At 37.2% G+C, this 576,716-nt stretch overlaps 3 protein-coding genes and 4 long non-coding RNA genes across 13 annotated transcripts; 6 read left to right on the top strand and 1 right to left on the bottom strand.

Annotated features, from left to right (window-relative positions):
- Window positions 1-30,305: 30,305 nt before the first annotated feature.
- On the top strand, window positions 30,306-48,616 carry LOC105474986 (hyaluronidase-4). 2 transcript variants are annotated; one of them, XR_011621629.1, is made up of 4 exons: window positions 30,306-31,304; window positions 45,884-45,973; window positions 47,158-47,214; window positions 47,890-48,005. XR_011621629.1 is itself a non-coding variant. In XM_011729941.2 (3 exons), exons 1-3 carry the CDS (start codon window positions 30,351-30,353, stop codon window positions 48,289-48,291), a joined length of 1,446 nt encoding a protein of 481 aa, XP_011728243.2. In that variant the 5' UTR covers window positions 30,306-30,350; the 3' UTR covers window positions 48,292-48,616. The 2 variants fall into 2 exon arrangements, 1 of the variants encoding a protein (XP_011728243.2); XM_011729941.2 differs by lacking the exon at window positions 47,158-47,214 and having other exon boundaries at window positions 47,890-48,616.
- A 17,597-nt stretch (window positions 48,617-66,213) lies between these two features.
- LOC105474979 (uncharacterized) lies at window positions 66,214-73,939 on the top strand. Its single transcript, XR_983055.2, has 3 exons — window positions 66,214-66,344; window positions 71,331-71,468; window positions 73,913-73,939. It is a non-coding gene; the product is annotated as an uncharacterized lncRNA (long non-coding RNA).
- Window positions 73,940-85,122: 11,183 nt separating this feature from the next.
- LOC105474963 (sperm adhesion molecule 1) lies at window positions 85,123-120,267 on the top strand. Of its 6 annotated transcripts, none has more exons than XM_011729925.2 (7): window positions 85,145-85,270; window positions 85,867-85,982; window positions 107,197-107,281; window positions 109,694-109,804; window positions 113,155-114,314; window positions 114,786-114,875; window positions 119,702-120,267. In XM_011729925.2, the coding sequence occupies exons 5-7, from the start codon at window positions 113,361-113,363 to the stop codon at window positions 120,188-120,190; spliced, it is 1,533 nt and encodes a 510-aa protein (XP_011728227.1). In that variant the 5' UTR covers window positions 85,145-85,270; window positions 85,867-85,982; window positions 107,197-107,281; window positions 109,694-109,804; window positions 113,155-113,360; the 3' UTR covers window positions 120,191-120,267. The 6 variants fall into 6 exon arrangements, with proteins under 6 accessions (XP_011728213.1, XP_011728227.1, XP_070950657.1 ...); XM_011729921.2 differs by having other exon boundaries at window positions 85,153-85,270; window positions 85,841-85,982; XM_011729911.2 differs by lacking the exon at window positions 85,867-85,982 and having other exon boundaries at window positions 85,123-85,270.
- A 75,419-nt stretch (window positions 120,268-195,686) lies between these two features.
- LOC105474955 (transmembrane protein 229A) lies at window positions 195,687-201,907 on the bottom strand. The gene has a single exon (XM_011729900.3). It carries the CDS (start codon window positions 201,246-201,248, stop codon window positions 200,103-200,105), a length of 1,146 nt encoding a protein of 381 aa, XP_011728202.2. The 5' UTR covers window positions 201,249-201,907; the 3' UTR covers window positions 195,687-200,102.
- Window positions 201,908-208,305: 6,398 nt separating this feature from the next.
- On the top strand, window positions 208,306-491,679 carry LOC139362745 (uncharacterized). The gene is made up of 3 exons (XR_011622001.1): window positions 208,306-208,453; window positions 346,634-346,783; window positions 491,490-491,679. It is a non-coding gene; the product is annotated as an uncharacterized lncRNA (long non-coding RNA).
- Window positions 491,680-515,502: 23,823 nt separating this feature from the next.
- On the top strand, window positions 515,503-530,924 carry LOC139362519 (uncharacterized). Its single transcript, XR_011621628.1, has 3 exons — window positions 515,503-515,534; window positions 516,672-516,740; window positions 530,756-530,924. It is a non-coding gene; the product is annotated as an uncharacterized lncRNA (long non-coding RNA).
- Window positions 530,925-537,270: 6,346 nt separating this feature from the next.
- LOC139362518 (uncharacterized) lies at window positions 537,271-575,752 on the top strand. Its single transcript, XR_011621627.1, has 3 exons — window positions 537,271-537,344; window positions 555,062-555,120; window positions 575,674-575,752. It is a non-coding gene; the product is annotated as an uncharacterized lncRNA (long non-coding RNA).
- The last annotated feature ends 964 nt before the right edge of the window (window positions 575,753-576,716 follow it).

Below are 576,716 nucleotides of genomic sequence, written 5' to 3'. Positions count from 1 at the left end.
GGGCTGCAGAACAGCAGATATTGCTGCCTGATCCTTTCTCTGGAAGCTTCGTCCTAGAGGGGCAGCCACCTATATGAGGTGTCTGTCCACCTCTACTGGGAGGTGTTTCCCAGATAGGCTACATGGGGGTCAGGGACCCACTTGAGGAGGGAATCTGTCTGTGTTCAGAGCTCAAACACGGTGCTGGGAGAACCACTGCTCTCTTCAGAGATGTCAGATAGGGACATTTAAGTCTGCAGAAGTTGTCTGCTGCCTTTTTTTGAGCTATGTTCTGCCCACAGAGGTGGAGTCTAGAGGCAATAGGCCTTGTTGCGCTGCAGTGGGCTCTGGCCAGTTGATGTTTCCTGGCTGCTTTGTTTACCTACTCAAGCCTCAGCAATGGCAGATGCCCCTCCCCAAGCCAGGCTGCCTTCTCACAGGTCAATCTCAGACTGCTGCACTAGCAGTGAGCAAGGCTCTGTGGACACTGGACCCACTGAGCCAGGCATGGGAGAGAATCACCTTGTCTGCAGGTTGCTAATGTCTCATGCGTCCATGTGAAGAGACCACCAAACAGGCTTTGTGTGAGCAAAAAGGCTGTTTGTTTCACCAGGGTGCAGGCAGGCTGAGTCCGAAAAGAGAGTCCACAAAGGTTGGTGGGATTATCATTATTCTTACAGGTTTTGGGATAGGCGGTGGAGTTAGGAGCAATGTTTTGTGGGCAGTGGGTGGATCTCACAAAGTACATTCTCAAGGGTGGGGAGAATTACAAAAACCTTCTTAAGGGTGGGGGAGATTACAAAGTACTTTTATCAGTTAGTGTGGGGCAGAAACAAATTACAATGGTGGAATGTCATCAGTTAAGGCTATTTTCACTTCCTTTGTGGATCTTCAATTGCTTCAGGCAATCCGGATGTATACATGCAGGTCACAGGGGATATGGGGGATATGATGGCTTAGCTTGGGCTCAGAGGTCTGACAGCTAAGACCTTGGGAAAAGCACAGTTTTTGGGCAGGAGTGTCCTGTTTTTTCATATAGTCTGTCACAGCTTCCCTTGGCTAGGAAAGGGAAATCCCCCAATCCTTTGTGCTTTTCTGGTGAGGCAACGCCCTGCCCTGCTTCAACTCGCCCTCCGTGGACTGCACCCACTGTCCAACCAGTCCCAATGAGATGAACCAGGTACCTCAGTTGGAAATGCAGAAATCACCCGTCTTCTGTGTCAGTCACACTGGGAGTGGTAGACCGGAGCTGTTCCTATTTGGCCATCTTCCAGTTTCAATAGTTTTTTATTTTATTTATGCTGTTTCTTCCCCCTCCCTTTTTGTTTTGTTTTGTTTTGTTTTGTTTTGTTTTGTTTTTTTGAGATGAAGTCTTGCTCTGTTGCCCAGGCTAGAGTATAGTGGTGTGATCTCAGCTCACTGCAACCTCTACTTCCCGGGTTCAAGTGACTCTCTTGCCTCAACTTCCTGTGTAGCTGGGAGTATAGGAGCATGCCATCACGCCCAGCTAATTTTTATATTTTTAGTAGAGATAGGGTTTCGCCATATTGGCCAGACTGGTTTTGCATTCCTGACCTCAAGTGATCCGCCTGCCTTAGTCTCCCAAAGTGTTGGGATTACAGGGGTGAGCCACCGTGCCTGGCTATTTATGCCATCTATTTCACTGAAGATTTCTCCCCTCATTTCTTGTATCATTTTTTAAAAATCCCTTACATTGGACTTCACCTTTCTCTGATGCCTCCTTGATTAGCTGACCCTCTGAATTCTTTTTCAGGAAAATCAGGAATTTCTTCTTGGTTTGGAGCCATTGCTGGTGAGCTAGTGTAATTTTTTTTGGGGGGGGGGGCTGTTAAAGAAAGTTGTTTTGTTATATTAGCAGAATTGTTTTTCTGGTTCCTTCTCACTTGGGTTGGCTATGTCAGAGGGATGGTATAAGGCTCAAGGCTGCTGTTCAGATTTTTTTGATGCACGGGATGTTCTCTTGCTGTAGTGTTCTCCCCCTTTTCCTACGGATGTGGTTTCCAGAGAGCTGAGTGGTAGTGATTGTTATCTCTCTTCTGGATATAGCCACCTAGCTGGTCTACAAGGCTTCAGGCTAGCACTGAGGGTTGTCTGCACAGAGTCCTGTGATGTAAACCATCTGCAGGTCTCTGAGCCGTGGATACCAGCACCTGCTCTGGTGGAGGTGGCAGAGGGGTGAAATGGACTCTGTGAGGGTTCTTAGTTTTGGTTGCTTAATGCGCTATTTTTGTATTGGCCTCCTGCCAGGAGGTGGCACTTTGAAGAGAGCATCAGCTGTAGTAGCATAGGGGCAACAGGCAGTGGGCAGGGCCCTAGAACTCCCAAGAGTACATGCTCTTTGTCTTCAGCTGCCAGGGTGGGTAGGGAAGGACCATCAGGTCGGGGCAGGGCTAGGCGTGTGTGAGCTCAGACTCTCCTTGGGTGGGTCTTATGGCAGCTGCTGTGGGGGATGGGGGTGTGGTTCCCAGGCCAATGGTGTTATAGTCCCAGGAGGATTAGGGTTTCCTCTGCTCTGTCATGCAGGGAGTGGGGGAAAACTGGCAGTCATAGGCCTCACCCAGCTCTCACATAACGCAAAAGGCCAGTCTCACTCCCACTTTGCCCTCTCAAACAGCACCGAGTCTACTTCCAAGCAGTGGGCAAGCAGGGCTGAGAACTTGCCCCAGACTACCAGCCTCGTAGCTGTGAAAGCAAACCCGGCTTTCGTGCCTCCCTGTCTGTGGAGTCTGCACACCAGATTCACACTCTCCCCCTAGGTCTGGACAGAAGACTTCACATTCCATTGGAATTGTTACAAAGTTCAGCTGGAAGTTTCCTTTTCCCTGTAGTCTTTTCCAAATACCTCTGGCAGCTCTCCCTGAGGACCCCTATGAGACAAGGCAGAAATAGCTTTCCAGGGGACTCAGAGAGCCCACAGGACTTTTCCTGCTGCTTCCTCTACCTCTGTATTTCACTCAGCTCTCTAAATTGACCCAGCTCCAGGTAAGGTCAGAATCTTCTCCCGTGATTTAGACCTCAAGGTTCCCCACTGAGGGTGTGTGTTTGGGGGCAGACAATCTCCATTTCCCACTTCCCCAGCTTGGGCTGTATTTGGGGTGTCTCCTGGGTCCTCCAGGAGCAATCTGCTTCCTTCAGAGGGTCTGTGGGTTCTCTCAGCTTTCCTGGTTAATTTCTGCAGTTGTACTGGAGCAAAAGTTCATGATGCAAGTCTCCACACACTGCTCTATCTGTCCACGTGAGAGCTGCAGTCTAGTCCTGCCTCTTGTCTGCCATGATCTCCTAGAATAACTTTCTACTATGGGTTTTGTTTGTTTTTGTCTTTCCACTTTTAAAAAAATTTCTGAGGTATACTTCTAGTTGTTTTCAGTCTTTGAGTCATGTTACCCCTTTTCATTTCCAGCTTTATAGTGTACTTTTTTCTAATCATAGGTGCTGAAAATAACACAGTAAATAAATAGACATGTTCAGTTCACCATCTTGAGCCATTAGGTCTAGTAAATTCATGTTGTATTTACTCAGGATGATACCTAATTCTCTAAAAAGAGTCAATGATTCCGTTATCATCACGCCTGTAATCCCTTTGGGAGGCCAAGGCAGGCGGATCACAAGATCAGGAGATCAAGACCATCCTGGATAACATGGAGAAACCCTGTCTCTACTAAAAATACAAAAAAATTAGCCGGGTATGGTGGCGGGCGCCTGTGGTCCCAGCTACTCGGGAGGCTGAGGCAGGAGAATGGCTTGAACCTGGCAGATGGAGGTTGCAGTGAGCTGAGATTGCACAACTCCTCTCCACCTAGGTGACAGAGTGAGACTCTGTCTAAAAAAAAATAATAATAATACATGCTTTAGTACACAAAGCACTTGACCCCCTTTTTTCTCTTTATTCTGGAAGTCTTATGTATACAGTTTTCTTTTCTTCCTTATTTTCCAACTAAAGAGTCAAAGTTTTTTTCTTCCATCTTAAGTTAGTGAATTTAAACTGGGTATTTTCAGAAAGCAATGGGCACGTATACCAAGATGCTTTTAAGAGACCTGACTTTGGTTATAAAGAGATTTAATGCAAGCCTCCAGTTTAACTTGGAGGACTGAGTCACCCCTGTAATAACATGTTTGAACCGTGGACGGGGCATCCTTTGCCATTCAACCTCTGATTTGCACAAGGTGACTAAAGGACCAGCAGCAAACAAAAGCAAAGGTAAAATAGACTTTTTTTCTCGTTTGTAAAAAATTTTTTAATTGTTTTAGAAATTTGAAGAGTTAGAAAAAAGCCAATATTAATTTGTTGGAATGTTCAATTTCTTTTGCAGCCTAACTTTACTTAATTTTCAAATGCAGTACCTTTTGAAATGTGAGTTTGTTTTTATGAACCAAGCAGCCTAAAATACACATTTGTCACTGATAGTTATGAGCTAAATTTCAGTTAACTTTTTATTTATTATAAATCTACCTTTGAAAATAATTCCCACTTTAGTGACTACTCAAGGCTTTCTTCATTTTTTTTTGTGCACATAGTTTCTGTGATTGCATCACTAACCTGAACTTGTGATCACATCAAAATGTATTCCATGAGGCAGGTTAGTCAATTAACTACAAATAAGCCATAAGAACACATGACTTTATGAGAGAGTCACAACTTTAATATTTTTTTGAATCAATAGATGTGAAGCATTCGTCAAGCTAACTTTATAAACATAAATGTTTTCCATTAAAGTATAAGTGCTTATTTTGACAAAGATTTTACTTTTGCAACATCTTTAATGAAGCATGTTTTTCATACCTAATTTTATAGTTATACGTACTATGATGGTCAATGCAAGAGGACTGTTTGTTGGAATAAGTATTGCAGATTTTAGGAAGCATGCAGCATTTAAAAGGGCTCAGAAAGTGGATGATTTTTGATTGTAAAACTGGGTTGTACATTTTCTTTCCAAATATTGTTAAAGTGACCGAATATTTAGAGATAACAATCATCTGGCATTTCAAAAAAGACAAATCTTAGTAATTGGAGAGAAGATAAATAAACGTATACATATATGTACATATGGATAGATTTAGATTTTCCAGAAAAGAAAGAACAAGTACCAAAACAGTACAAGAAAGGTAAATCTTAAATCATTCAACCTATTAAAGAGAAATCTTAAAGTTGAGAAATGTAATAATGATGCGGAAAATGCTGTTTAGTGGCTATGTATATGACTGTATGTAGGTATATAAAGTGAAAATTTGAAAAATTATGAGCTAATAAAACTTGTTATCTCTAGATCCTGAGTACCTGAATAACTAATGCACAATCTCTCTCTCTCTCTCTTTCTCTCTTTGAGACAGGGTCTCTCTGTCACCCAAGCTGGAGTGCAGTGGTGTGAACTTGGCTCACTGCACCTTCTGCCTCCCGAGTTCAAGTGATTCTCCTGTCTCAGCTCCTAAGTAGCTGGAATTACAGGCACCCACCACCACGCTTGGCTAATTTTTGTATTTTTTGGTACAAACAGGGTTTCACCATGTTGGCCAGGCTGGTCTTGAACTCCTGGCCTCAAGTGATTGGCCTCCCAAAGTGCTGGGATTACAGGTGTGAGCCATGGCAACTGGTCCAGGCTTTCTTTTTTAAAACAATGTGTATAAACAAAACAAAAGGGAAACCTTTTAAGACAAAATTTTGTTCCTTCATAGACATGCTGACTTGATTCATCTTCATAATACTTGGTTTGCCGCAGGGTATGGTGGAACGTTCCTGTAGTCCCAGCTACTCAGGAGGCTGAGGCAGGAGAATTGCTTGAACACAGGAGGTGGAGACTGCAGTGGACTGAGATCTTGCTACTGCATTCCAATCTGGGCGATGGAGCCAGACTCTATCACAAATAAACAAACAAACAGACAAAAAACTTGATTCTCTATTTCACCTGTTTATACAAAACTTTCCTTTCTATATTTCTCATATGTTTTATCTTACATAGTAGCATGCAACCCTCTTACATACCAGTCAGGTAGAATTAGAGTGACACTGGATTTACCTGTTTGTTTCAAAGCTTTGAGAATTCTTCCAACAAATGTGACACATGTTAGAATCCTTGTTACTTGAGATACTTATTGTACTGATAAACGCAATACAATTGTAGCAATATCTAAGAGAGCTTAGTCACATGATTTATTTCAGCCTTGCTTATAAATTAGAATTAGTTTGATGATGGAAAGAAGAGCTCTTGTTGAAATATGAATACTTAGATTTTTGTTGTTGTTCTTGAGACAGGGTCTCACTCTGTCACTCAGGATGGAGTGCAGTGGCACAATCACTGCTCAATGCAGCCTTGAACTCCTGGGCTCAGATGATCCTCCCACTTCAGCCTCCCAAGTATCTGGAACCACAGGAACGCACCACCCGCTGGCTAATTTTTTTGTAAAGACAGGTTTTCACCATGTTGCTCAAGCTGGTCTCTAACTCTTGGGCTCAAGCAGTCCTCGGCCTCAGCCTTCCAAAGTACTGGGATTACAGGCGTGAGCCACTGCGCCACTCTACTTATAATAGAATTACAGATACTGTGAATTTCTAACAAGAACAACCTCTAGTTGTCTTGTTTATAGACTGAAGTCTCTTTACCTAAGTACTAAACATGGGTCTAATGTTCATAATAGGCCCAAATGCATGAATCCTGTGCTCTGTCTTATCATGAATATGTGAAAAATCTAAATCTCATTCTTCAAGGAGCAATATTTCTTTGATACAATATACTGGGTGGTTCAAGAACTGGCTACAATCCTAGGCTGGAGTTCCTCTGCCTTTGTCAAGAGAATTCCAGAACGACCTTATTGCATCCTTAGTCTAACCCAAAATCTATGATTGGAATATTTCCAAATTTCCTTATTGTATTAGGAAATTCTCTCAAGATTACATCTGGAAATTAAAACCTATTGTGAAACATTTTGAAGTTATAAGGTTTGTGTAATTAGACTGCATGCAATTAGCAGTCTTGGACAAATAAACTTATTTTTAAGGAATTAAAAAGTATTTGTGTGAAAACGTATTCCTTCACATTTGTGGTTAATATATGTTGCTATGAATTAATGCAGGAACTCAACTTACTTTACTAAGATCCAAGTGCAACACAGTTCTCACACCATGTGAATAGGAAAACAAAGCAGACAACAAATTATCTAATGATCTTTTAAAAAAACATGCAAATTAATGATTAGTTAAATACTACATTTGATGTTTCAACAAAATTTTTTAAAATTATATTTTAAAAAATATCTGCAGAATGTGCGGATTTTTTACATAGGTGTACATGTGTCATGGTGGTTTGCTGCACCAATCAACCCGTCATCTACATTAGGTATTTCTCCCAATGCTGTCCCTCCCCCAGCCCTCTGCCCCCTTACAGGCTCCTGTGTGTGATGTTCCCCTCCCTGTGTCCATGTGTTCTCATTGTTCGACTCCCACTTAGGAGTGAGAACATGCGGTGTTTGGTTTTCTCTTCCTGTGTTAGTTTGCTGAGAATGATGGTTTCTAGCTTCATTCATGTCCATGCAAAGGACATGAACTCATTCTTTTTTATGACTGCATAGTATTCCATGGTGTATATGTGCCACAATTTCTTTATCCAGTCTATCATTGATGGACATTTGGGTTGGTTCCAAGTCTCTGCGGTTGTGAATAGTGCTGCAATAATTACGTGTTGATGTGTCTTTATAGTAGAATGATTTATAATCCTTTGGGTATATACCCAGTAATGGGATTGCTGAGTCAATTGGTATTTCTGGTTCTAGATCTTTGAGGAATCTCCACACTGTCTTCCACAATGGTTAAACTAATTTACGCTCCCACCAAAAGTGTAAAAGTGTTCCTATTTCTCCACATTCTCTGCAGCATCTGTTGTTTCCTGACTTTTTAATGATTGCCATTCTAACTGGTGTAAGATGATAATTCATTGTGGTTTTGATTTGCATTTCTCTAATGACCAGTGAAGATGAGCTTTTTTTCATATGTTTGTTGGCCACATAAATGTCACCTTTTGAGAAGTTTCTGTTTATATCCTTTGCCCACTTTTTGATGGGGTTGTTTGTTTTTATCTTGTACATTTGTTTGAGTTCTCTGTAGATTCTGGATATTAGCCCTTTGTCAGATGGATAGATTGCAAAAATTTTCTCCCATTCTGTAGGTTGCCTGTTCACTCTGATGGTGGTTTCTTTTGCTGTGCAGAAGCTCTTTAGTTTAGTTAGATCCCATTTGTCAATTTTGGTTTTTGTTGCCATTGCTTTTGGTGTTTTAGCCATAAAGTCTTTGCTCATGCCTATGTCCTGAATGGTATCGCCTAGGTTTTCTTCTAGGGTTATTATGGTTTTAGGTCTTAGGTTTAAGTTTTTAATCCATCTTGAGTTATTTTTTTGTATAAGGTTTAAGGAAGGGGTCTAGTTTCAGTTTTCTGTGTATGGCTAGCCAGTTTTCCCAGCACCATTCATTAAATCGGGAATTTTTGCCTCATTGATTGTTTTTGTCAGGGTTGTCAAAGATCAGATGGTTGCACATGTGGTGTTATTTCTGAGGCCTCTGTTCTGTTCCATTGGTCTATATATTTGTTTTGGTACCAGTACCATGCTGTTTTGATTACTGTAGCCTTGTAGTATAGTTTGAAGTCAGGTAGTGTGATGCCTCCAGCTTTGTTCTTTTTGCTTAGGATTGTCTTGGCTATACAGGCTCTTTTTTGGTTCCATATGAAATTTAAAGTAGTTTTTTTCTAATTCTGTGAAGAAAGTCAATGGTAGCTTGATGGGGATGGCCTTGGATCTATCAATTACCTTGGGCAGTATGGCCATTTTCATGATATTGATTCTTCTTATCCACGAGCATGGAATATTTTTCCATTCATTTGTGCCCTCCATTATTTTGTTGAGCAGTGGTTTGTAGCTCTCCTTGAAGAGGTCCTTCACATCTCTTGTAAGTTGGATTCCTAGGTATTTTATTCTCTTTGTAGCAATTGTGAATAGGAACTTATTCATGATTTGGCTCTCCGTTGGTCTATTTTTGGTGTATAGGAATGCTTGTGATTTTTGCACATTGATTTTGTATCCTGAGACTTTGCTGAAGTTACTTATCAACTTAAGGAGATTTGGGGATAAGACAATGGGGTTTTCTAAATATACAATCATGTCATCTACAAACAGGGACAATTTGACTTCCTCTTTTCCTAAATGAATATCCTTTATTTCTTTCTCTTGCCTGATTTCCCTGTCCAGAGCTTCCAATACTATGTTGAATAGAAGTGGTGAGAGAGGTCATCATTGTCTTGTGGCAGTTTTCGAAGTGAATGCTTCCAGTTTTTGCCCATTTAGTAAGATACTGACTGTGGGTTTGTCATAAATAGCTCTTATTATTTTGAGATACATTCCATCAATACCTAGTTTATTGGGAATTTTAACATGAAAGGCTGTTGAAGTTTGTCGAAGGCCTTTTCTGCATCTATTGAGATAATCATGTGGTTTTTGTTATTGGTTCCGTTTATGTGATGGGTTATGTTTATTGATTTGCATATGTTGAACCACTCTTGCATCTCAGGGATGAAGCCAACTTGATTGTGGTAGATAGTCTTTTTTGATGTGCTGCTGGATTCAGTTTGCCAATATTTTACTGAGAGTTTTTGCATTAATGTTCATCAGGGATATTGGCCTGAAATTTGTTGTTGTTGCTCTGTCTCTGCCAAGTTTTCGCATTAGGATGATGCTGGCCTCATAAAATGAGTTAGAGAGGATTCCCTCTTTTTCTATTGTTTGGAATAATTTCTGAAGGAATGGTACCAGCTCCTCTTTGTACCTCTGGTAGAATTTGGCTGTGAATCCTTCTGGTCCTGGGTTTTTTTTGGTTGGTAGGCTAGTAATTTCTGCCTCAATTTCAGACCTTGTTATTGGTCTATTCAGGGATTTGACTTCTTCCAGGTTTAGTCTTGGGAGGATGTATGTGTCCAGGGATGTAGGTGTTTCTTCTAGATTTTCTATTTTATTTGTGTAGAGGTGTTTATAGTATTTTCGGATGGTAGTTTGTATTTCTATGAGATCAGTGGTGATATCCCCTTTATCATTTTTTATTGTGTCTATTTGATTCTCCTCTCTTTTCTTGTTTATTAGTATGGCTAGTGGTCTATTTTGCTAACCTTTTCAAAACACCCGCTCCTGGATTCATTGAGTTTTTGAAAGGTTTTTCATGTCTCTATTTCCATCAGTTCTGCTCTGATCTTAATTATTACTTGTTTTCTTCTAGCTTTTGAATTTGTTTGTTCTTGTTTCTCTAGTTCTTTTAATTGTGATGTTAGGGTGTTGATTTTAGATCCTTACTGCTTTCTGATGTGGACATTTAGTGCTATAAATTTCCCTCTAAACACTGCTTTCTCTGTGTCCCTGAGATCTGGTACATTGTGTCTTTGTTCTCATTGGTTTCAAAGAACTTATTTATTTCTGCCTTCATTTCATTATTTACCCAATATTCATTCAGGATGAGGTTGTTCAGTTCCCACGTAGTTGTGTGGTTTTGAATGAGTTTCTTAATCCTGAGTTCTAATTTCACTGAACTGTGGTCTGAGAGACTGTTTCTTATGATTTATGTTCTTTTGCATTTGCTGAGGAGTGTTTTACTTCCAATTATGTGGTCAATTTAAGAATAAGTGCTATGTGGTACTGAGAAGAATGTATATTCTGTTGATTTTGGGTGGAGAGTTTTGTAGACGTCTATTAGGTCTACTTGGTCCAGAGCTGTGTTTAAGTCCTGAATATCCTTGTTAATTTTCTGTCTCACTGATCTGTCTAATATTGACAGTGGGGTGTTAAAGTAACCCACTATTATTGTGTGGGAGTCTATGTCTCTTTGTAAGTCTCTAAGAACTTGCTTTATGAATCTGGGTGCTCCTGTATTGGGTGCATATATATTTAGGACAGTTAGCTCTTCTTGTTGAATTGATCCCTTTCCCATTATGTAATGGCCTTCTTTGTCTCTTTTGATCTTTGTTGGTTTTATCAGAGTCTGTTTTATCAGAGACTAGGAATGCAACCCCTGCCTTTTTGGCTTATTCCTCCATCCCTTTATTTTGAACTTATGTGTGTCTTTGCATGTGTGATGTGTCTCCTGAATACAGCACACCGATGGGTCTTGACTCTTTATCCAATTTGCCAGACTGTGTTTTTTAATTGGGGCATTTAGCCCAATTACATTTAAGGTTAATATTGTTATGTGTGAATTCGATCCCATTATTATGATGCTAGCTGGTTATTTTGCCCGTTGATCAATGTGGTTTCTTCATAGTGTTGATGGTCTTTACATTTTGGTATGTTTTTGCAATGGCTAGTACCGTTTTTCCTTTCCATATGTTTTGCTTCCTTCAGGAGCTCTTGTAAAGCAGACCTGATGGTAACAAAATCCCTCAGCATTTGCCTGTCTTTAAAGGATTTTATTTCTCCTTCTCTATGAAGCTTAGTTTCGCTGGATATAAAATTCTGGGTTGAAAATTCTTTTCTTAAGAATGTCGATATTGGCCCCACTGTCTTCTGGCTTGCAGAGTTTCTGCAGAGAGATCTGCTGTTAGTCTGATGGGCTTCCCCATGTGGGTAACCTGACCTTTCTCTCTGGCTGCCCTTAACATTTTTTCCTTCATTTTAACCTTGGGTAACCTGACAATTATGTGTCTTGGGGTTGCTCTTCTCGAGAAGTATCTTGTGGTGTTCTCCGTATTTCCTGAATTTGAATGTTGGCCTGCCTTGCTAGGTTGGGGAAGTTCTCCTGGATAATATCCTGAAGTTTGTTTTCCAGCTTGGTTCCTTTCTCCCCATCACTTTCAGGTATACCAATCAAACATAGGTTTGGTCTTTTCACATAGTCCCATATTTGTTGGAGGCTTTGTTTGTTTCTTTTCATTCTTTTTTCTCTAATCTGTCTTCACACTTTATTTCATTAAGTTGATCTTCAATCTCTGATATCCTTTCTTTTGCTTGATTGATTTGGCTATTGATACTTGTGTATGCTTCACAAAGTTCTCGTGCTGTGATTTTCAGCTCCATCAAGTCATTTATGTTCTTCTGTAAACTCATTATTCTATTTAGCAGTTCCTTAACCTTTTATCAAGGTTCTTAGGTTCCTTGCATTACATTAGAACATGCTCCTTTAGCTCAGAGGAGTTAGTTATTACCCACCTTCTGAAGCCTACTTCTGTCAATTCATCAGACTCCCTCTCCATCCAATTTTGTTCCTTGCTGGTGTGGCGTTGTTATACTTTGGGGTAGAAGAGGCATTTTGGTTTTCGTAATTTTCAGCATTTTTGCACTGTTTTTTCCTCATCTTCATGGATTTATCTACCTTTGATCTTTGATGTTGGTGACCTTTGGATGGGGTTTTTGCATGGGTGTCCTTTTTGTTGATGTTGATGTTATTGTTTTCTGTTTTTTAGTTTTCCTTCTAACAGTCAGGACCCTCTTCTGCAGGTCTGCTGGAGCTTCCTGGAGGTCCACTCCAGACCCTGTTTGCCTGGTATCACCAGGAGGCTGCGTAACAGCAAAGACTGCTACCTGCTCCTTCCTCTGGAAGTTTCATCCCAGAGGGCACCTGCCAGATGCCAGCCAGAGCTCTCCTGTATGAGATGTCTTCTGAACCTTGCTGGGAGGTGTCCCTGTTAGGAGGCACAGGGGTCAGGGACCCATTTGATGAGGCAGTCAGTCCCTTAGCAGAGCTTGAGCACTGTGCTGGGAGATCCATTGCTCTCTTCAGAGCCAGCAGGCAGGAACATTTAAGTCTGCTGAAGCTGCACCCACAGCCACCCCTTCCCTCAGTTGCTCTGTCCTAGGGCAATGGGAGTTTTATCTATAAGCCCCTGACTGGGACTGCTGCCTTTCTTTCAGTGATGCCCTGCCCACAGAGGAGAAATCTAGAGAGGCAGTCTGGCTACAGTGGCTTTGCCAAGCTATGGTGGGTTCCACCCAGTTCGAACTTCCCAGTGGCTTTGTTTACACTTTGAGGGGAAAACCACCTACTCAAGCCTGGGTAATGGTAGACGCCCTTTCCCCCACCAAGGTCCGGCATCCCAGGTTGACTTCAGATGGCTGTGCTGGCAGCAAGAATTTCAAGCCAGTGGATCTTAGCTTGCTGGGCTCCATGGAGGTGGGAGCCATTGAGTTAGACCACTTGGCTCCCTGGCTTCAGCCCCCTTACCAGGGGAGTGAATGGTTGTGTCTCGGTGGTGTTCCAGGTGCCACGGGGTACAAAAAAGAATATCCTGGAGCTAGCTTGTTGTCTGCTGAAATGGCTGCCCAGTTTTGTGCTTGAAACCCAGGGCCCTGGTGGTGTAGGCACCTGAGGGAATCTCCTGGTCTGCAGGTTGGGAAGACCATGGGAAAAGCATAGTATCTGGGTCGGATAGCACTATCTCTCACCGCATAGCACTGTCTCTCACCGCATACTCCCTCATGGCCTCCCCTGGCTAGGGGAGAGGATTCCCCAACCCCTTGTGCTTCCTGAGTGAGGTGATGCTCCACCCTGCTTCTGCTCGCCCTCCATGGGCTGAACCCCTGTCTAACCAGTCCCAATGAGATGAGCCAGGTACCTCAGTTGGAAATGCAGAAATCACCCTCCTTCTGCATTGATCTCACTGGGAGCCGCAGACCGGAGCTCTTCCTATTGGGCCATCTTGCCAGCTGCCTTTCTTTCTTTCTTTTTTTTTTAAATAGAAACAAAACATAATTCAGTTGGTCACATGATAACATATACTATTTGTTATTAAAACTTGGTAATGATCAGGCTGATTGACACATTCAGTTGCAACATCAAGAACATCATCATTTATCCAGAGGGTGTACCTGAAGTGGAAGACTAGGCTCTTAAATGGAGATATGGAATGTCTATATAGATCAAATGTGGTGGCTCACTCCTGTAATCCCAGCACTTTGGGAGGCTGAGGCAGGTGAATCACTTGAGCTCAGGAGTTCGAGACCAGCCTGGGCAACATGGTGAAATCCTGTCTCTGCCAAAATATAAAAATTAGCTTTGGCTTGGTGGCATACACCTGTAGTCCCAGCTACTCAGGAGGCTGAGGTGGGAGAATTACTTGAGCCCAGGAGGTCGAGGCTGTAGTGAGCTGATATTGTGCACTACACTTCAGCATATTTCTGTCTCAAAAAAAGAAAAGAAATGTATATGTAGCTAATCATGTAAGATGTAAACCAAAAAGTGAAGAAAATTATATACAGACATAATCCAACCAGCGCTTTATAAGCCAAAATCTTCTCAGATTGCTTAATTTGATGGGCTTGAAATCTCATAGTCAAGTTTAATGAAGATTGACAGAGATATTATAGGTAGAAAACATTAGGTGCAATACCAAAAGGCACTGCAAACTCAGGCATGACTTAATCAACTATGTGGCAGTCAGCGCCACATATTGACGTCTTATGTCCATTGAGCCGTATAGTGGGATTGCTGTCTAGGTTAGAAGATCTGTCTTATGTGAAAATGTCAACCAGAGAAAGGCAAGGGTGCAGAGATGCATGGGGAAAGGGTAGTGTGCAAGATCCTGTCCCATATTTATAAATTAGAATTTAAGTTCTAGTTCATAAATATAATTTTCAAAAGTTGAGACTTTAGTTTGTAAGAAGAGAATAGACATCAATACTATATTTAGATAGATAAAAGGCCATTACTATTATCATTGCACTTCTCTGCCCAAAAAGACAGTATTGTGATATGCTGGGAAGGCAAGTTAAAACAATAGAAATAAAAATTGAGTAGGAAAAACAATGAAACCTTTTCTAGTGTGCTGTTTATGGTAACTGGCTCCAGAGTATAAGATTTTAACCTGCACTTTTTACTGGCTTCTGTTAAATTGCACTGAGATATTTTGTGTTCTAAACACACCAGGGTAGCTCGACAGAATTCAAATAAAGCAATCAGATTTGAGAAGGATTTAGAAAAGAAAAGTGTGTAGAAGAATAAAAAGAAATAAGAATAATGCCATAGACATTGAAGAATAAAAAATAAGATCAGAAGTTAGTCTTCATCAAAAAGGTATGAGTGATGAAATAAAATTGAATTGAAGTCTTTAAGAAACTCCAAGGAAAAAAGTTATCTGATGCTGAAGAAGTAACAAACAATCTAGCTTCCTGAGTTATTTAACATTATGCTGAATAAATCACCAAAACTCATATATAGTCAAAGAAATAAGAAAGAAAGAACAATCATTTTTTCATACCCAGTTTCTCCGCATACATTTATCTTTTGTAACTAGAGTTTTGCCTTGTTTACAGTCAGAGAAGGCCTATTACTCTAAAGTATATTTTCCACTAGTATTAAATAATTCACTGCTATTATGCATTACATTTTGTGGATAATAATAATACTAATCAGTTTCTTCAAGCTTATCATCAGTGTTCCTACCAAACACCTCCTAAACCATTAACCACTGTTAGTTTTCTTTTGCCATAGATAGTAACCAATCAACAATCAGCTTTTGATAATCAAATGTCAGAATAGAGCCTTAACTTAAAGCTTTGGCTGATAGTGTTCATTTCAGTTAAAAAAATCATTATTATTTCCTGAAAAGGGATGTTTTTGTCAGATTGCAGATAAGCATACAATTTCTCAAATAAAATTATAAAAATCATCTTCATAACAATATCCAAGTGAGATGTAACTTTCTTTAGGAAAACTGGATTCCTTATACTATAGTCAGAATCGATTTGCATCTTCTCTTATATATCCAAAGAACTTTGAGTTTTTATTTATTTATTTATTTTTTTAAAATTTATTTATTATTATTATACTTTAAGTTGTAGGGTACATGTGCATAACGTGCAGGTTTGTTACATATGTATACTTGTGCCATGTTGGTGTGCTGCACCCATCAACTTGTCATTTACATCAGGTATAACTCCCAATGCAATCCCTCCCCCCTCCCCCCTCCCCATGACAGGCCCCTGTGTGTGATGTTCCCCCTCCTGAGTCCAAGTGATCTCATTGTTCAGTTCCCACCTATGAGTGAGAACATGCGGTGTTTGGTTTTCTGTTCTTGTGATAGATTGCTAAGAATGATGGTTTCCAGCTGCATCCATGTCCCTACAAAGGACACAAACTCATCCTTTTTGATGGCTGCATAGTATTCCATGGTGTATATGTGCCACATTTTCTTAATCCAATCTGTCACTGATGGACATTTGGGTTGATTCCAAGTCTTTGCTATTGTGAATAGTGCTGCAATAAACATACGAGTGCATGTGTCTTTATAGCAGCATAATTTATAATCCTTTGGGTATATACCCAGTAATGGGATGGCTGGGTCATATGGTACATCTAGTTCTAGATCCTTGAGGAATCGCCATACTGTTTTCCATAATGGTTGAACTAGTTTACAATCCCACCAACAGTGTAAAAGTGTTCCTATTTCTCCACATCCTCTCCAGCACCTGTTGTTTCCTGACTTTTTAATGATCACCATTCTAACTGGTGTGAGATGGTATCTCATTGTGGTTTTGATTTGCATTTCTCTGATGGCCAGTGATGATGAGCATTTTTTCATGTGTCTGTTGGCTGTATGAATGTCTTCTTTTGAGAAATGTCTGTTCATATCCTTTGCCCACTTTTTGATGGGGTTGTTTGTTTTTTTCTTGTAAATTTGTTTGAGTTCTTTGTAGGTTCTGGATATTAGCCCTTTGTCAGATGAGTAGATTGCAAAAATTTTCTCCCATTCTGTAGGTTGCCTGTTCACTCTGATGGTAGTTTCTTTTGCTGTGCAGAAGCTCTTTAGTTTAATGAGATCCCATTTGTCAATTTTGGCTTTTGCTGCCGTTGCTTTTGGTGTTTTAGACATGAAGTCTTTGCCCATGCCTATGTCCTGAATGGTACTACCTAGGTTTTCCTCTAGGATTTTTATAGTATTAGGTCTAACATTTAAGTGTCTAATCCATCTTGAATTAATTTTCGTATAAGGAGTAAGGAAAGGATCCAGTTTCAGCTTTCTACTTATGGCTAGCCAATTTTCCCATCACCATTTATTAAATAGGGAATCCTTTCCCCATTTCTTGTTTCTCTCAGGTTTGTCAAAGATCAGATGGCTGTAGATGTGTGGTATTATTTCTGAGGACTCTGTTCTGTTCCATTGGTCTATATCTCTGTTTTGGTACCAGTACCATGCTGTTTTGGTTACTGTAGCCTTGTAGTATAGTTTGAAGTCAGGTAGCGTGATGCCTCCAGCTTTGTTCTTTTGACTTAGGATTGTCTTGGAGATGCAGGCTCTTTTTTGGTTCCATATGAACTTTAAAGCAGTTTTTTCCAATTCTGTGAAGAAATTCATTGGTAGCTTGATGGGGATGGCATTGAATCTATAAATTACCTTGGGCAGTATGGCCATTTTCACGATATTGATTCTTCCTATCCATGAGCATGGTATGTTCTTCCATTTGTTTGTGTCCTCTTTTATTTCACTGAGCAGTGGTTTGTAGTTCTCCTTGAAGAGGTCCTTTACATCCCTTGTAAGTTGGATTCCTAGGTATTTTATTCTCTTTGAAGCAATTGTGAATGGAAGTTCATTCCTGATTTGGCTCTCTGTTTGTCTGTTACTGGTGTATAAGAATGCTTGTGATTTTTGCACATTAATTTTGTATCCTGAGACTTTGCTGAAGTTGCTTATCAGCTTAAGGAGATTTTGGGCTGAGACAATGGGGTTTTCTAAATATACAATCATGTCATCTGCAAACAGGGACAGTTTGACTTCTTCTTTTCCTAACTGAATACCCTTGATTTCTTTCTCTTGCCTAATTGCCCTAGCCAGAACTTCCAACACTATGTTGAATAGGAGTGGTGAGAGAGGGCATCCCTGTCTTGTGCCAGTTTTCAAAGGGAATTTTTCCAGTTTTTGCCCATTCAGTATGATATTGGCTGTGGGTTTGTCATAAATAGCTGTTATTATTTTGAGGTACGTTCCATCAATACCGAATTTATTGAGCGTTTTTAGCATGAAGGGCTGTTGAATTTTGTCAAAAGCCTTTTCTGCATCTATTGAGATAATCATGTGGTTCTTGTCTTTGGTTCTGTTTATATGCTGGATTATGTTTATTGATTTGCGAATGTTGAACCAGCCTTGCATCCCAGGGATGAAGCCCACTTGATCATGGTGGATAAGCTTTTTGATGTGTTGCTGAATCCGGTTTGCCAGTATTTTATTGAGGATTTTTGCATCGATGTTCATCAGGGATATTGGTCTAAAATTCTCTTTTTTTGTTGTGTCTCTGCCAGGCTTTGGTATCAGGATGATGTTGGCCTCATAAAATGAGTTAGGGAGGATTCCCTCTTTTTCTATTGATTGGAATAGTTTCAGAAGGAATGGTACCAACTCCTCCTTGTACCTCTGGTAGAATTCAGCTGTGAATCCATCTGGTCCTGGACTTTTTTTGGTTGGTAGGCTATTAATTATTGCCTCAATTTCAGAGCCTGCTATTGGTCTATTCAGGGATTCAACTTCTTCCTGGTTTAGTCTTGGAAGAGTGTAAGTGTCCAGGAAATTATCCATTTCTTCTAGATTTTCCAGTTTATTTGCGTAGAGGTGTTTATAGTATTCTCTGATGGTAATTTGTATTTCTGTGGGGTCGGTGGTGATATCCCCTTTATCATTTTTAATTGCGTCGATTTGATTCTTCTCTCTTTTCTTCTTTATTAGTCTTGCTAGTGGTCTGTCAATTTTGTTGATCTTTTCAAAAAACCAACTCCTGGATTCATTGATTTTTTGGAGAGTTTTTTGTGTCTCTATCTCCTTCAGTTCTGCTCTGATCTTAGTTATTTCTAGCCTTCTGCTAGCTTTCGAATGTGTTTGCTCTTGCTTCTCTAGTTCTTTTAATTGCGATGTTAGAGTGTCAATTTTAGATCTTTCCTGCTTTCTCTTGTGGGCATTTAGTGCTATAAATTTCCCTCTACACACTGCTTTAAATGTGTCCCAGAGATTCTGGTATGTTGTATCTTTGTGGGCGGAGCAAGATGGCCGAATAGGAACAGCTCCAGTCTCCAACTCCCAGCGCGAGCGACACAGAAGACCGGTGATTTCTGCATTTTCAACTGAGGTACTGGGTTCATCTCACTGGGGAGTGCCGGACGATCGGTGCTGGTCAGCTGCTGCAGCCCGACCAGCGAGAGCTGAAGCAGGGCGAGGCATTGCCTCACCTGGGAAGCGCAAGAGGGAAGAGAATCCCTTTTCCTAACCAGGGGAACTGAGACACACAACACCTGGAAAATCGGGTAACTCCCACCCCAATACTGCGCTTTAAGCAAAGAGGCACACCAGGAGATCATATCCCACACCTGGCCGGGAGGGTCCCACACCCACGGAGCCTCCCTCATTGCTAGCACAGCAGTCTGTGATCTACCGGCAAGGCAGCAGCGAGGCTGGGGGAGGGGCGCCCGCCATTGCTGAGGCTTAAGTAGGTAAACAAAGCTGCTGGGAAGCTTGAACTGGGTGGAGCTCACAGCAGCTCAAGGAAACCTGCCTGTCTCTGTAGACTCCACCTCTGGGGACAGGGCAATAACAAACACAGCCAAAACCTCTGCAGACGCAAACGACTCTGTCTGACAGCTTTGAAGAGAGCAGTGGATCTCCCAACACGGAGGTTGAGATCTGAGAAGGGACAGACTCCCTGCTCAAGTGGGTCCCTGACCCCTGAGTAGCCTAACGGGGAGACATCCCCCATTAGGGGCAGTCTGACACCCCACACCTCACAGGGTGGAGTACACCCCTGAGAGGAAGCTTCCAAAGCAAGAATCAGACAGGTACACTCGCTGTTCAGAAATATTCTATCTTCTGCAGCCTCTGCTGCTGATACCCAGCCAAACAGGGTCTGGAGTGGACCTCAAGCAATCTCCAACAGACTTACAGCTGAGGGTCCTGACTGTTAGAAGGAAAACTATCAAACAGGAAGGACACCTACACCAAAACCCCATCAGTACATCACCATCATCAAAGACCAGAGGCAGATAAAACCACAAAGATGGGGAAAAAGCAGGGCAGAAAAGCTGGAAATTCAAAAAATAAGAGCGCATCTCCCCCGGCAAAAGAGCGCAGCTCATCGCCAGCAACGGATCAAAGCTGGACGGAGAATGACTTTGACGAGATGAGAGAAGAAGGCTTCAGTCCATCAAATTTCTCAGAGCTAAAGGAGGAATTACGTACCCAGCGCAAAGAAACTAAAAATCTTGAAAAAAAAGTGGAAGAATTGATGGCTAGAGTAATTAATGCAGAGAAGGTCCTAAACGAAATGAAAGAGATGAAAACCATGACACGAGAAATACGTGACAAATGCACAAGCTTCAGTAACCGACTTGATCAACTGGAAGAAAGAGTATCTGCGATTGAGGATCAAATGAATGAAATGAAGCGAGAAGAGAAACCAAAAGAAAAAAGAAGAAAAAGAAATGAACAAAGCCTGCAAGAAGTATGGGATTATGTAAAAAGACCAAATCTACGTCTGATCGGGGTGCCTGAAAGTGAGGGGGAAAATGGAACCAAGTTGGAAAACACTCTTCAGGATATCATCCAGGAGAACTTCCCCAACCTAGTAGGACAGGCCAACATTCAAATCCAGGAAATACAGAGAACGCCACAAAGATACTCCTCGAGAAGAGCAACCCCAAGGCACATAATTGCCAGATTCACCAAAGTTGAAATGAAGGAAAAAATCTTAAGGGCAGCCAGAGAGAAAGGTCGGGTTACCCACAAAGGGAAGCCCATCAGACTAACAGCAGATCTCTCGGCAGAAACTCTCCAAGCCAGAAGAGAGTGGGGGCCAATATTCAACATTCTTAAAGAAAAGAATTTTAAACCCAGAATTTCATATCCAGCCAAACTAAGTTTCATAAGTGAAGGAGAAATAAAATCCTTTACAGATAAGCAAATGCTTAGAGATTTTGTCACCACTAGGCCTGCCTTACAAGAGACCCTGAAGGAAGCACTAAACATGGAAAGGAACAACCGGTACCAGCCCTTGCAAAAACATGCCAAAATGTAAAGACCATCGAGGCTAGGAAGAAACTGCATCAACTAACGAGCAAAATAACCAGTTAATATCATAATGGCAGGATCAAGTTCACACATAACAATCTTAACCTTAAATGTAAATGGACTAAATGCTCCAATTAAAAGACACAGACTGGCAAACTGGATCAAGAGTCAAGACCCATCAGTCTGCTGTATTCAGGAGACCCATCTCACACGCAGAGACATACATAGGCTCCAAATAAAGGGATGGAGGAAGATTTACCAAGCAAATGGAGAACAAAAAAAAGCGGGGGTTGCAATACTAGTCTCTGATAAAACAGACTTTAAACCATCAAAGATCAAAAGAGACAAAGAAGGCCATTACATAATGGTAAAGGGATCAATTCAACAGGAAGAGCTAACTATCCTAAATATATATGCACCCAATACGGGAGCACCCAGATTCATAAAGCAAGTCCTTAGAGACTTACAAAGAGACTTAGACTCCCATACAATAATAATGGGAGACTTCAACACTCCGCTGTCAACATTAGACAGATCAACGAGACAGAAAGTTAACAAGGATATCCAGGAATTGAACTCATCTCTGCAGCAAGCAGACCTAATAGACATCTATAGAACTCTCCACCCCAAATCAACAGAATATACATTCTTCTCAGCACCACATCGTACTTATTCCAAAATTGACCACGTAATTGGAAGTAAAGCACTCCTCAGCAAATGTACAAGAACAGAAATTATAACAAACTGTCTCTCAGACCACAGTGCAATCAAACTAGAACTCAGGACTAAGAAACTCAATCAAAACCGCTCAACTACATGGAAACTGAACAACCTGCTCCTGAATGACTACTGGGTACATAACGAAATGAAGGCAGAAATAAAGATGTTCTTTGAAACCAATGAGTTTTTAAAATCAGATTGATGGTTTTGAATTAGTTGTTACAAAAACGTAGTACAAAATCCCAACAGAACTTCCTTTTCAAATAAATCTTGCCCCTGCTCACTTCTCTCACTTAGCCACCCTGTTTTCCCCCCTGGAAGCAAGCAATGTAACCTTTCATGAGTATCCCTCCTGATATGGTTTGGCTCTGTATCCCCACCCAAATCTCATCTCAAATTATCATTCCATGTGTTGCGGGAGGGACCCGTAATCCCCATGTGTGGAGGGAGGGAAGTGATCAGATTATGCAGGCGGTTTCCCCCATGCTGCTTTCCTGATAGTGTGTGAGTTCTCACGAGATCTGATGGTTTTTTAAGTGTTTGGAAGTTCCTCCTTCATAGTCCTTCCCTTTCCTGCCACCTTGTGAAGAAGGCACTTACTTCCCCTTTGCCTTCTGCCATGATTGTAAGTTTCCTGAGGCTTCCCTTGCCATAGGGAACTGTGAGTAAATTAAACCTCTTTCCTTTATAAATTACCCAGTCTCAGGTATTTCTTCATAGCAGTGTGAGAACGGACAAATACAGCTCCAGAGATATTCCTCAGTATACAAATTATTATACCGTGTACATATGTAATTTGTGGTGCAGGTGTATGTGTGTATATATTATATATGTATACATTCCTTTCTTTGAAAAATGGCAACAATCTATACACACTTTATTAGAATGTGTAGCTTGTGTACAGACACAGGTGTAAAACAAATATATATTTTAAAGAATATTTTAGTATCTGGTGAATGTCCTTATGAATATGTAGAAGAAACCTCATTCTTTGTTATAGGTGCATAGCATTCCACTGTATACAAGGCCATGCCTTATGTGGCCTTTCCCTTATGGTAGACATTTATTTTGTTGTCCTAATTATAAGAATTAGGAAGACATTAATTTTGTCTTCCTAATTATAAGAAGTGCTACTATGAATTACATAGAAGCAGAATTTCTTGGTGAAAGATTTTATTCATTGATAATTTAGATAGAAATTTCCAGTCTTCTGTTTCCACTAGGAATGTACTCTTTCTTCATTCAGGTTGGGGTCAATCCCTGCACATTTCACCTTGCTCAAATTTCTTATCCTGCTAAAATATATATGCTTGTACAGAGAGACAGATGATGGGTTGCCATTTGTAAAGCCAGGGGAAACCTAGTTTTCAAGCCACTCCAGTCAGGACTGAGGCAAAATTTGAAATTAAGCCATGTTTACCAGAGACAAGACAATGTGATATGGCTATAGTTTTTCTCCTCTCAAATGTTTGCCTTTCCTCTCCAGTCTTGTACTCTAACACTGAGAGCTAGGATCTGCGGAACTGGGATCCAACACTCTCCTGTTTAAATATTGTTCTGGTCCTCAGGCCTGAGGTTGGGGCCTGAGCTCCCCATCCCTAGTTTCTGTCTGATAACCCTGACTAGTATCCCAGCACTCCTAATCAATGACTTGGGTCATTTTTATGGAGAAGGAAGTATTTTAAGTTGTAATCTTCACTATGGACCTTGGAAAGACTTAAATAACATTTCACAGACCACTGGATGACTTTTTAGTTCAACAACTTTAATTAAAAACCTGAAGACATAAATCAACTTAATGTTATCTTAAGGAACTTGGTTAAAAACAGGTTGACAGAAGGAACATTTTATTCAAAATGTGATCCTAAGACTCAGTGTGCTTTTCCGAGAAATCTGTTGATCTTGGCTGTAAGAAATTTCAAGTCCTAAAAGAGAAGTAATACTTTTAGACAAAGACTAAGTGTGCACTTTTATACAAAGACAATTTTAATCTCTTTTGGGTTGTATTTCTTAAAACTGCAAAATTTGCTTGCTTCATAAAAAACAAGGCCTTTGAGATTGAATAATATAGTGAATTTTCCATTAGCAAAAGTGACACTGAAATAGTCATTTTCACATATTTACAAAACTTAAGCCTATATTTAAGAAGACTGGAAAGGAAACAATTTTATACAATCAAGATAGTATAGGAGTTCTAAAATTTGTTCAGATGGAGGGACACTGTGTTCTTTGATAATAACATAAAATAGAGTTATCATAAAATTCAGTATCTAATGATGAATTATGAGCCTTAAGAAATACTGTTATCAAGTTGATTGTATTGTAAACCCATAGGCAACAAGTTTTTAAGAAAAATGTATGAAAAATACTTAATTGAGAAACCTCTAACATTAAAATATTTTGCTTTTTCTGCTGGAATACTAAAGAGTCAGCTTGCAGAGCACTGATGTTTCAAAAGAGAAAAAGTTCATCAGAGAAAAAAATAGAAGCCTATTATTGGCTGTTGCTCTAATAAGCTTTTATTAGAAAATAGGTTAGCAATTAGTTCTGCAAAATTGAGCACATAGCTTTGAACTTGATAGTTCTGCTCTGTCTCTCAGGCCGATAAATGTATATGAGTATATATATTTTTCATCATTGGCAACAAAATATCACTTTGGTCAGTACTTTCCTTAAGGGCTTGGAAATAAAACAGTGCATTTATTAAATTCCTTAGGGACCATGACCTTCAGGATATCTCTTCAAACTCTCATGGTTTTAGGAGCAGACACTTGGCATCTTAAAGGTTTTTAAAACAGAACCCCAATATCATGAAAAAAGAAACAGAAGACTTGTAGATTTGGAAAATCAATTTGTTTCACTAATACATGAATATTAAGAAAAGAGTATATGCTTTGAAAAACTTTTCCAGAGCATTCACTCTGATCGTAAAGATCAGTATGGATCATCACGCTGTGTGAAGTTAAAAAACATTGCACTGGGTGTTTGAGAACAAGCACTTAGAGTTGCAATCAAAATGAAAACAAATTAGTGCAATTAATTTATTGATTTATAGCATCCTTTTCCTTTGTGGTGATTGTTTAAAATATTATGATCTTATAAATAACTGGTTTGAACTGCTCTCATTTCTGTCTTAGATTATTGCAAGAGCTTCTTACACTCTTCCTGCTTCTCTCTTGTGTCTTTTCCCTTTCAGGCTTGCCTCAACACAGCAGCCAGAGGAATCCAGTTAAGCCCAAGGCAGATAATGTCATTCTTCTTTCACAGCCTACCACGTCTTTCCCATCTCATTTAGAGTAAAAGCCTGAGTACCTATAAGCCCCCACAAGACCTTCACTCTTTCCTCTCTGGCTCCTTTTACCTAGTCACTGACCTCTTCAAAGGTCCTTGGAGACAGCAGGCATGCTCTGCCACAGGGCCTTTGCACCTGCTTTCCCTCATACTTCCCCCGACATCCTCCAGGCTGACTCCTCTTATCCCTGGGATCAGTGAGGCTTGTTACCATCTAGAAACAAATCCCTACCTTATTTATTTTTCTTTGTTATCATCACTATGCAACACACTGAATATTTTATTTCCTCTTCTTATTTATTATATCCCTCCCCCACAAGAATTTAAACTCAGTGAGGGCAGGGGCTTTTGTTTGTTTTGCTCACTATTGTATTGTTGGTACTTAGACGGAAGCCTGGTACATAGAAAATGCTCAATAAAAATGTTCTGAATTCTTATAAGAATAAACCCTAAGTGCCTCTGCCTTCATACAGTGTCAGTGCTCCGAAGACCACCAGGAGCACACCTGCAGTTAAGTCAGTTGACTTTCTTACTTATTGTGGGAAGGGAGGGTGCACACCATGGGAAACCATGGGGTGTCTCAGTAAGAGGGTATTAGGAGGAAACTATCATACTATTTAGGTTTTGGTTGGGTGATTTGGGGGAGAGTCTAAGAAGGCAGGGATTTTCTCTAGATTAGACGTTGTCAGAAAGCAGAGGCGTTCCTGTGACTGGGTAAAGAATAGCAGTCATTCATTCAGCAAGAGAGAGGGATGTTTGGTATTTTGTGGGTTGCACAGTGACCTTCTTTTCTGATCTTAGACAAAATTTAAAAGTGGCCTGGCTTTGTCTCATTTGATTGTGGTCTGAAAGTAAACGTGTCCAGACTGGTATTCTGTGACATTGTTTAAGAGAAGCATTATGCTGCCTAGCTGTGAGTGTAGTACTCACAGTTTCCGAATGCCAGGGGTTGCTCTTTTTTTTCTTTTAATTTATCACAAGCAAGTAAGCTTCTTTGGGGAAGGAGTGAGAAGGGAGATAGGAAGAAGCAGAGGACAGGGGATAGAGCCTTTTTTGCAGACTCTTGTAGCTGTACATGGTGGTCCTGTCTCCCCACAAGAACACCCCTCCTGCCACCTTCTTCACTGTCTCCTTCACTGTCAGGAGGAAGGCGCAGTGATGAGGTGAGGTCCTTGAGCCGACTTGAAATAGGCCCTGTCTGTTTGCTGCTTTTGCCACATTTGTCTCTGGTCAGGGCAAGAAGATTAGAACTATGAAGCCAAGGTCAACCTAGTAGCAGCTTAACCTTCCTCAGTTTCTTTCACCAGAGGAGGAGTCAGGAGAAGGCTACTTCCCTTTACCTATGGCTTTAATGAGCATGTCATTTCACTGAAAATCATTTGTCCAGCAGCCTTTAAAATGTCTTCACAGAAGTTTCCTTGTTGAAGGAAGGGAACTAGTCCTTCATATATGTTCCCAGGACAGACCTTACTTCTAAGAAGAGAAAACTGGGCGATACAATTTAAGGGCCAAGTCCAGGTTAAATTCCTCATTCACCTCTACCTCCAATATCTTGCTAACTCTTTCTAAACATTCTGTCATTTAGAGGTTTGTTTACAGGAGCACATTTTCCTAGGCAGATTATGGAAGGGGGAAGGGAGAAAGAAAAGGAAGGTTGCTATCGCTGGTGACACACACACACGGTTAACTGTGGATAATTACACGGTTGCTATGCTACACGAACCAGTCAAGATAAGGCAGAGCTCAGCGGTGGGGATTTTAATGGCATAGGTGGGGTGAGGGAATAAGGTCTAGAGAAGCTCTGAAGCAAAGGGCGCTTTTGGAAGGGCAGGTTTGGGGAGTTTCCTTGGTGAAGGAAGGACAGGAGAAACACAGAGATTGCATGGTGGGACAGGGAAGGGAAAACAGTGTCTGAGAGGGGTCACGTGAGGGGATCTCCTCCCAACAAGCCATGTTTAACGAGGAGGGCACACCGGTGCCCTGACCTGGCTGCAAAGGAAGCAGAAACCTGACATACAGCAAGCAGAAGACACGGGCACAGGATTTTACTTATTTATTTTCCTTCTTTGGTCGTGCACCCACACATTTTATCAGGAGCTATGTCTGCCATCTGCCATGTAAGGTGCACCTCCAGTTCACCAGAACAAAGAGAATAATAACATTCCAGGATAGGAGAAGAGAATCACTTGGTAACTTTGTAATAAATGAACCAGGATGTTCTATGGTGGTGATGAGGGAGCTGACCAAAGGGGAAACAATAGTCAGTGGAAAACTATGTTCTGAATGAGACCAAAGCAGGAAGTGTCTGGCAGAGTAGATTTTTTCTTTTTTTGGTACACAAATATAGTCCTTTCTAATAGAACTGAATTTTAATTTTAAAGGAAAGCTTCTTCCCCCTTCTATTAAGGAATGCATATGCAAATCTATTTTTCTTACCTGGAGGCAAAATATAATAAAAAAATCAAAGAAAAGGAGAAGTTTTGAGTACCACAATTTTTCTTACTCATAAAATTAGATTCCCTTGAAAATATTATTCTCTTCAAATCATAATTTAGAGGTGCAGTAGGATATATTTCATGCTACTAAGTGGGGTAATTTTATTCAGCTTTGTGCATGGAGGAGTATATTTATTCAATAAATGAAAATATCTACCTCTATAGCTCTTAAAAACTGGTGTTTTGTGTTTATCCATTTACTTAGGACTTCTTAAATGTCTTTGGAGGAAGTTTTGTGAATTACTTAAAAATTTTTTTACAGCAGTGTCTGAGGCCTGAGAAATACTATAAGGTTTGGCTGGTGACACCTGGTGGTTAAACATGATAATTACACACAACATGTAGCACAGGCTTTACTACCAAGCACAGAAGCGCCTTGTATTGGTCCATTCTCACACTGCTAATGAAAACATACCCAGAAGAAAAAGAGAGTCAGTGGACTCACAGTTCCACATGGCTGGGGATCCCTCACAATCATGGCAGTAGGCGAAGGAGGAGCAAAGTCACGTCTTACATGGAGGCAGGCAAGAGAGCATGCTCAGGGGAACGACCCTTTATAAAACCATCAGATCTCATGAGACTTATTCATTATCACAAGAACAGCAAGGGAAATCTGCCCCCATGATTCAATTACCTCCCACCACCTCCCTCCTATGACAGGGAGATTATGGGAGCTACAATTCAAGATGAGATTTTGGTGGAGACACAGCCAAACCATATCACTTCTCCATCAATCAGAGTTCCTGGTTGTAAGCAACCAAAACAAACCTTGCTTACTTGAGCAGAAAGGCGGTGTCTCATGAGGACAATGTCTCCACTTAACAGTAACATTATGGGCATCAGGTTCAGGTTCTGGATGCCCCAGCTTGGTGCTCATTGACACTGGAATTTATGTCACCACTGGCAATGTAACCTCAGCCTCCTTGAATCTCAATATCCCAATTCAAAGCCTAGATTAGGATGCATCTAATTGGGCTGACCACGGTCATAGACGAATATCAAACCTGCGAGGAATGCTGGGACATTTCGGCTTATTTAATGAAATATGGACTTTGCCTTCCAAGGTATTTATGGTACAGAATTAACTACTGAGGAAAGGGGTCTGTATCCTGAGCACACAACCAAAGGACAAATGTCTACTGGACACCTTAATCTCACTAGGCATCAGGCATAACCAAAATGCACTTTCCTTTTAATGACACACAAGACTGCAAATGTTTTATGCCGTCAAACCCTTTGATGAGCTTTTACAAAAATAATTTTGTAGTAGTTTTACAAAGAGATGACTGAAAAATAACTTGACAAAATAACCACTATCGTCTTCCCTCTCGTACTATCCAAACACCTACCTATCTTTCTCTTTCTCTCTCTCTCTCTTTTTTTTTTTTAGATTGAATCTGGCTCTGTTGCCAGGCTGGAGGGCAGTGGTGTGATCTCGGTTCACTGCAACCTCCACCTCCCAGGTTGAAGCGATTCTCCTGCCTCAGCCTCCTGAGTAGCTGGGACTACAGGCGTGTGCCACCATGCCAAGCTAATTTTTGTATTTTTAGTAGAGATGAAGTTTCACCATGTTAGCCAGGATGGTCTTGATCTCTTGAACTTGTGATCTACCCACTTCAGCCTCCCAAAGCGCTGGGATTATAGGTGTGAGCCACCCTGCCTGGCCCTATCTTCTCTTTCAACTCCAGTGTCTTCCCTGAGACATTCTGTTACACCAGGGGTTTGGTCTAGGTCCTGTTGCTTGCTGCACAGAAAGCCAATCACTTCTTGCTGGGGAACAAGGCCTTATTTGGGTGCTGCGGCCAAGGAGAATAAAGGATCAGTCTCAAATTCATCTCCCCAAGCAACTAAAATTTGGGGTCTATAAAGTAGGGAAGAAAAGTAACTATGTGTGGGAAAATAGGAATTAAGGAGGGGTAAGAAAGAGGAGTTGGTCAACAGGCAAGTGGTCAGTTAGGCAGTCATGATGAGTGAGGTGTCTGGTGTCTCATTGTTTAGATGTGATAATCTGGTAAGTTTCAGTTCCTTGAAACTTTCTGGGAGGCTTGATGGTTGGTTTACAGAAAGGAACCCTGATAAGACAAATGTAACTTTCTTAAGTTACAATTACCCTGGGAGAGTCAATTTCTAAGTTTATTCAAAAGAAACCCAAAACAGCTATTCTTTGGGACAGTTGGGCTGGTTTTAATTTCTTGCCACTCAATCACTTTCCTCTCCATTCCTACCTACTGCTTACTGCCAGAAGTAAATGCTCCAATAAATTATCATGTAGTACTTATTATGCATTTTTATTATTTAAATTTTACATTACCTTGCCTTCCATATAATGTGACATCAGACAAGCCTTTTCATCTCTCTAAGCCTCAGTTTCCCCATTTGTAAAATGGAAATGTAATTATAAGCCTTACATAGTTATTACAAGTTTTTTAAAAATAAATATTTACAAAGCACTTAAGGACAATACCTGGGATTTGATGAGTTTTCCAAAATGATAGTGAATATTATTTCACATCTTTATCTGATCATGAACTCCTTAAAGGCAAGGACCACATCTTATTCATTTTATTTTCTGGACATAGGATCTCGTGCTCCATGAATGTCTGTTGAATTGCATTTCCTGCCCCTGAATAGAAGCTAGGTCTCTACATCTGTTTCTATATCACCATTTATTTATAGGCCTCTTTGAGACCTCTAAGTGATACACTTTAAAAACAGACATATATAATAATAATATCTATTTATTATTTGAGTCTTGTTTCTCAAAACTATGACTAACAGAAAATTAAATCTCTCCACAGGTCTTCTAGAGTGCACTAAAGTAGAAGATAACATAGATTTTTATCTTACCATGAAAGTGTTACCTGAAGGACAGTTAAGGCTTTGTTTTGTTCAACCAGTACATCTCACTTTATGGCTCCTTATATTTTTTATTCTAAAGTCTATCTCTTGTCTAAAACCTGCTCGACTTCCAATTTATGAAAGGAAACCTTTTATAGCTGCTTGGAATGCTCCAACAGATCAGTGTTTGATAAAATATAATTTAAGACTAAATTTGAAAATGTTTCCTGTGATTGGAAGCCCACTGGCCAAGGCCAGGGGGCAAAATGTCACTATATTTTATGTCAACAGATTGGGATACTATCCATGGTATACATCACAAGGGGTCCCCATTAATGGAGGTCTCCCACAGAACATAAGTTTACAAGCACATCTGGAAAAAGCTGACCAAGATATTAATTATTACATCCCTGCTGAAGATTTCAGTGGACTTGCTGTTATAGATTGGGAATATTGGCGACCACAGTGGGCCCGGAACTGGAATGCAAAAGACGTCTACAGAAAGAAGTCAAGAAAGCTTATTACCGATATGGGAAAGAATGTATCAGCTACGGATATTGAATATTTAGCTAAAGTGACCTTTGAAGAAAGCGCAAAAGCTTTCATGAAGGAAACCATCAAATTGGGAATTAAGAGTCGACCCAAAGGTCTTTGGGGTTATTATTTATATCCTGATTGTCACAATTATAATGTTTATGCCCCAAACTATACTGGGTCATGCCCAGAAGAGGAAGTCTTGAGGAACAATGAGCTCTCTTGGCTCTGGAACAGCAGTGCTGCTTTATATCCTTCTATCGGTGTCTGGAAATCCCTTGGAGACAGTGAAAACATTTTGCGCTTCTCCCAATTTCGGGTACATGAATCCATGAGGATCTCCACCATGACATCTCATGATTATGCTCTGCCTGTATTTGTCTACACAAGGCTAGGGTACAGAGATGAACCTTTATTTTTTCTTTCTAAGGTAAGAAGCTTCTTGTCCAATAGTGGGGGGTTTCCTCCTTATCTCTAAAAGGACATTTCTTTGTTAATTATGTTCTTTGAAGAATTGATTTCAATTAATGGTCTGTTATATAGGAGCATTATTCTTCCTTGACTAGTCATGCGTTTAGACTCTTCATTTATGAAAACTGAATTTTGATTATCTTACTCATTATTATTCTCTTAAGGAACAAAGTAAGGCGAGAAAGGGTTAAAGTAGATACCAGCAACTACTACATTTCCTTCACACCAACTTTAACTATATTCACAATTGGGCATTTTGGAAGGTTATCGAAATGATCAGCAGTGAGCAGGTTAGATAATCAAAAAGGATGTTTTGAAATGGAGTGTTTGCTCGTACATGTGGAAGCAGAATTGTCTAGCCACTTAAACGAAAAATTCTAGGGAAAGTAGTGCGTATCCTAATTTTTTTTTTTTTTCTTCAAGACGGAGTTTTTTGCTCTTGTCACCCAGGCTGGAGTGCAATGATGCAGTCTCAGTTCACTGCAACCTCCACCTCTGGGGTTCAAGTGATTCTTCTGCCTCAGTCTCCCAAGTAGCTGGGTTTACAGGCACCCACCACCATGCCCAGCTAATTTTTGTACTTTTAGTAAAGATGGGGTTTCACCATGTTGGACAGGTTGGTCTTGAACTCCTGACCTCAGGTGATCCACCAGCCTTGGCCTCCCAAAGTGCTGGGATTACAGGCGTGAGCCACCGTGCCCAGCCTAATCTTTGGATTTGGACAATTTTGTGTAACCTTTCTACATTGAGAAGCCTTGGGACTTGTGGAGGGCTTCACGTGTGATGCAGTGATGTTTTCAGGTATTGCTGGACACCAGTGGTTTAATATATTTTAATGGAGGCATTTTTCCTTTCTGCACCATTACAAATTTCAACTCACCAATATCTGTTAAAGATGTTCTGAGTTTCACATGCATCTGTGTGAAGAGACCACCAAACATGCTTTGTGTGAGCAATAAAGCTTTTTAATCACCTGGGTGCAGGCGGGCTGAGTCCAAAAAGAGAGTCAGCAAAGGGAGATGGGGTGGGGCCATTTTAGAGCATTTGGGTGGGTAGTGGAAAATTACAGTCAAAGGGGGCTGTTCTCTGGTGGGTAGGGGTGGGGGTCATAAGGTGATCAGTGGGGGAGCTTTTGAGCCAGGATGAGTCAGGAGAAGGAATTTCACAAGATAATGTCATCAGTTAAGGCAGGGACCAGCCATTTTCACTTCTTTTGTGGTGGAATGTCATCAGTTAAGGCAGGAACTAGCCATTTTCACTTCTTTTGTGATTCTTTACTTGTTTCAGGCCATCTGGATGTATATATTCATGCAGGTCACAGGGGATATGATGGCTTAGCTTGGGCTCAGAGGCCTGACATTCCTGCCTTCTTATATTAATAAGAAAAATACCATAGAATAGTATTGAAGTGTTGGGGCAGTGAAAAGTTTTGGGGGATGGCATGGAGAGATAATGGGCAATGTTTCTCAGGGCTGCTTTGAGCAGGATTAGGGATCATGTGGGAACCTAGAGTGGGAGAGGTCAAGTTGAAGGAGGATTTTGTGGTAAGGGGTGATACTGTGGGCTTGTTAGAAGGAGCATTTTTCATGTAGAATGATTGGTGATGGCCTGGATACGGTTTCGGATGAATTGAGAAAATAAATGGAGGATACAAGGTCTGAATAAAAGAAGGAGAAAAACAGGTATTAAAGGACTAAGAATTGGGAGGACCCAGGACATCCAATTAGAGAGTGCCCAAGGGGGTTCAGCGTAATTACTTGCTTGGTTGGCGGATTTTTGGGCTCTATCCTTAAGTTTTTTTATGTTGTCATACACCAGGCCAGATTGATTTAGGTAAAAACAACACTCTTCATTTAAAAATATACAGAGTCCTCCTTTTTCAGCAGTAAGTCAAGGCCTCGGCGGTTTTGGAGGACAACTGCAGCTAAAGAGTCAACTTGGGCCTGGAGGACTGATAAAGTTTATAATATGTCTGTGATGCTAGCAGAGATGTCATTAGAAAGGCTATGAAAGGTCATGACAGAGGTTGAAATGCCTACTATTCCAGTACCAAGAGCAATAGTGGAGGCAGAAAGTCCTAAACTGACAAGCAAGGGAATTAGTGGAATAACTCTTTTTTGTCATGTTGGTGTCATGAGGGGAACAGGGAGCTCTTTGGTCCATTTGCAAATTGAATTTTGGGAGTAAGGAAAACTAGTGTGCACGCGCCTGTCCAGTTAGCGGGTAGACACATGTAGGTAGAAAGCCACAGAGGAAGACGAGGCTTGTGCGAGGCAAAGCTGGAAATGCAGAGTAAGATGAAAAGGAGTACTGAAATTGGTGTCTTCTACCCAGACTCTTAGGGATCCAGCTAGGGCGACAGCTGTCAGAGCTTGTAAAGGGGACTGATGGGGTAACTGCGTAGAGTGGGAGATTTGATTTTCATGGTGTATAAGAAAATATTGAGTGTCTATGAGCAAACTTTCACTGTTATTTACGGGGCTCGGTATGAGTAAACAAGAAGAGGGCCTGGGAGGAGAATCTGATGAGAAAGGGGAAGGTAGCCAAGGATGGAGTGAAATACAGGGCAAGTGTCTTCCTAAGCAATACTTACTGCTAATGTTTTTAAGTTTGCCAGTATTGATAGAGGGCTTGTCTGTAATATGGAGCTGGAAGGCTCCAATTGTTTCAGTGATGTGTGTAGTTGGGCTTTGGAGATGAAGAGTGAAGGAACATCAAAAAGGTGAAAGGTTACCCAGGGAATTCCAGTGGGTCTTTGCCAAGAGATACATAAAGGAGCAGCCACAGGAATAGTAGTTTGTGTTGTGAGGGCTCCAAACATGAGGGGAGTAGAGTTGATATAAAGAGAAAGATTTTTTAAGTAAGTGCAGAGGAGGGTGGCAGCTTGCTGATGTGAAATGTCTGGGGAGATCTTGCTGGACCTGTCTAGAAAGTAAAGAAGTTCTTCAGGAGGGTAAAAGTGAGGGCTGTTAAAGGAAGTTTGGAGGTGTAGGGAGACAGGTGCCCAGTCTGTATGTAAGGTGAGGACAGCTGTGTAGGTGCTGGAAGAAAGGGAAATGCAAAGCCAAAAATTGTTTGCTGAGGAGGGATTAGAAATAGCTAAGAGAGAGTGAGTAAGGTTGATAGTGTGGTGGAGATAGCTGGGGAAAGGTAGAGGGTGGCATAAGGATGGGAATGAGAATAAGAGTGAGTGTAAAAGTAAACAATAGAATTTCATCAGGGTGAAAGTATTGGGGGGTGCCCTGCCAGCAAAGATCATCTATCCACTCTAAGAAGGAGTTAAGAGTGGCGGTTTAGGGATAGCACCAGGAGATATCAGCTGTGATGTCTTAGAGAAACAGTGTAAACCAGCAGTGTAAACAAGAGTAGGGCATTTATGAGTAGTTGAGAATGATAAATAGGAGTATGACTAGACAGAAGATAGCAGGGATGACTAGTTTTTGGGGCTCAATCCAAGTAGTGGGGGTGACTGTGTAAAGCCCTGTTACAAAAAGTAGGGTAAGAATGAACAGACCTAATAGAATAAAGGGATGTATTAGGCTCATAAGGGCTATTACTGTTCTTCAGAAATGCGAGTGAGTTTAAGGGAAGTAGGGGAGAGTACTTGCAACTTCCAGGAGAAAGAGGAGGTATTAGGCTGGTTGTCTGATGAACACAGCTTTATTCTGGAATGGTGAGCCCAGTGGGCAGGATCCTGCAGACAAATGGCAGTTGGGGTACTATAGATGACTAAGTAAGGTCTGGTCCATCAAGGTTGTAGAGTTTGAGGGGTCAGATTCTTAACAAGAACTGATCGTCCAGCTAGGGTGTCTTCATATGGCTGGGAATCTGGAGTAGGCAAGAGATTAGCAGCCTGGTGAATTTCCTGTCTAGCCTGCTGGAGGACTGGAAGATAGTTGCCAAGAGGGCTGGTGTCTGGGACAAGGTTGGGGCTGAGCAAGAAAGTGCATCGATATAAAATTTCAAATGGACTGTACCCTGTAGCATCTCGAGGACAGGCTCTAATTCTGAGAAGGGCAAGAGGTAAAAGTACTGTCCAGTCCTTTTTAAGTTGGAGGCTGAGCTTGGTGAGGTGTGTCTTTAAAAGACAATTAGTCTGTTCTTCCTTTCCTGAAGATTGAGGATGGTAAGGGGTATGAAGTTTCCACTGAATACCAAGAGCCTGAGAAACTGCTTGGGTGATTTGACTAGTAAAGGCCGGTCCGTTATCGGACTGTATAGAGGTGGGAAGGCCAAACTAAGGAATTATCTCTAACAGAAGGGAAGAAATGACTGTGGTGGCCTTCTCAGACTCTGTGGGAAAGGCCTCTACCCATCCAGTGAAAGTGTCTACCCAGACCAAGAGGTATTTTAGTTTCCTGACTCGGGGCATGTGAGTAAAGTCAATTTGCCAGTCCTGGGCAGGGGCAAATTCTTGAGCTTGATGTGCAGGGAAGGGAGGAGGCCTGAACAATCCCTGAGGGGGAGTAGAATAGCAAATAGAACACTTAGAAGTGATTTCCTTGAGGATAGATTTCCACGATGGAAAGGAAATGAGAGGTTCTAAGAGACTGGCTAGTGGCTTATAACCTACATGGAAGAGGTTATGAAATGATGACAGAACAGAGTGGGCCTGTGAGGCTGGAAGGAGATCTTTTCCTTGGTCTAAGAACCATTTGCCTTGTGTGGGAAGAGATTGATAGGTGGAAGTTTCAGTGGGGGAATACATGGGAGTGACTGATGAGAAGGAGAGAAACTGACCATGAGGGACAGAAGTTGGAATGCTAACTGCTTCTTTAGCTACCTAATCAGCATAAGCATTGCTTAGAGCAATGGGATCTGACACCTTTTGATGGCCTTTGCAGTGAATGACTCCAGCTTCCTTTGGAAGTAAAGTGGCCCTGACAAGAGTTTTTATTAAAGAGGCATTAATGATAGAGGACCCTTGTGTAGTGAGGAAACCTCTTTCTGCCCATATAACAGCATGGTGGTACAGGGTATGAAAGGCATATTTAGAGTCAGTATAAATGTTGACACGTAGTCCCTTTGCAAGAGTGAGGGCCCAAGTTAAGGCAATGTGTTCAGCTTGCTGGGAGGTGGTGGAGAGGGGCAGAGTGGTAGCCTCAATGATAGATGTGGAAGATACTATAGCATAGCCTGCCTTTGCTGGTGAGTGGCGATTAGGCCTGGTGGAACAGAATAAACTGATGGTTTATTGCCATCAATAAACCAAATGTGATCAGGGTGAGGAACAGGAAAGAAGGAAATATGGGAAAATGGGGTGAATGTCAGGTGGATCAGAGAGATACAGTCATGGGTGTCAGGTGATGTATCTGGAATAATGTCAGAGGCTGCATTGAAGTCAGGGCCGGGAACAATGGTAATGGTAGGAGACTCAATGAAGAGTGAGTATAGCTGAAGGAGCCAGGGAGCAGAAAGTATATGCATCAGGTGTGAGGAAGAAAATAGATTTTGTAAGTTATGAGTGAGAGCAGAGTTTGTGATTTTGAGGGCCTCTAAAAGTATTAGGGGGGCAGCAGCCGCTGCATGGAGGCATGATGGCCAGCCTAAAACAGTAAGGTTAAGTTGTTTGGACAAAAAGGCTACAGGGCATGGTCCCAGTCCTTGTGTAAGAATTCCGACTGCATAGCCCTGCACTTCAGCTGTGTGTAATGAAAAGGATTAGGATGAGTCAGGGAGAGCTAGTGTGGGAGCAGTCTCTAAAGCTGTCTTCAAGGAATGGAAAGAGGAGTGGGGAAAGGATTTAGGATCTATGGGGTCAGCTAGGTTTCCTTTTGTGAATTTATATAATGGTTTTGTTAGGATGGCAAAACCAGGTATCTGAAGGAAAAAGTATCCAACCATGTCTAGGAAGGGAAGGAGTTTTGTTTTGTAGAAGGTGTTGGGGTTTGAGAGATCAGTTGGAGATGATCGGCAGGGAGAGCATGTGTGTTTTTATGAAGAATTACGCCGAGGTAGGAAACGGATGGAGAAGAAATTTGAGCTTTGGAGGGGGATACCTGATATCCTTTGGGGAATAAATGTTGAAGGAGCAGGGGGGTGTCTTGTTGAGAAGATTCAAAGGAGGAGCTACAAAGTAGAAGATCATCAATATATTGAATAAGGTGAGAAGCAGAGGGGTGGAAAGAAAGTAAATCATGAGAAAGAGCTTGGCTGAAGTAATGAGGGCTGTCCCTGAAACCTTGTGGCAGCACAGCACAGGTAGTCACTGCTGGGACTGATGGGTGTCAGGGTCAGTTCAGGTAAAAGCAAAGAGAGGCTGGGATGAGGGGTGCAGGAGAATAGTGAAGAAAGCATCTTTAAGATCAAGAATGGAATAGTGAGTTGTGGAGGAAGATATTGAGGACAAAAGCGTGTACAGGTTGGACACTACAGGGTGGATAGGCAAAACAATTTGGTTGATAAGGTGCGGATCCTGAACTAACCTGTAAGACTTGTCCAATTTTCAGACAGGTAAAATGGGGGAATTGTAAGGAGAATTTATAGGTTTTAGAAGCTCATGCTGTAGCGGGTGAGTGATAACAGGTTTTAATCCTCTTAAAGCATGCTGTGGGATGGGACATTGGTGTTGAGCAGGGTAAGGGTGATTAGGTTTTAATGGGATAGTAATGGGCATGTGATTGGTTGCCAGGGAGGGAGTAGAGGTGCCCCATACTTGTGGGTTAAGATGGGGGGATATGAGAGGAAGATGCAAAGGAGGCTTTGGAATGGGAAGAAGGGTGGTGATGAGATGTGGTTGTAGTCCAGGAATAGTCAGGGAAGCAGATAATTTGGTTAAAATGTCTCAGCCTAATAAGGGAACTGGGCAGGTGGGGATAGCTAAAAAAGAGTGCATAAAAGAATGTTGTCCAAGTTGGCACCCGAGTGGGGGAGTTTTAAGAGGTTTTGAAGCTTGGCTGTCAATACCCCCAACAGTTATGGGGGCAAGGGAAACAGGCCCTTGAAAAGAAGGTAATGTGGACTGGGTAGCCCCTGTATCGATTACACAGGGGATGGACGTACCCTCCACTGTGAGAGTTACCCGAGGCTTGGTGTCCGTGATGGTCCAGGGGGCTTCCAAGGCGATCAGGCAGTGTCAGTCTTCAGCTGCCAAGCTGAGCAGATCTGGGAAGGAGTCAGTCAGAGAGCCTTGTACTAGAGCTTTAGGAGCTCTAGGAGTGGCTGCCGGGCGAGCTGGGCAGTCTGATTTCCAGTGGGTCCCTCCACAGATGGGACATGGCTTGGGAGGAATCCTGGGCTGTGGGCATTCCTTGGTCCAGTGGCCAGATTTCTGGCACTTGAAGCAAGATCCTGATGGAGGAAGTCCTGTAGGAATGCTTGACTGCTGTGGCTTAGGGATGTGCAGCTTAGGCAATTGAAGTTCCTGTGTGCCGGAGGTGCAGATGGGTTTTGTCTCACAGCAGGCGCAAGTAATTGTAACTCAGAAATGCGTGGCCATCTGGCTGCCTTCTCTCTATTATTGTACACCTTGAAGGCTGGGTTAATTAATTCCTGTTGTGGGGTTTGAGGCCTGGATTCGAATTTTTGAAGCTTTTTTCTAATGTCAGGAGCTGACTGGGTGATAAAATGCATGTTTAGAATGAGACGGCCTTCTGACCCTTCAGAGTCTAGGGCTGTAAAGCTCAGGTTTGCTGCCGAACGAGCCATGAACTGGGCTGGGCTTTCATCTTTACCTTGGGTAGTTTCTTTAAGCTTGTCATAATTAACAGCTTTGTAAGCTGCCCTTTTAAGCCCTTCAACTAGGCAGGAAGTCATGTTATCTCACCTAGGTATACCTGGGGAATCTGCCTGATAGTTCCACTGGGGATCCTCTTGGGGAACTGCTCTAATGCCTTCCTGGAGGTCTGGCTCTTGGAGCCGACAGTTGTCAGTGTGAGATTGGGCCAGAGAAAAAACGCTTTCCTATTCATCTGGGGAGAGGGTAGAAGTTAGGATGACATTTAAGTCACTCCAGGTTAAATTGTAGGACAGAGTTAGATATTGGAATTCCTGTATATGTTTAGTGGGGTCTGATGAGAAAGAACCTAAATGCTGACATATCTGAAAGAGATCTGATGAGAAAAAGGCACATGTACCCTGACTATGCCTTCAGCTCCAGCCACCTCTCTAAGAGGAAATTGTTGGGCAAGTGGGGGAGGGCTAGTGTGGGGGAGGGCTAGTCATGGAACTAAACTGTAAGCAGGACCAGGTGTGAGGAAGGGAGGTGATAGAAGGATTATAGGGTGGAGGAGCAGAGGCCGAGGAAGAATTGGGACCTAGCTCAGCCTGGCGACGAGCAGACCGGGGAGGAGGGGAGAGGTCAGATGGGTCTGTAGAAAAGGAAGATTGGAAAGACTCAACGACGCTTGGGGTTGGGACTGAGGGGACAGGTGGGAGGGAAATAAAGAGGATTTGGGAGGAATCACATTGGGAACAGAGACTAGAGAGGGAACAAAGTGTGAAAAATGCCTGGATGTGGGGCACCTCAGACCATTTGCCCATTTTTTGACAAAAATTATCTCGATCTCATAGGATGGAGAAATCGAAAGTGCCATTTTCTGGCCATTTAGAGCCATTATCAAATTTTACTGGGGTCAAGCAGCATTGCAGAAGAAAATAAGGCATTTGCATTTTAGGTCAGGTGTGAGTTGAAGAGGTTTTAAATTTTTGAGAACACAGGCTAAGGGAGAAGAGGGAGGAATAGAGTGGAAGGTTACTCGTAGTTAAGGAGGCAAGCCCAGAGAAAAGAGAGGGTAGAGACACAGAGAGAAGGGGTGGGGGGTGCTTGCCCCCCAGGAAAGTGGAGAGAAAAGAAAGGATAGAGACATAGAGAGAAGGGGAAGAGGGTGCTTGCCCACCATAAAAGTGGTGCTTGCCACTAAAGGTGAAGGACCAAGGCAGGCGTCCCCATGGTGATCGGACACCTCTGAAACATGGGTGAATAATCAAGCAGGGGTCCCCGCAGTGATTAAACACCGAGGGAAGACTGTCTTCCTGAGTCCATGACTGGTGCTGGAGTTTTGGGTTCACGGATAAAACACGTCTCTTCTGTCTCTACAAGAAAAGGAAAGGAACTGAAATTAAGAGAAAGGAGAGATTGAAAGATGGCGCCAGGATTGAAAGGAGAAACAGTTTGAGGGATAGTGAGAGAGGTTGGATAAGAGAGTAAAAAGAGGCCGCTTACCCAATTTAAAATTGGTGAGATGTTCCTTGGGCTGGTCGGTCTGAGGACCCGAGGTTGTAGGTGGTATTTCTCATGGAGCAAAGAGCAGGAGGACAGGGGATTGATCTCCCAAGGGAGGTCCCCTGATCCGAGTCATGACACCAAATTTCACGCATGTCCGTGTGAGGAGACCACCAAACAGGCTTTATGTGAGCAATAAAGCTTTTTAATCACCTGGGTGCAGGTGGGCTGAGTCCGAAAAGATAGTCAGCAAAGGGAAATAAGGGTGGGCCATTTTATAAGATTTGAGTAGGTAGTGGAAAATTACAGTCAAAGGGGGTTGTTCTCTGGCGGGCAGGGGCGGGGATCACAAGGTGCTCAGTGGGGGAGCTTTGGAGCCAGGATGAGCCAGGAGAAGGAATTCCACAAGGTAATGTCATCGGTTAAGGCAGAGACCAGCCATTTTCACTTCTTTTGTGGTGTAATGTCATCAGTTAAGACAAGAACCACCCATTTTCACTTCTTTTGTGATTCTTCACTTGCTTTGGGCCATCTGGACCTATATGTGCAGGTCACAGGGGATACATGGCTTAGCTTGGAGCTCGGAGGCCTGACACTGACTTCTAGGCATCCTAAGGAGGAGGCATAGAAAATACCCAGGTGAGGTATTTTACAGTGACCAGGTATCTTTGGAACATAAATGGAGTGTATTCATCAGAGGGAGAAATGATGCATATGTATGAAATATGGTAAGTGCCATACCTCTGAGGTCATTCATGAGGTGAAGGAGGAAGGAAATAAAGTCTCTATTGTGAACTTCTCTTCATACCACCTAGAAAAATCAGTGATAAATAATTTATGAAGAAGAATAGGAAGTCAGTACAGTCTGAAAGATTTTAAAAAGTTACCTAGGCTGGGTGCAGTGGCTCATGCCTGTAATCCCAGCACTTTGGGAGGCTGAGGCAGGTGGATCATGAGGTCAGGAGTTCAAGACCAACCTGGCCAAGATATTGAAACCCCATCTCTACCAAAAATAGAAAAATTAGCCAGGTGTGGTGGCGGGTGCCTGTAATCCCAGCTACTGGGGAGTCTGAGACACAGAATTGCTTGAATCCGGGAGGCAGAGGTTGTCGTGAGCCAAGATTGCGCCACTGCACTCCAGCCTGGGCAACAGAGGGAAACTCAATTTCAAAAAAAAAAAAAAAGAAAGAAAGAAAGTAATCTAAATCTTCACAAAATAATGTTGACTCTGGAATTGAATCAAAATTAAAATACCAGCTTCTTTTATAAAACATCTATTCTATATTTGACTCAACCAAGTTCCTTTCTTTAGTGATAATAAATTGACTTTTAGAAGAAACAATAAACTCTACGGGACAAAATGTTCATTTCAAAAGATGAATTTAGACTACCGGGACATTCTGCACATTCTGTGAACCTGGGATAAGCTTCTTTTTCTAGTAGCTGTAGCCTCAGAAATGCTCTTTTCCCTCTCAGGAAAAAAGGAGCAACAGTTTGGGTTTCATCTCATTCTGCACTCTTTTTCTTCCAAGTGGCAAGCTATTTCCAAGTGTTTTAAACTATAAGTGTGCCCACCATTGTACCTTATTGACTTTAATAATCTGCCCATAATTTTTATTTTTATTTATTTATTTATTTTTAGTTGAGTTTCCCTCTGTCGTCCAGGTTGGAGTGCAGTGGCATCATCTTGGCTCACTGTAACCTCTGCCTCCTGGGTTCAAGTGATTCTCCTGCCTCAGCCTACGAGTAGCTGGGATCACATGTATGCGCCGCTATGCCCAGCTAATTTTTGGGTTTTTAGTAGAGACGGGGTTTTGCTGTGTTGGCCAGGCTGGTTTCGAACGCCTGACCTCAAGAGATCCACCCACCTTGGCCTCCCAAAGTGCTAGGATTACAGGCGTGAGCCACTGTGCCTGGCCCTGCCTATAATTTTTTTTTTTTAAGCTCAACATCTAACTTTTATTTATTTTGATTTTTTTAACTTTTTTTGAACTTTTACATATTTAATTCAATTAAACAAAGTAGCAAAAATGAATGAATTACAACAACATATCTCAATACGTGTGAATCTTAGAGACAGTTGAATGAAAAGGGCGAGTCCTAGAAGAATCCTGCCCATAATTTTTAAAAAGCCTGATATTCATTTGTACCAAACTCTTAATGACCATTAATGGCTTCCATTTCTGATTTTCCCAACAATGTCTGAATTTTAGAATGCACACACATACAGTTAAGATTACAAAGAAGATTCACTAGTAAGTAGTAAATCTCTTAACCTCCCTGGATTTGGTGTCTTCATGTACAAAATGAGACAATATTACCTGCCCTACTGACCTAGCAAAAATATGATGAAAATCAAATGAGAACTTGCATATGAAAACCTTGAAGTTCTACAGAAACCTATTGGTATGGCTATTACTTTTTTAACAGCCATCAAAGCCTTAAACTTAAGCATGGGATATTTAAGAGTGGAATCTCAGGCAGTAGCTATAGTTTGGGGAATACAGAGGCAGTCAAGCCTCATTTCACACAGAAGATTGCCTATATTGTTTACATATGAATGCAACCTAGATATAACCTGATGCTGTGCTCTTAAAACATTGATTATTTATTTTTAGTTTTCCATTTGTAAACATTTAGGGGGTACAAGTGCAGTTTTGTTACATGGATATATTGAGTGGTAGTGAAGTCTGGGCTTCTAGTGTACCCATCACCTGAAAAGTGTACATTTTACCCGACAAGTCATTTCTTATCCCTCACTCTCCTCCACCCTTTTATCTTTTGGAGTCTCCAATGTCTATTATTGTACTCTGTATGTCCATATTTACTCATCGTTTAGCTCCTACTTACCAGTAAAAACATGTGATATTTTACTTTCTGTTTCTGAGTTATTTCACTTAAGATAATGGCCTCCTGTTCCATCTGTGAGATATGCTTTTAAAAATTAACAAGAGGAGTTTCCTTGCCTATAGATTTAAAGATGTTTATCCTTGTCATTAATTCATTCTGTCTCCGGTAAGGCACGAAGGCAGCTCATTAGTAATGCTCCAGCTCCCCACAGTGGGCACCTTGCTTACATGCACTCCGGTAAGCGTCAGGGACTGACACGGAAGTGTTGAGTGAGTCCCCTGAGTAGCCCTACCCTCTGCTTCTGAAACCATGATTCAGGTCGGAGGATCCTGTGGAGGCGCAAAGCACCCTGTGCCACACTGGGTCCTGGGAGGCTCCTTTTCAGTACATCTTCTTTGTTCCTTTCTTTCTCCTTAATGTGACAACACCCCCATGGCTCAAGCTTTCAGGTGTCCCAATCTGCACCCAGAGGCTTTTATCTGTGACTTTCCTTGCTGGATAGTGCCCTGGCTTTTCTGATCCCCAAAACATAGCTGCTTTGTGATTCATTCAGCACCCTGCTCTCTGTGAGGTGACAGTGAACTAATTTGGTGAGAAACTGATTTGAAAACTAATTTGGAAGAACCTGACAGCAACCTCAGAAGGTGTGTGTGGCTTTCACCAGAAACATCTGTCACTTACATACTTATTATAGTTCAATAGCCTATAAATATAAAATGTAAATGTTATGTCTTTATTCTCCTTTGATGACAATGCCTTAATCAAAAGGAGAACTGATGGGGATTTCTGCCCTGATCACACCATGTGACTGTATGACACTATTTTCAGGGAAGTTTCAAAGTGAGGGGAGTGAGGAGTTCTGCTCCCTTATGTCTTTGCCCAAAGAGGGAGTGGACACGGACTCAGCAGAGTCTTCAGTCTTGGTACTGCAGGGATGGCCCCTTCTCTGTCCCTGTTCATCGTGCCATTGACAATTTTCAAAATTCTTTCATTTATATTATCTCATTTGAGCCTCTCCTTCCTGTCATGTCAGCTATGGCCTGTTCAGCAGATATTGTAATCGTACGAAATGAAAATGGATGTTAACCTGAAAGGGAAATTAGTTTAACCCAAAATCTCTTTCCTTGTTGAAAGTCACAAGACAATTGCCCAGAAACAAACAAACAAACAAACAAACAAAAACTTTAAAAAATGATCTTGTAAAACCTTTAATTTGAGTGTTAGACAATAAAAGTGTCAGATAAAGAGATTTATCTCTCAAGTATTAATATTAAGTGTCCAATGGCAAAATAGCATTTACAGTTCTTCTTTTGTTTTCCACCAAATCACCTAATAACATTTTCTAGCATTTAATTGGTAGAAATTCACCCTTGGAGTAAAAGGTGAATGATTAGTATCTTAAAGATTGGAGGAATGTGTTATAATTGAACAAACTAGGAAACCAACTACATGTATTCAAATCTTAATTTCCTCCAGAAAATGGCCTAGATCCATGTTAATCTTTAAACACTAAAACAATAACCCTTTAAGATTATAAAATCAAAATTCTCTCTGCTAAAACCTTACTTTTGTCTATCTTAACCATATTGCAGAAAATTCCAGCGACTTTACCATGACTGGATGAGTCATAAATAAAGCCCATTAGGCCAGATACTTAGAAATTAAACACACATAATTTCAGGGACAAATATAAAAGCTGGACCAAATCAGAGCCCTTAATGTTGCTTCTTTGCCTGGCCTTGGAATTGAAATGATATAAACCCATCCAAATAACTGTGGGGATGAAGTGTTACTGGGGCATGCTGCAAAATGGAAAAGGAACCTGGTTAAGAGGATCCCATTTGGAGAAGGAAAACTTCTGGATTCAGTTTCCGGAACACATACATATGACCTGGTATGTGGGTATGTGCCCCTGATTTATTTCAATTCAATAATTTCTGATAACCATTTACAGACTCATTGTCTTCAAAATAACATCCTGCATGGCAAAATATGTTTTTCTTTAAAAATATTTTTATGTTTTTGCACATGGTTACAGAGTGTGATTTTTGAGCATTGGTTTATTCAGCGTTTGTGTCACTCTAAGAAAATAGAAAATAGTATCTAAGGAATATATGAGCTCAGTACCAGACCTATTATACTGAACTCAGACTCTAATCCTAATCCCTGGTGGGTTTTTTGTTTTTTGTTTTTGAGGCAGAGTCTCGCCCTGTCATCCAGGCTGGAGTGCAATGGTGTGATCTCGGCTCACTGCAACCTCCATCTCCTGGATTCAAACGATTCTCCTGCCTCAGCCTCTGAGTGGCTGGGATTACAGGCACCCACCACCACGCCTGGCTAATTTTTTTTTTGATTTTTAGTAGAGATGGGGTTTCACCATGTTGACCATGCTGGTCTCAAACTCTTGACCTTGTGATCCACCCGCCTCGGCCTCCCAAAGTGCTGGGATTACAGGCGTGAGCCACCATGCCTGGTGAGTTGTTTTACATTCAAATTAATAATGAACTCTACTCTCTTCAATCTAGCAAGATCTAGTCAGCACCATAGGAGAAAGTGCTGCCTTGGGAGCTGCAGGCATTGTTATTTGGGGAGACATGAATTTAACTTCATCCAAGGTAAGTCAGTATCTTGAAGGTATATTTGATGTTTTTTTTTAAAGTATTTCTCTGCTTTCTTGGAGAGCTTACTCTAATAAAGCTCTCATGACTTCCATAGCAAACCAGCTTTAGAATAAATATTCCAAATCAGTGCCTGATACATAGAAAAGGATAAAAAATATTGTTAACTTTTATAAAGATAGTAATCATAACACTGACATTTGATGAATATTTATGATACACTAAGGTTGTGCTAAGAGATTTTTTGAGTCGAATTTGCTCACTTCCTGGTCATATGAGGTAGTGACCATCGTCCTCATTTACAGATGGTGAAACTAGAGAGGAAACCAACTAGGTTAACAGCTATTTAGGATAGTTAGTGGTAGAGTTGGCATTAGTCACAGTTTGATGATGGACACCTTGCATTTTAACGACTATAGAAAATGTGTTATATACTATTTTGAGAGGTAGAAACAGGTGGTAACTTTTTAATTCTCCACAATAAAGTTATTTTTTCTCTACAGAGAAATCAGCTAAAAATTAACAGCATTTAAAATAAGATTTATGGCTGGGCATGGTGTCTCAGACCTGTAATTCCTGCACTTTGGGAGGTGGGATCACTTCAGGCCAGGAGTTCGAGACCAGCCTGACTGACATGGAGAAAGCCAATCTCTACTAGAAATATAAATGTTAGGCGAGTGTGATGACATATGCCTGTAATCCCAGCTGCTTGGGAGGCTGAGGCAAGAGAATGGCTTGAAGCCGGGAGGCAGAGGTTGCAGTGAGCCAAGATGATGCCATCGCACTTGAGCCTGGATGAAAGAGTGAGACTCCATTTCAAAAAAAAAAAGAAAAATAAAAAGATTTCTATGGTTCTTCAAATTTCTCAGCTGAGATATTTTTTTTACTTCAGGAAAGACTCTTAGTTTTCCCCAATCCCCATTAATTACAATCTCTTCCATATTTCCAGATGTAGTTTGTTTATATTTCTATAGTGTAACGCATTTTACCTTGAATACTGGTACCCTTGACACTTTTTGCTAAATTGAAGTTTTTGCAAGTCCATGATGATCTGATATTATTCTTAGAATTTCACAGTCTCAATTTGTTGCTACTGAGATAATGTTCATGAAACTGTTTATGCCTATGCCCACATATGAGAATTAGGAAGAAACTCAGAGGATTAATTCCTGACTTTCCAGGTGTGATATTTCCACCCCAGCCCCTTGGTGGCTCATCAGAAGAGCTTCATCAGGAAGGTGGGTGCACACAGGTGGCCTCTGTTTAGAACAGGTAATAGGAACCATATACACAAATGTTACCTAGTCAGCCATATAGACTTTTCTGTGTTTGAATTGTGTTAGAAGTACAGAACCCAGGACAGTTGATGGAAATTAACAGGAAAGTCCAGAAGGCTATAATACTCGGTAGAATGGTGGAATAAGATGATTTGACAATAAATGATGGACTGTGATTCAGGCTGTAACACAACCACGGAAGGCCCCACATACCTGAATGGTAGCCTGAGGGCAGCAGTTCTGGTACATTCCTAATTTGGGTTTGTTCCTTTTCCTTTTATACTCATTAACTTGGGAGCTAGAAGGAAGAAAAGAAGAATGTAAATTGGAGAAAGGCAAGGTCCCATGTGCTGATTCTGGGGGCCATTTGCAAGTTCAGTTGCTTAACCTGACTGTAACATAGTATCCATCTCCCGCCCCTCAGACCTCTCCCCTTTCTGATTTGGGATCCTTGTTATAGTGCCAGGAGCCTACAAGTTCAACAACTGGAACCAAGCCATTATGTTTTAATCAAGACCAAAGAACTGTTCTAGAAGCTCTAATTCTATCAGTACCAGCGCGAAACACTAAAATCGATTTCTTTCTACATTTCTATCAGGGAGAAACACTAAAATCAATTTCTTTCCACATTTCTAGGCCAACTGTACAAAGGTGAAGCAGTTTGTGAGTTCTGATTTAGGGAGCTACCTAGCCAACGTGACCAGAGCTGCTGAGGTATGCAGCTTTCACCTCTGCAGGAACAATGGGAGGTGCATAAGGAAGATGTGGAACTCACCCACTTACCTTCACTTGAACCCCGCAAGTTACCACATAGAGGCCTCTGAGGATGGGGAATTTACTGTGAAAGGAAGAGCATCTGATACAGACCTGGCAGTGATGGCAGATACATTTTCCTGTCATTGTTATCGGGGATATGAAGGAGCTGATTGCAGAGAAGTAAAGACGGCTGATGGCTGTTCTGGGGTTTCCCCTTTTCCTGGTTCACTAATAACACTTTGTCTACTGCTTTTAGCAAGTTATCGAAGCATTCATTTGTGAGATAATTGAGTTTAAAGGGAATTGTGTGGTCTCTAGCGTAGTCATTTAAAGAAGGATGTAACTTATGACAATTTTTTTCTCTTATGAATTCTACTGAGAGGTATTATAAGTAGACATATGTATGTCACTTAACATAAACAGAAAGATATTATTTTATTTGCCTCCAATCTGGCTAGGAAATCAGATCTAGAGTAAAGTCAATGTACACTTCCTCTTTATTGGAATATTTAAGTTGCATTTAAACTAAAACTAGTATAATTTAGTCTTTACATGAATGTACATACATAAAATTATACATAAAATATTAAATTATTCATTTCAAAGACTTTTTTTTCAAGTTGGCAATTTATACATAAAATATTAAATTATTCATTCCAAAGACTTTTTTTTCAAGTTGGCAATTTATTTAAGGACACATTACTTTTTTTTTTTTTTTTTTTTTTTTTTTTGAGACGGAGTCTCGCTCTGTCGCCCAGGCTGGAGTGCAGTGGCACAATCTCGGCTCACTGCAAGCTCCGCTCCGCCTCCCGGGTTCACGCCATTCTCCTGCCTCAGCTTCCCAAGTAGCTGGGACTACAGGCGCACGCCACCACGCCCGGCTAATTTTTTTGTAATTTTAGTAGAGACGGGGTTTCACCATGTTAGCCAGGATGGTCTCGAACTCCTGACCTTGTGATCCACCCGCCTCGGCCTCCCAAAGTGCTGGGATTACAGGCTTGAGCCACCGCGCCCGGCCAATATTTAAGGACACATTACTAAGTAATCATCTGATTTAACAGAAGGGGTCACCTGGTCAACTGGTCCATTGAAGAGGACTAACTGCAGTTTCTATTCTAGCCTCGGGTTCACACTAGGTTTCTATTTCCCACCTGGACTCATTGAGTGCAGAACCATTCCTGGCATGGCTTCTCATGAGGGGCCAGAGACTGAGGTAAGGGGGAGTCATTCCCGACCTACCAAGCACCAATTCTAAGATGGCACTTTGCGTCCTTCCTTCACAGACCCTGGCAGTCTGAATACTGTGAAGGCTTTGGGATAATATTCATGTTGACCTACGCTGACACTGCTGTAGATCTGGAAGCTGGAGCCATATTAGTAAAAATGCAGTTGGTGACTTTTGCAAGCAAAAATCATTATGTAGAAAAAGTGACATTTAGGCCGGGCGCGGTGGCTCAAGCCTGTAATCCCAGCACTTTGGGAGGCCGAGGCGGGCGGATCACAAGGTCAGGAGATCGAGACCACAGTGAAACCCCGTCTCTACTAAAAATACAAAAAATTAGCCGGGCGCGGTGGCGGGCGCCTGTAGTCCCAGCTACTCAGGAGGCTGAGGCAGGAGAATGGCGGGAACCCGGGAGGCGGAGCTTGCAGTGAGCCGAGATCGCGCCACTGCACTCCAGCCTGGGCAACAGCGTGAGACTCCGTCTCAAAAAAAAAAAAAAAAAAAAGTGACATTTAAGGGGCCCAGAAGTGCTATTGAAAAAGAGGTCTATGAGAAATGTTAGATATTTTTGCTTTCCCCTTCCCATATATGACTTTTGAATAGGGAATTTAGAGTCATTTTGCATCTAATTTGAATCATGGTTTCACTACGTATCTGATTGTGTGACATTGGGAAAGTTACCTACAGTCACTGTTTTGTTATCTGAAAATCAGTGCTATAACTCCTACCTCAATTAATTATTCTGAGGAGTAAATGGAATAACATACCCCTTGGCTACTTGGACTCTGCTGTTGATCCTCAACTGACTTTATTTTATTTTATTTTTTTGTAGTGATGTGGTCTTGTTTTGTTATTCAGGCCGGTCTCGGACTTCTAGGCTCAAGAGATCCTCTTGCTCAGCCTCCCAAAGTTCTGGGATTGTAGGTGTGAGCCACTGCACCCAGCCTCAACCAACTCTTGACTACCAAAGTAACAGAAAAGTGCAGGATAAAACGGAGTCTTGGGCAATTTTCACTTCTTGATGCTATGTTCTGTTTAAAATCACTTATACACATTATGTTGTTCTCTTGAGAGTCATGTTTAATTGATAGGACTTCCTTCTTCTGGAGACAATCTACTTGAAAGGTAAACTCAAAATAAACATGACGCTGCTGTAGAAGGAATTATAGTTGATTCAACCTCCTTCTTCACCTCTGTTTTTCTGTGAAACATTTGAAATCCAGGTGCGTTCTTTTCAACTCTGAGTCTCTGCTCAGACCTCAGTAGGTCTTCAACAAGTATCGTTAAATGAAGGAATTAATGAGTGATTCAGAAACCTGAATTGGTAGAACCTATAAATACGTTGTAATTTTTTTTTAACTCTGCACATCAATAGTGAGTTATTATAAAGTTCTCCTCAAGCATTACTGTTCTATTTTTATCCTAACAGATTAGCTTGTACAATCATATATCCACATTCCCCTGTGAAGAATTGAGACCTGAAGAGAATAAATCTCTTGACAAATTCAAATGGCGAGTTTGTAAAAGAGCCCAGTTTGTAATCCCAGTTGCTGAGTTTTCTTTCTATCATAACTTTGTCTTCCTCTTCTTGTAATTGAATCCAAATATACTTGTTCTAATTTTAAGCATAAATTTAATGCATTTAAGCATTTTTCTTAATTTGGTCTGCTACTACTGGTTACGTTCAATCATTTCTCACATTTTGCAGCTATAGATTACCTGTGTATTTAATTTGGCTCACTGCTCCTGGATAGGAAATCTACCTCCTACTCTGCTTGATGACCTCGGCTTCTTGGGATCATTGTAAATTTCCTTTATAGAAACAGCAAGATACCAGTCACTCTAATCTTTGGTGCTCTCCCTTATAAGAGGGAGATAATTAATAATAATAATTAAAAAAAATTTTTGTCCTTTTATACAGATTTAATGATATAAACTAGGTAACATAGCACAAAGGCTGGCACATAAAACATCCTAGGAAATGTTAGCTGTTATTATGAAGTACTTTCAATAATGGTTCTCATTAAAGCTGTGATAGGTAATATTTCTATTTTGAAGTACAAGAAATTATGTATGACTCAGAATAGTGAAATGACTTACTTAATATCACACAGAAGTTCCCAGGATTTAAACCTTTACTTTTGAAACCTCAACTAGTATTCTTTCCATCAGATCTCAGCAGAAACTATAGAAGACTTATTTGTACTTTTTAAAAACCAATTTACAGAGAAATATAATTCACAAGTATAGTGATTCTGGTATCAGGCAGTCAGTGCTTTTTTTGACCCTGAGGAAGAAAAACTGTTAAATTAACTTGTCTAGTAGCAATGCACCCATCTGACATACTCTAAGTGTCTAAATTTTATTTATTCATAAAGAAACCAGAGCCTCTTAGGAAAATGTCTGATTCCAGGCCTATCTAAGACAGAAATTGCTCAAGATGAGTCTGGAATCTCTTGTTATAACATAAACCAAAGAAGCTATCAAGGATTACTAGGATTGTATCAAAAGCACCCTTGAGTCAACTTAAACAGCCTCCCACTGTCAAACATGTGAAATTTGAAAATCACTGAAGAAATACTAACTGCAACGGGTTGAAATACATCAGATATATTTAAATCCATGAAGTCAAAATGATACTAAAAAAAACCCCAAATTTTTCATTGTCCTCTTTTGAACAACTCATTACTCTGAAAACTGATAATCAATCATTTATTCTGCATTTCCTACATAATCTATACCTGAGCATAACCAAATAGTGAAAGAGAGTAAATTTCTTTTTATTCAAGCCAATAAATGGGGAAAGTATGATGTAATTAGAATAGAACAATTTTGTAACTTCTAATTAATGGATAGAGGCATTGATCCTCAATAGTTGCTAAAATCACAAAAAAGAGTCAACCAGACAATTATATACCACCTAGTTGAAGTATGAAACATTAACTAAGAATAATCCTTTCAGAAATCAAGCTGAAATTTGATCAGACCTTTAAAATATAGCTACTTCCAACGTTTTCAGTATGGTTTGGGAAAAAAAAATCTATCTACTAACTCAAGAAACATAAAGAATAAGGGAAAATGCTAAACAAGAAGTTAGAGATGACATCATCAAAATTTAGATCCTAGGGAATTCCACAGGACAAACAACTTGAATTTATCAACAAATAGGAAAAAAAATGGAGAAGGAATCCATATGTATATCAACATGGAGCTTGCTAAATTATAGTACATCTGCATATTGGGGTAGTATTCAATTTTACAAAGAAATGAGGAATAACATCTATATGCTGATCTCAAAAGATGTCTAAAAATTATCTTGTTTAGACTTTATTTTGACTGCCTTCTAATCATATTGAGAAAAACTCATGATCTCAGATATTAGGAATGTATTTTTGGTCACAATTTAGAAAGACTTCCTGGAGATAGCTAAACTAAAGTTTCTTAAGCATGTACTGGGCCTGAAATTCTAAGGATCTTATGAATGTACTGAGTTTGAAATTCTATAACAGATAAAAAGCCATAAATGATTCAAGGAAATGATAATTTCATCAAGTAAAGGAAACTAGGAAAAGCCATTTGAAGCCACACACAACAAATATAAAATAATATATGGTGCTGTCATTGTTTTTGAGATTTTGCTTATTCTAAACCTTGAACAACAGGTCTGTTACAGTATTATAATTATAAACTTATATAATAAATAATTAATAATTGGAAAAATTAATTTTGTACCAAAGTGAATGTTAGTATTATGGTTTTTGTTCCTACCAGAGAACTAAATACATACAGACACTGTCACTTTTGTATTTAATGCCGATCTTAAGAACTTGGAAAAATTTGAATGTTATTGAAAATTCATATATGAACTGGACACTTTGTTCCCTTCTGAGGGCCCAGGAGCTATCAATCTTTTATTTCTAGTATCACTTTAATTGTATAAACTTAAAATGGGGGATTTTGTTCTCTGTTTCTGGAAAATAAAAGTTCTTGGGTTATCATTGGGGCTACTTAGTGCGTTCTGCATTCCGTTCCACTAAGACACCTAGTATAGTGGTTAATTGTATGTGTCAACTTGACTGAGCCATAGACTGTGTTTATTCTGTGTGTGTCTATGAGGGCATTTTGGAATGAGGTTAACATTTGAACCAGAAGACTGAGTAAAGCAGATTGTCCTCCCCAGTGTGGTGGGCCTCATCCAATCTGTTGAAGGCCCAAATAAAGGCAGTGTAAGGGAGACTTACGCTCTGTGTTTGAGCTGGGACGTTGGTCTTTCCTGTTTTCAGACTCAGACACAAACTGAAATTATGCCATCAGTCCACCTCATCCTCAGTCCTGTAGAGTCAGACTGGAACTATATAATCGAGTCTCCTGAACCTCCAGCTTTCCAACTACAGACCTTGGAACTTCTCAGCCTCCATAACTGTGAACCAATTTATTAGAGTAAATTTCTCTCTCTCTCTTTCTTTCTCTCTGATAAACACACACACACATGCACACATCATATTGGTTTTGTTTCTCTGGAGAATGCAGACTAATACACTAAGAAAAGTAATTTTCTGCTGTCAAATTTATTGCTATCCAGAAAAGACAACAAGTGTTGCCAAGAATGTGGAGAAATTGGGGCCCTTGTTTATTGTTGGTGAGAATGAAAAATGGGGCAGCCACTAGAGTAAACAGTATGGAAGTTCCTAAAAAAATTAAAAATAGAACTACCATATGATCTAGTAATACCACTTCTGAGTATTTACCTAAAAGAATTGAAATCAGAATCTCAAAGACATAAAAGTCTTCCTGTGTTCATTGAAGTACTATTTACAATAGACAATATGTGGAGATAACCTTTAACTATCAACTTCTCATTACTCAGAATATGTACTTTCCAAAATGATTTATAAATGTGACATTCATTATTGAAATATGTGCAGGAGTTAGAAAAACTGGATAATTGGGTTGAGCATATTATCAAGTATTTACTTTGTTTCTTGATGTAAGAGATAGTTCTGATCAACCATGTGTGTGTGTGTGTGTGTGTGTGTTTTTAAGATATAAACTTCATTTAATGGTAGCACATCAGCAGAGATTTTCTGCTTCTATTTTTTCCTAATGTTATGATTGTTAACTAGCATTTTCAGTTGACTTTACCATTTAATAAGATATTAATGTATCACAGATTTGCACAGAAAAACCAGACTCATTTATTACTAAAACGATCATAATCAGTATACCAAAATAATTGACTTTATTGCTTTCTATATTCAAGATCAAAGCGTTGTCTTATTTTTTAGTTTTCTTTGTGGAACATAATGCCAATTTATTCCTTATAATGACTTCAGTTTCAAAGGAGATTGCATGTTTGAATGAAAATAGATGTTTACTTCCTCTTAAGGAACTAAATAATGAAAAAGTTGAATAAGACCACTGCAGACAGGATAATACTATAAATTTTGCTATACCCTCATAGGCCAAAGTCCTCAAAAATAGTCAATCTATCAGAAAGATATAACAATTATAAGCATATGTACACCTAACATCAGATAACCAGAATATATGAAGCAATACTCACAGAAATGAAGGGAGAAATATACAATTCAACAATCATAGTTGGAGACTTAAATAATGAATAGAATGGCTAGGCAGAAGATAACTAGAAAACAAAATACTTCAACATTATAAACAAATTTGATGTAACAGCCATCTATAGAAAATTCCACCCAAATAAAAAAAGAATATGCATTCTTCTCAAGTACACATAGAACATTCTCAAAAACAAACCGAATACTAGACTGTAAAACAAATCTCAATAAATTTAAAAGTATAGAAGTAATCTAAAGTATATTCTCCAGTCACAATGGAATGATGTTAGAAATAAATAGCATAAATTAATTTGGGAAACTCACAAATATGTGAAAATCGAACAACGCACTCCTAAATAATCAGTGGGTCAAAGATATATCCCAAGAGAAATTGGAAAATACTTCAAGACAAATAAAAATCAAGACACAACATATGAAAACTTGTGCAATGCTGCTTAAGCAGTGCTGAGAGGAAAATTTATAGCTATAAATATTCATATTTTATAAACAAGATCTCAAATGAATAATGTAACTTTCCACTATAAGACAATGGAAAAAGGAAAGTAAGCTAAACTTAAAGCAAGTATTAATAAAAGGAAAAAAATAATAAAGATCAGAGTAGAACTTAATGAAATAGAGAATTTTAAAAAAATAGAGAAAATCAAGGAAAACAAAAGCTAGTTCTTTGAAAAGTTAAAACAGAGAAACCTTTAATCAGATTGACATGGGAAAAAGAAGACTCAAATTACAAGAATTAGAAATGAAAGAAGGGCCAGCACAGTGACTTATGCCTGTAATTTCAGAATTTTGGAAGGCTGAGGTGTGAGGATCACTTGAGCTCAGGAGTTCAAGATGAAGCTGGGTAACATAGGGAGATCCCGTCTCTACAAAAAATAAAAAAATTAACCAGGCATGGTATGCACATCTGTGGTCTGAGCTACTTAGGAGGTTGAGGTGGGAGGATTGGTTGATTGAGCCTGGGAGGTCGAGGCTGCAGTGAACCATGATCACACCACTGCACTCCCATCTCTGTGAAAGAGTGAGACCCTGTTTCAGAAAAAAAAAAAAAAAAAAGAAAGAAAGAAAAGGAAAGAAAAAGAAAATAAATGAAAGAGAAGATATTACCACTTCTCTTACAGAAAAATAAAGAATTATGAAGGAATATTATGAATATTTGTATGCCAATAAGTTAGATAACTTAGATGAAATGGACAAATACCTAGAAAGACACAAGCTATTATTATAAAACACACTTAATAAGGCAATCTCCATAGACATGGAATAAGTAAGAGATTGAATATGTAAAAGCAAAATAAAGCAAAACAAACAAACAAAACCATACAGAAAGAAAAGCTCATGCCCAGATGTTTTCACTGGTGAATTCTACCAAACATTTAAAGAAAAATTAATACCATTTAAAAAGAAAATCTTTTAAAATATATTAGGGGGGACCGCTTTTCAACTTATTCTGTAAAACCAATATCACACTAATACAAAAACCAGACACAAGCATTACAAAATAATTGTAGACCAATATATTTTATGAATATATATGGAATACTCCTCAACAAAATACTAGCCAACTACACCTAGCAACATTTAAAAAGAATTACATAACATGATCAAGTGGAGTTTATCACAGGAATGCAAGTGGTTTGTCATTTAAAAATCAATTGTTAATATACTACACCATATCAATAGAACAAAGAACAAAAACGATATGATAATTTCAATAGATGCAGAAAAGGCATTTAACAAAATCCAACTCCCTTTCCTGATAAGAACACTCAAAGACAAGAAAAAGGATAGAACTTCCTCAATCTGATAAAAGGCACCAACAAAAACCCATAGCTAGTGTCATATTTAGTGGTGAAAGACTGGTTGCCATCCCACTAAGAGCAGGAAAAAAACCCACCAAATGTCTGCTTTTGCCCTTGTATTTGACATGATACTGGGAGTTCTAGCCAGGTCAATTGGGCAAAGAAAACAAGTAAAAGACATTCAGATTGAAAAGGAAGAAGTAAAACGATCTCTATTTGCAGATGACATGATTTTATATACAGAAAATCCTAAGGAATTTAGAAGCTATTAGAATTAATAAACAATTATAGCAGGGCTTCAGGATAAAGGTCAATATGTAAAGATAAATTGTGAGCCATCTGAAATAATATTAAAAAGCCAATTTTATTTATAATAGCATCAAAATAAATAAAATATTTAGAAATAAATTTAACAAAATGAATGCTAAAATTATATTGTGAAAACTACAAAACATTGTTGAAAAAATTAATGAAGATAAATAAATGGAAAAACATCTGTTCATGGATCTAAAGGTTTAGTATTGATAAGATCACAATACTTTTCAAATTGACCTAGAGATTCAACAGAATCCCTATTCAGAATCATCCCTGGATTTTCTGCAGAAATTGACAAACTGACTCTAAGATTCAGATGAAATTTCAAGGAATACAGAATAGCTGAAACAATCTTGACAAAAAAGAATAAAGTTTGAGGTCTCAAACTTCTGAATTTCAAAACTTACTACCAAGAAACTTCAATCAAGTAAGTGAAGCCTAAGGATAAATATATAAATCAATGGAATAGAATTATGAAGTTTCTATTGAGAGTTCAGAAGTAAACCCATGTGTCTATGGTTAACTGATTTTTGTTGAGTATCAAGACCATTAGGTGAAGAAAAGCATAGTCCTTTCTATAAATGATCTTGGAAGAACTGGATAGGCACATGCAGAAGAAGGAATTTGAACTCCTACCTCACACCTTATATAAAAATTTACTCAAAACAGATCAAAGACCTAAATGTAAGAGCAAAATTATAAAACTCTTAGAATAAAACATTGGGATAAATCTCCATGACCTTGTATTTGGCAATGGATTCATAAACATGACACCAAAACCATGAAGAACAACAACTACAAATAGATAGATTGAACTTTGTCGATTTAAAACGTTTGTGCTTCAAAGGACACCATGAAGAAGGTGAAGACAACCGACAGAATGGGAGAAAATTTTTGCAAATCTTATATCTAACAAGAGAGTTGTGTCTAGAATATAAAGCATACTTAAATCTCAATGAAACAAATCCAATTAAAAAATGGGCCAAGGAGTTGAACATTTTTCCAAAGAAAATAAACAAATTACTAATAAATACATTAAAAAATACTAAATATCATTAGTTCTTAGGGAATTAAAAAGAAAAACTTCAGTTAACAATAACCTATTGTGTATTTCAAAGTAGCTAGAAGAGAAGAATTTGAATGTTTCCAGCATAAAGAAAAGATAAATGTTCAAGATGATGGATACCCCAATTACCTTGATTTGATTTTTACACATTATATGCAGCAAAATATCACATGTACTCTAAAAATATGTATCTCTATTATGTGTCAATTTAAAAAACCTTCTATTTTACAGTGACACACCATTTCATATCCACTAGATTGGCTATAATTCGAAAGTCAGATAAAAAGTGTTGACAAAGATATGGAGAAATGAGAATCTTTATACACTGCTGGTTGAATGTAAAATGGCACAGCTGCTTGGTTGAACTTCCTGGTAGCTCCTTTAATAGGTAAACATAGAGTTGCCATATAACTTAGTGATAGATGCAAGAGGCAGTTAAAGGAACCTACACAGGGTCTTACCTGGGCATGCCCGCAACAGACTAGGGGCCCGCATGCACCCTGGAAAAATGAGGTGATGGCCTGGTATTCACTCTGTGAGTTGGGAGCCTGTTGGCAGGACCCCTTCTTTTTTTGCTGTGGGCTTTCTTTTTGCTTAATACATCTGCCCTCCTCAACCTTCAACGTGTCTTTATGTCTAATTTTTCCTGGTCGTGAGTCAAGAGCCTGGATTTTAGCTGAGCTGAGGAGCAAAAAAATCCTGCAGCACTAGCATTTCCACCCTTAGGTATACACCCAAGGTAAATGAAAATACATGTCCATACAGAAACTTGTACATAAATGCTTATAGTAGGCCGGGCGCGGTGGCTCAAGCCTGTAATCCCAGCACTTTGGGAGGCCGAGACGGGCGGATCACGAGGTCAGGAGTTCGAGACCATCCTGGCTAACAAGGTGAAACCCCGTCTCTACTAAAAAATACAAAAAACTAGCCGGGCGAGGTGGCGGGCGCCTGTAGTCCCGGCTATTCGGGAGGCTGAGGCAGGAGAATGGCGTAAAAACCCGGGAGGCAGAGCTTGCAGTGAGCTGAGATCCGGCCACTGCACTCCAGCCTGGGCGACACAGCGAAACTCCGTCTCAAAAAAATAAAAAAAATGCTTATAGTAGCATTATTCATAATAATGAAAAGGTGAGAACAACCCAAATGCTCACCAACTGATGAATGGATAAAGAAAATGTAGTATCTTCATACAATGGAATATTGTTTGCCCAAAAAGGAATGACACATAGAAACATGCTACCATTGGGGTGCAGAAAACAATTCCTCAAAATGTGGTGCTTGGGCATATTGAATGCTTTTGCAAATTAAAAGGCCTCAGAAATAAGCCTCAGAATTAAGATCCTTCTAACATTGTCTTGTTCCTCCCCCAACCCCAAGTACAGGGAAGAATTCTTGACTGGAATTTCCTTATCTGACCAAGAAAGCTTATTACCAAAAGAAACACAATTACCTTCTATCCTCTCCCTGAAATCTCATTACCTATTGCAGAAAAGAAGACTGAAGAATGCAACCACAACTGAATGGACTTTTTCACAAGATAATTTCTGCCTCTTGGACTCATTCAGATTCCAAAGAGAATCATTAGAAATTAATTTGTCTCCCTAGTTCATTCATTCTCCCTGATTATCATGTACTACCCCTCAAAAGAATTGTCTACATTTCCCACTTCCTTTCTCCCTTATGAAAAAGGTAAATAAACTTCTGTACCCCATTTGGGGGTTAGGGTAATCACTCTGACCACCCCTCCCACCCCTGCATGTTAATAAAATGTGTATGCCTTTTCTCCTCCTGTCTTTTGTCAGGTAATTTTCAGTAAACTTTCAGAGGGCAAAGGGGAAGTTTGCCTTTCATCCTTACAGTTTAGTACTGTACACGGAGTAACAAATCACTCTGTTCATTCTGAAGGCTATGAATGGGATCTTGGAACAATTGACAAAAAGCCAGAAAAGAAAGGTAAGAATTTTTTTTTTTTTAAACCAAGTAAGTTATCTCACATAGCTACCTGTGGTGGCAGATCAAACAACGGTAGTAAGAGTATTTGTCTCTCTCCCTCCCAAAATTGGGTTAACAGGTGGGGTTTGGGGAAGGGAGTATGAGAACTAGCTCACTTATGAAATAAGTAAATTGTCTATATTTAAGAGAAAACTTTTTAGAGAACTCTTGTCTTAAACAGTTATCCTATTGGTACCTATGAAAAGATAGAAAAGGAATATGGCCTAAAAAATTCCCTTGGCAGGGTTGATAAAAAAGAGAAACAAAGCAGAAATCAGATTTAAAACAAAGTTAAAATATTTTGTACTCTCAGACTGACTTCCTTGAATTCCCTGAAAAGTTTGCAGTAAAGGACATTCAATCTTGTATTCTTGCTGTTAAAATGCTGTTTTTACCACAATGTCCTGGGTTTGATTGCCCGTAAGGAATCTGTCACTTGGAAATGTAAGTGCTTTAACTTGGGATAAGAAATATTTATTTAAAAATTGGTTTGATGTTTGTGTTACTCTTGACTTTTGGGGTACCCATTTATTATTAATCCTTTTCCCTTTCGTTAATAGTTTTTGATTTCCTGTCTTCTGTCTCTATGAGGCACATAAGACTTTCAGGCCTTTGTGTGTAGATCAGATGAAAAGCTAGGACCCTAAAGAATATGGCTGGACAAAAATGTGGTTTGTACCCACTTTGTGACTAGCAAAAAGTTTCTTTATTTGAGCTGTCTTTGGAGGTGGTTCTGGGTCTTTTGAGAATGGCATTGCACCTCCTTGGACACACCTCACACATCCTTGGTTGTTTAGCTGTCTTTGGGGTGGTTCTGCCTCTTGTGAGGATCGTTTTGCACCTCTTTGGAGATGCCTTGTGGTTACTTGGTTAATTCAAAACCTTGATTAAGACTTATTGGTTTTGGTGAGTCACTTGGAAAGTTATCTATGGTTTAAAAGGGTTCAAAAGCTAGTAATATTGGCTGTTTTTTCTGGCTAAAATCTGATAAGATATTTGAAAATATTTTTTTAAGAGCTCTGTGGTCAGTCAGCTTAATTGAAAGCTGACATTCAGCTGGGCGTGGTGGCTCACATCTGTAATCCCAGCATTTGGGAGGCCCTGGTGGGCAGATCCCCTGAGGTCAGGAGTTCGAGATGAGCCTGGCCAACATGGCGAAACCCCGTCTCTACCAAAAATACAAAAAAATTAGCTGGGCATGATAGCATAGGACTGTACTCCCAGCTACTCAGAAGGCTGAGGTAGGGGAACTGCTTGAACCCGGGAAGTGGAAGTTGCAGTGAGCCGGGACCACACCATTGCACTCCAGCCTGGGCAACAAGAATGAAACTCTGTCTCAGAAAAACAAACAAACAAACAAACAAACAAACAAACAAACAAACAATCAAAAGCTGATATTCAGGAGATAGCCAGCTAGCTAGATATGCCTTTCTACTCTTTCTCTTTTGGATTATGTTTCTCCCCTGGGAACTTTTTTTTTCAGTCAACTAAACCCCTTTTCAATTATGTTTGATCCTTGTTTATTTCTTTTCTTGTTGATGTAATTTTTACTGAGAAAAAAATGTAAAGCTTCATTGGCCTTCTGGAAAGCTTAACATCTTCTCAAATTGGCTCCTCTAAGACTTGTTCTCTCATTTATTTCTACTCCTCCTTTTTTTTGCCACCATTTGTATTACATAAATCTATGTTACATTTAGTGACCCTGAGATCCTTGAAGAACACAGTAAAAGCCACCACACATCCCCTTTTCAGGGTCTTTTATATTCTTCATACAGTTCCAAGCATTATGGGCAGGTCTCTCTCAGGTCTGAAAGTTGTGCTGTCTCTCACACTGAGCATCTCTTTCGCTTTCGAGCATAGCAGGGGCTAATATGTATTGTGAGAGCACTTGAATTTTGGGTATGTGGTGGCTGGCAAGTCCCTGGCAAAGCTGCAGTTTTGGAGTGGACTGATAGTGGCTGCAGTGCGTGGTTATTACTGTAGCTGGCTACTCATTTCTTTGTGCATTTAGATGAGAAAAGTGAGGTTTGTACACTTGAAGACTGTAGAAACACTTGCCATCAAGCTATAAGACTCCCATGAGGGATGAGCTGATTAGAGTGTGCTGATTGGCATGAAGTTGTCCTTCCAGTTGAGGTGCACTGTGGAAGCATTACACAGTCCAGTCCCATGGTGTTTTCTTTTTGTGGGGACCCAGGATTCAGTGTAAATATGAGATTCTTGATTTCTGAAGATCTGGATGTTCTGCCTTCCAGCTGTACCTGCTTTTCACATATATAAGTGTTAGGCCCTAAAAACTGCAACTGCTTTGTTGGCCTTATTTGTTAATGGACTTCATGAGCTCAGAGATTCAGTTAATAAATGGAAGCTAATCTTAAAATCCACCTATATAACTAGATTGGTCTCCAAAATACGACTTTCCTGCTACTCAACTGGTTATTTTGAAAAGGTTTCTAAACTTTCTCTAGGTTAATCTATATTTATTTGTAAAATACTGTAGTAAATTCCTATGATTTTGTTACCTTGATATCCATTTTTAATTGTCTCTAACACACCCAAATTCCCTCTTAAAAACAATTTAAATTCTCTCTGTGTGCTTTGAGATATAAATTGACCACTCTTTTTTCTCCAGTACTTGGTAAGGACTTCATTCCTGTAGGACAGTTCAACTTTAACCGGTTCCATTTATAAAGGTACAGTTTAAATCCACTGGCCTTTTAACCTACTCTGTTTCACTTGTTTCATGGATAAAAATTTAAAATTAAAGCTGTAACATTTTTACATTTGTCTGTCTTTATTTCTATGTATACATATTTACGTGTCTGTCTTTATATATTTGTCTTTCTATATATGGTACCACATTGACATAGATAAATCAGTACTCATAAATTAAGTAAATAAACCCAAATGTTTTGTAAGTTCATATAACTTTAGTAATCTTTCATATATAAAGCTAGTTTTTAAATTATTTAGATTAAAATGTTTTTAAAAATTTACACACTTTTGCGTGAGCCTACTGGTCAGACAAATTTATTCTGTCTCTGCTAGATTTTTAACATCATAAAACTATTGTTTATGAGATATTTTTGATACTTGCTTAATTTGTCTATAAGCTTATGTCTTTGGTTTTAAGTCTTTAGATTCTGGGGTATAGACAGGAGACCATAGTTAGACCTGGAAATATATGTGTGTCTACAGTGCCTGGGTCATTAGCTGTAGGGCATGGCCAACTCTAATATGGCCCTGTATTTCCTGATCCAGCTGTGCCTTCTGACCACTTTCAGAGGGATTGGATCCTCTAGGCATTGTCTTTAGAGCTCTGTCCTCTGTCCTAAGCTCTGCACTTGATACTTAAACATCAAAATTACTGGCCAGGCCAGTTGTTCACACTTGTAATTCCAGCACTTTGGGAGGCCAAGGCAGGTGAATCACCTGAGGTTGGAAGTTCGAGACCAACCTGACCAACATGCAGGAACCCTGACTCTACTAGAAATACAAAATAGCTGGGTGTGGTGGAATATGGCTGTAATCCCAGCTACTCGGGAGGCTGAGGCGGAAAATTGTTTGAACCCAGGAGGCAGAGGTTGCAGCGAGCTGAGATTGCACCATTGCACTCCAGCCTGGGCAACAAGAGCAATACTCTGTCTCAAAAAAAATAAAATAAAATAAAAATAAAAAATAAATAAAAAATTAAAATTACTTCTTTGGTTTTTCAATAAAAATTAGCCTTACTAAGAGTTAACATTGAAGTTAATATATGTAATTAAAATTACTAGATATAGAGAAAACAATTCTGTATACAAAATATACAAAGATGTAAGATGTTTTCGATAAGAAAAGTTATAAAAAGATACAAAAATGTGATTTTTCTTTAAAAAGTAATTTTCTTTCATTTAGAGGTTATTTAAAGGTTGTTTTAAATCAAATAAATAAAAAGTGATAAATAAAACTGAATATGTGTATAAATTGATAAAAGAAAAAGAATTAAAATTTGTAAAAGATTATAAAATATGTATAAAATCATGCAGATTCAAAGATGATTCAGATAGGATACATCTGTTTATAAGGTTTTGTTAAAATTAGCTTTAGTATTAACAATGTACTAGTGAAAAGGTAAAATTTGGCTTTCTCTTTTAAATAAGATTGTCATGTAATAGTAATAAAAATAGTAAAATACTTTTGGAAGCCTTTTGATTATAAAGACAAAAACGGCAATAAGTGGGGTAAGTTTGCCTCATGTTGTCTTTATTCTTTTGATTGGTTGTTTGGAAAACTGAGTCTCCTCCTGCTATGGTTTGTCTGTGTCCCCACCCAAATCTCGTCTTGACTTGTAGTTCCCATAATCTCCACATATCATGGGAGGGAACCGGTGGTAAGTAATCAAATCATGAGGTGGGTTACCCCCATGCTATTCTAGTGATAGTAGATGAGTTCTCATGAGAGCTGATGGTTTTATAAGGGTTTCTTCTCCCCTTTGCTCGGCACTTCTCCTTCCTGAAGCCGTGTGAAAAAGGACATGTTTGCTTCCCTTTCCACCATGATTGTAAGTTTCCAGAAGCCTCCACAGCCATGCTGAACTGTGAGTCAGTTAAACCTTTTTCCTTTATAAATTAGCCAGTATTGAGTATGTCTTTATTAGCAGCATGAGAATGGACTAATATACCTCCCTATCAATGGGTAAAGTTTTTTTTTTTTGTTTTATTTTGTCTATTTTTTTTGAAAATTTTTAATTATCACTTTAGCTCAATAAATGACTTATTTTACAGTGACCTGCGATCCTATTTTTCATCAAGTTTATTAAACTTTTTATATTTGACAAGTTTCTCAAACTCAAATTTCAAATTCTATATTGTCTTTTTGACCTTGAGCCAACTTTTGAACATTTCAAAAAGTGACCCCATGATATGGTTTGGTTCTGTGTCTCCACCTAAATCTCACTTTGAATTTTAATCCCCATAATCCACATGTTTCAAAGTCCGGACAGGGTGGAGGTAATTGGATCCTGGGGGCAGCTTCCCGCATGCTGCTGTTGTGGGAATGAGTGAGTCTCATGAGATCTGATGGTTTTATAAGGATCTGGCATTTCCCCTGCTTGCACTCACTCCATCCCACCACACTGTGAAGAAGATGCCTGCTTCTCCTTTCCCTTCTGCCATGATTATAAATTTCCTGAGGTCTGACCCAGCAATGTAGAACTGTAAGTCAATTAAACCCTTTTCCTTTACAAATTACCCAGTCTCTAGTATTTCTTTATAGCACTGCGAGAATGGAGTAATATACCCTGGAAGTCCAAGAGAGACATATTAGGTTTACTTGTTGCAGATGAGAGACATTGTCAAATAAGAAAAGATGTTTAACCTGTTTTTGAGTGGATGTTATTAATATGTGCTCTAAAATTGTATAAGATATCTAAAAGTCTGATATGTCTTGCTATATATTATCAGTCGTAATTATGATTACTATGTTAAATTACTGTAGATCACAGAAAAAGTAATCAAATTTATTTGCCAATTGTCTCTTTAACCATGGATATACTAGGTCTTTTGTAATCCACAGGAAATTATTATCTTACTTTGATTCTTCTAAGAAAAGTGGTTTATAAATAGATACAGTTTAATACTTGCTTTTTCTTCAAGGGAATTTATGGAAAGAACCCTGACAAGTATTTTTGTTTACAGGTTTCTGATAACACTGGAAATCATACCATTGGACTACTTAAAAACTTGAATTTAAAAAATACTGATTGAAGGGTTCATGAAGATTGCTAACTCAACATCAAGCAGAACAATAATTAAGTACATGAAAATGAACTGATGATAGACTAAAATAATTTTGATGACTTCCTTTTATTTAAAACATGCTGATTCTTTTTGTTTTGTTTTCCAGGGTCAAGAAAACTTTTATTCTCTTAAGCTATTTATACCTTACAGCAACTGGGTAAATAAAGTATACTTTTATGAGAAAGGTTAAAATATTTAACTTTCTATCTCATTTTTCTAGAATTCAGAGACTATTCATGAGTACTCTTACTTGTGGAAATATAGTTATTGGCAAAAATTCAGTAAGAATTTGTTTTATTTTGTAACAGGACACATTGAATACACTAGTTATTTTACTGAGGCTTTGACTGGAAAGTCATATTTTTAGATATGATCAGAATGCTTTTAGGGATTGAGGTTGACTTTATAAAGCCAACATACTTAGAAAACTACTGGGCGGGTAGCTTGTGTACACAGTTTCTTTATAGAGTTCTTGTCCTGTGCTGAGTAAAGAATGTTTTCTAACAGGCCCAGAAAACCCAAGCTATTTTGGAGACCCGAAGAAGAGAGGAATTCATTCAATTGATACAGGTATTATATGCATAGTCTGATGGTAAATTCTTGGCTTAGCTTCACAACCTTGAGAGGCTTTTTTTTTTGAGACGGAGTCTCGCTCTGTGGCCCAGGCTGGAGTGCAGTGGCGCGATCTCGGCTCACTGCAAGCTCCGCCTCCCGGGTTCACGCCATTCTCCTGCCTCAGCCTCCCGAGTAGCTGGGACTACAGGCGCCCACAACCGCGCCTGGCTAGTTTTTTGTATTTTTAGTAGAGACGGGGTTTCACCGTGGTCTGGATCTCCTGACCTTGTGATCCGCCCGCCTCGGCCTCCCAAAGTGCTGGGATTACAGGCGTGAGCCACCGCGCCCTGCCGAGAGGCTTTTAAAAGTCTAATCTGAGATTCTTTATGAAAGTTTCAGTAAAGCCAATGTACAAAGAGTCAATTTGGCCAAATATTATCCTTACTACAGTTTATGCAAATAATCAAGGCAAGTATAAGAAGACTAAAATTTATTTTACAAATAAATTGGTTCTACTATGGTTTATCTTTTGTAGAAATGGGAAACTAGAGTGAGAAAAATTATGTTTCAAAATAAAACTACAAGACCAAGGTGAGTGGATCACCTGAGGTCAGGAGTTTGAGACCAGCCTGGAAAACATGGTGAAACTGTGTCTCTACTAAAAATACAAAAATTAGCTGGGTGTGGTGGTGGATGCCTATAATCCCAGCTACTGGAGAGGCTGAGGCAAGAGAATCACTTGAATCATGGAGGTGGAGGTTGTAGTGAGCCAAGATCATGCCATTGTACTCCAGCCTGGGTGACAAGAGGGAAACTCCATCTCAAAATAAATAAATAAATAAATAAATAAATAAAACTATCATACATCTGTTATTAGCTTCTAGCCCTGTCTGTCATTTCTAAGTTTTTATTATTTACCTATAGTCTGGTCTAAATTCTAGATTTTTAGCTCTTTTTTTTTTTTTTTTTTTTTTTTTTTGAGACGGAGTCTCGCTCTGTAGCCCAGGCTGGAGTGCAGTGGCCGGATCTCAGCTCACTGCAAGCTCCGCCTCCCGGGTTTACGCCATTCTCCGGCCTCAGCCTCCCGAGTAGCTGGGACTACAGGCACCCGCCACCTCGCCCGGCTAGTTTTTTTTGTGTGTGTTTCTTAGTAGAGACGGGGTTTCACACTGTTAGCCAGGATGGTCTCGATCTCCTGACCTCGTGATCCGCCCGTCTCGGCCTCCCAAAGTGCTGGGATTACAGGCTTGAGCCACCGCGCCCGGCGATTTTTAGCTTTCTTATATTTAGTTGTGACTTTCCAGACCTACATTTCCAATTTTTCTTCCACCTTTCTGACCTAAAATCACTAGAAATTTAAAAATGTGTTTTGGTTAAAGCCCTACAAACTAAAGCTGGACAACTTGATATGAACTTTGGGAGAAATCACTCTAGTAACCTATATAGACAGATGGCCTTCATGCCTATAAAATATGGACTACTAAAGAATTTCACTGACACACCTGATTTAAACTACAATTTAAATAACGCTGCCAGATTGCAACTTTAACTAAAAATGCTTCAGATTAAAAAAAAAAAAAAAAAAAAAAAAAAAAAAACTAGCTTATAAACCACTCAGACACCTATCTTTATCTTTTGCATTCATAAAAATGTCTCTGAACTTAATACTTGTTTGCCTACACAATATAGAGGCCTTACTTTAGTAGAAACCTACCTATAACATCATCATCTAAAACGAGACACAACTGTTTAAGAAAATTATTCTCAGAACTAAGAGACTGATTCAAGATCTCAGATCATATACTTCAATTTGTTCTTTCAACTGGTTCTATATTGTCTCCCGTGTGCTAGGGTGTTTTTGCATTGGTTTAAAGGAATATCTGAGATTGGGTAATTTATAAAGAAAATAGGTTTATTTGGCTAACAGTGTTGTGCGTTGTACAAGGCACTAGCATCTCCTTGGCTTCTGGGGAGGCCTTAGGGAGTTTTTACTTATGGCAGAAGGTGAAGCAGGAGCAGGCACATCACAGGGCAAGACAAGGAACAAGAGAGTAAGGGGAAAGATGCCACACTTTTTTAAACATCGAGATCTCATGAGAACTCACTCAGTATTGCAAGCACAGAACCAAGTGGATGGCGCTGAGCTAATAATGAGAAATCTGCCCCAGTGATCCAATCACTTTCCAAAAGGCTCCACCTCCAACACTGGTGATTATAATCCAATATGAGATTAGAAAGGATAACATCCAAACTATATCATTCTGCCCGGGGCCTCAAACCTCATGTCTTTATGACATTTTAAAATACAATCATTCCTTCTCAACAGTCCCCCATAGTCTTAACTTATCCCAGCATTAACTCAAAAGTCTGAAGTCCAAAGTCTCATCTGAGACTCAAGGCATGTTCCTTCCACCTGTGAATCTGTAAAACAAAAAAAATCGACTGCTTTACTTTCGAGATACAGTGGCAATATGGGCCTTGAGTAAACATTGCCATTCTAAAAGGAAGAAATTGGCCAAAAGAAAGGAGATACAGGCTCCACACAAGTCTGAAACCCAGCAGAGCAATCATTAAATCTTAAAGCTCCAAAATTACCTTCTATGACTCCATGTCTCACATCCAGTGCACAGTGGTGCAAGAGGTGATCTCCCAATGCCTTGGGCAGCTCTAACCCTTGGCTTTTCTAGGCTCAGGATGCAAGCTGCTGGTGGACGTATTATTCTAGGGTCTGGAAGATGACAGCCCACCTCCCATAGCTCCACTAGCCAGTGCCTTTGGGGACTCTGTGTGGGGGCTGCAACCCCATCTTTCACCTTGGCACCACCCTTGTAGAGTACTTTTATGGAGGCTATACCCCTGCAACAGGCTTCTTCCTGGAAACCCAGGGTTTTTTTTTATTTATTTTTTTTTATTTTTTTTTACACCCTCTGAAATCTAAGTGGAGGCTGCCAATGCTCCTTCATTCTTGTATTCTGAGTTTCTATTAGCACCATGTGAAAACTGCCAAGGCTGACAGCTTGTACCTTCCAGAGCTGTGGTCCATGCTATGCCTGGGACCCTATGAACCAAGGCTTCTGGAGGGGCCTGGATGCAAGAAGCAGCCTGCTGGGGAGGTGCAGGGTGGTAGTACCCCAGGCCCAGCCCACAAAACCATTCAGTCCTCCTAAGCCTCTGAGACTGTGATGGGAGGGGCGCCTAGAAGAGCTCTGAAATACCTTCAAAGCCTTTTTCCCACTGTCTTGTCTGTTAACACTTGGCTTCTTTTAGTCATTCAAATCTCTAGCAACTGGTTGCTCCAAAGCTTGCTTGATTTCCTCTCCTGATAGTGCTTTTTGTTTTACTCTGCCACATGGCCAGCCAGCAAATTTTCCAAACTTTTACAGTCTGCTTCCCCTTTAAATGTCAATTCAAGCTTTTAGGCATTTCTTTGCTCCTGCATCTGAGCATATGTTGTTAGAAGTAGCCAGGCCATATCTTGAATGCTTTTCTGTTTGGAAATTTCTTCCACCGGATACCCTAAGTCATCATTCTTAAGTTCAAACTTCTACAGTTCCATAGGCATGAGTAGAATGCAGCAAAACTTTTTGCTAAGACGTAACATAGCTGACCTTTGCTACAGTTCCCAGTAAGTCCCTCATTTTCATCTGAGACCTTGTCATCCTGGACTTCACTGTCCATATCAACATCAGCATTTTGATCAAAACCATTTAACCAGTCTCTAAGAAGTTCCAAACTTCCCATCATGTTCCTGTCTTCTCCGAGCTCTCCAAACTCTGCTAACCATCATTTATTACCCAGTCTCAAAGATGCTTCCATATTTTTAGGTATGTTTGTAACAATTCTCCACTCCTCAGTACCAATTTTCTGTGTTAGGCTTTATTAGTTCATTCTTGCATTGCTCTAAAGAAATACCTGAGACTGGGTAATTTATAAAGAAAAATAGGTTTAACTGACCCACAGCTCCACAGGCTGTACAGGAAACATGATGCTGACATCTGCTTGGCTTCTGAGGAGGCTTCAGCAAACTTACAATAATGGTGAAAGGTGAAAAGGAGGCCACACTTCACATGGCCAGAGCAGGAGGAAGGAAAGATAGGGAGGTGCCACACACTTTTAAACAACCAGATTTCATGAGAACTCCATCATGAGAATAGCACCAAAGGGATGGTGCTAAACCATTCATGAAGGATGCACCACCATGATCTAATCAGCTCCCACCAGGTTCCACCTCCAACATTGGGGATTACAATTTCACATGAGATTTGGGTGGAGACACAGATCCAAACCATATCCTTCCACCTTGGCTGCTCCCAAATCTCATGTCCTTTTCATTTTATAAAATCCAATCATGCCGTCCCAACATCCCCCAAAGTCATAACTCATTTCAGCATTAACTCAAAAGTCCAAAGTCTCATCTGAGACAAGGATAGTCCCTTCTGCTGATGAGCCAGTAAAATAAAAAACAAGTTAGTTGCTCCCAAGATACAATGGGGGTATAGGCATAGGGTAAGTAATCTCATTCCAAAAGGGAGAAATTGATCAAACAAAGGGGCCTACAGGCCTCATGCAAGTCCACAACTCAGCAGGGCAGTCATTAAATTTTAAAGGTTCAGAGTAATTTCCTTGGACTCCACATCCCACATTCAGGGCACACAGATGCAAGGGGTGGGCTTCCAAGGTCTTGGGCAGCTCTGCCCCTGTGGCTTTGCAGGGTTCAGCCCCCATGGCTGCTCTCAAAGGCTAGTGTTGAGCACCTGTGGCTTTTCTGGGCACAGGGTGCAAGCTGCCAGTGGATCTAACATTCTGGGGTCTCGAGGCTGTGGTGGCCCTCTTCTCACAGCTCCAACCACTCATTTTCCCTGCACACACCCTAGTAGACGTTCTTCCTAAGGGCTCCACCCCTGCAGCAGGCTTCTGTCTGAACACCCAGGCTTTTTTATACATCCTCTGAAATGTAGGCAGAAGCTCTCAAGCCTTAACTCTTGCACTGTGTACCCACAGGCTTAACACCATGTAGAAGCTGCCAAGGTTCATGGCTTGCACCCTCTGAAGCAGTGGCCCAACTGTACCTGAGCCCCTTTGAGCCATGGCTGGAACTGGAGCAGCCGGATGCAGAGTGGTGTCCTGAACCTGCATAGGGTAGGTAGTGGGGCCTTAGGCTTGGCCCATAAAACCATTCTTCCCTCCTAGGCCTCTGGGTCTGTGATGGCAGTGGCTACCTCAAAATTCTCTGAGATGCCTTCTGGGTCTTCTCCCCATTGTCTTGGCAATTAGCACTTGCCTTCCTTTTAGTTATGCAAATTTCTACAGCCTGCTTGACGTCCTCCCCTGAAAATGGGCTTTTCTTTTCTACCACATGGCCAGGCTGCACATTTTCCAAACTTTTACACTCTGCTTCTCTTTTAAATATAACTTTCAGTTTCAGTTTCAGGTTACTTCTTTGCTCACACATATGAGCATGTGTTGTTAGAAACAGCATCTTGAATGCTTTGCTGCTTAGAAATTTCTTCTACCAGATTCCCTAAATCATCACTGTCAAGTTCAAAGTTTCACAGATCCCTATGGCAGGGGCACAATGCCACCATGTTCTCTGCTAACATGTAACAAAAGTAATCTTTGCTCCAGTTCCCAATAAGTTCCTCATTTCCATGTGAGAATTCCTCAGCCTGGGCTTTACTGTTCATATCACTATCAGTATTTTGGTCAAAACCATTCAACAAATCTCTAGGAGATTCTAAACGTCCCCTCATCTCCCTATCTTCTTCTGAGCCCTCCACACTGTTCGAACCTCTGCCTGTTACCGAGTTCTAAAGTCACTTCCACATTTTCAGGTATCTTTACAGCAATGTCCCACTCCTTGATAGAATCTCCTCTGTCACCCAGGCTAGAGCAGAGTGGCACAATTACAGTTCACTATAGCTTCAACCTCCTGAATTCAAGCCATCCTCCCATTTCAGCCTCCCAAGTAGCTGGGACCACAGGCACCTGCCACAATCCATCCCCAACTAATTTTATTTACTTTTAGTAGACATGAGGTCTTGCCATGTGACCCAGGCTGGCCTCAAATTTCTGGGCTAAAGAAATCCTCCTGCCTCAGCCTCAAAAAGTGCTGGGATTTACAGGCATGAACCACCATGCCCAGCCCAGGGTATTTTATTTTTCAGAAAAACAAGTCTGTTCGGGAGTGAAGTTCAAAAGCAATGCAAGAATACAAGGGAAATCATTTTTTCCTAAAGTAATCTAACACTGGAGTTGGCTGTGAGATGTCTCTCTCTTCCAGCTTAATTCTACGTCAAGAATTCTTAACTATTCTTCTGCCAGACATATCTAACATACGACACACTCTTCCTAGAAAAACGCACATCTATGCATGTAATGTAAGGGTATTAATAGATCCTGCTGAAGCCCATCCAAGTGGAAATGTAATGCCAGACTAAAGACACCTTTTTGTAGGGGGTGGGCAGAGGACTAGAGGAGTTGTTAGACTGAGATCCCAATTCACCAAAAATAGGCTTTATTAATGCAGTCCAGAATCATGATAACGCTCAGATTGAGTTTAGCTATTTAGTTTGATAAATTACCTCACAGCCTGCTCCTAGCTGCAATATTACCCATGGTTAACCACATCACAAATATTATAATATGAAAAAATAAACAATGCAAAACATTTTGACATTGACAGAATAAAACTAACACAACAGTAAGATTTAGTAACTCCTTGGAGTCATTATAGATGACAACTTTTACTGTTTTATAGATAGATCTTTTACTATTTGGCTGTCTCTTTTATGTCATTTAGGATTTCTTGTCATTAGCATTTCATTCATGAAATGGGGATCCACCTTCTGAGAAGTACAATGTGGCTTCTTTTTATAAAAAGCTGAGGCAGGCTTTCTATTTTTCCTTTCTGTTTCAGATCCCATTATTTCTTTGCTGTTTTCAATTTTTAGTCACTGTCTTTATCAGCATTTGATTTTTATAATTCAAAACTCTCCTTATGATTTCAGTCAGTAACAGTGAATGTCTCTTAATGTATGAAATAAAAATGAGTTTCTACTCTATTATTTGCGGTTGTTGTTTTTAAAAATCCTGTCACTTCCTCTTTGAGGGATAAGAACCCCAGGTTGTTGGAGTGGGTTGGCTCTTGATCGTACCGGAGATACTACATACTGATATCAAATTAGTTTCCCTAAAGGTTAATTCCATTCAGCGTGATTTTTTGGTTTATAATGCCACTTGCATGCTAGATAAAGGAAAAACTCTTTATCTTATTGTCCAAAGCCTCCACAATTTGATTCCAGCTATCTTTCCAGCCTTATGTTTCACTATTCAAATACTACACTATTTTCCTGGACTCCAATAAAAAGTTTCCCAGGACTACCCCTTCCTAATCCCCAACACCACTTCCATCTCTGTTGAAATCAAAATTGCTATTTTTTTTCCTTCAAACGTTTATTCACTGTTTGATTTGTATGCCATATCTTTAATCGGGGGTTTATTTAGCATATTGCTTAATTTTATTTTATAGTTTTATTTAAAAATCCAATTTTGTCTTGTTCTCTATTTTTTATATGTGTTCTAAGAACCCAGCAGTACTCAAGTATGCGGAGAATGTCATTCATCTTGTTTGCCTCCCACTGCCCAAAGAGTTACACTTAACCAACGCTCTAATAAATATTTGTTTAATGTAATAGAAGACTAATCAGTTTAATTCAACAAATATTGTGAAGAATTGACTATGTGGAATATATTTAGTACTGTGAAGGTTACAAAGATTAATAAGATTTCATCTCTTCTCTAAAGGATTCTATCATCATGTAAAAAGACAGGTAATTCAAAATAGATTATTACGACAAGTTCTATAAAAGAAGTATGAGTGAAATATTATGTAAGCAGAGGTGAAAGGGTGATTTAATTGTTTTTTAATGTAAGTTTAGGAACTGATTTATAGGAAATGGAAGGGAATGGGCTAGACACCGTGGCTCACGCCTGTAATCCCAGCATTTTGGGAGGCTGAGGCGGGTGGATCACAAGGTCAGGAGTTTGAGACCAGCCTGACCAATATGGTGAAACCCCATCTCTGCTAAAAATACAATTATTAGCCGGTGTGGTGGTGTGCACCTGTAATCCCAGCTACTCAGGAGGCTGAGGCAAGAGAATTGCTTGAACCCGGGAGGTGGAGGTTGTAGTGAGCCGAGATCGTGCTGCTGCACTCCAGCCTGGGTGACAGAGCAAGATTCTGCCTCAAAAGAAAAAAAAAAAAGGAATCGGAAGGGAAAATCCATGGTAGGTCATGTTGTTTTTATGTAAAGTTTTACATGATTGTATTTTTATTATTAAAGTTAAATAATCAGATATGATGTGATAGTTCATTTTGTTTTTTTAATATATTTGACATCCCTGAAAGAAAATATAGAACAGTCCCATGACAATTACACATAGAAATATATAGTCTTAGAATACTACCTTCGGACAATTCAAATGTTAGAACATCAGTCTACCAATGTCTGTTTTATAATAACATTTTTGCATATAATTATGTAATCAATTATGCCATTCTTCTGCCAGTATGTTCCTATCCAGTGTCATCTAGATATTTGTTGAATTCAAATGAAGTGATAAGCACTGGTGAACTAGAACTAGTGACCACAAAATATTTTTTAGCTTTCTGGTGCCAGTCACAAGTATATTATTTACTAAGTTGTGATTTATCAGAAAGTAATAGAGACTTGGCATGGACTTTTTTTTTTTCCTTTTTTCTTTTTGAGATGGAGTTTCGCTCTTTTTGCCCAGGCTGTAGTACAACGGCGCGATCTTGGCTCACTGCAACCTCTGCCTCCCAGGTTCAAGCAATTCTCCTGCCTCAGCCTCCCAAGTAGCTGGGATTTGGGATTACAGCCATGCGCCACCACCCCGGCTAATTTTGTATTTTTAGTAGAGACGGGATTTCCCCATGTTGGTCAGGCTGGTCTTGTACTCCTGACCTCAGGTGATGCACCTGCTTCGGCCTCCCAAAGTGCTGGGATTACAGGCGTGAGCCACTGCGCCCGGCCAGCATGGACTTTTAAAAGTGTCTGACATATACGATGTCAGGGAACATTTCGTGGTAATCTCCAACTGATGTGAACACATAGTTCAGCCATATGCCTTATGTTTGATTTACGTTTTTCAAACCTAAGGGACAACAATTTCAAGGTAACTACACTACCTTAGAAAGATAATGGCATTTACCAAGTCGTTTCTTAAAACTTCCCATGAGAAGGCCTGATGAAAGTCACATGAACATACATAAGCTTCAGTTAAGAAAAGCAACAATCCAAAAGTCACTGAGCTAAGCTACCTTTCATACTAAAGGACCCTTCATCATTGGACATTGGTAACCTGACGTGTTTATGCTGCTGATAGAAGCCACAGTGCCATAGCAATTACTACTTCTAGTTGCCCTAGTACCAGACCAGATAAGCTCCATGTACCCTTCATGGAAGACTTTAGAAACCCACAGCCTGTGCAAACTGTTTCTTCAAGTGTTAGCAAACATGTATTGAATTGATTTTTTTCAGCATGATATTTACCTTACAAGATAAAAATTTTACTTCACAAGAAGATTAAGAAAGAAGTAAAATTAAAAATATATTTAGTGGAACCTGTGTATTCTCCAAGAAGATAATACTCTGAGATGCTAAAAAGTCAGTATCAGGGATTATTTTCTAGTTACACCAGAAATAGGGCAAGGATAGCCTTTATTATTAATAGTGCAAGACTACATTCTGTGTTCCTTAACCAAAAACGGATCTTTTTAATCCGTTACCTCTTTTCACAGGTCCCCAAGATCTACATCTACAGTTACTGACTTGGCCTTCAACTTACTGAAAACTGACTTTCTCAATGACTTTGGTACCCTCAGGCCTGACTATGAGTATCCAGAAAGAGTTGAGGGAGAGAAGGAAATAATTATACATGACTAATCATGAGTGACTAGGTTAGGGTAGACTAAATTTTCCTGACTGGGTGGATTCCTTCTTCTACTTAGTTTAATAATAAAGCCCAAACAAATAGGAAGAGATTTCCACATTAAAATCAAATGCTAAGTTTAAACTTCCCTATTCTTTCCTTACATTGACGCTTGTCCCACCCCTCATTAAGGGACACTTTAGTGCCCAGGCAGATCCCCGAAGTCCCCTTTTATTGCTTGTTGTAAATTCCTTTCCCCAGGTTCGGGGTGCTTCCCTTTCTCCCTCCCTCCCATTCAGTGTGGTTTTGCCTCCTGCAGCCCTTAATTGGATCCCCTGAATGATGAAGTTAAAGCTGCCTTCTGAAGGCCTTTACATACAATTATACATTTTCTTGTCTTCATCTCCTTCTCTGTCCTATTTTTCTCATTCTCTTGAGTTTTTTCCTGAGAAAACTTTCTTAATAAATCATTTGCACATGAAATCTTATAAAAGGATCTGCTCTTGGGGAAACTGACCTAAGTCCAATTCACTCTCCAAATATTTAGAAACAAATTGTATATAAAAAATAAAGGAGGTTGACTTTTGCATGAAAATGATATCATGGGCAAATCAAAATATAAACTAGAAAAACACGTTTGGAACCTGTAACAAAGTACTAATTTCTTCTATTACGTAAAGAGCTCTTAAGCAACCAATTCAAAATGACCGAAAATCAGCAAAGACAATATGAATGATTCAAATTTTCTGAAAATAAATTATGATTAAATTGACAATGAGATACCATTTTTACATTACTCAGGTTGACAGAGACTTTACAAAGTATTGTAATACAGTGTTTGCTTGAGTGTAGGAAAGTAAGTACTCAATTTTTGAAGGAAGTGCTAACTGGATGCAATCTCTTTAAGAGTCAGCATCATCTATTACGCTATAAAATGGACATTATATACCTTTTCAACCCTAATTGCTTTCTTTGTCATTAAAACGAATTCTGCAATATCAGCTGTCACCCTGAAATTGTTTATTACTTGTTTTCTGTGTCCTCCCACTAGAACACAGGCTCTATGAGAACAGGACTAGCTCCGTGTGGCTTATTACAGTATCCTTCAAGCCCAGGGCTTGGCATGGAATTAATGCTCCATTAACATTTGTTAAATTGCCACATCAATAAATTAAGTAGGTGGCACCTATGGCATAATTTGAGATGCTCCATGACCCTAAAAATGTCTGACATTCTCACTTAGGCAATCAATGAAAACAGAGACAGTCTATTAAAATGCACTAACATGATCATGGTAATATATAACATAAATATATTTATATGCTTATATAAGTATAAATATGTAATATAAGCTATTACAGCATGACAATCCTCATAGAAGTAAATTAGCTAAGGAACTGGAGCAAAAGAGAAGTACATTTTAACTGCGGTTTTGGGCCAGGAAAGATCAAATAATTTGGTAGAATTTAATTAATTGCTAACAAGTAATTTAATTAATCAACTTAATTTAATGGATGGATGCTAGACCTTGGCTATAGAGTGAAGAGCCTTACGTAGGTTATAGAGATTATAGTCAAGAGGATTCCTAAAATTAAGATTCTTAAGCACAGAGGCGAAACCAGAATCAAAATCAAAGCAGGCAGAGTACTTGCAAGTGTAGTATAGAGAAGCGAAAAAACAGAGAAGTGAAAACACAGAGCAGAACTGAAGGCATCAGTGCAGTCCGAGCACTGAGAAGCAGCAGGTTGCAGCTGCAACCAGGATACCAGCAAACCCCGCGGCGCAGGCGCACGAGGGACGATGGGAAGCCCACGGCATTATGGCTGGATGAGGAAGGGAGGCGATGAAGGTAGCAGCAGATTTAAATGGACATATGACAAAAATAATGGATATACCCAATGTTGCCATTAGGAATATAGAAGGGGGTAGAGTTGAGGTGGGTAACAACCTCCGTTCCTTCTGGTAACACCGTTTTCCATTTCTGAGGGGCGGCCGGGGCTGCCCTTGACTATGGACCGCAACACCACAGGAGACTGAGGGTCCTGGGCACAGATTGGTTTTAGCCAAACCTATGGTATGGGTCCTTGGTTCCAGCCACAACCCTTGTGGAGCTTTCTAGAATTTTCTCTCCCTTAGATTCTGAAACGTTGTATCTTTGAAGATGGCCAGAAACATCTCTCAAGCCAGCATTTTGATGGAACACGTGTCTTGAACTGAAGAACTCACGTGGCCTCATCTCCACTGGTTTATTTTCCTCACTGGAACTGCTGAACTAAGGCTCTCTAGGGCTTTGCCAATGGAGTAGATATGGCTCTGAAATCTGAATCCAAGGGATGAGACCGAAACTTGCTTTGTCTGGGGGTAAAAAGTTGAGTGGTATCTGTTAAATGGGGATAATAAGTGTGCCTACCTGATGGAGTAGTATTAGAATTAAATGTGTTGATATATGTAGAGTGAGAGAGAGAAAAATAAGAGAGGGAAGGAAAGAAAGAAAAGTAAAAATGGTGGTGACTATTCAACTCTCTCTTTAGATTTAGGACTTGAGCTAGATCAAAGCTGGTGCCCTTTGTCCTGGTTCCTCATTTGTGCTTTTTTTTTTTTTTTTTTTTTTTTGAGACGGAGTCTTGCTTTTCGAGACGGAGTCTTGCTCTGTCGCCCAGGCTGGAGCGCGATGGTGCGATCTCCCCAACCTCTGCCTCCAGGGTACAAGCAATTCTCCTGCGTCAACTTCCTGAGTAGCTGGGATTACAGGCATGCACCACCATGCCTGGCTAATTTTTTGTTTTTTCAGTAGAGACAGGGTTTCACCATGTTGGCCAGGCTGGTCTCAAACTCCTGACCTTGTGATCTGCCCGCCTTGGCCTCCCAAAGTGCTGGAATTACAGGTGTGAGCCACCACGCCCGGCACCCTCATTTGTGCTTTATATCACAACAATTTTTAAGCCAGTATGAGTGGAGGAAGACGTCACCCACTCTTCATTGTGTTTTTCTGAGGAAGTTGTATAATAAGTCTGACCTTCAGTTAATCACTTGGCCAGGTTAGAAGGTACTATAACCAGATGATGAAAGATCTCATAAATAATTCAAACTCATCTTTAACTTAGGTAAAATGTTTGTTTCTTAGTTTAAAGGACTTCTAAGTTCTTCCATCCCATGATGTGAGAAGTTAGTAAATATGAGTACAGCACTTCCATTTTCCTGATCAAAATTGAGTTAAGTCAAAACATGAAACATAATTGCCAGACTGACACTTCTAATTATTTGGAGTAAATGAACAAAAAACAATGGTTAAGTGAAAAAAATTAAGAAATGAGGCGATCGTTTTGTTAAAGTTATCTCAATCACTGGTTTCGAGAAAAGAGTACTATACTGGGATACAACTAAATGTTTAACTTTGAAGATATTTAGACTGTGAGTTCTAATTCCTTTTTTAAAAAAGTGAGGTTGATTCTATCAGCAAAATATGAAGGCTAATTATACAAGCAGAAAGATTTCCATTATCTACATATTGTATCAGACAATTAAAATATTTTCTCCCTTTTCTAGAAAATGTCTGTGTTTGCTTAATATTTTTATCTTTATAAGATGGTAATTTGTCCACTAGAGGACAAGGTAAAGAGCAACCTTAGAATTAGCTAGAACTGGTTTTTGTAGCTTTGGACTGGTGGACAAGTTATCAAATTTTTTCTAATGCTTATTTTCTCATTTCACAAATGAGGATGATAATTCTTACCCCAGAGTGTTGCTGCAATGTTTAAATGTAATAATTAATTACTTAACTATGGAAAATTGGTAGATGACTTCAAAATCAGTTGTTGATTGGCTGATTTTAGAGATTTGGTAGAAATTGCTTTAATGTTAACCTGTCTCAATGAAATTTTAATGCAAGAGTTGCTGTTTTTATTTTAACATTTAAAATTATAACAAATATCACCTTTCATTAAAACAGTTTAGTCCATCAATAAATGTTACTTGCAGCTTAGATTTTTGAAATCGTAGCTATTGCATGTTAAGAGCAAATAAGCCACACACAAGTGAATAACAACAATATTTTTTGTCAACCATAAACATTCATTAAGTAGCTAAAGTACTAATTACATGCAACCTTGGGAGACTCACTACTCTGTAATTATCTTTACAACTGAGCATGTGCCTTTTGAAGTTTCTGTTTAGCCCTCTAAAGTTATTTTGCTATTTGCTCTGGTTCTTTTGTGTTGTTTTTAAGCAAAAGAGTAGATTTTATAAAGAACTTGTCTCCATCTCCCAACCTCATGTTTGGTCCAAACTCTTCAAAAATTCTGAAGTGGAACAGCCCCCAATTCTAATAAATATTCTTGAGTTGTTTTTGTTTGTTCATTTGTTTTTTAAGACACAGTCTTGCACTTTTGCCCGGGCTGGAGCGCAGTGGTGTGATCTCGGCTCACTGCAGCCTCCACCTGCTGGGTTCCAGAGATTCTCCTGTCTCAGCTTCCTGAGTAGCTGAGATTACAGGCATGTGCCACCATGCCTGTCTAATTTTTGTATTTGTAGTGGAGACGGGGTTTCATCTTGTTGGCCAGACTGTTCTTGAACTATTGACCTCAAGTGATCCTCCTGCCTCAGCCTCCCAAAGTACTGGGATTACAGGCGTGAGCCACCACCAGGCCTGGCCTTATTGGGTATTGTTTATAGCTGACTTCCCTCAAAGTTCCTTCTTTTTCTGTGCCTTGTCCTAGTTGATGAGTATCAGGGACACTGCTACCTTGTCATCAACTACTCAGATGCTCAGTCGCCTGTTGCTTTAGCATTGAGTTCCTGTTTCTCTTGTCTCAGGTGAGAATCATAGAGCACTCCTATTTTCCTCTGTTCTTGGTGAGGAGGCAAACACAATTGTCTGGTCTTCTCATTCATAAGTGTTAATATGCTTAGGTTATCATGGGATGGTGTAGGGGGACAGAGAGAACTACAAATATTAATACATCTTTGTAATGTCATTAAAAAGCTGAAGTTGCAGTTAATTTTCTTTTTGGAGGGCATGCGCCATACATTTGTGACATATGTTATATGTTAGATCTATTATTTAATAATAGCAATAAAAGCAATACTTGTTATTAATGTTGCTCGTAACTTATAGATGTAACAAACATGCTAATAGCTAAAGTAAGTTGGTATGAGTTTGGTACTGAGAAATAATCTTGTTAACTATTGCTCGTTTGATTTTTGGTAACTGTTCTTCCTCCCATTTTGTGCAATGAAAGTACAACCAGCCTGTTTGGTCAGACTAATGTATAACTACCAAAAACTGCAAAAATATCTGGATTCTATATTAATAATGTGCTTTGCCACTACTTGTTTTAAATGTCACTTACTTAAATGTTATGTACTTATTCCATTAATTCAGTTTAAAAGACTGAAAACTTTCCAGATAAATCACACTTTATAAGTCAGAAAAATATTTCAACTGGGTTGAGGGAAGGAAGCTTGAAGTCTGAGTTTAAATAGAGAGTATTTTTAGTTGACTCCCTTACAAAGTTGCAAAGAGGTAGTCAAAATAATGCAATGTACACTAAGGCTTGGGTTAATCTGACATGCTGATAGAATCATGATCCATGAAGACTTCCTTGAGTAGGTTCCTTCTCAGAAGCACATATGTAGTGATACTCACCATCATGGAGGCACAGCACCATCATCAGATCTGGCTCCAGTGCAGTATAAATTTGTTGAGTACTTCATTTCCACCAGAAAAATTCCTTCATAGTTCACATATTTTGGTTACTTTTTGTCTCTTAACTTCTTAGAAAAGTTTTAATGTTAGCAGTTCTGTGAATTATTAAATGGTCCTGGCCGTGGCCCTTCTTTTTTGATACTTTTTACTGCCTTTCATACAGGAGTGGATGGTCACAAGGGACAATATTATTAATAATAATAACAACAGGAACAACTTACATTTATGGAATACCTTCTTTTGGCCAGGTATAAAGACAAAAAATTACTCTCTAAGTTCTGGGGCTGGGGTCCATGAAATGAGTTGACAAAAGACAGATTAAGAAAATAAAAGCATATACGTTATATTTAATATTTTTACTGCACACATAAGCCTTTATAAGAAAAATGAAGAGCCAAAGAAGCAACTCAGGCCAAGAGCTTATATACTTTTTAAACAAAGAATGCTAAATTGTGGGGAAATGATAAAACAAAGGAAAAGAGTTTAAGCTTCTAGAGGCAGTAATTTGTGGGAAAGCGGCAGAAAATACACAGGAAAATCTAATGGAAGATAAGGAATATTTTAGTGGTTTTGTTTGTTCTGATCCATTTCAGTATTGACCCCCAGTCTCCAGTGATAAGAATGTTCTCTTCCTGAAACAGGGAGAGCCTCTTTCACATGGAAAATTTTCTGTCATACCTGAGGCAGAAAGAGGTAAGTCAGAGAGCCCTTCTTGCCTCTGCTGTTGCTCAATCACCTTCAACCCAAAAAAATCAACATGCCGGGCTGGGCACAGTGGCTCACGTGTGTAATCACAGCACTTTGGGAGGCCGAGGAAGGTGGATCACCTGAGGTCAGGAGTTCAAGACAAGCCTGGCCAACATGGCGAAACCCCGTCTCTACTAAAAATACAAAAATTAGCTGGGTGCAGTGGCGCGTGCCTGCAATCCCAGCTACCTGGGAAGTTGAGGCAGGAGAATCACTTGAATCCAGGATGCGGAGATTGTGGTGAGCCAAGATTGCACAACTGCACTCCAGCCTGGGCAACAAAGTGATACTTTGTCTCAAAAAATAAAATAAAATAAAATAATAAACATAATCCCCATACCAAAGTAGCATATTTTGGGGTAGCATGTTCTGAATTCCTTCATTTCCCCCATCTGAAACTTTACCATAAGTTTCTCATAATAAAATCTGAATTAATGGCTATGGAGAGAAGAATCAGTTTAGTTGCTGAGTGATAGATCTTCAAAAGAAGAATATACAGCTTAGAATGAGAATAAATAACCAGAAAAGTGCAAACTTAAGCACATTTCTTCATATTCCATTAAACCAATCTCCCAACTGTGGGAATAGGTCAGTCTAATAAAATGGTTGAGCCTCATTGTCTTATGGAGAATATTAATCTTTTTTGTTCAAAGGTATAAATCAGACAATATTTGTACCAACTGATTCACAAAGAGGCAGCATTTTCATCAACCACACAAGATAAAATGATCAGTGTTGTTCATGAACAAAAAGTGGATCCTGTAATTCTCCAGATCTAGTGTGTTCCACAACTGTTGTTATTGGTCATATTGATGTCTCCACACCTTCATTTTCATGTGCCTCTGTCAGTTTGTAAAAGCAGAAAATGTCGTGAAATATTTGACATAGGAGACCTGCAATCTGGCTTTGACAGCTAAAAGGCTTGATTTTGTCACCTGACCAAGTTAATCCAGATTTTTGATCTATTTATATACAATTTCTGGTGTTAAGGAGCCTAATCAGGAGAGCAGCTGAGCTACCCCACCCAGGTTGTGCAAGAGTGGCCTATGAACCAGCCAACACATTTGGTGATTTGGCAAAACTTTGTGCTATAAAAGGTAGTTCTAGAATCACTTATTGTTACCGGATGGAAAGTCTTGACTGTGAGTTTTCCAGGTTCTTGGAGTGTTGAACAAAGAATTGAACAAAACGTGCAAACAAAGCAACAAAAGAACGAAGCAACGAAAGCACAGATTTATTGAAGTGAAAGTAGCCTCCACAGAGCAGGAGCAAGCTTGAGCAAGTGGCTCAAGAGCCTCATTGCAATGTTCTTCAGGGTTTCAAATTAAACTAAAAGAATTTGGTAACACCCCTAAGTACCCTTTAGAGGCCTCCAATTGTTTATACCCTATGCAAATGAAGGATTGGCCTGTGACCAATCAGAGACTGAAGTGGAGGCTTGGTTTGAGACCAATCAGAGGCTGAAGTGGAGGTTGGCCCACAACCAATCAGAGGCAATTCTCATTTGTGACGTAGGGGAGGAGGGTTTTGTAGAGGGCAGGAACTCTGGCCCCTTTTCACTTGGGCGTGGAGAGGTGGGGTTTTCCTTTTGGTCTAATTCCAAGAAGTCAGCCACAGTTTGTCCTCAGGCTTCTTGTCTCCCGACCCTATTCTCCTGCCTCATTATGACCTCCATGAAGGGTTTGAGGATGTGGTGTATGGAGTCAAACTACAGGGTTTGATTGCAATATTGTCTTGGCTTGTTACTTGGGAAGAGATCAGTACCATATTTGTTTTTAATTGGAAAGTTTTTTTTTTTTCCCCAACATCTTTACTTGAGCAAGGGACAATTGTTGAGCATGCACAGAGGTTTTTCCTTGCCCGATGAACTCATCAGAAGTAAAAGTAGAGTGACATTGTTTTTCTGGCCATGGATACCATACTCTTTGATTAATTTATCTTCCATAGTTGGTCTACCTGGTACCCCATGGACAGGAATAAAAACTAATTCAGGTTTGTTCATGCTATACAGATGTTGACATAAGCAATAATTATATTGTTTAGTTGACATGACCAAGGTTTGAGAAACTCGTGCAAGGGTGGTGTCAGATTTGTGTGAAACCTATAAAGAAAAGAATGAGGTTAATATGAAAGAGGCAGCATTTGAAAGAAAGCCCATAGTGGAGGATCAGAGAGAGAATAGGATAGATTGAGACAAGTAATCTCCAGTGAGCTTCTCAATAAATGGGAGGTTTTGTTTAAAAAGATCCTCCCTTTACTCCCCCCACACACCAGGAAGGAGAGAAACTTAAAGGGGGAAAATAGATGAAAGCAAAGTTTTTTGATCTGTGATCTTGAGGAAAGCTGTTTGCTTTGTGGTGTCATCTTGCTTCTAGAGCCTTGACTCTGAAATCCTTACTATGAGGTCACCTGTAGGGATGGTCTTTCAGTTGTCCTGAGAGTGATGACTGGCTCTACCTTGATGTGGCTCACATGAATTCAGACAGTGTGATAGCAGTGTAGGTGGTTAGCAGTACTTCATAAAGTCCTTCCTAATAAGGTAATAGTACACACTTTTTCTAAAAATCTTGATGTATACCTGATCTCCTGGTTGAAAGAGATGGTTTAATGGATTTTTTCCTATAAGTTCTTTTTATGTCTAGATTTTTATGTTCCACTTGCCCTGATGATTGAGGATGGTATGAAGTAAGAAATTTTAATGAGTAATCCAGAGATTTGGGGAGTGAGTTGTTTATTTCTACTAAAAAATGAGTTTCTTGGTCTGATTCAATCTATAAAGAAATGCCAAGATGAGGAATAACCTCAGTTGTTAATTTCTTTACCACTATCATGGTGTCACTTGAACCTGGGAGACAGAGGTTGCAGTGAGCCGAGATTGCGCCCCTGCACTCCCGCCTTGGTTACAGAATGAGACTCTGTCTCAAAAAAAAAAAAAAGGTGTTACAATAGAGGAATTGGTTAATAGGGCCTGTGTACAGGTGGTCTGCTACTGTGTTGAGAGGTGCGGAGTCTTATTAAGTCATAAAAGAATGGACACAGAATGGGGGAATGGGGAATGTGGAGGTAAAGAAGGGAACCTAATATAAGAATACTGAATTTGCCAACTAAGGTACCAGTTGTGACTACTTCGTGCAGGAATGGGAACATGCCTGATGCCATAGAGTCTAATTGACTTGAGAATGCGGGAGGAAAATAAAAACTCAGGACCCCAATTCACCATGCCAAAAGGAAAAAAAAAATTAAACTGAAATGTGAGTTGCGCAAGAAACTGCCTTTTCTTTTGTTCCTAAGCAGATAGTTAGAGATAAAATGTTAAATAACTCCATAGGTAGTTACTCTGTGTTCACCTTATCTTATGTAAAGTGCAGATTTACTGAGCGCTGGATGAATACGTAATTGACTATTCCCTACCTATTTCTTTTCCCTTGCAACATGTGGATTATCATACCCTCCTTTTTTCCACAATGGCCTGCCTTTCCCCTTTAAATACTGAGGCCCTCAAATTCATTTTTGGAAAAAGGCATGGACCACAGACTGTTTCTGTGATTCCATGTTTAATTTCTTCTGGGCATATGCTTAACTTTGGCAAAATAACCTTCTAAATTGATTGAGACCTGTCTCTGATACTTTCTTGTTTACAAGAAATATAGTATAGGATATCTGTTGATGAAAAGAGTCAAACTGTCAAATATTTGAAGAGATTTATTCTGAGCCAAATATGAGTGATCATGGCCAGTGACACAGTCCTCAGGAGGTCCTGAGAACATGTGTCCAAGGTAGTTGGGGTGTAGCAGGACAAACCACAGACAAAACCCCTCAGACACTGAGTTAAAGAAGGAAGGGCTTTATTCAGCCAGGAGCTTTGGCAAGACTCATGTCTCCAAAAACTGAGCTCCCCGAGTGAGTAATTCCTATCTCTTTTAAGGGCTTACAACTCTAAGGGGGTCCACGTGAGGGAGTCGTGATTGATTGAGCAAGCAGTAGGTATGTGACTGGGTGCTGAAACAGAACAGGACAGGGATTTTCACAGTGCTTTTTCACATAATGTCTGGAATCTATAGATAACATAACCAGTTAGGTCAGGGGTCAATCTTTAACCACCCAGGGCGTGACGCCGGGCTGTCTGCCTGTGGATTTCATTTCTGCCTTTTAGTTTTTACTTTTTCTTTCTTTGGAGGCAGAAATTGGGCATAAGACAATATGAGGGGTGGTCTCCTCCCTTATTTATACAGCTTGGTTTTACGTATTTTAGGAAGGCATGAGACATTAATCAAATACGTTTAAGAAAATACATTGGTTTGGTTTAGAAAGGCAGGACAACTCAAAGTGGGGGCTTCCAGCCTGTAGGTAAATTTAAATATTTTCTGGCTGACAATTGGTTGAGGTTGTCTGAAGACCTGGGATCGACAGAGAGGAATGTTCAGGTTAAAGATAAAGGATTATGGACACCAAGTTTTATTGTGCAGAGGAAGCTCTTAGATAGCAGATTTTAGAGAGACCAGGTTGTAAATAGTTTTTTTAATAGGACTTAAAAGTGTGCCTGGCTCTTAGTTGATTATCTCCTGGATCTGGGAAGGAAGAAAGGAAAACAAAAGGGAAAGGGATTCTCTATAGAATGTGGATTCTTCCCACAAGACACTTTGCAGGGCAATTTTAAGGTATGGCAAGGAAATATATCTTGGGGTTAAACATTTTTTTTCCTTGTCTCATAATGTTATGCCAGAGTCAGATTGAAAAGTAAGCCACAATATATACGGTCCAATAAAACCCAACTGATGAGAATTTACAGTTTGTAGGGCATGACTCCCTAGACCCCTTAGGTAGAAATTTGGGTAAGAAAAAAATCAGAGCTTAGTCCTCATATCCAAGAGGCAAGAGGTTGTTCTGAATACCCCAAACAATCCTATTCTTTTCATGGTAGTATAGGTGAAACGGTTTGCCAAAGTTGGGTAAGCCAAGAGCTGGCTATGTGAGAAGTGCTCATTTTCAGGCTTTGCAGTTCAATGGCTCCAAGAGCCAGGAAATGAACTCTGAAGTAGCATCGGGAGGAGGGCATCTATAGAGGTTTAGCATGGGCAGCAAAAGCAGGAATTCATCGGTGACATTTAGCTGCCCCTAGGAATTTATGCAGTTGCTTTTTGTTTTTGGGAGAGAGATGGGTAAGGCTGATTCAAGGCATTTTGTGCTATTTTTAGTGCCCTGAGATATCTCATGTCCTAAGCAGGTAACAGTTGTTTGCATCCACTGATGTTTAGATATGAAGGATTTAAGGCCTCATTCAGCTACTTATTTTAGGAGAATGAGGGAGTCTATAAGATCACTCTGTTTAGTTTGGCTATAAAGAAAGAGGTTATTAATGTATTGAAAAAGAGTGAAGCCTTGAGTAAAAGCTACAGGGTTGAGATTGGTTTTACGGACTTAGAAAAATATTGAGGGGAACTCATAATATCTATGAGGTATGCATCTATGCTGATTGTCTTCCTCTAAACATAAGTGCAAAGACAAATTTTGAGTCCCAGAGTAATGGAATTAAAAAGAAAGCTGACCAGAGGTTAATTACTATAAACCAGACTGCATCAGCAGGAATTGAGGTCAGAATAGTGGCTGGATTAGGAATTATGGGGTGATGGGGCATTATAAGAGTTTATGATTCTCAGATCTTGTACAAATCTAAGATGGGATTTGATTCCCATCTAAATCAAATTTTACTTTTATTATTGGCAAGATTAGGGTATTGCAGGGTAAGAAGGTATAAGAAAACCCTGCTATAAAATAGTCGATTATAGGTTCAATTCCTTATTTTTCATCTTGAAAGAGAGAGTATTGGGCTACTTATAGGAAAAGTTTATTACTCTTCCAGGTAACACCCATTGACTGTGCACTCAGTAGCTATCCAATCTCATTTATATGTGAGGCCCAAATACTAAGTGGGATATCTTTTAGGACTGCATCCTCTTCAGAAGATTTTAAATTGATATGGGTTTCCATTAGGGAAGGTAGGAAGCTTGAGGTTTGGTCTGAAGGTAGGAAAATAAAAAACATCTTTATAATTATACTCTATGGTGGCATTAAATTTACATAACAAACCTCTGCCTAAAAGGTTTGCCAGTAAGAAGTCAGAAACTAGAAAGGCGTGATGGATGTTAAGAGGGCCTACAAATATTGGGTGGCCTAAGATGTAGGCAATGAAACAGGCTTCCCTGGAGTTCCAACAGCTGAATAGAATTAGAGGTGATAGATAGAGATGAATACTTTGAGCCAGTAGTAGAGAAAGTCACGTCAGTGTCAATTTAAAAATTCAGTTCTTGATCTTCTATTTTAAGGATGGAGGATATGCTTCCTCTCTCAGAAAGAGGAAAATGGATCCTCTGAGGAAGTTGGGGTCAGGAGAGATTGTTTAAGCTTTCCTTTCTTTTAAGTGCAGGACAATTGTTTTTTTCAATGTCTGGCTTTGTATATAGTACCTGCAAACATCTTGAAATGAATAGGGGAGGCTCTGGGGCTGGTAAGAAAAATGGGTGGGACTTGAGTTGCCCCTAGAGTCATAGATGTGTTTTTATAAAGACTAAATTTGCAAGGCAAGGACAGTTGATGTTAATTTTTCCCCCCTCCTCTTTTCCTGCAAGCCTTTTTTCAATGAATGGGGTAGAAGCTTCAATCATAATGTTGAAGAGACTGTCCTGCCCAGACAAAAAAGCTACTGTGGATTTGCTTCCTTATTCCAGACAGAGGATTTCCAATAAAGGTGGAAATAATAAGATTTTTCTGTTCTGGGGCTTTGAGGTTAAATGCAGCACGCCTTTGGAAAGTCTGTATACAACATTCCACAAAAATCTTGGCATCCTTTTCTTTCTGAGTGTACTTTTCAACCTAAGACCAATTCACTTTGGTGGGAAAGGTCTCTACTATCACTTTTAGGAGGCCCTAAATATCAGCTGCCAGCTGAGTCATTTCCTCGTCATTTGCAGGAAGGCCTGGGAGAAGTTCTGGCTACCTGTTTTCTTTATGTGTGTTTGCTGCTGGGGAGAGGTAGTTGTCCCTAGGGGGTTGTCTGGCTTGTCTGGTAACCACAGTATCACCCTGGGTAGGAAGAGCCAATCAAAATCCCTAGGAGGGGAGTTGTATATTGTCACTAACTTTTCTAACTTCTCTCTAAGTTTGATAGGATCTTCTGAAAGGTGTATATTTTGGGGGTGGGGTGGGGTGTGGTATAAAACGACTTTTTATTTTAAAAGATCTGCTGCTGTCCAGAGGACATGAATTCTTTGCTGTGGGCACTAAGGATACATCCACAAAAGGAATTTCATGGGAAGACTTGCAGCTGATGGGATCTGATTATATAGACCCAGAAAGTAGATGGAATTATAAGGGACAATGAAATGAGCCCTGCTGTGTATCCCTGGGGCCTCTGACAAAGTTATTTTCTGACTATCAGCATTTACATAAGTAACTTGTATTCCCTGGCCTGGAGATTAGGCCAGAGTGCTTTCTGCTATTCTTGCAGGGAAAAAGAATTTAAAGAAGGAAGCTGGGTGTTTAGGGACTTTTTTTTTTTTTTTCTTAGAAGTCAGAGGAGCTTCAGGGATTATAGGAATTTGCTTAGGAGTCTGGGCTGGATTTGAGGGAGAGAAACATAAGTCAGGGTCTGGAGATTCAAAATACCTTCCGGAAGGTTAGGGATATGGAATTGAGAGTAAAGAAGAGCACAGTTGCAGGGGAAAGGAACATGTACAGTAGATGTGGATTTTTAACTTTTGTTCTAAGTCTAATTTCTGTTCTTAATCTTGAGGGAATCTCTAAGCCTAGCCATAATGCTCTTTTTTGTCCTACTTCCGATTTCAACTTCCCGTAGGTACCAAAAAATCATTTGTTTAGGATGAGAGTTCTCTAAAAATCTTTCTAAAAGTTTTTCTAAATCCATGAATTCATCATGTAGCCATTGCAAATAGGATCTCCAAGCATATATCCACTCTAACAGCAACTCAATCCAATAAATCTTTTCATGAAAAAACCTGGAGGTAACTTTCTAGGTTTAGAATACATTTTTATCATGAATTCAAGAGGTATCCCCAAAGAGGTGCAGAAGATGCAGCTCCAATGATCCAAAAAACACTCCCAAAAATAGCCTAAGAAAGCAAAAACCCTCATTGTCACAGGCAGTAAGAATAATGTTTGTGAAAATTAGTGTCTCTGGTGTCCTACACAAGTGAGATGCCTCCAATTACAGACTCTCTAATCTGTGAGATTGGACAGGTGATGCTGGATGGGACTTCCCGCACTGGCAAAGCAATAAGGGTAGAGACAACAAAGACTCCGTATAGAATGGGACCTTGAGAGCAAATGAGACATAGGATTTACTGGGGGAACTTACATACAAGGATGGTCTGGTCATGGAGAGCTGGACAGGAGAACTGCTCCCATTTGTAAAAAGCATGCAGATTATATAACATTTTTATTTAGCACCTGCCACCTAGCAAGCTCCATCTAACCCAAAGCAAAGGGCCTTGATTCCCTGTATGGCCTATATTCTAAGGGATGGGTCAGGGGTTCAGATATCCTTCCTAGCTAAGGAGTGAAACTCTGGGTTGGCTACTCCTGGATTCTTAGACTACAAGGTCATTGTCAGGGTGTTCTTAAGTCATTACTCTCAAGTGCCTCTGCCATACTGACCCCTCATTAAAACAAACTCTCCTGAAAGCTGGCATGGTTGGACAATGAAAATGCTGCTTGCACACTTCATGTTGTTGGGACTCAGAAAGTAATACCCCATAATGAAGGCCTCAGAAGCAAAAGTTTTTATCTGACCACCTTCTGCCCTCCTGTCTCTCAGTCCCATTTGCCTCCAAGGCTAGCCATAAAAACTAGAATTTCTCTTCCCCTGAACAGGTCATAGATATCAGAACCCCTTTTTCCCAAGTCAGCCATAAAACCTAAAAATGTTACTCTAACTTTCCCTCTGTCTTTCTATATAAAAACTGGCCATAAAGGAATCATGTGACCTACCTTGTTTGACTGTAGGTCATAAGACCCCCATTCCAGAGAGATTCCTGTCCCTTACCTAGAAGGAAGGAATGCATGCACAGAGAGGCCAAGAAAAATCTAGACAGGTAGGCCTGGCTGGACTTCTCTCCCTCAGTCTATTAGCATTACTTTTCGTCCAGTCATATTACTATATGGCTGTTCATACTTTGCTGAACTGAAGCATAAAAATAGACAATTTCCCCTCTATCCTTGGGACTCCATTCTGAAGGCTCCTGTATGTACACGTTAAATAGATTTGCATGCCTTTTTTTCCAATTAATCTGCTTTTCTCCAATTGATTTTTCAGCATACCCTCCAATGTCTAGGGTTCCTAGCCTTATGGTAGCCACTTGATGCATCCCTGATAACCTGTACCCATCAGCTGGCAGAAACCAAAGAGCATATCCTCACTGGTTACAAGCCGAGATCTCAGAACATAAAAAGTGATGAAAGGAGAACCTCAGCTTAAAAATTGATGACCCACAGCAAAGTTTGTCCAAACACCTGCCCAATGAGGACAGTAAACCCATCAGTCTATAAAGCCAGTTTTAAAAACATGCCTATAGGACATATGCCTGTGATTCCCTTCCATATGAAAAATTACACAAAAGACAGAGACATAGGAAAACAATGACCATCTCTGGGAGGGAAAGGATGAATTAAAACCAAGAGTACTTCAAATAAAAATCACAAGGAGTCCAGGTTGAAAATGTCCAGGTTGATGTGGTAAAAATGTTTACCTTTTGCTAACTTTTCTGGGTGCTCCCAAGATCTCAGTGGTAACCTCTGGAGTGTGCACGGTGTCCCAGCCAATGATATCTCACTCTCATTGCCAGAACCCACTTGCATTCTGGGCTCCTCGGCTATGGGATCAGTCCAATCCCAAATTGGGGCAGCCACATCAAGTGGTATCTATGGCTAGGAGGGCTCAGCTAGTATGTGGAAGACCCTCACCTACTTCGTTGTGCTCCCTTGGATGGGAGTGAAGATGATAATTGTCTTCTTGAAGTTGCATCATGGAGAGCACAGGAGACCTGAGTTGATTCCTTGCCCCCATCTCTGCATTAGATCCAAGCCTTTTTCTTGAGGAGATGGTAACCATACTCTATTTCATAACCTTCATGTGAATCTGTTTCTAACTGCCTATGAAGATGAATAAAGAGAACCTGAACCATTACAAATCTACTGGGAACCACAGAACTGGTTTGAACCATTACTCTGCACACGGACCAGAAAAAGTGTACAAGACCCTAATCTCACCTTCTTTATTTGTATATAAATGATGACCAGTAAACTGATTTGCCATCTCTTTGCTTGTGGCAAAATGTAGCTTAAAGAAATTAAATTTTGATTGGTCATACGCAAAAAAATCATAAGTATCTATACCCAAAGAACTAGTTCACACAAATGGTTTCTCCTGCTAATCTGAATTTGAAAAGGGAAAGACAAGGATAGTCTCTTGCCATTTTCTTTTGACCAGACTCTACAGGCAGAGATTAGGAGGTTGATGTGGTAAAAATGTTTACCTTTTGCTAACATTGCTGGGTGCTCCCAAGATCTCAATGGTAGCCTCTGGAGTGTGCAGGGTGTCCCAGCCAATGATATCCCATTCTCATTGCCAGAACTGTAGGGAAAGAAAAGTAACTTTCCTCTACTCCTGAAGTTCTGTGGGTGAGGCTCATGAATTGAACTGACAAAAACACAGATTAACAGGAGAATAGCAAACAATTTTTAAAATATTATTTATTATATGTAATAAAGGTATTTCTTATTCTATCCTACCTATTTTATTCTATCCTATTCTACACTATTATAGTCTATTTTATGGGCTTTTTAAAAGTCTTATTACAAGAAATTAAATTTACTTCATGACTCACTAATAGGTTGTGACCTTCAATCTGGAAAAAATGCTAGGTATAGGCTTACTTAATATCACTTTCTTGTATTACTGTGTTCTCAATTACTCTCTATTGTGCTTCAAATGAATTGCACTACTTAAGTGAAATTTAGTTGTGGCTTTGTTGTAAGACCAACGGGTTCATATGCTTGCTACACAGTAAAGTGCAATACACTGAGACAGCAGTGTTTGCAGCAGAGAAAGAGTTTATTGATTGCAGGGCAGCCAGGTGAGGAGATGGGAGGAGACTCTCAAATCCATCTCTTCAAGGATTTCTGGGATGAGGTTTTTAAGGGGATTGTAGAGGACAATGGGCTGGAAGATTGGGGTTATTGATTGGTCGGGGTAAGAGGGATGAACTCATTAGGATGAGAAAACTGTATTATTTGGAAAAAGGAGACGAGTTAGCTCCTCATGTGGTCCCTAGACCAGCTGACATCAGTAGTTTCACTGGTATGCAGGACTTAAAATACATCTCAAAGGGAAAACTTACATTTAATAATGTTCAAGTTGTCATGTAGAGCAGTTAGGGGGAACTACAATCTTTTAACAGTCTACGTGATTCTGGAGCAACAGGGAAACACTGTTGGGAAGTGGGTCAGAGAGCAAGCTAACCTAACGTTTAACGCTGAGTGTGCTGCAGGCTTGGTTTATCTTAGTTCTCCCCCTCCCTTCTTCCCTGATACATTTTATAAACTTTATGAGAATGCTTTCACTCTGTAATGCTCTTTCTAAATAGACTTTAGCCACAGATGGTCTCAGAGTGGAGGGGCTGAGTGAATTCTGCTGTGGAAGTGTTGTTTTACCTTTCCAATTTCCCTTTTAATGAGAAGCATGTGATCTCTGTGGAGGCAAAACACCAGCAGTGTCTCAGTTTATTGGTGGAGATAAAGCGACAATTGTAAATACATCTTGCTCTGAGTTTCTACAATTCGAAATGAATTTTGCTATGTATAACCCTTCCTCTTCCCACCTCACCTTTCTTATTAACCACATTCTTTACAGAAGACTTAGATTATTGTTATTACCCCCAAGCATCTCTGTATTGTCTAAATCAGTATCCATGGAAAATATTTCTTTAATGTTCTTAGGGTAAGGGTTTACAATCTGTAAATTTTTATACAGATACCCCTATTTGAATTATATATATTGGTTTTTATGGCTCCCAAAATGTCAAAAAGAATCCTCTCCATACCTATTACAGTTATCTTTCTTGTAGTTTGGAATAAATGCAAATGAGCCATAATAAGCAAGATTTAATAATATTGGTAGTCCAGGGGAAATAACACTACACTTTAGATTTACATAGTTTCTTAAAAAAACACATCAGGTCGGGTGTGGTGGCTTACGCCTGTAATCCCAGCACTTTGGAAGGCCCAGGCGGGTGGATCATGAGATCAGGAGATTGAGAGCATCCTGGCTAACACCATGAAACCCTGTCTCTACTAAAAATACAAAAAATTATCTGGGCATGGTGTTGAGTGTCTCTAGTCCCAGCTACTCGGGAGGCTGAGGCAGGAGAATGGCGAGAATCCGGGAGGCAGAGCTTGCAGTAAGCCGAGATCATGCCACTGCACTCCAGCCTGGGCGACAGAGTGAGACTCTGTCTCAAAAAAAAAAAAACCATACACTTCATACGTATCATTTTACTCATTATCCCAACATTCCTGGAATTTAGACAGATTTAGGAATTACTGATGTAGTTTTAAAGAGTTAAGTGATGCTTAAAGATTGAATAATTTGGATCTTTCAGCTGTTTCGTAATAGAACTACAAATGGAAATAAAGCCTCAATTCTTTTCTGGATCTGAGTTCCTTAGTCTTTTTAGACACGTGTTTCATCAGCTTCCACCTCCCATAGGCAAATGGAGGACAGTAAAGACAGAAAGTAAAAGGTAAAAAGTGGATGTGAGAAGACAGGAAAAAAAGTCATTGTCAAGAAAGACATTAATAAATGTTTCTAGTGTTGTTTTGTGGCACAAGTATATTCTAATCTTGTACTATATCACATTAGTTAGAAAGAATGGTGGCAATTGGTGCTGGGAAGATATTTGATTATGTAAGACTTTAGTCATAGTTTTGCTATCACAAAATGTGCTTTTTTTTTTTTTTTTTTTTTTCTTAAAGAGATGGAGTTTCACTGTGTTGCCCAGGCTAGAGTGCAGTGGCTGTTCACAGGCATGATATTGGCACAGTACAGCCTCAAACTCCTGGCCTCAAGTGATTCTCTGGCCTCAGCTTTCCAAGCAGCTGGAACTACAGACACATACCACCATGCCTGGCTGTACAAAATGTGCATTCTTAAGGTAGACTTCAGGACATAGCTTTTTAGGAAGATAAATAAAAAGCCACTTAACACTCTGACAAGATTTTTAAACAAGTCATCTATCCCAAGGAAAAATTCAGTCTGCATCCTAAGTGCTCCATGTAGAGGCCTGATATCTCTGTAGGCATCAGATACCTTAAATAGATAACAGGAAAAATAACTTGTTGCATTATCTTTTGAAGATGAGCTAATATAAATTTATTGGCATTTACCTTCAGCATTGGTTAATATGCTTAGTTACAATTGATGAGATTGGGTCCCTATTACCTTTGGACAAAGGTGTTTTCTGTTTGTGTCTGACTATAGTGGCTATTTGGATCTTTAATACAATCCCATATGTAGAAGATTTAGTAACTATGACTTTGGCAAATCATAGAAATAAATCCCAAAAGTCATCTGACTGGTCGAGAGAAGAGAAACACTGGTTATTGCTAATAGACAGTTAATTGCAAACCCATAGCCCTCATTATGGTTATTATACTTTTGTGAACATCATTGTGCAACGCACCAGTAGTAATAAAGGTGTTTGTCATTCTTCTTAAACTTTAGCCTAACTTGGTACCGAGCCCTTTGCCTTAGTGCTAGGCAGCTGAACCACTGTAATCATAGAACCGGGATTGGTCCTAGGTTTTTTTTTTTATAGTGGGATGTTGGGTTGACTGAAAGTCAAGTATCACTGATCTCAGCCTGGGGTTTGACAAGAGACATTTGACAGACAGCATCCTCAGCAAAGCTATTATGTTTTTAATTAGCATCTTGCATTTAGATGCTCTTCAAGTCTTTTTTGAGACGGAGTCTCGCTCTGTCGCCCAGGCTGGAGTGCAGTGGCGAGATCTCGGCTCACTGCAAACTCCGCCTCCCGGGTTCTTGCCATTCTCCTGCCTCAGCCTCCCAAGTATCTGGGACTACAGGTGCCCGCCACCATGCCCAGCTAATTTTTTGTATTTTTAGTAGAGATGGGATTTCACCCTGTTAGCCAGGATGGTCTCCATCTCCTGATGTCGTGATCCGCCCGCCTCAGCCTCCCAAAATGCTGGGATTACAGGCGTGAGCCACCATGCCCAGCCTTAAGTCTTTATTCAATTACTTCATTTCAGTCATATTTGGGTGCGTCAGCCTTATGCTTGCCTGCGAAAGACATGCTAGTCTTCTGAATAATGCTTGTGTTCTGTGGCTTCTGGATGACATACTTGGTTTTTCTTTGAATATTTTGACTTTAAGTTTCACCATCAGCCATAATTTTGAGTTTACTTAAACTCAAAGGACATCAAATTCATTTAGTTAATTAACTAATTATGCACAAGAGGAGAGACAATGATATTCTGCTAATCAAACTCTAATCAGGCTCATTTGTGCATTGTTTTTGTCTAAGTTTCAAACTCTGGGCTTGGGTGTCCTTCCTTTCGGAGTCCAGTTCTAGCAAGAACCTGCAAGTCAGTTTAGCAAGAATTCCCCATCCTCGATTTCAGATTACTCTTGGGGGTTCCTCATCCTCCATCATCCCCCAGGAGATATCTGATCACCCCGAGCAGCCTTCAGTAAGAATACTGTTAGGTTGTTTTCACCAGAACCTGCCTTACCTGAGATCTTTCCTCTTAGTAATTTTCTATCCTGCTGATCCCCACCCTGCCTTTTGGCTACAAATTATCGCTTTTCCTTGTTTTTGGAATTGAGCCCAGTATTATACTGAGGTTTTGTTTCCCCTATTGCCATTGTTTTTTTCTGAATTAAATCTGTTTTTACTGCTGTAATTACTGCTTAGTTCTCTTTTTTTTTGTTGTTTTTTTTTGTTTTTTTTTCTTTGGCTTCTGATTGGTGGATTTAGTTTGTGTTTGAACATCTTCATTTTAAAGTGTCACCATTGGTAATAATTTTGAGTCTAGTGAAATTTAAAGTATATCAAGTTCACTTATATAATTTACTAACTCATTTAGCATGCATCGATTGAGTACCAATTGATGAGTGGCTCTGAAAGTTTAACAATAAACTAATCCTAATATTAAAGGTGTATTATATATATTCTTTAATAAGCTCTGAAACCTACAAAGATATTTTGGACATAAAATGTTATTCACCTTTTTTCCCCAAAGGAATTATCTTCCAAGAATAAGATGAATTATTTTCTTATTTTTAATACAGCGTAATTAGTATTGACTTATCATACTTTTTTGTTTTTTTAATTTAAGAGATGGGACCTCACTCTGTCATCCAGGCTGGGGTGTGGTGGTGCAATCCCAACTCACTGCAGCTTTAAATTCCTGGCTTAGAATGATTCGCCAACCATAACCTCCCCAGTAGCTGGTACTACAGGTTCACACCACCATGCCCAGCTAACTTTTTTATTTTCTATTTTTTGTAAAGATGGGGGTCTTCCTAAGTTGCCCAGACTGGCCTCAAACTCCTGGCCTCAAGTGATCCTTCCGCCTTGGCATCTCAAATCTCTGGAATTACAGCCATGAGCCATGGTGGTGCTTAGACCTGTAATGCATTTTTAAAATGTGAAAGTACTAATATTTCTTATAATACATCAATAATACTGAGTCATTGCTGAAGGATTCAATATTTCCAATTCATGTTTAATCAGACTGTGATTTTTCTAGTCTCTTAGATATATTAATTCCTAATTACACCATTACAATAGGACAAGTTTGCTGTACAAATTGGGCATGTGTGAATTATATCTCTATGTTTCCAAATAGTAGTTAAATAAAATTTTATTTTGGGAACTGCTCTTGAAGGATTTCATCATTTTATTCTTCTTTTTCTCCCTCCCCTCTTTCTTCCCATCTTAAGGAAAAGAAGCAGGATTCTGTAAACCAACAGTTATCTGAGACAGGTCTCAAAACATTTAGCAAGTTTATTTTGCTAAGGCTGTGGACACACCTGTGACGCAGCCTCAGGAGGTCCTGACGTGTTCCCAAGTTGGTCCGGGTACAGCTTGCTTTTACACATTTTAAGGAGAAGTGAGACATTACTCAGTATGTGTAAGATGTACATTGGTTTGGTCTGGCAGGGCGGGACAACTCGAGGTGGGAGCCACCAGGTCATAGGTAGATAAGAGACAAAAGGTGGCATTCTTTTGAGTCCTTGATCAGCTTTCCATTGAATATACAATTTAGTCTGACTCAGTGAATCTGCATTTTTACGTAAACAACAGGGCAGAGGAAGCAATCAGATATGCATGTCTCAGGTGAGCCTCAGTGGGATGACTTTGAATTCTGTCTGTCCTTTGTTCATGAGGAGTTCCCTTGTGGGCAAATTGTGAGGGAGGTATGTAGCTTTTTATCTTTGTAGCTAGCTCATTTAGGAATAAAATGGGAAGCAGTTTGCCTGACATAGTTCCCAGCTTGACTTTTTCCTTGACTTAGTGATTTGGGCCTCCCAAGTTTTATTTTTCTTTCACATTTTCCCCTTTTCTTTTAAAAGTCTTTCAGAAAAAGCATTTTAGAAGAAAATGGGCCCTCGTGTCAGGTTATGTCTCATCCCTTGTGGTTAGGACAGTTTATTCCTAGACAGGTAGGTCCCACATTATTAGGAAAGCTCATTTTTAGCAAGTTGTGAAATCTCACGTTTTACAGAAAGAATATAGGGAGAGGAAGGGAGAAAAACAAAGAAGTGAGCAATACTGGAAAATTGATATAGGCATTATTACTCTGAACTTTGTGAATCAGTAGGCTGGTATGAAAGTGGTTTATGTTTGTAAATAGGTTCCTGTCATTTTCTTCTAAAGTTTAATTTGTCTAGCTTCAGTCTGCAGGACTTTAAGAAAGCACAGCTTAATTTTTAGTGATTTCAAATCAGGAAAAATGGGGAAAAAAAGGAATAGAAGAAAAAAGAGAATAGATTATTTTGTAGACCAGTAGTCAGGAAAAATTTTAGAATTCAGTCCAAACTGTAAGTTCAGTCCAAATAATAAAAATTAAAAAATATTTGGCAAGACTAGAATCTAACAACAGGTGTACTATAGTTATTTATTTACTGCCTGAGAGACCTTTTTTCTAAAGTGTAGCTTAAAACAAAGGTCTCTGAGATAGTTTGAAACATATTTTTTCTTTCTCCAGTCCTATTTTCACTAAAGACAAGTCATAAGAAAAATTCAGCTGCAAAATAAGTTTTAGTCTTATTATACTTGGCCATAAAGGCCTGACAGTATATGCATAAAATTGGCAAGAATAATTGTTTCTTTTTTAAAAAAATTGGCTTTGCTGAAACTTTATTCCATAGGGAATCTCAGATTTGACTTTAATGCCTTAAGCCCAGCCTGTGCCTGCAAATACCTGTATTAATGGAGTGAATTCCTCACCTCTAGGTCCCAAAGAATCTTGGGGCTCCTGGGACTTTACTTGTCATAGGTCAGGAACCTGTACAGGGACTGCGTAGACAAGATAGAAGACCAGCTTTCTGAAGGGACTTTTATTGCTCTTTAATTCAACTTTGATTCCTTAAAGGAGTCTGTATCTGAAAGAATTCAATTCCAGTAAAAAAAACCTTGGTAAAATAATTAGTGTCTACAATTATGTCCTGTTACAAAAGAAAACAGATTCTTATTATACTTATGCAAATAACTATATTGCTATAAGTTAAGCATACTTGCAACTGGTTTCCAAATTGTGGAGAAATCACGTAGAGAGAAATATGCTCCAAATTTTGTTTATAGGCATATACTTTACTCAATTACTAAAAGCTGTAAGTATTTCAAAAGAAAAATTTTTCTTACCTCTGATAAATGAAGGATCAGTAACATTTTAAGCAAAAAGTAATAAAAGGATTTATTTCAGTCTTCCATGGGGTTTAGTCTATGCAGTTAACTCTTGTTCTGCTTGATACTCATGAACACTTCAACTCTCCTTAGGAATCTTGGAAGTTTTTCCTCTATTCTAGTGTCACAATCTCCAAAGTTATCAGAAACCTGCCTTCAAGAGCACCTGTCAGAATCCTGTGCTGGTTATAATGCCACCTTTTGAAAAAGATAAAAATAAAACTGGATGACAAAAGTCTTAGAACAGTCAAAGTTAAATACACAATTTACAAGAAAATTGGTTACTTCTGTGAAATACAACAATTTCACGTAATAATCATAATTATTACTGATAACATATGCTTAGATGTATTAGAAGCACAGGAATTTTGTACAACTCCAGAACACACACTAATAACACATTTATATAAATATAATTCAAAGAAGGTTAAACATTGTTTCATATTTGACAATGCTTCCTGTATGATTTTATTATATCAAATAAACCAAATATCTCTTATAAACTTTAGGGAACTCATATCAATAAATTTATGAGGACCAAAATTAGAATTTGATTTTGGAAGGTTTTTCAAATATAAAATGTTTAGAACACTTGATATCACAAAATAGGATCACAGTCATTATAAAGTAAGTCATTTATTTAGCCAAAATGATAACTCAAAGATTAAAAAAATAAAAGCAGAAACCTTTGTCTTCGAGAGAGGAGACTTAATTTCCCAAACAGTAAGCCTTAATGAAGACAGAAGGAAGTCAATTAAATATGTCTCTCAAATCTTATAAACTGCCTATAAAAATTTAATTATCTTGACCATAAGATATGATTTCCATAAGCCTTTTTGTAACCTTTATAATCTTTTATTAAGAAGTGGGTTAATGCTCCAAGAAAACCTTGTTGGCCAGGTGCTGTGGCTCACACCTGTAATCCCAGCACTTTGGGAAGCCAAGGCGGGTGGATCACGAGGTCAGGAGATCAAGACCATCCTGGCTAACATGGTGAAACCCCATCTCTACTAAAAATACAAAAAATCAGCTGGGCGTGGTGGCAGATGCCTGTAGTCCCAGCTACTCGGGAGGCTGAGGCAGGAGAATGGTGTGAACCCAGGAGGCGGAGCTTGCAGTGAGCCAAGATCACACCACTGCACTCCAGTCTGGGCGACAGAGTGAGACTCCATCTCAAAAAAAAAAAAAAAAAAAAAGAAAATCTTGTTATTCTAACACAGGGGTCCGTATTCTGGTCTTGCCTCAGCATGCCTTCAACATTAATGGTTAATTTATAGAGAAACTGAACTTATTTTCTCTCAAAATCAGCCCTTATGATCTCACATGCCTAGCTCTTCTGCTGTAGTCCCTGGGACTTGAATTGAATAGTTTTAGTTTCTGACCCTGTGTCTCATGAACACAGTTTATTTTGATTGGCATCTTCTACTGGGTCTGAAGATGAGGCTTTAACTGCTGTCAGTGTTTAAGATTTAGCAAGATTTGGGGTCCTTTTTTGAGTCAGAAGTCAAAGCCCTGTACTCAATGACACAAGGACTGTAAAAGCACATGCAGAAAGTTACAGGGATGTAATAACCTTAATTAAATAAAAATTTAATCTCAGTTTTTTCCTAAGCAAACCCAAACTTAATAATAATGACAGAGAAATTTTTTTGATAAAATGTAAAATCTGTTTGTTAGGCCCAGTTACCAAAAGGCAAAAAAAAAGACCTTCTGCAATGTGACTACTGTTCATTTAGACAATTTTCATGTCAGATCTAATGAGAATGGTACTTGAATTAATTAGACATAGGAGGTGCTTCCTGAGCAGTTTAAAGCCAAGAGCACAGAATATTACGTTGGAAGAAAACATTTCCTTTAGACCTTCAAGATAAAACGTTATTAGCATCAGGACAAAACAATTATGACCCAAAGAAAAAACTTACAGTAGTTGAAAATGAATTGAAGGACAGAATTATTATTTCAGTCCATTTAAAAGGGGAGAGATACCTGAAAACACTGAGACGCAGTAAAAGTTGAACTTTGCATACAAAAAATTATAAAGTCTTGTGATTTTATTGAGTAAAGCAGTACCTTAAGAAAATCTCATTATTCTAATAAATTATTTAGCATGTAAGTGGGGTTTTAAAAATATTAAATATAGACAACTTGATCATATAAAAGTTTTTTCTTTTCATAAACCCTCTTATTATGACTTACACAGACCATTCATGACATGCTTGAACATGGTTGTCCTGAACATCCCTCTTTCTTTAACAACCAGTCATTTTATTCTAGGACAAAAATTTAGCATACAAGATTGTTTTGCATATAAAATTATTTTTCTTTAAACTTTCTTACCAAAAATACTACTTTATTTCTTTAACTTTCTTTACATCTCTCTTATTTCCAGGTTAGTTTTACCTTGTTTTATACATAATCTTTAAAATAGCTTTGAATTAGACAAAAAGCATTCATCTTTGAACAAGAACGCATCTTTTTTTTTTTTTTAGAAAGAATGTTTTCCTACTCTACATACTTTTTAATTGGAAAATACCCATTTAATAAAATATCTATTATTTAATTTAATATAACTTTAGGTTCTAAATTATGATATTTATCTACAAGTATTTATCCCATTACATCTACCCAATTATTTTATTTTAATAGTTTACCTGGGTTATTTATGAAAACTGTGATAGTAATCATTTAAGGTTATTTCCCTGTCATCATTTTACAGCATGTGAATTTCAGGAGTTTACCTAAGTAAGAACCTTAAGATTAAATATGTGGTTATTTTACTAAGTAATTCAAGATTTAGCTGTTTTCATTAAACCAATATTAACATCTTATTTATAAAAAATTATAAAAGCAAAGATCATTCCATTTTGGGCTGAGTTTATCATTTAATTACCCTTATGCCAATGTTGACACCTTATGAAAGGGATAAGGGATAAGTATGAAATCTCTTGACCAATAAATGCAAACAAAAATACACACTGACAATTTTTAAGACATTTCTAATATTACTTACTAATAATTTTAAAACTAGCTTATGAAAGGTTTTACTTAAGTCATGTGAACTTGAAAAGCATTTGGACTTATTTTTTCATTTATAAGTACTCCTTAACTTTAAACCCAATTTGGTAACTTGTGGCCAAAAACGTAACAAAGTATGTGTACATACACACAAACACACATACACACTCACACACACAAAGATCCTACAGCTTTTACTTCAGAAATCTAGCCATGAGATATTAATACAAAACCCATTGGTTTGCAAAACAATAACAAAAATGTTTGTATGAGAACAGTGGATTTTATCTCAGTAGGAAAGTAACAGCAGACAAAGCAGGCAGGAAAAAAAAACAGAGATAGAGAATTTAGGAACTTTATAGCTGCAGGTTGACCTTAGGGCTCTGAATTTTCCTTGACATAATTTGCCTGTAAGTATAAAATGTGCACAAGAACAGTCCTGATGTGTAACCAGCTTGAGTATTAGAAAACCTAGCATGCCCTTCCATTTATACTACCTCTTGCAAGTAGAGACATCATAAAACCAAACAGGGTGCCTGAGAGGAGGTCATCCTCCTTGTCTTTCCTTTCTTAGATGATTTGTTTCCCACATTTTTTCTTAAAAGGAGGAACTTAGCTGTGACCTAAGGTTTGGCATGGGGGAGTCCAAGTGTGCTGGTTGTGGGCGGGACTCCACATTGTACCACTGCTGAGTCGTTTCTGCCCTCTTATTGTTGCAGTTTCTGTCTCCAGAGGTCTAGCACCTCTGGGAGAGCTCGAAGTGTAAAGTGGTCAGCTTCCATATGCACTTACTGGATGAGCCTTTTTAAACTAATTTTGTTGGTGGTTCCCTATAAGGCCACTACATGTCACAGGGGGTTAACCCCTATTCACTCCAACTTGGCCGCTGGTACCCAAGGGTGCTTTTTGGCTAGGAACTTGAGAGAGCAAAATGCCCTTTCTCTTCAGAGCTGAGAAAACTCAGTCTCTCATTTATCAATGACTGACAGTTCAGGTTCTCACGGAAAAGCACAGTCAAGCCAATTTAGATTAATCTTGGGAGTAAAGGTAATGAAAAAGATTCTTCAGAATGCACCTCTGAATTAGAATTAGGATCCTAAACACCAACTTCCTAGGAGAAAAAAAAAAAAAAATCAGTGAAGACCACTTCCTGTAACTGTCCTCAGCCAGCTTTAACTTTGTTAGCTTTTGTCCACCATTACACATGCCAAGGTCAAATCCTTTCATAGTACAAGGTAATCTTTTGTACCCTCCAAAGCCAAAGAGGTCAGGTAATGCAAATACAGGAAAGTAGACCTTTGGACCTAGGAAGAATCTGCCCATGACTTTTGAAACTCTACGAAGAAAGCAGAACACCCCAAAAAAGGGCAAGTGGTGCCCATGTCCTGAGTTCTTTTAGGGGTTTGAATCAGTAGAAGCCTCTTTAGATTTTTCCTGGTATTGAAGATAGTGAAAGGAGAGGAAGGAATAGGGTGAAGAAAAGTAAACGAAAGAACAGTTGTTTTTTTTAAGAAAGGAAACAAACACAGAAACCAAGCACTTTTTTCCCCCCTCTCTTTTGCAGTTATGAGGAATTTTAGCCAATTCAGACAGGTCTTGTTCCCCATAATTTGGAATTCTCATTCAGATTTGACCAAGTCAGGTAGAGTTGGTCAACTCTGAGACCAGAGAGAAAGACCAGAACAAACAACAAAAAACCCCACAGTATCATTACTGAGCACTCTAATGGTAAGGAGAATTAAGACCAGCTGACTGTTAATCATAACCTTATCCAAGACAAAATCCCAATTCAGCTACTTACCTAGGAGTGGGTCTCAGGCTGAAGACAGCTCTCTACCATCCTAGAAGCAGGAAAAAATTCAAACTGGCCTTCCCTGTTGGAAAGCGAGCTCAAACTCCAGAGATGAGTTACCTGCCTTCCATTGTCATGAAAGCAGAAAAACTTGCCTTCCTTGCTGGAAGAAAGTAAAACTCAGAAAAAGAGTTGTACAGCAAAATAAAGTTTAGATCTCAACCAAATTTTGGGTGATTGGGGATTCTCTGGAGGGAGGGAAGATTCCAGGCCTCAGCAAATTGTCCTGTTGGTTGGAGCCATAAAAGTTCAAGCTGGTACCAAGCCAGTTGGAGATTTGTCAAACGTCAGGGGCCACCTCCATGTAGAGTCCCTTCCACTGATCACCAAATTGTAAACCAAAAGGTGTCTGAGATATGTCATACTACATTTAGAAAGTCTATTTTGCAAAGGTTAAGGACGTGCCTATGACATAGCTTCAGGAGGTCCTAACAAATATCACCAAGTTGGTTAGGGTACAGCTTGCTTTTATGCATTTTAAAGTGACATGAGACATCAGTCAATATGTGTAAGATGTACATGGGTTTGGTCCAGCAGGACAGGACAACTTGAAGTGGGGGGTTTCCAGATTGTAAGTAGATAAGAGACAAAAGGTTGCATTCTTTTGAGTCCTTGATCAGCCTTCCACTGAATACAAAATTTAGTCTGGTTCAGTGAATCTGCATTTTTATATAAACAATAAGATAGAGGAAGCAATCAGATATGCATGTCTCAGGTGAGCCTCAGTGGGATGACTCTGAATTCTGTCTGTCCTTTGTCCAGGAGGCATTTTCTTGTGGGCAAATTGTGAGGTGGGTGTGTAGCTTTTTAAACTTTGTAGCTAGCTTATTTAGGAATAAAATGGGAAGCAGTTTTGCCTGACATGGTGCCTATGTTGACACTTCCCTTGGCTTAGTGATTTTGCGGTTCCGAGATTTATTTTCCTTTCAAAACTCTTAAAAGTAGTATTTTTCTATCATAAAAAAATGTCAAACTTGCTTTATCATTTTGAAAATGTTAATTTTAATTTATTTTATTAATTTTTAAAGGAGAAATTACTTTTTCTTTTATAATCAATGCCGTATTTTCTTGAAAACAGTTCCATGAAGTGTATGCTTCATTTGTATTACACTATAGAAATATATTATTAATTTAACCAAAGCTGAACAATAAATCCAGGTGCATGGCTCAAGCCTGTAATCCCAGCACTTTGGGAGGCCGACGTGGTGAGATCACTTGAGCCCAGGAGTTCCAGACCAGCCTGGACGTCATGACAAAACTCCATCTCTATAAAAAATTTTAAAAATTAGCCAGGTTTGGTGGTGTGCACCTATAGTCCCAACTGCTTGGGAGGCTGAAGTGGGAGGATCACTTGAGCTTGGGAGTTGGAGGTTGTAGTGAGCTAAGATTGTGCCACTGCACTCCAGCCTTGGCAACAGACTGAGATTGTGTCTCAAAGATTGAATTTGCTGAGATTAAAACACCACACACACACACGCACACACACAAACACACACACACAGACAGGTTTCCCTACCACATTACACAGTAACATTTCAAAAGATTAAATCTTCCTTTAATTGACTGGGCAAAGGGCTGTTTTTTCTCACCCAACAGGTTAAATACTGCAGAGCTAATAGATTGGAGTGACTTCTGACCTAATCACATCTTAAAGGAAAACTTTTCAGTTTTTACTTTAAAAGTAAGTTGCCTTTTGTTCTTTCTACTGCACAGCTTTGTAGCAAAAAGCAGGTATGGTTTTGTAAAAAAAAGATACAAAGTTCTGTAATGTGCCACATTTTAAGCAGTTTCTTTAACCTCAAGAATCTCTGGCTTGTTCAAAACATATCTAGGTGACACTGAGAAAGTTAAGACGAGGCTGAAAGAACCAAAGGAGAGGAATAATTATGACAACAATAATAAAGAGGAAAGAAAAAAGAGTTGATGAAATGCCACCTACAATGGGATTAACTTCTCTTGTTGAATCAAGTTTATGATAATCTATTTCTGGTCAATTTATTTATAAAATACAATAGTTTAAGAAGTTTCCTAGAAAATAATCTTACACAAAAGCTCCTTTCATTCGTGAAAATACTTGTAAATATTTTTACTTTAGGAGAAAAAATACGCTTTTGGGGATATTATGCTGGTCTCTTAAAAGTTTCTTTAAAACTCTTAGCTTGGAGTCACTGTTACTTGTAACTGGATGTATTAGTCAGCCTTTGGGTTGGACTTATGAACTATGTACCTTGGAAATGCCACGCATCCTACCAAATGCGATGAGGATACAAGGGCAATCAGCTTGGGACCTACCACTCATGTGGAAATTTGCTTTTCATTTTTCATGTTAAAGAATGATTCCCACAGTATGTACAGAAGTAATTTAGAACACTAAAGTTATCTCAGTATCCTCAGGCTTCCCGAGGCTGGAGGCCATTTTCAGTATTGTAACAAAGTTTGGTAGTTTTGAGTGAGGTCTGTAGAGAAATGGAAATTGATGAGGTGCCTTGTGCATGACTTAGATTTGGGACTCTCTTTGCTCCTCCCCCTTTGGTAATGTTACGGTTTGCTTTCACCAAAGTTATAGTCTTGCCTTTTTCAATATTTGTCCATATTTCTAAATTTTTAAAAATATTTATGATCATAATTTATATTCAAAATCTATAACAATTTTAATGGTAAGAGGATTGTGTCTAAATTCAGTTCTTAATTCCATTGAGATATTGTATACATAAACTCACAGGAAATGGGAATTCCAAAAGGTAGATTCTGAAGGCAGTGTCTTGACTGACTTCTATATCCGTTATGATTCTCTAGAGAGAAAGCATTTGTCATGGAAATAAAGCGTTTGTTGTGGAAAAGAAAAGCAGAGGACTAAGCCAAGAAATTTGGCTCTATTTTTTTTTTTCCTGTCTGATACTCCCCTCTCCTTACCTCAAAAATCCTAATCTTCCCATAACATCATGTTGTATACCTTAAATATACACAGTAAAATTTATTCGAAAAAAAATTTCGCAATCATCAACTCCTCTTCCTCTTACAAGAACAAGAATCCCCTGTACAAGCATCCTGGTAGATAATGTGTGGAGAGGTTTATGGTTATTTGTCTTTCCTCACTGAAGGGAAGCTGAGATTCAAATTTGTTCTGGCAAACTATTTTCTAACATTAAAATTTTTTTTTTTTTTTTTTTTTTTTTTTTTTTTTGAGACGGAGTCTTGCTCTGTCACCCAGGCTGGAGTGCAGTGGCCGGATCTCAGCTCACTGCAAGCTCCGCCTCCCGGGTTTACGCCATTCTCCTGCCTCAGCCTCCCGAGTAGCTGGGACTACAGGCGCCCGCCACCTCGCCCGGCTATTTTTTTTTTTTTTTGTATTTTTTAGTAGAGACAGGGTTTCACCGTGTTAGCCGGGATCGTCTCTCGATCTCCTGACCTCGTGATCCGCCCATCTCGGCCTCCCAAAGTGCTGGGATTACAGGCTTGAGCCACCGCGCCCGGCCTTAACATTAAAATTTTATTCACTTGCACTTTTTATTTGAGAAACAGTATGATAGTTGGATGAAAGAAAATTAGAAGATCAGAAATATATAATGGACACTCAGAAAATACAAATATTCTTTCACATTTTTGAATAGTTTTAATTCCTTAAGCATGCGCATACATGTTTTTGCATACTTCAACAGTGTGTAGTTTTGTACTTTATTTCACTTCGTATTTTAGGCAAACATATTTACATGTTGCATCATTATCTTTGTAACTAGTTCTGATATCTGCATACATTCTTTCAGGTTGAAATACCATATTAAATCATTTCTTATCATTGGGTATTGAACTTGCTTTTTATTTTTTCTCATTTCATAGATGCTACAATACATAGTGGTGAATACTACATGTGTGAATAACTACACGTAGCTACATAATTTTTATTACAAAATCATTTTGAACTTATCCTTAGACAAGTGATTCCTAGTTCAAAGGATTTAGCTAGCATGTGTTCCAGTGATAAAATGCCTTTACAACAGGAATAAGAGTTTAAGTAGAATTTTAGATATATTCAGAATTTAAAGTTTCTAAATCTATTTTGAGAGAAAATAATCTTTTTTATTTTTTTTCAAAGGGATGCTAATGACTAGCCAGTGCTCTAGGAAGACATTGAGACCAGCCAACTTCTTGCCTTGATACTACTGAAGAGACATTGGGTGGCTGGACTTTGAAAGCAGACTTCTGGGTAAGTGCTATTGTTTGGGTTTGGGGGATAGCAAAGACTTAGCAGAAGTGCTTTAAGAAGCAATTATCTACACAATGAGCAAGGAAGACACTTAAAAATGCAACTTTAATAGGTATAAGTTGAATATAGAGCTTAGGAATACTAGTGGAAAGATAAGGTCAGGCATTATTACCTGGGGTTAAATTAGTTAAGATTTTCCAGGAAGATGAGGTTCTCTATTAGGGTATCTATGTATTTATTTTTATTTTTTTAATGGTATCTTTTTCATTAAAAGATATTTAAATTTAATTTTATTTTAGATTAAGGGTTACATGTTCAAGTGTGTAACATGAATATATTGCATAATGGTAGGATTGGGCTTCTAGTGTACCCATCACACAGATTGTGACCAATGTAACCAACAGGTAATTTTTCAATCCTCATCCCCCTCCCAACCTGCTCCCTTTCAGAGTCCCCAATGTCTATTGTTTCCATCTTTATGTCCATGAGTACTCATTGTTTAGCTCTCACTTAAAAGTGAGAACATGCAGTTCTGTGTCTGAGTTATTTCACTTAGGATAATGACTTCCAGCTCTATCCATGTTGCTTCAAAGAACATGATTTTATTTTTTTTGTGGCTGAATAGTATTCCATAGTGTATATACACCTAATTTTCTTTTTCCAATCCACCAATGAGGAACACTTAGGTTGATTCCATGACTTTGCTCTTGTGAATAGTGCTACAATGAAGATTTGAATGAAGTTGTCTTTTTTATATAACGATTTCTTTTCCTTTGAGTAGATAGCCAGTAATAGCATTGTTAGGATGATTGGTAGTTCTATTTTTAGTCCTTTGAGAAATCTCCACGCTGTTTTCCATAGAGGTTGTACTAATTTACATTTGCACCAAAAGTGTATAAGTGTGTCCTTTTTTCTGCATCCATGACAACATTTTTTTTGACTTTTTAATAATAGCCATTCTGACTGGTGTAAGATGGTATCTCATTGCAGTTTTGACTTGCATTTGTCTGGTGGTTAGTGATGTTGAGCATTTTTCATACATTTATTGGCCTCTTGCATGTCTTCTTTTGAAAAATGTCTGTTAATGTCCTTTGTCCACTTTTTAATTGGGTTGTTTGTTTTCTTCTTCAATTTTGTTTGAGTTCCTCGTAGATTCTGTGTATTAATCCTTTGTCAGTGACATAATTTGCAAACATTTTGTCCCATTCTGTAGGTTGTCTGTTTAGTCTGTTGATTATCCTCTTTGCTGTGAAGATGCTTTTTAGTTTAATAAAGTCCAGTTTGTTCCATTTTTGTTTTTGTTGCATTTGCTTTTGGGGTCTTAGTCATAAATTCTTTGTCTAGGCCAATGTCAGGTTTTCTCTGTAAACAGGTAAAGTTCTCTATTAGATACTTTAAACAAAAAGATGTTATTCTTGATGCTAACTTCTAGGTTTATCCTCAATTTTGTGCCAATTCTCTGTTCCAAGGCTTTGCCTTAGATTTATGCTGAGGAAAAGATATTTCACTGATTAAAATTTTAAGCATAGAAGTGTCCATTCTTTTTTGAAGACTTCTATGGGTAGAGACATTCTCAACAGGCTCATTCTGCCCCATGTTTTTCATTTATTTTTTTCTTTTTTTTTTCTTTTTTTTTTGAGACAGAGTCTCATTCTGTCACCAAGGCTGAAGTGCAGTGGTGCTATCTTGGCTCACTGCAACCTCCGCCTCCTGGGTTGAAGTGGTTCTCCTGCCTCAGCCTCCTGACTAGCTGGGATTACAGGAGCCTACCACCACGCTTGCCTAATTTTTGTATTTTTAGTGGAGATGAGGTTTCACCATGTTGGTCAGGCTGGTCTCAAACTCTTGACCTCAGGTGATCCACCCACCTTGGCCTCCCAAAGTGCTGGGATTACAGGCATGAGCCATTGAGCCCGGTCCCCCATCTTTTTCTTACATAAAATGAACACGTGTAAATAGATTTAAATGTTAATTTCAGTAGGATTAGCTTACTCCTTCCCTGAGATACAGGGAAAGTTAATCCTTTATTCCATTTTCTTTTCCCTGTCCCTGCCATTCAGGCATTAGTATTGACAGTTGGTATTTAAAAGCAATTCGTTTTTCCCCCTAATATTATTTTAGGTGAAGATGATCTAGGTCCTGAATAAAGAAATTTATGAGTATTTAAGCTACAAAAATCTTTAGGTACTTTGTATGTTCTAAACATGAAGGGAAAAATTCACTATCTTCAAAACATGAGACTATAATAGTCTTTATAATTTTATTTTATTCTGATATGGTGATCTCTTTAGAGTCATATATTTTTCAGCAATGGAAATCACCGGATAATTTGCTATGGTAAGGACACATGTTCCTGGGAAGAATAGTATAATTCTTGTTTTACTTTCATAAAGCAGTATACTACTAATCTAATTTAAAAGAAAGTTTCCAATTCCCTCCTAGAATCACAGAACATTTAAATATATCTTCTTGCAGGTAATTTTTGCAAATCCTAAATGCTGAGTATATACATAGTTTAATTTCTTGAGCCCAGACCATTTTATTGTACCACTTTTGTGGTTTAATACAGCCAGAGTATGTGCTATAACACCTTGCTTTGTCACAATCAGAATGACAAGACAATCTTACTTATCAAACACTATAAAAAGACCAAAATCTATATATTGCTTTTCTTAAGTTAGGCTAGAGCCAATCCTTTTAGTAGAAAATGGAAAGTAGTAAAATGTTTTATTAACTTTAGACATGAGAGTACATTATTTTAAGATGTGATTGAGGAGTGTACCAAGGAGCCTTTCAACTTGTTTGGTAGAAGTTTTTGGTTGATTCAATACATTCAGCCAAACTGTTGATTTACTACTTCTGGCAGAAGTGAGTTTGCTCCCCTTTGATTAAAAAAAAAGAGAAAAAAGAAGAAAGAAAGAGAAAGATGAAATTTCAGAATTCTATGAAAGGTTGTTTTCAGTATATGGAAGACAGCTAGCAAGTGGTCTTTCAGGAAGCAATAAACAGAATGAGAGGATCAACTTGCAATTTATTTTCCTCCAATGGGCTTTTGCTAAGGCATTGCTTGGTACAGCATTCTGTACAGCCAGAAAGGCAAAAGGAAAATAGCTACAGTCTCCTTTCTGTAGGCCCAGTAGTGATTTGGAAAGATGAGAAAAATGTTAACTAGTATAGAGTTTGTATCATACATGAAAGGAAATAATTTCATAGATTCAAACACAGGAGTGGGTCCTCCATCTTCTAAGATGAAATTAAACCCCCTGCACTTAAAGTTGAGAACTTGGTGAAGCTTACATTCTTTATTATGAAATGCATCATAACAATGTATTCTGTATTTCTTTTTTCAGTTATAGGTGACGCAACTTGCAAAACAATCCTGAAACATGAAACAAGAATAATAATATTTAAATGTAACTTAATCATTATACCTCTTTATCCACCAAAGTGAATTCATTCCATTCCCTTTCATCTGTGCTCACACTTTGCATCAAATATTGGGTAAACCAACGTGTGTAGGAAGAAATAAATGTTTTCATAGTCATTACTCTTTACAATGGGAGTGCTAAAATTCAAGCACATCTTTTTCAGAAGCTTTGTTAAATCAAGTGGAGTATCACAGATAGTTTTCACCTTCCTTCTGATTCCGTGTTGCTTAACTCTGAATTTCAGAGCACCCCCTATTATTCCAAATGTGCCTTTCCTCTGGGCCTGGAATGCCCCAAGTGAATTTTGTCTTGGAAAATTTGATGAGCCACTAGATATGAGCCTCTTCACTTTAATGGGAAGCCCCCGAATAAACGTCACCGGGCAAGGTGTTACAATATTTTATGTTGATAGACTTGGCTACTATCCATATATAGACCTAACCACAGGAGTAACTGTGCATGGAGGAATCCCCCAGAAGGTTTCCTTGCAAGACCATCTGGACAAATCTAAGCAAGACATTCTTTTTTATATGCCAGTAGACAATTTGGGAATGGCTGTTATTGACTGGGAAGAATGGAGACCCACTTGGGCAAGAAACTGGAAACCTAAAGATGTTTACAAGAATAGGTCTATTGAACTGGTTCAGCAACAAAATGTACAGCTTAGTCTCCCACAGGCCACTGACAAAGCTAAACAAGAATTTGAAAAGGCAGGGAAGGATTTCATGCTAGAGACTATAAAATTGGGAAGATCACTTCGGCCAAATCACTTGTGGGGTTATTATCTTTTTCCGGATTGTTACAACCATCACTATAGGAAACCCGGTTACAATGGAAGTTGCTTTGATGTAGAAATAAAAAGAAATGATGATCTCAGCTGGTTATGGAATGAAAGCACTGCCCTTTACCCATCCATTTATCTGAACACTCAGCAGTCTGTTGTAGTTGCTACACTCTATGTGCGCAATCGAGTTCGGGAAGCCATCAGGGTTTCCAAAATACCTGATGCAAAAAATCCACTTCCGGTTTTTGTCTATGCCCGCCTAGTTTTTACTGATCAAGTTTTGAAATTCCTTTCTCGAGTAAGTAAATCAAGGTATGAGGGCTATGAAATGAAATTCACAAAATACGTTTATTGAAATTTAATATTATTTTCGAAGGGAGTGAAATCTAGTTTTTAATATTAGGAATGTGTACACAAGTAGTTCTACATTATTTTATGAATGCAAAATAAGAATATGCTTAATCTTAAATGTAATGTCTTTATCTCTTAGTAGGCAGGGAGAATTAGGTAGTATAGACAGTGTATGAACTCAGTTTCTTTTTTTTTTTTTATTTCTTAGGCCTGCTGTCTTTTCAATAGAAGTGATTGAAACAATAATAGTATCTTATTTGTTTTATAGTAAGGCAATGGCTGTGTAAGAGATAGAAATAATGGGGAAATATAAAAATTATTATTATTGGGTCAGCATGCTTAGCTTCGGTGTTACTGTCCTATGTATAGCACTTTCATTTCGTTTTTATCTGCTGACTCTTTCTGTCACACTTTCCAGGAAGAACTTGTGTCTACGCTTGGTGAAACTGTTGCTCTGGGGGCTTCTGGAATTGTAATATGGGGAAGCCTCAGTATAACGCGAAGTATGGTAAGTTGAATTGGTAGAAAATAGGTGAAAATATTTCTATGTTTAATGTTTTTGGGGATTGTTTTGGTTTTTTTTTTTTTTTTTTTTTTTTTTTTTTTTTTTTTTTTTTTTGAGACGGAGTCTCGCTGTGTCTCCCAGGCTGGAGTGCAGTGGCGTGATCTCGGCTCACTGCAAGCTCCGCCTCCCGGGTTCACGCCATTCTCCCGCCTCAGCCTCCCAAGTAGCTGAGACTACAGGCGCCCGCCACCACGCCCGGCTAGTTTTTTTTTTTTTTTTTTTTTTGTATTTTTAGTAGAGATGGGGTTTCACCATGTTAGCCAGGATAGTCTCGATCTCCTGACCTCGTGATCCACCCGCCTCGGCCTCCCAAAGTGCTGGGATTACAGGCTTGAGCCACCGCGCCCGGCCTGTTTTGGTATTAAATAAGAAAATAAGTAGTACTATGCTTAGCAGGCAGTAATAGGTGCTGAAGTATTACTGGCTGAATCAAAATACATTTGTGTGGTGGTTGTAAGGCAGAAAATAGTATACCCGTTTTCCAGTGGGGAAATAGAAATTCAGTGAATAATTGATTTTCTCTAGGCTACATGACTATTAAGTAACAAAAACAAGACTACAATCTTAATTTTCTGGCATGGTGTTTTGTATCAGAAGATAGGTCCTTGTTCCTTTATTTTCATTCTTGTTTAATTCTGTATATCAGATCTTTATCCCCCACCTCATCAACCTTCTTGACCTAAGAGGAAAGCTGTCCTATGGACATTGCTGAGTTGAAGCTGAATTTTTTCTTCTCTGGTGGATGTGGAAATACCAATGATGAACATGCCATGAGGAATGCCAGATGAAGCTCATGGCCCAAGGGTCCTATCTTAGGATTTTAGCAAATAGTCTACACTCTAGTAGTCTAAGAAAGCCTTTGAGAAGCATTGTATTCATCTCTTATTGTTTGGATAGAATAGACATAGTCTTTATTTAAAAATACTTAACTGCAGTTACATTTATGAGAATTTTTTAAGGTAATCGGAGCCCATCTGCCTATTTTGTATAACTCTTTTGCCTATTTTGTATAACTCTTACTCTAATTGGATCTCTAATATAAAGGAATAACAGGAAATATAAGTTCAGAAAAAGGTATGTGACCCTTGGTAAAGTATTTTATGTGTCAGAAAATCATTGTAAAATGATAATTTTCTTAAGTAAATTCTTAATTTTTATTAGTTGTTTCCCCAAATCCATAAACTCCCTTCTCAAATGTCCTATTATTTAAAAACTTATACATATTTATAAATTCTCCATACTATTTTCTTTTCTTTTTTTAAAAAACTGAAAACTCCACTCTTACTCTGAGGAGGAGTGAATCAGGCATTCCTCAATGAATAGGATGACATGACATACTATTTAAGTATCACACTTGTTTTTTAGTGGCCCTTTAAGCTTAGATTCAAATTCTACTACTATGTCTCTCAAATCATCTTCAGTATTATCCATACCAGAGACAATCCTTCAACTTTTATATGATTATTTTCTTCTTAGTGGCATTGTCCCAAAATTGTCCCCTATAGATTCTGTTGTATATATTTCTGCTACCTTTCTCAACTTCTGATTATTTTAAATAATAGATCTATCATTACTTCCCCTTTTTTCTATGTCATTTGCAATCAATAGTCATGGATTACTTGTCATGTTTTCTCTGATTCATTGACAACTTAAGAAACTGATAATTGCAGGTTTACTTGCAGTTACTGGAATTGACAGAAAACAAATGCAAATGAGCCATTTCTTTTCATTCCATTTTATTAGATCTGGTGGTGTGACAGAGTCAGCCCTACTGGTCCCAACTGAGACCTAATTGGTAAATATTCAGGGATTTTGTGAGCCAGTTGTTAATCACTGCCATTATTAAAAATTAAATGATAAAAACTTACAATAAAAACTATGTTAAAAACAGGTGACACATTTCAATATATCAATTATTTTACCTCATTTTACCATGGTCCATGCTCTTGAGATTATTTACATCTTTCATACCTTTATAAATGGAAATACTATGTAATAATGTGCTACTTCATGGCATGCTACCATAATGTGTAATGGTGGTATACTTGATTCCCAGATCTGCATTCAGTAATGTTTGGGAGGTAGCTTGAAATTGGCCATGGCAGGAGGATTTACACCATGGATATATATATATATATATATATATATATATATATATATATACACACACACACACACACACACACACACACACACACACACAAATGATAAGAACCAAGTCTTACCTGTTAGAGAGCCACTTTTAATGTATTTCCATAGACTACAAAGTATGCAGGTTAATGATTCTCAAGTCATTCTCACCCTTTTACTCCTCTTTGTATAACCCTTGTCTCTGTGGAGTTGAGAAAGCAGCTGCAATGTTATTTGAACTTGGTATAAATTCTCATTTCCCTTGTATTGGGAACATAGTGTTGAAGAATATTGAGAAAGTCTATGTACTCTTGGAACTTATGAGTACTTAAAAAGTACACAAGTAAGAAACATTTTTGATATGGTAAGTGCTACACAGAGAATTAAAACAGAGATGTGGAGAACTTATCAAGGAAGGTATCAGAGAAGGGCGTTGTCTAATTTGAAGCTGCCATCTGAATGACAGGATGAAGTCAATTGTGGTAAAAATTAGAGGAAAGACCATTCCAAGCAGTGGGAACGGTAAGTGCAGTTTGAAATGAACCTGCCGTGCTAGTGAAATAGCTACTATGTCTAAGGTAGAATGGATGTGGGAAGGTTGTACAAGAGGAGGAAAGGGTTATACCGTGTCACATTGTGCACAAGTCAAGAGAAGAAGTTGAATTTCATTCTAAACACCATTCAAAACTATTGGATTGTTAAGAAGATGGATGGTGTATTAGTTTTCTATTGCTTTCATAAAAATTACAACAAACTTAGTGGTTTAAAAAAATAGAAGAAATTTGTTATCTTATAGTTCTTAGATCAGAAGTCCAATATGAGTTTCAATGGACTAAAATCAAGATGACAGCAGGGCTGAATTCCTTTCTAGGAGAAGATACTTGCTCATTTGGGTTGTTGGCAGATTCACTTCCTTGTGCTTGTAGCAATGAGATCCCCATTATCTGGCTGGCTATTGGCAAATGGCTATTTCCAGCTTTTAGAGGCCAGTACATTCCTTAGCTCAGGGCCCTCTTCTATCTTGAAAGTCAGCCAAGGCGCATTGAATCTCTCTTACACTTTGAATTTCTCCTTCCTTCACTTCATCTTTCTAACTCAGCTTGAAAACTTTCTACACTTTCAAAGAGTCATGTAGTTACATTGAGTCCATCTTGATAATTCAGGATAATCTCCCCTTCTCAAGATCCATTCCTTAATCACATCTGCAAAGTCTCTTTTGCCATGTAAGCTCACGTTGTCACAGGTTCCAGGGAATTAGGATGCAGACAATTTTGGCAATCAGTTATTCTGCCAACAATAGATGACATCATCTCAAGGAAGATGAAAAGAAATATATTCAGATGGAAGCTGCTGAGATTCCTTCACATGCCTGCATATCTACCACCACCACTTCCTTTGACCTGAAAAAGGACTAGCACAACTACCTCATTCAATGGAACTGTTGAATATGAAAAAAAGTGATCAACTTCAATATTTCTTAGAGGATAGTGTCCAGGGTTTAGAACATGCCAGTCTCAAGATGAATCATTTTAGTTAGTCATCACTCATAGTCTGCCAAATCTGTAAAAGAGTTGTCATTATTCACCCATAACTAGACTATACATAACATTTAGTAGAAAGTATACTCAATTGAACCTGTTTAACGTATTTGAGCCAGCAATTTATAAGCCAAATTATAAGCCTTTTCCATGCTATTTAAACTTGTCTGGCAGGCGAGGCATGGTGGATCATGCCTGTAATCCCAACACTGTGGAAGGATGGGGTGGGAAGATTGCTTGAGCCCAAGAGTTCGAGACCAGCCTGGGCAACATAGTAAGACCTCACTTCTACCACAGAATAATACCAAAATTAGACAGATTTGGTGGCATATGCCTATAGTTCCAGCTACTCAGGGGGCTAGGACAGGAGGATTGCTTGCATCCAGGAGATCAAAGGTGTAGTGAGCCAAGACTGCACCACTGTACTCCAGCCTGGGCGACAGAATGAGAATTTGTCTCAGGAAAAAAATTGTCTGACAAATGTAGTGTTTCTTACATTTATTTGTAATTTATTGAGGGTCAACTGAAAATATGGTATGCCCCTGTGTTCAGCACATTTATATGTATTGTTCTTTTAAAATCTATTTTCATAACAACTTTATGAGGTAAGCATCATAATTATCCTTATTTTCCAGATGATAAAGCTGAAGCATAATCAAGTTAATCAACTTGCCCAAAGTCACCCAGATAGGAAACTAAGACTTAGAAAGCTTAAGAAATTCCCAAGTTCCTACAGCTAGTCACTAATGGAACTGGGACTCCAATCAGGGCAAATGGATCCTAGAGACCATACTCTAACCTACTGTAACAGCTGTAGCATTCTATCCCCGGATAATGTTATGAATTATGGAGGAAGAGCAAGGGTAAGGAATATTAAGCCTCAATTAGTCAGTAATTCAGTGGAATGAAGTGGCATGTGAAACTTGTAAGTCTTACAAAAAGCAATTGGAATAATCTTGTTGGTTAAGGTAAAAAAGAAATTATCTTCTACTTCTTGCTACCTCTGGTTTTGCATTCTTCTGTAAAAAATTGCTTAGTACACTAAATTAATTCACATATCAACTAACTTTTCCTTTGATATTCTGTCTTATAATTTTACAGAAATCTTGCTTGCTCCTAGACACTTACATGGAGACTATACTGAATCCTTACATAATCAACGTCACACTAGCAGCCAAAATGTGTAGCCAAGTGCTTTGCCAGGAGCAAGGAGTGTGTATAAGGAAGGACTGGAATTCAAGTGACTATCTTCACCTCAACCCAGACAATTTTGATATTCGACTGGAGAAAGGTGGAAAGTTCACAGTACATGGAAAACCAACAGTTGAAGACCTGGAGGAATTTTCTGAAAAATTTTATTGCAGCTGTTATACCAACTTGAGTTGTAAGGAGAAAGCTGATGTAAAAGACACTGATGCTGTTGATGTATGTATTGCTGATGGTGTCTGTATAGATGCCTCTCTAAAGCCTCCCGTGGAGACAGAAGGATCTCCTCCAATTTTCTACAATCCCTCATCCTCCACAGTCTCTACCACAATGTTCATTGTTAATATTTTGTTTCTTATCATTTCTTCTGTAGTGAGTTTGTGATTGCACAGGTTAGCTGAAATGAACAATATGTCCATCTTAAAGGGTGCTTTTTCAACTAATTAAATCTCGGAAAAGAACAGGTCTTGTTGAAAGATCATTTTTGGAAAGTTCTGTCTGAATAACTATACTTAGAAAATGATAATTTCCTTTGAACTTGACAAACACTGCTATATTTTATGAATTCTCAACCATGAGTTCAGGGATTTGTATTCCAGGAATCAATAGCTTATGTAAATACTCCAGTTTAGAGTGCAGAAACTCATATTATGCGTTTCACTTGCAAAGCTGCCAGAATTGTTTCAACACTATCATTCTGCACAAGACACTGACATTTTGATAAATAAAACTTGATATAGAGTGTTTAAGAACTTGAAAGTGAAAACCCTTTCAATACAACCCATCAATAAGACTTAGAGTGCTTGGATATTTATGTTTCTCCTCTGCTCATAATCGAGAGAGAGGGAGAAGGAAAAAGGATGGGTGGAAAAGAAATCAAAAGGAGGGAAGAAATAAGAGAAAAGAATTAGTATTTTTTTGCTTTCTCTGGTGCCATTGAAGACTCTAATTTGCACAGGAATGAAAGGAATATCTTCAGTGTATACAATTAACCTTCGACTCTGTTAAAGCGCAGAGCAGTTGTATTTGAATTTCTTGCCTAGTCTGATCTGTACAAATATTACTATCTCCTCCTTCCTTTCCACATGCCTCCCTAGAAACAAAAAGAGATGAAACCACATATTCCAAATCCAGTTGTCTAGATACTCTCAAATGATGGCACAAGTTTTCAGGATCTTAGTTTTTTTGAGGCATTACATTTTTCATGAGAAAAAAGGAGAATGTTTTACTTGTTACAGATCTCATTTCTTTATGTTTAAGCTTTAATATCTGAATTGAGACTGAGCTCTAAAAAGCAATAAAAATAATTCAAATGATTATGCATTTTTTAAAAATTAAAAAAAATTATGCATTTTTAAGCTTGAAGTTTTAAAAACTGAACCACTTGTACAGTTTTTTACATTAGATTAGCTTAAAATCTTTTTTATTCTTTTTTCTCTTTTAATTTTAGTTGACATGTCCTAATTGTACATATTCATGGCATAGAGAGTGATATTTTGATACATGCATACAATGTGTAATGATCATGGTAATAAGGGTAACCAGCACCTCAAACATTTCTTTGTGTTGGGAACATGTAAGATTCTCTCTTCTAGCTTTTTGAACACACACAATGTTGTTGTTGATTATAGTCACCCTCCAGTGCTATAGAACACTAGGATTTATTCCTCCCCTCTAGCTGTTTTGTACCCATTATCTGGCCTCTCCCTATCCTTCTCTCCTCCCATCTTTCCTATCCTCTAATACTCATAACAATAATTCTGCTGTCTATGATTTCAATTTTTTTAGCTCCCACATATGAGTGACAACATGAGATACTTGTCTTTCCATGCCTGCCTTATTTCACATAAGATAATGGCCTCTAGTTCCATCTGTGTTGCTGCAACAAATGACAGGACTCCATTTTTCTTATGGCTGAGTAATATTCCATTGTGTATATATACCACATTTTTTTTTAATCCATTCATCTGTTGATGGACATTTAGATTGACTCCATACCTTGGCCATTGTGAATAGTGCTGCAATAAACACGGGATGCAGATATCTCTCTGATATACTTATTTTTTTTCCTTTGGATAAATAGTGGGATTGCTGTATCCTATGTGTATTAGTCCATTTTCACATTGCTGATAAAGACATACCCAAGACTAGATAATTTATAAAGGAAAAGAAGTTTAAAAGACTCTTAGTTCCATGTGGCTGGGGAGGCCTCACAATCGTGGTGAAAGGCGAAAGCCATTTCTTACATGGTAGCAGCAAGAGACAGTGAGAGACAAGGGAAAGGGGAAACCTCTTATAAAATCATCAGATCTTGAGAGACTTATTCACTACCACACGAACAGTACGGGGGATATCTGTCACCGTGATTTGGTTATCTCCCACGGCATCCCTCCCACAACATGTGGGAATTATGGGAGCTACAAATCAAGATGAGATTTGGGTGGGCTCACAGCCAAACCCTATCACTATACTAGTTCTATTTTTAGTTTTCTGAGAAATTCCCTATCTTCATAATGTTTTTCATAATGGCTGGTCTAATTTACTTTCTCACCAAGAGTTCCCTTTTCCCACATCCTTGCCAGTGCTTGCTATGTTTTGTCGTTTGATAATAGCAGTTCTAACTGGGGTGAAGGATATCTTATTGTGGTTTTGATTTGCATTCCCTGGTGATTAGTAAAGATGAGTATTTTTTTTCACAGACCTCTTGTTCACTTGTATGTTTTGAGAGATGTCTACCCAGATCCTTCAGCAATTTTTTGATTAGGTTGTTTTTTGCTGTTGAATTATTTGGGTTCCTTGTATATTTTATATATTAGTCAATTGTCAGATGCATAGTTTACAAATATTTTCTCCCATTCTACAGATTTTTGCTTTATTCTGTTCATTGTTTTTCCTTTGCCATGTAGAAGCTTTTCAGTTTGTTATAGTCCCATTTAACTATTTTTGTTTTTGTCACCTGTACTTTTATAGTTTTACCCATAAAATCTTTGCCTTAACCAATGTCCTAAAGTGTTTTCTCAGTATTTTCTTCTAGTAGTTTTATAGTTTTGGGTCTTAATATTTAAGTCTTTAATCCATTTTGAGTTGTAATTTTTTTTTTTTATTCTTATAAAATCATTGCTGCTCTTTATGAAACAATACAAAGTGGAAAACTAAATGTTTCCTTCTCTCTTCCTTCTGCGAGTGGCAACTCCTGGTTTCAGTTTTTTTGTATATAATTCCGGAAATTTGCTAATAATATGGAAGCAAATGTGTGTGTATATATACACAAATAACAAATTGGGCTCTGGTGCCATAATTTTTGGTAACTTGCTTTTTCCATGTAGCAATATATTTTGGGTGTCTGTCCATATCAGTACATTTTTGTACTGACCACATCATGCTGTGATACCACTATATGACAATTTTAAAGGAAATTTCTTGTTGGTGAATATTTATTTCATGGAATTTTTTTCTCTGCCAAAAATTTTATAGTTAATATCATGTACATATATACCATGGCATACTTTTGCCAGGATTAAATGGAATTGCTGATGTGAAGGGTACATACATTTTAATTTAGATAGATATTGCAAAATTATCTTTCAAAAACTTTTGTTCCAATTAATGATCTCACTAATAGAGATGAACAACACTGGCCTTTATAGAATTCTGCAGTCATTGTTCACCTGATGGGTGAAAATGACATCTTGTTTTAACTTGGTTTATAATCAGTAATGTTGACATTTTTTTTCATAGTTTATTATGGGTATCTTTTATTTTTCTTTTCAGAGTAAACTTTGTTTTCTCATTTATACTTAAATTCTATTTTAGTAGACTGCTACCATTTCTAAAATGTAAGATACGACTTTTTAGATACCTGTAGATTATAGTATGAAAACAGAAGCCAAAGTTTAGCATTAAAAAGAACATTTTATTTTTTATCCCTTTTTATTTTATATGTGGCATTTGTCTATGAGAATCATCATTATATTTTTAAAGTACGTCAGTTACAAGGAATTACAAATTCATCTATCTACTGACTCTTATTGCTTTTATAAGGGCATAGGGCTATACAAAGTTTTGGCAAATTACTTTTTTATAAGAAATATCATTTAAACAAAATTCAAAAGTTAATGAGCTGTTAGTTTTTCATGGGAAGGCTAATTCTTGGCAGCAGGATATAGGGGGAAGAGCAAGCTAATCCCAGTTTAGCAATTTGCAAGCTGCTGACTTTGGGAAACTTAACTTCTCTGAGTTTCTTTCCTCAACTAGGTCAATTGTTTAGAAGACTAGAAAAAGTAAACAAAAGTTAGCTAGTACAGTGCTTGTTATAAGAATGGTAGGTGCCCAAAACATAGTAATGGTTATTTATTTGAAGAATGTATCTATCTTCCAAAATTTTTCCTCTATTAGATGATTTAAGGTTTACATTTGAAATATAAAATTGACAATATTTTTATTTCGTAAGGTAGTATATTAAGTAAAATTTATTTATAACATCTTTAATTTGACTGAAAACTACAAATTATCTCATTTAAGCACTATGTGCCATTTTTAAAGTACTATATTACATGTACATGCCAATTATCAGAAAAATATTGGGACCTCCGTGAAGGTGTTTATCTTATGACTGATGTGTTACATCTGTAATTAGACTCTATAAACGTTTAAAACATTATGCTAATACAACTTTGTTCACTTACTTGCTTTCTAATCATTTCAATACAGGATATATTTAACAATAAACCTCAAAGTAGTAGGTAGAATATATAATTTTTATTGAAGCATATCACTTCTTTTATTCTAATTTGCTAATCCTAGATAACAGATATAAGGACAAGGATGGGTTTGGATAAATATACAATTATGTAATTTTTAGACTATATCATTATAAATGATTTTATTTTTCTCTGCTAGGTTTTAAATTTTTGACTTTTTAAAAATGTTTAGTTTAAGAGACAGGATATTTTGCCATTTGACTGTGTTGCTCAGGCTGGGATGCACCAGCATGGTGATAGCTCACTGTAACTTTGAACTCCTGAGCTCAAGTGATCCTCCCGCCTCAGCCTCCTTAGTAGCTGAGAGTGCAGGTGTGACCACAGCTGTGACCCATCACATGTGGCACTGCTAGGTTTTAATTAAAGACTGGAGGTAAAGACATTTCTGGGTTCAATATGCTGTGCTTATAACTTTGTAAAAGTAGGAAAAACCATTAAAACTGCAATATGTATTATACAAATGTTTTTGAGGGCTGAGCAGCCAAAATTAAATATATAATTTTTGTATCCTGTAGAAACCTTAATTCCCGAATAGTTAGGGTTGCCTTTAGTGACGAATACTTTTAGTGATGTTCTGTTTCCACGTGATGCTGCCAATTAGTCTGACTGAAATTGTTAATCACCCCTTTACAATTCTTCATAAATAAGAAGAGCTTCTGTTTATTATACAACAATCATATGCTTTACATACAACTTCTCATTTAATAATTTTTCTTCCAGTTGAAATAACTACACCTTAGATAAGTGACTTGCCCTGGGTCAGACAGCTAATAAGTCCTAGAGGCTGAAAGAAGATGGGAGTGGGTGACTTTGACTCCCAAGCCTGTGCATTCCACCATTATACAATACTGCTCCTGCAAGGATGTGAAGTCAAGTAACATTATAACACAAAGGAACTAGTTCTTATTTCTTTTCACTCCAGGCTTCAGAGTAGCTTCTGACCATGAGTAAAACAAAAGAAATGAATTTTTCTTTTGTTGCATTTGCTTTTGGCTTTTGGGTCATGAAATCTTTGCCCTTGCCTATGCCCTGAATGGTATTGTCTGGATTTTCTTCTAGGGTTTTTATAATTTTGGGTTTTGCATGTAAGTCTTTAATTCATGTTGAGTTAATTTTTGTATAAGGTGTAAGGAAGGGGGTCCAGTTTCAATTTTCTGCATATGGCTACCCAGTTCTCCCAGCACCATTTAAGAAATAGGGAATCCTTTCCCCATTGCTTATTTTTGTAAGGTTTGTTGAAGATCAGATGGTTGAAGATGTGTGGTCTTATTTCTGAGTTCTCTATTCTGTTCCATTGATCTATGTGCTTGTTTTGTACCAGTACAATGCTATTTTGGTTACTGTAGCCTTGTGGTATAGTTTGAAATCAGATAGCATGTTGCCTCCAGCTTCACTCTTTTTGCTTAGGATGTCTTGCCTCTTTGGGGTCTTTTTCCATTCTTTGTGAATTTTAAAATAGTTTTTTCTAATTCTGTGACAAATGTCAATGGTAGTTTAACTAGAATAGCATTGCATCTATAAGTTACTTTGGGTGATACAGCCATTTTAACAATATTGACAAATGGGATCTAATTAAACTAAAGAGCTTCTGAACACAAAAGACACTATCATCAAGTGAACAACCTACTAGAATGGGAGAAAATTTTTGTAATCTGACAAAGATTTAATGTCCAGTGTCTACAAGGAACTTACACAAATACACAAGAAAAAAACAAACAACCCCATTAAGAAGTGGGCAAACGATGTGAACAGATATTTCTCAAAAGAAGACATTCATGTGGCCAAGAAACAAATGAAAAAAAGCTCAACGTCACTGATCATTAGAGAAATGCAAATAAAAACCACAATGAGATACCATCTCACATCAATCAGAATGGCAATTATTAAAAAGTCAAGAAACAACAGAGGTTGGGCTGGGTGCGGTGGCTCACGCCTGTAATCCGAGCACTTTGGGAGGCAGAGGCAGGCGTATCACGAGGTCAGGAGATTGAGACCACCCTGGCTAACACGGTAAAATCCCGTCTCTACTAAAAATACAAAAAATTAGCCCCGTCTCTACGAAAAACACAAAAAATTAGCGGGGCGAGGTGGCGGGTGCCTGTAGTCCCAGCTACTTGGGAGGCTGAGGCAGGAGAATGGCGTGAACCCAGGAGGCGGAGCTTGCAGTGAGCGGAGATCGCACCACTGCACTCCAGCCTGGGCGACAGAGTGAGATTCCATTTCAAAAAAAAAAAAAAAAAAAAAAAAAGAAACAACAGATGCTGGTGAGGTTGCAGAGAAAAAGGAACATGTTTACACTGTTGGGGAGAGTGCAAATTAGTTCAACCACTGTGAAAGACAATGTGGCTATTCCTCAAAGATCTAGAAGCAGAAATAATATTTGACCCGACAATCCCATTACTGGGTATATATCCAGAGGAATATAAATCATTCTATTATAAAGACACATGCACATGTATGTTCATTGCAGCCTTATTCACAATAGCAAAGACGTAATCAACCTCAATGCCTATCAGTGGTAGACTAGATAAAGAAAATGTGGTACATGTACATCATGGAATACTATGCAGCCATAAAAAGGAATGAGATTATGTCCTTTGCAGGGACATGGACGGAGCTGGAAGTTGTTATCCTCAGCAAACTAACACAGTAACCGAAAACCAAGCACCACATATTCTCACTTATAAATGGGAACTGAACAATGAGAATACATGGACACATTGGGAAAAACACACACTGGAGCCTGTGTAGGGGGAGAGCATTAGGAAGAATAGCTAATGGATGCTGGGCTTAATACCTAAGTGACGGATTGATCTGTGCGGCAAACGACCATGGCGCACATTTACCTACGTAACAAACCTGCACATCCTGCACATACACCCTGAAACTTAAAGGTTGAAGAAAAAATAAATATATTTTTTTTCTGGGTGCTGTATCATAGGGAATAGGTTATCAAGGGTCATCTGTTAATTTTTTACATGCTTTCAATATGGCTTTTATGGATTAAAGGAGACACTGGCAATTGAGAAAAGAGGAAGCTTAGGTTATTAGAAGGTTGCATCACTTTACAATTTCCTGGGCCTCATTTATAACACACAATAATAGCAGCAGGGGGCAGTAAGATAACGGCATCAAGTCCCCTGTGCTTCTTCAGCAGTAACATTTCTGTGTCCTTGAAGCCTTTTGGTTTCAATAAACAGAAATAATAGCTAGTCACAGTGCTAGTCACAGTATGTATCCTGAAGGAAATCAGTCAGCTTATATTTCAGATAAATCTGGTATTACAATGTAAAAACAGTATATAAATAATGTTACTGTTTGGTGATTGTCTGCAAGTTCTTCAGTGTCCTTGAAAGATAATTTTTTAAAATTACTTATAAACTGATTTAAACTTTTTTCTACAAATAAATTAATTTTGTGGTTATTTTGTCAGTGAGGGAATTGGTAGGGTAGGAAGTAAGTGATTATATATTCCCTGTGATTGTTTTATATATTCTTAGGAGTTATGCTGATAATTTTAAAACACAGACTCCAATATAGTATTTGTGAAACAGCACGGTGTCTGTGCATGTGTGTGTGCATGTGTGCACATGTGTGGGTGTATGTGTGTGTGTGTGAGAGATGGAGAGAGTGTAAGAGCCTCTGGAGATTGCTGAAATGCAAGAAGGAAGGGGGACATGGTGCAACATGGGAGTTGGGGCTGGAAAGGTAGGTGTCAGATATGAAGTGTCTTCTGGATGATGTTAGTGAAACAGCAATTAATCCTTTAGCCCAGATTGAAATGGTCAGATTTGTATTTTAAATCTGCAGAGAAAGTACGTTGTGGAGAAATTGGGTCTTTGAGTCTAGAGGCAGGAAAACTAGTTAGAAGGCTATTGCCATTATCTAGGCCAGAGAGGATAAAGTCTTGAATTAGGGAAGTATTAGGGAGGGATAGAGAGAAAAGGATAGAATTAGAAATCAATACTTGGATGATTGGATATGGGAGGGTCTAGGGAAAGCAAGGAACCTAATTTTTTGCAGGGCAGGTAAGCCCCCAAATTGGGTCTTAGCCTTGGAAGGTTCTTGGCTTTGCTCAGGAAAGGGTTCAAGAGTGACCCAGTGGCAGAAGAAAACAGCTTTATTGAGGTGGCAGTGTTAGAGCTTCATGACCGCTACTGCCGAGCAGGGCTTGAGAGTAGCTGCCAAGGGGCAGTTCTGCAGTCATATGTACACCCACTTATAATTATATGCAAACTGAGAGCAGGTTATTCAGAATTTTCGAGAAAAGGTGTGGTAACTTCTGAGCTATTGCCATGGAAAGAGAAGGCAACTTCCAGGTGTTGCCATGGCAACAATAAACTGTCATGATACTGGCAGGTGTGTCTTATGGAGAGTTGCTTTTGGTGCCTCTTTCATGTTTCAGCCAATCTTCAATCTGGTCTGGAGTAAAGTCTTGCCTCCTAACCTCAATCTGACACCAAGTTCCTTGCCAGGACAATGTCATCGAGTCCTGAGAAAGGAGCACAGGTGGAGAAGCAGGTTTGGGGGATTAGGTTTTGAGCATGTTGTATTTGAGGTGCCTGTAGGGTATCTTGATAATTTTTTTTTTTTCAAAGCCATGTGATTTCAAAGCTCAAGAAAGAGATAAAGGCTGTGTCTTTAACATGGATAATAATAGAGATAGTATGTCTAATAGTTTGAAAATATGGTTTCTAGAGCCAGACTACCTGAGTTTGAGTTCTAGGCCCATTGTTCATTGGCTGTGTAAGCTTGAGCAGGTTACACAACTTGTCTGTGCCTTTGTTTCCTCATCTGTGTGGGAATGAAATTAATTGATATGTGTAAGTTCTTTGATCAGTACTTGGTACATAGTAAGCACCATATGCTTGTTTGTTGTATTGCTGTTATTTTTATTTTAGCTCTTATTTTTTGATTACTCGCTCTGGGCCAGGCCTGGATTATAGGCATTTTCTCATTAATCTCCATAATACCCTGTGATGGTGACACTGTTATTATCTGAAGAAATTGAGATTTTACTCTGACCAAATTTCCCAAAGTAACCCACTGGGAAACAAGGGCTAGGGTCAAGATGCAAACCAAGGTTGGAGTGCCCATTTTTAAAATGGGATTATTTGTTTTTTCACTGTTAAGTTGTTTGAGTTCCCTATATATTCAGGATATTAGTCCCTAGTCAGATGAACAGTTTACACATATTTTCTCCCACTCAGCAGGTTATCTCTTCACTCTGTTGATTGTTTACTTTGTTGTACAGAAGCCTTTCATTTAACATAGCTCCATTTGTCTATTTTTGGTTTTGTTGCTTGTGTTTTTGAGGTCTTAGCCATAAATTCTGTACCCAAGCCAATGTAGTGAAGCATTTCCCCTATGTTTTATGCCAGTAGTTTTATAGTTTGGGGTCTTATGTTTGAATCTTTAGTATATCATGAGTTGATTTTTGTATGTGTTGAGAGATAGGGGTACGTTCTCATTCTTCTTCATATGGATATCCAGTTCTCCCAGCACCATTTACTGAAAAGGGTGTCTTTTCCCCAATATATGTTCTTGGCGCCTTTGTTAAAAATCAATTGTCCATAGAAACATGGATTTACTTCTGGGTTCCCTATCCCGTTTTTTTGGTCTATGTGTCTGTTTTTGTACCAATACTATGCTCTCGCTTTTGGTTACTATAACCTTGTAGTATATTTTGAAGTCAGGTAGTGTGATGCCTCCAGCTTTGTTACTTTTGCTCAGGATTGTTTTGGCTATTTGGACTTTTTTTTTGAATTCACCCACATTTTATGATTGTTTCCTCTATTTATGTGAAAAATGACACTGGTACTTTGATAGGGATTTCATTGAATCTATAGATTGCTTCGGATAGTATATCTAATAGCTTTCATGTATGGTGAAGAAACTGAAAACTTGGAACCTCAGAGCTAGCTCTGTATTTTAAGAGAGGTTTCTTCTTTCCCTAGGGTGGTGGTCAGAGGAATTAATACATCATATCTTCTTCTGTGCCCCAGCTTAGTGCTTCCTCAAGTCCTTTAGTCTGGGTTCACTTTCTTTACCTGGAGTCTCCTGGGATTTATTCTGTATATCTCTATTAGTTTGCTAGTGATGCTATAACAAAGTGCCACAGACTAGATGGCTTAAACAACAGAAATTAATTTTCTTACAGTGGAGGCTGGAAGTGTGGGATCAAGGTATTAGCAGAATTGGTTTCTTCTGAGAGTCATGAGGGATAAACGTGTTTCAGGCCTCTTCCCTTGGCTTGTAGGTGACTATCTTCTCCTTGTGTCTTCCATATGTTTCTGTTTGTGACCATGTTTCTTCCCCTTTTAAGGACACCAGTTATGTTGGATGAGACAACACTCTAAAGACCTCATTTTCACTTAATTACCTCTGTAAAGATCCTGTCTTCAAATAAGGTCACATTTTAAGCTACTAGAGTTTAAGGCTGGGTGCAGTGGCTAATGCTTGTTATCCCAGAGTTTGGGAGGACAAGATGGGAGGATTGCTTGAGGCCAGGAGTTCAAAGCCTGCCTGAACAACACAGAGAGACCTCATCTCTACAAATACTACTACTACTACTACTACTACTACTACTACTACTACTACTACTACTAATGATAATGATAGTAAGCTACTAGGGTTTAAGAACTTCATCATATGAATTTTGAAAGGACACAGTTCAGTCCATAACAAAATCAGTACCTTTAGGATGTTTATTTTAATTGATAAAGACTTTGACTTTGATGAACCCAGTATACAAATGCTTGCACTACAAGTAAAGAAACATATTCTATTCCATAATTTTGTGGTAGCAAACAAAGGAAATACATTTTTGTTCTACATCTTCCCAGTCTGGTCTTCCTTTTCCAATTCATAAGATACTAAATAAAGAGGTTTTCTTCCTTGACTTTATAAGGAAGACAGTTTTGAACTCAGTTTTAAAATTAAAATCCATATATGTTTCTGTTTACTCAGCTAACTCTGTCTCATGATCAATATCCTTTAGGAAATGAAAAAACCATGATTATCATCACTAACATCCTTGAGTATTAAGTGCGGTCACTCTCCTAGATTCTGTGGGGAGAAGGCAAGTTACAAAGATAGACTTTTCCTCAAGATAGTCAGATTTTCATGGTATTATCCTTAACCTTTTTAACATCATGGAGGCTTTGGAAATCTGATGAAGCCTATCAATTTTCTTCCAGAAGATATTTATATAAGATTATAAGAAAAATTACGTACACAGCTTATTTTATTGCATTGGATCAAAATGCTGTTTATAAAGAATTACACCTTTTCTGTCAATTTTAGCATGGAAAAGTAATTTCAGGCAACATGCTTAAACATTGGGGAAAGAAAAAAAAGTCTATAACGTGCAAATAAAGTTAAAAATAAACTTTGGTTTTGCTAAAAAATAAATTTCAATGAGAAAGCATCTCTTCCTTATCATTTTTTTTTTTTTTTTTTTTTTTTTGAGATGGAGTTTCACTCTTGTTGCCCAGGCTGGAGTGCAATGGCGTGATCTCGGCTCACTGCAAACTCTGTCTCCCCGGCTCAAGGGATTCTCCTGCCTTAGCATCCCAAGTAGCTGGGATTAGAGGGATGCACCACAACGCCCAGCTAATTTTTGTATTTTTAGTAGATATGGGGCTTCACCATGTTGACCAGGCTGGTCCTGAACTCCTGACCTCAAGTGATTCATCCGCCTCGGCCCCCTGAAGTGCTGGGATTACAGCTATGAGCCACCACACCAGGCCTCTTCCTTATTTTGAATGAGAATCTGAAATTGGAGAATGGTTTTTGACATGGCAGTATGTGCACTTTCCTGCAGACTTTCTGTTTTGATGGTAACACATTCTAAAAAGCTGGGCTCAAAACAGCATGTTGTAGCAAATAGAATCAGTTCAAGCTCACAGATGACACAATGGGCCTGTGACAAGGGGACGACAAAATATTTCAAGACTATCTGAATTAGATTTGCATCCTTTAATTTCCATTGGCTTCACATCACTGAGTTTCATTTTCAGCAAGGGGAGGTTGATGTCAACAAAGGAAGAATTAAGAGCCCGGGTTTCAATTTTAGGGTTATCTGAGCAGAAGTACTTTAAAAAGAGTTATGCTGAGTTTTGGGTTGTCTGCATATTTCTATATCATAGATTAAAAAAAAAAGTTCATGTTCTGTTTTCATTTTCTGACAAAACATATTCAAAAGGCAATGATTCAAGGCCCTAGCATTAGTGGACACTTCGCTATAGACAAGCAGGACCATAGAAGGCAGTGAGTCAGATCTACTGCATGAAGATACTTCCTCCTCTAAAACTGTGAAACTCCAAGATGTGCTACCCTGCACCACAGGGGTTCTGCTTGTTCACAAAGCGTCCAGTGAGGTTTATGTGTAACAGAAACTTATCAACATTCCGAAGATGTTGATGGATTTTAAATTTCAAAAAGGGCTTGTTAAATAGGAAATCATCTTTGAAGGCGTTAGCCGGCTGCATAAAGAATCTTCTAATTCCTTCATCACATGTCTCACAATATTAATTTTAAAACGTCAGTCGTCACATAATTATTTTATTTTATTTATTTTTTGAGATGGGGTCTCAATCTGTACCCAGGCTGGAGTGCAGTGGCGTGATCTTGGCTCACTGCAACCTCTGCCTCCTGAGCTTAAAGGATCCTCCCATCTCAGCCTATGCAGAGGAGCTGAGACCACAGGCACGTGCCACCATACCCAGGTAACTCTTTGTATGTTTGGTAGAGATGGGATATCACCATGTTGCCTAGGCTGGTCTTGAACTCCTAACCTCAAGTAACCCTTGCACCTCGGCCTCCCAAAGTGTTGGGATTACAGGAGTGACCCACCGTGCTTGGCCGATAATTTCATTTTAAATAAGCACTACTTTTACCTGCTTCTTCTGCTTCAAACCACACAGTAAATTATTTCTGGGGTACATGGCTTTTACCAATTACCTTGTTTCTATTTTGACACTATGCTGCTGCCTAGTGTCAAATCAGATCAAATTTTGGCGAAGTTTTTCCTTTTCAACTCCAGCCTTCCCTTCTTAAAACAGATCTATGCTAACATATTTTTGGAAGAAAAAGTATGAAATGACACTTCAGCATTTTTGGCTTGATGCTCCTTCCATTAGCAAGAATGTTGTCATAAACAAAGCACTTGGGCTTTGGTGTGCTATCATATATAGTAGAAAGCAAAGGCAAAGGATATTTGATATTTTTTGTTAGGGTTTTTTTTTTTTTTTTTTTTTAACATTTTTCTAACTTAAGCCAGTCCTAAAGTAAAGATAGGTGCTCATGATAATCATCACAGGACACAGATTCACTAATTCCTACCAATGGGAAGCTGTTGTGACATATCATGACAACACTGATGAGTATACAGTGCTTGTCTACAGGAGCAGCCCTTAATAGACATGAAAATAATGTGTACAGCAAGATTTTGCAAAATAGAATAAAAATCTCTGCTGCGTATCTGTGTGCATTTCTGTTTGTGACTGTATGTGTGCATGCAGGTACATATCCACATGCCTGATTCACAGACCTCCCTTCGATGCCCTTCCGCAGACATCAGGCTAAGATCCCTGCTGTAAGGGAGTGGACAGCCCCTTCAACTGACCCCAAATTAAATGTGATGACAAAGAGCCGTGCGAGCCCAATGAAAGGAGAAACCCCCTTTCCTGGTGGCCTTAGAAAAGGCTTCACAAGGACCCGGTAGATAACATTTGAGCTGCAACTTCAAGGTTGGGTAGAAGTTTATTAGGTCGAGAAGAGGAGAAAGGATGTTCCAGGCAGAAACTAAAAAGGGAGATGTCGTAATCTGGGAAATGTCGGGGAGTGTGGATGACGCTAAGAAACTAAAAGGTTATGTGGGAATGTTTAGATATCGAGACACAGCTGACTGCTCAGGCTTGAATTTTAACTCTGCTATTCATTTTTTTGACCCTGGACAAATTATTTAATCTCTTTTTTGCCTCTGTTTTCTCATTCTTAATATGGGAGAGCAGTTGGGGTCAACATGTGCTAGGCATCTTGTGTTTGCCCAGGTAGGATTTCTTTAATCCCTCCTTGCCACACTAAATGCATGAACGCCCTATGAATATGGACACAGCGACTCTCCTCTTTGTTAAGGGTGAGCAACAATAACAATAATAGTAGTAATTCTAGTAGATGAAATATAAGGAACCTCTACCTTATGCCAAGTATTCTAATTAGTGCTTTGCATGTATCTTCACATTTGTTCCTCATAATACTTGAGATAGAAGCTGTCATTATGTCCATGATGAGGAAATTAAGACTTAGATATGCTAAATGACATAGCCACAATTACACAGATAGCAGTGAGAGAGCTGGGGCTGAAATCAGATTTTTTCCTCTCTGCTGTGTTTTAAATTTCCTCTGGTGGCTGATTTTCAATTGTATTCTGTGAACTTCATGCTCTGCCCCACAGGTTGATGCCTCCCTTGGATGGTCTGCTCACATCTGATTCGCTTCTTTCCATGCTTCTCAGATCATCCTCTCCTGCTGGCGGCCCACACCTCAGTCTGAGTGCAGGTAACACATGCCCCCACTTGACCTGGAATTGAGGGAAACAGCTTCAGCTACAGCCCAGGGGTATAAGACCCTGCTTGTCTGGGAGAAGAAATTTGAGGGAATAGTGAGCTATTGTCAGGCCTGAGTAAAATACTTTTGGCCATTGAAAGTAATGGCCAAAACCATAGTAACTTTTGCACAAACCCAATAGTATCCCTGATAGATCTGTGTGGCATGACAGTGTATTGTAACTGCCTTGGATTTCATATGTATGATCAGGAAACAAAACACAGAGAGGAGAGAAAAAGAACATCAAATAATAAAACAAATTCTTTTAAAAGAGGCTCATAGCATCGGGGCATGGTTCTTTTCTGGGGTCCATACAAACACGTGCTGTTCCTTTTCATTCCTTCTGAGGAATTCTGTCAGGCTACAATCAATGGAGGAGCCTGTTCTGCCTGGGGGAAATTATTCCAGCTGGATCGAGCTTCGTTTATCTGTTGTTTATATTTTTGAATTTCCTCCTTCATATCTTTTCCTGTAAAATTATCCATCTGGCTTAAGGTTATAGAAAGGGAGTGTTGATTTCTGCCATTTTTATTTATTTAGGTCGATTCTGTGAAGTAGCATGGTAAAGAGTAAACTGGGACAGAGCAGAAAATGGGGCTTGCCCCCTACTCTATTACTCTCAGGAAGATTAGGGCTAAGGGTGCAGTTGTCCACAGCCCTGTAAATCCCCTGGACTGCTTTCTGATTCTGATTCTCATTCTAAAACAATGTCTGAGGCTTCCTGCCACAGTGGATAGAATCCGTCCTCCTGCTTAAGATAGTTACGTTGAAAGTCACACAGATGGACTTTCCGGGTGGCATCATCTGCTTCTCTTAGTATCCCTCACCCACATTTTGATTATACAATATATTTTGAGCTAGATTGTTGTCACTTCAAAGGCATATTTGTAGATATAAATTAGCAAGGGATTTCATTCAGTCAAGTAACGTAAGAGAAACTTTGGCCTGAAACCTCTCTCCAAGATTACCTTCTTTACCACAAAAAAGTATTACTACATATTCTTGCATGTATTAACCATTGGGTCTCCCACATGAAAGCCTCTAAATGAAGAAATCAGAATAAAGAAAATATATCTGAATCACTTTGAACACAAAAAGGGGTGCTATACAAATGGATACTTGCATTAGGGTTGCATTTGAAGTGATGGCTGGTCACACTGCAGTTTCGTTTTAGTCCATTCCTACCTTGAGGAAGTTGCTCCTAAAAGCCAGGCATGTTTACAAGGATCCCGGCAGCCAGGCTGTCAAGAACTTAGGTTTCCTAAGAATGGAGCAAGTTCTCAAAAGACCTCAGGAGGTTTTAATTAGTCCTCACAACTCTCCCATGAAGTAGGACATTTTTTACCCGCCTCCAAGCAAGCGGTAAAACATCTATTTGATTTAAGGTCACAGAGAGAGGGGGAGTGCCAGAGAAGACCAAAACAAGAACTGAGCCTGATGCGAAGCCTAGCTCTGTTAGCTCAACAAAGTCAAGGAGATGAACACAGGGGGCACTTGGCAGTGCAGTTGGTGTTTTTCACAGTGATGATGTTACAATTAAGCAGACAAGGATGCTAAATGTATGCCTTGTGCGTTTCTTTAGACTGAAGAGACTCAGAGAATGGGGTGGGATGAGGATGGGCCAGTGTAGGTGAAGAGGAAAAAGCAGAGATCAAAAGTCCTTGTGTCAGGATAAGCAGCAGGTAGAGAGAGAAACTGAGGCTGAATGTAGACGTGATGAGGATGGGGAGAGTGGGATAGAAAAATCCATCAGAAATAGATCTAGAAAGATGGTAGAAGAGATTTGATTGGCCTAGGAGTCAAGGTAGAAAGGTCGAAGTGGGTAGGTATGTGGCTTAAGATCATCCAGACTATGATGCTTAGAGACTACCATGCCAAGGGTAAGAGTGGGAAGTTATTCACCAAAGACTTGGACTCACATTCTTTCCCTAATGTAGATGTGCTCTATCTATCATGAGGGTTTTGCTATTTTGTCTGTAGAAATATTTGCTGGCTTTCTTGGGGGTATAACGGAGTTTATAATTCTCAGTGTGGAGAAACTATAGAAAGATTCTATCTTCAGCCTACAAAAACTACCACTTTACCCCTTCTCAAATCTGATTTAATTCTCTAGGACCAATTTGATCTTCTCTTTAGTAGGGTCTAGATCTTGCTTGTGAAATCCTCTCCATCCTACCTGTCTTCTCCTCATTCTAACCGTCATTCCCAGAGCTGTCCATGAAGCCTCTTTAGCCTGCCCCAGGCTTTACCTCAGGTATCTGCCTGTACTGACTGACTTGGTTCTACTCCCTAAGTCTTCCTTCCCCTCTTGTCCTTGGAGCATCTATCTTGAAGTGCTTGTCTCCTCCTTCTCTGTCTTTTATCTTAAACTCCAATCCCAATATTGTATTGCCTTTGTGTGTGAATTGTTAAATGAGTTTCCCCATCTTTCATATGGAAACCAGGTAAACCACCATCTTGCTTCTTGCCAATGGATTTGGTATCTGGGGTATGTGGGGATGGAAGAAGTGGACACGCTCCCAAACCATTCTTTATTACACTCTCCCCACTAGTGCCATAAAACAGTTGCAACAAGTCTCACATCTCCAGAAAGATTATTTACAGTGTGACCACATAGCAAAAGTTTTCAATTCCTTTTTGAGTTAAGATAATAATAACAGTAAGAACAATAACAAAAAAATGAACTAATCTTTATTAAACATTTACCAAGCCCCAGACATTGTTCTAAGTGTTGCACATACAGTCATGAGTCACTCAACAATGGGAATACATTTTGAGAAATGCATCACTAGGAGATTTCATCATTATGTGAACATCATAGGATGTACTTACACAAACCTAGATGGTATGTATATTTGCATTTACTTATTTAAAGACAAGACCTTGCTATGTCACCCAGGCTGGTGTGCAGTGGCACAATCATAGCTCACTGAAGCCTCAAACTCCTGGGCTCAAGCAATTCTCCTGCCTTAGCCTCCCAAGTAGCTAGGACTACAGGTGTGTGCCACCACCCCTGGCTAGAGACAGGGACTTGCTATTTTGCCCAGACTGGTCTTAAACTCCTGGCCTCAAGTGATCTCTTTGCCTCTGCCTTCCAAAGCTCTAAGGTTACAGGTACGAGCCTTTGCACCTGGCTCATATTTATATTTACATGTTTTTTTCATATAAAAAACCAAATGTTCCAATGCCACTTCTGAATGTCAGTCATTTCCACACCTTGGTCTGCAATGCCAATATCAAGTGCTGTATATCAGGTTTCTATATATGCTCCATTACAATTTTGTGGAACCTCCTCATATACGCAGTCTTTCATTGACTGAAATGCAGTCATGTGACATATGACTATGCTTAACTTATTCAATCCTCACAACCATCCTATGAGGTTGGTATTATTATCAGCTGCAATTTAAAGCTGAGGAAACCAGGCCTACAGGGCATTAAGTAACTTGTCCATGATGGCCAAAATACCAAATGATGGTGAAAGTATAGAACAACCAGAACTCTCACACACTGTTGGTGGGAATTAAAAATGCTACCACCACTTTAGAAAACTGGCAGTTTCTTATGAAGTTGAACATATATCTACCATACAATTCAGCCTTTCCAATCCTAGGGATTTACTGAGGAAAAAGTGAAAAAACATGTTCCCACAAAGACTTGTTGTGAATGTTCATATTAATTTGTGTTATGTTATGCTTTATGCATAACAGCAAACAACTCTAAACAACCCAGATGTCCATTAACCGATGAATGTATAAGCAAGTTGTGGTACATCTGCACAACGGAATACTCTTCAGCATAAGAAAGAACAAACTTCTGATACATGTAATAACGTGGGTAAATATCCAAAGCACTATGGCAATCAAAGGAAGGCAGACACAAGAAATTATAGAATATGGGATTGTATTTATATGAAATTCTAGAAAAGGCATAACTCTAGTGACAGAAAGTAGGTGAGTGGTTTCCAGGTGTTGGGAGTCAGGAGGGGAAATTGACTATAGAGGGTAAGAAGGAAATTTTTTTTCTTAATTTTAGTGATGGTCACACAGCCGTACGCATTTAACAAAACTCATTGAATTATACATTTAGAATGGACGAATTTTCTTACCTGTAAAATAAAACTTAATAAATCTGCTTTTAAGGAGAAAAATAATACACAGTTCACTTAAGAAATAAATCTAACTATTCCAGTCCCAGAGATAGAACCAACATCCTCTCAGACTCTAGGCAAATCACCTCAATATTTATGGCAACAATTTTCTTCTCTAACATGAGATTGCTCATAAAAGTCTTATCTAACACATGTAATTATTGTAAGGACAAATTAAGATAGTGAATACTAGATGAGAAAATAACTTAAGAATGAAAGAATGTCACTTTCTGGAATAGGACCTCAAGGTCTCCCAGAAAGTCCCCTCCTCTACCCTATTCTGTCATGAGGAGGCTCTGCTCAAGATAAAGCAGCCCTTTGGTAGCTATCACATGATACTAGAAAAGTGACCACGCCAACTCAGATTAACACTTTCTATTTTAAGATGTGTTTATGGAAAATGAAGCAATATGAGAAGAAGAGATAGACATACCTAATTCTAAATTGTTAAACTTATTCTTGCAGTGTAACTAACTAGCATTGTTTGTGGAACCAGATAGATGTAGATTTAAGATCTGGATGCACGCTTCTGAGCTGTGAACCCATCTCTAAGGTTTTTTCATTTGTACAATCAGGAAATTGTAATGAAGTTTACATGAGATAAAGCACAAAAGAACTTAGTGTGATGCCTTGCATAGAAGAAATATTTCATAATAATAATGATAAATTACTAATTACTGAATTTATTATTATTACTGGGAATATTGCAACCGATATTTCCAATTTAGTTTACGTATAACTTCTGCTTTATCATTGCTCAAAATTTTTTCGAATCAAATTTCCGGTGTCTAGCTTGCTATTCCCATTTGACAAACAATAAGTGTTTTAAGATTAAAGATGTGTTTATTCTAGGAATAGGAGGATACCTGGAAATTACTATTGACTATTATTAGATAAGATACTCATTCTCCTTAGGCCTCAGTCTCCAGAGGGTAGAAGAAGTTGCAACCCACCTTCTAAATTTTGATGAGGATGTCATCCATATTTAGGAAGCTGCTAACCACATTCTAACCCCTGAGAAAATTGAGAAAATTACTCCACAGGAGGAACAGTCTTGATGACAGATGTGTTTCTTTCTCAGTGATCATTTCTAATTTGATAGTTTATTCATCGATACTTTCTTTTGTCTGAGATCAATAGAACACTCCATAAAGCTGGGTTCCTTGTAGGCTTCCTAGAGCCCTGATGTCCCTATCCTCCTTCTATTTGCATACTTGTTCTCTCCACATAGTTGATGGCAACTCCTCTGATTGCTCAGGCCTGAGTCCTTGAAGTCACTCCTGACATCTCTCTGACACCACACGTTCAATTTATCAGAAGTCCTGTTGGCTCTGCCTTCAAAATATGTCCACAATCTGACCACTTCTCACCACCTCTGCTGCTGCTAACCTAGTGTGAGTCACTATGCTCTCCAGCCTGGTTGACTGCCACAGCCTCCTACCTGGTCTCCATGCCTCTAGTACTTCTATTTTGAAGATTTTTGTTTTCTTTCTTTGCCTGTAAAAATCAAGTAGATATAGTAGTGTGTTTTGGTCTATTCAGGCTGCTCTGACAACATACCATAAATTGGGGTAGATTTTAAACAACAGAAATTTATGTCTCAGTTTTGGAGGCTGGGAAGTCCAAGATCAAGGTGTCTTGAGACTTGGGTGGGGACACAGTCAAACCATATCACTGTGCTATCCTGGAGAGGGTCCCCTTTTGGTTCATAGGCAGCACCTTCTAATTGTGTCCTCACATGGAAGAAGGGGGCAAGGCAGCTCTCTGGGAGCTCTTTCATAAAGACATTAATTCTGTTCATGAGAGAAGTGCCCCAAAAGCCTACTTTCACCTTGGGGATTAGGACTTCAACATATGAATTTTGCGAGGACAGAAACACACAGACCATAGCAAGTACGTATTCTCTAGAAAAATGAGATTAAAAGGTTCCATAGTCTGTTAAACATATGAACTGCTGAATTTTTTACCTTTATGATCAGAGAAAACTACAGAATATAATTTCTATTGAAAGCCTAATATTAGAGAATTAACCAGGAAAAAAGCAACTCTGAAGAAAATTTGCAATTCATCAAATTGCTCCAGATTAATCTATGTTATAGAAGCAAACTAAATAAAAATAAGAATGATAGGCCAGGTGCAGTGACTCATATCTGTAATCACAGCACTTTGGGAGGTCAAGGTGGGAGGATCACTTAAGCCCAGAAGTTTGAAACTAGCCCGGGCAACATGGCAAGACTTATTTTTTAGAAAAAATTAAAAAAATTGGCCAGGTATGGTGGCACACACTTGTGGTCCCAGCTATTCAGGAGGCTGAGGTGGGAGGATCACTTGAGCCTGGGAGGTCAAGTTTGCAGTGAGCCGTGATTGCACTACTGCACTCCAGCCTGGGTAATAGAACGAGACCCTATCTCAAAAAAGAAAATAATAATAATAAAGTTTAAAAATTAAAAATACCACCTGATAAACTTATTCATCACTTCAAAATAAAACAAATTTTATCTAGAATAAGATTAATATACTAATAAATATCCTCTGTAACCAGAAATGTGTACAGTCACCTTCAGTAATTGTTTTAGCTAAAATTTATTGATTGTTTTGGATCATTTACAGTTCACAACTCTATTAATTCACAATCAGTTCTACAATTCATGATGATTACTATAATGTTTTTTATTTTATTCTTTTTATAACAATAGTCTTAATGAAGTATAGCATACATAAAGTATACAGATTACACATCTGCAGGGTCAAGCATTTTTACATTGAAATCTTTTTGTGTTCTTTCCCAGTTACCACCCTCCCTGTCAAAGGCAATTACTGTCTGACTTCTATTACCCTAGATTTTTTGTTTTATAAATTGATATAGATAAAATCATAATAGCATACACCCTTTTGTGCCTGCCTTTCCCCCTTCGACTTATTTTTATGAGGTTTGTTCATGCTGTTTTGATGGTAGTTTGTTCATCTTCATTGCTGTTTAATATTTGATTGCATACAAATACACACACACACACATATATATATACGATTTATATAATAAACCACTCCTAGGCTATACCTAAGAGAAATGTATAGAATGTGCACAAAAGAAGAGGTTTAAGAGTGTCCATAGCAACACTAGTCCAAGTTAAATATCTACTCAACATTTTCTCCCATTCTGGCAGCTTGCCTTTTTATCTCTTAATAGTCTATGTTAAAGAACAAAAGTTCTGCCATATGCAGTGGTACGTGCCTGTATTCCAGCTACTTGGGGTCTGAGGCAGGAGGATCACTTAAGGCCAGGAGTTTAAGATCAGCCTAGGCAACACAGGAAGATCCCCCTCTTTTTTCCTAAAAAGAAAGGAAGAGAAGTTCTTAATGTCAGTGTTGCCTGATGTAACAGCGTTTTTCTGTAAGGATAGTATATTTATGTCCTGCTTAAGAAATCTTTGTTTAAACCAAAGCCATTAATACTATCTAGAGGATAACTATGTGTATTAGTCCATTTTCATGTTTCTGATAAAGACATTCTTGAGACTGGGCAACTTACAAAAGAAAGAGATTTAATGGAGTTACAGTTCCACATGGCTGAGAAGGCCTCACAATCACGGTAGAAGGCAAGGAGGAGCAAGTTATGTCTTACATGGATGGCAGCAGGCAAAGAGAGAGAGAGCGCCCATGCAGGGAAACTCCTCCTTATAAAACCATCAGATCTCATTGTGACTTATTCACTACCACAAGAACAGCACAGGAAAGACCTGCCCCCATGACTCAATTACCTCCCACCAGGTCCTTTCCACAAAACATGGGAATTCAAGATGAGATTTGGGTGGGGACACAGCCAAACTATATCACTATGCTAGTCTCAAGAAACTTTACTATTTTACCTCTCATGTTTACACCTGGAATATACCTAGAATTTTTTTTTTTTTTATCATGGAAGATACAGTGGAAATTAATTTATTTTCCTATATGGATATCCAATTTAATCAGTGCCACTTACTGATAAGACCATTGTTCTTAATCAACTTATCATCTTAATCAACTGGTTTTAAATAACACTAACCACAGGAAGTAAAAGCTGAGAAAAATGTTCTTTTTCATCACTTATACTGTATCTTTTTGCTTATGTATCTGAAATCTATGGTAAAAGATTTCTCTAAAGTTTTTATTTTCTTCTAATGCAGACTAATCAGTCTTAAATTTTAATGATTCTTAAACCAAGGTGACAGCAAGGTCTGACTATGGTCTTGAGAAAGTGACTTTTATTGATTTTTGTTTTACTTTTGTTTCTTTTTGAGTAATTGTCAAGAAATAAAATGGATAAATGCTTAAGGTCAAATATTTTTCCTAAGATAGAGCATATTTTGGTTGAAAAAATCTGGACTTCTATATAAAGAAAAACGAAGCAGCCTAGTCACCAAAATGTAGTTAGCACCATATATCTGGAAGATACTTAAGTTCATAGATTATTGAAATAATATAAACATAATTTTTAAAGTGTTGACTTCTAAGGTTCATGGAAATTGTACACTCTGCTTAGACGTCAAGAGATGTAACATAATGTGAAGAACACTGGACTCAGAGCCATGCTCCTGGGTTCTTCTTCCTGTTCTGTCACTAAACAGCTTTGTAACTCTTCTTCATTTTCTTCTTTTTAAAAATTAATTGGGCCAGATCGATAGTCCTGAATTCTTTTCCTGCTATGACTGTCACACATGGTTCATCATGCAGCCTACCCCTATGTGCCGGCATGGATCACAGTCTGACCCCTATTTCTTAGTTTCATTTCCAGCTTTACCTCTACCACAAGGAAGCTTTCCTGAAAGCAAGACAATAAAAGGTTCCTATGTAGCAATGCAGTGCCATTCTCTCTAATTGATTAATAATATTTTTGAGATGTCGTCTCTCTCTGTTGCCCAGGCTGGAGTGCTGTGGTGCGATCTTGGCTCACTGCAACCTCTGCCTACTGGTTTCAAGTGATTCTCCTGCCTCAGCCTCCCAAGAAGCTGAGATTAAAGGTGCCCATCACCATGCCCGGCTAATTTTTGTATTTTTAGTAGAGACGGGATTTCACCATGAAGGCCAGGCTGGTCTTGACTGACCTTGTGATCTGCCTGCCTCAGTCTCCTAAAGTGCTGAGATTACAGGCAAGTTATTACTCCTAAAAGCTTTCTCTTGGCCACATTAAGCTGAGAGCTTAGAATTGTCTATAACTCCTCATGAGTCTTCTTTTTTCACCCTCAATTTTTGTTAGCAAAAACACCTAGATATTATTGGCTTTTCTTGCACCACAGAGATGATTGCTGACTTTTCCAGAGGTCCTAAGGAAATGTGTAGTTTTCCCTAGGCATTCTCAACTAATTCCACCTTGTGACCAAAGGCATGTATTTATCTGCCACGTGATTAAAGGTTAAAGATAAGGTGTGACTATAAAACATAGTGAAATTAATTGACAACTTGTACCAACCATATGTCATTGAATCAAATATGCCATCAACTGTAAGATGAACCACATTTTAAGCACAGCAAAAGAAGATGCTCTCAATTAAACTGTACCACTACCAGTTGTAAACTATATCCCCATTTAGAAAGTATTAAAATGCATAAAAAGTGTCTTGGAATCTATGAAATACAGTAATAATTATTTCTCTATCAAAATAATTTGTTCCATCATATCCAAGAAAAAATTATAGATATGAGCATGGTAGTCCCCAAACCTGGCTCTTAAACAGAACCACCTGGGGATTTCCGGTTCCTCTTACCTGTTGTGTCAGAATACTGGGGTATGGGTCCAAGGAATGTATATGAAAATAAGCCAGTCGACAATTAAAAAAACACTCCCCACTTAGTTCTGATGGTCACTCATACTTGAAAACTATTGGAACAGAGGAAGTCCATCTCTGATAATTTGGCTTTACATCTCTATTGCTCTGCCTCTGTTGCCTAATACCTAGAACCAGCAAAAGGGGAAGTTAGCAGAAGAGATACCTGGTATGCTGCTTTTTAAATCTTGCATAAGGAGAAAATGGATTGATGGAATAATGCTTTTCATATTTTTTAAAAATTGGAAATGTGAATTCTATTAATGCTGAAATTGATTCTTGGCAAAAAGTATAAAACAAGTATTAAGCAGATAGGTTGGTATTTTAAAAAAGAATAAGTTAATTACAAGAACCATAAGATAGATTGGATAAATTAACCAATTATTTGTTTTTATTTTGCAGGTAAAATCACTAAGTTATTCAGGGGTGATATAAATATAGCGTATATTAAGTGCTGCAAGGCATTTGACAAGCCTCCTGTGATATCCTTGAGTACTCGATGATGAAATATGTACTAGTTAATAGTAAGCAATTTCAACTTTCAAGGCTGGGCAAATAAATAAAGCAAGGTTACATCCTTGGCATTATTTATTAATAACACGTGTTTGTCCAACTTGAATATGGCCAAGGCTGGGAGGGCTCACTAGTACTAAAATGATCCAAACGGAGTTTGACTATATGATCTTGACATGCTGGGATATTAGGGCAAAAACAAACCCTATGTAATTGAAAACTGTGAAGTCTCATATTTACGTTAAAAGTCTAACTCGAGGCCGGGGGCAGTGGCTCACGCCTCTAATCTGGGCACTTTGGGAGGCGGAGGCGGGCAGACCATGAGGTCAGGAAATCGAGACCATCCTGGCTAACAGTTAAATCCCGTCTCTACTAAAAGTACAAAAAATTAGACAGGCGTGGTGACGAGTGCTTGTCCCAGCTACTCGGGAGGCGGAGGCAGGAGAATGGCGTGAACCTGGGAGGCGGAGCTTGCAGTGAGCCGAGATCGCGCTACTACACTCCAGCCTGGGCGACAGAGCGAGACTCCGTCTCAAAATAATAATAATAACAATAATAATAATAATAATAATAATTCGAAGAGTATGGTACATGTACAGTTAAGATATCTGAAAAAGTCTTGAGCATTTTAGTTGATTTAAAGTTTACTGTAATTATAAGGTGTAATGTGATTGTTGAAAAGCTAAACATATTAGCATGCTACAAGGAAACTAGCCAGCTCCCTTAATAGAATAATTTTCCAATTCTCCAGGCTTGGTCATGGACAGAGAGTCTCCAGATAGGGAGGGGCAGCTGGACCTCACAGCTCTTCTCTTATCTTTTAAGAAACTTCATGGGCACCAACAAATTGCACCCTGTATATTCTTACTCTGGCACAACCATAATTTAAGCAGATAGGATGGTCTTATGACTACAATTTAACTAAAACCTTCAGGAAACTGGAGAGAATTTCTACATAAGGAACATCACATACAATTGGCCTCTGGGAATGGCTTTTCTTAAGAACAGAACCCTAGCCGTCCTCTGAGTCCACTGTGGGTGTGACCCCTGCCCAGTGAGAGGGTTGTATTTCCTTGTTAACTACCTGGTCTGCCTCCTTGGGCAGTGTCTATTTTCCCCATCACCCAAGAGCCCTCCAAACACTTCTGAAGACTCAGAGTAGAGTGAAGAACATGATTCATTTTTTTTTTCCTCACTGTAGACTCTCTTCCAAATTATAATTCGATTCCCAGGATTTATCTTTTCCATGGATAACTGGCACTGGGAGTGACTACTTCATCACAGTGAGACCCAATTTCTACTCATGCGATTGGCATTACAATACACTGTGGCCTCCTTAGGACAACTGTATCATAATGCAATAGTCTAACATTAGCATGAGATACACAAATGTGGGCAGAGCAGGGATGTCTTCTCCTTCAAACCATATTATCAACACATTATAATTTAATTATATATTACGTATAATATAATATCTCTCATTCTGTGGTATACAAATTTTATACTAAAATGTTATATTCAATTCTGCATATCAAAACCCAGGAGAAACTTTGACAAACTGCTGTGGTTCCCAAAGTACATCTTAACTGTGGTTCCCAATCTGGTTCCCAAAGAGCCAGATTGAAAAAATTAGAAAAGAGAGCTGCCAGGCACAGTGGCTCACACCTGTAATCCCAGCACTTTGGGAGGCCAAGGTGGGAGGATCACAAGGTCAGGAGTTTGAGACCAGCCTGGCCAGCATGGTGAAACCCTGTCTGTACTGAAAGTATAAAAAGTTAGCCAGGCATGGTGGCACACACCTGTAATCCCAGCTACTTGGGAGGCTGAGGCAGGAGAATTGCTTGAACCCGGCAGGCAGAGTTTGCAGTGAGCCAAGATCACGCCGCTGCACTCTAGGCTGGGTGACAAAAGAGTGAGACTCTGTCTCAAAAAAAAAAAGAAAAAAAAAGAAAAAAGAAGCTTGGGAAATAGTACAGGAATAGTACAAGAGATATGATAGCTCTCCTCAAATTCCATTTAGATGAGGGAGCACTTGATATTTGTACAATGTAACTGTTAAAGTTTTTTTTCAACTCATTGTCTACTGATTCTCTGACTTGTTATATTTTTTCTAGATGGAAGTACTAAGACCAGTTAGTATAAATTTCAGGGAAGCAGACTTTGACTCAATATGATTAAAACCAAAAACCATCAAATACCTAGAACCACCTCTATCAAATAGACCCTGTTAAGATTTCTGTCCATTGTTTAAACTCTCTAAAAAGTACCCTGGAATGAATGCTGGTAGGTGAGTGGTTAATAGCACTGTATCTGCTTGGTTCAAATCTTAGCTCCACCACTGTGAAGTTGTGACCTTTGTTATGTTTTTCAAACTGTGTTTCTCAGTTTCTTTAACTGTAAAACTGAGATAACAATAAGATTTTTAAGGACAAAATAACTTGTAATTTAAAAATTCTTAGAACAAAGGATGGTAAATACTAAACACTTGATAATTGCTCAGTGTTGTTAGTTCTTTTCAAACACTAATGTTTTGCGATTCTAATCTTAGCTGTTTTTCAATGCGTCTGGCATTCTTTGTAGATAAGAAAGAGTCTATTAATACAAAACTCAGATAAGGAAAAGATTGAATTGTTGGGCTTCTCTGGTTGTATGCTATGGCTTAAAATTTTATTTAGTAGAAATATGGAGTAGATATTAAAACACATAAGTTTATGCTGTTATAAAAACAATTTACCATTTGATGCTTGTATATGACTAACTTAAATTTGATTTAACATTAATTTAAAAATTAAGTATGAAAATAGTAGATACTGAAAAAAATGTAAGCAGGGTAGAAGTATATAAGTAAATCAAAAAATTCTTTTGGACTACATTTTAAGCATATAAATAAACATATATAATTTTATTTAGCTCACCAAAAATAGAGTAATATTTACAAATTGCTTTGCAATTTCCTTTGGTACACTGTTACATTTTAAAGGAAAAATTCCCTTGGAGACACAGATTTTTAAAAATTCTGTAAAGATTCTTGATTTGCTTATATCTTGTAAAGTTGTGGGGACTGTTTTCTTCAGTGGAGTCTTGCTCTTTGGCGTCCATGGCTTCAGTCCAGTCAGGTCTACGTATCACAGATCAATTCAACTTAAAAAAAAAATGAGTTACCTGCAGTCTTTCTAGAACAATTGTTTATAACACTTCTCCAGGAATGTATTTATGGGGATTTATTTCATTAGGAATAATTTATTTATTAACAATCCTTTATTAACTGTTTAAGTTGTTCCTTTCTCTTTTTTTTTGAGACAGGATCTCACTCTGTCACCCAGGCTGGAGTGCAGTGGCATGGTCTCAGCTCACTGCAGCCTCTGCCCTTTGGCTCAAGCAATTCTCATGCCTCAGCCTCCTGAGTAGCTGGGATTACAGTCATGTGCCACCACGTCCTCTAAGTTTTGTATTTTTGGAGAGATAGGTTCTTGCTATGTTGCCCAGGCTTTTCTCAAACTCATGGCCTCAAGGGACCTGCTCACCTTGACCTCCCAAAGTGCTGGAATTGCAAGTGTGAGCCACCACAACTGGCCTTGTTTCATTTTTTATAGTTAAAAACAACACTTCATACAGTGTTCAAAAAGTCAGAAACATAAGACCAATTTATTTTCAAACAATGTATTAGTAACATTTTGATATAATATGCTCAATATATTTTCCTTCAACTTCCACATACCATTTCAGGTAACTGTCTCTAAAGCAATAAATCCAACAGTTAATCTAAAGTGTGATATTAAAAATACATTGTATTCCCTGTGTTTCCAGACTTTTTGGACAAGATTTGGGGTATTTTTACAACTACTTATTGTTTCCTTGAATAGGTAGATATTTAAGCTCTTAAGAATTGGGAAAAAATTCAGTGGGAAAAAAAAAGCATGGCTTCCAGACCTTACGCCCTACATAGAAGGTAACACTTGGAAAGTGATACATTAGCTCAGAGCCATGATCGACCTTTTCCTGTGTAGTTTCTAGCTTTGGTGTTATGTTTAATTATCTATTTTTTAGAATTAACCATTATATGTATGTGTGTGTGTGTGTACATTTATATATATATATTTTTATATATATATAATTATAATTATATATATATATAATTTTTCCGTAAGTTATTGGGGTACAGGTAGCATTTGGTTTCGTGAGTAAGTTCTTTAATGGTTATTTGTGAGATTTTGGTGTATCCATCACCTGAGCAGTATATAATGCCCCGTATTTGTAGTCTTATCCCTCACTCCCCAGCCGCCATTCTTCCCTCCAAGTCCACAAAGTCCATTATCATTCTTATGCCTTTACCTCCTCATAGCTTAGCTCCCACATATCAGTGAGGACATATGATGTTTGGTTTTCCATTCCTGAGTTACTTCACTTAGAATCATAGTCTCTAATCTCATCTAGGTCATTGCAAATGCTGTTAATTCATTCCTTTTTATGGCTGAGTAGTATTCCATCATGTATATACACCACAGTTTCTTTATTCACTCATTTACTGATGGGCATTTGTGTTGGTTCCATGATTTTGCAATTGTGAATTGTGCTGTTATAAACATGGGTGTGGAGGTATCTTTTTCAAATAGTGACTTCTTTTCCTCTGGATAGATACCCAGTAGTGGGATTGCTGGATCAAATGGTAGTTCTACCTTAAGTTCTTTTAGGGATCTCCACACTGTTCTCCATAGTGGCTATACTAGTTTACATTCCTGCCAGCAGTGTAGAAGTGTTTCCTGATCACTGCATCCATGCCAACATCTACTATTTTTTGATTTTTTGATTTTTTGATTATGGCCATTCTTGCAGGGGTAAGGTGGTATCACATTGTGGTTTTGATTTGCATTTCCCTCATCATTAGTGATGTTGAGCATTTATTCATATGTTTGTCGGCCACTTGTATATCTTCTTTTGAGAATTATCTATTCATGTCCTTAGCCCACTTTTCGATGGGATTGTTTGCTTTTTTCTTCCTGATTTGTGAGAGTTAAACCATCCTTGCATCTCTGGTATGAAACCCACTTGATGATGGTGGATTATCTTTTTGATATGTTGTTGGATTCAGTCAGCTAGTATTTTGTTAAGGGTTTTAGCATCTATGTTCATCAAGGATATCAGTCTGTAGTTTTCTTTTTTGGTTGTGTCCGTCCCTGGTTTTGGTATTAGGGTGATACTGGCTTCATAGAATGAGTTAGGGAGGGTTCCTTCTTTCTCTATCTTGTGGAATATTGTCAAAAGGATTGGTACCAATTCTTCTTTGAATGTCTGGTAGAATTATGCTGTGAATCCACCTAGTCCTGGACTTTTTTTTTGTTGGTAATTTTTAAATTACCATTTCAATCTTGCTGCTTGTTTTTGGTCTGTTCACGGTATCTAATTCTTCCTAATTTAAGCTAGGAGGGTTGTATTTTTCCAGGAATTTTTCCATCTCATCTAGGTTTTCTAGTTTATGTGAATAAAGGTGATCATAGTAGCCTTAAATGAACTTAATTTCCTTAAATCACCATTTCAGTGGTGTCGGTAACATCTCCTGTTTCATTTCTTAGTGAGGTTATTTGGATTTTCTCTCTTTTCTTGGTTAATATTGCTAATGGTCTCTGCATGCTGCTCTGTCTGGAGCTGCAATCTAGTCCTGCCTCCCATCTGCCATGATCCCGAAATTGAAGTAGCATAAACACTTTTTATTTTAAGAATTGTGCATACATTTTACATTATTAAATTTATATTATCACTAGGTCTTATGAAATGTGGGATATTGGCCAAGAAAAAAAGGAATTCTGATATCTGGAAGGTGATATCTGGAAATGTTTGGAAGATTTGGAGAAAGCTAAACCTTAAAACTCAGAATCACTCACTTTTACTCCATGTCTTGAGGAAGTAATCCCTGCCCCTGACTTTCCTGAAAACAGTTGAGCATTTCCCTTTAAGAAAGTGTTACTTTTAATCAGTTATCAGAACGCAAATTTACAAGATCTGAGGGATAACATGCAGATTTATATTATGAAAACAAAATGTTACAACCAGGATTGGCTAATTGATATATATATTTAAAAATTTTAGTATTGCATTTACTTATTCAGTGTAATAAATACTTATTAGTGGCTATGATGGCAAGGGACTGTGTTAGTTTCTGATCCTTAGACTTCAAAGAGAAAATGATATAGCAAGACAGTCAGAAAATAATTCAATAATTTTCCAGCCAATATAAAACGGCATTTGTGACAAGTGCTTCCAAGGACTGGCCTGCTGATCTATGAGTAGTTATAATAGGAGGTTTGACTTATTGGGGGAAGGCTTCCCTGATGGGTTAGAGTTAAAGTCATCTCTTGATATTCATAAGTAATCAGTTCCAAGACTCCCAAGGACACCAAAATCTGCGGATGCTCAAGTCCCTTATATAAAATGGCATAATATTTGCATGTAAGCAACGCACGCCCCCTTGTATACTTTAGAACATCTCTAGATTACTTAAAATACCTAATACAATGCCTACACATCACTTCATTCCTGTGTATTTGATGTAGTACTCAGTGTGCAGTACATTCAAGTTTTGTTTATGGAACTTTATGGAATTTTGTTTTCCAAATATTTTTGATCTGTGGTTAGTTGAATCTGTGGATCCAGAATTCACAGATAAAGGGTCAAGTGTAATCAGGTAAAAAGGCAAAGACAGCATTCCAGATAGGCATAATAGCATGTACACACGTGCTGTGGTGGTGTTACTGGAAAGGGGTCCTGATCCAGACCCCAAGAGATGGTTCTTGGACCTCACACAAGAAAGAATTTGGGGCAAGTTCATAGAGTAAAGTAAAAGCAAGTTTATTAGAGAAATAAATAAAAGAATGGTTACTCCATAGGCAAATCAGCAGTATGGGCTGCTTGACTGACTATACTGTGAAAGGAAACTAAATCTTGGGGTCTCCAAATTACTAAGCTAAAGGGAAAAGTCAAGCCGGGAACTGCTTAGGGTAAACCTGCTTCCCATTCTGTTCAAAGTCATCCCTCACTGAGATAAATGCATATCTGATTGCCTTTTTTGGCGAAGCTAATTGGAAACTCGAAAAGAATGCAACCATTTGTCTCTTAACTACCTGTGACTTGGAAGCCCCCTTCTAGCTTTGAGTTGTCCCGCCTTTCTGGACTGAACCAGTGTTCATCTTACATATGTTGATTGATGTCTCATGTCTCCCTAAAATATATAAAACCAAGTTGTGCTTTGGCCACCTTGGGCATCTGTCATCAGGAACTCTAGAGGCTGTCACTGTCCTGCCTCCTCAACCTTAGCAAAACAAACTTTCTAAATTAACTGAGACCTGTCTCAGGTATTCAGGGTTCACCACATTTATAGTTATCCCTTGGTTATATGCTAAAAACGGTGGATTATTCATGAGTTTTCCAAGAAAGGGAAGAAGATTTCCTGGAACTGAGGGTTCCTTCTCCTTTTAGACTATATAGGGTAATTTCTGGACATAGCTATGGCCTTTATAAACTGTCATAGTGCTGGTGGGAGTGTTTCTGAGAAAGCTAATGCATTATAATTAGCATATAATGAGTAGTGAGGATGACCAGCAGTCACTTTCATAGGTATCTTGGTTTTGATGAGTTTTGGCTGGCTTCTTTACACCATCCTGTTTTATCAGCAGGATCTTTGTGATCTGTGTCTTGTGGCAACCTCCTATCTCATCCTGTGACTAAGAATGCTTAACCTCCTGGGAGGGCAGCTCAGGAGGTGTCAGCTTCATTTTACCCAGCCCTATTCAAGATGGAGTCACTCTGGTTCCAATGCCTCTGACAGTGGTAGAGATAACATAGGTAGGAGGGATTTAAAGAACGTCACCGTAGCTAAGGTACAGAGAACGGCATGGGGATTGAGCAAGGTCCAATATGGGACTAGATTTGTTAAGCAGCTTTACTTTCAGTGGTGCATCTTATTTCTTCTTCAAAAATTTTTTGAGGAATGTTTTTTAATACCTAACAGAAAAAGCAATAATTAAAAAATTATGGTAGATATCTTCGAGTCAACTCTGTATTCAAAAATGTTCCTTCTTAGAAAGGAAACACCCTTTTCAACACTCTTGGCTTTTTAAAATTTCATTTTTATACTTATCAGAGTTTTAAAAGTCAGATAGTTTTAGAAGACTGAAAATATGGTAACTTGCTAGACTTCTCGACTGCTGCCTCCTAATTCCCACTTTCCGAGTCAATCATTTTAAATTATTTCAGAAGTTTCTTCAGGTGTTTGCCTCTGTTTTTCTATTATAATATGCTTATAATGCTATTTCTCATTTTTTCATTTTAGACATTATTCATTCATTTTCTACTATTTTGTGTATCATGAAAGATAAGGATTTAGCTCTCTCATCTCCTGCCTATCATCTCTATACTTTCCTACTTCCATCCTCCCATTATGGTTCTATCATATTATATTATAATATAAGCACTTAATATTCTTCTATAATATTTTCTATGATAATTATATTATATTATGTAATATATTAATTATATTATGCTATATTATAAAATTATTTTTAATAATTATATTATAAGCACTTAGTCTTCAAATTTCAATTAGCACTTTAATTGTGGGGTTTCTTTTTATGTAGTTTTTAAAGTTATCTTTTTATTAAAAGTAAACTATCTTTTATCTTTTATTAATAATAATTATATTTTTATTTTAAAATAAATGCATTTAAAAATAGAGTGAACTTTAATTTTATAATAAATAAGATTACATATGTTTGTAGATTTCGCCAAAACCATGAAGGTGTTATGGATATAATACAAGTCTAAGAAACAGTATATCAGGTCAGTGTTTGGCAAATTATGGACCTTGGACCAAAACCAACTGGCTCCTGCTTTTGAAGTAACATATTATTGTAACACAGTCACATTCATTCAAAGTATTTTCTATGACTACTTTCTCCTACAGTGGCAGAGTGAAGTAGCTCCTACAGAGCTAAGTAGCTCCTACAGAGACAGAGTCTGTATGGCCCCCAGAGCCTAAAATATTTACCATTTGGCCCTTTACAGAAAGTTTGCTGACCTCTCTACCAGGTTATACTATGAAGCATTTTAAAAAAACCTTAATCATCAGTATAATCATGACTCTACAAGGCAAAGATATATTTAACAAATTTGTCCTACATTGTCCCTTTTCTACATTCAAGACGGTTTAGTGCCTTTCTACAGATCTGGAGCATTCCAGGACACCTAAGGCTGGAGGCCATGTGACAACACTGGGCTATTATGAGAGTTTCTTTGTTTACTGTTTGACAGGATAGATTCTGCCTTCTCAAATTCTGTTTGATCAGAAATGCTGTAGCATAATAAAGGGAGCAGATGAATGACTGAGGCCCTAGAGCTCCACTAAAGATTAGAGTAAAATCTGCACTTCAAAAGATCCTGGTAAAGCAGGGAACGTCCTCAGCTTTCCATTTTAAGTGCGTATGAGACAAGGGGATGGGGATGAAAGAACTAGCAGCCATCATTCCCAGATGCCTGTTTGCAGAGCAGTGTGGGGATCACCTCATCTGTCCTTCAAGATTCTGCCATGCTCTGCCTTCATTTTCCTTCTCAAGTTAACATATATTCTGACTCTGTCTTTCATGCTTAGTATTCTTGCAAGAGAACAGAGCTCCTGATCACTTGTGTGCGTCCTTTGAGTGGATGGCAGCCGCATCTCTGCATTACAGCTAGTTAGAATGATGAGTCCTTGCTATGCCCCAAGTGCTGTTTCGGGTGTTTAATGTCTATTATCTCACTTCATCCTCACCATGACCCATCCGAGGTAAGTTCTATTATTGCTATTTTACAAAAGAGGACACTAACACACACAGAGATTTAGTAACTTGCCCCAAATCACATAGTTGTTACTTGGCAGAGTAAAGATTTGAATCCAGGATTTTACTCCACAGCCTGTTTTAAAATTATATGAATTTACCTCTTTTCCTATCTGGATGCCCTGATGAAAGGAGAGTGTAAAGCCACACTCCGGTGCTTAGGGGATGGAATCTCCCTTGAAAGGGATAAACATGCTTAATGTTAATCCCTAACGAGACCAGGGTTTGGGCAGGAAAGATTGGCGTTGGTTAGGCTGGAGAAGGAATTTCTGGCCCCACACTTGGCCTTTTCCTCTCTAGGCTAGACTTTTACTTTAGTTATTGAATGTGGGCTACCATAGTCAGCTCCTTTACATGGAAATAAGGCCTTGAGCACAAAGAGCATGAGGTATCCTGTATTGCAAATTAAATAGTTTCAAGTTACTTAGTGTATTAATTTCCCTTTTGTTAATCCCTGACAAAGTCTTATTTAAATATCCTGGCCTCATTTCACTTGGGTTAAGGGGTATCAAAGGGAAGAGAAAGGTGCATACTGAACCAGAATATCTAAAGGGAGATGTCTCAGAGTCAGGGCATATGATGCTTTAAAAAGAAAAAAAACCCCCAAAAAACAAAAACAAAAAATACCTGGAAGATCTTCTAGGACATATTCGAAAGAAAGTTGCAGAGTCCAGTACAAGCTGTTGCAAATCTGCAAAAAGGAGGAACAGGAGAGCACAGTGCTAGGTGCTGCTGCTAGCCCTGCTGCAGGGAGGTCCAGGAAGATGAGACTGGTTGACCACTGATTTGGCAACTGGAGGTCATTTGTGGCAGTGAAAAGAGAAATTTCCTTGAGTGGTGGAGACAAAACTTTTCTTCAAGAGAAAAAGAACAGTGAGGAAGACTGTATGTGTGGAAATTTTCTTCACAGAGTTTTGCTATGAAGGCTAGCAGAGAAAAGCTGTAGGAGATTTGTGAAGATAGGGGAGCTTTATTTTGGTGTATGTGTGTGTGTGTGTGTGTGTTTTAAGAAGGGAGGGAGCTATTAAAGTACAGTTGTTGGCTGATAAGAATGATCCAATGGAGAAGGAAATTTGATGATGCAGGCAGTATTGAGATTAATGTAGGTACAAAATCCTTTAGTATGTAAGAAGTGATTGGATGCAATGTGCAAGGAGAGGTTGGACTTATATTGGAACTCTGATGTTTACTCTTCAAGTAAGAGAAAAGCCAGGATACATGAATTTGTAGATGCAGTGAGGTTGAAAGTTTGGTGGTAGGTAGATGAGGCATCTTCTAGACTGTCATTCTTCTATTTACTATATGCATCTAATTGCTTCTATTTTCTCAGTGCATAAGAAGTAGGTCTTCCTTTGTTGTGAGAAGGGGTTAGCAGTATCAGAGATCTGAGGGAAAAAGAGAAACTGAAATAGTAAGAGAACTACTTGACTAGGGAAAACTATTTGTATTGCCTGCCAGCATTGTGGCCCAGGCTGGTTTTAAACTTAATATAAGGTCTCTTAGCTCCATTCTATCTCTCATTAGCTGCTTAAATGAAAGCATGAAATAAGCAGACTGTGGACTTTTGCACGTTTGAAATTTTGGAAATGATTTATAACAAGAGGGAGAGACAAATGAGAGTGGTGAGGGAATGTATACATACACTAATTATGATGATGGATTGTGTCATCCAAGCTGAGTAGAATGCAGTGATGACAAGAATTAGAATGGAGGAGTGAGGTGCAAAAATAAGAGGTGATACCTCTCATGCTCACATATATCAGGGCCAGTCACCTAATTTCTGGGGCTTAGTGTAAAACAAAAATTTAAGGCCACTTATTCAAATATTATTAAGAATTTCAAGAGCTGGGCATGTTGGAGCATGCCTTTAGTCTCAGTTACTTAGGAGGCTGAGGCAGAAGGATTACTTGAGGCCAGGAGTTCGAGTCTGTAGTGTGCTATGGTTATGCTTGTGACTAGCCATTGCATTCTAGCCTGAACAACATAGTGAGACCCCATCTCTAAAATGAAAAAGAAATGAAATAAAATAATTTCAAGACAGTAACAACTCAGCATTAAATGAAGCATAGAGACTGTAAGCATGGGACAGTGACTGCTGCACAGGCGATAGACCCATGTAGCTGGCTCCACATATGCACATCCATATATAAAAGTCTCTTTTTGAAAACCCGTTTTTATTTTTTAGGCCCCAATAATAAATGATTAATTATTAGTAGTTAAAGAAAAAAAAAAAGAAAAGAAAAGAGGAGGTAACTAGAGAGAGGGGATGATTAAAATTAGTTTGGGAGAGGCCAGCTGGTCTAAGATGTAATCATGTTAGCGATGGACAGGATTACTGACATTAAAAGGTCAATGGACAGAGAGGCTAGGATCTTGGTTGTATTAGTTATGGGGCTGTTATAAGTGCTAGGATTTGTGACTTGAGTAGCATTGAGGGTGGTGATGGGGGACCTGGCAAGACAGCAGATGTCTACAGCAAGAGGAGGGAATGGGAAGCTGTCCTGATGGCATAATCATCAAGGTTGCTGATAAAATGGGGAAGAATAAGAAACAAAGGTTTGGAAATACAAACAAGGGGCTGGGAGGTTATTATCACACTTTCAGCCAAGAGGCACACGAAATGCTGCAGAAAAACTGCCACATCCTGAGACGGCTGCAGGGGAGGCTGTGTTTTTAGAGGGAAGTCAAGTTCAGTGGAGCAAGAAGGGGCATAGACTATTCAAAGAAGAGTTTGAGAATATGTGAAGTTTTACTTATGACAAATTATGTTTTCCAAAGGGTACAATGAAAGGGCTTGGGAGGTTAGGGATGGGTAGAAGGTGAAGTCAGACTAGCTCTATTAGGATGAGAATCCAGCAGATAAAGGAAGACCTAGAAACTTGGATTTCCTGTGAGTCACCAAGGAACATAGGAACATAGAGTACAGTAAGATTTATCCTGATGTTTTCTTAGGTGTAGGTGACAATCGGGTATAAATTTTTAACTAAGTATACAAAAGCAATTGCAACAAAACCAAAAATGAACAAGTGGGACCTAATTACACTAAAGAGCTTCTGCACAGAAAAACAAACTATAACAGAGTAAAGAGACAACCTATAGAATGGGAGAAAACATTTGTAAACCATGCACCCTAAAAATGTCTAATATCCTGAATCTATAAGGAACTTAAATCAACAAGCAAAAAACAAATGCATTAAAAAATGGGCAAGGGGTAGGGGGGCGCCAAGATGGCTGAATAGGAACATTTCCAGCCTCCAGCTCCCAGCGTGAGCAACACAGATGATGGGTGATTTCTGCATTGCCAACTGAGGTACCAGGTTCATCTCACTGGGGTGTGTTGGATAGTCAGTGCAGGACAGTGGGTGCAACCTGAGTGAGAGCCGAAGCAGGGTGAGGCATCGCCTCACCTGGGAAGCATAAGGGGGCAGGGAATTCCTTTTCCTAGCCAAGGGAAACCATGACACATAACACCTGGAAAATCGGGTCACTCCCACCCTACTACTGCGCTTTGCCAAGGGTCTTAGCAAATGGCACACCAGGAGATTATAATCTGCACCTAGCTCAGAGGGCCCCACGCCCACGGAGCCTCCTTCATTGCGAGCACAGCAGTCTGAGATCTAACTGCAAAGTAGCAGCAAGGCTGACGGAGGGATGCCCACCATTGCTGAGGCTTAAGTAGGTAAACAAAGTGGCTGGGCGAGATGCTCAAACTAGGTGGAGCCCACCACAGCTCAAGGAGGCCTGCCTGCCTCTATAGACTCCACCTCTGGGGACAGGGCATAGATAAACAAAAAGAAGCAGAAACTTCTCCAGATGTAAATATCCCTGTTTGACAGCTTTGAAGAGAGTAGTGATTCTCTGAGCATGGAGGTTGAGATCTGAGAATGGAAAGACTGCCTACTCAAGTGGGTCCCTGACCCCTGAGTAGCCTAATTGGGAAAACCTAACTGGGAGTAGCCTAACTGGAGTGGACCTCAAGCAAACTCCAACAGACCTGCAGCTAAGGGTTTTGACTGTTAGAAGGAAAACTAACAAAGAGAAAGGACATCCACACCAAAACCCCATCTGTATGTCACCATCATCAAAGACCAAAGGCAGATAAAACCACAAAAATAGGGAAAAAGCAGTGCAGAAAAGCTCAATATTCAAAAAATCAGAGCACCTCTGCCCCTCCAAAGGAACACAGCTCCTCGCCAGCAATGGAAAAATGCTGGACGGAGAATGACTTTGATGAGTTGAGAGAAGAAGGCTTCAGTCGATCAAACTTCTCAGAGCTAAAATAGGAATTACAAACCCAGTGCAAAGAAACTAAAAACCTTGAAAAAAGATTTGACAAATGGATAACTAGAATAACCAATGCAGAGAAGTCCATAAATGACCTGATAGAGATGAAAACCATGACACGAGAACTACGTGACAAATGCACAAGCTTCCGTAACTGACTTGATCAACTGGAGGAAAGAGTATCAGTTACTGAAGATCAAGTGAATGAAATGAAGTGAGAAGAGAAGTTTAGAGAAAAAAGAGTAAAAAGAAATGAGCAAAGCCTCCAAGAAATATGGGATTACGTGAAAAGACCAAATCTATGTCTGATTGGTATACCTGAAAGTGACGGGGAGAATGGAATCAAGTTGGAAAAGGTTCTTCAGGATATTATCCAGGAGAACTTCACCAACCTAGCAAGGCAGGCCAACATTCAAATTCAGGAAATACAGAGAACAACACAAAGATACACCTCAAGAAGAGCAACTCCAAGACACAAAATTGTCAGATTCACCAAAGTTGAAATGAAGGAAAAAATGTTAAGGGCAGCCAGAGAGAAAGGTCGGGTTACCCACAAAGGGAAGCCCATCAGACTAACAGCAGATCTCTTGGCAGAAACTCTACAAGCCAGAAGAGAGTGGGGGCCAATATTCAACATTCTTAAAGAATTTTCAACCCAGAATTCCATATCCAGCCAAACTAGTTTCATAAGTGAAGGAGAAATAAAATCCTTTACAGACAAGCAAATGCTGAGAGATTTTGTCACCACCAGGCCTGCCCTACAAGAGCTCCTGAAGGAAGCACTAAACATGGAAAGGAAAAACAAGTACCAGCCATTGAAAAAACATGCCAAAATGCAAAGACCATTGACACTAGTAAGAAACTGCATCAACTAATGAGCAAAATAACCAGCTGACATCATAATGACAGGATCAAGTTCACACATAACAATATTAACCTTAAATGTTAATGGGCTAAATGGTCCAATTAAAAGACACAGACTGGCAAATTGGATAAAGAGTCAAGACCCATCAGTTTGCTGTATTCAGGAGACCCATCTCAGGTGCAGAGACACACATAGGCTCAAAATAAAGGGATGGAGGAAGATCTACCGAGCAAATGGAAAACAAAAAAAGGCAGAGGTTGCAATCCTAGTCTCTGATAAAACAGACTTTAAACCAACAAAGATCAAAAGAGACAAAGAAAGTCATTACATAATGGTAAAGGGATCAATTCAACAAGAAGAGCTAACCTAAATATATATGCACCCAATATAGGAGCACCCAGATTCATAAAGCAAGTGCTTAGAGACTTACAGAGAGATTTACACTCCCACACAATAATAATGGGAGACTTTAACACCCCACTATCAACAATAGACAGATCAACGAGACAGAAAGTTAATAAGGATATTCAGGAATTGAACTCAACTCTGCACTAAGCAGGCCTAACAGACATCTACAGAACTCTCCACCCCAAATCAACAGAATACACATTCTTCTCAGCACCACATCGCACTTATTCCAAAATTGACCACATCGTTGGAAGTAAAGCACTCCTCAGAAAATGTAAAAGAACAGAAATTATAGCAAACTGTCCCTCAGACTACAGTGCAATCAAACTAGAACTCAGGACTAAGAAACTCAATCAAAACCGTTCAACTACATGGAAACTGAACAACTTGCTCCTGAATGACTACTGGGTACATAATGAAATGAAGGCAGGAATAAAGTTGTTATTTGAAACCAATGAGAACAAAGATACAACATACAAGAATCTCTGGGACACATTTAAAGCAGTGTGTAGAGGGAAATTTATAGCACTGAATGCCCACAAGAGAAAGCAGGAAAGATGTAAAACTGACACCCTAACATCACAACTAAAAGAACTAGAGAAGCAAGAGTGAACACGTGCAAAACCTAGCAGAAGGCAAGAAATAACTAAGATCAGAGCAGAACTGAAGGAGATAGAGACACAAAAAACCCTCCAAAAAATCAACGAATTCAGGAGCTGGTTTTTGGAAAACATCAACAAAATTGATAGACCACTAGCAAGACTAATAAAGAAGAAAAGAGAGAAGAATAAAATAGATGCAATAAAAAAGATAAAGGGGATATCACCACCGACCCCACAGAAATACAAACTACCATCAGAGAATACTATAAACACCTCTACACGAATAAACTAGAAAACCTAGAAGAAATGGATAAATTCCTGGACAGGGGTGTGGGTTGAAAAACTACCTGTTTAGTACAATATTAGTCAGTTCTTTCACTGCTATAAAGAAATATCTAAGAATGGGTAATATATAAAGAAAAGAGGTTTAATTGGCTCATGGTTCCCCAGGCTGTACTGGAAACATGACTGGGGAGGCCTCAGATAATTTACAATCATGACAGAAGGTGATGGGGAAGCAGGCACATTTTACATGGCCAGAGCAGAAGAAGAGAGGGAGGGAGGAGGCACTACACACCTTTAACAACCAAATGTAATCACTTACTGTCATGAGAATAGCACCAAAGAGGAAATCCATCCCCATGATTCAGTCATCTTCCACCAGGACCCACATCCAACACTGGGGATTACAATTCAACATGAGATTTAGATGGGGATAGAAATCAAACCATGTCATTCCACCTCTGGCCCCTCTCAAATCTCATGTCCTTCTCACATTGCAAAATGCAATCATTCCTTCTCAACAGTCCCTGAAAGGCTGAACTAATTTTAGCATTAACACCAAAGTCTGCAATTGAAAGTCTCATCTGAGAAAAAGAAAGTCCCTTCCACCTATGAGCAGGTAAAATAAAAAATAAAAAACAAGGTAGTTACTTGCAAGATACAATGGGGGTATAGGCACTGGGTAAATACTCTCATTCCAAAAGGGAGAAATCAGTCAAAACAAAGGGGTTGTAGTCCCCATGCAGATCTGAAACCCAGCAGTGCAGTCATTAAATTTTAAATCTCCAAAATAATCTCTTTTGACTCTGTGTCTCACATCCAGGGCACACTGGTGCAAGAGATGGGCTCCCAAGGTCTTGGGCAGCTCTGTCTCTGAAGTTTCTCAGAGTACAGCTTCCACAGCTGCTCTCAAGAGCTAGCATTGAGTGCCTGTAGCTTTTCCAGGTACATGGTACAGGCTGTCAGTGTATCTACCATTCTGGGGTCCGGAGGACTGTGGTCTTCTTCTCACAGCTCCACTAGGCAGTGCTTCAGTGGGGACTCTGTGTGGGGGCTCCAAACCCACATTTCCCCTTCATGCTCCCCTTGTAGAGGTTCTCCATGAGGGCTCTGCCTCTGTAGCAGGCTTCTATCTGGACGTCCAGGCTTTCACATACATCTTCTAGGGTTTTTATAGTTTGGGGTTTTACTTTTAGGTCTTTAATCTATCTGGAGTTGATTTTTGTATATAGTGTAAGGAAGGGGTCTAGCTTCAGTCTTCTGCATATGGCTAGCCAGTTATCCCACTACTATTTATTGAACAGGGAATCCTTTCCACATTGCTTGTTTTTGTCAGCTTTATCGAAGATCAAATGGTTGTAGATGTGTGGCCTTATTTCTGGGCTCTCTATTCTGTTTCATTGGTTTATGTGCCTGTTTTTGTACCAGTACCATGCTGTTTTGGTCACTGTAGCCTTATAGTATAGTTTGCAGTCAGGTAACACGATTCTTCCAGCTTTGCTCCTTTTGTTTACGATTGTTTTGGGTACTGGGGCTCTTTCTTGGTTCCATAAAAATTTTAAAATAACTTTTTCTAGTTGTGTGAAGAATGTCATTGGTAGTTTGATAGAAATAGCATTGAATCTGTACATTGCTTTGGACAGTACAGTCATTTTAATGATATTGATTCTTCCAATTCATGAGCATAGGATGTTTTTTCATTTGTTTTTGTCTTCTCTGATTTTTTTGAGCAGTGTTCTGTAATTCTCATTGCAGAGATCAAAGAGAAAAAAATGTTCCCTGTCTTTTTTGATCTTTGTTGGTTTGAAATCAGTTTTGTCTAAAATTAGGATTGCAATACCTGCTTTTTTGTTTTCTGTTTTTATCCATCCCTTTATTTTGAGCCTGTGAGTATCACCATGTATGAGATGGGTTTCTTGAAGACCACTGGGTCTTGCTTTTTCATCCAGCTTGCTACTCTGTCCCTTTTAAGTGGGTCATTTAGTCCATTTACATTCAAGTTTAGTATTGATATATATGGATTTGATCCTGTCATTGTGCTGTTGGCTATATGTTGGCTTGTTTGTGTGGCTGCTTTACAATGATACTGGTCTGTGTGTTTAAGTGTGTTTTTGTATTAGCTGGTAGCAGCCTTTCTTTTCTATATTTAGTGCTCCTTTCAAGATCTCTTGTAAGGCAGGTCTGGTGATAGTGAAATCCCTCAACATTTGCTTATCCGAAAAGGATCTTATGTCTCCTTCACTTAGGAAGCTTAGTTTGGCTGGATATGAAATTCTTGGTTGAAGATTTTTTTTAAGACTGTTGAATATGTTTGCAATTCTCATTGTAGAGATCTTTCACCTCCCTGGTTAGGTGTATTCCTAGGCATCTTACTTTTCTTGTGGCAATTGAGAATGGGATTGCCTTTCTGATTTGGCTCTCAGTTTGGTTGTTGTTGGTGTATAGGAATGCTAGTGATTTTTGTACATTGATTATTTATTCTGCAACTTTGCCAAAGTTCTTCATCAGTTAAAGGAGCTTTGGGGCCAATAACATGGGTCCCCAATCCCTTCTAGCTTGTAGCATTTCAGCTGAGAGTTTCACTGTTAGCCTGATGGGGATCCCTTTGCAGGTGATCTGCCCTTTCTTTCTCTAGCTGCCTTTGACATTCTTTCTTTCATTTTGACCTTGCAAAATCTGAGGATTACATGTCTTGGGAATAATCTTCTTGTGTAGAATCTTGCAGGATTTCTCTGTATTTCCTGAATTTGACTGCTGGCCTATCTAGCAAGATTGGGGAAGTTTTCATGGGCTATATTCTGAAATATACTTTCCAAGTTGTTTCCTTTCTCCCCTTCCCTTTCAGGGATGCAAGTGATTAGTACATATGGCCTCTTTACGTAATCCTATACTTCTTGGAGGCTTTTATTTATTCCTTTTTTCTTTATTTTTTGTCTGACTGTCTTATTTCAGAGAAACAGTCTTCAAGTTCTGAGATTCTGTCCTCAACTTGGTTTATTCTGCCGTTAATACTTGTTATTGCATTATGAAATTCTTGTATTGTGTTATTCAGCTCTGTCAGATACATTAGATTATTTTTTATACTGGCTATTTTGTCTTTCAGCTCCTGCATTGCTTTATCATGATTTTTATTTTCCTTGGATTGGTTTTTGCCATCCTCCTGAATCTTGATGATTTTTTTCCTGTCCATATTCTGAATTCTATTTCTGCCATTCCAGCCAGTTTGGCCTGGTTAAGAACTCTTGTTGGAGAAGTGGTGTGGTCATTTGGAGGACATATGACACTCTGGCCATTTGAGTTATCTGAGTTCTGGCATTGATTCTTTCTCATCTCTGTGTGTGTTTGTTTAACTGCAGTGTAGATTGAGTACAGTCAATAGATTTCTGGATCTTTTCACAGGGTTGAGGCTTTATGCAGGGTCTTTATTTGAAGCTGACTTCTTGTCTCTGGTTTCAGAGGTGGGTATGTTAGTGAGGTAATTTTGATGTGGAAGTTTTAGGGAAGGTGACACTTAGGCCTATTGGTCACCAGAAGGTGACACTTAGGCCTATTGGTCAGTTGGTAGATTCTTGCTCGGTTGTGTGGCTTCCCTATATTTCCTCATGGTAGCAACTGAAAGTGTGGATTCCTCTCCCCATTGAGTGCCGGCTGTAGTTCATGACTTGGCACTCCTGGGCTGCCCACAGCAGGTCTGGGGCAATCCTAGTTTTTAATGTTCCTTTCCCAGCTTAGAGTCAGCAGAGGAAGGGACCTTAGTAGTCATTGTGGCCAAGGGTCATTTCCTTGACTCCTGGGGCTCCACCTCAGAGAGATGCAGGTCAGGAATGACGCAGTGCCGTCAGTCCAGGATGGAGGGTTTGTGCTATGGACCCAAGCCAGGGGTTCTCTGTCTTGTGATGAGCCATGGGTGGTGGGGGGAGTGGCACCCACGGGAGATGAACTGGCCTCCTCTCTTTGGGTTGACTGGAGATTGTTGGAGGTGTGGATAAGGCACTTAGGGTCTTTGCGCCTTTGTTAGTCCAAAGGTGCCAAGGGCAGTTTCTCTGCAGAGGCAGGGGCCAAGAGGCTTTCAGTTGCCCCTGGAAGCTCTGTCCAGGGAGTTGCTGAGTTGGTGTTGGCTCAATAGCTCTGGCAGGGGGTGGCTGGTGGCTCAGGCCTAGAGGACCTGTCTGGTGAGGAGATATGGGAACAGGTACCCATGTAACTGTCTGATCACCTTTCTGTATGGCTGCTGTGGTATGCTTGGGGCCCACTCCAGTCTCTGGTCACATTGGATTTTCCAGAACCTAGAGGTGTCACCAGTGAAGGTTACAAAACAACAAAGGCAGCCTGTTCCTCCCTTTGGGATTTTTGTCCCGGGAAGGTATGAACCTGTTGCCAGCCTAAAGGCACCTGTAGGAAGTGGTTGGAGACCCTTGTTGGGAGGTCCCACCCAGTAAGGAGGACTGGGATTAGGCACCTGCTTAAAGCAGCAGTCTGGCTACGTTTTGGTAGAGCAGCTGTGCTATGCTGGGGATCCCTTCCACCCCAGGTTGACTCAGACACTCCAAAGCCCAAAGACTGGAATGGCTAAGTCACCCAAACAGCAAAGATGATGGCGCACCCCTCTGTCTAGGAGTGCTGTCCCAGGGGGAATTCAGATCTCTGTCAGCTGGAGAGCTCAGGTGGGGGTGACTATGTTATGCCCAGACCGTTTATTCCCCGAAGAAGACCACCAGAGTCCAGAGTCAAAGCTAAGCAGCAAGGATCTTTATTACAGGTTCGAACCTGGAACTCTCCCTCGCTTGTGAAACGAGACGGGCAGGAGAGCTCCCGCACTCAGCTCCGAACAATGTTATATAGTCTAAGAAAAGTGGGCATAGAGTTATTATACAAATCAGATATATGATTGGCTAGTGTTTGAACAAGTCGATTTGGCTAACTATGATTGGTTCCTGCCATTTCTGATATTTTGGTTCAAACTTTGAGGCGGGAGAGCAGGTTTATGGCAGCAAGAGTTTATCTTACTTAAACACGTCTTGTGACCTTGCCTCAGAACTTACAAAATCTCTGGTATGTGCAAAACAAAATCTCTGGTACGTGCAGAAAACCAGGTACTCACAGAACTTACGAAATCTCTGGTATGTGCAAAGATTAGAGAGCAGAACAAGGGTGTAGCGGGTGGGGGGCGGGTACACATCTATCTTTGTGTCCTTTCATTCCCCCTTCTCATAAGTAACTGGATGTCCAATCTTGGATTTCCAGAGTCTTATAATATAGCCTCACTTTCTGGGTGCAGGAGAGGCTGGTGATGGCTACGGAGGACCATTAGTTGGATGGTATCAAACCTTTCTCTGACAAATTGTAAAATTTTATTTACCACACAGGGGCCTATAGTGAATAGAAGTAGTAAAGACATTAGGGGGCCTAAAAGGGGTGCCAGAAGGGAAAACATTGAAGAGCTCCACCAATAATTTTTACAATTATATTCAGTTTGATCATATTCAAAACAGATCATGGGTATTGCTGGTTGGGCAATCTGGAACCTAGTGAAATTGAGGTAAACTATAGTATTACACCCTGAGGGGGGGCAGTCTGCGCTAGCTAGCAGTTTACCCGCTTGGGGGGTTTCCCCGGGGTGAGTTTTGTTCTCATAGAGCCAGAACCTCCAGACATAGGGATTAGACGGCGCAGCAGTGAGGAGAGTCAGATGCATAAGGCATAAAAGCATAGGTAAGCTAGACATGGTTACGGCTATGGGGATGACGGCGCAGGGTTAGCTTTAAGGGATTGTTCTTAGCTTTGTCTATAGTCCATGTAACCGGTGCTCCAGATGGCTTGAGAAGGTCGGATGTTGGGTCCACTGGTTTGACGTGTGTGTAGTGGATCCACGAAGCGATGCCTTCTACTTTGAGAGCGGTGGGAGTAGTCAGGAGTACTTGCAGTGGTCCTTTCCACCTGGGTTGAAGAGTTTCTTGCCGGTGGCGCTTGACTAGGACCCAGTCTCCCGGCTGGAATGGATGAGGCGTCGGTGGAGGTCCTGCCTCGTACAGTTCTCGTAGTCTGGGCCAAATTTCCTGGTGAATTTTCTGTAAGGCTTGTAAGGAGAACAGGAGCTCAGAGACATTTTCAGTTTCAGGTTTGAGTAAGTCATCTTTTAGACTGGGGACCAGGGGTGGGGGTCTGCCATACATGATTTCATATGGTGTGAGGCCTAGTCTGTAAGGGGTATTTCGGGCCCGGAACAGAGCGTAGGGGAGAAGTACTACCCAATTAGCGCCAGTCTCCATGGTCAATTTAGTTAAGGTCTCCTTCAGAGTCCGATTCATCCTTTCTACCTGTCCTGAGCTTTGGGGCCTATAAGCACAATGTAATTTCCAATTTGCCCCCAGAATGGAAGCCAAATCCTGACTTATCTTAGCAACGAAGGCTGGTCCATTGTCTGACCCTATTTGGACGGGAAAGCCATACCTGGGGAGGATTTCTTCCAAAATTTTCTTTGCTACAACCTGAGCAGTTTCTCTCTTAGTTGGGAACGCTTCTGTCCATCCTGAAAAAGTATCTACAAAGACAAGTAAGTACTGATACCCATATTTTCCAGGCTTTATCTCAGTAAAGTCTATTTCCCAATAGATACCAGGCCTAGTTCCTCTACACCTAATTCCTGCGGTGGTCTGGGTTTGGGGGCAAGCGTTGTTTAGTTGGCAGGCTTTGCAATTTGTTGTGACATCGCTGGCCAGTTCAGCTATGCGCCTGATTCTAAACTTGGCGTGCCTGATTAAGTCCATCATTCGCCGGGCACCCAGGTGGGTTGTCCGGTGGATGTGTTCCAACACCTGCCATCCTAATTTTTCTGGTAGGATGGTTTGGTCATTTATATCAGTCCACCACCCATTTTTAACCTGTTTTAGGGGAAGCGTGTTCATCCATTCGCGATCCTGTTCGGTATAGCCGGGAAAACTTGGCAAATTTCACGGGCAAGGATCGGGGAGCTGGAGCGCGAGGAGCTAACTGGGAGCTTTTGCTATGCTCCTTGCGGTTTGGTCGGCTAAGAAGTTGCCTCGAGCAATTGGCGTAGTTGGTTTCTGATGCCCAGGGCAATGTACGATAGCCAATTTCTTTGGTTTCCACAAAGCAGTTAATAGAGCTAGGATCTCTTGCTTGTTTTTTATTTCTTTGCCTTCAGCTGTTAATAGTCCCCTTTCTCTGTAGATGGCCCCATGTATGTGCGCAGTAGCGAAAGCATAGCGGCTATCCATGTATACTGTTAGTTTTTTCTCTGCCCCTAAGGTGAGGGCCTGTGTAAGGGCTATCAGTTCGGCTCTTTGGGCCGATGTCCCTGGAGGCAAGGGTTCCGCCCAGATTACCTCAGTCTCTGACGTTACAGCCGCTCCTGCATACCGCTGGCCTTGGTGGACGTAGCTGCTGCCATCAGTGAACCAGGTGAGTTCTGTGTCGGGGAGCGGACGATCTTGCAGGTCCTCCCGCACCCCATGCACCTGAGCCAGTATCTCAGTGCACTCATGGGACGGGGCGTCCAAGTCTGGATTTGGCAGCAGTGAAGCAGGGTTTAAAGAGGTTGGGGGCAGAAAAGTTATTCTGAGGGGGTTTAACAGCAGTCCTTGATAGTGGGTGAGCCGGGCGTTACTCATCCATCGGTCCGGCGGCTGCCGGAGGACGCCTTCAATGGCATGCGGGGTTATAACGCGCAACTCTTGCCCCATGATAAGTTTATCAGCGTCTCGGACCATTAGGGCGGTCGCCGCGATTATCCGGAGGCAGGGTGGCCAGCCAGCAGCCACTGAATCTAATTTTTTTGACAAATAGGCAACTGGCCTCTGCCAGGGGCCTAGGTACTGTGTTAACACGGCTTTTGCAACACCCTTACTTTCATCCACGTATAAGTGGAAGGGCTTGGAGACATCAGGGAGCCCCAGCGCGGGGGCTGATAACAAGGCAGTTTTGATTTGCTGAAAGGCCAGCTCAGCCTCTTCCGTCCAATTGAAGGGCTGCCGTTCCTTTGTTGCCTGGTATAGGGGCTTGGCTAACTCAGCAAATCCGGGTATCCATAACCTACAGAACCCTGCCGACCCCAGGAATTCTCTCACTTGCCGTGTTGACTGGGGTCTAGGGATGCGTAGGACTGTTTCCTTTCGGGCTTTGGTTAGCCAGCGTTGCCCCCCTTTTAATAGGTACCCCAGATAAGTTACCTCCGACTTGCAGATCTGAGCCTTTGTTGCTGAGGCTCGGTAGTCTAGCTCCCCCAGAGTCTTCAGGAGGTCCTCAGTCCCTTGAACACAAGTTTCCGGGGACCTGGCCGCTATTAAGAGATCATCAACATATTGCAAAAGACTTATTTCAGGGTGTTGCCGCCGGTACTCACCCAGATCTTCATGAAGGGCTTCATCGAACAGGGTTGGCGAGTTCTTGAACCCTTGTGGCAGTCTGGTCCATGTTAGCTGACCGTTGATGCCCCTCTCAGGATCCGTCCATTGAAATGCAAAGAGTTCTTGACTTTTGGGAGCCAGAGGAAGGCTGAAGAAAGCGTCTTTTAGATCAAGAACGGTATACCACTGTTTTTTTGGGATGTAAGGCACTCAGAAGGGTGTATGGATTGGGCACAGTGGGATGTATGTCCATGACCCTTTTATTAACTTCTCTTAAATCCTGTACTGTCCTGTAGTCCGTACTGTTGGGTTTACGAACAGGTAACAGTGGAGTATTTCAGGATGAGTGGCAAGCCCGTAGGACTCCCTGGTCTAGGAGTCCGCGGATATGGGGCGTAATTCCTTCTCTTGCCTCCAGGGGCATAGGATATTGCCGAACCCGAACCGGGTCCGTCCCTGGCTTAACTTCCACAAATATGGCAGGTTGATGTTTAGCTAGCCCCAAGCCCCCAGTTTCTGCCCACGCTTCAGGGAAACGCTGGAGCCAAGAGTCAATTCCCTGATCGGGGGGCTTTTGCTCTTGATGGAGTCGGTACTCATCTTCTAAGGTGACAGTCAGGATAGATATTGGCCTGTTTTGGGAATCAGTTATCTTGGGCCCTTCCGGCTCAAAGTGGATTTGGGCCTCCATTTTTGTCAGCAAGTCCCTCCCTAGTAGATGGCAGGGGCTCTCTGGGATGACTAGGAAGGAATGGGAGACTTTTCCCGTTCCTAAGTCTACAGTCCTCTGGGTTGTCCAGGGGTATTTTTTGATGCCTGTGGCCCCCTGCACCCAGGATGTTTTCTTAGATATTTTTCCAATTGGTTTGGTTAGGACTGAGCGTTCCGCCCCAGTATCGACCAAGAAGCGAACTGGGGACCCCTCCACTTGCAAAGTTACCCTGGGTTCGGGGAGGGGGTCCGAACCCCGTCCTCCCTAGTCAGAGTCCTGGGTAACGAGTACGGAGGTAGGGTTAGCTGGTCTCCGTTTCTTTGGGCAGTCTTTAATCCAGTGGCCACGTTCCTTGCAATAAGCACACTGATATTTTTCTAATCCTTGCCTAGGGCCTTGCTTTTTCTGCTTTCTGTTTTGGCCATTTCCTGCCTGGGGGAAAGCTGCTACTAAGACTTTGGTCATTTCTTTGGTTGCCTTGAACTGTTTTTCTTCTGGAGTATCCCTATTATTATAAACTCGCTGGGCCATCTGAAGGAGGTCCTGAATCTGCTTTCCCTCTAAACCTTCTAATTTCTGGAGTTTTCTTTTAATATCTGGTGTTGCCTGGTTTACAAAGGACATTACTACTGCTGCCTGATTTTCCGGTGCTTCCGGGTCCATAGGGGTAAACTGTCTGAAGGCTTCCATTAATCTCTCTAAATACACAGCGGGGCTTTCTGTCTTACCTTGTAACACAGAATATACTTTAGCCAAATTGGTGGGCTTGCGAGCTGCAGCCCGGAGACCCGCCATTAGAGTCTGGCGATAAATGAGCAGTCGTCCCCTACCTTCTGCCGTGTTGTAGTCCCATCTGGGCCGGGTCAAAGGGAAAGCCGCATTAATGAGGTCAGGATTTGCAGTTGGCTGGCCGTCATCTCCTGGAACCAGTTTTCTGGCCTCAACTTGGATTCTTTCCCGCTCCTCCGTTGTGAACAGGATTCGGAGGAGCTGTTGACAGTCATCCCAGGTCGGCTGGTGAGTAAACATGACACTGTCTAACAACGAGGTTAGATCTTTGGGATTATCTGAGAACCGAGCATTTTGGGACTTCCAATTGTATAAATCACTGGTGGAAAAAGGCCAATACATGAGACGGGAGAGCCCGGTATCATCGAGCGATCCTATTTCTCTGAGAGGCAGGGCTACAGTGGAGTCAGGGAGTCGGGAAGCTTGGTCCCGCTGTACGCGGCCTCGTGTTCGGCCGGCCGGCCCCCCCCCCAGGTTACTTTTGCTCTGGGCTGCTTCCGCTTCTCGGTTTCCCTCTACGGAAGCACCACCCTGGGGGACTGGGTCCTGCAGGATAAGGTGCGGATATGGTGGGGGAAATGTGGGTTCTAACGTTAGGGGGTCCTGGCTGTCCGGCAGCACAGGGGCCGAGGGAGCAGAGGGAGTCTTTTGTCTTGTAGGTCGCGTTACTAGGACTTTGCAGGGCTCAGGGATGACTGGAGTTATCCAGGGTGGTGGGTTTTCCACAAGATCCTGCCACACTAGAATATAAGGAATTTGATCAGGATGTCCTGACTGCCCTGACAGGAAAATCTTAGTTTTTACCTTAGTAATAATAGAGAGACAGAAAGTTCCTTCGGAGGGCCACCCTACGCCGAAAGAGGGCCACTCCGAACGGCAGAAAGTAACTAGCTTTCCCTTCTTTAGTTCTACGCTTAAGTTACGCCCCCGAGCCTTCACATCCTTAAAATTGGTAACAAGGAGTGAGAGCGGCTTGCTCTGGTTGTTGCCCATCTTTGGACTGCTCCTACAAAGAGAAGGGGGGACGAAAATGAGTGTGAAGCAGAGGGGAGTATCCGACAGGTCCGGTCCTGGAAGGGGAAGAAAAGGTTTTATGTTTCGTTTTGGGCTTACACTTAACACTTAACAATAACGGACAGACAGTAATAACGATGAGCATTCGCGAGCACGTGTCGGACTTCCGACCTGAGTCAGATGGGGCAACCAAGGATGGAGGCCCCCAGATGGGCACTGGGGAACGTCTCCCACCAGTCCCGAGTGGCTGTCTTCTAGCGCGTCCGCCAAGACCGTGCCACTTACAGAACAGACCAATACAGATTACAGATTATGGATTTCGCGAAATTTCAGGGAGACAGACAGAGACAAAGACAGAGACAGTGACAAAGCCGGCTTACCTACAGATTAAGATCCGTTGACTTGGGGGTCTGGTGGGCTTGGGGGAAATCCCGGACGAGCCCCCATTTGTTATGCCCAGACCGTTTATTCCCCGAAGAAGACCACCAGAGTCCAGAGTCAAAGCTAAGCAGCAAGGATCTTTATTACAGGTTCGAACCTGGAACTCTCCCTCGCTCGTGAAACGAGACGGGCAGGAGAGCTCCCCCACTCAGCTCCGAACAATGTTATATAGTCTAAGAAAAGTGGGCATAGAGTTATTATACAAATCAGATATATGATTGGCTAGTGTTTGAACAAGGCGATTTGGCTAACTATGATTGGTTCCTGCCATTTCTGATATTTTGGTTCAAACTTTGAGGCGGGAGAGCAGGTTTATGGCAGCAAGAGTTTATCTTACTTAAACACATCTTGTGACCTTGCCTCAGAACTTACAAAATCTCTGGTATGTGCAAAACAAAATCTCTGGTACGTGCAGAAAACCAGGTACTCACAGAACTTACGAAATCTCTGGTATGTGCAAAGATTAGAGAGCAGAACAAGGGTGTAGCGGGTGGGGGGCGGGTACACATCTATCTTTGTGTCCTTTCAACTAGAGGCCCCAGTTGGGAGATCCTGCCCAGTGAGGAGGACCAGGATCAGGCACTCGCTTAAAGCAGCAGACTGGTCACGTTTTGGTAGAGCAGCTGTGCTGTGCTGGGGAATCCCTTCCCCCTTGAATTGGCTCAGATTCTCCAAAGCCTGAAGGCTGGAATGGCTAAGGCGCCTGGACTGCAAAGATGGTGGCCTGCCCCTCCCCCCTGGGACCTCCTTCTGCTACTGCCTGCTGGCTGGAATTCTAAGCCAGTGAGTCTTACTTTGTGAGATGCAGTGGAGGTGGGAGTGGAGCCTGCGGACTGTTGCTGCTTAGCCCCTGGATTCAGCCTCTTTCCTAAAGGTATATAAAGGAGTCTAACCTCCTAATTTCCACATTCTTAAGCTTACCAATTAGTCCAAAGTTATTTTTCTCTTAGAGAAACCACCTTCCTGGAGCATTCTCTCTCTCTCTCTCAATCTCTCTCTCTTTCTCCTTTTTTTAAAGTCAGGAAAACCTGTCACGCAGGCTGGACTGCAGTGGCACAATCACAGCTCACTGCAGCCTCAAACTCCTAAGCTCAAGTCATCTTCCCACTTCAGCCTCCCGGGTAGCTGGGACTACAGGAGGGTGTCATCACATCCAGCTAACATTCTGTTTTTATGCTCCAAGTAGAACAGGCTGTGAAAATGGGATCAAATAGATTCAATGTGCAAAGGTCATACAGCTAGTGTATGACAGAACTGGAACTGAAACCCAGGCAGGCTGTTCATTGCATTTCCTATTGGTAGTTGTATTGGTTATCTATTGCCAAAATAATGCTGTGTAACAGACTACCTCCAAATTCAGTGCCTCCAGAAACATTTACTTGTTATTTCTCATGAGTCCGGGCTTGTCTGGACTTGGCTGACGTAGCTAATCAGAGGCAGATCTGCTCCTTTTACCTCCAGTCTAACCCAGTCCTGTTCTCATGGGGATAGCAGGATGAAGGAAAACAAACAATTGTGCCAGTGTTTTTCCTTTCCAAACTTTGATCCTTACATCCTCTTAATGTCTCATTGATCAAAGCAAGTCACATGGCCACAGTCAAAGTCAAAAGGCAGGAAAATTCAGTCCATCCACGCAGTGGGGGGAGAGGAGGGAATCAATATTTATTGATAATAACTGAATCTACTACAATGCCTAACTAGAAAGATATATAAATGACATGCAACTCCACTAAAATGTCTAATGATTAAGAAGTTAACTAACCTTAAGATTTCTCAATTAGTTACTTTTTGCTAAAGCATAAGCAATTTCCTCAGTTCTAACCACAAATTCTTACATAAAATATGTAAGCATTAAAATCATATATTAATACAGTATTACATGTACTTCAATAATATGTCAAAATATTTCAATTTGATTTTATTTGCTTTCTTCTCATTCTTCTTTATAGCTTCTGAATTTTGTGCCATATGTATGCCAAATGCATTTGAGAAATGAAATGTTATAAAAAAAAGTTTACCAATTTATTTGAACCTTAAAACAGAGCACTAAAGTATCTTGCTCTGAGACCATATCTATATTTAAATGGTAAAAACACACAGATCAGTTTTATTCCAAATTAATATTCCTAGAGTTAAACTATATCCATACTTTTTACATTTATAACAGGGCATATTTTAAAAATATATATACAACTATAACATGCTAATGTAATCATTCCTTATGGGCCACTGAATAATAAGTATATCTGAGAAGAAAGCAAGGATATTTTAAAAGGTGAAAGACTTGCAAATTTCTGTTTGAAAATATTAAACTAATTAATATATGCTTGTCTGTGAAAAAAAGTGTAAAAGTTCAGCTGTATAAATCACTTAATATCCCATGCAAAGTAATAAAAAAAAAACCTGGACTAAAACATGAAAGTTACTATTATACATCTATATATATTGTGTTTGTATACAACTGTAAATCCAGTAGGAAACAGTCTACTACTAAATCTTTTCTTCTTATTTACACTTCTACAGCCTATGGCTAAATGGGTTTTTCACTTTTTGTTTGGACAATGTGGAAGTACCAGGTATCAGGACTCTCACTTGTCGTAACTCCCATGTAGGTGAATGAATTGAGCACGGTCAGTCTCTAACAGGCTCTAGTACACATGCTCGGTGGGGTTAAAAAAGTAGAGACCCGATGGAGGATTCTCAGCCATTAAACTTGGGATTTTACCCAGGATGTCTGTGCCCTACTCTAAAAGTATCCGTAACTTAGCTCTGATCACAGTGCTTTCCTGCAAGCTGCAATTAGGTGGGATGTCTTAGCTGTCTTGCTAAAAATATACACTTTGAAATCCAGTCTTCAGCAGCCTGCAGGAGGATAAGAGAGGGTGAGGCACAAACAGTCTGTGTACCTTGCTCAGGAGTGCTGCTTGTGCTTATTTTCTGACCCCAGGTCCTGGAACTTGCCAGCACCAATCTTTCAATTCTGTTATGTCCTCCCAGGGAGAGACTAAAATTGCCCAGACCTGCTTTTTGTTTAGATTACTTCTGAAGCCACTTAATTTTCAGTTGCCAATAGTTGCTTTGTCTTTCTCAATTAGGCTCTAAATTGGTGTGAAAACAGTAGGATTATTGTGCTAATTAAAATATCTTTTGCACAGCTGTACTTTCCCAGGAGTGGGTCAAGGAAAGCCCGTGGGCAGCCCCAAAGCCCCTCCAGGGAGCAGGTTTGTGATCTCAGGTGGCCCAATGTGACACCTTGGGGGGCTTCTCCAATGCACCTCACCCTCAACCACTACCTTGTCAGGTTGTCTGGGACCCTTGGTCTTTAAATATCACACGATATATACAAAACACCTTAGAAGATGTGACAAACCAGCATCTGGCCAAATGAATGTTTATTAAAATAAAATACAAGAAAAATAACTTATGCAAGCTATCTAATATTATAGAATCGGAAAGGTCATGAGATATTTTTACATAAGGTAATTCTATCAGCTTTGACAGTACTATGTTTTAGGACAAGAAACTAGCTAAAAATGTGAAAAAAGAAAGGAAGAGACAGAACAAGAAAGAAGGAACAGGATGCGGATGATGCACTGTTTCATCTGTCACATACTTAAAGCTAAAAATCTTGAAGTCACAACCCTTCCTGTCAGGTCTCTGAGCCCAAGCTCAGCCATCATATCCCCTATGACCTGCATGTACACATCCAGATGGCCTGAAGTAACTGAAGAATCACAAAAGAAGTGAAAATGGCCTGTTCCTGCCTTAACTGATGACATTCCACCACAAAAGAAGTGAAAATGGCCGGTCCCTACCTTAACTGATGACATTACCTTGTGAAATTCCTTCTCCTGGCTCATCCCGGCTCAAAAGTCCCCCACTGAGCACCTTGTGACCCCCGCCCCTGTCTGCCAGAGAACAACCCCCTTTGACTGTAATTTTCCACTACTCACTCAAATCTTGTAAAATGGCCCCACCCTTATCTGCCTTCACTGACTCTCTTTCTGGACTCAGCCTGCCTGCACCCAGATGATTAAAAAGCTTTATTGCTCACAGAAAATCTATTTGGGTTTCTCTTTACACAGATGTGAGTGAAACTTCATATGCCTTTTTGCCATATCCAGGATGTTTCCAGAGCCTACTTTCCAATTAATTTCCTCTTCTGCTGTAACCTTAACTCAGGCTCTCAACATTTCTTACTTCCATATTACAGTGACTTCCTGGGTTCTCTTTCATTTTACTATATCCCCCTGCTAATAGGTGTAATTTTTCTAAAACCATATCTGGTTACAGATGGTTCACTTTCCTGTTTCAATTAATACCCAATATACTCAGGATAAATTTGACCTCAGCATGGTAAATATATCTCTTCATAACCTGACCCCTACGCCGGTCTCACCACTGCTACCTTGATTTCCTATCTCCCTGCCTCTGATTGGAACCAGAGGCATTACACTCCATTACACTCCATCTCTATGTTAGTTAAGTGTTTATCCATATGCTTGGTTAAAAAGAGAATCTGTGAAGGATTCTATTACTTATTTCCTTGTAGGTACAGAGGGGATACTCAATACATAGCTACTTCCATCAATCAACTTGGAATTATGGTATAATTCTAATCAAACTTTAAAAGAAGTCTTACAAGTGTAGAATTTTGAGATAAATGAGTGTGTTTATGGAAGCTAAAACGATTCCTGACTCCATTATAGTTTGGATGTCTCTTCCAACTCTTATGCTGAAATGTGATTCCCAGTGTTGGAAGTGGGGCTTGGTAGGAGATGTTTGACTCTTGGGGGCAGATCGCTCATGAATGGCTTGGGCCATCTCCTTGGTGATGTGAGCTCTCACGCTGAGTTCACATGAGACCTAGATCTGGTTTTTTGAAAGTCTGTGGCACCTCCCCTCCCCACTCTCTCACTTCCTCCTGCTTTTGCCATGTGAAACACCTGTTCCTACTTTGCCTTCTGCCACGAGTAAAAGCTCCCTAAGGCCTCCCCAGAAGCTGAACAGATGCCAGCACCATGCCTGTACAGCCCGCAGAAGCATGAACCAATTAAACTTATTTTCTTTATAAATTACCCCGTCTCAGGTATTTCTTTATGGCAATGCAGAAATGGCCTACTGCAACCCAGTAGATAAAAATATACTTAAAATTTTCTATTAAAAAGTGCCTGGTATTTAAATTAAATTAGATCTGGCCCATGGGAAGGAAGAGGGAAAGTGCAGTTTTATATACAACAGAGAAAACATGTTGTTAAAAAAAGGTAATGGTGGCCGGGAGCAGTGGGTCATGCCTGTAATCCCAGCACTTTAGGAGTCCAAGGCGGGTGGATCATGAGGTCAAGAGATCGAGACCATCCTGGCCAACATGGTGAAACCCTGTCTCTACTAAAAATACAAAAAATTAGCTGGGCGTGGTGACAGGCTCCTGTAATCCCAGCTACTTGGGAGACTGAGGCAGGAGAATCACCTGAATCTGGGAGGCAAATGTTGCAGTGAGCCAAGATTGTGCCATTGCACCACTCCAGCCTGGGCAAAAAGAGTGAAACTCTGTCTCAAAAATAAAAATAAATAAATAAATAAAAAAGTAATGGCATTTTTTAGTGTGATTTATAAAATAAGTTTTCATCCCTGATAAATCATAGCTATGGATTTCATTAATTTAAGAGCAAATTTTTAATGGGAAGTGAATTTAAGAGTCAGCTTAAACACTTAAATACTTAATTTTAAATTAACCTACTTAATCTCTGTGTGAAAATTTGACATCACTATTTAATTGGCCAATAAAGAAAGAACTCAAAGATGGATTAATAGAAAGAGATAGATTAAATCTAATTTATCTGGATACCAACATGGACTGATCTTGGGGGAGAGGATTGTTCACCTTAGTGTCCAACTGGTTGGCACCACATCTGGGTGAGTGCATTCCACAGAGAAGACACAGGAGGGAGCAGGGAGCGTTAAAAGGCCTTCAACAGAGGAAAGCCTCTAACAAGAAAGAGAAGAAAGCGATTATGGACCTCTAAAAGGCACCATCAGATAGGGGAATACACATCCTATTGTTTCTGAACAATGGTAGGCTTTCTTTTCAGGGTCTCTCTCGTTTCTATTCCACGTATTCATTGATATTAAAACATGCACTTACACTCATTTCCTTCAAATTAATAATTTTGTTTTCATTTCAAAGTTTGGTCTCCTAAGGACTTTACTGTGTGAATACAGAAGACTCTAACAATGTATGAGGGTTTGAATTTCAGACTTACCCAGTCAGTTTACATTTCTTCGTTCTTTTCATCTCCACTTTTCCAATTCCCTGCTAGTCTCATAAGGAGAATAAGAAATGCAGTGGTGTATTAAGTGGTGTATTAAGAAGAGTATTCTATAATGCCTAGTAAACGCCAGGCATGCAGATGTAGCCGAGTTTGAAAACATTTTAATGGGTTGTTTAAAAGTTTTATTCTGATAAAGTCACAGCTTGGGGTATGAAGCTCTTCCACTAATCAGATTATGTCAAAAACTGAAAGTTGCAAAACTGTTTCTGAAATTTATATCACATACTTCCATTAAAGAGAAAAAAATTATTCTGGGAATAATATCTATCATTAATTTGCTTAAAAAAAACAGGGGCAAAACCTTGTGTTTATAGCTCTTACACAAATATAAAACTTACATGAATCTATACATTAAGATAAAGCAAGCCATAAAGCAATAATGTTAATTTAACATGATGGATGATATTGCTTGCTGAAAGTCAATTATAGATATTGGGTGTAGAGTAGGAAGATATAGCTTCGGATATTGTCCTCTATTTGATCTGTTTCTATGCATTGGTTCACATAAATGTTGTATTTCCACAATTCACTAGTATTGGTGCCTTTGAGATGCTTATAATGTTGTTACTTCAGGATAACCAAATCCACTGAGTAATCGAAAAGGCCACTTTGAATGAGATGGTACTAGGCAACTCTGAAAAGCTGTTCTTTTGTTTACTTGAAGATAAATTTGCATGTAGTGTTAATTAAACTTACTTTGATCAGTGATCTAATTAAATTATTACCACAATTGAGAACAGAAAAATATTTTTGGTGCCAATAAAGTGAAGTGATTTGGCAATTCATCCTGTAGAATGAGTATGGTAATCGTTCGTCGGGTTCAATTTCCCTGTAATATCATGTATATTGTGATAAATCAATTTTCCTGTCGTGAATCTTAGTTCATCTAGTGTACCTTAAAGTCATTAGTTTTTCACTTGGCATAGCCTCAAGAGTGACTCCCATAATAACTAAAATTATAAACATGGGCAATAATATTATAATGCAAAATTATAAGATATAGGACTTAGTTACATCAATAAGATAAAAATGCAAAGATTAACAAAAAAAAAAAAACCTTAGAAATGAGAAATAACAACCTTCAGATCACATTTTACAGTAAGCAAACTTCCAAAGTAATCCATCTTGGAGAGGCCTTGTGACTCTATGGTGACATTCTGTCTTCCAGTAAATAATAAATTTCTCAAATGGTTGTACTGATCAATGTATAACCTGCAGAAACTAAATAGGATGCTGATTTATTTTAAGATTTGCTGAAGCATGAAGTTCTGCTGATGATCCTGCATGTAGACACTTTTAGTCCATCTGATGTTATCTGTAGCTGATGATTATAACTTTTGTATTGTACTCTCTAATGAAGAGGGGACAATTACATTAAGAGGAGTTTCACTTTTTGCTTTAAAACTTTCTTTTTTTTTTTTAATCTGGAGATAGAATCTCTGTTACCCAGGTTATAGTGCGGTGGCCTGATCTCGGCTCACTGCAACCTCTGCCTCCTGAGTTCAAGTCATTCTCTTGCCTCAGCCTCCCCAGTAGACGGAATTACAGGTGTCCACCACCATACCTGGATAATTTTTGTATTTTTAGTAGAGATGGGGTTTCACCATGTTGTCCAGGCTGGTCTCGAACTCTTGACGTCTGGTGATCCATCCGCCTTGGCCTCCCAAAGTGCTGAGATTACAGGTGTGAGCCACTGCATCTGGCCTAAAACTTTCTTATAAATATCTTTCACCTTGTGACAGACTGTGGAACACCCCCAGCTCTGCTGGTGTGTCTTCCTGGGTCAGTCCTCACATTTGGCTTCCTTTATGTGGCCAGGCGTGGTGGCTCACGCCTGTAATCCCAGCACTTTGGGAGGCCGAGGTGGGTGGATAACCTGAGGTCAGGAGTTTGAGAACAGCCTGGCCAACATGGTGAAACCCTGTCTCTACTAAAAGTACGCAAAAATTAGCTGGGCGGGCCAGGCGCGGTGGCTCACGCCTGTAATCCCAGCACTTTGGGAGGCCGAGGCGGGAGGATCACAAGGTCAGGAGATCCAGACCACGGTGAAACCCCGTCTCTACTAAAAATACAAAAAACTAGCCGGGCGCGGTTGTGGGCGCCTGTAGTCCCAGCTACTCGGGAGGCTGAGGCAGGAGAATGGCGTGAACCCGGGAGGCGGAGCTTGCAGTGAGCCGAGATAGCGCCACTGCACTCCAGCCTGGGCGACAGAGCGAGACTCCGTCTCAAAAAAAAAAAAAAAAAAAAAATTAACTGGGCATGGTGATATGTGCCAGTAATCCCAGTTACCTAGGAGGCTGAGGCAGGAGAATCACTTGAACTGGGAGGCGGAGGTTGCAGTGAGCCGAAATTGCACCACTGCACTCCACCTGGGCGATAGAGTGGGACTCCATCTCAAGAAAATAAAAATAAATAAATAAATTTTTATGAAATTAATTCTACTTCAACAGCCTTAATTTCAGTTGACAGTAACTATTGGATCCCCAAGAATGTATCTGCATATTGGGGGAGAAAATACTATTAGAGGGGAATAGAAATGCTACTAAGGTAAGTTTTTGTGATATATACACATGCATTATACAAAAAGATATCAATATATACAGATATTATAATTATTATAAAAATATATGATTACATAAAATATATATGATTTTTCTAGTGAGAAGTAAGCTTGTTGTAACTTGCCCTGAAAAAGACATTTTCTTTCATGGAAAAACAGCCACATTATTTGACTGTGGCAAACTGACCTTTCTTTATCTGGAAAGAGAAAAACAACTCTGAAGACATGGCAACTAAAATCCTTTGGAGACTTATTCAATTAAAGAGTTGTAACAGAGGACAGTTAGAGAAATGAATCCAAGCATAGCTGATTGTCATGTAATGCCAGCTTCAGAGGAGCCCTGGAGTTTAAGTGATAAAAAAAAGACATGATAAGAAATGGTAGGCTCATCATTTTAAGTGGTAACCACTGATAGTCCTCACAAAGAAAAGTCAAAATCAGACAGAAAAATCTATTTGGATCTCTAAGAGCTTTCCTAGGAAGTATTTGATTCCAAGCCAAATGATTAAGTTGCCTTTGTTCTACTCTAATTTGAGAATAAATCAAGAATTGAAAAAGCAATAATTCACAATTATTTAATGACTAGTTAGTTAATAGTGGCTAATCTAATTATTTTTCCACTAGACAAAATTTGATAAAATGCTGCTTTAATTTCTTCTACAATGTGATGACTGTGGTAATTTAAAGTTTTGTTTAGATAGATTGAATTACATAGAAATGGCACAAGTAACACAAACTATATGATATATGATTTGGCTCTGTGTCCCCACCCAAATCTCATCTCAAATTGTAATCCCTATGTGTCAAGGGAGGGACCTGGTGCGAGAGGACTGGATCATGGAGGCAAATTTCCCCCTTGCTGTTCTCGTGATAGTGAGTTATCACAAGATCTGGTTGTGTGGTAAGTGTCTGGTGTTTCCACTGCTTCTTGTCTCTCTCTCCTGCCACTTTGTGAAAAAGATGCTTGCTTCTCCTTTGCCTTCTGCCATGATTGTAAGTTTCCTGAGGCCTCCTGAGCCATGCAGAACTGTGAGTCAATTACATCTCTCTTATTTATAAATTACCCAGTCTCAGGCAGTATCTTTATAAGCAGCGTGCAAACGGACTAATACACTATAAAACTGTTGCATTAGATTCTATTCCTTCTGAAGACTGAAGGAATGAAAAGAAATGAATATAAACTATAATTTCAAAGACGTGATAAGAATTGATTACTGGTTGCATATATGGTAGGCTAGAAGGAAGACTTTTTTTACTCTTCAGTTTTGATACTTTTTGAATAAGTTTATGTCATGGGCAAAAGGGCTGTTTTAGAGTTACCAAGAGTAAGAAGATTAGAGTGAAATACAGGATAGGTAGAAGATTAGTTGATACATTTAGGGAATGTTTCCCAGAGCATATTGTGTGAGAGACCGAAACATAAGACAAAATGAAAAAAACTCAAGAATTTTTTTCTGTGCTCAAAAAGTTTGGGAAATAGTGTATGCTATATTAAGCTCTTGGAAGCTCACAATGAGCATTAGCTAAGATGATTTCTGGTAAGTTCTACAGTAAGGAAACTTCTTGAATTTTTTAAAATCAGAGTTTCTCAAATTTATTTGGATGTCAAACTTTTTTATTCCCAAGTGCTGATTTAGGGAAAAGCAACAACAGGTTCACAAAACTCCAAGAGGAAAGGAATTAAATCAGTTTTCAACTTAAAAGTTTGTAAGTTAAAAACAATCTTATATACTTGCTTTTTTGGTTTTTAGATGGCAAACACTATCTAACAATCTGGGTAATCTGAAGTTATTTAAAATACCGTTTGTTCTGAAATTCTTTTCTGAATTAATTTTGTTTCAACTGAACTGAATTGAAATATTTTGAATACAAATTGAAGTCAAAATTAAGGAGATCATAGACCTAAGTAAAAATGGTACACTTTCAGTAGCTTTAATGATAATGATTAACTTAAGAAAACATCCTTTTTTTTCAGTTTTTTATTTTTCAAAAGTATGGGTTTATGGTTGGAATTAAGTTTCCCTAAAAGGTATGTGGAAATCCTAACCCCCAGTACCTCAGTATATGACCTTATTTGGGAATGGGATTGTTGCAGATGTAATTAGTTAAGATGAGGTCACACAGGAGTAGAATGAACCCTTAATCTAATATGACTGGTGTGCTTAGATGACAAGGAAAATTTGAACACAGAGTGCCTTAGTCCATTTGAGCTGCAATAATAAAATACCATAAGCTGGGTAACTTATAAACAACAAAAGTTTGTTTCTGACACATCTGGAAGCTGGGAGGAACCATATCAAGGCAGATTTGATGTTTGGTGAGGGCTTACTTTCTGGCTGATAGACTATGTCTTTTTGCTGTGTCCTCACGTGGTGGAAGGGATGAACCGGTTCTCTGAGATCTCTTTTATTTGGGCACTAGTTCCAATCATGAGGGCTTTGCTCTCATGACCTAATCACTTCCTAGAGGCCCTACCTCCTAATACTATCACACGGGGGATTAAGATTCCAATATATGAATTTTGTGAGTACACAAACATTCAGCACAGCAACACACAGAGAGAAGATGACCATATGATGAAGAAGGCAGAGATTGGAGTGATACATACACAAACTAAGATACGCCAATGATTGCTGGCAAATACCGGAGGCTAGAGGAGGCAGAAAGGATTCTCCCCTGCAGGCTTTAGAGAGAGCATGGGACTGCTGACACCTAAATTTCAGACTACTAGCCTCTAATAGTGTCAGACAGTAATTTTTGGTGTTTTAAGCCACCCAGTTTGAGTCACTTTTTCTAATAGTCCTGACAAACTAATATATATAGTCTAGAGCTGCAGAATTCAATACAGTAACCACTAGCTAGATGGGATAACTTCATTTTAAATTGGTTAAAATTAAATATAATTTAAGATTTAGCTCCTCAGGTACACTACCTCTATTCCAGCTGTTCAGCTACCACATATGGTTAGTGGACATTGAATAGTGCAAATGACATTTGTCATTACAGAATATTTTGGACAGAAGTGGCATAAAGTTGATTTTCAAATTATCTATCAACATTTAACTGGTTTAGTGAGTGGGTCTATTCAAGAAAGTTTGGTAATGGAAAACAAAGTGGCTTTGTATAAAGCCTTACTCCTTAACTTCAGGCACTCACCTTTTCTCTTTTGAGTTTTGATCTCATTAAACTACGTGGGTGCAGGTTGACCCCTAACAGAATTCCTTATCATTAACATACCCATATTATCTCAAATATGCAATTTGTGTAGTAAAGTTAAAAATCTGGAATTTATTTATCTTCATAAGGTACCCATATTAAGGTACCTATACTTCCTCAAATATATAATTTATATAATTTGTGTGGTAAAGTTTAAAAATCTGAAATTTATTTATCTTCATAAAATTCACCTCATTGCTTCCACAGAAAGCTGTCTTCATTTGCTAAGAAAGCCAAATACCTTTTCATCTGTGTTATCTATTTTATGCCCTGAAAAGCAAAACATTGATAAGCACATTTGGACTTACGTATAGATCATCTAGAAATACAATTAGGAATTCATGCTTCCAAAATGAAAATAAATACCCTATAAACTTAATGGAAATGTAGTTACCCATTTATGATACACCATTTATAATGCATTGAAAATTGATTTTGTACTCCTGAATATCACTGGTCAAATATTTTAAACTCTCATCTCAAAACATGTTCCATGAAATTAAGGAAATTGGCTCTGAATATAGTTGCCCTCTAAGGCCTCTGTCTCAACTCTCAGAAAGGCCTGGAGACACAGTGTCTGTGATTAGATGTTTGCAGAGAGTTAATTTTATGAGTAACAAAGTAGATAGACTCAGAAGAAAAAAATAAAAATGGATGGGGGAGGGGGCTGATTTAGCAGTTTCTGTACAAATTCTAAGAGAGGTTAAAATTAGGCATAGACAGACTAGAGCTCCTCCCCAGAGACAATAAAAAAAGCAATGACAATGGGATTATATAACATGGTCCAAGGATAAAACTAAGAGGATGCTCCCTCTTTCCCTTTTTGAATGCTCTTTTCCTCTGCCTAGTGACACAGCCCTGAACTTTCTGAGGGACATATAATGTTGCCAAAAAAGAATGCTGAAATGGAGTGTTATTCCTGTCTCTTACAAACTGTGTGGCAGGGGAAGTCTCAGTGGCTTTATTCATGAGTTGTAGATAATAATAATTATAATAATAATTATATACTATATAAAATATGTAATATAAATATAATTATTATTATAATAATAATTATTATTATCACACAGGGTCTTGGTTGGAATTAAAAGAAGGAATTAAAAGTGCTATAAAAGGAATTGTGTTCCCTCCAAATTCATATGTTGAAACCCTAACCTTCAATGTGACTGAATGTGGAGATAGGGCCTTTGTAGAGGTAATGAAGATTAAATGAGGCCGTAAGGGCAGGGTTCTGATCTGATAGGATTGTTCCTTATAAGCAGAGACACTAAGGAGCTCAATCTTTTTCCACCATATGAGGACTCAGAGAGAAGGTGACTGTCTGCACACCAGAAAGAGAGCCTTCACCAGAAACCAACTCTGCTGGACCTTGATCTGGGGCCTCTAGCTTCCAGAACGGTGAGAAAATAAATTGCTGTTATTTAAGCCACTCAATCTGTGGTATTTTGTTATGGCAGCCTAGGCTGACTAATAAAATAAGGAAGGCAATCAAGGTGTCATGTCAGCTTTGCTCATTTTTTATTCCTAGAGCATTCCTAGTGTCTGTTTCTGTTATATAGTAGGTGCTCAAGAAATCATTACTGAATAAATGATTGAATGAAAAATACAAAAGTTAGTCATTACTTATGGATTTAAATTCTCTTTGAGTAGAGCTGACTTCAAAAGCTTTCTCTGGATTCTGCACTGGATTGTATAAGATGGGCAGTGTGCAAATTCGGTGCAGTGCTAGCTCCCTACGTCTTTTTCCCCTTTCAATCCTATGTCGCTTTTCCGTCAACGTGGATGTTCAGAGAATGCAGCCTGGTATCCAGACTGCATGAGTCCAAATCCTCACTCTACCCCTATGGCCTTGGGAAATATGGTCAGTTCTGTGTTCCATTTATAGCATATAGAAAAATGGAGATAATAACAGTGCCTACCTCATCAGATTGCTATGAGGATTAATTATGCTTAGAAGACAACTTGTAAACTCTCAATAATGTTAGTAGTTATCAATTATTCTTAAGCATGCTTTAACTGTGAGACTTTATGTCCTTTTTATCTTTTGTATCTTCAACTTCTATACTGGGTTACATTCTTTCCCACCAGCATTTATATTCACACAAATCTCCTGATTTAGGATATAGAAATTCTTCCTTGACTCCACACACATCTTGAGCTATAGGCCCCATCCTTTTTTTCCCACTATATAATCAAACTTTCAAACAAATCATTTATGCCATTGTCACCATTTTCTCAGTCACACTCCTCAATACATTTCAGTCTAATATTCTCCCATCCCTGCCTACACTTTGCCTTTCTGAATACCCTGAAATATAATGATCATTGACCTTGGTCTTATTTTAATTTTATGCTGAATTTGATGATACTGAACACAAGCTCCTCCTCCTCCTTTCTTCTTGCTGTGGTCTGCATGTTTGTGTCCTTCAAACTTCATATGTTGAAATCCTAGCCCCCAGTGTGATGGTACTAGGAGGTGGCCTATGGAAGGTGATTAGATCACAAGGGAGAACCCCTCATGAATGAGGTTAGTGCCCTTATAAAAGAAGCCTGAGAGAGCTTGCTTGTCTCTTTCACCGTGTGAGGACACAGTGAGAAAGTGCCATCTATAAATCAGGAAATAGGCCTTCACCAGACACCAAATCGGCCAGCGCCTTGATCTTGAAATTTACAGTCTTCAGAGCTAGAAGAATACATTTTTGTTATTTTGTTAAGCTATTCAGTTTGTGGAATTTTGTTACAGCAGCCCATATGGACTAAGATGCTTCCATTGTCAGTGACACTACATTCTCTTGGTCTTGCCCATCCGACTGTATTTATTACTATATTTCTTGCAGTCTTCTTGTTTTCTCTTACTTTGGGAAATCCTCAAGTTTCTGAGTCAACATTCACTGACATCGAGTCCAGGAGACTCAAAATGTCACTGTGGCCCTCCAAAGTAGAGGCTTATGGAGGTCAGGTGGCCAATAAAATTTTAGGTCAGGTCTGTCTTACAGTGGGTCCATGGAGTTGCTGAAGACATTCTGTGATTATTTCCCCAGTTCCAGAATGCATAATTGGAATAGACACACTTATTAGGTGGCAGAATCCCCTCACTAGTTCTCTGACCTGTTGATTAAGTCATTAGAATTGTGTTTATCCAGAAAAATAGTGACTCGAAAACAATTCCATATCCCCGGAGGAATTGCAGAGATTAGTGCCATTATTGAGGACTTGAAAGACGCGGGGTGGTGATTCCCACCACATCCCCATTCAGCTCTTCAGTTTGATCTGTGTTTTTAGAGAATGCCAGTGGATTATCATAAACTTAGCCAAGTGGTGACTTCAATTGCAGCTGCTATACTAGATGTGGTTTTATTGCTTTAGCAAATGAGCACAGCTCCTGATACTTGGTATGTAGCTGTTGATCTGGCAAATGCCGTTTTATCCATACTTGCTGATAAGACACACCAGAAGCAATTTGCTTTAACCTGGCAAGGCCAGCAATATACTTTCACTGCTTTATCTCACGGGTATGTTAACTCTCCAGCATTATGTCATAATTTAGTTGTCAGGGATATTGAGTGACTTTCCTTTCTTTGATGGATTTAGATATCACACTAGTCCATTACATTGGTGACCTTTTGCTGATTGGACCTAGGATCAAGAAGTAGTAACTGCTCTAGACTTGTTGGTAAGGCCATTTGTGTGCCTTAGGGTAGAAATTAAAACTAGCAAAATTTAGGAACCTTCTCCCTCATGAAATTTCTAGGGTTCTGGTGGTGTGGGGCATATTGAGATTACTCTCCTAAGTAAAGAATAAGTTGTTGTATCTGGTCTACAACTCCTACACCAAAAAGAGGCACAACAGCTAGTGACTCCATTTGTATTCCACATGTTCTAGTACGTTATTCTGGCCCATTTACTGAATGACCTAAAAAGCTGCCAGTTTTGAGTGGGGCCCAAGACAGAAGAAGGATTTGCAACAAATACGAGTTGCTGTGTAAACTGCTTAACTACTTGGGCCACAATGACATTTTGGGCCTCCTGGACTCAATATCAATGAATGTAGTCTCAGAGACTTGAGGACTTCCCAAAGTACAAGAAAACAGGAAGCCTGCAAGAGATACAGGAATAAATACAATCAGATTGGCGGGAGACTCAGAGATTGTGGTGTCATTGACAACTGCAGACCCAATGGTGTTTGAAATGTCAATGGCAGATAGGGATGCTGTTTGGAGCCTTAAGCAGGCTCCCATAGGTGAATTGTATTGTAGGGCCTTAGGATTTTAGAGAAAATCCCAGCAATTCTCTATGGATAGCTACTTTTTTTTTTTTTTTAAGAAATAACTCTTGACCTGCTACTGTGTTATAGTAGATACTGAATGTTTAACCATGGTTCACCAAGTTACCATGTGACCTGAGCTGCCCATCATGAACTGGGTGTTATCTGACCACCAAGTCACAAAGTTGGACATGCAAAGCAACACTCCATTATCAAATGGAAATGATATATATGTGATTAGGCCTGAGCAAGCCCTGAAGGCATAAGTAAGTTATATAAAGTGGCTCAAATGCCCATGTTGCCCACTTCTGCTACACTGCCTCCTCTCTCCCAGCCTGTACCTATGCTTCATGGAGTTTCTCTATAATGAGCTGACAGAGGAAGAGAAAACTTGGACCTGGTTTATAAATGGTTCTGAATGATATGTAGGTACCTCCCAAAAGTGGATGGCTGTACCAATACAGCCCTTATCTGTAAGGACTGTATGAAAGAAAGGACAGTGATGAAAAAGAAATCCTTCCACATAACTTTAAGTAGTGTACTTGGTTGTTCACTGGTTTGGAAGAAGGAATGGTCAGATGTGTAATTATATAACAATTCATGGCTGTGGTCAATGATTTGGCTGGATGGTCAGGGACTTGGAAGGAATATATTCGGAAAATCTGTAACAAGAAAATTTGGGGAATAGGTATGTGAATAAAACTCACTGAAAGGCAAAAAAATTAAAGATATTTGAGTAGCATGTGAATACACACCAAAGAATGACCTCAGCAGAGGAGAATTTTAATAATTAATGGAATAAGATAACCCACTCTGCGGATGCCAGTAAGCCTCTTTCTCTCACCACCCCTAGCATCACCCAGTGGGCTCATGAACAAAGTGTCTGTGATGGTAGGAATGAAAGTTATGCATGAAGTAAGCAATGTAGACTTCCATTCACCAAGGCAGGCCTGGTTACTCCTGCTGCTGAGTACCCAATTTGGCAGCAGCATAGATCAACATTGAGACCCTGGTATAACACCATGCCCCAAAGCAGTCAGCCAGCCAGCTATGGCAGGTTGATTACATTGGGCTGCTTCCATCATGGAAGGGGCAGCATTTTGCCCTTATTGAAATAGATACTCACTCAGGACATAAATTTGTGTTTCCTGCATGTAATACATCTGTCAAAACTAACATTCTTGTAATTACAGAATGTCTTATCCATTGTCACGGTATTCCTTACAGCATTACTTGTGATCAAGGAACTCACTTCACAGCAAATAAAGTATGACAAAGGATCCATATTCATGGAATTTTCTGGTTTAACCATATTTTCCTCCATCTTGAAACAGCTGGCTTGATAGAATGGTGGAATGGCCTTTTGAAGACTCAATTACAGCACCGGCTAGATGACAATGCCTTACAGAGCTGGGACAAGGTTTAGCATCATATGAATTATGTGAATATTTCATAATATTTCATAGGCAGGATTCTTGGGTCTAAGAATCAAGGGGTGGACCTGGATTACACATGGTGACCCACCAGCAAAGTTTTTGCTTCCTGTTCCCATGACCTTATGCTCCACTGGCCTAGAGGTCTTAGATTCAAAGGGAGAAATGCTTCCTTCAGGAGACACAACAATGATTCTGTTGAACTGGAAGTTAAGACTGCTACTCAGTTACCTTGGATTCCTCATGCCTCTGAATTAATAGGCAAAATAGGGAGTTACTGTGCTAGCTGGGGTGATTTATTCTGACTAACAAGGGGAATTTGGACTGCTGCTTCACAATGGAGGTAAGAAAGAATAGGTCTGGAATACAGGATATCCCTTAGGGAGTCTCTTAGCATTACTATGCCTTGTGATTAAGGTTAGTGGAAAACCACAGCAACTGTCCAGTCCAATCCAGGTCTGTAATGACCCAGACATTTCAGAATGAAGGTTTGGTTTACACCACCAGGTAAAGAACCATGACCAGCTGAAGTATTTGCTGAAAGCAAAGTGAATACAAAATGAATAATGAAAGAAAGTAGTTATGAATACCTGCTGTGCCCACGTAATCAATCACAGAAATGAGAAATATAATTGTCATGAGCATTTTCTTCTTGTTTCATTCAGGAACACACAATGTTGTGTCCTGAATGGAATCCTGGAAAAGGACATTAGGTACAAACTAAGGATTTCTGAATAACGTGCGGGTTCTTGTTAGTAATATAGGCACCTAAATAATAAGAAAAGATTCATACTAATGCAAGATGTTAATGGGCATATAAGAGCTCTGTACCATCATCGCAGTTTTCTTGCAAATCTGAAACTGTTCTAAACAATAAAATCTCTTTTTAAAAATAAAAAGATAAAAATAGCTTTAAACTGAACAAATCAGTCTTTAGAGAAGAGTCACATCATAAAACATACTCTTGCCAACTAGTTCATGTGAACATCAGTTTTTCTTTCTAAATTCATGGTTCAGAAATAATGTTTTTAAGGGTAGCTGGGTTCTCTGACTAGCCTACAAATTTAAAAGTCCACCATGTAGTTAAACTCTCCTAGAGGGTTCACTGAGCTTTTTGCCTGGGGAAAGAAGCTGCTGAGCAGAGGAGGGAAAAATATGAAAAATTAAAAACTTCCTACCTCTTTTTGTAGGCACAAGGTGATTCTTGTATATGCTCTATAAACAAATGTCCTATTGAAATCACATATGCCACCTGGTAGTATTTCTAAGTTCTGCTTCCATTATGTCTGACATAAATATTCAGATAAATTCACCAACAAAAAATTTCTGAGCATCTACTCTTAGCTATGTTCTTTGCTAAGTGTTGAGAAAACAGGGAAAATGACATTACATCTAATCACAGGAGAAGAGAGCAGGAAAATAGAAGAAACAAAATAAATGAAGATTAAATTCAATGGTAACTTTTCCCTTCTTCATTCCACTTGCTGTCACTTCTGTCTAACTCACTTTCAGGTCCTAGTCATGCAGTATTGGAATAACAGAGATCCATGTCCACTATCTTTATATGAATGTACAAATGCGTAAAGAGGACCAGCTGGCTTAATGATAGTTCACTGGAATGAGACTCAGGGTATTTCGAGAAATGAAAATGCAGTTGAAACAGTGGTAGGGTTGAGCTGCAAAAATAGCTAATCATGTGTAATGTTGTTTCCTATTTGCAGAGATGAAATGTCTAGACCAAGTTGGAAATAGCTTTATCATTATACTTTATTACATATTGCTGCAATATTTTGGGATATTTAATTCAGAGTAAGACAATTATGACACACTTGGAAACTTTCTTCAAATCTTTGGTTTTTTGGTTTGTCCATTAACTAAAAACTCTGAAAAATGACTGAGTTACAGATGTGGTCTTATTGTTTGGACCTTTCTAACAATCTAAGCTATAGAACAAAGAAACGCATTTTCTTGGGAGATCTGAATAAGTACAATGATCTCTGTCATTGGAAGTGATCATGAAGATGATGGATGGACACATGTCCAAGATGATCTAGAAGGAATTACCGTATGGGCTGGGAGTTGAACTAGGTGACCATTGGTTACCTTCTTAAGCCCTAAAGTTCTGTGATTTTAGATTTTTAGTAAGTTGTGGTCTCTTTACTCATGCATTGAGTAGACACTTCAATAACACTATTATTAAAACTTTTATAGCATGCCCAATAACATCATTACACAAAAAATAAACTCAGAAATTCCGCTGAATAAATATTAACTCAATAAAGTATACATTTGGTATTCTGTCAAACCTAGGGTGTGCAGTGTTTTCTGAACCCCAAATTTACTTCAGAATGCAAATCTTGCATGCTAGAAAGATACAGAATAACATTCACATATTCCAGTTATTTTACCCATAGAAAATTAACACATGTGCTCTCTATGGCTATTGAATAGTACCCTTCTCAATTGATCTTCAATTTCTGCCTTAATTATTCTTTTGTTTCTGTTTTGTTTTGTTTGCTGTAAATATCAGCATTATGAGTAAGTGCTATCATGAATTTTATTAAACTCTTACTTTTAAGTATTTGGAATCTGACTGCTGTCTCTCTTGTACACCAGGGAACTCTTTTATTTATTTTTTCTTCCTGTTCATTCATTGCTACTAATAAAAGGATTAGACTAAAATAGCTCTCCTTCAGAAATGTACAAGAGCCTATTTAATTTTGTTTTTGTCCTAAGTTAGTAGGTAATCAGAACAAAATGATATAAATTTTCTGCATGTTCTCAATACTATTTTCCCACAGTAATGACTTTTCAATATGTGAAGTTTGGAATCTGAGATCCTATAACGCTACTTTTGTTTTCATTATGGATATTAATAATATCCATATATTAATATAATATAGTATAAACATCTGTTGAAATCCCATGAAAAGTGGAGCTAATTTTCTCCTTAATATGGTAAGAACAATTTCTTGGATGGACTGTTGATCCATGGAATCTTTCCCCCTTCTTTGGCTAGCTCCTTGTCTCTGTGATACCTATGGCCTCTCCATTTCTTTCTAGGTACAGGTGTTTAGGTCTGCCAGGGTAAGTTACCAGGAAACTTCACCAGGTGATGTTCTGTAGGTTGACCAGAGCAGTTCGCCAAAGGCTTTTCTTGGCTTGAACCAGGTTGAGACTCCAACGACTCAAGCAGAGTGTCTAGAATTTAGTCTTCTAAACCTGCAATCAATGTATTTTTTATTTTCTGAAGTAATGTAATTACCCTAAAAGCTCTCAAAGACTTGCTGCTTAGACTCCATGAATGAAGCATCATTTGAAAAAGTACAATAAAAAAAATAAAGAGATCATAAGTATCATGACAAAAGAATGAAACACTGATTTTTTTTTCTTTTGATACAGGGTCTCGCTCTGTCACCCAGGCTGGAGTCCATCATAGCTCACTGCAGCCTTAACCTTCTGTGCTCAAGGAATCCTCCCACTTAAGCCTCCTAAGTAGCTGGAACTACAGGCATATGCCACCGAGCCTCGCTAATTTTTGATTTTTTTGTGCAGATTGTGTCTCTTTATGTTGCTCAGGCTGGACTCAAACTTCTGGTCTCAAGAGATCCTTCCATCTTAGCTTCCCAAATTGTTGGAATTACAGGCATGAGCCGGTGTGCTTGGCCTAATTTTGTTTTTTTAATGAAGAGAAAAACGTTCCTTAAGAAAAGTTTCATTGTAATAAGTAATCAGGATGAATAGCATATATTAGCTCCGAAAAACTTTGGAAGCCTTCTTACTTCACTGAAAGTGGGGTTTATCAACCAGCTGCCAACAGCTTTCCTCCCATTTAGTCTTTGTGTGAAAAACACAATTAATGCTTTCTTGAGTAGCACAAGCTGAGCTGAGAAACCATCTTTCAGAGGTGTAAATTCTTGCCTTGGGTGGAAGGCTGGATGTTATTAACTTTCACAATTTCTTTCAACATTTGATTTTCCTTAATCATGGTAAAGACATATTATTTATTTTTCTTTTTAGTTGGGAAAGTTGGTTCACGAGACTTTTGCATTTTATAGAATTTTTAAGAGGTAAGATGAAAATTAAACATTTCTGCGTGTTAAGGATCCATGTTTCTCTGTCAGATGTCTGGTAATTTGCTTGACGATTTTTGCAAAGATAATTAAGAAATTAAGGAAACCATTCTCTATGTTTTCTTTACATTAAAAAGAAAAAAGGTCTCCGATAAAAAATTTCTCTATCCACATCACAGGTTAATTTACAATTTGAGCTGCTGGTGGCTGGCTTGAGGCCTCCATGTTAAAAATTAGAATGAGGCTAGTTCTAGTGAATAGAGGTCCACACAGACAATTGCTATCTTTGTTAGGTCCTCCAGTACCAAGCCTAAGAATAGGAAAATAACTAAAAATACCCTGGAAATGTAACAGAATCATCTTTTGCTGCCATCTTTCACTTCATTATAAGCTGAGCATGTGTTTGATGCATAGGGGTGTGGGAACTATATCCTCTCTTCTTATTTTCCTTCAGTAAAGGAGCTTAGCTCCATTCAGTATTGTTCAAGACAGTATATTTAAAATTAACATAAAAGGTAAAAGATTTTAATGCCTTTTAATATAAGGAAAATTGACTTTATTAAAATGCTTTAAGATACTACAATACAATTACTTATTTATCACTCTAACTGTATTGTGAGTGTAACTTCCTTTCCAAGTATATTGATTTTTTTATGTGTTTTGGAAGTGGGAAACAAACCAAAGTAGTCTATCCAAATTCTCATTCATCATCTTCTTAAACAGAACCAAGTCCATCATGCCAATGGAGACTATTTCAAGAGCAGACATTTTTTTTTATTCAAAGGGGTAGGATTATCCAACGTTTCTTAAACAATGAAAGACAGGTTATATTTTTCTAACCTGTGTTGTGCTGAGCTGAAGCATGAAATATTAAATATTTATAATAAAGTATTTATAGTTAAGTACACTGAATCATTAAAATGTTGGAAATGTTGCAATGGATGATCGATCTTATTGGAGTCCTTGTGTGATACAGGAACTTCTGTATTTACTGTTAACAAGAAAAACTCAAAAGGTTACATTCCTTTTTAGATTCAGAGCTCAAATAGAACTGATTTAAAATTTAAAGTGCTTCTAATAAGACATTTCAGCATTGCATAAGATAAACATGGAGAAAAAAATAAATTACATTTGTTTTATGTATTTCTATTAATAAATTCCTAGACTCTGAGGTATTTACTAGAACTCAGAATAAATATCTCTAAAGATTTAGTTTTAATTTTTGGCTGCTTAGCTCTTAACAATGACATTTATTCTGAGTACTATATTAAATGTGTAGTAGTAATTATATATATTTTTCCTAGCTTGTGATATGAGGTATCTTGTATTTTGGCATATTATTTTGATTTTAGAGAAAGGGTCTTGCTCTGTTGCCCAGGCTAGAATGCAGTGGTGTGATCATAGCTCACTGCAGTCCTGTACTCTTAGGTTTAAGGGATTCTCCTGCCTCAGCCTCTGAAGTATCTAGGATTACAGGCATGCGGCACCACATCTGGCTAATTCATTTGCTAATTTTTTGTAGAGACCAGGGCTTGCTCTGTTGTCAGTTTGGTCTCTAACTCTTGATCTCAAGTGATTCTCCTGCCTTGGGTTCCCAAAGTGTTGGGATTGCAGATGTCAGCCACCGTGCCTGGCCTTATTCTTATAAACTCAAGATTATCTGAATTCAAGCAAGGTACTGTATTTCAGAGCATCACTGAAATATAAAGATATATCATCTCGGGATAAGAACTAGGCTGATGTCAGCTATGAATCCTGTTATTAGCTCCCTTGTTACTTAATACCATGGAATAAAAAGGCAGCATGAAAGTGTTTTTGCCACTTTTTGCCACTATTTGCTACTATTGCCTGGCTTTTATGCAGCTACTCTTGCATCTATAATAGTGGAGGGGAAGAGCAATATGGATTGTAAAATGAACTCCATAGAAAATCCATTGTGGTCAGTAGATCAAGGCATGACAGTATTGATGTTAAGAATGGACCCTGGAGTCCAGTATATGCGGATTCAAATCTAAATGATCAGTAGCTGTATGACTTGGGCAGTTACTTAAGTTATTTGGGTTTGAGTTTTCTTGTCTTCATTTGTAAAAGGAGGGCTGTTAGAGGTTTAAGTGAATATATGTACACATATGTCTATATATTGAGATATGCATTATATATAAACAAATAAAATATATATCTATTCCCTTGATATATATATGAATATATGTATTCCTCTAAGATATATATGAATATATATATTCCCCTAAGATTATACATACATATATTTACATATTTCTTTACACACACACAGACACACACACACACACACACCCCTTAGAAGAGTTCCTTGTAGGTGGTAAGTGCTAATTAGATATTAACTATCATCATAATGCTGTCTCATTTCTGTATTTGAATTTTTAATTAGTAACATAAGTGAATAATCTGATGGTTCCTTCTTTTCCCTGGTTTTTCCTTAAAGGATCAAAGGTTGCAGCAAAATGTCACATTTAAGAAGCTGAGTAAACACAGAATGAGAAGCCCTAAAACAAGGTGCTGAGTTAATAGACAGGCTAATCACTTCCTGAATATACAAGAACTAGCTCGCTCTTTGTAGAACTAGCAGAGAGACTGCTAACAGGTTTTTGTTTTAGATAGAGGGATTGATTTTCCAAGAACAGGCCTGATGACAGCCTTCATAAAAATTGCCTCTCACAGCCTATTGCAAATAAGTATAATCTTATATAAATCAAAGCACTAGTACGTAAGCATCCCAAGGACAGAGATTTTGTCTGTGTTGGTTCACAGCTATATCCACAGAACAAGCCTGATGACAATCTTCATAAAAATTGCCTCTCGTAGCCTATTGCAAATAAGTATAATCTTATATAAATCAAAGCACTAGTACGTAAGCATCCCAAGGACAGAGATTTTGTCTGTGTTGGTTCACAGCTATATCCACAGAGTTAAGGCAAGTGCCTAGCAAATAGTGGAGGCTCCGTAACTATCTCTTGAGTGAACTGAATGAATGAAAACCTTGACTTTTCCTTTAAATAGGATTAACATTAAAAAGCAACACAAAACAGCACGCTTTCCAACTTCCTTGATGGATTTCTGACCCTAAGAATGCTGTTAGGTGAGTAAGAAGGGCTGGAGAGCAGCATGTGAAGGGCACAGTGCAAATGTGTACATTTAGCAAGTATTTCAGAAATCTCGGATTTGGTGAAGTATTCGCTGGTGTGATGTCACACTTAATTCAGATTCATGTGTCACATTTGAATTACAAATATTCTGTTCAGCATCTCCCTAACTTGAGTGACTATGCTTATACTTTTTTCTATACAGGGTTTTCATAAATCTTTGATCTGTGACCAAGTGTCACAGAGAACTTTTCTTAAGTGAAACTCTCTGCAAACAGTTAGCTTATATTTCAGTTTCTATTTAGCTTTGAGTAAAGTATTTTGGCTAAAATAATGTTTTGCACGGTCCATTTCACAGGTGAGGTTGATTATATAGCATTACTCCTAATTTAGCTTACAACCTCAGATAGTGGTTTAAAATATATAACACTCATAACTATTCTAACTTAATAAAATTTAAATACATATTATTTTCTACTCTTGTAGCAAACATTTTTTAAAAACAGAAAAAAGTCCCTTTTTACAGCATAGGCTAGCTGATAATTTGAATAGAAAGCCACTTATTTCTATACATGAAATTTTCCTGATTGTCTTTGTAATAAAAACTGAGAGGATATTCATCATCCCTGGCTGAGCTGCATTGAATTCTACTCTTTTATAAATGTAATAAAACAGCAAACAACATCAAAATACATTATTAATTAGGCATGATTTCTTAAAATGGTTTACATCATCTCATTTAACTTCAGAGCTTGCAGACGTTAATAGTAAGTCACCACAAAGCTACGACTGATTTATAATGCACATTACCACATCAAGCCTGGCCCAAGGACTCTGGGCCCAGAAGGAAAAAGAGCCACGGCAGAAATATGCTGAAAACATATCTGTATTCACAGGAAACAATTAGGCTTAATGTAATTAAAGTGAACATTCAGGTTCATTTTATTCAAAGGTAATGTTCTGCCCTTGAAGTTCCATGTAGAAAAGGGTCCTTGGAGTTAGAACACTGTGGAAGGTGATATAATTTCACTTGGCCCTTGGCTATGTAAGGTAAACATTTTACATTATTGCACAGTAACAAAAATGTACAGCCATAGATAACACAGGATCTGATCAACGTTAACACACCTGGTGTTTAAGGCTTACCCACATTGGAAAGCAATCATTTCCAGGATGGAGATCAAATATCTTAACACAGTGTCACCTGTCTGAGTTACTAGAAAAGATCTCATTTAAAAATCTGTTCATAGAACGTGCTTTCGCATTTTTCAGCCTCTTTTCACCTTGTGTGCTAGACGGAGGCACTTTAAGAGCTATTAACTGTAGTTTCAAGAGTACAAGACATTGAGTTTCTTCAGTCATTGGTAAATATGGCAAGGATTTAAAATGAAATTAGATTAAAAAGAAAGTAAACAAATCATTGAATCAGAAAATTTAGCCAAATCTTGTAAAAATCACTGGTCTCTGATTTAAAGATCCTCCCCCCCGCAAAAAAAAATTAGTAGTTATCACTCATCTATGGCCAGATGGGTAAACACTACTACACCATTCTGATATTAAGGTATAACGGTTTTGCTGTTTGGGCTTGTAAACGTTTTAAAACATTGGCGAATTAAGTACTTTGAATTATGTTTCGAGTAATGTTTCAAAGTATATTATACACGGGTTTCAAATAGAAAAACTAAAAGGTGGAATAAAACATTTTGGAAGATTTAATAAAGTGTATAAAAATTAAAGGACTAAAAAACCCACTTCATTTTAAATGTGTAAAAATAAATCGCATCCATTCGTGGGAATCCAATGACTTTTTCCTTTTCTTTCTTTCTTTTTTGGTTTTAGTTACTTGGTACGTACTGCACCCTCCACAACACGTTGGAAATTAGGTCCTGGTACACACTAAGGAATATCCAGCCAGGTAAATACATCAGGGTGATGAGGCCCATGAAATTGAGCGGGTAGTGAGAATAGTCCCAGGAACAAGCCCCGCATGTGCGGAGTCCCAGACCCCAGGAAAGCTCCCACACGTAGATGAAGATCACGTAGATGGGCACCCGCTTCCAAGTGCCCCAACCGCGGCTGTAGTGGAGATGGAAGTAGAGTTTTTCCACCACGAAACTGCAGCTGCCATACATAAAGAAGGACCAGAGCGACGTGTGGCCGCTGGTTGTTCCGTCCCCCTGCCCCAGTACGTTGAAGAAGAAGGTGAAGAAGATCTCATCCAGAAAGCCGTGCATTCCGAAGAAAAGAAAGCGGGGTAGGTCGGGCAGCCCCTGGCTAGGGGCTCCCCCGGCGCCCCTGGGGCCACGGGGTCGTCGCCGCCGGACTCCGGTCGCAGTAGGGACCCGGGCGTCCGGAGCGACGGGGAGCGCGCCCCTCCGCTGCTGCTGCTGCTGCTGCTGTTGCTGTTGCTGCTGCCGCCGCCGCCTCTGTCGCCCGTACCGCAAGCGCAGGAAGCGCTTCAGGAACACTTGGCAGTGGTAAAGCGCCAGTACGTACTGCAGCGCCAGGTCCAGCGCCCCTGGCGCCACCGCGCCCCCGGCCCCGCCGCCCAGGCTGAGTAGTAGCGCCTGGCCCGCTAGGGTCTGCAGACCCACGTGGGCCGAGGGGTAGAGGAGGAAATTGAAGACGAAGGCGCTGGGACAGCGCCGCTGCTGCAGGTAGACCTTCTCCAGGGCGAAATGGGTGAGCGAGTGCAGCAGGCAGCTGTAGGGCGAGGAGAAGCCTAGCATCCGCAGGTCCGGGCTGCGGGCGAAGCGCCGGGCCGAGGACACCAGCACGTCCAGGGTGATCCCGTGCATCCCGTAGAAGTAGAGGCGCATCCAGGCGGGCAGCGTGGCGCTCTCAGCCGGCGCTTCAGCAGTGGACAGCAGCTCGGGGCAGCCGGCTGCCGCTTCACTTCCTGGCCCGCCCGGGGCCCCCGGACGCCGCGCCGCGCCGCCCCTCAGTGCGGGGCCCTCGCTGTCCACGTCGCTCCCCGCCATGGGCTCGGAGGCTGCCCGAACGCCCGAGGCTGCACCGCCGCCGCTGCCGGGTGCGCGGAGCTGCAGGGCCGAGCGGCCGCTGCCGGTCCCCGGGGGGCGCGCAGGGAGCTCCGTCCCGGCCGCCGTCCCGCTGCAGCGGGGGCTGGTGCACTCAGGTGACGCGCGGGCCGCCCGACTAGCGGAATCCCCCCGCCGTGGCCCCGCTGCACCCTCCCTTCTAGTCCCGGGCGAGGTGCCACCCGCCCGAGCCCGCTCTAGCTCTCACCCTGAGCGGCCTAACGGGCACCGCGGCCCAGTCAGGGGAGGCGGCGCCGGGGCTGTGAGGGAAAATGCAGAAGCTTGTGCAAGCCCCATCCCCTCCGCTGCTCAGCCCCGCGCCTCCGCCGCAGGCTCTGGGAACGTAACGCGAGCAGCGGCGGCCCTGCCCCCGCCCTGCCAATGCCTGCCTCGACCTCTCTCGCCTTCGCAGGCCGCCCCCATGCGCCTGCCTGCCCGCCCGCCCGCCGCACCGAGTCCCACAGGGTCTGCTTGGTAAGGCCTGGCCCTTCTTCCTCCTCGTGCGCCCGCTCAACACAGGGGCTCCGGCCGTGCGTGGGGCGCTTGCTGGGCGGAGGCACTGAGTGGAGAAATACCTAACAGGTGTGACTGCAAGTTGATGGGCATTCCCTGCATCGCGGCAATCAGGGCCAGGGCCTGGCTGGCAGAGAAGAATGGCCGGGTGCCACGGGCCAGAGGCTGGGCTCAAGACCAAAATATGGTGCTGTATACTTAATGTTCTTATTCAAAGCCAGCTGTGTCCCAGTCATGGAGAATAAACTCAAGACTCCACGCCTGCCCTCCCCTGCGTTACCCTCCATCTAAATTGCTGCCGCGGGGCCTGATCCACTTTTCCAATCTATTTCTTGGCCCATCTTCTTTCCTGGGTTTACTCAAGGCCAAGGACAGAGATTCGACGTCCCCCAGAATTTATAAAATGATTTCAGGCCAGCTGGGTTGGGTTGCGGTGTGAAGAGGAAATGCTTTGTTCTAGCTACTGTGGGGTCTCAGGTGGAGAATAGTACCTCGTCCTGGCACACTCTGCTGCTAGGTTCTTCTTTTGGCAGAACTAGGTCATCTCAGAAATGGAGAGTGACATAAAGGGCTAGGGTTTATCTTTTTCTATCTTTTCCCTCCCTCCCTTCCCCTCTCCCCTCTTCTCCCCTCCCTCATTCCCTCCCTCCCTCCCTCCCTCCCTCCCTTCCTTCCTTCCTTCCTTCCTTCCTTCCTTCCTTCCTTCCTTCCTTCCTTCCTTCCTTCCTTCCTTCCTTCCTTCCTTCCTTCGTGGAGAGGGTGGAAGGGGTTCAGAATGTTGGTGTATCGGTTCCACTATTCTCTCCAATTTTGAATCAGTCTTGGAATTGGAAAGAGCCTCGGGATGAATTATACCGATTACCTCCCTGTTTCTCCTCCTTCCCCCAAAATTCATGTGCGGATAGATAACAGTTCTCTGTTAGAGTTTAGATCCCCCCTTGATGAAAGACTTTCTGGGGATTTTTTTTTTTCCTTCTGGCGAATAGACATAATGAGGCTGATCCTCTATTTCTAAGGCAACCTCCTCCTCACGCTGTCTCCTTGCCTATTTCAGCCCCTCACGTTCCAATCTGTGGTAGCTAAGTTGACTGTGAATTAAGAGAGACATTTTCATATCAGGGACAAGAATGTTAGGAAGTTTTCATGTCAGGGACAGAAATGTCAGGTAGCAGGTTCATCAAACTTGTTGCGAAACAGGTTTGAGCTAGTCGCCCAAGTGCCTGAGCAAATACAATGAAGGGGAATAATGTAAACATTTTTTGTGAGCACCTTGCTATGCTTACACTGGGAAAATAAAGGGTTATAAGATGCTGTCTTTAAGAGGTGTGTAATCTAGTTAAAATGATAATTATTATGCCTGCATAAAGCCTACTTATGATTATTGATAACTAATCGTGATCATCTAATAGTACATACTAGATGTTTGTACTACTAGATTAATGCTTATTTTGAGTTTTTATTTCATTAAATAAACTCAATCCTGGGCCCAATTTATCAGATACTACAAACAAATGCACTCTTTCTCCATAACTGCTGTTTAGACAAGGGAAAGCACTTCGTCATAATACCATAAATGTAGCCATTCAAACATGTATATGCTAACTTGCTATATTAAACCTGAATTATTTTTAAATAGCAAATTAAACTTCAAGGGTCCAAGTCTTCTATTTATTCTAAGTTTTCTTAAGGATGCAAGGAAAATCTTGAAAATCTGTAGTCCAGCCTAGAATTCATCCCAGGGAGTGTAGGAAAATCTTTTGGATTAAAAAAAAAAAAAATTAGAGCTTTCATTTCTGTATTTTTAATTTCAGCATTTAAAAATTTCTATTTTGTATACCTTATATATTTTATAAATTACACAGTATAACAGAACATGTATAAAGTTTATGTGTGTGTATGTATATATGTGTGTGTGTGTGTATATATATATGTGTGTGTGTGAAACATTAAATTTTTTAATGAGGAGTATCCAATAAAAGGTTTGTTCTCACTACTATCCTCACAGTAGTTCTCTATCAAGTAGGTTAGACTACTAAAAATCTTCTCATTCTTTTTGGTCTTTTTCTAAAATGGTTTTCCATTTTTCTTAGGAGAAATCATGCAAAATATAAATGAACAGTTAGAAAAGCATAGTAGAAAGTGCAGCTATGATCTGTTATTCTCTCCATGTTTCTTTTATATTTTCATTGTGGCCTCTTCTTAGACCATTTCAGAATGTGAGTGAAACTAACTTAAAAAAAGTAAACAAACAAACAAAAAAACTAGGCAGAAGACAAAGTATAAGAAAAAATGCTCATGGTATATATCACCTTTAATTCTTTTTTTGGTCTCATTTAAATAATCAGTATTCTGTGCCATTCTTACCCCAGCAGTGATGCCAACCTTTATTTTTGTTTTATCATCACATTGTTCCTTTTGTTTTACATGCTTCATTGCTATATTTCTAAAACTATTCTTCATTTTAAAATTGCAGGATAGCTTTGGTGATCAATGATCATTTTATAATTAAAAATCCTCACATTAGAGTCTCTATGAACATAAAAAGATTAAAAGCCAGTCTTGCTGGTCTTTGCTGCTGTATGCTATCAGGACAAAGGGAAAACCTTCCTCTTTGCTCTGTGAATGTTCACTGAAAATCATGGACAAGAGACAGATTAATTGGAGAAAAGGCGTACAAATTAATGTGTACATGGGGGCCCTCAGAGTGAAGACCTGAAGATACAGAGGGAACTATCTATTCTTTTGCTTAGGTTCAACAAAGTATGGACAGTTGTGTCCGTACATTTTGTCCAAATGTGATTGGACAAAAGAGTATGATCTAAGGCTAATAGACTGAGTGAGGAAAACTCAGCAAGTCCTTTCTGTGGAGAATCTTCTTGGCCTCCCTGAGCATGCATTCCCTTCTTCTGGGTATGAGGCAGGACACTCTCTGGAATGGGATCTTATGACCATAGCCAAAGAAAGGTAGGTTGGATAACTTCTTGATGACCAGTTTTTACACAGAAAGGCAGAGGGAAAGTTAGAATAATAGTTTTAGGTTTTTGGCTGGCTTTGAGGAAAAGGGGTTTTGGTGTCTATGACCTGCTTCAGGGAAGAGGGATGCTAGTTGCTGTGGCTAGCCTGGTGGGGAATGGGACTGAGAGATAGAGGGCAGGAGAAGGTCAGAGAAAAACTTTTGTTTCTCAGGTTGCTTCTGAGGCTTTCATTGTGGGGTCTTGTTTTGTGAGTCCCAACGTTGCATTAGATTGCAAAGGTACATCTGTAAACCCAGCAACTTTGGGAGTTGGTGGATATGAGGATAAAGGGAGTTTAAATGTAAGAAACAGGAAACAACAATGAAACCGCATCACTGAGATTCCTTAGGTCTGGGGGCAGTCATTCAAATAATACTTTGGGACGTTTTTCATCTGTGGGAAACACAGGCGTCTTTGACCTCAGGGACTAAGAAGCTGTTTGGAAAACCATCTCTATAATGGTATAATAGTTCCTGTGGCATAAATACTGACTGGCCAAGTTGGCTATAAACTGGTACAACCCCTGGAACAGGGGTCATCAGTGTGACCAAGGAGAAATTTGAGAATTAGTACAAGGGCCCTTTGGAGGCTCACAATCATCTTTAATGAATTGTTGCCTGGTGGCCATAGGTTCAAGGTTGTCTTTTAGATATATGGCAAGCCTGAGATCTTTCATTGCATACCAGAAGAACAGAAGGCAGGTGCATGGATAACACAACATTAAGAAGACAGCTAAAGGGAAGTTCAATTGGGTGAGACATGAATATAGTGATAGAGAAAACAGCAGTCCTGTTAGCAGTAGATACACAAACCTACAAATCTTTCTTTTTCTTTTTCTTTTTTTTTTTTTTTGACAGAGTCTTTCTGTCTCCCTCTGCCTCCCAGGCTGGAGTGCAGTAATGCCATCTTGGCTTACTACAGCCTTGACCTCCCGAACTCAAATGATCCTCCTACCTTGTCCTGCCAAGTAGCTGGGACTACAAGCATATGCCACCACACCTGGCTATTTTTTTATTTTTTATTTTTTATGGAGACAGGGTCTCCCTATGTTGCCCATGCTAGTCTAGAAGTCCTGAACTCAAGTGATCCTCCCACCTTGCCATCTCAAAGTACTGGTATTACAGGTGTGAGCCACTGTGCCCAGCCTCAGCCTTTCTTATTAAGAATAAAATTATACACACATGCTTATCTCTCATACACTGTAATCATCAAACTAAGAAGGAAGACATCTATCCAAGAAGGCTTTCAAAACACCACCTAAGTAACTAATTGATAAGGCAAAGCTAAGTTTGTGGCTTAACATGGTAAGGGAGCTCTCTACCTTGACAAAGTTTTAATAGCATCTTGGAAATGGAGGGTGAAGTTGGGCTATTTATGAGGTTTTTGATGCCTGGTTTAAGATGGGTTTTTCAATATGAGGGCTTGATGAGAATTGGGTAATGATTATGATATATTGGTTTATAATTGGTGGATACAGCAAGGACAGGGTTTTTTTTTTTTTTTTTCTTTTTAGATGAAGTTTCGCTCTTTTCTCCCAGGCTGGAGTGCAATGGCGCAATCTCGGCTCATTGCAACCTCTGCCTAATGGGTTCAAGCGATTCTTCTGCCTCAGCCTCCTGAGTAGTTGGGATTACAGGCACCCGCCACTGTGTGCAGATAATTTTTGTATTTTTAGTAGAGATAGAGTTTCACCACATTGGCCAGGCTGGTCTCGAACTCCTGACCTCAGGTGATCCACTCGCCTCGACCTCCCAAAGTGCTGGGATTACAGGTGTGAGCCACTGTGCCCAGCCAAGGACAGGGTTTTGAGGTGAGAATTTCAAAACTTTTATCTCCCTGTGCCAGGGCTTCTTGTAATAATAGTACAGTTGTAGTATTACAAGAATAATATTTCATGGATGATTACATGAAGCCCTGCCCCAAGGAAATAAAGACACTGTAATAGTAAAGTCATGTTGAAGAAGATGGTCAGATTGTAAAGTAACATTCATGTAGACAATAAGCTGTGTGGGTGTAGGTGGTTTCAGATTTGCACAATCTAAGTCGACACCAGTTTGGAATTCAAGAGGAGAGTAATTTGAGTAAGAACAGGAAAAGATAGTTAAGAAGTAGGACTGACACTTTGAGTTTACCTAAAATAATATTCATTCTGGTGTGTGTGGTAGAGGGAACGACAAAGAGAGGTTTACTGACTGCAATAAAACCATACCTGCATACTAAAGATATAAAATGTTTGTATGCTTATATTTATAGTTTCATTTATTTTACTTACATCGTCTTTTTAAATTTCTTCTGTTATATACTAAAGTTGCAAATTAAAGAATTAATTTAAAGAATTTAAAGTTTCAAATTAAAGTTATGTTGCTTAAACATCAGGGAGGGCAAATGGACTGTCAGGAGGAGACTATTAGTGCTCGTGGTTAAATGCAGAAATATTATACAGGAGCATGTAAACTTTTTTGGATATGACACTGTTAGGGGATCATCTTGGAAATCTGCCCCATTGTTCCTATTGTATATCTTTACAAAGCTCTTCTTTTTACCATACTCCTTTTATTTCTTCTTCTGATAATTAATGGGGAGGCATGTTGATATCAGGGGTTTCCTTCCTTTTCCTTTTGTACCTTTTCCTCATGACTTCTTGTGCCCTTATAAAATTATTAATTTTTAACTTCATGCCTTCTCTTATGTTTCTCTTCTGTCCCTGGAATTTCTTGGAGCTCCTATTTTTCACCAGGAAACATTGCTTGCGTTGAGGGTTATTTCTGAGATTTCATGGAGAGGGGCTTCTAGGGAACAGATATTGAATAAATTATTTTCATTCATAGAGATTAAGAAAATGAAAGGTAATGAGTTGCTTTGGAAGAGTTTGCTTAAAAAAAAATTCACCTTGAGCAAAATTCAGATCGGAGCATTCTCTTTGTATAATTTCTGCCTGCCTGCCAGTGCCTCACCCTGAATCTGCCAGGGAGATTATTTTCCCCATCCCAGTCAATTCCATTAAGTTTTCAAAGGAAGTAGCTTATTTGGAATAATGATGCTTTCTTACATTAGGGGTTTACTGGTAGCATAGAAGCTTTGTGAAGAGAGACTTTCACAGTTAATAGATACCACTTATTTGAATATCTACATATAGCTGTGCACTTCACATTAGTAATTCATATAACTGTTCTCTCTCTCCCTTTAAAGATGTTGAAACTGAGGCTCAGAAAAATTACTTGCCCGAAGTCTTATAGCTAATAAATCTAAAGCCGAAGCTTATGAAGCCATTTCCACTTGACACCAAAGCTTTCTGTGCTGTATTATGCTACCTCTTCACATCATATTGAAGTCATCTTGAATGAGTTGTAGAGGCATATTTGATAAGAAAAGAAATCAATTCTGTTTATAGTTATTCTAGGGTACACTAACTTACTAACTTACCCCCAGCTCCTCCCCAGTCCCTCCCTTTCTTTTGTTATCATGAATTTATTTTATTTTATTTTATTTTATTTTAGAGATGGAGTCTCACTCTGTCACTCAGGCTGGACTGCAGTGGCATGATCTCGGCTCACTACAACCTCCGTCTCCTGGGTTCAGATGATTCTCCTCCCTCAGCCTCCCGAGTAGCTGGGACTACAGGTGCGTGCCACCATGCCTGGCTAATTATTTTTTGTATTTTTGGTAGAGATAGGGTTTCACCATGTTAGTCAGGATGGTCTCAATCTCCTGACCTTGTGATCCACCCATCTTGGCCTCCCAAAGTGCTGGGATTACAGGCGTGAGTCACCACACCCAGCTCATGCATTTTATTTTAATCAACAAATACGTAGTCATTTCATATTTTTTTCTGCACATTTACTTATTTTATTCCCTCCTTCCTTCTGGGTTTCTTCATAAAATAGTACATGGCTATGTGGAAGGGGTTGCTGTCTGCTACCAATGTGAGAATAAAAGATGTTGGAAATTAGATAATATGAAAATGAGTATGTAATGCAACACGTATTCCTGTCAACTATTGGTACCTGTTACTAGATAAGGAAGTTAAGCAAAACCATACCCTGCTGTTCCAGTTGTTAACACTCCTATTCATGGTTATCATCATTTGAGAAAGCTTGGCTGGGTTCAGTGCAGTGTCTTAAATACATTTGCATATGCTCTTCTATTTAACAGTCCATTTGTACCTGCTGAATCCCCAAAACATGTTAATATTTTCTGTATAGAAAAAGTATACAAGTAACTAAACATGATTGCTAATCTGGAGACGCTGGAAAAGATCCACCCAATTTTTCAAAGCCTCATCTGGCAGTGAGGTGTGATGGCAGGCAGATAAAGGTAATTGAACAAACACTTCAGTCAAAAATACAGTTTATGATATGGAAATGAAGCCTCATGAATTTTTGGACCCTGTCTTGTTTCTCACATTTATTAAGCCTCTACTGCATTCTAGTTATTCTGATGTGAACTGAAGATACAAAGCTGAGTACGTGGATCTTGCCTTCACTGAAATCACAGTTTAGGCTGATGTGTTGATTTATTAATCATTATGAGCAAGATAAGTCTGGATAGAGAGAGATGTATGCAGCACAGTAGGTGTGCAGCTCTGGGGGGATCTGATTTGATGCCAGCATGCAAGGACTGCCAAGTCCCATTCTCATAAACGAGCCCAACAACCGACGTCATTAATACACAGAGCAGAACAGAGCACTCGAGGTTGGTTGTCAATCTTACCCCGGTCTCTTGTCTCATAGTCTGCTGTGGAGGTAGGTAGATAGGTAGGGCCAGTGGCATTTGTTTGCTGCTTCAAGTGGAACTACATTAACACCATCATGAAATATCTTTCTTCTGACACTACTGTGGTATGAAATCCAATCTTCTCTGGAGGCTGATTTATTTTATTTTATTTTGTTTTTATTTGTTTGAGACAAAGTCTCACTCTCTCGCCTAGGCTGGAGTGCAATGGCACGATCTCGGCTCACTGCAACTTCTGCCTCCTGGGTTCACGCAATTCTCCTGCCTTAGCCTCCTGAGTAGCTGGGATTACAGGTGCCTGCCGCCACGCCCAGCTAATTTTTGTATTTTTAATAGAGACAGGGTTTCATCATGTTGGTCAGGCTGACCTCCAACTCCTGACCTCAAGTGATCCACCTGCCTTGGCTTCCCAAAGTACTGGGATTATAGTGGAGGCTGATTTTATGGTAAAACTTAATGAATCACCAGGAATAAAAATAATATATTTTATAGTTTAACACCTAGTTATTGCATTTCTTAATTTTTTTAGTCATTTTCTCATTTTATCCTCAATCTTGTGATGACAGGGCTATTTTTATAATTCATACTTATCCGGTAAAGCCAGAAAATGTGGCTTACTAAAGTACACATGCACTGTTAGTGGCAGAGTTGTCTCTTATTTAAAATCCAAAAGCTCCTTCCGACCACAGTGCCTCTGTGAAAAAAAGTCTTCTGCCCAGTGAAGTGTTGTAAGTGCCCACGTTGGCTGCATGAAAGGAGCCCACTGATCAGGGCCGTCTTAATCTGTTGAGGCTGCTGTAACAAAGTACCATAAACTGGGTGGCTTATCAACAACAGAAATGTTATTTCTCGCAATTTTGGAGTCTGGGAGTTCCAAGGGCAAAGCAGCATCGGATTTGGTATCCAGTGAGATCCCATTTCCTGGTTCGTAGATGGCACCTTCTAGCTGTGTCCTCAGATGCTGAAATGGGCTAGGGATCTCTCTGCGGTCGGATTTATAAGGGAACTAGTCTTAAACCTCATCTAATCGCTTCCTATAGACCCCACCTTCTAATACCATCACCTTGGGGGTTAGGATTTCAGCATATAAATTTTAATGGGACACAAATATACAGACCATAGCAAGGGCTCACAGAAGAGGAGGGTTTTTTTTAACTTAAATTTCAGAAGACAGGTGAAGGAAGGTTGAGTCAGTCTTACTGGCCCACAGCCTGGATTTCTTAGACCCTCAGGTGAGGGTGTAGCTCTTGCAGCTCAGTGTACTCATTGCCCTCCTTAGCTGAGTTACTGGCTCTATTTCCAGCCACCTAGTAATTTTCTTCCTTTAGCTGCAAGTTACTAGGCCCAACCTGTGTGAACATGTTTCTTCAGAGACTGGTCATGTTGGTGACATATTGCTACTTTCCGTAATGGTGATTGCCATAACTCTTACCTTAAATAATGTATTTATTGTATTTATATTATATATTAATTGTATTTGACTTATAGCTAAATAGTAACCTATATTTAATATATTTTCTTTATTCAACCATTACTGAACACTTCTGTGTAATGCTTGTACTATGTCTGGACATACAAAAGTAAATATAACAAAGTCTGTGTTCACTTGGCATTTAAAATATGGGTTGTTGCAAAAGATATAGTTGCTTATTGAAGAAACTGGAAAGAAAATAAAAAGTAAAACAAATACATACTACCCACGTAGACAACCCGGAGGTATCCACTCTTAATGTTTTACTATATAATCTTTTGACAATATTATAGTATCACCAAAAGGAGATTATATTGTGTTCCTTTTGTAGTTTATAATTTGTTCTTGTCACTGATTAGAGAGCATCTTTTTATTTGATAGTTTGCTACATCATCATTTGTAATGATTATAAAGAATTCCTTTGTATAGATAGTCTGTAATTAAGTTAGCCAATCCCCAGAACCTTTTGTTATTATGAAATTCTATGTGGTAAGCATTCCCTTAGTCATCTTTTTCAAGCAACCACATTTATTCACCTAGAATGCACTCTTTAACCTTCAGTTGGGGGATTAAACACATGCACATTTTAAGGCTTTAGTTATTGTTACTAAATAGCTCTCCAGAAGCCTTGCTGGGATGTTTGAACACATTAGTAAAGTAAATACAGGTTGAGTATTCCTTATCTGAAATGCTCTGAACCACGAGTGTTTGGGATTCTGGATTTTATTAGATTTTGGAATATTTGTGTTATATTTACCAGTTGAGCATCCCTAATCTGAAAATCCAAAAGCCAAAAGGCCCCAATGAGAATTTTCTTTGAGCATCATGTTGATACTCAAAAAGTTTCTGATCTTGGAGCACTTCCACTTTCCGATTTTTGGATTATGGCTACTCAACATGAATTTTCCTCAGATGGGACCAGGGAGTCATGACTGGAAAGAGATGGTCTTCTAGTAGAACCTTGGTATTGAGAATATATGTTTGGGTTATGCAGTACTATGGGTTGCACTGAGTGGACAGTAATAAAGGTAACCTTTGAAAAAATTAATCAAGTTAAATAAAATATATATGTATTAGTTTGAATAATATACTGTTACTTCTATCTCTCCATGTATAAAATTCCATTTCTCATCTATCCCTCTAAAACAAATACTTCCTTTCCCTCCCTTTCTCTCTTCCTTCATTTCATTTTGCATGCATATGAACATTTTTGTACCAGCTATGCCACAAACAGAACATAGTCTTTAGGCTTTAGCAGTTTGCAGTCAAGTCAGGGACGTGGGTAAGTAAACAGTGACCACAACACTGAATAATAAATATTATGGCAGACAAAAAGCACTGAGTGTATTTGTGCATGCAGGAGGGGTCCTGACTGCAATTGAGACAGCTTTGTTAGGCTTTTCTTATTTTCCTAATATACTAACCTTGACTCCTTAATATCTCTTAACTCCCATATTCAACAGTTGTTATGTCCTGTCTAACTTTATTCTCCAATATTTCTCTAAGTGCATTTTCATAATCTGTGTCTCCTTTCCATTTTCAGTGCTATCACCCTCATTCAGACCTTTATCACCTCAGCCAGGACAATTCCAACACCAACCTAATTGATGTACCCAGAACAAATTTCTTGATCCTCCTCTGATCTGTGTAGCCCTCCCTAAACCAGTACTTTGAAGATTTCATTATCTTGGTTAAAAATCTTCAAAGGATTTTTATGACCTATTGTGGAAAACCAAGCTCCTTAGCTCAACAATCAAGGTTAAATCGTGATCTATTTTTCCAAACTTATTTTTGTTTTAACTTATCTTCAGTAACCCCTTTGTACCCCTCCTACTTGGGCAAATCCTATCCATTCTCCAAGGCCTGTTCATATTGATACACTCTGTAAAGCTGGGTCTGACTATATGTATCTGGCTGAAGCATTCCAGTTGTTGGTGCATCATATTTAACAGTTCACTACGCTTTTATTGCTATTCTGAATTTTTCAAAGTATCTCATGTTTGTTTTGTCATATTGAAAGCTTACATGAGTCACAAATACTGTTGAGATCTCCTTTATCTCCTGGCACAGAAACTTGCACAAAGAGATCATTCACGTAATGTGGAATCTGATATTGATTTAAATGAGCTGCTGTTTGAACAGGTCTTGAACTTCCTTGATTAGATTATATGTAAATATGGTCTAGTTATATTGACATGAATTAGCTTGTGTTTTGTCTTTCCTATCCTCTCAAATTTTAGTTCAACAACCAGTGCTGAAAGCATCTAGCTGGTCTCCCAATGAGTTCTTCTTTCATTGCCTCATCCTTTCCTCTCACTAGGGAATTCCAAGGAAAGCAACACCCTTTCTTTCCCCATACCAGGCTGCCTAAACCTTCTATCATGTAAGCTCAGAAACATTTTTGTAGAACAGAAAAAATATGGCAAGGAAGGGCAGAAAGGAAGAAGGAAGGGGAAACGCGTGGAAACACATAAAGCAGGTACGACTGTTCCTGGCCCGTCTCACCATCCCTCACTCTCACGTACGTGGTACATGTAGTTATTGCAACATTCTTTCCCACAAAATCCAAACTTCACCTCAGAATCCTATTTAACAGTGATTCAAGCAGATATCATGAGTCAACAGTCATTGGCCAAAGAAATCCTACTAACATTCCCATTCTAGAATATATATGGGGTCTTTATCTCTCCTTGGACAAATTAGATGTATGCAAATTTGCATTTATTGTATATATTATCATGATTTGGATAACTGCTTATTTTATAAAAGTTCTCTCACTTGTAAGAAAATACAGTAGAGTTCTTTGAGACTGCAAGCTTTCTTAGTGCATTAAATGGATTGTTTGAGTTACACATAAGTATTTTTGAATATTGAGTAACAGTGAATTCCTATTTGTGACAAAAGTTAAACATCATTCTTAGGAACTAGAATAAACAATTAGAAAATAAATGGGTTAGAATTTGTGCAACATTCTTAAATTTTCAGCCTTCAGCATTGATTTCAACAAAAGTATTAGCATACAAGGTATATATTTCTTAGCAGAAATCCAGGCTCAGTCAATACTGTTTGTATAGACACAATTTCCTTTTGCATTCGTGTAGTACCTTATACAGGTGTCCTGCTATTCATTGTCTCATTGGTTCCCTGTAATAATGTGTGGCAGGCAAGAAGTATAATTTACTGATAGAGAAATTATAAAATAGGGAAATTTCAAGAATTAAAATTACTCTATAAAATAGGGAGTATTACAAGAATTAAAATAACTCTAGGGGAGGCTGGGCACAAGTGTAGATTTGTTTTAAACTTTAGTTTTTATTTAATTTGGAAAATATGCAGTACTTTTATATCTTTAACATTAAAAGGCACAAAGGCTATGCAGAGAAAAACCTCCCTGTAATATCTGTCCTCCATCCACCCCCATATTCCTTCTGGGATAATATTGTTAGTATAATATTAATTCCTTGGCTGTTCATGTAGAGACATTCTATGCAATATATGCTTGTATTTATTCCATATACAAGTGAATAGAAGCTCCCTATATCATTTTGATGCCAGTACTCATATGCTGTATACTTTATTCTGCACCTTATTTTTTTCACTTATTAATTTGTGTAGAAATTATTTCAGATCTATACGTAAATAACTCATCATCAATTTTTTGAAAAACAGCTTAATGGTATTACATTGAGGGAATCATTACTTATCTAAACAAGGTCCCTACTGATAGGCATTGAAATGGTTTTAAATCCTTTATCATGGTAAAAAATGCTACACTATAAAAGCCTTAAACATAAGTCATTACTCATGTGGGAGTATACATGTTAAGGATACATTTTAAGAAGTGAGGCTGTTATGCTGTTGGGTAAAAGGATGTGTACATTTGTAGTTTTGATAGATATTGCCAAATTGTCCTTTTTGTAGTTTTAATTTTCAATGATCTGATTGTATTATGAGTGCAGTGGGGCATTATAGAGAATTTCTTATAGTGAAGAACTATTTTTGTTTTGTGGACTATCTGTTCAAATCCCTTTCCATTAGGTTAATAGTCTTTTTAAAATGTTTTTGCAGCAGCTGCGATTTATTAGAGAAATTTTTTCTTCTTTTTTTTAAAAATTATACTTTAAGTTCTAGGGTACATGTGCACAATGCACAGGTTTGTTACATATGTATACATGTGTCATGTTGGTGTGCTGCACCCATTAGCTATATACCTAATGTAAATGACTAGTTAATGAGAAAACTTTTCATTGTGTGAAGGACATGACTTCTGAGTCTAAAGGTTTTTTTTTTTTTTTTTGAGATGGAGTCTTGCTCTGTTGTCCATGTTGGAGTGCAGTGGTACAATGACAGCTCACTGCAACTTCTGCCTCTTGGGCTCAAGCAATCCTCCCACCTCAGCCTACCAAGAAGCTGGGACCACAGACATGCACCAACAAACGCAGCTAGGTTTTTGTATTTTGTAGAGACAAAGCTGAGTCTAAATTTCATCTTCCCACCACTATATTAAACAAATAAACAAAACATAATTTCTAATGATAGTGTCTCAGAACTTGCAAATCTTCTGCATTATTTATCTGTTTGCATGTAATGATACACCCTATTGTTTATTTACCTGTAAGGTTATTTATTCCCTGAAATTAGTTTACCGTGTTGATGAATTTCAACTTCCCTTTAATTTTCCTTATTTCTGGAACCTTCCAAAACTCCATTGAAAATAATTTTACCTCTAAGAGGAGTCTATACCGAAAGACGTTCTCCTTTTCTGAAACAAAGAAAGTAATGTGAAAAACTCATTGTCAAGTCATATATACTGCTAACTTTGCAACCACAGACAGTACTTAGGTAAAAGATTGGGAGAAGAATCTTAAAGATTCCCACTGCAAAGTGGGAATAATTTAATTGGTGTTACAGGTAGATAGGCATGAGCGGGACAGGAGAGGGCCCTCCACCAACCCACCGGGAATGTCTGGTGATGGTTCGGCAGCAGAGAGACCATTTCCTGATGGTCCACACCTGTTAACCTCAACACGTTAATTGAATACAGACCCAAAGGAGAAGCAACTTCTTGGGGATGCTCTTTAAGAGACAAAAATGGCAAAGTATGACATCCAGGTACATGCCACTGGAAAAGGGAAGAAAGTCTCAGGTGGGCTTTCATTTAACTTCCTAAACATACTGCTTGGCATGCCAGATCCAAAGGGTAAGGAAAGCACTGCGCATGCGGGAAGTCCACCCTAGGGGAAGAATCATGAGAAAGAGGAGAGCGTATAAAAGTCTTAGGATCAAGGCTAAAGACCCCTCTTTTAGCTCTTTTTCTCTGTTGGACCTTCAGGCATCTGATTGGTTTTCTTCCAAGTGAATTTTCCTTTCTTTCCTGTTCTAAAGCCTTTTTAATAAACTTCCACTCCTGCTCTGAAATTTGCCTTGATCTCTTTTTCTGCTTTATTCCTCTCAGTTGAATTCTTTCTTCTGAGGAGGCAAGGACTGAAGTTGCTATGGACCCATACGGATTCACCGCTGGTAACTCAGGGTAACTTGGATCTCTGCCACCAGTAACATTGGGATATTAAGACTATAAAGAAAGGCATAAGGATTCAGGGTTATATTTGGCCTTCAAAAGACAATATCCAGAAATAAATTAAATTCTCTTAAACCACCTTTAGGATTTCACAATATCATGGATCTCTCTTTTGAAGCATTTTTGAAACCCATTTTTCTTGGCTGTCTGTAATAGCAAGCTATTTTGCCTCAGCTCATTCCTCTTCAGACCTAACCCATTGTAATCGTCTTGCTCTGAATTTACCTCTCGAGGATGGTGCATCCCTTCCTGTCTGCTGATCCACTGGGGCTGTCCCAGAAAGAGAATTATAACACTACTCTTTCCCATGCCCTCCTTGTCCACGGGTAAATTTTATTGGATTATGGCTAGCCAATAACAAATTCTGAAAACATAAAGAATAGATTGTAATTGACAAAACCTTTGTTTTCAAGTTATTCATGTCAGCTTTCAGCAATAAGACAAAGCTCTTTTGTCCTTGTAAACAGAAAGAACCTCTTAACTTATCAAGTATTTAGATCTTCCCAAATATGATGGGGGGTCTGATGCATGAATCCTGGCCTGGTACATGGAAAGTGCTGTGAAAAAACTCATTCTCAAGCCCCATATGCTGCTAAATTTGCAACCACAAATAGTACTTAGGTAAAAGATTGAGAGGCATTAAAGAATCTGCCAAGATTTACAGTGGGAATAATTCAGGGATTTGGGATGTTAAGACTGAAAGAAAGGCATAAGGACTCAGGGTTATATTTAGCCTGCAAAAGAGAAGTTGCCAGAGAACTTTAATAATGTTTCTAGGTCATAAAATAAACATGAAAAAGATTGTGCCTTATTGGCCTTTATCTGTGGATAAGGGAAAATGAGTACGTAAAACATGAGGAAGAATTTAGGTTGGAAACAAAATAACACTTTGATTGACTATGTTCCTAATTTAAAAATAAAAGTACACATTTTTCTACATATATTATACTCTAATAAAAAGTTAAAGACAAATTTTCACATGTGTGGGATTGCTTTGGAATGGTCAGAGAGCTAGATAGTTTCCTAAAGTTTGGTGATCACGAGTGTGGCCTCTTCTCTCAGATTGTTTTGACTAAATGCTAGCCACACTGCTTTCTGTTTGTATGACCTTGGGCAAACCTCTATCCTAGCTGCTTCTTGCCTCATTTCTAAAGTGAGATAATGCGAGTATTCATCAAATAGTATTGTTATGAGGATTAGATAACATATGTGTCATAGTTATAATTTGGTTTTCTTTTAAAAGGCAGAACATTCAGATATTAGTTGTCTAAAGAGACCAATTATTTTTCTCTAATGAATAAATTCTAGTACATGTCTTGAACTGGCATGGCCCCACTCAGTTTCTGGTATCCAGATTCTATCTCATCTGGTTGCTTTATTGTATGTGACTTACATTCCGGAGTACGTATATGCCTGTTCTAGCTGTCCAGTCATTGTCTGCATTCTAGCCACCTGGAAGGATAAGAAGGTTCTTTCTTGAGAATAGTACCTGGAAATTTCACTTTCATCCCCAGCCCATTGGTCAGAACTTAGTGGCATGGTGGCACTTAGTCACTGGGGAGGCTGGAAAGCATAGTGTTAATTCCAAGTAAAACTATATCCAGCCACTAATCATGGGTTTTATTAGTATAGATGAAGGAGATTAGTATAGATAAATGTAGTTGTTGAGGGAGAACAGATATTTAGGAGTTAGAAACTTCTGCTATAGTGCGCAAAATGCTTAGCACAGTATTTGGCAGTAAACGAAAACCCATGATTGTTATCATTGCAAACTTAGATTCACGATCTAGTATCCCATCAGCTGTTTTCATCTCGTTGTTCCACAGGCACAGTCAACTCAACGTTTCTAAAAATGAAGTCATTATTTCACTCTGTATTCCGTCTCTTCCCCTGTTTACCTACTCAGAGGACATCCAAAAGCGTTAGCTTTCTGGGATAAAGGCTTCACCACCCACCCCTCTTGGAGTGTTTTCTCTACTTCCCCTTTAGTTTCACTCACTACATCTAATCAGTTTCAAAGATCAGTGGTTCTGTTTGGGAAATGTCCCTCAGACACATCCTCTTTTCTCCACTCTCACTGTCCATTACCTTCACGACTCTTTACAATGGTTCACAAGGCCCTTTATAGTCTGACTCCAATTTATTACTCATCTCAACACATCTCATACCCCAGCTACCCTGGGTGAAAAAGATGAGAAGCAAATATTTTATTTTATATTATTTAATTTAATTATTTATTTGATAGGTCTCACTCCAGTTGCCCAGGCTGTAGTACAGTACTGTGATCTCAGCCCACTTCAGCTCGACCTCCCCAGCTCAGGTGATCCTTCTACCTCAGCCTCCCGAGTAGCTGGGACTCAGGCACGTGCCACTACACCCAGCTAATATTTTTGTATTTTTTAGTAGAGACTGGGTTTCGTCATGTTGCCTAGGCTGGTCACAGACTCCTGAATTCAAACACTCTGCTCACCTCAGCCTCTCAAAATGCTGAGATTACAGCCTTGAGCCACTGTGCCCCTCCTAGAAGCAAATATTTATATTTTAACTATTTTAGGCAAATTTTGAGCAAGATATTTACTTAATAAAAGATTTAATTTTTAACAAAGATTGAGATGAAAAATTCAAGTAAGGAACCAATTTTATATTGCTATAGGCAATGCAACATCCAAAAACCTTTTATGAATAGGGGACTTCTACATGTCTCCCAAAATAGTGAAAAATCTGCTAAGGAAATAAAGATAATCTACATTCAATTCACGTGGGTCATTTATAATCCTCCCCTTAAAGCTAACAGACTCACATGAATGTGAGAATATTTGAGTTACCAGCTTCTTTTCCATGTTTTCTCCCATACTCTGTAAAAGATTTGCAAATGACCCATACATGAATTAATCTCTTGTGATAAAAATAAACTTGCTTTGTAAGCAGTTAAGCCCTAGCTATTTGGTTGTTACTTTTTTTTCTTCATTTTTTTCCTATATGATATTTATCTTAGACTGTTGTAAGTTTTTTTAAATCACTTTTCTTTCTTGTCTTTTAAATGTTGAGAATTTTTTTTCTTTGCCAGTGAAGAAAAATCAATCTGTAAATGAAAACAGATTTTTAAGTCAAATTATTAATGAAATTTGGCTAATTTTTGTAGACCCACTTTAGTTAAACCTTTTACCTATTTCAGCTTTAAGGTGTGGTTAAATTAAAGTGATTCTGTTATGTAATCATGGAATTTGACCTGATATATTTCAGTTCAGTTACTCTATTTGCACTTCCAATCTCTTGATTTTATGTGTCACATAAAGCATATATAATTAAAAATATATCTTTGCTGACTAAAAAAAAAGTTTCCTAATCTATAGTCTTATAAGCCACTAACAGGTATACATTACTTATGCATAAAATAAATGAAGGAACTTATCATTTATATGCATATTTATTAAAATTTAGTGTGAAATTTAAGATATTAAGATAAATCTATTGTAAATAAAATACAATGCCTAGACCACCTTCTTTCTGTAGTCCCTACTGTATTTTAGATTATTCTTTTGCAAAATATTTTGGGAGGATGAACTCTTCCTATTTTAATCACATGGTAGTAGAACTAACATTTTATTAATTTCCTCTAGAACACATTCTTACTTGATTCTTAGAATTATGCATAAGAATTAGATTTTTTTCCTTACACAAGTTTGCTTACCTTTCTTGTATAGTATGTAGAGGGGAGAATTTGATTATAAATTTATCTAATTATCTTTTAAAATACAAGTAAGACTATTTCAGAATTACAACATTTAATGGAAATACATCAGTAAGCTTTAAGGGCTATTTGCAGTTTGAGATAATTTTTAGAAGACTCTTTCTCAACAGGAAACAAGTGGATCTTTTTGCAATAACTTTATCATTTAAATTATCAAAATGATTTCAAACCATATCTCTGTCAAAGATTTGTTAACTCATTTAATGTCTGCATTGGCAGATCATGAAACAATATAAATACATAGATACATGCATATATATGCACATGTATATACATGTATATTTAATATGTATATTAAAACCAAATACACGTGCTGTTCAACAAATTGATTAAGACTAGCTGGGATTACAGGAGTGCACCACCACACCCGGCTATTTTTAGTAGAGACGGGTTTCACCTTGTTGGCCAGGCTGATCTGGAACTCCTAACCTCAGGAGATCCGCCCACCTTGGCCTCCCAAAATGCTGGGATCACAGGCATGAGCCACTGTGCCTGGCCCCCAGGTCACTTTTAAACAGAAGATCACCAAGTATGCTCAACTTGTTATTTCTGTAACTATCTCCTAAGCAGTTTTTTTCTATTTTCTTTCAATCTAAGAAATGGAAATTCTGTTCTCCACCTCTCCCTTTTTAAAACCTAGAGTGATCTAAATCATGAAAGCTAATTGTTGAGGAAAAAATGTCTGCTTTCACTCCAGCAGAAGAATCTCATGGGAAAATAAGTCATATGCAGATAAATTACAGTTGCCCAGATGAGTCCGGTGTTCACAACTTTACCTCTTTGTTAAGCCCTTTCCATGGAAATTCTCTCCTTTTCTAGTGGGGTCCAGGTTTCAGTCCTCTAAATTTATATTAGAATGCGTTTTCCAGGAATTATCTGGCCACCTTACTAAAGATATGGTTTTTGCCTTCTTTTTTTCTTACCGTAACACCTGGCACTCTCAACTTTCTGTAGGCAGGAAGTTTTAAGTTGTCTGCACTCTAAATATTAAATGTAGAAACAGAAGAAAAGAGGAGGAAAAACATATTCACTTATAGGTGACATGGTTGTCTACTTGGGAAACTCAGTAGAATGAATTTCAAAATACTATCAGAACATAAGATAATTCATGTGGTGAACTGCTATAAAGAAATAAACTGATATGTTTACATGTCAGCAACAACCATTTAAAATGTAATTAAGAAAAATCTCATAGAATACTGTAAGATATATATATTGTGAAATAATCACAATTGACAAGAAATGTGAAGGCAAGGCCCATAGTATTATAGTAAAACTACAAAAGTTAATTAAAAGACAAGGAGGAACATTTGAATAATCTGTGAATAAATGCTGAGTCATAACTGTTTATATATGTTGATATTGTAATGCCAATGTGGTGATGTAATTACGTTATTATCTCTAAATTAATCTTTATTTTTCTCCAAAATGTGACCAATTTATATTAAAATGTGAGATTTAGTGAAAAAAAAACAATAAAAAATAACCAAATTGAATAATAAAATGTATTATAAAACTAAAGTATCTAAAACTCCTATGAATAGATTGATCAGTGGAAAATTAACAAAGTTTAATAGTAGGCTCAAAAATATTATAATAATGTTTGCCTGAAAGGACCTAGAAGCAATTACACTCCTCTAGCACACCTACCATTCTCTATCAAAAGAACTAAGGATTCAGCCAGGTGCGGTGGCTCATGCCTGTAGTCCCAACACTTTGGGAGGCTGAGGCGGGCAGACGGCCTGAGGTCAGGGATTTGAGACTGGTCTGGCCGACATGGTAAAACCCCGTCTCTACTAAAAATACAAAAATTAGCTGGGCAGGGTGGCAGGCGCCTGTAATCCCAGCTACTTAGGAGGCTGAGGCAGAAGAATTGCTTGAACCTGGGAGGCGGAGGTTGCTGTGAGCCAAGATCGTGCCATTGCACTCCAGCCTGGGTGACAAGAGTGAGACTTCGTCTCAAACAAACAAACAAACAAAGAAACAAAAAAATCAAAGAACTAAGGATTCTTGGAGAAACATCTGATCCTATGAGAGCCTGGGACATCCTGCCCCACAATGCAAAAACAGTGTTCAAAAGGAGCTGGCTTGATGTGGCTCCCACTGGCCACACTGGGAAAATGTATACATCAAAAAGAGTAATGGTAATGTATTATAACACACTGAGTAATAATAATAATGATTATAATCCGTAGTGTTACTTAAAAGAAGAGAAAGGATTGGGGGAACTCTTCTTCGGAGAGCAGTGCAAGCTAATATGTGTTAACACATAGATGTAATTAGAACATGATCCTGCTGCAATCCTCTGAATAATAATTGATGCAAACATGGATCATTAGTGGCTACTAAAACCCTTGTGAGTGGTGTAATGAACAGAACATTCACACGGTCTTAAAAGTATCATGGCACAGATTACTTGTGAAGGAAAAAATGTACCTTTAAGTGGAGCAATCTGGAGGTCACCCCCATGCCACACACTCAAAGTTAACATCACCAATAGTGAACCTGCTGATGGGATGCAGTAAGAAACAGAGAGTATTGTCCATGAGCTGTTTTTATCAAAATATTTGTGTTGAATCAAACCTAGAAGACAGTGGCCTGAAATTAAAACAAAACAAAACCTCAAGGTAATAAAAACAAGGCGGGGGGAATGTTTAAATGCACATGTCAAATAAATGCAATATATGAATATTTACTATAAAAGCATCTTTTTTTTTTTTTTTTTTTTTGAGACAGAGTCTCGCTTAGTCGCCCAGGCTGGAGTGCAGTGGCGCGATCTCGGCTCACTGCAAGCTCCGCCTCCCGGGTTCACGCCATTCTCCTGCCTCAGCCTCCCGAGTAGCTGGGACTACAGGCGCCCGCCGCCTCGCCCGGCTAATTTTTTGCATTTTTAGTAGAGACGGGGTTTCACAGTGTTAGCCAGGATGGTCTCGATCTCCTGACCTTGTGATCCGCCCGCCTCGGCCTCCCAAAGTGCTGGGATTACAGGCGTGAGCCACCGCGCCCGGCTATAAAAGCATCTTTTAAAGGCATTTTGGAGACCATTGAAAAAATTTGAATATGGATGCATATTAGATGATACTATTTATTTATTGTTATGTTTTCTTAGGTATGATAACAACAATGTGGTTACATTAGAGAATGTTTTTAATTTTGAAAATTCATACTTAAGTATTTAGGAGTGGGGAGAGAAGAGAGATGAAGAGAGCAAGGAGAAAAGAGGGTGCCGAGATGGCAAAATGTTAACTGGTTAATCTAGCAAAGGTTATTTGAGTGCTTATTCTACTATTCCGTTAGGTTTTCTGTGGATTTTAAAATACTCAAAATGTTGGAAACATTTTAATGTTTGACAATTATTGTATTTCAAATAAAAAGGATACATTAGTCAATTAATTGTATTTTGGCAGCTGGAAAAGAAAGTTATGTTCCTAATTGCTGTCTTACCCCAGATGATGGAATGTTGAATGACAGTCTAAGGAATGACTGAAGTTGACAGCACTGCCTTTGGAAACTATTACTGCCAGAAAGGAGAAGTGATATTACAGGAGTTGGTGGGAAGGCAAAGGAAGGGAAGACAAAAAGAAGGAGAAGAAAGATTTTATAATAAATGATAATAGTACACGGTCATGCATTGCTTAGTGAGAGGGATACATTCTGAGAAATTTGTCATAAGGTGATTTCATCATTGTGTGAACATAATAGCATATACTTATACAAACCTAGATGGTATAGCCTACTATACACCTAGGCTGTATGGTATAGCCTATTGCTCCTAGGATACAGACCTGTGCAGAGAATTAATGTATTGAATACTGCAGGCAATTGTAACACAATGGTATTTGCTTACCCAAACGTATCTAAACACAGGAAAAGTACAGTAAAAATAAAGGATAAAAGATAATAAACAGTACACTTAGTATGAACGGAACTTGCAGAACTTGAAGTTGCTCTGAGTAAGCCAATGAGTGAGTGGCGAATGAATATGAAGGCCTAGGACATTACTGTATACTATTCTAGACTTTATAACCAATGTATACTTAGGCTTACTAGACTTACATAAAAAATTTATTTCTTCAGAAATAAATTAGTCTTAACTTACTGTAATGTTTTTATTTTGTAAACTTAATTTAAAAAAACTTTTAACTCTTTTGTAATAATAGTTAAAAATACAAACATGTTGTACAGTCATATAAAAGTATTTTCTTCTTTTATATATTTATTCTACAACCTTTTTTCCTATTTTTATTTTTTTATTTTAATTTTTTTTTTTTTAAATGAAGACATGAACACATTTATTAGCCCAGGCCTACACAGGGTCGGGATCATCACTATCACTGCCTTCCACCTCCACATCTTATCCCACTGGTTACTCATAAAACATCATCAACTGGAATGTTTATTATTATTGCCTAATTTGCAAATGAGGAAAGAGGGTCAGAATAGTTAGACGTTTTCCTAAGGTCTTGGAGCAATAAATGTAGAGCTGGGATTTGAATCCAGATCTGTGTGTCTCCCAATACTGAACCCTTTCTACAAGATTAGACACTTGGAAATTAAGGCTTGAATTTAGTTTGATGTTCCAGTGGCTGTATGTTTATGAGACTAAAAAATAAAATGCCAGTGAGTGTGGAAATTGGCATCTGCTGAATTGAATGCTTTAAGTTATTTAGGTTTTCCTCACCTTCCCTGTCCCTGAAACAGGTGCAACCAAAAGCTTCTTATTCTAATCAAACTAATACTAAATTACGAAATTATTTTTCTTCTGAATGATGATTATACCTTTCCCTGACAATAAAGTCTTTAATTTTCTGTAATTTCTCATTCTTTCTTTTTATACAGTACAACATTGTTATTATTGAGAATTCAGGTCTATTAATAAAAACATTAAATTTATTCTGTACACGTTATATGTCAAGGTATGCCAGATTATTGATGTATATAATTTCATTTAACCCACATTAGCATCTAAATATTTAAACCTTTAAACCACTATTTGATAAGATTAATCAACAATCCTGTCAAAGAGTGGTTCTCAGCAATTTCCCCACCAGGGAACATTTGACAATGTCTGGAGAGAATTTTTTACGACCAGAGGATATACTGGCATCTAGTGAGTAGAGATCAGAGATGCTAATAAATATCCTGCAATACACAGAACAGCTCCTTATGGCAAATAATTATCTGATACAAAATGTTAACATCACCAAACCTTACTATAAAGTGTTACGGTCTCTGTATTATAGATGAAGAGGGTTCAGGGAGGCTTAGTAACTTACCCAAGATTATGTAGCCTGGGAATGACAGAACCAGGCTTGGAACCTAAGTATATCTTGATCAAAGTCCATGCTTTCCTTCATAGAGAGGCAAAGAGAATTTCAGTTTAGAGAAGGTGAAGATTAGTACACATATTCCAAAGCCATATAATTATGTGAGAGGATAATTAAATGAAAACATATCATTGTCAAATGGATTGCTTAGCGAAAGCTTCTGAGATGCCTGTAGCTTTAATTTGAGATTTTGATTTTGATTTAGAGAAATAAAACTGTAATGATGATAGAAAAAGTGGATTCATTTTTTTTCTTTCATTTAATCACTTCATTTTTTCTTTCTGAAAATGTTGTTACTGGATGTTAAAGCTTGGAAAAAAGACCTAGGCAATCAGATGAAATTATTCAGTCTTCTGGGAAAGAGGATCAACAAAAAATGTTTCATCGTGACTTCACTAAAAATAGATACATTATAATGGAACCAATTTGATACCAAGAAAGACTTAATATTATAGCGATAAACTGCCTGAAATGCTAAACAATCTTTTAAATGAGTTAATTGCAGTTTAGAACATATAAATAGAGCATTTGGCTTATTAAAAAACAAGGCAGCCAGCTTAATGGGCTTATCTTAAAGGAACCTCTTTGCATTTCATCCTCTATTCAGCTAAATATAATATACTAGGGGATATATTTACAATCTTATATATATCTCATGTAAGCAGTTTACAGAGACTGAACCTAAATATTTTAGACTTTTATCAGTGAAGAGGAAATAATCTTCTGAACCATTTCCATTATATTTTCATAGTAGAAAGTGAACAATATGGCAATTAATATATATGGAAAATGAAGGACACGTCAGATCTTATTGGTATATTTTGGAACTTGGGAGACAGGTGGAATAGTGATATTTCTAACTGCAGGGTGGGGTGTAGCTTTGAGATGAGGTATTTCAACCAAGAGGACTTACTCCAAGTGTAATTTCCTGATCTACCTATACCCGTTTATGGGAACCTACCAAACATTGATACGGTACTTGAAAGCTCACTGCAGAACATTTACAAACATTATTAATTTTGTTGTCTGTTTCCTCTAAATTCTGAACTTTGTGAAGGCAATATTTCTGTCTAATTTTTGCAATATTAGGTATTTCTTTAATGAATTCCTGGATGTACTGGAACATTCTTTTCAGATCCAAGGAATTAATCTAGTTAAGAGAGATCTGTAGATAATGCAAATGAATACCTAGATGGGAGAGGAGGTAGATGTGTAAGCAGTTTGTATACACAGAGAAACTGAAACTGAGAGAACAGAAGAGAACAGACATAGGCTGAAATCAGAAGTGAAATAAGAAGCTAAAGATCATTACTAAGAAGCATTAGTGAACAGGCCTAAGATAAACAAAGGCCCTATTTGAAGGTAGTTTTGAATCAACCGAAGTCTGCAGAATAAAAGATGAATAGGGATCTGAACATGTTCCTTTTCCTCTGCCTGGGTTATGCTGATCTCACCTCCTCTTGCTGAGATGTATTTAAGAACAAGTGAGCGCTTTGTGGCTATGGTGATTCTTATGTATACTGTGCCTTTCCATTTTGAAGTGAATGTACTTGGAATGTAAGTAGTTGTTTTGGGACAGGTTTTGATAGCTTTCACTGTTTGTAATATAATTTTTTAAACCTTTTTATTCATCAAGAAAATTTTGCTTAAATAGGCGATGGGCACATTTCTGCTTATTGATATATTTTAAACTTATTTCTTAAATTTTTGGTCATTTATTTATAGTGTATTATTAGAATAACCCAGTGCTTTGAAAAAAAAAGTATGAAGAGCTCAAAGAACTAAAATATTATAGTCTGTATTGCATTTATAGTCTGTCTTGCAAAAGAGGTCAGTGAGAAACTATGTACTTGGAACTTCTGAAAAATGTGAGCAGAGATAAGTCATTGGTAGGTAAACTGTAATGAATAAATAGTTGGAATATCTTCATCTTAGCCTGCTCAGCAAATTAGAGTTGCCTAAGAAGTTGTTTTCCTTGACTGATTGTTTTTTGGATTTGGAGAGAACAAAATGTGTCCAGGTAAATATGGAAGCAGCAAAGGCCTCCAGTAAAAGATAGAATCAGAGGATTAAACACATTGCTGTCGCTGAATTATGAATGGCACACGGACCTGGTGACTGGTTAATTCCTTTGGTTGGATTTTTGGTGTGACAGAGAGCCTTCTCTGCTCCATGGTCACAGACCTGCCATTGGCTATTGTAGATATCAGAATTTGAAAACTATTATTAATCTTGTCAAACCTTATATCGCTTAAGAAAAATTTTTGCTCTGGAATCATAAAGTGACTTGTCTAAGGCCATACAATTGATTGGTTGCCTAGAGCTACCTAAATTTTGTATTTAGACGTCTTGACCCCAGTTTAGTTCTCTTGCTACTGCACTGTCCTGCCTCTTTTATGTGCCAAAGACTAACTGACAGAAAGAGAGATGAATGGATGAATTCATTCCCACTCTCAGGGTTACAAACCAAAGTATTCACGATTTGGTGGGCTACAACATATCTATTTTGAAAACCTCAAAAATGAAAAACAAACCTTTCTGGGATTTTGAATACAGAAGAACAGTAAGATTTGAAGTCCAATGAACCTTCTTGGTGACACTATAGAACTATCCTGAAGTTACAGACGACACGTACTAATAGTGTAACAGAGTGTAGGTGATATAATTTAAAGGAGTGTATTTTAAAAATAGTGATTATAGATAAGGAATTTCATTATAAAGTTTACTTTTTTTTTTTGTATGTGTGTGTGTTTCATAAATGTGAACAGAAAATCAAGACCTTAACATATAACTCCACAAAGAATAGCTTCTGGAAATATTTTGAAATATTGAAGCATGAAGCCTTCTACTACTTGGAGTAGCTCATCTTTACCCTTAAATATACCCAGATGTAACTTACTTGAGACTCGGAAAAGGGAATATCAGAAACATTAGGAGTAAAAGGAAAGACAAGGCAGTGTATTCATTCTGTTTATCCCCCAAAATAGCAAAGGTCTGTCTTGCTATCGTTTGTTAAAGTTTTGATTAGATTATACAAAGGTGAAAGGAAAATAATTTCTTTTAGTCTAGGATGGGACAACACCAAAAGGAATTAATTCTTAAGTCTATGCAATAGTTTTCCTTTGCCGTTGTAGCAAATCACTGAAAACTCAGTGACTTAACACAAGAATGTATCATCTTACAATTCTGTGGGATAGAAGTCTGATATGGGTCTCACTGAGCTAAAATCAAGGTGTAAATGGGACTGAATTTCTTTCTGGAGTCTCTAGAGGGGTGTCCACTTTGTTTCATCTTCTAGCTTCTAGAAGCTTCCCACATTTGTTGGGCATCTCCTTCCATCTCCAAAGTCAGCAACACTGGATCCCTCTGACTCTCTGCCTCTGCCTCCCTCTTCCACTTTTAAGGAAATTGTGATTACATTAAGTCCACCTGGATAAGCCAGACTACTCTCCCCATTTCAGAGTCTTTTACCTTAATTATATCTGCAAAGTTTCCTTTACTATGTAAGAGAACATATTCATAGGATGTGGACAACATTAGGGTGCCACTATTCTGTCTACCATAGTCTTTGTAGTTAATATCACAAAAAATCGAACAGAAAATTTTAACTATCTCTGGTAATACATTCAAATTACTTTGAATTAATATGTGCACATGGCAAAGAAAAATTAAATGGCACTGAAATGTTTACCCTACACCTGATATCAATCTCCAGAAGTTGCCACTTTTACAAGTTCAGCTTTTAGTTTTTCTGATGGTTAGTCCCGTATCTTCAAATAAATCACATACAATGTTATTTCTTGACTTATCAATCCCAGATACTTTCTGGTGATGTCTTGGTATGAGTGATAAGGATTTACTTCACACAGCTCTTACAAGTCATCATTCCTCAAGTAACTTCCTAAGGAAGGGTGTGTGGGAGGTCAATTTGTCAGAGCTTACAGATTGAAAAGTTCTGTACCATGCTGTGTTCCTTGATTAATGGTTTGGCTTATGCCATGGTTTGAGTGTGTCCCCCAAAGTTCATGTGTTGACAACTTAATCCCCAACCTAACAATGTTGTGAGGTGGGAGCTTTAAGAGGTGATTAGGTCACTAAGGCTCTGCCCTCATGAGTGGATTAACACCGTTACTGTGAGAGTGGTTTAGTTATCTTGGGAGCGAGTTCTTGATAAAAAGGATAAGTCTGGCTTCCTTCCTTTCTTGCTCTCTTATGCCTGCTCTCTTGCCCTTCTGACTTCTCCCATGAGATGATGCAGCAAGAAGGCCCTCATCAGATGTAGCTCCTCCATCTTGGCCTTTCCAGCCTCCAGAACTGTTAGCCCAATAAATTCCTTCTCCTTCTCCTTCTCCTCCTCCTCCTCCTCCTCCTCCTCCTTCTTCTTCTTCTCTTTTTTTTGAGACAGAGTCTCTCTCTGTTGCCCAGGCTGGAGTGCAGTGGCATGACCTTGGCTCATGCAACCTGTGCCTCCTGGGTTCAAGCAATTCTCCTGCCTCAGCCTCCCGAATAGCTGGGATTACAGGTGGTCACCACCATACCCGGCTAAGTTTTTGTATTTTTAATAGAAATGAGCTTTCACCATGTTGGCCAGGCTGGTTTTGAACTCCTGACCTCAGGTGATTCACCTGCCTCTGCCTCCCAATGTGCTGGGATTACAGGTGTAAGCCACTGCACCTGGCCTAAACTTCTTTTATTTATAAATGATACAGTCTCAGGCATTTTGTTATAGCAGCAGAAAATGGACTAAGATAGCTGGGTAGACAATTCTAATGTGAATAAACAGAACCTTGAAGGCACTGTTCTACTCTTTGATGTTGCTAATAAAACAAACAAACAGACAAAAAAGAATGGGATGTTTCTGACTCTAATTCCGGGATATGTAATCTGCTTTTTCCAGCCATCTCTGTAAACTTTTAGTCTTTTAGCCCTTGGAGTTCTGAAGTATCATAGTAATGTGTCCTGGTGTGGTTCTTTTAAAACTCATCCTACTTGGTAGCAGGTAGTCCCTACCAGAAATAAGATACACATCTCTTTTCAAATCTGGAGAATTTTCTTATTTTAGCTCTTTGATAATTTCTTCTCTTCCCTTTAGAATTTCTAATAATTGGACTTCCTAAATTGATTCTCAATTTTGATTGTCTTTTTTTTTCGTATTTTTTTCTCATTGCTTTTGTTTGTTTTCTTTTGTTTTCACCCTTGAAAAATGCCTGCATTTTATCTTTTAAACTTCCAATTAATTTTTTGATTTTGGAAATTATTCAGCTTCCAAAAGTATGGTATTGTGTTCTGTTTTTTTTTTTAATTCATAACTTCATGTTGATCTTTGAATATAATATTTTCTACTCAACGACACTAATTAAAGTTGTTTTTAAGACTCTCTTTTGCTTCCTGAATGTTATCTCTTTATGTAGGAGTCCATTTTTCTATTTATCTTGGTCTTTTGATATTATGCTGCAGCATTTACTCAGTTACCTGGTGATCATTCATTGTCCATTTGTATCTAAGACTAAGAGAATTGTAAAGTTGATGGTGTGCTCTGCATGTGAAAGAGATTGGTGGACTTGAGGTGTTAGAGTATAGTGCAAATTCTGGACACAAGCCAGCTGTCTTTTCTTTTGGCAAATACCAGGAGGAGGAGGTCTTTCCTTTCTGCACCAGAATGAAATGCCTGATTATAGGTTATCTTGCATGAGAAGACAGGAGTCTGACTATTTCATATGCAAGCCCTCAAGGAATCCCCGTTTTTAGCTCCACTATGTCCTTCCCTTTGTTCCACCTACAGACTCTGATCTGAAGCATCTCCAGATTTATGTTGGGAAACCTGTTTTCCATATCTGCTGTAGACCTTTTTGCTTCTTATTCTGTGCTACAGCTTCAGCAGATGGCATTCTTTCTCAATTTCTAGGTTCTAGAAATGTTTTGAAGTAGCTATATTGGGATTGTCCTACTCATGTTCCTTTAATTATTGCATTTTTATAATTTTGGATGATACTTTATTATCATCTTATTCAGATCCACAGAGGAAGAGAAGCTAAATGAATAAACTGTGTCTGCCATCTTGAACTGAAATCTTATACAATGTTTGGTTGGAGGTGGTGAGGTTAGTCAAAAAAAATTTATGATTTGATTTATTCCCCAGTCCATTTTAATTATCCTAGATCACTGTCTCTTGGATTTTATCTGGAAAGGGATAAAAGGATACATATAAATGCCACCCTTAGTTGGTTTAGAGTCATTAAAATTTGTGGATGTCACCTTGCTTATTAGTCCTGCTGTTTCACCAACTTCAAATCAATTCAAAGCTTTTTGAACACATCTGATAATATACAAATCTGCTCTGAATCTGATTCTTTTGCTTTGTAAAAACACCTTTTATTTTTCTATGAAAGCTTATCAGAATTTCATACATACTCTCAAATCTGGTGTCTCAGTTACAGTTTGATTGGGGAAGGAGAATCACTATGAATGATGAAATAGAAGATGTATTATAGGAATAAGACTTTACTCAACTGTGGGAGAATTTGAGACACAAAGGTCCAAAAATGAGGGCTGGAGATCATAGAAAATTCACTAATCATTGTGAAGGAGAACTGGTAAAGTAATTTACAAAAGGCCCCCCTGCCTATGGTGGTGGACCTGAAGACACTATACGTCAGCAGGACAAGTAGTCAGGAAAGAAATCTGAACCTGGTGGACCTGAAGACACTATAGGTCAGCAGGACAAGTAGTCAGGAAAGAAATCTGAACCTGAAATAGGATAAGTTAAGGCATATAAGTCCAGAGGGACAAAGTGTTAACTGAGGGGACAAACTAGAACTCATTTGGGCAAAGTGAAACCCCGTTTGACTCATGGCATCCGACTCTGACAACGTGGGTGACCTGAAGATGAAGCTGGTGCCTTCACATATTGTTGAACACCTGGTCTAAGACTCAGACAATCTGAAGGAGGAGATCAGGTGGGAGCTAGAGGTACTGTGGCACCGCTGCTGCCTCTTGCCAGGGGAATCAGTGAGCAGGTGAAGGACAAGGTGCACTGGCTGCAGCAATGCCTGCATCAACTTAATGAACAAAATGCCTGCTTCTTCACCTTCACCTTCCAAATCTCACACAAATTTCCAACCTTCAGCTGGAGCCACTCTAGGAAGGGAACTCTTGGAAACACAGGTTCAGCTTGCTAAATTGACAAAATACAAATACCACTACTCAGCTCTTTCAAAATATGCAGAGACATGAATAATAATTCTTCCATGAATATGCATTTATTGAACACTTCTATGTGCTAGAAACTGCTAGACAGAGAGAAATCATAGATAAAGAATAGTTTACTCTCACTGAGCTTACAGTAAACCTCAGTCATGTACGGAGGGTTTTCTTGGTACATGATTCTGACTGAGTGCCTGGCATTCATTCAGATGATGTTTGAGTAGTCACTATTAAGTATGCCTGTTGAGTGGGCATTTCATACTCTCATGGAGCTTATATTCTAGCAATCGATACATATCTATTGGATAAATGAATGATGGGTGAGTAAATGTATGAGTTGATATGGATGCAAAATGAAGGTATACTTAATGCAGACTGAATGGTCTAGGGAAAAGTTTCCTGGTGAAGCTGAATTTTGAAGGGCTAGTAGCCACCAGTGTTCAAGAGGTTGGATTGGGTGAAGATGGAGCAGCTTGGAAAAATATACAGAAGCCCCCACTTGCCCCCCACACAGAAGTACAATAAATTTGAGGAATTACAGATCGGTTGGGGAAGAGAAGGGTTAGAGGAAGCTGGTGACGTAATCATGAATGAGATCATGAAGAGTTCAATATGCCATTGTTTATCTGGAAAACAATGACAGTCACAGAAAGACTTGAAAAATGTCAACAATACATTTGGATATGTACTTAAATTTTTAATATTTTATTATTAGAGTAAAACATACAATCAGTTTGTAATGCAATTTTTTCTAAAGTAAATACTTTTAACTCCTTTAGCTCTTTCTTAGGTAGTTATTACTGCATCTTCAAATGAAATGTTTATAATTTTGAATTTAATTTTGGAATTTATCCATTTACTTCCTGTAGTAAAAGCTGATGATTTGTAGTTTTAGAGCAGTCTTGTCATCCTTTACTTACCCTTTCAACACAGTTATATAATTTTTTCAGTTAAATTACCGAACAGCCCTTCAATGACTATAGAGAATTAACTAACTTCCCATGGTTGGACACTTCCCATGGTGAGGAGCAGAGCCAGGACTGCCAGTGTTTCAGCATGGTGTGTGTTTTGCATACACATCCTTCCAACTTATCCCCATGATTTTCAGTCCATGTTTCACCCTTACCTTTCACCATACCTGACAATTCATTTTCTGAGCTCTTAGGGATCCTGGAAAGGCAAATTGATTTCTTTCTTATCCAGAAACCATTGGCTTATGTCTTCTCTCCTGTAATCCATGTCAGCATTAGTTCATTCTTTAAAAAAATGTCACTGCTATCAATTTTCTGCAATATTGCGAGAGAGGATATGACCTTGTATTTCTCAATTTACATCCTTAAGCACTACTCCAGGCATATTTCAGGAAATTCATTCTTAAAACACCATGGAAAGTGAGTTGAAAGGAGATAAGAGTGAAGACTGTTATAGTAATCTAATTGATAACTAATTAGAGGCTGAACTAAGATTATGCCATGAGGGATGGGGTGAAGAGAAAGGGAGGGATCAAAGAGCTGCTAATGAGGTAGAAGCTATGGTCTATGTCCTGGTCCGGTTTTGTGGTGTGAGAGTGGTCAAACATAATTCTGAAGTTCCTTTCCTCCACATTACAAATGATGATGTTACTCAACAAGGCAGAAATACAGTACAAGAAGTAAAGCAATTTTTAAAATCTTACTTTGGGAGAGATCAGTTAACTTTTGGACACATTGAGTTTGATATTTCTATTGGTTGTCCATATGGACATATTGGTGGGAAGTTAGAGGTTGTAGCCAGAGAATATAGTATTACAATTCTATAACTTTGGAGTGAAAGAGTTCTGTGGTCAATAAAATTCAGAAAATAGAAAATTAAAATCTCCAGATTTTAGGAGATTAAGAAACTATGAGTCTAGGACTTTCAGCTGTTGGATGAGTCATACAAGTGGACATGAAAGTTGTACAACATGATGTTGGAATATTGTGCTAGAACCATCCAAGTTAAGGCTTGACCAATGACAGTATATGGCAGAGAATAGGAGCTGGATAACATGCCTCAAAGAGGAGAGGTTTGTTTGCTTTTATTAGAGGAGCATATAAAGGAAATTATTCAAAACTGACATGCTAGGAGAATGCTACCTCTTTTCTAGTAGATATTCTATTTTGTCTTTCTTTGGAGATCTGAACTTTATGTGGTGTTGGAGGAAGAATCCATTTTGGTGTGTAGTTCCTCATGTCAGTAGAGTGTTTATCATATACTAGGCTGGGCCAGTAGTACAATATTCCCCATAGGTTGTGATTGGACTGAAGAATACTTTTGTGACCGAAGCTATTTCAACTAGCATCCTTTTGCATTGTAAATGCACTCTTCAAGAGGAGGATAAAGATGATGTGATTCTGAGGTTAGCAGCAGCCATATTGTCCATTGCCTAGAAGACTGCAAAAGAATCTTGAGAAAATTAATTCAAGCAGAAACAAGTGTAGATGATAGCTGAAAGTTAGAGGCATATTTATGATATTTGTTTGCGCCTTTGAGAATATTCCTCTTTCTTCTCTCCAGTTGTGTAAGTCCATAAATAACTTTTAAATATTTTTTTTCTTAAGCTAGGTTTCAATTTGCATCTCTATTATCAACCAAAGACTGTTAACTAATATACCTCTTCCAGGACCCCACCACCATGACCTTGGGTCATGTGAATTATGAGAAAAAAAAATAGCCTCCATTAGAAGACTGTAGAGAGAGGGGGATCCTCCAAAGAAAGTCAAATTTTAGTTAAGACGAGGAGCTATAAAGAGTTTATTTACAATAAAACAGGGTTTTAGAGGCCAGGATTAAAAGTGATGGAAGAGTGGGAAGTGTGAGAAGCAGGGTGACAGCAAAAGAAACACTGAACAGAGAAGAGCTTAAGATATAGGAAGTCATTTTGAAATGATTAAAGGGTTGTCACTACACATTTTATACCTTATAAGTAAGGTATAAAATCATTGTCATTTTTACAATGATATACATAATAAAAACTTAGTTCAGATTTTATTAAAAATACCTACTTATGTGGGATATCTAAAGTAGTCAAATTCATAGAAACAGAAAGTAGAATGATTGTTGCCAGGGGCTTGGAGGAGGGAAAAATGGGGAGTAGTTTAATGGGCATAAGATTTCAGTTTTGCAAGATGAGAAAGTTTTGGAGATCTGTCATTCAACAATGTGAATATTCTTAATGCAACTGAAATGTATACCTTAAAATGGTTAAGATGGTAAATTTTATGTTATGTGTTATTTTGACCTAAATTTAAAAAATAATTAGTTCAACTAACATAATTTTCATAACACCATGAAGAGTTAAAATGTGGGAATGTGTATAGAATACCAATGAAATGAAGGTACATTTTCAGAACAGGCACAATGTTACTGAATATCCCGGGGTAGATGAGGTTTCTGCCTCAGGAAGGTAAAGATCTAAATTGGAGATGGTGACTGATCAAAGGTCAGGGAGGAGTCTGAAGAGAAAATATCACACGTAATAACTACCTTATGCTTTAGTAGAATGGTATACAACAGAGAATTTGGGCTCACTTTGGAATTTCAATGAAGGGGAAAGAAAGGAATGATTGAATGGAGTAAAAATAAACCAAGCAGCTCCTGTGTGGAGAACGATTACATCTTTAGTGTAATTTTCTCTATAATGGAGGGGTCTTTAGCAAAACCCAGGAGGAAATTTTGGAAGTGATATGCTGGATGTGAAGGAGTCTGACTGCTAATCTTGCTGAGGGTCTCAGAACATGTATATTTTTTGCTGGTATATATCTTTTGAAATAAGCTTCAAGAAATTTCTAGATTGAGTTGGATCCACTCCCAGAAATCAATCTTCCTATTTTACAAATAAAGTTTTACAGATTGTTTCTAATGAACTTTGAATTTGTTCAAGTTCATTCAACTACTGGATGGCATAGTTAAATCACAAGTCTCTGGATGTTCTTTCTAGTATTTTTCTCAAACGTGAATTTGGCGATCCGTCATATTGAGTAACTAGAAGGCACTGTCTGTTCACTTTTCTATCATTATCATCATGTTTACCACTGCAGTGGCAGCAGCAGCAGAAGTAGTATTGTGGTCTTTGTTATTAAAAATTGTCAGCAAAAGGTACAGGGGTTATTTTCAAAGTTTTAAGTAGCCTTAGCTGAAACTAGGTAATAATCTATCTTTCAATGTTCCCATTTTCTTCAGTTAGAATAAGACATATTATAAGGAAAATGGTGCTGACAAAAATGAATGTGGAGTATAACTTCAAGAATTTATTCTCCAAATTCTCACAAATATTTGTCCCAATTTTGATTCTCGAAGAATAAGTCACAGTTTACCGACTACCAGATTAGAAGTGGATAAGAGTCAAGCTGAGTGGTAAAGTAGTCTTTCTAACCTAATATGCACTTGCTTTTGCTTTTTGTGAGCAGAGGCCAAATATTCTGTACCCACCTTTCTGCCCCCTTTCCACTCTTTTCCGACCTCTCCTTATAAGCATCAAAGTAGCTTGAGTTTAGGTTGAAAAAGCAAAACCATTCCAATTTATTGTGCTGTCTCTGAATTAACCTAATACAGTGATCATATAATTTATCATTTAAATCTGGACATTTTGAGAGAAGTGGAAGCACTATTAAAATTACACTATTACAACTGGTATAAACAGTGATTGTCGTGGACAAATGGGAATATATGGCCACTCTATACAGTAAGACAAGGTTTAGTCTATCTCCAAGAGCATCTTTGCAGATCTAACCTAATCATCTATAAAAATGTGAAACAAAATAATATGATATTGTTCAGAATTCTGAGAGGTAGACTATTCAATTATTTGGCACTGTACTGTGAGTATTTCAGAGCTAACATTGCTTCATGAGAACTAGATGATATTATAATGAAGATGATTAGTTAAGGTTTTTAAATATTTGTTTCAGATGAACATTTAGATGTTTATTAAATATTATTATTGTATTGTGCTGGAAATAGGGTAAATAAATTAGGAACATGTTTTAGTATAAATAAACAAGTAATACTTCTGATTCTGGTATGGATGAATATTAGAAAACCTGGAAATGACGTTTATGCTTACTATATTTACCTAAAAATCAGCTTATTCAAATATATTCAAAATCAGATTATTCAAATATATTCAAAATCAGATTCTTCAAATACTATTTAAAAGTCAACTTAAATCAGAAATGTCCTTGGAGATGATAATCTAGAAATTATCTTTTGCCTTTGAACCTACAGATAGAATAAAATAGGTTTTGTTAATAATTCCTAGATTTAAATCTTGTTGAATGGGAGACCAAATATTTTCAATCTGTTATAATGTAACATATTTTTTATCCACTCTGGAGGCAGAAGAATTATAGTTTAACCTTCAGTACCTAATGTGATATTTTAATTTAAGGCATCCTTGATTGTGATGTAGGGAAGGAAGTCTTCCCAAAATCAGAAAGGAGCACCATTTACTTTTGGTTTTATTTCATTTTGTAGGTGTGCCAAAACATTTGAAGAACAGAGGCTTTTATATTTAGCATAAAATTATACTAACACCTTGCCAGTAACCTAAACCCTTTGGAACATAGCCCAGATTTGGGATTCTATGGGAAAAGCTCCTAAGTACCCTAAAAAATTGTTATAAAATCTCTGCACCAAATCCATGCCCTTAACAATTACTGATTCCACAATGATAAGCTTATTGACTTTTGATTTAATGTATGTGTATGTGTCTTTGGATACACAAGTATACAAAACTTTTCGTTTATGAATAATAAATTCGGAACAAAAAACTAGAGGGTAGGCAAAAACAGCAGATAAGTGATGCACAGATCTAATCTATATATGTTCTTAATGACATTTATCCTTAATGAAGACTCTGAATCAGCAAGACAATTTAGATAATATCCACTAACTACTGCTTAATAAGTGGGAGATGTAATTTCTTTTAGAAAGAAGTCCATTAAAAATTGCATATATGTTTTTAAAAAGTTGTTAGTAATTAAAGTGGTAGGTTTTATTTTTTTGGCAAAATTCACTGACATGGAACACCTCATTCTTCCATAAGGCTAAATAAAATGTTTTTATAATACACGTTATGAAAAAGATAATATTAAATTATGCATATTATATGATAAAGTCTATATAAATAGCTATCTTGATATAATTTGCTCTCAGAACAGGCCTTTCTGGACTTGAACACTTGTGAATACTTGAGGCTGTAAGTCTGGTGAGGGTGTGAGAAAACAGGATAATTCTGGCTCCCTTGGCCCCATTTTTATAGGACTGTTTTCAGCTGCTGCTTATTTGATGTGCTGTGTCATGTCATTCTGTATTATGACATTCCAGAAGTGCTGTTTCAACATCAAGTCCAAGCACATTTCCTTGGGAAGTTGATGAGGTTGAACTGGAGAACAGCTGTAGGTATGTGGAGGACCTGCTGGGCTAGCTGTTAAAAGGCATTAAGGAGTCTGATGATTAATCTAAGTTTCAGTTAAGAAGCAATACATTCTCCAGAGACAAAACAAGGAAACTCTTTTGTAAGAAATAACATAATACTCTACTATCCTCCCCACTCCACCACTAATCAGTATATATAATTAAAATTGAGTTTATAAAAACATTCATCTTTGGGACCATGAAGGAATGCAAGAAAATACTGAAATAACTTCAGTCCGGGGATAATTCTGCCAGGATTCTGTACTTTATGGTGAGCACATTGTGGTTTGCAAACTCCTTTTTCCACCCAAATTATGAATGAATCATTGAGTTGTTGGTATAACCTCTGAGTCATTTTGCTAGCGTGGAAATAGGCTTTAAGGAATTGTTTACATTCTCTCCCTCCATTTCTTTTGGAGATGTAAGCAAGCTGCCATCAGGTTGGAAGCAGTCAATGACAAAAGATTCGTCTCCCTCTGTTGAAGTTAAAACTAGGACCATTCCTTCTTTTCACTGCTATTGAGATTTTTAACAACAGACCTATGTGGCCAGGTAATTGTGGCTAATGAATAACACTCATAACTGAGACTGAACATCTTTCCTTCTTTCTAGTGTCAGTCCCTGGGGACCTGTGTAACACAAGCACCAGACTTCAGTCTCTGATGGTGGAGGTTTGGGTAATTCATTGACCTAACAAAGCTCTCAGCACCTTTTATGTTTTAGGTCACAAAGTAGGTGTTGTGAACTCCCTGTCTTGCCTGAGTGAGGTTCTTGCCATCATTTGTCTTGCATCTGCAGGACACATAAGTGTATGGAAATGGGGGAGCATGGGTATGGGAAAGAGGTTATAGTAATATAAAATAAAACATTCTTCTCTTATCTGAATCTTAATATCATAAGGGTAGAGAAATTGTAGAGTTTCGTTGATGGAAGTGTTTTCAAATACTAAAGCAACAATTCATGTCTTTCAGACTGTGAATATTATTTCATAGATAATATACTTTTGGGGGGGGTAGGGCAGAGGATATTATTGCTAATAATAACCTCCTTCTTATTCACTTGCATTTCAATACAATTTCTTCAGTGGGAAGAAAAGAGTATAGTTACAGCTAGTATTGTGGGATTTCATATATCTTGTCCTACCATGGCATAAGTCAGCTGACTTACAGTTACAAAACTCTGCCTAAGATGTCCTTTACTCCTCTCCTGCCTCGAAAAAGAAATCTGCTTATCCTTTAACACAGAGCAAGTGTCAGGTTTTTTTTATAAGGCGTGGCCTCTCTACCCTAAGCTATCCTGCTCCAACCGAGAAGAACTTTGCTCTTCCTCTCAGCTCTTTATAGCACGTGGTGCTGCCAGTGATACTTATCATATTATGTTACTGTTAGTTACAGACCAGTTTCTCTGTCATTTTAGAAGATAAGCAGCTTTATTCATTTGTGTATCACTAGGGCCTGGCAGGATAGCTAGTGCTTAGTAATGCTCAACAGATGTTAGTGTCAGAACCAGAACTGGTGCCCAGTTTAATGCTCAAAACGACCAAGTTACTATATTTCTGAAATAGAAAGTAACCGAACGCTAGGTCTTATTTCTTCTATTACACTGTGTATTTGTACCCACTAATCAATCTCTCCTCATTTGGTAGATAAGTAGGGTGACTATAGTTTACAACAATCTATTGTCTATTTCCTAATAGCTAGAAGAAACTAATTCCAATGTTTCTAACATAAAGACAAATACTTAAGGTGATGAATATCCCAATTACACTAATCTGGTATTTACGTATTGTAAGAATATATTAAATTAGCACACATGCCTCCAAAATATGTGTATTTATTAAGTATTAATAATTTTTAAAAAGTCAATGTTAGACAAGTTAAAAAACCAAAAACAAACAAACAAAGAAAAAACCAGAAACCAACCAACGAATCAGCTGACAAATTAAATCAAACAAATAATTGTTGTTTTACTACTTGGTTAATCTGAACCCGTAAATTAAGCATAGTTTTATGGGTGAATGTGTAGAGGGTGGACAGAGTCAGACAGGATGGCACATGTTTTTGAGTTTATTTTCTGACCAACTGTTTTTCAGACTTCATGATAAGTCCTTAAGTCATGGATGTCTATGTCATGGATACCTTGTGAGACTTTGAAAGAAAAACAACATAACACTTTCAGGTGAAAGGTGTGAGCCGTTGAGGCATTAATAAGAAAAGTGAAATGAATATTGAAGGTACTATTGTCAAAATCCTGCCTAGAAACGTCAGAATGAATTTCTCTGTCTTTGTACAAAGACATCTGTGCTATATTATTTCCTCCTCTCTTTTCTCTTCCACCCCTTCTTGTTTTCTTCCCCTTCTCCCTCTCCCTTTGCTTCCTCCTACTCCTATCCTTTCTCTTACTCTTTCTATACCTTCTTTTCTTTTTCCTTTTCTTTCTTCTTGTCTCTATGTCTATTTTATATTCTCTCTTCCCGCCATCTTTTATTCCTAGGGTTTTATTTTTAAGAAGTTGGCAATGGTGATGGCAAGTCAGTGAATCAAATGAGGGAATGGTTATGGGGAAATTAGTGCAATTTAGACTATAAGAGGAAGATATTGCTCACAAAAATTTCATTTTTCTGTGTTTCAAAAATGCATTTATTTATAATTTGTTTAGGCAATATAGTCACATGGCTCAAAATTCAAAACTAGAAAAGAGAATATAGAGAAAAGTCTTCCTCCCACATCTATCCCACTCAGTTTTCTCCAGGCAGAAATGCAAGATACAGTTTCCTCTGTGTGTTGCCAGAGATACTTTCTGCATGTATAAATAAGCACTCACACATAGTTATCCTTTTTCTTCTCTTTTTTGTAAATGGAAACAGATATTTTACATCTTAATTACACCTTAATTTTTCTGCACATTGCTTATTTTTCTTTAATGGCTGTAAGATGCACTGTAATATATTTAACGAGTTCCTTTTTTGATAGATATTTAGGTTGTTTCTCATATTGTGTTGTTAACTTATGCTAAATAAAGTTTTTGCACATATTCCATTTCACACATGTGCAAGTATCTCTATATTCCAAGATGAGGAATTTCTAGGTCAAGGAGAAAATATATTAGTAATTTTCACAGGTATTGCCAAATTGCCCTCTGTTCTCCAAAACCTCATGAAATGTGGGTTTTAAAACTTTTTCATAATGCCCACGGTATCTTCAAAGTATAATCTATTTTTTACTGAATATTCCCTTAGCCAGCTATGCAGACAAAAAGCATTTGCTTTTTTGTGCTTTTATAATATTTATGAAATTTTAATAAAGCAATCAAATGAAAGAACTGATTTGTGTTGGAGACTGTGTCCAAAGAACTGGTTGAAAAGTAAAAAGAATTCAACTAGTTGTTTTGTTTACATGATATTGAACCATTAATTAGAGGATTTTGTTTTACTGAATTGGCAAACTTATTCAGGCTTAGACAGAAGTTCTTCATAGTATTGGAGAAAAAATATTGTTTTATATCTGTTTATTTTCATAATCACTTTCTATTCGATTCAGGAAGCATTAATTGCCTAAAATGTGCTAGACACTACAAGGTTTGGAGATACAATGACAGATATGACAGTCTCACAAACCAATGACTGACAATTTTAAAAGTGGCATTTAAACAGGCTTTTAGAACTGATTTAACAGGGAGTATTATAAGCATCGCTTGTAATTTTAAAGATGGTTATTAAGGAAATTAGTGTAATAAGAAGTGATGAAAATATCAATCAGCAAACCACCTTTTTGTTTCAGTCAACCAATTGCTAATTATTCACAATTCTCTCCCTGGATTAAATGCAAATTAGATCACCTCTTTCAGTAGAGCAACATAAAATTTGAGCTATAAAGCTCTTCAATCCCTTTGACCTGCTAATTGTTATATCTAGGCAATTTTCCTATCATTCAGAAATAGTCAGTTGACTTAGCTTTATCAATAAAATTACTTACATTAAAAAAAAACTAGTATAAAGATCAGTGGTCTTAATTTTCATATTGTATCCTTGCATTGACCCTGTACCATCCTACTCAAGAATTAATATTTATTGTATGATAAGTTTGTAAGCAGAATCCATAGACAATTCAAACATATTACATAATGTAACTTGCATGATATTGGTCTACACTTAATGAACTTCTTGTGAAATATAACCTCTTGATTACGCAACATTAGATCTTAACTTCTTATTCAATGATCTGTTTCAATGAAATATCACATTTCACTTGGTATCACTTTTGTTCCCATAATTACGCTGCAAATATAAATTACAGTTTTACAATTTTGATTGTCTGCCATTGTTAATAACTTGCAACTTTGGCTTAGTATTGTGACCTACTAGAGTCATACAGTCTTTGTTTTTTAGACAGGGTCTTGCTCTGTTGTCCAGGTTTGATGGAGTGCGGTGGTGCAATCCTGGCTCACTATAGCCTCTACGTCCCAGGCTCAAGGGATCTTCTCACCTTAGTCTCCCAAGTAGCTGGGACTACAGGTGTGTGCCAACAAACCTGTCTAATTTTCTTTTTTAAATTTTTTGTATAGACAAGGTCTTTCATTATGTTTCCCAGGCTGGTCTCGAACTCCTGGTCTCAAACAATTTGCCTCCTTTGACCTCCCAAAGTGCTAGCCTTCTTCTTTCATAATTAATTCATACATTGAACAAATAATAATTAGGACATATTATATGCCAAAATCATATGTGGATATTGAGATAATATGTGGATATTGGGATGCAGAGTTTTCATTAGAGCGGAGAAGACAGACTAACTGGGTAAATAAGGTAATTACAGGTTTGAATACCTATTTTAAAGGAAATAACTAAGGGATGAGAGAATAAGTACCCACGGTAGCCACTAAGATGCCAGGAAAGGCCTCTGATACGGCTTGACTCTGTGTCCCCACCCAAATCTCATCTTGACTTGTAATCCCCACATGTCGAGGGAGGGACCTGGTGGGAGGTTATTGAATCATGGGGGCAGTTGCCCCCATGCTGTTCTTGTGATAGTGAGTGAGTTCTCACAAAATCTGTTGTTTCAAAAGTGATACTTCCCACTTCACTTGCTTTCTCTCTCTTGCCACCATGTAAGACATGCCTGGCTTCCTCTTCACCTTCTGCCATGATTGTAAGTTTCCTGAAGCTTCCCCAGCCAAGTGGTGCTGTGAGTCAATTAAAACTCTTTTCTTTATAAATTTCCCAGCCTTAGGTAGTTCTTTATAGCAGTGAAAATGAACTAATACAGCCTCTGAGGAGTTTATGGTTGACCATAGACCAGGAGTTTGAGAATGAATGGGCTCTACAATGAGATAATAATTATTGGGAAGAGTAGTCTAGCCAGAGATAATAAATATTAAGGCAAGAAAAATAGCTTGTCTTTTTCTGGGAAAAAGATGAGAATAAATGACATATCTAGAGACACACAATTCTTGGTAGAAGTCATAGGCCTCACTGTTTGTGTTATGTTGTCTAACACATCTGATAGAATATAGAAGAAACTCCTTATTCATTCACTCCTTTATTTAATATACTCCACTGGAAATATAAAAATCAGAACAGCAAATCACCATCTTGACATCTGGGATTTTCAGTAGTTAAATTAATTGTTAAAAAGTTTACAGTCTTATTATTTGCTTGATATTAAAACATTTTCTTCTCAAAGAGTAAGACACAAAATGAAATATTTAGCTTTTGAATAGTACTTTTCCTGGGTACTAAGAAGATTCCAATGACCAACAGATGATCGTTTCCAACTTTAAAAAAGATTAATGTATAAATTTGACATTATACTAGATATTTTACTTTTCTTGGTTCTAGCTGAACCAGAGGTGAACATCTGAGCAACCTGGGCCAATCATATATATATATATATATATATATATATATATATATATATATATATATATATATATATATATATATTTTTTTTTTTTTTTTTTTTTTTTCTGGGAATTTGGAGTAAGAAGCCTGGGAGATCAAGCCTTTTACAATGAGGATGGAAGCTTAAACTGAATGATTTAGTAGAGTAGGGTCAGATCCATTTTATGGCAAAGCAGCAAGCTAACTGAGATTTTTTGGGGGCATCATAGAAACCAGAAATAGGAAAGCCAATTTATAGAAAGAAGCAAGAAAATAGAGCAAATATACAGAGAAGCAACACTAAGATGGTGTGACTTACTGGGAAATAGAGTAGTATTCTTCCAGACATCCCAATTCTTATGTGCATTATCACTTTTAGACCTAGGCAAGTTAGGCAAGTTCTCCCCTAAGCCCTTTAAAGGGTGTACATGTGCACATGCGCACACACAGACACATGTATATGTATACGTATGTATATATATATGTGTATATCACAAATCACACAAGAAAATCACAAACACACTTATATCACAAACTCACATGTGAAAATCAATTTACTAAAGATAAAGAACACAAGGGCACCTTTGTCATTTGGAAGCCAGTACTCCATGCTGGCACAGCGAGACCCTGAACTCTGAACATCCACTCTTGTGACTAACATGATTCAGTCCTAAGGGAAATGCTTCTTCATGTCCCCTGCCCTATCTTCAGGAAATAAAGGCAGCAGGGTCCAGTTGAAGTTGTGCCTTTTTGATGACAGAGGTGGGCATTGCTTGAGTGCAGTGTGCATTTGGTTAAGTACAAGCTTTTGGTTTAGGTAAAAGACTAACTTACTAGTGAAATGTTTTCTTTTGATTTAGTGCAATCAATCTTGCACGATAAAATGTGATTTTTCAATAGCGCAGAATGTATACTTTCTTGTTTCTCTTTAATACTCCAATTTGTGATTTCAGAGGTATTCACAAATGGACATAGTATTTGCAACCATTGTGCATGGTAGAAAAGGATCATTTTGCAATATTAAACAATTATATTATTTATAAATATGTAAAATGTGAGTTTTAACACGCATGCTACAGATTCTTTATGTAATTGAGAGGTCCTAGATACTGTTTTCAGAGAAGATGAATATAGAAATATAAATTTTAAGGCTCAATACTTACAAAATCAATATACTTTACAATATTTTCTGTAGGATGATAGTTTCTGTATGCAATTCCATTAAATTTTAAATTATGGCATATACAATTCTTGCTGCTTCTTTTTTTTTTATGTGGAGTCTTGCTCTGTTGCCCAGGCTGGAGTACAGTGGTGTGATCTTGGCTCACTCCAACCTCCACCTCCTGGGTTCAAGCAATTCTTGTGCCTCAACCTCCCGAGTAGCTGGGATTACAGGCACGTGCCACCACACCAGGCTAATTTTTGTATTTTTAGTAGAGACAGTATTTCACCATGTTGGTCAGGCTGGTCTCAAACTCCTGACCTCATGATCTGCCCACCTCGGCCTCCCAAAGTGCTGGGATTACAAGCATAAGCCAACCGGCCTGGCCTGCTTCATTTTGTTTCTTGCAGCTCCAGCTCAAAGGATCTTGCTTCATTTTTGAGTTATTGACACGTGTATGGCCACTGCCTCGTAAGAATAAAGTTTCTCCAAACTGAAATATACAAATATATTATTTAATAACTACAGCAACTTAAGAGATGTTGGTTAACTTAGCATTCCTATTGATAAAACACAAACTAAATGAACATTTTTACTATAATTACATATCAGTAATTTTGCTAAAATGAAAACAGGAATAAATTTTGTGAAATAAATATTTATGCTTACATATGTCTATTTCATTAGTCATCCAAACATGACTAGCCTATCAGCCATATACCCAAATATGTACAATAATAATTAAATTAATCTGTGGTATTTTGCCAACTTTCAAACATAATAAACCATAGATTTACATTTTTAAAATGTTGTTTTCTGGGTTTTTTTGGTACTAAAAAATATTATGTAAGAAAATCATAGAGGTATATATTATTTCCCATGTAGATGAAAAATAAATGAATTCCCATTTGAATTAAAATAATATAAAGCATAATTTACCAAATTCTGATTGTCTATATCTTGAGCCATTTTAGAAATCAGTACTTTTGAATGTGACTAATTTAGATACTGCTAAATTCATCAGTACTTTTGGTTCTCTGAAGATTTGGACTGGTTTTGAGTGAACTTTTAGGAATGGAACAAGCACAACAACAACAACAAAATATTGTACTTTCACTGACAAGGATGGTATTTCTGGCCTTTAATGTCATGAATTAAGCTCTGCCATTTAGTAGAAGAAAACACAGTAGGCTTGATGAATTAAGTATATAAAGGACCAAAGTGATGCTAATGGTATTTGACTAGCATTTCAGACAGAAAATTAAACATTAATAGAAAAAACTTTATGTGAAGTATCAATGCTTTTCAAAAAAGAAATCTCAACTTTAAAAAATATGTAAGTACTAATTTTAAGGTGAAAATTGAAGAAAAATATTTCATTTATTTTTTTTCCTGGTTTAAACCAGATTGTTCACTCTTTGGAAAATGTTTTTAAATTTAGAGTCAGAGAATTCTTAGATCTGAAAGGCCTTTATACAATTCTCTAAGTTCACCCCCTTATCTTATAGATGAGAAAATTGAGGCCTAGGTTGTTATACTGATTTGTAAAGCCTTGCAGACCACAAATGGCAGCTTAAAGTACCCTCGTATTTAAATTATTTATCCAGTGTTCTTTCCCTTGAAGAATACTCTGTAGTTTCTTTAAATGAAATCAAATCTAAAAAGGAGGAGATTATAACATGGGAGAAAGAGAGTTAATAACCAATTTTAGGATCCATCTCTGACCTTGTTATTCATGAGGGCATTACTAAGAGAAAGTTTAAACAAAGGTATCTGGCATTAAATACAAATCAAAACATATTTTAATTCCACCTAACTGTATGCATTCATTCAGATATGACATAGATATTCAGATCCTGTTGCTTGGTGCAGGGATGAGGTTTTTGTTTTGTTTTGTTTTAAATGGAGTTTGCTCTGTCACCCAGGCTGGAGTGCAGTGATGTGATCTCGGCTCATTGCAACCTCCTCATTTTCTCCTTCCCCTCCCGGGTTCAAGCGATTGTCCTGCCTCAGTCTCCTGAGTAGTTGGGATTACAGGCATGCACCATCATGCCCAGCTAATTTTTGTATTTTTAGTAGAGACGAGGTTTCACCATGTTGGCCAGGCAGGTCTTGAACTCCTGACCTCCGGTGATCCTCCTACCTCGGCCTCCCAAAGTGCTAGGATTACAAGCATGAGCCACCACGCCTGGCCAAGGATGAGATTTTCGAAGTTCTATTAAGTTTTATTTTTTTGTGGAGTTACTATTTCAACCATTCTTTCCTCTTCCTACTCAGGGGAGTTAACCAGGTTTTTTTCTGAACTGTTTGATCATTTCCTTCTCTCCAAAGTGAATCCTTGCACTTATGCCTTGAAACTCATCCACTTCGGTCTCTTCAAAGACCTTACTTTTTAATACTTTCTACTTGTTTCTCTCTAGAACAAGGGTCCCCAGCCCCCAGGCCACAAACCAGTAGCGGTCAGTGGCCCGTTAGGAACCAGGCTGCACAGCAGGAGTGAGTGGCAGGTGAGTGAGCATTACTGAGCATTACCACCTGAGCTCTGCCTCCTGTCAGTTCAGCAGGCATTAGATTATCAGAGGAGTGCGAACCCTACTGTGAACTGTGCATGCAAGGGATCTGGGGTACGTGCTCCTTGGGAGAATTTAACGAATGGCTGATGATCTGAGGCAGAACAGTTTCTTACTCAAAGCACCCTCCCCAACACGCCCATCCCCTGTCCATGGAAAAATTGTCTTCCACAAAACCAGTCCCTGGTACCAAAAAGGTTGGGGACCACTGCTCTAGACGTTTCCATCAACATGTAAATGTGCCTAAGTTTCTCCTGTCATCAAGTGCAAGGAAACAACCCATCTCCTCTATCCCACAAAATGGATATTTCCTTTCACCCATCCTCATTTTCTCCTTCCTCTCAAGACCAAACTATTTTAAACGTAAGAGTCCAATTCTCCACTTGCTCACTCCCCACGCATCCTTTAAGGCATTTCATCTCAACTTGGTCCTCCCTTACTCACCTAACTCTAACCCCTTTTCCCAAATTCCTTCATAGAAATCGTTTTCTGCAAAGGTACCATTGGCTGCTTAATTGCTAAATCCAAAGGATATTTTTTAGTTCTTACCTTTCATGATCTATAGAATATCTGGAAATATTACATCTGGGAAAAAAAAACCTACATCATTGATTCTAGCCTCCTCAAATGACAGATGTGAAAACCAGATACCAGAGAATCAAAGCATTTTTTTTTTTTTCTCAGTCATGCTCAGCAATGTTTCCATAGTCAATGGAAAGAAATCAAATGTCATTCTGGCAAAAAATTATTCACTGTTCACCAGGCCGTTTCTCTACCAAGATAAATAAATCAAAATTCATGATACTGAAAGTGCAATGTTTTCAATAAGAGGTTAGAATACAAATGACTTGTGTTTTGCACGTCTCAAGAGCCTCATTCATGAACTTCATGGTAGCCAGTTCTTAAAAAAAAGTGAGTCAGTAATTCTAGAATTTTAAAATTGTTCATTTAACTAAGGAGAATAGACACTAAAGAGCCAAGAAAGTCTTTGCAGAAGTAAAATCCCTCTCAGTATTGGTGAACTTTTTAAGTGGGTGATGCTGATACACATCTGCATTGGATGTGTGGATTTTAATTATTTTCCTGGTAAAGAAGTAAAAGATGCTTCTTGTTACAGATGTGATCTATCAGCCATCCAGATAGATTTCCACTAGAAGAGGAAGAAGCTGTCTTCTCTGCTTCCTTCCTCCCAGCTCACAAAGTAGAGATGCTATCGTTAACCTTTTATGCTGGCTAGCCTGGAGCTCTTCCTGTTAAAACTCAAGTATTTTTAAGTTCCACACTCATCTGGTATTTCTCAGCCTCAGTAATTAGGTCAGCGTTTAAATATAGAGCCACACATTATTTAAAATGTTGAGAAGCTTTGGAGCAATGTAAAGCTACATCTCCATAAACTGTTCTTACTAGGCTTTATTAACACTATTTGGATATTATCATTTTAAATTTTCTCAGTGCTTGTATATTCCATTTGTACAATATATATGTCTGCTCATATGTTGTCTTGGAGGCTTTGAGCTATTTTTTTCTTTTTTTTCAGGTATGTTTCTTTTAGCTGATCATTTTTCTGAAGAATTTGGAGTTCTTCCAACTAGATTAATAATGTGGGTACTGTACTTAGCTTTTCTAAATCTTTTTTTTTTTTCTTTTTGAGACGGAATCTCACTCTGTCACTTAGGCTGGACTGCAGAGGTGCAGTCTCAGCTCAATGCAACCTCTGCCTGCTGGGTTCAAGCAATTCTCGTGCCTCAGCCCCCTGAGTAGCTGGAATTGGAGGTATGCACCACCACACCCAACTAATTTTTTTTTTTTTTGTATTTTTAGTAGAGATGGGGTTTTGTCATGTTGACCAGGCTGGTCTCAAACTCCTGACCTCAAGTGATCCATCCGCCTTGTCCTCTCAAAGTGCTGTGATTACAGACATGAGCCACTGTGCTCAGCCCTAAATTCTTAATCTCCTCATCTCCACAATGGGAATACTCCTATTACCTGCCTCACAGAATGGTCCTGAGGATTGTATTTTCTCAGCATGTTGCTTGGCACATGGCAGGAATCAAGCACATATTGACCTTCCAAACTCTGTCATTTCTTTTCTTCCTTGTCTTTCTCTCTCACAGCACCTATAGCTGAATTGCCTTTTGTAGATGCATCTTTCTACCTAATTCTCATTGAGTGAATGGATGTTACAATGGGCAGATTAAAGTGGAGACTTGTTTTGCATGGTAACATTGAAAACTGTGTATGTGACTTGGGAGGAATTGTTCATGGGTCAGCTGACTAGTTATATTATGCAGCCTTTCAGATAACACAATGAATTATTAATCCAAATTAGAGAGTTGAAGGCTGGAGCCCTGGATTCCTGCCCAGAGAAAGACTCTGCCACATTATAGGCATATGGTTGCCTGGCTGGAACAATAACTTTTTGTACATGTGCCAAAGGAAACTTTACGATGCCTGTTAACATTCTGTCCTTTCTTTGTTTCTCCATTATTGGATGACTTTGCTGCTCTATTCTCTCTTTTTTTTTTCTTTTCTGTTTGGATACATTTTGTCCTAATTTGTGCACAATAAAACATTACTGGGAACATGAACAAGATAAAGGATCTAGTGTGTCTTGTTAGTTTCATTAAGTGTTGAAGCTAAAGCCTTCAAAGGACTGTGTATGATTAGGGCTTCACAACTATTTATTTAAAGCCTTATTTTGTCTCTGTTCATGTTTATAGAATATGAAATACTCAGTAAGGCAGACTCAGTGCTGTTACGAAGTCTGTATAATCTCAGGGCTTCAGGAAGACTCTACCTGTTCTCCCATACAACAAATTCTGCCACTCAGCTGCTGCAGGACTGCCTTCCACATATACATGATTTGAATTTCCTAATTCTGAAAATCTCAGTTGGTTGTATCAATGATAAGTATTGATATCTTTAGTGCTGCCTGAGTTCAAGACATGATGATATGGTTTGGCTGTGTCCCCACTCAAATCTCACCTTGAATTGTATCTCCCAGAATTCCCACGTGTTGTGGGAGGGAGAAGGTGGGGGATGGGGCAGTAATTGAATCATGGGGTCTGGTCTTTCCCATGCTGTTCTCATGATAGTGAATAAGTCTCACGAGATCTGATGGATTTATCAGGGGTCTCTGCTTTTGCTTCTTCCTCATGCTTTTAATCTTGGCGCCATCATGTAAGAAGTGCCTTTTACCTCCCACCACGATTCTGAGGCCTCCCCAGAGATGTGGAACTGTTAAGTCCAATTAAACCCCTCTTTCTTCTCAGTCTCGAGTATGTCTTTACCAGCAGCATGAAAATGGACTAATACACATGATTAATGATCTAATTTTAGGATCAAAGATTAGAAAACTTCATTAATCTTCTCCAATATGCCTATATATTAATATGTTGGTTAAAATCAATGCTATTTTTTTTTTCAGAAAACATATTCTATTAAGTAGGCAACAGGATTTAAGTTATAAGAGTATACCTATTGACCATTAAAGTTAATTCAGGTATTTTCAGACTAAATGAAAAAATAAAAGGACCTTGTAAACATTTTTTTTCCCCCAAAATTATCCCACATGCTGTTTGCTAGCCATAGAGTTAAAATGATAACAGGTTGGGGATTACTCTAGGAAAGCCACAGTAAAACCACATACAGATGGGAAAATTTATTCAGGTTCCTTCCTGAGCACATTAGCTTGATAAATGTATCAGATTTGTGAGCTGCCACTTTAGACGAATAGAGGATCAGGTAAAGAGGAGCTTCAGTTGGGAAGGAGTGATCCTAGGAAGGAGGATCATGGCAGGGAAGGGTTTAGGTGGTAAGGACCTGGGAGGGGTAACTGAAAGGTAGCAGAAACGCACGAGACTGATTTTACTTAGTCACAGTTATTCGAAGGGCATGGACCCCTGCAACAGAGAAGCCCCAGCTGCTAGAAATTGGCAGTTGGTGGTACACTAGCATAGCAGGAAGGAAACTTACCTGGGAGGCAGGAATTATGGTTTGATTTGGGCTCTGCATTAATCAATTTGTGGTTTTGAATAATCTGTGATTTCAGATAAGGCCTCATTTCCTCAGTTATGAAATAATGGAGTCATACCATTTAAACCATCTGTTGTACCAGTAACATTATGATTCTAAGATTAGCTAATTCTTGCACTATATTCTGTGTGTAATGGGAACATTTCTGAAGCCCCTAGGTAGAGCTGAGAAAAATATTCATTGTTGTCTTTTGAAAACTGATCAAATTTACTTTCAACTTCTGACTTTGTGTTTTCAAGTTAACTAGTACTTCTATGCTCATTTGCCTCTCTACTTTTTCATTGATGAGAAATGATTTGACAGCATTACGGATCATTTATAATTATTTTCAGAAACACACTAAAAATCTTTAAAACTGACGTTCAATAATTTAAAAATGTCTAGCCAATTTTTTTTAAAGCCTGTTAACTCATTTTTACTGTGTATTACTTTATACTTAAAAAAATATAACTTCTGTTTTCACCAAAAGTGTTGACAGAAAACAAGTGGCACAATATTATACAGGATATCTCAACATAATATCTTTAATATCTTCTTTCTATCTTATGGTTATTAAATTGATTGCATTTTCTGTTAGTTTATTAAGAACTCATATGCAGTCATGTGTTACTTGCTGGCAGGGATATATTCTGAGAAATATGTCCTTCAGTGATTTAGTCATAGTGTGAACATCATAGAGTGTACTTAGACCTAGATGGTGTAGCCTACTACATACCTAAGCTATATCGTGTAGCCTATTATGCCTAGACTACAAACCTGTGCAGCATGTTACTGTACTGAGTACTGTAGGCAACTGTAACACAGTGATAAGTACTTGTGTCTCTAAACATATCTAAATATAGAAAAGGAACAGTAAAAATATGGCATAAATGGTAAAATAATGGTACACCTCTATAGGGGACTTACTATAAACTGAGATTGCAGTACTGGAAGTTGCTCTGGGTGAGTCAGTGAGTGAGTGGTGAATGAATGTGAAGGCATAGGATATTACTGTACACTAGAGTTTATAAACTGTATACCTAGGATACACTAAATTTATAAAAAATATTTTTTTCAATAATAAGCTTAGCTTACTATAAATTTTTACTTTATAAGATTTTTAATTTTTTAAACTTTTTTGCTTTTTTGTAATATTTAGCTTGAAACAAAAATATATTTTTCTTTACATTTCATTTATTAGTTATTCTATAAGCTTTCTCTATTTTTAAATTTTTTTTTTTTATTTTTTACTTTGTAACCTGTTTTTTTGTTTGTTTGTTTGTTTTGAGATGGAGTTTTACTCTTGCTGACCAGGCTGAGGTGCAATGGCATGATCTTGGCTCATCGCAACCTCTGCCTCCCGGGTTCAAGCAACTCTCCTGCCTCAGTCTTCTGATTAGCTGGGACTACAGGCATGCACCACCACGCCCGGCTAATTTGTATTTTTAGTAGAGATGGAGTTTCCCCATGTTGATCAAGCTGGTCTCGAACTCCCAACCTCGGGTGATCCGCCCACCTCGGCCTCCCAAAGTGCTGGGATTACAGATGTGAGCCACTGTGCCTGGCCACTGGTTTTGTCACATCAGAATCAACAATATCACTGTCTTCTACCTCCACATCTTGTCCCACTGGAAAATCTTCAGGGGCAGTAACATCCATGGAGCTGTCATCCCCTATGATGACAATGCCTTCTGTAATACCTCCTGAAGGACCTGCCTGAAATTACTTTACAGTTAACTTTTTTTTTTAAGTAAGTAGAAGGACTACATTCTAAAATAACAATAAAAAAGTATAGTATAGAAAATACAGAAACCTATAACTCAGTCATTTATTATCAGTATCAAGTATTATGTACTGTACATAATTATATGTGCTACACTTTTATATGACTGGCAGCAGAGTATTTGTTTATACTAGCATTACCATAAACATGTGAGTAATGGGTTGCGATGGCTATGATGTTACAAGGTGATAGGAATTTTTCAACTTCATTATCATCTTATGAAACCACCATTGTATCTGCAATCCATCATTGACAGAAACATCATTGTGCAGTGCATGACTGTACAATCCCTTGGCTGCTCATGTAATATGATTCCACATTAAAAATCACCCCTAAATGGAATAAAAAGTTTCAGAGCACACATCACCTTAGTGATGAGATGTATTATTTAAGTAGGGAATTGATTCAAAAGAGATTTGAAATATATACAGAAATCTACACAAAATGAGCATATGGAAGATGCTAGAGAAAAATGCTATAGTTTCCTAGACAGGAAGAAATACCAGCAGCTGGCTATGCTCTTGGCACACATGGAAAGAGATGACATATATTCTTTTTTTTTTTTTTTAAATTTATTTATTATTATTATACTTTAAGTTGTAGGGTACATGTGCATAATGTGCAGGTTTGTTACATATGTATACTTGTGCCTTGTTGGTGTGCTGCACCCATCAACTCGTCATTTACATCAGGTATAACTCCCAATGCAATCCCTCCCCCCTCCCCACTCCCCCCTCCCCATGATAGGCCCCGGTGTGTGATGTTCCCCTTCCTGAGTCCAAGTGATCTCATTGTTCAGTTCCCACCTATGAGTGAGAACATGCGGTGTTTGGTTTTCTGTTCTTGTGATAGTTTGCTAAGAATGATGGTTTCCAGCTGCATCCATGTCCCTACAAAGGACACAAACTCATCCTTTTTTTATGGCTGCATAGTATTCCATGGTGTATATGTGCCACATTTTCTTAATCCAATCTGTCACTGATGGACATTTGGGTTGATTCCAAGTCTTTGCTATTGTGAATAGTGCCGCAATAAACATACGTGTGCATGTGTCTTTATAGCAGCATAATTTATAATCCTTTGGGTATATACCCAGTAATGGGATGGCTGGGTCATATGGTACATCTAGTTCTAGATCCTTGAGGAATCGCCATACTGTTTTCCATAATGGTTGAACTAGTTTACAATCCCACCAACAGTGTAAAAGTGTTCCTATTTCTCCACATCCTCTCCAGCACCTGTTGTTTCCCGACTTTTTAATGATCGCCATTCTAACTGGTGTGAGATGGTATCTCATTGTGGTTTTGATTTGCATTTCTCTGATGGCCAGTGATGATGAGCATTTTTTTCATGTGTCTGTTGGCTGTATGAATGTCTTCTTTTGAGAAATGTCTGTTCATATCCTTTGCCCACTTTTTGATGGGGTTGTTTGTTTTTTTCTTGTAAATTTGTTGGAGTTCTTTGTAGGTTCTGGATATTAGCCCTTTGTCAGATGAGTAGATTGCAAAAATTTTCTCCCATTCTGTAGGTTGCCTGTTCACTCTGATGGTAGTTTCTTTTGCTGTGCAGAAGCTCTTTAGTTTAATTAGATCCCATTTGTCAATTTTGGCTTTTGCTGCTGTTGCTTTTGGTGTTTTAGACATGAAGTCTTTGCCCATGCCTATGTCCTGAATGGTACTACCTAGGTTTTCCTCTAGGATTTTTATGGTATTAGGTCTAACATTTAAGTCTCTAATCCATCTTGAATTAATTTTCGTATAAGGAGTAAGGAAAGGATCCAGTTTCAGCTTTCTACTTATGGCTAGCCAATTTTCCCAGCACCATTTATTAAATAGGGAATCCTTTCCCCATTTCTTGTTTCTCTCAGGTTTGTCAAAGATCAGATGGCTGTAGATGTGTGGTATTATTTCTGAGGACTCTGTTCTGTTCCATTGGTCTATATCTCTGTTTTGGTACCAGTACCATGCTGTTTTGGTTACTGTAGCCTTGTAGTATAGTTTGAAGTCAGGTAGCGTGATGCCTCCAGCTTTGTTCTTTTGACTTAGGATTGTCTTGGAGATGCGGGCTCTTTTTTGGTTCCATATGAACTTTAAAGCAGTTTTTTCCAATTCTGTGAAGAAACTCATTGGTAGCTTGATGGGGATGGCATTGAATCTATAAATTACCTTGGGCAGTATGGCCATTTTCACGATATTGATTCTTCCTATCCATGAGCATGGTATGTTCTTCCATTTGTTTGTGTCCTCTTTTATTTCACTGAGCAGTGGTTTGTAGTTCTCCTTGAAGAGGTCCTTTACATCCCTTGTAAGTTGGATTCCTAGGTATTTGATTCTCTTTGAAGCAATTGTGAATGGAAGTTCATTCATGATTTGGCTCTCTGTTTGTCTGTTACTGGTGTATAAGAATGCTTGTGATTTTTGCACATTAATTTTGTATCCTGAGACTTTGCTGAAGTTGCTTATCAGGTTAAGGAGATTTTGGGCTGAGATGATGGGGTTTTCTAAATATACAGTCAGAGATGACATATATTCTAATAGACAAAAACATTTAAGGCATCAAACATTCCAATAAATTAGGGAAACTTAATAGCTTATCATCTAAATCTGGTTAGAAATTTTATAGAGCATTAAGAGAGAAAATGCAAAAGACATTGGTCATAAAGAGTTCCACAGCCATTTAGCCAAATGTTTAGACCCCGTAGAAGATATTTCCTCTGGCCACACTCCTGAATGTAGATAATATTTGAGCTTTTCCACTGAAATTGAGCTCTACCAAGGGAATGTGAGTGGGAGTAGGTCAGAGTTCTTAGGAGTTCAGCCTTTTTCCTCTCTGTAGAATTAAGAAAAAAGAAATTGCAAGTGACCTGAAATTCAATGAGACAACGTAACAGTTTCAGTGACAAAGTTCATCTGATTCACAATGGGAAAAAAACTGAAATGAGGTTTTTGCTGAAATAAGTAACATTTGTAACCAAAAAAGATTTTTCAAAAAAAGCAAGAAAGGAAAACAGTCTAAATAATTGTAAGAAAACAAGATGTGGCCAGAAAATCATGGTAATTCTCTGCATGTTCCTCCTCAAGATTAGAAAATTGTATTACAGCTAAAAAAAAAGGTGACCAAGAAGGACTGTTGGAAAGCATTGAGGCATCTGAATTGCTTAAGTTTCTGCTTCTTTCATGACCCAGGATTTTGCAGCCTGGAAGGCAAGTGGAGAGGAATAGGGAGCCAGTTAGCTTAGCTGGCATTCATCTTTAGAAACAAAATGATAATGAGAAGGCATAATTATTTTGAACTGCTTTTAATCTAGACTCCTCCTGGGTCGGATAATAGAACTTTATGTGTCTGGATAAGGCACTTCCAATGTGTTTAGGAATCATGGATTAGAGCTTGAGAGATTTAAAAACAAAACATAACAAAAATTCCAACAGTCTATTTAACATAATGAGGTTACATGCAAAAGAAGTTTTAAAATAATCTTTTAGAGTAACTTAAATGCTACCCTAGTAAGTAAAGGAGTTGAGATTTAAACCAGGTGGTTTGACTTTAAAGGAAACACTTATTACATTGCTACCTTTTACAGACTGCATTGGCCTGAATGTCCCCCAGATTCATGTGTTGAAACTATATCCACATTGTGGTGGTATTAACAGGTGAGGCTGTTTGGAAAGTGAGTAAGTCAGGAGGACTTCATGATTGGATTAGTGCTTTATTAAAGGGCTGGAGGGAACTAGTTCATGCTCTTTTTTCTTATGTTAATTTTTTTTGCCCTTCTGCCTTACACCATGTGAGGACACAACATTTGTCCCCTCCAGAAGATACAGCAACAAGGTGCCATCTTGGAAGCAGAGACAGGGCCTTCACCAGACACCAAACCCAAAGACCCCTTCATCTTGGGCTTTCAGCCTCTAGAACTGTGAGAAATAAATTCCTATTCTTTTAAAATTACCCAGTCTCAGGTATTTTGTTGTATCAATGCAAATGGACAGGTCCAGGCTGCACAATGTCTGAAGATCTTCATTTCTCCCTACTAGTAATAACCATCCTGTTATGTTTGTACTTCTTTGCATTTCACCCCACTTGAGTTCTGTCCTTCCATGAAAACTTATCTTGCTTTTTGGTTCATCTGTATTCATAGACTTCCATCTGCTTTCTTTTTATCTCTTACCCATAAGACAGATGAAAATTGTCCTAAAGTTCCTTTCTGCTGTGTGTGTCGGGGCCCCTCTGCCTTCAGCTAGGGTGGAGGGAGTTTTGTCTTTACATGGGAAAAAATACTTTAATTGCTGGTTAAAACACATTTTCTGCCAGATTCCCTTTATGGAACCTAAAAAGCCTAAAGCGTATGACCACTTACACCTCCAAGCTGTTATTTTAAGGCAAAAACTAAAACATTAAGGACAGATAAAAGATTGGCAACGACTAAAGTGAGAAAAAAGATAAATAAATGCTCCATGGATTAAGCCCATTTATACAACATGGCCCCAAACAATACTGTTTTACAATCAGACCTTTTTATAAAAAGAAAGAAAGATGATCAGAAATTTCCCAAGGGCCTGGGAAAACCTGACATTATTCCTCCCCCAAACCAAACAGCTCTGTACTAAGACAAGTCTCTTAAAGACCAATATCAAACAGTTTATGCCCATGTTATTCAAAAGAGTTTGGGAAAACTTAATGTAATTAATGACTCTATATTTTAAAAAATGTGCCTCCCACCAATAACATTCCTTCCTTAAAATCTAGTCCAGGGTTACTCCTCAAACCTCTCGAACTTCTACTCCTTCTATGAGTCCTTCCTCACTTAACACACAGTCTTCCGTACTCCTTTCATATCAGCTTGTTCATCAAACACTCCCTAAAGAGCCTAGTCCTGCTGAAACAACTTGTAGCTCGATATCCTATCACCCACCTAAAATAAAAAGCAAACTTCTCTCTCAGACGGGTAACAAATAGACAGACCAAATCCTTTTAGAGACCTACTTCATTAGTTAGTTTGCCCCAGATATTAGGAAAAAGCCACAAAAACTAGCTATGGGTCCCCAACCTCCAATAAATTAACTACTAAATATAACTTTTGGGGTCTTCAGTAACCAAGACAGAGTGAAAAAGGCATATAGAAATCAAGGGGGAAAGAAGAGAGACAAAAGACAGGACCAATTGTGGGCTCCTGCTATAAAAATCCTCCTACCTTCAGGTCATCCTGGGAAAAACCCAAGGGACTATTGCCATATTTATTACATAAAAAGCCTGGACACTGGAGCCAAATAAGTAACAAGGGCCTTCAGGCTTGCAAACCCTCTGGAGTTTATCAACAATGGGACGAAAAAGAACACCGAAAGAAAGAGTGTCCCCAACTCCAAAGCAAGGATGGAACTCTTCATTCCTTATTGTGCCTGGCCAAAGACTGAAGAAGCCCAAGGCAAACAATGGCTCTCATGCAGCAATCTGTCTCAATCACAGCAATGGAGGCTGGGGTGACCCTAGATGGGGCAGGTAAAGATATCAATTTCTTTTTAAACACAGGGCCGGCCTATCAGTCCTCACTTTCTGCCCTGGGCCTCTGTCTGCCAAACATGACACTGTCATCTGTTAATAGCAAACCCTGAGCTAGGATTTTCACTCCACCTCACAGCTGACCAACTTCTACTGTGGTAAAACTTGGGAATATGGGGCTTTGGGTACACTTATCAAAAATTAATAATTTTCCCTTTTAAGTCACCACAGAAACACACAACACAGACTCCAAATGATTCCCTGAAGCACTGATGAATCTAAAGCTCCTGTCCAAAAAACAGCCAAAACCCAAAATATCAATTAATATTGCCTCAGCATAAGCTTCTATTCGAAGAAACAACTCACAGTGAGATCGCTTTAACACAAGTGATGTTTCATTTTTCTCTTATTTACTCATTATACATTAGGCACTCTTAGTAAAATGGCTTTATCTGCTAAAGATATAATAAACCACACTACCAGCTTATTAAAATTAACCCAACTTTGCTGACTTTACATGACCACTGAAAGTTAAAAATATGCCAGATCTGTCCCTCAAGAAGACTGAGCCAACATTTCTATATTCCTCCTGGAACAAACCCATTGCCCACAAAATAAAAAGTCTGGCCAAACAAAAAATACGAAGAGATTTCCTTGGACCTGGCTATGGCCAGTTCAGACTTCCACTTTTAACTTTTAATAATAACTCCATTCTGCCAAAGAAAAAGAAATGCTTTCTTACCTTCCCTTTTACCCAGAACAATTCACCTTCTGCCTTTACAGCAATCATGCCAGTTCCACTACCTTCATAGAAAAACTCCAAGAGAGTCAATATCACTAAAGCTTTGACACTGAGTCATCTATACACCTTATGCTAAAACCCGAAAAGGGAAACCGTATTTAAAAATATATTAAAACCACCCAACTCTACCATCCTCTAATATACCCAGTGACTGCCAAACTTCTATGACTGTTACCACTTTAATAAGAAATACTTTTAGAGCACAAATTTCACCATCACAAAAAATTTGGGGTTTATAAATCTTTGACATATCTACAATTTCCTCCACAGTGAGAGACAGTGCTCCATCACTTAAATTTTACCTTATTTAATTTTCACAGAGGCTAATGCATCTCTCCCTTTCCCCATATAACAACATCACAAGATCCAATTCTGAACAAAACCCCTTATTCCCTTAGATTTAGTGCTATCCTTATTCCCTTAGATTTAGTGCTATTTATAAAGCACTAAATAGTTTTAGTGCTATTTAGTGCTTTATTAAAATTAACAAAGTCAGCCACAAGAGGTGGAGCCTTAAAATCCAACATAAACTGTCTCAAAAAACCACAGTGGTTGTCTGACAAATTACAAAGGGCTTCATTAGATTTCAACAAGACTCTGTGGCTACTGTAGTCCTAAAGAGCTTTACATCTCACAGCCAGACAAGAAAAAACATGTTTGTGTCTAAAAAAGAAAATATCGTTTTTACATTGATCAGTCCAGTTTGGTCCAAAGACATATTAAAAATATCATTACTCAAGCAGACAAAATTAAATCTTTAAATACTTCCATAAACTTAAAAGCAATAGCTGTTATCTGCCCTGCTCCTTTTACCAGTGTTAATTATTACCTTGCTTTTAGCTTTAATTTTTGGTCCAACTTTGTTTGAAATGCCAACTACTTTATTACTCTCTCACTCTTACTCACAAAAATTCCAAGTCCACATGATAGTTTTGCAAGGCTTCCAAGCTTTGACTACTAATAAAACATCTCACATATTGCCCACCAGTTCCACAAACAACACGGCTTACACCCCATTAGACAAGACAGAAAAAAACTCTAGGGTCCAGGCTTGGCAGGGACAATGCCCCACTCAGTAGGAAACAACTAAAAAAAAATTAATAACAACCTAGCTCCTCAACCTCCTGTATGATTATGGGCCCTACATTTCTTAGTGGAGAAGTGAGGCAGCAAAGGTAGTCAGGAAAGTAAGAACCATGTACTCGGAACACTGCAACCATGGTGATGGCACTGGGAACACAATAAGCCCCAGTATTTGTATTGTAGTCAAGCTCTTTCAAGTTAAGCTGTATCTAATAGATAATTTTTTCTGTAGAGAGCATGCACATTTTGATTTTACGGAGCCTCAGACTGACTCTGCTCATTGTAACAGTAAAAGCACACCCAAGTGGAGGTTTAAGAAGCTAATGAGACATACAATGTATGAACAAGCATGTACCGCTACTACACCTGTGCGCCCAGAACTTGCTTACCAGTTACACCTCTTCTCACCTCCTTATGAATAATCATGTAAGACTCCCATAAAGGGAGCTTCCGTCAACACTGTCTCACCCTCACGAGCAGCCCGCTCTGAATCATCTCGAAGTGTTTACTGTCTATTCTGCACCTCACTTTCAGGGTCTTCGTTCTCCTTTGCAATGAAGTTCTCTATGCTGCACCTCCTTTGCTGTGTGTCTCTTGTTTAAATTATTTTAAACTAAGAAGACAAGCAGCAAGGTTTCACAATAGCTGCCAACAAAGACACTGAACATTCCTTAAATATTAACATCCCTCAGGGTTCTGTGCTGGGCTTCAGGTCCTTCTCCTCCTTCTGGGAAATGCCATGGGGCCCAGCACCTCAGTGACCACAGGCTGATCAGCTTCAAATCTGTATCTCTCCATCAGATCTTTCCTGAGTTTTATGGCTGTATATTCAGTGACATACTTGACAGTTCCTCACATATGTCTTATAGACAACTCAAACTTAACATATAAGAAAATAAACTAATTATTCAACCCTCCCAAAACCCTTCAATAAATGTATAGTCCCTGCTTTGCTGCTCTGTGGAAACTCTGATTATCAGTATTTAATTTCTGCTGCTCGTCCATACCTTCCTTTCCAGTGTATATTCCTCTGATTCTCATGGTTTTAAATTTAGTGTTTTCTATTATTTGCTTATTTTGGAAGCTACCTGAATTATATTATGGGCAAATTATAAATAAATGAACAAATACATAAAAAGGACAAAAGCTAAATACTATGTGTGGTAGTGAGGGAGGACACATCCCAAATTGTCATGATCTCTCCAGGAGATGGCGCTCACAGTGTACTTTTGGTTTTGCTTTTGCTTTTTTTTTTTTTTTTTTTTTAAGAAAAATTTCATACAGGTAAGTTTCCATATATAGGTAATTAATTTAAAGCAATGTATTTCAGGTTTTATCATTTGTCAGGTGATCCTTTGGGTTGATAAGACTTTACTTAATGACTTTGTGTTCTTATTTTTCAGATGGAGGTAAAGTTTGGGGGTGAAGTTGCTAGTAGTGTCAAAATTTGTGATATGTAAGAATTTGTGCTAAGGGGTAAGAGGGGGAACATTACCTCAACACTTTTAATACTATAATCCAACAAACAAAAATTAATAATCTTATTATCATAGAGTGGGAAACATACAAGCTGGAAAGCAGAAGGTAAAATGCCAGTTTGACAAGAGAGAGCTAACTATTGAACATGTATCAAGGATTATCTTGAAACATGAAAACCATATTTTAAAGGCAATTACATAGTGTAGTCTTTCTTGGCACTTCACTTACAAGATGTGCCATTTTTGATAAGATTTTTTCTCTCTCTATGAGCTTTAGATTGGTTTTCTTCAGAATGGCAAAACTGAGCTAAATAATCTCTAAAATTCCATGATTACCAAACAGAACTACAAAGTAAAGGGAAAAAGTAACTGTAAATTCAGCTGGTGAAAGATACAGGCTGAGAGTGCTCTCCTGGCCGAGGATAAGTGATCTTACAGGTTCTTGCCCAGAACTAGTTTGTCGATGGGTGGAAACTCCGAGTCAGTTATTAATCCCAGCTGCATCTAAGGCTCACTAGGGAGAATTTTAAGTTATAACAATGGCTGGACCCCGAATCAGAACAACTAAGCAGAATCTCTGGAGGTCGGGCCCAGGCATCACTATTTGTTAAAAAGTGCTCCGGCAATTTTAGTGCACAAAAGATGAAGAACCACCGATCTAGATAATCAGAAGGACTATTCAAGCTAGAACCTTCAACGGGGATAAACAATGTTCTCTCTCTCTCTCTTTTTTTTTTTTTTGAGATGGAGTCTCGCTCTGTCGCCTAGGCTAGAGTGCAGTGGCGCATCCCGACTCACTGCAAGCTCCGCCTCCCTGGTTCTCGTCATTCTCCTGCCTCAGCCTCCCAAGTAGCTGGGACTACAGGCGCCCGCCACCACGCCCGGCTAATTGTTTTTTGTATTTTTAGTAGAGACGGGGTTTCAGCATGTTGGCCAGGATGGTCTTGATCTCCTGACCTTGTGATCTGCCTGCCTCGGCCCCCCAAAGTGCTGGGATTACAGGTGTGAGCCACCACGCCTGGCCACAATGTTCTTAATTCTAGTGGAAAGCATAAGCATAAGCCTGGAGAGGACAAAGATGCAAAAGAACAAATGAGAAAGTGAATGAAGAAGGACAGTAGAAGATATAGAGTATAAGTCTGTGAAGAAAAACACAGAACAACAGAGAGTCACATGGTAGGAATACGACTAAACACAAGTTATCATGCCTTTGGAAAATGTAATCAAACGAAGACAATTGCTCTATTAAAAAAATGAAATATTTTTACGCACCTTTCATTTCATACCTTTAACTTCATCACCACCATAAAGAAATAAAAGTCCTGAATATGGGAAACGTTATGACTATGAAATAATGTAATTATGTTTTTATAATTCAGTCACCTTATCTAGAATCTCTTCTCTTTCCAGATGGAGAAGGCTACATTAAGGCATCTCTATGCACACAGGGTATTCTGACAAGAGCTGATCTCTTCTTTATTGATTTCTGTGTTGAATTGGATTGTAGGTGACATTTATGGTTCTTGATTTGATTTTAGAGTTTTAGTTTTTTGTCCCAAACAGTTGGTAGGTTTTTTTTTGAGTAAAAGGATCATTTTTATATCCCCTTCTATCATTTTACTTGGCTCAATTCTGGGTGGAGAAGAATTATTTGCTGCTTGATTCATCAGACTTGGAGGCACACAGACACACACAAAGAATCAAATATGTATTGTTTCTTTCTTTGTTATCATATGATTGCTATTGTTGGGTAATCACACATTCCACAAAGTGTGTATCTGGATAAGAATGTGGAAAAAACACTATAATGGTCTCTCAGAGAAAAGAGTACAAAATAAAAATTCAGTTTAAGCTACACACACACATAAAACTTTATATATAATTTATGCTATCCATTATGGTCTTGAAGCCCATTCATGGATTTCTGTTGCACCCTGGGTCTTAGAATATATCTGGAAGAGGTATGGATTGGACATATGTATAAGTTTAGTTTGTGTCTCTGATTGGTTAATCTATACATAAATGGTTTTGTATGTATGACTGAATTTTTCTTAAAAGACACAGAAGTAGATTGGAACACATAAAAGAAAATTCCCCATTCTTGGATAGGATGACTCAATATCATAAAGTTGTCAGTTCCCTAAGTTAATGCATAATTGTAATGCAATTCAATAAAAATACCAGCAAACTATTTTTAGTTGAGCTAGAAAAATTGTAAATTTCATATAAAAAATTTCAAGATGGCCGGATGTGGTGGCTCATGCCTGTAATCCCAGCACTTTAGGAGGCCGAGGCGGGCAGATCATGAGGTCAGGAGATTGAGACCATCCTGGCTAACACGGTGAAACTCCGTCTCTACTAAAAATACAAAAAAATTAGCCGAGGTGGTGGCAGGTGCCTGTAGTCCCAGCTACTTGGGAGGCTGAGGCAGGAGAATCAGGTGAACCTGGGAGGTGGAGCTTGCAGTGAGCCGAGATCGTGTCACTGCACTCCAGCCTGGGCGACAGAGCGAGATTCCATCTCAAACAAACAAACAAACAAACAAACAAACAAACAAACAAAAAATGTCAAGATTAGCCAGGAAAGCATCAAAAAAGTAAGACTATGAGGGAGGAGCAGCCCTACCAGACATTTAAAACAAGCTATGAAGCAACTATAATTAAATCAGTGTGGTACTGGCTCATGAAGAGACAAACAGATAAGAGGAACAGGACAGAAAAAAGTATATAAAAATAGACATGACATATAGAAATTTAATAAAAGTGACATCTCAAGTCACGGGAGGAAGGATAGATTATGATAAATTCTACTGAGACAACTGAGTAACCATTTGGAAAAATATAAAATTAGATATATAGCTTATACTATACACAAGAATAAACTCCAAATGGATCAAGGATGTAAAGGTTAAAAAAATTGAAACAATACAAGTAATAGAAGAAAACATGTACATTTCACTTTTTAAGTTGTAGGAAAGGCTTTTAAACTATTTTTAAAATCCAGATGCAATAAATGATACCTTTGACTACATTAAATTAAAATTATTTGTATGCAAAGAATATCATGAACAAATTAAAAAGACAGTTGATGATCTTGGAGAAAATATTTACATGTAAATCATATGTAAAAGATGAATATCTCTAATATGTTAAAAACTCTTAAAAATTTAGGATAAAGGATTATATGTCCAATAGAAAAACTGGAAAAATTACATGAATAGACACGGTACAAAAAAGAACAATGGTCCTTAAACATAATAAAATATGTTTAATATCTCTTATTGTTTGAAGAATGCAATTTAAAATTACATTGAGGAATGATTTCTCACTGTTAGTTTGGTTAAAAAAAAATCTTAAAAATATGACAGCACAATTAATTGGTCAGGCTTTTGGGAACCAGGACACATACATTGCTGTTGGGATTTCAGACTGACACAGCCTCCAGGAGGGAAATTTGGCAACATCTAACAAAATTGCATGCATACTTAACTTTTTGACTGAAGAAGTCCATTTTTGGGAATTATTCTAAACATATATTTCTAACATTAATAAAATACATATGCATAAGTTTATTAATTACAGTATTGCCTGCAATTACCCAAAATAGGAGGATGGTTGAATGAGGGTGCACCTTGCAGCTGGAAGAAGATCTCTGTGGAGTGATATTGGATAAATTCCAGGATACATTTAAGTGTAAAAATCAAAGTGCAAAGGAATAATCTATAGTATATGTTAAAAGAAAAACTTTTGACAAGTTAAATTTAACACAGATTATTTGAGCAAAGGGTGTGATACGGTGAGGCTTTGTGTGCTCAGCTGAATCTCATCTTGAATTGTAATCCCCAGGTGTTTAGAGAGAGACCTGGTGGGAAGTAATTAGATTATGGGGGCAGTTTCCCCATGCTGTTCTCACGATAGTGGGTGAGTTCTTACGAGATATGATGCTTTTAGAAGGCAGTTTTTCCTGCTCTTACACTCTCTTTCGCCTGCTGCCATGTAAGATGGGCCTGCTCCCGCTTCTGTCATGATTGTAAGTTTCCTGCGGTCTCCCCAGTCATGCGGAACAATGAGTCAATTAAATCTCTTTCCTTTATAAATTACCCAGTCTCAGGTAATTTTTTTATAGCAGTGTGAAACAGAATAATACAGAGTGATTTGTGAATTAGGCAGCTCTTAGAACCAGAAACAGAAGAGTTTCAGAGATCTCCACTCAGCAACGTGGGCAGACAGTATTTATAGACAGAAAATGGAAGTGAGGTATAGAAATAGCTTGATTGATGACAGCTCTACATTTGCCTTATTTGAACATGGTCTGACCAGTTGGCAGCATGTGATTGGCAGAATGTTAGCTGCTGTGATGGACTGACACCTAGCTGTTTGTTATAAAATATTCTTGTAAGTTATGGTCAGTTTGTTTACATACTAAGCTAGGTTGCAATTTGTTACCTAGGGACTCAAGGTACAGAGGCAGCTTGAGCCCAGATTTAGTTTAATTTAACATATGGTACCCTTTATGTTAGAAATAAGAAGAAATGAGAAAACATGCATATATCTTCTCATTTTTGCAAAAGCAAAAAACATAGGTAGGGCAAACCAGAAATTGAGATTGGTTACCTATGGTGGGGGTGAATATGGGTGGAAAGAATGGACAGTAGGGATGGACGGAAGTGATATTTCTCTGAATATACATTTATGTATATTTATACATACAGTAGTCCCTTGGTATCCTTTGAGGATTAGTTCAAGGATCCACCTTCAGATACTAAAATCTGAGGCTGCTCAAGTCCCTTATATAAAATTACATAGCATTTGTTTGTAACGTACACACATTCTCCTGCATACTTTAAATGATCTCAACATTACTTATAATATCTCATACAATGTAAACCCTGTGTAAATAGTTGTTACACTGTTTAGGAAATAAGACAAGAACAAAATTCTGTATATGTTCAGTGCAGACACACCATCCTTTTTGTTTTCTCTAATGTTTTCTATCTTTGGTTATTTGAATTGTCCCCTGTGGAGTCCATGGATACTAGGCTGACTATATTCTTATTTAACCATGTTTACATATGTTTCTTCATATTTTTACACATGCTTACATATAGTTTCATATATAAACTGACTGTTAGAATCATGTTCATGTTTCACAGACTCAAGAAAAAAATTAAAATGAACAGATATCGGGGTTGGGGGCAAAAGCAAATACAAACAGAAACAAATGAACCTGCCTTACAAATGAATAAGCACAATGAAGGAATAAAAAGAAAATAACTAATTTAAGTAACTTGGAAAATAGTTTTCCAAAGATATACTCTAAGCCTAAAGACAAAAAGAATTATATATATCATACCTTATTTATAGTGTTTGTTTTTCACTATAAATTTTTACCATTGAATAAATAAATGTATTGTGGATAATGAGAGCTAGGTATCTCACTGTTAAAGGAAGTAGTTTAAATAAGTATGATGGTTAATTTTAGGTGTCAAGTCGAATGGATAAAGGGATACCTAAATAGCTGGTAAAGCGTTATTTCTGGGTGTTTCTGTGAGAGTGTTTCTGGAGGAGGTTGGCCTGTGAGTGGGTGAACTGAGTGGGGAAAATCCACTCTCGGTGTGGGAAAGCACCATCCAGTTGATTGGGGAGGTGGAGGAAAGGTGAATTTGCTTCCTCTCTTTTGGAGCTGGGACACCCTTCTTCTGTTTTTAGATATCAGACTTCAGGTTCTCTGGCCTTTGAACTCCAGGACTTGAAACAGCAGCTTCTCCAGGTTCTAAAACCTGCAGCATAGGAATGGGAGTTATGCCATTGACTTCCCTGGTTCTGAGACTTTTGGACTTGAACTGACCCAAGCCGCCGTTTTCCCTGGATCTCCTGCATTCAGAGAGTCTACTGTAGGACTTCTCGGCCTCTGTAATCACGTGAGCTAATCCCCTTAATAAGTACTGTCTCACTCTATCTATCTATCTATCTATCTATCTATCTATCTATCTATCTATCTATCATCTATCTTCTATTGGTTCTTTCTCTCCGGAGAACTCTAACTAATACAATATGTGAAGTGTTTAGCGCAGAATAAACTTTGTGGTGTTGGATTGGAATTGGAGGTATCAGTATGCAATAAAGGCCATATGTTTATTTCCCAGCTTTGTCACTGAGAGATCCCAGAAGCAATGACACCTCAGTACTAGTGAGCGTACTTAGTGCCCGGGTATTGGTTTTGGAATACCATTTTCCAATAGAAGTAACCAGGGCTCTTTGGAAAAGTAGTTGATTCTGGGTGTGAGGCATTGTGCCTGGGGTCTAAAGATCACCCCCAGCTTTGATGATTGGCTTGAAAGACCCACAGAATCATCATACAGTTATACTCACACTATTGCAGCCAAAATATACAGAACAAAATCAGCTAAGGGAAAAGGACGTGGGGTGAAGTTCAGAGGAACAAATGTGTAAATTTCCAAGATACTTTTTCCTGTAGAATTACTCAGGATGAATTTACTTTCTTCAGCATCAAATTGTGATAGCACATGGGAAACATTGTCTACCAAGGAAGCTCATTAGAGACTCGGTACCCTGGCTTGTTTTGAGGTCTGGTCATGTTGGAATCCTATGCGTCTATTGTACCAAAGTTCCAGACACCAGAAGGAAAGCAAGTGCTTGACATAAAATACATATTTTTGCACAAAAAGTTTAGGTTCAGTGATCCTTTTTTTTTCGGGAAACACTGAGAATGCTCCAGAAATCCAAGTTTCCAGATGCTAGACAAGGTCCAACCATTTAAATAGGCCTTTTTGTAGATAGAAGCCTCTGGTCTGGAATATTAACTCTATTTTGCTCAAAGTAAGGTGTTCAAAAGTAACAGAAACTCATTGATACACCAGATGGCTAAATCTGGTATAATCTGAGCTACAAAAGTTATTATAGTAATGGATTACAAGTCACTGAATAATAAGATTACATGAGTCCCTGCCAACATAAATACATAAGTATAGAAAATTCTTTTAATTGTTGTGTTGTGTTAGAATCCATTTTGAATAAAGTTTAACTTTCTTGTACCAGAAGCAGAGCTCAGTCACTCTTGACGTGGTTTCCAATTTTACACCACAACCAAATGGCTCAAACTGGTGGCTAGAGATAATAACTTAGTGGCATTTCTCCTGCTTAGCAGACTGGGCTCCTGCATTCCCACTGCTTCTTTAAACAGACTCTTCAGTCATTTACCCCCAAACCTAAAACAACCTACAGATTAGTCATTTCTATATACTGCTAGTTGCTATGTCCTCTTCTCTCTCCTCCTGGCTCTTCATGCCTGCTTCGTGTGACTTGGGGATGGAAAAGTACCCACTCAACTCACTGTACCCTCCGTGCTTAGAATCTGTAAGTAAAAATCTTTGAACTTATTTCCTATTGTGATAGTGTATTGAATTTGTGCCTTTTATCTCAAGAATCAGGAGCTACTGCAGACTGGGTTTTCTACAGAAGCTGGAAAAACACAAATCAGGTTCCCAGTGCCAGAGCGATAATTGGGGGACATAAACCAAACACTGGTCAGATAAGAGCCACAGAGCATCTGCCAGTATAAACAAGTTTCCTATATGAGGGACCCCCTGGTTGTGGGACAGACAAGTAGATGTTAGGCCATTCGCCAGGTAAAAGTAAGTAAGTATCTGGTGAAAGGTACGCAGTAAATACTCCTGTCCAGTTTCCTTTCATTTCCTGTTGGGGCAGAGTTGCTGGCCAATCTGATACTGGAAACTCAGTTTAGCTGGGGGCTCTCAAAACAGTAAGGAAGACAGAAAACTGTATCTTTTGGTAAAATCCCAACTAATAAATAAATATAATGAAAATGGAAAAATTGCTATTAGTAACACCACAGTAATAATTGATCCAAGCAAGAATCATAAATGGAAGTCAAAATTAGCAGGCAAAAGTATGTGAGGGACAGGGTATTTATATGGCTGAAATAGTCCACAATAGACTTCTCAATTACAATGGAAAATATAACTTTACAGTGAAGAAACCTAGCAGACACCATTTTAATCAAGTAATCAGAACTATTGTCATCAGCAATGGGAGAAGCCAACACCATGTACCTTTTAAGTGATGCACTGAGAAAGAAACATCATTTCTGGAATATTCCTGCCAAAAATGTATAACGCAAATTCATTACTCAGAAAACATCAGGTGCTGGGTATGGTGGTGTGTGCTGTGGTTCCAGCTATTAGGAAGGCTGAGGAGGGAGGATCTCTCGAGCCCAGGAGTTCGGGATTACAGTGAGCTACAACTGTGCACTCTAGCAGGAGAGTGAGACCCTGTCTCCAAAAAAAGCAAAGCAAATCAAAGAAAACATCAGAAAAATTCAAATTGAGTGACGTAAAAAATAAATACAAGATCAGTACTTTTCAAAATGTCAAGGTCATGAAAGACAAAGACTAAGGAACTAACTTGTTCTAGTTAAGAAAGCTAAAAACACATGACTTCAAAATGCATCATGTTTTACAGTAGAAGATCAGGAAAATTTAAATGACTTCTACAATAAAAAAATTTAAATAGTATCTGTAGATTGTATAATAGTATTGTATTTATCATAGTTACTTGATTTTTATAATTGTCTGATGTTACATAAGATGCTAACACCTGGGAAATTGGGCAAAATGTATATATAATATGTTGTAGTATTTTACAACATAGTTGTAAATATAAAATTATTAAAAATTGAAAAATGAGAAGATAAAAATAATAAACATCAATTAAATGTATCTGTATGACATTAAGAAATCTTTAATACTAAATATATCGATTTTTGAAATTATTACATTTTGCTAAAATTTATGAGTTTCCTTTTATAATATTCTCTTACCTGTAAGTAATGTAATGTAGAAGTTAAATATTATAGTTTCAAGCACTGCAAAAGTAAAAGAAAATTTTTGAAATATGTTTTCAGTTAGTTAACATATTGAGGATAAAGAATACAATCATAAAGAACCTGAGGAATTTGGTAAGTTTTGGAAAAAAAAAGTTTTTGTCTTTCAAAAATGCCCAGGAAAAATCAATACATTCTGTGTCTATAAATAAATGTTTCAAAGTACGGGTTTTCTTTTGGACACACAAAAATATTTTATAAAACATTTTAATGGCAGTTCAAACAACTCTATTTAGGCTGTTTCAAAAGCTGTTTTCAATTGAACATAGTTGTTCAAATTGTCTCAATCCAAAAAGAAATTGCAGTTAAAATGAGCCAATTTAGCTCAGACAGACGTTGTTTTCAACCTTAGACATGTGGTTAAAGTTGCTGGTTTTAACAGTAGATTGCCAAATTCATGCAATAACTCGGTTACTGCAAACTACTTAAACAACAAAGTAGATACATTTGCTGAGATAACACCTTTGAAAAAATCTATCAAACAAAAATTTTTATTTTCATCTTGTATGATATTTGGATGCCATAATATGCAGTTATCTGGGATTTCTTTTTTTTTTTTGATTATCAGGTATAATGTTGTTTGAATAGCTCTGCCTCTAACTGGAATTAATAAGCTCGGTCTTGACTTCTTTTCTGTAGCATGGATTTATTTGCAGTGCACTGTAACTAACACCTAATAGCTTCTGTTTCTTCTGCCTTTTTCTTTAATTTTAGAAACGTTACAGGTGAACATCAGAAATTTAACAAATAGTGGCTTTATTTATTTCAATTAAATCAGTCTTCTACATACACTGCAGTCGTCTTAAAGGGGAATATCTGCTGATACTTTCTCTCCTCCTTTGTACCCCAATCATTAACTGCTTTAAGCTTTTCCATGTTTGAGTTTTAGAGTTGAAATTGTGTTTTTAATTGATGACCTCACTCTCTCCTGCCCTTTGAATGAGACACTTCCACGTAATTTGTCTTTGCTCTTTTGTTCCCCATAAAGGACTCTTGCTGGGATTCATTTCATTAGCTATTTCAGAATTTCTTTAGATTGTATACCTGCAGTATCAAACTAGCTCCCTGGAATCCAAATTGGTCTACCTGAGCCACAGTCAGGGGAAGAATATTCTGACAAGTGCATTATAGGACCACCTAAATGGGATTTTCTAGAGCATGAACATTAAACTGGAAAAAATAGATCTTTATTAGTATTGTGGGCCTCTTTAACTAGGACAGCCTTAGATTGTCCAACAGATTTAAAGGGATGGACTCAGTACTGCGTTACCAGCTCTTATAAAGCTGGAGATGCTCTAAAAACTAAGAAGTTGCAAGGCAGGAGGTATAAAGCTTAAAATTCCAAGTTTAAAATTCTCCCAGCTGAATTTTTTGAGGTAAAAAGTGTCATAGATGTCATAATACAATGTCAGCTCAAACCTATCTTCAGTGAGGATCTTAACCCTGCCTCTGTGCTTTAGGAGGGTTGTACCATGACCTTAATTTCAACAAATGCACTGCTCTAGGGAATCTTTATCTCATTTAATGTTGTCTCTAGATCAGCAAATCCATATCCCTGAGGCACCTAAGGGCTGATGAAGAAGCCATAAGATATGAACCAGATTAAAAACTCATTCATCCTAGCACAAGAAACTACAGTTGAGATATTCATAGTGTAAAAGGAAAACAGCACCAATGCTTTTCAAAAATGGCAAGACGATTTTATTTAAGACTATTGAAAAAAGGGGTCAAAACTATTGCAATAGAGAACAGTTCTGCTGGAAAAAAAAAAAGACAGGAGAGTTTTAAGCACTAGAGTGCAGTGAAAAATTACTGGAGGACATAGGGGGAAGTTGGTCTGTGTGATTAGGTCATTTATGTTTGTCAATTGATGTTTATCGAAGTTAAGCTCCTACCACCTCCCACAGATACTGGGGGATAGGAGTGCTAAATTTTTTTTCTTTAATTATTATGTTTCTGGGAGAAGATTTACATCTTAAAGATACAGAGAAAAAATTTACAATGGTATGTTTCCTAAAGTAGATTTTCTAAGGAAAAGGAGGTCAGAAACAAACCTGTCTAAAATTAAGTCAAGCTGAGGGGATTGTTAAAGCTGTTTTTCATCAACAACATAGGAGAGTCTCTAGTGAACCATGAAAGCATCCAGGAGAGAGTAAATATTAAATCCTTGCCAGGCACAGAGAATGAGAAGACAGTACCAAGTACTAGTCAATTAAGAACTTCCTATCCCCTTTCTTCTCCCTCTCTTTACCTAAACACTCAGGTTTCAAAAATTTAAGAAGAGAGAGGAAGGACTCTAGGACTTCTACCACTATGCTGAATAAAAGTGGTGCAATTGGAATTATCCTTGCTTGTAGATAATATAATATTATCTTTAGAAAAACCTAAAGACTCCAAAAAAAAGATACTATTAGAAATGATAAATTCAGTGAAGTTGCAGGACAAAAATCACATAAAAAATCAGTAGCATTTCTATATGCCAAAAGCAAACAATCTCAAAGAGAAACCAAGAAAGAAATCCCATTTACTATCAATAAAATAAAATACCTAGGAATAAATTTAACAAAATAAATGAAAACTCTCTATAAAGAAAACTATAAAACATTAATAAAAGGAATTGAAGTGGACACCAAGAAATGTAAAGAAATTCCATGTTCACAGATTAAAATAATTAATATTGTTAAAATGTCTGTACTGCCCAGGCAATCTACAGATTCAATGCAATCTCTGTGAAAATGGCATTTTTTTTAAGAAATAAGAAAAGTAATTGTAAAATTTTTATGTAACCACAAAAGACCCAGAATAGCCAAAGTAATCCTGAGCAAAAAGAACCCAGATTGAGAAATCAAATTACCTGACTTTAAATTATGTTACAAAGCTATAGTAACCAAACCAGCATGGTACTGGCATTAAAAACAGACACACAGACCAAGAGAACAAAACAGACAACCCAGAAATAAATCCACATATTTACAGTGAACTCATTTTTGACAAATGTGCCAAGAGCATATACTGGGGAAAGAACAGTCTCTTCAATAAATGATGTTGGAGAAACTGGATATTCATATGCAGAAGAACGAAACTGGACCCCTATCTCTCACAATTAACAAAAATCAAATAAAAATGAATTAAAGACTTAAATGTAAAAGTCTACTAGAAATAAAAATCATTGGGGAAATGCTCACATTGATCTGGGCAAAAATTTCTTGAATAAGACCACAAAAGAATAGACAACCAAGCAAAAATGGACAAATGGGATCACATCAGGTTAAAAAGCTTCAGCACAGAAAAAGAATCAGTGAAAAAAGTGAAGAGACAATCAACATAATGGGAGAAAATATTTACAAACTATCCATCTGACAAGGGATTAATATCAAGAATATAGGAAGAGCTCAAACAACTCAACAACAACAAAAAAATACGATTAAAAACTGGGCAAAAATCTGAATAGATATTTCTCAAAAGAAGACATGCAATTGATTGATAAGTATATGAAAAAATTCTCAATATCACTAGGCATCAGAGAAACGTAAATCAAAACTGAAACAAGATATTATCTCACCCCCATTATAATGGCTTTTATCAAAAAGAGATGCAATAATAGATGCTGATGAGAATGCAGTAAACTCGATTTTTGCCTCTTCAGAGGAAGGAATTTGGCCAAGGGGCAGAAGGCAGATTGAGAGACTGAGGCAAGTTTTGGGGTAGAAGTGAAAGTTTATGAAAATGTTTCAGAGCATGAACAAACAGAAATACACTTGGAAGAGGGCCAAGTGGGCAACTTAAGAGAGCCCAAGGACTCTTGACTTGCAGTTTTATACATTGGCATGATTCCAGGGTTTGTGTTTCTTTTCCCCTGATTCTTCCCTTGGCATGGGCTGTCTGCATGCATGGTGGCCTGCCAGAACTTGGGAGGGGCTACATGTGCAGTGTGCTTACTGAAGTTGTGAATCTGCTCACTGAAGGCGTTTTCCCTTTACCAGACAAGTGTTCCTAGATGAAGGTTATATACCAGTTAAATGCCACCATTTTGCCTTTTAGTGTGCATGCTTGAATCCACATGCCCAACTCCTGAGATCTTATTGGGAAAATTGCTAATCACCAGCTTCAGATATTTTCTATCTATTGAAAGACTACTTTACCTTGCTGCTAGCTGCCACCAATTATTATGTTATGTTATGTTATGTTATGTTATGTTATGTTATGTTATGTTATGTTATGTTATTTATTTGGAGATGGAGTAGTGCTCTGTCACCCAGGCTGGAATGCAGTGGCACAGTCTTGGCTTACTGCAACCTCTGCCTCCTGGGTTCAAGCAATTCTCATGCCTCAACCTCCCAAGTAGCTGACAAAAGGTGCTCGTCACCATGCCCAGCTATTTTTTTTTTTTTTGTATTTTTAGTAAAGACGGGGTTTTACCATGTTGGCCAGGTTGGTCTTGAACTCCTGACCTCAAGTGCTCTACCTGCCTCAGCCTCCTAAAGTGCTGAGATTACAGACGTGAACCACAGTGCCTGCCCCAATAATTATTTTAGAGTGACAGTTTAACAACCACCTGACCATCACCTGATGGTCACCTTACATTTCTGGGGGAGGCACCTCTCCTGCCCTGCTCATGTCTGCATAGTTACTTACTCTACCAGCACTATTTTTAATATTTTAAAAAGTAACAAATATCTGCCAAGAGAAGAATGAATACATGGATTTTGTAAGGATACACTGAGAATAAATGAAACAGAATGACATATATTAATGTTGATAAATCACACATAAACAGTGTTGAACAACAACAAAACAATAGAAGAGACTACATAAACTATAACACCATTTATGTAAGATTCGAAAATATGTGGACAATACCATGCTTCCTAATGATTCATATGTGCAAAATAAAGGTATAAAGACATGTACAGACTATGCATTTGTGGAAAATTGACCTCTGACAAAAGTGTCAAGAACATACAATTGTTAAAGGATGATGGTCTCTCAGTAAATGGTGTTGGGAAAACTGGATGTCCACATGCAGAAGAATGAAACTGGATCCTTATCTCACTCCATATATAAAAGTTAGCTCAAAATCTATGAAAGACTTCATAAGACTGGAACTTGTAAAATTATTAGGAAAAAAATAGGGAAAATGCTTTTTAAAATTGACCTGGGCAATGATTTTTTGGATATGACCCCTAAATTATAGGCAACAAAAGCAAAAATAGAAAAAGGGGGTTGCACCAAACGAAGAAGTTTCTGCATATCTAAAGAAACAATCAGCAGAGGAGAGAGACAGCTTACAGGATGGGAGAAAATATTTTCAAATCATATATCCAATAAGGGGTTAATATCCAGAATATACATGGAATGCAAACAATAACAAGAAAACAAATAATTTCATTAAAAAATGGGCATTGCATTTGAATAGATATTTCTCAAAAGAAGACACAACTGGCCAACATGCATATAAAAATATGTTTAATATCAATCATAAGGGAAATGCAAATCAAACTCTAATGAGATAGGACTTCATACTGCTACAATGGCTGTTATCCAAATGACAAAAAATAGAAGTGTTGGCAAGAATGTGGGAAAAAATGAACCCTTATACATTGTTGGTGGGAATTTAAATTAGTATAGCCAGTATAGAAAATATTACGGAGGTTTCTCAAAAAAATTTAAAGAGAAATACCATATAATCCAGCAACCCCACTCCTGGGTAAACATCGAATGGAATTGAAAGCAGCATGTTGAAGAGATATCTCACCCCCATGCTCATTGCAACATTATTCATGATAGCCAAGATATGGAATCAACCTAAGTGTCCCTCAAAGGGTTATGGCAAAATAATATTTGGTACAATCATGTGCCACATAACAATGTTGCAATCAATAATGGACTGTGTATAGGGCAGTGGTCCTGATATAAGTAGGCTTTGTGCCCCTACCCAAATCTCAGCTTGAGTTGTAATCCTCATAATCCCCATAATCGCTATATGTCAAGGGAGAGACTAGGTGGAGGTAACTGAATCCTGGGGATGGTTTCCCCATGCTGTTCTCATGATGGTGAGTGAGTTCTCATGAGATCTGATGGTTTTATAAAGGGCTCTTTCCCTCTTCAGTCAGCCCTTCTCCTTCCTGCCACCTTAAGAAGAAGGTGCCTTGCTTTCCCTTCACCTTCTACAATGATTGTAAGTTTCCTGAGGTCTCCCCAGCCATGCTGAACTGTGAGTCAACTAAACCTCTTTCTTTTATAAATTATCCAGTCTCGGGTAGTTCTTTATAGCAGTATGAAAATGAACTAATACAGTAAATTGGTACTGCAGAGAGTGGAGTGCTGCTATGAAGATACCTGAAGATGTTGAAGTGACTTTGGAACTGGGTAAAAGGCAAATGTTGGAACAGCTTGGTGGGCTCAGAAGACAGGAAGAGGTGGGAAAGTTTGGAAATTCCTAGACACTTGTTGAATGGCTTTGACCAAAATGCTGGTAGTGATATGGACAAAAAAGTCCAGGCTGAGGTGGTCTCAGATGAAGATGAGGAACTCACTGGGAAGTGGAATAAAGGTGATTCTTGCTATGCTTTAACAAAGTGACTGGTGGCATTTTGCCCCTGCCATAGAGATCTGTGGAACCTGGAACATGAGAGAGATACTTTAGGGTATCTGGTAGAATAAATGTCTAAGTAGCAAAGCATTCAAGAGATGATGTGGGTGCTTTTAAAAGCATTCAGTTTTATAGATTCACAAAGGGATAGTTTGGAATTGGAACTTATGTTTAGAAGGAAAGCAGAGAATAAAAGTTCAGAAAATTTGCAGCCTGATGATGCAATAGAAAAGAAAAACCCATTTTCTAAGGAGAAATTCAAGCCAGCTGCCAAAATTTGCATAAGTAGCAAGGAGCCAAATGTTAAGCCATTTGTCTTTCCCCAAGACAATGGGGAAAATATCTCCAGGGCATTTCAGAGGTCTTCAGGGATGACCCATCTATCACAGGCCAGAGGCCTAAAAGGAAAAAGTGGTTTCATGGGCTGGGCCCTGAGCCTTGCTGCTTTGTGCAGTCTCAGAACTTGGTGTTCTTGTGTTACAGCCATGGCAAAAAGGGCCCAATGTATAGCTTAGGCCTTTGCTTCAGAGGGTGTAAGCCCCAAGCCTTGACAGCTTCCATGTGGTGTTCAGTCTGTGAGCTCACAGAAGTAAAGAACGGAGGTTTGGGAACCTCCACCTAGATTTCCTAGATGTATGGAAATGTCTGGATGTCCAGGCAGAAGTTTTTTCAGGGGTGGAGCCTCCATGGAGAATGTCTGCTAGGGCAATACAGAAGAGAAATGGGGAGTTGGAGCCCCCACACAGTGGTTCCAATGGGGCACTGCCTAGTGGAGCTGTAAAAAGAGGGCCACTCTCCTCCAGACCCCAGTACATCAAAGAGATGGCTTGCACCATGTGCCTGGAAAAATCATAGACACTCGATGCTAGCCCATGAAAACATCTGGGATGGGGGCTGTACCTAGAAAAGCCACATGGGTGGAGCAGAGCAAGGCCATGGGAGCCAATCTCTTGCATCAGTATTACCTTGATGTGAAACATGGAGTTAAAGGAGATCATTTAAGAACTATAAGATTTGACTGCTCCACTGGATTTCAGACTTGCCTGGAGCCCTACATTTTGGCCAGTTTCCCCCATTTGGAACGGGTGTATTTACCCACTGCCTGTACCCCCATTGTAACTAAAAAGTAACAAACTTGCTTTTGATTTTACAGGCTGATAGGTGGAAGGAATTTGCCTTGTCTCAAATGAGACTTTATACTTGGACTTTTGGGTTAATGCTGGAATGAATTAAAACTTTAGGAAATTGTTGGGAAGGCATGATTGGTTTTGAAATGCGAAAGGGACATAAGATCTATGAGGGGTCAGGGGCAGGATGATATTGTAGGCTTTGTGGCAGTTTTCCCCATGCTGTTCCCATGACAGTGAGTGAGTTCTCATGACATCTGATGGGTTTATAAAGGACTCTTTCTCCCTTCACTTAGCATTTCTCCCTCCTGCCGCCAGGTGAAGAAGGTGCTTTGCTTCCCCTTCTCCTTCTCCCATGATTGTTAGTTTCCTGAGGCCATCCTAGCCATATGGAACTTTGAGTCAATTAAACTTCTTTCCTTATAAATTATGCAGTCTCAGACAGTTCTTTATAGCAGTATAAAAATGAACTAATACAGGTCCCATAAGATTACAGTGGAGCTGAAAAATTCCTATTGCCTAGAGACATTATGGTCATTGTAATTTCATAGCACAATGCATTACTCATATTTATGGTAATGCTGTTGTAAATAAACCCACTGCATTGCCAGTCACATAAAAGTACAGCATGAACAATCATGTACAATACATAATACTTGATAATGATAATGAACTACTATGTTATGGATTTCCATAATGACTGTACTATAGTTTTTATTATTATTTTAGACTGTACTTTTACTCATTAAAAAAAGTTAACTCTTAAACAGCCTCAGCAAGTTTTTCAGCAGGTATTCCAGAAGAAGGTGTTGTAATCATAGGAGGTGACAACTCTATGGGTGTTATTGTCCCTGAAGACATTCCAGTGAAACAAGATGTGGAGGTGGAAGACAGTGATACTGCTGATCCTGACCCTGTGTAGGCCTAGGTTATGGTATATATTTTCCTTAGTTTTTAATAAAAAAGTTTAGAAAGTAAAAACAAATTTCAATTTAAAAACACAAGAAAACCTTATAGAATAAGGATGTAAAGAAAGAAACTATTTTAATACAGTTGTTTTATTAATCTGCTTAACATTTAAGCTGTATAATAATGTGTTTGTGTTTTAAGCTAGTTGTTATTCCAAAAAAAATCTAAAAGCTAAAAAAAGAAAGTTTATAATGTAAAAAAGCTACCAAAAACTAAGTTTTATTTTAGATGCACAAATACTTACTATTGTGTTACAATTGCCTACAGTATTTAGCACAATAACCTGCTGTACATGTTGGTAGCCTAGGAACACTAGCTATAACTTATAGCCTAGGTATGGAGTAGTTATCCCATCTAGGTTTGTGTAAGTACAGTCTATGATACTCACAAGAACAAAATTTCATGATGATATATTTCTCAGACTGTATCTCTATTGTTAAGTGATGCTGGACTTTCTAGCTTCCATGCATGACTGTATTGCATTATCTTACTTATATGTGGAATTTTTTGAAAAGACAAATTCTTTGAAGCAGAGAGTAGAATAGTGGAAAGCAGGGACTAGGAGGTAAGGAAAATGGAAGTATGTTGGTCAAAGGGTATACAGTTCTGTTATGCAAGATGAATGAGTTCTGGAAATCTAATATACAGCAATATAACTATAGTTAATCATACCGCATTTGTATACTTGAAATTTGCTAAGACAGTAGATCTTAAAGTTTTTGTTACATAAAAAATAATGTTAACTATGTGAAGTGGTGGATGCTAGGGAATTGTGATTATCATTTTATAATGTATATGTATACCAAAACAACACATTGCACACTGTAAATGTGTAACATTTATATTACCAATTACACCTCAATAAAGATGAGAAAAAAAGTCAGTTACAAAAAAGAAATATGAAGAAATAATATATTAAATATCAAATTCAGGATACTGGTTCTCTCTGTTGGTCATGGTTGAGGAGAATTTGTATTATATTAGGGAGGAGTGCTCAGGACACACCAAATATATAGAAAATGTTTTATTTATAAATGTGAGTTTCTTGATTTTTAAAAAGTCTCCTTATTTTAAATATCTAAGAAAAAATTATAAACATTCAATAAAAACATAACAGATTTAAAAATCCATATTCTTTTTCTTAGCCTTTTTGGGCTACTATAACAAAATACCATAAATATTTCTCACAGCTCTGGAAGTTAGAAAGTCCAGCGTCAACATGCCAGCCAATTTGGAATCTGGAGAGGCCCTCCTTTTTGATTCATAAGCAGCCATATTCTCCCTGTGTCTTCCCATGGCCACAGTAGTGAGAAAACTCTCTGAAGTCTCTTATCCAGTGTAATGATGTACTGTACAGGTTTGTAGCCTCAGAGCAATAGGCTTATACCCTGTAGCCTAGGTACACAGATTATCTCATCTGGGTTTGTGTAAGTACATTTTATGATGTTCACAAGAACTAAGGGCACTTATCCTATTCACAAGCACTCTGCCCGCATGACCTAATCCCCTTCTAAAGCTGCCACCACCTAAGACCATCACACTGATGATTAGGTTTTAACATCTGAATTTGGGGGGCACACAAACATTCAGACCACAGCACCCACAATTAAATAATTTTTACCTAAGGAGACAAAAAGAAGTAATAATCAAGAGTGCCGTCTGGGCACGGTGGTTCACGTTTGTAATCCTAGCACTTTGGGAGGCTGAGGCGGGTGGATTACCCGACATCAGGAGTTCGAGACCAGCCTGGTCAACATGGTGAGGCCCCATCTCTACTAAAAATACAAAAATTGGACAGGGGTGGTGGTGGGCACCTGTAATCCCAGCTACTTGGGAGGCTGAGGCAGGAGAATCACTTGAACACGGGAGGTGGAGGTTGCTGTGAGCCGAGATTGTGCCATTGCACTCCAGCCTGGGCAACAAGAGTGAAACTCCATCTCAAAAAAAAAAAAAAAAAAAAAAGAGTGCCATACACTGTTAAGAAATTACATGAAATAAGATGTAAAATGTAATGATTATTCATTAGTATGTAGGTCATTTGTGAATGTTACTGCTGCTTTGGTGCCATGATACACACATATACATATATGATTAGTACATAAAGATGAATATATGTGTATAAATACACATGCAAGTATATTTTTACAATCTTTTTCTTCAGAGATTATATTAAACATATTACTTTATATACATTTTTAAATTATTTAGTAAACATTTTTACTGTTTACTCTGTTACTCTAATCCTGACTCTGTATAACCTTGGATAAATTACTTAATATTTCCACAATTCTTTTCACTTCTCAAATCAAGTTATTGAGAGTACTTTTTTCATAAGTTAAACAAGGATTTATAAGGCTTATATTACTCTTGATCTCATTAGCCTATTTTCTTCTTTGTAACTCTTATCACGATTGGATATTATTGTATTTATTTATGTATATTTCATAAAAATAGTTTTAAGATTTTTAAATGCTTAGAATTAAAATCACTGGTGCCAGAATGGGAGTAGTAGTAAAAACCATTGATTCCTGGGATCAGTGTCCTCCTGTGTGACCTTGAGCTGTTACTTGAACTCTCCATGACTAATTTCCTCATCTATAAAGTGCAAATAATAATTATTGTAATAATGTACATCACCTAAAATATTTTTGTTCATTTTTCACTTAGAATGCTTTTGAACTCATTTTTATCACTGGATAAACCATCTTAAGAGTTTTTTGGTATATACTCTGTACTCCCATTATCAGTTTATGAGGGTGGTCATTTTTCTGCATTCTCAGGCCAATATATAACATTGTCATTTACATAAAAACATTTTAAATTTTGGAAATCTTGTAGGTATCTTTTTCTTTTAGCTTCTTTCTTCCTGAGTAAATTTTATGTTAACACACATTTACTGGGTCTTTAATGTTTTCTTTTGCAAATCTATTTACTATATATGCTCCACATACTTTCTATTGGAATACAGAATTCTTTCTTTCGATTGTGAGAACTCTTCGTGAAATAATAATATTGACCTTTTGTATGTAATTTATGTAGCCAATGTTTCCATCTTTTGCCATTTATCATTTTATTAAACATATTATGATGTTTATGCATATTTTTGACTCATGTTAAAATTTGTATAGTAAAATTTTTAAATTATCTTCTCTTTTGTAATGATAGGCCTTCTTCAAATTAAGGTTATATAAAGATCTATGTATATTTTTATCCTAACACATTTTAAACTTTCTATGTTGGAATAATTTTGACTTACAAAATGTTACAAAATAATATGAAGAATTCCCAGCCTCCTTGAATGTTAACATTTTACTACACTTGCTTTATTTTTTCTATTTCAATTAGGCATGATTTCTAATGCTTTTATTGTCTGGCTTTTTTCATTAAAAATTTAATCTATATAGTTTATATTCTTATATGGTATAAATTAGATGCCTTTTTCTTTTGCAATCATTAACAGCTTGTTCCAAAACTATCTTTAAATAATTCATCTCCAAATTTTCATGGCCACATTAACCAAATATAAAAATTGTATATTGTTTCATATTTGTTCCAGGAGTTTGTGTTCTGATTTATCTATCTGACTATTTTGACAACAAAATTGCCCACTTTTAATTATTTTCATTCAGTAGGGTGCACCCCCTTATTGCTTATCTTCAGAATTATCTACACTATTCTTATATATTTAATCTGTGAAACAAATTTAGAATTATTTTTTCAGTTCCATTTATCCAAAAGAATATGCTATTAATGTTTTTATTAAAATTATATTAAATGAATACATAAATTTTGGGGAAATTTACATAGTGACATTATTGTATGTTCCTCTTCAGGAATGTGAATTAGGAATTTCCATTCAAATTATGAGGACTTCAGTCCCATATTTGGAAACAATTTGAAGTTCTGTTTTTACCCAATTCTGCAGAGGTTGGTCCAGAAGACTGCTCAGTGAAAGAAAGTACTGAGTATTTCCTCCTTCTGCCTAGTCCTCAATCTCTCCTTCACATTTATATCTTTCCAGTTTGAATCCCACCCCTTTGTACTTCTAGCCAACTTGCTTGTTCTGGAAGATATCCAGTGTCTCTTCCCTCCCTTGTCTACTCTGTTGAAGAGAAGTATAACTTGAAGTTATTTGTTAAGGGTATGATTAATTTGTAAGTGTCCTATTATGACATGACATAAAGAAAAACTCACTAAATATGACACATTATGTCATATATAGTTAGGAAATAACCAGGCTTTGACTTGACCGAGAAACACATAGCTTGATTAAGGTACTATTGTTTCCATGCTCAGTAAATTTAACAATTGTAAATTATTGCCAGTGAAACAATTAATTAATTTGGTCCAAACAATGAAATGTACCGACAACTAGTCTTCTTTTTTCATTCATTAGTAAGATTTGGAAATGTATGCTTTCTATATATTAAATTTATTGCACACATTAGAATTGGCTTTTAAAGGTTATTTATGAGTGTGTATGTGTGTTCTTTATCCCTAGAAGAACTATAAAATCTATCACAAGAGCTGTTCCCACTTGTTTACTTGTATTCTTCAATATTTGATACACACAAGACTCTCAGGAGATGCTGTGAATTACTACAACGTGCACTTGCTGTTCGTTCAGCTTCACAATTAAATCTGATTCCAAGGCTTGATGCAGATTGAAGTGTCAACTTCAGCGTACCCAGGATTTTGGTTTTATTCAGATACAATGAGACCAACAGGAGAATTTGCCACTGAAAAGATATTAAGGGCAGGGCATGGTGGTTCATGCCTATAATCCCAGCATTTTGGGAGGCCGAGGTGGGCAGATCACTTGTCAGGAGTTCGAGACCAGCCTAGCTAACATGGCAAAACGCCGTCGCTACTAAAAGTACAAATATTAGCCAGGCATGGTGACACGTACCTGAAATCCCAGCTACTCAGGAGGCTGAGGTAGGAGAATCGCTTGAACCTGGGAGACAGAGGTGGCAGTGAGCCGAGATCGTGCCACTTCACTCCAGCCTGGGTGACAGAGCAAGACTCCATCTCAAAAAAAAACCAGAAAAGATATTAGGTTGGTGCAAAGGTAATTGCAGTATTGACGATGGTGAAAACTGCAGTTACCTTTGCACCAACCTAATAGTTTATTACTCACAGTTCCCAAGAGAAGAGAGGTAGACTGCACCATGCAGACCCATAGGAGAGAACACCAAGGCTGGTCATAGGCAGAGTGAGGGAAACTGCAAAAAAGGCTTTAGTAAGGTTCACAGGAAAGAATAGGAGAGATAGGCTAAGGAATCCAAGTTACCATTACCTCGTTTAAATAATTTTAGTGGGCTTTGGAGTATAGCATGGTTGTCTGATGCCTGAACCTTGGGCAATTAGGGTGAGGGTTGGTATCTCATGAGGGGGGTTTGGGCTTGAGATTAGTTCACATATCAACGACATGCTCCAGGGATGCTTTTTTGCTGTCTCTGGGAATTCACAAGCCTTGGTCTCAAGGCCCCAGATGTCAACACATCAGATACAGAAACTATTCAATAGAAAACATGGTTAATGCAGTTGGCAAACTGGAATTATCTTTTTTTATGCATTTGCAGGCAATGCAATTTATATACAGATGAAGTTGTCAAGAACTCTAGACTCTGAAAATCTCCCTTACTGAAGGTTTCCCAACAGCAACTGTTCATTTACATTAAGCATTCATCTCCAAGCTTCCCTTTAGTTGAAATATTTAGAAGTTGGAAATATTCTGGTAAAATTTAACTTATCAAGACTAATACCTTTGTGTGAGTTATTTGGTTACAGCTAGTTTTCTTTGTGAATTCCACAAGAATGGAGCTGAACTGAGAGCCACTTAAGAAGGTTGATAATAAAGAAAGACCCAGAGTAGGGATACTGAAGTTATATTTGGTTCTTTCACTATTCTTTAGAAAGTGTGCCTTCTTTTTAGAAGTGGTTTTATGCTGTGACATTAACTCTGGAATTTGCCTCCTACTGACAATGAAAATTAGAGAATTGCTTTTTACTTCTTGGTAGCAGTCATACTTTATTCAGGCTTGCATTTTCAGTGCTTTTGCACAATGACTGGTGTATATTGGGTGCACAGTATATCTTTTTGACTGAAGGACTAAATAAATACAAATAATACGGGCATCAGACTCAGGTATCTGTTCTCTAACACTTCACTAAGCAGTCTCTTTACAAATTATCAGTCTCTACTAGCATTTCTTATGTGAAATCTCCTAGTTTCCATATTCTTATAGTTTGTTATGCTAAGTCAGAGAGTAGGGAACAGTGTGACTATTATAGTATCTTTGAGAATTTGAGCATTACAGAGAGTAGTGATGTAGCACTATTTGACTCAGTTTGTAATTGTTTTTCTTTTATAATAGAGCTGTGACCAAGGGAACAATAAAAAATATTAACTCTGTAATGCACCAAATAACAGCATGAAGTGTGAAAGAGCAGTTATACAAGCAAAGAAATGAAGAATGAAAAGAATGCTCTCAGGTTCACTTATTAAGCATTATGCTAACTATGCTTTTATTTAAATTTACAAAAAAAATAGTCACAGAATTTGATGTGATATTGTGATTTTTTTACTCAGGTTTTTAGTTTCCTATGACTCACAGAAAAATAGACTTAAACCTTTTAGAGATTCAAATGTGAATGAGTAAGAGGAGAAAATTGTGATGGTTGGGGAATGAGCAAGTGAGGTAGAACTTTTTCTCCTATATTTCCACCTACTTTCAATTTTGGTCTGTCTCTGGGTTGTGAGCAGAGATCTCAGAAATAAAGAGATGGCACAAAAATGATGGAAATCTTGTAACTTGGACTCAGTATTAACAAATTTTGTGACTTGTACCTTTTGTCTTTGTTTTCTCCATTTAAAAAATTATGGAACTGCATGAAATGCTCTCTGGTGTCCTTCATGGCCGGACTAGCCTATGTTTATACTATTCATCAGGTAAGTTAGTACCCTGAAAATGAATAGACTCATAAAACAATAAGGGAAAAGATTGAAGTTCCCATATAACACTGTGAAATACCTGGCTAGACTATGAAGCCAAACTGAAAAACAGTTCAAAAATTGTACCTTAAGATTTTAAGAAAAGGAAGGGAAAGGGAGTGTGTACTTCATGCAAAGCTTCAGTTGCAAAATATTTTAAATCTTCAAGCTTGGTATGCATTACCTACTAAATTATAATTGTCTACAAAAATACATTTGAGATGAGTAAATGAAATATTAGTATTTATAATACTGAATAATAATACGGGTGCAAAAACATTTTAGTATTCTAGAAGTCAGGATCCAATCATTGAAGATGAGAAATTCTTGGGTCTTGTTTTAGGCAAGCAAATTATTTTAGCCTAACTTCTCCTGTTTCATGAGCAAGTGCCTGAAAATGTAGGGAAAAATACATTATTTCAACCTTTTTTACTTAGAACCATCCCCCTACCTCCCAACAAATATGAGGTCAGAATTGCCATAAATTTCTAAACTGGTGAAATTCCAATTAATGCTGTTTTATTTTTCAGTAGGCAGGTTCTAAATGATAAATGTTTCTGAGCTTAGGCCTAATATTTGAAAAAATCTGTTTTATAAGCAGTCCAATGTCTGCCAGAAACTTACAAGGAAAAATAATTAAGTCAATGAAGTGAAAAAGAAAAATGAATTAGTAGAAAATAGGGGATACATAATGCATCAAAACATTCCCATATAGAAATGGATCATATATTACCTTGTCATATTTAAGCAGTTGTAAATATTTTAAAGGAGATCTCCTCTAGAATTTGTATAGGAACATATGCTCTCTATAACAAAAGAAAACAACTGAGCACAAGAGATATAATTTTATGTTTATCTCTGTCTTTGTCCTCACTTAAAACAAATCACAGTTGAAAGAGAGGCAGCAAAGAAAAAACCTCCTAAAATGCAGAAGGCCTAAAGTTGGAAGCTAGGAAAAATAGCAGGAAAGGATACTACAAAAATATAATTAAAAAATAAATGTAAGACTTTGTGCTGTTAAGAATTCAAAGGAATTTCTGGAAAGCAAGAGTGAGAGCTTGTTACGACTGGAATGGGGTTTGATATTTTGGTGACTTTCAATTCAATGTCACATGGTAGAACAATGGCACCAACAGCTGATGTGTTTGGTTGTTTGGGTGTTGGTAATCCATACTTCTTTTCTCAGGAAAAAAGCACTTGATATTGAGAAAGGTTAATAATGTCCAATATCTTCTGAAGACAGTTTGGCTTGTTAAGCAGTTATGTGGACATTGAAAGAGAAGGTTAATGCTTACTGTTCCAGTTTCATTCTGAGGAAACAAGAGCCAACTCTGGGTTAGACAGGGGAACTTTGCAAGGATTCTCTCATTTATTCCTGTCAACAATGGTATGATGTAGACTTTATAATTATTCGCATTTTATGGATAAGAAAATTAAAACTTGATGAGGTTAAATAACTTATCTGATACAAATGCTATAGTTGGATCTGAACCCAGTGAAATTATTCCAGATCCCCAACATACTATCCTGTGTCAGATGCTGTGGGGGAAAAAGAAAAAGAAAAACAAAACAAAACAAAACCTGCACTGGACATTTGTTAAAAATGGCAGAGAAGACTTTGTTTAAGGCTATTGCATTAAAGCTTAAGACTATTGCAATAGGGGAGAAAGATTGAACTCAGCTCTGAATACAATAGGGACATGTAAGGATTTATACCCAATGGGAAGAATAAGAGAGTGAATGGAAAATTACTAATAGGAGCTTGGTTAAGTATAAAGGGTGGGTGAGGAGAGGAACTTAATTAGGCATCAAGGTGGAGGAAAGAGTTTGCCTGGAATATCAATGGTAGGTAGGATAATTGACAAACTATTTTATCAGGATTCTTTGCTGAAGTTGAGCTCAGCAGGTGAAGGAAAGGGAACAAGGATGAGGCCTGGTGAAAAAAAAAAAAAAATTAAAGGAGCTTGGTTTGGTCAAGGAGAGAGTTTTTGTCAGAATTAGAGTTCAGAATGGGAAAACCACAAATATATAATTGTGGGGTTATTTTGAAGGAAAATTTGTTAAATTTGTACTTTCTGGTGTATGATAACAGGCTTTGGAAAACTCTGGGTCCTCATTTCCCCAGTGGTCCTTCTTGTCCTGATAAATTACTCATACTCGCAGGAAACCCTGACTTGTCAGTACTCATTTTGATATGCAAGAGGGACGTAAGGAGAAATAATGTGAAAATGTTCTATTTTTTTCATTGCATAGTTTAATATTTATTTAATTTCAGTACAACCTAATTCTCTGGAGTTTGTATCTCTTTCACACTTTCCGCTCTCCTCCCTATGTAACTCAATTTGTTTTGTTTTTAGGCTGTTTTCATTTTCAAAATATAGAAAAAAGAAAATTTACTCTTGTTTTTTCTAAACGTAGAGTCGTATTTTCAACTTTTTGAAATTATAATTAGGTTCTTAAAATGTTTAGTTATCCTGCTTTCTTAAAATGCAAGTGCTATAGCAAAAGATAAACATATTCAACTATTTTAGGATATATACAACCTTAAGTTATCTGTGAAAGCCAGATGAGTTCTGGACACATTGGTATGCAAGAGCATGCCCCTGAGACTATTTGTTTTCTAAAGCTCCTTCACAGCATCCAGTCCTCAAACAACAAACATTCTTTTGCTATTGAAACTGGTTCAGAACAGAACAGAAAGAACAAGGCCTGCTGGTTGAAGCATTGGAGGTAAGCCGACCATTTGCTTCACAAAGCAAAGCTTCACCCTACCTCTTCAAGGCGCTTTCATCTGAAAACTGGGTTTGGAACCAAGTAGAAACAAGCTCTCTCCAGTGGGATTCATCACTTCCTGATTTCAGATGGGCACAAACAATAGACTCTTGTATTTTCCAGCTATTCACATTTTTAGTCAGGTCTGAAACTGAAGGTGTTCTTAAATAATGATGGCTTGTACACATTTCTTTTTCTCTAACTTGGGATTCAGATTCATACTTTCTCAGAGAAAGGTGATACTGTTTTTCAGGTCAGTTCACTCAAAGATGGTGCAAAATAATATGAGGAAAAAGTCCTTCATCATGAGACAGATAATTGGAAGCATACAGTCTCTACTCCTCCTTTCGATGCCCTATAATTTTTTTTTCTTGATTTCTAAAAGATGTGGATTTCTTTTCTGAGGGTAGAGAGCTCTTTGGTTGTCCAAATGCTATTAAAATCAGATAATTTCATCTATGTGACTTTCAGCAAGTCATTTGTTTCCCATATTCTCATTTGTGTGTAATTAACAAAGACTGCAATGGTTTACACCTACACACACTGGAAGTTTGAAAGTAGTGCTAATCATCAGTGTGACACTTTCATCTCTATTGCCCTTTAAGAATAGTCAGTCTCTTTTGAAATGGAAATAAAAAATACAAAGTAAAACCAAAGCTACAGACAAGTGCTGTTTTTGCCTCCAAATCTTCATAAATGTAAAACTCCATTATTGATCTGACTTATCATTTCAACAAATCCTGGGATGCTACAACCACAAATGTACGTTGCTCTTGCTCACAAGAGAGTCTGTTCAACTTTCCCTTCCTTAGCCACCTACTCATATGTGAAAGATATCTGTGGACAAAACACTAAAAGCATCATACTGATAATGTTTTGGGCCAGCTCATGCCAGAACACTCTTAAAGACCAATTTTTATTTTCTTTGTAATATAAGATCATGTAGGAACAATATTCTCCTATCTTTAAAAAAAAAGTTTTCTTAAAAGACAATAGTTAAAGAAGCACTAATATGACAGGTGGGTATTCACTTTTTTTTTTTTTTTTAAATCACATCCTATTAGAAATAAGAATTTAAAGACTGGGTCTAAAGCAGAAAGCAACCAGAGACAAAAAGAATGAAAATTATGAAGGACTGATATACCAATTGTATAGGCAAGTAGAAATCTAAATATTTAGTAAGCATTTTATTAAATACTGTATCAGGTAGTACCTAAGTAAAAGACATATTTAATATCTTTGCAGACCTCTTATATTCCAGTCATTTATACAAGACAGAGGAAGTAAAAGCATAGTTTCATTTGTTATTAGTCCTGAGAAGCAGTTGAACCGTAGAAATGTTCATTCTCTCTTTCTCCTTCTGTCTTAGCATCTATGCTCCAACACTTTCTATCCCTATCTTTACACTGTGTAGAAAGCTTATAAAGACCTACATTGACCCAGCAACAACTGGAAGACATAAAAAGGCTTTTTCTTTTTATAAGCAAAATCTTGATACAAAAACTTTATAGAAGAAAGAGAACAAATACACATTCTATTCCAAAAGGCCTTCTTTATGACAAGACTGAACATCATGTTGATGTTTGAATGCTGTAAATCATTAATAATGACCAATTCAAAACTATTTATGGTGAGTAGGTGTAAGGAAATAGTGTCACCATCTTCATAATTTTCCATCAGATGCCTCAAGCTTGAGAGATCTGTTATATTTGGAAGAAGCCTGGCCTGGCAATTTAAAAATCTAAATCCAAAATTTAACAAAACAAAACAAAAACTTCACCATTAAGCAGGCATTGCCTAAGTTTTAGTGGTTAAATAAATCACAACCCAAGAAGTGTCTTAGTTCTTGTATGAGGACATTTTTTAAAATGAGCATCATTGTTAATGATAAGTATCTTATGCTATATTTGTTGAATAAATAAATCCTGAAATTGAGTTTTATTTGTTATCTTTTAATTGCACAAATAATATATTTTGTTTGTGGCTGCTATAGAGAAAAAATTGAGTTTAACTCTAGTAATTTTTAATTTTTGTGGATATATAGTATGTGTATATATTTATTGGTTACACAAGATGTTTTCATACAGGCATGAAATGTCAAATAAGCACTTCATAAAGACTGGGGTGTCCATACCATCAAGCATTTATCCATTGAGTTGCAAACAATCCAATTACACTCTAAGTTATTTCAGAATGTACAGTTAAGTTATTGACTAGAGTCACCCTGTTGTGCTATCAAATGCGAATTAATGTCTTATTAATTATTTCTATTTTGTTGTACCCATTAACCATCCCTACCTTTCCACTAGCATCTACTACCCTTCCTAGCCTCTGGTAACTGTCCTTTTGCTCTCTATTACATGAGTTCAACCATTTTGATTTTTAGATCCCACCAATAAGTGAGAACATGAGATGTGTGTCTTTCTGTACCTGGCTTATTTTACTTAACGTAATGATTTCCATGTCTATGTCATTGCAAATTGTTCGGTCTTACTCTTTTTTGGGGTGTGGCTGAATAGTATTCCACTGTGTATATGTACCACATGTTCTTTATCCATTCCTCTGTTGAGGGACATTTAGGTTACTTTCGAATCTTGGCTATTGTAAACAGCGCTGCAACAAACATAGGAGTACAGATATCCCTTTGATATTCTGATTTCCTTTCTTTTCAGTATATACCCAGCAGTGAGATTGCTGGATCATATGGTAGCTCAATTTTTACTTTTTGAAGAGCCTACAAATTGTTCTCCATAGTGGTTGTACTAATTTACACTCCTACCAACAGTGTACAAGGAAGGGTTCCCTTTTCTCCACATCCTCGCTAGCACTTGTTATTGCCTGAGTTTTGAATAAAAGTTATTTTAAATGGGGTGAGATAATATCTCATTGTAATTTTGATTTGCATTTCTCTGATGATCAATGATGTTGAGCATCTTTTCATATACCTGTTTGCCATTTGTATGTCTTCTTTTGAGAAATGTTTATTCAAATCTTTTGCCCATCTTTTGATTGGATTTAAAAATTTTTTCCTACAGAGTTGCTTGAGTTTCATAGCTAGAGATCTTAGATTTACGTCTTTAATCCATTTTTATTTGATTCTTGTAAATGGTGAGAGATAGGGGTCTAGTTTCATTCTTCTGCACATGGATATACAGTTTTCCCAGCACCATTTACTGAAGAGGCTGTGTTTTCCACATTATATGTTCTTGGCACCTTGTCAAAAATAAGTTCACCGTAGGTGTGTGGATTTGTTTCTAGGATCTCTATTCTGTTCTATTGGTCAATGTGTCTGTTTTCATGGTAGTACCATGCTGTTTTTGTTGCCATAGCTCTGCAGTATAATTTAATGTCAGATAATGTGATTCTTCCAGTTTTTGTTTTTTGTTTTTTGTTTTTTTGCTTAGGTTTGCTGTGGCTATTCAGGGTCATTTGTGGTTCCATATAAATTTTAGGATTGTTTTTTATATTTCTGTGAAGAATGTCATCAGTATTTTGATAGAGATTGCATTGAATCTGTAGATTATTTTTGGTAGTATGGACATTTTAACAACATTGATTATTCCAATCCATGAACATGGAGTATTTTTCCATTTTTTTTGGTGTCCTCTTCAATTTCTTTCATAAGTGTTTTAAAGTTTTCATTATAAGAAATGATTCCCTTCTTTGCTTAATTTAATTCTTAGGTATTTAATTTTATGTGTGGCTATTACAAATTGGGTTACTTTTTAATTTTTTTCTCACATTGTTTACTATTATCATATAGAAATGCCACTGATTTTTGTATGTTGATTTTGTATCCTGAAACTTTAATTAATTTGTTTATCTGTTCTAATAGTTTTCTTGTGGAGTCTTTAGGTTTTTTTCCAAATCATATCATCTGCAAACAAGAATAATTTATTTGACTTCTTCCTTTTTAATTTGGATGTCCTTTATATCTTTCTCTTTTCTGATTACTCTAGTGAGGACATCTAGTATTATGTTGAATAACAGTGGTGACAGTGGGTATCCTTGTCATATTCTAGATCTTAAAGGAAAGTCTTTCAGTTTTTTGCTGTTTGGTGTGATACTAGCTGTGGGTCTGTGGTATATAGCTTTTATTATGTTGAGGTATATTCCTTCTATACCCAAGTTTTTTAGGGATTTTATCATAGAGGTATGTTAAACTTTATCATATGCATTTTCATTATCAATTGAAATGCTCATATGGTTTTTATCCTTCATTCTGTTGACATGATGTATCACACTGATTGATTTGCATATGTTGAACCATCTTTACATACCAGGGATACATCCCACTTGGTCATGATGAATGATCTTTCTAATGCATTCTTGAATTTGGTTTGCTAGTATTTTGTTTATGATTTTTGCATTCATATTCATCAGAGATTTTGGCCTGCAGTTTTCTCTTTTTGATGTTTGTTTGTCTGGTTTTGGTATCAGGGTAATACTGGTATCTTAGAATGAATTTGGAAGTATTTCCTCCACCTATATTTTTTCAGAATAGTTTGAGTAGAATTAGTATTAGTTGTTTAAATGTTTGGTAGAATAGGCGTTTGATCTTGTTACTTGTTATTGGTCTGTTCAGATTTTGAATTTTTCATGGTTCAGTCTTGGTGGGTTGTATGTATCTAAGAATTTGTTTATTTATTTTAGATTTTCCAATTTATTGACATATAGTTGCTCATAATATCCAGTAATAATCCTTTGAATTTCTGCAGTATCAGTTGTAATGTCTTCTATTTCATTTCTGATTTTATTTATTTGGATCTTCTCTTTTTCTAAGCGTGACTAAAGGTTTGTCAATTTTGTTTAACTTTTCAAAAAAAAACAGCTTCTCATTTCATGTATTTTAAAATTTTATTTATTTCTGCTCTGATCTTTATTATTTGTTTTCTTCTACTAATTTTGGGTTTAGTTTGCTCTTGCTTTTCTAGTTCTTTAAAATGCATTGTTAGACTGCTTATCTGGAGTTTTTTCTCTTTTTAATGTAGACACTTGGAGCTATAAACTTCTCTCTTAGCCCTGCTTTTCTTGTGTCCCATAGGTTTTGATATGTTGTGTTTCCATTATTAGTTGTTTCAATAAATTTTTCAATTTCATTCTTAATTTCATCATTGGCCCACTGGTCATTCAGGAGCATATTGTTTGTTTCCATATATTTGTATAGTTTTCAAAATTCCTCTTGTTATTAACTTCTTGTTTTATTCCATTGCAGTCAGAGAAGATGCATGATATTACTTTGTTTTAAAAAATATATTACGACGTGTTTTGTGACCTAAGATATATTCTATCCTTGAGAATGATCCCGTGCCGAGGAAAAGAATGTGTATTCTGAAGCTCTTGGGTGAAATGTTCTGTAAATATCTATTAGATCCATTTGGTCTATAGTGCAGAATAGATCTGATGTTTCTTTGTTGATTTTCTGTGTAGAAGATCCACCTATGCTGAAAGCGGGGTCTTGATGTCTCCAGCTATTATTGTATTGGGACCTATCTCTCTCTTTAGCTCTAATAATATTTGCTTTATACATCCAGGTGCTCCAGTGTTGGTGGCATATATATTTAAAATTGTTATATCCTCTTGCTGAATTAGCCCCTTTATCATTATATAGTGACCTACTTTGTCTCTTCTTATAGTTTTTGTCTTAAAATCTATTTTGCCTGATATAAGTACTGTGATTGTTGCTTTTTTTTGTTTACATTTGTATGGAATATCTTTTTCAATCTCCTTATTTTCAGTCTATGTGTGTCTTTATAGGTGAAGTGTGTTTCTTGTAGGCAACAGATCAAGGGTTCTCATTTTTTTCATCCATTCAGCCATTATACATCTTTTGATTGGGGCGTTTAGTCCATTTACATTCAATGTTGTTATTCATAGGTAAAAACTTACTCCTGCATTTTATTAGTTGTTTTCTGGTTGTTTTATAATCTTTCCTTCCTTCTTCATTTCTTTCATCTCTTCCTCTAGTTAAGGTGATTTTTTTCTGGTGATATGACTTAGTTTTTTTTTTTTTTTAAATTTTTTGTGTATTCAGTGTATGTTTTTTTGTTTTGAGATTACCATGAGGTTTGTAAATACTATCTTACAGCTTAACCTGATAACAACACTATTTTCATAAACAAACAATAAAAATAACTAACAAAAACACCCTTTCTCCTTCTGCTTTTTAATTTTTTGTTTTCTATTTATATCTTATTGTACTATGTCTTGAAAAATTGTAGTTATTATTTTTAATTGGTTCATCATGTAGTCTTTCTACTTAGGATAAGAGTAGTTTACACACTACAGTTGCAGTATTATAATATTCTGTGTTTTTCTATGTACTTACTATTACCAGTACATTTTGTACCTTCAGGTGATTATTTTTTGCTCATTAATGTCATTTTATTTCTGATTGAATTACTGTCTTCAGTATTTCTTGTAGGATGGGTTTGCTATTGTTGAAATCCCTCAGCTTTTGTCTGGGACAATCTTTATTTCCCTTTCATGTTTGAAGGATATTTTTGCCAGATATACTTTTCTAGGGTAAAAGCTTTTTTTCCTTCAGTATTTTGAATATGTCATGCCACTCTCTCCTGGCCGTTAAGGTTTCCACTGAAAAGTCTGCTTCCAGATATATTGGAGCTCCATTGTATGTTATTTGTTTATTTTGTCTTGCTGCTTTTAGGATACTTTGCTTATCCTTGACCTCTGGGAGTTTTATTATTAAATGTCTCAAGACAGTCTTCTTTGGGTTAAATCTGTTTGGTGGTCTATAACCTTCATGTGCTTGGATATTGATATCTTTCTTTAGTTTTGGGAAGTTCTCTTTTATTACCCTTTAAATAAACTTTCCATCCCTATCTCTTTCTCCATCTCCTTCTGAAGGCCAATAACTCTTAGAGTTGCCCCTTTGAGGCTATTTTCTAGATCCTATAGGCATTCTTCTTTTTTTTATTTTTTTTAATTTTGTTTCCTCTGATCATGTTTTCAAATAGCCTGTCTTCATGCTCACTAATTCTTCTTCTGCTTGATTCAGTAACTTCTATTAAATGACTGTGATGCATTCTTCAGTATACCAGTTGCATTATTCAGCTCCAGAACTTCTGTTTGATTCTTTTTAATGATTTCGGTCTCTTTGTTAAATTTATCTGATGAAATTCTGAATCCCTTCTCTGTGTTATCTTGAATTTCTTTGAGTTTCTTCAACATAGCTATTTTGAATTATCTGTCTGAAATGTCATATGTCTCTACTTCTCCAGGATTAGTCCTTGGTGTCTTTCTTAGTTCATTTGGCGAGGTCATGTTTTCCTGAGAGTGTGGATGCTAGTAGATGCTCTTCAGTGTCTGGGTATTGAAGAGTTAGATGTTTATTTTAGTCTTCAGTGTCTGGGCTTATCTGCAGCCATCCTTCTTGGAAAGGCTTTTCAGATATATGAAAGGATTTGTGTGTTGTGGTCTAAGCTGTTTCTTCTTTAGGGGAAACCCCACGACCAATAATGTGATTATTGCAGACTCATAGAGGTACTGCCTTGATGGTCTTGGACAAGATCTGGGAAAACTTTCTGGATTACCAAGCAGAGACTCTTGTTCTCTTCCTTTACTTTCTCCAAAACATACAGTCTCTCTGTTTTGAGTCACCTAAAGCTTGGGGCTGAGTGACACAAGCACCCCTGTGCCCACCACCACTATAACTGTGCTGGGTGAGACCTGAAGCCACCCCAGCATTGGATCTTGCCCAAGGCCTGCTGTAACCACTCCCTGGCTATTGCCTATGTTCACTGAAGGCCCTGGGGCTCCACAATTAGCAGGTGGCAAAGCCCGCCAAACCTGTGTCTTCCCCTTCAGGGTGGTAAGATTCCCCAGTCCCCGGGTGGTCCAGAAGTGCTGTTTGGGAGTCAGGGACTAGAGTCAAAAACCTTAGAAGTCTACCTGATGTTCTATTGTATTGCAACTGAGCTAGCACTCAAACCACAAGGTACAGTCCTTCTCTTCCCTTTTCCAAAGGTAGAGGAGCCTCACCCTGTAGCCACCATCACCCCTGGCCATGAGGAGTACTGCCAGACTACCATCAATGCTTTCTTAAGGCCCAAGGTCTCTTAAGTCAGCTTGTGGTGAATGCTGCCTGGTCTGGGACTCACCTTTTAGGGCAATGGCCTCCTGTGTGGCCCAGAAAAGATCCAGAAATGCTGTTCAAGTATCAGGTATTGTAATCATGGACTCGAAGAGACTGCTTGATGCTCTATCTGCCTGTGGTGGCATTGGTACCTAAGGTGCAAGGCAAAGTCCTTTTTACTTTTCCCTCTGCTTTTCTCAGGCAGAAGTAGTTTTGCCCTATAGCCACCATCGCTGGTAATGTGCTGAATCTCACCTGAAGTCAGGAAGTCTCAGTGATTTACCAAGGCCCTTGATATAGCACCTGGGTGTCGCTGCTGGTTATTCAGGGCCCAAGGGCTTTCTAGTTAGCAGGTGATGAATGTTGGCAAAATTGGGTCCTTTCCTTCAAGGCAGTAGGTTTCCTTCTGGTCCAGAGTGTGTCTAGAAATGTCATCTGGGAGCTAGGGTCTAGGACAGGGCCTCATGACTCGGATCATTTTCCTATCCTGCTGTGGCATCCAAGATGCATGACAAAGCCATCCCACTGTTCCCTCTCCTCTGCTCAAGAGGAAGTCTTGTTTTCCTAACCCAACTCAGCTGAGTTCAAAGCCTTACAGTTGCTGTGTTCTCCTTCCTCAGCACCAGGATATGTTGTCCACACATTGTGGCGTCCCTGATTCAAGATTGTTTTTTCTATCTCTTCAGTGGCTTTTTAGTGATATAAAGTTAAAACCAGGTACTATGAGTGCTCATCTGATTTTTCGTTCTTATGAAGGTTTTATTTTTCTGTATAGATTGTTGTTAACTTGGTGTCTTTGTGGGGTGCTGATCCATGGAACTTTCTATTATGCCATCTTGCTCTGCCTCTGACAGTCTAATTCTAATAATTTACCTAAATTATCTTTTTTTGATTTTTCTTTTTTTTGAGACAGGGTCTTGCTCTGCAATCATAGCTCACCGTAATGTTGAACTCCTGAGTTGGTCCTTCCACCTTAGCATCCCAAGTAGCTGAAACTACAAACATATGCCACCATGCTCAGCTCACATCTTTCTCTTCTTTCTTTCTTTCTTTCTTTCTTTCTTTCTTTCTTTCTTTCTTTCTTTCTTTCTTTCTTTCTTTCTTTCTTTCTTTCTTTCTTTCTCTTTCTTTCTTTCTCTCTCTCTTTCTTTCTTTCTCCTTTCTTTCTTTCTTTCTTTCTTTCTTTCTTTCTTTCTTTCTTTCTTTCTTTCTTTCTTTCTTTCTTTCTTTCTTTCTTTCTTTCTTTCTTTCTTTCTTTCTTTCTTTCTTTCTTTCTTTCCCTTCCTTCCTTCCTTCCTTCCTTCCTTCCTTCCTTCCTTCCTTCCTTCCTTCCTTCCTTCCTTCCTTCCTTCCTTCCTTCCTTCCTTCCTTCCTTCCTTCCTTCCTTCCTTCCTATTTGTTTCTTTTCTTTCTCTTTCATTATTTCTTCTTTTCTCTGTTCATGACAGTGTCTTGGTATGTTATCCAGGTTGGTCTTGAATTCCTGGCCTCAATTGGTCCTTTCACCTCAGCATCCCAAAGTGCTGGGATTACAGGCATGAGTCACTGCATCCAGCCCTTCTTTCATTCTTCCATATTTTTTACATACATAATTTGTGTGTGTGTGTGTGTGTGTGTGTGTGTGTGTGTGAATGATGGCAGTTTTTTTCTCCCCTATCTTTTCTCTTTCTTTTATTTTTATTGGCTATATTACTAGGGCCTCCTGTACAATTTGAATAAGGAGTGTGGTAGAAAGATATCCTTATCTCTCTTTTCTTTTTTCTTTTCTTTTCTTTTTTCTTCTCTTCTTTTCTCCTCTCCCCTCCCCTCCCCTCCCCTCCTCTCCTTTCCTCTCCTCTCCTCTCCTCTCTTTAGATGGAGTCTTACGCTTGTCATCCAGGCTGGAGGGCAGTGTTTCTATCTTGGCTCATTACAACCTCTGCTTCCCAGGTTCAAGCAATTCTCCTGCTTCACCCTCCTGAGTAACTGGGATTACAGGCACCTGCAAACATGCCCAGATTATTTTTGTATTTTTAGTGGGGACAGGGTTTTGCCATGTTGATCATGCTGGTCATGAACTCCTGACCTCAGGTGATCCACCTTCCTTAGCCTCCCAAACTGCTGAGATTATAGTCATGAGCCACCATGCCCGGCCATCTCATTTCTTATGTTAGAAAGAAAGCCTTCAATATTTCACAATTAAGTATGATAATTGCTGTAGGTTTTTCCTCCTTTATCAGAATAAGCAAAAACCCTTATACTGTTAATTGCTTAGAGCTTTTATCATGAATAAATATTGAATTAAATAAAATACCATTTCTTCACTGAAATGATCATAAGATTTTTCTTGTTTAGTCTGTGTACTGGAACGTTATTGTTGCTATAGTACTGCATAACAAATCACCCCCAAACTCAGTGAGTTATAACAACAATCATCTCTGTTCAGTGTATTGATATCTCATGGGACAAAGCAAGTAAGATGGGTTAGTTCAAGGTCAAAAGGAGAGAGGAATACTCTCTACCATCTGTGGGAAGAACTTCAAAGTTAGTTCCATGACAAAGGGCATGGATAGAGGGAGGGGCCAGTAAAAAGTCCTCTCCGTGGCCACAATTATTCACCATCTTTCCTATGCAAAACACACTTATGCCCCTCCTCAGATCCCCAGAATCTCACAGTGCACACCACAGAGCTTGAATCCCAGATCAGAACAAGAGGCTGCTCCTTTGGACCTAGAGACTTATAAACCCCCAAAACCAAGTTATCACCCCCATTTATAGGCAACATTAACCCATGGATGGTGTAACTACAATAAACGCTCTCATTAGAAAAGGGGAGAAGGGAGGCATGTAGAAGTCACTAGTCCATGACAATTCTGAAATTCTGCTGGAAAAATGTTAACATCTCCCTCTATATGAAGACAGATAATATTCTTTGATTAAACTACTTTGCTATTTGAAAATGGTTTCCCATCAATTGTTTTCCATGACTCTTGCCTCTACCTTCTGCAATATCATTCCTTTTCCATTTTGCTGTTTGGCCTCTGTTGAAGAAGACATTAGGAAATATGCTTTCTAAGGGAGCAGATAAGCGGTTTTATGGGTATGTTTCCTGCCTGTAGAAAGTTGGAGATTATCAGGATTTTTAAAATATCATGGTACCCACCCCTTTTGTTAGCTTAGGGTAGTCACACTTTTGCTAATGGTGACCTCTTAAAAATTTAGTTAATTTTCTATATATTTTATTCCACTTATCTCTTTATGTCAAAAGCTGCCCCTACAGTTTTTTAAAAAGACACTTCTTGCTTTTTCTAGACTTAATTATGGATGTTTTGGATCCATCAAGTTTCTTAGTGACAAGGTCTTTAGGCTTTCTAGGAATCTTTTTATCCAGTTGGAAGGATATAGTAGGTGCCACATTAATTTTTCCACATCTCTTAAAGAAAGGTGTAAGTACTAGATGCTTGATTTTTTTTTTCCCTGCTGTCTTAGTTTATTTTGTGTTGCTACAACAGAATACTTAAGACTAGCTGATTTATAAAGAAAACAGGCTTATTTATCTCAGTTCTGCAGGCTGGGAAGTTCAAAGACATGGCTCTGGCTTCTGGCAAGGACTTTTATGCTGTAGAATCATAACATGGCAGGGAAAGTCAAAGGGGAAGGGTAGACACATGTGAAAGGAGAAAGTCCAAGGGGTATCCTAGCTTTAACCCACTCTCAAAGAAACTAATTTATTCCCATGAGAACTAATTTAATCTTGCCAGAGGGAGCACTCACTACCAGGACAACAGCACCACGATGTTCATGAAGGATCTGCTCCCATGACCCCAACACTTCCCACTAGATCCAATCTCATGACGCTGCCACGATTGTAATCAGATTTCAGCATGAACTTTTTCTGGGGGAAAGTAAACCATATCCTGCCCATCAAAATAAATCATATCCAATCCATAGCAACCACCAAATTTAATCAAATAGCCACAATTTTAAAAAAATATTTCTCCAAGGCTATATAATAATTTGACAATATTTAACTCTTGGGAGATGGATAAATTAGAAGTAGTTTTATTTTTCAACCTAGCAGGTTGTGGGCCATTTGCATGCCTTCTAAAATCTGCTTGTAAACTGGCCAGTTCTCTTCTGAATTTATCTTTACTTTGCAGTATCTCATTATACAAAGCAAAAATTATCAGCTGAAGCTTTGAACCTTCTGCCTGGAAAATATCTTTTCAAGAGGATAAATTCATTAGCTACCTAATGAATTTTCCATCTTCCACATTATAGTTGGTGACAGTCTTGTGACTATATAACATAGGACATTGATTTTAGTGTCTTGTATTAGTTGCCTTGCTGTTTTTAAAGACCAAAACATTTTCTCAGCTTCTATCGTCTGGCCCCATATTAGTTCTTTGTTAAAAAATTATCTAGCTCCATTTTGCTTAGTTATCACAATAGTGCTGGAAGCAAGCCATCCTGAAATTCAATGCCTGAAAACATTCTTAGAGATCTGTAGATCAGCTGGAATGATTCTGCTCATATATTTGTCACACTCGTCTTGAAACCAGTGGAGTAGTGAGAGCAGGTTTTTCTAATGGTGATGGCAGAGAGGTAGGTATCAAGCCCACCTGTGAGAGCAATTGCAAGTCTCTGCTTGCCTCCTGTCTACGAATATCCTATTGGCTAGAGAAAATCACATGGCTGAGCTCAAAGTCAAAAGAAAGGGCAATATATTTCAAATATAGCAGGATAAAATACAAATTCAAATGTCAAAGGCATGGATATAAGAGGTGAAGAGTCGAGGCAATAATACACTCTACTACATTCTGTTCATGTGGTAAATTACGATTAATTCATGTTAAATCACTCTTGCATTACTATAATATACCTGATTTTATCCTGATGGGTTATACTTTTTGTATTTTGCTGGTTTCAATTTGTTAATATTTTAAAACTTACAGTTTATGTTACTGAGAGATTTACTGATTTTTTTTCTTTCATGTCAGTTTCTGGTATTAATATGTTTCTGGCCTAATAAAAATGAGTTGGAAAGCTTTTCCTAGCTTTCTATTTTCTGAGTCCATGTAAGATTGGTATTGTTTCTTTCTTAAATGATTGGTAGAATTTATTGATAAAGGCATGCATACCTGGAGATTTTTTGGTTGCTGGAAGGCTTTTAAATTATGAATTCAATTTCTTTAATACTTATAGGTCATATACTAAACTCTTCCAGTTTGCCTTTTATTGTGCACGCTTAAGCCCACTCGCCCAGTTCTTGAGATCTTATTGGAAAGCTGCTGATTACGTTTCAGGTGTTTTCTATCTATTAGGAGATGGCCGTTCCCTGGTACCAGCTGTGATCACTTTAGAGAGGTAATTAACAACCGACTATCACCTGATGGTTGCCCAATACTCCTGGTGTGTGTGGGGCGGGGGGAGGAGCAGGAGAAGGCTTCTCCTGCCCTGCTCATACCCAGCTAGTTACCCACACTAAGATTTCCCCTCTCAAGAGTCTAAGACCTGAATTCTTTGGGAAAAATGGATGAAGGTGAGTCTTCCATAACTGCTTTCTTTTGACATAGGGATGGTGGTGGTAGTTTGGTGGGGCTTGCTCTCAGGGCAGGAGGGTGGCTCCATGGACTGGTGAAAGCAGTATCCAGCCAGGTCCAAGGAAGAGAGGGGCATGATTTCCCCTCTGTCATATCCTACTTATGGGCAGTCTAGGGGTCCCCTGTAGAAGGGTAATTCTTGACTATTGAGAGTATGGTATCCCTCACTGAGAATCATCTGGAGTTTTATGGCCTGAAGTCAAGAGGAGATAAATTGGGTTATTAGATTTAGAAGAATGTCAAAATGAAATAAGGGGGTGAAAACACCTCTAAAAATTCCCAAAGCTGCTGACACACCTAGGTAGCTGGTAGCTATAGTCATGCCTGCTAAGACTGGGGTTGCTAGCCAATTCCAGTATGCACCCAGGATTAGAATACTGATCCAGATTTTAATATTACCCATCTCTCTTGTTTCTTCTGAGATGCAGCAAGAGATCACTAGTTGGTTCATAGGAATAAGCAGGGTTAGTCTAAATTGAAGCCTGTGAAAGGGGAGCAGATAAGGAGGTTATCTACATATTGTAGAAGTTATACCCCCTAAACAGATTGCTCAGTTAGATTTAGTAATTATTTCAGCCAGATCTTTACATTCTAGTTGATATATTTTATCACATTGTCTATGGCAATATTTTTGTGGTATTTTTTAATTATTTGCTTTGTCTTCTTTTCTTCATTTTTGCAGTGCTTTTAAAAAAGATTTTCTATTGGTTTTATTTTGATCACTCATCTTTGAATGCGTTGAGATTTCCTATACCAATGATTTGAAGGGTAGGGCCCAGAGCAATATTTCAAGTTTGTAGGCATTTTCCTTGTGTTGCTGAATTTTGATGAATAAATATTATTAACCTTTACTTTTACCCAAGTGATAGACATTACAAGCTAGTCTGCCTACCATTCAGTTTCCTTTCTTTTTTTTTTTTTAGAAAAAAATCAGCTACTTCTTGCAAGTATGGCTTATCTGTATGATTTCATATATAATTTTTTCTTCTGCTTATGAGACCAAACTGGGATAACGGAAGCTCTCATCTCTAGCCTACTTGCAGTTTTATTAACTTCAGTTTTGTACCTGAGGGAGTACATATGAGTACATATCAAGGTGCACTCTGGAGTTGTGTACCTTCATCCTTTTCCTACAAAAATTCAATTTGTGTGTTAACTCTTCATCATAACCCTGCCATATCCACAACTGCTTTTGACAACTTCCATCTTTTTAATCTTTTTAAATTTTGGGGGAGATTCATTATTCTAATTTTTCAATGATGTATTTTGTTTGTGTTTCCTTTATTTTCTTTGTTGCATTTACCTTTTTTTTTTTTTGGCAAAAGAGGAAGGGGAAAAATGCCATGCTTATAATATTAATCATTATTGTGGACTGTAATAATATATTTTTGATTTTGCTTAAAGTAACCTCTTGTTGGTGTGTTCTTGAGGTCAAATCTTGTCCTCTATTCTTATTAATGTGCATTTGGCCTCAGGTGAATTGGGATCAATTACTTGGTTGTATCTGAAGAAATCCAAATCTAATTTTGAAAAACACAATTCAAAATGAGTATTTCAATGACAAATAAAATTCTTCTTGCATATGAATTATCCTTTTAATATCTAAATAGCTATAAAATAGAATACAAATCTTTTGTAACCATACATTAATAAGGAAAATGAGTGTTTATAAATAAATGATTAAATATACAGTAGTTAAGTTTCCACAGTATCCCAAAAGTTATACATTATAATGCTGATAAGGAGAAAATGTGTATAGATGGTACCCAACTGATATAATGATATGATGCAATAGATCTCGGCATTCAGGCTAGTTTAACTGGGTTCTTGTCTCATCTTTTCCCTATGTAAGCTGTGTGGCTTGAGCAAGTCACTTAACGTTTCTGTGCTCTCATTTTTAAGAATGGAGAAATAAATAATAGTACTTCTCTGATATAGTTGTTAAAATTATTAAATGAATTAATGTATGTGAAGAGCTTACAAGAGTATCTGACAAATACTGAGCTTTCAATAGTGGCTTATTATTTTGTGAAAGTTGACCTTATATAAAGCTTTCTACAAGTCAAAATAAAATTGTCTGTGTTGTGTATACATTTTTGTATCCATTTTCCTCAGCTAGATAGTATTTTTGTATGCATGGAACAGAGCATAACTTGGCAGCCATATTTTCATAGTTTTTTCCTTTTATTAAACTTTTGTTTTATGTTATTACTCTACAGATATTTGCTCAATTTATCACAGCTTAAAGTAATTCTGACTCATATTAAAGTGCACTGTTCTCAAAAGCAGAGATCTTATGCCGGTCAATCCCTGTATATGAGGAGTTGATTCTCTAGAAGATGAAAGGACCTTTTTCTTATTCTGGGTGTATCTCTCTTGCACATATCTGCTAACAACTGCTACCACACCTGAGGACTCAGCTCTGTTTCATCTTCTTCAAGAAAATTTCCCTAATTCCTGAGGGATTGTGAGAGTTTTAGAATGCTCATCACACTAGCATACTGCCCTCTGCTAGCTTTCAGCTACAAATAAAAGAATCTCCTGATAAAGTGGCATAAACAATGAAGTTATAATATATTGCATGAGTCTAAAAACCATGTTGAAAATTGCTAAATGCAAGCTCAAGATCTTTCCTCCTGTATACTTTTATTTTTTACTAACAATTTTATTTCCAGAGTCTGTATGTTCAATTTTTTAAATGCCTGTTAAAGAATCCCATTGGATACTACTGACATCTAAATGAATTTTGTAAAATAGCACTGCTACATTTTTAATGTTCAAGGATATTCCTTGAAATATTGTGGGAGCTTTGGTTTCATTATAAAAGTTACTCATGCATAGAATTAAAAACTATTGGGATGAAAGGGTTTAAAGTAAAAGTTAAAGATTATCTTGCCTCATCCACACCCACACTTCCAATTTTCACTCATCAGAAAGGCAACTCCTGTTAGTAGTTTCTTGTATATCCTTTTAAACGGCATCAGTTAAAATCTTTTATTTATTGCATCATTTCCCTTCCAGCTTTTTATTTTTCCATATCTACCACCCCAGTTCCATTGCTCATTTATATATTCTGAAGTAAGCATACTAGAAATCACTTTTGCTACCTCACAGAGAAATGGGCTTTCTTTATTAGAATATGCTCACTGAGGAAAAGAGTGTGAATTAGCAAGACTCCCTTCTGAAGTGCTAAGCCATGTTACATTAGAGTTTTAATAATGATGGTTAACAATAATGTGTGTTTGTGCATTTTTGTGACTACATCCCTGTCATTTCACCCCAGTACTCTTCAATATTAATAACTGTGACAGTGACAAGATGTGCTAAAGATTCACGGATTTTATATAAGGTCAGCTGTCTTCAGTGGCAAGTGGTATTTTATTTTCTTTTAGCACAAAGGATATGAATGATATTTATTCACTAAGACATGTAGAGCAAGATGCAAATTTTTTAAAATGCTAGTCATATGATAGATATATATGCTGGAAGATTATGGGAGAGAAAAAATTACCAAGGCTAATGTATTTGAAGCTACTATAATATAATCCTTCAGAAAAGTATAATACTTTTTAAGGTAGGACTATTTTGGTTTTCTTCCAAAGCCATTTATTTCTAAAGAACCATAAGAACCTTATTAAGGGGGACCTATCTTGGGCAACATAATAATGTCCTTTTAATTCTCTCTAGCCTACTTTTTCCACATAATTTTCCCCAGAATATTTTATCCAGTCTTCAGGAGCTCTCATACTATGTTTCCTTCCTACTACACTCAAGGTTTTAGTAATTATTTACATCTTGAGTTACTATGTTAGGATTCCATCTTTAACTCCAAAGAAACAAGGTGTCTTTCACCGTAATTAAAGGTGAGTTGAATGAGTTGGGAGTTTTGAGCCCCTTAAATCTCACTTCATAGGCTGAGAAGGAGGATGATCCTAGTTTAATATTATATCACTTCAAAGATAATCTCACAGGTAGCATTTTAGTGATGTCTTTGATTGATTTATAGTTCTAAGAGATTTTTGTTGTAAACAAGGAGTTTGGCAAAGAATAACAAGTAAAAACATCTTCATTTTTGTAATGATAGGGTGGACTTTCCTTTTGTAGAATCCCACACACCCAGGTTCTGTGTTTGACTGCTTAACTTTCTACTTTGGAAGGATGAAGTCTCCTCTGCCATTATTGGACCCTTAGGTTTGTAAACATGCTATATTAGTGGCATGGTAGTAAAGTCACATCACAAGATGGCAAAGCCAAGTGCTCTGATGACTCCCAATCCTGACACCCTGGTTTGGTCTGTTTGCATTTATTTTAGAGCATTCAATAATTTAAAATATAATTCACAATTGAGGGGCAGTGGAAAATGCTGCTGTGAAATCAGAAACACAATTAGAGCTGTCTCAGCTCCTACAAAGAGGGCTGTCACTGCGTTCATATAGCTATTCTGGGTTTGAGATACAGTAGGTATTTCTTTAGAATCTGTAATTCTGTTAGGGACACTTAGGTTCCTTTGAGAGCTTCTTAATCTAACTTGTGGGAAACTATTTTCCTTTTATTCATGCAGAGTCCATCTGATGAATCTTTCAAAATGTACCTTCGTAACTATATTTCTTGAGAATTTACATTTCTATTTTATAACTCATCTTCTTATATATAATCAGTCAACTAGTATCAGAAATTTACTTAAAAGCTCATGATATTAAAAAGGGAGAAAGATAGCTGAGTGACTCCACTCCCTTTTAACTTTGATTAAGGATAATATCCCATACTCAGTGTTAGTAGTTCTCTCTATGAGCACTTACTGTATCCTGTCACAGCAAGTTTACTTATTAATTCTGTCTCCTTATCTTGAACACTGTATATAGAGATTCTAGACACAAGTAGTCTGGAATTCACTATTCTTTTAGGTCACAAAAATGTTGTTAGGAAAATGTATTTATATGTTGACTCACTTTTATATTTCTTTATTCAGAAGTTTACTTTAAAAAAAAAATATTAAGAGCAGCTTTAAGTTCACAAATTAAGAGGAAGGTACAGAGGTTTTTCCAGAACGTCTCTAATCCCACACATGCAAAGCCTCTCCCATGATCAAACTCCCCCACCAGAGTGGTAAAGTTGTTACTTGAAGAACTACATTGACACATATTAATGTCCTACAATGACACATCATCCAAAGTCCATGTTTACAATAGAGTTCATTCTCGGTGTTATACATTCTATGGCCTGGAAACAATGTGTAATGACATGTACAGATCATTATAGTATCATACAGAGTAATTTCATTGTCCTAAAGAATCCTCTATGTTCTATATATTCATTTCTCCCTCATTCAAACCCCCGGCAACCACTGATCTTTTTACTGTTTACATAGTTTTGCATTTTCTAGAATGTCATATAGTTGGAATTATACAGTTTGTAGCCTTTTCAGATTGGCTTATTTCACTTAGTAATATACATTGAAGTATCCTACATGTTAATTCATGACTTGATAACTTGTTTCTTTGTAACACTCAATAGTATTTCATTGTTTGTATATACTACAGTTTATTAATCCATTCACCTACTGGAGGATATCTTGGTTGCTTCCAAGTTTTTTTTTTTTTTTTTTTTTTTTTTTTTTGAGACGGAGTCTTGCTCTGTCGCCCAGGCTGGAGTGCAGTGGCGCAATCTCGGCTCACTGCAAGCTCCGCCTCCTGGGTTCACGCCATTCTCCTGCCTCAGCCTCCCGAGTAGCTGGGACTACAGGCGCCCGCCACTGCGCCCGGCTAATTTTTTCTATTTTTAGTAGAGACGGGGTTTCACCATGGTCTCGATCTCCTGACCTTGTGATCCTCCCGCCTCGGCCTCCCAAAGTGCTGGGATTATAGGCGTGAGCCACCGCGCCCGGCCCCAAGTTTTTGAAAATAAAGCTGCTACAGGCTTCCATGTGCAGTTTCTGTATGGACATAAATCTTCAGTTTCTTTGGGTGAATACCAAGGAGCACACTTGCTCTGGTTTTGTGAGAAACTGACAAACTTTTTTCCAAAGTGGCTGTAGCACTTTGCATTCTCACCAGCAATGAGTGAGTTCCTGCTGCTCCACATCCTCATCAGCATTTGCTACTGTCACTGTTCTAGATTTTGGCCATTCTCAGAGGTGTATAGCAGTGTCTACACATGCTCATTGGTGTATAGCATCTCATTTTAGTTTATGTTTCCTTGGTTACATATGTGGAATATCTTTTTATATGCTTATTTGGCATCTGTATACCTTCATTGGTGAGGTGTCTATTAAAGCAGGGGTGTCCAATCTTTTGGCTTACCTGGGCCACATAGGAAGAAGCAGAAGTGTCTTGGGCCACACATAAAATACACTAACACAATTGCTGATGAGCTAAAACACACACACACACACAAAATCTCATAACGTTTTAAGAAAGTTTACGAATTTGTGTCGTGCTGCATTCAAACCTATCCTGGGCCATGGGCTGAACAAGCTTGTATTAAGTTGGTGCAAAAGTTATTGTGTTTTTTTTTCCATTAAAAGTAAGTAATGGCAAAAACTGCAATTACTTTTTCACCAACCTAATATTAAGATATTTGGCCATTTTCCAATTGAGTTTTTTTTTAATTGTTGAGTTTTCCTTTAGTAAGACATGCCTTTTGCAAATGTTTTCTCCCAGTCTGTGACTTGTTTTCTCATTATCTTGATGTTTTCTTTTGTAGAGCAGTTTTAAAAATTGTACCCTAGTCCAGCTTATCAATTATTGCTTTCATGGATCATGCATTTGGTGTTGTTCCTAAAAGTTATCACCACACCAAGGTCATCTAGGTTTTCCCCTCTGTCATCTTCTAGGAGTTTCATAGTTTCGCATTTTATATTTAAATTGATGATACATTTTCAGTTAATTTTTGTAAGGAGTGTAAAATCTGTGTCTAGATTCATTTTGTTTCCTGTGGATGCCCAGTTGTTTCAGCACCATGTGCTGAAAAGTCTTTCTTTGCTCCAGTGTATTGCTTTTGGTCTTTGTTAAAGATCAGTTTACTGTGTTTAATGTGGATCTATTCCTGGACTCTTAATTCGGTCCCATTTATCTGCCCGTTCTTTCAACAATGCCATACTGTCTTGATTATTGTTTCATAGTAAGTGTTGAAGTCAGGTTGTGCTTCCTTACTTTTAGAACAAGAATCACTCATTTGTGAAACCAAGCTGCCAAGTTGCTGTCATGGAGATAAAGAACTTCTAATATCATTAGTGGCTAGAGTATCACTTTTTTATTATTCCCCCCTTAATGTGTCTTACTTTCTATTTGGTAGGAGGCCTATAGCTAAGTAGTTGTTACAATAAACAGAAGTTTGCTTGAATAACATTAACAAGGAGGATTTGAGTATGACAATTATGAACACAGGGACTTTTATGAGATCAAACTACAAGAAGTACTGTGCCTCACACGAATGGGAAAGGGAAAAGTCATCAAGCTTCTCTGTGTTTTTCTGTTTCTGTGACACACACACACACACACACATACATACACACATACATACATCCTTCATCCCAGATGTACATCTGCTTTATTCTTTTCTTTTTTATAGATTGGCTACACATGCTTAATCCTCAAGTCCAAGTCCATCTGGTCCTTTGGTTGAAGTTTTCGTGCTTGCTAATGCAATCTCTGTGACACTACTTTTAGATTCCAAGAAGAAAGAATCATCTGGTACTGGATCTGAGATATATGCTGAATCCAGAGACCATGAGTCTATAGTGAAAAGCAGTCTGAATTCTGACACAGGTGACCAGTGTAAGGTCTTGAATATGTCACTTCATGTCCCTGTATATATTGCAGTTTCAAGATCAAGTCAGAGAGGGAGACAGCAAAATTATTGGTAGAGTCCTGAACCCGGCAGGCCAGAGTGTAGGAGCAGGCAGGGATCAACAGGAAGGTGATTCTCTATCTCTATCCCTACTCAGAACTTTTTGGAGCTTCATTTTTGGCATCATCTTCAGAGACTGTACTAGACGCACAAGAGAAATAATTAGATTTTTTTATGTGTACTTTTTTCCCACTCCCTATCCTTTTAAATTTCACTCAGTTTGTTTTCTTTTCCTATCTCCTTCATCTGCCCTTTAAACAACAGTCTGAGGAGTTACAAAGATAGAGCCTGGTGCATGCATCAGAGACCATAAGGAAAGGCTGGAGGGCAGGAAGAAGAGTCATAAGGCCGTTCCAAGCCTGGAAGTCTGACTCACAGTACATGGGAGTCAGCCTCGTTGTTCATTTCTATATTAGCTATTATTAGGCTTTCGGAAATTGGCAAATGACAGTTTTGACAAACTGTTTTGTTATTGCTGTGATAATATAACTCTACCTCATTTCTAAACCATGAAAATGGAGTTTTCTAAAATAACTGATATGAGTTACTAATCAAAATGAATAATATAAGAAATACTTCCTACTAATTTTAAAGATATGGGAACCCAAGCTGATAATATGGTACTTTGGACTGAGTACTGTTAATGACAATGATTAGAATTCAAGTTGCTAAGAAGTAAAGGCTGGCCGTAGTCTCAGGGACCAACCCATCTGTATATATTCTTTGATATGCTTGTTAAAAAATCCATCTCATTCATTTATGATCATGCTCTATACTTATTGCTCTGAGATAGAATCAACCTCAAAGATCCAAGCTTTGTGGGAAGAAGTGATTTCAAAAGCGGAACTTACCAAAGGATCAGGGAATAACAGAAGCATTTGCATTTGTGTCTTGGCTCTTGAATGCCTAAGTCCACAAATTTAAGGCCCTTTCAAAATCTGGCTTATGCGAATCTTTTTAGAACATATGGCCACTTGAGTTCAACTCCATTGAACTGTACTTTCTGTACTGTTCTTTCTGTTCTGTTCTATTGATGTTCTCATGTTCATATTTCTAATGAAGAGCCTCTGGGAGGGAAGGGAAATTAAATGGTAGGGATTTTTAAAGAGGCATATGCAGTCCTTGTCCATATCCCTTTGTAACATGTAGACAAAGCCAAAGGAGCCCAGTAAAAATCCCTTTGATTAAATAAAGAACACAAGAGCCCTAGGCTTGACTTCTCTTCAAACTCCCTGGATCTGTCCTGTGCCTGGGTCTGTTTTTCTTTCCAGTTCATTTCAGTTGGACCCTGCTTGGCTCCACTTGTGCTGTATGTAGCTCCCCCATTTTTCTTATTATGTTGTGGTTATTTCTAAGTTCCATACCTGTTGCTTGATTCCATACCTCCAGCTTAAGCTCCTTCTTCCAGAGTGTTCTCCTGGGTCCCTTGCCTGGGTATGATGAGTTTGGGGCTTAAACTGACAGAACCTTGCTGTATTTAATAAATGCACATTTTCTTTCTTTCATTTTATTTTTTTAATTTTTTTATTTGTGATTTTGCCTTTATTTGCCATGTAGCTAGATGTTCTAATTTAATCCAATTTAGGTCTACATTTTTAAATGTTTACTTTAAAGGCACATATACTACAGAACAGAAATGTGTGCTTAATGTCTATGAAACTTCTGAAAATGTTTCTTCTAAAAAAAATCCTGACTGGGCATGGTGGCTCATGTTTGCAATCACAGAATGTTGGGAGGCCAAAGTGGGAGGATCACTTGAGCCCAGGAGTTTGAAACCAGCCTGGGCAACATAGTGAGACCATGTCTCAAAAAACAAAAAATGTCCTGTGGAATTTAATGTTATCACATAAACATGTGTTTTGTTTTTGTTTCTGAGACTAAATATCAATACTACCTCTCCCAAACTCATAGCTTGACAATTTATTACCCAATTAATGATGTAAAGAAGCTCATGTCCATGTTCTCATTATAGTACACTAATGTAGACTCAATTACACTGCATTCTATGTTAAATTATATGATAATGAGACTTCTATACTTTATCCTATCAAGCATTTATAAGATATTTATATTTAGATATTAGCATTTATATACCATAGGAGTTTATGTACAGTGCTAACATTCAAAATCTAGGTGGCAATATAATTATTGTTTTCATATTTTGATTTTAAAGTAGGTTATGGTAATTAATAGATGATGTTATCTGATGCTTTGTGAGTAAAAAGCAGAGAGAACTGGATCATGCATCCTTTTTGCTATTGCATTTATCCATGTAGAATATGAAATCAGCTTTACTATTTCATATTTATTCATTTATTTCAAATTTTTTTTTTAAAAAACTAGCAATTTAGCCAAAGAAATTGAAGCAAGTTTCTTCCTGACAAGGACTGGATTACACTAAATAGAGTTTATTATGCTGTTCAGTCTGCCCATGGCAATATCATTCATAGCATTGACTTTCCAAGAGTTAAAATGATTTGAACTTTTCTATAGTGAGAATACAAATTGCCTCTTTGAAACACTAGAGGGTGGTATTTGTAAAGTCATTTAGGGCTGTAGTGGTGCTGACTTGAATTTATTCTATGAGATTATTTGTTCAAATTGTCTTTTAATGAGGGCAGTGCAAATACATGTTTTTTAAAATTCCTATGAGATGAGGGACTGTAAACTGTCATTTAAGTGCAATTAGTTTGACTTTCAAAAAAGTGAATCTATCTGTATTAATCTAGTACTTTTTTCAGCACAGAAAAAAAGGATTGCTTTCTGTTTTTCCTTTGCTTGGCACTTTGATGTGATAGGCTTTGGCTTATAGCAAGGCAAACTTGTTTTTCACTAGAGAACTTTGTAGAAACATTTGCTTCCATTAGTGTTTCAATACAGCAGCATGAGTATCATCAGATTATTAAATAAATAAAGGCCCTTTCGTAAGGGGGCTGCCATCTGTTTTGTTTACCTGTCCTGGAGAGCTGAATATGTAAAACCATATATGCATAAAACCAAAGAAATGAGTCATGAAATTGCTGTTCATAGGATACAGGCCATTGACTTTATATTCAAAGCACTTAAATATATTTAAAGCTTTTTGCTTCTAAACCTTTACAAATAATTCAAAAAGTATTAACTATAATAAAGTTTTTGTGTTTTATTTTTAACTACACAAGATATAAATTTCAGATTTTGTTAGCACAGAAAAAATAATGTAAAACCATTTTTGACTATAGTTTTTCTTCCCTGGCTTATGAGCCTTCTTTAAGTCTAGGGGATACAGTTTTCTCTCAATATTGTAAGTAGCTTTCCAGGGTCATCCCCGAAAAGAAGTGTAAAATGACTACAAAGCACTTTGTGAATATGGATGCTCTCCAAAGGCTAAACAAAAATCTATAGCAGAAAAACATAATAAAGATCATGCTGCAAATGGTAGGCATATTATTTTAATAATTTAATAAAACCATAACAAATAAATAAACATATTACTTCTCTAACTTATTGATGGTCAGATAATAGCTACAATATGAGTGGATGATTTAGGAATTCATGAATTATTCTTCTGTCAAGCCTTTAATTCCTGAAACTAAATATTTAAGTCATGCTTTAGGCTTTCACTCTTGATGTTATCTGAAAAGACTCTTCCTTCTGGCCTAAACACTTAAATAGAATATATTTGTACAATCCAAACACACTTTTCATGATTAATGGCCTCAGTTTGCCGGTAATAATGTAAAAATTGCTATTTAAATACACAATTAAATGTGCTTAGTTTGTTCTTTGGGTTGGAGAGTTGTATGTTACTATGAGAGAACTACCAGTGGATTGTAATTCTTCCAAACTGCGTCTTTCTTGGAAGTATGCTTTTGTGTATTTGTCTTATATGATGGTTTTGTAGTATATCTCCAGTATACAGTGATTATACAGTGATTTAAATTATTCTCTCACATGGCACATGTAAGTCACAGACCCTGTACTGTCCCTTTAGTAGAGGAAAACACATTGCAAACTGCTTCTTTGTTACTATGAAATAAATGAGTGGTTATAGTAGTCTCTATTATGGACTACATTTTGTCCCCCACCTACAATTCGTATGTTGAAGCTCTAACCCCTCAGTGTGGCTGTATTTGGAGAGAGGGCCTTTAAGGAGATAATTAAGGTTAAATGGGATCATAAGTGTGAGCTGTTAATCAGATAGGACTGGAGATCCTATAAGAAAAGAAGAGACACCAGAGGGCTCTCTCTTTCTTTCTCTGCATGTTGACAGAGAAAAGCCCCTGTGATGACACAGTGAGAAGGTAGAGAGGCTTCACTAGAAACGGAATTTTTCGGCACTTTGATCTTGGACTTCTGGACTCCAGAACTGTAAGGAAATAATTTTCTGTTGTTTAAGCCACCCAATCTGTGGTAATTTCTTATGGCAGCCCTTGTACACCCATATGTTCTCCCTTTCCATGATCATCTAGGATTTCACACAGTCCCTGATAGAAGAGGGGCTTAAGATTTTTCTTGAACGAATGAAAGAACAAATGACAAAAGTTTAAATACTCTATAAAATGGATGATAATTTTTCTAATGGCAAGTACATTTTTTCTCCCAATTGAGTCTGGCTACTCGACTGGTATTCTTAGCGGGCGCTCTCCCTGTTGAGAAGACACTTTTTGCTTTCATCGGGGATTCTTGTCTCTCTTTTTCCCCACTGATACCAAATTAATGGTTGGTAAGTTCTTCGTTGATCAGAAACTTCATGAGCTAAATTGATGTGTATCATATGTCACTTAATGACGGAGATACATTCTAGGAAATGCATCATTAGGGTATTCTAAGACATTCATCATTAGGTAATTTTATCACTGTGTGAACATCATGGCAGGTACTTACACAAACCTAGCCTACGCAATACCTAATATATGGTATAGCCTATTGCTCCTAGGCTACAAACCTATATGATGTATTACTGTGCTCAATACTGTAGGCAGTTGTAACAACATGTTAAGTATTTGTGTCTCTAAACATTTCTAAGCATAGAAAAGATACAGTAAAAATATGGTATAAAACATACAAAAGGTCTGCCTGCATAGGGCAATTACCATGAAAGGAACTTGCAGGACTGGCAGTTGCCCTGGGTGACTCAGTGAGTGAGTGGTGAGTGAATGTGAAGGCCTGGGATATTACTCTAAACTACTGTAGACTTTTAAAACACTATACACTTAGGCTACATTAAATTTGTAAACAATATTTTTTAATAATAGATGTTGGTAAGGTTGTGGAGAAAAGGGAAGACTTACATACTGCTAGCAGGAATGTAAATTAGTTTAGTCACTCTGAAAAGCAATTTAGTGATTTCTCAAAGAACTTAAAACAGAGCTACCATTTGATCCAGCACTCCCATTACTGGGCATATACACAAAAGAACATAAATAATTCTCCAAAAAGACACATGTGCCTGTATGTTAATCGAAGCACTATTCACAATAGCAAATAAGTGAAATCAGCCTAGATGCCCATCAATGGTGGACTGGCAAAGAAAATGTGGTACATATGCACCATGGATACTATATGCCTATTGAAAATGAAATTATGTCCTTTGCAGCAACATGGATGCAGCTGGAGGCCATTATCTTAAGTGAATTAACATGGCATCAGAAAACCAAATATGGCATGTTCTCAATTATAAGTGGGAGCTAAACACTGCAGACACCTAGACACAAAGAGGTGAACAATAGACACTGGGGCCTACTTGAGTGGGAGGGTGTGAGGAGGGCAAGAGTTGAAAAACTGGCTGTAGAGTCCTATGCTCACTACCTAGGTGACAAAATCATTTGTATACCAAACCCTAGCAACACAAAGTTTACCCATGTAAGAAACCTGCACATATATCTCTGAACCTAAAATAAAAGTTGAGAAAGAAAAATACTCTTCTTTCTCCACTAGGAAACTAACTTCAGCTTATCATAGCTTTTATACTTTATAAATTTAATTTTTTTAAACTTTTGACTTTTTTTGTAGTAACACTTAGCTTAAAACACACATTGTACAGCTGTATAAAAATATTTTCTTCATATCCTTATTCTACAAGAATTATTCTATTTAATATTCTTAATTTTTATTTTTTACTTTTAAAATTATTTTGTTAAAAACCAAGACACAAACGCACACAGTCTAGGCCTACACAGAGTCAGGGTAATCAAAGTTGCTGCTTTCCGTCTCCACATCCTGTCCCACCGGAAGGTCTTCAAGGACAGTAACACCCATGGAGCTTTCATCTTCTATGATAGCAGTGCCTTCTTCTTCAGGAATACTGCCTGCAAGACCTGAAGGCTGTTTTTACAGTTAACCTTTTTTATACATAGGAGGAGCACACTCTAAAATAACAATAAAAGTGTAGTATAGTAAATAAACCAGTAACATAGTCATTTATTATCAAGTGTGATATACTGCACATAATTGTATGTGCTATACTTTTATGACTTTTATATGACCACTGCAGTAGGTTTGTTTAAATTCATTGCACTATGATGTTATGATGGTTATGATGTCATCAGGTGATAGCAATTTCTCAGCTCCATTATAATTTTATGACCATTAATAATTGTCATATTAATTATTGTCTTCAACAACCACATCATGGCGTATGACGCCATGATCATTTTATATGTGATCTATTCTTGACCAAAGCATAGTTATCTGATGTATACTGTATATGCTAAACTTCAGATAGAATTAGCATCACTATGACAGGTGATTTTTAGCTACTTCCATCACAAGGTGATTTCTTCTCTATTAAAAGTTGACTTTAGTGGTCTTGTCCACCGAAATACAACTATTATAATGAGCCTAAATGTGATGCATCACTGCAATAGTATAATAGTTTGCTAGGGCTGCCATAACAAATACTCCAAATTGGAGGGCTTAAAGAATAGAAATTTATTTTCTCACAATTCTGGAGGCTAGAAGTCTGAGATCAGAGTGTTGGAAGAGTTGATTTTGTTCCAAAGCCTCTCTTGTTGGCTTATCGATGCCATTCTTCTCCATTTGTCTACGTGTGTTCTCTCTTCATGTGTATTGTCTGTGTCCCAATTGTTTTGTCTAAGGATACAAGTCATACTGAATTAGAGCTCATCCATATAACCTTACTTTAATTACATCTTCAAAGGCCCTCCAAGTACTGTAACATTCGAAGGTACTGAAATTAAGACTTCAACATATAGATTTTTGAGGAACACTATTCAAACCATAACAAATGATAATAACTATAACAATTCTACAACAGAGACCGATAACGCCTTTTTATAACATCCTCCAAGGTTAATATTGTCAAGAAATTTTGGAAAATGGTAGTGGTATTTTCAATGCTAAATTTTCACTACAGTTTAGCTTCTCTGGGAGGAATATATGGTCCAAATTGATCAACCTTGTTTTATAAACAGAGTTTGGTTGTTCTGTCTTGCAGAACTCTCCCTTGATTTCTACAATTTTAGAATTTTCTGGGCAGTATTTGTTAGAAATGCCCTTAACATTCTCATCTTCTTAATGACTAGTTTTAGAGTTTTTTGTAATAAATGTTATTCACAATTGGTGATTGTAAACACCATATGTCTTGTTTTATTTAGTTCTTCAATCCACACTTTTACTTTAAAGAGAGCAGTTAGCACTATGAAATTTATGTTTGTTTAATAAATATGATGCTTTTGAGAGTCCAGGCTCTTTAGCCAAATGTTCTAGGTTTGAAATCAGAAAGGTTTATTTTCTGATCACACATTCTAAAAAATGTAACCATTCCTTCCAACCTCAGCACCTGTTATCCCTTATCTTTTTTTTTCCCTTTTTACTATTTTTATTACCACCAGATATATATCCATTTATCCATTTGTGTGTATCTATTAGCTCAATGTTGTATCCCCAGTGCTTAGAGTAGTACTGGGGAAATAGTCATTCAATAGGTATTAGTTGAATGAATAAATGAATAAAATATTTTATAATATTTAGTTGAATGAATAAATAAATAAAATATTTTATAAAGATGTACAATTAAGCCATATTTAGGCATATATTTAAGGTATCATCACTGCAAATAATTAAAAGTGTATTACACCATGACATGGTTGTTGAAGACAATAAACTGAAACCATGGGGATCTGAGTGTAAATCCTGATGAAACAATTTACTAGCTCAGCCTTATTAATCTTTTTTTAAAATGAGACTAAAACCCTAGAGGAAGTTGGGTTCTCATGGAAAGGGTAGGTGGGGTGTTTCTCTGCTCTCCTCTCTCCCCTCTGGCAATATGCTGACTGTCAAACTGTTGGGGAACCCTTCTGCCTCTGAAACCCAGGGAAATGCTATTGGTAGTGATTTTGCTACTTCCTGGGGACAGAGAACTGAGAGGCCGCTTTCCCTCCAGACCCTAACTGAGATGATGATTGTGCACCCATAGTGGGCCACTGCCTTACCTGGAGACTCTCTGCCCTTAAGTCATCTCATCAAACATACCCACCTTCATTGCAAATATACCTACTACTGATCTGACACTGGTAAGCACAGGGAAGCAGCAGATCCCTGGGGAGCTGTGAGACACCTGGAGATCTAACCCTCAGCATGGGCCACCCATAAGGGAGGTGGAATGTAGTCCATTAAAGCCCCCTGTGGACAAAGGAAATATGGGTGCAGTGCCAATAACTGAAAGGGGTAGGACCAGTGCCCAGGAACAGACATGGAGAGGGAGTCACCTCCCCCATGTGACACTGTTGCAGATGCAGCAGTTGTTCTTCCAATTGGAGGCCAGAGTATGCACTCTGAGAAAGGGATTTTCCACATTTTGCTGAAACTCCATCCCTGCTGTAAGTGAACCTGTGTCACTGGACTTGCATAAAGGGGGCCCAACCTACTCTCCCTACACAATATAGCAACATCCTGGCAAGGGAGAACAGACACATCATGGAGTCGCCTGCCCTGGATTGGGGGAAGAGACTCTGCCTGAGCCCATTTTGGTGGTAGCCCTCAGAGGAGTATATCCCACAACCACACTGCAGCTGGAAACCAAAGGACAAGGTCTTTATGAACTTAAAGTCTTGAGCCACCATGCCCTACAACAGCAGCATGACAGGAAAGCAGATCATATTCCTATGGCTTGGGATGAGAAGTTAGGGCAGAAGTCCCCCCCCCCATCTTCTGCCCCTTCCCCTGAGACCTCTGCATACCTCAACAAGATCTCTTCCTACCCCCATAAATGCAGGTGCCTTCACTTGAGATCAGCCTGAGAGTTAGCCAACTCTTACTTCTAAGTGCTGTCTACTGGACTTCAGCCTGAACTGCACCACAAAATAGAAAACCTGCTACCAGAAGGGCTTAATGTTAGTCCGTGAGTTATTGTGTTAGCTTATATGTCTAATACACTGTTACAACAAGCAACCTCTGAGAAAGCCAGTGCACAGAAGCTATTTCCAACAGAGGAACCCATACAGAGCTTTGGGCCCCTGAAAGCACCCAGCAACAACGCCAAATGATGATACACAACATACGCCATAGTCATATCCTTAAGGGAAAAAAGAATAAAAGAATAAAAAGTCCCACCCAAACAATAGTAAATTCAAAATCAAGAAGCAACAGCTCCCTCAGATGGCACAAGAACTCTGGCAGTACAAAAAGCCAGAGTGTGTTGACACTTCCAAAATAACACACCAGCTCTCTAGCAATGGATCCCAAACAAATGGAAAAGTCTGAAATGATGAATAAAGAATCCAAAATTTAACAAATTGCAAGAAAACTAAACAAGTCCACACTTCCCTCAGACCCTAAATGAAATGATAGTTATGCACCCATGGTGGGCTACTGCCTTGCCCAGAGACTCTTTGCTCTTGAGTCATCTCATCAAACATTCCCACATACCCACAAGTGCTCTGGCTTTGGCAAGCACAGGAAACCAGTAGGTCCCTGGGGGGCTGTGGAACCCTTTGGAGATCTAACCAAATGAATGGATTGCAAGAAAACAAGGTCCAAGGGAAAGTTAAAATCCAATACAAAGAAACCAGATAAATGAATCAGATATGAAAAATGAGATCACTATATTAAGAAAAAACAAATAAAACTTATGGAATTCAAAAACCCACTAAAGAATTTTTAAAAAACAGTTATAAGCTTTAACAATAGATTAGACCAGGCAGAAGAAAGGGATTTCAGAGCTTGAAGACCAGGCTTTTGAAATTTTTTTTTAAAAAGGAATTTTAAAAAATCTTCAAGTAATATGGGATTATGTAAACTGTTGAACCTACAACTTATTGGCATTCTTGTGAGAGAGAAGAAAAAGCAAGCAACTTGGAAAACATTTTATAGAATAATTCAGGACAATTTCCTTAATCTTGCTAGAGAAGTAGACAACCAGATATAAGAAATTCAGAGAACATATATGAGATACCACACAGGATGACCATCCCCAAGGAATACAGTCATCAGACTATCCAAGAAAAGGTGAAATAAAAAATATCAAAGGCTTATAGAGAAAAGAGCCAAATTACCTATAAAGAAACTCCTATCAGACTAAAAGTAAAGTTTTCAGCAGAAACCTTATAAGACAAAGAGATTGGAGCCTATTTTTAGCCTAGGTGAGAAATCATTTGCCAGCCAAGAATGTCATATTCTGCTAAAGTAAGCTTCATAAATGAAGGAGAAATAAAGGCTTTCCCAGACAAGCAAACACTAAGGCAATTCATTACCACCAGACTGGCCCTATAAGAAATGCACAAAGAAGTTCTAAACATTGAAACAAGAGAATAATAGTTGCTACATAAAAGCACACATAGGTACAAAGCTCACAGATCCTATAAAGCAATTACACAATTGAAACTACAAAGGAACTAGCTAACAACATGACAGGAATAAAACCTTACATTTCAATATTAATCATGAATATAAACAGCCTAAATGCTCCACTGAAAAGACATAGAATGGCAAGTTGCATTGAAAAAATAAGACCCAAACTTATGCTGCCTTCAACAACACCCACAGGCTTAAAGTAAAGGGATGGAGAAAGATCTATCATGTAAATGGAAAACAAAAAAGGGCAAGCATTGCTCTTCTTGTATCATATTAAATAGACTTTAAGCCAAAATTAATTAGGCTTTACCAGAGCAGTGAAAAAAAGTCAAAGGAGGGCATTATATAGTGATAAAGAGTTCAATTTGACAAGATTTAACTATGCTAAATGTATATTCACCCAATATCAGAGCACTTAGATTTATAAAACAATTACTACTAGACTTACTAAGAGGGATAGATGGTCATACAACAGACAGTCTGTCAATAGAGATAGTCATACAATTATAGTAAGGAACTTTAATACCCCACTTACAGCACGAGACAAATCACTGAGGCAGAAAACTAACAAAGAAACTTTGAATGTAAATTGGACTCTTGACAAAATGGACCTAATAAACATCTACAGAAGACTTCACCCAGCAACTACAGAATATACTTTTTTTCTCATCTGTGCATAAAACATTCTCTACAATTGATCACGTGCTCTGTTATAAAGCAAGTATCAATAAATTAAAAAAATAAACCTGAAATCATGTCAAGCATGTCCTTGGACCACAGTAGAATAAAATTAGAAATCAGTACCAAGAGGAAACCACATAGCACATGGGAACTAAACAACTTGCTCCTGAATGACTTTTGGGTAAGCAACAAAATTAACCAGAAACCAAAAATATTTTGAAACAAATGAAAACAGAGATAAAACATACCCAGACCTCTGGGATCCAGAAAAAAGCAGCATTAACAGGAAAGTTTATCATGCTAAATGCCTACATAAAAAGACAGAAATATCTCAAATTAATAGCACTAACATCACACCTAAAGGAATTAGAAAAACAAGAACAAACCAAATCCAAGGCCAGTGGAAGAAAATACATAATGAAGATTAGAGAAGAACCAAATGAAATTGAGACCAAAAAAGCCATACAAAAGATTAATGAAACAAAAAGTCACCTCTTCAAAAAGATAAACAAAATTGACTGATAGCCAGATTAACTAAGAAAAAAAGAGAAAGATTCAAATAAGTACAATCAGAAGTGACAATACAACTGATACCAGAGAAATATAAAAGATCTTCAGAAACTACTGACGTATATACACAAAACCTAGAAAATCTAGAGGAAATGGATAAATTACTGAAAATACTCAACTCCCTACTTTGAACATCTGTACACACAAACTAGAAAATTTAGAGGAAGTGGATAAATTCCTGGAAACACTCAACTCCCAAGCTTGAACCAAAGAAATAAAAATCCTGAACAGACTAATGAGTTATGAAAATGAATCAATAATAAATCTACCAACCAAAAAAAGCAGTGAACCAAATAGATTCATAGCTGAATTCTATTAGTTGTTCAAAGAAGAACTGGTACCAATCTTACTGAAACGATTCAAAAAAACCAAGGAGGAAGAATTCCTACCTAACTTATTCTACAAAACCAGTATGATCTTGATACCAAAATCTGGCCAGGACACAACAAAAAAAGAACACTGCAGGCCAATATCTGACTAACACAGATGCAAAATCCTCAACAAATATTACCAAACCAAATCCAACAGTATGTCAAAAAGATAATTCATTATGATCAAGTGGGCTTTATTCCTGGAATGCAAGGATGGTTCAACACATGCAAAACAATAAATGTGGTTAGCCACATAAGCAGAATAAAAACCAAAAACCATATGATCATTTCAATAGATTCAGAAAAAACATTTGATAAAATTCAATATCTTTTCATCCCAAACAAACTAGGCATTGAATGAACATATCTCAAAATAACAAAAGCCATTTATGACAAACCCACAACCAACATCATACAGAATGGACAAAAGTTAAAAGAATTCCTCCTAAGAACTAGAAAAAGACAAGGGTGTCCACTCTTACTACTCCTATTTCACATAGTACTGGTAGTCCTAGCCAGAGCAATCAGATAAGATAAAGAATTACAAGGTATCCACATAGGAAAAGAGGAAGTAAAATTAGCTCTGTTTGCTGACAACATGATTCTATACCTAGGAATTCCTAGAGATTCCTTCAAATGACTTCTAGACCGGATAAACAAATTCAGTAAAGTTTTGGGATACGAAATAAGTGAACAAAAATTAGTAGGATTTCTATACACCAATAATTTTCAAATTAAGAACAAAATCAAGAACCCAATTTCATTTACAATAGCCACACAAACAAAATACAATACTTAGGAATACATTTAACCAAGGAGGTGAAAGACCTCTACACAGAAAACCACAGAACATTGATGAAAGAAATTACAGATGACACAAACAAATGGAAAAACATTCCATGCTCATGGATAAAAAGGATCAATATTGTTAAATGAACATAATGCCCAAAGCTGTCTACAGATTCAATGCAATTATTATCAAATTACTGGTGTGTTTTTTCACAGAATTAGAAAAACAGTCCCAAAGTTCTTATGGAACCAAAAAGAGTCTGAATAGCTAACGCAATTCTAAGCAAGCAGAGAAACAAACAAAGAACCCCCACCCTCCAAGAAAAGCAAAAGCAAAGCCGAAAACAAACCAAAAACACAAACAAAAACAAAGCTGAATCCATCTCTTTACCGGACCTCAGACTATAGTACAAAGCTATAGTAACCAGAACATCATTGCACTGCTACAAAAATAGACACACTGATCAATGGAACAGAATAGAAAACCCTGAAATAAAGTCACACACTTACAACTAACTGATCTTCAAAAATGATGACAAAAATAAGCAATGAGGAAAGGACTCCCTGTTCAATAAATGGTGCTAGGAAACTGGCTGGCGATATGCAGAAGAATGAAATTGGACCCCTAGTTATTACTGTATACAAAAGTTAACTCAAGAGGGATTTAAGACTTAAATGTAAGACTTAACTGTAAAAATCCTAGAAGTAAACCTAGGAAAAACTCTTCTGGAAATTGGCCTATGCAAATAATTTATTGCTAAGACCTCAAAAGAAAATGGAACAAAAACAAAAATAGACAAATGGGACTTAATTAAACTAAAAACATTCTGCACAGTGAAAGAAACAACAGATAGACAGCCTATAGAATGAGAGAATATAGCAAACTATTCATCCAACAGACTAATATCCAGAATCTATAATGAACTTAAATAAACAAGAAAGGAAAAAAGTAACCTCATTGAAAAGTGACAATGAACATGAACATTTATCAAAAGAAGACAGACAAGCAGCCAACAAACATGTAAAAAGAAGCTCAACATCTCGAATTAGCAGAGAAATACAAATCAAAACTACAATGAAATGTTTATCTTACTCTAGTCAAAATGGCATTATCAAAAAATCAAAAAATAACAGATGTTGGTGAGGATGCAGAGAAAAGGGGTCATTTATACACTTGTGGGAATGTAAAGGAGTTCAACCTTTATGGGAAACAGAATGGAGATTTTGCAAAGAACTGAAAATAGAACTACCATTTGACCCAACAATCCCACAACTGGGTATCTTCCCAAGGATAATAAATCATGTTATCAAAAAGACACTTGCACTTGTATGTTTATTGCAGTACTATTCATAATGGCAAAGTCATGGAAAGAATCTAAGTGACCAACAACAGTGGATCAGATTTAAAAGATGTGGCACATATATACCATGGAATACTACTCAGCCATATAAAGAATGAAATTTTGCAGCAACATGGACATAGTTGGAGGCCACTGTGCTAAGTGAATTAACATATAAACAGAAAATCAAATACTACACTATCTCACCTATAAGTGAGAGTCAAGCAACAAGCACACAGGGTTATACAGATGAAAATGGTAGACACTGGGAACTCTAAAATTGGGGAGAGAAGCCTGGGGGAAAGGGCTGAAAAACTGCCTATTGGGTACTATGTTAAATATTTGGGTGATAGGTTCACTAGAAGCCAAAAACGCAGCATTATACAATACACCCATGCAATAAACCTGCACGTGTATCCCCTGAAAGTAAAAACAAAAAGAAAACCTAAGTAAGCAAAGCATAAAAATGGGACCAATAATATCTTCTTTTTATTAGTTTTAATTGTTCTAGAGGTGAGAAGTGATGCACATAGAGTGCCTATCAAATATTGCTCGGTTCATAGTAAGAATAGTAATAGTGGTGGTCACAAAAAGAGTCATAACTTCAACAACAATGATGATGACAACTAGAACAATTAAGATATTGTAGCTATGAGAAGGTTTTAGAAGTTTACGAAGTCATTTTTCAAATAGTGTAAGCTTTCTGTTTGGCAAAAGGTTTTGCTTCCTGTATGTTATAATAATGGATCTTTTGCTGGGCATGGTAGCTCATGATTGTATATCCAGCTACTTGGGAGACTGAAGTGGGAGGATTGCTTGAGTCTGGGAGTTCAAGACCAGACTAGGCAACATAGTGAGACCCATATGTAAAAAAAGATTTTTCAATTCAAAAGTTAATGTTACTAAACATATCAAAAATTCTTTAGGCTTATACTCTGTGTGGACATGGAAAATAAGATGAATAGTGAATTTGTTTTCTTTTTTTAAAAGTTGTATAGACATCAAGACACTCCCACCCTTTTTTGAGTAGCTGTATCACTTTTGAGATTCTGAACGTATATTGAGAAGCTCAAAATAAAATTCTGAATTTTTAGTGGTGAGGACCAAGTGAGAGCTGGCTAGAAGTTTCCCTGCCAAGGGAACTGCAGATGAGCGATTGCCTAGATTAGCACTGAAGTGGGAATAGGGGAGTGTTTCCAACTGCCTGAGATACAAAAGCTCAAGCTTAAACATTTTTAATGTTCAGAAAGCTGACACAAGATTACCAGTGCTATACAAATTAAATAATTTTCTTCTTTTCTTACTCCTGTGCTTGCCCCCGACTTCTACTCCAAAGGACCAGCAGAAATCTTTCAATATGGGACAGAAGGAGTGGAAGCTAAAATGGAAAAAGAGTAATCTGATTACTCCCACCCTTCCTGACTCCTACATATCCCATCTAGGATTTTAAAGCAAGATTAAAGTTTTTCAATTATATGGTCCTGGGCATTTTCATCATTAAACAAGTCTTTATTTTGTGGTGTGGAATGACTGGATACAGTTTGTTTTGCCTACCAGGGAAGAGAAAAGTCAAGGCATCTGCCTGAGTTTTCATTTAGAAAGGTGAGAGAAGAATTGGTTCTACACCTAAACATATCTTTATTCTCTTTCCAAATAATACGAGGACTTTAGAAAATTGAATTCCCCAGTGGACAAGTCTTTGTTATGAATATTTTAATTTTATTATATTGCCTGCTCTTTTGTAGTCGGATGGAGTTACGTGACTAATTCTGATCAATGGGCTATGAGTGGAAGTGGTGACATATATACTTCTATGTATATTCCCATGTGTTTTCTTTCCCAACCATGGCATCTTAAGGGAGTATGTGTTTCAGATGTCTAGCTGCATGAAGATGGAACTTTAATAGCCTTGGTACCATAGTGACTTTTTGGAGCAGATTCTCTTAGTGACTGTTGTTGGTTATGTAGTTTGAGTGAAAAAAAGACCTTGTTATGTTAAGCCACTGAGCTTTCAGGGTTGATGTGCTGCCATAATATAACCTAGCCTGTTCTAAATAAAAAATACACAAATATATCATTTTTTTACACTCTTTGTTTTTTCTTGCATCTCAGACTTTCCATCTAGGGTTACTTTTCTTTCCTCTGAAGTACATCTGTTACCTCCTTTGATATATGTTTACAGGTAGTAGAGTAGTTCCCCTTTATTCACAGGGCATGTTCCAAAACCTCCAATGGATGCCTGAAACCACAAATAGTACTAAGCCATAGATATGCTATGTTTTTCCCTATACTTGCATATTTAGAATAAAGCTTAATTTATAAATTAGATACAGTAAAATGTTAAAAACAATAAATAGAACAATTATAGCAATTTATTGTCATAAAAGTTTTGTGAATGTGGCCTCTGTCTCTCAAAATGTGTTATTGTACTGTCTGTACTCACCCCTCTTATTGTAATGATGTGAGATGAAATGACTATGTGATTGAGATGAACCGATGAAGCAGGATGGCAAGAGGTTTCATCACACCACCGAGAATAGCATGCGATTAAAAAGTTATGAATAGTTTTTTTCTGGAATTTTCCATTTAATATTTTCTGACCATGGTTCACTGTGAGTGATGGAAGCCGTGTAAAGTGAAACACTGGATAAGAGAGGACTACTCTACATATTTTGTTGATCTTTGTATATATAAAACCTAGTTGACAAAACTGAGAGTGCTTAAATTCCTAGTGTTTGTGTTTGCTTTTGCTGAAGCCAAGTGACGTTCTCCGTCTGATGCTACTCCAGCCCCTTCTACCATCACTGATTCAAACCTAAAATTTGAGGTTCTGATTTTCAACTAATTAACACTTTTATATCAGCATTTGTTTCAGGGTAACTCCACCCGTTATGTGTTCTCAAAGTTTACCAAGAGTTTACGAAATCTCTTAGCGCTGTGCCTTTGTCACATTAGTGGGGTAAAGTATGAGGTCCCAGCCCTTCTCCCTAACCACTTTATCTTTTTGCCCTGCATATTTGAGGAACATTACACATGACTTCTCTCTGGGCCTCACTGGAGAACACACTGTCTCAAAAATTTATAAAGCTTATGACGTTCTAAAACCTTAGAATGGAAAGATTAGAAATTTTTACTACCTTGTGTAATTTTATTTTCATATGTTAAGTTTCTTGATTACTTCCTCCTTGAAAAATGTATAACCTCCTATGTGGAGGATAACTTAGAGATCATTTTGTAAAATAATTTCAGTTTAAAGATGAGAAATGTGAGCTTGTTGTGTTAATGTGGCTTGCCAAGATCACACAGAGAGAAACGCAGGCTTGCTATGTTTTACCTGAGAGAAAGTTGGAGAGACTGATTACATTTAGGCTTTAGACTATTTACCACTGAGTAGCAGCCTCTTTACCTCAATACTTAGTTGATTGAAACCTAAAAGTTGGGCCAGGTGCAGTGGCTCACACCTGTAATCCCAGCACTTTGGGAGGCTGAGGCAGGAGGATCATAAGGTCAGGAGATCGAGGCCATCCTGGCTAACACGGTGAAACGCCGTCTCTGCTAAAAATACAAAGACAAAATTAGCCAGGCACAGTGGCAGGCACCTGTAGTCCCAGCTGCTCAGGAGGCTGAGGTGGAGAATGGCGTGAACCCAGGAGGCAAGGCTTGCAGAGAGCCGAGATCGCGCCACTGTACTCCAGCCTTGGGACAGAGCAAGACTGTGTCTCAAAAAAAAAAAAAAAAAAAAAAAAAAAAAAAAAACCCTAAGTTTCCAGCAGACTTTAAATATCCAGGAATGGACTACTGAGTTAAACATATGCTGGAAACAAGTTTCAGAGAGTTTCCATTTTATATAATTAGTTGTTTCAAAAACTAAGGGAATCAACATTTAGACTCCCATACTAGTAGTGACTATGACAGTGTCAGCAGGGGGCACCCAGCTCCTAAAATTTGGAAACATGCTTCCGTCTTGTCTTTTCTATTTGTCTTTAAGTTTCCAAATCAGGTTTCATAAAATGAAATTTCATAAAATACTTTATGAAATAGTGATACTGTTTGGTTAAATATAATAAGAATATTCTACTTTAACTTCAGCTGTTCCAAGGCCATCTGGTACACTGAAAGTCAATTCTGACACCACCCAGAGTTAGTCAAACTAGACAAGTTTAAGGGCAGGGTCCCCAACAACACCACCCCCACTTTAGATGCCAGATACAAGTTAAGGGGGTTCTCAGGCTACCTACACTTCTGATTAACTGGGTATAAAGCTGGAGGTTCCAATGACTCCCTTCAGATGTAATAATTCACTAGAATGACTCAGAGAACTCAGGAAAGCACTGTACTTCTTTTTTTAAAATTATACTTCAAGTTGTAGGGTACATGGGCACAACATGCCGGTTTGTTACATAGGTATACATGTGCCATGTTGGTTTGCTCCACCCATCAACTGGTCATTTATATTAGGTATTTCTTCTAATGCTATCCCTCCCCCAGTCCCCCACCTGCTGACAGGCCCCAGTGTGTTATGTTCCCCTCCTTGTGTCCATGTGTTCTCGTTGTTCAACTCCCACTTATGAGTAAGAACATTTGGTGTTTGGTTTTCTCTTCTTGCATCACTTTACTAAGAATGATGTTTTCCAGCTTCATCCATGTCCCTGCAAAGGACATGAACTCATCCTTTTACATGGCTGCATAGTATTCCATGGTATATACATGCCCCACATTTTTATCCAGTCTATCATTGATGGGCATTTGGGTTGGTTCCAAGACTTGGCTATTGTGAACAGTGCTGCATTAAACATACATGTGCATGTGTCTTTATAGTAGAATGATTCATAATCCTCTGGGTATATACCCAGTAATGGGATTGCTGAGTCAAATGGTATTTCTAGTTCTAGATCCTTGAGGAATGGCCACACTGTCTGCCACAATGGTTGAACTAATTTACACTCCCACCAACAATGTAAAAGTGTTCCTATTTCTCCCCACATCTTCTCCAGCATCTGTTGTTTCCTGACTTTTTAATGATTGACATTATAACTAGCATGAGATGGTATCTCATTGTGGTTTTGATTTGCATTTCTCTGATGACCAGTGATGATGAGCATTTTTTCATGTGTCTGTTGGCTGCATAACTGTCCCCTTTTGAGAAATGTCTGTTCATATACTTTGTCTAGTTTTTGATGGGGTTGTTTGTTTTTTTCTTGTAAATTTGTTTAAGTTCTTTGTAGATTCTGGATATTAGCCCTTTGTCAGATGGATAGACTGCAAAAATTTTCTCCCAGTCTGTAGGTTGCCTGTTGACTCTGCTGATAATTTCTTTTGCTGTGCAGAAACTCTCTAGTTTAATTAGATCTCATTTGTCTATTTTGGCTTTTGTTGCCATTGCTTTTGGTGTTTTAGTCATGAAGTCTTTGCCAATGCCTATGTCCTGAATGGTATTACCTAGATTTTCTTCTAGGGTTTTTATGGTTTTAGGTCTTACATTGATTTAATTTTTGTATAAGGTGTAAGGAAGGGATCCAGTTTCAGCTTTCTGCATGTGCCTAGCCAGTTTTCCCAGCACCATTTATTAAATAAGGAATCATTTACCCACTGCTTGCTTTTGTCAGGTTTGTCAAAGATCAAATGGTTGTAGATGTGTGGTGTTATTTCTGAGGCCTCTATTCTGTTCCATTGGTCTGTATATCTGTTTTGGTACCAGTACCATGCTGTTTTGGTTACTGTAGCCTTGTTTGAAGTCAGGTAGCGTGATGCCTCCAGCTTTGTTCTTTTTGCTTAGGACTGTCTTGGCTATGTGGGCTCTTTTTTGGTTCCATATGAAATTTAAAGTAGTTTTTTTATAATTCTGTGAAGAAAGTCAGTAGTAACTTGATGGGGATGGCAGTGAATCTATAAATTACTTTGGGCAGTATGGCCATTTTCATGATATTGATTCTTTCTATCCATGAGCATGGAATGTTCTTCCATTTGTTTGTATCCTCTTTTATTTCGTTGAGCGTTGAAGAGGTCCTTCACATCCCTTGTATGTTGGATTCCTAGGTATTTTATTCCCTTTGAAGCAATTGTGAATGGGAGTTCACTCATGATTTGGCTATCTGTGTAGAGGAAGGCTTATGATTTTTGCACAATGATTTTGTATCCTGAGACTTTGCTGAAGTTACTTATCAGCTTAAGGAGATTTGGGGCTGAGATGATGGGGTTTTCTAAATATACAATCATGTCATCTGCAAACACAGACAATTTTACTTCGTCTTTTCCTAATTGAATACCCTATATTTCTTTCTCTTGCCTGACTACTCTGGCCAGAAATTCCAATTCTATGTTGAATAGGAGCGGTGAGAGAGGGCATCCTTGTCTTGTGCCGGTTTTCAAAGGGATTGCTTCCAGTTTTTGCCCATTCAGTATGATATTGGCTGTGGGTTTGTCATAAATAGCTCTTATTATTTTGAGATATGTTCCATCAATACATACTTTATTCAGAGTTTTTAGCACGAAGGGCTGCTGAATTTTGTTGAAGGTCTTTTCTGCATCTATTGAGATAATCATGTGGTTTTTGTCATTGGTTCCGTTTATGTGATGGATTACATTTATTGATTTGTATATGTTGAACCAGCCTTGCATCCCAGGGATGAAGCCGACTTGATCATGGTGGAAAAGCTTTCTGATGTGTTGCTGGATTTGGTTTGCCAGTATTTTATTGAGGATATTCACATCGATGTTCATCAGGGATATTGGCCTAAAATTTTCTTTTTTTTGTTGTGTCTCTGCCAGGTTTTGGTATCAGGATGATGCTGGCCTCATAAAATTAGTTAGGGAGGATTCCCTCTTTTTCTATTGATTGAAATAGCTTCAGAAGGAACGGTACCAGCTCCTCTTTGCACCTCTGGTAGAATTTGGCTGTGAATCCTTCTGGATCCTGGACTTTTTTTGGTTGGTAGGCTAATAATTATTGCCTCAATTTCAGAACCTGTTATTGGTCTATTCAGAGATTTAACTTCTTCCAGGTTTAGCCTTGGGAGGGTGTATTGTCCAGGAATTTATTTATTTCTTCTAGATTTTCTAGTTTATTTGTGTAGAGGTGTTTATAGTATTCTCTGATGGTAGCTTGTATTTCTGTGGGATCAGTGGTGATATCCCCTTTATCCTTTTTTATTGTGTCTATTTGATTCTTCTCTCTTTTCTTCTCTATTAGTCTGGCTAGTGGTCTATTTTGTTGATCTTTTCCTAAAACCAGCTCCTGGATTCATCGATTTTTTAAAGGGATTTTTGTGTCTCTATCTCCTTCATTTCTGCTCTGATCTTAGTTATTTCTTGTCTTCTGCTAGCTTTTGAATTTGTTTGGAAAGTGCTATATTTATGATTACAGTTTTATTACAAAGGATACAAATCAGGAAAACCCACCCAATGAAGAGATGTATAGCATAAGGTCTGGGAGAAAATGCAGATCTCTTTTCTCTCCTCATGGAATCAGGGCATGTCACCATCCTGGCACATCAATATTCCCTGGCACAGAAAGTTCCACTGAGCTTTGATGTCCAGAAATTTTATTGGGGTTCATTGCATAGGTATGATTGAACTATCGGTCACATGTTTGAACTCAATCTCCAGCCATCCTACCCTGTCCAGAAGTTGGGCTGATATCACATAGCTCATAGCTCCAACCCTCTAATTACACGATTAGGTTTTCCAACATGACCTGTCCCTATTAAGAAGTTAGCTAGAGGCCGACCATGTGGTGCCTCCTTGGCACAACAAAGATACTAATAAAACTCTGAAAATGTCAAGGATTTAGAGATTTACTCCTAGGAATCACTAACACAGGTCAGTAAAATTCCTTATTTTACAAAAGAATCATACAAACATACATATACTCACCTTTGCCAAAGAACATTACTGCTTAATAATAATATTCTAGTTATCATTATTATTATTATCATCTGTTGCTATCTGTCATTAAAGGACTAAAAATCCTATGTCTGTGATACACTAGACATTTTTTATATTGAAAATATATATAGAGAGAGGCTGGGCGCGGTGGCTCACGTCTGTAATCCTAGCACTTTGGGAGGCCCTGGCAGGCGAATCATGAGGTCAGGAGATTGAGACCATTTTGGCTAACATGGCGAAACCCCATCTCTACTAAAAAATACAAAAAAATTAGGGCGTGGTGGTGGGCGCCTATAGTCCCAGCTGTTCGGGAGGCTGAGGCAGGAGAATGGCGTGAACCCAGGAGGCGGAGCTTGCAGTGAGCTGAGATTGTGCCACTGCACTCCGACCTGGGCAACAGAGCAAGACTCTGTCTAAAAATACATATACACATATACACATATATACACACACATATATATACACACACACACATGTGTGTATATATACACACACATATATATACACACACACACGTGTGTATATATACACACACATATATGTATATATACATGCATATATGTGTATATACACACATATACGTATATACATATATGTATATATACATATGTGTGTATATATACTTGTATATATACATATATGTGTGTATATATACATGTATATATACATATATGTGTGTATATATACATACACATACACACAGAAATTCTCAAGGAAAATGTTTTGCTATTTGGACAATATACAAAGACCCTGTTCTTGATCAAATATATATACATATATATGTATATGTGTGTGTATATATACATACACATACACACAGACATTCTCAAGGAAAATGTTTTGCTATTTGGACAGTATACAAAGACTCTGTTCTTGATCAAATATTTTTAAAGTTTGTAAATTATGAGAGTATGTTCTAAAGCCTGGGATTATATTCAGCTCATGTTGATAGTGGGCATTGGGGAAAAATGAGCATCTTATAGATAAACCAACAGAGACTATAAAACTGCTGAGTGATCAGTAATGCAGTGTGTTTAATTAGGCATAAGGAAACTATATTCATGTTTTTTTGACTCTGTCCCTAGCTGGCTATGCTATCTTGGAGACCTGGCTGCTCTCAATTTCTCTCTTCCATTTCCTACATGTATAAATCATATACAATTATTGCTATAATAATTAAAAAATACATATTTTTATTTTAAAAGTGTAAAAATAGTATCAAATGGGGCTAAGGCCGTAACCTCGTGGGGTACTGGCACCTTAAGATGGCAATGGAGTTCCAGATTTCAGTGCCTCAAAGAAACGTAGTCTGAATATATTCCATAAGAGGCAAGGGACTGGAGACCATATCTGATATGGTTTGGCTCTGTGTTTTTGTTCAAGTCTCATGTCGAATTGTAATGCATGATGTTGGGGAAGGGTTTGGTAGGAGGTGATTGAATTGTAGAGGCAGACTTCCTCCTTGCTGTTCTCATGGTAGTGAGTGAGTTCTCGTGAAATCTGATTGTTTAAGTGTTTGACACCCCCCGACTCCCACCCTCCGGCTGCCATGTAAGACATACCTTGCTTCCTCTTCGCCTTCTGCCATGATTGGAAGCTTCCTAAGGCCTCCAGAGCCACGTGGAATGGTTAGTGAATTACGTCTCTTTTCTTCACAAATTACCCAGTCTCAAGGAGTTCTTTATAGCAGTGTGGAAATGGACTAGTACACTGTGAGTCAATTAAACCTCTTTTCTTCACAAATTATCCACTCTTAGGTAGCTCTCTGTAGCAGTGTGAGACTGGAATAATACAATATTCCCCTATGTATAAATGAAACCTGTAAAACCTCAATTTTTGTGTCTAATTTTGCATTTAGAAACATCATTCTTATGACTGTGAAGGGAGAAAGCAAAAAACTCTAACTGATTAATAATTAGTCAAATACTGGGTATTGACTTCAGTTCTAAAAAGTGAAATCCCTGAAGAGATATAAAACATGCTTCTGAGCTGTGAACCCTTAAAAACTGAGCTGAAACTACTTAAACATTGCCCAAGAAGAAAGAAGACGTGGAAGAGAGAAAGAAAAATAAATTAATGGAAAATAAACATATCAACAAAAATTACAAAGCATATGAACAAATCTAACTCCGTGATACAGATTCTCTGCCATTGCAAATTAACACACAAACATCAACACAACAACAACAAAAAGCAACAAAAATAAAATATTACTCACAAAGATAGAAAACTAAATAATCTAGAAAATGCTTCAAGTAAACATTCTTGTTTTTTAAATTCAAGTTTAAAATTCTTGAAGAAATAAAGGAGAAAATAATATGCATAAAACAAAAGTAGGGGTTACGGAAACATCCTTGTGAATCATGAATCAATTAGATTCTTTGTAATGAAAAAGTTAATGGAAACAACAATAAACATATACTTGAGACAGTTAAGGAGAAAACTTGTAATAGAGAACTTTGAAAATTACTGTGACTACAGCCTGAAAGGAGATAGATATATATATGTGTGTGTGTGTATGTGTATATATATAAAATGTGTGTGTCTGTGTGTGTGTTTGAAATTCAGAGAAATAAAGCATAGATTTAGATTCTCTAGTAAAATCTGTTTCCAGAGAGAAAGAGAAGCTAGCAGTTTCCAAAATTGAAGAGCAATGTAAGTCTTTATGCAGAAAGAATACTCTAAATGCTACATATAATAAGCAAACAAAATATCAGATAGATTGGACCTTATGTCATTAAGATTGCAAACTGTTAAATGAAACAATGGTTAAAAAAAATATTTTTGGACATCTAAAGACAAAAATTTATTATTTTCCCTTGAGAATGTAATTGAAATTTCTGTAAAGGGTATATTTTAGCAACAAGAAAAAATAAATCCTGAAGAAAAAATCGTGATTCAAGAAAAAATGTTTAGCAAAGGCACTGATAAAAATATATTGGAAAAAGAAAAAGTAATGACTACAAATAAAGTTTCTGAATATTTAAAATAAAGAAGAACTAACACTGTAGTCAATAGTTAGATGAAATGTAGAATAAATAGCTCAGACTTGCTATATCTTATCTGAGAGAAGGTTAGAAGTACAGATTAATTCTGAGGTTTTATTAATATATATAAAATTAAGTAGGCATGTTAACAAATTTTAAGGGGAAATGCCAATAAAGAATAAAAATAGAAACTGTTACAATCTCATAGTAGACAGGAAAGAAAAAACAGGCAAAGATATAATATGATAATAGAAAATATAAAATAAGATGATTGAAACTTGTTCAACTATAAGTAATCACAGTAAATATAAACTTTATTACAAGAAAGAAACTCTAGAAACAAACAACTATAACTTATTTATAGTTGGCACAACCAAAATAAAGTGGCGCAAAGCTGTGAACAGAATGTTTATCACTCTGTTCTCCCCCCAGTCCCTCCCAGTGCCAATTCATATGTTGAAGTCTAAATCTCCAATATGATAGTATTTGGAGATGGAGCCTTTAGGAGATGTCTTAGTCTGTTTGGCTTGTTGTAACAAAATTCCATAGACTGAGTGAATTATAAACAACTGAAATTTATCTCTCATAGTTCTGGAGGCTGGGAAGTCTAAGATCAAAGCATCAGCAGATTTGGTGTCTGGTGATGGTCTGGTGTCTGGTAAGGGTCTGGTGTCTGGTTCATAGGTGACACCTCCCTGCTCTGTCCTCACATGGTAGAAGAAGCAGGACAGCTCTCTGGGGCCTCATTTATAAGGGCACTAATCCCATTCATGAAGGTTCTGCCTTCATCTAACGACCCCTCAAAGATCTTACCTCCTAATTTCATCATACTGGTGATTAGGTTTCAACATATGAATTTTGGAGGGACAAAAGCATTCAGCCTATAGCAGGAGGTAATTAGGTCATAAAGTTGTAACCCTCATGAATAAGATTATTGCTCTTATAAAAGACATGAGAGAGATGATTGTGCTCTGCTCTCCACCATGTGAGGATCCAAGAAGATGACCATCTGCAAACCAGGAATCAGGCCATCAACAGACATTGGATCTGCTGGCAGATTGACCTCGGACTTTCCAACTTGCAAAACAGTGAGAGATAAATGTTTCTTGTTTAGGCTACCCAGTACATACCAGTCTGTTACAGCAGCCTGAATGCATTAAAACACATGGAAAGATTAAAAAGAAGGGAATGGAAAATAATCACTGCTGCCACCTCCATGCTACTCTTGCTACTTTCACAATTATAAGTAATATTTATGGAGGGCTCCCTTTGTTGTAAACATTATTCTAGGATCTTTACCCATTTTATCTTATTAATTCTTGCTGAAAGCTTAAAGTAAAAAATAATGTAATAGTGCTAATATCAGGTGAACAGAGTTTATGAAAATAACATTTCCTCCTTAAGTTATTTTAACCCCATACTAGCTATGCTACTGATAAATATCAAAAGGATTTTTCTGAGATGCAAATCTGATCATGTCAGTGATTTTCTTCAAGTCTTTCATTTTCTACATCATAAATAATACAGGTAATTAAACTTCCACAGCACTAACTACATCTCAGGAACTCTGACTACTTTATACGTGTATGCAGCTCATTTAACCATCACACAACATTATGAGGTTGTTAATTAATCCCATTCTTCAGCTGATTAAATGAGGCACTGAGGCATAATTTTCCCAAGCTTACACAGCCATTAAGTGGCAGAGCTGTGAGCTGAATTCAGGAGCACATGACTCTAGAGATCACGCTTCTAACCACATTACGACACCTATCTCAACAAACAGTTTGACTTCTAAAACTTTATTTTTGAACTCTTCCATATTTTGTCACCATGTTTCTCATCAACTTTCAACACACACTGTAATTTATCCATAACAAACTATTAAACTTAACATTTCTGCAATTTCAAGCCTTAGTACCTTTACTGGTGCTACTTTCTTGGGCTGAAATAGCCTTTCTATCTGGTGTGCTTACAAACACCTTTCAAAATTCAGTTCAAGAATATTATCTTCTCTGAAGCATTCTCTGGTACTATGGGTGAGAATCAAAATATTTAATAACAAGTAGGAAGAGGTACCAACCAAATAGAATAAATGCTTTGATCAATTAGAAACAATGCTGGGCACAATCATTGCAGCAGTTTCGTCCCTGAGTTCTTGGCTCTCACATAAGTAGAGTAACACCAGGCCAAACAGAAATTGTTCTCAGGCCAAGTTTGATAGGCTTGTGGCTCAAGCAAAGCAAGTGGGCAGTGTGTGAGAGAGGGATCCTGGTGCTAGCTCCTGCAGGGGCTTAGCTCTTGTCATTTCAAGGAAGCTGAGGTGTAAAAAGGAGCAATATGCAGGCTTGAAGAGGCTGGGAACTTTTAGCACCTGTGCAGTTTGACAACATGCCTCTTCATGCATTTCATGTCTCATGTTAAATTTCCACCTCTGGATGCAATGAAGCTATAGTGAGGAAAAACTCAGTGAAAGGTCAGCGCTAGAGGCCATCTTGTCTTTAGCTGGTTGGATCTGATTAGGTTTTTATCAGGAATGCTAGCGTCCCGCTTTAACGACCTTAGGAGAAGTAACTCCAGGAGATAAATGGATAGGTTCTTTCGTGGTTGGGAATTCAGCTTGGTCAGCTAAGTTAGGAGGAGGCATCTTTTTGCTCCATGACTTGGGTCAGCTTGCTAAGGGAGGCAAGAAGGTAAGAGAGGGAATATGCCTGCACATGAGAGGCCCATGTGGTCTTGAAATGGGAAAGGTTCCCTTGTCCCCCTAGCCGGGTGTGCAGTGGGGGCTGGGGCTTGCTTCAGGGCCCCAACACTCAAACCTTATGAGAGCATACAGATGGGCAGGCTGTGGGGCTGTGACCCGACGGCAATGTCTAGAGGTCAATGATTACAGCTTCTGAAGCCCCAGTGTGCATGTGTTACAGGGTGCTCTTTTAGTTTGCAGTCTATAGGCGGCTTGGGTTAACCAGCTCAATCAGACCTTCTACCTTGTCACAAGGACAGAGGGCTTTCTGTATCCCAGGTTCTTGCCTTGGTGTACAAGAAGAATCTTATCACAGGTGGGCTTGGAGAATGAGCGCAAAGTTTTATTTAGTGTAAGTAGCTCTTCGATGATCAGGGAGCCAGAAGAGAGATGGTTTTTCCCTGGAGTTGGGCTGCTCCGCGGCCCCAGTTCTCCTCTGATTGCCGCGGCAAAGCTCGGCCTCATCCCACTGATCACATCGGCTGTCCGGTCTGTCAGTGTGCTCCTGCTCCTTCCATGTCCTTTTCGCCCTCTAGCCACTTATGTCTTATTCCGCTGATGTACTCTTCTCAAAGTCGGCCCACCTGTGTCTGCCTGCTAGGGTATCAGGGTTTTTTTTTTTTAAATAAGCACAGGATGGGGGGGTGGCAAGCCAGGGTGGTCTTGGGAAATGCAACATTTGCGCAGGAAATGATTGTCCTCATCTAGGTCCATGGGGGTGGAGCCTAGCCAGGGACCATAGCCTGCTCTACCTAGCACTTCTCTTCCCCTTTTCTGTATCATTTAAAGGGAACATGTTCTTCCCGTCCCAGCACTTCCCTTCTGTGCCAGTCTTGGTTACCATGTCTCTTGTCTGCCAGGACTGAGTCTCTTTCCTACATTGTCTCACAACTACTATGCTCTGTGACGGAGTGGGCAGAATATCGGACCAGCCGGAACTCTTCATCTCCCTTTGAGCAGAAGTGGCCCATCAGTTGGCTGTGCGCTTTATCACTTCATACATGGGTGTTATAATAGTACTAGAGGTCCATCTTCCCCTGGAGGTGATCAGTTTCTTCAGGACAAGAACACTGTCTTTTTCATACTTATATTGCCAGCAAGAAACACAGCACTTGGCATGTACTTAGTGCCAAATATTTGTTGACAGCGTGGAAGAAGAAACGAAATCACTTATCCTTTCTAGGGTCTTGATTTCCTTATTTGATACATTAAGAGACTTGGAGTAATTGAACTATAAGGTCCTTCCAAAAAAACCTATAAAGGAAATGAATTTTATGAATTATGTCAACTGATAAATAGTGATTAGATGGTTTCCCCAGAATAGTTCACAAAGAAAATGCTCTTTAGTTACACATTCTGAAGTATTTGATATTTTCAGCAGAATCATTTGAATCTTATCAAATCTACATTAGATACTTTGGAAAAGGCACACACTAAGCCTCCTATCAGCTTATATATTATTTCTTGAAAGAAAAAGGTGGTAGAAAACATACCTAAAAAAAATTTGGTTGACATTTCATACAATGAATTTATTCTACTTCAGTAGACTTTGAAAAATTGTTGGTTAATTAAGATATCAAGAAGAGTGGAATAGAAAGCGCTTATAATTGAGCTATTCAGATCCATAGCAGCTTGAATAAATTGAAGGGGTCATGAAAACTGTTTTGTCCTTTTCTTTTTTTGAGATTCATTCATTTGTCATTTTAATGAGAATATCATCTAAAAATTTAATTTTCAGGAATGTCAAGAGTCAGAATTTAACCAGGGAAGACAAGATGCTAGTAGAGAAAGTAATGGTAAACAGAAGAAAGCGAGATAGAGAAGGGGGTGGGTAAAGAAGAGGAAGAATGTGTCTATGATTGGATCCAAATATAAGGAAGGATTCTTAAAGTTAAGTCCTACTGGAATAATGCAGAAGAGATATTTTTACCATAATGTGAGTTGACATGCAAGAGCAGCAGGTGAAAAGAAGGGCACAGAGTTTACTGCAGGAATATTCTATCTCATGTATGTGTATAAACAATAGTCTAACTTTTTCACATAAGCACATTGGTAAATATGTCAGAGGAATTAAGTATTGCATATTTTAAAACAAAGAGTTGCAGCCAGAAAATATTTAACTATATACCTTGATTTGCTTGAAAATTTAATAACACAAAATCTCTCTAAAGACACTATGTCTTACCACTACCCACATTATATTCTTTTTGTCATCATACACAAAGGAAAGTAATTTCAAAATCCTGAAAATCAACTAAAACAGAATAGAGAATCATTATCATTGAACTTTTACACAGCAGTCTGATTTTGCAAAGTGAAATTTTTAGGCCCATGACATTTTTGTTTTCAGGTACTTTATAATTATTGCATTTCGAATTCTCTTTTAGATACCAAATTATTAATAACTCTTAATTGCCTGAACCAAAATTTAATGGCCAAATTGGCTTTGGCAATTAAGTGTTAGATTAATAATTTGATTCTTAGATTATTATGTTGAATCTCAATTTGATCATTAGAGTACTATGTTGAAACTGTTAGGCTCTATGTCTTTCAAAAATTATTAACTGGTAGTTATTTAATACATTCTGTGGAATGATATTCTACCTTGAAAAAGATTTAATTTACATTGTCAAACTGTCTTCTCTTCTAATTCATAGCTTTTCACATTTAGAATACAATAGAACGAAGTTGAAAGTTGAGTACCAGTTCTCAGAATTTGGTACCTTTAACCGCTACACAGTGAAAAAGAGAAATTGAATTTATACAAATCATTTTTCTTTTCTCTTTCCCATAATTTGTTCCTTGTCACATTAATTTTTTTGACCTAGTTATATAGAACATATATTGAGAACAACAGAGACCATCGAGCCATATATGTTCACTTGTAACTTGAATGTCCCCAAATCTGAGATGTGGATTTAACAGGTCACAGAGCATATTTACATTTGACAAAGTCATTATGTTTTTTTTTGTTTAAGTGTTTAAAGGGCATAACTAGTCTGTCCAATTAGAATATTATTTTGACAGAATCTAGTGAACGCTGTATATCTTTTAAAACAATCTTAGCCTATAAATGCTTCTTCAATGAAAAATCAAAATCGAGACAAACTAATGATGAATTTCAGTGCTAATCAACCAAATGAACCACTTTTCCATTCTAGTATTCATACCCTTCTAGTATTCATACCCTATTCCACAGAGGAATGTCATAACACTATTTAATTTATATTGGGCTGTAGAATGCAATTCCAAGAATGGGTACTGGTTGTAGCTTTCTTTGCGATACTTCTAGGTGTGAAGTGATGGTATCTTTGTAGCTGTCAGTGGTGGAAGAGTGGAAGCTATTTGCTTCCTATATGTTCCTGTTTTTATTTTATTTTAAATAGCAATCTGTTTCTAATTAAGATGCCATCCACCAGGGCAATTTGAGGAGAATGAATTGTGTTCTTGTGAGCTGTCTTGTGCAATGGCTGCAGTGTAAATAAAAGTGAAACAGCTTTCTTTTTTTATTATTTGTTTCGAGTGTAACAACTCAGTGTAGTAAAATACAGACAGTTTTGCTTTTGCCAAGACAGAACAGGCTTTGCTCTCATAATACATATGACACTGAGATATTTTTCTTGTGTTCAGATTTCAGGAAATAATATATTGAATAAATCATATGTAAAATCAGTTGTAAGCACAAAACAATTAAAACTCACCAGAAAATGCCCGAATTGTAGAATTCCTTAATATTATAGCATGAATGAATGAAAGTAAAACTGCTATATTATAGGATAAGGTGATTAAATAAAATTTTAGGGATATTAATTTAGAATGGGGTGAATAGGACAAATTGGAAATGGACAGACTGGAGTCAGAGAGATAAATTAGGAAACTAAGAAGTTTCAATGTTTAGGCTGAGAAAATAACTTTAGTAATAATCCAGTGGGGCTTTTATTTTGCAGGTGAGAAGTGAGGCCCTAGAGAAGTTGACTTGACCAAAATTAATCAGTCACAGTGTGATTTATCAATCTAAATTTCCTAACACCACTTCTGTCCAGTAGGTGTTTTTATTATAACATGCTACTTCTAAGATGGATTTCTGAAAATAAACAATTCTAAATCTCTGATAGTTCACTAACTTAGGTCTGGTAGGAGAGAAAAAGACTCTTGTATTGAAGAAATTGCCTACTTTTTTCTGTTTTTTTTTTTTTTTTTAAACAAGAAATAAGAAAGATATTGTGGATTAGGAGTTATGCTTGAATTGAGTCTCAGTTTTTACCAAAATCGCGCTGATATTTGATGAAAGCTTCACTATTATTTATCATGAAGTTAAAAAAAAAAAAACCTTAATCTTCAGGAATTTCAGGTCCACAGGCCATTTCATGAGAATCATTGGCAGAGTTTCTAAAATTTATAAAAGTAAATATTTGAACACAGTCAGTTAATACCACAATCTCTATTTTCTGATCTCCATTTGGCCTCATGGCCCCTTATGTGGGTGGCATTGGAGTGACCACAGGCATTTTTGACATCATTCTAAGGAAAAGTTAAGTTGATAGTTAATTTAAGTTTGCATTTAATGGAATTGCATTTCTTTGGTTTGTTGTCACATTGTGAACAGGTGTTTTCTAGCTATCGAAGTGAAGGAATGGTTTCCAAAAATTCTTCTACACCCTTTTGAAAAAACAGACTCAATGACATTAACACCAAAGTGATTATGAGCACTGTCAATTCAAAGAATATTACAGAGTAGTTACAACACAACAGAACTTGAATTGCCCTAACATATTACAGGTCATACAAATTTTTAAGTCTTATTGCTCATCTACAAAAGAAACTCGATAGATAATTCCCCAAATTTAACAACAATTTAAAGAATTTATGTGACAATAATTTGGGAAGCTAAATTGTCAATAACAGATAACAAATAACTTGTCATCAACCATGCTAGAGAAAATACTAAATTCCTTTCCTACTATCTTTATAGAAAATATTAATATATATGAAGAGGTAATCAGAGTATATTCCAAAATATAACCAATAAGTATGTAAGACAGTTAACTAATTAAAATACTATATTACTTTTCTGGATTTTGTGATGTTTGTCATCTTTTAGGAAACAAGATAAAGAGAGCTAAGGAAAAGAGAGACAAGAAATCCTGGACATTTTTCCCTCATTCCTTTGTGGGTTGTTCTCAGATAAGGGTGTATGTGTACATACATATAAGATTATTCGTTGAGATATAGGCAAAAATACTTTGACATCTCTCTATATATTTTCTTAAAAACCTTTAATTTCTTTATATACTTATATTCACACATAATTTTGCATAAATTTAATGTTATACGTTTTCTATAATCATTGCTTTTACCTGTTTTTTCTTAATGGGAGTTGTATCACAGTTTGATCTGGGAAGCAGAATGACTTTAAATGATACAGAAAAGGAATTATTGGCCAGGCGCGGTGGCTCATGCCTGTAATCCCAGCATTTTGGGAGGCCAAGGGTGGATCATTTGAGGTCAGGAGTTCAAGACCCAGCCTGGCCAACATGGTGAAACCCTGTCTCTACTAAAAATAAAGTTTTCTGGGCATGATGGCACATGCCTGTAATCCCAGGTACTTCAGCGGCTGAAGCAGGAGAATCGCTTGAGCCTGGGAGGAAGAGGTTGTAGTGCGACGAGATTGCTCCACTGCACTCCAGCCTGGGTGATAGAGTGAGACCCTGCCTAAAAAAAAAAAAAAAAAGAAAAGAAAAAGGGATTTATTATAGAGATTAGACCCAATGCATCTGTGGAAGCTGGAGAAGAAGTCAATGGAGGGCCGTTACCACTGCATATGATGTGAGACTGACAATTTCGTAGGCTAGAAGGGCCGGTAGTTAGGAAGAAATGTTGGAAATGAAGCAGGGAACAATAAGAAAAAATTGCAAATGATGAAGCCTAACTAGAACCTGTGAAGTCAAACTGGAATCCATATCTGTGTTTTACTGCCTCTAGCTTGCCTATGTATTTGACCTAGAAGAAAAAGCTGATGATCTTCACCATGGCGTTGCACAAGTGAGTGTCCCAGAAGTCAAAGAAGCTGAAGAGAAGATTCCTTGGGAGTTGAAGTAGATGTGGGTCTGGCAGCTGCCCCCGACCAACCAGGTGAACTCCTAGATTAGCTACACTGTATGCAAGCTGTGATAACATCCCCAGACCAGCCAGGTGAACCACTAGATTAGCTACACTGTACGCAAGCTGTAATAACATAGTGAATTGCAGTGGGTCCAGGCACCTATGGTCACTTTCATAATGTGATGGCTACTGCCTCACTTTTGCCTTTCAAGTCTTGGGCAAATTTGTCTGGTGACTAACCCTAAAATGCAACTATACCAGAAGGGAATTCTGGGAAATGTCTTTCCAGCTTGTGTAAATTGACACATTTCTCTATTTACTAAAGATTGTTGGATATGTTTTCACGATTGCTGAATATTCAGATGTACTGCATAAAAATTAATATTTTTCTTTTCCTTCTTTTTTGCTACTAAGAATAATGCAGCAATAAACACCAGTAACATATGTCCTTATGTACTGCTAGTTTTCTTTCTGTGGGATAGAGCCCATAAGTGGCTAAACCAAATAGTAGACATTTATTTTAATTTTAATAAATGTTGAAATTTTTTTAAAAGGCTGTATAAGTCAACATTTTTACCTGAAGGCTTTTTTCTTTTTTTCTTTTTTTTAACTATACTGATTTTCCTGTAGCTCTGCCAGTGAGAGATATGATGGTCTTTTTTAATGTACACCAATTCAATGGGCAAATGCGTTATCTCATTTTTAATTTTTATTTATCCATGTATGAGATTTTGATTATGTTTTTATATTTGAGATTTTGGTTGTATTTTTATAATTGCTGGCCATTTAGATACGTTATTTTGTTAATTGTTAATTTGTATTTTTATTTCTATTTCTATTTTCTGTCTTTCTGTTAATTTATACATGTTATTTTTTATTGTGTAGGTACTTGTCATTGCAAAATTGTTGGTAGAAATAATCCAAGATCTTTTATGACGTTTTGTGTCTCCAGAGAAGATATGTGTTTTCGTCTTCCAGGCTGGTACTTCATGGTGTCTCTGGCAATGCAGAATTATTCAATTCTATTTCAAGAATTGAAATGGTTCAAATCTCAGCTTCAGTCTACACTAAGGCATAACTACTGCTTTATATTTACAAGATTTAGTATTTTTCCCTTTCTTGAATTCTTACAGCTTTCTACTCTAATTTTGAAATCCCTATCCTGAGAAGGCCTTCAAAAGGCACTATTCAATTTCTTATCCTCTCTGACATTTCTTTTGGAATCTGCAAGAAAAAAAGCAACACCAAATTTCTGGGCTCATCTTCCTAAGCCTCTAGGTAAATATTTACTGTTTTGTTAACTCTCTTAGCTTTTCATGGAGATTTAAAAAAATACGGCAATGAGCTTTTCTACTCAGAGTTTAGGCCAGACTACTCAGTCCCAGAACTTGATAACCTAGATCTGAAATCCTAATGGCACTCATGCTTAGAATGATAGCATTATTTCAGAGTTAGGGTTTTGGGGTTGGTCCTCAATAAATATCATCCCTCTTCTTTATTTGAGATAGTGACATCTTGGGAAATAAGATGAAGAGTAAAAATATTATCTAAGATATTTTCTTTGTTACTAATGGCATGAACGTTGAAGAGACAGCTTAGCATGAGAGTAGACTCTGCCTGTTAACTGAAACCCAGAATAAGGCAGATGTACTCAGCTAGTTACAGGCCATGCTGTACACAAGAGCCTCCTGTAGTTGTAGCCTGTTCTGACTGCACAGCTGAGCAGATGACAACTACAGCCTTGTATATGTTGGCCTGCTTTTTAGTTAGAAACCTGTCACCTGCTAAACTGAACAGAGATGACAGAGGCTCGATGGTGTTTAGGGAAAATCCTTCCTCATGGACCCTAGAGAAAAGGAATTCCTCCTAAAGACGGGATTACAGCAACTTAGTATCATTAATTGAGAAAGGATCCTCAGGAAGGCTAGTATTTGATATTCATACTTAGCTTAGTACAAAGAGCTATGTACTTTCGAACTGTTGGATATTCTTAAATACTGAATACACCAATACTCTGCTTCAACTTTAGCAATTGTGTGACTTTGGACAAAACATTTAACTCCCTTGAATCAATGTTTCTTTATGGGTATACAAGAGATCAAAACCTCTTTTTATCTTTTTTTTTTAAAGCTCAAATGAGGTGATGTGTTTAGAATATTATACACATATTAGAAAATGCTCTTAATATAACTTGTGTGTGTATGCATGCATGTGTGCACATGTGTGTGTGTTTATTTTTCAAGCTTTGCTAGTGTGGCCTCCTGGGGTGCTTCTCCTCATTAGGATGCTTGTTTGTCTGCCCTCTGCCCTCCTGCCAATGCTGGAGGGGCCTCCTTCAGCTATTTTTAGTGGAGCCACATCACCATCTGCATGTAACACAGGTTCTCCCATCTTTATTATCTAGCTTTTATTTTTTCCCCAAGCACAGATGAATGGCAGGTGTTACAGATCTTTTCTAACTCAATATTATGTTTCTGGTGAAAAACAGTTTTCCATCTGAACACTTCTCCCAGACCTTGAAGGTTACTTCCTTCTATCAAATACATCCTTTAGTTCTCTGACATGCTAGCTTATTAAATCGCTGCTCCACTCCAAGTGCTTCAATGGGGAGCTATCTGCAGCTTTCATTTTCTCTGTTGATATGGTATGTCTTAGATTTTAACCAAAATAAAAGCAGAGGAGTGTCTGCTTTTATAAAATTTATTTTAAAAATTAATAAAAAATTTTATATATTGTATATAGTTGCACTATCCTCTACCCCAACCACATCAGATATTTCCTCATCGTGCTTCTGTGAATGTCACGGGGAATTTTGAAATGTGATTGAGATTACTACTAGGTTAAGCCTAGCAGAGTTGTGGTTGTTTTTTGTTTTGTTTTGTTTTTGTTCTTTTTTTGTTTTTTGTTTGTTTGTTTTTTTCCCCGTGAGAAATTGTCATTACAATGTAAGATTTTAACAGAAAGCTTTTGTATGTTAGGTCTCCTTGCTTATAAAGTATGGAGAGAAAACATTGAAAATGCAAGCACATGTTTAAAAATTATATTGCTTCAAGTTAAAAGGGTTTCTCTTAAAATCCTAAGTTTAAATTCAGTTTTATTGTCTTGTGAGATATTTTATAAAGCTAGCCTATGAAATAGATATGTGAAATGTTTGGTTTTTCCTTTAATCCTATTAAGTATCCTCTAAAGATCATCTCAATTTTGGCAAGTACTTGTTCTTCCTGCCCTTCCATGGCCATTGCCAGTTTTACACCCTCTTTTATCAGTGGCTGCCCAAGACCCCTGGCCTTTTGTACCCAACAGGTATCTCTTGTTTCATGCTAGGATCGATGCCATCATGTCATTTTGTTCTATGCTACCATCTGTATCTACTCAGGAGCTAAGAATGTTTTCCCTACCTTAACTGGAGGTACAGTGTAGGTTAGCGTCTCTCTGAACAAAGAATTCACTCAGAGAGAAGAACTCTTTAAAATGCTGTAGTAATGAAAGGAACTCTGGTCTTGGGTTTAAGAAACGTCCTCCATTTATAATTATTCTCCTGAAGGGAAACATTCTGCTGTAAGTTTTTTAGATTGGGGTTGTTTGCCAGTTCATTTTGCATTGCTATAAAGGAATATATGAGACTGGGTAAATTATAAAGATAAGAGGCAAATTTTGGCTTACAATTTTGCAGACTCTGTAGGAAGCATAGAGCTGGCATCTGCTTCTGGTGGGGCATAAGGCAGCTTAAAATCATGGTGGAAGGCAATGAGGGAACAAGCATGTCACATGGGGAGAGACAGAGCAAGGGAGAAGTGGGGAGGTTCCACACTCTTTTAAAAAAGCAGATCTCTAGTGAACTCATTACCCTGGGGAAGGCTCCAACCCATTCATGAGGGATCCACCCCTACAACCCAACACTTCCCAGTAGGCCCCACCTTTAACATTGGTGGGGAGGTATCACTTTTATTTGTTTGTTTTTTTTTTGAGATGGAGTCTCACTCTGTTGCCCAGGCTGGAGTGCAGTGGTATGATCTCAGCTCACTGCAACCTCTACCTCCCAGGCTCAAGTGATCCTCCCATCTCAGCCTCCCAAGTAGCTGGGACCATAGGTGCACACACCACCACGCCCAGCTAATTTTTGTATTTTTTGTAGAGATGGGGTTTCATCATGTTGCCCAGACTGGTCTCGAACTCCAGAGCTCAAGCAACCCACTGGCCTAGGCCTCCCAAAGTTCTGGATTACACGCGTGAGCCACTGTGCCTGACTCGGGGGTGGGATGGGGGGTGTGTCACTTTTTAACATGAGATTGGAGGAGACCAATATCCAAACCGTATTAGGGTTGCTTGGGAGTTTTTCTACTGGCAAATATGACTTTTCTCTGCTGAATATATGAAATATCCTCTTAATTTTAGTTCTCCAAACCATTTGTTTCTCTTTGACTGAGGCTGCATGGTGCCAAAATATCATGGTTTTCTGCAGAGTAAATATTAATATCATTTGGACAAATGATATTAATTTTTGTGTCCATTTAAAATAATTTAACATTAACAAGAAAGGTAGAGTCATTTTTACTTCCAGGTTATACAGGCGCTGATGTGGTTTCTGAAAGTCAACAAAATTTCTTTCAACCCACTGTCCCCTAAGAACACTGTGATTGCAACCATCATCTCCCTGCCCGCTCTGTCCCAACACTTCTCATTCTGCATAGCAGAGCTGGAATAATGCACTGACACAGCAGGCCGCAGCCGAGGGCACCAGCGATGACACTGAGATCAGCAGCAATGACAGCAAAAACATATTTAGCCTGTCTTTTAAAAATAACATCACAGATACACCAGAGACTTAATGTCATTGATTTTCATTGTTGTTTTCTCCCCAGCCAACTTGTCTGAAGTAGAATGTGGCAGTGAGATCTCAACTAACAATGAGCTTCTCTATTTATAATGTGGTCACTGTTCAAGATTGTTTCTCTATTAAGTGTAAAACCATTAAGCCAAGTTTTCTGTTGGCAATCATAGATGTCCATCAGCATGAAAACCCAGGACTGCATGTTTGCAAAGTGGGTTAGCTTCAGATTATTCATTTGCCTCTTAGTTTCAGATTATTTATTTGCCTTAAAAAAAAAAAAGGAAAAGAAAAAGAAGTGCTAAAATGGGGGTTATAGTGCTGTACAGGGTTGTGTGGATAAATGAGATCACAAAAAGCAAAAGGGAGACCTCAGTGGGGCAGGCAGCTCTTACTATCTGTATCTATGACATTCATTAAACTAAGTTCCCCAAATCTTAGATGCTTGAGTGTCTACAAATGTCTGATTCAATTATTTTAAAACTTTAATAAAAGTTGACATTTTAAAAAGTAAGTTCTGAACCATTTTTCACACCTTGGAAATCATCACATTAACTTGAGCTATTAGGATAACTACTTTGGGGGCTGATCTAAATAAGAAAAAAGGCTTTTTCTGCCGTCATTGAATGATGAAGACTGTAGCTGTATTAGAGCTCTTATAAAGTATAGCCTCCACATCACTACTGAGCTAAATTTGTATTAGCATATACCCAGTAAAGCACATGCACATTGAACTTCTTAAAATGCCAGACAAAGCTCAAAGGTATTTTCCATCCCATGCACTCCTTCTGCTCATGCTGCTACACTAGAGACTCCAAGCAATGTGTGGAAACTTGCACAGTCACTTGGAAATGAGAAAATACAATGACAATTATTTGCACTAGAGGTTCAAGTTTTGTTGCAAAACAGAGAAAAAAACATTACCCATTTCATCCCTGCAAAGATAAAATAGCATTTTGCAACAGCACAGTAAGCATGTAAGTAAGACTCTCCATTTCTTGGGAAGACAAAAATCTATGGAAATAAATTAAAACCTGATAATGAAAGTGTACTTTTTGCATAAAGTTACCAGTTGGTAGGTGAGGGAGGGGATAACATCGAGAAAAATCTCATTACAGTATATACATGTGACATTATGGCAAGGATGTTATATGAGCTTTCATTTTTAATAAATTATTTTTATAGATTTAGAGGGTACAAGTGCAGTTTTGTTATATGGATATATTGTGTAATGGTGAAGTCAGGGCTACTAGCGTAACCATTACCCAAAGATTGTACATTGTACTGGTTGGGTAATTTTAATCCTTCGTACCCCCACTCTCCCACCTTTCTTGAGTCTCTAGTGTCTAGTATTCCATTCTCTATATCCATGTGTACACATTCTTTAGCTTCTACTTATAAGTGAGAACATGTGGTATTTGACTTTCTGTGTATGAGTAATTTCACTTAGGACAGTGGCCCTCCAGTTCCACTCATATTGCTGCGAAGAGATGGTTTCATTCATTTTTATGGCTGAGTAGTATTCCATGCTATTGTATGTCTGTTTATCGTTCCTTTAATCATCTGTTCATGGATGTTTATGTTGATTCCATATGTTTGCTTTGGTAAATAGTGCTGAGACAAACATATGAGTGCAGATATCATTGGTATAATGATTTGCTTTCCTTTGAGTAGATACCCAGTAGTGGGATTGCTAGATCAAATGGTAGTTCTATTTTTAGTTCTTTAAGAAATCTCATTACTGTTTTCCATAGAGGTTGTACTAATTTACATTTCCACCAAAAGGGTATAAGTGTTTTCTGTCTTATCCCCATCCTTGTCATTTTTTCACATTTTGATAATAGCCATTCTGACTGTTGTGAGATGGTATCTCATTGTGGTTTTTAATTTGCATTTTTCTGATGATTAGTGATGTTGTGCATTTTTTATATGCTTGCTGACCATTTGTATGTCTTCTTTTGAAAGATATCTGTTCAAATCTGTATTAGTCAGGGTTCTCTAAAGGGACAGAACTAATAGGCTATATATATACACACACACACATATATATACACACCCATACATACATATACATATATGTATATGTGTGTGTGTATATATATTATATATATTATATACATATATGGGAGTTTATTAAGTAGTGACTCACATAATCACAAGACGAAGTCCCACAATAGGCTGTCTACAAACTGAGGAGTAGGGAAACCAGTCTAAGTCCCAAAACCTCAGAAGTAGGGAAATTGACAGTGCAGCCTTCAATCTGTGGCCCAAAGCTTGAGAGCCCCTGGCAAACCACTGGTGTATGTTCAAGAGTCCAGAAGCTAAAGAACTTGCAGTCTGATGTTCGAGGGCAGGAAACATTCAGCACAGGAGAAATATGAAGGCTGGAGACTCAGAAAGTCAAGTCTTTCCACGTTCTTCTGCCTGCTTATTCTAGCCAAGCTGGCAGCTGCTGATTAGATGGTGCCCACCCAGATTGAGGATGACTCTGCCTCTCCCAGTCCTCGGACTCAAATGTTAATCTCCTTTAGAAACACCCTCATAGACACACTCAGTAACAATACTTTGCATCCTTCAATCCAATCAAGCTGACACTCGATATTAACCATCACAATATCCTTTGCACACTTTTAATGGTGTTATTTGTTTATTTTCTTCTTGAGTTGTTTGGGTTCCTTGTAGATTCTGGAAATCAGTGTTATGTTGATGCATAGTTTGCAAATATTTTTCTCCCATTTTGTAGGTGGTCGGTTCACTCTGTTGATCATTTCTTTTGCTGTGCAGAAGCTTTTCAGTTTACTTAAGTCCTATTTGTCTATTTTTGTTTTAGATGCATTTGCTTTTGAGATCTTATTCATGAATTAATTGCCTAAGCCAACATCCAGAAAAGTTTTCCCAGGTTCTCCTCTAGCATTCTATAGTTTCATTCAACAATGATTGCTACTGCCTGATATAGCATAGAGAAGCATCTAAGCATGCACATGGTGGCAGTGGTGGCAAGTTGTCTTTTATAATATCCTTTTCCTCTTTCCTAAGAAAGGAAACCACGGTTTTTCACTGGGCACAGACCACCAAGAACAAAGACTGCATTTTCTAGCCTTCCTTATACTGGATGTGGTCATGTAAGCAGAAATTGTATATGGCAGATTCTGAGAGTGCCTCTGATCTTTATTGTTGCTTTTCTCCATCCCACTACCTGAAACCTAATGTGATTGCTGGAGCTCTAGCAGCGATCTTGCTCAACTGAGGCATGGTAGATCAGAGTCTCTGTTGGACTTGAGATACTAGCCCAGGACTGCCTATTATGAATTCTTTTATACAAAAAAATACAAGCTTCTGGCCAGGCACGGTGGCTCATGCCTGTAATCCTAGCACTCTGGGAGGCCGAGGTGGGTGGATTATCTGAGATCAGGAGTTCGAGACCGGCCTCACCAACATGGTGAAACCTCATCTCTACTAAAAATACAAAAATTAGCCAGGCATGGTGGCATATACCTATAATTCCAGATACTAGGGGGGCTGAGGCAGGAGAATTGCTTGAGTCCAGGAGGCGGAGGTTGCAGTGAGCTGAGATTATGCCACTGCATTCCAGCCTGGCCGACAGAGCAAGACTCTGTCTCAAAAACAAACAAACAAACAACAGAATATAAGCTTCTGTCTTGTCTATGGAAGTATTATTTTGGTTTTCTGTCCTATTCAATTGTACAAAATCCTGATTGATGTATACATCTGCTCACTTGAAGACAGAAATTACAGTCTACTGGTGACAAATCAAAAGCTGTCAATTACTATGCTTGTCTTTTTTTTGTAATGTGTTTTGTTAGATGAATATGAGGCGGCTTGCTACTTTTAAAATAAGTGACGTGTACTTAATAGAAGAAGAAAATATTAAATGTTTAAGATTAACATTTTATACACTCTCAAATAAATTGTCATATAGTGATATCTGTGCTGATAGAATGATTACAAAAGTAGAAAACTCTGCAGATGAGGTATCTCCTTATATTGTAATGTTCAAGAAGTCCTTGTAAAGTAGAGCTGAATCTTGCACAAGGATTTTATTATCAAATTAACACCTCTGGGAAAATCACATATAGTTAGTATTATCCTTTAAGTCCTCTCACAATTCTTGTAAAATTAGAATGTATATAGCTTTGGGATACAGCCCTATTCAGATTTATGGGCACTTGAAACATTCTTCGTTTGTATTTGTGGTAAAATTCCTAATTGGCAGTGAACTCCTGAGAAGAAAATTTTAAACTCTCCTTTTCTACAGGCTTTACTTCTGATTTATATAATAAGCCTCTGAATCCCAATACACATTACTAGATTGTTTGTTCTGATGAAGATGAAACAAGATACAGGAGTTGCGACTTAACCTACAGCTAGGTCTTAAAGTCAGCTTACAATGTGTTATGTCTTTAGGAAACGTCAGCTTCACTTGCTACTTATACGTTCCCTAGGTTTTAGTCAGACAATATCTTTCAAACACCATTGGTTAGTTTTCATACAAAATGCAAGTTTTATCAGGGTATATTTTTATTGTAAACTTTTCAAAATTAGTTTTAATTATGTGGACATTTTTATTTCTAACTTTATTTGCAGGGTTTTAATATGAATAATTAACCAAATATGTTACAGATAAAGCATATTGCTAACTATTTTTTAAATAAAATATGCTTGCACTGGTTTTGTATCTTGCCAGTGTTTCTAAGCGACTGAACAAACTCAATTTGGCAAGACAGAAATGTTGCTGTACGCTGTGGATACAATCTCAGGCGTGGACTTAAAACTTTGTTTAGGCTGACATGGAAAATAAATATGATTCTTTCATTCTTTTAAAGATTTGACAGAGGGGAGCACTGAAGAAACTTTTAATTTTAAAATAATTTTTAGTGGTATCAATATATTGTGGAAAAAATTTTTAAAAATCACATAGTGCTGAGACAAAGCATTAGTCTCTTTTTCCCTTTGAATCCCTAAGTGACTCTTCACAGGCAAAGATGTTCAATTCTTTGGTTGTTCCTTCTAATGTTTAGTTATATGTATGTAAATACCATTGACTATAGCTATTTGTTGATTCATCACTTTTAGATATTATCACTTGATTTCCTATTTTGACATATTAGAATTTGGAATCATTTAGACTTCTTATTTCCTTATCATCATTCTTTAAATGAAAATTTGGTACAACCCACACACATGTTTCCTATTACAATATAAATATGGTTTTCTCTGAGCAAAAATTCTCTAATTAGATTTTGTTCCCTGTACCACTTTTTGTATTTTGCTGGGGATGATAATCTGCTTATTTTTATGCTTATTTAATTATCTTTAAATAGTTAAATTTTATGCAGCCTCTGGGAAATCTGAAATTGTTTTCTATGCAGTCTAACCTTGAGATCTTTGATCAGTTGCATTTGTGTTCTGTAGAACCAGCTCCTGGAACACTTTGCCCTCTGCTACATCAGAGGGCTTTGCTTGCCAAGCTTGGTGAAGCGGTGGTATGACTTTGCTGCTATTCAGAGACTTCTATTTGACTCTTCTCTGTGTTGCATTCCTGGTTTCTTGATTCTCATGTCTTCCTCTTTACTGGTTTATTCCTGCATTTTGTTGAAGTACATGTTCTAATAGCTTCCTGAGAAATCGTGCATGGGAGATAATTTTTTTTTTGAAATTTTACACATTTTAAAATAGCTTTATTCCACCCTCATATTTGATCAATTGTCCTGTGGCTCTATAATTCCTTCACAGCACTTTAAAGGGAAAGCATTGTTTAATTGTCTTCTAGCACTGCCAATGTTTGTGATAAGAAATCAAATGCTATTTTTACTTCTAATCTTTATTAGTTGCTTTGCTTTTTCTTTTCTGGAAACTTTTTTTAAATTATTATTATTTTGAAGGTACTTTATTGGAACTGTGTGCATTTAGAATTGTTTTTTTTTTAATTTCTTCTTTTTATTTTGGGGGAGTAATATGTCAGTATCTTCTGTTCTATGCAATTTAAAGGAATTGAGATTATATAGGCCAGCTTTTATTTGTTTCTATCAAAATTGCCTGTCCAAAGAGTTAGGTAAAGGAAAGAGAATGGGAGGGCTAAGGCTGTTATGTGGAATTAACTCACTTTCCAAACTTCACATCTTTTCTAAGTAGTTACTGATAATTCATCCTTCTCAGTTGCATTCAAAGAAGTTCCCCATCTGTCTTGTGCCATGCAAAAATCCCTGAAAAGATGAGCTGTGACCTTGATTGCTTACTAAGGTGTTCAGGGACCAAGCAGCTACTTTTATTTTGCAATAAAGGGTTGCATGCATCTACAACAGCTAAATTTTAGTGACATTTTCAAGGCGGACTGTATTCATCCTGGTTGAGATTCAGTACAGATGACAAATTTCTGACAATGGGGAAATTTCTAGGCTCTATTTTACTATATTTTATTTTTAATTATAGTTTTAAATTGTTAAAAGAATAGATATTAAATGCAGAAAATTAACAAAGAGAAAATTTATTCATAATTCCAGAGATGATAAATATTCATAACTCGACATATGTTATAGAGAATTTTGTTTTGTTTTTCATTTAAACAGTCTATAAGAAACATTTCCTCATATAAATAAATATTATTGCATGTATTGTACAACATTATTTTTAAATGCCTAGCATGTTTTCTTATTAAATTTACAAATAAAAATCATTTATATTTATAGTGTACAATATGATGTTTTGATAAATGTATACATTGTGGAATAGCTGAACCAAAATAATTAATATATGCATTACCTTCCATAATTATATTTTTATGGAGTGAAAACAATCATCTGTCTCAGCAATTTTCCAATACGCAATACATTGTTATTAACTATAGTTACTATGTTTGTACAACATGATTTTTGATGGTTGCATAGTGTTTCATTGTATGAATTTGTCCTAATGTATACAACCATTTTCTTAGGCCTAGGGACTTGAGGGATCTTTTTGTTTGTTTTTGCCATCCTAAATATTATGCAATACAAAATGGCCGAAGTTTTATCAGCCTATAAATGAAAATGGAGTCACACTAAAATTACTTTTCAAATTATGATGTTTCATAGCCCCTTCTTGCATGATTCTAATATTTATTAGTTTTTTTTGTTTGTTTGTTTTTTGTTTTTCTGGAAGGCCTTGGGGATGTCTTATTGGTTTACAGGAATAAGTCCATGTATATTTTTCCCCCTTGAGCATCTCCTAGGAAGCCCGCCACCGTCATTTGAGGAGGAGTCTTGACTCTGCTGCTAATGTTGGCACCTCCTAAGTGAATGCTGCCTCTCAGCTCTGCTTTGCAGTGTTCTCAGATCTGCTACCGCGTGTTCTTGCAGATAAGTGAGCAGAATGTGACTGATGTGGTCTGGCTCTGTGTCCCCACCCAAGTCTCACCTTGAATTGTAATCTGAATTATAATCCCCATGTTTTGGAGGATGGACTTTGTGGGAGGTGACTGAATCATGAGAGCACTTCTCCCATGCTGTTCTTACGATAGTGAGTGAGTTCTCATGAGATCTGATGGTTTTATAAGGGGCCCTTCCCCCTTCACTCTGCACTTCTCTCTCCTGCTGCCTTGTGAAGAAGGATTTGTTTGCCTCCCCTTCTGTCATGATTGTAAGTTTCCTACAGTTCCCCCCGGCCATGCAGAACCTCTTGCCTTTATAATTTGCCCAGTCTTGATATTTCTTTATAGTAGAGTGGAAATGGACGAATACAGCACCTTTCCTCATTTTGAGCTAGATTTTGTTTTTTATGCTCAAAGACAGCAATGCTTATGCCTAATCTCAATAAACATTTCCTGAAAGTAGTCCTTCAGTTTCTGGCTCTAACTCCTACTTCTTAAAGGTAGAGGTTCTCTGTCTTCATCTCTTCAAAACTTATATATAGAACTTTTAGAAGATTTAGATGCCCAGGTCATACTTCAGACCTATTGACATAATCTTTCAGGTAGAACTCCAGTATGTGCATTTCAAAAGTTCATCAGGTGGTTTTGTTATATGTAACATGGTCTTTGTTGACCATGCAGACCCCTTCCACTGTGGTATCCCCTTCTCTCAGCTCCTCTAAATGCTGTGGTTAATCGTTTACACTTGTAGTGTTTTCAAGAGGATTGCCACTTTACCTAGAAATGCCAGGGAAGTTACCAACACCATACAGGTTTTATTGTAGAGCATACTCACATTAAAACTTATGCACCTGTCATGTTGGTGGGAATGTAAATTAGTGCAGTTATTGTGAAAAACAGTATGGAGGTTTCTCGAAAAATTAAAAATAGAATTACGATCACATATGATCTAGATCTAGAAACTCTAGACCACATATGATCTAGAAATTCTACCTCTGGGTACATATCTAAAGGATATAAAATCAGGATGTCAAAGAATATTTGCACTCCCGTGTTCATTGTAGTGTTATTCATAATGCCAAGATATGGAAATAAGTGCCTATCAATAGATTAATGGATAAAGGAATTGTGACATAGATGGATGTGTGTGTGTGTGTGTGTGTGTGTGTGTGTGTGTGTGTGTGTGAATCTTGTTCAGCCATAAAAAAGAAGAAAATTCTGTCATTTGGGATAACATGGATGAGCCTGGAAGACATTATGTTAAGTGAAATAAAATGGGAATGGAAAGACAAATAGCATATGATCTCACTCATATGTAGAATCTAAAAAAGTTGATCTTGTAGAAAGAGAGAGGAAAATGATGGTTACCAGAGGCTGGGGTAGTTGGGGAAAGATGTTGGTCAAATAATATAAAATTACGGTTACATAGTAGAAATAAGTTCAAGAGGTCTATTGTACAGTATGGTGAATAAGTTAATACGTTGTATTCTTGAAAAATGCTGAGAGTGAATGTGTATTCTTACCAGAAAAATGATAAATATGTTATCGAATGCTTATGTTAACTAGCTAGATTGAACTATTCCGTGATGTATATGTACTTCAAAACATCATGTTGTACATGATAAATATTGTACATAGAATTTTATTTATCAGTAAAAAATTTATATTCACGTGAATCCCTGTTATGAGCTCTGGGTCAATGAAATTGGATCTAAAACAATGTGGAATCAGGTTACCATTCATGAACCTCATGTACAGTCCATGGAACTGGATAAGGGACAGGCATCATGTTATTAATATTTTAACTATTAATCTGATTTCTCTTCTCCCCTTTGGAGACCCCTGTTCATGAACATACATGCACATGCACATGTGTGCACACACAAACTCTCTACACATAGAGAGAGGGCTGTTCCTTTCTTGGCAACAGGAAAACCTTTGGTCACACGCAGGCTAACTCATTTACTACTTCCTGCTGCTACATTTCTTGATCTGTTTTGGGGTACATCTGTTTTTCTTCCCTAAGTGTCAATGACTACGGTTGGAATGTCTGGGCTGATCGTAAGGCTTTTGCTTCATCTTGTCAATAGTTTCTTTGAGAAATAAAAGGTTTTTTATTCCTCAACACCCTTACAAGGCTGCCCAGTGTTCTGCCATAGTTCCTCTGAGAAGGAGACATAAATGGTGATGATGTTTTATGGTTAGCAAAAGTGACAATGAGTACAGATAAGTATCAACCTAGAAGTATGGGGTGAAGAGGATTTGGAATGAGGGCACTTTGAAGCAAGGGTAATACCATATAAAATAACAGATTCTTAGCTTGAGAAGGAAAGACTTGGATATTATCTAAGACAAGATGAAGAATGTGTGCTCTTTGAGAGATGTTGCCTAGATTTCTTTCAATTGCCATATTCTAACTATACAAGGTGCAAAAGGCTTGATGCAGTTGAGTTCTGTCCAAGGACATAAACTCAATCAAGCTCTTATGAAAATGCAGTGATAAAAAGAGAAGATTAAATAGCCCTTGGATGGAGTAAAAACTCTTTTATTCTCCTTCCTTGGAATATTTTTTTCTGTATTTTTCTTTGGTACTGTGCTATAAGGATAGCTGTAAGTATGTGTTTGTGATCTGGTAAAATTTGGGTGTGGATATAGAGAATTTATATATCTGTATTATTTTTCTCCAGAGGGATTCAGTTTTGCCCATAATAGTGTTCTGCTTCTTTCATCAATAAATTGATAAAATATCTCTGAACACTTATATCTGCTAATTACAGGAATCTTCAAGGAAGGTCAGGAGGTAAAGTGGTTTTTCTGATATTAGAGGCTTTGTATTCTGTAACATTCTGATTATCCCAGGATTTACAGACAGGTTTTTAAGAAGAGGGGAAGCATAACTGGAAAAACCAAACTTTTTGTTGTCTTTTCAACAACAATTATTGTTGTTGGAAACAACATTAAACAGTTTTCTTGGGGGAAAATTATACTAATCCTAACGATCATTGTTTCAATTCTCGTAAGGGAGTAAATCTGGGAGGACCTACATGTGAGTTACTATCCTTTTAGGTTTTTGCTTTGAAGGTATTTATTGCTTTGAATCAATTTATTAAAGTTTATCCTGGAAGTAGATTAGCATAAAACAACTTTGGTTATTTGTGTATTGTTCCTCTATGATGTCTTCTTTCAAAACATCCTTTTAAAAGATTTAACATGACCTGGCTAAGAATCAGAGGGGACCTAGAAGCATTTACCCAGGTAACACACCCTGGTCAGATGTAGCCACAATTAGGGCGTTGTGCATAGAGGAGACCATGGATTCTGGTGCACAAATATGCTCACAGAAGCACTGAATTGTCCTGGAAATGCAGACAAGAACTTTGTGCCAGCGACTCCCCTAAGCTCTTCTTTGAAAGTGACCTTATTAAGTTTCTGCTGGGGTAATTTGCTCTGGGGATCTCCTGAGTTACTTGAATGAATAAAATAAGATGCCAGTCTTTGACTTGATTTTAGTTAGTAGAACAGGGTTCATGAGGGGTTAGCAGGGCTTCTGTTTCAGGCTACAACGAAGCTTGAATAGGGTTTACTCAATGCTATAGGCTCCAGTTCCTTCTGCCTGAGCTGTAGATTACTTATCTGTTCCTGTTATCTCCTGTTTTCATTTGAAAACACAAAAGTATGTTAATATAAATAAGAAAAAAATGACTAACGTATTTTTCTTTCTTTCCCCAGGGACCACATGTTGTGCTGGGGCAGGACTGGGTACAACTTCTTGCCAAACCTTAGGGCTTGTGGCTGGGTTGCTGGGTTTTCTCTTTGGATTTGACCCCAGCATCACACTTTTCAGGTTACACTATTCAGACTGGTGTCTGGACTTACACAGGATATTTCTGAACCTCAGTCACTGATATAAGTTTAATTTATATTCCCAGAATAATCTTTTCACTCTATTCATGTCAATAGCTGTTGACAGATACTCGTAGAGGCAGGTGCTCTTTGGATTCATACACAAAATCTGCAATTAGATTTAGCCAAAAGAAAATTAACTGATTAAAAAGAAAGAATAATTAATGATAAAAATGTGCCTAGGAGGATGCTGACCAGGAGTAAAATGATGAAACCATGTGTGAGTACATAACCCCTGCGATGACATCCTCCTCAAGGTCAGATGAGAGACGATGTGGCAGCCATGAGTGTCCATGCCCTCTGAAGACTGAGCTTCCCTACGGTGCTACCAGTGGGGACACCTGGAAGGAAGACCAGGTAGAGAGTCCGAGGTCAGGCAGGCTGCCCACTCTCAGCTCTTAGGTATCTGTTACATAGGAACATATGCAACTTAGCAAGAACTTGCAAGAGCTGACCCAAAGTCAGTGCAGATCCTGTAAACCTCTGCCTGAGCACATAACTACAGTGTTGAGGCAAGACAAGCATCTCTCCTCTCCTGATCTGCTCACTGACAGGAGTCTAGAAACATCAAAATCAACCATGAGGCACAGAAGTTTGGGGAACGGGCCAGGCTGGCAATTATGTAGTTATTGAAAGGGTACTCAAACGAGGGGCAAAGAAAATAGCATGGCTACTGTTCTAATAATCTGGTAAGTTTCAGGGAGTATGAAGAAAAGAAGAAAGGCAAAGCAGTAACGAGCAATGAAAACTAAAATAGCACAAGTGAGGGGCGTGGGAGATGGCTATACAGAGGCTCCTTCCTGTCAGAAGATGCAGAGTAGAGAGAAAACTGTGTAGCTCTGTCATCTACACTTTTTGGATTTTTGGGAAACATTGGCACAAAATTTAATTCAATTAATAGGAGGGTGCACTATATGCTAGATACCATGTTTCATGTCCTCAGGGATAAGAAAATAACAGTTCTGCCCTCTAGAGATATTGCAGTTTGTGACACATACACATACACATATAAATAATAATTCACACCCCACTGAAGTAAGATCTAAGTTAAGATGCAAGCAGTTAGCAGCGTGGGAACGGGAGAGAAGAGAGTCACGCTACCTTTCTTAGGAAAAGCCTCGTGGAGCTGGCGTGAGTATAAAGAACAACCAGGATTTCAACAGACACAGATAAGGGGAATGGACTTTCAGACGGAGAAGCAAGCTTGAACAGAATGAGGCAGGGAGCCTGGTCAGGTTGCTGGTGTTTGGGAAAAAGTGACAGTCTCATGACCCTGGAGCTAAAGGGGAACAGTGAGTGGCAAGTCTGTATGGAAATGCGAGGCCAAGTTGTACAGAACCTATGTGAGGCAAGGAAGCTTGATTTTACCTTTCATAGAATGGAGATACATTGACAGAAATTTAAAAAGTAATTGAAAAGGTTACAATTGTGCTTAAGGTAGATGGATCTAGAAGTATTATGCGGGATGGATTAGAGAAAGCAGAGACTGGAGATAGAGAATGTTCTACAGTAATTCCTTATTGTCTCTTGCATTTATGCATGTATTGCAAGCAGACATTGACTACCTTTGTTTTGAAATATCTTTTATATGGATTTTTTTTTTATGGTGAAAAACCTTGGAGCACAGAGAGCGTCTTTCTCTATAGCAAAAACAGGTGAGCCTACTGACTATTATAAAAGATTCTGTTTCCCCAAATCTCAGAGGTTCCTCTTCTGTAAGGCAGCTCCCTGTATATGCAGGCATTCATCTGGGCCCATCTTCAGTGCCCCTGTGGACTTTGGGGGTAAGAGAAACTGATACAAATATATTGCTTGCTATGCTGTAATAAAGTATTGTATCTCTAACACAACAATCATGTGTGTCCTGCTGTAACTCATGAAACCATGGCAGGCTAACTTGATACCTGAAAGTACTGTAAAATCTCAAACTCTTCATAGTTTTTGATGGGTAGATACCCTTAAGAAACTATTTCAATAATCTTAACAGTAAAGGTTTATTTTAGGGAAGAGATAGAATATTGCTTTGTTTATTTTTGTATCCAGAAACCTGACCTTCATATATGATCTATTTTATAATGTCCAGAAAACACTGTTAATACAAAGGTAATGTGGGCAACAGAAATCCTGACTCAACCCTATCCATGATCATAATTCACCTCTTACCCCCTAGAGTGAGTTTCACCCTCTAGAGTCTCAGAGAAGAAGTCTGACTCCAAGAGAAGTTGGGTTTCAGGGATTCCTATCTTATATAGAGTACTTTTACACTTCGAGTTTGCTCTTTCAGTGTGCCTAAATAAAACCCTAAGTTCTGTCTCAAAATGTCTTCTCTATTGTAATTATCTGGGTGTTTATCCAGGAACCAAGCACATAGTAGATAATCAATGAATATTTACAGTCAAGAAGAACAGATGAAATAAAATAATTGAGATTTAGAAATAGAAATAGCTAAGAAATTCTGGTCTTAATTATCTACCTCAATCCCAAAGATAGAGTCACATTTAAATTATTTATTATCTTTTTACGATATGACTAATGCTAGATATTTTTGGAAGTGCCTCTTGCACTTAGTATTTCTGCGACCCTGAATCTCAGTAGTCTTCTGTGAGGTGAGCGGTTGGGCTGGTTAATCTTTTAGATTCCTTCCAGCATCGGATTCCAAGAAGCCTAGTTCATTGAGCTGAGTGATAATGTTATCTCCAAATTCTTTTTCACTTGAAAGGCATAACCAGAAAAGTTATTTTAGTTGATGAGAAGGAAAGATGAGTATCTGAGTATGTGAATATGTTAAACAAAAATATCAGTTTTTTCTTGCCACTAATAGCCTTTTGCTCCTTTCATCACTTTGAAGCAAAGCTTAAATGAAAGGGTAGCAATGATTTAATTTTTGAGTAGGTTCATAGTATCTTTAATTTTTTCCAAAGATGACAAAAAATGAATTTGGATAAGGCATAAGGGTGGTGAATTTTTGTCAACATTTAGAAACACCATCTCTGCACGGTAACCTTAGTCATTCTTATTATTTGCAACTAGCTTTCTGTTTGCTAGAAGTGTGAAAAATCAGATAGGAAAATTCTTTACCATTGGAAGAAATGGTTTATTAATTGTGATTGCACAGAAACAAAGACATTGTATGGTGCTGTTTCTCCTGTCAAGTGTAAAGATGGGCATATGGCTGGGTGAGTGCAATTGGTCACCATTATGTTAAAGAGGCCAAGGTCAAAGTTTGAAATCCAATATGAGCCAGTCAGCTCTGCTCTCATCTGCTCTGCCAACCACCTGACAAACAGGAACCTAAATGGAAGTCAGACCCTGTTCATGAGATGTCAATTGTGACTTCACATATGATGAATGGCAAAAAGAAGGTCACCAAGTCCACTCTGTTTTGTCTGCTTTGAGTTCGTGACTTCTTTATATGCAAGTGCAATTTAATTCAACCAATATAAATTGCTTTAGTGTGCTAACAACCATGTGTTAAGTAAAGGGTTTATCTTGACGGTATAATATATACCTATTCTGGAGGAGCTTAAAGCCTTGAATGGAAAGAGAAACTCAGGAATAGTGAATAAATCAAATAAAAATAAACTGCAAATAGTATAGAACAGTAAATATCTACAGTATTTTACTATCGGTTAAATACTTACAGTAGTATTTTACACTCACATTTTCTTGAAATAATTTTATTCAAACTATTCATATACACGTTCATCATCAGCGATTTCATTTCCAGAGCAACTTTTTGAGTCGATCTGTGTTTGTCTATAGCAGATTGTCTTCACTTCCAACTAAGCTGTTTGTTATATCAGCCTAAAAGTAGAATCTATGTATGATTCTGTCCCTGGAAATGTTTCCCTGTGCAGGAATACCCATTTTTGTAACTTTAGTACCTTAGGTCAGTTCTCTTCCTTCTCCCTTTCATTCTGTCTGGGTACATTTTTTATCTTTACAATGCAGTCACTTACCATATTGCTTTATAAAATGAACTTTAGAAAATTGATTTCCAATAATATTCAGTACTTGGAAGAGTGAAATTATATTCTTAGGAATAATGATCAAAACTTTCTCTGTGTTTTGAAAACATTCGTATTTTAATCCATATTTATCTGACCCTACTCCTTCAACTTTTCTGCTTGTTCCTTTACTTCTCTGTATCCATCTAAATTCTCTATTTGCCTAACTTACTCCAGAGTATGGTCTAAGACTTAACTAAGGCATGTACACTTATTTTTTCCTTAACAACTTGCTTATTTTGTCCTGAAAACAATGCTACTAAGTGAAAAGTTGTGAAATTTTCTTAAAAAATCTTTTTTTGTGTGAATTGGAAAGATTATGATCCATTGTATCCCAATACCAGATACTCTAGTAGTTTTTACAGGCTAAAACATTTTGCAATATAACAATAAAGTCAAGTTCATGTAAACAAAACATAAATTTGCTAGTAAAAGAATGTAGGTGGTTTGTAAAATGAAATGCACTGAACATTTACTGTATACACTAAATGATGAAGACAAAAGGTGGTGAGTGTTGGGGATGAAAGGGTTTGAGGGAGGAAGTCTTTTTTTTTTTTTTTTTTTTTTTGAGACGGAGTCTCGCTCTGCCGCCCAGGCTGGAGTGCAGTGGCCGGATCTCAGCTCACTGCAAGCTCCGCCTCCCGGGTTTACGCCATTCTCCTGCCTCAGCCTCCCGAGTAGCTGGGACTACAGGCGCCCGCCACCTCGCCCGGCTATTTTTTTGTATTTTTTAGTAGAGACGGGGTTTCACCATGTTAGCCAGGATGGTCTCGATCTCCCGACCTCGTGATCCGCCCGTCTCGGCCTCCCAAAGTGCTGGGATTACAGGCTTGAGCCACCGCGCCCGGCCTGAGGGAAGAAGTCTTGAATGTAGATTCTTTATACTGTTTCCTTATTAATTCTTCAAACTTAAGCGTGATGTGTATCTTGAGTTTAACTATACTTAAAAATAGTGTAGCACAGGACAATCGCCATTTAGGGAAAATAAATGCTAAACACAAGAGTGCTTTGAAGCCTATGGAAAAAGCGAATGTGCACATTTTCTATGAAGAGCCATAGAGAATTCAAACGTTCCATCCCACTCACTTTACACACCCAAAGAAAAATGTTTTGAGTTCCTCTAAATATGGCACACAATTCGTATTTGTTCCATATGATAATCTCTGGCTACAGACTTTTATCTTGAGTAAACATGTGTATCTTTGCCTGAAATTATAATTTCAAACTATTATTTCTTGAAGCATATTTATTTAGAGTGTTTTTGGATGAAAAAAATTATGAGAAAAAGGAATCTAAAAAGCGGTACAGCTTCTTAGGAGGTATTATTATGAAAATTTACTAACGGTTTAGTAGTCCTGTGAGGTAAATCTTTATTTCCAGTCCTAGACATCATCTTTGGACAGTTGGCCTGGGTGAGGTACTCCTTTCCTTTATTCTCCTCTGTGTAGAGCTTTTCCGTCTCTTTCAGCATTGATTTTAATGATCTTTTTGGTGTATTTCCCCTACTATATTGTAAGATTTTTGAGTTGAAAGAACATGATATTTTTGCCTCTGACAGTTAACCCTGTACCTGGTCCAGAGTTCTTGATAAACAAAAGCATTAAGTCTCCTTGTTCACTTTAACTACCTGCCTCCAGTTGAAGGCAGTTTTCTGTGTTACTTGCTCAATAGACTGCTGGAAGTGGCTGCCTGTCTTAAGTTACCTCAATAGCAATCGATAGATCATTTCATGTCTGAGAGAACATTTCTCTCTATCAAAATTATGTCTGATAACTTGGGTAGAAAAGTACTCCACTGGCCGGGTGCGGTGAGTCAAGCCTGTAATCCCAGCACTTTGGGAGGCTGAGGTGGGCGGATCACTTGAGGTCAGGAGTTCAAAAGTAGCCTGACCAACATGGTGAAACCCTGTCTCTACTAAAAATACAAAATTAGCTGGGTGTGGTGGCGCATGCCTGTAATCCCAGCTACTTGGGAGGCTGAAGAGGCGAATTGCTTAAACCCGGGAAGCAGAGGTTGCAGTGAGCGGAGATCGTGCCATTGTACTCCAGCCTCGGCAACAAGAGAGAAATTCTGTCTCAAAAATATAAAAAAAGAAAAGTACTCCACTCATCAACTTTTTACCCTTTTTAAAATTTGAATTTGCCTAAGTTTCAGCTGGAGTAGAATATAGGTGTCTCTTCGTAGTGATCTGAGACTATTTGTTCTGGGTACCGGATGGTTTTCTCTTCCACTTGAAAATGAAAACATCTGACAGACTTTGTTAGGCCATGTGTCAGCAATGTTATTCATGCGGAAAGTCTTCCGAATGACATGCCTGTCTCTGAGGGCATTTGTCTAGAGTATGTGTTATGTCTTTAGATGCCTCAAGTTCACACATTAAAGGCATTGGTTCAATCATATATTGTTGCAGGTCCATAGGCTCAATGCTAGGAATAAGTCACTCTCTGGGAAACGAACATTTTCACTCTTCTTCTGTGTTTTACGATGCACTTACAACCAATACAAGAGAAAAAACATCCCATTTTCTTTAAAAAAAAAAAAAAAGATTCACCTTGCTCTGATTTCTTTATGAACTGACAGTCAATAAGTTCTCTTAGAGACTTTAATATCAGCTAAGAAATTGTGCCTGGAAAAACATCCCAACTATCTTCTGACAGGCCTTGATGCACACTCAGTAACCCCTCAAAACATCAGTTTTGATATGACAATATGTTGAGGTCTAGTGTAGAGACATCACTATTAACATGTGCCATACAGTATTTTTAATAATGAAAATGGGTTAAAGACACTGCTCTCGTTCCACCTTCTATGACAGCTGACAGTTATTAGAAAGACGAGTGTCTGGAGGTGGCAATCATGATCCTGGAACAGCTTGCCTCTTTACAATTCTGCTAATATAACCTTAGCTTCACTAGCACTGTGCCCAGCCCTCAGAGAAATGAACATTTGATGGGTCATCATTTCAGTTTTAGCAAGAACACAAGGACATTTTTGGTGGAGGTAAGTGCAAATGGATACATACGCAAGGTGTTGTACTTCTGATTTGGACTTATTCCTGCATATCATACGACAAAATAATGGTGGTCAACGTGTATTGATCATTTACATATCAGGAGTTGTTCTAAGCAATGTAAGGACGTGGATCTAATTCTAAAGCAATTCTATAGGGAACATACTTTATTATTATAATTGGCATTGTTCATATGAGGAAATTGATGCATAGAAAAATGAAATAGGCCGGGCGCGGTGGCTCACGCCTGTAATCCCAGCACTTTGGGAGGCCGAGCAGGTGGATCACGAGGTCAGGAGATCGAGACCATCCTGACTAACACGGTGAAACCCCGTCTCTACTAAAAAATAGAAAAACTAGCCGGGCGCGGTGGCGGACGCCTGTAGTCCCAGCTACTCGGGAGGCTGAGGCAGGAGAATGCATGAACCCGGGAGGCGGAGCTTGCAGTGAGCTGAGATCGCGCCGCTACACTCCAGCCTGGGCTGCACAGCGAGACTGTCTCAAAATAAATAAATAAATAAATAAATTTGCTAAGATCCACACTTATTGAGTAGTAAATAGGTACTTCCAGATTGCAGAGTCCACATTCTCAAAGTACTATACCACACTGTCTAGTGCAATGATACCTCACTTGAAGAGTGAAATGGCTTAGCTTTGTATTCTTTAGCGTACAAGGCTGCTATTTTCATAGGGAAAGCATGAACATGTACCTATCCCTTAAATATTTTTCTTTTCAGATGAATAAGTTGTACACATGTGAAGTCTAACAATATCTTTTTTTCAGCCAGTTAGTCTAGCTAACTGAGTTAGCCAGTTAGTCTGGAGATTTAGATTAAAGAAAAAAAAATAACTCGACAGCATGTTAACAATGGGCATAAAATCTCTCTTAATGTTTCTTCTTATAAAACTCAATCAATGTCAAAACAAAACAAAACAAAACAAAAACCAAAAAAAAAAAAAACCAAAAACAAAAACAAAAAAACACCATGCTAACTGGGGAGGAGATGAAAGCATTCTTTTAAAAAGTCAGGTAGAAGATGATGTACAGAATTACCACTTGCATTGAGTTTGTAGGCAGCCCAATAAAAAACAAGCAGGGAAGGATTGGAAAAGAAGAAATCAAACAAAATGAGATTTTTAGAAAAATAGAAGAGGATAACTATATGGCTGGATATAAAATCAATGAACAGCAATTAAAAAATAATTTTAAAAACTATTTTAAATAACAAATAGTAAAGCATATTATGTGCTGTTAATTGGCTGAACTATGTTTTTCCCCAAATTCTACACCCATGAAGTTCTGTACCCCTGTACCTTAGAAAGTGCCTGCATTTGGAGATAGAGTGTTTACAGAGGTAATTAAGGTTAAATGAGGTCATATGGATAAGCCTTAATTCAATATGACTGTGTTTTTATAAGAGAAGAAGATTAAGACACAGAGATGCAAAGAGGAAAGACTTTGTGAAGACAAAGGGAGAAGATGACTGTCACAAGCTAAAGAATGAGGTCTCAGAATGAAACAGGCCGGGCTGACACCTTGATCTTAGAGGAAATAAATTTTTGTTGTTTAAGCCACCTGTTCTTTGGCACTTTGCTATGGCAGACCTAGAAAACTAATACAAGTGCCTAGCAGTAAATCTAACAATGCATACATGCAATTTTTAAAATATATACATCAAGTTCTAGGCTATATGTGCACAATGTGCAGGTTTGTTACATAGTTATACATGTGCCATGTTGGTTTGCTGCACCCATGAACTCGTCATTTACATTAGGTATTTCTCCTAATGCTATCCCTCCCCCAGCACCCCCATCCCCCGACAGGCCCCGATGTGTGACGTTCCCTTCCCTGTCTCCATGTGTTCTCATTGTTCAACTCCTACTTATGAGTAAGAACATGTGGTGTTTGGTTTTCTGTTCTTGTGATAGTTTGCTTACAATGATGGTTTCCAGCTTCACCCATGTCCCTGCAAAGGATATGAACTCATCCTTTTTTATGGCTGCACAGTATTTCATGGTGTATATTTGCCACATGTCTTAAGCCAGTCTATCATTGATGGACATTTGGGTTGGTTTCAAGTCTTTGCTGTTGTGAATAGTGCCACAATAGACATACGTGTGCAGCATACATACAAGTTTTTGAAAAACATTAAACTACTTCTAAGTAAGTTATGATTCCTTGTTGAATAGATAGGCTTAATATCAATTATCAATATCCCCTAAATATCATTCTCTCTAAATAATTTAGAGATTTAGTGTAACTCCAGTAAAATCCTAATACAATTGATCAGGGAAATGCAGATCAAAACCACAGTGTAATACTACCTTACTCCTGCAAGAATGGCCATAATCAAACAAACAATCAAAAAACTGTAGATGTTGGTGTGGATGCAGTGACAGGGGAACACTTGTACACTGTTGGTGAATGTAAACTAGTACATCCACTGTGTAAAACAGTGTGGAGATTCCTTAAAGAACTAAAAATAGAACTACCATTTGATCCAGCAATCCTACTACTCGGTATCTACCCAGAGGAAAAGAAGTCATTATACGAAAAAGGTGCTTGCACGCACGTGTTTATAGCAGCACAATTTGAAATTGCAAGATCATGGAATCAACCCAAATGCCCATCAATCAATGAGTGGATAAAGACACTGTGAGATATATATATATGTGTGTGTGTATGTATACACACACACAATGAACTACTACTCAGCCATAAAAATGAATGAATTAATGGCATTTGCAGCAACCTAGATGAGATTGGAGACTATTATTCTAAGTGAAGTAACTCAGGAATGGAAAACCAAATATTGTATGTTCTCACTGATATGGGGGAGCTAAGCTATGAGGACACAAAGGCATAAGAATCATACCATGGACTTTGGAGTCTTGGGAGGAAGGATGGGAGGGGGACGCAGGATAAAAGACTACAAAGAGGGTGCAGTGTATAGTGCTCAGGTGATGGGTGCACCAATATCTCACGAATCGTCTCTAAAGAACTTACTCATGTAGCCAAATACCACCTGTACCCCCAATAACTTATGGAAAAATAAAAAAGAAATAGAAAAGATCAGCCCCAGTCTTAACAAAATATCCCTTTTGAATGAGAAATCATTACTATCTTATGCCCTTAGGTGGACCTAAATATTCTTTCTATTGCTCAACACTCCACAAGCCATGAATACTTAATAGACAGTAACTGTCAGTCTCTTTACTCATCAGTGAAGTAAAAGTAAAAATCATAGTGAGATAGCATTTAACAACTCTTTCAATTACCAAAAATTAAGAAATTTTAAAATTATCAGGTGTTGGAGAAATTAAAGATCAATGAAGGCCTTTTTATTTTTTTGCATTACTGGTAGGTATAAATTAGTATAGGCTGGGTGCAGTGAATCACGCCTGTAATCCCAGCACTTTGGGAGGCCAAGGCGGGCAGATCACTTGAGGTCAGGAGTTCAAGACAAGTCTGGTCAGCGTGGTGAAACCCCATCTCTACTAAAAATACAAAAAGTAGCCAGGCATGGTGGCGAGTGCCTATAGTCCCAGATACTTGGGAGGCTGAGGCAGGAGAATAGCTTGAACCCAGAAGGCAAAGGTTACAGTGGGCCGAGATTGCACCACTGCACTCCAGAGGGAAACTCTGTCTCAAAAAAAAGTATAATAAATTTGGAAAACAATGCAATTTAATTTTTAAAGTTGAATCTTTGCATTCACTACAATTTTAATATTCCAGAAGTTTCAATTCTAGATACATTTCATGAGAAACCAAGGAGACAAAATGTTCTTAGCATCTATGTTCATGATAACAAACACTAGAAACAACCCAAATACTCATAAACAGGATAATCATAATTATATTTTAGTGCATTCACACAATGAAATATTAGCAGAATGATTGAACACAGTAGAAAATTACACAGTAGAAAATGATTGATCTATTTTTCTACATCTGGGAAATCTCAAATGAATTTCAGTAGCTCGGTGAGAGAAAAAAAATAGTGTCTCCAAAGACTCATACAGTATGCTATGCTTTCAAAACAAAGAAAAACAAAGGTTTTAAAACTGTACTTTTAGCTAGTAATATAGTGTTCCTTAACTTTGCTTCATGCTCTGTGGATTTTTTTTTTCATTTGGGAACTTACACAATGAGGTAGGTAAAAGGCAAAATTGGGATTTGGTAACCATGTCTTGCCAAAGTAACGCTCGGTTTAGAAATATTTGTTGGCATCATGTTCCAATCTGATTTACAGAATTATTACCCAATTTCTAAAACATGTAGTTAGCTGATTCTGCCTTCAGTCCATTCTTAATAATACTTTAGTCTCTCATTCATTACCTTACAGTTCAGTCATTTCTGCCTGTTTGTCCTTTCTTCTAACTCATTCTCCATCTCTGGATGCTGATGGAAGTGGGAAATATTATTAGTAGTATTTTGCATCTTCAAACAATACCTAACAATTTTTTTGTATCTTAAAGCAATATCTAATAAAATTATTTCCATGTAGCACTGCAAAATAAATAATTGTTACAAGAATCTATTCATCAATTATCTGAGATCCAAATTTTTCAACTTTAAATAGAGCTATTTTGTGATAATAGCTACCATTAACTGAAAAATTATTATGTGTAGCTACTTTACACTTATTATTTATAATTCTTATATGAATGATGCAGAGTAGGTATTATTTTACCATCTTACAGAGGAAGAAATTGAGGTAAGACTTCCTTGCCAAAGGTCACATAGTAAGTAACTAAAACAGCTTTCCTTGACTCTATACACTGTTATGCTTTCTGCCTTGAAAAGCCTTTCAAAAACTCTATTTTATTTTAATTTCCTTGTCCACCATATTTTTAATGGTAGTTATAGCAGAGCCAATAACCAGAGCTGTTTACAAACTGCCGGATGGTAGTGTTATGGAATTGAGAAAGGTTTGAAATTGTAGTGTTCAATTAGATTTAAATTTTTGTAGCCAACAATCCAAACATAAAAACTTTGTTCAGTTTTTATGGGAATATAAACGGAGTCTTTGAAGCAGAGTTCAACACTGTAAGGACAAATCCCCTCACTTATCTCTATGACATAGCCTCATGTCATTCAGGAGTAAACTTCCTCTTGTCTGAATTACTAAAGTTCTGGTTTATTTCACCATTTTTATACATCTTATATATTTCTGATATTATAGTTATGTCTGAAAACAATCATGAAAGACATGGGTATATCTTACATTCCTTCATATTCCTTGTATATTGTATAAAAGAGCACTATGTATAGTGAATACTCAACATCAGCTGCATTAATGTATCCTCCACCATGGTGGGCTAAGACAGAGACATCAATTCCCAGTACATACATTTAAATGAGCTTATGCCGCCTGGTATTGGGAAAGAGCATGATTGATGATGTTGGCCGATAAGGTTTAAGTCTCTTTGTCATTTACTAATTTGTTTAACTCAGCACCAACCTCTTGGAGCCTTTAGTAACTTAGTATTGTTCAGAAGAATCATATTTCTTCATCTGTAAAATAATAATATCAGTCCTACTTATTTCATAGGATAGCGCTATGGCTCCAATTATATATAATGCATGTGGAAGTGCTGCTATGCCATTTTAAGTGATTATGCTGGGGCAGGGATGTGGGAATGGCTAGTCAGTAAATTCATCTACACTGAACTTAATTAATTTCTCCTATCATCCTGATTACTGAGAGAATGACAAACCATCCTTGTGCTAATGGAGATGAAAGGTCTTGGGCAATGCCATACAGGATGCTTCTAACAAAACTAAGGAACACATGCATGATTTCTGGCTTTGAATCATCCACTAACTTCCATCAAAATAAAATAGAGTAAAAGGGCATCAAAATAGTGTTCACTTTATAATAATTTTGGGTGTCTATAAAGAAAGACTTTTGCATATGAAATTATCTTTTAATGTTGCTAACCTCCACATAGACACTCTTAATCACTGCTAATAAATTCACGCATTTCAAAGAAGAAAAGCTTTCTTATTACTCACTTTACATACTTAAAAGTCACAACAATGTTGGAGGACAATTTCTGCAAACCTAAACTTAAAAGCTAAGATTTCAATCTTCTAGAAGAAAGCAAATAAATAAATATCTTTATGACCTTGGAATAGAAATAGATTTCTTAGCAGGACAGAAAGAAGTGACAAATTATACTTCATAAAGTTAAACATTTTGATCATCAAATGAAAAAACAAGCCAAAGGATATGGAAATATTAACAATATGTGTCTCTGAGAAAACAATGTACATTTAGAATATATGAAGAATACTTACAACTCAATAGTAAAAAGATAAAATGATTAAGAGGTGTGGACAGGCACTTTATAAAAGAAGATATATAAGTGACTAATAGGCACATGAAAATTTATTATTATCACTGAAATGCAAACTAAAAACAAAAATGAGATACCTTTTAGAATAGGTAAATTAAAAAGACCCAGAATACCAACCGTTGGTGGAGATACGATGTAACTGGACTCTCTCATAAATTGCTTTGGGAAACAGCTTGACAGTTTCTTGTAGTTACCCGATGCCCCAGCAATCCAAATCGATTACACTAGAGAAATAAATACATAAATCTACACAAAGACCTTCACAAGAATAATTGTAACATCTTCAATTTTATTAGCCAAAATCTGGAACCAACACAAATATCCATGAACAGGTGAGTGGATAAACACATTGTGACACAGTCATATGATGGAATACTTCTCAGCAATAAAAAGAATTAATGATTTATGTAAAAACTTGGATAGACATTTATGATTTATGTAAAATTATGATTTATGTAGACATAATGATTTATGTAAAAACTGCACAGACATTATGCTGAACACAAATCTACCACTATTGTGATAAAAATATCAGACAAGTGATTCTGCTGGAGAATCAGAAAAATGGGAAGAGGAAAGAGTGAAATTTCTGAAATGGTGGAAATATTATGCATGTTCTATACCCATATTATTACTAATTCCCTAAGGGCTGGATTTTAGAGTCAGTCCCAAATTTGCAATAATTGCAGTGTATACAACAAAAACAACCTATGGATAGTACTGATAAAATGCATCTACACTTTGATTAGGAAAACCTTTGTGGTCCTTGCTAAATTACAATGCTCGATAGAAGATCTTCATACCATTTGAAAACACAATTTTTCCAAGGTCAATTTTATGTAGCTGATACTATTTCAAAGCTATAGCTAAAGTCTTGTTTATTTGATGAAGTTACAAGACTCTTTACAATTTGAACCATATAATCAAAATGTCTCTTGGTATTTAAGAAGTATTCTTCTTCACCCTTGATCAGTTGTCACCTTAGTTTAAAGGTTATACTAGTATATTAATGTGGATAAATCTGATCTTAGAAAAATATACAATGTCATGGATTAGAAAATAACTCTATTCAATGATATGGTAAATATATATATAATTAAATGTCAAAATATTTTTCTAAATTGATTATTGCTTCAAGAGGAACTCGTGTTACATTTTCTTGTAATGGAGTTGAAGTTCTTGACTGTTTTTTTGCCTTAAATATAATTAAATATTTCGACTGGTCACAGTGGCTCATGCTGTAATCCCAGCATTTTGAGAGGCCAAGGCAGATGGATTACTTGAGGCCAGGAGTTTGAGACCAGCCTGGCCAACATACTGAAACCCCATCTCTACTAAAAATAAAAAAATTGCCATGCATGGTGGTGCATGCCTGTAATCCCAGTTACTTGGGAGGCTGAGGCACGAAGATTGCTTGAACCCGGGGAGGCAGAGATTTCAGTGGGCTGAGATTGCACCACTGCACTCCAGCCTGGGTGGCAGAGTGAGACTCTCTCTCTCTTTCTGTGTATGTATGTGTGTCTGTGTATATGTATAAAATTAAATTTTCTGTTTTATCAAGGAAGTCCATTGATATAGAAACCCTGTGATTTTGGAATCAAGGGAAGAATATATGGTTGCTTGTGAATACCACAGCTTATATACATGCATATTTACATCATCATCACTGCATATATATGTGTGTACACACAAATAAAAACATATGTACACCATAGAAGTATACATACGACAGAGATTTTATGTTTAATTATTGTTACTTAGATCAAGAAGATGGTTCCATTGAATGCACTGTTCAGTTATTTTTATAAAAATAGACTTATAGTCTAACATGTCAAAAATTGAGTTGTAAGCTACATTCCACCTCAGTATAACTCAACAACATTTTTATGATGTAGAAGAAGCCTTAGAGAGAGATGTCCAGTTGCTGGTAAATTTCCCAATAGCTAGGGCAGAGTTGGCAAAGAAAAAGAGCAGTTGTTGTAATTAATGGGACAGAGTTGATGCTGTAGTTGGCTTGAAATGTAATACGGAGACAGTTAGGCTTAGCTTTGAAAAATTGTACAGAAGTGATGCTTTGATGTTGGTGATAGTTCACTCAGATAATTCAACAAGATTTAATCAATTTAGTTCCCAAGTGACAAGAAATTGATGAGGTAGAGTGACATGTAAATCACATAGCAGAGGGGAAGAAATTGAGGTCCAGATTTTATGTTTCTAGAATTATGTTACTTGAATGGCTATTTCTCATGGATAACCCCAAAATCAGCAGCTTGGAAACATTTTGAGCCCCAAAGTCACAACCCACTGTGGAAGAAATAGCTTGAATATGACTCTCTTCAATCACTAGTCTAAGCATTCTTGATGATTAAGAGCTTTATCTCCCCTTCAAGCGAGAGAAAAAGAACATGATAAGTCAGAGGAATGTAGCAAGATGTCAGTTGCCATTCTGAATGCTCTGGTTTGGGTTATGACTGGTCATTAATTTTGTTGTTGCCTGAAGATATATCTGCTAGTTAAAGTGTTCTTTTCAGAAAATCACTGTTCTCATCTCCAATTCTTTAACTATTCCCCAGGGTAATTTAAGTATTTTTAAAGAATATATTTATACCAAGAAGAGAGAAAAATGCAACCATTGAATAGGGTCGTTGTTTCAGTTTGGGGAATCAGAGATTCCTTAAGTGGATGGAGGTATTTAAAGGACTCTGCACATTTCCATTATCACACTGCTGATAAAGACATACCTGAGATTGGGCAATTTACAAAAGAAAGAGGTTTAATTGTGCTCACAGTTCCATGTGGATAGGGAGGCCTCACAATCATGGTGGAGGGCAAAGAGGAGCAAGTCACATCTTACGTGGATGATGGCAGGCAGTGAAACAGGCATGGGGCTGATGGCTGGCTGCTTTCTTAGTGACGCTACAGCTTTCCACCCCTCCTCCCCAGATCCTAAAATGTCGATGACAGCTGTTTGCTTTTTCAAGAGTAACTGAACTGGGCAATAGTTCAGACCTAAAAAGAATTTCTTAAGAAAGCTAACTGTCCTGCTCCTTGTGTTTTCCTCAGAAAGCTCTGTTGTCACCAAAGGCTCCTGGAGGCCACAGCTTCTATTAAATTTCCTGCTATACCCCATTGGGGCAGAAATTGCTAATAAAAACATGCTAGAATATTATTTTCAGCCCATTTAAGGCCAGCATTTACCCTGGTCTAATAAACTGCATTTAAAAAAAACCCACGGCTATTTCAGACAAAAATGAAGTAAGAAAGGAAAGATAGTAATCGAACTCCATTTCTGAGTCTCTAGTCAAAATAATTTTATAATTTAGGATATTCATTCATATTTTAAGTTGTTTTGAGAGGAGAACATATTGTATTGTACCTAAACTTGTGTATTATTGGAAGGCCACTTGTTACCACTATAGAATAAGCTCTTAATAACTTTAAAAAGTGAAACTTATGCTAAAGAAATTCTGAAATTAGAAGCTTTGACCTCTGGCTTGACAAGGCTTATTTCATGTCTGAATTGCTTATCTCACTTAGAATTCTGACTCCAGGCAGAGAGGAGTCTATCTCGGATTCTGCACCTTCTCCATCAGTGAGCCCTCTGTCAGCACTGTATAAATAATTAATTATTATTAATAACCACCATCACCATCTTCTCTGTTTCTCTCCCCTGAATACACCCAGCACTTTTCTGATAAACTTCAGGAAGCAGGTTTATTATTTGGTTTCTGTGATAAATAGGAAGTGGCAAGCATGCCCAGGGTCACAGAAAATTTCCAATAATAGTGACTAGGTGGAGTGGCTTCTGAGCCACATAAAATCAAGTCTATTTGAAGCTTAAACATTTTTCATTGACTTGAAAAATATAATTAGGCTATTTTGAGTTACAGGATTTATGAAGTGGCAAAACTTTAAGTTCTGATTTTTAATCAGTGAGCAAATATTTGTTGAGTTCTTTCTGCTTGTTAGGTACCTCAGGAAACCCACTTAAAAGGAATGTCCTCTTTTCCTTGCTATGCCTGCAAATAAGTTCATGCCAAGGAATGCTCTCTCTTCTCCCTTTTATGAACTCCCCCAAAGTGTAGCTATGGTCATCATTCCATCTTTTTGTTTGATAAAAACAAAGATTCTTAGCATTGCTAAATACAAAAAAATGCTAATTATATTGATGTATCTATTTTTCCTTATTTTTTTCCCAATTATATTGAGAATTTATAATTATTTGGAGAAAAGATAATTAAATACCAAGAGTTAATAAAACATCTATTCTCCATTTGCCACCTGATATAGTCTGGCAGTGTCGCCACCCAAATCTCATCTTGAATTATGATTCCCATAATCCCCATGTGTCATGAGAGGTACCCAGTAGAAGGTAGCTGAATCATGGGAGCAGTTTCCCTTATGCTGTTGTCATGATAGTGACTGAACTCTCACGAGATCTGATAGTTTTATAAGGATCTGGCATTTCCTCTGCTGGCACTCATTCTCTCCCCTGCCAGCCTGTGAAGAGGTGCCTTCCACCATGATTGTGAGTTTCCTGAGGTTTCCCCCAGCCATGTGGAACTGTGAGTCAATTAAACCTATTTTCTTTATAAATTACCCAGTCTCAGGTATTTCTTCATAGAAGTGTGAGATGTACTAAAATAGTAACTTGGTACCACAGAGAGTGGGGTGCTACTATAAAGATACTTGAAAATGTGGGAGTGACTTCAGAACTGGGTAACAGGCAGAGATTAGAACAGTTTGGAGGGCTCAGAACAAGACAGGAAAATGTGGGAAAGTTTGGAACTTCCTGGAGACTTACTGAATGGCTTTGACCAAAATGCTGATAATGATATGAATAATGAAGGCCAGGCTGAGGTAGTGTCAGATGAAAATGAGAAACTTCTTGGGAACTGGAGTAAAGGTCACTCTTGCTATGCTTTAGCAAAGAGACTGGCAGCTTTTTGCCCCTGCCCTAGAGAGCTATGGAAGTTTGAACTTGAGAGATCTGATTTAGGGTATCTGGTTGAATAAATTTCCAAGCAACAAAGCATTGAAGAGGTTACAGAGTATAAAAGTTGGGAAAATTTGCAACCTGATGATGCAGTAGAAAAGAAAAACCTGTTTTCTGGGCAGAAATTCAACCCCTCTACAGAAATTCTCATAAATAACGAGGAGACAAATATTAATAACCAAGACAACAGGGAAAATGTCTTCAGGGGATGTCAGAGATCTTCCTGGCAGCACTTCCCATAACAGATGCAGAGACCTAGAAGGGAAAAATGGTTTTGTGGGCAGGGCCCAGGACCCTCCTGCTTTGTGCAGTCTAGGAATTTGGTGCTCTGTGTCCCAGCCATTCCAGCCATGTCTAAAAGGGGCCAAAGTACAGCTCGGGCCGTGGCTTCAGAGGGTGCCATCCCCATGCTTTGGAAGGTGTTGAGACTGGGGGTGCCCAGAAGTCAAGAAATGAGGTTTGGGAACCTCTGCCTAGATTTCAGAAGATGTATACAAATGGCTGGAGGTCTAGGCAGAAGTTTGCTGCAGGGGTGGAGCCCTCATGGAGAACTTCTGCTAAAGAAGTACAGAAGGGACATATGGGGTCAGATCTCCCACACAGAGTCCCCACTGGGGCACTGCCTAGTGGATCTATGAGAAGAGGGCCACCATCCTCCAGACTCCAGAATGGTAGACCAAGTAATAGCTTGCACCATGTGCCTGAAGAAGTCACAGACACTCAATGCCAGCCCATGAAAGTCCCTGGGATGGGGGTACTATATTTTGCAAAGTCACAGGGACAGAGCTTCCCAAGGACATGGGAGCCCACCTCTTGCATCATGTGACACATGGAGTCCAAGGAGATCATTTTGGAACTTTAAGGTTTAATGACTGCCTTATTGGATTTTGGACTTGCATGGGGCCTGTAGCCCCTTGGTTTTGGTCAATTTCTCCCTTTTGGAATGGGTGTATTGACCCAATTTCTGTACCCATATTGTATCTAGGAGGTAAGTAGCTTGCTTTTGATTTTACAGGCCCATAGGCAGAAGGAACTGGCCTTGTCTCAGATGAGACTTTGGACTTGGACTATTGGGTTAACGCTAAAGTGAGTTAAGACTTTGGGGGACTATTGGGAAGGCATGATTGTGTTTTGAAATGTGAGGACATGATATTTGGCAGGGACCAGGTGTAGAATGATATGGCTTTACTGTGGCCCCACCCAAATCACATCTTGAATTGTAATTTCCATAATCCCCACGTGTAGTAGGAGGTACGCTGTGGAAGGTAATTCAATCATGGGAGCAGTATCCCTCATGCTGTTCTCATGATAGTGAGTTCTCACGAGATCTGATTGTTTTATAAGCGTCTGGCATTTCCCCGGCTGAAACTTATTCTCTCTCCTGCTGCCCTGTGAACAGGTGCCTTCCACCACAGTTGTAAGTTTCCTGAAACCTCCCCAGCCATGTGGAACGCTGAGTCAATTGAACCTCTTTTCTCTATAAATTACCCAGTCTCAGGTATTTTTCACAGCAGTGTGAGAATGGATTAAAATACTGATATGATTTGGCTCTGTGTTCACACCCAAATCTCATCTTGAATTATAACTCCCTCAATTCCCACAGGTCATTGCAGGAACCTGGTGGGAGGTGATTGAATTATGGGGGTGGGTCGTTCCTATGCTATTCTCATGATAGTAAATGAATCTCACGAGATCTGATAGTTTTAAAAAACCAGGAGTTCTTTGCCTACCGCCATCCATGTAAGATGTGACTTGCTCCTCTTTGCCTTCTGCCATGATTGTGAGGCCTCCCCAGCCACGTGGAACTGTGAGTCCAATTAAACTGCTTTCTTTTGTAAACTGCGCAATCTCGGGTATGTCTTTATCAGCAGCATGAAAACAGACTGATACAAATACCAACTCATCTAAAGAAACTGTAGAAATACTTCAATTGTGTGTATATGCATGTGTGTGTGTCTGTATAGTCATTATCTAATGAAGTGAAAAACACCTGAAAATAATAAAAATGAATAGAAAATTTACCGACTATTAAACTATGACAAAGCAGAAGAATGTTCTTATCCACACACCTTAAATATCAAGAGGTGGTAACAGGGACAGAGTCTGAGGATTCAGAAGAATCTCTTAGCCCCTCTTCTACTACCACCTTCTAGAAGCAGTACTGGTGAGTTGACAACATCCTGTAAATCCTTATTAATAGCTGACATTTTCAAAAAAATTGTCTGAGTTGATTTTCTGTTTCCCCATTTCAGATGAGGGAGAGCAGAAACAGTTGGTGGGGAGATGTAGATGAAGCATTTGGGCTAAAGAACTGAGGCCTAAGACTACATAAAGAATTGGAAAGATTTGAACTCCAAGGGTGCCTTAGACATTTCAGCCATCTTAGAGAGGACAGGGCCAAGTTCCATCAGCAAAAGGTACATGTGCCTTCAAAAGAGCCTTTCCCCACCATCACTTCCCAGAACTATAGAACACAAGACTCCAGTTACAGCCAATGAGGCTATGAAAGAGAATTTAAATATCCTATATCAGAAGAAATGAAAACTTTAATAAAGAATCTCATATTAAGTATGATCAGGATGAAAACAAATAGTATAATAATGTGGAAACAAAACAAACATAAAATCAACATACAGGAGAAGAGTGTAGAAACCTTCTGAATAAAAGGCAACCTAAGAACATGTTTCTAAAAAGTCCCATGAGACTATAAAATATTTTAATGAAAACATGAATCTAATAAAATACAAGATCAAATAAGAATATGAATATAATCTTAAGATCAGAGACTAGATGATAAAACAACCACATGGATAAAAAGGAAAATAGCAGAGTCAAAGAAACAAATTGAGACCCCCCAAATAACACTAACACAGAACAATAAATTAGCAATAGCAAGGGACAGAGGAGACATGAAAGAATAAAATTGCATGCTGTGCTGGATATTTTCCATTTGGCTGTAATTGCATTGTATCCCCAGTGGCCTACCAGAATAAGATAATACAGCAAAGGTTTCTCATTCTGGGGCTTCTGATTGTGTTTAGCTAAAGGGATGTACTTGCAAAAGACTGGAGCAGGGTAAGAGAATGAGGTCTGGGTAGTTTTCCCTTTGGCCAGCTCCTCACAGGATCAGAGGATGAGAGTGGGCCTGCTGCCTGCCGTCTCCAAACAATAGGTCCCCTCTACTCTGCATATTCTCTGTCTTTGTCCTCCTCTCCCTCTACCTGCATCGCCTTCTCTCTCTCTGTATTTCTCTTTGAGTTTCTGTAACCGCTTCCTTACTTCACCGCTTCAGATCTGGGGAAGTAAGAATTCTTCTTCCCACACTCCCTGTCACTGCACATCCTTTGGGGTTTTCCTATAATCTTCCCACACTTTTATAAACGGTTTATTTCTTGAACTCTCCCCCAAATTACCAAATTTGGTTGTGCTGTTTCCCGACCAATAACACTGACAGAGAAGAAAGATGAGAAAAATAAAGTAAATAAAAAACAATGATATTGTAACAATAGATATGATAACAGTTAAAAAGATTATTAAGCAATTACTTTGTGCCAGGTACTTTTTAAGGGCTTTACATATATCTTCATCTGACACAATCAACACAACAATAGGAATTATCATTTTTATTTCTCTAATAAAAAAAGATTTTTAAAATTAGCTTTAAGAAGTTAAATTGCTCAGCGGTCACACAAATAGGAAACGGAGAAGCTGGGGCTTAAAGCTGGCCAGCTTGGCTCTAGTGCCAGTACTCTTCATCGCTATATTCCACCACGTTCCTTTTTAGGTGTGGAGGGTGAAGACAGTCCTGTAAAGGCTAAGTGATATTTCAGGATAACTCAGTGAATGAAACAGAAAAAGCATCAGTCAAAAATGTAACAAAGGAGTGATCCCTAAAATTAACAGTTGACTCTCAGCTTAAAAAGGCACGTTTTGTTCCAGGAAATAGGATTCAGGTCAATGAATGCCAAGAACATCAGACCTTAAACATAAGAATAATTTTTTTTTTTTTGCCAGAGGGCCTTTTAGGAAATCATATCTCCTGCAGTGAAGAAACTTTTATGTACATTTCAGATTCTTTCAGTTTGACTTCCAGTTTTCTCCCCTTCTGTTTAATTCAGAAGGTAAAATGGTTGCCTTTTATTACAAAGTAGCATTTACAATATGATCAAAGATTCTAAAATTACTTCTATCTATCTTTCTATGTATCTTCTACATATATATGAATAAGAGAATTTCTGAATTTATAATTGTCCAACGTTAATGCCAGTGGTGAATTTGTACACCTTACTTTTTTCTTTACAATGAACATGAATAATTTTTACAAGAATAGCACTATTATTCCTAACATAAAAGAATATATAATACATACATTTAAGAAAAGTGTTTAGCTGCAAATAGCAAAATTTTCTCTCTGTTACATACACATTTAAGTCTTTGTCTCTGGCAGGATTAAATGGATGTTCAAGGAAAGGGGTGATTTTATGTACATAGACTTGCTAACTCAGAGCTATTAAAGCAAGTATCTTTATACTTCTAGAAAATCAGACTGCCTTTCAATCTTTGAAACTAATCTATTAAACTTAATTTTTCTTTTAAGTCTAAGAACCTTGTAGGAGTTAAGAGTTGTCATTATAGGTTCAAATTCTCAACTATGATATATTCCATATAGAATTATGAAGTATTGATCTACTTTTGTCCTGATTCCAAGTCGTTCTTTAGTTTTAATAAAAGACAAAAGTCTTTGCTTTCTTTTTCTATATATCAATGTTTTCTTTTTAATTTTTAGCTGAATGCTGAAGAAGGAAAAACCCAAGACATGAACACGGTAGATTTTATTTCATTAGTTCCCAATAGTCCATTTCTTTATTGGCCTTGTTAGGAATTATGCAATATGCAACTGATTTGTTACCTGTTACACAGAGAAGGATAATGGAAAAATATATTACTTCAGTTGCTTAGTATCAAAGCTGATCCCTGTGCTCACTGAAAAAAATGCAGAAGGGTAGTTATCATTTTGTCCACTGACTCGATGTCCTTAATTTTATGCTTATTCATTCACAAACTGTATATACATATATATGATAAAGTGATTTATTAAAAGTTAATATTTATAAAGTTGAATGAGTCAAGTCAATTCAGTATTCTTGTATCTTATTCAAAACTGTTGTGATTGCAGTTCGGCCAGACTATTCATTCAAGTAATATATGTTGATCCTCAGTAATATATGTTGATCAAGTAATATATGTTGATCCCTTCATCCTCAGCAGGCATGCTGGGGGGATAGCGTTGAACAAGAGAACACCCTTGCTGCATGGCACTTACTTTCAGCAGGATAGAAAGCCAAACTAATTACTTGTGCTGCTTGAGAAAACTAGAAACACAAATGAAATTAAAATTATTGATCTTGTATAAATGTAACCAAATATTACATGAAAGGGGAGATACGGGCAAAGCAGATTTAAAACCAAACATAAATTATATTATGACACAGAACAAATACAGAATATAAAGTAAAAGAAACAACAGCAGCAGTAAAACTTTGATTTTGGATGACGTCCTGTGTTAGAATTTATTTTGTGAGCTATTTCTTTGAAAGGCTCAGTTACAGTTATCTTAAACGTCGTCATTGTAGGGACTTTTACAATAATTAGTTCCTAAATCATTTTCGATCTTAGAAATTTGGGGTCTATGTTGCAACAACTGAAGACTTTTAACTTGTTGAACATTTAGATTCAAGCTTATGAGTATCTAAAACTAAAAATGTATTACAGAAGGGAGGATCTCTGCTAGCCTAATTTTTCTGTCTTTCATTCTATAGATAATGTCAAAGAAAATTTGTTAAACATGGAAATGGGCAAAACAGATTCCTAGGTCCTTTCAGTGGACTGTAAGACATTATCAAGTAGATATTTGGGGAAATTATCTGATTATCTAGGGGTATGCCCCTCTTTCTATTGCCTGGAGTGATTTATAGCTCTATAGGAGTAATATATTAAATTGTAGGAAGCTGAGAGTAATGCAAATTATTCTTGTTTGGGATTATTTATACTCTGTAGAAAAGATAATCTAAGCTTTACATTTTATTATTCTACAAGATATTAAACTCTTTTACATTTATTAGCAAATGTATTTCAGCATTTCCAATTATCTATATACCTATATGTCTATTCTTCCAATTACCTTTAAACCCATTCCAACATCTGACTGATTTCCACACTAATTAATAAATTATATAGCATCTTTTTCACGTACACATTTTATATTTGCATAAGTCTCATGGCTTACAATTTGAAATATTGTGCTTAAGTGGTATAAATATTAAGTACTATCTGCAGTTTTGAAGATGAAGTTTATTTCTTAAATTTCATTTTCTTTTGTTTGGTATTTTGTTTTTAAAAACAAACAGAAAACTAAACAATATTTCAGAAAAGTTTGCTTGCATGCACTAAATGTAAAATTAGCCTCCTGGTTTGAAAGATTGATTTTTTGAGTATACACGTTTAAATTTCTTTGAATCACTTTGTAACTCCTAAGAATTGGTCGTACAATTGTACAAGTACTTCCAGTCTATTATTTTATTTGTAGTCTCAACACCATCAGAGGCAAAAAGGGAGAATGTATTACATTCTATGTTTTAAAAAAGCACCAAGTTGTTAACTGGCTTGGATTCTCATAATTAAACAGGGAGAAGTTTGTAATACTCTGAAGAGATCTTTGGCCTTGTGTTATATGATCAGATTGTGCAGGTCTTTTTTTCAACTATAATGAATGTTGAAATTATGGATGAAATATCATTCCCTGTCTTTTCTGGTTTTGCTGAATGAGTGAAAGTTACTTTACTCAAGTTGGTGAGCAGATTCTTTTTCACTAAATAATGCAAGAGTTACTAATGTCACAGAAATGAACAAGGAGCTTTTGTTTTACCTGCATAGCTTATGCAGAATTTGGCTATTTTGTAATTTAAAACAATTTCAAAACAGCAGCTTAGTTTTAATATATTTCTCATTTTGTGAACTTGCAATCATTCTAGATGAAATTTAGCTTTTAATCTTTTTAAATGAAAGAGTGAAGTAAAGACCAGGGTATTTCCAACAGTTTTGTGAAAAGGAGATTTCATTCCACAAAGCCTTGAAACCTTGGGGGAAAGGGGAAAGGCAAAGGTTAATAAATAGCTAAATCTAATAGTTTCTTCCTTCTGACAAGATGAGCAAACCTCAGAAAAAAGTATTATCATTTTGTTAATGCAATAAATATATATTTTTTGAATGCCTTCTGTGTGTCAGCCACTGTGCTAGAGAGGTTGATTAGTGGAGGCAGGGGGTTAGTACAATGTGGAATAAGATTTATCTCACCAATGTATGGAAATTCTCATAAGGGAAACAGAGCAGATAGCAAAAAAGAAAGAGGAGATAGTAGCTGAGAAGTGCCACCACTAGAATAGGTACCAGATGCTACGGAAGCAGAAGAGCAGAGAACCAACCCAAGTTCTAAAGGGCAAGAAAGATGGTGGCAAAGAAACCAAGGATTTGTAAAGTAAATAACTTACTCACATTATTTAACCTTAGTTTCCTCATCTTTAATGTATCCATTTATGTACCTCCTCATGGATTTGGTGTGCAAAGAAAAAAATTTTGTGTATAGTGTTAAGCACATAAAAGAAATGATCCATATGATAAGCCCCATGACAGAAGCTCACCTATGTAACAAACCTGAACTTGTACCCCAAACTTAAAAGTTTTAAAAAGGAACAAAAATAGTCTATGGGTATTAGACATAACTGAAAAAAGTGTTAAATGGTAACTATCATCATTACTCTCATTACAACTAATAATAAAATGGAATTTGAAGGATGAGTAACATCCTTTAGAAGAGGAAAGAGGGAAAGAAGAAATTTCATATCCAAAGGCTTAGAATGAGAGCAAGCTTAATTAAATTCCAGCACATGACTGGATCTGGAGTGACTGAAAGAGGCGACAGAGGTAAGTTGGAAGATCAGGAGGAATAAAAATCATATAGGGCCTTACAAAACACCTTAGGAATTTGGAATTTATCCTAAAATCCATGAGAGGTATTAAAAGATTTTTTTTTCAAGTGGGATGTGATATTTTTCAGGTTTTCATCTTGCAAAAATCCATTTGAGTATAGTTTGGAGAATGTGTTGAAATGGAGCAAATTTGAAGGATACGGGGAGATAATTATAGAAACATATATGGAAAATGACCCTATCTTAAACTGATCTAGAGACACTGGAAATGGAAAGAAGTGGATAGATTTGCAAGTTATTTAGCAGATGGAATCAACTTTTTGAGATTAGAAGCAAAAGACAAGAGATAGGAAGGATTGAAAGAAGAACCCAGTGTCTACCTTAGGTAAATGAAATGTGTGGCTAGTGGTAAATCTTCACTGACCTGGGGTTGCAGGAGGAGGAAGACAAAAAAGGAATGGAGGAGGAGGGAGAGGTTTTATGGGATTTAATACATTCAGATTTGGCCATGTTGGGTTCTGAGACAATTGATGAAGTGAAAGGTCTTCACAGGTTGCTGGATCCATGATCATGATCTTATATGTGTGTATATATATACATACATACCCTTGGAAAGACATCTTATTTGCAGAAGCAAACTCAAACAAAAATTCCAATTTGTATTTGTATCTATCTCAAAAACAATAGTCCCAAAGCAAGTCCTCAGCAGCTCCTATTAAGACCTTTTGACTTTCACTGCTGTCTACAAAATCTTGAGTCACCTATTCTCTTATTTTTCAAAGGCTGCCCCTTCATGACATTACCCACACTGTCTCATTCCCTCTGTCCTTACTGCATGCTATGCTTTGAACTTGTCATATCCCCCCAACTTCATGGAAAGCAGTTCTTCCTTTGTGACTGCTTTTTCATAAACATCATGGACATGTACCAGGAACAGTTACGAAATCTACTCACATAAACCAATCTACTGGCAAATGGCCTACTTACTACAATGAATGTATTTAAGCAGTAAACTTTTTATTCTGTTTCTTGATGTGTAAAGGCAGGCTAAAAATGAAACACCAGGCCGGGCGTGGTGGCTCACGCCTGTAATGCCAGCACTTTGGGAGGCCGAGGCGGGTGGATCACGAGGTGAGGAGATCGAGACCATCCTGGCTAACATGGTGAAACCCTGTCTCTACTAAAAATAAAAAAAATTAGCCACGCGTGGTGGTGGGCGCCTGTAGTCCCAGCTACTCAGGAGGCTGAGGCAGGAGAATGGTGTGAACCTGGGAGGTGGAGCTTGCAGTGAGCTGAGATCGTACCACTGCACTCCAGTCTGGGAGACACAGTGAGACTCTGTCTCAAAAAAAAAAAAAAAAAGGAAATGAAACACCAAAAACCAAATACAGTTAATGCTTACATGTGATTATTTGGGTTTGTTTTTTTATTTTTTAATTTTTGTTTTTATTATTTTTTTCTTTTTTGATGGAGTCTCATTCTGTCACCCAGGTTGGAGTGCAGTGGCATGATCTCGGCTCTCTGCAACCTTTGCCTCCCAGGTTCAGGTGATTCTCCTGCCTCAACGTCCTGAGTAGCTGGGACTACAGACACATGCCACCACGCCCGGGTAATTCTTGTATTTTTAGTAGAGACAGGGTTTCGCCATAACTACAGGCACATGCCACAATGCCTGGCTAATTTTTGTATTTTTAGTAGAGATGGAGTTTTGCCATATTGGCCAGACTGGTCTCGAACTCCTGACCTTGTGATCCACCCGCCTCGACCTCCCAAAGTGCTGGGATTACAGACATGAACCACTGTACCTGGCCTTGGGGGGTGTTTTATGGAGAGGAATAACATATTTTCTTTTGAGCCTCAGAAGGAGGTTCAAATGACAGTAACAGTAATACCATCTTCTTGAATTCCAAGTATTAGGGAGTTGTACTAAACAGAAAGCTGTTTCAGGTTCTGGGACACAGAACACTATTTCATGCTTGTGAGTAACAAGCATGTCTCTATAGCCATAATCCAAGTTCTCGATCTGGGTTTATTATGTAATTATGCAAAAATAAACCAAAAATTGAAGTACATAAATACATCTATCGCCATCTATTGTTAATTTGTGGAGAAAACATTCTGATTTTTTCCACCTGTTTTTTTCCCCGAAACATTATAAGAAAGGCAAGTGGCAGCTGCAGGTATTGAGGACCTGCCTCAGCCTCCTGAGTAACTGGAACTACAAGCATGTGCCATCATGCCTGGATAATTTTTGTATTTTTACTACAGACAGGAGTTTTACCATGTAGGCCAGGCTGGTCTCAAACTCCTGACCCCAGGTGATCTGCCCACCTCAGCCTCCCAAAGTGCTGGGATTGCAGGCATGAGCCACTGTGCCCAGACTAAATACTGAAATTTATTTGTAGCTTATACCATCCATCGGATCGTTTAAATCCTCTTTCAACACCAACGAGGTCAGGACCTTTTGTATGTGTGTGTATTTTGGATTTTAGATTAAAGAAGCTTCAGATGCACCCTTCCACCTACTATTTAGGAATTAATTTTTATGCCAGTCAGTTTGCCACTTGGATTGAGGGATTTGAGAGTCTTCACTTGTGGTTGCTTTTATCTGTGTCACGTGGGGAGAAGCAACAATGAAAAATGTTGCTTTATTTGTCCAACCTATTTTATGTAAATTTCCCTTAATGACATGTTATAGATATGGTCTGCAATACTGGAATTTCTACTGCAAAGTTAACGTATGGAGATAAATTCTGGCATGACCACAATCTGATCTTTACATACCTGGAGTCCACTCATTGTTACAGAGCATAACAGCCCCAACATCAACGATGCTGAAGGATAAGCATGGATGAAGTTCAAAACTCTGGGTACAAAGTTCTGGATGTATTTATAATTTTTGTTTCTTTATGTTGTGGTCATTCAGTAGCATTTAAGTATCTGAGTGTATTTGAGTCAATGTTTGGAGTTTCATTCATTCATTCTCATTACTATATTCACTTTTGTTGAATACAGTTGCTCTTGTATAAAGTGTTTAGTTGCTGTAAGTAAAACACGTGTTCCACTGCCCTTTCAAAGGGAAATCTATAATGTCTTTTATTCTCTCTTATTCTTAACCAACAAAATTCATTTGTTTTAAGCTGTGATAATTTTTGACCTTGAACAATTCATAAACCACTCCAAAATAAGTGGTTTGTAAGCAAAAGAAGGGATTAACCTTTTCATGAATAATCCCACTATCAGATAAGAAACTTCAGCTTTATTATTTTTTTTAATTTTTAGAAATTTTACCAACTCGAATAGTGTCTCAAAATCTCTCATACTGATGTTTATTAGTGATATAAGTTGATTGTGGATATAGACACAATTACCAGGAAATAGACACCCAAATATCCAACTTTACTGATTCATACCCTTTACTTCCATTCGCTAAATGGTGCACACCAGTCAATTCATTTGGCCAATTTGAATAGGTATGAAAAATCTCCAAAGAAGAAAACTAATCACCAAGAAGAGAACACTGTGTTGGGGGTCTTCATTTCTCCTAGACACTTTGTTGAGAGAAAGAAGGAGAAGCCATTGTGCAAAAGAGGGAAGAATAATTAAATCATTCCCTACTTCTTTCCTTAGCTCATTATGGTACTAAATGAAGTAGTGGATATCACTAGTGTTCCTCTCTTGTGGTTGAGACCAGCTTACATACTGAGAATCCTGAAACACATAGAATAAGTTCCTGCAAATGTCAAGCTCTTCTTGAGTTGGGTCACACATTAGATTCTCAGTTTTCTAACACCCATAAAGCAGAAGAAAAGACAAAAATCCCATAATGCACAATGACTTTGACATAAATAACCCAGTTATTCAAGAACAGCGCAAGCTGTTAAGAAGAAAGGTCCAGTTCTTCTTATGGGACAAAGAGTATAACTTCATACTAAATGACAACTTTAGTAGTATCTTAGAGTAAACAAAATAAGGACCACATCGAGTATTTCTTGTCAGGTCCTATGATATGACATCATTCAAAACACAGTTTTGTAAAAGCATTTTGCTGTCTGGGAGGAGGGGGCAGAAGATGGGAGGGGTGGCGTCTCTGACACTCAGATTTCTCAAGGATGTTTATTGCTTTATGGGTCACTCAGGTCCATGAATCTTACTTCTCTTAACTGAGTTTCTGAAAAGAACTAGGCTGGAGTAGCTTTGATATCATATCCTTTAGTTAACAAAGGTATTGAGTATAGCTCCTTGCTGTTGCCAGCCAAGGAAAAACCATAAACTTACATAATCAGAATGGTCCTCCTATGGCATAAACCTTACCAGAAAGCTGCATCACTTCTGCCTAGGCATAAACTGCGAGTTATTTTTTCCACAGCACTACAGTATTCCTCAAGAGATCATTGTGGATGTTTTCTAATAACACATTTTTAAAGGCGTGGTCACAGTCTTGAGTTTTTAATGCTAGAGATTGGCCATATTTTATTATATATGTAATTCAATGGACTATCTAAACTATGACTTTCTGTTTTGGTAAAACCTTCATAGAATATCTAGTGCTGAGCCATGTAATTTACCCTCTAGTCTCCAAGATAAACAGGTTATATGTGTATAGATTTTAGCTTCAGTTACTAAATGTGATTTATTTTAATACTTGGTAGTCATTGAGCAAATAGTTACAGATAAAAGTCTCTACAATGCCTGAAAAAAATTTTCTGAAAATGTATCTATAACTCTTCTTTAACATTTTATTATGATTTTATTACAGAAATCATTTATGTTCCTGGTAGATAATATGAGTAAAATTTAAAGACACATATTCTTATCAACCAGAGAAAACCAACTAATATTTCTCTCTGTCTTTTCTAGGCATTTTATAAATATATACAATTTATACTTTACAGCCCATTTTTGTTCACAGAGTCAAAAGCTGAGGAAAAGAGAACAAAATGTGCCAACTAGTTATTTTGTTTGTTACAGATAGACCATTTTAATAGAAGAAATGCTGTATTTTTATCTTGTCAGATCCCAATGTAGAACACTAATTGGAGAAGCCTAATTTTTCAATTTTTCAAGGAGGAAACAGCACACATTTTATATTAAATGTCTAGTAATCTAATGAGCTTATAGCTATGAGACAGGAAAGGATTCCATTTTAAAAAGTTAAATAGACTATAGACGTCAATGTTGGGAACATCCATACAGAGTGGTCCTTCAATAATTTTGAGGTAGAAAATATCTTTCATGCATAGACAAACTGCTATATTTTGTCTAATTGTGTCTGAATAATGATTGAATGTTATTCAGGGGATTTAAATTCTGGCTAAAATAAGGCATTCAGTATTTAAATAAGTTGTTAAAATGTACATAAAAAGTAAAGTAAAGATGGTCTTGCTATTTCACCCATGTTGTTTCAAGGTTGAATCTAAGCTGAGTATATTGCTTGCCAATAGGATAGAATGTGAGAGAAAATGTAAGATAAGTAGCATTCTGAGACATGTAAGACTATAAAAAGCCTTGCAGCTTTTACTTTGGTCTTTTGGAACACTTAACTTTAGGGGAGGCAAACTCCATGTAAGTAGTGCAAGCCTAAGACTCCACGGTGTGAGGAAGCCCAAGGTAGCTACAGGAAGAGAAGCAGATGCCTGAAGCTTCTGGCTGTTCATCTATTCAAGCCCAGGTACCAGATTTGAATGAAGAAGCTGTTAGAGGACTTCATCCTCAGCTGCTCTGTGGCTGAAACTCTATGAAGGACTCCAAGCTGAACATACACTCTGCAGAACCATGGGTGACAAAAAAGCAAGCTATTGAGTTTTGTAGTAGTTTATGATACAATAGTAAGTAGGTAACTGGATCACCCAGGTTGTAACTAAAAAGAGCCAGCCCATAGTCAACTTACCAGTTTTACAGCAGGAACATTAAAGAGCCTTGAAATATATACTTTTGGTGAAATAGAACATTTCTTGAGAGGGATGAGGAGACCCAGGATTTAGACCTAGTTCTGCAACTGCAAAGTAGGTACAGTTGGGCAATCAGTTAACCTCTTTCAATTTCGGTTTCATCATCTATAAAATGAATGTTCAGGACAAAATGAATTTTAAAGTATTGTGGAGTTCTAAAATGCTTGAGTTAATAACTTGGAATCAATAACAGGTAGTCCCTGGTTGCCTGTATTTTTTAATTCCCTTAGGCTCTTAAGTGCCATCATAACCAAGCAGGGAGGAAATAAGAAAATTATGAGCCCTGTTGATGGTAACTTGACTGTTTCGTATATATTCCCTCTGAGAAATTTTTGGCTATGCCAGGAATATAGCAGTCACGTAGTGGGAAGGTTTTGCTGAATCATAATACCTTAGAATTAGAAAAGTGGATTCATGCAGGATGAGCAATCCTGTGTTTAGAATTTATTTCCAGAAGGAAGCTGTGATTAGAGTCTTTGCTATAAAGGAATCAGATACCAAATGCCTTTTTGTCTTAGAATTCATGCTACTTGGATGACTCACTCTCTCTCTCTCTCTCTCTCTCTCTCTCTCTCTCTCTCTCTTCTCTCTTGATGGAGTCTCACTCTGTTGCCCTGGCTGGAGTGAGGTGGTGTGATCTTGGCTCACTGCAACCTCTGCCTCCCGGGTTCAAGCAATTCTCCTGCCTCAGTCTCCTGAGTAGCTGGGACTACAGGCACGTGCCACCACACCTGGCTAATTTTTTATTTTCAGTAGAGATGGAATTTCACCATGTTGGCCAGGCTGGTCTTGAACTCCTGACCTCAGGTGATCTGCCTATCTTGGCCTCCCAAAGTGCTGGGATTACAGGTATGAGCCACCGTGCCTGGCCACTACTTAGATGACTTTCTAAAGGAGAAAACACAAAACTCATGATTAACTCAAGTTTTAATTTGCTGTAGGGAAATTAAAATCCCCTTTTGCTTTTAATCTTGCACCAAAATCCCTCTAAATTTCAACCTCTAGGACTTTGGATTTGTTATATGAAAAGATATTTAATGAAGAATAACTAAAGGTATTATAATCACTGAATGTGGCAGGGTAAAAGTTTAGGACCCATGTTTTCCCTTCAAATGATTCATAACACCTCCAGGAGAGAACATATGTTTAAAAAATAGAAATATTAATAATGAAATAAAGTTGTATAGGAGATATTGATAATGGTTATATAAATAACCACATTCAGGGTTTTTAGACTGAGACTCTGGTGTATGCTACTTGGGGCCACATTTAACTCCTCTTGACAGCAGCATATTTGATGGTCATTAGGAAACCTGGGTTTAGGGACAGGAGACAAGGTGGGAGAAAGGAAAAAAAAACAAAGACGATAGATGAGATGCATTCATAAGAGGGTTGTACCTTCTTAGATGTGGTGGGAGCATGATCACACACACATACACACGCGTGCGCACACACACACAGTCTGAACTTTCTTCCTCTTTTATTTAAAACGTTGAAGTGGTTATAGCTACTTGCAGTGTTCTGTTCCTAGCATTACTATTTCTCTGGCAAAGATGGAGTAAGGGTTGGGGAGTTTTTTCACCTTGACCCAAGTGATTTGAAATGCATTCAGTCTTTACATCATCATAGAACAACAAACAAGACCAGACTAAGGGTTCATATAATGGGGCAGAGTTTTCAGCTTTCTCAGCTTGAATATAATTTAGAATGAGTTCTCTCTGAACATGTCTGGAGAGCTAAGGAAGCTGACCTACAGGAAGACTAATTTGCATTAAGATCAAGGTCCTCTGTGATAATTACATTAAGGTATTTCTGGATTTCCTTTTTATTTGGGGATGAGTCACTCTTTAAGCAAAACACATGTGCTGCATACCTTTGTGGTGCTGCTGACTGCTATGTGTAGCTTGAGTATCTCATATTTAAGCACTGCCTAATGTGTGTCTGAGCTCTAGCCACACATTCATTTACTTAAACACTTTGCCTATCCATAATTATTTACTTTGACTCTTTACCTATACTTTTACCTACAGCATTCCAACTTTCCCACCTCATTCACTTCCCTTTAATGTCTCCACTGATCCACTTCAAGAAATAGGTCAAGCACCATCTCCTTAAGCAAATGGCAATAGCCTTGACAAGGTACTTCATAGCACAGTGCAAACCTTTCACGTCCTTTGCTATACTGTTTTACACTAGTTTTTATACCGCTACTTAACTATAAACTCTTTGAGGGCAAGGACCATGTTTTGTTTCTTAATTTGTAGGTTTGTTATATGGGTCTGTCACAAGAGTTTGCCACAAGAGTTTGCTATACAGATTATTTTACCACCCAGATAATAAGCATAGTATGTGATGGGTAGATTTTGATTCTCACCCTCCTCCTTCCCTCTATGCTCAAGTAGGCCCCAGTGTCTGTGGTTCCCTTCTTTGTGTCCATATGTACTCAATGTTTAGCTCCCACAAATACGTGAGAACATGCAATATTTGGTTTTCTGTTCCTGTGTTAGTTCACTTAGGATAATGGCCTCCAGCTCCATTCATGTTGCTGCAAAGGACATGATCTTGTTCTTTTTATGGCTGTGTAGTATTAAACAGTGTATATGTGCCACATTTTCTTTATCCAGTCTACCGTTGATGGACATTTAGGTTGATTCCATGTCTTTGCTATTGTGAGTAATGTTGCCATGAACACACACAGGCATATGTCTTTATGGCAGAACAATTTATAGTCCTTTGGGCAGATACCCAATAATGGGATCACTAGGTCAAATGACAATTCTGCTTTGAGTTCTTTGTGAAATTGCCCAACTGCTTTTCACAACAGCTGAACTAATTTACATTGCCACCAGCAGTGTGTAAGCATTTTCCTTTCTCCAAAACTTTGCCAGCATGTTATTTTTTGGTCTTTGAGTAATAGGCATTCTGACTGGTGTGAGATGGTATCTCACTGTGGTTTTGATTTGCATTTCTCTAATGATTACTGATGCCGAGTATTTTTTCATATGCTTTTTGGCTGTGTGTGTGTCTTCTTTTGAAAAGTGTCTGTTCATGTCCTTTACCCATTTTAAATGAGATTGTTTTCTGCTTGTTGATTTATTTAATCTCCTTATAGATTCTGGATATTAGACCTTTAAAGGCCCCTGTTTTTATATCTGTGTTCTCAATGTCTAGTTCAGTTTTTTGAATCAATTAATAAATGAGTGCTAGAACAAGAGAAAAGTGGAGGGTATTTTCAAGTTGGGCAATGTTTGAGGTAATTCAATGTGTCTGTGTTAGTTTTCTATTGCTACTATAACAAATTACCACAAACTTAGTGGCTTAAATCAACACAATATATTACTATTCAGTTTTGGAGATTAGAAATTCTAAAAGCAAGTGTCCGTAAGGCTGCATTTTAAAAAATAGAATCTCAAGGAAACAATCCATTTTCTTGCCGTTTCTAGCTTCTAAAGGCTTCCTGCATGCTTTGGCTCATGGACCTTCCTCCATCCTCAACGCCAGCAGTGTAGCATCTTCAAATCTCTCTGATTATAACTTTCTTCTTCCATTGATAAGAACCCTTGTGATTACATTGAGGCCACCTGGATAAACCAAAGTAAATTTCCCCTCTTGAGATCCTTAATAATATCAGCAAACTCCCTTTTGCTATGTAGAAAACATATCCACAAGTCTTGGGTAATTGTACCTGGACATCTTTGTGGGGCCATTATTCTGTCTACTACAATATCTTTTTAGAATGTCTATTAGCAAATGTGGTTAAGTGAATGTTATTCTGGCTAAGACTGGAAGGAGGAAACTCACAATCTGACAAGATAAAGCTGTATCTTACACATTTATCTTTAAAAGTTTGTCTTCTTGGATTTAACTAGGAAATAAACACAGTGCTTCATAGATAATAATGGAAAATTTCATGATATAGTGTCCTCTGTTCTCATATTGAAGACGCTTTCTTCCAATAACTAAATATGACTCTCTAGACAAATGACAATAACAATAACAGTAACAACATCAACATGTTTTATTTCCTTCCTTGAAAGTAGGAATCGTTGTTACATCAAATAACAACAGTTGCACATTTATATCACCAGGGAAGCTTTCTAAAGGTATTAATACCTGGGACTCCCATCAAAGATTCTTATTTAATTGGTCTGGGGTGGGTTCCCAATATTACTATTTTAAAAGCTACCCAGGTGGTTTTAATATTTCAGAGGTTTCCTTTGGCATATATATACAAATATATATACACATATGGCATATGTATATGTATGCATGTATATATGTATATATGGCATATATATGTATATATGCCATATATATACACACACATATATATGCCCCATATATACACACATATATATATGCACCAAAGGAAACCTCTGAAATATTATCAGAAATGACTCATTATAAGTTTTTAAGCTAGTAGTTGCTCTGGTGTCAAGTTGAAAAGACTAAGAGCGGTGTAAACTGTGCAAGTTCAGCATGATAAAACCATATTAAATTCTTCTAGAAAATTTTCTCATATTTCAAAAAGAAACTGTAGTTAGAAATTTGAGATGATATGCGTTTACCTGCAAGTTAACTTCATGACTCTCACTTTACTTTTGATATAGACACCAGAGATGTATTTCAGGAGAAATGATTTAATGTTTTCAAGGTGTGATGGAGCTTGAGAGCATATAAAGCAAGAAGAAATTGAGCACTAAGAAACCGATCTTAGTTTTCTCTGAAAGTACACAAAAAGAAAAAAAAAAACTTCATTAATTGTTTCATAATAGTTCGATTCAAAAAGCAATGTAATGCAATCCACAAGGACTGGTGGATTTGGGAATACATCTGAGCAAACCAAGGTGATTATAAATAAGGAAAAGGGCTCAGACTATTTCCCCATAGAGGAAATGACAAGGCTTCCCAGTGCACCACTGCTTTGGTAATGTGGACACAATTATATTGTTCTGTAAAATTGCACTGCAAGATGCATTACCTGTCAGAATGGCAGCCACTTTATATTTCTTAAATCACAATGGCCAGCGATTGTATTATGCAGGAAAATACTGTCTCCTGAGTAGTAAGTTATAAGATGCACTTTATCTGCACCTTACTCATCCAAATCACTCTATTATAAATATAATGACTACAGCTTTCATTATGTATCAAAATGACTTTTTTTTATTTTGGTGATGATGTTCTAAATATTAATCCCCGGTTGAAGATAATAGAGGAAATTCAAGAAATGTTCTAGCTCTTTGTACTGACATTTCTGCTGAATGTGACTGCTTTATGAGCTTGGATTTCTTTTTTGTCAAAGTATTGTCCGTTCAAGGAGTAACTCTTGGCATACTTTAAAAAAACAGTGGAGAGCTCCCCTGAAACTCTAGTACTGTGATATTGTCAGCTTTTGCAGGTCATAAGTTTTGAATACACTCAATATATCCCCCTGAACTCTTTGTTTAAGTGCCTGCTGTATTGCTCATTGCTCCACAACAGAAGAAAAGTCATGGCAGTAATTTGAACCTTACAAATATAACATCCTTGATTCACTAGGAATGGAATGTGTTCTGTGTGCTAGGGGATCCATCTTTTCAAAATTTAGAAACTTTGTTTAAACATTTATTATGCCCTTGTCTATTTGGATAAGTCATTTAGTTTAAGGACTATACAAAGCATCTTTGCTAATAAATTTTGACGTTTAACATCAATAGTACTACTGTATGTTTTCCCATAAACAAATAAACAGATAGCAGACGTGCTATTCTCTGTATTTAGCTCTGCATTGACCTTTAAGATTTTTTTTTTTTTTTTTTTTTTTGAGATGGAGTCTCACTCTGTCACCCAGGCTGGAGTGCAGTGGCCAGATCTCAGCTCACTGCAAGCTCCACCTCCCGGGTTTATGCCATTCTCCTGCCTCAGCCTCCCAAGTAGCTGGGACTACAGGCGCCCGCCAACTCGCCTGGCTAGTTTTTTTTTTTGTATTTTATAGTAGAGACGGGGTTTCACCGTGTTAGCCAGGATGGTCTCGATCTCCTGACCTCGTGATCCGCCCATCTTGGCCTCCCAAAGTGCTGGGATTACAGGCTTGAGCCACCGCGCCCGGCTGATTTTTTTTTTTTTTTTTTTTACTCTTAAGAATCTCATATATTTAAAAAGTTGCCTTTCACTTCCTCTCTATACAAAAACATTGCTGAGGTATTTTTTCTCCTATTGTTCCCCACACTTACTGCAGAAGTATTACCTTATATGTAGTTATATGGAAAATAGAAAGTGTCAGACATGAATGGTCCACCCAGCAGATAAGATCTTCTATGTATGTTCTCTTTATATTTCCAGTTCACCAACTTCAGCCTATATTAAAGTGGAAGAAATATTATTTTTCCACAATACAGAGTTAATAAAGGGGTAAAGAGGAAAATGAATTCATCTTGAAGCTGTTTTTATCCTTGTGCTTAATTGTAAGCTGTAGCAAAGTTGATAGCACACATCGGGGCAGGGGACACCTTCCATTTCTCTAATGCCTCACAATTGAGAGACACTAATGTTTGCCACTGTGGTGTCAGTGGCTTTATCGGGAAGAAAGAAAAAATGCTCTAATGGTGTCTGCTGGGCTTGAGAGTAAAGCTGGACAAAAAGACAATGCTCTGTGTTCCAAATACAAAATGTGTCTTTTTTTTTTCTTTCTGTTTTTGAAGGGTATGTATGCTTCTTTATGAATACATCGTGTTTGTTATGTGTGCCTTTTCAGTGTACAGGTTTAAAGCTTTTCCACAAATAGCAAGCCAAACTAAAGGTAAGAGACTATCCCTTTTAACAAAGTCAGGCACAACAGGAAAATGGGACTTTCCCAGGATGAAGGGAAAATAAAATGGGAGAGGGGAAATTTCTGCAACTCTCTACCCACAACACCATAGTAGGATCTACGTGGTCTTCAATCTCCAAAATTTCTTATGGCTTAAAATTTTCTGCCTCAATTTGTTTTCACTGGGATGGTAGTCACATATTCTGGTATTGGAAAAATTAATGAATGAAGGTATTCTTAAACTTGGCTGCATTACTGCTGTGCATACTGAGACAAATCCAACAGTGATCATAAACATCGTCAAGTTCTGGTGCTTGTGTGTTTGCAGAACCATAATATTTTTGAATTGCACCAGGCGTTGGAGATCATCCAGTTATAGTACATCATTTTCCTCCTGAGAAATAAAAAGATTGAGGCCCTCTAGTGAGAATGTTTTAGTCATGCTTGTGACTTCTGAGTGAAAACATAAACCAAAGTAGTTGCTGGCCTGAAGTGGCTCCCAGGGGCAATTTTGGCAGGACTTACCTTCTTTATAGGCAGAAATTTACATGTGCACTAAAAGGTCCATGGTTTAAAGCATAATGACTGGAATATACATTTGTTGATTGACTTAATAAACAAAATGTAATCCTCTGACGGATTGTCTGAAATGGCTACCCTTGCAGGGATTTTCTTATGAGTTAAGACATTATACTTCCAAGCACTCCTCTGAAAGAAGTAAAACATAAAATTAACAGATAATGTTGGGGAGTATTGTTCTGGGCCTGCTGCTGTCTGAATTCATGTAGTTTAGGGTGATGCTTCCCTAAAACTGTCTAAAAAGTGGTATTATTTCACAAGAGAGTTTTGTTTTTAATCAGTTCAAGGCTAAATGAAAATTTAAATAGAAAAAAATAAAATAATTTAGAAGTATTTTAACTTCTCTCAGTTTAAAAGATGGCCCTTTTGTATGATATGAATTCCTTTCAATTTTTCTGATATTTAAATGTCTATTGTCTTATGAAATAATTGTGCTGCTACATGACAAGATTTTTTTCTTCTGTCATCTTGAAAAATATTGCCAACACTGTATTTCATTGGTCCATGAAGTAAAATGTTTGATACTTCTTGACTTCTACACCTTGGGTGGCTTTTACCATGTCAAGGATAGGGGTTGTTGGGGATGGGTAGGAGGCCTTGTAGCCTGGCTGCTGGGTTAATAATAATGAGGCATTTGTGTAGAGAAAAGTAGTGGACCATTATAAGCTGCCACCCTAGCCACAAAACAGTGACCCTTGACTGTCCATAGAAGACACAAAGCCCAGACTGTTTTTCTTTTGCCATATGTTCTGCTGTATCCTTTACCTTCCATACCTTTAGTTCTTTTCTGGGTAGTGTAGGTAAATGTCCCAGAGGCTGATCAATGGATGACTTTAAGCTGCCTGCTTCACCAAGGCCTCCTATGTCAAATAACAAAAATAATAAAAATGAATAGAAATTTTTGTCAGTGGTGGAAGGAATAATGAAAACTGCATTGGTTTTGAAAGACAGATGAGCACTATGAATGCCCCAAACTCTACCAGTCTGGGAGTACACGTAAGGTTGCCTTAGCAGTTGAACTTCCAGTCCACTGATTGTGTGGCTCTTATGTGCCTGATGGGAGACATTTGGCATCTTCTCCAAGGTCCTTCTCCCCTGTGCTTGCACACTTTAGAGGAGACTACCAGATGGAATCCAAATCAGTCCGAGCTGCAGATTGTGCATTGCCTGGCTCCATGTTGCTGACCTCAGCTCCACCACATCCTTCTGTCCTGTTGCTTCACATTTCCAAATTGTCACTTCCCAATCCCTCACTAAAACACTGCCACATCCCATCCTGTAGTTCTGGGGCTCTGGACCTCCCTGAGACTGCAGCTCTTCCAAACTGACCTCAGGGTTACTGCTCTTCCATATATCATCTTGGCTTAAGCATGGGTACAGATTGTTTCCTGTATTTCCTGCATTACAGCTGAGGCTAAACCTCTCATCTCAGCCCCATGTCTGCCTCCTACATGGAATGTCTCTCTATATATATTTACTGGGCTGTTTTCTTGTGACAGAGGCCTGTACACCTCAATGTACACCTCTTTTCTTGTGTAGAGGCCTGTACACCTCTACATGCTTAAACACATAGACACTTTGAAATTCTGGCTAAATACTTGGGACCCTTTTTCATCTTTAAGACCCACCCCACCCTCCCCAAATTCCTAATTTGAAATCATAAGACCTCTATCGTTTTTGGATGGCTGAGATGTCCAAGTCTTTAAAGGGAAGTTCTACTTTAATATAGGTGGGTGTAGCTTTGCCTACCAGCCAAACAAATCTATCACATGAGCATACAATAGTCTCACAGAAGAGCATTCTGCGTTACTCTGTGACACCATATGCATGGCATAAAGAATATGGTCTAGTTAGAGCCTGACTTCCTGAGAGTGGCTTAAATTAGATATTTTAGGTGCTTCCAAATTTCAAATTTCTCAGGAAGCTTGTGAAGTTCTAAATTTACCTGGATATCCAGAATGAGTTTGCGATTTGGTGGCAAGGTTATGGAAGAGGATGTATGCTGGTTTGGAAACGGGTTAAGAGGAAGAAGTTTGTGAATTATTTCACTTTGATAGTGGGATTTAAGAAGAATAGAAGTGATGGTCACTGTTTGTTCCACAGTATGTGATGCTCATTGAATATACCCAAATAAGCCTTTTGGAAAAAGCCCTCAGAAGGAGAACGAGAAGCACTAAAAAAGAAAGGATTGTTTCAAAGGAATGGATTTTTTCATGGTAGCAAATGTTCAGTGTTTTAAGTTAGGTTTTCTGGGAAATAGGCTCTGAGATGAAGATTTGTATGTAGGATGTTCATTGGTGAATGACTTTGTGGGGACAGCATCTGTAACTGGGCAGAAGACAGTGATACAGTTAAAATAATCATTGGCCATTCTCATGGGAGTGCTGAAACCTAGATGACTCTTGAAAGGTGACCTGACTGCAAGAAGTGCAGGCTTTTGTATCCCATCTCAATTAGTCATTGCATGGGAACTGCCGCAAGGAAGCATAACTTGGACAAAAAAATTCCCTTTGGCCAAGAGCAATGCCTGAGAAGGGATTCAGCTGTCAGCCATCAGCAAACACTCTCTGCTTCTAAGGAAATAGGTGACTCCATTTTGACGGGGGATCTGGGCAGTGAATACAGGATCCACAGCACTCAGGAAGCCCTGAGTGTAAACTAAAGGAAACCAGGAAGTGTGTAAATGCTCTGACTCTGCTGTTAAAAAGAGGTCATAAAAGTTTAATTAAATGAATAGGTTTTTGCCATATATATATTATTCGAGAATATTTGTGTCTTCTTGGATTGAAAATGGTGCCTGTTGGACCCATAATAAATTTTACCTGAGAGGCTGTGAGGATGAAGTGAGAAAACATATATAAAAATTTTTGTAAATGGCATAAGAATGAAGAGAATTAGGGTGCACAGAGCATAGGAACCAAGGCCAGTAGGTATAGGAAGAAGCTGGTCTAGAAACAAAGGTGTCAGGGGAAGAGAAAAAAAAGATGTGAGATAAGCTTGAGGAAAAGTTAAACTTTGTGCTATTTTGAATGGAAAACACTGCTCCTCTATAAGTCCTATTATCACTGTATTTCTATTTAAGAATTTAAAATGATGTTAATGGTTTCTTTCTGGGTTTAGATGAAGCTGAGCGGTCACTTTTTTTTCTCCTGCTATTATGATTTGTCTCCCCAGGGCCTGGTAAATGGCCCAGCATTCCCTGTATTAAACTAAGCGTAAGTCTTTCATCCTTTGTAAAAATGCTGTCTATTTAGGCTCTTTCTAATACCCACTTGTTCCACCCTGCAGGATACTCTGATTTATACTTGCAAAAATTATTTTCTACATATCAAAAAATTTAAATAGAATATAGAGCAATTCTAGTCACCTTGCCAACCAATTGATAATTTGATTACATGCATTCAAGTGACAGACTCCAGCTGCCTGTTGCAGTGATAATCTTTGCAAATACTATTTTGAGGCCCAGTTTGACATAGAGGCTGACAAGCTGGAAAGCAAAAGGCTATATTAAAATTAACATGCTGTCACCTAGGAAATTTAATTTGCTTGTATCTAAGCAAACACAAGAATATCTTCAGAGATTTTATGCTTTTATGAACATCCGTAGACTAAAAGTTCAATAAGTCTGTTGCACAAAATTATTCATTCATTTTTTTTTCAAATTATACTTATTGGGTAGTGATATAACTGCTTGTTTTATAAATATGTAAGGGTTAGTGTCCTCAATGACTCTATAGTGACTACAAGTTCAGGCTTTAGATTCAGATAGTCTGAATTTCTAATTCCAACTTCACTACTCAGTACTAGTTGTGAAATTACATGAAACTTGCTTAGCTTCTTTAAATTTCAGTTGTCTCTAATGTAAATGGAAATAATATTAATGATCAACTTACAGGGTTATTTAAAAGACTGAAAAACTATGTATTTGTTAGTGCTTGCACATAGTAACCCCTCAATAAGATGGTAACTCTCTCTATATGTATGTCTATATGAGAATATTATACATAACATACACATTGATAGGTATGTATATAATCTATATATACACTATGTAATGTGTATGTACATGTATATGCAAACATATACATGTATATATGTGTAATGTATACATACAATCTGATATATTAAATGATAATACAATACAATTAAATGGTAAGAATGGTTTACAGATTCAAAGTGTGTAAGATAATGGGGTGCAAGCATATCAATATTTAGATAAAGCTTCGTGGACTAGTTGGGGTTCTAACTAAGGCTTGGAGGATGGTAATCAGGGAAAAAAAATGAAGCCACTCTTCAGAGGCAGATGGGGAATTATAGAATAACCCTGGGAATTGAAATTGAATGCTATGTAAAATGCCAACAACAGTTGGCATTATTCTTATTTTAAAAGTTGGTACAACATGTTTGCTAACCACCTTTTCAAAACTAAAGCTTTCTCAGTTATATTAGTTAAGAGTTGAGGAGGCCAGGGACGGTGGCTCACGCCTGTAATCCCAGCACTTTGGGAGGCTGAGGTGGGCGGATCACGAGGTCAGGAGAACAAGACCATCCTGGCTAACATGGTGAAACTCCATCTCTACTAAAAATACAAAAAAAAAATTAGCCAGGCTCGGGAGGCTGAGGCAGGAGAATGGTATGAACCCAGGAGATGGGGCTTGCAGTGAGCCAGGATCGCGCCACTGTGCTCCAGCCTGGACGACAGAGTGAGACTCTGTCTCAAAAAAAAAAAAAAAAGAGTTTTATGCCATGGAAATTTTTTTCCACTGTAAACATTGAAGTCCATAGATATTAGAATGAATCCAAAAGCTATGCTTCAAGTTTGTTTTTTAAAGAATAAATGCCATAATCATTGAAGATTTGTGGAAGTTAGTAATATAAAAATGCATCTGTTTTGCATGTGATTGGTGACATCAAAGGTCCTTTTGTAAGGTTTTCTGATTCTCACTTTTAGCCTTTGAAATATTAAAAGGGATTTTGAAATGAGCCTTTAGTTTTAGAATGTTTTTGGCTAAAGTGGCAGGATATATTAAAGGTATTTCTTCAGAGAATTATTGGACTCTTGCTTGGATGATGCTAATTCAAGTCCGTTTCTAGAGAGACATATTATTAAACTTGATTTTGACCTCGTAATGTGGTGAGAATCTTCTTGAGTGTTTTCTTAACAGTTATATTTCAGTGGATTGTGAGGATCTATCTCTTTCATAATAAAACACACTGTTTAGCCTGCTTTGCTAAAGCATTATTGGCCCTGTTACTTAATCCATAGAACACATCCCACTTTTCAAGGTCATCTGTTCCTTGTTCCCACCTACATATCAACTCAACTTACTCCCAGCCCCAAGATAGCATGCTCACACACATGAATGCCCACCTATCCAAGTCAAACCATGCTTCTGTGCATGCCACACTCAGCTTCCTTTCCCTTCACTGATTTACACTCTTGACAGTCTGAAAATATCCTCCTTCTACTTTTTTCTGCATAAACATCATGACTCAGTTTGGGGCCTGTTCAGATTTTGAGCCAGTTTGTCTTCTTTGATGCAGCGTCCTCAACTCTTCAAGTTCATCTTTTGTCTTCCTCTTTGAAATTGTTTTGCAAGGTGACAGAGTCTCACAAACTATTACTTAGGTGTATTACTTAAACTGTTATTATTACTGATGGCTTCATGTGCCCGATAGAATTCTGGAGCCTGTTGTCTAACATGACACTGTGCACATAATAAGTACTTATTTTTTTTGAGTATTGATTATTTCTCTGATTTAGGGTTAAATATCACATTTAGATTCTTAGTAACCAAAACCCCACTCTAAAATAATTTGTATACAAAGCAGGTATTTTTCTTTTTTTAAAAAAACTATAAGCCTAAATCAATCATTTGAGAAACAGAAGTGGCTTTTGGGTTGGGTCTAAAAATCATCACTTTCTTCAGAAAGTTATACCTAAGAAATTCTGAAGCAAATACCTTAAAGACTATATAATAAAAATCTACTTTTATGCTACCACTCTTATCCACATATATCAGTGCTGAAGAGACAATACCAGAAATAGAAAAAGGCCCTCAAGGAAGCAGCTGCAGATGCTGAACAACGAATGAACAATGAAAAACAGCAAGAAAGAGACTGTGGGACCATATGCTATTATTTGAAGAATATTTTTAGTTACAGTAGAATAATTCATGTCACAAATACTTATTGAACACTTCTATGAAGGGAATTTGCTATCTAGAAACTATGGGGTACAGAAAATAAAACAAGATAAAATACAATAATAGAGTCATATCTATATGTAATAAATCTATTAATATAATTACTATTTCTTAGGAACCCACAATTTGGCATGCACTGTGCTAAGTGCTTCACATGTATGAATATAATCTCATTTAATAGTCACAGCCATCCTAAAACGTAGATGTTTTTCTCCTATTTAAGAAACTTAAATTTAATTATCTTACCCAAAGTTATACAATAACTGGTGGAAATCTGATTCAGGTCCACTTGTGGCTGACTTCAAACCCCATCACACTCTGCCTTCTGACATAGCTCTGAAGAAGTTTCTAATTCTTTCTGAAAAATAAAGGTTTCTTGGGGAAGGAAGCCCGTGGCATGTGTTTAGAGGGGCGAGTTGTATGTTGGTAGATGGAGGCAGGAAGAGAGGTAGTGCTGAGCAGTTCTAGGCTGGGGCATCAGCTTGGGGGATAAAGCACAAAAATAGAAATTAATAGAGTATATCAATGTAACAACTGTAAATTGCTCAGTATTGTTCAGGTTAGGGGGTAGATAACAGAAGAAACAAAACTTAAGTTGCTAGAAGCCACACTGCAAAACAACACTGTTCAGAGTTTATACTTTGTCCTATAGAGAATGGTGACCCACTGAGGGTGCTAAGCAGGAAAACATAATCAGATGGCCATGTTAGGAAGGCCGTTGCATTTGCAGTATGGAAGATGGATAGGAGGAGATCAATAATAAGGATATGGAAATAATTAGAATAAGAGATGGTGGGATCCTGAACGAAAGTTGTATAAGGGCATATGAAGAAGAGTCAACAGACCTGAGAAGTATTTTTAGAGGTGGATTAATAGGGCTTAGTAATCAATTTGCTATGGTGAGAGATAGAAAAGGTAGGGATGAAGATGGCCTAACGTAGTACCATCCTTAGATCCAGGCAAGAGTGTTCCTTGCCCTAACCTCAAGCTTTAGGAAGTCTTGCTCTGGTCTCTTTCTGCAGGGTGTGAAATTTGCAGAACAAAAGATATATCCAAGCTGAGGTTACACTTCCCCTTCCAAATTATGCTCTGAGTACCTGGGACAGAGAATCCCCTATCCAAACTACTCTCACACTACTGCTAGGGCCTAAGTGGGCCTCTTGCCAGCCTCTTTCTCATTAGGATAAATCAGACCACGACATATATATTCTTTGGTCTGAGAGATAGACAAAGACCAGATGTTTGGGAATAGGTGAGCAGAAACCAAACATGAGGGATAGGGCCCCAAAAATATTAGGGATATGCTTTCCCTCAGGTTACTTGTTCAGGTGATTGTAGGGGACAATAAACAAGCAACATTGTGAATAGAGGAGAAGCGGGTTTGAGGGAAAAGCAAATAACTTGGCTTGAGATGTTCGTGAGACATCTAATGATGCCCTCTAGACAGTTGGAAACAGGATATAAACTTCAGGTGAGAGATGTGGGTAAGACATTGATATGGTTTGGATGTGTCCCCACCCATATCTCACCTTAAATTGTAGTTTCCATAATCCCCACGTGTTGTGGGAAGTAATTGAATCATGGGGGCCATTTTCCCCATGCTCTTCTTATAAAAGTGAGTGAATTCTAATGAGATATGATGTTTTGTTAAGCGTCTGGCATTTCCCCTGCTGGCACTCATTCTCTCTCTTGTCGCCCTGTGAAGAGTTGCCTTCCATCATGACTGTGAGTTTCCTGAGGCCTCCCCAGCCGTGCAAAACTGTGAGTCAATTAAACCTCTTTTCTTTATAAATTACCCAGTCTTTATAAATTACCCAGTCAGAATGAGAATGGACTAATACAGACATAGAACAAGAAATCATCAGCACACAGTGGGAAGTCAAAGGTGTGAATGGATAAGTAATGTAGATTGCCCAGCTTATCTCTCCAGGAGAGAAGATTGTCAGTGATGAAATAGAATCTTGGAAAGCAGCTGTATTTTAGGTGATCAAAAGATGAGGAAAATCAGGGAAGTGTAAAAAATTGGAATAAGGGATCCCTGGATAACCCTGCCATAGCATTGCTTCCTTCTTAAGAGCATGGAATAGCAAATTCTGAGCAAGTCCATGAGAAAGTTTGTATACATTCTAACAAAAAAGGGAAAAGTATTCGTCACATATTTTTTGAATTCTGAAATATGTAAACAGAATTTTTACTTGTAAAAATTATTTTACATATATCTGCTAGAAAGTAGAGGAAGCTCAAACTATGGTATTCATAAAAGGCCAAAAGAAAAAGTTGTAATTATTTGGTTATCCCAAATATAAAAGAGATAAATGGTATTCCTGAAAGAGTGAGAATGACAAAGATTTTGTTGATGGAGAGTGACAGAAAATTAATTTCATTATACCAACTTCTTTACAAAACAGCACAGGTAGTTGGGAGTCTGATTCTGTTTGAACATTTGACGTTGAGAAACTTCAATAGCTAAATGGTGAGAACCCATTATGGTAATAGCCGATCATTATTTATTGTCACTTTCAGTAGAAAATAAACAGTAGAAAATAAACAGGCTGTTTGTTTAGAGCAATTAATAACATCACAAACTATTTGAGTGATGGTTTTCTCTAAGAGTTCTGAATTGCTTTATAAATATAGCCTACTAATTAACTTAGGACTTACTAAGAAAAATGAAATATCGACTGAATTTTGGCGAAAATGTTCCTTGAAGTAGATCCCAATAAGATTCTGTTCTTTTTGAATTATTAGTGCCTAACATATGGTTGACACATAAAAGAGTTGCTCATGAAAAAGAAAAAATGAAAATTTCAGATTAAGACGGGATCTAAAAATCATTATTTGCTTTAGCACCCACCAAGGCAAACTAGATGATTTCCACAGCTTGAATTAACTTTAGACAGGCTTCTAGGCACTGACCTCTCTTAAAGAATTTCCTTAAAAAAAAAAAAAGGTATAATTTTTAAAGCATTTGTCTGCCTTCTTGAGATGTAAATCTTGTAAAAATCTTCTTGCCAGCTTTACAACTCAAGACTATATTTCCCAAGGACCTAGGGTTGTTCCAATTGAAATGTAATTTTCTAGAAAGAGAAAGCTCCTACCTTCTAGTCCTTTAGAAAGTGTTCATTTGGATAAAGCCAATTACCCAAAGACAGATGCCATGCAGTCTCTCAACACCAGCCTGTCAAAGCAAAGCAAAACTCTCTGCCCTTTACTTTAGCTGAGCTGAGCATCCAGATGTGGTTTGTGCTCCCTCCCCTGTGGCTGGCAACAGTATTAGAATAAAATCAATATCTGTTTGCTTAGGTGTGATTTTTCTTTAACAGTGCATGTGAGAATACTGGCAACCTTAGTGAGAGAGCACTTTCAGTGGAACAGAATGGATGCAGATAAATATATTGGATTGAATAGTAATTATGAAGAAAGAAACTTACGAGAGTAAGATAAGCTATCAGTACTTCCTCTTTAGCCCTTCCTCTCTTAACCCTTTCTAAAAATTTTAAATCCTAGAACTTTAAAAAATCATATATGGATTTGTCCAACTAAATAAAAGTTCCTTCGTTGTAGAGACCATTTCTTAGGACCTTTGCACGTCTCCAGCTCCCAAATGAAATATGCTGCACGCATCAAATTCTTAGTAATATTTGTGTAATTAAATGCTTTTGTAAAAGTAATTATAATACAAGATAGAATAGTCATTGTCTTATAAGAGTCAAAAGGTGCTATGACATCATAAACCTTGCAATAAGAAGGCTAGTATTGGAATGTTAAAGTTTTTGTTCTTTTATTTCATTAATCCTCTATAATACAACATTACTCAAATTTTTACTTGGAAAAAAAACAAGGAATCTGAAAGTTAAGTGTCCACACAATGGGTTTTCATATGCTATGAGTTTTTCAGTTAATGTACTAACCTCAATTATGATGGTTTATTAATTATTATTATTATTATTGCTGCTAAAGTTAGAATAAAAGAAAAGCTAAACTTTTGACACAGAGGAAGGGAAAAAAAAGATGTTTCAAAAAGTTTCATTTAGAAATGATAGTAATGTTCTTTTTAAATTATTTCAAAAACAAAAGCAGCATGGCATTTGGAAACAAAAGGCAATATCGGTGATATTGCAATCTACCTTAGATATTTGGCAGACAGTAATGACCACCTCTATGTAAATTTTGTGGACCATATACAGGCAACTAATCTGCCGTAAACCTGTATCATGTTCACAGCTCTCAGATGGTCGTCAAGTTGCGGGCTCTCAGGTGGTCCTGGTTGACCCACGTCCTCCCTACTGGTTAGATTCATGTCAAAAATATGTCTTGGGCATTGTGTAATGTTCAAGAAGCTTATTCTGGCAGCGCTTCTACAGGATGAACAGCAGGAGGAGGCTGGCGCCCCTGGCCAGATGTAATCAGGGGAAGGATGACCACCTCAGTGACACGGCTTTCATCACAAGATTCATTTTCAGAGTTTAGGGGATTCTTCCTCTTTTGCGTACTTCTATTCAGTCTGGGTTAGTTGCCAGGTGTTTTTGTTTCATTTGTTTTTATTTTTTCATAAAGAAAGTTTAAGTCATCTTGTAAGGGAAAGCTTTGTTTTAAGGTTCATGAAGTTGCATCTGTGCTAAGGTGGCCTTGTGTCTAGAGCAGCCAGGGTTTTTAGGTCCCATTGTCATAGAGACCTGGTAATCTCCTGGCCAGGGTTGGAAATCCCCAGGCCAGGTTGCATCATCATGTTAGGCAACACATAGTGTAGAACTTGCAAGATGTTTGAGTGAGCCTGTGGCTATTCTGAACCTTCTAGCCACTTAGCCACTTGAGCCAGTCTTAATCTTACATAGAGACGTAGAGATATGTCTTCTATAGTTACACCACAACGTTTAAATGTCATCTATTTGTTTCCCTAAAATTTTCAGTGTTTAAAGAATGATGTTTTGGTTACCCAGAGGCAATGTTTTAAATTTAGAACTTTTAATGTTGAGGTACTACCATATTCCTTTTGTTTTAAAGAGAGTGTATACTCTCTAAGTATGCTGTTTCTCTCTGGCAACTTCCCTAATGAAGTAAATTTAAAGAAACAGGTCTTATTTAACAAGTTTAATGACTTTAATTTGTCAGCAAATGATACATGCTAATTTTTGAAATCAAGAAACAGAGAAAACTAAAAGGAAGCAAGCGTAGAAAAGATACCTAATGGGGAGGTTGAATAGGTGAAGCACAGGGATTTTTTTAGGGTAGTAAAGCCATTCTGCCTGATAATTTAATGATGGTACAGGTAGCACAGATGATACATGACACTGCATTTGTCAAAACCCATTGAATTTTGTAGCACAAAGAGTGAGCCTTAATGGACGCAAATAAAAAGTCACGTAGGAGGCTAAGAGATCACAGGATGGAATGCCAACTGTGACAAAATAACCTAACTGCATTACAAATATACCAAATTGTCACTAAAGAGAATAGGGGAAAAGAGCCTCACCTAAGTAACTTTCTAAGTGAATAGCATCTGAAAAACTAATGGCAAAAAGAAATGTTGATAAGAACTTTACTATAGTTGATAAATGTGTTTTCCTTGGGGGAAGGGGGTATGAGTTAACAAGTATGAAACCACTGTATATGTTGTATATTGGAACTAAGCAGTTAGGCAAATGGATGCCAAATGATGGAAGCTAAGTTTTTTACTATTGGAATGGGAAGTTATACATAAACAAAAGTAGAAGGCTAGAATAATCTAGAGTTGGAGACATCATTATGAACTCATGTTTGTTTTAATGTAGATACAGATGGTTACATACAGAAATATTTATAGAGATGAGTAGATACGTGGTTAGTATATACATGTATTTTCTTGCTCTCTCAGCTGAGAGGAACTAGAATCACTGCCATACCAATAACAGTAAACATACCTTGTATCCAGATACTGGTTTCTAATGCGGTTCTCCAATAAAAGGAACCAAGACTCCTTGGAGAACTGTATGATTCTAGGACTGGGGCAGGAATTATACAAGATGAGCCTAGAGCCTCTTGCAGTGCCAGAATGTAATGCAGCGCCCCTCCAGACAAAACACCCTCAAACCAACCATGATAGGAGTAGGTCAAAGGGACTCAGGACCCTAGTGAAAGAGCTCCTAAAAACCAAATCTGGAACAATTTGAGCAATAAAATAAAGTAGTATTCAGTTATAATACAAAACATAAAATAAAGTCAGTCCATACTGTTAGAATTAAATGTAAATAAATGATAATTATGTTGGGGGAGGGAAATGGAGAAATCCTTCATGCAGAAAAATTAGAAATATTGGGTTGGTGCAAAAGTAATTGAAGTTTTTACTATTCCTTTAATGACAAACACTGCAATTTTGTTTTCATCAACCTAATAATTTATGTAGATATTCTGCTCTCAAGGAAGTGGAGCCTGACTCTTTACTCCTCAGTCTGTGCATGGTGTTTTTCTTTCAGAGAGGACAATTTGGAAAGGAGGGAAAAAGAGTAACCCTTACAGTGAAGAAAACTGACAAACATTATCTCAGTGGAGTGACCAAGATTCACATTAACAGTGATGTCCTGTTAACAGTATGTACTCTTGATATGATGTGATGAGAATGACATTTTACCACTCTGGCCTTCTGAAAACCAAAAATCCCAGTTTAATCATTAGAAAAACACCATACAAATCTTAACTGAAGAACTTTCTACAAAATACACGCTGTCATAGACAAGAGGAGCCCAGAGACATGATGACTAAATGTAACGTAGCATCCTGAATTGGATCTTTGAAAAAAGATATTATATCAATACTAAGAAAATATGAATAGAACATGATTTTAGTTAATAATAGTGTATTGATATTGATTTATTATTTGTGACAAATTATTATAATCACATTATACTAATATATATTTCCTGTACTAATATAAGATGTTTATAGTGGGGAAATTGGTTGTGAGGTATGTTAGAACTCTCTGTAATATCTTCACAATTTCTCTGTGAATGTTTAGCTATTCTAAAATAAAACAGTTATTTAAAATATCCCTAATCTTGCTACTCAGGAATACTTTTCATTAAATATTTGGTGGACATTTTTATGGATATCTCTCTAAATATTTAGTTATAAAATCAAGTGGATGGATGGATAAATAGCTATAGAATAAGGATTTTAGAAAATTATTATACTTGATATACCCTGTTATATTAAAACTCTAATATTAATTTTTGCCTGAATTTAACCAAAAAGGAAAACTGCAAAGTGAAACTTGAAGTAAAAGGTGAATTGCAAATAAACATATTTTACCATCAAACAAACATATTTTACCATCTTTTATCTCCTAAAAGAGTCTTCTAAAGTCAGAAAAAATGATTTTGAGAAAGAGCCTACATTAATTAACTATGCGATGTAACTTTAGACTGCATATATTGATTATTTACTATGAAAGGTAATGAAAATGGCACCCTCATATTCCTATTTCCCTCTCTTCTCTTGGTCCTTCAGTTATAACTTTTGTCTTCTCAAGGTTTATAATGTGTATATTATCTTGTGTAACTGTAGAATAAAAATCTGAAAATTTTATTCTATGCTTAAACTGTGTCAGTTCTCCTCACCTTGTTCTGTAACTTCTTCATCCTTAAATTCCTTATTTTTTCACTCCATTGGCTAAATTTTATAGTTTAGTAGTCTTTTAAAGAAAGGCTAAAGCATACATAGTTCCTAATTTTCTTATGCTTGAAAAAATTCACTTTTGCCTTTATATATGAATGGCAACTTGGCTGGACATAAATTCCTTTGGCATATTATTTTGTCTTATAACTCACTAGCTGTTGTTCCCTATCTTCTGGCATTATATTTGTTACAGAGAAGTATGAGGTCAACTTCAATTTTCCCCCTGTTGAATGTACTATGCTTTTTCTTCCTGGGTGCTTCTTTCCTTATCCTTGAAATGTAGTAACTTTATCAGAATATAACTAGGCGTGGGTTAAGCTCTATCACCTTTCCTGGATATAAGCTACAAATTATTTCAATGTTCACGTTAAAATTTTGCTTAATGTATGCACGCGTTCTTCATCTTCTGTATTATCTTTCTAAAAATCATTATCATGCTGCTGTTTTTGCCTCTTTTGTTTGTATGTCTAAGAAAGAATCTGACTCTATTATTGATGTGTGACTGCTGACTGCTTTCAAGACCCAATAACCCTACTCCCTTTCTTCCTCTATATCTAGTAAACACCCTAACTCATGCAAGGGAACCATCATCCCAGTCACCCTTCCAACTGTGATAAAAACCCAAGCCAGATGGTTTCCCATCCCTGCTGTCTCTCAAGATATTTGGGGATATGTTTGGAATTTCGATCTGCTCTTCTGACTAAAGAAAGCCTTATTCCCACCCTCATGGTGCACATGTGGTATCATCAGTCTTGACACTCAAAACAAATTTTAGATGGAGAGTACATATCACCTCAGCAAGATGGCTGAAACAGTGCGACTTCTTTGAAAGTATTTTACCATTTCTCTGATTGAGGTTCTACTGACCTATTTTTTTTTTCCACTTTCCTGGAGTATGTTAGTGTGTTAGTGTTGGTATGTTAGTGTTTATTGCATTGTCACCTCTTCAGTATATTTTCTGTTGTCAGAGAGGACTATCTTAGAAAGATTGGAACCACAGGCTAAAACATGGGCTTTTGATGTTCCATGCAACTATTTCCTGGGATATCGTGAACTATTAAGATTTGAAGACTGAGTAAGAATCTTGAAAAACAATTTCAAAATAATGTGGTGATGAAACTAGCTTTTATAATCATAATTAGTTTTCTAAATCCACAATGGTCAAAAAGCACACCTTGGTATTGGATGTTCAATAAAGTATTCGCATCTCCTATAAAATATTTGGTTATGGTATCATCTTAAATTATCCCTGAACTTATTCTTCTGATGAACATTCTTTCACAAATATTCTTGTCCCTGTTTTTCTTTGTTTGTTTTCTTTTCTTAGTTGGGAAAAATATCTTGTGTTAAAGTTCTTTAAAATGGTTTGTATATCTCATGTTAATCTCTTAGGGCAAGCTTTATCAATAAATAAATATTGGAATTTAATTGGAGTTTGTAAGACCCAGTAAACTAGGTAAGAACCCTCATATGAATATTTTTATTCTTTTCCATCTAAATGTTCCATTTAGTGAATTAAGAAGGCTTTCATCTCCAGCCCAGCAATTTTTTTGTCCTGTGAATTTACTTTTGTAGTTTCTGAGATTCTGTTCTATAATGATTATATCATTATTTTAAATTTGTTTCCTTAGCTCTGCCTGCTTAATTAATTCACATTGAGTTGTCAATAATTTCCATAGTCTACAAATAAATATTTAAATGAATTACCTTTAAAAAAACTTCATTACAGTATAACTGACATAATAAAACACGCATATTTTAAAAGTAAAATTTGATAAGGTTTGACATATATACATACTCATGAAACCACCATTACAATCAAGATAATGAAAATATCTATTATTTCCCCCAATTTTTTCATTCCTTTCCATTCCCCACTTCTATACTTTCCTGTTCCCCTGGCCCCTTTCCCAGGAAACCATGATCTTCTGTCTATTGTTATACACTAGTTTGCATTTCCTTGAGTTTTATGTAAATGTAATAATACAACATGTGCTGGTATCTGTTTGGTTTCTTTCACTCTGCATAATAATTTTGAGATTCATCCATAATGTAACCATGTATCAGTAGTTAATTCCTTCAGAAAAACGTTTTTGTTTTAGAATAATTTTAGATTTATAGTGAAGTTGCAAATATAGTAAATTAGACTCCTGTAATACTTTGCTTCCCTGAATGTTAGCATTATACATAACTATGGCACATTAGTCAAAACTAAGAAATTAACCTTCTTACAACACTAATGGCTAAATTATAGACTTTATATGAAATTCGTTATTTTTCAACTCATTTTGTTTTAATGTGCCGGAATCCAATCTAGGTAACCTCCTTTCATGTAGTCTTCATGTTTTGTTAGCTGTTTCTCATCTCTGACGATTCTCAGTTTTTTCTCGATTTTTTTTTACCTTTATAGTTTTGAAGAACATGGGTCAGGTTCTTTGTAGAAAGTTGATTTCTTTTTATTTCTGACTTATGTTCCAATGTAGGGACACATTACACTTTGCGTATCCATTCACCTGTCAATGGGATTTTGTGGTGTTTCCAGTTTTGGGCTATTACAAATAAAGTTGTGATGAGCAGTCATACACAAGTTCTTGTATGGACATAAGCTTTCATTTCTCTTGGATAAAAACCTAGGAGTTGAATGGATAAATCATATATGGGGCATGCATTTAACTTTTTAGAAAATTGCTAAATTGTTTTTGAAAGTGGCTGTATCATTTAACATTTCTACCAGCAGAGTATGGACCTCTCGTTTTTTTTACATCTTTGCTAACACTTGGTATCAGGCTTTAATTATGGCCGTTCCTGTATGGATGCAGCAGTATCCCCTTGTCATATTAATTTGCATTTCTTTAAGGACTAATAATAATGTGCATTTTTAGTGTGCTTTTAGCCATCCATTTATCTTTTCAGTTGTAGTGTATGTACAAATCTTTTGCCCATTTTGAAAGTTGGTTGTTTGTCTCTTGTTGAGTTTTGAGACTTCCTTATATATACTGTATACAGGTCTTTTGTCTGGTAAGTGCTTTGCAAATACTTTCTCCTGGTCTGTAGATCTCCTGTTCATTCTCATCGCTATCTCATCTGCTTCATTCTTCTGTCTGTCTATTTACGTGCCAATACCACACTGTTTTGATTAGCTTTACCGTGTTTTAATATCTGGTGAGGCTGCCCACCCCCCCAATATGTAGTTTGAGTTTTCTGAGTAGTATTTACATTTTTATTTTTTTTTGTTAACATTAGAAGGAACTAATATAGTTTAAAATTCTTACTGATATTTTTTAGTAGGATTAAACTACAGTTTCAATTTACTTTGGGGAAACTGGTATCTTTGTGATCTTGAGTGTTCTTTTTTAATATCATGATATGTTTCTCATTTGTTCAAGTCTTCTGTTCGTATTCTTGTGTAGCATTTTAAAGTTTTATTCATATTGATCTTATTATTATGTTTATTCCTAGATTTATCTTTTCTTGATGGTACTGTGATGGCATCTTTTTCCAGTATATATTTAAATTTCTTGCTTGCACATCTGACAAATATTGATTTCTGCATGTTAATTTTTCATGTATCCACCCCATTGAACTTTCTTACCATTTCTAATTGTTTCAGCTTATTATTTTAAGTTTTCCAGATATATAATTTTTATTCTTTTTAATTTCTGTATCTCTTAATACTTTATCTTTTCTAATTGTGCTATAATTACCAAGAAAAATGTTAAGTAATAGTGGAGATAATGGCGATGGGTTCTTTTTTCTGTTTTTAATAGGTATGTTTCAAGTGTTTGATCATTTAGCATGATAGCAGCTTTGAAGAAGCGGTAGACTTATTTTTATCATAATAAAATTTTTCTCATTCTAGTGTCTGCTGGCTGCTGAAGTGCCTGGTTTTGGGGCGGGAGAGAGAAGGGTAATTTGGGTCATTGCACAGCGTTTTATCAGAACACACACATGTGAACTCTTGTCATTTTATTTGGTTGTTATATATCTATTTCTTCAGGTTTTGGCATTCATAAGTTGTTGTATCTCATCCAAAGTTCTTTAGGTCACAAAACCTCCCTTCACCTTTTCTTCACTGAGCTTTTTATTCAAAAGTCTCCCCTCATCAAGAGACTGGGTTATATACAAGAGGAATGATATATACAAGAGACTGGGTTATATACAAGAGGTTATATACAAGAGGTCATGGGTTTTGCTTCCATCTCAGCTTCCCTGCTGCTCTGTGCTATCACACTGGAATCTTCAGTGACATTTCCTGCCACACTCATGGCAGTTCATGACCCTACATCTCAGCATTCTCTTCAGTGGGTAGCTAGGGGCTCTTATTTTGTAAAAATTCATAGTATTTTTTAATTTTAAGAAGAGTAGAGTTTGTCTATATTTACACTCTTTGATTCAGGAATCATCTGGAATAATTTTGAAACGAGCAAAATTTACATGTGGCCCTTCAAAATAGTTGCTTTATGTTACCTGCCTCCTTAGTACAGTAGAGTGTGGTCAGTCTCACAATCTGAAGAAAGAATATGCTGACACTAATGGGAATGAATGTCAGGCCTCTGAGCCCAAGCTAAGCCATCATATCCCCTGTGACCTGCACATATATATCCAGATGGCCTGAAGCAACTGGCGATCCACAGAAGTGAAAATAGCTTAACTGATGACATTCCACCATTGTGATTTGTTTCTACCCCACCCTAACTGATCAATGTTCTTTATAATCTCCCCCACCCTTAAGAAGTTTCTTTGTAATTCTCCCCACCCTTGAGAATGTACTTTGTGAGATCCACCCCCTGCCCCCAAAACATTGCTTTTACCTCCACCGCCTATCACAAAACTTATAAGAACTGATGATAATCCCACCACCCTTTGCTGACTCCTTTTTTGGACTCAGCCCACCTGCACCCAGGTGAAATAAACAGTCTTGTTGCTCACACAAAGCCTATTTGGTGGTCTCTTCACACGGACACATGAAACAATGATATTTTGCAAAGGCTTTAAAAATTTCTCTTTTGGAAACAAGCTCAGGATTGTCTTTTGTGCCATATAAAATCTAACGAATTGCTTAATAGTTAGTTACATTGCCTTTTTTACATGAAATGATTTTACTTAAATGCCCACCTCAGTTTTCAGTTACTGAATAATTCTGTCCCATATTTCAAAATTAAATTAATCAGCAGACACTGAAAATTTAACATTACTAGAGAATTTCAAATAAATGTCCCAAACAGGTTTGTTCTTTGCCTTTCTCTTAGGCAGTTCAAAAGGTATATTGCCTTTTAATTTTTTCCAAAGATAGAATTATTTCCCTCACAAATTAACAATAAGCAAAATTACCCACTTCATTTTTAGTGAAGTATGAATATTTTATGAATTAGAAACTTGGCAATCACCTTTTAAAAATCTTTTAATCTTCTTGATTTTCCAAACTGTTTCATCATAGGGCTCCACTGAAGGTAGCTTATAGATAATACACAAAAAAGGGTCCCATTGCTAAATAAGTTTGAGAACTATGGATAACCATAGTTAAACAAGTTTCTTTAATTCAATACTTTTGAGGGTTTTCTATGCTAATGTGCACTGTGAATATCCAAGACAAAAATATACTACACAGCATTTCCCAAATCTGGTTGGCTAACAGGGTTTTCTCCTTTTTATAAAATCATGTATTGTCTATTTCAAATTGTATAATATATAGGTAAGAATATTAACATATAATGCAGCAAAAATATATTTTATCTCTTTCTATTCTTTTTCATTCCTGTATATTAAATCAAGAACTAGTTTATCAGTGGAGCTCAGTGAAGAGGTAGAGAGACACAAAAAGATGTTAAAGTATACTGAAAATTCACGTCAGCTTATTTTTTTAAATTATGATGCAAATATATTCCTTTTTTTCTTCTTACAATGCCTCAATTGCTATTTATTTCTAAAAGGGTAAATTATATGTCTTCTTCTTATGTTTCTGGACTCTTCTACCACAATAACTCACAAGCCCTGAATGCTCCAGCTCACAGATTACCTAGCAGGGCAAATGTGCTATGCTGTTCTAGAATGATAGTAGAGAAGCTCCAAAGACCCACTCCCCAGTGAAATTACTAAAAACAACAACAACAGACATCTAATGGCCTCTGAAAATAGTCAAAAAAGCAAACTGCAAACAAATAAATTTTATTTATTCATAAAAGTCAGAAAGAAAGGCATGAGTCTATGCATTTGAACCATAACTGCTTCCTTATTCCCTGCTGCAAGCTCAGTAAGGCACACGTGGGGAAGACTTGTGCAGCCAAGAACAAAGGACTCTCTCATCCCAAGCCCTCACTCAAAGGTCTCTCTTTCTTATAGAAACAGGATGTAAGCATTTCTCATCCTGCCCCCTGATACCTATTATTGAGATTATTTCAGGCAAGTATGGTCATGAGGTAGGGGATCCCCTCTTCTTTGCAACTACCACACATAGAAAGACTTGACTGTGGGCACAGTACTGTTAATGCTACTGGGTCATTATCACTCTGGCTCATGAAATAGTGGTTCCATCCTAGGAAACGTAAGCTTAGAAGATTTCAGGCTAAGGTCCACCCCGCCACCAAATGCTTAGTTCTTAAAGCAGGGGTGTCAGAAAGAAAAGGTAGACAAAATATTCTAAGAAAAATCACTGAAAACTCTCCAAATTTATTGAAAAACACTAGTCTACACCTCTAGGAAGCTCAAGAAAATCCAAGTAAGATTTTTTAAAATCCTACAAAAACTTCATTCCAGAAACAGGTACCTCACAGTAAAAATACTAAAAGTAAAAAAAGACAAAAACATTTTTATTGAAAGTAGCAAAAGATAAACAACTCTTCTTATGGGGAGCCCTAATAAGATAAACAGATGACTTCCCAGAAGAAACAATGAAGGTCTGAAGACAGTGGGATAACATATTCAATGTGTATTAAAAACAAACAAACAAAACACCAAAATTGTTAACCACGAATTCTATATCCAAAAAGACTATCTTTAACAAGGTAAAGACATTCCCAAGCAAGCAAACTGGAGAGAATTTGTTGCTAGCAAACATCCCTTATAAGAAATACCAAAGGAAGTTCTTTAGGCTAAAAGCAAGTAACCCCAGATGATAAATTAACTCAACACAAAAAAAGAAGAGCACCAATAAAGATAATCATGTAATTATAAAAATAGTATGAATGTGTATTTTTCTTCTTTCTTCTCTTTAATGGTGGAGAAAGCAATTGTGTATATAAATATCGCTGGGCTTATAACACACAGAAATGTGATCTGTATAATAATAGGACAAAAAAGGTGGGTAGGAACAAAATTGTAATCAGTTAAGAAAATGCCTACAGATGGTAAAGTAATAATTACAACTATGTATTGTTGGATTTGTAACATTGATATAATAGGTATAATGATAATATCACAAAAAGGAAAAAATGAAATTGAGCTGTATAGAAGAAATGTTTCTAAATGTCATTGCAATTAAGCTAGTTTAAATTTGAAGTTGATTCTGATAAGTTAAGGTATATATTGTAAACCCCAGAACAACCACAAAAAACAAAAACAGAAAAAGCTTTCAAAAATATAGTGAAAAAAATCATTTAAGAAATTTAAATGTTACATTAAAAAATATTCACTTAATGCAAAGAAAAGCAGCAAAGAAGAGAGACACATAAAAGACATGAAGAACATGGAAAACAATAATTAACAGGTATATATCCAGCTGTATCAATAATAATTTTAAATGTGAATGGATTAAGTAATCTATCAAAAGGCATAGTTTGTCAAAGTAGACAAACATGTTTGACTTTTAAACCTTTATGTGTATAAAATTCTGCCTTATATGTCTTTTCCATTTTTTTCAATTCAATTACATTAAAGCAATAATTTTAAAAATGTGAGCCTACCCCTAGCTTTGTGAGGCCAAGTAAAAAATTGAAATGGAAGCCCCAATGTCCTATTAATGAGTTATCAGTGTGATAATTTGTAAACCCAGCAAAAAATAGTTGTCAGGTATTTTTATGTTTTTGAAAGATAAATAATATAAAATATTTAAAAGTTAGAAACCAAGTTGACAAACCATCAAATAAAATATGGCCTATCTGCCAACCTTTATGACAACCTACATTTGAATTTAAAAGTCATGAATTTTAGAATGAGGAGAACCATCTTCTGACCCCTGTTTCCTGGCTCCATGGCCATTGTCCCTTTTTATATCCCTATCATCATCCCACATCACAGGTGTCCTTGCATGCATGCATACATGTAATTGGAACCTATGATCAAGTCTCAACTGCTTCTCCCTTGCAAATAGTAACTTCTTGGCACTTATTGGGCCATATAAATTGTGATGAATATCCTCTGGAAGCAGTGATCATGAAAGACAATTACCTATGCTCTGGACCTGGATAAGAGAACATCTGGAGAGAGTATTTCAAGCTTCTGTGTACTTGGAGCTTGGAGGGTTGTGGCTTTCTATGGCCATTGTCTTAGTGCTAAAACCTTCTTGCCTCATAAGAGGGAATGTGCCACAAGAAGCAAGAGAAGGAACAACTCAAAGCACAGGACCAAGGAAAGGGACACTTCCTATCATGGTCTAAAAATGCTGATAATAAGTTATTTGAATAAGACTTGGGAGTCTACAAGTTCCAGCCTTAGTGACATGAAAACAATATATAGTTGACCCTTGAAGAAGGTGAGAGTTAGGGGTGCTGACCCACGGCACAATCAAAAATCCTCTCAAATTTAACTATAGCCTACTAATGACTGGAAGCCTTACTGATAACACAAAGAGTCAATTAACAGATATTCGTAAGCCTTACTGATAACACAAAGAGTCAATTAACAGATATTCGTATGTTATACATATCATGTAATGTATTCTTACAATACGGCAAGGTAAAGAAAAGAAAATATTATTAAAAAATCATCAGGAAAATAAAACATATTTACTACTCAGTAAGTAGAAGTGGATCATCATGAAGGTCTTCATCCTCATTACCTTCTTGTTGAGTAGGCTGAGGAGGAGGAAGAAGTGAAGGGGTTGGTCTTACTGTCACAGGTCTGGCAGAAATGAAAGAAGTGGAGGTTGAAGGAGAGGCAGGAGAGACAGACATCAGGTGTAACTTTAAAGAAATACATTGTTATTTCTGTCAAACTTTTTGCTTATTCTTTCTCTAAAATTATTCTATATGGTACCAATTCTTTAATGTTTTGTGTTAGTTTCAGTGCTTGTATCATAGAAGGATCCATATCATAAAAGAAGTTAAAAGCAATCTTGATTAATCAGAACATTCACCAGATTGTCTAATGTCAGTTTCTTTTCTGACATTCCTTCTTCTACAGCTTGTTCATTGTCTCAGGCACTGATTTAGAAACACTCAACTCCATCAAGTCAACTTCTGTTAATTCCTCTGGTGTGTTGTCTATTAGTACTTGAATTTCTCCAAGATTCATACCTTGAAAGCCCTCACCCCACACTTTTTTCAGGGTTATATGCACAATCTCTTTGATATGGCTCTGTTGTGAATCCTATGAAGTCACACACAGTATCTGGACAGTTTTCTCCAGCAGGAATGTATTGCTTCCAGCTTGATGGCTTTCACAGCTTTTCTATTACAATAATGGCATCTTCAGTGGTGTAATCCTTCCAGACTTTCATAATGTTCTCTCTACTGGGATTCTCTTCTATGGCGCTGACAGTCCTTTCCATATAATACCACGTATAATGATCCTTAAAGGTCCTTTTGACCCTCTGAACTAGAGACTGAATGAGAGATATTGTGATTAAGGACAAGTAGAGTATTTTGATGTCCTCAATGTTAAACTCATGGGGTTCTTAGTGGCCAGGGACATTGTACAATATCAAAAGAACATTAAAAAGCACTTCTGTACTGGCATGGTACTTCCTAACTTCAGGGATACAGCATCAGTGGAACCAATCCAAAACAAGGGTTCTCATTCTCCAGCCTTCTTAATGTACAACCAAAAGACTGGCAGCTGATGTTTATCTTTTCCCTTCAAGGCTCCAGGGTTAGCAGCTTTAGAGGGTAATCCTGCTCATTAACACAACTGCATTCACACAAAACAATATACTTAGCCTATCCCTTCATGCCTTAAATCCTGATGCTCACTTCTCTTCCTTAGTAATAAATGGCCTTTGTGGCATTTTTTTTTCCTCAGAATAAGACACTTGCATATGCATTAAAAACCTGTTCAAGCAGATATATTTTCTTCTTAACAATTTTCTTTCTTTTTCCATTCTTGTAGTTTTAGGGGATACATGTGCAGGTTATGGCACCGGAAAACTTGTCAGCTGCCTCTTGGTCAGCAAAAACTTCTGTTATTGTGACATTTTTTAAAGGTAAATTTCTTTCTATCTTATCAAACCACCCTTTGCAAGCGTTAAGTTCTCCAGCTTTAGATCCATTGCCCCATTTGCCCCTGTTAGCAGAGTTGCAGTGATGATTTCATAATTTTTTTATAATGGTTCTTTAAATGGATTCATTTATCTTGAAATGGAAGGCAACTGCAGCTACAGACTCAATCTAAAGTACATATCAAGCAATTCAACTTTTTATTTTAATGTCATGAGTTTTCTCTGCTTCTTGGGAGCACTTTTGGCAACACTAGTGGCAATTTCTATGGGTCCCATGGTTTTACTTAAGGTTTATGATATGCACTAAACAAGATGAAAAATGCATAAAAAACCATGAGAGATCACTTTTTACTGCAAGAGACAATTTACTGGAGAGACAAACTGCTCACTAGGAGATAATTAGCATTGCATGGTGTTTTAAGTGGATACTGGTAACACTGGAGCTCAGGGAAATACAACAGGGAGTGGCTACACAATTATTACATTAGTACTGTATTACTATGGTCAATTTTATGCAGTTATGATTTAATACTGTATCTTTACGTTTGCTTACATTTCTCTCAGCTGCAAATGGTGAATTGTTTTGTCTACAAGTGTTTGTGTTCATAGTGCTGATAAATTGTAAGTTTTTATGACAGATTTTTATAGATCTTATATTAGCCAATGATAAAATAGACTAGTCTTTATGTACATTTATGCATTCAAGTCACACCTAATTTTTTCTTAAGTTTTCTGATATTTCTAGGCTACAAGATTTATCTGCAAGTTTTCTCAGATTGTCTCTTATCTCCAAAAAAATTTTCCAACATATTTACTGAAAAAGAATTGTGTATTAGTGGGCCTATGCAGTTCAAACTCATGTTGTTCAAGGGTCAACTATATAATACACCTGATGAAGCAATGTGTAATTCTCATCTTTCAATTTTCTTTGGTGATTTTACAACATTGAAGAAGATCTAATTGATAACGCACAACACTTAGTATCACTTCCATTGTTCCAACTCTTAGTCTAGTCTTTCAGATACCATAACTATGCTCAGATCTTTCTCTTGTCACTCTTTACTTTTAACTTTCAAGTAAAACTTCCCCCTTTTCCTTCCTCTCTCACTCTTTCCTTATGCTTCTACTAGTTTTCCTCTCTCCTTAACAACATTCTCTCTTTTTTTGTTCTCTGCCTACAAAGTATTTCAATTACCACAACAAAATTAAGAGATAGTAAGGAGAGGTGAAAATCTAAATGTTCTAGAAATTTCCTTAGGAAAAAGGCATAAAAGATAGTAATCAGGTTATTAACATTACACATTTGGGAATTATCTTTGGCCTTTTTTCTCTTACCTTCAGTATCTAATGAAGTGCAGCATCTTGAAAATTTGGCCTTCTAAATGCTAAACATTTGTTTTAACATATGATTTAATATATGTTTTAGCATATGATAGTTTCAGGAATAAGTATTATAGTATAAAACCATGGTTGACCTTAGCAAGGAGAGTTTCAGTGGAGTGGTATAAGTGGAAGACTTAGTGAAGAGTATAAAGCAATGCAGGAAAGGGTAAGGAAGTAGAGAAGAATAGGTGAATTCAACATTTGTGAAAATTTGTTTGAGCAATGGAGAAGAATAAATAAAAGTATAAATGAATGAGCAAATATACTGTGTTGCACTCTATTATAGTTATAAAGTCTTTTACTTCCAGAGGCAGCAGCTTCAACAGTTACATTATGCTTACTGAGTTTTTTAAAGGATGCAGGTGCCAAAATTACAGATTTCCAGTGAAAAGTCCAAGTTGTAAACTTTCTCTTTAAGCCTCCAGTTTGGTACCACAGGAATTATTCAAGAATAGACTAGCAACCTGATAAAGGGCTTATAAGAAGTTAAATTATCAGGTGTGTATATTTAGTAATGATAAGCTTTATGATCTCTTTCAATTCTGAGAGTCTATTACTTTATGGCTTAAGCATTCATTCAGGCATGGAACCAATTTTGTTCCCTAAATTTATTGTCATTCTAATAACACATTCTCAAGTTGTAAAGTGATCATACTATTGTGTGATTTACAGACTATTTGGTTTTATTTTACTTGCTAAGACTATTTTATAAAGTGAGATTTAAGAGTTCTAGATTTGGATACCTGAAGCAGAAATTCAGACTGTCTAGAAGTATTTAATAGCTCCTTGTCCTTAAAATGCTTAAGTTTAATGGTGGATAAGACATAAAGCCCTGAAACATTTAAGTCAGTAATTTAAAAATGTTTTTACAATAGCGCCTTTTCTTCTCAGTGAAGCACTATGCCATATTCTAGTGGTACAGAAGTCATTGTGGTTTTGGACTGTGAATTTTAAATCATTAGATCCAGGCTCAAACACATTTTTGTTAATTAAAATAGGAGCCATTACAATCAACACATTTTTGCCAATGAGAAATAAATTTGTTTATTCCTGTAGTGTAAAAATCCATGCTTTGGGATTCAACAAACTCTTGGAGAGCACTTCTGCATCCTGTTGGTTGTGGAAGCATTTTCCCTGCAAAAAGTTGTTGAGATGCTTGAAGAAGCGGTAGTTGGTTGTATTGTCATGGAGAAGAATTGGGCTCTTTCTGTTGACCAATGCCTGCGGCAGACATTGCAGCGTTCAGCACATCTCATCAATTTGCTGAGTGTGCTTCTCAGATGCAACGGTTTCTCCAGGATTCAAAAAGCTGTCGTGGATCAGACTGGCATCAGACCAGCAAACAGTGACCATGGCTTTTTCTTTTTTCTGGTTTTGGGAAGTGCTTTGGAGCTTCTTGTCCAACCACTGTGCTGGTCATCACTGGTTGTCATATAAAATCTTGTTGTTGTTGCATGTCACAATCCGATTGAGAAATGGTTTGTTGTTGTTGCACAGAATAAGAGAAAACAACACTTAAAATTGCAGATTTTAAAAAAGTTTTGGTCAGCTCATGTGGCGCCCACTTATTGGGCTTTTTCACCTGTCCAATTTGCTTCAAATGCCAAACAACCATAGAATGGTCGACGTTAAGTTCTTTGGCAACTTCTCGTGTAGTTGTAAGAGGATCAGCTTCAATGATTGCTCTCAACTGACCATTGTCAACTTCTCATAGCTGGCTACTATGCTTCTCATCTTCAAGGCTCTCAACTCCTTTGCAAAACTTACTGAACTACCACTGCAGTGTATGTTTGTTAGCAGTTCCTGGGCCAAATGTATTACTGATGTTGTGAGTTGTCTCTGTTGCTTTATGATCCATTTTGAACTTGAATAAGAAAATCACTTGATTTTGCTTTTTTGTCTAGTATCATTTCCATAGTCTAAAATAAATGTAAAATAAACAGCAAGTAACAGGTTATTAGCCAAAAAACCTAAAGTGAGAAATGCACATTAAACTGATGTATAGCATAACCACATTTATTTAGGAACATATTCCGATATCAATCTGCAAATTTCAACAATGCAAAAACCACAATTACTATTGCACCAGCCTAATACATTTAGCAGATACAAGAGAAACTGTTCTTGCAAAGGTGGAAAAAATGCACTCAGAGCCCTGTCCACCTAACTTCTTTATTTAAACTTTCACCCAAATCACACACTCACATTGCATACAAAAAGCAAACATATTCATACACATATATCCCTTAGGGCCCAGTAGAACATCATTTGAACGTGACCAATTAACACTAAGTAAACAATGCAAGACAATGAATGATTAACTTATAAAATGAGTGGTATCATTCAGAGATGGAAGATATTAATAGCCACTAGGGACATTTTATGGTGTGGGTGTAATTTATCTATTGTTGTGTAACAAATGCCCCAAAACTTAGAAGCTTGAAAGAACAATATTTATTATCTTACAGTTACAGTGGGTTAGGAAACTGAGCATAGCTTAGTAGGGTCTTCCAGTTTAGGGAATCTTGCAAGTTTTCAAGGTGCAGACAAGAGCTGCAGTCATCTCAAGTTCTACGTAGAGTATGTCCTCATAAGTTCTTTGTTTTTGATAGGATTCTTTCAATTCTGAGATTGCAGGATCATTCAAGTTCATTGCAGGACCTTGGATGGGGTACTTCCATTCTTCTCTGACTATTACTTGTCTCAGTTACTTGCCAGTTGGGCCCCTCCATGAGGCAGCTCAGAGAATGGCAGCTGGCTTCATCACAGTGAGAGAGCACAAAGGAGTATGAACAAGATGGAAGTCACCACTTCACAGATATGAAAAGTCTATACATTTATAATCAATATTATTTAAGCTCTTAAATATGAGAAATGTTTTGCCAGTTATAGTGATTCTGGTGATTTTTGTGTTTAAAAATTTTTAGACTTTTTTGTATTTTTAGACTTTTTCTCTCCAGAAACTTAATAATTATTTGTCTTTAAATATCTAAGTTCTATGGAATATTTCATAAATTCAAGTGTGTTTTGCGGAGGAGAAACAGGAAGTTGATGGGAGATGTGATGATACCATTAGGCAAAGCTTAATGTCTTTATATGTTTAAGAGTAAGCACAGCTCCCTCTTTGAGGTGTGTGCACTGTCTCTATTCCTGCTGTAATATTGAGTCCCACAACCACACGCTGATGAAGAGCCAGGACCATTGTCAGAGGTACTTACTTATCACTTCAGAACAAATTATCCTAAAAAGAACAAGACCAGAAAGCAGGTTGCTGTGAATTGGATGTTGACATGGCAATGAGATAATGTGAAGTGAGCAGCTGTGGGTAATAGGATAACTGATACTAAGTGATCTACATGAATATCATGCAAACAAGGCACACTGAAAAGTGAGTTTTCTCTTGCATAACCTTTACTGAATTCCACACACAGGATTTCTAAATGCAAGACAATGGAATTCTTTCAGAAGCACTTCAGTAATCATGCCTCAATTTCTCAAGGAGAAACAGAGAGCAGCAAATAAAAAAGCTGCATTTTCCTAAAAGAAAAGAAAGTACTGGATTAATTAAGGGTTTGATGCTTTTCTTCTGATACTTTTCCTGAAACATCTGGAATCACAGAGCTGGAAGGTAGTGTTAGGCCTTACAAGGTTTTTGCCTTTCCAGAGAAGGAGTCTTTTTAAGAACAGAAAAGCCTGGGGACTGGGGTGAAATCTCTTGCACAGGAGTCCTTGGGCTTCCTCACCTCTCCAAGAGCTCTTTGCATGTCGCTAGGGACCAGCCTATAAATTTTATCAACATTCTCTCTGTCCTACTTTTGTCTGAATTTACATCATATTTTCCCTAATTTGAATCCTTGCAATTCCATCATTCACCATACTAGTGCATCCTACTGGCCACCACTGATTCTTCACACAACTATTTTAATATATGTGGCTCAGTACTGCCCCTAGAGGAAGACCTTGACATTGCCTCCTTCCCACCTCCACCCGATGACCTCCCACTCCACCACTCACATCCTGTTCCTCCTTTGCTCCTGGTTGGCTTTCTGCTGGACCCTCAAGACCCCACTGGAGCTCCTATCTGCACTGCACTGAAAATTGCCCAGTCTTGAAAAATATTGCCCTGCCAGTCTGCTCTTTCAGGGACTTAATGAGTTAGAATACATCAGAAATGGTAATAATCAGCGTGTTTTAAAAAAACAAAGTGAACTTTTCTTCCTAGAGTGCAAGGGCACCACTGAAGTTTGAGTCAGTGTCACACAAATGCTTGGCTCTGGGGATTTCCCTAAGACTCTGCCCTGTGCATACATCCTTGGACTCACTGTCTTCATAAATAGCTTAATTGTCTTAGTGGGAAAGCATGTGAAGCAGCTGGAAAGATTTCTTAAAAAGGATTATTGGCTAGGTGCAGTGGCTCACATCTGTAATCCCAGCACTTTGGGATGCTAAGGCGGGTGGATCTTTTAACTATGGAATTTCCATGACAATTTTTAATTTCTATCCTCTATTCATAAACATGTTTCCTGATTCCTTCATTAGGAACTTACTTATTATTGACTTTATAGGTAGAATTCTAAGATCTAGGAAACTGTAAAAATTTAAGATAAATAATAATTTAATTTGCCAGTTTAGAAGTACCCTCCTATATCTCAATATTAACAACCCTATTTTCTTCTATACAGTGCACAGAATGAATATAGTATACAATTTGAAGTTGTGTTTTAAATGTAGGAAATTAACTTATTTCTTACAGTTATTACAGAGAATTGACAGAAAGAGCTCATGATGAAGGCTAATGCCTCATAGTGAAGACTGATACATCATAGGCTGATTCCTGTGGATGTAACTGCTGAGGTCTGAGTATGTCTCCCAAAGTTTATATGTTAAACCCTAATTGCCCGTGTAATAGTATTAAAAAGTAGGGCCTTTACAAGGTGATTAAGTCATGAGGGCAGACCCCTCATGGAATTAGGAGCCCTTATAAAAAGGCACCTGGGAGTCGGTTTATTCTCCTCTGTGCTTCTGCCAAGTGAGGTGACAGCATTTGTCGTCTTTTGCCTTTCTGCTCCTTCTGCCTTGTGATGACATAGCCTTCATCCTCTCCAGAGGAAGTAGCAGTCAAGGCACCATCTTGGAAGCACAAAGCAAACCTCGCCAGACACCAAACCTGTCGGCGCCTTGATCTTGTACTTCTTAGCCTCTAGAGCTGTGAAAATACCTTTCTATTGTTTATAAATTACCCAGTCTGTAGTATTCTGTTATAGTAGCACAAACAAACTAAGACAGTAACAAAAATCTCATTTAATAGGAAGAGAATGCTCCGTTTTCTCTCCCCTGCTTCATCTTGTGAAAAACTTGCTCTTACTCTCTGCTCCAGCAAACGCTTCTTACAGTTCCTCAAATGGGCCAAGCTTTTTCTTGCCTCAGGGTGTTTGTACGTGCTATTCTCTCTATTGAAATGCCCTCCCTCCTTACTCTTCACCTAGGTAATTCTCACTCATACTTCAGAAGGACTTTAGTCAACCTCCTAATCTAAGTAAAGTCTCATTTTTATTCACTTACATTGCATCTGTTTTTTCCACTTCAGTTTTCTTCAAACTTAGTTATCATTTATTTCCTAATATGTTTATCTTACTCTAAACTGCAAATTCCACGAAGCCAGGGAAAATGTTTCATCATTATGACTGCAGTGCCTAACACATTTTAAGTACTCAGTAAGCATTTATTGAATGAATGAAAAATTTAATAATTATGGGAATTTCAACTCTCTGAATAGTTCCTGTAAGATGCTTAAAGTGGAACATAGGATAAAATCTTGACCTACTTTTCTGACAACCTAATTTCTTAAAGAATAGATGAAGTAATATAAGTATTTGCCTTCCTTGATATAGATATGATAACTAAGTTCTCTTTAATAATAAAAACCTTAGAGGAATATAGAAATAGAAAGGGAAGACCTTAGTAAACATTACTATAAAGGTGTATTCACAGACTCATCTGTAAAATGGGAAAAAGACCTGTCCTGCATATATCCTATAGTTTTTGTGGAGGTCAAATAAGCTAAGGTAGATAAGTAAACTTTGGAAACTGAAAAGCCTTATATCACTATAACATGATAGTAGCAGTTAAAACCAGATTTAAGGAAAGAACATTTCAAATATTCAAATACATAATAGATATCAAATGAAGAAAAAGGCTTTTAAAAATAGAAATCAGAGGTTATATTTTTAGGTTGAATAATTTTAACTTGAAAAAATGTATTAATTATAAAATGTTATACAATCATAATGTAAATTTGAAATTGTCTTAATTTTATTACTTGGTCATAATCATTTTTAACATTTTGTAGATATTTTGACATTTTTTGTTTTAATTATGAATATTGGTGCTCTGTAATTTTATTTTTACTTAATGATATCATTCTTTTATTTTTTATTTATTTTTTTTTTGAGACAGAGTCTCGCTCTGTAGCCCAGGCTGGAGTGCAGTGGTCGGATCTCAGCTCACTGCAAGCTCCGCCTCCCAGGTTCCCGCCATTCTCCTGCCTCAGCCTCCCGAGTAGCCGGGACTACAGGTGCCCGCCACCTCGCCCGGCTAGTTTTTTGTATTTTTTAGTAGAGACGGGGTTTCACCGTGTTAGCCAGGATGGTCTCGATCTCCTGACCTCGTGATCCACCCGTCTCGGTCTCCCAAAATGATATCATTCTTAATGGATAAATAGTATTTCCTATGTTGAGCTATTCATTCATTCTTGCATATGTTCACTGATCCAGTAATTGTCCATTGAGGACCTACTCTATGTAAAGTACTATGCTTGGTCCTGGAAAGATGGTAGTCAATACAGAAAATAACAAAAAAATTACTCCCGTAAACATTTAGTTCTAGTGCTGACAAATGCTCGAAAGAGAGGTACATGCTGCAAGTGCATTTAATGTGATGACCTAGTTGGAGACTGCAAAGTTAGGGAAGACATATTTTGGGGTGAGGTTTGAAAGAGGAGGAGAGGTTAACTAAGCAAATAATCAGAAGACTGGCATATGTAAAGGCCTCAGTGAAGAAAGGTACAGATGCCAGGCGCGGTGGCTCAAGCCTGTAATCCCAGCACTTTGGGAGGCCGAGACGGGTGGATCACGAGGTCAGGAGATCGAGACCATCCTGGCTAACACGGTGAAACCTCGTCTCTACTAAAAAATACAAAAAACTAGCCGGGCGAGGTGGCGGGCGCCTGTAGTCCCAGCCATTCCGGAGGCTGAGGCAGGAGAATGGCGTGAACCCGGGAGGCGGAGCTTGCAGTGAGCTGAGATCCGGCCACTGTACTCCAGCCTGGGTGACAGAGCGAGATTCCGTCTCAAAAAAAAAAAAAAAAAAAAAAAAAAAAAAAAAAAAGGTACAGGTAAATGGAGTGATTTTCAGCATGGAAACATCTGAAAATTGAACAATAATTTTTAAAAAATGAAATTCTGAAAAACATCTTGAAAATAATTACAGCTAGGAAAAACTAGAGAGTAGCATTAAATAAATGAAAAAACAAGAAGATCTTTTAGACTCAGATTTTAGAAAAATATCTAAAAATTATGAAAGAAGAGACATATACTTAAATCTTATTCAAAGATCAATTCAAATGGTCTACAACTTGGGGCACCTTCTGTCATCTCCTATGCGTGATTCAATTGGAATATCAAATTGAGCTGATACAGTATCGTTATTCTCTACCTTTTGGAAATAGGCCATGCTAGTTATCGAGTAGACCACCAAAATTATTGCATGAATCCCAAAACATGGACCACACACTGTCTTCATAGATGTGTTTCTCTGAATTATTTTTCACATGTACGTAGATGAGTTGTTAGGTCTAATAAAATACAAATACATTTACAGGCATTACTTCTCCCTAAAAACTAAGCCATCCACTTCTCCTCCAACCTATGCCACTGATGCTTAGGCCACCTGTCTTGTACTATCAAGATATTAGTTCCAGACTCATTGGTACTCTCTTCAATTTTATTTGTCATAATCCTTAATGAAATTTAATATTCACATAGAGAATCCTTATAACGTCTTGACCTCTTGCTTACTTGACATACTTTCCCCTTCCTTCATCCTAACACTGCCATTTGTTACCTATCTTCACTCAATCAATTTCAAATCCTCACTTTCTTCTATGATAGGGAGCTATTCATGGATAGATCATTCTCTTTGGGAATATTTTTAAGAATTAAGGAATATATTATGTTTAAATTTGCATAGTGATTTAGGACTAACAAAACATCTTCTCCTGCATTATGCCTTAGAGCTTTCGTTGGACAGCTCTTGTCCAGTTCCTCTTGCAACTCTGATAATTAATAAAGTTCAAGTTTGATATGGTTTGGCTCTCTGTCTCCACCCAAATCTCATCCTTAATTGTAATCCCCATGTGTCAGAGGAGGGGCCTGTTGGGAGGTGACTGGATCATGGAGGTGGTTTCCCCATGTTGTTCTCGTGATAGTGAGAGAGTTCTCATGAGATCTGATGGTTTAAAAGTGGCATGTTCCCCTACACACTCTCTCTTCTGCCACCATGTGAGATGTGCCTTGCTCCCCTTCACCTTCACCGTGATCATAACTTTCCTGAAGCCTCTCCAGCCATGTGGAACTGTGAGTCAATTAAACCTTTTTTGTTTATAAATTACATAGTCTCAGGTAGTATCTTTATAGAGTGTGAAAATAGACTAGTGCAAAGTTTTAGCTCATATTCTTGAATTAGAGTAGTATCAGATGTCCTATAAAATTACTTGAACCTTGTTCGTGTACTTCCTGGATATTCTATGTAAGTCATAAAACCAACTTTGCAGAAAAAACAAAAATCCAAAAACTAGACTTCTGCCTATTTAAGCAATGAGGTACACCAAAGAAAGTAGAGGAAGGAGGAGGATCTCGAAAGGTAAGAAAACTTATAAATGGAACAGAAAACACATATGTTGCTAGAATTGGGGAAGAATGATGTTATGATAAACAGTTAATGTTTTGCTACTAAGCTTGTTACACTGTTTTGTAAACCTTAAGATATTGCAATATTGCTCCAAGTATTCAACTTCTGTTCTACACTGTAAGTGGCTTAGAGCCAGAAAAACTTCTTCAATTCACAGATTTAAGCATTTAATAGGTCCTCTATAAATTGTGATTAGATGGCTATTTTTTTCATGATTCAACTATTTCAATAATGTGAGCACAGGACACTACATAAATTAATACCTACATAGGGAAAAAAGTTTGATTTTTCATGGCAGAGAGCTATCCTGAAACTCAATAAAATATTGAAGAGTATTTGTGTTTTCTAAAGCATAGACAAGTGTTTTTTCATTGCCATTCTGCTATCAATTCATTCTTCTTGGGGTATAAAGATGAAAAGAGGCTTTTTTTTTTTTTTTTTTTTTTTTTTTTTGAGACGGAGTCTCGCTCTGTCCCCCAGGCTGGAGTGCAATGGCGTGATCTTGGCTCACTGCAAGCTCCGCCTTCCGGGTTCAGGCTATTCTCCTGCCTCAGCCTCTCGAGTAGCTGGGCTTACAGGCACCCGCCACCACGCCCGGCTAATTTTTTTGTATGTTTTAGTAGAGACGGTTTTCACCGTGTTAGCCAGGATGGTCTCAATCTCCTGACCTCGTGATCTGCCCGCCTCAGCCTCCCAAAGTGCTGGGATTAAGGCATGAGCCTCTGCGCTCGGCCGAAAAGAGACCTTCTTAACTTCCAGTCTAGGATGGGTGGGAGGCAGACAAGTCAACAGCAATGGTAGTACAGAGCTGTTGCCATTATGTTGGAGTTGTTTTAAGAGAAAAAGTCGGAAAAATAGGTAGTCTGGTCTAAAGGAATTCAAGAAGCAGCATAATGGAGAAAAGATATATAACTTAAAACCTGGAAGATGAGTAACAGATAGCAAATGAGCTTAGGAGTGAGATGAGGAGAGTGAGTAAAGTGAGTATCTTAAAGTGGAGCCAGGCTGTGAGAATAAGGAACATTTGAAGAACCAGAGAGGTTAATTTGACTACAGCGCAATGTGGAATGGCAATGGGTGAGATAGGCGAGAGGGAAGTATATTGGAGAGCCTTATAAGACATATTAAGAAGGGATCCTGAAAATCAGCATGGGCCTTTTGATTTATACTTAAGGAAAGAAAAACACACACACCATGATATCTACCCTCTTAACAAATTTTTAAATGTACAGTACATTATTGTTAATTATTAGCACAATAGAAATTTGGCAAGATAATTATTAGATGTGTTAGGATGGCTTAATCATTTTTCTTTTGTGTATGTCTGTCACTCTATTGATAACCGGACCTGGTTCAGCTCATCTTGCTGACTCCAGCTGCCTCTCTCCTCATATGGTGATGTATACTGCATTTATCATAGGTTTTTAAAAATACTTTGTAGACATGTCTTAGTGAATTCACCTAGGAATTTCGTATTTATTATTTAAATATTAATGCTGAAGCAAACACAATAAACTTCAAAGTAAAACGACTCTAGAGGAAGAGGGCAAGAAATAAAGGTACCAACTAATTTTCCTAATTATATTGGCCCAGGGAGGCTGATCAGTGTAATATGTGAAACTATCTAGGCAGGAAAACATGTTTCTCAAAGGTCTCAGAAATTGCAAATCAAGCATGTTTTAGAATTTAGAAAATGTAAAACCTGAGTAAAAGCCTATTGTCTGATTTTTAAGATGGAAACACAAACTCAGGAGGTTTACTTTGCGGTTCTGCTGAAGAGCTCAAGATTTATCGTCCAAGGAGACTGTTGACTTGGCAGCTTGCCCTCTGGCAGGTCTGACATTGGAATAACGCAGAACACTTGATTCAGGTCATAGAGGAAGCAACACTTCGGGCACAGCACAGCACAACCAAGTGAGCACTGGAAACCTGGCGAGCTCCCTGTTTTCCATTTGAAAAGTGCTTCTCAGCCAGTTGAGTCACGGGCAGAATGAATTTCATAGAATGTTCTATCCCTTCTTCTGAGACAGAGAATGTTCCATTATACTAACTTGCTTCCAACCCCCTGTCTCTATCATAATAGTATATTCTCTTTTTCTCACTCAGGATTGGAGCCTTTTTTGCTTTGGGGTATCTTTAACTCCCTCTACCTCAACATCCAAGAAGAGAACAAAAAGTCGTTCATTCTTCATGATGGCACATTTTCATTCTTCTGGGAATCACTATATTCCCATAAAAGACTCCCCTGAAGCAGCTTCCAGACTGAGGGAGAACATAGCCCCTTTCTTTGAATATCTGAAGAGCTACAGTACAGAAGTGGCAGGCTGACCTGTGTTGCCTCACATGGCAACGAGAAGACTGGGCTTCTGAGCTGTGCTGCAGACCACTGGGTTCAACATCCAGCAACCTCACAAAAGAGTGAATTTCTTATTTCTTTATTCTAAGCAGAGTTCAGATGATCCTGTCAGGGAGGTGGTAGGAGAGATTTCTACATGGGAAATGTAGTTGGATTTGAATCTGTTATTCTATGATTATTTGATTAAGTCATTAATGACATATATATTGCCACAATTTGTCAACTTTCTCAGCAGAGTATAGGAAATTCAGAGTAGAAATAAGTGTTATATATTAAGGAAAAACATGTAAACATGTTCAAAGGTATTTTAAAATAACTTTTGGCTTAAAGCATCTTATTTAGGTACTATCTTTAGAACAATTAAAATGAATCACATATGCTCATCCATGTGCTTTATAATATCCTGCTAAAAACTAATACTCAGCATTTTAATCAATGTTAATTTAGTTAATGCCCTCATTTCCATTTTGCAGAGGAATGCAGCACAATAGTGTATAAATGAGAACATTTTATGGTATTTGGCAAACATGTATTTATTGAAACCTCAGGAAAATGAGCAGAAGCTTTGAAGTTTAAGGTTGTCTAAAAATTTTGGCACCATGCTGAACATGATAGGCAATTCTAAATGCCAGGTGAGATGTTGGTCAGGGAATCCAAAGTAGACAAAGAAGAGGGTTGTGGACAATAATTGAATGTTCTTTCTGCATTGAGGTTGTATAAAAGAAGAAAAACTGTTTAAACAGAACATAGTTTCTGTCTCCCTTTATATAAAAGAATAACCCTTTCCACCTTTTAAGCTTATAAGTTGTTGTTTAAACTCTATAAATGCAGTGCATGGATATTTGTTGTAGAGGAACTTCATGTTCTAGTTTACTTATTTGGTTAAAATATTTATTAAATGCCTACCACATATCAGGATATACAAAGTGGATATGGAATGGATTACTTTTTGTATGAATTCCAGCAAAACCTTTCTGGACTCTTTCCTTACCTTCAGCAAATACTCTTTCCAGTCCACCCTCCACACTACTGCCAGGGTCATTCTTTTGGAACACAGATTGCCTCACTGTCATAGTTAAACTTTATAATGGTTCCCACTGGCAACCAAATGAAACCCAAACACCTGTTCTATCATCTGTTTGTATTTCCAGCCTTGTGTTCGAACACTCCGTTTTGTGTTCTGTTTCACCCATCATAAATGACCTACTACAGATTTAAGAACAATTATGCTTCCATGTCTTCATATATACCATTTCCTAGACCTTGAGTGCACTTTTACCCGTTTTCTGCTTTTGCCCTAGTCAATGGGATATACACTGAAGACACTTCCCATTGATTTAATTTTTATTTCTTCTAAGACTATCTCTTTAACAAATAAATTTCTCCTTAGTGTGTTGGTTTTGGTAATTTAGTTCCTCTGGTGAATGCAGGGTGGTTAGAAGAGATGATCACTGGGTATAGGAAGAGGAATGACATGGGAGGAAGTATTTATGAAGAGGACTCAGTTAAGGAGGCTGACAAAACGTCAGTAGAAGCCAAGTAGGCATCTAGCTTTCACTGTCAGTACCGACTGATTCCACCACTCAAGAGGTTAAAGTCACCCCTCCTTAGGTTGAGAACTTACACATATTTCTGCCTCTTTAAGTATTTTTCAACACTTTTCTCCCATGAATATTTGTCATCTAGTATCACAATTAGCTTCTTATATTTCTGCCTTCCCCTCTAGCCCGGTGTTTCTTAAAGGTAACTAGCCTCTACAAAGTTCTTGATGTGATTTCATGAATGAATAGCAGGCCTTGCTTCCACAGAAAGTGGAGAAAGAAAATGATGACTTCCTCAGCATCAGGCATTATGGCAGGCACTGGCTAGGAAGGAAAAAAGATGATTAAGATTCCTTTTCTCAAGGAGCTTAGTGTTTGTATGTTGAATGGTGAGTGACAGTTTTTATTATTTTTACTCTCTTTCCAGCTTTAAGGTATAATTAACAAAAATTATATATATTTATTGTATACAATATTATATGTATACATTATAAATTGATTACCACAATCAAGGTAATTAACATGTCTGAAACATCACTCAGAATATTTTTGTGTGCGGTGAGTACATTTAAGAACTACTCTTTTAGCAATTTTCAAGTATACGATACATTATTATTAGCTATAGTCACCATGCTGTACAATAGATCTCCAGGATTTATTCATCCTGTCTAATTAAAACTTTGTACATTTGAAAAACATATTCCCATTTTCCCCACTTTCCTACCCATCTCCATCCCCTGGAAACCATCATTATACCCGCTTCTCTTGTGGGTTTGAATCTTTTAGATTCCACATATACGTGAGTCCATGCAATATTCATCCTTCTGTGCCTAGTTTATTTCACTTAACATAATGTCCTCCAGGATATTCTATGTTGTCACAGATGACAGGATTTCCTTCCTTTTTTAAAGGCTGAATAGTATTCCATTGTGTTCTTCATCCATTAATTAATTGATGGACATGGATTATTCCACATCTTAGTATTGTGAATAATGCTGCAATAAACATGGGGAGTCCAGATAGTATTTGACATACTGATTTCATTTCCTTTAGATATGTACCTAGAGATGGAATTACTGGATCATATGGTAGTCCTCTTTTTAATTTTGGGGGGAACGTCCATACTGTTTTCATAATAGCTGTACTCATGTATACTCTCACTACGAGTGTGCAAGAGTTCTCTTTTCTCCACATCCTTGCCAACACTTGTGTTTTGTCTTGTTGGCAGTAGCCATTCAACAGGTGTGGGGTGATATTTTTGTTTGGTTTGTTTTTTTGAGACAGAGTCTTGTTCTGTCACCCAGGCTAGAATATAGTGGCACATTTTTGCCTCACTGCAACCTCAAGCATCCAGGCTCCAGCAACTCTCATGCATCAGCTTCCCGAGTAGCTGGGATTACAGGCCTGCACCAGCATACCTGGCTAATGTTTGTAAGTTTAGTAGAGATAAGGTTTTGCTGCATTGCCCAGGCTGGTCTTGAACTCCTGGCCTCAAGTGATCTGCCCACATTGGCTTCCCAAAGTGCTGGGATTAAAAGCATGAGCCACTGCTTCCAGCCTGTGAGATGAAGTTTGATTGTAGTTTCTTTTTTGTTTCTTTTTAGGCTGAGTCTCATTTTGTTGCCCAGGCTGGAGTGCAGTGGTGCAACCTTGGCTCACTGCAAACTCCGCCTCCCAAGTTCAAGCAATTATCATGCCTCAGCCTCCTGAGTAACTGGGACTACAGGCGCATGCCACCATTCCTGGCTATTTTTTTTGTAATTTTAATAGAGACGGGATTTGACCGTGTTGGCCAGGCTGGTCTCGAAATCCTGACCTCAGGTGATGTGCCCGCCTTGGCCTCCCAAAGTGCTGTGAATACAAATGTGAGCCACTGCACCCAGCCTGATTGTAGTTTTGATTTGCATTTCCATCATAATTAGTGATGGTAAGCATTTTTTCATATATTAATATTTATTGGCTATTTGTATGTCTTCTTTTGAGAAATGTCTATTCAGGTCCTTTGGCCATTTTCTAATTGAGTTAGTTGTTTTCTTGCTATTGAGTTGTTGGAGTTATTTCTCTATTTTGAATATTAACTTCATAGCACATATGTGGTTTGCAAACCTTTTCCCCCATTCCATAGGTTGGTTCGTCATTCTGTTCATTCCTTCCTTTGCAATGCAGATGCTTTTAATTTGATGCAGTCTTATTTGTCTATTTTTGTTTTTTTTGTTTTGCCTGTGCTTCTGGGGTCGTATTAAGAAAAATCATTGCTCAGACCAATGTCAAGAAACTTTCCTTATGTTTTTTTTTTTTTTCCAGGAGTTTTAGGTCCTACACTTAAGTCTTTAATCTGTTTGAGTTTATTTTTGTATATACTAATAACATGAGATAAGGGTCCAGCTTCATTCTTCTGCATTGTGGATAGTCAGTTTTCCCAACACTATTTGTTGAGGAGACTGCCTTTTACTCACATTGTGCATTATTGGCACTTTTGTGGAACATCAATTGACCATAGATGTGTAGATTTATTTCTGGGCTATCTATTCTGTTCTATTAGTCTATATGTCTGTTTTCATGGGCAATTTTTAAAGGAGAGGATCACAGAGAAGTATTCCTTGTAATTAGAATATAATATGATGATTGTAATTACGAGGTTCTGTACAATGCTGAACATATGATTAGCTTTGCCCTAAAGGATAATTAGGTGGGTAAGATGAGATAAAAGCAATATGTTATATAAAAACATGTTTAAAAGCATGGAGATGTAAATGTATATGTGTCTTCAGAAGCATGATTTACAATTCATCATGGCTACAATGAGACTAGCATGTGAAGCATGATATTGATTTAATGATATTTCTGACCCAGGATTATGATTCCAGGTAGAAATATATCCCAATGCCCTAGACTTCCAAACCTAATGCAATACTGCAAGACTGTAAGTTCCGTGAGAGCAGGGAATGTGTCACTGTCTTGCGTATCCTAATGTCTCACAACATGCTTAGTCTCCGTAGTTCTAGAGTTATATTTCTGGTTCTCGCTTACCTGGTCTGTGAGAGCCTTTCTGTGATGAGCAAAGACACTTTGAAGGCACTGCTCTATAATCAGCTGTGTCCTGTGTGTATGACAGCACTGTTAACATGTACTTACAATCTGGAGATTTTGAGAAAAAGTGGGATTTTTTTTGTCTTTTTCCTTCATCTGGCGTTGATTACTTCAGATATTCTGATTAGGATAGATCAGGGACTATTCTCAAATATTAAGAATCTTCATCTTCAAGGAAATTGAAGGTTGGTTAGTACTACAGGTTCAAGGCTAGGGAAAGGATCTTTCTCATAAAATAGATACATTTCAAATAACAGGCTCTTTTTCCTGTGGGCAGAGAAAACCACCTTGTTTAAGTAAAGCAACTTGATCTCTTCAAGAAATTAAAAGATGTTTCTTTTTAAAATTATCTTTTATTTAGCAATGTAATACTTTAAAAGTACTTCTGAATATGGATTACAATCAAGTCAGTTGGAGTATCTATATTCAGTCTTAACGCTGGTTTAAACATGAGTCACAAATGTACTTTGTAGAACTCTGGCATGATGCACACTAGCATTATCATTTGTTTTTTCCTCTAGGATATTTGCATTAGTTAAGGGGAAATATTTCTATTAAAAATGTAATATAGCAGACAGCAGTTATACAAATTATATAAAAAATACAAATAAATAAAAACTTATAGTACTTGGGGGAAACTATTATTGTTTTGAGGCCAAACATCCCATTCTCCTCTATTCTTTTATCGGCCTTGTTTCCAGTATGTGTACTTAGGTCCTCAAGACCAAGGTAACCTTTGTTTTTCTCATAAAATATAAGAGACAAATAACTTATATTTCAAGTTGACATTATTTCCCTGTAGAAAACCACATTTTTACTCAATCTCTAAATTTTGAATCTGGATTGCTATAATCACCATATTTAGTATTTTTGAATCAAGACACATATAGAATAACCCTAGGGAAGCTTTATGAAGCCTTTTCGATTTCAAGGCGAACAGCATTTCAAAGACAAGGCTACCTTTCTGGGGTTAAAACAACTTTTTAACATAAATGGGCGTAATCTGGTCTGGAAAGGGAACAGTGTGTTGTCAACATCAAAAGAATGTGGCATTGCCTTTCCAAGATGAGGCCCATTTAAAGTCATTTCTTAAAGTAGGTCCCATTTATAATGAGGTTAAAAGCAGTTAGTATGTTGTTATGTGGGTTTTGCTGCATAGATTTAGATTTGGCATAATCAGAAATTCTAATCATAAGAGGCCAAGAGAACATTATAATTGCAGAAGAGGGAGGACCACCATGTGTCAAAGTCTCAGAAGGGAAGTGGAGATTTATCACATCAGTGGTGAGACAGGTGATAGATGAACAGGGTGGTTTAGTGTCACTGCAGTGAATTTAGTGAGAAAATGAAGGACAGCCTTTGGGGGGTGGTCTTAAAAAGAGTTGGGAATTTATGAACTAAAATCTGTGTTATAATGGCATTTATCTTAGGAATCTTACTATTACTTCTGTTATAGCCACAGCCTCATAGATGAATCCAGTCAGTATTTTAATAAAAACCTTTCAAGCCAATTGGATGTGCATTACCTCCTTGAACTTCTGCACAGCTGCAGGCATTCCAAATGTCAGGTTTATGCCTGTGTGTTCCATGAAGGTAAAGATCTCATTACACATTAAGTTTTTCTTTCTGTTAATAGAAATATTTGTGAAGTAACGTGTGAACAAAATTAGATTTGTTTTCTTTATTCTCGAACCTACATACCTCCATCTGTACTTAATTATGTGTTGTGAATGTTCAGAGGCAGTCATGGTGAAGAGCAAAAGCCCCAAGGAGAAGACTAAGAAGCCTGTTTTTGCTGCTATCTTTTCTTGTCCCAGGTATTTAAGAAACACAGATTTGTAAGGTGAGCATATTGGATTAGCAAGAGATAAATTTGAAGGTCCTTCTTGTTCTAGCATTCCATGAAATAAGAAAGGGACTATGACTCTATTTTATACCTTTAATGAAAAATAAGATCAAATCTATAAGATAACAGTAGCAACCAAACGTAAATCATAAACATGTCAAAACATTAGCATGTAATATAAAGTAGTAGGTAGATTTACTGATTTTTGTTATATTTATGCCATCATGCATGTATATTCTATATCTACATATCTGATGTAAAAATTATACTGTCTCTCTGCCTTCGCTGAAAATATTTTATTTGATACCCGTTAGGATGGTTATTGTAAAAAAAAGAAGAAGAAACAAGTGTTGGTGAGGATGGGGAGAAATTGGAACCTTTGCACATTGCTGGGGATAATATAAAATGATACAGTCACTGTGGAAAATGGATTGGTAATTACCACATTATCTAGCAATTCTACCTCTCGGTGTATGCTCAAAATAAATACAAGCAGAGATTCAAACAGATATTTGTAGACCAAGGTTTATAGCAGCATCATCCACAATAACCAAAATGTGAAAGCAGCCCAAGTGTTCATTGACAGATGAATGGAAAAACAAAATGTAATGTGTATACAGTGGAACAAAATGTGATGTATTTACAATATTCAATCTTTAAAAGTAAATAAATTATGACAGATGCTTACAACGTGGGTGACCTTTGAAGACATCCTAAGTAAAATAAGCCAGTCACAAAAGGACACTTACTGTAATACTCCAGTTATATCGGGTACCTAGAGTAATTAAATTCACAGAGACAGAATGCAGAATGTAGAATGCTTGAGGGAAGGGGAAGAAATGGGAAACTGGTGTTTAATGGGTACAGAGTTTTCACTGGTGAAGATAAAAAAGTTACTAAGTGGTAATTGTTGCACAACAATGTAAACATACTTCTTGCCACAAAACTGTGCACTTAAGTGATTAAAATAGTACATATTATGTTATGTATACTTTACCACAGTAAAATATTCTATTAACATAAAAAATAATTAATATAGAAGTTCCAATTATACTTTGGAAACTGAGTCACTTTAGTTGGCTTCCTTTTCTGACTACATTTTTAGGCAATTTATGTTTCTACTTTTTCATTATAATGGAATCCATTGCCAGAAAGTAAGAGAAATAGATGCCGCATAAGCAAAAGTAGCAAATGCTGTCTATACCGTAGCTCCAAAGTAGGATGTAGGCTTGAGGTAGTTGCAAAAACCAAAAAAAAAACAAGTCAGGAGGAGAGTTTTGGCAATCAGAAGCAGAGGGACCATGGATTTTACAGAAGGATCGAGAGGGTTTTTGTGAATTATGTGTTTTACTTTTAGATTCTCTTTCTTCAGCCGTAAAATGGGAGACTCATCAGACACTGTTTATAGTTTTTGAATCAGTTTGAATCATCATACAACCCTCATTAATTCAGTTCAGCATTTTGATTCTCCCTCTAGATTGCAAGATCCTTTGGAATATAATTGATGCTATTTTTATTCCTAAATTCCTTGTCATTTACGGTAATAATTTATTAATAATGAATAAATGAAGGCAAACTGTAACACAGTGCTCATTTTATCAGAATGTGCAGTTTAGAGAAATATTGATTTGCTTATCAGCCAAACAACTGATATATATCTTAGCTGATAAGTTGAACTATCCAATTCAGGAAAAATATTCAAAGATTTTGTTAATGTACAAGTGCAGAATAAAACACCAATTTTGGTGAATTGAACCTGCCACAAAATAACAATCCATAGAGAAAGATAAGATAATTAAAGCATAATAGCAGTCAACATTTTATTTAGCATTTACTAAGTGCCAGACTCTGTATTAAGCACTTTTTATGAATTCTCTTATTTACATTTTGCAATGAATTTTGAGATAGGTATTTTTATTTTAAAGGTGAAAGAATCCAAAGATACAAAGTTAAATGTTTTTCCCAAGACCAAAGTAACTATTTGATTAATAGTTTAAACCCAGAGAATTGAATCCATGACCTACAGTGTTTTAAAACCAATGTACATTTCTTAACTGGGGTGGCATGAGAAGCAGAAGACCAGAAAGTTCTGACTTTGGGTAAACATTGGGCCAACTCCGCACATGTAACTTCTTAACTCAAAGATTTGTGCTAACTCTAAAATGACTGTTGATGAGATCCTTATTAGTGGTCACAGATTTCACAGCTACTTTTTTCTGTTTTCCGTTTTAAGGAGTGAACATTTTAATGGTTTCAGTAGTGAAATAGCCATTTAAGGTTTATTAAGAGCATCTGTAAGTCTGTGGCTTTTTGTGGAATGCTATGGGAACAGATACATATTTAAAATAAAAGTGACATGCCTATTTCTGTAAAAGAGGAGCTAAAATATTTCTGTAGGAAAAAGATGTTTTTTTTAAAACAGATAGTTAAAAGTAACTTTTTCAATAAAATAAAATGATTTAACTTTTTAAAGTACGTGATTTAGTTATTCATGCCAAAAAAATTAAGTATACATGAGTTCTCATTTTAAGTGCTCATGTGAAAATATTTCTCCTTGCAAAGCTTGCTTTACAGGTGTTCCTGTAACATGGGGCCAGCCTTGTATGTAGCTTTTCAATGTGCTAGACATACACAATGTGTATAATACCACTGACCAGGTGTATACTCATTGGTAATTACTGTCTAGCCTCTTTAGCTCTCTTGGTTTTAGTGTACTACTAATGAGATCTAGCTCATCACTTCATTCCTCCAAAGGTCATGTAGCTCTAAACAAACAAAGCATAGCTGCACAGAGCCATCCTCCACACCTTTAATGCAATTTAACTCTTGTCCATATGTGTTATGTTGATTTGGGCAAGAGAGTCTCTGTTGTGGAAACAAAAGAAATGAAATAAAATAAATAAGGATCATCACCCCCGCTCCCACCAGGCAACTCAAAATATAGGCTCTGATTCACCAGTACTATTTTTACCTTATTTCTGCATTATTTGATAAAGCCATCAGTTTAATCATTATGTTCTATTTCTAAAGTTGTTTCATTGAAGAATAACAGACACATAGAAAAAGGGAACACCGTGAATATACATCTCAATAATTCATCATGAAGAAAGTATTCTCATTTAACCATCTCCAAGGTACGCATGATAATGATTTCTAATATTATAGTCTGTTTTTCCCTAGTGTTTGGCTCTAATAATAAGTGTATACTCACATTTTTGTTGGTATATACTAGGAAATGGGAATTGCTGCGTCACGTTGCAGGTTCAGACTCAGTTTTAAAACATAATACCAAACCATATTGCAGCATTGGTTGTTTAATTTTACACTCCTACTACAGGGTAGGAGAGCTTCCATCACTCATATCCTTGCCAACCTTCTTATGAGTAACGTAAGGCTGAGTTTTATTATTGTATCCATATGACAAATACTTTCTTTTAATTTGGGACATTTCATACCTTTACATTCAATATAGTTACTGATATGTTATTATATAAATCTGTAATCTCTGTCTTTGCTTCATATATCATTCACCTACCTTTTCCTCTGGTTAAGGAGTGTCAAACTCTATGTTTTGCTTCCTTGCCTTTGTCTTTCCATCTCCTTTTCTAGCTTCATCAAGGGTCCTAGGGAAAAAGCACCCCCATATATATATATATATATTTATTTTAATTCAGCAACTCAGACTTTATTTCAGATCTTCTGGAAAAAAAAAAAACCCTGCATAACAGGATCTCCAGTTTATTGTACACATTAAAATTTGAGAACATATAATTTTTATAAGCATTTGGTGCCTTTTGTGTGCTAGGCATTTCATAAACCTTATCTCATTTTTTCTTCAAAGAATTTTACATGGCAGAGAAAGAGGATAAGAGAAGAAAAAAAAAAAGAGAGAGAGAGGGAATAAGTCAAGTAACATGGTCAAGGTCAGGTTCACAGATGTTAAAGAAGGCAGTGTGACCTAGTTTGTTTAATTCTAAAGTCTGTACAATTTTCAGAGGATCCTATGGTCTTTTTTGTTAGTAGATTGCTTACATCTACTTTGTAAACATAAAAAAGATACAAAATAATCATAAAGCTAATAAATTTTATAATTTTAGTTAACAAATGACTGTTTCTTTCTCTAAGAATATTTAATTACAAATTCATCCCAGCAGAAAACCTATGTATCTGTACACACATATACATGCAGATATGCACACATGTATATAACTAGGTATAAAATATGTATGTGTGTATACCTATAACATATACATATAATTTGGAATGTTTCCCCTTTCATTGTATGTATTTATATATATATGTATACTGTCAAGTGTACACATATAGGATTTAGAATGTATTTTCTTTCTCTTTCTATTTTTTTATTTCCAACTTTTATTTTAAGTTCGGGGGTACATGTGCAGGATGTGCAAGTTTGTTACATAGGTAAAACTGTGCCATGGTGCTTTGCTGCACAGATTATCCCATCACTCAGGTATTAAGCCCAGAATCCACTAACTGTTCTTCCTGATCCTCTTCCTCCTCCCTCCCACCCCCCACTCTTCAACAGCCTCAGTGTGTGTTGTTCCCCACCATATATCCATGTGTTCTCATAATTTAGCTCCCACTTATAAATGAGAATGTGTGGTATTTGGTTTTCTGTTCCTGCATTAGTTTGCTAAGGATAATGGCCTCCAGCTCCATTCATGTCCCTGAAAAAGACATGATCTCATTCCTTTTTATGGCTACGTAATATTCCATGATATATATGTACCACATTTTCTTTATCCATTCTATCACTGATGGGGATCTAGGCTGATTCCATGCCTTTTCTATTGTGAATAGTGCTGCAATGAACACATACATGCATATGTCTTTGTAATAGAATGGTTTATATTCCTCTGGGTATATACCTAGTAATGGGATTTCTGAGTTGAATGATATTCCTATCTCTAGGTCTTTGAGGAATTGCCACACTGATTGAACTAATTTACACTTCCACCAACAGTGTAAAAGTGTTCCCTTTTCTCCACAACCTAACCAGCATCTCCACAACCTAACCAGCATCTGTTATTTATTTATGACTTTTTAATAAAAGTCTTTCTGACTGGTGTAAGATGGTATCTCATTGTGGTTTTGATTTGCATTTCTCTAATGATCAGTGATGCTGAGTTTTTCTTCATATGTTTTTTGACCACATGTATGTCTTCTTTTGAAAAGTATCTGTTCATCACCTTTATTCACTTTTTAATGAGGTCTTTTTTAAAAAAATTGTTTAAGTTCCTTTGTAGATTCTGGACATTGGACCTTTGTCAGACGGATGGATTACAAAAATTTTCTCCCATTCTGTAGGCTGTCTTCTCACTCTTTTGGCAGTTTCTTTTGCTGTTCAGAAGCTCTTTAGTTTAATTAGATCTCATTTGTCAAATTTTGCTTTTGTTGCACTTGCCTTTGGCATCTTTATCATGAAATCTTTGCCAGTGCGTATCTTGTGAATGGTATTGCCTAGATTTTCTATTAGGGTTTTTATAGTTTTGGGTCTTACATTTAAGTCTTAAATGCATCTTGAGTTGATTTTTGTATATGGTGTAAGGAAGGGGTCCAGTTTCAATTTTCTCCATATGGCTAGCCAGTTCTCCTAGCACCATATATTAAATAGAGAATCCTTTCCCTGTTACTTGTTTTTGTCAGGTTTGTCAAAGAGCAGATGGTTGTAAGTGTGTGGTCTTATTTCTGGGTTGTGTATTCTGTTCAACTCCATTGGTCTGTGTGTCTGTTCTTGAATGAGTACCATGCTGTTTTGATTATTTTAGCCCTGTAGTATAGTTTGAAATCAGGTAGTGTGATGCCTCTGGCTTTGATCTTTTTGCTTAGAATTGCCTTTGCCATTTGTGCTGTATGTTGGTTCTGTATGAATTTCAAAACAGTTTTTTTCTAGGTCTGTGAAGAATGTCATTGGTAGTTTGATAGGAATACCATTGAATCTCTAAATCGCTTCGGGCAGTATAGCCATTGAAATGAGAGTGATTCTTCCTACCCATGAGCATGGAATGATTCTCCACTTGTTTGTGTCATTTCTGATTTCTTTTAGCAGTGGTTTATAGTTCTCCTTGAATAAGTCTTTCACTTCCCTTGTTAGCTGTATTCCTAGGTATTTTATTCTTTTTGTGGCGGTCATGAATGGGAATACATTTGTGATTTGGCTCTCAGCTTGCCTGAAGAGCCTAATAAAATGCTGGTGATTTTTACACATTGATTTTGTATCCTGAGACTTTTTGAAGTTGTTTATAAGTTTAAAAAGCTTTTGGGGTGAGATGATGGGGTTTTTTAGATACAGGATTATGTCATCTTCAAACAAAGATAATTTTACTTCCTCACTTCCTAATTGAATAGCCTTTATTTCTTTCTCTTGCATAATTTCCTTGGCCAGAATTTCCAATACTATTTTGAATAGGAGTGGTGAGAGAGGACTTCCTTGCCTTGTGCTGGTTTTCAAGGGGAATGTTTCCAGCTTTTGCTCATTCAGTATGATATTGGCTGTGGGTTTGTCATATATGGCTCATTATTTTGAAGTATGTTCCTTCAATACCTAGTTCATTGAGAGTTCTTAACATTAAGGGATGTTGAATGTTATCAAAGGTCTTTTCTGCACCTATTGAGATAATCATGAGGTTTTTATCTTTAGTTCTGTTTGTGTGATGAATCACATTTGTTGATTTGCATATTTTGAACCAACATGGCATTCTGGGGATGAAGCCTACTTGATTGCAATGGATAAGCTTTTGATGTGTTGCTGGATTTGGTTTGCCAGTATTTTGTTGAGAATTTTTGCATTGATATTCATCAAGGATATTCACCTGAGATTTTCTTTTTTTGTTGTATCTCTGCCAGGTTTTAGTATCAGGATGATGCTTGCCTCATAGAATGAGTCAGGGAGGAGTGCCTTCTACTGAAATTGTTGGAACAGTTTCAGTAGGAATGCTATCAGCTCTTCTTTGTACCTCTGGTGGAATTCAGCTGTGAATCTGTCTGGTCCTGGGCATTTTTTGGTTGGTAGCCTATTTTACTGCCTCAATTTTAGAACTCATCATTGGTCTATTCGGGCATTCAATTTCTTCCTAGTTCAGTCTTGGGAGGGTGTATGTGTCCAGGTATTTATCAATTTCTTCTAGATTTTCTAGTTTATGTTCATAGCGGTGTCTATAATATTATCCGATGGTTGTTTGTATTTCTGTAGGGTCAATAGTAATATCTCCCTTATTATTTCTGATTGTGTTTATTTGGAGCTTCTCTCTTTTCTTCTTTTATTAGTCTAGCCAGCAGTCTATTTTATTAATTTTTTCAAAAACCAGCTTCTGGATTCATTGATCTTTTGAAGGGCTATTTGTGTGTCCATCTCCTTCAGTTCAGTTCTGATCTTGGTTATTTCTTGTCTTCTGCTAGCTTTGGGGTTTTCTTGCTCTTTGTTCTCTAGTCCTTTTAGTTGTAATGTTACAGTGTTAACTTGAGATATTTCTAGCTTTTCAATGTGGGCATTTAGTGTAATAAATTTCCCTCTTAATACTATGTTAGCTGTGTCCCAGATATTCTGGTACATTGCCTCTTTGTTCTCATTAGTTTCAAAGAACTTGATTCTGCCTTAATTTCACTATTTACCCAAAAGTCATTTAGGAGCAGGTTGTTCAATTTCCATGTAGTTCTAACATTTTGAGTTAATTTCTTAATCTTGAGTTCTAATTTGGTTGTGCTGTGGTTCAAGAGGCTGTTTGTTATTATTTCAGTTCTTTTGCATTTGCCAAGGAGTGTTTTACTTCTGATTCTGTGATCGAATTTAGAGTAAATGCCATGTGGCAATAAGAAGAATGCATATTCTTTGTTTTAGGGTGGAGATTTCTATAGATATCTATCAGGTATACTTGATCCAAAGCCAAGGTCAGGTCCTGAAGTGTATTTGTTAATTTTCTGTCTTGATGATCTAATATTATCAGTAGGGTGTTAAAGTCTCTAATATGGTTTGACTGTTTCCCCTTTCAAATTTTATCTCGAATTGTAATCTCCACATGTCAAGGGAAGAACTTGGTGGGAGGTGACTGGATCATGAGGGCAGTTTCCCCCATGCTTTCTCATGATAGTGTGGGAGTTCTCATGAGATCTGATGATTTTAAAAGTGGCAGTTTTCCCTTTGCACTCTTTCCTGCCACCATATAAAACATGCCTTGCTTCCCAGTCACCTTCTGCCTTGACTGTAATTTTCCTGAGACCTCCCAAGCCATGTGGAACTGTTACTCAATTAAACATCCTTTCTTTATAAATTAGTCAGTCTCAGATAGTATTTTTATAGCAGTATAATAATGAATTAATACAGACAATTGGTACCAAGATTGTGGGACACTGCTATAATGATAATCTGAAAATGTGGAAGCAACTTTGAAACTGGATAACAGTCAGTGGTTGGAATAGTTTGGAGGGCTCAGAAGAAGACAGGAAGAGAGGGGAATTTTGGAACTTTGTAGAGCCTTGTTGAACAGCTTTGACCAAAATGCTGATAATGATATGGACAATGAAGTCCAGGCTAAGGTGGTCTCAGATGGAGATATGGAACTTACTGGGAACTGGAACAAAGGTCATTATTGCTATGCTTTAGCAAAGGGACTGGTGGCATTTTGCTCCGATCCTAGCTGTTGATTTTTGAACTTGAGAGAGATGGTTTAAAATTGGAACTTAAGTTTAAAAGCAAGCAGATCCCAAGTCTTTGCTATTGTGAATAGTGCCGCAATAAACATACGTGTGCATGTGTCTTTACAGCAGCATGATTTATAATCCTTTGGGTATATACCCAGTAATGGGATGGCTGGGTCATATGGTACATCTAGTTCTAGATCCTTGAGGAATCGCCATACTGTTTTCCATAATGGTTGAATCAACCCAAATGTCCATCAGTGACAGACTGGATTAAGAAAATGTGGCACATATACACCATGGAATACTATGCAGCCATAAAAAAGGATGAGTTTGTGTCCTTTGTAGGGACATAGATGCAGCTGGAAACCATCATTCTCAGCAAACTATTACAAGAACAGAAAACCAAACACCGCATGTTCTCACTCATAGGTGGGAACTGAACAATGAGATCACTTGGACTCGGGAAGGGGAACATCACACACCGGGGCCTATCATGGGGAGGGGGGAGGGGGGAGGGATTGCATTGGGAGTTATACCTGATGTAAATGACGAGTTGATGGGTGCAGCACAGCAACATGGCACAAGTATACATATGTAACAAACCTGCACGTTATGCACATGTACCCTAGAACTTAAAGTATAATAATAATAAAAAATTAAAAAAAAATAAAAAATAAAAGCAAGCAGATCATAAAAGTTTGGAAAATTTTCAGCTTGACTATGTTGTCAAAAAGAAAAACCTATATTCTGGGGAGAAATTCAAGCTGGTTGCAGAAATTTGCACAAGCAATGAGGAGTCAAATGGTAATAGCCAAGATAATGGGGAAAATGTCTCTAGGGAATATCAGAGATCTTTGAGGCAGCCCCTTCCATCACAGACTTAGAGGCCTAGGAGAGAAAAATAGTTTCATGGACTGGGCCCACAGTCTCACTGCTCTGTGCATCTTAGGGACTTGGTGCCCTGCATCCTAGCTACTTCAGCTCCAGCCTTGGCTAAAAGGGGCCAATGTACAGCTCAGGTCATTGCTTTAAAGAGTGCAGACCCCAAGCCTCGGTGGCTTCCACATAGTGTTGGGTCTGCAGGTATGCAGAAGACAATAGTTGAGCTTTGGGAACCTTCTGCCTAGATTTCAGAGGATGTATGGAAATGCCCTGATATCCAGGAAGAAGTCTGCTGCAGGGGCAGAGCCCCCTTGTAGAACCTCTGCTAGGACAGCATGGAAGGGAAATGTGGGGTCAGAATCCCCACACAGAGTCCCCACTGGGGCACTGCCTAATGGAGCTGTGAGAAGAGGGCCACCATCTTCCAGACCCCAGAATGGTAGATCCACCAACAACTTTCACTGTGCGCCTGGAAAAGCCACAGGCACTCAACTTCAGCACATCGAAGCAGCTGCTGCGTGTATACCCTGCTAAGCCACAGGGACAGAGTTTCCCAAGGCTGTGGAAGCCTACTCACTTGCATCAGTGTGCCCTGGATGTGAGACATGGAGTCAAAGGAAATTTTGCAGCTTTGTGATTTAATGACTACCCAGCAGGATTTCAGACTTCTGTGGGACCTGTGACCCCCTTTTTTTGGGCCAATTTCTACCATTTGGAATGGAAACATTTACCCATTGCCTGTACTCCCACTGTATCTTGGAAGTAACTAACTTGCTTTTGACTTTACAGACTCATAGACAGAAGGGACTTGACTTGTCTCAGATGAGAGTTTGGACTTAGACTTTTGAGTTAATGATGGAATGAGTTAAGACTTTGGGAAACTGCTGAGAAGGCATTATTGATTTTGAAATGTGAAAAGGACATGAGATTTGGGAGGGACCAGGGGCAGAATGATAAGGCTTGGCTCTGTGTCCCCACCCAAATCTCATCTCAAATTGTAATCCCCACATGTTGAGAGAGGGACCTGGTGGGAGGTGATTGGATGAGGGAGGAAGTTTTCTTCATGATGTTCTCATGATAGTGAGGGTGTTCTGACAAGATCTGGTTGTTTAGTAAAAGTCTAGCATTTCCCCTGTCTCTCTTGCCACCATGTAAAATGTGCCTTGCTTCCCATTTACCTTCTGCCATGATTGTAATTTTCCTGAGACTTCCCTAGCCATGTGGAACTGTGAGTCAATAAACCTCCCTTCTCTAAATTACCCAATCTCAGGTAGTATCTTTATAGCAGTGTGAAAACCGACTAATACAGTCTCCCACTATTATTGTGTGGAAGTCTAAGTCTCTGAAGGTCTCTAAGAACTTGCTTTATAAATCTGAGTGTTCCTATATTGGATGCATATATATTTAGGATAGTTAGATCTTCTCTTTGAATTGAACCTTTTACCATTATGTAGTGCCCCCTTTGTCCTATTTTATTTTTGTTAATTTAAAGTCTATTTTGCCAGAAACTAGGATTGCAACCCCTGCTTTTTTTTTGTTTTTCATTTGCCTGATAAATTTTCCTCCATCCTTTTATTTTGAGCCTATGTGTGTCTTTGCAATGTGAGCTGCATCTCTTAAAGATAGCATACCAATGGGTCATGATTCTTTATCCAGCTTTCCTCTCTCTGTCTTTTAATTGGGCATTTAGCCCATTTACATTAAATGTTAGTATTTCTATTTGTGGATTTGATCCTGTCATCATAATGCTAGCTGGATATTTTGCAGACTTGTTTATGTGGGTGCTACATAGTGTCACTGGTCTGTGTACTTCAATGTGTTTATGCAGTGGCTGGTAATAGATTTTCCTTTCTGTATTTAGTGCTTCCTTCAGGAACTCTTGTAAGGCAGGGTTGGTGGTAACAAATTTCCTCAGCATTTGCTTGAGAATCTTATTTCTCCTTTGCTAATGAAACTTAGTTTGTCTGGATATGAAACTCTTAGTTGGAATTTCTTTTCTTTAAGAATATTGAATATTGGCCCCCAATGTCTTCTGACTTGTAGGGTTTCTGCCCACAGCTTCCTTTTGTTAGGGGTGGGGGTTCCCTTGGCTCAGTGTCACTCCTGAGTGGGCGGGCGCCCTGCCCTGCTTTTCCCTGTTTTACATGGATTGAGTTGTTTCCCCGATCAGTTCCAATTGAGTACCTGTATATTTCAGTTAAAGATACTGTATTTACCTGCCCCTTTCATTCTTCTCCTGAGTGCCACACAAGGTAGCTGCTTCTAATCAGCCTTCTTGGCCCTGACCCCTCCTTTCTTTCTTTTAAGACATTATAATTAAAAAGCCAATAAGTCATAAATACTTATTTTAAATATGTTCTGAGATAAAAAATTTTAATATAAAAGTAAGGATTACTTTTTTTTCTTTTTTCTTTTTTCATTTTTATTTTTTTTGAGACAGAGTCTCACACTGTTGCCTGGGCTGGAATGCAGTGGTGCAATCTCGGCTTACTGCCTGGGCTGGAATGCAGTGATGCGATCTCGACTTACTTCAATCTCCGCTTCCTGTGTTAAAGGGGTCCTGTGGTCTCAGCCTCCCAAGTAGCTGGGATTACAGGTGCCCACCACCATGTCCAGCTAATTTTTTGTATTTTTAGTAGAGACAGGGTTTCACCATGTTGGCCAGGCTGATCTTGAACTCCTGACCTCATGATTTGCCCACCTTGGCCTCCCAAAAAGCTAGGATTTGTAATACAAAACTAAGGAGATTTCAGGAAATCTAACCATTTTTATAAGTAATATTGACTTTATTTCTTAGAATATTTAAGTGTCTTTCACCATCAAAAATGTTAACAAAAATTAAATTATTTACTTGGTTTGGAATATATGATGTTGTAAAGGCCAGTATCTGAACATTGTCAGCATTAACCAGAATGCCCTGATTAATTTTAAATCTTTAAAAATACAATTAATGTTGAAATCTACCTTTTTCACATTAGCATTATACCTTTGCATAGTGACTTTTTTAGTATTTCAAATAATTATTTAAAAATCAATCAATTCCAACACTACTATTTGTTTGCTATGTTGTAAACCTTAATATTTCCCAGATCTAATACTACATTTGACAGTGAAACAGTTGACTACCATTATAAACTTGATATGAAATATTTCAGATTTTGTTTTTCATTTTGAGTGCAGGCACCCATAGGGTATTGAAAGTTATCAGAGTATTCTTCCCACTCCAAGATCCAGGAAAGTAACACATCAATACAGGACAGGAGATGCTTCAGCATCAGAAATGCATGGGATAGGTATGTGTTCTTCCCTGGGCTGATTTTGAGCCGTTCTTTGAGGACTGTATTGACTCTTCCTACCTTCCACTCCCGTGTGAGTCTGGCACATCAGTTTGCCCTTAGGTCCTTGCACTGAGTTTCTTTCCCTCAAGATTCCCTTTGCTGAAATTGTTACTGATTGTAATAAACATCCAGATGAGGTGGGCTGTGCTTTACCACTTGAAAGTATTTTCAGGTCAATTTTTTGTGATTTTTAAATAACGAAACCTTAATTTTACTATGTGCTTAGTGAACGTGAGATAAATATCAAAAAAGTATACCAAAATTTAAGGTTGGACCCGAGTCATTCATATTTAGGGATTTAGGGATGATTGAGACATGAGTTCAGCCTTTCCACAGAAAGAAAGTTATGCACAGTAGAAAATATAAAAAAAGAAGGAAAAATAATTACTTTGTGCCTAGTTTTGCTAGCTATTGTGCATACATCATTTTATTTTACACAAAAACCCTCAAGGTAGTTACATCACCTCTATTTTATGGAGGAGTAAATGGGCATTACAAAGGGCAAGTATCATAATTTACAACACCTGGTAAATTATGAGGATTTACCTCATATGGGTAAATGGGCCACAAGCTGAGGATTATAGGATCAAAACCCGGTGAGTCTCATTCCAAAGCCCCTCTTCTTTTCATACAAACATCTCACCCTGCCAGATTTGTAACTATTGGTGATATTTATGAATATACAAACAGTAAAATAAATCTATGCCAGTAATTTTTTTCTAACTTGTTTTTCTCCATGCATGAGAATCAGGATGGCATAATGGTAGATACATGCAATTTTGGTGGTCAGGCAAGCACAAATTTCAATTTTGACTCTAATATCTATTAATTACTTTCCCTCTAATACGCATTAGAGTATTAAACTGAACTTGCTTCTGTGAGGCTCTGTTTTCTCATATGTAGAATGGGAATAATAATGGTACCTAGATTGTAAGTTTGTTTAAGTTATAAATGAGATAATGAAAATTAAATGCTTAACAGTGTGTAGTAGATAGTAAGCTTGCAAAAATATTAGCTATAAGTCTTAGTATCTATTGTCAACTTTAACCATTTAAAAACTGCTTAAGGCAATCTGCCTATTATTGGCAGAAATTTAAAAACTAAGTCATAATTTGTCACCATATTGTGTTTAAAAACATATTGTGATGAATTGGCAATCATCCATAAACACATTTACCATCATTTAAAAAATAAATGGGGCCGAGTTCAGGGGCTCATACCTGTAGTCCCAGTATTTTGGGAGGTTGAGGTAGGAAGATTGCTTGAGGCCAGGAGTTTGAGACCAGCCTGGACAACACAACGAGACCCTGTCTCTACTAAAATTTTAAAAATTACCAGGAATGGTGGCGTGTGCCTGTGACTACTCAGGAGACTGAGGCAGGAGTTTAAGGCTGCAGTGAGCTATGATCACACCACTGCACTCTAGCTGGGCAAAAGAGCTAGACTCTGTCTCTAAAAAAATAAAAATGTAAAACAATCTTTAAATTGTAAATAAAAGTATCAGTACAAGCACAATTGCAGTTGCTTATTATTAATGAACTTTAGACCAACAAAGAAAGGACTCAAAATGTCCATTTCCTTACATCTTTGCTTAAATTTTCCCGATTCTAATAAGGGTTATAAATTGTGAGTATTAATTGTGAAATCATTGTTAATAAAAACCAAGCACTTACATAAGATTTTGACCCACTTGTAATTGTTTGGTCTGGAACCTTCTGTAAAGTCATGCTGTGGGAGGAAGCACAAGCACAATAGCTATAGCAATGAATTATAAATAAATAACTGTTGATATATGGAAAAAAGGAACTCATCAAGTTTAGCATTTTATTTCAGCTCAGTAGTGATACAATTTCAAACTGGTATCATTGACCAACATTGACTTTACTGGTTGTCATGACCACAGTTCCAAGCACTTACAGTTGTTTTCAGTCCACTCAGCACTTTACAAAAGGGGTAATTTTCTTATCATTGATTTTCATTTCTTTCTATTTCTTTTTCTTTGGCATGCTTTACCTGAGGCATGCATTCTGAAGGAAACTTCAGAATGTGTCACCATTTCAATCTTACCTGGGTCACAAGCTGGAGTAGGAAGGAATATCATATTATTTCTAGTCTGTAGAAAAGAAAGATTTCCAAATGTTTGGAAGGAATGGGAAGCCTAGTGGATCCAATTTAGCGTCACAATAAAAACATGTCATTGTATCCTCAAGATTAACCACCTAAGTAAAATATATTATATGTGAATAAGTATTTTTCCCCTCCACATGTGAATAACAGTCTTGTGGAAATGTTTTTTTTCCGTGCAACAAAGAACTTTTGAATTTATCAGAAATACTAAATACAGCAATTTTATGTCTAGATTACATTTGTCACTTAACTACAGAAGAACCTTGTGAGTTGGAGAAGCTGTTACTCTGTCCTACATTGTTCCTGTGAGAAACAATATGTTAAAAAGAATAGGGCTGTGTCTCAATAAAACTTTACTCAGGGGTATTGAATTTTTAATATCATATAATTTTCATGTGTCATAAATATTCTTTTAAAATAATTTTTCAACCATTTGAAAAAAATTCTTAGCTCATCTACCATACAAACACAGACAGTAGGCTGGATTTGGCCCATGGGCTGACCCCTGCACCACGTGACTGAATGGAAAAAATTGACATACTGTGATGTTGATGTATCTTACTCATACAAAGGTATCCTGGTCATTCCCTAAAAAGAATATTCCCAAACTCTCTCACTAACACTAACAGCTTAATATGCTAATGACTATTTGAAAAAGTAATTATTTGATAAAATATAATTAAATCATTTTGTGTATCTTATATAATCATAATGTGATAGAAAGTTAAGTATTTTTACTGTCTATATTTTCTAAGGATACTTATATATAATTTTTTGATTTACAAAGACTTAAATCCCAATTATTTTGTCATTAAAAACGTTGAATAATTTATGTCTATGTATTAAATAACTATAAGAATAGGTTTGTCTTACTGCATAAAACTAATATGTTGCCAGATGTTTGACTGTTCATGGATGTTTTTAAATGCCTACTCTAGTTTTTAAGGTGTCAAGGAAGCTCATTTTTGAAAATTATCAGGTGGTGATGTTTCAAAAAGTCAATAAAGTCAATAAAGTAAGGTGAGGACCCAAACCTCATTCTTTAATCCCTTTGGGCCTTAGTGTCTTCAACAATTGAAAAACAAAAATGTCTGACTCATGATTTCATGGAGATTCTTTCTAAATGATGACATGCTAGAAACATATAAAGGATTAAAAAGGCTAGGATCATTATTTAAATAAAATACCAATCTTAAAGATCAAAAATTGTGGGTATATGGGTATGCTTTTTAAGTGGTTATTACATGAATTCAAAATTTGGAATTAAGTATGGAAGTAGAAATTTCTTTGAATGCATGTGTGTTTGCCAGTATATGACATAAGATAGATGTGTATGTATTTACAAGGAGCTTTAATTTATATTTTTTAATATATAGTTTTAACAAATTTGCCTAAAAGTCTCTCATATCTGTACTTTTGTCACAGAAAAAGATATAAAATTATGTGAAAGAATATGACCCAGTTTTTCAAATTAGCATTCATGAAGTTTGGTGGCTAAGTCTTAGCAGAACATATTGAAAATGTAGCTCTCATTGTTTACAACTTTTTCTATTCCTATGTTTTTTAATATCAGCATTTAGAAAGTCCCCAAGGATGCATTTATCTGCATTAAGAGGACCTAAAATCACACAGTTAGGTGACTGTCTTTTTTTCTTCTAAAGATTTATTGTCACAAAAGCAAGTTTATATTTTATTGCTGATCTAAATGATAAAATTAATGCATGCTCATTTTTTAAAAGTTGAAAACACTGAAGGATAAGAGAAGACAAAAATTCACACATTGTCCTAGTAATCCAAACAAAATCACAATTAATATTTTGGTGAATTTTAAATCCATTTATGTTTAACCTATTGAAATTAAAATTTACATCAATTTTGCATACAGGCTTTTAAAATTTAATATTATGCCAAAATCCTTTTTTAATATTATCATACAGGGTGTATAAACATCATTGTAGCATTCAGACTTGAATCAGAGAAGAAGAACCATATACACATATGCACACACATATATCTGGTTCTTTATATGATATATAAATATATATTATATATTTATATATTATATAATATACTATATTATATATAAACCATATATTTACATTATATATAAACCACATGTAATATAGTTCAACCATATTATATGTATCTTATATATTGAGAAGCCAGTTACAACGATGTGATCTTATGCAATTGAGAAAGCAGGATAAACAGTCTGTAAGAAGCTACTGCTCTGTGTCTGATGCAAGAAGCTGAAGTCATCTGGGCAAGTAGTTGAGAAGGAAGGATAGTAGTAAAGTACAGATGGGGTAAGGGTAAGCTGGAATCTAATCTACAAGGATGAGCTGGGACCTATGAGGCAGGACTGGCGCACACACTGGTTTCTGATGGCCTCCAAGCTTCCAATTTTGATAACAGGGATGACCAGGAAAGAGAAATTGACAGCCACCTCAAGCAAAACACATTCCAGGCCCAGGAGGTGAAAGCAGCTGATGAAAGGGAACTACCAGGCACTGTAGGAGCTATGGCCTGGCTGCTGATCCAGGCCAACACAGGAAGCCAACAGATCAAGGAGGGGGATCAGGAGCTATGACACATGCAGAACTCTGCTCTGTCCTTCCTCTTGAAGAAAGAATATGCCTGCTGTGACTTCCTTTACCTTCCAAATTTCAATCTCATACAAAATGTCTTTTTCTGGCAGTCTAACTTAAAACTGTGTAGGGTAGGGAATTCTGGGAAATACAAATCCTACCTAAGTGGACACAATTCACAATGATCATCTTTATTTTAAGACCTGTGAACTATTTCATGAAGTACACATGCTATACTCAGCATCACTGTACCCAATTTTTGAATATATGGAAACACTGAGATGTCTAATAGTGTTTATATATACTCTATTTTAATTTTGCACATTGTCTCTGAGTATCGTGGTGCCTGGCATTTTTTAATTGAGAAAATTGACTGATTCTTCTGCTTTTTAATCTTAACTCTCCTTTCTTCAGGTCTCAGCTTAAGTGTGAGGGTTGAGGAGAAGTCTCTCCTGATTGTGTGATCCTCCACGGTGTTCCTGAAGCATTATGTATGCAGCATCCTTATTTTTCAGTGTAGTTTCTTAAGTACCCATCGGTGCCTTTTACTACCCTCTGAATCACTTGACGGCAAATACTACCCTCTGAATCACTTGACGGCAAAGTATCTTGCTTATTGTTGAATCTCCAGTTCTTAGGAAAGTTCTTGGCACATAGTAGTTTAGCAATTAATGCTTTCGAATTAATGAAATTATACCATTAGTCAACCAAGAAGGTGCACTATTTTCATTTTTGTTACTTTCCCTACTTGAAAAATATGCTCTGATTTTAGTTACCTGAATTTTTTCTCAGAAAAATGGAATGAAAACTGCTTTCCCTTGGGCTCATAGGGTATTTTTTCATTACCAGTGCATAAAAATTACTTGAAATGTTTTCCACTAGAGACGCATGATTGGTTAATATCCTCTGAAATCAAAGACATTTCATTATGATATAACAATGTTTTGAAATTTTCTGTTTTGGATTGGCTATTAAAGTTAACAAGAAATTGTTGTATTCTCTGCTTCTGCTAAGACTCCAGATAACTTTAGATAATTCATTGCTATTTTTTGGTGAATAGTAATATGAAAATATTAATATTGATATTCATGTCATTGTTCCTGATTCATCTGTTACTCAAGATGCTTTTACAAAGAATAGTTCCAACCTAAAGGAGGAAAGGAAAGGTATGAATGAAGAATAGACAGAGGAAAATTTGATGTTGCCTGATTATTTTGTTTTATGTTTCTACTATTTATTTTTGTAGTATTATTTATATTTAAAATGTTCATTATTGTGCTATTCTACACATACCAATTGTTGAATCCCTAGGTATGTGAATGGGTTGGTAGTGATGGGAAGATAGCAGGCTGTTTTCCAAAATTTGTGATATGGCTATGTGTATTGAATTGCTTTCTGATGATAGCTTCTTTCTATGTATTTTTAGTTTTATTTTCCAACAAAACCAGTAAGTTATAAAATAGTTGAATATTAAATAGATTTCACATATATTTTTATACTTTTGTGTTACCAATAACTCATTCTTTTGATTATCCCAAGTATTTATTCTATGTTCAGTTTCTTTTCTGTGATGATATGTTTGGTCTTGTTGAAGTCATCTTTTTAAAAAGTGAGATACTCTGGTCTGAGTTGGTATTTGAAATAAAAAGCAAAAAGTGAGATCATTGGGCTTTAATTTTAAGTTTTCTTTCTTTCATTTGCAAGCAATCAGAATTGAATCTCTCAAAACAAAGTAGAATACTCAAATATCACTGAAGAAATTTTGATGCATCAATTACAAACAAAAGTATTTTCAATAATCCAGTTAGTAAAAGAGAATCATTTCCCTTTGTCACTGGATAATTTTAGATTTGGTGGTCTGTAAAATTTTGATATAAATAGCTTCTGTAACTCCATGTGTTTTCTTCTTTTAGATTTGTTGCTGCCATTGAGATGCACTGTGTTCTCTATCTCTGACAGATTCCAATATAACTTATCTCTGTCAAGCCAGCTACCCTGAGATGGCAGCCAGGAAATCGCTATGCACCAGTGATGATGAAGTGAGATGCAGCAGAAAGTATGGGTTGCAGCTGAAAATATCTATGGCATTGCAGCACATTCTTCCTCAAACTTTGGATTTTTGTCACTTAAGAAACAATTTGCAGTGAATGCCTGAATAGACAACCCAGCTTACTCAATTATTGAATAGTACATGGAAAATTCTAATTGTATTCATTCATACTGCATTATTCTGTTGATTGGAATTAAGATAAATGTAATATGAAAGAATATTCTTCTTGGATTTCAGAGCCTGAAAATCTTGACTTTGTCCCCTTGGTGTTCCTTTGATGTATCTGTGCTTGAAGTTATTTCTTTAATTTGTTTCCCTTGGTTTAAGACAGATTTTAATTCAATGAACTATTTTTTTCTTCTTGCATGGCTTTGCATTTCTTTCTTTATAGAGTTAGGGGAAGCTTACCTATTAGATTCATTTCATTTCATTGTACGGACCACCTTTTACCTGTCTGGTACCTGAGATGACTGGTAGTTATCAAAAGCAAAATGACTGATCTGCAGTGGTAAAGAGTAGGGAGGAAGGGATTAAGATGGCTGATGATTGCTGCTATTCACAATCAGGCACTTTCATCTCTGGATCCATATCTTATTTATTTTTTCACCCCCAACCCATAGAGCAATGCCAAGAACACAGAAGATAATCAATAACTTTTCAAATGAAAGAAAGAGCAGTAGTGCCTGAAAGAGAAATAGGCATTACATGAGAAACAATCCTGTAGCTGATATTTCTGAGAATATGAGTCAGATGTCTTATTTCTGAATGTTGGTACCCTATATGAGCTGGGAGACAGGAGACAGATGATGTTTACTACACTCTGTGTCACCCCTCCTGCCAGGCAAAGTTGGAAACAGCAGGGATACTATGAACTCCCTGATACTTCCTGATGTGTCTCAATGGTGCTACTGCTCATCTTGCTTTTTCTTCCTCCTCTTACAAAAAGCATAATGTAAATTTCCTTGAGGTCTCATTAAACATCTTTTAACTTTGGTGATTCTTCTCAGAATTAATGGCATAAGATCAGGGTCACATATAATTTTTTTTTCTTTAAATGCTGCTCATCTGCACACTGGAGGCAAGAAGGGACAATAGCTGGGTGCTGACAACAAGGAAAAAAGGGTGAATTGGACATGAACCCACACATGAACCTACCAAGCTCTTGCTCCAGCTCTTAATCAATTCATGAGATGGCAGGAGAAAAGACAGATACTACTATTTAGATATGTGATAAATTTAAACCAAATGCAAGTGCTATGGTTCTCAATAGTAAAACTTATTTCCATATTCACATTGAATGTAAAGTTTTATTTAAATTCTAAATCATTCCAAACAGGAATTGAATTTGCAGTGCCTATGAATATATATAATACAACAATATAAATATATCATGTGTGGTAAACTAAAAGAAAATTGACAATGAAGTTTAAAAAATAAGGTGTAATCTAGAGTAAGAACAGTCCCCATGTAAAGAATAGGAACATCCAATAAGGTTTTCTATGGAATTATTATAGTTGACCAATAAAGTAGTCAGGGTTGTCCAGAGAAACAGAACCAACTATAGATATATGAAGAAGTTCATTGACTCATGTGATTATGAAGGCTGGAAATTCCATAATCGGCAGTCTGCAAGATGGAGGCCCAGGAAACCTCATGGTGTTATTTAAAGACTTGAGAGCCAGAGAGCTGATGGTAAAGATTTCAGTCCAAGTTTGGAGGCCTGAGAACTAGGAGCACCAAGAACAAGAGAAGACTGACGTCCCAGCTCAAGCAGTCAGTCAGAGAGTCATCAAATCCTCATTTTCTCCACCTTTTTGTTCTATTCAGGCCTTCGATAGATTGAAAAAGACCCTACTACATTGGGAAAGACAATCCACTTACCCTGTCTACCAATGCAAATGTTCATCTCTTCTGGCAAAACCCTCACAGACATACCCAGAAAGAATGTTAAACCAGATACATGGACATCACATGGTCTAGTCAAGTGGATGCATAAAATTAACTATTATTATCTCCCATCTTCTTAGTGGTCAAGACTCCATAAGATGAATGTAATGGATTACTGAGAAGACATAATACTCTTCTGGCATCGACATTTGTAAAACATTTCTCCTGTGACTTCTTATAAAGGAGAAATAGTACAATGCCCTCAGCGTTTCCAAAATAAATATAATAGTAAGTTTCAAATAACTGCACCTTCATGAAGGCCAATGTCATGAGGCCAGAGTACAGTTCAGTTGAGGCAATTCCATGGGACACTGAAGAAAAGTTATCTCCATATACACTTTTCAGTATTTAGATTGATGCAATAATAAATTTAGTCTGTAGATCAATACTTTTCAATATTTAGTGTGGTATTCCATAAGGGTAGATATTTGATCAAAAATATTTAAAAATCAAAAAAAGTCCTACATTTGCATAGTCAACTGATATTTAATAAAAATACTATTGTGGAATGAAAACTATTTCAACCACTGGATACTCATGGGGAAAAAATGAACCTCAACCACTATCTCACATCATATACAAAAATTAAATTGTGATCGGTCATAGACTTAAACATAAAAGCTATAACAACAATGTTTCTATCACAAATACGGTAATATATATTCACCACTTAGGGATAGACCTAGCTTTTTATGCTCTTCTTTTTTCTTTTGACATTCAGCATACATACTGGAGATGTTTTATGTTTTATCTAAGCAATCAGCATAAAAGAAAATTCAGCAACTCAAAACTTCTGTTCATTATAAACAACACCATTATAAAATGCATAAACAGACTACAGGCTGGAAGACTACGTTTGCCAAACACTTAAGACTGCAGCTTTCTATTTGACTTTCAGCTTTTCAGTTGCGCAGACTGAGGAAAGCCCTCACTCAAGTGAAAAGCTAATAAATGTGTGTCAGCCAGTGCAATTTTCCTCTTTCAAGGGTATCTCCCTTCAAGTTTCTGCCTGCTTTGGGCCCTGGTGCAGTGTATTCAAATACTTCTTTTAAATTTAGGGGACAGAAGCTTATAATTGTTATTTGTTAGAGGGCTAATCCAACCAAGCTACTCCACAATTTCTTAAGCTGATTCTTATAAACTCTAAAGTTTAAGAAGCCTGGGGCTGATATGTAAAGTCAGTAATTCCTTTCAGCCAATAATATTTCAAGATCTTATTTAATAAATGAATGCATAAGGTGGTCAAAAGCAGTATGGAAAAACACTAATTCTTCATCTTTGAAGTAGATGAATGTTCAAAGATCAAACAGTATTTCTTTAAAAATATAATTAACTTGGTATGCAGTAAAAAAAATAGAGATTTAATAAATGTCCATGATGGTAATATCCATACCAGAATCTAAAACTGACCTCTGAATCCTTTATATAATCCCAGGGCTGCCTATATGGAGAATAAAATTTTAGAATGTGGCATAAGAAGAGTAAAATATGAGCTCACCTCCACTTCTTGATAGCTCATTGTCTCAGGTAAGTTTTGTGGTCTCTCTGACCTAAAGCAGAGGTCGTAATTTTATTGGCCTGAGAAGATACTATCAATAGCAAATGAAGTAATAGTTGTAGGAGCACTTTGTAATTAAATAGTGACATAAAATACTATTTATTACTATTATTTTCATAGTTGTAACTGGAAATCATTCATTTGCAGTCTCTTAATTTTTTTTTTAAAAGAACTTACTTTATTTGAAAAAATGAAAGCATACACAAAGATAATGATACAGGTGAAAGGAACCCTGGTTGCTCATCACCCAGCTTCAACAACCATTAACTTTCAACCTTTTTGCTTCATCTATTACAACCCAACGTTTTTTTCTTGACATAATTTAAAACAAATATAAGACCTTATATTATTTCACTTGCAGATACTTCCATGTGTTGCTTTACTGGTTAAGAATTCTTTTTATCTCTGTTTGTGAGTAAAAATTTAAACACAGCCTGATACCACTACCCAACGCAACAAAATTAATAATAATGTTTAAATATTACGTAATACTCATTCCATCTTTATTTTTTCTCAATTGTCTCACAAAAGTATTTTCAAAGTTTGATTATTTGAATTAGGAATAATATAAGTTCTACCCACTAGATTTGGTTTATATGATTCATAGTTTCATTTAAAGTATAAAAATTAGCCCTCCTTTCCTTTTCATGCTATTTAGTTTTTATAGCAACCAGGTAATTTGTCCTGTAGTATTTCCTTTATTCTGGATTTCAACACTAATAATTAATGGATCTAAACAACTATTATCAATGACTGATAACACTATTAGGTGAACAACTGGTAGAAAACTTCATAATAGATACAACATGTAGATATCACCTGAACCCAATGGTTATTGTAAACATCACTGAAGTGGCACAACAAGACGTTATATTCCTTCTGCTAAATACATACCTGTAAAAAATGTATTATTATAATGCTTGGGAGTCTCCTTGAAATGTTACTTTCTTTAAAATCAAACAAAATTATGAGAAGATAACTTACATGCACTTTATAGATTCAATAAAAATACATCTACAAACAAGAATGTTATAGTCACTAAGGAATCTAGCCAAGGCCAAAGCAATACAGCAAAAGAAGTATCAAGAAGAAAGTTTACGCAATAAATGCTTATGCCAAAATTGTAGAAGGACTTCAGATAAACAATGATGCACCTCAAGGAACTAGGAAACCAAGAACAAACCAAACCCAAAATTAGTAGAAGGAAAGAAATAATAAAAATCAGAGCAGAAATAAACAAAATTGAGACAAAAAAATACAGAAGATTGACAAAATGAAAAATCATTTTTCTGAAAAGATAAAAAGAATGAACAAACCTTTGTCTAGACTGAGAAAAGAGAGAAGATCCAAATATATGACATCACAAATAAAAAGACAACAACTGAGACCACAGAAATACAAATACTCATTAGAGACTAAGTTGGAAAACCTATAAGAAATGGATAAAATTTTGGACATATATAACCTACCAAGATTGAACCATGAAGAAATATAAAACCTCAATAAACCAATAACAAGTAATGAGTTCAAAGTAGTAATAAAACATCTCCCGTCAATGGAAAGCCTGGGAGTGGATGGCCTCACTGCTGAATTCTATCAAACATTTAATGAAGAACTAATACCAATTCTACACAAGGATATGAAGAGGAAGGAACATTTCTAAGCTTCTTCTACAAGACCAGAAATACCTTGGTACCAAAATCAGACAAGTACAGAAAGAAAAAAGGAAACTACAGGTCAATATCACTGATGAACATAGATTTAAAAATTCTTAACAAAAATACTAGCAAAATGAATTCAACAACATATTAAAAATATTATTCAACATCACCAGGAGGGATTCATCATGGGGATGCAAGGATGGCTCAGCATTCACAAGTCAATAAATTTGAATACATCACATGCTCAGAACCAAAACAAAAAAATATATGATTATTGCAATTGATGCAGAAAAAGCATTCAATAAAATTCCACATCCCTGAACAATGAGAATACATAGACGTAGAGAGGGGAACAACACACACCGGCGTTTGTTGGGGGGCAGGGAGCGACGGGAGGGAACTTAGAGGATGGGTCGATAGGTACAGCAAACCACATGGCACACGTATACTTATGTAACAAACCTGCACGTTCTGCACATGTATCCTAGAAATTAAAGTAAAATAAATAAAGTTCAACATCCTTTTGTGATAAAAACCTTTTTCAAAATAGGTATAGAAGGAACATACCTCAATATAATAAAGGTCATATATGAGAAAACCACAGCTAACATTGTACTGACTGGGAAAAAAATTGAAGGCGTTTTTCTCTTACATCTGAAACAAGACAATCATGCCCATTTTCCACCACTTCTGCTCAATATCGTACTGGAAGTCCTAGCCAGAGCAATTAGGCAAGAGAAATAAATGAAGGGCACCCAAATTGGAAAGGAAGAAATCAAATTAGCCTAATGGCAGATGACATGATCTCATAAAAACCTGAAGACTCCACACAAAAACTGTTAGACCAGATAAACAAATTCAGCAAACTCTCAGGATACAAAAATCAACATACAAAACTTTGTAGCATTTCTATTTGCCAACAGAAATCATCTGCAAAAGAAACCAAGTAAGCAATCCCATTTAAAGAGTATGAAATACCTAGGAATCTATTTCACCAAGGAAGTGAAAGATTTGTATGAGGAAAACTGTAGAACACGGATGAAAGAAGTTGAAGATGACACAAACAAATAGAAAGTATTCCATGCTCATGGCTTGAAAGAATTAATATTGTGAAAATGACAATACTACCCAAAGCAATAGACAGATTCTATGTAACCCTTATCAAAATACAAATTACATTCTTCACAGAAATAGGAAAAAAAACTTCAAATCTATATGGAACCAAAAAGACCCCAAATAGCCAAGAAATGTGGAGGAAAAAGAACAAAGCTGGAGATATCATATCAACATGGTACTAGCATAAAAACAACATATAGACCAATGAAAAAGGATAACTCGGATATATATATACACACACACATATATATATGTGTGTGTATATATATACACACACACCCACATGTACAGCCAACTTATCTTTGACAAAAGTGTCAAGAACATATAATGGAAAAAAAGAGTCTCTTCAAGAAATAGTGCTGGGAAAACTAGATTATGCAGAAGAATGTCACAAGATCCCTATCTCTTACTATATACAAATATATACTCTCTTACTATATGTCAAATCAAATCAAATCAAAATGGATTAAAGCCTTAAATCTAAGAGCTTAAAATATGAACCTACGAGGAAAAAAACACTGGAGAAATGCTCCAGGATACTGGTCTGGACAAAGATTTTGTGTAAGACCTCAAAAGCACAGGCAATCAAATTAAAAATGAACAAGTGGGATAACACCAAGCCTGAAAGCTTCTGGTGTTCTGCTGTTTTCACAGCAAATAAAACAATCAACAAAGTGAAGAGACAACTCACATAATGGGGAAAAGTATTTTCATACTACCCATCTGACAAGGAGTTAATAACCAGACTATACAAGGACCTCAAACAACTTGACAGCAAAAGAGAAAAAGATTAAAAATGGGCAAAATAATACATTTCTCAAAAGAAGACATACAAATGACAAACAGGTATATGAAAAAATGTTGAGCATCGTTAATCATCAGAGAATTGCAAATCAAAACTACAGTGAGATATCATCTCTCCCCAGTTAAATTGGCTTTTATAAAAAGATAGGCAATAACAGATGCTGGCAAGGATATGTAAAAGGAGGAACCCTTGTACACTCTTGGTGGGAATGTAAGTTAGTACAGCCAATATGGAAAACCATAGGAAGGTTCCTTAAAAACACTAAAAATAGAATTACCATACGATTCCACAACTCCACCACTGGATGTATATCAAAAAAAGAGGAAATCAATATATTGAAAAGACATTTGTCTCTCATGTTTATTGCAGCACTATTCGCAATAGCCATAACATGGAATCAACCTAAATGCCCATCAATATATGAATAGATTTAAAAAGTAATATCTATATCTATATCTATCTATCTGATCTATCTATCTATTTATCTGTCATCTGTCTATCTACTATATTTTATGGCTATGCTATTCCACAATGGAATATCATTCAGCTATTAAAAAAAATAAAATCCTGCCATTTACAGCAACATAGATGGAACTGGAAGTCATTATATTGAGTGAAATAAGCCAAGCACAGGAAGACAAATATGACATATTCTTACAAAGAGGCTCTCAGGAAGATAAAGAGTAGATTGGTGATTGCTAGAGATTTGGAAGAATAGGGAGGGAGAGGTACCGAAAAGAAATTGATTAATGTGTACAAATATATGGTTTGATAGAAGAAATAAAACCTAAAGTTAGATAGATCACTAGAATAACTATAGTTTACAATAATCCATTGTATATTTCAAAATAGCTAGAAGAGGAGAATTGGAGTGGTTCTAGCATAATAAGGAAGAGACAAACATTTAAGGTGATGGATATCCCACGTACACTGATTTGATCTTTACAAATCATATGAATATATTACCCCATGTGCCCTGAAATTATATACATAAATTATGCATCTATTTTAAAAAATTTTAAGAGAATAGAATTTAAAGAGAATGTACGTTGACTAAATTAATGGACAAATGCACAATTGGCCAGATTGTTAGTGTAACCTTAGCTTTTTTCCTTCCAAGCTATTTTATATTCAGTAAGATTTTTTTTTAATTTATTTATTATTATTATACTTTAAGTTGTAGGGTACATGTGCATAACGTGCAGGTTTGTTACATATGTATACTTGTGCCATGTTGGTGTGCTGCACCCATCAACTTGTCATTTACATCAGGTATAACTCCCAATGCAATCCCTCCCCCTTCCCCCCTCCCCATGATAGGCCCCGGTGTGTGATGTTCCCCTTGCTGAGTCCAAGTGATCTCATTGTTCAGTTCCCACCTATGAGTGAGAACATGCGGTGTTTGGTTTTCTGTTCTTGTGATAGTTTGCTAAGAATGATGGTTTCCAGCTGCATCCATGTCCCTACAAAGGACACAAACTCATCCTTTTTTATGGCTGCATAGTATTCCATGGTGTATATGTGCCACATTTTCTTAATCCAATCTGTCACTGATGGACATTTGGGTTGATTCCAAGTCTTTGCTATTGTGAATAGTGCTGCAATAAACATACGTGTGCATGTGTCTTTATAGCAGCATAATTTATAATCCTTTGGGTATATACCCAGTAATGGGATGGCTGGGTCATATGGTACATCTAGTTCTAGATCCTTGAGGAATCGCCATACTATTTTCCATAATGGTTGAACTAGTTTACAATCCCAACAACAGTGTAAAAGTGTTCCTATTTCTCCACATCCTCTCCAGCACCTGTTGTTTCCTGACTTTTTAATGATTGCCATTCTAACTGGTGTGAGATGGTATCTCATTGTGGTTTTGATTTGCATTTCTCTGATGGCCAGTGATGATGAGCATTTTTTCATGTGTCTGTTGGCTGTATGAATGTCTTCTTTTGAGAAATGTCTGTTCATATCCTTTGCCCACTTTTTGATGGGGTTGTTTGTTTTTTTCTTGTAAATTTGTTGGACTTCTTTGTAGGTTCTGGATATTAGCCCTTTGTCAGATGAGTAGATTGCAAAAATTTTCTCCCATTCTGTAGGTTGCCTGTTCACTCTGATGGTAGTTTCTTTTGCTGTGCAGAAGCTCTTTAGTTTAATTAGATCCCATTTGTCAATTTTGGCTTTTGCTGCTGTTGCTTTTGGTGTTTTAGACATGAAGTCTTTGCCCATCCCTATATCCTGAATGGTACTACCTAGGTTTTCCTCTAGGATTTTTATGGTATTAGGTCTAACATTTAAGTCTCTAATCCATCTTGAATTAATTTTCGTATAAGGAGTAAGGAAAGGATCCAGTTTCAGCTTTCTACTTATGGCTAGCCAATTTTCCCAGCACCAGAGGTCCTTTACATCCCTTGTAAGTTGGATTCCTAGGTATTTTATTCTCTTTGAAGCAATTGTGAATGGAAGTTCATTCCTGATTTGGCTCTCTGTTTGTCTGTTACTAGTGTATAAGAATGCTTGTGATTTTTGCACATTAATTTTGTATCCTGAGACTTTGCTGAAGTTGCTTATCAGCTTAAGTAGATTTTGGGCTGAGACAATGGGGTTCTCTAAATATATAATCATATCATCTGCAAAGAGGGACAATTTGATTTCTTCTTTTCCTAACTTAATACCCTTGATTTCTTTCTCTTGCCTAATTGCCCTAGCCAGAACTTCCAACACTATGTAGAATAGGAGTGGTGAGAGAGGGCATCCCTGTCTTGTGCCAGTTTTCAAAGGGAATTTTTCCAGTTTTTGCCCATTCAGTATGATATTGGCTGTGGGTTTGTCATAAATAGCTCTTATTATTTTGAGGTACGTTCCATCCATACCGAATTTATTGAGCGTTTTTAGCATGAAGGGCTGTTGAATTTTGTCAAAAGCCTTTTCTGCATCTATTGAGATAATCATGTGGTTCTTGTCTTTGGTTCTGTTTATATGCTGGATTATGTTTATTGATTTGCGAATGTTGAACCAGCCTTGCATCCCAGGGATGAAGCCCACTTGATCATGGTGGATAAGCTTTTTGATGTGTTGCTGAATCCGGTTTGCCAGTATTTTATTGAGGATTTTTGCATCGATGTTCATCAGGGATATTGGTCTAAAATTCTCTTTTTTTGTTGTGTCTCTGCCAGGCTTTGGTATCAGGATGATGTTGGCCTCATAAAATGAGTTAGGGAGGATTCCCTCTTTTTCTATTGATTGGAATAGTTTCAGAAGGAATGGAACCAGCTCCTCCTTGTACCTCTGGTAGAATTCAGCTGTGAATCCATCTGGTCCTGGACTTTTTTTGGTTGGTAGGCTATTAATTATGGCCTCAATTTCAGAGCCTGCTATTGGTCTATTCAGGGATTCAACTTCTTCCTTGTTTAGTCTTGGAAGAGTGTAAGCATCCAGGAAATTATCCATTTCTTCTAGATTTTCCAGTTTATTTGCATAGAGGTGTTTATAGTATTCTCTGATGGTAGTTTGTATATCTGTGGGGTCGGTGGTGATATCCCCTTTATCATTTTTTATTGCGTCGATTTGATTCTTCTCTATTTTCTTCTTTATTAGTCTTGCTAGTGGTCTGTCAATTTTGTTGGTCTTTTCAAAAAACCAACTCCTGGATTCATTGATTTTTTGGAGAGTTTTTTGTTTCTCTATCTCCTTCAGTTCTGCTCTGATCTTAGTTATTTCTTGCCTTCTGCTAGCTTTCGAATGTGTTTGCTCTTGCTTCTCTAGTTCTTTTAATTGCGATGTTAGAGTGTCAATTTTAGATCTTTCCTGCTTTCTCTTGTGGGCATTTAGTACTATAAATTTCCCTCTACACACTGCTTTAAATGTGTCCCAGAGATTCTGGTATGTTGTATCTTTGTTCTCATTGGTTTCAAAGAACATCTTTATTTCTGCCTTCATTTCGTTATGTACCCAGTAGTCATTCAGGAGCAGGTTGTTCAGTTTCCATGTAGTTGAGTGGTTTTGATTGAGTTTCTTAGTCCTGAGTTCTAGTTTGATTGCACTGTGGTCTGAGAGACAGTTTGTTATAATTTCTGTTCTTGTACATTTGCTGAGGAGTGCTTTACTTCCAATTACGTGGTCGATTTTGGAGTAAGTACGATGTGGTTCTGAGAAGAATGTATATTCTGTTGATTTGGGGTGGAGAGTTCTATAGATGTCTATTAGGTCTGCTTGCTGCAGAGATGAGTTCAATTCCTGGATATCCTTGTTAACTTTCTGTCTCGTTGATCTGTCTAATGTTGACAGTAGAGTGTTGAAGTCTCCCATTATTATTGTATGGGAGTCTAAGTCTCTTTGTAAGTCTCTAAGGACTTGCTTTATGAATCTGTGTGCTCCTGTATTGGGTGCATATATATTTAGGATAGTTAGCTCTTCCTGTTGAATTGATCCCTTTACCATTATGTAATGGCCTTCTTTGTCTCTTTTGATCTTTGATGGTTTAAAGTCTGTTTTATCAGAGACTAGTATTGCAACCCCCGCTTTTTTTTGTTCTCCATTTGCTTGGTAAATCTTCCTCCATCCCTTTATTTTGAGCCTATGTATGTCTCTGCATGTGAGATGGGTCTCCTGAATACAGCAGACTGATGGGTCTTGACTCTTGATCCAGTTTGCCAGTCTGTGTCTTTTAATTGGAGCATTTAGTCCATTTACATTTAAGGTTAAGATTGTTATGTGTGAACTTGATCCTGTCATTATGATATTAACTGGTTATTTTGCTCGTTAGTTGATGCAGTTTCTTCCTAGCCTCGATGGTCTTTACATTTTGGCATGTTTTTGCAATGGCTGGTACCGGTTGTTCCTTTCCATGTTTAGTGCTTCCTTCAGGGTCTCTTGTAAGGCAGGCCTAGTGGTGACAAAATCTCTAAGCATTTGCTTATCTGTAAAGGATTTTATTTCTCCTTCACTTATGAAACTTAGTTTTTCTGGATATGAAATTCTGGGTTGAAAATTCTTTTCTTTAAGAATGTTGAATATTGGCCCCCACTCTCTTCTGGCTTGTAGAGTTTCTGCCGAGAGATCTGCTGTTAGTCTGATGGGCTTCCCTTTGTGGGTAACCTGACCTTTCTCTCTGGCTGCCCTTAAGATTTTTTCCTTCATTTCAACTTTGGTGAATCTGGCAATTATGTGTCTTGGAGTTGCTCTTCTCGAGGAGTATCTTTGTGGCGTTCTCTGTATTTCCTGGATTTGAATGTTGGCCTGCCCTACTAGGTTGGGGAAGTTCTCCTGGATGATATCCTGAAGAGTGTTTTCCAACTTGGTTCCATTTTCCCCCTCACTTTCAGGCACCCCAATCAGACGTAGATTTGGTCTTTTTACATAATCCCATACCTCTTGCAGGCTTTGTTCATTTCTTTTTCTTCTTTTTTCTTTTGGTTTCTCTTCTCGCTTCATTTCATTCATTTGATCCTCAATCGCTGATACTCTTTCTTCCAGTTGATCGAGTCGGTTACTGAAGCTTGTGCATTTGTCACGTATTTCTCGTGTCATGGTTTTCATCTCTTTCATTTCGTTTATGACCTTCTCTGCATTAATTACTCTAGCCATCAATTCTTCCACTTTTTTTTCAAGATTTTTAGTTTCTTTGCACTGGGTATGTAATTCCTCCTTTAGCTCTGAGAAATTTGATGGACTGAAGCCTTCTTCTCTCATCTCATCAAAGTCATTCTCCGTCCAGCTTTGATCCGTTGCTGGCGATGAGCTGCGCTCCTTTGCCGGGGGAGATGCGCTCTTATTTTTTGAATTTCCAGCTTTTCTGCCCTGCTTTTTCCCCATCTTTGTGGTTTTATCTGCCTCTGGTCTTTGATGATGGTGATGTACTGATGGGGTTTTGGTGTAGGTGTCCTTCCTGTTTGAACAGTCAGGACCCTCAGCTGTAGGTCTGTTGGAGATTGCTTGAGGTCCACTGCAGACCCTGTTTGCCTGGGTATCAGCAGCAGAGGCTGCAGAAGATAGAATATTTCTGAACAGCGAGTGTACCTGTCTGATTCTTGCTTTGGAAGCTTCCTCTCAGGGGTGTACTCCACCCTGTGAGGTGTGGGGTGTCAGACTGCCCCTTGTGGGGGATGTCTCCCAGTTAGGCTACTCAGGGGTCAGGGACCCACTTGAGCAGAGAGTCTGTCCCTTCTCAGATCTCAACCTCCGTGTTGGGAGATCCACTGCTCTCTTCAAAGCTGTAAGACAGAGTCGTTTGCGTCTACAGAGGGTTCTGCGCATTTGTTATTGTTTACTGTGCCCTGTCCCTAGAGGTGGAGTCTACAGAGACAGGCAGGTTTCCTTGAGCTGCTGTGAGCTCCACCTAGTTCGAGCTTCCCAGCAGCTTTGTTTACCTACTTAAGCCTCAGCAATGGCGGGCGCCCCTCCTCCAGCCTCGCTGCTGCCTTGCCGGTAGATCACAGACTGCTGTGCTAGCAATGAGGGAGGCTCTGTGGGTGTGGGACCCTCCCGGCCAGGTGTGGAATATGATCTCCTGGTGTGCCTGTTTGCTTAAAGCGCAGTATTGGGGTGGGAGTTACCCAATTTTCCAGGTGTTGTGTGTCTCAGTTCCCCTGGCTAGGAAAAGGGATTCCCTTCCCCCTTGCGCTTCCCAGGTGAGGCAATGCCTCGCCCTGCTTCAGCTCTCGCTGGTCGGGCTGCAGCAGCTGACCAGCACCGATCGTCCGGAACTCCCCAGTGAGATGAACCCAGTACCTCAGTTGAAAATGCAGAAATCACCGGTCTTCTGTGTCGCTTGCGCTGGGAGTTGGAGACTGGAGCTGTTCCTATTCGGCCATCTTCTATATTCAGTAAGATTAATTCCCCTAGAGAATAGCTCTGTTCATGTTGATTCCTTAAGAAAAATAATTATAAAAAAAAATTTGATCAAAACCTCTGGCCTAACATTTAAAGTTACTCACAATTTTATCCAACTATCTTAAATTTTACTTATTCTCATTGGGAACACTATTATGACTGAACTACATTCCCACAACTATGACTCATTTTCTTTACCCTGCCCTGCCCATTTTATTTTCCTTCAGCCTCTACTCTTCATTTTAACTAGGGAAACTTAGCCTATATTTAAGACCTAATTTCTAGATGCTTATTTTAATGGCATTTGTCCAATTATGTCAGAGACAAATTATTTTTACCTCTGAAATTATACTTAATTTTTAAAATAACATTTAAAACGCATTTATTATATTCTTCCCTTTGTTGACTTCTCATCTCTGGATTATAGCCTATGTGAGGTTAGGAGTTTACCTGATTCATTTTAATATAAATTCATTAAATAATAGTTGAATGAACAAAAGATAATGAGGATAAAACATTTGTAGCTGGTTGGTCAGCAATATTATACTATGGTATTATTGGGAAGGTTTTCTACCAAGTGCCTTAAAATACACTATGTCACATCCTCTTGGAAAATCTCTAAGAGTCTCTCCCCTTCCTCCCTTTATTTCTCACATTTCTCTACCTAACTTCCTCTTTTTCCTAGCTTTTATTTTTCACCCCAACACATACTTCCATCTTGAACTTGTCTTATGCAAACTCCTCTTGGGGCTAGGGAAGCCAATGACCCCTACACTCTGCCTGAATTTTAAAAAGTTTAAAAATGGGTAAATCAGAAAACGTCCTTTTCTTTCAAGCAGTAACAGTCTAGTCAGAAGTGTTTTTTTTTTATTGTGGTAAAACACACATAACATGGGATCTACTCTCATACATGTACTGCAGATCTCTCCCCATTTCTGCCTCTCCCCAACCCTGGCAATCACCATTATACTTTCTGCTTCTACATACTTGACTACTTTAGATGCTTCACATAAGCAGAATCATGCAATGTTTGTCCTTCTGGCTTATTTCGCTTAGCATAATGTTCTCAAGTTTCATCCAGATTGTAGCATATGACAAGATTATTTTTAAGATTGAATAACATGTCATTGTATGAGTATACCATATTTTATTTACTTATTCATCTGTTGATGGACATTTATGTTGTTACCACCTCTTGGCTGCCATAAATAATGCTGCAATGAACATGGGTGTGCAAATATCTCATTGAGATCCTGTTTTCAATTCTATGTTTAAAATCACCTTAATGGATCATGTAAGGGTGTTTCTTGTGGGAAAACAATGGCTCTGCATAGGAGAATTTAAAAGAATACTATGTACTTTCAACCCTGACCATTAAAAAATAGAAGACTTGTTAATAATTGACTGCTTTTTTCTTTTCAGTCCTTAGACCTATTAACAATTCAGTACATAATATTGCAGCATTGAGAAATCAGGAAAGTAACATTTCTAGGGAAACCTTGAAAGACACTGGAGATTGGCAAATAAAATGTGTATGTCAGATGTACATTTGCTTGTGACCAGAAAATTTTATATTTAACACATCTGCATTAATAAATGAAAGTTTTAGTGACATTCACAGCACATCAGGGAAAAATTTAGACAGTCAGAAATAACTTGAATTTCTTTAGTTATTTAAGAAGAACATATGCATATACTTGAGAGTCAAACTAATAAAAGGCTTTGCCACATTGCTAAAAAATAAATGGAGGAAGAATATAATTTATTTATAATTTATCTGATAAATTAATCATTTAACATGTCTTGGATGGCTCACTGCTTAAAAATATTGTAAAAGCCATTTGATGAATAATTCTCTGACTCATATACAAATAACTATAATAAAATTCTTTATGGAGTAAGCACCATGGGTAAGAAATAATACGTTAAGAAATTCAAAGGATAGCCGGGCGCGGTGGCGGGCGCCTGTAGTCCCAGCTACTCGGGAGGCTGAGGCAGGAGAATGGCGTGAACCTGGGAGGCGGAGCTTGCAGTGAGCTGAGATTGCGCCACTGCACTCCAGCCTGGGCGACAGAGCGAGACTCCGTCTCCAAAAAAAAAAAAAAAAAAGAAAAGAAATTCAAAGGAAAAAGTGAATTCCGATGGAATGAGTAGGCTACAAACTTTCAAAGCTCCAGGCATAGTTGAATGAAATAATTAAAATGTAATTCTTTGACAAGGTAGTTTAATTTAAGCTGTATCCTGACTTGCAGAGGAAGAAAGAGGAGGTACTACAGGTAGAGTAAGTACTGCACTTTAAACTACATTAGAGAAAACTGTAGGATATAGTATAGAAACAATTAATTCAGATTAAGTACAAATTATATATGACTAGGATGGCAAGATAGATTGAAGTCACTTTATAGAAGTCCTTTACCCATTACTCACTAGGAAACGGGCGGTGGGAGGCCAGGGAGGTTTTGAGCAGTAGAGTAACAGGACAAAATATTGTTTTTAAAAATCGATCTTAAGGAAATATATAGCATAGTCTGTAATCCCAGTACTTTGGGACGTCACGCCAGGTAGATCATTTGATGTCAGGAGTTTGAGACCAGCCTGGCCAACGTAGTAAAGTCCTGTCTCTACTAAAAGTACAAAAAATTAGCCCGGTGTGGTGGCACACAGCCTGTAACCGCAGCTACAGCTACTCAAGAGGCTGAGGCAGGAGCATCACTTGAAACTGGGAGGCTAAAGTTGCACTGAGCCTCGAGATCATGCCACTGTACTCCAGCCTGGGTGACAGAGAGAGATTCCATCTCAAAAAAATATATGTATAGGATAGACTAAAGGTAACTCATTAGATAATTGCTAAATTTGTAACAGGAGATAATAAGGGCCTAAAGTGGTGGCAATGTGACGAGAAATGAGGACATATATGAAAATAGCTAATAGAGGTAGAATTGTTAAGACTTAGTAACCAATAGGAAATTGTGATGGAGATAAGAAGAAAACAAAATTTAAGAGACTTCAATTTTTCACATCTAATTTAGGTAGAGAATTTTGCCATTATCAGAAACATTAAAATCAGAAAGAGAAGGTAGATTGAAGAGAAAAAGAAAGATGTTGGATTTATAATACTAACAGCACAGAAGTACACAACATAGTGAAAAAAACAAATAGAAAGTTAGGAAGGTGTTAAAGATTCAGATTTGAAAATCATTTTTAAAGAATTAATAGTCATATGGACTACCATGTTATCCAGCAGTCCCACTGCTGGGTAGACATACAAAAGAAAGGAAATGAGTATATTGAAGAGATATTTGCACTGTCATGTTTACTGCAGCACTATTCATACTGGCCAAGATATGAAATCAGCCTGTGTCCATCAACAGATAGATGAGTAAAGGAAATGTGGTACATATACACAATGGAATATTATTCAGCTGTAAAAAGAAATGGAAATGTTATTTTTAACAATATGGATAAAACTGGAGGACATTATGTTAAATGAAATAAGCCAGGAACAGAACAACAAATGTAGCATACTCTCACTCATATAGAGAAGCTAAAAAAATGGATTTGGATTTCGTGGAGGTAGTGAATGAAATGGTTGTTACCAGAGGCCAGGAAAAGCCATAATGGAGGGGGAGTAGATACAGAGGGGTTGGTTAATAAATACAAAATACAGTTAGATAGAAGGAATAAGATCCAGTTTACAGTAGCACAATAGAGCAACTATAGTTAACAATAATTTATTGTATATTCCAAAGTAACTAGAAGAGTAGATTTGTAGTGTTCCCAATATGAAGTAATGATAAATGTTTGAGGCGATAGATATCCCTACTACCCATATTTGATCATTACATATTGTATGCTTGTATCAAAATATCACATTACCTTATAAATACATATAGCTATTATGTACCCATACAATTTTTTTCAAAGAAATAATAGTCAATTCTTTAGAATGTAATGAAATACTAAAGGAAAGGAGAGATTCTGGTGAAAAGGGAACAAATAAATGCTTGAGAATGTGTTTGTTTAGGGAGAAAATGGAGCCAGCTCTATATAGAGGAGGAGGAGTTAGAGATGAGAGAAGACTCAGATTGTTTGTGTCACAAAACCCAGTGTGAACATGGTTATAAGATGGTAAAAAACAAACAAACAAACAAACAAACAAACAAAAAACAGAAGAAATAAGAACAGAGTTTTCGTTATAAGCATTAAAAGAATGATGTGGTAGGGAATAGAGAGAGTGAGAAAATTGTCACTGAAATAAATGGGAACGTAAGTTACGCAATAGTGTTATGAAAGTTTGCAAAGGTAGTGTTTTAGGACAGGCTAGACATAGCAGTGTGTCAATAGATCTGAGGAAGTAGAGAAGGAGGGACTACCTGTTTTAAAAAGAAAAAATGTAAATGACTATATCAGGACAGAGAACAACACATAGGAAATTTATTATAAAAAAGGGGTCAAGGCAATATCCTTGAAAGGAATTGGTCCGATACAAGATAAAAATAGATGGAGAGAAGTTGAGTGAGTTCATTGTGCAGGTTCTTGACCTTCACAGTAAGGAGAAAGTTATATGGTGTTCAGTGATGTTGGGAGGCTAAGACAATTGAAGAGGTTCTGTGTAGCCACACTGAAGGTGGCTGTAAGAGCTCAGGTGATTTGAGTGAAATAATGTCTAGGCAAAGGGGAAGTTAAGTGAAAAGAGAGTGGACCCTAGATAGACATAATCTTGCAATAGTATTTGATATACTTGGCTGGCAAAGAGATGGATTCCATTAAGTTAAAACAAATTTTGCAGGAGATACTGGAACCACATTGAGGAACATGCTAAGTTATTAAACAGCTCAGTAGTTTGCCAGGAAAATACATTTTGCTTTTGTTCTGTGTTGTACATATTTCCTTTGGAGAGTTTGTTATAAACCAATCTATTGCTTAAGAATGAGAAAAATTAGGCACATCACTGTTACTCTAAGAAGTTGTTACTATAAACAAATCTTTGCAACTTTGCTCAATCCAATATTTTTCAGATTTTTTTGACAGGAAAATTAGAAATATGTTGATTTGTGTTATTGCACTTGAGTGCTTACATATGATTTCAAACCTAAGGGTGTTTTTTTCTTTAAGAGTATTTGTATCTTGGGTTCATGAAGATAATGCATTTTCAATATAGATAACATTCTGCAAATTCATTTAACTAATTTTTACAGGTACTTCTGGAAGACCTGAAATGCTGCCTTAAAATAGAAAGGATTGTTGCGCTGAAGACAAGAAGAAGCAGATGCAAGAAAGTTCTCTGCTTTCCCTCTATTTGTCTAAAAACAGGATGTTGATTTATAAAGACAAGATGTGCCCTAGCCCCACTTCTATCAGGGAGAAAAATGGTTAACCAGTGAGGATGAGTTAGGACCTTTACTGGCCTGGAGCTGGTACCAGAGGAGTTTATATTAACAAACTTTGCTAACTAGCCTTTATCTGTCATTATTTGTCTTCCCCCAAGATGCTGTCCTATAGAGGCTCAAAGTTATTTTCCTTTGTATGGTCACTTCTCGAAAAATTTACTGTTCTTTGTTGAGGATATAAGCTGGATTTCCAAGCTGCCTCTTTCAGAATTATTCATTCCCTAGTGTCTCACATGTATATATATAACATACATATTAATAAATTTTGTTTTTCTCTTATTCTGCTTTTTTTTTTTTTTTTTTTGTTAGAGGGGCTGTTCCACCTAAGAACATATGGGGGTTATTCTTTCCCTACACTCTTATTCTTCCATGTTTGCATATATCAGAATCTTTGTTCATTGTTATGGAATTGATTTTTTCTTTTTTTTTTATACTTTATGTTCTAGAGTACGTGTGTACAATGTGCAGGTTTGTTACATATGTATACATGTGCCACATTGGGTTGGTGTGCTACACCCATTAACTCATCATACACTTCTCAAAAGAAGACATTTATGCAGCCAACAGACACATGAACAAATGCTCATCATCACTGGCCATCAGAGAAATGCAAATCAAAACCAGAATGAGATACCATCTCACACCAGTTAGAATGGCAATCATTAAAAAGTCAGGAAACAACAGGTGCTGGAGAGGATGTGGAGGTGAATGTTTTTATGCTAACCAAAATAGTGCTTCCCAAACTTTTCCACACCTTAGGAACATCTGGGGAGCTTTTGAAATATTCCAGTGCCCCGTCTCATCCAACATCAATTAAATCAGAACATCTGGGGTAGAAGGCTGGTATTAGTATCTTTTTGAAGTATACTAGGTGATTCCCAAGTGCAGCATAATTTGGGAACTGCTATTATGCAATAAGATTCTTTAAAAATCGTGACTAAATTCTATTATTTTGACTAAACTCCGTATATTAATAGTTTATATTTATGCTGACTCTTTAATTTTCCTTATCCAGGCTAAGGAAAACTTTTGAGGCTGAAGATTTATGATCAGGCTCATTGCACTGAGGTGGCTTCAAGGAACCCTGACTGTTGCTTTTGTTTTTCCTTCCTTATTTGCATAGCCTTAAGCTACTTATTTGAACTGATTGTCCTAAATGCGAATGTTTTTGCATGATTTCCTCCCTGCTCAAATTGTCTGATTTGGTTCTGCCTCTTGTGATCCTTGCAAAAGTGACTAAAGTCCGGGGACGTGCTTGCGGAGTGACCTTCTCCACTTGGTGTCATTCAATTAGGTAAAGATTACCAATAGCAATTGCTTCTATCCTTTGCAATTTACTCACAGTTGCTACTTCGTATGCTTCATTTACATGAAATTATTTTGTTTACTAACCTCTGGCATAGGTCCCTAAGTCTTAATGCACACTTTAAGTGTCCTAAATAGACAAAACAATTTTCCTTGAGGTGGCATTAGATAACTAATGGTAAAGCTCTTCAAGTGTGTTTCTTATTGAAAAAGTTCCTGCTCATTTGCACTTCCAAGTTTTTATTAGATTTCAAAGCATCATGAATTTACATATATCGATTTCTAAGCTCTATGAAGTATTTCATTAAATTGAATTTCTGTTATGTTTCCTGTCTCAGTTATATGCCAATTTCAAAACAAAATATTAACTCAATATTTGATAATTTGATATTATCCAAATATTTATGCTTACCTGTATATTAATAATGTCCATTATATTTATATATATAGTCTATTTAATAGCAACATTCTAAATATATTCCCATCTTAGTTATAATTAGTTCATCAAATAGTTGTATTAGAATTATTTTTAGGCTATCATTCACATAGCTGATTATTTACAGGAAGGATTTGGAATGACAAATACAATAATATCCAGAGACATATATTGAAGAAGGTGTGATGTAGACAGAAGAAAGAAGAGAGCCATACTCAAAAACGCTGGCCTTGAAAAGCAAAGAGCAACTAAGAGAGGGAGAGAATTATTCAATTTTCAGAACTTGAAAAAATAGTACACAAAATCCTCTGAATTTTGTGGTAGTCAAGTTAAAAGTAACATAAAATCATAATAATCTCATTAGACATTGAAAGGAAGCATGCCAACTCACTACAAGGGCCAACATTTTGCTGATTCTGATGTCTACAAGATATGCTGAGTCTGATGTCTAAGAGAGATGTCATCATATAAAGTATGTTTAATCATATTATTACACATGTAGAAAATCATTCATACAACCATGTTTATATAGCCATTCCTTATGCTGACCATTAACGTAAATCAGTAATAAAAGATTAAATCACAATTGTTCCATGGCCGTTAGAACGCACTGTAAAGCAACTCGTAGCTGTCTAGTAAATTTACATTATGTTGAGATAAAACTGAGAGAACTCCATTCTAAAGAAAAACATTTTGCCATGTCTCATAGGCTATTTTTTATACTAAATGATTTCAGACTATTTCTCTCATATTTTTTCAATGTAGAGTTTGTTTGTTTGTTTTCTTTTGCTGAGAAATAACCATGACCATATTTGTAGTTATGAGAGAATTCACACACATCAATGAATCTTGTATATAGTACAGTGGCCATATTTATTCACCAAGATAAGATAGATATAATATGTAACAATGAAAATAACAGCTGGGTTAATATGCACCTCTTTATTGTTACAGTTAGCAAATAATGCAATGAGCAACTAAAGGAGGAAGAGAATTATTCAATTTTCAGAATCTGAAAAAGAAATACACTTAGTCAAGTGTGGTTTTGTATGGACTCGTGTTAAAGGCACAACCAAATCTCCTCCTCCCTGGGCTGACTTGTTATAACTTGTTTATTTTTTAGAGTCTATAATTGAAAGTAATCATAGTATTTATCACTCAAACTGACACTTTGTGGACTGAAAAGGGTCTTCTATTAATTATGAGGCCAGGAAAAGAGGTATAACTTGTGATTGTCCTGGAAAAAAGGAATGCAGATCGTGAACACAGAAAAATTAAAATGCTTTCAATTGATCGGCTATTTAAAGAAAGCTTTTTGGTGTCTACAGCTTCTTTCTGAAGTGTTTAATTTACAGATGGTTTAATTAGAACTCTGTTGCAAAATTTGTGCCGAAAAGAATGTTCACACTCTCAGCTTTATATGCCAGGATGCCCTTTCCTGGATTATTTTCATCCTTCAGTTCACAGTGGAATTATCATCTTCTTACATAAGCCTCTTCTGCTCAGTCTAAAGTAATCCTACAATTTGAGCTCCAAAATAAATAAGGAGAGTCCTTGTCTTTCAAGAATATAACAAATAAATGTAGAAGGAGTGGTATAGTTAGAAAAGTACCATTCTAAAATCATCATAGTAATAACTAATTTAGGTAATAATCATCAATGGAAGCCAAAACCATTTGATGAGGGTTGGTTAGCAGTAAAATATTTACATAGTCTCACAGATTCTCTGCACAGAACAGTTAATAATTACACAGGGAAAAAATTACTGCTGTTAAACAAAATCTGGGCAATATCCCTTTAACCATGTGATAAAAATTAATATCATCAAAAAATGGGAAAACTATTAGATGATTCATGATTTGACAGACTGAGGACACAATATTACTTATGTAATATTTACTTTGAAATATGTAATTCAAATCTAACCATTACAAAACAAACCCAGATTGAAGACATTCTCTTCAAAAATGTCAATGTCGCAAAAGACAAAGAAAGTCTAAGGAATAGTTCAAGGTTAAAGGACACTAAAGACACAGTACAACTAAATGCCTAAATAAAGAAAAAAAAATTCTATAAAGGACATTATTGAAACATTAGCATACGAACTCTTTGCCAGATTATAATATTATATCAAAGGTAAAATTCCTGAAATTTGAAATTACAGTGTGATTAAGAGAATTTCTTTTTTTTCTTAGGGGATACATGCTGAAGTATGTAATGATGAAGGATTATGATCTCTTACTTTCAATGGTTTAAAAACCTACTCTCAATGTTTCATAAACACAAATAAAAATAATACATGAGTCTGCTCAGGCGGCCATAACAAATACCATAGGCTAGGTGGCTGAAGAAATAGAAATTTATAACTGGAGGCTGCAAATCTGAGGGCAGGATGCTAGTGTAGTCAGGCTCTGGTGAAGGCTTTCTTCTTGGAGTGCAGACAGCCACACGCTCACTATGTCCTCATATGGTAGAGGCAGAGCTTTGGTGTTTCTTTCTCTTTTTAATAAAGATACTAAAATCACCATAAGGGCCTCACCTGCATGATTTTATCAACATCTGATTACCTTCAAGAGGCCCCATGTCTAAATACCAGCACATTCGGGGTTATGAGGAGGGGCATAATTAAATTAGTATCAAATAACTATCATAGTATTTAAGTTTTATATATGTTTAAAGATATTTAAATATATATGTGTATGTGTGTATATATATGTATATTATATATTATATATATAGAGAGAGAGGGAGAAGAGTGAGGAGAACAGGAAAGGAGAGGGAAGAGAAGGAGAGAGGAGAGGAGAGGACTCAGTAGGAGTCCTCTTCCTACTGAGAAGAGGAGTAGAAGCAAGAATCATGTGACTGATATGGTTTGACTGTGTGCTCACCCAAATCTCATCTTGAATTGTAGCTACCATAATCCCCACATGTCCTGAGAGGGACCCGGTGGGAGGTGATTGAATTATGAGGGCACATTTTTCCCATTTTGTTCTTGTGATAGTGAATAAGTCTCACAAGATATGATGGTTTTATAAAGGGTGGTTCCCCTGCATGGGCTCTCTTGCCTGCCGCTGTGTAAGATGTGCCTTTGCTCCCCCTTCACCTTCTGCCATGATTGTGAGGCCTCCCCAGCCATGTGGAACTGTGAGTCCATTAAACCTCTTTTTCTTTATAAACTACCCAGTCTCAAGTATTTCTTCACAGAGTATGAAAATGAACGAATACAGTAAATTGGTACTGCAGAGAGTGGGGTGCTGCTGTAAAGACACCCAAAAATGTGGAAGTGATTTTGTAACTGGGAAACAATTAGAGACTGAAACAGTTTGAGGGGGCACAAAAGAAGATAAGAAAATGTGGAAAACTTTGGAACTTCCTAAGACTTGTTGAATGACTTTGACCCAAATGCTGACAGTGTTATTAACAATAAAGTCCAGGCTGAAGTGGTCTCCATGTAAGACCTTGCCACCATGTAAGACCTTGCCACCATGTAAGACCTTGCCACCATGTAAGACCTTGCCACCATGTAAGACCTTGCCACCATGTAAGACCTTGCCACCATGTAAGATGTGCCTTTGCTCCTCCTTCGCCTTCTGCCATGATTGTGAGTCCCCCTCTGCTATGTGGAACTGTAAAACCACTAAGCCTATTTTTCTTTATAAATTACCCAGTCTCAAGTATTTCTTCATAGCAGTATGAAAATGGACTACTACAGTGACAAAGTATTAACAATGTGGAAATATAGGTGAATGGTATATGAGTATTATAATGTTCTTGCACGTTTCCTGAATGGCTAATTTTTTTAAATAAAAATTTAATAAAACATTGACTAGATGCCTTTCATCTTATTATTGTCTCTCAAAGTGCACTGTTCTTTTCCTGGAACTTGTACAACAATTTACAGTTTATTTACTTACTTATTTGTCCATGTAATGTCCAACTCCTTTACCAGACCTAACACTGAGACCTGGGATTTGATCTATTTGCCTTATTGTTCTATCCACATCATTTTACTGGCATGTTAGTGCTCATTCACTCTTTGTTGAATGAAGGAATGAGGTGTTTCTGAACTTCTCAAGTAAACAAACTGAAGGAAGATGTAGATTTGTATGTACACTTAGCAGTATGGACCTTGCAGAAAACAGACGTGGATCACCTCTGCCTTCTAACTGAAGAGATCTGGCACCTGCAAGTATCTGGCAATATTGCTGCATTAACACAATTTGCTTTTGAACACTTACAGTCCAGCACCAAATGCATTTACTATCTGTAAATGGAACACCTGTGGTGAACACTTCTCTTAAGAGAGAAGTGACTTGGGTGAAGGCTCTCCTCATTCATCACAGGTGTTCCATTTACAGAAGATGCCTTTCTCATCTTCTCTCACTACCCAGATAGTATTTGTGCACTGAGCAACAGCAGAAGAGCCCTCCAGCACTTTACTGAAGTCTTTCTTACCATTTGGTACTGTGATCACCCTCTTTGCTCTGATTTCTTTTATAATTGCTGAATCATTTATTTGGATTTTATTTATATGCTAGTTTATATTCTTATAAATTGTCCTTGTGTTATTATAAATTATCTTTCAAACAATAAATTATTTTGTATTAGACAGAATAAATTATATTGCATTGTAATTAATCTTATATAAGTTGTAAATGATCTTTAATTATTGTTTATGTTTATCCTATCTCCTTAACTATACTTTAAATTCCTTGAATGCAGGGAATACTTATATGCCATTTTGTATTTCCAGTAACACTGTCTTAGTCTTTTTGTGCTGTTTTAACAGATTAGTTCCAGCTATGCCCATCTGTGACTGGGTAATTTATAATAAACGAAAATTTTATTCTCACAGTTCTGGATGTTGGGAAGCACAAGAATAAGGTGCCAGCAGATCCAGTGTCTGTGAGAGCTGCTGTCAGCTTCCAGATGGTGCCTTATTGCTGCATCCTTCAAGGTGTTGAACCCTGTATCTTCACATGGCCAAAAGAAGAGAAGGGTAAAGAGAGCCTCTAGCCCTTTCATAAGGTACTAATCTCATCTATGAAGACTCCACCTAATTACCTCTGAAAGGTCCTACTGTTAATAACATTGCATTGGGGAATAACTTTCAATATAAATTTTGGAAGGAACACAAATAATCGAACCATAGCAAGCACCTGACCAATTGTGGTACACATCGGAGGTTCTTACTTTTGTGTAATAAAATTTGTCTGGACCTGTATCTAGATACCTGAAATCATAAGACTGGGACATATTTTGTTGTAATTTTATGGATATTATTATGTATCTTTTTTATTCCTTCTTTTGTAGTAGTTAAATGTAAAACTGGAAAATATGTATAGAATTTGTATTTGCTAATGACAGAGGAAAGATTTGGGTCCAAAATCTGGTAATGATAATGACAAGAGTCTTATGGTATTTAGTCTTAATGGTATTTACAAATTGACAAAAAGAAATTCAACTTTATCAGACAAGAAAGTCTCCAGTAATCTATTTTTCTGTGTTGGAGCATAAACTATAGCATTGCTATAATTATCTTTCTGTCCTCTTTCATTAATTTCCTATAATAATGATGCATTTTAGTAATATGGCTTTCTTTAGCTTTTTGGCAAAGTCTCTATTGAGATATGAAATGAGGCTACCAAGGTTGGAAAGATCACTTAGTTTATGAATTCAAAAACTGTGAATTGGTGATAGTACTTTATAATGCTCTTCCAAATGATTTATACCCCTTTTAAGTTGCCTCATAATGCCAGAGGCAGTTTTAGATTTTCAGGATTAAAATTAATATCAGGGATTTTATATCTCTATATACATATATATATCTTTTATATACAGTTTTAGCTTGTATATAGCTGTATATAAACTATAAAAGCTATATATAATATATATTATATATAATGTTATGAACAGGAAAGATACATATATATAGCTATATATAGTTTGTATACTTTTATATACAATTTTAGCTTTTAAGTATTGAAATTAATATCAGGGATTTTATATATGTATATAAAATAATCCATTACATATACATATGTATGTATATACATATACATAAATATATATATGGGGGTATGTTCTGAAATATATGTTAGAGAATTTAGTCTAATTACTTCTAATGCAGGGACCATGGAACCGTAGGAAACTATAAAATTAGTGCATACTGTCCACAAATACATCTCTGCTTGGCACATTGCCTAAGAAACAAATATTAATATCTTTTTCATACATAGTTTTTCAATGATACAGAAATCATATTATGATGAATAAAATTTATTTCTTAAAATGTTACATAGTTCATAGCTCCATTTTGCTATGTACTTCTGAAGGAATTGTAACAAACTATTGATATTTGTTACAATGTTTGTTGTTTAGTATTCTAATGTTTAAATATGTTTTTTAAATGCTATAAGAATTTTTAAAAATAGATTCTAATGCTTGAAAACATGGGCACATTCATGACTTTTAACACCAGTGATTCTCAAAGTGTGATCAAGCTCCCTGAAATCCCTGAGAAATTTTAGTGAGCTATATGAAGTCAAAACTATTTTTATAGTAATACTAATACATTATTCACCTTTCTCTCTTCTCTCATGCAATTCCGGAGACTCCAAAGAATATGATATTGCAGCAGATTGAATACAAAAGTAGATATAAGGATACAGCTGTCTTTTATGAAGCCAGATATTCAAGCAATTTGTAAAAACATAAAACAGTGCCATTCTTGCCCTAGTATTTTGTCTTAGAAAATTATATTTATAAATATATTGTTTTATTAACATATTTTTGTCTTATTACTATTTTAAATTAATAAACAATGTTTTTAAATTTTCTCAGTTATACCTTCTAATATAGTAAATATAGGTGGATAGGTAACACAGATAAACAAAGTTCTCTGGGCTTCTCAGTAACTTTAAAAATATGAAGGGGCTCTAAGACCAAAGCGCCCTAGGATTGTTGTTTCAGCTGATGAAAATATATTCTCTATCACACTTCCAGAATGAGTACTTATTTGGTAATTCCTGCTCCAAGAACTTAATTTTCCATGTTTCAATATAAAAATCTCTATAGTGTTGGTTTTTGTAGCTCATTGTCCTGTGTAATAATTTATTTGGTAACCTGAGAAAGTAAAAGCTTAATAAGCAGTGTTCTCTCTTTCCTTTTCCAAAAAGGTAACTCAATAAGCAATCAAAATTAGACTCTTAGCTATCAATTTTAAAATTTCTTACATTCCACTAAACATAACTGCCTACAAGAAGAAAGTATTATACGACTAGTTATTTACTTTATTCCAAATTTATAGAGACTTGAACATAGCTCTCTGGCTAAAAATAGCTTAATACTAGATTTCATGGTCACACAATATATTATTCATTGGAAGTTCTCTTGACATCAATTTCCACTTCCTCTGATATTCATTAATTCTGTATATTACTTCAGTTGAACCTAATGGTTAAGAATAGACTACATCAAATGGTTTAAGTTTGCCATTTCTGTGTGTGAGATGATGCTCAATAGCCACAATGACTGCAACTTTGGGCAAGAAAATAAATATGCTGCTGCCCAGATAAAGGCAAGAGAAATGAGTTTCACCTTGCAGAGATGTCACTGTGGTTAGTCTTCTGAACAAAGCAATGATACATCCTTGCTTAATATTTCATTTTACCTTGTTATATCTCTGGTACTGCTCATTACAGAACATGAATAGGAAGCACAGGATGAAGCACAGATCTGATACATGTTAGGTCCAAGCATGAATGCTGATGAAGATAGCCACATGTAATTACATGTGTGGGAAAGGGGTTCTGTAAAATGGCATGTTAAAGCCATTGCAGTAGCTAAGATCAACAATAGAGACATTACAAAGAAAAATACAAGGAGGTCACGGGCAGACTCTGGAACACAATTCAATTTAAGACATGACAAGTAGTGGAATAAGTATGTGCTTATTACTTGATTGTGAATTCCTTTTGGACAGGGAGTTACACACTTTCTAGCATGTCTTCAGTATTGAATGAATAAATGAAGGAAATAAGCCCTTAGATAAAAGCAGAATAAGGAAAATAAAGTTATATGGCAGTTAAGAGAATACTTTTTATAAAAACTGAGGGTGACATGCAAGTAAGATTAATCAGTATTATTCACTGGTGTGAGAAGTTATGCAAATGAACACTAAAAATATTTTTGGATATGACTATAGTCTGTGGCTGGAGCAAAATGTTTTCAATAGAGTGGTGTGGAGTTTGAAGACAACAGAAAGTAGTAAGGGGCAAGCTGACTATAAGGAAAATGAATGTGATTATATGGTGACAAAACATTAATCTTTTTATTTGCTTATTTATTTATTTATTTTTATTATTATATTTTATGTTCTAGGGTACATGTGCACAACGTGCAAGTTTGTTACATATGTATACATGTGCCATGTTGGTGTGCTGCACCCATTAACTCGTCATTTACATTAAGTATATCTCCTAATGCTATTCCTCCCCCCTCCCCGCACCCCACAATGGGCCCTGATGTGTGATGTTCCCCTTCCTGTCTCCAAGTGATCTCATCATTCATTTCCCACCTATGAGTGAGAACATGCGGTGTTTAGTTTTCTGTTCTTGCGATAGTTTGCTAAGAATGATGGTTTCCAGCTGCATCTATGTCCCTACAAAGAACATGAACTCATCCTTTTTTAAGGCTGCATAGTATTCCATGGTGTATATGTGCCACATTTTCTTAATCCAGTCTGTCATTGATAGACATTTGGGTTGATTCCAAGTCTTTGCTATTGTGAATAGTGCCGCAATAAATATACGTGTGCATTGCTTGTGTCTTTATAGCAGCATTATTTATAACCCAGTAATGGGATGGCTGGGTCAAATGATATTTCTAGTTCTAGATCCTTGAGGAATCGCCACACTGTTTTCCACAATGGTTGAACTAGTTTCCAGTCCCACAAACAGTGTAAATGTGTTCCTATTTCTCCATATCCTCTCCAGCACCTGTTGTTTCCTGACTTTTTAATCATTGCCATTGTAACTGGTGTGAGATGGTATCTCATTGTGGTTTTGATTTACATTTCTCTGATGGATAGTGATGATGAGCATTTTTTCATGTGTCTGTTGGCTGCATAAATGTCTTCTTTTGAGAAGTATCTGTTCATATCCTTTGCCCACTTTTTGATGGGGTTGTTTGTTTTTTTCTTGTAAATTTGTTTGAGTCCTTTGTAGGTTCTGGAAATTAGCCCTTTGTCAGATGAGTAGATTGCAAAAATTTTCTCACAATCTGTAGGTTGCCTGTTCACTCTGATGGTAGTTTCTTTTGCTGTGCAGAAGTTCTTTAGTTTAATTAGATCCCATTAGTCAATTTTGGCTTTTGTTGCCATTGCTTTTGGTGTTTTAGATGTGAAGCCCTTGCCCATGCCTATGTCCTGAATGCTATTGCCTAGGTTTTCTTCTAGGGCTTTTATGGTTTTTGGTCTAAAATTTAAGTCTTTAATCCATCTTGAATTAATTTTTGTATAAGGAGTAAGGAAGGGATCCAGTTTCAACTTTCTACTTATCGCTAGCCAGTTTTCCCAGCACCATTTATTAAATAGGGAATCCTTTCCCCATTTCTTGTTTTTGTTAGATTTGTCAAAGATCAGATGGCTGTAGATATGTGGTATTATTTCTGAGGGCTCTGTTCTGTTCCATTGGTCTATATCTCTGTTTTGGTACCAGTACCATGCTGCTTTGGTTACTGTAGCCTTGTAGTATAGTTTGAAGTCAGATAGTGTGATGCCTCCAGCTTTGTTGTTTTGACTTAGGATTGTCTTGGCAATGCGGGGTCTTTTTTGGTTCCCTATGAACTTTAAAGTAGTTTTTTTCAATTCTTTGAAGAAAGTCATTGGTAGCTTAATGGAATGTTCTTCCATTTGTTTATGTCCTCTTTTATTTCATTGAGCAGTGGTTTGTAGTTCTCCTTGAAGAGGCCCTTCACACCCTTTGTAAGTTGGATTCCTAGGTATTTGATTCTCTTTGAAGCAATTGTGAATGGGAGTTTATTCATGATTTGGCTGTCTGTTTGTCTGTTATTGGTGTATAAGAGTGCTTGTGATTTTTGCACATCAATATTGTATCCTGAGATTTTGCTGAAGTTGCTTATCAGCTTAAGGAGATTTTGGGCTGAGATGATGGAGTTTTCTAAATATACAATCATGTCATCTGCAAACAGGGACAAGTTGACTTCTTCTTTTCCTAATTGAATACCCTTTATTTCTTTCTCTTACCTGATTGCCTTGGCCAGAACTTCCAACACTATGTTGAATAGGAGTGGTGAGAGAGGGCATCCCTGTCTTGTGCCAGTTTTCAAAGGGAATGCTTCCACTTTTGGCCCATTCAGTATGATATTGGCTGTGGGTTTGTCATAAAGAGCTCTTATTATTTTGAGATACGTTCCATCAATAGCGAATTTATTGAGCGTTTTTAGCATGAAGGGCTGTTGAATGTTGTCAAAGGCCTTTTCTGCATCTCTTGAGATAGTCATGTGGTTTTTGTCTTTGGTTCTGTTTATATGCTGGATTACGTTTATTGATTTGCGTATGTTGAACCAGCCTTGCATCCCAGGGATGAAGCCCACTTGATCATGGTGGATAAGGTTTTTGATGTGCTGCTGGATTCGGTTTGCCAGTATTTTATTGAGGATTTTTGCATCGATGTTCATCGGGGATATTGGTCTAAAATTCTCTTTTTTTGTTGTGTCTCTGCCAGGCTTTGGTATCAGGATGATGTTGGCCTCATAAAATGTGTTAGGGAGGATTTCCTCTTTTTCTATTGATTGGAATAGTTTCAGAAGGAATGGTGCCAGCTCTTCCTTGTACCTCTGGTAGAATTCAGCTGTGAATTCGTCTGGTCCTGTACTTTTATTGGTTGGTAAGCTATTAGTTATTGCCTTAATTTCAGAACCTGCTATTGGTCTATTCAGGGATTCAACTTCTTCCTGGTTTAGTCTTAGGAGAGTGTAAGTGTCCAGGAAATTATCCATTTCTTCTAGGTTTTCTAGTTTATCTGCGTAGAGGTGTTTATAGTATTCTCTGATGATAGTTTCTATTTCTGCGTGATCAATGGTGATATCTCCTTTATCATTTTTTATGCATCTATTTGATTCTTCTCTCTTCTCTCCTTTATTAGTCTTGCTAGCGGTCTATCAATTTTGTTGATCTTTTCAAAAAACCAGCTCCTGGATTCATTGCTTTTTTGAAGGGTTTTTTGTGTCTCTATCTCCTTCAGTTCTGCTCTGATCTTAGTTATTTCTTGCCTTCTGCTAGTTTTTGAATGTGTTTGCTCTTGCTTCTCTAGTTCTTTTAATTGTGATGTTACGGTGTCAATTTTATATCTTTTCTGCTTTCTCTTGTGGACATTTAGTGCTATAAATTTCCCTCTACACACTGCTTTAAATGTGTCCCAGAGATTCTGGAATGTTGTATCTTTGTTCTCGTTGGTTTTGAAGAACATTTTTATTTCTGCCTTCATTTCGTTATGTACCCAGTAGTCATTCAGGAGCAGGTTGTTCAGTTTCCATGTAGTTGAGTGGTTTTGATTGAGTTTCTTAGTCCTGAGTTCTAGTTTGATTGCACTGTGGTCTGAGAGACAGTTTGTTATAATTTCTGTTCTTGTACATTTGCTGAGGAGTGCTTTACTTCCAACTATGTGGTCAATTTTGGAATAAGTGCGATGTGGTGCTGAGAAGAATGTATATTCTGTTGATTTGGGGTGGAGAGTTCTGTAGATATCTATTAGGTCCTCTTGGCACAGAGATGAGTTCAATTCCTGGATATCCTTGTTAAGTTTCTGTCTCGTTGATCTGTCTAATGTTGACAGTGGGGTGTTAAAGTCTCCCATTATTATTGTGTGGAAGTCTAAGTTTCTTGTAAGTCTCTAAGGACTTGCTTTATGAATCTGTGTGCTCCTGTATTGGGTGCATATATATTTAGGATAGTTAGCTCTTCTTATTGAATTGATCCCTTTACCATTATGTAATGGCCTTCTTTGTCTCTTCTGATCTTTGATAGTTTAAAGTCTGTTTTATCAGAGACTAGGACTGCAACCCCTGCCTTTTTTTGTTTTCAATTTGCTTGGTAAATCTTCCTCCATCCCTTTATTTTGAGCCTATGTGTGTCTCTGCATGTGAGATGGGTCTCCTGAATACAGCAAATTAATGGGTCTTGACTCTTTATCCAATTTGCCAGTCTGTGTCTTTTAATTGGAGCATTTAGTCCATTTACATTTAAGGTTAATATTGTTATGTGTGAACTTGATCCTGTCATTGTGATGTTAGCTGGTTATTTTGCTCATTAGTTGATGCAGTTTCTTCCTAGCATCGATGATCTTTACATTTTGGCATATTTTTGCAACGGCTGGTACCGGTTGTTGCTTTCCATGTTTAGTGCTTCCTGCAGGGTCTCTTGTAAGGCAGGCCTGGTGGTGACAAAATCTCTCAGCATTTGCTTGTCTGTAAGGGATTTTATTTCTCTTTCACTTATGAAACTTAGTTTTTCTGGATATGAAATTCTGGGTTGAAAATTCTTTTCTTTAAGAATGTTAAATATTGGCCCCCACTCTCTTCTGGGTTGTAGAGTTTCTGCTGAGAAATCTGCTGTTAGTCTGATGGGCTTCCCTTTGTGCGTAACCCGACCTTTCTCTCTGGCTGCTCTTACCTTTTTTCCTTCATTTCAACTTTGGCGAATCTGACAATTATGTGTCTTGGAGTTGCTCTTCTCGAGGAGTATCTTTGTGGCGTTCTCTGTATTTCCTGAATTTGAATGTCGGCCTGCCTTACTAGGTTGGGGAAGTTCTCCTGGATAATACCCTGAGGAGTGTTTTCCAACTTAGTTCCATTCTCCCTCTCACTTTCAGGTACACCAATGAGATGTAGATTTGGTTTTTTCACATATTCCCATATTTCTTGGAGGCTTTGTTCATTTCTTTTTACTCTTCTTTCTCTAAACTTCTCTTCTCACTTAATTTCATTCATTTGATCTTCAATCACTGATACTCTTTCTTGCAGTTGATTGAGCCAGTTACTGAAGCTTGCGCATTTGTCACATAGTTCTTGTGTGATGGTTTTCATCTCTATCAGGTCGTTTATGGACTTCTCTGCATTAGTTATTCTAATTATCCATTTGTCAAATCTTTTTTCAAGGTTTTTTGTTTCTTTGCACTGGGTTGTAGTTCCTCCTTTAGCTCTGAGAAGTTTGATGGACTGAAGTCTTCTTCTCTCAACTTGTCAAAGTCATTCTCTGTCCAGCTTCATTCCATTGCTGGTGAAGAGCTGCATTCTTTTGGAGGGGGAGAGGAGCTCTGTTTGAGTTTCCAGCTTTTCTGCACTGCTTTTTTCCCATCTTTGTGGTTTTATCTACCTTTGGTCTTTGATGATGGTGATGTACAGATGGGGTTTTGGTGTGGATGTTCTTTCTGTTTGTTAGTTTTCCTTCTAACAGTCAGATCCTCAGCTGCAGGTCTGTTGGAGTCTGCTTGAGGTCGGGTATCAGCAGCGGAGGCTGCAGAAGAGAGAATGTTGCTGAACAGCAAGTGTTGCTGTCTGATTGTTGCTCTGGAAGCTTCATCTCAGAGGTGTACCTGGCCATGTGAGGTGTGAGGTGTCAGTCTGCACCTTGTGGGGGATGTCTCCCAGTTAGGCTACTCGAGGGTCAGCTGTTCCTATTCGGCCATCTTGTGCGCCCCCTCAGAAATTTCCAACATTATTCTTTTAAGAATTTTGGTGGAACAAAGTAGAGAAAAGCAACAGCAACTTATGTATGTGTGTAGCAGATACCTGTAATTCTTAGATGCTTTTCTTTCAAATGTTTAGGATGGAAGAATGACCTTTTCAGTTACAATTAAAAATTAGGAGTACTGAAAAAAAAGAGAATGGAATGGCATGTTTCAAAGTATTTTCTTTTTCTTTTCTTTTTATTTATTTATTTACTTATTTTGACACAGGGTCTTGTTGTGTCACCGAGGCTGGAGTGCAGTGGCATAATTACAGCTCACTGTAGCCTAGACCTCCCCTGCTCGAGTGATCTTCCCATCAGTCACAAGTAGCTGGAGCTTTAGACACAGACCTCCACTTTGGTTAATTATGTTAATTCTTTGTAGAGACAAGGTCTCAGTATATTGCCCAGGGTGGTCTCAAACTACTGGACTCAAATGATCTTCCTGTGTTGACCTCTCAGAGTGCTGAGATTAGAGGTGTGAACCACTGCAATCAACCAAAGTGTTTTCAAACCTTTGCAATCACAATCACATGAAGCTTAAATTTTAAAATGTGGATATAATTATTTCAGGTGTTTTACACCTTTCTGTAATTACGAAAATATGCTTTCTCAGTTTTCTGGTCTGTGACTCAACTAATACTAAATTATGGCAATTTGTGGAGTAATCACATTCATCCTCAACCACACAGACCTAATCTGGGTCATCACTGTACCTTTGTGAAGTTTATTGCTATTGTTACAATTTATAAGCAAGGAAACAGTAACTAGCTCTCTTTTTCTTTTTCTTTTTTATTTTGGTTCCATCTCTTTAGAATCTTCAAAGAGTTTGAGTAGAGGAAGGAAAAACAAAGTAGGATATCTCCTTTATCTGTATTCTTAACTATAGAATTGTAATTTTTTTCTTTCTCTTTCCTGATGTTTTTCTCCTTGCCCATCTCCTCCTTCTAAAACTTGTATTTACAATTGTATTTACAATTTCAGAAGTTTTAGAAGGAGGAGATGGGCAAGGAGAAAAACATCAGGAAAGAGAAAGAGTCACACACATAATTTCACACACTGCTGTGGCTCACTGGCACTATGGAGTATTCAGGATGTCAATTAATATGAATATTATTTGGTTTATTAGATACCAAGTAGAGTTAATTGCAAAAGGTCTTAATTGATCACAGTGTACTATTCTCTCTCAAATTACACAGAAAATTCATGTATTCTCTTCCCCTGACTTTTGGAATGCTTTTATATCACTGAGGATAACTTCAGTTGTACAAGGAAGACTGTGTTGACTCATAAATTATTCATTCTTTATACAATCGCCTGGGAGCATTTCTTTATTATCTTAACCATTCATTGCTTAGCACACAGTTTTAAGCAGAGGAAAAGAGTCATATTTGTAAAATAGGAAAACTTTAATTTCTTGGGGGAGACACAAAATAATGTGGTTGATAATTAGCAGAAATATTGAGCTTTAAAAATATGTCCTGCTCTACAGTATATATTTTGATCTGCTAATTTGTAAAACAATTTTGGTAGTTAGATATAAAATGTATATTTATCCCCATTACATTTATTCTGTTCATTTAATCCAGTTCATAAACATTTTATTTCCTTTTCTGTATCTTAATTCTCTAATGTAACATGTGAGTTGTTTGAGTCAGATTTGGTATGTCACACTGAGATATTGATGAAAGTGACAAAAGAGTCTAGCATAGGCTACAAAATATTTGAACAGTTGGCAAGGACCCACTAAACAGGAGTCTTAGCTCATGGACATTCTGCCATTTATGAACCCAAATGACTTTGCTATCAACTGCTTGCTTCTGCAGTTTGTTCTTAAACCCATCAGAGGTGATGTTTACAAATAAAATATTAATAACTATATTCACTTCCTCTGTAGTAAGCTCTCAGGCATAGCAGCAGCAGCGGTTAAAAGGAGGATTGGCTCCAACTTTGAAACTAGTTAGCAGGGTAGCATGGCACAAATAGATGTTGGCATCGCTGGTCACAGCAGACAAATTATAGGATGTGAAAGTATATAAATGACATGGGAAATAAGGCTTAAAAGTCTACTAAAGTCCCTGCTAATAGTTCGTTCCTAGAAAGTGACAATTTAGAAAATTACCCAATATGACTCTGTCCTTAATGGTGCATCTCTATCTGTGGGTCATGCAGTCTTTCATTTAAAAAATGAAAGAAAGAGAATAAACACCTCTACCTCTCTCTCCATAGCCTTGTTCTTTTAATTTAATTTTTAATTGTCCAAAACAGTGCATGTGCTTATCAAGTATAACATGCTGTTTTGAAATATTGTGAAATACAATGGAATGGCTAAACTTAGATAACTGACACACGCATGACCTCACACACATCATTTTTTTTTGTAGTGAAAACATGTAAAATCTACTCTTTTTTAGCAATTTTCAAGGACATAACACAGGCATACCTTGGAGATATTGCAAGTTTGTTCCAGATCACAGTATTCTAGTGACATCACAGTTTTTTTAATTCCCCAAAGCATATAAAAACTATGTCTACACTACACTGTCATCCATTAAGTGTGCAATAGCATTATGTCTAAGAAGTGCACATACCTTAATTAGAAAATACTTTCTTTCTTTTTTCTTTTCTTTTTTTTCTTTCTTTCTTTCTTTTTTTTTTTTTTTTAGACAGAGTCTCGCTCTGTCGCCCAGGCTGGAGTGCAGTGGTGCGATCTCGGCTCACTGAAAGCTCCGCCTCCTGGGTTCACTCCATTCTCCTGCCTCAGCCTCCCCAGCAGCTGGGACTACAGGCGCCCGCCGCCAAGCCCGGCTAATTTTTTGTATTTTTAGAAGAGACGGGGTTTCGCCGTGTTAGCCAGGATGGTCTCGATCTCCTGACCTTGTGATCCGCCTGCCTTGGCCTCCCAAAGTGCTGGGATTACAGGTGTGAGCCACCTCGCTCGGCCGGAAGATACTTTTTTTCTAAAAAATGCTAATAGTCAAGCCTTCAGTGAAACATAATCTTTTCTGCTGATGAAGGGTCTTGCCTCTATGTTGATGGCTGCTGACTGATCAGGGTGGTGGCTGCTAAAGGCTGAGATGGCTGTAGCCATTTTTAAAAATAAAACAATGGAGCTTGCCGTATCAATTGACTGTTCCTTTCACAAAAGATTTCTCTGTAGCTAGCAATATTGTTTAATAGCATTTTACCCACAGTAGATGTTCTTTCAAAATCAGAAATGATCCTCTCAAACCCTGCCTTTTATTTGTCAACTAAGTTTTGACATATTCTAAATCCTTTGTTGTCATTTTAATAACATTCACAGCATCTTCACCATGAGTACGTTCTATCTCAAGAAACTATTTTCTTTGCTCATCTGTAAGAAGCAGCTATTCATCCATTAGGGACTGATCATGAAATTGAAGCCATTTATTCACATCTTCAGGCTTCACTTTTAATTCTAGTTTTTCTGGCTGTTTTCACCCCATCTGCAGTTACTTCCTCCACTAAAGTTTTGAACTCCTCCAAAAATTATCCATGAGGGTTTCAATCTAGTTCTTCCAAACTCCTGCTAATATTGATATTTTGACTTTCTCCCATGAATCATGATTACTTAAATGGCATCTAGACTGGTGATGCCATATACTTTCCAGAAGGTTGTCAATTTACCTTGCTCACATCAGTCAGAGGCATCACTGTCTATGGTAACAATAGCCTTACAAAATGTATTTCTTAAATAATAAGGCTTGAGTGTCAAAATTACTACTTAATACATGGGCTGCAGACTGCATGTTGGGTTAGCAAGCATGAAAACAACATTAATCTCCTTATACATCTCTATCAAAGCCCTTGGGTGACTAGGCACATCATCAGTGACCAGTAATATTTTGAAAGGAATCTTCTGAGCAGTAGGTCTCATCAGTGGGCTTAAAATATACAATAAACCATGCTGTAAACATGTGTGCTGTCATCCATGCTTTATTGTTCCATTTATAGAGCCCAAGTAGAGTTGATTTTTCATAATTCTGAAGGGTCCTGGGATTTTCAGGATAGTATATGAGCATTGGCTTCTGCTTAAAGTCACCAGCTGCATTAGCCCCTTACAAGAGAGTCAGCCTGTCTTTGGAAACTTTGAAGCCAGTTATTGACTTCTCTCTAGCCAGATGATGGCATCTTCTTCCAATAGAAGGTTATTTGGTCTACATTAAAAATCTGTTGTTTAGTGTAGCCACCCTCATCAATGATTTTAGCTAGAGCTTCTGAATAACTTGCTGCAGCTTCTATGTCAATGCTTACTGCTTCGCCTTGCACTTTCATGTAACAAAGATGGCCTCTTTCCTTAAACCTCATGAACCAACATCTGGTAGCTTTGAGCTTTTCTTCTGCAGCTTCATCCTTCTTTCAGCCTTCATAGCCTAAACTCATCTGGATTAGGCTTTGGCTTAAGGGATTGTTGTGGATGTTTGATCTTCTATCCAGACCACTAAAGCTTTCTTCGTATCACCAATAAGGCTATTTTCTTAATCATTCATGTGTCCCCTGAAGTAGTGCTTTTAATTTCCTTCAAGAACTTTTCTTTTGCATTCACAACTGGTATTAATTAGAAAATACTTTATTGCTTAAAAATGCTAATGGTCTTCTAAGCCTTAAGTGAATCACAATCTTTTCTGCTGATGAAGGGTCTTGCCTCTATGTTGATGGCATACCTCAGCTTTCACTGTGCCTCACTAAGTTTAATCATTTCTAGCTTTTGATTTAAGGCGAGAGGTATGCAACTCTTTCTTTCACTTGAACATTTAGAGGCCATTGTAGGGTTATTAACTGGGTTAACTTCAATATCATTGTGTCTTAAGGAAAAGGGTAGCCCCCCAAAATAGGGAGAGAGATGGAGGAATGCTCAGCTCGTGGATCCGTCAGAATGCACACATTTATCAAGTTCACTGTCTTATATGGGCATGGTTCCTGGCACCCCAAATAAATTACAATAATAACATCAAAAATGACTGATCCCAAATTATCATAACATATAATAATAATGAATCAGTTGAAATATTGCAAGAATGACCAAAATGTGACACAGAAATACCAATGCTATTGGAAAATGTTGCCAGTAGTTTGCTTGAAGCTGGTTGCCATATGTTTAATCTGTAAAATAATGCAATACCTGCAAAGCACAAGAAACCACAGGGTGATAAATGGAGGCATGCTTGTATTTTAGTTGACAAAAAATTATGTATACTTATGTACAACTTGATGTTTAGAAATACATATACATTGTGGAATGGCTAAATTGAGTTAATTAACGTATTCATTAGCTTACATACTTATATTTTTGTGGTGAGAACACTTAAAATCTACTCTCCTAGTGATTTTCAAGAATAAAATACATTGTTATTAAGTATAGTCATTATATTGTACAATTTTGAACTTATTTTTATTATTTAACCGAAGTGGTGCATCCTTTGACTAACATCTTCCCAACCACGTCCTTGTTTTTGATTTTATTTTATTTTTATTTTTTTCAGGCTTCACCTTTTACTCAGCATTCAGAACCCATGCATACCGGCTAATCTTATAGTGAATTTTCAGGATGGTAAATGAGCTTTGGCTTTGACTTAAAATCACCAGCTGCATTGGCCCTTTATAAGAGAGTCAGCCTCTACCCAAAACCAATAATAAGAAGTTATTTCTACGTGGTTTCTTGTTCTGGTTTTACTCTCAGACAATCCTTTCAGTTCTCCCTCTTCATCACACACTGTGGGGTCAGTGTTAGCCCATGGCCACCTCCACCATTACCCCTAGAAACAGAGTTTGCTTTAGGTCTTCCAGGACTCTGTTTATCTGGAAGGAGAGTTTGGGCAAGTATGCTCAGGGAAGAGAGAGCAGGATGAGGAGAAGATTTAAAACCCACTCAATAGAGACTGGATACACTAGATAATGTGGAGGGATTCATAGTAACTCTCTAATAAATATAACATGAAAATATTAGAAATTTAGAAAAACTATTTAGATGTATGTGTTCCAGTAGAGATTTGATAGGTTTCCACTATTTGTTTTCTAATTTTATGAATATGTTTTGGAAGAATATGAAAGCACCATGTCAACCATGGCTGACATTTACTACTTTTTAAAAATTTATTTTTATTTCAATAGGTTTTTGGGGAACAGGTGGTATTTGATTATATGAATAAGTTCTTTGGTGGCAACTTCTGAGATTTTGGTGCACCTATCACCAAAGTAGTGTACACCGTACCCAATGTGTATTATTTTCTCCCTCACTACCTTTCCACCCTTTCCCCCGAGTGACCAAAGTCCATTGTATCATTCTTACGCCTTTGCATCCCCATAGCTTAGCATCCACTTATGAATGAGAAACTATGATGTTTGGTTTTCCATTCCTAAGTTACTTTACTTAGAATAACAGTCTCCAATTTCATCCAAGTTGCTGTGAATTGCATTATTTTATTCCTTTTTATGGCTGAGTAGTATTCCATTGTATATAAACACACACACACACACACACACACACACACACATATATATATATATATACACACACACCTATATACACACATATATATACACCACATTTTCTTTATCTATTCATTGACTGATGGGCATTTTGTAGATAACTAGTAGTGGGATTCATGAATCAAATGGTAGATCTACTTTTAGTTCTTTAAGGAATTTCCACAGTTTTCCATAGTGCTTGTACTAGTTCACATTTCTACTAGCAGTATAAAAATATTCCATTTTCACTACATCCACACCAACATCTATTATTTTTTGATTGTGGCCATTCTTGCAGGAGTAAGGTGGTTTTGATTTGCATTTCCCTGATCATTAGTAATCTTGAGCATTTTTCTACATGCTTGCTGGCCATTTGTATATCTTCTTTTGAGAATTGTCTGTTTGTGTCTTTAGCCCACTTTTTGATGGGATTGCTTGTTTTTTCTTACTGATTTGTGTGAATTCTTTGTAGATTCTGGATACTACTCCTTTGTTGGATGTATAGATTGTGAAGACTTTCTCCAACTCTGTGGGTTGTATATTAACTCTGCTATTTCTTTTGCTGTGCCGAAGCTTTTTAGTTTAATTAAATCCCATCTATTTATCTTTCTTTGTGTTGCATTTGCTGTTGGGTTCTTTTTCATGAAGTCTTTGCCTAAGCCAATGCCTAGAACAGGTTTTTTATGTTATCTTCTAGAATTTTTATGGTTTCAGGTCTTAGATTTAAGTCTTTAACCCATCTTGAGTTGATTTTTGTGTAAGGAGAGAGATCAGAATCCAGTTTCATTCCTCTACATGTAGCATGCCAATTAGCCCAGCAATATTTGTTGAATAGGGTGTCCTTTTCCCCACTTTATGTTTTTGTTTGCTTTGTTGAAGATCAGTTGTCTGTAAGTATTTGGGTTTATTTCTGGGTTCTCTATTCTGCTGCATTGGTCTATATGTCTATTTTTGTACCAGTACCATGTTGTTTTATACCAGCGCCGTGTACAGTTTGAAGTCAGGTAGTGTGATGCCTTCAGGTTTGTTCTTTTCGCTTGATCTTGCTTTGGCTCTTTTTGGGTTTCATATGATTTTTAGAATTTTTTTTCACAATTCTGTGAAGAATAATGGGGGTATTTTAATGGGAATTACATTGAATTTGTAAATTGCTTTTGGCAGTATGGTCATTTTCACAATATTGATTCTACTCATCCATGGGCATGGAATGTGTTTCCATTTGTTTGTGTCATCAATGATTTCTTTCAGCAATGTTTTGCAGTTTTCCTTTTAGAGGTCTTTCACTTCCTTGGTTAGGTATATTCCTATGTATTTTACTATGATTATTATTATTATTGTTGTTGTTGTTTTGCAGCTATTGTAAAAGGGGTTGAGTTCTTGATTTGATTCTCAGCTTAGTTGCTGTTGGTGTATAGCAGAGCTACTGATTTGTGTACATTGATTTTGTATTTTTCTGAATTCATTTACCACTTCTAGGAGCTTTTTGGAGGATTCTTTAGCGTTTTCTAGGTAGACAATCATGTCATCAGCAAACAGCGACAGTTTGACTTTCTCTTTACTGATTTGGATGCTCTTTATTTCTTTCCCTTGTCTGATTGCTCTGCCCAGAACTTCCAGTACTGTGTTGAATAAAAGTGGTGAAAGTGGGTGTCCTTGTCTTGTTCCAGTTCTGAGGAGGAATGCTTTAAACTTTTCCTTGTTCAGTATAATATTGGCTGTGGGTTTGTCATAGATGGCTTTTATTACCTTAAGGTATGTCTCTTCTATGCCAATTTTGCTGGGGGTTTTAATCATAAAGGGATGCTGAATTTTGTCAAATGCTTTTTCTGTGATTATTGAGGTGATCACATAATTTTTGTTTTTAATTATGTTTATGTGGCATATCATGCTTATTGACTTGTAAATGTTAAACCATCCCTGCATCCCTGGTATGAAACCCACTTAATCATGGTGCATTATCTTTCTCATATGCTATTGGATTGGTTAGCTAGTATTTTGTTGAGGATTTTTGGATCTATATTCATCTGGGATATTGGCCTGCAGTTTTCATTTTTTGTTATCTCCTTTCCTGGTTTTGGTACTATGGTGATACTGGCTTCATAGAATGATTTAGGGAGGATTTCGTCTTTCTCTATCATGTGGAATAGTGTCAACAGGATTGGTACCAATTCTCTGAATGTCTGACAGAATTCAGCTGTGAATCCATCTGGTTCTGGATTTTTTTAATTGGCAATTATTTTATTACCATTTAAATCTTGTTGCTTATTATTGGTCTGTTCAGAGATTCTATATCTTCCTGGTTTAATCTAGGAGGGTTGTATATTTCCAGGAACTGTTGAATCTCCTCTAGGTTTTCTAGTTTATGTGTGTAAAGGTGTTCATAGTAGCCTTGCATAATTTTTTGTGTTTCTGTGGTATCAGTTGTAATATCTCCCATTTTGTTTCTAATTGAGCTTGTTTGGATCATCTTTCTTCTTTTCCTGGTTAATCTCACTAATGGCCTCTCAACTTTATTTATCTTTTCAAAAAACCAGCTATTTGTTTCATTTATCTTTTGCATTTTTTTTGTTTCAATTTCATTTAGTTCTGTTCTTGTCTTGGTTATTTCTGTTCTTCTGCTGGGTTTGGGTTTGGATTGTGCTTGTTTCTCCAGCTTTATGAGGTGTGATCTTAGATTGTTTATTTGTGCTCTTTCAGACTTTTTGATATAGGCATTTAATGCTATGAACTTTCCTCTTAGAACTGCTTTTGCAGTATCCCAGAGGTTTTGATAGGTGTGTCACTATTATCATTTAGTTCAAAGAATTTTTTAATTTCCATCTTGATTTCATTGTTGAACCAGTGATCATTCAGGAGCAGGTTATTTAATTTCCACGGTTTGGGGGGTTCCAGTTGATTTCCAATATTACTCCACTATGGTCTTAGAGAGTACTTGATGTAATTTCAATTTTCTTACATTTACTGAGACGTGTTTTGTGGCCTATCATGTGGTCTATCTTGGAGAATGTTCCATGTGCTGATGAATAGAATGTATATTCTGCAGTTATTGGGTAGAATTTCCGTAAATTCTATTAAGTCCATTTGTCGTAGGGTGTAAGTTAAATTCATTGTTTCTTTGTGACTTTCTGTCTTGATGACCTGTCTAGTGCTTTCAGTGGAGTATTAAAGTCTCCCACTATTATTTTTTGCCATCTATCTCATTTCTCAGGTCTTGTAGTAATTGTTTTATGAATTTGTGGGCTCTGCTGTCAGGTGCTGATATGACTTCATTGTGTCCCCACCCAACTCTCATCCTGAATTGTAACTCCCATGGTTCCCACATGTCATGGGAGGAACTCGGTGGGAGATGATTGAATTGTGGGGGTGGATCTTTTCTGTGCTGTTCTCGTGATAGTGAATGAGTCTCATGAGATCTGATGGTTTTAAAAATGGGTGTTTCCCTGAACAAGTTCTTCTTCTCTTGTCTGCTGCCATGTGAGATATGCCTTTCACCTTCTGTCATGATTGTGAGATCAACCCAGCCATGTGGAGCTCTGAGTCCATTAAACCTCTTTTTCTCTCCAGTCTCAGGTATGTCTTTATCAGCAGTGTGAAAATGGACTAGTACAGGTACATATACATTTAGGAATGTGATATTTTCCTGTTGGACTAGTCCTTTCATTATTATATAATGACCCTCTTTGTCTTTTTTTAACTGCTGGTGCTTTAAAGTATATTTTGTCTGATGTAAGAGTAACTATTTCTGCTCACTTTTGGTGTCTATTTGCATGGAATATTTTTTTCCACCCCTTTACCTTAAGTTTATGTGAGTCCTTATGTGTTAAGTGAGTTTCCTAAAGAGCAAACACTTAGTTGGTGAATTCTTATCATTCTGCCATTCTGTAACTTTTAAGTGGAACATTTAGGCCATTCACATTCAATGTTAGTACTGAGATGTGAGGTACTATTCTATTCATCGTGCTATTTGTTGCCTGAATACCTTGTTTGTGTTTTTTTCTTTTCATTGTGCTATTGTTACATAGGTCCTGTGAGACCTATGCTTTGAGCAGGTTCTATTTTGGTGTATTTCAAGGATTTGTTTTAAGACTTGGAGCTCCTTTTAGCAGTTCTTGTAGTGTTGGCTTGGTAGTGGTGAATTCTCTTAGCATTTATTTGTCTGGAAAAGACTGTATCTTTCCTTCATTTATGAAGCTTAGTTTTGCTGGATACAAAATTCTTGGCTGATAATAATTGCTTCCTTTAAGGAGGCTAGAAATAGGACCCCAATCCCTTCTAGCTGTAGGGTTTATGCTGAGAAATCTACTGTTACTTTGATAGATTTTCCTTTATAGGTTACCTGATGCTTTTACATCATGGCTTTTAAGATTATTTCATTCATCTAGACTTTAGATAACCTGATGACCATTCACCTAGGCAATGATCTTTTTGTGATGAATTTCCCAGGTGTTCTTTGAGTTTCTTGTATTTGAAGGTCTAGATCTCTAGCAAGGCTGGGAAAGTGTTCCTTAATTATTCCCTCAAATATATTTTCCAAGCTTTTAGATTTCTCTTCTTCCTCAGAAGTACCAATTTTTCTTAGGTTTGGACACTTAACATAGTCACAAACTTCTTGGAGACTTTGTCCATTTTTTAAAAATTATTCTTTTTTTTTTTTTTTGTCTTTGACAGATTGGGTTAATTAGAAAGCCTTGTCTTCAAGCTCTGAAGTTTTATCTTCTGTTTGTTTGATTCTATTGTTGAGACTTTCCAGTGCATTTTGCACTGGACATCTCTAAATGTGTCTTTAATTTCCAGAAGTTGTGATTGTTTTCTATTTATGCTATCTGTTTCACTAAAGACTTTTTCTTTTTTATCCTGAATCATGGTTTTTTGTTTTGTTTTGTTTATTTCTTAAGTTGGAGTTCACTTTTCTCTTGTGCCTCCTTGATTAGCTTAATAATCAATCTTCTGAATTATTGTTCTGGCAATTCAGAGATTTCATCTGGGTTTGGATCCATTGCTGGTGAGCTGGTGTGATCTTTGGGGGTGTTAAAGAACCTTGTTTTGTCATAATACCAGAATTCTTTTTCTGGTTTCTTCTCATTTGGGTAGACTATGTCAGAGAAAAGATCTTGGACTCAAGGGCTCCTGTTCAAATTCTTTTGTCCTACAGGTGCTCCCTTGATGTGGTGTTCTCGCCCTTCCCCTAGGAATGGGGTTTCCTGAGAGCCAAACTGCAGTGATTGTTTTTGCTCTTCTGGGTCTAGCCACTCAGTGAAGCTGCATGGCTCTGTGCTTGTACTGGGGAGTGTCTGCAAGGAGTCCTGTGATATGCTTCATCTTCAGTTCTTTCAGCCATGGATACCAGTACCTGCTATGGTGGAGGTAGCAGGGGAGTGAAATGGACTCTGTGGGGGGTCCTTGGTTGTATTTTTGTTCAGTGTGCTGGTTTTGTGTTAGTGGACCTCCAACCAGGATGCAGTACTTTCAAGAGTGTATCAGCTGTGGTACTCTAGGGAGTACCTCTAGGGAGGTTGCAAACTTGTCCTAGGGTCACCTGGTTAAGTATTCATGTTTCTCAGGCAGTGGGCAGGGCCATAGAGTTCCCGAGAGATATGTCCTTTGTCTTTGGTAACCAGGACTGGTCGAGAAAAACCACCAGGTTGGGGCAGGGATAGGCTTGTTTGAGCTCAGATTCTCCTTAAGAGGGGCTTGTGATGGCTGCTATGGGGGATGGGGGTGTGGTTCCCAGGCCAATGGAGTTATGTTCCCAGAGGGATTATGGCTGCCTCTGCTGAGTCATACAGGTCACCAGGGAAGTGGGGGAAAGCTGCCAGGCACAGGCCTCACCCCACTCCCACACAGCCCACAATTCTAAAAGCCAGTCTCACTCCCACCATGCCCCGCAAAGAGCACTGACTCTATTACCAGGCAGCTAGAGATCAGGGCTGAGAACTAGCCCCAGACCACCAGCCTCTCCACTGAGAAAGCAAACGGATGCACAGTTTTTCAGCATCTCAGGGAGACTACAGCAGCAATCCAGTTCCTTCAAATGGCTTGTGGATTATCTTAGCTTTCCTGGTATCTTCCTGTGGAAGTTCTTGGAGCAAAAGTTCACGATGTGAGTCACTACACGTTGCTTTGTCTGTCCAAGCCAGAGCTGCAAGCTAGTCCTGCCTCCTATCCACCACTAGAAATTTTGTTAAGGGAAAAATCTGAAGAATTATAAAATGAAAAGTTCATTAAGGGGAGTTTGGGAATTCTTTTCAGTCTGAGAAACAGTCTCAGATTTCAGACCTCAGCCTGTATATAGATCTGTTATTTCGTAGGTAACCAAGTCACCCTTTTCTGAGTTACTGGTGCCCAATAAGTAATACTGAATATTAAGGGTTTTTTTTTTTTTTTTTAAACTATATATAACTGACCCTAAAAACTCTCAAGCCTTCTTTGGAGAATTGAGAGCTGCTCTACTGTTACTCCAATAAAACTGCATAGTGGATTGGCATTTGGATTGATTGGATATAGGTTGGTGCTACAGTCCTGCAAAAACTAAAACATGTCAAATTATGAAACTGTAGTCACTTAAGAACCTGAACTGGAATTTTATGCTTCCACATGTTCATCATGAGAATTTTCAGATTTACAATTTGTAGACTTAATCATTGTAAATACCTATGCATTCAACAACTCACCTCTAATGGATGCAGAGACACTTAACTAAAGAGACAATTTTTTCCCCCTGCAAAAGGTGGCTCTACTGTTACGGGCGGGAAACATGGACAATAAATTATTTCTGCTAAAGAAAGGGTGTTGAAATCTAAAGCCCAATTTGATCTCTTGATGCCTTCTATATTTTGCAAGCCTATATTCAACTGTCATTGTAGTTGTTACTATCTTAGTACACAACATAAGTGATGACATGTAACCCTTTGTGAATTAATAGTGTATGCAAATACTAGGAGCTTCAATTTCTTTTCTCATTAGTGTTTGTTATTCAAATAAAATAATCTTGAGGGCTTATCGGTATAAGTAGATATAGAAATAATCTATTTTTAACTATTTCAACTAATTATTTTACAGATAAATAAAGTGAGGCCTATGGTTAAAAAGCAAATGAATAAAAAAGGCAGAACTTACACTCTTGTTCTTGAACGTTTTACTGATGGTCTTTCTACTATTATACACTGATTCCCTTTTCATAAATAAAAGTATCTTTTAGCCTCAAGTTTTTCCAATATTATTAACTTAGGAATAAAGGATTTTATTTAATCACCAAAGTCTATGGCATTTTAGCAAAACATCCTAACAATATTTCAGCTAGACTACTTGAAAATATAATTCATTATTCTGAAGATGGTAAAGCACAGGTATTATAAATGATTCCTCATGAATATTTGTGACTTCAACAGCAATTTCTTGCATATATATATATATATATATATATATATATACATACACATACACACACCCCTACACACACACACACACACACACTCCTACAAACACACCTTTCAGGAATGCCATCCCTTATATAAAGATGCATATAAATGTGGGTATGCATACACATACACACATATATCTACACACACACAGACACACACCTTTCAGGATTGCCATGACTTACATGAAGATAGAGTCCTAACATTTTAAAACTATTAGGAATTGTGCTCATTGAGAGAAATCCAATACTTACAATGCTAAATATTCAAGCCATTGAGGAAATAGTTGGAAAAATTGGAAAAGAGATTTGTTTCTTTCTGTTCCTTTTCAAGGGCAGAATGAAAACAGAGGTGCGAAGTTTACAACTGTGTTTCTTGGTTCCATATCGAAAGGTCTTGGAATCACAAGTTGATGTAATTTTATAGTGCATATCATTCCCATCACTTTGGGTACTTTGGGAGGTGTTTCCTCCTGTCTAGGTCTGTTAACATGTTTACGCAGCCTGCCATCTGAGAAGGAATTTTCCCTGGCGGCCATGACCTAATTTCAAGGTTCTGGCAGCTGAATGCAGGCAAATGACAGCCAAGCTTTTCCTACTTAGCATATTAATCGCCTCCATTTTTAGCGTGCAGCCATGATAAGAGGAAGCCAGTGACGGATTCACCAGCTTTTCTGAAAATCAGGCTGATAGAACACCCTATGCACCTCTGTAAACCTCAGACTTTCCACACATACATTTTTTGCGGGCATCTCTGTTTCCAGTTTCTGGCTCTCGTTCAGACTTGAACATATGCTATATATAGTGGCAAGTGGTTGGATTCTAGAAGCTGTCAAACTTTACTAGCTCAGATAAAAATCGGCCTGTTGCTTTTTTGTTGATTACCTTTACTTCCCCTTTAATTCTCGTTTATACTTGTTCCTGTAATCTAAGGAAGAAGATTTCATTTTTCTCTAGAAGGAGATGCTTATGCAGAGCCAAATGAATCATTGTGCTGTTCTATTTTCTGATGATATGCATAAGAAGAGAAAATCTTACTGATTTAGCATTCAGTAAGAGTAAAATGATAAAATATTTAAATAAATACTTCAGTGTTTGAAAATATTATAGAATCTATTGTTTGGGAAAATCTTTGGGCTTATCTGAAATAACTTTCTATTTTATTTCTTTATAAACTTGACAAATGTTTACTTTTTTTTGCATTACAGTTCATAAGAAATGAAACAGACTGTTGTTTTCACAAGGTAATATTGTTCCTCATCTCACTCAGTTTACTTTTAGTTATCTTTCTTTCTTTGGATGGCATGAATTTTGGCCAAAATACTTTTTTTTTTTCCAAGTGGTTGTAGGCTGCTAACACTATCAAAAAGGAAATTTAATAATAAATATATTGGTATTTTTAATTATCACATTGGAATTTTCATTTTTCTTTGAGATTTTAGCTAAAAGTCAGTGATAAATATGATGAAAAAACAAAGGGTGGTTCTGAAAAATCATGTGATTTTATTTTCCTGTATGTCTTGGGTTCTTTTTTGACTGTGCGATAGTTTTTCTTAGAGGCATTTACAGAGGGACATAAGGACCCTCACCAAATAGGGCTAATTTGAAGAAGGACACAGCTGACTTAGTAGGAAGAAGGTAGAAGAATTGTCTCCTGGTAGTCAAGACTCTGAAAATAAGACTTAGGATAAAAGATTGGATACACGCAAGAATAGAGTTCTTAATGATCACTAGCTGAAGTTTGTGATTTTTCGTTCTTCTCTGCCCTAAGACAGCCATATTTTACCATTTGAAACATAAATAAAAATGACTTCCAGGCTTATTTGATTACAGACTGAATTACTCTATCATAGGATGACAAGAAATGACAGATAGGTTTCCCATAATGAAAAGTCTGTGAGACTCCATATTTCCTGTAAAAGATGATATGAGGAAACCAGGCAGATTTTTCTTTCATTCATACTCTTTCATATGTGCGCAATAGTACTGTCAATCTCTATGATATCATTAGGTTACCTGGAAGGTCTTACATTTGGCAGGAGAATGTAAGTTTTAGGGTAATTTTTCTGAGTAGCAACCCAAGGCCAATGTATTAAATTTTGAAAGATCAATTACATTACAGAAAAGGGTTGTATAACATAAATGTGTTCTGCCCACTTGTCAACATGGGTCTTAGACATTAATATCATAATAAGTGCAATGACAGAATTTCATTTTCAGTCTCTAGACTTCCTAACAGTAGCAGTGTCAAGGCATCAAACCTGTGAGTTTTGCTTCTTTAATAGTTTCTATGAAACTTGACACCCTTTCTGTACATTGCAAATACTCTAAAACCACCTTGGCTTTATACATTAGCTAAATTGCCTGGGAACTTTTTCTAGATACAACTAATTCCTGAAGGTAGAGAAGACAGTGTGAGGATCGCAAGACCACGGATGCAGTTCTTCGAGGTAAAAGACTGTTTTACTCACATTTGTGATGTCCTGTTTGTCACGTAAAAGAAAGTCAATAGATGCTTCACTGAATGAATGTATAAAGCTGTGAGCTAAGAAATTTCTCTGGAGAAAAAGATGAAAAGTCTGAATTCTTCTTGTGCACCTCAAGTGATAGTCACTGTTAAGTAAACCTGAGTGGCATGAAAGTGTAGGGTCAAGGATGATAAAAGGGACATTTTAATATTATATTTAAATAGGAGGCACCATTGCATAATATTTTCAGTTTAAAATCAAAAAAGAAAATGACTTTTCTGCCAAAGACAAAAGTGTAAATCTGTTTCCTTCTCCACCGTATGCCACAAATAATAATAATAAAAAAAAAATCACAGATGTCAAAGAGAACACAGGCTGGAGGAAGCCAACCAGCTACAAAGACCAGTAAATAGTCGAAACCCATTCCTAGCTCAACAGTAAAGCAAAATCCAATATTTAATAAGCATAGCAGAGAGGAGGAGACTTGTAAGATATGCACTTAAACTTTATTTGCATGCACATATGTCTTCAGACCTTCAGATTTGGTCTCACTCCTGAATCCAAAGTTCTGTTCTCAACATATTTTTTTATATTGTTCTAATTTTTCGTCTAGAACTTATTTCAAGCATCATGCATTCTTCCCTGATTTTTTTTTTTTTTTTTGGAGCAATCTTCTCAAGTCCTCCCGACAGCATATTTACATATGCCTCTGTCTCCATTTGCTTTCACTCCAGTTAGAATTGAGAGTCCAAAAGGATTATATCTTGTTTGTAATAGGCGCTATAGCTTCTAGCACACCATTTGACACATAAAGGTAATAAACAAATATTTATTAAGTAGATGTTAATTAAAGCAAAATCCAAAACTTGGTAACAAAAACACATTATCAAATAAATGAACATCTCCCAGCAGGCAAAGAGGACATAACAATCATTGAAAACGTGACAAGTCTAGGAAAAGAAACTAGAAGAGAAGAAAAATTAAAATCTTCTGTATTCCCATATTTGATTTTTCCAATTTGTACAGCTGATAAACTATCCAGTCTAAAGGCAGTGTCATTGTTAGTACATTAAAATATTGTAATCCCAGCACTTTGGGAGGCCGAGGCGGGTGGATCACCTGAGGTCAGGAGTTCAAGACCAGCCTGACCAACATCGCAAAACCCCGTCTCTACTAAAAATACAAAAATTAGCTGGGTGTGGTGGTGGGTGCCTGTAATCCCAGCTGCTTGGGAGGCGGAGGCAGGAGAATCGCTTGAACTCAGGAGGCAGAGATTCCAGTGAGCTGAGGCAGTGCCATTGCGCTCCGGCCTGGGCAACAAGAGCAAAACTCCACCTCAAACAAACAAACAAGCAAACGAAAAAATAAAATAAGGCTAACTGAGGACTTTATCTATCTTATTTAACATATAAAATATATTAATGTGAAGTTGTACATAATAACTTGTGATTTTTAAAAACTGAAGCATCTGTATCAGGTTACTTTGTTCTACTTCTCTTTTCTTTATTAGTTTCACCAGTAGTGTATCACTGTTATGAGTCTTTTCAAATAATCAAATTTTTACTTTGATTATTTCTATTGCATGTCTATTAATAATTCATTAACTTTACTTCTTATTTCCTTCCATTTTCTTTGAACTAAATTTGTTGCTATACTTTCAATTTTTGAGACAAATACATAGAACATTCCATTTAAGCTTTTCTTCTTTACTAATATACATATTTAAGTCTAGAAAAATTCCTCTGAGCACAGACTTAGCTGCATCCACAGGTTTTGATTCAGTTTTAAAATTTCCCTTTTTTATCCATATGTATTTAGATATACATTTTAAATTATAAACCATTGGCTACTTTCTAGCTACTTATACTGAGTTTGAGCTTAATTCTAACATAGCCAGAGAACACAACCTTTTTAGTTAACTCTTGGAAATCTATTGACACTTACTTTTTTCTTTCCAATTTTCTTATGTGATTTCTTGAAAAGATTGTGTAATGTAGTCTTTGAGTATTTAAAGGTTTAATATAGGTTAGGTCAAAACTGATTTATATTCTTATCTTTTTTTTGTCTGCTTATTCTATCAGTTACTGATAAAAAGCATGTTATCATTTTCCTTTATGATTATGGTTTTGTCTATTATTTTTTCTTAATGCTTTCAAATTTTAATATAATTAGAACTATATGATAATTTTCTGGCTGACTGATGACTTCATCATTATGAAACATTTTTATTTGTTTTTCATAATGATTTTTGCTTTGGATTCTTCTTTGATGCAAGTATATCTAGGCCAGCATTTTTTGTTGTTTGTTTGTGGTTAGTATTTGCACAGTATATCATTTTTGATCTTTCTATATCCTTATATTAAAGGTGTATACCTCATAAACAAAGCTGAGGGCTTTTTTGGTGTTTGTCTTTGTAATGGGCTGAATTGCCTCTTACAAAAATTCATGTTGAAGCTTTAACCCCCAGTACCTCAAAAGGTGATTGTATTTGGAGATAGGGTCTTTAAAAAGGTAATTAAATCAAAATGAGGTTATTAGGCTGGGCTGTAATCCAATATGACTTGTGCGCCTATAATAAAATAGTAATAAAATAGAAAATTTGGGCACAGACAAAGGGAAGACCATGTGAAGACATAGAAGGTAACTGTCTATCAGCTGTGGACAGAGGCCTTAGAGGAAGTCTAAGTCTAAGCCTCGCTTCATAGCTTGTGTCTTGATCTTGGAGTTCTAACTGCCAGAACTTTGAGAAATAAATTTGTGTTGTATAAACCACCTAGTCTGTGGTGCTTTGTCATGGCAGCCTTAGCAGACTAATAAAGTCTTCTAATTGGATTATTTGTTTTTCATTCAGAATGTGTAGACTAGGATAATTACTAATGTATTTGGTATGAATTTGCTATCTTATTTGTTTTCTATATTTCATAGACTTTTTCTAGGTTTCTTTGAGTTAATATTTATTTTACTTTTCTCCTCTATTAGGTTATTAATTACATATCACTTTACTGTTTGTTTACTGACCACCCAAAACAGCACTTCTTCTTGACTTAAAGTCTAACATACTAATAGTTTTATAACCTACCAACAACGCTAGGACCTTAGAATCTCTCTCACCTTTTATGATGTTACTGCCATACATTTTATTTCTCAATTTATTTAAACCCCTCTATTACTGTTGTTTTATAAGGTCAATATTCTTTTAGATTTGCTCACATATTTACACTCTCCTTTATTCTTTATTTTTTTTTTCTGCTCCACTGTTATTTTTGGAAGCATTTTCATTTTGTGTGTGAGATTCTATTGCCTGAACTGCTGTAATAGTTTTCTAACTGAGCTGTCTGCTTGTACCCTTTGCCCCATACTCTCCATAGCTTATTTTCAGCATAGGAGTCAGGATGATTTCCATAAAACCTAAAATCATGTCACTCCTCTGCATATTGCACTCAGAGTAAAAATTTAAGTTCTTTTTGACCTACAAGGCCCTTCATGTTTTAGAATCCTTCTGTGTCCCTGACCTTGTATGCCTTTCTCCTTTATATGCATTGGGCACAGTCTGTTTTCTATCTAACAGTCATGCTCCCACTTCAAGGCTGTTGCACTGCCTGGAATGCTTTCCCTTAGTGAATCTGAAAATCTCTTCCCTTCATCTTCTTCTTGTTCTGCTTATAACTATTTTAGTGAAATGCATTGACTAAATGTATTACCAACTCTTTAGTAAAAAACAATTAAAAGCTGATATCAGAATATTCAGATCACTATACATTAGTGTTTTTTATGTTATGAACTGTTTTCAAAACTCCCATGCTGTAGGTCCATTTATTTTCAATAAATCATTTATTCCTTTTCATCAAATTCCAAGGTAAAGAACTCATAATTGTTATAAATTTGCCACATTTAGATACTTTCCTGAATACTATATGAATTTTCGTGCTCAGTGGGCACAAAACAGGAAAGTAGTATTTCTTACTTAGTAAATACACATAAAGTTTATTTTTGCCAGGGTAAATTAGATGTTAGATTTATAACCCTGGCACCAATTGTCTATAATTAAGGTAAGGAACATTAATTGAGCAACTTCTATGAACCAGGCATTTCTTCAAGTATTTTTATTTAAGTAATCTATTTAATTATGTTAACAACCCTTTGATATGTTTATTCCTCTTTAAGAAATACTATTTCTGCTTTATAGATGAGAAATTCTGACTTAATAATTAACTATCTGTGCCTTCTGGCATGTCTACTTCTTATTTTTCTGTTCTGTACATGAAAGTTGGTTGTTAACCTCTCAGATTCTGAGTTTAGAGGATAGAAAATCAACTATTTGCCATAAAAGTAACTTTGGGCCAGTCAATTTATCTCCTCAGGCCAGGGTTTCCTCTTCTGCAAACAGTAAGGACTGTAATAACTGTAATTTTTATACAGCAATCTTTCTGATTCCACTGAACCAGATCAGAGTAGAGGCAAAAGCATTCAGACTTTGCCTCTAATTTTCATTGAAACTTACTTTTTTCTTTGCTAACTTTGTCTGGCTGCTATGAGCCTTCCAATTTCCCCTAAAGGCCAGAGAAAAAATTGGTGGAGAATGGGCAACAAATGATTGTATTTGGAGTTTCCATACACAGGAAATTCATTGTTTGATTAAGAAGTAATTATTCTATATCATATCAGACTGCCAGAACTTGAATAATTATAGCAAACAAATTCCAGCACTTTTAACCATTTAAAAATAGCTTTTTGCCCACCATAATGTTTTATTTTAGCCTTTAAGCAATTCTATGAGGTAGAAATCATCATTATTGTCATATTGTAGATGAGCAAACAGGTTCAGTAAAATATCTGTGCAAGACTTCACTGTTGCAAAACTCCAAATATATCATTTTTCTTTTCCACTTGGCTACTAATAAAAATAATGAAAGACTGCTATTTATTTGTCTGATTGTAATTGACATGGAAAGTAAGACAATAAGTAAGGTAGTGTAGCAATTTTCTTTAGAGAATATAGAGATTTGATTGAGCTTTCCTAATCTTAACAACAAAGCCTTCCCTTTATTTGATATGTATTTTAGGCCAGGGAAAGAAATAACTGATTCGTTTTTGCTTCAGAAGTAGCATGAATTAAAAGATGGAAGTATTCTTTCTTGATAACTTATCAGTAAATGAAGGCTGAAACTTGTCCAATGGGTTTGGAAATAAGCAGGAAATTGATGACATTTTTTTTGCATAATAATTTGGTAGATAATGAAGGAAGATCCTCAAACTTCAGTGAAGTGAATAGGAAGTGAAGAAATAGAGTTTTCTTTCAAGAAAAAAAGATAAAAAGATATTTCATGGTTATGGATTGGAAGAATTAATGTTGTCAAAACAATCTCTATCAAAATACCAATTACATTCTTCACAAAAATGAAAAAAATCCTAAAATTTGTATGAAACAGCAAATGATTCTAGACAGCCAACACAGTCCTGAACAACAACAAAAAAGCTGGAGGCTTCACCCTATCTGACTTCAAAATACACTACAAAGGTGTAGTAACCAAAACAGCATGGTACTGGCATGAAAACAGGCACATAGAACAATGGAACAGAATACAGACCCAGAAATTAATCCGTGGATTTATAGCCCACTTATTTTTTATAAAGGCACTAGAACGAATCCTTCAATAAGTGGTGGGAAAACTGGATATTTATATATGTAGAAGAATGAAACTATAACCTATTTTTCACCATATATGAAAACCAAACCAAAATGGATTAAAACCTTAAATGTAAAACCTGAAACTGTGAAACTACTAGAGAAAACATTAGGAAAGTACTTCAGGACATTGGCCTGGGCAAAAATTTTTTGTGCAAGACCTCAAAAGCAATGGCGACAAAAAAGCAAAAATAGACAAATGAGATTATATCAAGTTAAAAGCTTCTGCACAGCAAAGAAAACAATAAAGTGAAGAGACAACTTATAGAATAGAAAAAATATTTGCAAACTATTCATACAAGAGATTAATATGGGCAAATAATCTGAATAGATATTTCTCACAAGAAGACATATAAACGGCCAAGGTTATATGAAAAAATGCTCAACATCACTAATCGCAGAAATGCAAATTAAAACCACAATGAGATATCTCATCCTAATTAAAATGGCTGTTATTTAAAATGCAGAAAATAACAAATGCTGTCAAGGATGTGGAGAAAGGGAATCCCTTGTACACTGTTGGCGGGTATGTAAATAAGTACATGATATGGTTTGGCTGTATCCCCACCCAAACCTCATCTGGAATTGTAGTTTCCATAATCCCCAAGTGTCATGGAAGAGACCCAGTGGAAGGTAATTTAATCATGGGGGCAGTTACCCTTATGCTGTTCTTGTGATAGTGAGTGAATTCTCATGGGAGCTGATGGTTTTATAAGGGGCTTCTCCCCTCCCGCTTTGCTCTGCACTTCTCCTTGCTACTGCCATGTGAAGAACGACATGTTTGCTTCCCTTTCTGCCATGACTGTAAGTTTCCTGAGACTTCCCTGGCCCTGCAGAACTGTGAGTCAATTAAACATATTTTCTTTATAAATTACCCAGTCTCAGGTATTTCTTCATAACAGCGTGAGAACGAACTAATACGGTGTGCCACTGTGGAAGACAGTATGGAGATTCCTGAGAAAACTAAAAATAGAATTGCCATATGATTCAGCAATTCCACTATTAGATATATATACACAATATAAAAAATAAATATACTGAAGAGATATCAGCACTATGTTTATTGCAGCACTATTCACAAAAGCTAAGATATGGAGTCAACCTGTGTCCATCAAGGGATGAATAAATAAAGAAAATGTATTTATACACAATGAAATATTATTTTGTCATATAAAAGAATGGCACCCTATCATTGTCAGCAACAAGAATGGAATGAGAGGACCTTATGTTAAGTGAAGTTAACCAGGCACAAAAAAACAAACATTGCATGTTCTCACTCATTTTAGGGATCTAATAAATTGATCTCATGAAGGTAGTGAGTTGAATGATAGTTGCCAGAGGCTGGGAAGAGTTCTGAGGAGGAGGAAATGAAGAGGAGTTGGTTATTGGCTATAAAAATACAGTTTGATAGAAGGAATAAGTTCTAGTGTCTGATAGCATAGCATGGGGACTATGATTAACACTAATTTATTGTATATTTCAAAATAGCTAGAGGAGATTTGGAATGTTTCTATACAAGGAAATGATACAATTGTGAGGTGCTGATGGATATCCTAATTACCCTCATTTGATTATTATGCATTGTATGCATGTGTATGTGTAATAATCAAATATACCATATGCCTCATAAATATGTTCAACTATTACGTATTAATAAAAAAGAGAAGAAGTGTATCAGAGAAAAAAATAAACAGAAATCAATGTCCAGATGGGGATTTTTTTTTTACAGTTTTTGAAAAAATTTTATTTCAATAGCTTTTTGGGTACACTTCTTCTTTTTTTTTTTTTTTTTGGTTACATGGATCAATTATATAGTGGTGAATTGTGCTGCTGTAATTATGAGATTTTTGGTGCACCCTTCACTCATGTAGTATACATTATACCTAATGTGTAAGTTTTTTTAAAAAATTTCTAGCTCCCCTCCCCCTTATGAGTCTCTAACGTCCATTGTGTGATGCTGTGTACCTTTGCTTATTCATAGCTTAACTTCCACTTATAAATGAGAACATGGGGTATTTGGTTTTCCACTTCTGTGTTACTTTACTTAGAATAATGGCCTCCAGTGCCATCCAAGTGGCTCCAGAAGACATTATTTTGTTCCTTTTCAATGGCTAAGTAGTATTCTATGGTGTATATAAACACATTTTCCTTATACATTCATTAGTTGATGGGCACTTAGGTTGGTTGCACATCTTTGCAATTGTCAACTGTGTTGCTATGAATATACGTGTGCAAATGTCTTTTTCATATAATGACATCTTAGCCTTTGGGTAGATACCCAATAGTTAGACTGCTGGATCAAATGGTAGATCTACTTTTAGCTGTTTAAGGAATCTCCATACTGTTTTCCATAGAGGGGATTTAATCACGGAAGTGTATTGTAGTTTTATTACTTGTTTTCTTATTTGTTAGAAGAGAGGTTAAATATCTCTGTAGTCAGAGGGCAGGAGCAAACAAGTAGTAAAGTGTTGTAAGTGAGAACCAGAGCAGAGTGTTGAAGACAGGAAACATGCAATCAGGACATAGAAAGGGAGATGAGGTATGAATAGAGGAAAATGGAGTGAAAGAGGAACCATAAGATATGCAGGATGGAAACAATTTGAAGTTAAGGGTGTTTTCTCTCTGGCTCCTGTTTTCTCAGTGAAATAATTTGCAAGGACATTTACTAATGTTGATAACGGCAGCCTCAGAGTTTTGGAATATTTTAGCAAGACAGGAGATGATATAATAGAAATAAGATAAAATGAAACACAGGTGTTGAGAAACCAAAGGAAGTTGGAAAACACGCATTGGTATTTGCACCAATCTGAAGGTTGTGTGACCTTTTACCTGCAGCACTTAAACAGATCAGGGTAGGGAAACGCGGAGTTCTTTGCGGTATATGGAGCAAATGGGTAAGGGAGATAGGGAATATTCTTACTTTACATGATCAGTTATGGAGTCTAAACAGGGTAGGGAGGAAAGTAAGACAAGAGGTATACCAAGGGAAGGACCAAGGGATTTGAGATTTGTGTGTGGTCAAAAATCAAAGTAGCTTGAGTGAAGTGCTGAAACACTGAAACCAGATGAGCTTGTGGTTAGAGTTCAGGATTTTTGTTTGTTTGTTTGTTTTTGTTTTCTGAGTCGGAGTTTCACTCTTGTTGCCCAGGCTGGAGTGCAATGGCATGATCTCAGCTCACTGCAACCTCTACCTCCTGGGTTCAAACTCTTCTCCTGCCTCAGCCTCCCGAGTAGCTGGAATTACAGGCATGCACCACCGCTCTCGGCTAATAGAGACGGGATTCCTCCATGTTGGTCAGGTTGGTCTTGAATTCCCGACCTCAGGTGATCTGCCCACCTGGCCCTTCCAAAGTACTGGGATTACAGATAAGAGCCACCGTAGCTTTCACATACAAGAAGATAAAAGTATTGGTGTGTATTTTAGTTCATTCAGGCTGCTATAACTAAATATGATAAACTGGGTGCCTTATAAACAAGAGAAATTTATTTCTCACAGTTCTAGAGGCTAAGTCAGAGATCAAGGGACCAGCAGAGAGTGTCAGCTGACGGCCAAATTTCTGGTTCATAGGTAGAAACTTTCCACTCTCTACTCACATAGTGGGAGGAGCTAGGGATTTTTCTGGTGCCTCTTCTATATGGGCACTAATCCCATCCATGAGACTTCCACCCTGTTGAGTTAATCTCCTCCCAAAGTCTCCACCTCCTAATACTATCACCTTGGAGGTTAGGATTTCAGCATATGAATTTTGGGAGGACAGAAGTATTTAGTTCATTGCACTGTTACTACACAAGAAAAAAATATATTGACTTTTCTCTAACATTATTTTAAAACCTGTTTTAAAGAAGAAATAGGCTAAAATTGTATTTAGAGATGAAGCACTGATAGATGCCTGTAAGTTTATAGTGCATTTATCTAAACAGCAGTAAGTTCCTAAGCTATCAGAAATTTGGTAATAAGGTTGATATGCTGATTATTTGTGATCAGCATTACCAAGTGATAATGCTGATTATTTGGAAGCCAAAGATTCTTGAGGAATTCTTAGGGAATTCCTAAGCTTAGGGAAATTATTAAAACAGAAAATCAGCTGAGATTTTGTCTTATTAATTTAGAAAGCACTTTCTAAGCAGTCTTTCTAAAAATCTCTGGAGTTATCTCACAGGAATATGTGTGTTGCAACTATGTATTTGTAACATGCATAACAAAGAAGGAAAAAGAGAAGGAAATGTAGTTTTTGAAATTGCTAATTCAAGTTGAGCATAAAAATATGCAGTGACCTGGCACCATTCTGTCAATTTTCCTCTCACTTCCTTTGTTGGTAGAGATGTGTACACCCTAAATGGATGGATGAAAGCTATTAGTAATCTGTCTAAAAAAGAAATTGATTTCTTTTAATTTTAAAAATGCATCTTACCCAGGAGCTCTTTGGTGCTTTACAGAGATGGAAAGACTCAATAATTTATTTATAGTGAGTTCATAGCTAGGCAAGGTCAATCAAAAAATTTCTTGCACAGTACAGGGATGATTTACTAAGAGAAAACTAAGAGAATGCTGGAAGTAGTTATCACATGCAAATCCTCTCGTTTGTTTAATATAAATATATCTCTAACTTATCTGTGGCTGATTATCCATGTATTTAAGTCACTTTAACAAAAATGTCAAACATAAAAAATGTAAAGTGTTATTGCAGATACTTATTGTTATAAATTATAAAGGCAATAGGCTATACAACTAAGATCAAATACATATTATCAAATGGTGTCAAAATTTGGTGAGCCCTGGCATTTTAATTGATTTATTAAGAATGTTTTTTACTCTTAGTAGTGCAATTTCTTAAAGATAGATCCATTCTTTGCATTTTAATTTTTGAACTTGAAGCCCATGTTCACAGCACATTGCCTGGGCTTCCTGCCTGTATGCTTGCCTTCTTTTTCTCATTATTCTTCTGTTTTACTCATTTCTTTCTGAATAATTTAGTCTAAAAGCCAACTGATGAGGCCAAAGAAGGTAGATTTCCAGGTACGGTGGGTGGCTCTCCTGTCACAGTTTAGAGCTCGAACAAGGAAAGTGCCAGGGGTTGAAGCCCAAGTGAGGAAAGTGGTCATCTTGGATTGTAGCCTAGTGAGGTCAAAAGATTGGTTACATAAGTGATGTTGATAAAATTGGTACATGTGTTTAGAACAGTGGGAGTTAGGTTTTTCACTGACAGAGAAAAAGTTATAAATATAGAAAGATGAAAAATACAATAAGCTTGCTGTGCTTTATCGGAATTGGAAGCATCAGAGGGAACATATAATTTTAATATGTACAGAAAAATGAAGAAAATCATAGAGGGGTGTGTGTGTGTGTGTGTGTGTGTGTGTGTGTGTGTTTTCTAGCGTGGCTCACTAAAAGGGCCTGGTAGCATTGACATTTCAATCACAATGAACAGACATAGCACCAGATCTTGGCTTCTAAAGATTGTTCTCCACTAAGAGAAATCAGAACTTCTTGGAGAAATGGCTAGCTTCAGGGTAGTGGTGCGGAAAATACAAAATGCCCAGAATGTGTTGTGTTGGGAAGTGACACAGTGAACTAGGAATGATGGAGATATGTTAAAAGAACACAAAACCAGCTTGAAGGGATCACCACTGGCCACACTGGGGAAAATTTGAGCATTAAAATAAATAGCTGTAAATTTTTATAATCCATCAACTAGCACAGGAATCCATGAGTCTGTAGTGATGTAAATAATTCAATAGTTGCGAAGAAACAGCTCTTTTTTATCGTATGATGCCAACTAATAGATATAGAAGAAATTGTAAAAATGAAAATTTGCTGTTTTAATGTTAATCACTTTATTTTGATGGATGCCCTGGGCTTAGATAGATGCATGTCCTCACTCAGAGGAAAACTGCACAAAGGTAGCCAGAGTTGATTGGACATGATGTTGGCAAATTACTCTGAAAGACGCAGGAAGAAAAAATTCATACTCTTCTTGCAAACTACTATCATTGTAAATTTGGAATTATTTCAAACCAAAAACTTTAAAAAAAACTATGATGATCACATTTTCTGTGGACACAATATGGTTATTTCTGTGTATAAAAATTATGTTGGACAAGTGGAAAAGATTATTGCTTTTGCTTATTTTTTTCCAGGTATAAAGCATCATCAGTAGATGTGGTTGTGCTTCATCTCTAAAATGTTATTGGAGGGATAAGGTCTGTAATTTTTAGGAAGGATGAATTCAGTCAACCATAGGAAAGACTCGTGTGATTCTAGTGTGTGAGTAACATTTACAGACATGTCTGACCCCATGAAAGAAACCAAGATCCCCAGGCACTCAGATGTAGCTCTTCCTTGAACTTGTATCCTCAAATGAAGCATGGGGGAAAAAGTGGCACCATAAAAGAACTGTTCCTCAAGAAAGGGAAGCACAGAATCACTAGAGGTATCTGGGTGACAGAGCTAGTGTCCATGGGGAAGCAGTATGGGCAATGGAGTGAGCCTGGCAAATTTACAGCGCGATACTGTAAATATTGAAACCGTAACGCATAAGGGTTCTCATTCCTGGGTCTACCAGACAGTATTATTCAAACCCTGGCCTAAGTGTGGGTCATTGATAAATCTGTGACATTCCTTGATTATGGAATATTTTACAATTTTTCTGTCTTTTATATGTTTCATTTAAAATTTAAAACTTTTTAAATGGTGGTTTCCTCAAACTCCGATAATAATTTGTATTTTTGACATTTTGCCTGACTTTTACCTGAACCTAAACCTGTTAATATTTGCATAACAATGTAGGATGGCTTTAATCACTTTAATTAAATAATTATAATATTTTTAATAGAGAGGAAATGAATACATAAAATAGTCTTTTATTAAACTGAGTTTCTGCTTCCCTGCATATATTTTTCCTGTATCATTATGTGTTTTTCAAACGTAATTTTTTATAACAGCATAGAGTTCCATTTTTGGACATATCATAATTGAACTATACTTCATTACAGGATATTTAGGTCATTTTCATTTTTTAAAATGTTCTTATAGATAGTATTGTGAACTTCATTTAAATAAATAATTGAATTCATCTTGTGTACAGAATTTCTGGCTCAAAAATACACACTCTTTAAGGGTCTTGGTATACATTCAAAAACTATTTTCCTGAAGGATTGTATCTATTTATAACTTCAGCTTTTATTTTTATATATCGTATTCAAAATATCTTTGTGAATTTGATGTGCAAAAATAGTGTTTGTTGTAATTTGCAAATGTTTGATTCCCAGCTGGTTGAATTTCTGTTTCCCACATCTTCATGGAGTATTTATATTTATTCTGTTGGTTTCCCTGGCCATTTTTATGTAACTAGCTATATTCAACTAAGAGTTAATTTGACTTTTATGGTTTCATTTAGAAATGAAATTCATTGGAGGTTTATTTTATGGTCAGGGAGAAGGTGATATATAGTATACTTTTTTTCTTCAAAATAGTCAAGTTCCAATATTGTTGTTGAGCCATTTCTCCTTTCCCCCATAGCTGGCTGTGCTTTGTCAACACATGCTGAGATCTGTTCTGTCTACTGGGATCTGTGTTTTGGGTTTTCTTTTCTGGCTCACTGGCTTTTCCTTTGGTTCCTGGTGGTCCGTTAGCAGGTCACTCTTTTTCTTACCATTCACTGATAGGAATCTTTTTTTTTTTTACAATAACTTCTTTTTCTTCACTGTTCCCACCTATGAATTTTCCCAGTAGAAAGCTTTATAACTATGTTGTTTCATTTTTCAAAACGCATTGAGATTTTTATTAAACTTAAAATTCAATATGGAAACAATTAGCATACTTCTGGTATTCAGTCTTTCCGTTAAAAATCAAATTTAGTCTTTCATAATAATTTTTTGTGGTTTTCTTTATGTGATCTCAAGTATTTCTTGTTATTCTATTTTCTAGCTGCTTTATGAAGTTTGTTTCTAGTGTGCATGAAATTTTTCTTTTCATATTCTGAATATTTATGAATTCTCCATATTGAAGTTGTTGATTTTACAGCATCTGTATCCTATTTTTTACTATTCTTGCTGGTGGAAGGTACTTTTCTTTTGGTTGTTTTTATTTTTGGTAAGTTTTCGTACATATCATAGTAAGCATATAAATTAATGTATTTGTACTATATAAACATAACATATAATATAAAAATATAAGTGTACCATGAATATTAGGAGAAATTGTTTGATAGTGAGAGTAATATTGTGCTTTTCTCTAATACTTTTACCTTCTTTCTCACTCTCGGATTATTGCATTGGCAAGAATTTTCTGAACAATTTTGCATTCAAATAGGCCCAGTCTCAAGAAGATGTAAGCCAGATTTGAGCTAGGCACGCCAACGTTATTCTTCCCAGATTCACCAGAGAAACTCCTCATCCTTTCCTTAGGTGGAGAGAATGAAAATAAGAGAATCCAAAAATCATATTAACTGAATTCTCTTCAAATGAATGAAAATATCAAAAGTGGGTAACAAGCTTTTCCTCAAATATTATCAAATAGTATTATAGTAACTTTTGATATTATTATCTTTTCTAACCTATTCATGTTATAGTTGTAATATAAAATATTGAAGTGTTCTTCCTTTATTTCGATGATTTTTATTTGTGGTTTATAATTTTAAATCATATGTAAGTATGCTTATTAATATTTTATGTTATTTGTGTGTATGTAATTTTTGTATAGATTTGATATTTGAATTTATAACAACATACTGAAAAAAATATTTCTTTCTATTTTTTGTTCCATTTTTAGTTCCAATTAACTTTTTATATCAATAAATTATCTCTTAAAAATGTTAAAAACTTCTCTTATGTATCCAACTGTGCTTAGTTTTTTTTTTAGTGAATTTATTGATAACTTTTAACATGCTTATATTGTTCTCCATCTATTCAAATTTTAAAATCTTGAACCAGCAAATCAGAAATTTAATATTTTCAAAACGAATACTTTAAAACATGAAAATCCTTTATCTGGGTCCCATATTCTCTAAATCTTGTTCTATCCATTGTTTAATTCCTAATTTTGGTCCTTTTTTCTTTGTTAAATTTAATAAATTGCTACTTTATTTTTCAAGGACATTTCTTGTATATACTCATTATTAGTCATTATATGTTTTTAATTAGTTTCTATCTTCATCTCTACTTGATTTACTTATTGTTTTCCTAAGAGATTTTTATTGTTATTATTGTGCTTCTAGTGCTGAAAGCTTAACTCATTTATTAGATTTACATTGAAGAAAGTAAATGTTTGACCATGAATTTGACCTAAGTATATTTTGGCTATTTATTATACCTTTTGATATTTCATATTCTCACTGTTATTATTTACTACATACACTATAATTACAGTTCTAATGTGATTCATCCATTTTTATTTAGCATTTCTTTTCAACCTTTGAAATATTTGTCACCTTTTATGTTTTTCAAAATATCTTTAAATTATTTCTAGTTGCATTGCATTGCTTGAAAGAATGTGGCTGCTATAATGTCACCATTTTGGGATTCATCTGGAATTTTTATGCAAAGTAATATATGAATAATTTTTATAATATTTTGTTAATTCTTACAAAATCTTATTTTTTATTACTTACATGACTTAATATAGTATTACTACTCCTGCTTAATAATATACATCTTTATGTCTTTATATTTTGGTCTTTTTTGTTAAAGTCTGATAGAGCTCTAATTTGTTTAAAAAATACAATATTTTTTATAAATCATGCTGCTATAAAGACACATGCACATGTATGTTTACTGCGGCACTATTCACAATAGCAAAGACTTGGAATCAACCAAAATGTCCATCAGTGACAGATTGGATTAAGAAAATGTGGCACATATACACCATGGAATACTATGCAGCCATAAAAAAGGATGAGTTTGTGTCCTTTGTAGGGACATGGATGCAGCTGGAAACCATCATTCTTAGCAAACTATCACAAGAACAGAAAACCAAACACTGCATGTTCTCACTCATAGGTGGGAACTGAACAATGAGATCACTTGGACTCGGGAAGGGGAACATCACACACCAGGGCCTATCATGGGAGGGGGGAGGGGGGAGGGATTGCACTGGGAGTTATACCTGATGTAAATGACGAGTTGATGGGTGCTGACGAGTTGATGGGTGCAGCACACCAACATGGCACAAGTATACATATGTAACAAACCTGCACGTTATGCACATGTACCCTAGAACTTAAAGTATAATAATAATTTTTTAAAAAATACAGTATTTGAAACATATATTTCTAGCAGTTTTCCCATGTATTTTATGATATTATTCAACACACAATATATGGCCTATCTTATATTCATAACTTATTTGGTTTCTTTTGAAATAGTCTTGAACACAAAAATTATAAGTACAACTTGCAAATAATAAAGTAAGTTATGAAATAATCAAAATTTGGTTTATTTTGAAACAATCTTGAATACAAAAGTTGCAAGTATGGTACAAATAACTTTTTTCTTCCTGAATCATTTAAGAGTATTTTGCTGATACGATGCCTCATCACTCCTGTATTCTTTAGTGTGTATTTCCTCTCGAAAGAACATTTGCCCACTATAACCACAATAAAACCTTCAGAATCATGAAGTTAACATTATTATATTACTATCACCTAATCTTCAGAACCCATTACAATTTTATCAGATCTTAAAATAATGTTTTTTAAAATGACAAAAGATCAAACTCAGTTTCACGTAACACATTTCTTTTTTTGTATTTTTAGTTTCTTTGAGTATCAAAGAGTTCCTGTCTTTTCTTGACTTCATGACATCAACATTCAACAAAATTATAAGCCAGTTATTTGGGGCTTTGTCTGATGTTTTCACATAATTATATTCAGGTTTTGTATCTTTGGCAGGAGAATCACAGAAAAGTGCAGTTTTGCTCTTGCTGCATTCTGTTAGGTGACACATGAATTCAATTTGTTCTATTATCAGTGATTATCTTTGATAATCTCTGCATGAAGATGGAGGCAGACATCAGAGTGACGAAGCTACTGTCAAAAGAACCCCAAGGATTACCGGCAACAATGGAAGCCAAAGAGAGGCAGGGAGCATATTCTCCCTCTGGAACAGAGGTTCCAGAAGGCACTGATCCGTTGACAATTTAAGTTCAGACTTCTAGCCTCCTGAACTGTAAGAGAAAAAGTTTCTGTTGTTTTAAGACCCCAGGTTTGTCATTTTTCACTATGACAGCCCTAGGAAATGAATACAGAAGCAAAGAGGTTAGGAAAAGGGAAAAGAGGAAGCTGATGTAATTATTATAACTACTAAATATTTCTGTTGTTTCCATTGTTATTTTTTAAACAGCTTAATTGAAGTATAATTTGCATACAACAAGATTCACTCATTTTCAGTATGTAGTTCAGTGAGTTTTGGCAAATGTGTGCAGTTACGTAACCATACACAATCAAATGATACAGCACCATATTGTCCCATGTGCATATAGAAAGTTAATTAAAATTAGTTAAAATTAAAAATTCATTTCCTTATTTTAACTAGTTACATGTCAAATGCTCAATAGCCATTATGTGACTAGTGGTTTCCAGATAGGACAGAGAAGATTATGGAATATGTACACAAAATATTCTATTGGACAGTGCTGATACAGAATATTTTCATCAACCCTCAAACATTCTACTGTTCCCTTTTGCATTCAATTCCCTACCTTCACCCCTAGCCTCAGTCAATCACTGATCTTCATTCTGTCACTATATTTTGGCCTTCTCTGGAATTACACACAAACAAACTCATACCTCAGGTACTCCTTTATGTCTGGCTTCTTATGATGAGCATGATATCATGGAGATTCTCCATGTTGTTCTGTATTTTAGTAGTCTGTTTCTGTTTTTTTGTTGGGTAGTGTTCCACTGAATGGATATACCACAATTTATTTATCTATTCATTAGATTTAAAATATTTGTACTATTTCTAGGTTTGACTTTTAAGACAAATGCTGATACAAATATTTACTTGTCAGTTTTGGAGTGGTATATGTTACATTCATTTTTGATTGCTCTATAACAAATTACCACAAATGTATAAGTTGTAAAAGCACCCAATTATTATTTCACAATTTCTCTGGGTCAGGAATCCAGGCACGACTTAGCTGGGGGTCCCCTGCTATGCTATAGTCAAGGTGTTAGGCAAAACTGGGTACTCATTGCTAGGCCCAACTAGGGAAGAATCTGTTTCCAAGCTTACTCAAGGAGTAGCAGTATTTCTTTGCAGTTTTGAAATAGAGGGCCCTGACCTCTTGCTGTTCAATAACAAAAGGCTGCCTTTGGATCCCAAGAAGCGGAACCTGAAGTTCCTTGCTACATAATATGCCTCTCTAAAATGGCGATTTACTTCATCATGCCAGCAAGGAGAGTCTCTAGCATGAGTCGGGTAGAAATAGGGTGGAGCTTTAGATAATGTTATGCAATCACAAGTGATTGACATCCTGTCACCTTTGCTGTGTTCTATTAGTTAGAAGCCAGTCATGGGGTCTGCCTTCACTCAAGGAAAGAGAGTTCTATAAATGCATGAATTCCAGTGGTGAAGTTCATGGAGCAGACACTGTGGCTTCTGTCTGCCACATGTGTTTTCATTTTTCTTAATACCTATAAGTGCAATTACTGGGTCACATGGCGAGTATATGTATAATTTTGTAAGAAAGCGCCAAATTGTTTTCCAAGACAGCCATATTATTTTGCATTCTTGTGAGCAAGGTTCTATTGCTTTTAATTTATATTTTTTGTTTGTTTTTGTTGTTTGAGATGGAATCTTGCTCTTTCGCTCAGGCTCGAGTACAGTGGTGTGATCTCAGCTCACTGCAACCTCCATGTCCTGTGTTCAAGCCATTCTCCTGCCTCAGTCTCCCAAGTAACTGAGATTACACACGTGCACCACCATGCCCAGCTAATTTTTGTATTTTTAGTAGTGCTGGGGTTTCGCTATGTTGGCCAGGCTGGTCCTGACCTCAGGTGATCTGCCCGCCTTGGCGTCCCAAATTGCTGGGATTACAGGCATGAGCCACCGTGCCTGGCCCTATATGTATTTTTTAAAGCAATAAATACATTTTGCTAACCCAGAGAATCTTCCTCTCTTAAAAGAGTAATTTACTCTGTTTGAGTCCTTATATTTTTTCACAAATAAAAAGATGAAAATCAATTTGGGTAGAGAGGTGGAGGCAAAGCCATGTAGGGCTAAGTTCATGAGAGAACACAGGAGACAGAAATGTTAGTAGCAAGAACAGACACCACTCTGAGGATTTTGCATAAGAAAGCAGAAAAATGGTGCTGTGACAGGGGTCACATTTTGTTATGTTCAGTAGACGGGAGATTTTATAACATATTTGTCCACTGATATGAATAATCTAGTAAAGAGAAGAAGGTGAGGGGGAGATGATCATGCAGGAAGAAGAGTTCATGCATTGCCACAGGAAGAAATGCAATGTATGTACCTTCAAATGCAGATAGCTTAGCAGAGTTTTGTGGTGGAAAGATGTGTGCACACAGCTAGTGTGTGGCCGATCCAGGATGCAGATGCAGGCCCTCTAACTCCTGAGTCCACGCTCCAAACCACTTCACTGTTTTGCCAACTATACATTTCCGCAGCTATACATCTCTTAACTTAAATTGTTAAATAACAGAAACACTGCAATACAACAAATTAATTCTGCCAAAGGCTTTGTTTCCTTTAATAGGAAAAACAGACTTTAAGAACAATAGACTCAATTCTTTTACTTTTCAATCTTTTGGGTGAATTCAATTTTATGAACTGTGAGGGTATTTTTATGTTTTTAAAAAAGCCTCTTGACAATCCTTCCCCTGCAAACTTCTACCCTATTTGTCCTCCTCCATCAAAGACATATTTTTTGCAATTGTATTTAACAGTCATGGCCTCACTTTTCGTTCACTCATCAGTTCACTGCATTATGGATTTATGGGCTTAGAATCCACCTCTCCTCTTATACTCATCTCTAAAACATTACTGAGATTTTGAAAAGGTCAGCCCTCTTGGGTTCATCCTGTTTAACCTCTCTTCAGTTCTTAACTTTATTGAAAATATGTTCTTTCTGAAGATACCTTTTTATCTTAGATTATTTCGTACAACTTATTCTTGCTTCTGTTTCCAATTTCTTCTTGATAAATTAAAGATTTGTATATCACGGGCTTTTTGTACTTAGCCCTAGAGATTTAAAGGTCACATACGCACCAAAACTTCTAACTCCACAACTCCAATGTCAGCATTTCCTCTGGTATAGTCACATAGATCAAACTGCTTAATCTTTTAGCTGGTTCTCAGAAGACCTCAAAGTTTACATGTGAAAATCTAAATCACTATCTCCCATCTTCAACAACAAAAGGTATACAGCCACAGCCTGTACCCAGACCCTCATGACTGCTGGCATTTGTGCAATAATATCCTGTATTCACTGCTTTAACACTTTTCCTATAAAAACAAAAAATGCAAATTTACTACATTGAAAATTTCATTGACAAATTGAGTGATATAGCATTGAGTGACATTAAAGTTATTGTCAAAATGTGGTAGAATTTTACTAATTCTGGTTGATTGGATAGAAATGAAATATCCACTCGGTGGGCCATTCATATTTTATATCAAGAATAGAGAAAACCTGGCCATATAAATGTACTTTTCATCATCTCTGGGCCACTGTCTGACTCTGAAATAAGAAAAAGAAAAAAGGACTGTTCAAAATAGAAAACTTGGCAGCCTTGCTTCTATTGCATGATGAAGGTTTTTGTGGGTAGTTAGAGGGCTGTTCATCATCTGTGCATCTCTCTCTCTTTCCAGAAAACGAGTGTGCAAGAAGTATGCTGTAACTGAAGTGGCGTACTGCCTGCCACCCAAGAGGTTGCTCTGTAAGTGGTGAGTTTTGAGGAAATAAGACTTTCATCTATTGTATCTTTCGTGGTGTCACAGCACTAGGAAACGTGTACAAAATGATTTCAAGTAGTAAATGAAAGCTTTCCAGACATTAGGAATTAAAATAGAAACTATTTACATGTATGCCTTTTTATATCTAAAAGAGGGATCCAGAGAGCACCACCTTGGCAGTAAGGAAAATCCAAAGACACAACAGAAAAAGATAAAGAGCAAAGAAAAATGCTCCCAAACAAAGAAGTTAAAATATCATCAAACTTCAGATAAAATGCAATCCCCAGGAAATAATTATCTTAGGATTCAAAAGAAAACTTGGAAAAGTTGTTGATTGTTACCAATGAAAACAATGAAGCTTCTTATTAAATAGTGGCAGAAATTCTCAAGGCTGAGAAAAATGGAAAAGAGCATGAGAAATAAAGTTATGCAAGGGAAATAAAGAAGAATAACAATAAAGAAAAAATAAAGAAGAAGGACAAGGAAAACAAAACCATAATGACAGAATTTTAAAATCTGTATCAGAGACATACAAATTAAAATTGACATGGAGAGTAACAGGATGAGATCTGAGGAGCTGTTCCAGAATGTAGAAAAGTTCAAAAGATAAAATTTATGATCTGACTGGACACAGTGGCTCACGCCTGTAATCCCAGCATTTTGGGAGGCCCAGGCAGTGGATCACATGAGGCCAGGAGTTCGAGACCAGCCTGGCCAACATGGTGAAACCCCATTTCTACTAAAAATACAAAAATTACCCAGGTGTGGTGGTGCACATCTGTAACCTCAGCTACTCAGGAGACTGAGGCATTAGAATCACTTGAACCCAGGAGGTGGAAGTTGCAGTGAACTCAGATGTTGCCACTGTACTCCAGCCTTAGTGACAGAGTGAGACTCTGTCTAAAAAAAAAGAGAGGTAAAACATAAGATATGAGAAAAACAGAAAATGAAAATTCAACTTAAGCATTATAGATTGGTTTAAAGAAGACTTTCTGAGCAACAGGAAAAGAACAATAAAAGATAATTCAAATACATTTTTCTGAAGCAAAAATATATCAAAAATATTGAGAACATTCGAGACAATCTCATCAAAAGCATCCTGGCCCATCTTATACAAAACGTTAAATTCTAAGGTTAAATAAAATCAGAAGTATCCATCAAACACATATCTTTTCCCCAAATACATATCTTAAGTCAATGGAGATGCATGTAAATACATCTTAATGTGTGTATTTTTAAATTTGTATCTTAAGAATTTTATGTGTACTAAGTTGTCTTTTTAAGTAAAGAAAACAGATACCCTTGATATGTAGAGACTGTGAAAGTATACCACCTACATGCTATTTTTAAAAGATTTTTTAAGACTTGCCTTCAAAACATGGTTCCAGTCATGTAACACAAAAATAGCTTAAAAAGTGGATACGTCAATTTAAAAAATATTTTGTATTGAGACTATTGCTGGAAAAGGTAACAGCAAAATCATCTAGCTAGCTAGCTGGATGGATAATAAACAAAGAACAATAAGCAGACAGTACTAGGAAAGTCTGAAAAGTATAAAGCATGAGCAAAACAACAGAAGAGACATTAGATATAATTTTTGTAGCCCTTTTTCTCTACCTCTTTACTGCCCTTAAAAGGTCTGTATAAGAAACCCAGAGAGCTTGTGGTGCTCCTGTCAATAGTCTCTCTCTTTTCCCAATACTACCAGATCCCCATTGCAAACTTGCTGAAATATCAACCCTGTAAGTTTATAATTTGTATTTATATTCACATTCCCTATAGAAACTACCAAGACTAACAATAATCACTCCTTATATTCCTATTCTCCTTAGCCACCACATGCAACACAAGCTTTCCAGGTTATCCCCATGTTAGAAAAGGCATACCTGTGAAGGCAAAATGTTGACCTCATAAGCTCCAAGGAGGTTCAATCCTGCCATTGCCATTGTATCTAGTGGTTCTTGACCTTATTAGGCCCAATGTCCTGCTCATATAACAAATATTTTGTAGTGCTTTACTTTCCTAAAATAAAACTTATGGACAATATAATGAATATGCATGCATAATTTTTAAAATTGTAAAGAATAATAAAATAGAAAAATATAGAAGCAATTATTTATTACAAAATGATACGTGTGTGTGTTAGTGTTCAGCCATGACAACACAAGAAGAGAAAACAAAGCAGTTAGATTCTTATGATATACAAAGTTAACAGAATATGGTGGCTATGAAGGCAAAATGAGAGAGAAAACATTTCATTAGTGACTCAAATATAGATCGCCCGGCTAATTTTTTTGTATTTTTAGTAGAGACGGGGTTTCATTGTGTTAGCCAGGATGGTCTCGATCTCCTGACCTCATGATCCGCCCATCTCGGTCTCCCAAAGTGCTGGGATTACAGGCTTGAGCCACCACGCCCGGCCTCTTATCTAAGACCACCATAGCAGTACTTCTGAGTCTGCAAGAGCCACAGTGTAACTGGACTTGGAGTGCCCCCTAGTGCGGATATGGCTGCAGTGACCAAAATCTTAGATCACAACACCCAAGTCCCTTCAATTACGGGGAAATCCTTCCCAATAAGGTTGTGTACAAACAAGCCGAGAGTGGAAAGACTACAATAAATACCTAACTTCTCAAGGCCCAGGCACCAATGAACATTTGCTAACATCAAGACCATCCAGGAAAACAAGACCTGACAAAAAAAAAAAAAAAAAATCTAAATAAAACACCAGTGACTAGTCCAGGAAAGACAGAGATATGTGACTGTTCAGAAAAAAAATTCAAAATAGCTATTTTCAGGAAACTCAAAAAAATTCAAGATAACACAGTTAGAAAGAAATCAGAATCCTATTGGAAAAGTTTAACAAGAGATTGAAATAATTGAAAAAAATCAAACAGAAATTATGGAGTTGAAAGGTGCAATTGACTTAATAAAGAATAATACGTCAGAGTCTCAACATCAGAACTGATGAAGCAGAGGAAAGAATCAGTGAATTTGAAGACAGGATATTTGAATATACACAGTCAGAGGAGACAAAACAAAAAAATAATAAAGGATGCCAATAAGATACAGAAAACAGACTCAAAAGGACAAATCTAAAGGGTATTCGCCTTAAAGAGGAGGTAGAGAGACAGATGGGATAGAAGTTTATTCAAAGAGATAATAACAGAGAAATTTACAAACCTAAAGAAAGATATTAATATTCTTTCTTTGTACAAGAAGAAAAACCTTCTAATGTACAAGAAGGTTGTAGAACACCAAGTGGATTTAATCCAGATAAGACTACCTCAAGACATTTAATGAACTCTCAAAAGTCAAGGACAAAGAAAGAATCCTAAAAGCAGCAAGAGAAAATAAACAAATAATACCAAATGGAGCTCCAATATGTCTGACAGTAGACTTCTCAGCAGAAACCTTACAGGCCAGGAGAGAGTGGCATGACATGTTTAAAGTGCTGAAGGAAAAAACAAAACAAAACAAAATGAAAAAAAAAACCCTTTATCCTAGAATAGCATATCCGGCAAAAATATCCTTCAAACATAAAGAAAAAAATAAATATTTTTCTAGACAAACAAAAGCTGAGGGATTTTATCAAAACCAGAACTGTCCTACAAGAAATGCTAAAGGAATCTCTTCAATCTGAAAGCACAGGATGTTAATAAGCAATTACAACTCATCAGAAAGTACAGTACTCCCTGGTAAGAGCAAGTACACAGAAAAACACAGAATATGATAACACCATAATTGTGGTTTGTGAACTACTCATATATTTTGAGTAGAAAGACTGAAAGGTGAACCGATAAAAATAATGACTACAACAAATTTTCAAGATACAGAGAGTATGATAATGTATAAATAGAAAAAAAGTTAAAAAGCAGGGGAACAAATTTAAACTATAAAAATTTTATTAGTTTTCTCTGCTTGTTTGTTTATGCAATCAATGCTACGTTGTCATCAACTTAAATTAATGGGTTGTAAGATATTGTTTGCAAGCCTCATGGAAATCTCAAATCAAAATAACCTACAACAGATACCGAGAAAATAAAAAGTAAGAAATGGGAACATACCACAAGAGAAAATCACTTTCTCTGAAAGGAAGACAGGAAGGAAGAAAAGAAAGAAGAAAAGACCACAAAACAACCAGAAAACAAATAACAAAATGGCTGGAGTAAGTCCTTACTTATCAGTAATAACACTGAATGTAAATGAACTGAATATTCCATTGAAAAGACAGAGTGACTGAATAATTAAAGTTATAAGACCCGGCTGGGCATGGTGGCTCATGCCTGGAATCCCAGCACTTTGGGAGGACGAGGCGGGCAGATCACAAGGTCAGGAGATTGAGACCATCTTTCCTAACATGGGGAAACCGTGTCTCTACTAAAAATACAAAAAAATTAGCCAGGTGTGTGCACCTGTAGTCCCAGCTACTCAGGAGGCTGAGGCAGGAGAATGGCATGAACCCAGGCAGTGGAGCTTCCAGTGAGCCGAGATGGCGCCACTGCACTCCAGCCTGGGTGACAGAGTGAGACTCCATGTCAAAAAAAAAAAAAAAAAAAAAAATTACAAGACCCAGAGATTTGTTGCCTACGAGAAAAACACTTCACCTATGAAGAAAGACATAGACGCAGGAATAGCTATATTTATTTCAGCCAAAATAGATTTCAAAACAAAAACTATAAAAAGAGACTAAGATGGCCATTATATAATGATAAAGGGGTCAATTCAGCAAGAGGATATAACAACTGTAAATATATATGCACCCCACACTAAAGCCCCTAGATGCATAAAGCAAATATTATTAGGACTAAAGAGACAGATAGACTCCAAAAATAGCTGGGGATTTCCACACTCCACTTTCAGCATTGGGCAGATCATCCAGACAGAAAATCAACAACAAAAAAATTGAACTTAATCTGCACTATAGACTAAATGGACCTAACAGATATTTACAGAACATTTCATCCAACAGCTGCAGAATACACATTCTTCTCCTAAATACATGGATCATTCTCAACAATAGACCATATATTAGGCCACAAAATATGTCTGAAAAAACCCAAAAAATAAATTGTATTAAGTATGTTCTCTAACCACAATAAAAGTAGAAATCAATAACAAGAGGAATTTTGAAAATGATACAAACACATGGAAATTATCAATATGCTCCTGAATGACTGATGAGTCAGTGAAGAAATAAAGGAAGAAATTAAAAAATTTTGTGAGACAAAACAATGGACAGAGCATACCACAACCAATGTAATACAGTGAAAGCAGTATTAATAGGAAAAATTATAGGTATAAGCACCTACATTTAAAAAGTAGAAAAAGTTCTACTAAAAATAAGCAACCTAATGATGCATCTTAAAGAACTGGAAAAGCAAGAGCAAATAAATTGACCCAAAGTTAGTAGAAAAAAAAAATTAAGTTCAGAGTAGAAATAAAATTGAAATGAAGAGAACAATACAAAAGATTAATGACATGAAAAGTTGGTTTTCTGAAAACATAAATAAAATTGACATTTAGCCAGATGTAACTAAGAAAAAAAAAAAAAGAAAAGGAAGACCCAAGTAAATAAAACCAGAGATGAAAAAAGAGACATTACAATAAATACTGCAGAAATCCAAAGGATCATTAGAGGTTACTATGAGCAACTACATGCCAAGAAATTGGAAAATCTAGATGAGATGGATAAATTCTTAGACATATGCAACCTGCAAAGATTGAACCATGAATAATTTGAAAACTTGAATAGACCAATAGCAAATAATGAGATCAAATGAAAAGTCTTCCAGCAAAGTAAAGCTCAGGACCTGATGCCTTCACTGCTGAATTTTACCAAAAATTTAAAGAACTAATATCAATCCTACTCAAACTGTTCTGAAAAACATAGGAGGAAGGAATACTTCCAAACTCATTCTATGAGGTCTGTGCCCTGATACTAAAATGAGACAGACACATCAAAAATACAAAAAAAAAAAAAAAAAAGGCCAAAATGATGAACATTGATGCAAAAATACTCAACAAAATACTAGCAAACCAAATTCAACAATAAAAAGATCATTCATCATAACAAACTGGAATTTACTCCAGAAATGCAAGCATGATTCAACATACACAAATAGTAAAGGTGATACACCGTATCAACAGAATGAAGGACAACAAAATGCTTGAAAAAGGATTTTTATTGTGAAGGGATGTTGATAAAATTCAACATCCTTGTCTTGTGCCAGTTTTTAAGGGGAATGCGTCCAGCTTTTGCCCATTCAGCATGGTACTGGTACAAGAACAGACACATAGAACAATGGAATAGAATAAAGAACCTAGAAATAAGGCCACACACCTACAGCCATCTGATCTTCAACAAACCTGACAAAAACAAGCAATGAGGAAATGATTCCTTATTCAATAAATGGTGCTGTGATAACTGGCTAGTCATATGCAGAAGATTGAAAGTGGACCACTTCCTTACACTATAAACAAAAAATAAACTCAAGATGGATTAAAGACTTAAATGTAAAAACCAAAACTATAAAGACCCTGGAAGACAACCTAGGCAATACCATTCAGGACCTAGGCACAAGCAAAGATTTCATGACAAAGACGGCAAAGAAATTGCAGCAAAAGCAAAAATTGACAAATGGGATCTAATTAAACTAAAGAGCTGCTACACACAACAAAGGAAACTATTAACATACTAAACAGACAACCTACAGAATGGGAGAAAATTTTTGTAAACTATGCACCCGACAAAGGTCTAATATCCAGCATCTGTAAAGAACTTAAACAAATTTACAAGAAAAAAATCCCAAATAAACCGATTAAAAAATGAGCAAAAAATATAAACAGACACTTTTCAAAATAAGTTATCGATGCAGCCAACAATCATATGAAAAAAAGCTTAACATCACTGATTATTAGAGAAAATGCAAATAAAAGCCACAATGAGCTACCATCTCATGCAACTCAGAATGGTTATTATTAAAAAGTCAGAAAATAACAGATTCTGGCTAGGCTGTGAAGAAGATATATACTTTCTTAGAAAGAGTGTAAATTAGTTCAGCCATTGTGGAAGAAGACAATGTGGTGATTTCTCAAAGGCCTAAAGAGAATAATGCCGTTTGACCCAGAAATCCTATTACTGGGCCTATATCCAAAGGAATATAAATCATTCTGTTATAAAGACATGCACACGGATGTTCATTGCAACACTATTCAGAATAGCAAAGACATGGAATCAACCTAAATGCCATGGAATACTATCCAGCCATAAAAAAAAAAAAAAAAAAAAAGAGATAATGTCCTTTGCAGGGACATGGATGGAGCTGGAGGTCATTACCCTTAGCAAACTAATGCAGGAACAGAAAATCAAATACCACATATTCTCATGTACAAGTGGGAGCTAAATGATGAGAAAACACCAGACATTTAGAGAGGAACAACACATACTGGGGCTTCTTGGGGGTTGCTGGGTGGAAGAGGGAGAGGATCAAGAAAAATACTTAATGGGTACCAGGCTTAATACCTGGATGATGAAATAATCTGTAAAACAAACCCCCATGATACAAGTTTACCTGTGTAACAAAACTGCATATGGACCTCTGAACTTAAGATAAAAGTTTAGAAAATTAAAAGAAATTAAAAAGAAAAATAAATTTTAAAAATTTGTGAAATAAATTGAAGGGGACACAAAAAATGGAGATATTCTGTTAATGAATTGGAAAAATCAATATTATTAAAATGTCCATACTATCCAAAGCAACCTACAGATTCAATGCAGTCCTTGTCAAAATACCAATGACATTCTTCACAGAAGTAGAAAGGAAAATCCAAAAATGTATATGGAACAAAAACAAAAACAAAAACAAACAAACAAACAAAAAAACCAGAATAGCCAAAGCTATCCTGCGCAAAAAGAAAAAAAACAGAAAGAATTACTTTACTTCAGTGAATACTTCAGAGCTATAGTAATCAAAACAGCATGGTACCAGCATAATAATAGACACATAAACCACTGAAACAGAATAGAGAAACCAGAAACAAATTCTTACTTTTACAGTGCACTCATTCTCGACTAAGATATCAAGAACATCATTAGATAAAGGACAGTCTCTTCAATAAATGATGCTGGGAAAGCTGGATATTTATATGCAGAAGAATGAGACTAGACCACGATCTCTCACCATACACAAAAATCAAATCAAAATGGATTAAAGACCTAAATCTAAGACCTCAAACTATAAGATTACTATGAGAAAAAATTGAGGAAATTCTCCAGGACATTGGAGTGGGCAAATATTTCTAGAGTAACACCCCACAAACATAGGCAACCAAAGTAAAAATGGACAACTGGGATCACACCAAGTTAAAAAGCTTCTGCACAGCAAAGCAAACAATCAACAAAGTGAAGAGGCAATGCACAGAATGGGAGAAAATATTGGCAAACTATTCATCTTTCAACTAGAATATAAAAAGAGCTCAATCAACTCTATAGGGAAAAAATCTAATAATTAGATTAAAGACGGCCAAAAGATCTGAATAGACATTTCTCAAAAGAGGACATGCAAATGGCAAACAGGTATATGAAAAGATGCTCAACATCTCTGATCATCAGAAAAATGGAAATCAAAGCTACAATGAGATATTATCTCACCCCAGTTAAAATGGCTTTTACCCAAAAGACAGGAAATAAATGCTGGAGAAAAGGGAACCTTCACACTGTTGTAAATGTAAATCAGTACAACCATTATGGAGAACAGTTTGGAGTTTTCCTCAAAAAACTAAAAATGGAACTACCATAAGATCCAGTAATTCTACTGCTAGGTATATGCCAAAATAAAGGAAATCAGTATATTAAAAAAATGTCTTCACTCCTATATTTATTGCAGGACTATTCACAATAGCCAGGATTTGAATGCAACCTAAGTGTTTATCAACAGATGGATGGACAAAGAAAATATGGTACATATACATAATAGGGTACCGTTGAACCATAAAAACCAATGAGATCCTGTTATTTGCAATAACATGAATGGAACTGGAGGTCATTATATTAAATGAAATAATGTACCAAGCACAGAAAGCTAAACTTGGCATGTTCTCACTTACTTGTGTGAGCTAAAAATTAAGACAATTGAACTAATAGAGATAGAGAATAGAATGAAGGTTACTGGGGACTGGGAAAGACAGTAGGGGTGGTGGGGGAGTGGGAATGGTTAAAGGCACAAAAATACACTTTGATAGAATGGATAAGGCCTACTATTTGACAGCTCGACAGGGTGACTACAGCCAACGATATTATTGCAAATTAAAAAAAAAAAAACTTTAAGAGTATGATTGGATTGTTTTTAACACAAAGAAAGCGTAAATGCTTGAGGGGATGGATATCCATTTATCTTGATGTAATTATTGTATGTTGTATGCCTGTATCAAAATGTCTTGTGTCATCTATAAATATATAAACCTACTATGCAATCACAAAAATTAAAAATTAAAAAAATACAAGAAAGACTACTATAAGGTCTAACTTTGGCTTTACTTGCAAACATATGTACACATATTGATACTAATAGCAGTTTGAGATGTTCCCAGAAAAAAAATTTAACCACTAAGTTTAGTATGTTTAAACTTAGTTTTCAAAATTGGTTCTGTTCTTTCAAGAAGTACTTATATGTTAGAAATAATTATCCTTAAATTCTAGAAAAGCTGATCATCAAAATTGTGTAGCTGTTAAGATAGAATTTATTCTAACATTTCTAGTAGAAAGAAAAATTAACTCATTTTTAAATGCAATGCCTTTGTTTTATGATGCTAAATAATTATTATATGCTTTGACTGCGTCTCACCCAAATCACATGAGTTGTATCTCCCAGAATTCCCACATGTTGTGGGAGGGACCCAGGGGGAGGTAATTGAATCATGAGGGCCAATCTTTCCGGTGCTATTCTTGTTATAGTGAGTAAGTCTCACGAGATCTGATGGGTTTATCGAGCGTTTCTACTTTTGCTTCTTCCTCATTTTTCCCTTGCTGTCGCCATGTAAAAAGTGCCTTTCACCTCCTGCCATGATTCTGAGGCCTCCCTGGCCATGTGGAACTGTAAGTCCAATTAAATCTCTTTTTACTTCCAGTTTCGGGTATGTTTTTATCAGCAGCGTGAAACCAAACTAACGCAAATTATTAATAAGCATGTGTATTTTAAATAGTAAATAATAAAAAATAATTCTTTAGTGATTCAATAGATTTTCTAATTAAGAACAATTTAAAAACACATTAGTATATGTAAAGTAACATGGAATGTAAATGCTGAATGAAGCGAGACATCAGAATGGGGCAAATGTGGCAATTTAAAAATCATGTTGAAAAGTATAGAATGCCAGAAAAGATAGGATTGCATTTGATAAAGAGCTCATGGAACATGAAAAGGCATAAGGTAGAAAACAGTTAATGAGGTTATCCAAATTAGAAAGTGAAGCAATGCTTCAATTACTAAGGTCTGAAGAGTAGATAGAATTCAATTATTTCTCCTTTGTATAAGGTTGATTTTTCCTTTACTTTGATGTTTTTCATTTATTTTAATAAGAGATACTAAAAAAGCGGGGTCTTGATCGTACTAACTAGACCTTATGAGTGATTATTATTAGTTTCCTATTTTATAGCAATATTTGAGCATAGGATTTTTTTTTGGGGAAATAGCAAGTATTATCTGATTATTAAATGACAAGTTCAGAGCATTATTCTATATCACAGCAAAAGCTATGTTTCCTCCCAGAAACACCAATGATTCAATTTGTAGTCTTGGACAACTTACAAACACCTAAACAGCTCACTGCTGAAATTCTTACCTTGGACTTTGTGTAGTCAACATTTGTATTTCAATTAATTTACATTTTTATGTCTAATTATTCACTCTTCATACTTATTCAAATTCCCAAGCAGCATAGATGTTTGGTTATACTCAATACATATATGTGTATTTATGTTATGTATATATGTATACATATATGTGTATTTATGTAAATGTATGAGTGTATACATGTGTATGATACATGTGCACATATACACATACTATATACATGTTTACATGCATATATAGTGAATATGATTTAACTTTAGTAAGAAACACAACTACATCTATACATTGATTTAATAAAGCATCTACTACTGGAATTGTAAAATTTCTTTTAAAATATTTCAGTTGATTGCTAGTTTTTAATAATATAAACCAAAGGAATATCAAGCAAGGCTTCACATCAAAACGACACTTATGCTTAATTTCAAATCAGTTATATCACTCAACTTTTCTAAAATTATAAGTAAAATTAAAAAGAGTGGAAAATACATCAAATTTAAAAGAACATTTTCAATTCAAGGACAAAATTAATTATCTAAATTATCCCAGCAGGTTTGATGGTCTTCTTTGTATGAGCCACTTGCTTTTCCTTTTCTTCTCACCCTGGGTTTTTACAGTCGTACCCGTAACCCTGTCATTGACCATGTTATCGTTTAAGAGCTTTGTGATTTTAGAAGGATGTGTGTGGGTCATGTTTAAGCCTTTGTCAGTTGCTATTATAATTACAGTGATTGTTATCTAGTGAAAGCTTTTCTGGCAGAATTCCACCAGATGGCTAAAACTTGCATCCAAGTTTATTTTCATTAAACTGTTGGGGTCATTCTATTTAAAATGAGATTTAATTCCATTTGTATTAAAGTGTAAGCATTATTGAATTCCATAACTATCAAAAAGGGCTTTCAAATTTATTTAAAAATCAGTTAACTGATTGTCTTAAAGACTGTCACAAACCAGGACATTAAATCACATATGATGCCTATTTGTGATATCAGTTCTTAAAACAGGTATATACATAAAATATAGTATTATTTTTCTGAACCAAATTTTTTTCTGAAAGAGAAAATTTCTGAAACCATAGACTATTTGGTTTAAAAAAAGATCATGTTATATAACCCAGCAGTTGAATTCTTTTGTATTTACCCAAAGGAGTTGAAAACTTACATCCACACAGAGGTATCACTGCACAGGGATGTTTATAGCCTTGGGAAGCAGTGGTTGCCAGGGTGTGGGAGGAGGAAGTGATAAACAGGTGAAACACAGTGGATTTCCAGGGCCAGGAAACTGCTCTGTAAGATACTGCTTTGCTGGATACATGTCATTATACATTTGTCCAAACCCATGAAAGTTACAAGATCAATAGTCAGCCCAATGTAAACTATGGACTTCAGGTGATTATGAAATATCAATGTAGGTTTGTCGATTGTAACAAATGTACCACTCTTAATGGGAGTTGTTGGCAAGAGGGGAGGCTGCTCATATGTGGGGTAGGCGATATGTGGGAAATCTCTATGTCTTCCTCTTAAATTTGCTGTGAACCTAAAACTTCTCTTAAAACTAATGCCTTTTAATTAAAAATCATGTTTTACCTTGTGATCAGTAAAAATTATGCCCAAGATGATACTTAGATACATAACTAGTTCCAAATCATTACAATAATTCCTCTGAGAAATCTTACTTTTGTTCACTATTGATTACATACAAGAAAAAGTTAATGGGTTCATAAGGAAGATGTTTAGTAATCAAAATTGAATATGTGTATACTACATTCAATCAGAAAATATCTAAAATTATTACCTGGGAATATTGGTTAATTCATTCTATTGTGTATGCACCCATGTGTGATAAAAAGAGAAGGGAGATGAAATAATACCAGCATCCTGAACCTGAATGTCCAGCTTCAACTCGTTCTTTGTGAATTATAAGACCATTGATTAAATAAATCTTTTCATCAAAATTATCTTGTAAGTAGAAGTTCAACAAATAACTTCCTTCAGATGTGAATACACAAAAGTAAGACAAATCAAAACCAAAAATCCTAAGGCTGCCTGATAGCAAGATAACGCTTGGAGAGCCTGAAATGCAAGGATTTTATTTTTCTATATCCAGCGTTTATATAGACTTCCAAAATTGGTTGTTTGTAATCCTAGTCTGTAAAATGATGCTGATATAAATTAAGCTTAGGAGAGTGTTGTGATGTTTTCACCCGTAAACACTTAGGTCCAAGAATTAAGGAGAGCTAATACATATTAATTGTCTAATAAATACCAACACTAAGCATACATGTGATGATATTTAATGTCCTTGACCCACCCCTCAGACTTCCTGGACATGTCTCCTCTCACAAGTGGAATTTATAAATAGCAAGGGATGGCTGATTTTTAACCTCAGTTTTAGAAAGCTAAGTTAAATGCTTTGTAAAGACTCTAAAAGTGAGCCATTAATGAAACAATTGCTGATATATTGGAAGAGTACAAACTAGGATCACTTAGTCAAGAGTGCATTATTTTTATAAGCAATTGATGTTTGGGTTTTATAAAATTAAAAACAATTTATTTCATTTTCTGTCCTTGTTATAAAATGAACAAAACATAATCCTTAATTATTAAACAAATTTAAAGATCAAATAGATAAACTTTACATTTAGCAACTGCACCAACCGGCGGACATTGGACTATACTGACAATATTTGAAATATGTGCTCAAGTGTATATTTAATAAAACACAAGGATTTTATAGTATAGTGCATTGTGTTAATGCTTTTGGTTGGTTCCGATGTGAACTACATATACTATATTCATTTCAAAAGTAAACTTCCTAAATAAAACCCACAAACATTTAAGCAATATATAGTATTATGATGTTACCCTTAACATAATCTGTACTCTAATATAATATTTTAAGTCCATATTCCAGAAAGAGAAAACTACCATCTAAATCCAGTAATTCCATTGACTTGGTAGCAGTGATGTTTGGAGTTTAGGACATAAAGGTACAATGGCAGGTAGGGAATGTCCTTTCAGAATTTTAGGGTTCTCTTTAAAATAATGATCTATAAACCAGTATTAACCAATGCATTTATGGGTTATTAGTAACTCCATTTTTAGATTTTTCTACTTTTTAGTGAGTCTGATATATTTGCTCAGTGTTAAAGAATATGATGGTTCTTGCTCAACAATCAAAAAGATATAAAGGAAAATCAGATGAATATCTTTTTTTCCCAGTTGATGTCATTAGGTTGAATTTAAATTGCATATGATGTTGAGAAACCACACACTAAATTTTTTTGAAAATTGTAGAGTGCAATGACTATCTTCTACTTGAATGGAAATGATTATGAATATGCTTTAATATTTGACAAGTGCTAGTGAATATAAAATATTATTGCTACATTATTTTTCATTAAGTTCTGGTCTTAAGAAGATGCTTCTAAGCAACACAGTTTTTGTGAAGAATTTCAATTATCTTTTAAATTGTTCTTTTTGAGGTATTTATTTAAAACATCAACATTATTTTTAAAATTCTTAATTATAATTCTTACAGAAAAATACTGTATATGAAATAATCTAAAACACAAATTATCTTTTCATTTATTAACAAATAATTTGTTCCTATATCCTTTTTCCAGTGTCAGTTTGGCCCGATCTGTACATATTTTTCAGCTAGAAAAAGTATTTGATATACATTTGATAAATTGATTAAATGCCAAATGGTTTTGACATGATTCTTGTACTGAAATCGGTATCTTTTAAATACACACTAAGTAGATTGACAAATAGAACAAAATTACTAGAAGAATCAAGTTCATTCTCTGCTTATTGCAATGTAACTAATTAAATATGAAGGAGAGACAAAATGCTAGTACAACGAATCAAAGAAACAGACAGAGAGAGAGGGAGAGAATCAGTTCATTTTTCAATATGTCATTGTTTCTTAGACAAGAACAATGAATCACTGACCACAAATGGCTTAATCTCCAGGCACAGCCTCTAGTGTTGCTCCAGATTCAAACTGACATTTGATGACAATATAAAACATCTATTTCTCGTGAATCTATTGTTTAGTGCGGACTTTAATTTGTCGCAATAGTTATAAGCCACAACAAATGCAGGTTTTCAGAGAATCAGAAATGGAGTAAGAATGGAACACTGTGTGTTATAGATCGCAGGCCATTTCTATACGTATGTGTGCCTAGTATAATGTTGATGATGCTTATATAACTTCTTTATATGTAGAAAAGATATTTCAAATTTCAGATAGATGATCACACCAACAAATAGCAAATGTTGTATTTCTGTCAAAACATTAAATTTGGCATGCTTGGTGTTTCTAAACATGGAATGACCATCAAGTTAAATGGCTGGAAAATTTAAGCTGAGAATGGTGGTGTTTACATTTCTTCACAGAAGCATGATAAATACCATATTATGTGTTAATGTGTATATATAAATCACAGTGCACAAAAAAGAAGGTATTTTTCATCGATATTAAAACTGGGTGAAGATAAGCCAAAATAATTTTTCAATTAAAACTATTTCTTAAATACTTAACAATTATCTTTTCTAACTATAAATCATGTCATTGAATATAAGATTCACCATGTATATTTTTGACAAAGGATGTCAAAAATGTTTTTATTCTTATGGTCAGCATCTGTCCATACCAAGAAAATGACAGACATACAGTAAACACTCAAAATATTTGCTGAATGGAGAGATGTGATGCTATGAGGAAACTGCATGACCTGATATTTCAAGGAATATCTTTTGGCTACAGATATTCTGGTAAATAAGCAATTTTAGATGTTGGGAGATAAAGTACAGATTTGTAAGGTGGTCAAAATAATGTTTGCCTTTTCCCCTTTCCTACTTTTGTAGATATATATATACATATATACATACGTACACACACACACACACATATAAGTGTGTGTTGCCTGGAAATCAAGTGGGTAGAAATTGTGGGATTAGGATTAGGCTTATGGGGATCTGTGTCCATGTCATTCTAGAAGAAACAATTCTAAGAACAAATGCTGAAGGCAAACAAATGATGCATTATCAAATGAAAGACAGAAGGACAGAGGTCTGAACTGAGATTGTACCCATCAATTCCTGAGAAGAGAATGTTAACAAGATGCAGTTGAAAGAGATGCAAGCTAAGGCCAGGCCACAAATTATATTTACTTAAAAATATCAGGGAGCATCCGTTTTTCCTCTTTCAACATGACATGTAAGACAAAGCATACTGTTGAAAAGAAAAACAAAATGATGTTTTAATGACTCAAAGAAAGAACACATACATGAAAGTGGTTTCTCACTGGAATCTACAGTAGTGACAAGGGAGACAGTGAGCATCAGACATCAGGGTTGTGGGTTCCCCTACACTTTGGTGAGATTATCCAGACAACCACGAATTCTTAGGTGAGCGGGCAATTTTCCTGACAAGTGTAGATGGCTACAAGAAATGAATCACCCCAACACTGGCCAGACTTTCACCTATAATTTTGGATTACTTGTCTCATTGAGTAGAATAGAAAAATAGCATCAATATGAATTATTTTTTAAGGAAGTAACTTTAGGATTTTTCTTCTGAGCAACACACAAGCAAAAAAGAAAAAAAAGGAAAACCACTGACCATAAATGGCTTAATCTCCAGGCACAGACTCTAGTGTTGCTCTAGATTCAAACTGACATTTGATGACAATATAAGACATTTATCTCTTGTGAATCTATTGTGAGAAATAGGGAATCTATTTCTCTATGGTTTTTTAGTAGTATGGGCTGAACTGTGTCTCTTCTCCCCAAAGTTCACATGCTAAAACACTAACCCTCAGTACTTCGGAATGAGATATTACTGGAAACAGGGCCTTTAAATAGGCAATTGAGTTAAAATGAGGCAATGAAGGTGGGTCCTAATTCAATTTTAATGGTGTTCTCATATAAAGGGAAAATCTGGGTGCTTGGAAAGACACCAGAAGCACATACACAGAAGAAAGATCGTATGAAGACACAACAAGAAGGTGACTAGCTGCAAGCCAAGAAGAGAGGCCTCAGAAGAAACCCAATGTACTAGCACCTCGATCTTGGAATTCCAGTCTCCAAAGCTGTGCGGAAATAAACTTCTGTTGTTTAAGTTGCTGAGACTGTGGTATTTTGTTATGGCAATATTAGCAAAATAACCCTATTAGCAAAAAAATGCATGTAAAATCTCTGTTAATGCAGCAGGTTTCTTTTTAAAAAAAAAAACTATTTTGAAAAATTATAGCTCTACAACAAATAATAAAAATATACAGAATGGTCCTATTTACTCTTGACTCAGTTTCCCTCATAGTAACATATAACTCCTAGGAAAATGATGTTGATACATTCCACATATCTTGTTAAAATTTAACCAGTTTTACATGTATTAATTTGTTCTATGCAATTTTCTTACATGTGTAGACCCATGTTACCACTACGATAGAAAAAATACAGAATCATTCCATCATCAGAAGGCTCCTTCATACTATCTCTTTATACTCATTCTTACCTCTTTCTCGAGCTCATCCCTAACCCCTCACAACCACTAATCTGTTCTCCATCTCTACAACCCTGTTATTTCAAGAATGCCATATAATGAGTATCAAAATCAAGTGAACTTTTGGGACTGCCTATTTTAACTCAGAATAATTCTCTTGAAATTCAGCCAAGTGATTGTATGCAACAATAACCCATTCCTTTTTATTGTGGAGTAGTAGTCTATGATATGGAAGCACTACAGTTTCCTTAAGCACTTACTAGGATTTTACAGTTGTTTACAGTTTGAAGCTATTATGACTAAAGCTGACGCTAACATTTATGTATGTTTTTATACAGAAATGTGTCTCCATTTCTCTGGAAAAAAATTCCCAAGGGTACAACTGCTGAGTCAAATGGTAAGTGAATGTCTACTTTAAAAGTGTTATATTGTTTTTTAGAGTGGGTATACCATTTTACATTACCGTCAGCAATGTATAAGAGATCCTGTGGCTCGGTATCAGGCAACAGATAATGTATGTGCCATGTATAAGTTTCTAGAACATGAAAGTACAGGAATCTTCTTTTATTTTATTATGTTAGCATACGCTTTACATCCAAACCTAGCTGTGTGCTGAAAAAGTGATTCTCTGGAATTTAAGAAACTTAAAACCCCTGATTTATAGCAACTGCCTATTTGCCAGATGTGGCTATTCCCACCATGGTTTTCAAACTACCCACATGATTTAATTGAAAGTGAATTAAGGGAAAAAATACTCACAACTCATTCTCACACAGTTCTCACTGGCACAAACCAGTTCCAGCACACTGCTGCGCATACACAAACATATGCACACATGCATATTCACACACACATACAAACACAGGTGCATAGAGACACCAGATTTATCTCCTTCATGCATATAGATGGACAATAAGATGACAAGATGAATTTAATAACATGACATAATCAAATGTAGAGACAGATATAAAATAAGTAGAGTATGAAACTGTGAAACAATTTTGGAAATAAAAGTGTATATTAATGTGCAAATATATGTATAGAATATGAGACTGAAAACACCAAAATGTTCATAGTGTTTATTTCTGGGTAGTTGTATGACAAGTGAATTTAGTTTTTCTGATTGTGCTTTCCTTTATCTTTAAGGAACATGTTTTCTTTTAATCGGAAAGAAATAATTACATATATGTAATTAACATATATTGTATAATATATATCACATATATTTCACATATATGGAATATATATTGTGTTTTAAAGTTTAAAATCTGAGGAGACCATGCCAGTGAGGAACTTGGAGCCAAGTAAAACATGGATACGTGATAATATTGTGAAATAGAGTAAAAATTCACCTCAGAAATAGTGAAGCTTATTTTAAATGGAAACTAAAATAAGATCATGTGGATTAAATTAGAGATATTTCCAGGAGAAGATAGGTTTGAGCATAACTTTCCTCTCCTCCCTATCTGAGGAAAATTCTGGAAGAGACTTCATACATATCTATATTTGTATCTATGTCAGAAAAGGAGAGAAGTAAGGCCTTGGAGGCAGCTTGCTGTTGTGAAAGGAAAATGAAGTCAGATGATCCTTAATTTGGATACTCTTTCTACCATTTGGGGCAAGTTACTTCCTCAAAGCCCCAATTTCTTCTTCTCTAGCATGAGATTAATATTTGCGATTCATTAGAAGGTTAAACAAAGCAATTTTTACAAAGGAAAAAGCAAATTTTACAAAGAAGGCTTTCATTTTGTTCTGTCCTATTTTATTCTAAATTATAGTATGTCACCCAAATCCCAATGGGAGCTTTTGTAAGTGAATGACATTAAAAAGTTACTGGAACAGGAAATATTTCACTTTAATGAATTAGATGACATCTTTTTTAAAAACATTAATTGTATATTTTACATTATAGAAAGAGAGATTATATAACGATAAAAAGATGTGTATTATATTTTTAAAAAATAGTTACAGAAAGTAAATCTTTTGTTTTCATGTGATCCATTCATTTGTCCATTCATTCAACAGATATTTATAAAATACTAATTCATTGAAAACCAGCATTAGCTTAGGAGAAAGTATTAGGAAGTACAAGATAAATGACATCTGGGACCAAGAAATTTTCAGTAACATCAATAAATGGCATTTTGCATGTTTCAGAACAGCAAAATAGAAATAGTCAATACTATAGTCTCTGCATCTAGTCCTTCTGTGTGAATATATATCTAGAGGCTTAAGACAAATATTGCCTAAGGTTAGGACAAGCATTTTTATTTGGCTGATATACAGTATACAATGAATATCCAAGTGTATAATAATCTAATCCAGAATTACTCAATCTATGAATTATTAAGATATGGTAAAGACAATATTAAAACTATGTTTTTCTGCCTGACTCTCTTTAAACTATTGTTACATGGCAACCCTTTAACAACCCAGTAGTTAGCCATGATCATTGTATTAGGCTGCTTGGGTTGTTATAACAAAATATTAATACCATAGACCTGTTAAATACAGACCTTTATTTCTCACAGTTCTGGAGGTTGGAAGTCCAAGATCTAGGTGCTGGCCAATTCCGTTCCTGGCCTTCTTTTCTGACTTATGGATTGCTGCCTTTTTGCCGTGTCCTTTTCTAGGCAGAGAACTATCTTCCCCTACTCCAAGTCTTCCTTCTTCTCCTTCTTTTTCTTAATAAGCCACTAATCCTATTATGACAGCCCTGTTCTCATTACCTCATTCAACCTTAATTATCTCCTAAAGGGACCACATCCAAATACCATCATACTGGGGGCTAAGGCTTCAACATCTGAGTTTTTTGGGGGGACACAATTTAGTCCAGAGCATTTTGCTAATGTCATCTGGCTCATGAAGTATTAATAGCAAGTCTAAGACTTTTCTCAATATCAAGGAGGAAGGCTCAAAGAGATTTTGATAGTTTTTGGTTGTTTGTGAATATATACAAGCTAAATAGAAGTTTTAGTGTAAGGATGATATCACACCCTTTCTCACCACCTACTCCCAAATTTTGAAAGCCATTACTCTAGAAATAGACATCCTCTTGGTGTTGTCAATGTTCCTGAATACACAATAATTGTTAATACGTTTTGCAAAGAGAATATACACCATTGAAAGGGAATATTACTTATTCATTCAAAAAATTATTGATCGCTGCTATTTTCCAAGCACTTTTCTGAATGCTAAGAATATAGGAATAATCAAAAGAGAAAAAGTCTTCTTTCTCAAAGAGCATATTGTCTTGTGTTGGAGGCAAATCATAATTAAACAGACAAGTGAATATCTAGTCAGACAATGATTAGTCCTATGGAGAAGTATAAAGCAGGATACAGGAAATGGGGAGGACTGGTAGGTGGGGAGAAGACTGGTTATTTTATGTAGGTAAACAGGGAACCTGAAGCAAATAAGGGAGTCAGTCATGCTAATGTAAGGAGAAAAGTTTCAGAAGGTGAGGAGAACAAATACAGAGGCCATAAGGTGAGAGAAGGCTTAGGTATGTGAAAGACAGAAGGAGCCCAGTGTATATAGACTAACTGAACGAGAGGAAGAATCATAGGGGATGAGAACGGTAATGTAGGGGAAGATTATGCTAAACCCTGTAGGTTATTGTAAGTATTTAGCTTTTGCTGTGAGTGAGATAGTCTACTGGAGGTTTATGAGCAGAAGAATCTTATCAGATTTAGGTTTTAAAAGTGAAATGTGTTGGTTGTAGAAACAGCTGACTTTACACAGATAAGGCAGAAAAAGTGAGACTAATTGCAAGATCGTTGTAGTAATCTAGGAGTTAAATGGAGGTTGAATGACTAAGGGAGAATGGAAGAGTGAGAAGGAATCAGGTTTTAGATGTGTTTAGAAGAAAGAGCTAGAGCTAGCTGACAGCATATGCTAAGGGATTGCATATGAAAGAAAGAAGTCAAGGATAATCCAAGTAATTTGGTATGAATAATGGAGAAACAAAGTTGCCATTTGTAAAATGAGTAAGGCTGAGGAAGGAGCAGGTTTGGGGAAAATGGGAAATTGAAGTCAATTACAGATCAGTTATGTTTGAGAAGCCAATTAGATACACACAGGAAAATTCTGAGGAAGGAGTTAGTATTATTAATTTCACTTTAGGAGAGAAATATGGGATTGACTGACAGTGAGTAGTTGTCACTTACAGATGATACATCAAATCATGTGACAGGATGAGATCCTAGGAAGTGAATGCATTTACAAAAGGAATGAGGTCCAAGAAAACCTACTTGGGACATTCTAAAGTCAGTGGTCTGAGTGGTCAGAAGGAATGTACAAAGGAACTGAGAAGAAAGAGCCAGTGAGAAGGGCAATTTTTTTCTTTTTTTCCACAGCGAGTGCTTGTGAACTTCAAAGGAATGTGTGATAACGAGACATTTTTTTAAATAACTGGAATTATATCTTTCTTTTCTAATGGTCCAGTAGGAAAAACTGTTTCCTTTAGGGGAGAGGACAATTGCTGGAGTAATATCCTTAAGTAATATTGTGTCCGGAATTGGTGGGTTCTTGGTCTTGCTGACTTCAAGAATGAAGCCACCGACCCTCGCGGTGACTGTTACAGTTCTTAAAGATGGTGTGCCCAGAGTTTCTTCCTTCTGGTGGGTTCGTGGTCTCGCTGACTTCAGGAGTGAAGCTGCAGACCTTCACGGTGAGCATTACAGCTCTTAAAGGCAGCGCGTCTGGTGGTGTTTTTTCCTTCCAGTGGGTTCGTGGTCTAGATGGCCTCAGGAGTGAAGCTGCAGACCTTTGTGGTGAGTGTTACAGTTCGTAAAGGTGGCGGTGTCTGGAGTTGTTCGTTCCTCCCGTCCAGAGTTGTTCCTCCCTCCCGGTAGGTTCATGGTCTCGCTGGCTTCAGGAGTGAAGCTGCAAACCTTCGTGGTGAGTGTTACAGCTCATAAACATGGTGCGGACCCAAAGAGTGAGCAGCAGCAAGATTTATTGCTAACAGCAAAAGAACAAAGTTTCCACAGTAGGAGAGAGTTGCCACTGCTGGCTTGGTTCACTTCCTTTTATTCCCTTACCTGGCCCCACCCACAACCTGCTGATTGGTCCATTTTGTAAAGAGCTGATTGGTCTCTTTTGACAGAGTGCTGATTGGTGCGTTTACAATCCTTTAGCTAGACACAGAATGCTGATTAGTGCATTTACAATCCTTTGGCTAGACACAGAGTGCTGATTGGTGTGTTTACAATCCTTTAGCTACACAGAAATGTTTTCCAAGTCCCCAGGGGACCCAGAAGCCCAGCTGGCTTCACCTCTCACTGGCACTTGCCAGGGGACATTGCGGCACCTTGCCTGGGCACTCTGGCATCCCAGAGGGAGCTCCTCCCCCATCAAGCTCAGCAGGTGCTGGCTGGCTATGGTATAGGGCCCATGGAGGCCACGCCCACCCTGAACCCGCACCAGCCCAAGAGCGCTGCCGCGTGCAGCCCTGGCTCCCGCCTGTGCCTCTCACTCCACACCTTCCCGTGAGCAGAGGGAGCTGGCTCCAGCCTCAGCCAGCACCAGAGACGTGTCCCCACAGTGCAGCAGTGGGCTGAAGGGCTCCTTGAGCGTGGCCAGAGTGGACACCGAGGCCAAAGAGGCACCGAGAGTGAGCAAGAGCGGCTAGCACGTTGTCACCTCTCAATATCACAATTTATTTATAGTAACAGGAGAGAATGTCAGGTATTCAGGTGCATAGGCAGATAGATTGATACATGTGGTTGTGGGAGCATAAGGAAATTCTTTCTCTTTTTAATTCTCACTGAAATAGGAAGTAGACTCCTTGCTGGCATGGCTGTGAAGGCAGAAGATTAAAGGTTTTTTTCTTTTCTTTAATTTACAATTTCTAATTTTTGTGGGTACATGGAAGATTAAAATTTGAAGAAGACAGTTTGGAAATGTGGGAAAATAGGCCAGGCGCAGTGACTCAAGCCTGTAATCCCAGCACTTTCGGAGGCCGAGGTGGGCGGATCACATGAGGCCAGGAGTTTGAGACCAGCTTGGCCAACATAGCAAAACCCCATCTCTACTAAAAGTACAAAAATTAGCTGGGCGTGGTGGTGCATGCCTGTAATCCCAGTTACTTGGGAGGCTGAGGCAGGAGAAAGGAGAATTGCTTGAACCTGGAAAGTGGAGGTTGCAGTAAGCCAAGACAGTACCACTGTACTCCAGCCTGGGTGACAGAGCAAGATTCTGTCTCAAAAAAACAAAAACAAAACAAAACTGGGAAAATAAATGAAAAAGGGAAATCTTATGTGATACTGTATTCATTTTCTATTACTTTCGTCAAAAGTTACCATAAACTTAGTGGCTTAAAACAACACAACGCACAGATCTCACTTGGTTAAGATCAAGGTGGTATCAGAGCTGGTTTTCTTTCTGAAGGTTTTAGCGGAAAATCCATTTCCCTGTCTTTTCCATCTCTTAGAGGTCACCTGCATTTCTTCATGCCTGGCCCTCTTCCTCCATCTTCAAAGCCAGCAATGGTGGGTGGGGTCAAGTTTAGCGATCACGTCTCTCTGACACACTCTTCTTCCTTTTTCTTTCATTTGTAAGAACTGATGTGATTAGATTGGGTACAGCTAGGTAATCCAAAATAATCTCCCTACTTCAAGGTCCTTAATCACATCTGTGAAGTCCTTTTCACCTGGTAAGGCAATATATTTACTGGTCCCAGGGATAAGTATATAGATATCTCTGGGTGACCATTTTTCTTCCTACCACAAATGTCTTGGCAGCACTATGGAGCCACTTAAAATGAATAGTCATCAATTCAAAGTGGGAAACAACATCATTATTTATTTTTCCCAGAAAAGTCTAGCAGCCTATGTGCAAAATCTGTGGAAAGTTAGATTTAACCAAGTTTGGAGTTTTGCCAGAGATGTACAGTCATGTGCTGCTTAATAATGGGATATGCTCTGAGAAACGTATCATTAGGTCATTTGATCATTGTGCAAACATCATAGAGTATACTTACACAAACCTAGATGGTATAACTTACTACACTCCTAGGCTTTATGGTATAGTCTATTACTCTTAGGCTGCCAGCCTCCACTTCATGTTACTATAATGAATACTGTTGGCAACTGTAACACAATGGTAAGTTTTTGTGTACCTAAATATATCTAAGCTTGAAAAGGTATAGTAAAAATACATTTTTATAATCTATGGGCTACCATTGTGTTGGCCATCATTGGTCCCTGACCTAAACATGGTTATGCACTGCATGACTGTGTAAGAAAAGAGAGAGGACAAAAGCTTGATGATATAAGCAAAATTTTATGATAGATTCCAGTATCTTATGTGGATATTGAGAGAAGTAGAGATAGGAGGTGGTAAGCTATAGGGAAAAATAGTTGAATTGAACCAATGGATGTTAGAGTCAGGTAAGAGTAAAATATTTTGAAGTCAGAGAATAAGATGATGGTCAGAGAATGGGAATTCAGGTTATGGAGGGGTACAGGAATTGCTGAAGGACAAGGATATTGGAGGTAATGAATCCAAAAACCGAGGGTGGCAGAAGAGTCAAAGAACTGTTCATGAGGATATTAAGTTAATGAAGAAAGATACCAGAGGAATTTTTTGAGTGACAGTGAGTCAACAGTTAGAATCCCCAAGGTGTGGAGGGATTTCACCCACTGGCATCTAAACACCTGCAATAAGAAGGGTAAGAACAATAGAGTATGAAGCATGAGCTGGTGATTTCCAGGAAGAGGGAGGAGTAACTATCTAGAGATAGAAATTAAAAGCAAGGAGGGCCTGCCAAATAAGGCATGGGTGAGAAAGTCACAATTTCAAAAGGTTACAGAAGAATGCATATATCCAGGAGAAGGCCAGATTTCAATTAAAGAAAGCAGGTGAATTGAATTTGCAAAGAATTGGTAGAGAACATGGAGAAATTTGCTGACAACCAATTGTGAGTTCTAGAGGTTCCTGTCCAGAATGGATTTTAAGAGTTGGGAAGAGATGGGACCTGTGTTTCAATACAGGTTATGCAGAAGTATGCGGGCATGGATTTCTAGTTATAAGAGACAGCCAGGGAGCATTTGCCTTCTCTCTTAGGCCTGTCAAAGTATAAAAAGTAAACAAGAATAAATGGACTGATGACAAAGTTCTGATGGTTAGGCCAGAATCCCAGAGAGGGATAGAAAGGCTGTGAATGTCAGAGAGGGGTAAGGATTGTACTGTGAGTGTGCGGAGCTACCAAACAAGACGTGCAGGTCAGAAGTGGGTCAAAGTTATCAGAAACATGTAGAATTTAGGCATAATGCATATCAGCTGGAAATTTTTGATATTGGCTTTAAAACATGACCAGTAAAGGGGTAGTTCCGCTGTAACCTTTTTAAAGTGGGCAAATAATACCAACGCTAAATACTGTTATAAACACACATAGTTATAAATGCATGTGTAATCTAACTGATTCCTAAATTCACATTTAGTGGCAGTTCGTAAGTATAATTTCCTTTGTAAAGAAAAGATTTAATTGTGAACAATTTCACTCTACTCAGAAAGTGTATGAATATGATAAACTTGCCTATACTACCATCTGAAATTAACAATGTTAGCATTTCACGGAATTTGCTTCTGATCATATTTTAACTAAGAAAACTCAGCAATACTCTGATCTATATTTTGCCAGACCCTTTTCTCTTCTTTTCTTTCTAGAGGCAATAACTATTATGAAGTTTATTTATTATTCATATTTACATCCTTTATATGTTTTAACATAGGTATATGTCCATAAGAGAAGAGAATATTATTTTGTGAGTTTTAAAATTTAATGTGATACATTTTTATCACATTATCAAAATCATATTATTTTTACTTGCCAACATAGAACTAACTTCTTTTCAGTTAGCATTATCCTTGATATATCTATTCCATCATGTAAATATGCCATAATTTATTTACCCATTCATCTGTTGATAACATGTAGATTGCTTTTAGTTTTTAAAATCCCAAAAATGCCACAATGAATATTTGTGAATATGTCTCCCTGAACATATGTTCAAAAGTTTCTCAAGGCTGATATATATACTTAGAAGAGAAATGATGAGTTGTAGGGTATGGAAATTTCCAACTTTACTTAATTATTGCTAAACTGCTGTGAAAAGAGATTACACCAATTTCTACTCCAACCAGCAACGTTTGAGAATACCTGTTTACCAGTCCTTTTGTCTACATTGGGATTGTGAAACTAATACATTTGCCAGTTTCATTGGGAAGATATTGTATCTCATTCTTAATTTGCATTTCCCTGATTGTTAGTGAAATTTAACATCTTACCATTTGTTAATTGACCATTCATGCGTTATCTTTTGTGAATTTCCAGTTTATATCCTTTCACTATGGACTGGTTTCATATATACATATAATGTAGTACTCTAAGTATGTTCTCAATATTGGTTTTTGTCTGCTATACATTTTTCAAATATCTTTAGTACCTAGCTTTAGCTTTGTTTATGATATTAGTTTAAGATTTTCAATATAACTGAATTAATTAAACTTTTCTGCTTAAAATCTTTGGGTTTTTTCTTGTCTGATTTGGTTGAAGGTCATTAGTAATTTAATTTTTAATAGAATCCATGGAAATAGCTCCTACTATTACTTCATGGGTAGAGCTGGCTGAGCACTAAAGACACAATGATCAAAATTGTATGACGAGATTCAGAGTAGTCATTTTCCAGATCGAGTACTAGCCCTCATGTGTGAAATATATCACCAATTACAAAATACTTCTAGGTAGGCAGGACTGTAAATTATGAGAAGAGTAAGGATTTCCTATTCACTTTGCCTTGTACATGTTTTAGGTATAGGATAACTTTGATTGATGAGCTTTAAAGTTGTTACAGGAAATGTCTGGAGCAGATACAGAAAACAAAATCAATAGTACCTGGATAGACTGAGTTCGTATGAGCAGATTTATTATCCTGACCATTCATTCCGAATTCCCTGTCTTATTTCTTTATAACAAGAGCTAAATGTACTTATTTGTAAAGTAACAGAAAACAGATCACTTTAATATGGCAACATTATCTGTTAAAATCTCAAGGCCTGAATATACAATAATTTATGATCCCAAAACTATTTTTGGCTCCTTTTAGATTCTGTTCCCAGATGAAGAGCATTCCATTGTTTTCCCTATCCAACTGCCTTGAGTACTCAGGAAAACCAAATTCTGCTTTATTTTTTAAGGAGCAGCTAAATTACTTTCAGTTCCAAATGAATTCAGAAGCAGGTTAAGTTAAATTTGGGTTTGATAGAGTTACTTGAACTTACCTGGACTGTAAGTATGAATGAATTTGTTAAAAGGTAGAATCAATATAATCAAAGTCTCTTTTTTCAATAAGCATAGATAACTCTGTTTATGTGTGTACTGTGCTATGAATTTACTACTTATGTACGTACTTAAACATGCTGTGTTTTTAGAATTGTCAGCTCCCTTTACCCAGTATATTTGTCAGTTTCATGACTCAAAAATACCATCTATTTGGGGTGATTGACTCAAAATTATTTCTCTAGTCTTATCAAAAATCTTTCAGCACTAAACACCAAACATACATTCAATGCCGTACCCAACGTCTCTGGTTGTATGTTGAATAGACTTCTCAACGTTAATATTTTTAAAACTGAGTTTCTGACTCCTCCTTCTTCACTCTCAAACCTGCAGTTCTCATTATCTTTCCTGACTCAGCAGTAGTTGTTCCATTCTCTTAGTCATCCAGGAAAATAGTAGTGTCATTCTTTATTTTACTCTTTCATACGTCACACTCCCATCTATGAAAGGCATCCCATCACTTCTGTTATTATATTATGTTTGGAGCCAAATACTTCTTGCCACCTTTCTGGTACCATCCTAGCCCAAGCAGCCATCAGATAATCCATACATGAATTACTGCTCTAATTTTCTAACTACATCTGGAGTTTAACAGTGTTTTGCGAGGTGAAGAGGTAAAGTAATGCTGACTGGAGGTGCAAAGTATCTGGAAGTCACATCTGTTTAATGTTCAGAATACTAACTGGTTAGGGAAGTGGCAAATGTATTCCATAATATTGGAAAGAACTGTCATATTTTCACAAATTAGATGTTATCTCTGGCTCTAGGGATCAGTTAAAAGCAGCATGATATTAAAGGGGCATATTTCTGTTCAATGTGAGGAAAAGATTATTTAGAATTAGAATATCTCCATTAAAAGGAGGATAGTTAATGAGATAGTGAGCAACTGGTAACATTATTTTTTAATTAAAACAGGATGTTTCTGTTTCACAGGGATACGGCAAATAGGAGCCTACATAAGACTAATTGGTAGCTGAGAAAATGGTGCTATGAAATTATATTCTGTCTTCAGAATATGTGCTGAAAATACAACACCCACTGAACAAACAAAAAGAGACAGCATAGTGCTGTGCACATAACAGATGGCCAATAAATCTACGTAGATTAATAGATTAAAAAATGGAATAGGTCACGTCATTCAAAGGATCATGGAGACATTTTCTCCATCATCTATGAAGGATTTAGTTGTTTGGGCTTACCAAATTCTTTGTTTGGAGATTATAATTTCTGCCCATGTACTTTTGGAGCTAAGTTATTTAAATTTCTGTCCTACTGACTTCATGCAAACAATAACTTGATAAGTTCCAAAGCCCTAGCATTGTATTCACCCTGCAGTTTTATGTTCTATCCAATAGTCATTAGTACAACTTATACAAAATAGACTAGAATGCTACTGTGCTTAAGTTCAGAAGATATGCTATGGAATTTATTATTTAGCTTTGTACATGTTTTTAGAGAAAGAAATTTCACATAACAGCTGGTAAAATCCACGGAGCTAGCTACATAGGGGATTCTCCATGGTTCCTTGAAAATATGTATAGCATAAATAAGATCTTTGTTGTTTTACTTGCTATCTACACAGACTTTGAAAGTCTTAAAATGATGAAAATTGAACCTTTGTTTTCTAAACACTCTTTATAAAAGTGGCTAAAGAATCTCTTAAGACCAGATATTAGTTGATATTAAGCTTCTAACAGCAAAATTGCTCTTGCGAATTCTATGTTAAATAATCAACCATGGCTTCTTTTTCATATTGGCATTTATAAATAGGTTGAATGACTACCTAAAACATAAAAATTAATTCAAACAATTTGCTACAAAGTAGCTCTATGGCCTCACCACTGAATATTTGATGCTTCTGAAACTCTGCTTTACTTAATGACATAGAGACAGTCTCTGACCAATTCATTTTATCAAAATTATTGTTAATGAGTTTCTCTGAGTGTTCTCCTACAGTAAAAAAGTGATACATGATTGTTTTGGGGATTATAGCTACTTATCTTTATTTGCTATTTTTTCTTTTATCCTCTAATTTTAACGGTTCTTTTCTTACATTTTTAGTTTTTATAACCATCAGAATACCATATAATTGAACAACTAAAATAAATTAATTTTATTTTTGATTGAGAAATTACTGTAAAGTTGTTGCAAGGATTGTAATATTCTGAGGTGCTGTCAAACAGGGATTAGTAATTAATAATTCCTATCAGTTGGTGTAATGTTTAAATAGTACTCTCACAGGCATTCATCCTTTTCAGATAGATACAGGTCAACTCAACAAGCCCATTGAACAAAGTTCTTGCTGAATTTCTCCCCAGAGAATAGGTGATTGAAAGTAGTTGAAAATTCATTGGACATTAGAAGATTATAAAGGACCATCTTCACTTCTAGACTTTGACAAATCTTAATAAAATCTAAAGAAACACATCGAAGAAGCATAATGTTTTTGGACTAGCTCATCTCTGCTGTAATTTTATTGATAAAGCAATTAAGGAGAGTCCTAAGTCATTCCAGTTATCATTAATCTTTTTCAGCCAAGCATCCCAATCAGTAACTGAGCTCCCAAGAAATTTTAAACAAATCTTTCTACCTTTTCCTTTGCTGCTTTATACTATCTTTCTCAGGATATAGAAAAAAATATCCAAAAATTGGTGGAGTGGAACAGACACATAGTAATGCCATGGCAACATTTATTTATGGCCTGACAGTTAAGACAGACAATTTTTTTTTAAAGCCTGAAAGATTTTAAAAACAGTATTGCCAAGGATTCCATGATGAGATGGTACATCTCACTTGTCAAGTTGGAAATGGAGACAGTACAATCTATATCTGTGATTATTTGCTTGGGTACACCATCCATTTTCTCAGATCCTACGTTAATCATTTTATTTCTCCTTGCTTATGGTGACACTCTAACTTGAGAATGGAAAACATTTTGCATTTATTTATCTTTTGAAATTCATAATTTCTATAGACCTTATTTGGTGTATTAGACATACACAAAATGTGTATGTCTAGAAGTAATATTTCTTTTGTTACTCATCATTTATAATTTTGTTCTCACAGGCATAGAACTTTTCCAAGCATCCATCCAACCATCTATTCATTAATTAATTTTAAAATATTGAACCAATCCATAGTAAGTGCTAGGTATTAGGATTTAATAGTGTTTATAACATTATTCTTGATACTTAAACACATTTGGCCTAGCACAAGTAATTGACAAAGTACCAGGCAAAAACAACAGTGTAATAACTGTCATCCCCCTTCATGGCAGGGCAATGCCGGCATTGGTCAAGGGCAAGGCAGGAGACAGAAGCATCAGTGTCGGGGCGGTTACAATAATTTAGGAGAGAGATGGTGTTGACAGATGAGGCTAAAATTAGCAAATGTTAAGGAGGACAGGAGTCCAAGATGGCACCCAAGATTTTGGTTTTGGCAACTGCTTGATAGTAGATTGGGAAGAAAGAGTTTATAGTCTAGCTACATTTTCCTAAGAATAGGCAACTGAGCTCAAAAATACTAGTTTTCTGGTTCGGATAGACATTTAAAGTGGACTTTTCCTCAATGTGATCAAGTTTTTCCTAATCTCTTGATTATTAGTTTCACTAATTTATATAGCCAATTATTAAATGATGATAGGACTTTTTTTCTGATGGAATTCAGAGTTATTATCAGGTTGAGACAGCTGCATTCATTTTAAGGTATTAGCTTCTCTCTAACCTAAGATAAATGAAATATTCATCATAGTCTTCATTTGCTCAAGGTGTTGAACATGGTTCACAGTTACTAACTGCCAAAGCAGTGGGGTGGCTCAACTCAGCTAATGAAGCAATATGTAACTTTTATTTCCCTGGAATACCAAATGTATGAGGAATTTGTGCAATAAAAAAAAAACTTGATATTTCAGAACGATTTTACTGCCAAGTGTTTCTATGCAATATTCTTCCTTACAATGTATTACAAGTAGCCAATCTGAACATGTGATATTGCATACTAAATCATAACCTATTTACTTAATAAGTTTTCAAATAAATGATTCAAAACTCTCTTTGGGTGCAAAATTGCAGCTATCTTTTCAGAATTTTTGGCAGGCTAGGGTACCTCGGGAAATAAACATCCATCCATTTTATTAGGCTCAAATTTACATAGGTACAACATCAATAACTGCTTAAATTTCATATAAGATTGAGCTCATGCATTTTGGTGGACATTATCAAATATCTTTTCCTGTAAAGCTGACTTTCAGTGCTAATTTCACACCTTTAAATTGTTTAATAATCAGATAACTCATTCAGTTTTATTTCGGGTATTATTCTTTTGGTAACACATTTCTATCTTTATCTTTCAGGGTCTGAACAACATTCATTCCCTTGCAGATCTGACACATGACTTGCTCAAATATACAATTACTTCACTTCCTGGTACATTTCATCTACCCAGCTGTCACTCCAATCTTTCCAGCTCTTTGGGATATATTTCTTTCATTCGTTTTCACATTTTGCCTTTGGTTAAGTATATTGTCAGTCAAAACATGATTCACTGAATTTGTTTATCCAGTGCAGTGTAATTTGACACAGAATTGTGTGTTTCTAACCCTTATCCTTTTATTAATGTTTCGTTGTTACTTCATTTATCATTTACATTTTCATGACAGTTCTCTAAAACTATTTTCCCCACATCTATTATCACTTTTTCCGAACATTGTCAATTTAAATTCGTACATAAGACTCAGAGAAACTTAGTTTTTGTTAATAATAATAATACAAATCTAATGAACTGATTTTCTTAAATTCTTCTGAGAAAAAATAATAGCAATTTAAGAGAAATGACTATTCATGTGTTCTTTTTCTCTCTTTTAACAAGAAGATTCAACTTGAATGATGAAACTTTATGTAGCAAGTGCATTAAAACCACTTATAATTATTGCTTTTCGTTTATGCTTCTATGTCTTTGTGTGCTATGTTTAGAGCTATTTAGCTCTGGTGATAGAATCAAAACTGACTCACAAATTACAAATGTAACAGAATAAATATTTTCCTATCCTTTCAAAAAAAAAAGCAATAACAACAAAAACAACAACAAACATATATTTTTAACTATCTGAGATGGCTGAGCTTATGAGGGGAATGTTTTAAATTTGGTTAGGAGTTTATGACAGTTGGGAAATGAGCCATCAATGTTAACAGGAACTTTTTTTTAATCTCCAGAGCTGGACACTTCCCACATTAAATAAGCACACCTGTCTGTTTTGATCTCACAAAATACAGAAGAAAAAAAGCCTAATTAAAATTTTAACATACTTATGGTTACACTTGCCAGAGTATGTTTACCATAACTTGAATTAGATATTGTCTTGCCATTACTAAGTGAGTTCATCATGGTGATTAGGTCAGGAAACATAATTTCTTATGATCTACACAGCCTACATGAGTAGTTCTGCTTACCACTACCTAAAATCTGTGAAAAACCCATTTTATGCTGAGGGTTGCTTCATCTTCATGGAAAAAAGCATGTGATAATTTGATAACAGTGCTTAATTGGTAATATCCTTGTCTACATCCAGAATGGTACTAAGACTACAATGACGTGAAAGTAGTGCTGAACCTAGACTAAGAGGTTTGGAGTTTGAGTCTCTGCTTCACCAAATACTAACTATACAACCTGAAACAATGTAATCAACTTTTAGGAATCATTGTTTTTCACTAATAAAAAGAGAAAAACTGTTCTATTTAACACAAAGGACTTAAAAATAATTATATAAAATCATGTATATATAAATCTATGAACTTCCACATTAATGTTGTATTTATTCTTTTAACCTTGCCCCCCAACGTCCCCCACTCAATATGATAGGAAACCAATTTTTGTCTTTGTGATATATTGATTTCTTTTCCTTTGGGTAGATATTCAGCACTGGGATTGCTGGATCAAATAGTAGTTCTACTTTTAGTTCATTTAGAAATCTCCATACTGTTTTCCATAGAGGTTGTACTAATTTACATTCTCACCAAAAACGTGTGAGATTTCCCTTTTCTCCACATCCTCACCAATGTCTGTTATTTTTGTCTTTTCGATAACAGACATTCTGACTAGAGTAAGATGTTATCTCATTGTGGCTTTAAATTTGTATTTATCTGATGATTAGTGATGTTGAGCACCTTTGAATATACTTGGTGGCCATTTGCATGTCTTCATTTTAAAAATGTCTGTTCCATTTTTCAATTATGGATTTTTTAATGAAAGTTTTCATGTCAAAATTTACTACTTTGCATAATTTTGATTTTTTAAATTTAACTAAAGAATGATTTGGTGAATTAGACCTTAAAGCTGCTTAATTCTGACAGGTAGGCTTACCAGCTTTGATTTCTTTGTCTGTCCCTGTTGCCCGAACCAAGTCCTCCTGAATCATTCTTTAATCTATAATGCTATAACTTCATTTAAGGTGTTAAGTGCACAAGCATGTTCAGATTCATTTTGCTTTATTATTGCTTAATAAAACTAAATAAAAATGAATGAATTACATAATTCAAACAAAAATACTGTCTGTTCATATGCTTTTCCCACTTTTTAAAGACATTCTTTGTTTTAGGGGGTCTTAGTCATACATTCTTTGCCCAGACTAATTAGGCTAGATTTTCACATGTTTTTCAACAAGATCATATTATATGTAAAATATATGAAAGTGCAATTTTTCTGGTTAAAGCAGAAGTGCAAGTCTTTGGTATCTCCATCAGCCCCAGAGATACTTCCAAGGAATACTGGGATTGTATAACAGTTTGAAAGTTGCTGTTACCCCAAAGAAGGCTGCTCTTTGGGGAAATTTCCGACTTCTAAAAAACAAAATCTGTATATATTCCCTTCAGTAGGAAAAATAGACACTAGCATTATGAAACATTATGAAATACGTTGTTTTTGATACTTTGAGCCGAGGTTGTATTATATAAATGTGTTGACTGAAATGACCTTTATAGTATAATTCTTCAAAATCCAGGAAACGTGAAATTTCAATATATTCTAATTTGTTCAATATATATTGGACACTGGCCTAAATAACGAATTCCATTTGCATTCCAGAAGATCTAAAAATAAAGAAACATAAGCCTCACATTGAAGGAACTTAATTATTCTGGTAGGTTTAAAAAAACAGTAACAGTAACTAAGGAATAATATTTCTTGATGATTTAATTATTAATAGAATTTCTCAGTTAATGTTGTCTCTGTCAATATTGTATTAACATGTATTTTGTTTTTCGTTGAGATGGTTATTCTGAGGAAAATTCTACAAAAGACTTCATAAATCTAGGAAAAATCCACTCACTCTGAAAGTGCCCATTCCTTCCAGGTTTCCTTTACTGTTAGTGCCACTTGAGCTGCGCAGGTGCTTTTAGGAAGTATTCAAGACAATGAGGAAGTTCATTGAAATGCATAGGAGAAAGAATAAGAAATTCCAGTACATCATCCAAAGATGCTAGCTCTTAAGAACTTTTCTGAATTTTTAAATGCTTTATGTTAAATTTATACTTGTTCTAAAAAAAAGTTTGTCAGTTTTTATTGGCAAGATAGAGTAGTTCTTAAAAAGGAGCAATTTTATGATGTTTTGGGGTTACATTTTAACTTACAGATGCTTGTCGTTAGAGAGACAGTAGCGATGTCAGTACCTGAAATACCAGTTTTGTCTTTCTTTTTGTTTCAGTCTATATTGATTTAGTAATGGCACATAGGCATTCAACTAGTCACATTTTCCATAAAATTTAACTGTAGGATTTTATTCTTTTCTGAGCACAGTCATATGGGTTTGCTGTCAGATCATTTAAAAAATAGATTTTTTTTTTTACCTACTCTTGGAAAATACTGAGATAGGACAGAATGATAAATCGCTGTGCAACCGACCCATCTTTTGTAGCAAGGTGTCACAGTTCAGTCTACATTCTAATTCTTCTGTGCTAAAGACAGTTTGCAAGTATTAAATGATCGTTGTCATTTCCTATAAATAGGGTGTTGCTATGCAGTTGAGTGGATTTTTGAAGTAACTAACATATGGGCTAATTAATGTCTTGTTGGTGACTTCTACCCAATCATAAAGAGTGGGAAGATGTGAGTTGTGTGCTCTAAGTTTAGTTCACCCCATATTTTACACTGCTTTGTAAGTTTAAGCTCTGTGTATCTGTTTGTTCTGCATACATGTTCATATTTCATATAAGTATGAGCTAGATTGAATAATATCCAAATATATATCTATTATAGAGATTCTAGAGGAATAGGAATCCTGCAATATTATTCAAAGGACAGAATAAACTCCTCTAGAAATAAAATGAGAACTACAAACTATTAAAAACCAATACTATATCTTCTCAATCTACTAAAATTATCACAAATCTTGGGAAGTCAATTTTATACATTATAAATCAAAAACAATTGGTAATATATTGATATGAATGTCAAAGAAAATAAATCATATCTTATTACTATGATGAATGTGCAAAAGAACTCATTTTTTTTTCCAAAACAGATATCACAGATTCTCACATATGCCTTCATGAATACTAATGAAGTGAACTGTGGACATTAGCTATAGAAATTGACAAATGAATGGAATATGATCTCTACATCTCCACTGACAATCATATAAGTAGAACTCCAACCCATGGTACCATTGTGGAAGTAGCAAAACAAGTTAATTCTGAATATTAAAGGAGAATTTAGGGCATGCTTTTAATTAAGGAGACTTTTTAGAGCATTCTTTTGTATGACTCCAACATGTTTTCATTTTTGCATTGTTTTGTATTGTCAGCAGGTCACACTATCATCATCCCTGTGTATATATATGTGTGTGTGTGTGTGCATATATATACATATACAGTCATGTGTCACTTAACAACGGGGGGGATACATTCTAAAAACTGCATTGTTAAATGATTTGCTCATTGTGCAAACATTGTAGAACGTCCTTACACAAACTTAGATGGCATATATATTTTTATTTATATCTATTATATAGAAAACCAAATGTCCTAGCACCATTATTGAATATCAACAATTCTTTTATTTAATCTGCAATGCCAATATCAAGTGCCATATATCAGATTTCTATATGTGCGCCATTATAATCCATGAGACCACTGTCATACATGTGGTCTGTCTTTGACAAAAACATTGTTATGCAGTGCATGGCTGTCTAGATGCAAGATAATAAAGATGATATATGCAAAAACTGTATAGTTACTCCTGAGGAACCAATTCAACCAGAAAAGCCAAACTTCTTTAGAAGAGTAATGTATTTTATCATAGCATATGAAATTAATCTAAAAGATTTTTTTTTCTAAAAGTTTTCTTTGAATAGTATAACTTCCATTTCAATGGATAGGACAGTTTATTCCATTTAAGGGCATTGCTTACTGAGCAGAGAGCATTTTAGATAAAAAATATAGTAACATAGGAGCTTTTATAAAGAACACAGAGACCAAGGATATATAAATGATACCATTATAACTTTGATGAATATGCTTTTCATAACTAACAACCTAGCTGTGATATTAAAGAAAATGTTTTTAAATAGTAATGCTTTTTTTAATGTAGGGACTTGGCTTCAAGTCTTGCTTGCTTTTATTTTTGCATAAAACATCTTTAGAAGGGAGTGAAGCATGGAACTCTAGAATCACGCAGACTTGCCCATGAGAGCTCTGGTGCTGCAGCTCTGACCTCAGCCCTGCGAGGGTCAAGAACCATCTCTTTCTCCCTTAGTGCCTCCTGGGTTCAGTGATCTCACCAGCTGTCTCAGACTCTTTCTGAAAGCAGCCGTCTGTCCTCTGTCACTTTCCAGCAGATATGCTACACAAAGGAAATCAAGGTCACCAGGAACATGGATTCCAAAACCAAACTTTCCAACCCCTGGATGAACAAACCTTAGACATTCCTGAATTGCTTCCCTTATTTAACTTCTCTGTCATTGACCATCAATTCTTACATTTTTGCTGAGGCAATTTTAGATATTACTTTTTCAGGTGAACTTAGAACTCTATATAAGTCTTTCAATTTGAGATCAAATATGTGTATACACTATTCAGTCTGATTACTATAGCTTTCTCTCCTTCTTCCATTATAAGACTGTGGATATGAATTCATCAAACATACCTTTTGGACATTGTTGATGCTGACGCACATTCCTCTGTATTCATCCTATTTTCTGGCAATTTTAGCAACCAAAATTTTTTAGAAACTGAAAGAAAAAGCAGACTCCTAATTATTTACTTTAGAAAGGAGGACTATTTATAAACTATCACTAAAAAAGCAGCTCTTGCCTATGAACATTCTCTTTCTAGAGTTACTCCATTTTATTTTAACGTCAGATATTTTAGGACTGAGGAAGTTGTAACTCATTGTTCTTCATTCTTCTCACAACTTAAACCCTCTTCAGTATGAGTGTTCATCTGCTTTTCAGTTAACTTACAGACTTCTTGACTCTACCAGCAGTTTTGCCTTGACTTAGATACTGCAAACTGACTGCTGACCATTACTCATCAAATTCAGAGTATAAACTATTAATACACTTGTGTATTTTTACTTGTTTTATTTTATTAATTCATCCTTCTTCTTTGAATATAGGAAGCCTGCCTAGACTGCCTTCATCTTTTCTCATTGGCCAGCTCAGAGATAATTCTTGGAAGATTTTCATGTAGCAGGTACCTAACAAATATAGTTTACTTCTGGAGTTATTGACTAACTGCAATTAATCCCTTTCCATTGATGCACTGCACGAGCCTAAGATATTTTATCTAAGCTTTAGTCAAACCTGGAATACCCTTATGGCAAATATTATCTTTGACAGAATGTATTAAGATAAACTAAATGCTATAGCAAACGAAAGCAAAACCTAGTGGTATAAAACCACAGAGATTTGTTTCTCGTCCATGCAATAGTCTCATGCAGGTGTTTGACAAGCAGCCTTCATAGTGGCAATGCAAGAACTTGTACTCCTTTCATACTGTCACCTACTTGCCACCTAGGATCCTAAGGTCCTCTGCTCAAGGTCTGCATCCAGTAGGCAGACAGGGGAGAGAGATTGTGTGAGCATATTTTTGGACCAGGGCACTTCTTCCTGCATTGAATTGGCCGAACCTAATCACGTGACACTATCTATTTAGTTCATTTAGTTATAATGAACACTCTTATATGTAATCTTTCAGTACACAGGTAGAATAGGAGACAGGTTTTGGTAGTTCATTGCTGTCCCTGTAACACACAGTGAGCACCAAGGGTCAGATCTGTGAGATGCTTCCTATATTACTGGCAGCCACAGGGATTAGAGAGGCTACAAGAAGCTTACCTTTTGAGCATCAGAGCTACAGACATTAATATTTAAAGTTTGAGGGGACAGAAAAGTGAATGCTGATTATTCTTGTCACAAGCTGTAAGAACAATAAAATGCATTCTTTGTAATGAATATTCTCAGTATGGAAAAAAGGCATGGCTCATTTAATTTCATCATCCGATATAAGAAAAATAAACAGAAACAGCTGCCTTTCCATTAATTTTGCAATGGCTGGATTGGGAATAAGGTTCTCATGACGCCCTGTGTGTTTGAGGACATCCCAATCCATCATTACACACATACCAGGGTTTCTGCCAGCATCAGAATCTGCCTCTAG

This window comes from Macaca nemestrina, chromosome 4 (assembly GCF_043159975.1).
Source record: "Macaca nemestrina isolate mMacNem1 chromosome 4, mMacNem.hap1, whole genome shotgun sequence".
Classification (NCBI taxonomy): domain Eukaryota; kingdom Metazoa; phylum Chordata; class Mammalia; order Primates; family Cercopithecidae; genus Macaca; species Macaca nemestrina.
The sequence above is the reverse complement of the archived record's forward strand: the minus strand, read 5'-3'. Positions and strand labels throughout refer to the sequence as shown.

Excerpts from the sequence above, each read along its gene's own strand:
- LOC105474955 (XM_011729900.3), bottom strand. The coding sequence starts at position 201,248 with ATGGCGGGGAGCGACGTGGACAGCGAGGGCCCCGCACTGAGGGGCGGC.
- LOC105474963 (XM_011729911.2), top strand. The coding sequence starts at position 113,361 with ATGGGAGTGCTAAAATTCAAGCACATCTTTTTCAGAAGCTTTGTTAAA. Across the intron at positions 114,315-114,785 it reads TTTTGAAATTCCTTTCTCGA|GAAGAACTTGTGTCTACGCT; the intron begins GTAAGTAAATCA and ends CACACTTTCCAG. Across the intron at positions 114,876-119,701 it reads TCAGTATAACGCGAAGTATG|AAATCTTGCTTGCTCCTAGA; the intron begins GTAAGTTGAATT and ends ATAATTTTACAG.
- LOC105474986 (XM_011729941.2), top strand. The coding sequence starts at position 30,351 with ATGAAAGTGTTACCTGAAGGACAGTTAAGGCTTTGTTTTGTTCAACCA. Across the intron at positions 31,305-45,883 it reads CTTTATTTTTTCTTTCTAAG|CAAGATCTAGTCAGCACCAT; the intron begins GTAAGAAGCTTC and ends TCTTCAATCTAG. Across the intron at positions 45,974-47,889 it reads TGAATTTAACTTCATCCAAG|GCCAACTGTACAAAGGTGAA; the intron begins GTAAGTCAGTAT and ends CCACATTTCTAG.